The 576,716-nt window shown below is 43.7% G+C and overlaps 5 protein-coding genes across 16 annotated transcripts; 3 read left to right on the top strand and 2 right to left on the bottom strand.

Moving 5' to 3' along the window:
• The first annotated feature begins 23,893 nt into the window (after positions 1 to 23,893).
• On the top strand, positions 23,894 to 60,023 carry COL17A1 (collagen type XVII alpha 1 chain). Its single transcript, XM_062001534.1, has 56 exons — positions 23,894 to 23,948; positions 24,666 to 24,710; positions 25,472 to 25,570; positions 27,387 to 27,524; positions 27,878 to 27,925; positions 28,575 to 28,610; positions 30,194 to 30,241; positions 30,645 to 30,788; positions 31,762 to 31,905; positions 32,657 to 32,731; positions 33,776 to 33,847; positions 34,209 to 34,274; positions 35,487 to 35,651; positions 36,019 to 36,108; positions 36,248 to 36,292; positions 36,588 to 36,737; positions 37,181 to 37,381; positions 37,924 to 37,962; positions 39,021 to 39,047; positions 39,518 to 39,544; positions 40,038 to 40,100; positions 40,275 to 40,379; positions 40,868 to 40,930; positions 41,585 to 41,620; positions 41,757 to 41,810; positions 42,194 to 42,229; positions 42,429 to 42,464; positions 42,878 to 42,940; positions 43,287 to 43,322; positions 43,688 to 43,759; positions 44,127 to 44,153; positions 44,853 to 44,888; positions 45,428 to 45,463; positions 45,690 to 45,770; positions 46,737 to 46,772; positions 47,460 to 47,540; positions 48,759 to 48,812; positions 48,938 to 48,979; positions 50,518 to 50,574; positions 50,734 to 50,793; positions 51,304 to 51,330; positions 51,416 to 51,457; positions 51,615 to 51,671; positions 52,044 to 52,091; positions 53,027 to 53,140; positions 53,367 to 53,504; positions 54,067 to 54,150; positions 55,129 to 55,257; positions 56,395 to 56,484; positions 56,945 to 57,058; positions 57,313 to 57,465; positions 58,197 to 58,613; positions 58,794 to 58,934; positions 59,425 to 59,487; positions 59,715 to 59,786; positions 59,974 to 60,023. Exons 1-56 carry the CDS (start codon positions 23,894 to 23,896, stop codon positions 60,021 to 60,023), a joined length of 4,527 nt encoding a protein of 1,508 aa, XP_061857518.1.
• Positions 60,024 to 63,122: 3,099 nt separating this feature from the next.
• Positions 63,123 to 115,510, bottom strand: SLK (STE20 like kinase). Of its 2 annotated transcripts, none has more exons than XM_062001804.1 (18): positions 114,691 to 115,510; positions 93,065 to 93,229; positions 90,683 to 90,731; positions 89,784 to 89,933; positions 86,543 to 86,615; positions 86,136 to 86,330; positions 85,396 to 85,477; positions 84,294 to 84,422; positions 80,776 to 82,182; positions 79,398 to 79,528; positions 79,014 to 79,137; positions 78,595 to 78,774; positions 73,133 to 73,262; positions 72,758 to 72,882; positions 71,799 to 71,987; positions 70,578 to 70,703; positions 68,918 to 69,031; positions 63,123 to 68,329 (listed from the first exon to the last, which is right to left on the bottom strand). In XM_062001804.1, exons 1-18 carry the CDS (start codon positions 114,838 to 114,840, stop codon positions 68,183 to 68,185), a joined length of 3,666 nt encoding a protein of 1,221 aa, XP_061857788.1. In that variant the 5' UTR covers positions 114,841 to 115,510; the 3' UTR covers positions 63,123 to 68,182. The 2 variants fall into 2 exon arrangements, with proteins under 2 accessions (XP_061857788.1, XP_061857789.1); XM_062001805.1 differs by having other exon boundaries at positions 80,776 to 82,179.
• Positions 115,511 to 115,802: 292 nt separating this feature from the next.
• STN1 (STN1 subunit of CST complex) lies at positions 115,803 to 163,042 on the top strand. 4 transcript variants are annotated; one of them, XM_062001807.1, is made up of 11 exons: positions 115,839 to 115,903; positions 128,419 to 128,540; positions 132,798 to 132,937; positions 137,445 to 137,540; positions 142,110 to 142,181; positions 144,007 to 144,168; positions 145,364 to 145,475; positions 146,221 to 146,383; positions 153,088 to 153,210; positions 153,799 to 153,871; positions 158,794 to 163,042. In XM_062001807.1, exons 3-11 carry the CDS (start codon positions 132,805 to 132,807, stop codon positions 158,949 to 158,951), a joined length of 1,092 nt encoding a protein of 363 aa, XP_061857791.1. In that variant the 5' UTR covers positions 115,839 to 115,903; positions 128,419 to 128,540; positions 132,798 to 132,804; the 3' UTR covers positions 158,952 to 163,042. The 4 variants fall into 4 exon arrangements, with proteins under 4 accessions (XP_061857792.1, XP_061857791.1, XP_061857790.1 ...); XM_062001808.1 differs by lacking the exons at positions 115,839 to 115,903; positions 128,419 to 128,540 and adding an exon at positions 115,803 to 115,814; XM_062001806.1 differs by lacking the exons at positions 115,839 to 115,903; positions 128,419 to 128,540 and adding an exon at positions 117,258 to 117,353.
• Positions 163,043 to 172,380: 9,338 nt separating this feature from the next.
• SH3PXD2A (SH3 and PX domains 2A) lies at positions 172,381 to 437,318 on the top strand. 8 transcript variants are annotated; one of them, XM_062000854.1, is made up of 15 exons: positions 172,381 to 172,452; positions 218,137 to 218,217; positions 249,551 to 249,626; positions 281,265 to 281,341; positions 291,103 to 291,194; positions 341,465 to 341,493; positions 356,776 to 356,823; positions 365,981 to 366,112; positions 399,868 to 399,981; positions 404,441 to 404,524; positions 415,266 to 415,383; positions 420,474 to 420,808; positions 421,677 to 421,726; positions 423,802 to 423,921; positions 424,057 to 437,318. In XM_062000854.1, exons 1-15 carry the CDS (start codon positions 172,381 to 172,383, stop codon positions 425,950 to 425,952), a joined length of 3,324 nt encoding a protein of 1,107 aa, XP_061856838.1. In that variant the 3' UTR covers positions 425,953 to 437,318. The 8 variants fall into 8 exon arrangements, with proteins under 8 accessions (XP_061856838.1, XP_061856831.1, XP_061856839.1 ...); XM_062000847.1 differs by lacking the exon at positions 356,776 to 356,823; XM_062000855.1 differs by lacking the exon at positions 404,441 to 404,524.
• A 3,265-nt stretch (positions 437,319 to 440,583) lies between these two features.
• NEURL1 (neuralized E3 ubiquitin protein ligase 1) lies at positions 440,584 to 530,711 on the bottom strand. Its single transcript, XM_062001346.1, has 6 exons — positions 530,655 to 530,711; positions 506,764 to 507,005; positions 502,246 to 502,567; positions 459,870 to 460,550; positions 444,698 to 444,844; positions 440,584 to 443,419 (listed from the first exon to the last, which is right to left on the bottom strand). The coding sequence occupies exons 1-6, from the start codon at positions 530,686 to 530,688 to the stop codon at positions 443,178 to 443,180; spliced, it is 1,668 nt and encodes a 555-aa protein (XP_061857330.1). The 5' UTR covers positions 530,689 to 530,711; the 3' UTR covers positions 440,584 to 443,177.
• Between the last annotated feature and the right edge of the window lie 46,005 nt (positions 530,712 to 576,716).

Below are 576,716 nucleotides of genomic sequence, written 5' to 3'. Positions count from 1 at the left end.
TAACCACTCCACCGAGCACATCTTCTTCCCTGCAGCATCAGCAGGCGGGATTTAAATACACAGTTCCTCCCTGTTATTAAGAAACAAATTAGATCATTTACCTGAGGCTAGAGAAAGCCTATAAAGTAAAAATGTGATCTTTTCCTAAGGATGAAATGTGAATGTGCTGTTCCTGGGAGTTTACCATCTCTGGGTACTGATCAGATGACAATAAAGTCACATGTAGAGAGCTGAGGTTTCAACATGGAAATGTTCTCAGGCACTGACTATGTGTTGCAAACCAGGCTCAGAAGTTAATGCCATCATGTGAGACCTGGCTTAAAGCTCTCTCCTGTTTTACTGGTCATACAGTTGGTAACTTAATGTTTTAAGTGTGTATAATGTGATGTGGGAGATATATCTGTGTATTATTCATGCAAGGGAGATCACATGTCTAAGGGCAGCTGCCTCGGGGTTATGAGGCAGGCAGTTCACCAAGAATTCTGAATGGATAGGAAACTGTCACTTTTTAATGTGAAGGCTCAAGGAAATTCTTTAAAAGTCAAAAGACATAAGGTACTCGTGGGACAATGGGAACTCTAAATAACTACTTGCTCATCACTTCTCTCAAAATATTCAGCTACAGGGAAGGCAAGAAGAATGTTTTCTGTGCAGTTTCCTTTAGCAAGTGAAATGTGCAGTGAAACTTTTTGGCTTCTCATTTCTTGAGTGAACTATGCTCGTCATGTCAGTTATGGCTTATTTCAAAGTGAGTATTTCAGTGTTTGTCAGCTGCATTGTTTGTCTTCCAATTATTTCCAAAGAAAATCCGGTGCAAATTTTCTTTTCACATTCAGATGTGAAATAACTGTATTTTGAGGCCCTTTCTCTACATAGACATACAGACAACAAGTATGTAATATTTTCGTATCACCTCAATGAGCTGAAGTGATTATTCTTACATTATTTTACTGTTGCCTTACTGCAGAATGGCAGCTTAGGCCTTGTGATATTTGAAGTCATTGAGAAAGTTCCTGCTGAACTGAAGGGAAGAACTATGTTATCCTGATGGAAGTTAGTAAAAGTGTGGCATATGGAGTGAGCTAATGGTATGATTTCATGTGGTGCTGAGATACTGGGATTGCAGCTGACTGATTTAGAATAAGTGTTTCACACTGCGGTTAATGTGTGAGAAGGCAACCAGTCTCCTTCTCAACACATTAAGGAAGTTGTATTTTGGGTGAAGAACATTTGTCTTCAACGGAGTCCAGGAGTGCTGAACTGATGCTGAGTGATGAAAGAAAATTCTTTGATGAACCAGGTTAGCGAGTGCTACCCACTTTAACTGGGTCTATTTTCCTAGTAATCTTTGTAGCTTTGAGGTTGTGCCTGGCATCAGTGGCTTCCATCACACATAGCAACAGTCACCAAACAAGCTCTCTTCATTGTTAACCTCTTTGATGACTGCCAGGCCATACCATTTCAAGTAGTAGACCTGTAACTGGAGATCTCTCAGTACATTCACAGCTGAAAGTGTTACTCTGGTTTTGATCTTTAGTGCATTTTTTCTTTGAGTTAATTATAAGCATTTTATGGGTAACATAAGACAGAATAAGCTATTTCATCATTGTTAAATGGTGGTGGTAACTCAACACATGGGTATGCACTGACAAGTTTTCTCTTGAAAGTCTTCACAGGAGTTAGATCAGCAGATAGATCACCCTGGAATTTTAGCTAGCATATACCCAGGCTCTTCTTGAGTCTGTGAAACTGGGCATAACTAATCTTAAAACTGTCAACGCTGATGTCTGGATAGGAAGTCCCATGTGGGATTAGTTTTTCTAGGATCACCAGTGCATGTATAGGTGCATTCTACTCAATCATGTGTGATACATGGGCACAAAGAGTAATAAAGATTATAATCATTTACTCCATGCCGTTGATTTTGTTTGGTGCCGTCTGTCTTTTCCATTTTAGTGAGGAATTCGGAGTCGATTGTTTTTTACCTTGAAGCAACCTGAGTCCACCAAAGATACATTGCCACGAATATTGCCAAATTTCAGAAGCAGTCCAGAGTGGTGAAGTCATTCTGTGATGTACTCTTAAGACTTGAATGTGTCACCAGAAGCACAGGATCTATACTGTTGAGGAAGAACAAAACAGTCAGGTCGTAGCTCACGTGTGTATCTTAAACAGACATACCGACTTTTCCTTTTATAAGTAAACCAATATGCAAGAACAATCCTCACAGGTATGATGGAGAAGTTGCAATGACTTAGCATCCAAAATGTGGAGGATCAAACCCCACACCCTGCAGTCATGGTGATAAACTCTGTTGCTGCTATTAACTATTTTTGCATTTATTTTTGAAACACCAAAACCACGTGCCAATTTCAGCTTTAGCTGAGCTGATTTGATGAGAACTGATGATTGTACATGAATAACTAATTTCATTTCATTAGTTTGTAAGCATTTTTTTCATCTGCATAATTTGAGTAGAAGAAAGTTAAAAAAAAGTGGGATAAGACTAAATCCTTAGTGCTTTCTTTGTGGGAAGCAGCTAAATGAGATGCAGCCTTCTTCAGCGTTTTGGCCTATTAAAGTCATTACCACAATGAATGCAAATACAATCTAAGATTCCCTTTACATTTATTTATGTCCCACAGATGCAGATATGTTCAAACTGATACCTTAAGTGATTAAAGTGTGACTTAACATTCATCATCTCAGGTGGAAGAATCCCAAGAGGTGGACACTAAATCAGGAAGCTCTTTCATAAATAGAAGGGTATGTATTCAAATCAGAGTGTCTTTAGGACATATTGTATACATCAGTCTTGACTGTATTTCCCACTGATGTTTTAAAAATGCAGATCTTAGGTAAAATATAAAAAAAAAATGCATTGAAAGGTCACTCTTAGCATATTCTTTCTATTTTTTTAAATTACTGTTCCCAGTTGTCCCTGACAGTTCCTGAATACTTGACACAGAAGTATTCTGTGAATATTTCTCATGCACACCAGTCCATAGCAAACAATTCTCTTGTATTTGATCACATGTTTGTTTATTGCTAAGTTGTTTATATCTTGTGAGATGTGGATCCTATTGCTTCTAGGTGCTGGTCTTTTTTCACTAGTTGTTATTATTCAGTTGTGCAAACACTGTGCATTTGTTTTAGGAGAAGCTGACGAATTCCACTCACACTGCAAATAGCTACAGCAAACAGAAGAGGAGCATGTAATTCTAACGGCCCCTCTAATGTTAACCCAACCATAGTTCACTTCCCTGCCTCCTGTGAACTGATTGCTCTTGACTCTCACAATTACCTCATCTCTGTTTCCATTCTGTCTTCTTCCCCCATGGTCTCTATCTGCTATAGTTTTCATTATAATAATTTATGGGCATGTATTTGCTTGTTGATTTCTTTATGCTTGATTGCATATGCTTGGCATGCATTAGCTACCACAGATGCTCTCTTTCCACATTTTGTGTACTCAAAAGGAAGGGGATTTAACCTCTTTATTGATGTGAATGGGGACATATGCATGTATTGATGTCTAAGCATTAGGTATTGAACATGGCTGTTTATTGGCAGAAGAATTTGCTTCCACACATACTAAGAAGATCAATTTCCAGGACATGCTGTTGATGCCTGCACTGTTAAGGAAATACCTTATGAAACCGTAAGTTAAACTCTGCCTGCTGGTCAGGTAAAGGAGGTTCACAACAATTTGGCACTGTTGTCCTTCAATAGTAAAATATAGTAGCTTAAAGACACTTGCAAAACTGGCTGATTGTTGTTGTCCAAACAGTAACTAACTGAAGTATCGTGCAGTTAAACTGGATGAGCACATGATTGACAGCCTTGGGCAACACTAGGAACAAAGTCCCCAGGTCAGCACAGTACTTAAATATGCATGTGCCTTTAAGCATGTGGGCAGTCCCCGTGAAGACTAGCAGTAGTTCTCAGTGATCAGAGGTCTGGGACACTGGGTGTCTGAGAAAAGCTGCAGGAACAGGAAGAGCACAGTCTGCTGTTGAAAACCTTAATGGCATATATGGCAACAGCATTCATATCGAGGTGGTGGAAAGAAAAAAGTTACACTGAGAATGGGAGAGAGGAAGTGATCTTCAGCTGAAGCAGAAGATACCTGTTTTGGAACTTCCAAGACATTTTCTAACAGCAAGTGTGGTGAGATACAGGCAGATCACTCTGGCAGGCTCTGCAGCCTCATTTGAAGAAAAATCTATCAGTAGTTAAGGTGGAGCTGGGTCTTGGGACAGAGAGATGGACCAGATACCTTACTGAAGGCCCTTTCAGCCTTATTTTCTACAGCTGTATAATTTTATGTGCTCATTACCCATGTACATAAAAATAAATATATAAAGACTCTCAGAGCATTCTTCTTTATGGGCTTAGGCAAATATTACACTGTCAAAAGGGTGAGCAGTAGATCAGTGTTCTTATTGGGCTCCCTGTTGGTACCTCATCTTCCCAAAAACGTGGATTCAGTGAACTCAATATACCAAATTCCAGAAAATAGACAGACTTGCTCATGAGGGTTCTTCATTTTAGATCACAACCTATACAGTGTTTTATCCATCACTTTTATGTTGCCTTTGTACCTAACAGAACAATTTTCTTAGTACGGGTTTTTAATATTGGGGATGATGGTGTAAATATTTTGTTCTGAACTCTTTAATTTATGCTGGAAACTATAAACATCTTTAGATGCTGTGGTTACAAAGCCTTCAGCTGGCAACTTTAATCATGGATGTTATTAAAGTAGAATCCAAAGAGCAGTTCCTTTTCAGGGACTGAGTAAAGAAGGCAGCTACCATAACACGCATCTGGCAACCCTGTGATAATAATAAATATACTCAGAAAGATCCATGCCAGCAGGAAGATCTGAAATACGTAACATATGGAGTGAGTATGAACCCAGGGTGCCTTGATTTTAATAAGAGAAGGCTGTGTGTTATCACAGGTCTCACAAGTTGAACTTCTGATGGAAGCAAATTAATGAGAATCTGAATCGCTATGAAATGAAAAGTTTCACTAACAGCTAAGTTTCCAGCCAGTCATCTGGCTGAGAAGTGATACACAACAGACCTGGCATTTGAGAAAGGCAATACTTTTGTGCTTTGGATAAGAAACATGATTTTTCAAGCAGAGACATGAAAGTAGAGATGGGCACAGTCAGAACGTTCAGAGCCAAGTCAGATAAACTGCCAGAAACTGGAAGCAGAGGTGACTTAAATAGTCTGGATCCAAGTTTTGAGTGTTCTCTTGCAAATATCTTACTCAGAACTCTTTAAAAAATAATCTGCTCCCCTGAAGTCAGGGTTCAAGCAGTGATATAAGCAAGGCTCTGAAAATAAAAGCTTCCTTTTCCCCAAGGGTTCTGTCCTATCAGCTGAGCACCTGGAGTGCAGGGTACTTGCCATCATGCCACCATTTCTTCTTTTACTTTTGATTTTAAATACCTTCTTGGCACCAGAGAAAAGCTCGTTTGTAAAATGAGATCCTCTTGCAGGCAATGTTATGTGAAGGAGTGATAGAATCACTGATGGACATTACTGGGGAGAGCAAGGAGTGAAAGAGTAGCTCTGAGCCTAGGAGATGAATTATGTAGAGACTTTCCCAGTAAAGCCAACTACTGCTTGTTGTCTTTGAATATTCCTTGCTTATACCTTTGTTGTTGTATGTATTGCACCTGAAATTGTAATAAGAAACCCCATTGTGCAAGGCAATGTGACCCAGCTAGATTTAGGTCATCATTTCCCTGTAACCAGCAGGAGAAATGTGTTAAAGAAGTCAGTGGTTAAAACGAAGAAACATTCCTGACTAGCTCTGTAGAAACCTGAGTCCTGCTGAAAATAAATAGTTCCCAGTCTTCTCTGGCATATTGGAGAGCTGCCCCACAGTATTGTCATTTGGATTGTAACAATGAAGTACAGATCAACTAGATGGATTGTGATAGATACAGCAGCTTGGGACATCTGGGTTCTAACTGTGCCTGAACTAACTGTAAGACCATCATGCATGAGAGAGCTGCATGATTTCCATAGACATAGCAATAATTTATTATTATATTTTTACTACTATACCCATAAACATGGGTAGATATTCCACAGACTGCACTGTACCTCTATGCTCTTATGAAGCAGAAATAAATAATATCAAAGGGCCACAGACCCCCACTGATGTGGTCTCTTCTGGGTCACAAATCTTCTCTTTATCCTTCAACAATCAGTTTTTGGTTGGAATTAGCATATCACTTCTGGTTTTGTATGACTAAGGTGTGTCTGGCTAGAGATTTGCTGGTAGAAGCATAAACTCTAATGAGAAACTTGGAGAGGTGCGAGGGAATGGGAGCATGAAGAAAATAACCATGAGTGGTGCTGAGTACTGCTTTTAACTCACATAAGAAGAAAGCTGGAAACTGAAAGATGTTCTAGGTTAAAGAACACTGAGGGATCATAAAACAGATTGAAAAACACTTGTTAATGAGCTGCCAGCTATGACTTTGACTTGTATAATATTGCTTAAATATTTACTCTCATTCTAACTATTGATAAATGGTGTGTCTCTAACTACTCTGTAACTCCAGCCACGATTTCCAGCTTTTACCTCTGTCTATTCATAACTGTCTCAGAGTAAGGCAAAAAAAATGTGCATGGACTGGCTAATTTTAACCCTTGTAGCTGTATTTTCTGAATGATTCTGAAGAGAAGCGTTGAGTGTATGTTGTGACAGTTCTCCGTGGATCTGATCTGTTGTTCTGGCTCCGTGAGAATGTTTGTATGGTCAGGAAGTCTGTGCCAAGGTATCAAATGTAGATGTGAAACTTGATCAAGATTCCTGAACTGCCAGTGTATCAAAATAGAAGGAAATCCACAAATGCTGTAATTTATTTAACACAAGATACATATGAAAGGCACTGAACACAATTTGAGAAAGATAGACCTTGTACCTTTTGACCAAGATCTTTAAAAAAGAATCCCCACGTGGTACAACATTGGATCCCAATTTTGGTCTGTGCCAGCTGCCTCATAACACAGCAAAGATCTGTATTACCTCCAGGATAAGCACCACAAAGTGGGCAGCACACTGTAGAGACTTTACTCTCTCCAAACCTTTTCAATGACCAGGTTGAGCAGAGACCACTGTGCTTTCTACAAACCTGATGAAAAGGGGTCTTTTTGTCAACAACTAGTTCATCTTGAAAGTCGAGATAAAAGTATGTTCTAGACAAAGACACCTATAACTTTCCCACTGAAAGAGATCTTAGACTCTGACTCAGCTTTAGATCTGATGGATGGTATGACTCCTTTATTGCCTGGTTGTGACGTGCTGTTGTGGTGTCAAGGGTGGCTTATCATGCCCTGCTATGGCATTTGTAGCTCTTATTGCCCATGACAGAGATTTTGAAACTTATCGACTTTGGTTGTGCTATATACAGTGCATCTGTCATTATCTTTCTTGAAGGATTGAAAGTCTGACATGTAATCCATTCAGTCCATCCAGCTTATTCCATTTCCTAAGAATTTGACTGATGAATTCGAAGTAGCTTAAGATTTTTATCATATGGATTAAAGACACATAATTAAGTGGAGAAAGATAATTAGGAAGAGAAAGATGCTCTATTGGTGTGCAAGTGATTTAGAACCTGTGACCAGCTCCACCACAGCCTAATTTGATGTCTGTGAGCTTCTCATCTGTTTTGTTGAGGACAAAAGCATTTGCCTTGCTTTCAGATCTGTAGATCAAAGCTTCTGTGAATGTGGTATTGAAATTGGGATATGAGCTTCTGGGTTGTATCGCTTTAAAAAACTGGTTAGAGTTCTCTTTTTATTCAAGGTGCAATAAAATTAAGTCTTACTTACACTCTGTCCTGGTTTCATCTGGGATACAGTTACTTTTCTTCCTAGTAATTGGCACAGTGCTGTGGTTTGGATTTAGTGTGAGAATAATGTTGATAACACACTGGGGTTTTTTGGTTGCTGCTAATTAGTGCTTATCTTGAGTTAAGGATTTTTCAGTTTCCCAGACACTGCTGGTGAGGAAGTGCACAAGAAGCTGGGAGGGAGCATGGCCAGGACAGCTGGCCCAAACTAGCCCAAGGGCTATTCCATACCACAGAACCTCGGTATATAAACTGGGGAGGAGTTGGTGGGGAGGGGCAGATCACTGCTTAGGCACCAGTCAGTGGGTGGTGAGCAATTGCATTGTGCATCACTTGTCTTTTCTTGGGCTTTATTTATCTCTATATTATATTTCTTTTTATTACTGTTATGAGGAGTAGTATTAACAGTATTTATTAGTATTATTATTGTTATTATTATATTGTATAGAATCATAGAATGGTTTGGGATGGAAAGGACCTTAATGATCCTCTAGTTCCAGCACCATGCTACGGGAAGGGACACCTTCTACTATCCAGCTTACTTAAAGCTGCATCCAACCTGGCCTTGAACACTTCCAGGGATGAGCCATCCACAGCCTTTCTGAGCAACCCGTTCCAATGCCTCACCACCCTCACAGGGAAGAGCTTCTTCCTTACATCTAAGCTAAATCAGCCCTCTTTCAATTTAAAGTCATTATCATCTGTCCTGTCACTACATGGACCTGTAAAATGTGACTCTCCAGCTTTCTTGCAGGCGTTGTTTAGGCACTGGGAGACTGCTTTTATTTAAGTTATTGAACAGTTCTTATCTCAACCCATGAGTTTTACTTTTTTTGGTTTTTTCCCCTGATTCTCTTGGGAGAGGAGGAGTGAGCAGCTGTGTGGTGCTTAGTTGCTGGCTGGGGTTAACCTAGGACTCTCTCATATATTCTTCCTGCATCCTTACCATAGGCCCTGTGTGCAGTATAGAATTTGTAGTGCTTTATACTTTATAGCCTTTTTATTTACCCTAAATAACATTAAAAAATACTTTAGATCTGTTGTATCAGTCTTGTATTCCAGACTCAGCTTTGAATCGGTGCTATAAACTATATACTTCTTATTTGTAATACTGCAAATCAGTATTTATCAGTATTTACTAAGCTGAAAAGATTTTGAGGTGTGGGGGTGCAAGTTAGAACAGATGTCCAGAGTAGCCTACTCATATTTCAGTTGGTACTGTAACAGTGCAATAGCTGACGTTTCTGGATAAATGAATGTCGTTTCTAACATGAGTAAATGCTTATCAAAACAGGTGTTATGCACAACTTACCCCCTCAGTATAGATCTGATGGTGCATTAGCTTGCCTCAAGAGAGTGAATGTCCTTCCAGCAGAACTCAGTGAGAGTGGTGATTGGGGGGGGGGGGGGAAATAGGCAAGAAATCTACAAATCTTGACACTTGTAAATTAAAGCTTCAGATATTAATAAAGGAGTAGAAACAATGTAAACAAAGAGTAGCTCAAGACACAGTTGAAATGAATAGATTGAGGGTACTAAATTTGAAAAACGGCAGCTCACCCAACTCTGCTGCCAGTCACTTGAACTGAAATACCTTTGCTCCACAAAACTTAGGAATTAATAAAGTTCCATAGCTCCGTGTTAAAAACAGAAGATGAGGAAAATTTGTGAAAGGAGTAGAAAGAGGACAGTTAATGTCTTTATCTTGAAGAGGATACTTAGAAGATCCTGAAGAGGGGAAGAGAGAAAAAAATGATAGAGGCGTAATTTTGGTAGTGTGTTTCCAAAGAGACAGCTCTAAAGAAGGGTTAGTAGCTCTCAATGAGATTAACTTATTCTTCAGTAGTTTTAACAGTGTGAGAGAGAAAAGTCTCCAAGGCAGTCTCAAAGCTCAGTACCGAGAGCATGTACAAAGCTTCCAGCTGCCACGTGAGGTGTGTTCTGGAGAGAGATTTTACCAAGAGTCTCATGTCCCATCTTGTCCTTGCAGTCCTGTAGAAGATCAGCAGTCTTCTAGCCATGTATATTGGATAATAATATTTTATACCTCTGGAATGTATCCTCTAATAAGGGAGTGCCACTTAAATTGGGGCTTTGCAAGTCCACACATGGCAAGGGAGGCTGTGTGCCCCAGGAAAAGCAGGTGCAGCATGACAGCAGCCAGAGAGATGGATTCAAGCCTTTCTGAGGACCAGTTCAGCAAATAAATAGAAGTAGAAATAGGAATAAAACCAGTTCAATATATCTTCTTGCCACAAGCAGCCATAGCAAGTGGTATGATATTGCCTTCAGAACCAAAATAAGATCCAAATTGCTCCTTTATAGTGCATGGTGTTAGTCCAGATCTAAACAAATGCAACAGAAATGCTTTACACTAATAGAAACCACTCTCTTGATTCAGAACTCTTTTGCAATACTCAGATATGCACGTCTGGAAACTGATTTATGGTTGTGAAGCATGCAGAAAAACAAAAAGGTAACGTAAGCTGAAATACCTGATGCTGCTAATAACACCAATTTTACTGTGATAAATGCTAATCCAGGATAAATCTCTGATGATCAGAGGCAATAAACAAGGCTCACAACAGAATGTATTCCCATAGAGGGAACGCCTTAGTAGCCCAGCAGGGACTTTTCATTCTGTTGTTTACCTTGGCAATGAAAAGTGAACACCACCCTCAAATGCTTGAGAGTCTAATCACGGGAAATACCTTCCTAGCAAAGAAGAAGAAGGATCATGTTGACATGGACCATCTCTGAAGCAGAAATCTTGTAGAGCTCTGTAGCCTTCCCTTCAAAGTCTGACTCAGGAAACTTACTAAATGGCCCCAGCTTTCATCATGCATGGCCCAGGGAACAGTCAGAACTTCCCAGGGTATAACAGAGCACAGCTGTTCTAACATGTTTGTATACAACCATTTTTTTCCCCTCTCAGAAACATTGCCACCTAAGCTTGACAATTCCCCCCAAAATCTTGTTATTTTGAAAGAAACATTTTCTTAAACCTCTTCAGCCCAGACTGTCTGATCACAGGGAGAGAACCATGTGAAAATCACAAGTCTATATCACTATAAAGGTGTTTATATTCACCACTGGGCTGGTCTTCTGCTTCTCCACAAAAAAATCAGAATTCCTTGATTTCGGTTTGACATGGATTTCAAACTAAGGAGAGGCTCTTACCCCACTGGTATCGACATCGTGCCAGGTGCTATCTGCTACATCATTTGGTCTCAGGAGAGTTCAAATGAAGCTAGAGATTCAGAGAGACAAGTTACTGCTCTTGAATCTTGGCTATGTAAACCTGGCAGAACTGAGTGAAAAATCAAGCCTCGTAATTGTACTTGGAATGTATGTTCCAAAAATGGTTTTGTTTGCTTGTTAAAGGAATGGAAATAGGGTTTTGTGATTTCACACACACACAAACATGAACACACACACACTCACACTCACACACCCCCTTCCAATAAAGAATCACCCCAGAAAAAAATTATGTGGGAACAATGTCCAACTGTTGTTACTGTTCAGATCTGGAAAATCAACTGTCTTGTGGTTACCTTATAGTTTCCGGGTTTAGATTACACCAGCCACATTTAGTGACATTTTCTTCATGTTCTGCCTAGCAATGAGGGTTAACAAATGGGATCTATTTAAGCAAACATTTTTTGATACTTGGGGGGGATGTTTTCATTTTAAATTAGTAAAAAAGAATTGTTAAATAAATGTTCTAAAAAGCTTTTTTTTTTTTTTTTTTAAACAATATACTTTTGGGAAACCAAAACACTTTTCCCAATGATTCCTCTTAGTGCCCTGAAAGAAAAGAGGAAAGGAACAAAAACAAATTTTCCACTTTTTGTCATTTTCAAACTCTGTTGGAAATAAGAAAAATATTTTTTCTTGTAAACTTTCCTATAAAAGTGCTGTGAAGAACAAAATTGATGGTGAGTTTTCAGCCAGCTAATGATTATGTTCCATCATTTCTTTCCTGTATTGTAAACAATGGAGAGATTACCCTAGTTCTGGATCTGTCTTCTCCCCTTCAAAGTTCCATACGCTCTTGAGGAAAAACCCATCCCTGTGTAAGCCACAAAATGTCTGCAGTAGTGTTGCTGAAGCAGAAAACCAGGTTTGGCCCATTTTGTTCAGTGTTCTCTTGTTTTCTAATTGAAAATTACAACAAAGGCAAATACCTGTGTGCACAAATGTGCCAACAAACACACACATGCCATCCAGGGTCTGCTAAAAGCCTACTGTGTGCAAGCATTAAAACTGAAAAGAAGCTTGATTTGGCTAGTTTTTTAAGAAGTGCTTTTATGTTTCCTGAAGTGGCAGACTGGCCATATAGATGGGGCACAGTAAAGATCTTGGTTAATAAAACAGACTGAGTATGAATCATCGTTTACTTTCTACCCTGAATCCAAAATTGCTAGGTACTTTCATGTCCCTTCACTGTAGACTAAAATCATTGGGCAATATACTTCTTTTACTAACCACAGGTTCCTCAAAAAATCTGTGGTTGAAAATAGTGAGTGAAATGTACTTCACCTGCAATAGCCCACAAATTGTCAGGTAACAGAAGAGAAAAGTGAAGACTTTGAATGCACATTTAAAATCTCCTTATACTTCAATTCTTTTTTTCCCTGGGTGATCATTTGCTTCTATGCTAAATCAGCATCCCTGATAATCAAAGCACATTCCCTTACTGACCTGCAAAGCTATTTCATTGACAAATTTGTCAGAAGTTGTGTTTGCTTGTGGTGCTGGGATCCCCCACTCAGAAGCAGGAGCCCAGCTGTCTGAGAAGCTGCAAATGGTGTGAGTCTCTCAGGAACCTTCCTTTATCTCTTGCAGCTGGCAGTGCTATGGGGAGTCTACATACACTGCAAGCACCACCTCGAGAGTGAGTATAAACCTGCTAAATCCACTAAATTATTGACTTTCACTCCATGTACTTGGTTTTGTCATGGTCTAGGAAACCAGAAGTTTGAGTTTATTGATTATCAATACAGCATTTAGGATGAGCCAATTTCTGGAGAAGATACACTGAAAAATCCCTTGTGTATTGGTGAGGAAACCTTGTAGGGGTTGCTGCTGGGCCTTTTGGTGTATGTGAAAACCTGTGATACCTGCTTATATTTAACTATGCATGCTATATCAGTCTGGACTATATGAGCAAAGGAGTGTTGGCCAGTGCTTATGCTCTGGGAATGCTCCCAAGTTGCTCTGGAGCTCAGGCTAATGCTTTCTCTTAGCACAAGCTTGTGTGTAAACAATGTGGATAATGAGGAAATCTGTTATGAAAGTAAAACTAGATCTTGACAATATAGACATGGCTGGAGAGCTTGAGGTTGGGATGCTGAAGATGTACCACAAACACTGCAGACTCAATTGCAGTTCAGCTGTCTGTGCAGCAACAGTTCTGGTGCTTTCTTCACTTACTGGCCCTGAACCGATCCCCATTGCTTGGCCAGGTTCCTTGGACTGGGTATGAGTTATGGGCTTTGTGCACAATCCTGTATTTAATTTCATTCTCCTTGCCTAGGTACTTTCCAGGAGATGTTCTTATATCAGTGGCACTTCTGTTCCTAAGGTCTCCTGAAAATCCAGTCTGGGCTGTGAAATAATCCGTGATCCAAAAATGACCTCTTGAAATTTAGCAGGGAAAAGAACTTGCAGGACAGGAATGTATAGAGCTGGAGTAGGGACGTGCAAAAGAAAACTGCTCTTGGAGACCCTTCAGTCACTCTCCTTTGCATATCACATCCTGCTAATGAGAATCCCTCTCTCTGCACAAGATGTGAGCTGCTGCAAGCTGCAGCGGAGCCTGGCAAAGAGTTTCCATCAGGATTGTTTTGCCAATGTGTGTTTTGAATTTTCTGTCAAGATGGCAGAGAGAAATCAGGCTCATTTGCCAACCCTCATCATTTTATGAGGCAGATCTCCAAGGTAAATTTTGTCTCCAGCTTTTGTACTGTATGCACTGTTGCACTGCAGTTCTCCCTATGTTGCTTTTTGTAATGGTGCTTAAACTTGCAGGCTTTGAACTGGCAGCAGGTAGAACTGTTTGTTTGAAATACTAATTGCTTGGAATTTCAGCCATGGTTATGGCTGGTGAGCAATTCACAAATCAAGTCTTGTTTTCTTTGAGGCTGCCAGAAAGGTTTGTTGGTTGTTTTATTTTTTTACATGCTGACAGTTCTTGGTAAACAGTTTGCTTTGTCTTTTCTCTGGCAGCACCACAGCCAGGTCATCTGGCATTGGTTGTGTCCCTTGGCTGCCTGGCTGACTGAAACATTTGATGTGCAATATTAGCAAATAATACATTTTCTGGTGCATTTTTTTTTAATCTAAAAGACACTGGTGCTAAAACTGGTTTAAGAGTTCACAGATGGGCTTGAAACCAGTTACTACTTTTCTAAAAGCTAGGAGGTAGGAAAGTATTTGATCCTGTGACTCAAACTTTGCATTCTCCTAAATAGAATACTCAAGGACTGGTTTCCTTTTACCAAGCAGATTGCGCAGTAGAATGACTGTGAGTAATTAGCTGCATTAGTCCAGTTCATAGCTCTGCAGCTGTATGCACCATGTGTTGTAGGCAAGTCTTACCTAGAGTACAAAGTGAAAGGGATTTGCCATGATGCCAGCACTGGTAAGGAGAGTCCTATGGATGAAAGTTACTTCAAATTCCAGCGACACCCCTCAGAGCAGCAGTGATCAGGACCATCTGCTTCATAGCCATGTTCCTGGCAGATGCTATGGTGTGCTGGACAGCTGAGGTAGCTCCCTAATTACATGAGTGAGAGAGGAGGCAGGGAGAGACAGGGAGAGATGCAGATCACCTTTGCAAACAACTGTGTTAACATCCCAGCCTTAATGCCATTAGAGGTGAGTCTGACATGGGTGATAACCCTGGCTCTGCCAGCCAATTCCTGCTGTACAGCCTGACCTGTACCAAGACTTAAAATGTGCACATGCATCAACGTGCATAAAAAGCTGCCTAGAGGACAGAGGAACTGTGTGTTTTGTTTGAATGCCTTTGTCACCAAAGCTTATGTTATCAGGAGCAGTCCCACGGTGCACAAGACAGTGCTTATGTCTATCCACAGCCCTTAGACTGGGCTGCTTGCTAATAACTGTTAGGCAGCTGTATTACAGAACACCAAGACAGCATCAGGGCCCTAGTGTCTGTCCAGACTTGTCTCTGAGCAGAGGTAGACAGCTGTCTACAACTGCTGAAGAGTCCTACTCCTTCTGTCTACATGGTAATAGTAAAAGCAGCAAGTGTAAATCTTTAACCACCTCCTCCCAGTCTCTGTCTGCCACCAGAACAGCCCAGGCCATCCTCTCTGGAACAGTACAATTCACTTAGTCCTCCACCGTTAAGGATCAGTGTTTTACAATACTCCATATGCATATATAGCTTTATTATAATTATTGCTATTTATTATTTACACTGTGATAAACCTTAGAAGCTAAAGCAAGCTTCTAGTGTGGAATGCTATATATAGCCAGAAGGAGAGAGGAAAGGCAACCCTTTGCTGTACAACTTCTATATTAATGAGTACAAACAGCCAAGATATCTCTTGATCACTGAAGTCTCTTGGGGCCTGGGAGACTGAGTTAGCAATGTGTTTTTTTGCATCTTGACTTTACTCACATCTCAGCACCACAAAAGCAATGATCAGTTCCCCAAAAGGCTTTTATTCATGCCTAAGGTTACTCATGGTGAGTTTCTCAAGTGATGTTCAAACCCAGACTGTGGACTTGGGGCATTGAGTCAAGGGAGTGAGTCACGAGGCTCTGGCTGGCTCACTAGCTGTCCATCTCCACTGTGCAAAACCAAGGCACAGAGGGAACTGCTGTTGCTACCCAGAAATAGGTGTGGTTTCTTCTTCCCTGTGTGAGCCATCCTTGTGTGGGCCTGCACTATTCTAATCAGCTTTATGGCTGATTCACTAGCTGTGTAACTTATGTGCCAATCAAGACAGAATTATCAGACTGTGTTCCACAGCTCCCTTTGAAGCTGAAGATAAGTTATCAACACTTGGCTGTTTGTAAAGCATGAACACACCTGAAGCTTCTAGAGGATGGTCATGACAAAAGCAGCTGGTTCAGCTTTCAGACACTTTATCTTTGGGCTGCTCTTGCAGAGTGAAAAGTGATTCAGTGGTGCTGTAGCACAGCCCCCTTCCAGGTGCTGTGAATATGCAGTGTGGAGTTCTGCCTCATGATCTCAACTTTTTCAGTGCCAACTTTATCAGCTGCTGTAAACTTTTGGAGCATCTTTCACCAGAGAAAAATGGTGCTGTCTTCAACTATGATTTGATCCAATGATAGGACAAGGGGCAATGGGTACAAGCTGGAACACAAGAGGTTCCAAAGAAATACAAGGAAGAATTTATTCACTGTGAGGGAACACTGGAACAGGTTGCCCAGATGGGTTGTGGAGTCTGCTTCTCTGGAGACATTCAAAACCCACCTGGACAAGTTCATGTGTGACCTACTCTAGGTGGTCCTGCTCTGGCAGGGGGCTGGACTGGATGATCTCTCGAGGTCCCTTCCAACCCTTAAGATTCTGTGATCTCTACAGCAGACAAACTGAGGCATCAATTGAAAGCTCAAAGTCTGTGCAGCTTCTTGTGCAGGGAACTGGGACACTCGTAGAACACTCAGGTACACCTAAGTACACCCAGCAGCAGTGTGACTCTGTCTCTACAGACTTCACCTTCAAGCAAAATCAAGCAGGACAGATGGTAGAATGGGAAGATGGTGACTGTTACCTCCAAGAAGAGCTTAAGCTGCCTCCTCTGCTCTAACCACCGGTCCACACACCACTGCTGTTGCTGCAGAAGTGGCAGCTGGCCACCTGGTCTGCTCAGTTCATTGCAGTGTGCCAGCCAGACACTTGACTTTCACTGGCTCTGCATACCTGGGGCAATTGCTGACTTTAGCAAGAGGTGAAGCAGCTCAGGACCTTTCTAAGTTATATCCTTGATGTCAACACTTGCCCATTAGGAACCTGAAGGAATTAATCAGTATGTTTCATCAGGCAGCACCTTCAACTTCATCCTTTTAAATGCAGAGTTGGTGGTTCTCAAGATGCAATTAATTTTTGGTCTCTTTTTAAGGCACCTCCATGTCATATACCCCCTGCCCTTTTTCTTTCCAATAAGAAATTGGCAAAATTACTCATGAAGGGATACTCCCTGAACACTTTGTTCTCAAGAAACATTAAACCAATATCTTTGTCACTGGCAGCATTGCAGGGATTAAAATACTGTCATTTTCTTATTCTATCAAAATTGTAATGGCTACCTCTTGTTTATACATATGTAAAGAAAACTGGTATGCAAAGATAAAGGAGGGAGAAAATTCCTCCAGTCCTGAGGACATGGTATTAAAAAGTGAGGTCCCATCTCTTGCTCCAGTGAAATCTGTGTGCCATTCCAGTAGATCTCCCTTTTCTTGAATGCCTTCTGTCTGTAAGCAGCCAGGCTATGTCTGAAACGTACAGCTGTGAGTTGTGCTGGAAGTAGCTGTAAATAAAACGTCCAAAGTGCAGGTTTAAAGTGCAGCTGATAACAAGAGTGTGGAGTTCAAAACGTTAAAGTTACTTTTATCCTTTTGGTCAAAGCTTAAGCCAAGTGCAGTTTGGCGAGGTCCTAGGCTGATCTCCACACCTCTTAATGACTTAACTACCACATGCAGCTTGTTTTGACAACTAAACGTCCTTTGATTTTGTTTAGCCAGTCATGGATGCCTTCCTTATGCAAGGAGGAAATTATGCTTCATAAATACCTGACTAAAGATAAATACAAGTTCCAGGATTTAGGAGATGCATTGATGAATCCTGAAGAATTCATGATCTCCATCAAAAAGCAAGGGGTGTAGCCTGTGGAGTGGCAGTACCATGGTGTACAGCAACCACATCCCTACACACACCTTTGGAAATTTCCAGTATGGAACTTAAAAGTACAGAGTGCCATGTTGACAGTAGACAGCTACAGTCCCTGAAAAGATCTGTGCAAAACTACACATGAAGTGTCAAGTTCCTTCCCATTCAGTAGTATAAATCTGTCAAAATCTGTGTAGGGTGAGAGAAGCAAAGGGGAATTCTGATTCTTACAGAGAAGCACAGGGCACCAAATGATACTGTCATATTCAGTATGAGAAAAAAATCTTTACATGAAGTATAGTTAAGCTGTAAAAATCTTGGCTATAGGACACTGTGCATACTAAAATGTTACACAGATTCAAAACCAAATTGGACAGATTAATGGAAAATATCCATCAAGGAACAATTTCAAGGCTTCTGCTTTTGACTTAGGAAGCCCACTTAAATATAAGAATATAAATATATTTCCACTTAAATATAAGAAAAAACTCTTTCAGTGTTTCAGTGAGGGAGCCCTGGCACAGGCTGCCCAGAGGGCTTGTGGAGGCTCCTTCCTTGGAGGTCTTCAAGACCTGCCTGGACATGTTCCTATGCGACCTGATCTAGGTGAACCTGCTTCTGCAGGGGGGTTGGACTAGATGATCTCTAAAGGTCCCTTCCAGCCCCTACCATTCTATGATTCTGTGATTCTAAGTCTTGAGAGTACACCAGGAAAATATGTGCATAGGCTTGTCTTGGTCACACAGTCTTCCCAGGGCTGTTAAAATGGGCCATGGTGGAAGGCAAGGTCATGAGCTAGATGGGAGTTTTGCTTTGACCCACCACAGCTGCTCTTCTGTTCCAGTACCTCTCCAATGAGAAATTTATAGGTGATATACATGGAAGAAATGTTGTTCCTTACTCAGATTGGTGTACTTCTATTTATTAATAGTGCTGCCTTCTGAATAGTGCATAAATACCTGTGGGGTTAGCAAGGCAGCTCAGACCACTGAACTGAGCCAGTGGTCAGAGCCAGTTCAGTTTTCAGCCAGTTTGCACTAACTGGGAGTCTAGCTCCATGCACCGTAAGCAGCAAAATCTGCCTAGCTTGCAGCCAGCTCTGCAGAGATATCAGCAGGTGCTGGGTAACTTCCTGCATGAAAACGCCAAACCAGCTATCAGGTCATGTATCAGAAAGTACTGCCATAACTTCATTTTCCCTGTCATAAACCTTCACACCTTTGTCTGTCTGGGATCTAAACAGTTAATCTACCTGTGCAAATAAGTAGGAGCATTTTTTCTTTTAATAAAGTTTGACTCCTGGAGGCAGATCTTTTTTTCCAGTGAGTGTCAGATAATTGGAAGGGTAGGGTGAGGCAGGAAACCGCGACACACCTTTGTTGGGACTTGTTTAAGAGCACGGGAATGGAAGAGCAGAAGAAGGGCGAGAATACAACGGGTTAAATAAAGAAGAGCTGAACATTTTTGGATGATCACTCAGATTCCACACACCTTTGGAAGGACATGATATAAAGTGTAGCTGGCAAATTTTGGTTGAAAGGAAACGGTTGAGGAGAAAACCAGATTTTCAGTTGAGTAACCAAAACAATCCAGGTAAGTTACATTACTGAAAAAAAAAAAAGAGAAGAAAAAGTATCTTTTATTTTCTGTCTTCCAGATTCCTTAAAGAAAAAAAGGTATTCTCAGGCAAAACAGAGGAAGTGTTATATTTCTCTGTGGAGAATACAATGTAAAAATAAGATTATGTAAGAGCTGGGTCATTTTGCTTTTGTGTTTGTCAGTGAATACTGCTCTTTTAAAGTGAGTATCATGTGAAAGGCACCCAGAAATGTGAAACCAGGCTCTGGGTACTTTTTTTTATGCATTTTGTGAAAGTACTGTGCAAATAGATAAAGTTTTGTTGAATGTTGTTTGTTCTGTAAGGGTACCAGCATGGTAAAGTGCAGATCATCTGGTGCCTGTTTTTAAAACAGAGCAAATTTGAAATATGCTGTAGAAATAATGATTGTAAAAGTTTCAGATGGTAGGTGCAGGGTGTAATATTAAGGAGTTGATCTCTAGTCCTGAAAACACCTGGAACTACTTGTGAGGGAAAGTTTGTGTTGCCATGGGCAAGCTTTGCTTTATGTCAGGCAAGTGGATTTATCAGCAGTGACTCAGTGATTATGGACTTTGGGCCATGCTTTTGTCATAGAAGATTAGGAGGCACTGTAAGGTGTTTGTGAAGATTTGTCACAGTAAGTCATAAAAGTCTGGTTTGAGAATCAGTTTGAATCCCTTCTGCAGCAGGTCTAGAAATTTGAACATGGTGGCATTAGGTAAAAGACCTTAGGGTCTTAAGGTTTTCTTTTCCTCTCTTTGGACTGACTTGTAGAGTGACTTTAGGGAAATTACTTATCCTTTTGTGTCTAGTTTCTTCATCTGTGAAACAATGAGAGCAGCACTTTCCTGTTCTGCAGACTTTTTTTTTTGTATAAGGCCAGGTTGTTTGTCTCCCTTTTGGTGCCAGAGGTGAGAAGCCTGTGCAGGTCAGAATGGCCTTGCTTTGACCTGATTGCTTTGGGTAGTGCAATCAGTTGGGATGGTGAGGACACAGTTTGGAAAGGAAGGCACCTGGCAGTGCTGAGTGAAGTCTGGGCAGAGCTCCTGCTTGTGCTTTGGGAAAAGTGAACACACTGGTACCAAAGAAGCCAGAATGGGTTGTGGGCAGCCAGCACGTCCAAGCTTTGGTTGGACAGCTAACCCACTTCCCTGGCATTCACGTTGGTTCAGTGAGTCTACAAAATGAATGGATTTGGAAGCATGATTTGGATTATTAGATTCTGACTGCAATGGTTTTGATAGATAACTGGAAAGGAACAGCTTTTAAAGCAGAATAGGAAGGTCAGATTCCTAGACTGTGAGGTAAAAGAGAGATAAGGGGCCATTTTTTAACCAGTTCTATTAATTCCAGTTCAGTGGCACCTGAAAGGCTTGATTAAGAACAAGGGGCACCCTAAGAGACATTCAATATGATGGGAGACATGGCATTTGCTTTTAACATAGTCAGTGACATGATGCGAAGGCATCTGCTGAGGCTCAGACTATTCATGATCAAAGGATCCTATTGACATTAAATATTATTAACCTCAGCACCTGCTGGTGCTTCTTCTAATGGAGTGTCTCACAGCAGGAGCCTTATTAATGGAGGGAGGAGAGAGCTGAAAGGATGTGCTGTGAGAGTGTAACAGCATTCTGACATGAAAACTGGAAGGACATTGAAGAGGAATAAAAGAATGTGAAACGTGCCTACTTTCATTTTTCCATGAAAATAAGTTTTTGTGGCTGTTCCCCTCTCCTTTGAAAAAAAGATGTCTATAATAAACTTTATTACCATTGCACACAGTACCTAAATTCTAAAGTAATAAGGGGGGGCTGAATGTCCCATGTCAGACCGGGTTAGCATCCTCGCCAGCAAGACAAAGGGTGCAGGAGGCACCCTGCAGTGCCAGGCTCACATGGAAAGTACTGATCTAAGCATGCCTTGCAGAGCTGGGCTGCTGTCACTATCCTGCTTTCCAGTGCTGTACAGACAGAAAGCTGTGTGCACAAGTGTGGCAGTGCTAGACCTCTCCTGGCTCCCAGTGCCATTCAGGTCTGCAGGTTCCCCAGTTTTGTGGGTGCCACAAACACACAACAACTAATGAGCTGACATTAGAGCGGCCATGGGTTTCCAGCACTGCCTGCGCTGTTTGAGAGTCATCCCACTTCACAAGCTCCTGCTTGTTACTCAGAAATGATTGCAGATGGCTCCTCTGATTCAACAGCCTATTGCTTTGCCACAGACATCGCCCAAAGCTATGTCTTTGTAAATCCGGATAGGAGCTGGTGAAGTGAGTTGGTACTGACAGATAATGGCAGTCCAGCTCAGCTAGCCTGCTGGAGCCTGGATGGCTTTTGCATTCATGTGGCAAACACACGGGCAACAGAGATCAAAACGTGCCATGTGCTGGGGCTGGGCTGTGGCATGTGTGGCTTCAAAGATGTTTAACCTCTTGGGTTTTTTTTGGGTTGGTATTGGAGCAAGATATTCCCCTTTCTCAAGGGCAGGAAAAGATGAAGAAGATGCATTTACTCCATGGTGCTGCTGGCCTCTTTCAGCATCATAACCAGCACTGCTTCCCAAGAGCAGAAAGGAAGTGGAGATCTGGGGCTACAAGGCAGCAATAAAGCCGTTTCCAAACACAAAGCTATGTTCCCTGCCAAAACCACTGGCAAAACAAACAGTGCTGACACCTGGACAACAGCTTCCAGCATCTGTTTTTAGGGCAAGACCTTCCAAGATGCTTCCACTGTTGGTGCAATAAGGAAAAGTAGCAGAGATATTGTCTTTCTGTGGAGTTAAGAACCAGGGGACTGTGGAGTGAAGAACCAGTCCATCACAGGGGACTGTCATCCTGCGGGAGGAGGAACTCTCCTAACACACATAGCTCCAGTTTGGCATTTGTCTTGGAATCAGCGCCCTGGATAATCTCTTGGAAATCCCCATTGGTCACAAGTGCTGTGAGGGTTGAGTAGCATCCTGCTGCAGAGGTTGTGTAAGGACTTGGATGTGGCCGCAGGAGACCCACTTACAGGCTGTTTAACCAAGCTCAGGATCTGAGGTGCAGAAAGTGAGATTTTCTCTGAGGGTTTTCTCTGCAAAGTTCAGCTGAGTCTGTGGTAGGAGGCTAAAGTGGCTTGGCTAATAGTGTGCCTTCTACACTCAAATTGCTTCTGTCATGCTCTGGGAATAGCAGGAGCTGCTCAAAGACAGAACTGAACCTGAGCTTCAGATATTCCTGCAGATCCTCTGCTGCATCCTGCCTTGTGTCATTGTTTATGCACAGGCAGGACAAGTGTAACACCAAGAGGGCTACTTGGTAGACACATTACAGAAGTGGAATCATGAGGATCAAACTCAGATGGCAGCTGAATTGGAGGGCACAGTCTTGGGTTCTGCCTCAAGCTGGACTCTAAAATTAGAACTTGGAAAGATTTTTTTTCAAAAACCTTTTCTTTTTCAACCCAATGTGTAGTTTATGGTACAGCTGGGTCCTCAGTTTTAAAGAGGAGACTTCAGGGCTGTAGGGGAGAATTTTCGCCTGTTGTCATCTTGTATGTAAATTAAAATCTCTTCCTTCTGGTTTGCAGCTGCATAAGATGAAATGTTACCTGAGAGAGACTTGGAGAGAGCAGCTGTATATTTCCTTCTGACAGAAGTGTTTTCTCTTCTAGCTGATGTTTCTTTTGACAGTCACGTTTCTTTGTGGTATTTCTGCCTTGGCAAACAATCATGCCTCTGCAAGAGACTCTAATTTTGACTAGAGAAGGATCCAAGTCATGAAGACGAGTATGCACAGCGATGATTCCAATGCAGTGTAGGCTTACCTGAGCTGGCATTCTGCAGACAGAGCCTCCAAACTGACTCTGCTCTGCCTGTAAAGAAAGATAAAGCACTTCCTATCTGAGTGGTTTAAAGCTACCTCCAGTGTTTTTCTGTCTCACTAAGGCCAGTGCTGTGACTTTAGCATCGGTGTACCCTGAGAATGCACAGTATTGCTGTCAACAGCACAACAGTAGCTCAGCTTAGGTTTTCCTGGCAGTACTGGCATGGTGCAGGTAGCAACTGCCTGCATTTGTAAGTCTTTAGTGCTTTGTCCTGCCCAGAGCAAATGGGTGGGATTGGCATTTGGATCTTATGGTTTTGACCAAGCTTTTACAGGGGTACAACTGGAGACCCTAACGTAGTGCCACGAAATATGGATATAAAACCAGGTCTAAACTTCTCCAGCACTGAGTAGATTTGCTTCAGTTGCTTCTGTCTCATCTGTTTGCTTTACAACCATTCCTGCTGTTTCAGCTCTGCTGCATTGTGCAGCATCCAGTTTTGTAAGCAAGTGGTGCTGGTCTACTAGTAACACTGACATGGCTCTGGAAAGACACTGTAAACTCCCTGGCATAGATGGCTTCCAGGCAGTCTAGCCCACAGCCAAAGGGAGAAAAGTGATGGGACTAGTGGGGAGCTGTTGTCACCTCCTGCTATTCAGAGTTCTGAGTGCAGTCTCTCTGCTTTCCCTGCAGGTGGCAATGATATGGATCCTGTAACAAAGAAAACGAGGCAAGATGGATCAGAAGTTACTGAAAGACGTAAGGAGAACGTTTTTATTTTTATGTTACACACTAAAAATCCCAGAGTGGATGCCCAGTTTTGTAAGGGATTGAATCTTGACCAGAGGTCCAGAACTAAATTCTGCACCTCTCACTGTTTCCTCTGGTAAAGTCAGAAGGAATAGAATGGGCCAAGATCAGACATTTGGAGACATGTAGCATGACCTGATTGTTTAACAGCAGATGGTTGCCCTGTGGTAACATTTCTAGCCAGTAATGCAGACATTTGGATTTTCCTCCTACCTCTGATACCAATGCATTGTCTAGAGAATGTTCTTTATATATCTTTTTTTGGCCATGTGGAAAACAGAAGTTTCTTGCTGGCATTATGGGAATTAGATGGTGGAAGCTAGTAAGGGGTCTGACCATGAGCTTTCCTGTTATAGCAATGGCTGTGGTTGAAGAGTGCCTGGAAATATTAATACTTCCATGTTTTTCAGGGGTCTTGAAAAGAAAAGAAATCTTTCATGGCAGTGATCTTAGATACTGTAGAGTTAAAAAGGCCTGCAAACAAGCACACAACGCTGTGTGCTAACGAGGCTGCAAGCCCCAGACAGTGTGGTCTTAAGGGACTTTTCTTTAAATTAGTCTCTCTTTTTTGAATAGGTCACACTCTTCCATGGCTATTAAGAACATTATTGATCTTGTTTGGCTATATTAACATGCCATTACTTCTGCCTCCTTTTCTTTCCTCAGTTATTACAGAGACTGTAACCACCAGACTGACATCCTTACCACCCAGTAAGTAACTGCTGGTCATTACCTTACTTCTGCTCAGGTTCTGTGCCCTTCGTGCTGCGTGCAGCACATCCCAGTGCAGGAACACTTGCACCCAAAGACAAACTATTTTCAGCAATGCCTTTCCCAAAATACTTGTTAGTGGAGAGAAGGAGCAGTATGTGGGGAGCCGTCTGGATATTGTCAGAAACAAAACTGCACAGTTCTCTGAGGCAGGTAGACCAGACTCTCCCAGGGCTTAAGCTTAGATATAGAGTTTTCACTGGTGACTGTCTCTTGGGGTCAAGGATCAAAAGCGATGGGTCTGCAGCCTCCACTGCTGGAGCTGCAGTATATTCCCCTGTCATCTTACCCAGCTGACAACAGTAAGTGAATCTTTTTGAGTAATGTCAGATGTCATGGGTGATTTCTACCTCTATATGGAATTACAAGTACCAAGTAGGGAATAATCCTCTGCACTTTTTATACTACCACATTCTTGATGAGCTTGCTGCAGCTGGGTGGGACAGGAATTGCACTGTCTTCTCATTTACAATGAGGGTTGACACGAGTATCCTTCAGTCCATGTATGGAGCTAAATGAATGCAGCCCTGCTGGGTTTGCAGTGTGAATGCTTGTCTGCTCTGCCAAGACACTTCTCTGCAGTTCTGGTATTTCACCAGCCATGAAACTAACAACTGAGTGTGAGGTCAGACTTTCAGTGTCCTTGCTTTTCTCATCTTTTACCCTGAGAGAATGTCTCATTTTGTACTCCTCTTTTCCAGAAGGAGGGAGCAGCAGTGGGCTCAAAACATCATCATACGCTGGAGGGTCTGGAGTGGAAAAGAGGTCTTACACCCATGGCAGCAGCTATGTGACTTCAAGTAAGGAATGAAGACATTGCACAGTGAGGAAATACAGAGCATAACTGGTCTGAGGAGAGATTAGGGCAGAGAAGTAGAATGAGACAGAGGTAAGGAAAACAAGTTTATGAAAACAGAAGTGGGAAATACTCAAAGCAAAGATGTGTGAGGATGGGTAAGTAAATGGCAAAATTCCCATTTCTCACAGGGGAAACTTGATTTTGGGAGAACAACTACAAAAAATGCCATTCCCGGTGTTGATAAGAAGTCATTCAGAAGCAAAGTTTTCCTTCTTTCAGGAGTTCCAAATCAACACTTTTGTTGAAAGGACAGTTTTGCTGAGGACAGAATACTATTCAAGAATTTCCTATAAAACATTTTCTCATGTGTGTCCATATAGCAGTCTGACAGATTTTCTGGACATGCTAAATCAGTATGTGCTGTCTACTCCATAAAAACAGGCTTCTTCTCTAACTGCAATCTTTGCCCAGCTGTTAGATTGTCATAGAAATGGTTTCTGAAGAAAAAGCTTCCTAGCCTGGTTTCTGGTGTATACCTTTCTCTGTCCCCAGTGGGACAGACTGTCTAAGCATCCGTGTAGAAAACATTCTCCATGATCCAAAAGAGCTGACAAACCAAAGGGAGTGAAGTGCGGTTTGGAAGCTCAACAGGATAATTAGCCGTAGCCAATAGATCTGACAGACACCTCCGTACCAATTAAAGGCCAGAGTATGGAATCACTTTGCCTCAGGGCAGGTGCAGAGTAACCCCAGTGAAGATGTCAGTCTAATTGTCTGGACTGGCACCAGTCTGAGAACTGAACCCAGCCCTGCAAACTCAGATGACTGTCCAGGATTGACATCTTCCTTGTTATTTCTTTCCAGTGTGTGGAGGAAAAGAATTTCAACTTATTAATGAGTTTTTGAAGTTTCACAGAGCATTTTCTAACCTCTGCCTTCCCACTCTCCCTGCAGAAGGTTTCCAACAGGGGCCTAGTTATCACAGTAGTTCTTTCTGATGAATTAATTAGAAAAGTTACCAAACAAAACAGATCCTTGTAGGGGGAAAAGTCATCAAGAAAACACTGTTATGATCACAAGGACATGCTTTTTTAGCAATGATGGGTAAACAATATCTGGCGTGACTCTGCTGATCAGTGTGGATATGGTGCCCTTTATCACAGGGCTTCCTTTTACTGCACTCTGATCATATTCCAGCATTAGATTTCATACAAGAGTATGAATACATTAGTTATGGCTGCTCGGTTCTTTCTCCACAGCACTGATGTGAATTAGGAAGGGAAATTCTTTCCTCTGTCTAACAGCCACGAATAACCTCCAGGCTTGGGCCTGACGCACACCTCAATCGCTTCTCCAGAAAATGGACTACGGCATGATTAAATGAGAGTGTGCATAGCTGCTTTGGAAGGGAAGTAGACTCATCTCTCTTTCCCTTATCTCATTAACTGGTAGTTTGAGTTTAGCTTAACAGTCCCACAGTTTTGTGGCCTGTGTCATATAACACATGAGTTTACTGGCAGATCTGTATTCAAAGCAAAACCCATCACCATCCAGAGCCAGATTTATTCCTGCTCAGGGAAGATGGCTCATTCATCTCCCTAGGCCAAAACGTGCTGTCATATGTTATTGACAAAGTTTGGTTTGAAACCACAAAGATAACCAGAATTCCTCTCTGCACTAAATGCTGAGGGCAGTCAGACCCAAATGTGGTTCTTGCCTGTCTCCAGTTAGGAGATACCGATGCAAATTTGTCAAGCTCAGAAGACAGTAAGGTAAAGCACCTACAATCTGCTGAGCACCTTTTGTTTTACCTACAGGTGGAAGTGGTAGATTGAATTCAACTTCATCATCCTCTGGCTACAGACAAACCCAGTCTCCCAGCTCTACTCTTACCAAATCACCTGGTTCAACATTTGAAAGAAAAACCTATGTCAACCGTCATGCAACATATGAAGGTATCACAGAACATGCCATAGAAAGGAGGCAATGCATTGTGGACTCTGAAGTCACATTAATGTAGGGTTGTCCCAAATAGCATGAGAATCCCATTGTGATTTTGCAAGGAAATAAGCCATCAGGGACACATTTTAATTATTAAGTCCTATTTATAGTATTGCTCATTCCTTAAAGGAGTTGTGGCATGTTTTTGTTGAAAGACATTAGTTCTTTCATGTAATTCTGAATAGCTCTTTTTTTAAATGGAAATGTTTTTCACCCACTGGGATTAGACAGTTACCAGGAAGATATGTTTGAAAGCTTTTAATGATTTTGTGCAGAGTATTAATGAAAACCTTTCTCTTCTTTGTAGGGAGCTCCAGTGCCAACTCTTCTCCTGAGTTTCCCAGAAAAGAGTCTGGTATGTTGTTTTTAGAGCTGTTCTTCTAAACATTATGACAAGGTTGTGTGAGTTGGTGACTTCAGTGACTTTTTGCACATTGGTTTGTCTTTACCTATACTGCCTCTGTATTGGGCAGCCAGTGCAGCTCCATGCCTTTGGAGAAGTTATTTGGGATTTACATTAACAGCTGACAGCAGGGTCTCTAGATGATACATATTCAAACAGAGGGTGCATCCCTTACCTCTGCTACACTCGACTGCTTTTGTGATGCTCCCAAAATGGCATAGGACATGGACAGGAGAACATAGACATAGGATGCTTTGCAATGTTTCATTGCCCCCTGCCCCATAACTGGGAGAACAGCTCCAACCAAGAAAACCCAAACTCAGGATTTTAAGACATTTTCTCCATCTATGAACAACATTTATGTGTATAAAAAGAAACAGCAGATGGTCTAGAAATGCTAAAGGTGCTACTTATTCTTTAGATGGTCTTAAAGGTCTGAAGGGGCCCTGGTAAAAACTCCAAGGTTCAATTCTCCCAACTGTGCACCAAGTAAAGAAGGTTACTGTCTGGATCTGAGCACTCTGAGCAAGATCCATGTGTTCATTTTCAGAGATGTCACGGGCAGTAAAGCTTAATACCACTTTTCTCTCGTTGTTCACAGCATCTGCCTCCACGAGAGGGAGAAGTCAAAGTCGAGGTGAGTAGTACTGTTCACTTAGAAGTCTCCTTTGTTTTCTTCAGTATGATTCAGGATCTGTTAAATTCCTTAGCTGGAATCAACCAGTTGAAGTGTAGAGCAGTCAGATAACATATGTGAGTTTACATCACTGCAGGTGTGAACCGTTTATCTGTAAACAATTGCTTAAACAAGCTTGGTGTAAAAATTGACCCTAGTGAAGGTCATGGAGGTTTTGACTGTGTCAGAAAGGAGAATCTACTTGTGGACCTGGACATCTGAAGACATAGAACATAGTCTTCCATTTTGTCTGCTCACTATCTAAACTGAATCCATCCATGCTCTGTGACCCTCCTCTGACATATTACAGTAATTGTATTCATGTTCCTACTGCAATCTATCTTACAAACCATGAAGCCATATCCTGAAATAATCTCATGTTGGCAATAAGGAGGTGGTGAGGAAATTATGGACTTGCTGTAGTCTGTTTAGCCAGCTCACTGTAAAGCTCTGCATTGTTTAAATCATTCAGCTCTTCTAATAATTTATTAACAGTGTTGGGGAAAGAAGGATTATATTGCTCTGTAAGAGTGTAATATCTGTTCCCAGTTGCTTCAAGAGGGAACTATAATGTCACTTTATCCAAGTTAATTTTAGCAGTGGATGTAAATCAAAGTGTGCTCTTGCACGCTGCTCCTGGAGAGTGTCACAGTTACCAATTATTCTACCTTAGATCTTCACAGTCTCCTCTAGCATACTACATACCTGAGCTCCCAGCAGAACTAGGCCATACATAATGAAACAGACACCTCCAGCTTCTCATATTACTTCAGAAAAATCATTCCAATCCATCAGCTTCTCCACATGAATGCCAAAGCTAGTGTTTCTTTTATAGTGCATGCACTGTCAGATTTCATCTTGAGGTGCACATATCACATGTCCTAGCTGCTGAGTTTGCTTGTGGGCAGCAAGCTTAAAGGCTCGCCCCACCCAAATGACATCAGCTCTGTAGTGGCTTGTGCTGCACAGTACAAGTCAGTAATAACATTCAGTACCTGCTGAGAATGTGGCTTAAAACTGTCCTAGTTGCATTCAGTGAGACAAAAGAGAAGTCAGCAGGTTGTAAGAGACTAAATTGCACAAACTGTTGTAGAGATGGCTTTGAGTTTTACCCAAGAAGTGGTAGGGAATTTGTGTATTTAGTAAGCTGCTTTTGGCTCCCTAGGTTTTTGTGCAGAAGGACAGTAATAATAATAATAATAATAGTGATGAGTGGAAATATCAATGTGATTGAGGACTGCATAATTAGGCCTTCTGTGTGTCTGGCAATAACAAGGCTATTGACTTCAACAGAGGCTGTCAATGAGTGAAATGCAGCTGTCTGGAACTAAAAGTAGCAAAATGTGACCCAGAATGAAGAAGTCCTCCAAACCAATTTACAGCCAGTTCACACAAGCCATGAGTGTTGCTCAGATGAAGCAGCAAGACAGCCAGATGGAACATAGCAAGAAGGAAGCAATTCGCTTCAGCCTAAATATTCATTCCCAGAGCAGGGTATGAATGCATCTCCTTCCATATTCACGATCTGCTGTTTCTCTTCTCAGAGAGTGAAATACGAGTCCGGCTGCAGAGCGCATCTCCCTCTGGAAGATGTAAGTGCTTTGGCTTTTATTCCAGGGGAATCAGGTGTAAGAGGGAGGGTATTGCTGCTCTGGGTATGCCTGCAGTGTCTCTGGGACCCAATCTTCATGATGACAGAAAACAAGTCCTTCTTTTTTTCTTATTAAAAACGTGTATTTGTCTCCCCTTTCTGAACAAGGAAGCATGCTATGGGTTAGAGGGTGGTCTTGCAAGGATGTAGTTGTACTTAGTCCCAGAAATGAGGCCCTGAAACTTTCTTATATAGTAAGTGGCACCCTCAGAAGGCATCCTCAGAAAGCACAACTTCATGGACAGTCCCAGGTAAAATCCACTGAATAATTTAGCCAGGGCAAGATTACAGATCAATGAAACAATGGCTTTTGAGTGAGCCTGGACACTTGGTTTTCCTGCCAGGGACAGAGCTGGACGACGTGAAACGTTTGCTGAAGGGAAGTCGATCAGCCAGCTGCAGCCCTACTCGATCATCGTCAAGTACGCTCCCAATACCCAAGAAGGCTGTGGTGGAGACAAAGGTGGTTACTGAGAGTTCTCAGTCAGGTACGTGGCAGAGGACAGCTAGTAATGCTGGAGCCATTCCAAACATCATTTGCCAAGAAAATCACCAGTTGCTAAGAACATACAAGTAAGAATATACGGTGTCTGTCCCAGACAGTGGTGGCAATACAGAAAATGGATCAGAATGCTGAGGATCTGTCCAGATGTTGCCCTAACAAAAGCCATCTCTTGTATCTCTCTAGTGACTTGTGTAATTTCTCTAAACCAGTTTCTCCTGCCACCAGCTTTAATTCAGAGGTGCTTCTGGCAGAAACAAGAGCTGTAAGCAAACATATCTTAGAGCAATTTGATCTCTTATCTCCAAGCAAGATGGAGATAGCACTGAAGACACCATTTAGGTCACTGATTTATTGTCCACACCACGTGGTTCAGCAATCAATAAGATCTGATAATAATAAAGGTGGTACTTAAAATACTATGACCAGCTTCTATTATTCCTAAGCCTCACCACAGGGCTTGAAGCAGTGGTGTTAACATGCAGTCCACTGTACTCCACCAGTATCTAGGAACAAGCAATACTCTTTTTCTTACACTTGGCTTAAATTCTGTCTAAAAATAGCAGTTTTAGTCCTATACACCATTGAACCAATTAGAGCTACATTTAGGAAGCAAAAGTCATAAGGGCCAAAATGATTTATTAACAGAATAGGAGACCAAAGTGTTCTATTCTGGTGTCATGGCATCTACAAGCAATAACATCTCTTTGGGATGTTTTGTGGATGATTATTCTATCAGGTCAATCTTTATTCCACTGGTTAAAATTCAGGTGGGCTGTAATCAGTTGGCATTTGAGATCAGTTATGACCACATTAACCTGGAGTCCTTGCGATGACTCCACAAAGGTAACTGAAATTTAAGGCAGCTGAAGCTGTTTCCTATGTAAACGTGTAATGCATGCTAAGCCACAAGCCTGGTCTCACTGAAAACCACTTCTGGTTGTTTGGGTTTTTTACAGTGTCAGGAACATATGATACAACTGTAGTGAATACTGGCCTCCCATCATACATGTGGTCCTCCACTCTGCCCGCTGGCTCTTCCCTCGGTGGATACCATAACAGCTCTTCCTTGATCAACGCTATGTCTCACTCCACGGGATCAGGTATGTTCCCTGAACTGCCCAGGCATGAAGGGTGTAACTCCATACTGAAACTGCATCAACAGCTGCAGGTTTGGGGTTTATTTGCACAGTAAGAAGAACTAAAATGATGGAAGAAGTGAGATGGTAGGGGATATACTTGAATTTTCTGTTCTTCTGTAACTTGATGCTCTCTGCTTTTAGACTATGTTTTAAACCCCTCCTTTGTGAAAATCTATTGTCCTAACTGCCTGACCTGTTGCTGAACTTTATAGCTGTATCAATGAGGTCAGGCTCACATTCCCTATTAAAACTAGTTTTAGATTCTGGTTAACACTGAATTATCCTGGCCCATTGCAGGAATGACTGTGCCTAACCCTTCAGTCCTCACTCACTAAAGATGTCATCAATAAGTGTTGAGTGTGCTCATCCCATGTGAGGCCCGCTTCTAAATGCCAGGGATGCTGCATTTCCCAGCTGCACAGGAAACTTTATGACAGGACATTATTAAAAGCTTTGTTTTCTCACACTGTCTCTTGATCACCAGTTGTCTAATGTAGGATCTTCTCCCCTTTGTCAGTTCAGAAAAGTGCAGTTTGGTGTCACAATTGTCAAGATTTTTCCTCTGTGCAATTATTGTGTATTTTCACTAATTGCATTTCCAAGTGACTCTACCTCTTAATTTCCAGGACTGTGCCACTGACCTTTGGGTGCTGGATTTCTGATTCCAGAGAATTAATATCATTTCACTTCCTTTTTTTTTTTTTTATTGCAGTTTTTGGTGTTCCAAATAACCTGGCTGCCAGTAATCATCATACAATGAATGCAGGCCTGAGCACCTCCTCTACAGGTCAGATCTTTCTCTTCTTCCTCCCTTCACGCTTTCACAGTGCCACAGATATGTGCAATGAAATAATACCTGGTCTCTCTTCTGTTCCTCAGTGTCAGCAGCTTGTGTGCACACCCCAATATTTCTTTGGTTATGGTGGATTTGTTCTGAATCAGCCCTACATGGCTGATATTAGCTCCTGACTATTTTTGTCTGGGAGGCAGGAAATACTAGGAGTTTTCCTAGGCTAATAATTTGTCTGTTCAGTTACCTGTTAGGCCAGCCCGTTTCTTCCCTAGAACAACTCAGGATAATGCCTTAAAATAAACTCATGTATCCTAATCTATAAAGGCCCACTGCTCCTCTGTCGGTTTTCCCTTTGCTTCACCTGGCTCATGGCTCTCTTGACTGACTTCGGTGTCACTAAACCACTTCTCTTCCTTTCACAGTCACATGTGCTATCTCTGCACAGCACAGTGCCATCAGGCAGAATCTCTGGGCCTGCAAACAGAGCAGGGTAGATGAGAGCAATCTGTACACAGCACTAGTATTGCTACCCTGATTCTGGCACCAAAGGTGCCACCTTCCAAGCCATTTGCTTCTTTCTGGAGACAGTACCTTCACATATACTGAGTTCAGTTAATCTCATTAAGTTTCCCTTAGTCAGACCAAGCCATTTTTCTGAATTTAGCTGTTTGCCAGGTGCCTCACCTGCAGAAATGTCCATGTAGCCATGAGAGTGGCCTCACAATGTAATCTGATGTAATGTTCTAAATATTTGGACTAGATGATCTCTAGAAGTCCCTTCCAACTCAACCATTCTATGATTCTATCATCCTGGGTCAACATTAACACTAACAGGCACAGCAAAATGATCTAAGGGAAAAAACATTTTGTAAGGAAGGTCTTTGAGAAGAAATGCTTAGGCCTGGGCTGCCTCCAGCTAGCTGGTAACATTTCTTGGAGAGGTCACCATTATTATAATTGGTTTGGTTTGATTTTAGCCTGAATACCACTTGCACTGCAGGGCTCCTGTAACTTCTCTTGCTATGTTTTTGTTTGCAGTGTTTGGAGTTCAAAACAACCTGTCTCCGAGCTCTTCAAGCCTGACCCAGAATGCTACTGCAGCCTCCACAGGTCAGCAACAGTTTCACCTTAGGGAAAATATGAGAGGCACCAATGTGTGCTGCCTGCTCACACCTTCTCTGTAGTGACTAGGAAGTTCATATTGTCAGAGACTCCTTCATTGCTGTTGTCTTGTGTATAGCAGTGTGGTATGAGGGGATACTGAGAAACATTTCCTCTGCTTTGCATATGCAGTTACAGCTCCCAGTGCCTATGTAGGCACTAGAGATTTGCTTGCTGGGGAAGCCCTTGCGGGTTTGAGTAGGTACCCTGAAGGAGAAAAGGGTTTTGAAATGGTGTGCAGCCCAAGGTCAGTGTGTGTCCATACTTTGCTATCTTGCATCTCTTTCATTCTTCAATTTCTCCATTGTAGCGTACGGGATGAAGAACACTTCTCAGAGCAACACTGTGGCAAGTACTGGTGTGTCTGCCTCAGCAGGTATGTCATTTGCAGCTGTTCAGGCATGGCCTGGATAAAAATGAGTGAAGAGAGTCAGCCACTGTGTGACACTAACACCTGGCTCCTCAGGAGTGTGCCACCAGCCAAGGCTCCTGCCTTTCTGAAAAGAGAACAAATGAGCCAGAAGCTAAGAATGGGTAAATGAACTGGTCTGATTCAGATCTTTCCCACTCTGTGGTAACTTGGGTGATATAACTGCAGCTATTTCTGTTCAACAGGAGAGTAACTGGGTAGACAATCACGTGTGTGAAATTGGGCTCCATTTGAAGCCAAAATAATTTTGCTGTGGTGCCAGCCTCAACCACTCAAAAAAATCAAGGAATTGACTTATAGGTGATCTGAAGTCTTTCTACTGCCCTTTTGTCCCTGAATGGTTGGGATTCATCTTTTCCAGTTTTTTTCTGCAACTCTGAGAGCTATAAATGAGTCTTTTCTTTTTTGTGTAAGGGAAGTCAAGTTTCTTTTGGGATCCAAGGACTCCCCAATATGAGGCTTAAAAATAGATATAAAAATACCACATGATATGATAATATTTCTAATACAGATTTACTTCAGGCTTGCACTAAAGTAATGACATCATTCTGATTATCTTGATTTTCAATGTTGTGTCAATTTGTGTGCCAGTTCAGGTTTGTACACTATTCCAGGCACACTTGATACTCTGTAATGCAGAAGAGTGACCACAGCAAGTTTTTAAGCCTTGTTTGGCCAGTGCCTAACCTTAGTAAGCTACAGTTCAAAGCCCCATAACCAGGCCTGGCTGCCATGGATATAGAGTGCTTTGTGCTTGACAGAGTAGTTCTGCTAAGGGTGCTCCTCAGCTTGAGCTGTGCTGGCTCTGTTGATCTTTGAATGCCTCAAACTGTTTCTATGATTCTGTAGTGTGTTTGAGAAGTGAATAGGTCATTGAGCAAATCATTTCTACATGTGATTGAATTCCAGGTGCTCTCCATTTCGGGTAGCAGTTGCTCTCCTGCTGGTGAAACACACATCTCAAAAGAAATCTACTGACACATAAAGCTCTCCTCTCAGTTTCAGTGACCAGTGTGTCTCTTCCTAGGTGTTTGTAGTACTGGCAGCCCCAATCACAATGGGATTACCTGTTTTAATTAACAAAAGTCTTGAAGCTTGTAGTTATGATTCAGTGGCCCATACTCATCTCCTCTTTCCCGTCCTTTACCAATATTCCAGGGGGAACTGTTTTGAGCTCTCAAAGTGATGACATTCTTCACAAAGACTGCAAGTTCCTGCTGCTGGAGAAGGACAGTGCCCCAGCAAAGAAGGAGATGGAGCTCTTGATCATGACAAAGGACAGTGGCAAAGTCTTTAGTGCCTCTAATGCTGGGCTCAATGGAGGTAACTTCCTCAAAACATGTGGATATGCTGAGGGCAGAAAAATGGAGGCTGATTATAGGGGGATTTCAGAGTTCAGGGCACTATACCTGCCTCAAATCTCTTCAAGCCAAACAAGAAGCTCTGGCAGACAGTTAGCCTTCAACCATGCCAGCTGCTATCTAGGTCTAGCTTTTGCAGTTGAAGCTCCAGAGCATACCTTGAAATATTTTACAACTCTCAAGGGCTTTGAAAGCAAAAAAACTAGATCTGGCAGAGCTATTGTGTCTTCCCAGTTAAAAAAAAAGAGAAAGGGTTTTGTCAATGAAACAAGAGAAGCTTTGTTGAACTTCTGGTGCAGTGTTTTTAATTGTGTTTGGATCATGTTCAGGATCCTTTGTAGAAGACACCTTGAAGAAAGACAAGCAGGGATTTTCCTCCTCTTATGCTGCAGATACTGGCCTAAAATCAGATGCAAATGGTAAGAGTTTATCCCTGTGGAAATGCAGTACAACTTTCTCCTTCTGCCTCCATTACTCCCTTCCCCTTTCAAGCTCATGCTCTAAGTTAAATCATGCATAGAAAGACTGTTAAAACCTCTTTTACTGCTGTTAAAACAGGAGGGCTGAAGTCTGGGTCAGCAAGGGACAAAGCAGCTTACGCAGGTAAGTGATGCAGTTCAGACCTTCATTGAAAGAAGCACCAAAGCACAATACACAAAAAAGCTGTTGTTCTTGAGAGACGTGACTGATCTGTATGCAAAGGTATCAGAGGAACGTGTTTCCCAGCTTCCACATGGACTAGAATTACACCCACTGTGTGCAGGGCAGGGTATAAAGATTTTTCTCCATAGCCTTTTGTATAGTGGATCAGACCTTGGTGTCCTTATTGTAAGAGATTCTTGACTCTGAAGTCAAGGAAGTCCTCATTAACCAGGAGACTGCCCCTTCCCTCTTCCAGAAATACGAAATGGTGATGCTGGGGGTGCAATTGGATCAGCACCATCCTGGTGTCCCTGTGGCTCCTGCTGTACCTGGTGGAAATGGCTCCTGGGTTTGCTTCTGACCTGGTTGCTTCTCCTTGGATTGCTTTTTGGACTCATTGCTCTGGGTAAGAAATAACTGAGGAAGAAAATGTTGAATGGAATAGAAAGACAAACAGAAGGTGTAAGTTGGCAGAGAGGTGAAATACCAGAGATATCAAGCCAGGGAACTGAGGAGGAGCATGTTCATTGTGATGGCAACTGCCACTAAGATATTACAAGCAGATGGAAAGAATGGATAGGAATATAAACCACTGATGAGAGGTTATATAGTCTTGAGGTAAGTAGGACAGGAAAGCTCCTGAGGTCTGAAGATTTACTTCTCAGAGACTAATTGTCGTTTAAACTCCAGATATTCCTGCTAGACAAAAAGATACAAAGAACAATCCTGCAAAACTCAGCAGCCATAGCTGTCTAACAGAGTGTTGCCTTTTCCCTGCTGTTAGGAGTAGGTACTTCAGGCATGCACCTGTGGCAGTGTGCTCTCTAGCATTTTACTTTAACCTTGCAGCGGAAGAAGTGAGAAAACTGAAATCTCGTGTGGATAACCTGGAAAAAATCAACGGCGGCCTCCTGATAAAAAACCAAGGGAATTCAGACATAGAAAAGAGTTCAAGAGTAGACTATCTTCATTCCTCAACCTTCCCTTATGAAAATGAAGAGTCACTCTGGTTGATGGTGAAGACCAGACTGCACAAGGAAATGGAAAGAGGTGAGCAGAATCAATGGCTGTGATGCTCTATGAGCCTAGGTTATTAAAGTGGGAGGATTTGCTTGCCAAGGCCTAAAGACCAGGACTTTTGGAGTGCAATGAAATCTGTTAGAAATAGTTTCCTCACCTCTCCTCAGGTGATAGGCTGTGCTGGAGTTCAGAGTGCTGCCACTTAAACTGGTGGTGCATCCCTTAAAGCCAGAAGAAAAAGGAGAAGCAGCAGGTTGTGGGTGTGCCATCCTGTGCCAGGATGTATCAGGTTTTCCATTTTGGAAGAACTATGCTGGAAAATGAACCCACACCTTATTTTTCATGCTACTTTTGTTAACAAGGGAAAAATGATTTACTTCTGTTTAGCAGATGACAGAAATAGTTTAAGAACAGAGAAGCCCACATTCTCCCAGCTTCAGAAGTTTCATGGATTTGTGAAAGCAAATTTGCTGAGGAAATTCAAAATACAAATAGAAGGACTCTTATGTGTGAAGCAAGTAGCTATTCTGTTGTGTAATGCACTCTAACAGCACCTTCACTTCCTGTTACAGGCTACTTCCGAGGGGAGAGAGGAGAGCCTGGTGTGAAAGGTACAGCCATACAATCCCCCTGTCCCATTCCTTGACTCTGGCAGTGCACAATTTTGTGGTTGATGTTGCCATAAAAGGCAGTTGGCAGTAAGAAAGATTTAGCTGATTTATACTTGAACAAAAAGAATCATAGGATCATTAAGGTTGGAAAAGACCTTTAAGATCACTGAGTCCATCCATAAAGCTCACACTGCCAAGCCCATCACTAAACCGCGTCCCTCAGCGCCTCATCTACACAGCTTTTAAATACCTCCATGCGTGGGGATTCCTCCATCTCCCCAGGCAGCCTGTGCCAGTGTCTAACAACTCAGTGAAAAAGCTCTTCCTAATCTCCAGTCTAAACCTCCTCTGGCACAACTTAATTTCCTCTTGTGCTGTTGCTTGTTACTTGGGAGAAGAGACTGACTCCCACCTCACTATAACCTCATGTCAGGTAGTTGTAGGGGGCAGTTAAGGTCTTCCCTGGCCCTTCTGGTTTTTTTCTTGGATAAACAACCCCAGCTCCCTCAGCTGCTCCTCATAAGACTTCTTATGCTCTAGAACCTTCACCAGCTTCATTGCCATTCTTTGGGCCCACCCCAGCATCCCCAGTGTGTTTCATGTAGTGAGGGGCCCAAACTGAACACAGCATTCAAGGTGTGGCTTCACCAGTGCTGAGTACAATGCAAGACTAGGCTCCTGCATGAGTTCTGTGTGGGGTCAGGCCTTCTACAGTTACCATGGTAAACTAGCTTTACACTCCAGTAGGATCAGGACAGTCACTACTGAAGAGTAAAGCTAGTTTACCATGGCAACTGTAGAGGGCCTGACCCCACACAGAACTCATACAGGAGCCTAGTCTTGTATTGTGCCAAGGGTAAAGGCCAGGTCCTGTTTGCCACTACTGGGATGGGTCTGATCCTGCACTGTTCAATTGTGAAGTGTCCCTGTTCACCTAAAACTCCTTCATGTTTCACTGGAGGTGAGAAAGCAACCAGAAAAACAAAATGAATGAGTAATCATTGGAAATATCTCCAGAATCTCTCCTGATTTTATTTTCTTCCCACTCTTTTTCTCAGGTGACATGGGAATGCAAGGTCCTAGAGGTGAGTCTGGAGTTACTTGCTTTCTCAGATACAGTGTGCAGCCTGCCACAGGGCCTGGGTAGCAAATGGATTTTTGTTAATCTGGAAGTTAGAGAAGTTAGTGCATTCTGTAGTTCAGATATTGTGATGGTTGGGGTCTTTTGTTCTTCTTCCAGGCAGGACGATATTACAGTTGACAGTAGAAGAGATAAGAGATCCCACTTTGAATCTGGAAACTTCTTTTATCTGAATGAAAGTAATTCCTGAAGCCAAGCTCTACCTGGTTTAATCACAGAGTGCTTCAGGGGATTTTGCATGGTGTGAATGATTCAATCCATTGCATAAATGCAAGGGGGCCAGTTGCTGGAGGCAACAGAACTTGTAAACATGCTGGGAACGTAAACTGCTTTTTATGGGGAGTGAGGGTCTGCCAAAGTGACAAATAGGGAAAACCTGTTCCCCACTGACTGACTATTTCTTTCTCTCCACAGGAGAGCGAGGACTTCCTGGCGTCCCAGGTGGGCAGTAGTACAGTTCCCCTTCAAGGGAGGGCATTTAATTAACATTACTTTAGGCAAGAATGAATTTTGGGCTGCAAACCTTAGCTCAAGATGGTTCTCTAAAGAGTCAATATTAAGCATAGACTAAGTCATTTGATTAATACCTTGCTCCTGAGCTACAGAGTGAGCTCAGAGACTTGGTTACAAGCAAGTCCTCAAGCCTGACATATACTTAGTTGAGTATGCCTAATGTGGGGTTGGGAAGATGCCAGCCTACCTTTGGAGGAGCCCCACAGCTACATGAGTACTTGGGCTGTCTTCCTTGTGCTCTTATATGTATTGTGTTCTTCTAAAGGGATCCCTGTTCAAGTACCCACTTTCCAAGTAATTTATTCTTTACCCTAGCTGAAGAATCCCTCCGGCCTTCAGGTTCCCCCAGCTTGGATGTTATTTTTTCATGGTACACAGACAGACAAGGACACTGAACATTTGTTGTGTTTTATCTTTCCAGGTATTCCTGGACCAATTGGGCACCAAGGACCAGAAGGACCAAAAGGACAGAAAGGCAGCATGGGTAAGCATCTCTATCCATGTTGTTTGTCTCTCACAACTGATTGACACATGGCATGGCAATACAGACACCAGGCTGGTGTGATCTTTGCCTTCCCCCATGGAGATGGCCATGAGAATAAAGGCAAGATAAAGAGAATGAAGATACATTTTTTAACAAGGCATTTGTTTTCTGTAGGTGATGCTGGTGTGGAAGGTCCCATGGGCCAAAGAGGTCGAGATGGGCTACCAGGGCCTCGAGGGGAGCCTGGACCACCTGGATTTGGAGAAAAAGGAGACAGAGGTAGGAACTGGGTGTCCCATTCTTGGATAAAGCAGAGGTGGACAAAAGCTAGAGTTTGGTCCCCATTTATAAAACACCTCAGCGACAGAATTTGATGATTCAAATTCAGATTTCATTCCAGATATTTCCCAGCACCAACAAATATGGCTCAAGCAAATTTTTTTACCAAACTTCCAATGAGTAAATTAGGTTTATTTTGGTTTGCCAGGTTTCACAGTAAGGTTTGAGTTCAGTAGAACTGAAAACACTTTGTATCAAGGTCATCTGCTTCCCTGTTATCCGAGTCACCAAAGCTGGGGGATCTGTCTTGCCCATCCTGAAGCCCAGTGACATGAGATATTTTTTTTTGGACAATGCATTAGGGTGTTTTAAACTGACCAGCAGATTACTCATGACACTTGCCAGAGGAAGAATAACAAGAGATGGGATAATGGAAAAATGGCATCACATTGTGTTGTACAGTATCTATTCACACTTTTATTCTGCAGGTGCTATCGGTGAGCCAGGTCCTCCAGGGCCACCTGGTCCCCCAGGTTCTGCTGGCCTTAAAGGTAAATATGAAGATGGACAGAGTCCAACAAACTGATTACAAATAGATGGGCACTCCAGCCTTCCTGTGTCACTTGTGTTGCACTGCAGTAATCAGAAAAGTGAAGTAATGGTCTTAGTTTTAGATCAGATTTACTTTGGTGGGTACACATAACCTTCAGAAGAAATTCTTAGAGGTTTTTAGTGAGAATGGAGATTGGCAGGGAGGTTTTTAAAGCACTGGTGTTTAAGGTGTATGATATTTACAATTAGGGTTTTTTCTGCTTTCTGAAGTAATACAGTGAACTCTGCAATCCCTAACAGGCTTGTGGCAGAGTTACAGCTCTACAATCCATTCACTGCAATAAAAACTGCACTCTAAAAACATGGGTCTCACCTGAAGCACAGATCCCAGCATCTCAAGCAAAGTGGAAGGCTTGAGTCTCTTTACCTTACTTTAGAGAAAACAACTTGTTGTATGTTCCAAGAACTAAGTTGTGTAGATTTATTGTCTTGGTTTTGAGGATGCCAGTGATGCAAGTTGTTCTAGTGGCTGGGGGAATTCCAATCTACTAAACACCTGTGAGGTTGTAGATGCTGTTGTGCAAACCAAAAGAGATTTGTTCATTTTCTAATTGTGATATTACTGAAAGAAAATCCGTGTTCCTTCTTCACAGGTCCGATGGGTTCTCCAGGTCCACAAGGTCCTCCAGGTGAGTGCTGAATTCCTTTGCTATGGCATCTAGACACTAGAGAACACAAAACCAGTGTGACAGCTTTTTGCAGTTTTCCTTATTCAGTGATGCACAATGGTGAGTAAATTAAACCCCAACTTTCATTTTCCTGCAGGCCCTCCTGGCTTACAAGGATTTAGAGGAGAAGCAGGTCTCCCAGGTGCTAAAGGTAAGCTTCTTTTCCCCTCAGTAATTACAGCAGCACTAGCTGATGTGCTGTTCTAGCACTGCTCTGAGCAGCAGGCTTGGTCTGAGCGTGTGGCATTTTGATGCTGGGGCAAAGAAAAGCATAAGACTGAAAAAAGAGGAAAGGAACTAAACTTAGTGATGGTAAGCAGATATTGAGAAATAGAAGAGACACAGAAGAGATAGAGCAGTCTAGATGAGGAAATATGGTTGGATGGGGGGACTCTGTACTGAAGGAAAGGAATTTCCAGTTTGAGGCTGTCTGATATCAGAGTACCTGTATCCCTTGTGATTTTCTCGATGCACGAAATTCCTTTCTCTTCTGACTTGCTATTGCTGTTCCTCAGTCATCCATGTATCTTTCAGGTGAGAAAGGAGCCACTGGAGCCCCTGGACCCAAAGGTATGTTGGTCAATTAGATATCTTTTGTAGATATCTTCTTTCGATTCCTTTAGATATAGATACTGTCCACAGGTATTAACCCTGTCTTTTTTCAGCTTTTTCTTCTGTGCTCTTGTCAGAAAGCAGACTTTATGTTCTCTGATGGAAACATATTATGATGAAACACTCTCACAGCATCCTTCCTTTTTCTGTACAACAGGTGATCAGGGGGAGAAGGGTTCTCGTGGAATGACAGGTCAGTGGACTGTCGTCCCGGAGCAACAGCCTATCTAATATACACATGCATTGTTTGAGACTTCAAATAACAGTACAGCCCAGCCAATCCAGCTAGCTTACTGAAAAAGCATCATGATGTTATTGGTTATAGAAGTCTTATTTTTGCACCCAAGTTTTATCAAGCAGATCCTGTTCTTGATGCCAGTGATCTTGGCAGCAATCTTTATATTTAGCTTTAGGAAGATTGTCCCTCCCGTAGCTGTACTCATGTCTCTTGAGCTTTTCTAATGCCCAGAGACAGCCATGAGTCGTAAGGCCTCAATGTCCTGTCAATGCTGTTTTTCAATGGCAAAGCACCAAATACTGCTGACAGTCATAAATTGTATCTTCACCAACATTTGTTTGATTCATTTTCATCCATTTTCACTACAGGTGAACAAGGCTCAAGAGGAATGCCTGGTCCTCCAGGAGAGCCAGGGGCTAAAGGACCTGTAGGTGGGTAATAGAAAACAGATGTGGGTTTATGTGGGACAGTGCCATTTCCACCCACAGTGCTTCTGTGAGCACAGACAAGGAAACAACATGTGAATGGAATCATACTGGTTGGGACCCTAGGTCTTTAGAGAGCCAAGATTAGTCTGAAAATGTGAAGCTTCTAGTCCTACAGTTAAGTTTCAAGAGAATGTTTTCTGAATCTTCAGTTACTGCAGCCAAGGTTTCTTTGGATTCAATGGGATTAAAAGCCACTCACTCATGTATAGGGCTGTGCTCTGCTTGGTAGGAGGACAGGGCAATTGTGGTACTACTTCAGTGGTCCCTCACAATCTTTTTCTTTGGACAGGACAAGCTGGCCGAGATGGACAGCCAGGTGAAAGAGGTAAGGGATTCCTTTGAGGTACAAGATTTGGCAGGAGTTTGATTTGTAAAAAGGGTGGGAGAAGATGGCAGCAGCTTCATATTCTGGGATCTTGCAGTCTCAGAAGAACTGTGGGGTCAGGCATGTAAGCATGGAGCTGAGACAAACCGGGGAGCTGGCTGCAGACGTGTGACACAGTTGTTCTCACTACAGAACTCTTCTGTTATTGATGTTCAGCTCCTGGGCACTGATGCTGAAAATGGCCAGTTGGCTATTAGGAAACAATAGGTAGAAAATGCTGCAGGACAGCTGGTGGCCAAGCTTGAATGGATTGATAGATTGTCAGTCAGTGACTTCTGGCTTATTAATGGTGATTATATCCCTAGGTGAACCAGGTCTTATGGGAATGCCAGGACCCCGAGGCCCTCCAGGATCCTCTGGAGATGCAGGACAGCCAGGTAAAAGCATATAGAGAAGAAAAGTACTTTTTGTTCAGTCAGGAACACAGATGTCTTTGTCAACAATTGCCAATTTTAATTTGAAGTTAAGGCTGGCAGAGGATCTCTGCACTGTGAGATGCTGATGAAAGGAAGACACACAGGGAATCTAGATCCTTTGTGATCTCAGGATTGCACACACTGCAAACAAGAACAGCAGCTGCTGTGGGCCAACATACAGTTTACATACCAGATGCTAGGCCAATTTACACCATTTGCAGACTGTGTGCTCTAATTTCAAGTAAATGTAATCCTTTTTTTCTCCACCTGTCCTTTCCCCACCTGAAATTTGTATAGACATCTTAGAATTTTTGCCTTTTCCTGCCAGGTCTCACAGGACCCCAAGGACCACCAGGTAAGCTTTTCTACCCTGTTCCAATTTATCAATGAGACACTTTGAGATGGGCTCAAAACCCCTTTGTAATTCTCCCTCTGAGCAGCTTGGGGCTTCCAAAGTGATATCCCAAGGTTTCTGCATCTCCTTTGTGTTTTGAGACAGGCTTTGTGGTTGGTGTGCAATTTTTGAGCAATGCAGGGCCTCGGAGTGTTGAAAATTTGCCTCTCCCCAAAACATAGTTTGCAACAAATAACATGTTTCAGCTCAAAAAAGTCCTCCTAATCAGCAGCAGAAACAGAGAGGAGAGGATATAGCAATAGAGATGGAAACAGAGGAGGTGAAGTGTGCAAGTAGTGCAAGCAGAGGTGTTTTGGGAGGCAAGTCACCAGGGAGTTTATCCAGGAGCTTCAGGACAGGGAGCAGTAACTGTAAGAAGAAGCTACAGGTAAATCTAGGGAGCAGTGCCATGATCCAGGGAACAGTGTGAGAAGGGAAGCTCTCAACTATGCCCAGGGACACTCCCAGCTCAGTCAACAGTTGGCAGCCAATTCCTCCACTTTGTGCTGGGGGGATGCTTATAAATGCTGAAAGCCAGGGCCTTGAGTAGAGAGCTCCATCTGTAAACACACGAGGGAAATTCAACTGAGGAACTTGGAAAAAATAGAGTAAACAATATTTGCACTAACCATTTTAAATTGTCCATCTACCTCATATCAGGACTTCCAGGCAATCCAGGCCGACCAGGGGCTAAAGGTGAGTTTTGTTTCTATCTTAATACTCATTTTCTCTCTAAGCACTTCATTTTAGGGAGGATTAGCTGCTCTGCTGACCAGTCACTGAATCAACAGTGGCATCTAGTGGCTTTAGGAAGGGAAGGTCTGAGACACTCTAGCCAAGTCTCCTTGACCATATCCGAAAGGCAGGGCATCTGCTGAGGCACTCAGCATGGCAGTTCTCCACTGAGAAAGCCTTAGCAAAACTGTTTCTGCCCTGAGCATGTGTGATGTGTGGTGACTGCAATGGAAGCTGTGTGCCTGCCTTGGAGAAATGAAGGCCTATTGCCTATGCTGGCAGATGTAAGTGCTTGGAAAGCTGATCAGAGGATATCTCAGTATTAGCTGAGCTGTACTGTTTCCCCCATGACTTTCTAGTGCTATGACTTCTCAGACAAGAGTCCAAGGGCAACGAGAACAGAAATTACATGTTTAATAAGTCAGTGGCTTTGAGCTAGTGCAGATCTTCCTCAAAAAGAAAAACCAACAAGTTAATCTTTCTCCTTTTTGTTCTCTTAGGGGAACCTGGAGCTCCAGGGAAAGTCATAAGTGCTGGTATGTAGTACTGTGAGAGTCAAACACTGCTGCTCTTGGAGGATTTTCTCTTGTTTTTGTTACACCTCTTAAATTCATCTTGACTGTGTGTCAGACCTGTACTGGGGCTCCCTGTGCTGGGAGACTACATGTGCTGTACAAGTGTGGTTCCTTAAGGACAGATTTGCTACATGTTTGCTGGGTGTATATAGCTGCATGTTTTCAAGTGTTTGTGTTTGTGTTTCAGAGGGTTCATCAACTATTGCTCTGCCAGGCCCACCAGGTCCCCCAGGCCCACCTGGCCCCACGGGACCCCCAGGTGTTCCAGGTGAGGAAGCTGTTCTTCTGCTGTGGTTTTTGCAGACAGCTTACATTGCTGTCCATCCAGTTCTTAATGTAATGTGTGATGTTTATTGTGTCTGCCAGGCTGCCCTGTCTGGGAGGCAAGATAGCTCAGGCAGGACTCATGGTCCTCACCCTTCCCTGCAGAAAGACAGTGTTCTCAGGCTGAGTTAGGAAGGCAGCAGCCTCAAAGGAGAAATGGGATATGATCACAGAGGCAAAGGACAGAAGGGAGAGCTGAGAAGATGGAGACACTGAGAACACTGTTGTCCTTTGATCTGATGAGTACAAAGTAGTGACAGGTCAAATCCAGCAAGTAGAATGAAGCCCTTTTGCCTCTCAGGAAAGCAGAACTGTGTCTAATCCCCAGCACTGTTACTGGAATCAGGAAGTGTTGTTTTCCAGTCTTAGCTTTGAACTCAAGACAGTACAAATCCCCCATGAGCATCTGCAGATCTTTCACACAGGCTCTGGTTCTGCATGACCTTGATCCCCAGCCCCCTCCATCCCAGCTCAGACATCACCCTCCAGCACACTGGTGTCAGGCAGCAGTGTTCCTGAGCCTTGGTTCTCATGGCACTTCTGTGCCTCTCCCAGCTGTAGAGCTGGAGCCAGTCCTGGATCTGGTTTGGTAAAGCCAGCCTCAATTTGCAGCAGGGAATGCCAGGGGAGGGTTAGGCCTGTGGCATTTCCATTGTGGTCAGTGACATTCTGGTTATTTCCCCAGTCTAAGAGGCACCAAGCACTCAAGTTGCCACATGATGGAAAATAAGTCTCTTCTCCAGTAATACATGGGACATTGATAAGTCATACCCCATAGCAATTCCATTTACTTGCACAGACAAATACATAATTTGACAGTTCTTACAAAAGGCCTGTTGGTTCTTTCCTGCTACTGTAAAACACAGACAGGAAGATCTAATGCAGTCTGTCCTTTTTCTTCTGAAACCAGGTCCTGTTGGACCAGCTGGTCTCCCTGGACAGCAAGGTACCATTCTCCATCAGCTTTGATTCTGCTTCTTAAGAGAACTGCATTCATTAATTTCCCCTTGTTTCTAATTCTCTCAGCCCTTGGCACAGTCCCTCTCCCTCTTGTTTCTGGATTTCTTCCTTTCAGTTCATTTTGCTGCATTATTTGGCTTAATTAATCTTGTAAAGAATTCCTATTCTTTTTTTTTCCTTTCCCAGGGGAAGAAAGGGGGTGGTAAGAGCAAGTGTGATGGGGATGCTGCAAACCTCTGGGGTCTTTTTCCTTATGTTATTCTTTCTGGAGGCTGGTATTTATAAAGCACTTCTCAAGTGCATTTGCCTTTCAGTGGTAGGGGATGGAGCCCAGCTGGACACCTCCTGCCATTTTGAAAGGTGGGAGAACAAACTAGGGCCAAATTGGGAATAATGTCACTGTGAAGCCACTGCCAGCTGGACAGGTGTTGGTTTGGAAAGACCTGAACAGACGTGATCTTTCTTATCTGATGTTCTGTGATCCTGTTAGAGGAAACTGTGCAGTAATTTCCACAATTGAATACAGTGTCCCTCAGAGCCAGGGGCTGAGTTTATACTACCAGTTCACATGAGCAAAGTCTGAACCTGTTGTCAGGGGGGTGAGGAGTGGGTACAAAATGTCACCCTCTCTCAGTTACATAATCCACTGTGTTTGTTTTTTTTCCTGAACAAGGTCCACGGGGTGAGAAGGGATCCCAAGGGGAAGCTGTGGTAGAAACGATCAAATCAGAAGTCTCCTCATTAGCATCTCAAAGTAAGTGGGCCTTCCTTTCCATTCCTTTGCTTGGAGAGGTGCCAGCAGCCTCAAAGCCTGCTCACAACTGACAGGAGCTGCCTCCACCTCTTTTCCCTCAACATGACATAGGGCAAGTGTGTGTGTGTCTGTTTGGTGATGGGACAGCAATACCAGCTACCTGCTCTGCCCTCCTTCCCATCTGTGCATCCCAAAGGGCTTTCAAAAGGAGGCAGATGGCATCAGGCTCATGTCAAAGAGAGGAAAGCCAAGGAATGGTGACTTGTGAACAGTCCCTAAGAGCAGAGCTGGTCACAGAGCTGTGAGGTTTTGGCCTAGCCTTTCAGCCACTGTGTTTGCCCAGGGCAGTTCCCTATGGAATATGAACACAGAGCCATCCATAAGAGAGAACCGGTTTGAAAAGGCACATTCATCTGAGCAACAGAAATCAAAATCTCTCTGCAAATTAGAGGATGGATTCACAGGGGAGCAAATGCTATTTTCAGAAAATAAGTGGAGCAGAACAGAATGGTTTAGCAGCATCCCAAGAAAAGTGTCTGCTTGCTCTGTGCAGTACTAGATGTGTTGTGTACTTAGAGTCAGTATGCCTAGGGTCTGGGACCTCTGCAAGTGTGCAGGGGAGGAAAGGTAGAGGAGGGCATAAAATGCTAAATGGTCCTTGCCTGATCACCATCTCAATGGGGTCATGTTGATCCAGACCATGCTTCAGTACTGTCCCCTATTCAGGAGTCTTGGATCTCAGCATCCTTGAACTTTGAGTTTGTGCCTCAGCTTGGAGGTGAGGACACATCTCCAATCCAGATAACACACTGAAGCTACTTGTTAAATAATGGCTGTGTAATGTGCTCTTCCAGAACTTGCCCCTCTTTGAGAGAATCTTTCCTCTCCTTCAAAGTTCCTCCCCTCCTCATTCTAGCCTTTGAATCCTCTGCTCTTCCCCTCAGCAACCATTTCTCTCCAGAGAGATCTCCTCCCTGTTTCCAACATGCTGCCAGCCTCCTCAGTGCTGGATTTTGCTTTGTGTCCTACCCTGCATGCTGGCAACCAAACATATCCCTGCCCTCTCTGCCACAATTTGGACTTAGGTCACCCATGTCCTGCCTTAGTCCATCTTTGTTTGTAAGAGCTTCGAACAGCAGTGTAACCACAGTGTTTCCATGGCAGCAACAGTTCTATAGCAACAACTTTCCCTTTTTTGTGTGTGTTTCATTTGCACAGTGCTGGCAGATTTACAAGTGCGAGCAGGACCACCAGGTCCCCCTGGACCCCCAGGTAGGTAACATAGCAGAGCTCGGTCTGTAAGCAGGGGGATGCTAACACATGTGGCATGGTTCTGGGCTCTGCAGTTTACTGAGTAAATATGCTGACTAAATGTAATCCTGTCTCTTTTGTCTCAGGTGAATCTGTGCAGGGACCCCCTGGACCTCGTGGTCCCCCAGGTAGGAGCTCATTTCTCCAAAACAAACCTGAAAAGTAGGGAGGTTTTTCCAGTGCCTCAGCCCTGTGCCTTGTGGTATCTCAGATGCAGTCTTGGACCTGGCAGAAGTTAGTAGGACTGACTTTCCTGGTAGCAGAATTTCATGTAGTAGATTCCTACTAACATATTTTCATTGTAATACAGTTTCACAGTGGCAAGATGCTGCCCAAGAGAGGAAGTTTGCTTTAGCAGAGCTTTGCTAGCCAGAGTAGTAATTCATAAAAGCCAGACATTTTGGGAAGATACTCAACGTTCTCAAGCCCCCAAAGGAAGTAACTGCAAACAGTTCTAGCTTTATAGAATCATAGAATCATTTAGGTTGGAAAGGACCTTTAAAATCATCAAGTCCAACTGTTAACCCAGCACTGCCACAGCCACCACTAAACCATGTCCCTCAGCACCACAGCTACACGGCTTCTAAATACCTCCAGGGATAGTGACCCAATCTTGTCCAGTCAACTTCCATCTGGGGACAGGTGGAGCAGCTCTTATCATGAGGAACATATCCCCACTCCACTTCCTGTAGCACAGATTTAACACTCACAACCAGAAGAGGGGAGATGCAGGAGGACACGAGACAGGAGTATAACCCCATTCCTTGCTCTCTGCTCAGAAGCAAAGGGGGAGCAGGTGAAATGAATCTTCCTTTTCAATGTAGAGAAGGCCAGCAGGCATAAGCACTCTGTACCACAAAGAATGAAGTTTCTCTGTCTGCTGTGGTGGCAAATGATAATGAAAGACAACTAACAGGGTATCAGGGCTTAACCCCAGCCAGCAACTAAGCACCATGCCACTGCTTACTCACACATCTTCCTCCCTGTGGGGTGGGGAGGAGAACTGGAAGGAAATCTCATGGGTTGAGATAAGAAAGTTTCATTAGTAAAATGATATAAAATACATACATATCAATAGTAATAACAAAATTCATAATCATAGTTGTAATGAAAAGTAATACAGCAAGGAGAGAGAGAAACAAACCCCAAGGAAAGACAAGTGATGTCCAACGCATTGCTCAGCACCCACTGACCGATACACAAGCAGCACTCTGCCCCTCCCTACCAACTCCCCCCCCAGTATATACTGGGCATGACAGTTTATGGTATGGAATAGCCCTGTGGCTAGTTTGGATCAGCTGTCCTGGCCATGCTGCCTCCCCTCTTCTTGTGCACCTCCTTGCCAGCAGTCTGGGAAACTGGAAAAAACCTTAGGGTAAGAGCTACTTAGCAACAACTAAATATCAGTGTGTTATCAACATTTTTCTCACACTAAATCCAAACCACAGCACTCTACCAACCACTAGGAAGAAAATTAACTCTATCCCAGCTGAAACCAGGACAGAGGGATCGGGGTGTGTGGAGAAAGCAATGATACTAGCCTGTACTTGGAAATGTTTGAGCTGTGGCCGTGGCTGGAGATGTAGCAGCTCTGACATGCATTGACTTACATTACTGAAGACCATCGTTTCTGAAGCCTTTTTGTGTCCCTTTTGCCTAGGAGAAGGATTACCAGGACCTCCAGGCCCACCAGGGAGACCAGGATCTTCCATGTCCACCTCAGGTAGGTTCTTCCCACTCGTTACTCCCTCACCTGTGCCTTGGGAATGTCCTGACTTTTGGGGTTCCAGAAACCACATCCTTGGCTAGGACCAGGTGGTGGCAGAGGAAACTGTCATATTCTATTGGATCTCATGAAGAAACCATTTTCTTTTAATTACAGAAACATTCCTCACAGGCCCACCAGGTCCACCAGGCCCACCAGGCCCGAAGGGAGACCAAGGTGGGTATATCCTTCTGCCTCAACAAGATACTGGATGGATCTCAGTACTTTGGACTGAAAAGAAGGAAGGAAGGAAAGGCTTGGAAACAGAAAGTGTCCTGACTTTCTGTGGCTGTAAGAAGGCTAGCACAGTAGTCACTAAATAGGATCCCTGCCATAAAACAAAACAATCTTTGTTGGAGAAATATATCAGCCTCCAGTGCTGCTATCAAAGCAATTGCTGTATTCAGATCCCATTACATTCAGCCGCATTCAGAGCTTCAGATTTGCCTTTAAGACTAATCTTTTTCATCAAGATGCAGCATGGAGTTGGCTAAGTCAGTGCAAGGAGATGGCCCTGTGCAGTGCAGCTCATCTCTCAGCTGGCAGGAAAACAGGGAACCTACTCCCCTTTATCCATTTCTGCCCTGAAAACTGAAGGCCAGGATAATATTCTGCAATGTGGGCTGGGATGTTGCAGCTCAGAACAAACCAAATGCTCACACTGTTGCTCTGCTCCCCTGTTCACAGGTGAACGAGGCCCCCGAGGATTCACGGGTAAGGAGGCTTCCAGGAGCTGCCAGTGGGCTGCAGGGTGGCTCCCCTGGGTATGTGACTGCTCCTCTGTTTCTGTCCCATGCAGGAGAACCGGGTGAACCTGGCCTTTCAGCACTGTCCTCCTACGGTCAGTCTCTGCCCCCTTTCTCCTTTGAATTCATGTCCCTAGGCTGAAACCAGGGGACAAAATCCTGCTCTATTGACTCCAGCTTAGTTTCAGTGGAGCTGGGATTTTGGCCACACACTTTATTCCTATGACTCTCTGACTCTTCTGCAATTCCCAGGTGACAGAATCACCATGCAGGGACCTCCAGGCCCACCAGGCCCACCTGGACCCAAAGGTGAAGTTAAAAATCTTCTTTCTTTGGTAATGGCCTCACACAGCCAAGAGTGGTTGAGAGTAAAGAATAGAGCAACCTGGTCCTTTGGGAGCTACAGCTGTCCCCACCCCTGCCTTTTCAGGCAGAGCAGGAGCATGGCAATAGAACTGCTCTGAGCACAAGGCACCTGGGCAGGTCACAGAAAGCTCAGGAAAGCTCCTATGGTCTCTTCCTTCTGCTCTTCTCCAAAAAGCTGCTAATTCAAGATAGTCTTTACAAGGGCTGGGTAATTGCTTTTCTGACAACATGCAGCTCAGCTGTTTTACATGACTGAGCATGCAACACATAGTGACACCCATTACAAATGTCTGTCTCCCTCACTCTGGTTTCCAGGTGATGCAGGTGTCCCAGGAGCTCCTGGCATCCCAGGAGCATCTCGAGGTAAGAGACCAGATCATCACTGCTCTGATACTATCAAGAAAAGCTGACATTCTGCTGGACACTTGAAAAAAACCTCCTTGAGGTTTTACAAGTGTGGTTGCCAACTTAATGCCAATGTGTTTTGTATTAAAACCTTCTTTTTGCACAGCCTGCCTTAAATTAGTCACAAAGAATCAAAAGTTTTCTGTTTCCAGCTTGCTGGGAATCCTTGAAGCCAGAGTTTGTCCTCATGGGACATGAAAGAAAGGGATTCCAGGTTGCCTAACCACGTTCCACAGGGATTAGGGAAGCTGCATTCAACCCCCTAGTGGAAAAACTTCTGATCAGAAGTGCCCTTTCCTCAGTTATACTTACCTTCAGATGGACTTGTGTGAATTCAGCTGCTCTCATTCTGAGTAAGAACAACCCTGTATGCAGGATATTAATGCAGTTTTGCAAAAACTGCATATGGATTAAGTGTCCCTCCATGTGAAGGAGCCCTTTGCTTCTCCACATCATGTCCTAGGAATACCACCTCAGGGTTCTGGGCAGACAAACACCTTCTACAGCTTGTCACACCATGGTGACAGGAGTCACACGGGGCCCACCTGTATCTTGCAGTGGAGAGGAGTGAGAAGGTTGTTCAGCTGGTGCTGCCCAGGCTGGCTGGATTGGGAGCAGCAGGGCAGTAAGGTTGACCTGATGAGCCCAAGTGCTTTCTGGATCTCCATCTGTGTTTCTGCACAGCATTGCACTCTGGAGGTCCCCGTGGTCACTATGAAGCCAGGGAGGTCCTATGCTGAACATATAGAGATGGAAGGGGACCCCCTCCAGAGGCCATCCCCAAAGTTCTTTCCAGACCTGTGGCAAGGATTCAAAGCAAGCACATTTTAGCATCAGTTGGTCTAATGCAACCATGCCAAAAACACTCCTTCTCCTTACAATGCATTCTGTAGGTGGATCCAGACAAATTCAGGGACCCCCAGGACCTCCTGGGCCACCTGGTCCTCCTGGCCCAGGCGGAAGCTCGTCTCAAGAGATTCAGCAGTATATCACTGACTACCTGAAGAGTGAGTAGAACGAGATTTTGCCATGGCTCAGCAGATGCATGCCTATCTCTTTTTGTTCCCCAAGACCCTTGTCCCTTTCCCTTTAGAAGCAGCAGCCCTACTGCTCTGCAGGACTGTCCTTCTGTGAGCCTGCTTTTCGCCTGGGGAAGAGGGTCCAGTAATTGTGCATACAGCCATTGTCTTCCTTCTAGTACTAATGTGGGCATGTCTTGGGCTTCTTACCTAGGTGACAACATGAGGCATTATTTGGCTGGTGTCCAGGGCCCCCCAGGCCCCCCAGGCCCTCCTGGAGTCATCACCACTGCGGATGGGACGAGCCTGGATTACGCGGAGCTGGCGAGCCGTGTGCTGAGCTATATGACAAGTAAGCACCATGTTGGTAAGCTCTGTACTGAGTCACACTCCCAGCTGAGCTTCTGACAGCTAGGAGGGGAGAACCAGAGCAGAAACAACAGGCTTTAAACAGCAGCACCCCAACCCATTTATTTATCTTCTGCAGCCTTGATCCAGGACTCCACACAGCTGAGGTGGCCTCTGCTCCCTGTCCCATTTTAATGATTTTAAAAAGTCTCCTGTTAAACATTAGCTGTTAGACCCTGCAATGTCCCCATGACCTAAACAGAGGTGGCTCTGTTTGGTGTATATGGCCTTGAGTATTCTGAGGCTGTCTGGTATGCCTGGGGCCCTCCTCAAGTAGATGAAATTCCCAGAGCTTTTGGAAGTAGCTTGGAGTCTCAGAAGAGCACAGACCACACAGCTGTGGAGATGACCAGGATGTGTGAGACAGCAACTCATTCATGGCTGGGAGCATGGGAATCCTGTTCCACCAGTGAAACTGGATTAATTCAGCTTTTCTTTGTCCCTACCTGACCCCTCTTCACCTTCAGTCTCATCCTGCCTGATCCAAAACCTTTTCATTCCCACAGGCTCTTCAGATCGCTATCAGTCATTTGCCAGTTCTGTATCAACTACATCTGTTTTGTACCAAGAGCTTCTGGATATGCTGCAGAGTAAGTGACTCTGGAGGGGAACCTGGGAACTGGGGGTAAAGCACCCCAGCAGCCTGCAGATCTGCCCTTCCCTCCAGTCTCCCCAGCAGCTGCTTTGGAGGGCAAAGGGCTGCCATAGGTGCTGCTGCGTCACCTGTGAGCTCTCCTTGCAAGTCTTTTGGAAAGAGATTTATGTGTCTCATACTGGAGAGTTTGCTTTCTTTCCAGAACCTACACTTTCTTACCTGGTTGCTTTTCATACCCACCTATGTTGCAACTCTTCAGGTTCTCCCTTTCCCTCCTTGGCTCTCTGGGTGGCATCTGCCCATGTCTCTCCTTTTCAGGAAGTCCCCACAGTTTCCCTCAGTCTCCTCTGGGGACACTGTCTTTTGAGTTTCCAGCTCCACTGCTCTCTTAGGGTTCCTCCCATTCCTTCTTGCCCTCCCCAAAGCCTTGTCTTTGCTCTTAAGATGAGGAGGATACTCTGCTCCATATTCTTTTCTACACACACTGTTTGTGTCTGTGGGCTGAAGTCACCAGGATGTCCTTTTGCTGTGCCTGAAGGTATTGATGATGCTGGCCAACACTGTGCTGCTCCTGTGGGATCCAGGGGAGAGTCAATCAGATTCCAGGTTTCAAACAGCAAATGGATGCTGAAATGCCACAGAGCTCAGTGTGGTCTTTCCCAGCTGAGCCACTTTTTATTCCCTTTACTCAGGATGTTGTTGAGAGTGTCCTGAAGAAAAAGAGCATAAGGAGGTCTCTTTGGCAATCCAAATTCTCCTCCTCCTCAAAAGCTGGGTTGTAGGAGGTTCCCAGCCCTGTCACAAGTGTTTCTGACTCCTTACAAAGGGCAGTTTACAGAAAAGGAGGAAGTGAGGGGGAAGGTTTTGATGGCCTCTCTGATGGTCGGGGCTCAGCTCACAGGCTGGGAACTCCTCACAGCTGCTGTCTTTGCAGCCCCTACACAGCTTTAAAAGAAGCATTTTTCATTTCCAGGAGAAGAAATCCGTCAGTACCTCATTGGACCTCGGGGCCCCCCGGGACCTCCTGGGCCAGGGGCCGATGGCATGTCTCTGTCACTGGATTATGATGAGCTGACCAGGAGGTTTATCAGCTACTTGACAAGTAATGGTCTTTCATAGTGTGCACTTCCCTCTCTTCCTTTGGGAGCTGAGCAGAAAGCTCATGCTGTCAGGGAAGACTCTTCCAGTGTTGACTGTGTGAATCCCTAAACACAGAGACCTCCTCACAGGGACTGTGAGAGACCTGGGAGAGAACAAAGACACCCTGTCGCTAGGATCCTATTCACAGACTCCAGTAATGAGTTCTTGCTTTGCTAAAAACTGAGCTTAGGGACACAATCTCATTGTAGCCATTTTAGAAGGCCCATCAACACCTTTGAGTGCCTTCTTAACCCTTTCCTCACCGGCTCTGTGGCCAGGATATGTTTCTCCATGGAAGAGTTGATCTATGCCCACTTTGTGTCAAGAAAGCTCAGGAAACAAACTCCTAGAAACCTAAAGTTAGTTGAAACGAATTCCACCTCTCTGCTTCATTTTCCCATCTGTAAAGGGGTGATGTGGCATGTAAGAACTGTTGAACACAGGCCTCTGGAGCATTCCCAACAGCAATGCTGAGGTGCCTAATCCTGGTAGCTGCACCTATCTGCTTAAAAGCACAGCCTGGTCCCTGCTCAGTCTCTCTGAATAGCCCTTGGAGGCCAGATCTCACTAATGGGCTGCTCCAAAGGTGGTGGGAATTTTCTCTTTGCTTTGGGAAGTGGGAAACTGCTGTTTAACAGCAGCACCCCAACAGCTCAAGCAGGACAGCTGCATTTTATCAGCAAGGACGTTTCATTAAAGCAAATCCCAGCGGTGCAAGGCTTTGCCCCAGAGCTGCTTGCAGCCAGGCAGACATGGGGAGAGCAGCATGTGTATCAGCCACTGGGCCACAGCTGAGCTGCATGTCCCGAGGTTCCCCCTAGGTCAGAGCTTCACAAAGCGTGCAGAGCTTTTGCTGAGAGCAGAGGCCTGATGCCTGCCTGTCTGCAGGTGCCCTTGTGTCAGGATTAACAGGGCAAGCTCTAACTCCAGGCCCAGAACAGGGCTGAAGCCCTGGTTCCCAGCACAGTCTGCTGATGGGAATGCTGCCCTGGAGGAGCCCTTCCTGCACTGCCTGAGGCCAAACCACGCAGCCTGTCTGCTCACACTGTAACAGCCTCTTTTGATACTATCCTACTCTTGGATCTGTTTGATTTTGCAGATTCTGGGATGAGCATCGGGCTCCCAGGACCACCTGGGCCTCCAGGGACACCTGGTATATCCTACAGTGACCTGACAGCATACCTGCGAAGTAAGCCAGCTTCTTCACTCCCCTGCCATAGGGCCCTACACACCCCCAGCATCTTTTTTTACAGGAGAATTTCTCCTGTTGCCCATCACAACAGTGACTGCAGCACTGCCAGGACCTGCACAGACTGTGAGGGCTGCAGATGGATCACTGTCCTCCTGTCTCTAGGGGAGGAGGGTGGATGGAGGAGCCCTTTGTCTCCTCCAAACTCTGCAGCATAAAGGAATTTCTTGTGCCACTTTATTTTTTTAAGCATAGTTAAAAAACAGGCACTTCTACATTCTTTGGGATCTCCTGACTTCCCAGTGTGACATCTACTTGCAGGGAAGTGGGGTGCACCAGGAAGGCTGCACCAGAGGTGCCGGGGAGAACAGAGTGCCTTATAATTGCCTGTATTGCCAGGGAAGGTTCATTGGGCTGGCAGTGGTTTCAGGGACTCCTTTTCTTCCCTTGTGTCTTGCAGATTCTGAATTCAGTGGTATTGTCGGGCCCCCTGGTCCCGCTGGGCCCCAAGGACCTCCAGGGATCCCTGGATCACCAGGCACCTCTCTGGAGGACATCTCTGCTTACCTACAAAGTAAAGCACTTGTGTTCTCACAGCTGCAGGGAGGTTCTGTCTGTGGGTGCTGGGAGGCCCAAGGCTGAGATTTAGTTTACCAGGGGTGTGACTGCCCACGGGGGACAAGGTCACTTCAAACAGAAACATCTCATCCATGTCAGCTGGGACGGGATGAAAGTTGGGGATGGAGCCTTTAGACTTTCAAGATGCCCAGACTTGTTTGATTTCCTTGTCCTTTCACTGTTTGAAAATAACTCTTCATCTCTCTCAAGCTATGGGATACTCGTCCCTCTCCGGAGTCCAGGGCCCACCGGGCCCTCCTGGCCCCCCAGGCCCCCCGGGCTTCTCAGGAACCGGCCTCCTGTCCTATGCTGACATCACCCAAAGCGACGAGTTCCGCAGCGAGCTCATCCAGTACCTCAAGAGTAAGAGGACAGCATCCACCCTCCCTCCCTGCGCTGCCCGGGCCGGGCTCTGCCTGGTGTGCGCAATCCTGAGCCAGCGCGGAGCTCCTCCCCTCTGCAGCCGGGGCCGCGCAGGGCGGCTCCGCTCTCAGTCTGCCTGCAAACCAGTCCTTGTGAGCCGAAAGGGACAGGCACGGTCAGTGACAGCTGGTCTGTACTGAAAAGCAAGTCCCTAGTAGGTCACTTGCAGGGTTTTGCCACGGGAAAAGCATTTTCTGTGGCAAACACCTGGTGCCAGGGCGATGGGTGAGGCTGGAGGGCAGTGCTGAGGCAGTGTTGATCTGAGCTCTGACGCAGGCAAGTCATCCAGGGCAGCCTTTCAAACACATGGGGACACCCTCACTTTTGGGGGACTGGGCATTGAATGGCTGTTGTGGCAGAGGTGCTGAAATTGGCCTGAGAGGAATGCACCCTTCTGCAGAATTACTGAGCATGTTTCCAAGACTGCACACCCAAAACTGTGGGAGAGGTGGGAAGGACGAGGGTGTCAGCCACCTGTCAGGACCTTGTCAAGATCCTGACTGACACGCGTGCTGCGTGAGAAATGGCACTGGGGGAGGGTTACTGTGATGACTGGTGGGAGGGAATTTCAGCTCCAGCCTTCATTCAGGTAGCAGCACAGGGCCTCTGCCAAGCCGGAGGGGCTCCGGTACCTCAGTGTCCCTGACGTCCCCTCCTCGTTTACTTTGCAGGTGATGAAGTTCGAAGCTACATCTCGGGGCCACCTGGGCCCCCTGGGCCACGGGGACCCCCAGGACCCAAAGGAGACAGCGGCTTGGTGGCCGGGTCCCTGTCATCGTTGTACCACGGGTTACGGGCTTCTGAGAGCTCGCACGGAGGGTCGCTTGGTGCTGAGGGATCCCACGGGGGCTCTCTGGGCACAGGCAGCTCCTATGGCAGCTCCATGAGCAGCATGTCGTCCTACAGTGCCTCCGTGAGCAGCGATGGCGCTTACGAGGCCTCCCTGGGCAGCGAGGGCTCTCTGGCTGGGCTGCTGGCAGAGGATGGGTTGCTCAGGTCAGCGGCTTCCAGCAGATCCCACGGCAGCTCCGTCGCTGGCTCCCTGGACTACAACGAGCTGGCCCTGCGTGTGTCAGAGAGCCTACAGAGTGAGTGGGATGCCTGCCTGTGCCCCCCTCCCACCCACAGCTCCTACCCTGGTGCCTGCTGGCACCCTGGTCGCTCCCCTCACCCTTCCTGCTGCTCGCAGCTCCCGCATACCCTCCTGCCTCAGCATCCGGCCCCGGGGTTCCCAGAGCTGCTTTCAAACGACACCTTTGATTCCTCAGGCCAAGGTATTCTCCGGGACCTGATGTCTTACACTGCACAGGGACCCGCAGGTCCCCCAGGCCCTCCTGGTCCCCCTGGCATCAGCAGGGTCTTTGCAGCTTATGGCAATGTCACCCAGGACCTCATGGACTTCTTTAGAAGTAAGTGACATTGACTTGGTGTTTCTGGCTCACACATATGAGATCTCTCCACCCTCTTGTAGACTTAGTAATACTTTTATCTGTGTGTGCTGTAGAAATACTTCTAGGAAACTCATCCCAAACCCTGAAAGCCACTGTGCTTCCCCTGTGGCCCTTTTGAACATGGCTGAGCTGGCACACATAGAGCAACCTGAGACAGCTGCTCGACCTGTTCTCAAGTTGCCCTGCCTGAACCTGGGCCAGCACCAGCCCTGCTGGCAGCCAGATGCCCAGAGAGGGTGGCACAGCAGAGCTGTGGAAATGAGATCCCAGCCTGCCCCCAGCACTTTGTTCAAAACATCTTTGAAGAACTTGCTCTCAGTCTGTGTAATCCCATCTGACCTCGAGAAATGTCCTTCCAGTGGGACTCACAGCTTCTCTAACTGAGCACAGAGCTCTTTGCAGGTGCTTTGTCCCACTCATTCATCCCCTCCTTCATTTCCCTCTCCAGTGCATGGTACCATCCAGGGGCCTCCCGGTGCAAAGGGGGAGAGGGGTTATCCTGGACCCAAAGGTAAGGCTTGACATCCCATCCCCTGGAGCCCTTTAAGCCCCAGGAGGCAGTGCTGTGCCCACAGAGCTGGGCCAGGGCTGCTCAGGGGCTCAGCCTCCCCACAGCAGAGGTGGCACCTCAGGCATCTCAGCACAAAGATGGGCCTGATTTGCTCTTCCTCCCCCTGGCCCGTCCCTGTGCCTGGGCTGTCACACTCCAGGGCAAACTTGGTCTTGTCATTCCTTCAGGTGACCCTGGACCCATGGGCCCACCAGGCCGCCAAGGGCACAGAGGCCCGAAGGGAGAGAAGGGCGAGAAAGGTACAAACACACACAGTGCCTGGGCAGTGGGGCGGGCCCGTGGGGAGGGGGCAGGCAGTGGCCCATTGCTGGGCACTGCTGCAGAACCCACACCCACCCATGGCTTTTGCTTGTTTAGAGTCTTTTGTCCTTTTTTACCCCACGTGAACTTTTCCAATAACCTTCCTTTTGACCTTCCTGTCCCCAGGTGAACAAGTGTATGTTGGCAGAAGAAAAAGAAGAAGCGTTGGGGTTTAAGGAAAGAGGGAGCTCAGTTCTGCACTGGGCAGCATTCCCAGCAGCCTCTAGAGAATTAGCATGAATCTTCCTTGCCTTAACCCTAAAACATCCTTGCCCATCAGCTAACCACTTAGACTCGATAGTTCAGTGTTGCTGCTGAGATTTGAATGGCTCTTGTGGGTGCCCAGCATGGCCCTAGCGTGGGTATTTGCTCCCGTTGCTGATGTTTGGCTTTGTGCTGCTGACTTGCTCCCAGGCTTTGGGCTGACACAGGCCCCGTCTCAGCCAGTCCAGGCTGCTTCTGTTACTCCCAGCTATGTAAAAATGTAGGTTAACAACCAGCCAACTATCCACAAAAAGAAAAGACAAACCATGAAAACAAGACTTTCAGCAATCAAGTTTGGAACAAAAGAAACCCGTGCCTAAGCTTGCTCACTGCACTGGCCTTTGTGTCTGCATGCTCTGCTGTGCCAGCCCCAAGCAGGAGGAGCTGGTGGTGCTGGGGGTGTGCTGGGCTGTGCTCCAGGGGCCCTGGGAAGGACACACTGCACTGGGGGAGCAAGCTTTAGGCTCTGCCTCACCCCTGTGCTGTGTGCCTAACCTACCTGACAGCTCCCCACAGAGCTCTCAGAGCCCTGGGCTCAGCACCCACGCTCACCCCACCCTGTGCCATGCTTTGGGAATTGATGCCCTGCCAGCCCGATGCTTCCAGGATGCTCTGGCACTCCCCCTGCGCTGACCTCCCCACCCAGGGGGCTCAGGGCAGGGGGCACAGCACCAGCCCATGCTCTGCCCTGCCCCTTTATAGCAGCACAGCGAGACCCAGCGTGCAGAGGGGCTGAACTGAAGCACTTTGGAAAGTAACCTCTTGACCTTTGGAGACATATTTTTGTATTGTTTTCTGTTTTTTTAAACATTGGGGGGAATAATTTGTAATGTAAACAGCCCCATTAAAGTGTGTTTTTCACCCCGAGCTCATCAGCTGAGTGCTGCAGCCTCCCCTGGCCTCGGGCAGCTGCCCCATGGGGTGGGGGTGGCCGTGCTGGGTCCCAGCCCTGCTCTGGGACCTGAGCAGATGCTGAGCGGCAGCAGCTCGGGTGTCAGCAGTTTCCACTCACCAGCAGCAGGAGCCTCTGCACCTTGTCCCAGGGTGCTACAGCCGTCATGTTCCTCCTTGCAGTGCAGCAGGACTCACAGCTTCCGTGTTTCAGTGCTGAGGGGAGCCCTGAGCCAGCTCCTCGCACAGGCCCTGGTCATGGTCACTACCTGTATGACCACACACACCCCTACACCCCCCTGCTTTGGCCAGGTATTGGCCAAAGCAGGTCAGTGGCTCATTTTTATAGCAAAGAAACTTACTTGAAGAGTTTATTTTCGGTCCATGTCCAGTTTTGGTGGTGTTCCTGTATTCCTGCTTAGGAGAGTTTAGATGAAAGGCCTCTGAACCAGGTCAGCTTTGGGAGTTGTCGTGGTTTAGGCCCATCAGGGAACAAAGACCACGATTAGCCTCAAGTACCGAAGAGGCTGAGAATTGCTCAAGGGCAGGGAGGGCTTAATTGCCGCTTAAGGTTCAGGACAAAACGGACCAGACTACTCGGTTTGGGGAAGAAAAAAAAAAAAAGTAAATAATTTAATGCAACATCAACTAAAACATACCCACAAAAACCCAAAACATAACCAAAACGAAACAACACAGAGGAATACGTCAATGAAGAGTCCAACCAGCCTTTTTAAGAACACCTTCCCGCCACACCTCCCCTCTTCCCGGGCTCAGAGCCCTGATCCCGGGGTTTTTACCTTGCCCCTCCCTGAACGGTTCGGAGGGGCAGGCAGTGGGGGTCTCAGTCAGTCTGCTCCCAATAGCTTCTGCCGTTCGTCCCTCCTCAGGACGGGCCAACTCCACACCAGTCCTCCCTGCGAGTCCGTGGGGTAGCTCACACACATGGCAGCCCTGCACGGGCTGCTCCGACGTGCACCCATTCCAAAGGCTGCAGCTCCTCTCTGCCTCTCGTGTGGGGCTGCTCTGCGGCGTGCAGGCTCTCCAACACGGCCTGGGCCATGGCCGTCTCCCCACACAGTCCCCCGCCCGTCCGGGCTCACTCACATGGAGCTGCTGGTGGCTCTCAGTCCTGCCACGGATCTCCACAGGTTTCAGGGGCACAGCTTGCATTCTCGCCACGGCCTGCAGAAGGGTCTCCGGTCTACTGCTCCTCCTTCCTTCCTCCTCTGGCTGAAGGGTCCGCGTGGTCGCCTCCATCTTGTATCCCTCTTACACCTCCTGACTCGCATTTCAAATTCCCGTCCCCTAAATAGTGATCGCAGAGGCGCCAGATTGGCCCAGCCGGGCCGGAGGTGGGTCTGAACCCAGGAGCCGGGGGAGGGTCCGCAAACTCTTTACCGGGTCTTCACTGCAACCCGCTCCCCCTGTTACTAAGCCAAAAGCTGCTCCTTGCTAAACCAGAACAGGAGTGCAGCACCTGGCAGGGTTTGCCAATGAAGCCTGTGTCCTTCTGGGTGATTCGTACTCCACACCTGGCTCTGCTGAGATGAGACATTTCCTTTTAATTCTCTTAAAAACAACAACAAACTGCTTGTGTTGGCACATGTAAGGGCAGCAGTTGCATTTCCATGCCTGAAGCCATCCCTGAACTCCCTCAGGATCCCCATCCTGTGCATGCGGGTTGTGTCAGGAGCAGCGCTGGGCAGCTGAGAGCAGCCTGAGGCACTGCAGCCCTTCACCCTTTCCTTTGCTCCTCAACCCAGCACCCAGCCCACGGCCCTCAGCCCAGTGTCCTCCTGCCAAGCAGCGGCACCTCAGCCCTCTGCCTGCTCCTGAGGGGCAAGGGCAGCTCTCAGAGGGGAGACCTGGGAGCTGGGGGACAGAAACAGGAGCTGCTACAACCTCAAATTGAATTCCTCCTGACAGGGCAGAGCAGGCCTTGAAAACAGCATCCTTAACCCTGCCCTCCAGCCCCGGGCTGTTCCTGTCAGGCAGACACAGGTTGCACAACAAGTACTTCTTACATTCAGCTATGTAACAAATTCAAAGTTGTCCCATTCACTCAACCATCATTTGTATTTCATGCAAGTTTTCCACCAAGAAAACAAGAAGCCATCTCAGCAAACTGTGATTTTATTGTATTTACAGCAGAATTATTACAATATTCTACAGAAAGCCATGAAATCAAATTCCTTTTAAAAACAAGACAAACCCCCTGTGGTGTGGCTGCTACTGCAAGTTCATGTCCACAAGCTGTGCATACAGAGACCCGTAGCCAATCACTCATCCATCTTGTGATTTTTGGTTGCTTTCTGTAAGGCAAGGACAACTCAGGTTGCAGTTAACACAGACCATTCAATGGCCTGCTGGGAGGAGGCTGGAGATGCCTCAGATGTGTATGTTTCATCACAGAAGCCCACTGTGCCTGGCTTTCTAACAGAAAACAGGGTGTGACGGTCCAACGTGACACATTCACTGCGTGTTCCTTCTAGCTCCTGTTCTTCACACCAGTTTAGGATTGATACGCTAAGAGAGAGGCTTTACTACCCAGCTCAGTAAGTGTGGAAGAGATTTTGTAAAACTAGAGCATATTTGGGCTCAGCTTCTCCCTTCTGGTTTCAGTGCAGTGGAAGCACATGAGCATGAGCTGGTTTTGAGCGAGTTGTTATTAAGAGGTGGTGTCCTTTCTCTGGCACCAAATGCCCTAATGGCAGCAGCACAGAAGCAGCTACAGAAATGAAGTATGAGGACTGAGGTGAGACAAGGGGGATGGAGAAAAACTGAAAGCTCTGCAAGCACCACAGAGAAACACTGTACGGTTTCTTTTGTTCTCTCCATCCTTTCATCCATTCTCATCTTTTGTAAATCTGAGAGAGAACAGAGCATCCTGGCCTTGCCTGTGCCCAAGGAAGGTTGATTCTGTCTGACTTTGTTTTGTGTCTGCTGGGAAGCTGGCAGAAGCCTGGGAATGGGAGATGTGCATGGACACATCAATGGAAGGCAGTTTCTGAGATGCAGAAGCACAGATTTTGAGCTAAAATGGCCACATTGTAAATGCTAATACAAAAGCAAGTTATCTCCCTAGTGCCCATCCTAAACACTCCTCCTGCCCTTTCCTCCAAAGACTGTCCTCAAAATCTCACCCCACTTCCCCATGGCAGATTAACCAAAAAGCAGTTCAGTGGAAGCAACTAGCACTGAGCTTATTTGCCCATCAATCTGTGCCCTGGTTTTTCAGCAGCCCTAGGAGCTGCAGCACTGAAAATCAGGCTAACTAAAAGCAGACTGAAGTGCCTGAATTTAAAAATCCTTATTCAAACCTCTCCTGTACCAAAGCATCCTTGAAATGCTTGCAAGACAGGTACTGCTACAGGTGGAGAGTCAAACCTCCTTTGTGATACTGTGTCCATGAAAGACATTGTGGTGTGATGACAGTAATGACATCACTGCTTTGCTCTGTCACTGCTTGGCTCTGTCTTAGTTCAGGTGCCAAGTTTTCTATTTACTAAGAAAAAAAGATGAGTAGCATGGAGTTCTAATAAAGTCCTCTGGGACAGAATATTTGAAAGCCACGTGATTGATTAGACAGTGATTATCCATTAATGTAATTTTAAAAGGATATTGTCTGAAAAAAAGGAGTATCAGTATCTTAAAAGTGCCGTGAAAAGTCTCTGGAGTAAAGAGCACTGTCAGGAAGGTGCCACCAGCCCTGACTTGGGACTCAGGCATCAATGCCGTTAAAGGTTTTCCTTTAGAAGGTATTAATGAACCAGGATCTATCTAATTGCTCACAGGAATAACCACCTCAATATCGTACCTTTCCACGTCATACGTGGTTCCCACGGAGTCAGCAGAGCTTGGGAACAGAAACAAATCTGTTCTGTGGCACTGGGAGAGGGACAGATGCTGGAGTATTTCCCCTTCGCCAAAGTAAACAGCAAAGTTGTCCCAGGATGTCAGAAGGCTGAGGGCTGGGACAGGCCCCTCCCCAGGCAGCCCCGCTCAGCAACGTGCACAACTTATTCCAGGTGCAGAATCTTGTAAGGAGGAGGCAGCAAGACCCACTCCCCCCAGGTCTGGTTGGCTCAGGAACTGCCTCAGCTATCAGCAGTGGGGAGAGCAGAGGACTACACAAACCAGCTGAGCTCTGGTAACTGTTGGGATGAGTTGAGGCACTGGCTCCTGCAGACACCAGGCCTGATCCCAGGGAACCTGGCTTAGCAGGTACCAAAATCTGCTCTGAGAGCTCAAGGAGGAGTTGTGAGGTCTGAATCTGTTGGAAGCCTGTAGGCAGGGGTTTTGCAAGGATCAGCTGTAAACACAAGAGGATGAGACACACACTGCCCTGCAGCTCCTGCATTTTATCACCTTGGTTTGCTCTCCTGTGCACTCTGTGGAGTAAACCACAAAGGTGAGCAAATGCCAAGCTGTGGTCATCATCTGAAGGGCACAGGGGGAAATGAGATGTGCCAAGCAGTAAGAAAGTACATTGTTTTGGCCAAGAAAACCACAGCTACCGGCTCTGGAGAAGGAGCTTCTGACATTTACTAAAGGGAGGCGAGAGGTGACAGTGCAGAGGTTGGATTTGGTATCTCAGATCTCTTCCAGGCCTACGCGAGACTAAATTCATTTTAATCGAATTTTATGGCATTGATATAATATTTGACACCTCTTTCACGTTCTGCAGTACTTACAACCAATTTTATCAGCCTAAACGTGTAAGTATCCAAGCTAGTTCCTGTTATTCCCCAGAAATACACATCTTTTCAGGCTTGGTAACAACTCTGAGCACAGCTGAGGAGGCTGCAGCTGCTTCACAGTGCTCCACGGCCACAGGCCTGAGCCAGCACCCACTGAGGCTGTGGTTCCTGTGCTCCTTCCCTCCCTCCCTCCACCACACAACTCAAGTTACTTACTTGCACAATTCATAGTGAGATCAGATCCTAAGGGCTCACGTGAAAATGCTCTTCAAACAAAAGATTGGAAAGATTTGGCCAGAGGTAACCAGCGTGCCAATATAATCAGCAAGTTATCACTGAAACTGCTACAAAGGGACGGAGAAGTTCAATGTTCCCCTCTGAGGATTTAACGTGGATGAAGGTAGAGATGATCCAGGAGAAATCTGCCTTCCCTGATTGACTTAGCAGGTACCTGAGCAAAGCACGGAGCCTACAGCATACGGAACTGCAAACAAACCCTGCTCAATACAGACACGAAGATTATTGAATGCTATTTTAGTTAACAGCCAATTTAGGTTGGTGGAGCTTAGAAGGTAAAAAGGCTTCAGAGACATTTTTCACCCTACCAAATAAACCATTCAAAGAACTTTGCATTTAGCAACAGATCAGGAGCTAGGGATATGGTGTGTGAATTGACAACAGTACACAATACACACTGATATCATAAACCACCAGAAATTAAGGCTAGCTATTAAAGTAATTATGCTACCAAAAGTTACAAAACTTAAATTAAAACATGCATCTTTCAATTTATTTATTTCTTAAACTGTGCTGCTAATTAAGCATCTCCATCGAGAAGATATCAGCTCAATATCCAAGGATTTCAGCAGCCAAGACTTCAGCCACATCCGATTAAAGTCCCGTGTTAACCCATGAGCTCGTTCACGTGCATCAACACTGTTCCCATGAAACGAGCACCCCGTAACGGCCGTCAGCGGCACGTACGGTGCAAAGTGAGCGAAACAAAACGGTTGCAGCCGATACCCAAAGAGACTCGAAAAGTCAGGCCTCACAAACCAGAAAGCAAAGACTATTTTTACACTTGGAACTCCAGCATACCAAAGCACAGCTTGTAATACCGTCTTGATGTGACTCGCACTCTGACCACAAAAGGAGTGCGGTAAAAGTGACCTAACACCGTTGCATCGCTCTCTCAGCTCTATGAGAAGCAAATAACTTACAGCACACCTACCACCTGGAAAAATAAAACCTGCCTATGTTAGTCATGTGGCAACACAAAAGCAAAAACCCAGCTTCATGTAGTTTGTCTATATATTTAACTTAAATCTTTCTATAAAATAAAATGACTAAAAAAAGAACAAATCCAATCATCTGACACTTCTAATCACACCAGACTTTAGCCATGGATATTTATAAATATGACCACCCACCTCCACTTTCCTGACGGAGTTTAAACAAACAGGCTTTGGTAAGAACAGAAAAATGGCTCTACCCATGGCAGGTACAGTTAGAGAAACCACGTGCACTTTGCACACCGCTTCCTACTAAATACATTCTACAGTTCTTCACTTTGTAGAACTGGCCACCTGCACTAGGCTAAGGAAAAGAATAAACTGTGCATTTCAAAGTTAGCATTTCTTTCACCTTTACATATTTTAGTGCAAAATATTTCAGGGTGAGGATTTACAACAAAAATGGCAGTAGCAGCAAGAAATCTTCTGGTCTGTACAGTAACCACAACGCTAAGGAGTTTTGTTTGTTTTTTAAATGACAAAACACTATCCTGTTGCCAGGATCAGCATCTCCAAGTGTTTCAGGCACTGTGTTCATGAAACTAGCACCCCATTTCGTTATGGAACTGAGGGACAAAACGTGTCCTGGAGATCAGCTCAGCTTGATTTACGCCAGAGGTTTCTTTTAAAAGAAGTTGCAAAGGCTTTTGCTTTGCCCAATGGTGTTGAAACAAAAGAGTTTGTTTTTCTGACTGTTGGAGTGTTCTGAGTAATCAGTTTCAGTCTTTTGCCATGAAGACACCGCTCAACATTATAAAACGTTGAACCTCTCCCGGCAGTTGTGGGATTCTCTCATGGAGAAATCGGACCCTTAGAAACACAGTAGCAGAACCAATATTACACCGCTGCAATGTTCACATGAGAAACCAACTTTTTGTGATCAGAAAAGAGTAGAATTAATATTTTAGGCTTAAAGTCCAACCCACAGATAATACACTTTTGGAGACTGAGATAAAACCCCCACTTATGCTTGAAACATCTGAAGGACGTGACGTTACCGTTATACACCAACGCCTTTGTTCTTTGCTTCCATTCAGAGAAGTAAAGACATGGATCATGCCACTGATTGTCTCCACTGAGCACGAGAAGAGTGAGGTCCTCAGATGTGCGGCGCAGGTCAGGTCAGGTCAGACGATGAGGATGGAGAATTCCAAATATGGAAAAAGCCTGCAGCAGTTCCCAGAGTTATGAGCCAGTGGAGTGAAGGCTGGGGATTGGGTAGAACTTGGAAATCCGGCTTTGTGTGGAAGGGTTAAGGCATTCAGATTCTCCAGTCATTTTAAAGAAAACTTCCTGTTCCTGCAGTTTTCTGGCAAATTCTTCTTCCAGCGTCTAAAACCAAAATCCGATTGTCAGAGGATTACAAGCCAAAGAACAAGAAACCTCTTGTAGTGGTCAAGATTGTCTGATACAACATCACACCCCAAACAAACTATCCCCCCAAAATGATGAAATGGCAAGATAATCAAGCTGCAGCAAGCCAAGAACATCAACGTGCCTATAGGATGCTCTGAACTGTGCAAAGGTCTAGTGCTTTCCATCTCAAAGTAAAATATGACCCCCCCCCCCAACCACTCTCTATCTGTTACCTGAGCTCTTGATGTTGTAGTAACCCAGTGGCCTCTCAAATACATTCCTAAACCCAGAGTTGTCTCCAGCTGAGAAGTTTCTCATGCAAACACACACACGTGTGCTGCACGGGGGAGCACGGCAGGAGCCTGAGCAAGCACCAGCCTGGCTCGCTGGACATGCCCTGAGCTCAGCTCTGCACCTATTTTTTTCACCACCTTTTGTTTTCAGTGACCCACACCAGTTTTCTACAGGAGCTTGATTCTCCTCTCCATGACGCTCTTTGTGTTGTCAGTATTTGCTAGCTCCAGCTCTCGATTATATTCTGATTCACAAACTGCTTCAATTTACCTTTTTTCTTGGTCTCAATTTCTCTCTCCATTCCTTCAGCTCCTGGCTGTGCTCTTCATCCAGCTCCTTCAGTTTCTGAGTCTCATGCTCAACCAGGAGATGGCATTTTTCATTCTGGAAACAAGATAAAGATAAATCGCGTGTAAAACTTAATTCAGATTAGGCAACTCGACACTTGTACAGCGACATATGTTGTCCTAATTCTTTCTAATTAGCTTATTCTGTGTAAATAGTGACGTGAATAATGACAAGATAAAAGTATGTTACGAGGCTGCATTATCAAAAGCTGCTCTTGCCATCAGAGTCAATTGAGATAAGAAATACTTGTAAATCCAAACATGCTCTTGAGTATCGTTAAGGCAGCAGCTGCCAGTGTTACTGAAACCTGTGTTTCACTGCCTCATAATGCTTCTCAAGGTCATACAACACTTCTGCTTTCTAAAGGCAAAGCTTTGTGTAATTATTTAAGATCAATTACATTAAAAAGGAGGTTGTTTTTTGGAAAGATTTCAACTCTTGTTAGCCTCAGCTCCTTGGCACCAAATGGGGCTTAGAGAGAAACACACTTGCAGAAGCAGCCTATAAAGAGGAAAAGGATAATCAAAGCAGACACCAGCTTCACACTTCTCAGTACATAGCACCGCCTTAACTTTCAGAGGACTTTGGAAGCACAGCGGGGAAAAAAAAAACCCAAAGTATCTGGCAAAATCAGATCTTTGATTTTTAAGAGCAGTTGGCAATGGCAGTCTCTAAACTCTCTGCTCTTGTGTCCCAGTCCCAACCAGGCCTGATGCAGAAGACAGAACTGCAGGAACAAAAATGGCAAGCACTTGGCCAGGCCTGAGTGCAGCTTGGGGTCAGTTTTTTTGAGGTGGAGCTCAAGAGTAGCCCTAATCTGCTCAATTTTACTTGAGCTGAAACTCCCAGGCGACTCCCACGGTACTTGGGGATTTACTGGGGCATATTAGTGGCACAGGCAGGGATTGTTTGCACAGGACATTAGAAAGTGAGTAGAAGTAGCTCCATTGGTGGCTGGAAGATTTCTCTACACAGAGGTTATCAGCAGGTGATCAGCAGCTTTAAAACTGCCTGGTCCCTGAAACAGGGAGAAGCTGATTTAACAGAAAAGGAGACCTAGCCTGTGGTATACAGCAGCAACTTACACAAAATGCATGCCAAAAGAGACAAAATAGAGCTCCTTATCAGAGGAAGGGAATTCCTCTTAAGTACATTCCAGCAGTTGAGGTACAAATGGCAGCCTGCACTTGGTAAAAACCACCTTGTTCCATGTACTGCTATAAATGCCTTGTGGGGAATGCCTGGTGCTACTTGCCTTTGCTCTGATTAATGACATGGCAGCAAAATCGAGTTAAAAGGAAATGTTGTCTACAGAAAATAGCACTGGAAGCTTGGTAGATATTCTAGGAATGATCATCTGCTTCTGGTTCATGCTTGTCTTGCATTTAGAATGATCTCTCATTAACTGATGTGTAAGTACATCAGTTGGTTCAGCAGGACTCTGCTGGCCTTTGAACGCACAGTTGAAAAAACCCTCCATCGATGAGCAAACATGAAGGAAAAGGTGTTTCTGCTTTGCCTGCGTCTGGTATTAACCTCGGTCTTCCCACTGAATGTTCATTTCATATCATCTGTTTCTAACCTGTAACTGATGCAGCTCTCTGATGTTTGCTTCACACTGCAGCTGAAGGTCCCGCATCTGGTTCTCGTGTTTCTGATGCTGAGCCAGTCTCTCATTCTTCTGTCTCTTTTCTTCTTGAACAGCAAACTAAGATCAAAAATAAAGAGACAGTTTATATTGTGCCTCTAGGAACAACAGCTCATGAGTCAAAAATCTGTCTGTAACAGAACAAACACATCCAGCATAACTGAGGAGAATGGGTTTAACAGATTTCAACAGTAATTCTTACAAAGGGAATGCCCTCACAGTTCTGTCCATCCTTCTGTTTCCCTGCCTTAACATGTAGTTCATTTCACTTCCAGGCTCCTGCATATCTCTCCCTCTGAAGCTCAGTGACACCACAGTGTTGGTACAAGTGCTGGTTAAGGCTGGTGCCACACTGCTACGGGAGACTTTTACAGATCTTTCTTCCTTCCAGTGGGCACCAGATGAAACTGTGAGCTTTGGGACTTCTGTGCATCAGTAGAAAGCAAACCTCTAAACCTCTTCACAACATTCCCTTTTAAAGAATGGGTGAATGCCTATAGTTGTAGTTTACTCAAAAAAAATGAGTACTCTTAAAAATATTTCACAGACTCACAGAGCAGTTGGGGTTGGAAGGGACCTGCAAAGATTAATCCCCTGCTCAAAGCAAGGTCACCTAGAGCAGGTGGCACAGGACTGTGTCCAGTTGGATTCTGAGTATCTCCACAACCTCTCAGGGCAACCTGTTCCAGTGTCTGATCATCTTCACGCTGAAAAAGGGTGTTTTAACTTGGATTTTCTGTATTTGAACATGCCCATTGCTTCTCATCCTGTCACCAGGTACCATTGAGCAGAGTCTGGCTCCACCTGCTTCCTTCCCTCACATGTGTAAGACTCCTGAGCTCTATCTCCTCCAGGCTGAAGCATCCCAGCTATGAAGCATCTCCTCCTATGACAAGACCCACCAGTCCCTCGGTCATCTACCTTTGTGGGACTCGCTCCAGTAAATCCATGTTGTCTTGCACTGGGAAGCCCAGGACTGGACCCAGTGTTCCAGATGGGTCTCACCAGTGCAGAGGGGAAGGTCAGGACTTCTCTCCCAGCACATCAACCCAGTTTTGTACCATCTGTGAACTTGGTGAGAGTGTCCTCTCCTCCATCCTCACATCTACATCACATTAGGCATTTACACTATTCAGACTGGTTTGAATTAGTTACCTGCTTAATTTTTTCACGATCTTGGTCTGGAGAGGCTAATGAATTGATTCTTAAGCTCTTCTTAAACATAGCCATCCGAGTCTTTGCTTCGCTCCGCTGGATTTTAGGCAGCCTTGCTCTTTCCTGGGTTTGCTTGTTCTTTAACTCCTCGATAAGGCGCTGATTATATCTCTGCATTTGTTCTGTTTCCTGAAATGTTAACCACATGGAAACATTACAGAGTAACTGTTACATCAGAATATTTGCATCTCATTTCATCAGTAAGCATCACATTGGAGTCAGCTTCTTTCCACGGAAGCCAGTCCCAGTTGTGGAGGGTGAATCTGTTGCAAAAGTTGGTGAAAGCAACAGCTGTGATGGGGGTGAACCAAACCATTCAGAAACAGAAACAGGCCTTCAGTGGAGGCTGCTCATGCTCCAGTCACCAGGATCTTATAACATCTCTCTATTGAGTTTAGACCTTCAAAAATTGAACTATTCTGTTCAGCAGATTCTATGAAAAAACCCAAAATAATGCCTTGTGGAAGGTAAATGTTGTCTTCTGGGCTTTTACAGCATTTAGCTATGAAAAGACAGCTGTCAGCTACTTGCCCAAGAGCTAATCCAGTTCATTCTGCTCATTTGATTCCAGGATGATTTATTAATGAGCAGATTTATTTCAAGACAAGTGAAACTGGTTTCGGTGTACAAGCAGAATTTGGTATTTTTAACAGAAAAGGTTGATGTTGTGGTTGGGGCTTTTTAAAAAAAAGTATGAAAAATATGATCAGTTGAACATACCAAGTTACTGAAGTAAGATGATTAGGACTCTCTAATTTCAAGAGAACATATCCAGCTTCAAATTAGGTGTGTGGTCTTGCCTGTGCAGGCAAACAGCTACCAGCAGAGATCATAAAACTACTCGATAAAACCCCTAGGTATTATAATACACAAAAGAACGTGTCCAAGCCAACACTAACTTTTTCATGCCTCTTAAGCAGCTGGTGTCTCTGCATGAAGTACTGATCTTTGAGTTGCTGTTTGAGGAGCTGATGTTTCTCTTGTAGATGTCGTTCTTCCAGCTCCCAGATCGCAGCTTCCCGAGCTGGAAGAAAGAGGAAGGCTGGTTCAGGAAGTGCAACACAACAACGCTTTCTAGTCTACCTGCTAGAGTACGTTTACAAGTGACCTGACAAGTGCATTTTAAGAACAATGCTCTTCCACTGCAAGATGTTGTTATTACAGTTCTAGATTAGTCATGAAGTTCTTTGATTTCATAAATCTAAGACAGACTATGGGTTTATTAGAATACAACAGCAATGTTTGTTTAAAAGACAGACTCTAACGCTGGATACCTCTCATGAGCTGCTGTTTGTTGTTGAGGCAATCCCGTTCAATAGTGGCTAGTTCTGTCTTCTGCTGCTGAATTATTTTCTTCAGAGATGCATCCAGTTCTTGTTGCTGTTTCTGCACAAATTCCTGCTCCTGGTAAAAGCCAACAGAAGTAAATTAAACTGTGTTCCTCTAACCACATTCCATGTTGATGACACTCCTGGTTCTCTCAGCGTTAGCTATATATGAAAACAAAGCTGTCTGAAAAGCTGAGCTAACACACCCCAGATAAAAGATGTCTAATTTTCTGTGTTTTAATGTTTAAGTAATACCTTCAGAAATAAGACCAAAGGCAACAAACTAACCAGCAATCTGCAGTTCATTCCCTCACTTGCCTCTCCTCAAAACGGGGTGCAGGTTCAGAGCTAGCAGAGACAAGTGCTTAATGTAAAGCTGATCTCATCAAGGGTTAATTATTAACGGATGGAAGGCAATTAAAGTGTGTCTGCTTATTTTCCTTTGGATGTCTAGTTAAAGCCTATTTGTTTACACAGTTGGGTTTCAGATTTGTGTCTCAGGCTGGAGTGGTTTTAGCTTGTTATGAACACTCAGATACTGCAGTTGGGAGCTCTGCACGACTGCTGTCAAGACACCCAACAGTTTTTGCAGGAACTGCGTTCTGCAGGACTTGTTATTTGTCACACCAGAGCTGAGCCGGCTCCTTGCACACATTTGCCACCTGCCTGATGCAGCCTTCATGTCACCATTCCCCTGGGTGACTCACTCTGTTGCATCACATCATGAAAAGCAGGCAGTAGCAAGAACATCCCCCCTCACACCCCCCAAGACCACACTGTTGCTTTTCTTCTTTGCAACTACTCAAAAAAAAAACCCCAACCCCCCCAACCCAAACATCCAGCAACATGCAGGCATGCACACACACCCCCTTTAAGAATAAAAAAATTAAAGCAGATGCTTCTACCATGATATAAAGGTCAAAAGAAAGGATGATGGCAGTGCTCTGTCAGAGCCAAGGTGAGCAGCTGAGGCATTGCTGTTGTACACAATAAAGCAGTGTTAAAGATGGTCTGCTGGAAGGGAGGTGGGGTGAGGCAGGAAAAAACCCACCAGTACTGGGCTCCAGAGGATCAGCAGAAGGGTCTCCTGTGCTATGGGATTTTATTCTTTTACTGAGCTTATGCTACTTGCTAAGAGAGTTGTCAGTAACACACAGAATTAAATGTTCATGGAAAGTACTTTTATCGTGACCAGGATGATCCTGGTTTTCATCTTCACTCAAAGTTCTTAGTAGATGAGGCTTTTATCTCTCCCAGTGGACAGCAGACCTACACTAAGTAAGGTAAGAGAAAACCAGAGGTGGAGTAAGCTGAGTGTGACAGACCTGAGGGTATAAAAAGAACTGGAAGGCCAGCCAGAAATACCTATTCAAATATACAGACTGATGAAAAACACTGTTTGTTTCCCTTTCTAGACTAAAAGGACACGAAAACTGCAAGTTTGTTATTCTGAGGGTGCAGACACACGCAGTGTTTAATTTGCCAGGTCTTTTTTGATTTGGAGGGAGTCAGGGAAAAGCTATTCAACTGCAGTCATGGCCAAAAAGCAGTTATGCTTGAGCTTTTCTCAATTGTTTGAGTGTCATTGCTGCTTTCTCTACATGGTAGATCTTCAGAAGTTTTATAATTGTAAGCACTATGAGATAAACCAGGAAATCTCAGAAAACACTGTGACCTTTCCACTTCCCACATCTACTCAAGCATCAGACACAATAAAGGTCATGGACTTTTACTGAGGAGCGTGTTGGGTGGTTAAAAGGCAGACAGTGTGAGACAGTCCACCTTCTCAAAATCACCACATGGTTTTGCCCACTAAGTAACTTAAAATAAACTCAGGTGTCTTTAAAATACATGGTTTCACTGCACACACAGCACACAAGTCACACGTTGTTTCTCACATGTGCTGAACAAATAATAAACAGCAGGGCTCAGCATTACATTGCATTTGTGGGAAACTTCATCATCTTGCCCTGAGTTAACAACTACTGCAATCTGGATCTTTTTACTGCAAAGAGTTCAGAGTTACATAAATTTGTGCTAACTAGAGTTTGGAGACAGCAGTGACATTGATCAGCACGTATGAGGAGAAGGAGAAGAGAAAACACACATCTGGAAAATTAGGGAAATAAAACTCGTCGTTGTTTTGCATTTAAAGACTTACATCCTGCATTTGTGCGTTGAAAAGTGTACATGAAGACAACTGAAAAGACTGAATCATAACCTGAGCAACGCCCTGTGGGACACAATGTACTTTCTATGTCACAATACAGTAAAATATATTTCTGTTCTTAAAAGAAAAGAAGAAATGAGATCAGCTGTACGTTAGTAATAAGCATTTATACATCAAGTATAATCACACAACAGTAGTCACTGCCAGAAGTTCGAGATATTCTAAAACTAAAGATCTGCACCTTGCCTAGTGCTTCTCATTCCAAGTAAGGATCTCCCACCTTTAAAACTGTCTCTTTCACCTCTCCTCAACAAATTGAAACCAGCGAAGGAAACAAAGTCACTATGAACTCTATGAAAATTTAGGTTTTTAATTGTTTCCTTAAAAAGTTCAGAGACATGAGGCCTTGGGATGGGGAAGAGTGCTGCATCTCAACCCCACTCCAGCCTGGGAAACCCCCTCCTTCATTAAACACATAGTGGAACAAAGTTGCAGTTATTTTCTATCAGGTCACTCACATAAACATTTAGTCTTTACGTTACTCAATCCAAACCTGCGCTGTTGTGGTGCAAACTCCCTCCTTACAAGCAGTGGCTGTGCAAATTCACTCCTTACAAGCAGTGGCCATCACAAAGCTAATATTTTTCTACTAGCCTCCTTTCTAGCTGGGTCATATAAAAGCAGCAAATCTGAAGGTGTGAAATTACAGCTGATGTCTTGTCAAGTTTCCACACACCTACACTTTGACATTTAAATAACTTCATTTTACCTAATCTGTTCTGCTTCTATGAACGAGATGCCTCACACTTACATATTAGGTACATTTGCCTACCCTGCACTTACATTGCTCAAAACCCCCTTCCGACTGTTAACCTTTATAATTCGATGTATCTGTGGGGTACTTACCACTCATAAAAGCTGCGTGAATGAACTTGCCATGAGAAAAAAAGCTGGGATTTGGTACACCATTCAAAACATAAGGCTTAACAGCACAAACCTGGAGTCACTGCTCCTACGTTTCTACATCTATGGGATGTGATATGAGAGTACTCGAAGGAAGAGAGCAGTAAGCAGGGTGAGTGAGAGTTAAGTTCCATATTCACTCAAAAACAACAAGAAGTGAAATCATCAAGCTGTGTGAATAGTGCTGCCTTTTGTATTTTAGTAGCTTGAAGCTGCCGTTGTTACCTGAGCATGCTGGCTTTGTGCAAGCTCCTCTTTCTTGCGTTTCATGAGCTCTTTTCTCAGCTCTTTTGGTGCTTTCTCCACTTCACATACAACCTACAGTGTATATAAGCATGCAGAAGGTGGCGAAAAGAACACTTTTTCTCCACAGCAAGCATTACTGCGAACATAGGACATGCAGGTCAAGCACTAGAAGGACTGGGAAGCATGCACTAGTTCTGGGGCAGGGATGTTAGTTTAGTGAAAAGAGCTTAATGAAAAGAGAAGGAACAATACAAGCTGTATGTACAGCAGCACAGTGCAGACAGGAGGTAATGCCAGCCTCTTTTTGCATGCAAATACTGCCCCGTGCTCTCAGAAATGGCAGCCTCTCCCTTGCCTTTTCACGCAGCAGCCAGAACAGTCAACAGTTATCAAAACCACCACCGGCAAAAGTGGTATTTTCTTGAAGCATTGTCGCAAAAAGACTATGGAGTATGTTTACCTCATGGTAAAGCTGTGGAAAATGGTTGGAAGTGTGTGATAACTTCCACTGAACACCGGCTATTTCTGATGCTGTCTCAAACATGACTTTATAAGATGCCATTTTTGTGTCTCTAACCATAAATGACATCTTCATAGGTTAAGCTTTTAAAATAACCATACAAGCAAATAAAATATTAATTGATCATGTTTGGTTCTGAATAATTTAAAAGCAAAACCCACCAATAACTGAGTATGTTTTCAGGAGATTGTTCACGACACGTATGCTGGAATGGAACGTGTTTCAGTCCAAGGTGAATTAGACTAGATTAAAAGAAAGATTCTAAATATAACCTGGCTAATTCAACTGACTATTAATCTGGTAATTTGCTTATGTGTTTAAGAATTATAAAAATGTACCATTGCACACTCCAATATAGCAAGGGTAGTTTTAGAGCATCAGACGCGTCTTCCTTCAAGCTGTAAATCACTTCCTTAGGCTTTAAATACAAAACTATGTGCCCTGTTTGTTTAATAGTGGAAGCATCATCAGAAAACAGAGTCCAAATCACCACATGCTATTCCTGTTTCCACCAAAGAACTGCCTTTAGCTCAGAGAACACATAAAATTCTCCCCGCTTTCCCATGTAGGACCCAATCACCAGTGAACAGAGAGAGACTCAAATGCAAGAGGTACCGCAAAAGAAGAAAAAAGGTTATTTACACATGAGCATATGGTTCAAACCAAACACAACTTGGATTTTTTTTTTAATGCACTTTTATACTACAGGATCTTTCTATGCAAAAGCATGGACAGTTCAGATTTCTACGAAGTCCTCTGTGAGTCTAGCAGCTATCAGAGCAAACACTACAGTCGTTTCTATACAAACAAGCACTACACGGTTGATCTGAAAATGAAACAAAATGGCTTTGAAGATGCAAAATTCATATGGAAACACATCATCTCTTACTGCAATTGAAGCAAACTAACAGCATACAGTGTCAGTGTCAAATGATATTTACTCTGCATTAACTCTAAGACACGTATGAAATTAACTGTAAAAGATTTCAGTTTATCTGGACTTCTCACGGCTTTCCTTTGAGTTAAAAAACTAAATCCACATCACTGCTGCTACTTCATATAAAGAAATTCTAAACAACAACAGCACACATTCAATAAAAATGTATCAAATTCCTCTATGAAAAAACAGTCTGGAATTCAAGTAGTTCTCAATATTAATTAAGAACATCTTCTTTGATTCCAGACCCTAATTTGGTAAGTATTTCCTCAGTAGCTATTCCTGGATTTGTTCAAAGCAGAAATCTCAGGTATTTTCCACAACCTTTAAGAAAATACTTTAAAATTTGAGAGAAAACATTTCACTAAAGATCCTGTGAAAAATAAAGTCTTCTAACTGGGTGATGTTTTCTAGTTCAGGTAGCAAAATAGAAAGAAATCATACTGACTGCTAGTAGCCCTTCCACAAGGCAGTACAGCACATGGGGCTGGCAAGGCTTCTGGGAGATCTGATCTCAACTGTCTGCTGTGCCCGTATTCCTTTATTTCTGCATTATCATCATGGTGTCTTACCTCCTTTTTTTTGTTCTTCAGCATGCTCTGGAACTTGGACAGTTCCTTCTCCTGTTCAGCTTTGATGCGTTTTGCTTCGTCTCGTAAGCGGTTTGTGTGCTCCTGTTCCAAACGCTCGATTGTCTGTTTCTGCTGCTTCTCTAGATTTTCTATTTCTTGATCATACTGTCGTTTTTTACTCTGGAAAAATAAGTTGGCATTTTTTATTTAGAAGACTCAGTTCTGCTGGGTGAAGTGCTGTACTCTTCCAAGCAGGTCAGTTCTGGCATACAGGCTGAGCACCTCACAATGGAAAACATTGCCACTTATTAACAAAGGCTGTAAGCATCATAAAAGGAAACACCTCATTGCTGCTGGTAGCATTCTGCCTATGCCGTCAAGATGTCATATTTTAAGAGCACCAAAATCCAGAAACTCACTGTCATTTCCTGCTCAAAACGTCTGTACATCTGTTCTCGCTGTTGCAAAAGCTTATTACTGAGCTGCTGTTGGGCTCTCTGCTCCTCTTTCTGAAGAAGTCTCAGCTCCCTTAGCTCTTGACGCCTAACAATGAAAAAAGAGCATTTAATCTTGATGGGAAAATAAAAGAAGTGGAAAATTGCAAAAGATAAAACAAGCACCTACAACTAAGGTCCAGTAAAAACAGTTTTGAAATTATTGTCTTAAGAAACATTCCTTTCCATCAACAAAGGAAATGAATCCCCAAATACTGCAGAAATCAGCTATAAGTCCCCTTCTTTTATTCAAAGAGAAAAGAAATTCACTGCCAACCTCTTGCAAATTTTCCCTTTAAAAGCACTTACCGTAGAAATCGCATTTCTTCACTTTTTGAGTCATTTTCAGTAACTATTTTTGATGTGGTTACACTCACTTCTACTCCATCAACAACAAATTTCCGAGTTTTCTTTAAAGTTTTCTTCTGTCTTCTAGTTTCCTACATAAACCATTGATAGGTTATTAATTATTTATCTACATTACGTACTTTTCCCCTTTTTTATTGATATTCAATTACTTCAAATATTCCTGTGAAGACCTACCACACAGTAACCACGGAGTTCCTTTCCCTTACTAGATGCCTCACTAATGAAGTGAGAACTTGAAAAATTCTAACTTACTGAAACTTTCTTCAATCAGCAAAGCTAAAGTGTAATTACTGACCATCTAAATTGACAGGAAAAAAAAAACCTCTAGATAAACCCTGGAGAGAACTGATACAGTTTTGTTTCCAAGAGCTGAAGCCAGTGCCAATTACTGTTTACTTCTGAACCATTATTTTCACAGTCACCAAACAAGATATTTAATTCTGAAAAAGAATACTGAAACAGAATAGCAGTTTATTCACCTACATAATTCTGCTTTGGAAATAAATGAGTGAGTTTGGGGTTTTAATTCATGTATATTAGTAAGTATCACATGGTGATCTTGCTGACAGGGGTGGAGCAATCTCACTTCTCAGAGTTGCTGTTTCATTAGAAGAGAGACCCCAGGTGAAAGTGCATCTCCATTGGGTCAGGGATGCTGCAAACACCTTGAAGTCATGCTTAGTACAGAGATACCAAGTTATGATTTTTGATTTTCTGGTTTGTTTGGCTACATTAGTACAAACATACAACTGATGTTCATAACCTGGAACGTGCTTCCTCTGAATAAGCTCATTCATCCCAGCATAACTGCATCAATACAGCACAACCCCAGGAGAACAGTGCTCAGAACAAACCAGCCTGGGAGACTGCATGCCTTAAATCTTCTAGATCTAAACAGAGACAGGGATTCAGTGTAAGATCAGATATCAGATTTGTCCTGTTAAACAGGGATTCTGTGCAGAGTAAGGCATTGAACTAGTCTTCTTGAATATCAGCTTTGAACTACACCCAGTCACAAACCTTCACCTTTAACGCTGTTTGACTGTTATACGCCAGTCTACGTTGTCAAAATGCAATTATGCAATAAAATATTAAAATAATTAGCAGTTCTGTAGCTTCCAGCTTTGCTGCATAACTGCACAAAATCCAGATAGTGTTAGAGTGTGCAATGTAGAATACTTCAGTTCCTACAAAGCTCTATATTCCACACTCTCATACTAGCTTCTCATTCAGTATTTTTTCTTTGTCAGGAAGGTCAAACTTGGAGACAACTTTAGGGTAGGATTTTATATAAAGATATAAGACTGCTTATGCTTACCTGTAAAGATATTGATCCCGTCTCTTTGTTTTTACTAAGGAAACTAGAAATAGACAAGTTCAAATCGATGCTGCTGTTATCAGCTGCAGAACCAGTGCCTGAATCTGCATCATTTTCCTTCAAATTCTCCGATTCTAGCTGCTGTAAAGATTCAGTGTTGTCCAGGTTATCTGGTTTGACTTTCTCCTCATTGTCTTCGGCGCTAATACTAATGCTGGGGACTGGAGTGACTTCAGAGTCATTGGCTTGTTCATTGACGGTATCTTGAGGCTTATTCTTCATTATTTCATCAGCAGTAACTTCAGAATGTTCTTTGTCTACCTCAATATTGTTTTCCTGGATACTCTCAGGTCTGTGCTTTTCTGAATTTTGGTCCTGATCAGTCAGTTTATTATAATTATCCTCAGGCTTGCTCTGTGTTACCTTCTGGTCTACATAGTCTTTCCCAGAGCCTTCAATCTCTGTTTCCTCCACACTGCTTATATTATCAATCTCCTCATTTTCACTTTCTGCCAGTTTCTTGTCTACTTTGATCGCTTTATCTTGGCTTTCGGACAGAGTTTCTTCAGAGCTGATTATCTCATGGACCTGCTTAGCCTGACTTTCCACTGGCTTATCCTCTCTCTCAGGTATTTTATCCCCATCAAGGATCTGTGTTTCAGCAATACCACCGATCTCCTTAATGTTGTCAATTCCATGCTTTATTAGGTCCTTTTCCTCATCAGCCACTTTACCTGCAGCATTAGGTAGAGTTTCTGTAGCGGTGTCTATTATTGCCTCTTTCTGAGCTTCATCTTTATCTTCCTTTTGCTCTGTAGTATTTTCTTCAGAGACCTCTTCTTTCTGTCTTTCTGAGAGATCTGTTCTGTTCTCCTCTTCTTTTTCACCAGTTTCCTTAGAAATGGTTTCTTCATTTTCTGTGTTATTTTCTATTGCAGGTACTATTTTCAGTTTATCATCTTCTTTCTGTTCATTTTCCACGTCATTTTCTTTCTCTGTTTTTAGGCTGGGTTCATCCTCTGTTTCTGATTTTGCTACCATATCAAGTTCTTTCTCTGCATTCAGGGGTTCTGTATCTTCACATGGTTTTTCCAGGCTTTCTGCCTTGTTTTCAGCTGGCACCGTTTTGCCTTGCTCATCTTCACCAGTTGGCACAGAACCATTCTGCACTTTTGTATCACCAAGAGTAGCATCACATACATTATCAGCTGGTTTCCTAAATTTAATGTCCTCAGATTCAACAGTTGTTTTGCCATCAGGAAACGTGATGCTGGCTTTGTCCTCAATTGCATTACTTTCTGTTTTCTCAGACAGAGATTCCAGAACAGAGGCATTCTGCGAAAGTTTATCCTCTTCGGAGCTGGCGATGCTAAGGTCAGAGGACGCACGCTTCTCTGCAGGTAACTGCTAAAAAGAGAGAGGCAGAACAATGTTTAATCATTTTCTAACTTAATTAAAGCACAGTTCTATTGAAGAATCCCTGAATAGAGATGAGTGTTGTATTTACAGGCAGAGTTATATCAATTTGATGACCTCAGAGTACTTGGTGTTACCACGGAAGTAGCGCGTGAACCGCAGACAAGCTCCAAGCAGAGCAGCTGCACCAGAATCCTCTTTCATCTCTCATAATTTAATAAAATATACTGCAATTGAAGGGAAGGCATCATGGTCAGCCCTCTGCCTCATCCTTTTTCCAATCACATTGCTTTTTTCTCTTAGTTCAGTTCCCCAGTAGTCCCAGCTACAGCTGGATCTGAAAGCTACACGTCTTTGCGCCACCTTGGATAGGAAGCAGCTGCGTAGTTGATAAAATGCAACATTAAGATCTTCTGTTTCATCAAAAAGAATATCTTTCCCTATGTTTTTTGTTAAAAATGCCTGATAAATTTTCAGTGTGTTTTTTAGGCACTCTGTTAAAATGGTGAAAGGCTCCAACAGTTCTGGTTGAGTGGCAATACAGAACTAGAATAGAAACAGTTACATGACTGTAGAAATTGCTGCTGCCGGAAGATGCATTAATGTTATCAGATTTATGTGCAGACATACAAAAGAATATACTAAGAAAGTATCATTTTAACCATAATTACCCCTTTTGCCCTTCAAAGTGATTGTGATATCCTTCAGTCTACATTTACTGTCAGAACCCTGTAATTTGCAGATTAGGCTTCTGATTTGTCATTGGGAACATACCAGGTTAGCTACTGCAACAAGCATGGGTTTGATAGTGCATGTCCTTAGGTTTTCCTAAGCACGCAGAAAACAATTCCTTTTAAGTCAAAAGTGCATTTAAAAGATTTCTTCACACAATTGTTGCAGAAGGTTAGTGTCAATTTCAAAGCAGTTTTTAAAACTACAAGTCAGCAATGTAAATGCATCTACCTTGCAAGTGTCTTAAACTGCTGCTTGTGTTGAGATACTTGAGTCACAGGGTGGATTTCACTCCAGCCCTCCTGATAGCTTAGCAGCTAAGCAGGGGAGGGAGGTAGTGATGCCTTAGAAGACAGAGAATAAGTCCCAGAATGTACACTTTGATATCTGATGGGGTGGAAAGTGGTATGGAGGCTGCGGGACGTGACCAACGCAGTGAGGGGTGAGGAACGCGTGCCTCTTGTGCACATAGGTTTGGCTGCCTTACCATTGCTGGTAACGGTTGCTACTGGTGGTACTGCTCACTGCCCACATCTGTAGCACTTGAGCTAAGTCAGAACACACATTACCTGTATACCCTGCAATATACACACATAAGGTATAGTCTACCATAATCATTGAACTTCATGACTTTGCCCTTTAGGGAACTGAACTTGTGTTGTAAGGTCCTTAAGCATTTTTAGAAATACATTCAGAAATGTAATCCTGTCTTGGTAAACTACAGAGGCTTTTGTTTTTGTTCTTTTCTTTAACAGCCATGCTGTAAAATCATGAACTTAAGTTTATAGCACAACAGTCACACACCTTCCTTAAAGTTTTAAGCACCTTATGGAATACAAATATATATTTACTCATTCAGCTAGTAATTTTGATTTAAAATCATTTACGTAAAAATCCACATAGAATCACAGAATGGTAGGGGTTGGAAGGGATCTTTAGAGATCATCTAGTCCAATCCCCCTGCAGAAGCAGGTTCACCTAGACCAGGTGGCATAGGAACATGTCCAGGCGGGTCTTGAAGACCTCCAAGGAAGAAGACTTCACAACCCCTCTGGGCAGCCTGTGCCAGGGCTCCCTCAACCCACAGTAAAATACATCCAACTAAAAAAAATCTACACTACATATAGATGTAAAAATAAGTGAAGATAATATTCTCCATTAGTTAATATCCTTTATTAGTTAATATTCTTTATTATTATTTCCTAAAGAGTTTAAGAACACGCTAATTTTGAAAACCTTGACTGCTTATTCTGTAATAAGGTTAGAGTATGTTTTATCAAAAGTTGGGTAGTACATCAGAAACTGAGTTCTCACAGGAAACTGGTGATTGAAGTTAGTTGCATAGTTAAAAAGGCAAATTTTAAACTGACCAGAGAATTTTCTGTTTCTTCTTCTTCATCTTCATCTTTACCATCTTCAACCTCTTCTGTAACTTCAGCCTTAGCTTCTGCAATCAGTTCTCTTATTGGTTTATTGGATGTAACAGTAACAAATGGATGCTTGTGAAAACACAAAATAAGTGCAATATTAAGTGCTAACTTCATTGTACACAGCGGGAAAAATACACAACTTGAAAGAAATATAGCTTCAGAGAAACATTACCTTGGTTCTCTCAAACTTGAAGATTCATAGTTAACACTACTCATAACTATCTTAATGTATATTTTTTTCCCGCAGAAGCTTAAAAATCAAAACATTTGTATACAGATATACTGTGTAAGCAGTCTAATGAACCTGCTAAAATACAAATAATTCATTTATACTGACCTTTTTCACAATCCAAAGAATAGAAGTAGAAAGATTTTTGAAAAGGTTATTTTTCCTGGAAACGAGCTTCATTTCTTTCCAGTTCCACAGTTCAATTATTTCCTGATAAGCTTTAGCTAGAAATATTCTTTCTAGGAAAAACTCTGCTCTGACTTTGGTACAATTTTTTCCTAACAAGAACAAAGATTTCTACATTTTTCTTTAAGAAGAAACAACTACTTCTTCTTCTCCTACTGTCTGAATCCTCTCTCTCTGCTTAGCCCTGCTGCTTAAATCTATTCAACAGATGCCAGATGCATTCTGGATAAACTAAATGCGCGCTGACGTTAAACAGAATCAAATGTACCTGGTCACATCTACTCCTGTTTAGCTACTCTGCAGTGACAGCATTACAGAGGAAGGCTGAGCACTAAAGCTTTTAAAACATCTGTCAGCAATTGACTACTTACGTAAATATCTCCTTCATCCCATATAAGTATCACAGTATTTATGCAAAGTAATTTGTTATATTACATTAAAAGACGCAAACGAAGAATTTGAGCACCACTTTGTATCATTTAATCAAATTTTACCAAATAAGGATCAATGCAACAATATTAGAAACAGGACATTTATGAACACACTTTAACATTGCTCTGCTTTTTACAAATCAAATGTAATAATCATTTGCTTAAACAATCCTTCTGAACAATTAACTCATCTTACCTGTAGAAGCTGAGTTGCACTCCACCTTGCATCTACATTCTTTTCCAAACATTTCTTTAGAAAATCTTTAAAATCTGATGACCTACACAAAAAGCATACAAGGAGTGGTTCTTCTTTTGTCTTGACATCAGACTAGCACATAGCGAAAAACTCTTTTTACATTCACATGCATCTTACACTGCAACTCCAGGTTCTGCTATTGATTCAGGAAAATACAAAGGTAGTACAGGAACGCAAAGACCAATATGGCACAATCTTTAAGATGTTTGTCCATTAATAGAAAAGTTTACTTTTATAATACACCACATCTGCTGTATCACTAACTGAGTCACACAAAGATACCAAAATGCCCAAGTAGGTAACTGCTTTTAAAAATGTTCTCTTAGGATAAAAATACTGCAGTCTCCTTTCACCCAATACTCTTTTCTTTCCCAGATGGCCTTCAGATCTTTTACTGCATTTGGAAAAAGCTATTTTGCATACATTTTAACATAAAATCTGCAAAACATTTCAGTATTAAAGCTTTTATAAGGGACTAGAACAAAAAGATCATGGTCCCAATTGTATGAGAAGATCTATACATACATACACATGTACAAACAAACATATCTAGAACATGTACCTGACTAGTCCCATAAAGTTCAACAGGTTCAACATAACCTTAGTAAATATACGATTTTGCATGCCTCATACTCAAAATGCACAAATTGGGGTGGGGACGGTGTAAATAAAATACTAACCATTTTGAAGGCTGTGCTAATGTAGGTGGATCAGATTTTGCTATTTTCAGAAGCACTCGCATCGGATTTAATTCATGATGAGGTGGCTCTATTTGAGCCATTTCTATCAAAGTAATGCCAAGAGACCAAATATCAGCCTTGTAATCATAAGGCCTGTCTTTAGAGGTCTCGCACATTACTACTTCTGGAGCCATCCTGCAAAGAGAACAATGAAGTACCAGATTAGAAAATGCACACTTATCTCTTCTGCGAAAGGTTCTAATAGATAAATTCAATGAAGCATTTTAAGCAGCATATTCTAGTCTTCCTTAATATATTTACATGATATTGATCAAGCTTGTGATATTAACAAAGGTAGGATTGAGATATTAGTTCATCCTATAAAGTCAGCAAAACAGTGCACTTACCAATACGGTGTCCCAATGAAAGAATCTCTTCTTTGTATTGTCCTTGTGTTCTTAGCCGATACCCCAAAATCCGCTTAAAGCAAACAGTAAAATGCTGTTAACCGAGTGCTGGAAAAAATACTGTATGTATTTCTACATTTAATAACTTTTTAAAAATAAAGTTACATGTTCCAGAGCAAATATTCTGCAGATATTAAAATACTTGTGCTTTGATAACTGAGTGCCAAGGTTCTATAGCATTTCTATTAAAGGATATTGAATAAATGTTATTTTCCATTGCTAAAAAAAGAGTAATGCTGTTGTCGAGCTGTATGGGACAAGAGGGATACACACATTTACTGCAGGAATAAGTGGGTTAAATTATTTTAATTAGAAAATAATTTCCTTAGCCTAGGAAGGCTGTATTCCTAAGGCATGGCATTAGCATTCTCATTAATTCAACAACTCATTCAGTTTTTTTAGTTCGGGATTCAAATTCTCATAAAGCTACGTTTTCCTTTATCTTATGGGTTTCTCTCCATATGACTTTTCACTTCATTACAAATATCTAAGAGCTTGCATATGCACCTTTGACGTAACACCCAACCAAAAAATCAACTTGTATCTTTGCAATTAATATTACTTGTCTATAAAGCACTACATCTCTCAGGGAGGAAAAAAAAAGACATTTAAATAAGTATTATATGCTTATCATAGACATGATTTTCTTAAAAGAGATTTAGAGATTAAAGGGACACAATAGCCATATGTGGCTGTCTTTAATCTGTACAAAATTACTTGATGAGCTCAACATTTGAGAAGCCTAATTGTGTTCTGCGGGGAAAAAAAAGGACTAAGAGCTATTTGTTCAAGTGCAAAATCTGAAATCTCAAAGGACTGATAGATACTGAAATAAAAAGCCTCAAATCCTTACACAAATAAAATGCAGTGAAGGAAACTTAATTGTTGTTCACATATTGTGAAGCAAGGAATTACCCATTTCTGTGGGTATCAGAATCAACACACAAACAGTTCAAAATAAGTAAAATGCCATTTTAAGAGATTCTATACACTTTTTGAAACTAAAGATTTTTTTAGAAAGCTTTATTAGCAAAGCTGAGTAAATCCTGAACTGCATGGAATGAACCTTCCTGCGGTCTGAACTGTACGTAGTATCCTGACAGCCTGCAGTGCTGTGTATCAGCTCAGCTGCACAAAACCTCAACACAGTTCCTGTCTGTATGAGAAGCCAGGTCATGCGAGTCAAATAAAATGAACAGAAACACATGATTCTCTCTTTGACCATGAGACACCATCTGTGATATTTTTTTCACAGCAGTACTAAGAAACTAAGATGGTGGCTCTATTACATTCATAAATAAAGCCTATGAGACTGAGTCCATCATGACTAAATCTTCAAGCTTCCATGAAGAGCGAGTGAAGTTACCCACACTTTGCAGACGAAGAGAAAGACACATGCAAATGTTATACGTAAAAGCAATAACCTTGTGCAAGTGAATCCATGCAAAAAGCACAGATACATTTAACTGATCGATGTAGCCAAGCAGGTTCTTAAATATTCTAAACTGCAATCAGGACAGGTTAGGTAGTAGATATCTTTGTGAATTTGGACACATCTTGTTTACATTTAAAAGGATCATCTGTAGCAAGGCTGGGAATTTAGAGCCCCAGTTCACTGTGGGGATTTTCTGCTTCTCCTTACCTTTCCCCTCTGTGTAACTTGGATCCAGAGAAATACAGCTAATCACACATACGATGTACAGAAGTTTTGAAAACCTGAATGCAAACTGCTATGTCATGGAACTATGACATTAGTAGAACCACTGCAAAGGCTGACAGCTTATACACACTTGCCCCGGTGAAGCCCTGAACAAACTGCATCTAGACAATTCCTATATTTTCCTGTTTGAATGAAGGGATGCTATTCAGCACCAGTGGTCCTTTGTCAGCTCTTCACGGAGGGTTCCCTACCACATCAGAGAGACAATGTGAATGACTGCTTAAATTCAGATAAACAAAAATCCTAAGAGCAAGCTTGTATTCATTTTATTCCACATTGTTCTATCTTAATTCCAGAGTAATGAAAAATTAAAGAGAGCATGGAAAAACTAAGTTAAGTAATTAACACTGTTACTTGTCTCTCTCTCAAAAACACAAAAGTACTAAGTACTGGTTTCTGGTGACAGTGAAAGATGTTTTCTAAAATTAACAACTTCAAAGCAAAGCTCCAATGTTACCACAGTAAAGATAAGTATAATTTAGGTCATAATGTCGCAGACACACAATTATTTTAGTTAACAACTTATCATCACAATAAGTAGTCAAGCACTTGTTAATCACCTAGTTATAGTTCAATCAATTAGCTAAGCACTTGCAAATAACTCAAACACCTATTGATTAAGTAAGTATTCATTTGAATGGCATAAGGATCAAAGTGCAAGAGTTACATACCACACCTGCCAGGAACCTGTTACCTTAGCTAGGAGACCCTGGTGAATGTATTTGTTAGGTTACCTTAGCTGTTACCTTAGCCACGAGACCCTGGTAAATGTATTTGTTAGGTTACCTTAGCTGTTACCTTAACTACAAGACCCTGGTAAATGTATTCATTAGGTTATCTTGGCTGTTACCTTAGTTGTTACTAAAACAAAGGGACTGATATCTTTTTTTGACCAATCACTGTGATATTGAAAATTGTGTGTTTGTTGGGAACCAATCAAGGTGAAGGGCTAAGTTGATGGATGGATATTTTATGCATGCTTGTGTTGGCAAATGTGATTCTTTTGTTTGAGCTGTATAAAAACCCTGAAAATCGTAATTAACAACGAAGCACATATGGAGGAGCTATCCCCCGTGTTTTCCCAGCACTTCATAATAAAGAAGTGCCTGCTTATCTGCATTCCTGTGTAGATAAGTTTTTTCAATAATAGTATTTAGAAACAGCAAGACCTACATCTGACTTTAGGCCATTCAGTACAGATACTGATATGATTCCTACCCCTGCTTATTCTGAAGTCTGAAAGATGTGCCAAGTAGGGTTAGGACAGTTGAGTTTGGTTTTAGGGGTTTTTTTTCTTTCTTTCTTCATAGTAGCAAGACACTCGCATCTGAAAATCCTCTCACAGTTAGATGGATATTTAAACAGATAAATACTGAACTCTGGCAAACTACATCCTAAGGAAAACACAATGATAAGACGATGCAAACTTCTGGGAAAGACTTTTCTATGCAACATTCTTACCTAGTTTAATGTCACCATCTAATGTAAAGAGAATATTGCCAGCTTTTAGATCTCTGTGGATGATCTTATTTTCATGCAAGTAGTTCAATGCTTCTAGTGTTTGCCTGCACACCACTTTGATCTGGGGCTCTGTTAATGGCCTTTCAAGCTCTACAAGAGAAAGAGACAGAAATAAACACATTTTTGCATTTTTTTGTTATGTGTTCATCACTACTGAAGGATATGTGAAAATTAATTCATCTGACAGATTCTGAACATCACATCAAGGAAACTTCTATCTTAAAATGTTTGTTCCTTTCAGTAAAAATTTCATCCCTTGTACTCAAAACTCTCCTCATTATGAGCTATGTATACCTATATATTTGAACTGTGCAGAAGTTATATAGATTTATGGATTAGAGACAGGTTCTTTTGTATGGTACATAGAGACTTTGAAGACTAGATCCTGTACTTACTGGTATTAGCATTCATCTACTTTGAAGAATAAGCACCAAAAAATTAAGGTTTATACAATATAAAAAATTATCACAACATAATTTGAAAAATGGCAGGGGAAGGGGAACACTGAGATCCTGAAAAGGGCTCATATATACTACATTATAACAACAGAGAGCTCCATATGTGAACAACTCATCACACTCATTGAAAAGATCAAGACAAGAAGTGTTTTGAAAACAAACATTTTAAAAATGAGATAAAGTCATTCTAACTTAAGAAGTTATAATGTCCATAGATATAAGTGTAAATGCTAATTTAAAACCCTTGACATTCAACACATACAGCACACCAATCACATCAATATTTGCATTTCAAAATAGTACACATGTGAAACAAGACTTATGATATATATTATAGTTTTAATGTGTTAGTAAGTTTATTATTTGAAAGAACTTATTTACCCAACATTACTGCATCTACTGCTCCACCTGCACAAAATTCGATCAGGATCTGTACATAAACAAAAGAATAGACAAATTATAACTTAAATAGTTCCATTGAGCTGAACCATTGATTAAGGGAGCATTATTAGGAGACCAGAGTTTCAGGCTATTTGGTCTTGCCAAATAATCTCACCAAGTTCTGCAAAATATTGGTACTATTAGCCAGCTAAAGTAGGGCTGTATTGCTCAAGAAGATTATTTGAAAAATCCTTGGAGAAACTCAGACGAAAGGTTTAATCCAAATATCAAATTACTGAATAAAACTTAATAAAACCATAAAATTGAATCTGACGTCTTGGAATGTGATTTACATAATCCCTGCAAACTCATATCTCAATTTTTAAACTGTACTTTAAACTATAAACTCTTTGACTGAAAAGTCCAAGTATAAGAGATACATGATTTTCCAGCAGCAGATAGCTCATATTTTGTTCCACATGAGCCGAAAGTGTGGAAAAATACTCCTAAAAGTTACAGGAAATTACTCAGTTCAGATGTTTACATTAATTTTTCTCCACTTTCATTGATGCCTACAATAAAATACATCAAGGCTTTTACCCCATAATGTAATAATACTAGAACAATTCCATCTCCAGTTCTCAGATTCCACTTGAAACAAAAATAAACTGCAACTATTTCAGGACACAAACTATGCTGACATGTAGGACAGAAAGAACATACACAAGGATAAAGAGGGTAGACAAAGGGAAAGAAGAGAGCAAGAAAAAGGAAAGGTCACCCAAGACTGACAGCCCACCCTTTGTGTTTTATCATCTTTAATTTGAACTTCAAACATTAAATTATAATTTTCAGTCATAGCTAACAAGTATTTCTTGCCACAATTCTAGCAGACAGTATTCTGGGAAATAATATCTTCATTTTTGCCTTTAGAGTACATTTAAAATCAGAGTATAATTGCTCATAAAAAGAAGAAACCTCAAATTATACCTTAAATCATAAAACCTATACATGTACCACTTATATTACACATTACTTCAAATTACTATTATAATGAAGCCTCACAACAATGGTACTAACAAATGTATTATATAATGCAACTCTTTGTAAATCCTTTAAGCCATTATTCCATTTACATGCTTCTACATACTTACTGACAAGTAAGTTAAGTGTGGGAAATTTTAAATAAAGAATATATTTTGCTAAAATTTGATGTTTGATCTGACAAGTTGACCAAGGTCTTTTTGGTAGAGAAATTGTGTTTCTAAAACTAGAAAGCAAAAGCACGTGTTATGTCCAACTTTCATTCTTCTTTTTTTCCCTCCACTAAATTCTGGTTACTTCTCACATCATTACAGCCTTCCCATTGTCACCTTCATGCCTCTGCACTTCACTCTAACTATATATCTACAATTTTAGTATCAAAATATATATTCCTCATCTACCCTCATTCTGCCAGTGAAGTCTATCCACTGTTTCATCCTCTGCCTCTATGTATACTTGCTTTCATAATCACATTTATTCAAGGAAATACTTTCACCGTTCCACAGTTTTATACAGTATCATTTTAGTCTGCATTCAGCTTATCAAAATACATCTACAGTATTACACTTCCACTGTCTTCCTGCTTAAAAGAGGTATTTCTAAGACTCCTGGGAATGATTCTTTCCCTTGTTTTAGGTATCTTTTTTAACTATAAAGTCTGGGGGCTTTTTAATTAAAAAAAGGAAACGTAATCTTTGTGCAATTTCAAAAGCATTTAAAAATATTGGATTGAATCACCTAAAAGAAAAACCTGTATTTCCATAGCTAAAGCTATTCCATCCACAGAGTATAGCTAAAGAGTGACATACAGACATACGTATGTCCACTGTAATTCTACATAAAAATATCTAGGTTTTAAATAATTTATGTTCAAGTCCTGGTAAACTGTCCTTCCAAGAAGTACCAATGAATTCCCTTGTATCTAAATTATATACTTCACAGGCTGACCTTTTCACTGTATTATTAATTTTTCAGCTGCAGCTTCTGAATCTCACTCTAAATTGTGCTAATGTAATTAAAATCTGAGTCCTGCAGTTACAAATAAGCACTGACTAAGAACTCTTTCCATAACACTAAAATGAACTGCTAATTTCCAAGTTTTAGATTCCAACTCCTGACCAAATGACTCAGAGTAGCTCAGTTTTACAGTGACAATTTTCTAACAGTCATATTCTGAATTTATATACTAGTTTTGAAACTGAATAGTTATCCTACTAGTGACAACCCAGAAGAAATGTGATGGGCAAATTATCTTTTAATAAAGTCAAGGGAAAAAAAAGTAATTTCAATAATCTTCTGAAATAAGTAAAAGCATTTCAAGAAGAAAAAGATACCTACCCACAGATTGTTTTCATAGTAGAAAGCATCTAAGAGCTTAACAATATTGGGATGATCACAGGATGCCAAAATATCAATCTCGACCATATAATCTTCAAGTTCTTCTTCTGATTTAGTATCAATCACCTTTGCAGCTGCCAGTACTTTTGTTTCTTTGTTCTGAGCCTGTAAAAGTCACAGCAAACATATATATTTGAATTTCTCTAGACAACCAGTAAAAAGACAGCCAACCAATCAAATAACAAAAAGCCCTCCCTTGATGGTTCTGTACTATTTTCCTTCCTTTAGTTTGCTTCTCTACAGAAAGAGACTACCTGCATGTTAAAGAGCTGACAAAATCTAGCAGAAAAAAGGGTTTAATAACCTCTCTCACAGTGAAGGAACAGCGAAAGACAGGAACATAACAACACTTAACTCTCCTCATGTTCTTTAAACCATCATGCAGTCAATAGCCTAGGGTTGTTGCTATTTTGTAACTCCTAAAAAGAACTTTTGTGCTCCTCCTCAATAAACTATCTATTAATACTTGTCAAGGAGTACAAAGTAGCATCCATCCTCTCTTTTCCCACTGCACCTTCTTGTCCTTCTGACACTCCCCACATTGTGGCAGCACCGCCGTTCATAGAAAACCAGAGTCCCTACCAGTAATCAGTAACTTAAGGTCTTCACCCAGGGGCTGTATTCGAGCTCCCATGGTAACAACCTGTACACCATCGCTAATTTGTCTGAGTGTTCAACCATCTTTGCTTCAGAAGCCTCGGAGGAATTCCACAGCTGCTACTCACTGAAGTTGGCCATGCTAAAAATGCTGCTAACCTTTATGACTCCACACCTTAAGACTAGGGAGGTAAAACTACTGCAGTGATACTGAAGAACAAGTAAGACATTGAGTTGAAAAGCAAAAGGAAAACAAGACCTTGGGTACTCAAAGGAAAAAAAAAAAGCACATTTCTGCTTGTATTTGTATACTCTTAGGGGGTTTTAAAAACTATAATTAGGATGACTGTTATTTAAGGAGCAAAAAAAGTCAGAACCCAATTGGTGTAAATACTCATAGAATATTGCTGAGAAACAAAATCCAGTAAGATTATTTATCTTTTTTTTAATATATGGGATATAAAGTAAATATTAAACATATACGTGTGTGCACATATATACACATACAAAGTTATACACACTTTCTATCAATTCTCTTGCAAGTCACGTTTGAATCACAGAATCTTAAGGGTTGGAAGGGACCTTGAAAGATCATCTAGTACTGTAATTTGGAATTTGGCAAAATTTAAACAAGAAGGTGTATTTTCTCACACAATCATAAATAAAAACACTAGCTTGTCAAGGCATTTCCAGTTATTTTTCTTTTGCCTCCGAATAAATGAAGTAGGACTGAAGTCTACTTAACCAATTATATGTAAAGACCATGAAGAAAAGGCCTAGATTCACTCCATCTAGCTTTTGACATTGAAATGAAATTATTAAATGAGAAGTAGGGATATAGGCTCTTTGCAAAGCAGCAAAATACCTGCAGAGGCAATTCTGTGCCCAAACTGTAAACCTGCCTTTTCATATTCTGCTATAAATCTCCTCTTCCCCCACTGCAGGGGCGATTCAAACTCTTAATGTAAAGCATCACTAGCTGGCTCATTGCTGGTGGGACTGAAGCATGTGGCTTCTTGGCCCCAAAGGTAGTTGAGATGAACCCAGGACGGGACACAGCAAGAATCCCAAATCCTGACTTTCGTCACTTAATCTCATTATACTATTGTCAGACTAAAGCTGGTATCAGACAGCAAGAATTCCTAAGAATGATTTCCAAGGTCTAAATATTATTACTTACACAGAGATAAATAATTCTACCAATGTAGCAAAAGATAGTAAAATATTTAAAGGTAAATATTTATGATAATATTCAGTAAAACAGTGGTAACAGTAAAACACACTTATAAGCAGTCCTAGATTATTCATCTTGAGGGTAAAGGTTTTCTATAACATTTACTTTTATCTCAATATTCTTTCTGAAACAAAAAACAACCAGTCTTCCCAACCTCAATATTTGCCCTTCCATCTCTAACAACAAAGATAAGAATAAAGATAACAACAAAGTTATAACATTATTCAAAATCAAACTACTGAGTAGTTTTCCAACACACATTCTAATAATAAAAAGCTCTGCTTAATAACACACCCATCATTTGTTTTGGTTTCTTGCTTTATAGCAAGAATCAAAGACAAACCTGTCTATTCTAGAGCTGCACTGTAAATTAAACATGAAAGGCGAAACAGCTGCCTGACTACACAACAGAATTAGGATTGGTAGCTTTGTATGTGCAGAAAAATATTGTTAAAGCACCCTTCTGAATAATTCAAATATTAACTGTTGTATTATAATTTTTTTGTAACATGCACACCTACACACTCTCCACTGTACCTTACAAGTACTTAAAAAAACAAACTCTTGACCAAAACTCTGCAACTAATTTTTACACAAAATGTCCAAGTAAACTATATCATGGTAATAATATCTTGTTTAAGTAAAATTATTTTAAACTTCCACATCAGGTAACAACAACAGTTGTTACTGTTTCCAGATTCGGTTTCACCTTTGAGAGAGACACACTGGTAAATAAGTGTGCATGGTTACGTGCCAGGAAGTTTGCTGCAATTACATCATGTATTTACAGAATCACAGAATCTTAAGGGTTGGAAGGGACCTCGAAAGATCATCCAGTCTAACCCCTCTAGGACTACCTAGAGTAGGTCACACAGGAACTCATCCAGAGGGGATTTGAATGTCTCCAGAGAAGGAGACTCCACAATCCATCATATTGCATTTTTCAATTCAGAGAGTACTATGTATTTTGATTTTTTCCAGATCCTTTTCCTCAAAGTAACTAGAAATCTATTTTGAATAAGTTTCTTTTATTTCTTCTTTGTGGTAGCTCTATTGAAACACCTAATTTAAAACCAGAAGTGATTATAGAGACAGTATGATTATCTTTATGAGCATCTTAACAATTACAAACAACACAAATGCTTGCCTTTGTTCTGCCTTGAGATAGTAAAATTTTGTAAGTATAGATACAGGCTTTTGTCCAGTTCTTAAAACAGAAAAGCTTTATAATTAGCATATTTCCACCGGCTACTTTTGAGGACAGAAAAAACATTGTAAGTATATATTCAGTTACACCTTAAAACAAAATACAGAAATTTTTATGTATTTTAAACATCGTTTTAAAAGTTCTTTTTGAATAAGCTATTATTAATCTCTACCTCACCCTAAGGCCCTCTATAATAAATAAACATCTATGTCAATTGCTGTAAAAAGTACATAAGAAACATGCTCTTTTGAACCGTGTGGGAAAGGATTTTACAGTTCATGTATAAGATTTATGTAGCACTGTTCCGTATGAGAAGAAGCCCAAAACCCTCTGGATTAAAAGGAACAAAAGCATTTACAGCTTTGTAGGGCCACATTTGTTTTTTCTAGATTTTGGCTGAAGTCTTTCTTCTCACATATAACATTCTCCAAAGGACAGAGAAGGAGTAAAAGTTTGTGTACCCAGAACTTTGATTTGCATATACTCATTTTGCATTTGAGTACATGGGCGTTAAATGCCAAACAACCATTCATGTTGCTCAGAGGTTCTGCCCTTTCAAAATCTGTCCTGTTTCAGTAGTCCTGCAGTTTCTTCCTATATTTTAGTTCTAAATTAACAATTCAAGTTCTTTCAAATGCTCTGCTTAAATCCATTTGATTCTGCTTCCATGACAGGTGATGGAAGTTCTTCAGTTCTATGCTAAGAAATCCAAACTGACATTTTTAATGGTTATGGTTCAATTCTGTTTTATGTGGAGACAAGGAAGAAAAGGAAAGACTTTTCTTTCCTTGAATTAACAAAATCTGATCTTTCTGAAAGACTCATACACAGTGGTTGAAAATGGAATTGGAATAACCCATTCCCCCAAGATTTAACATGACATATATATTATTAACTATTATAAGCAACATTACATAAATATTGCAATTCTTCCACCCAAACTTTTATTTGGATTATATATCTAAGGTTATCACCACAAATATTACACAGATGGTATGCACAATGGAAAACTGTATGTTACAGCATGGTTCTTGCAATGGATGGCAGTAGCATGAGCAGAAAGCACAGAGAATTACTTGTAATCTCCTAATTCCAAGATACTTTTAGAAAGGTAGATTGCAGGTTTGTATAGAAAAAATATGATCCTGCAAATTAGCACTTGCAAATTACTTTCTCTCTGAACCTAAATTCCTCACACAAAAATGTTGCACAAAATTGAAAACAGATTAGTACAAGAAATAAGAATAACCATTCTACACAAAACTAAGCTTTGCATGTATGTGACATTAGTGACTCTTCTTCATCTATCCTGGAGTTTTATACAGTATCATATAACCAAACGCAAGTTCCAGAGGCAGAAGCTTTCTGAAGAAACTGATAGCAGAATATTAAAAGGCAGGTTTACTGTCTGGGCACTCAGCCAAGAAGATGTATGTTCTCAGCAACGGACAGCAGGAAGAGCAGAGCCCCTTTTCCAGGGTAATAGGATTACAGCTCAGAGATAACTCATAGTCTTTCATCTTTAGATGACCAATGTGAGTTCTTGGTTGTGAGAAGCCATTTCAGTTTCCTACCACCAGCAAATGTTTCCTTCCTAACTGTGCAGTTCCCCTCCTACTATGCAGCACGAAGACATTTAAAAAATTAAACACTAGTTGCAACTGAAAAAAGTTAAGTGCATCTTTCATCTATTGTTCAGCCAACCAGAAACAAAGCTGAGATAAGAGATAGAAAATTGCTCATCACCTTTCCTCCTGATGCCTGATCTCTTTTGAGATGTTATGTAACCACACTGCATGTTGTACAGACAGAAAAACAAATCAATTAGGAACTTTTTCCTTTCTGACTCATTCTTCTCAACAAAACTGCAGTCATAATCATAGATGATCAAGGTTGCCAACCACTGAAATATACGTGCATCATTATTCAGCAAAAGGTGGGTTTGCAGGCAAAAAGCTACTTTTGTGTAAACCTGGGATTGTTGAGTTCAGGTCCACACACGCTTTCTGATGACGTCTGAGTAATCAGCACCGAAAAATTGTGCCTGTACAACACTCTGTTTCTCAGAGCTATCAGAAAGTGATGGATCTCTGACTTTCTTTAAAAAATTGCTATAAATTTAGGTTTTAGCAGTCTGACCAAACAAATCTGTATTAAGTATTGTGGCCTTTTGGCTACACACTGGACTTTATTTTCTATGAATTTACTATACCACACTTAGCATTGTCCTGTGCATTTTCAAACTAAAAAACCCCACGATATCAAGTGTTCAAACTCCTTTCAAAACATGGAAAAGTGTTCTTCATTAGAGAATTTTAGGAAAAAAAAAATCTAATGAAATAAAAGGAAGCATTAATTCCAACATTAAGTGTTGAGAAATGTAATTAAAAATAACAGTTTGGATTCAAGAGCAAATAGCTACCTCTGCAATACTAAACCACAATTTTTGCAACAAATCACGAGTTAGGCCAATGAAAGAGATTGAAACCTCCAGAGATTCCTGGAAATTAGGATGAGCCAGTCATTTCAAAGCAGCTATGTTACTTTGCACCAGTCTTCATTGTACAACATAGATGTATGTTTAAATGTTTTTTTTGTTTCATTAAAGATAAAGTTGGTTCAAGGATTTTAAAAACAGCTAACTTCAGCTACACCTGCTAGAACTTGTTGAAATGACTGATACAAAAGAACTATCCAAAAGACAATGAAAGGATAGCATCTACCAAGAAATATGATACACACTCACACTACAGCCCATCAGTCAAAAATTTCCCCTGCCTGCACATTGTATCAGAACTACCTACTACTCTGTTTCTTCTGCTTCAGAAAATTATAATGCCAGGGGAAAATCCTGCAACAGAAGTGTACATAAAAGCACATCCATTTCCAATGAGCAAATACTCTTACTAACAAAGCAGAACTTAGGGTTCAATGCAGAGAGTACTGAAACTTGTCTTTAGAATATTGTGGTCTGGTGCTGGCTCTGCGGCTATAGTAGTTTTGGAGGAGTTTCCATGACAACTTCACTCTTTAAACATCATCCTTGTACTCCATCCTTATTGTGGTGGTTCTGTTTCCTCCACAGTTGGTTTCTGAGGATTCCATGAGTTATTTTTGGGGATGGTATGGAATATCATTTTCATGTTTAACCTCACAATTCCCTTTACGTATTTGCATTAGTTCTGTGGCATTTTGTACACTAGCTAAGCAGAGTTCCTATGTAGATCCATGCATTGTGGCTCTGACATCAGAAGGAATTTTCATGTGTATTTGAAGAGTACTAGGGCTCAACTGGCAAATATGTACAAAATAACTGACACAGTCCTTTAGAGGAAACTTAACAGAGGACATTGTATCAGATTTCTTATTGAAGCAAATCTGTTTAAAAAGCCCAGAATGTAATTAAGAGGGGGAAAAAAGTAAACATTGGCAAGAAAATCTCCAAAATATGACATGTTGTTTGATAATGACACATTCTTATTTTTCCCTTCTTTTATTCTATGATAACTCACATAAAAGCAACAGGGAAAAACAGTTGACAATATTGGGAAACCATTTGCAACCAAAGCATTTAAGTGGTGTCAGAGGTGTAAGTGCAATGAACTGGGGTTTTTTTTCCTAAATTCAGTTATAATAACTGTACATGGTACTCGCAAAAGTGGCATTAAAATACACAGTTCTGCGTTACAATCAACTGCTATGTTATTCTTGAGAAGGGGGAGGTGTGACGAATTAAGATTTATCCCTGCAGTGCTAAGCTGCTTTGCCAGTATCTTTCATCTGCAGAGGACACTAACAGTTGCTGGCAGAGGTTTTCTCCATTTTATCCAGCACAGGACAATGTCAGTCCACTTGCAACTTCCTAGGAAAGACAGTAGTCCAGTGTATGTTCATTTTAGAGTAGAGATAGCCTACAGTTATTTATTCAGTCTTGTGTCATTAGCAAAAAAAATCATAATGTTAATTGCTTATTAATTTACACGTTCATTTTAGTCACTACAGCTTAAAATTAAGGCTTTATTCCAGCAATAAACATACTTTTATTCTAGATGACAAATTAATAATGATCCCAAGAAACAATGACATGAAATAATTTTAAACCTAACACTAATTGCCAAGTCTAACTGTTCTCTAGAATTTCTTTTAAGACAACCACAAGCTACAGTTAAAGCTGCCTCCAGACTGCTTTTTCAGAAAATTATCATGATGCCAAGTTGAGAGTTAAGAATTTTATTATTTGCTCTTGATAATTTTATTATTTGAACATAGGACTTAAGAAACCTCAGATTCCTTTACCCGGGTGGATTCTATGTTATAATATTTTCTAGCCATTTAACATCTGCAACTATGCTTTCAGTCACTTGAGCTCAGTGAGCCAGTGTTACTCCTGCTGACACCTTTTCCCACAAGGACATTTGGAGTTGTAAAAGCTAATCCTGTAGCTTCCTGGAGATACACCACACATCATTCTGGCTCTATGTAGCACTAAGTCATTTTCTTTACTAGCATTGTACTGGTTACATAGTGTATGTTCACAGATGTATCCATATCAACCCAAAATACTCTTTTTTGTTTGTTTGTTTGTTTTAAAAATCAAACAAAGAATCAAGTAGCTAGGTCAACCCTCATTTCCTCCTTTCCCTGTTCCTTGGAGTCAGGTTACAGAACAAAATTGGGATTTCCACTGCCCAGAGCCTTTAGCCAGATGGCTACAGCTGACCCAGCACAGTTATTCATGTATAACAAAACAACAACAGCAAAAAGTGCATCTGATGAGCACAGAAAATTCTGTCTTTCCAAACTGGAAATGAACAAGTAAACAAAATAATAAAGAAAAATGACAATTTCTTTGGACTCTAAGAACCCTTCAACAAAGGCCTTCTGATGTTACTAGGGAAACTAGAGAGTCATAGAAATGAAATGTGGCACAGTCATTAAGTTAAAAAAACCTCACTGTCAAAAAAGTAAAGAATATTATTAAAAGCTCTACATTTCATACAGCAGAAGAAAGACATTCAAAGATCTGTACTAAGATAATTTATTTTATGTATTTATTGTAGAAGATGATTGGCTATAACTAACTAAACTGCCATTTAAAGTGTATACATCTCTACTAGCTCAAAAATACGAGCAATCTGAGAAAAGGTTCTGTATAATTTGATACTGCAATGTGAACCATATTCAAGACTTGCAATGAGCACAGCTAAATAGCCAGAGGGGAGAGATTAAATGAAACAAGATGAAGCATTACCACCCCATTTCATTCTTTGTCCTGCTAAAATGAACAATAAATAAAGTACATCACGTACTTTCAGGGAAACATATAAAATATATAGGTGGTTTAAGATTCAGTATTTTACAAGACAGTTGTAAGAGTCAGAAATGAAATGTAACTACATCAATATCACATTAAAACTGGGAATAGTTCTTACGAAACTATCAAAGCACATATTCTGTTGTTCCATGCATGCTCTAGTCTGTTAAGATGAAACTTCCCCTATTTCTAAAGTAAAAAAACAAGGAAGTAGAGTGGCTTTTGACAGCTTTCATAAATATCACCTCTGTTTTTTAAGTAAAATTGTTATAGAAACCAATTTATACTCTCTTTACGGCATTAATATATTTTTAAAAGAATGGGAAATTCAGAATTCAAGCAGGAAGTTGTTGCTTCCTGATGTACATATCTTTAAAACAATCTAACAGAAATCAACTGCAAAGACAGCAACAACAAAGTAAGAAATCAACACAGCTAAGTCAGTGTCTTTCAGCTCTACTTGATGTAAACAAATTATTTTCAAGTCAGTTCTACAATTAACTTCAGCAATTACAGAATCCACTAGCATGATGCATCCTATTTAACACTTGGTAAAGTCTGTGACCTGACAGTACTTTGCTTGCCAGTGTCAAGTAATGACCTTAAAGCTACATACCACCTCATGAAAACAAAGTGAAATCTTCTGACATGCAAGTTAGAAAGGCTGCTTGACACAAAGTTTGTAATGGTCTAGCTATCTTTGTGCTGCAAGTATGACATCTCAAGGGATTAAAAAAAAAAGAGCCATCTGAGCAAACATTTGGTATTCCTTGAAAATTGGCTATTGAAGTGCCACAAAAATAGCATCTTGTGTTCTGTAAGTAAACTTCATTCATATTCAGCACAGTAGTGGAACATGTTACTTTTAAGGTTGCTTTTCATATTAACTGCTTGGTTTGTTTGGGCTCTTTTTAATTGGCGAACAACTAAACAAATAAGAAAACTGACTACTCCGAGAGACTGTATGAATGGCCATCCTATTATTTATCAGTCAATTTGAAAAGAAATTTTAATTTAGAAGTTGTTGCTGATGATAATCTTTCTTCAAATTGTGATACATTTTTTGCATTCACTGTTTTCCATTTAACTGGTTAGAGTAATTCACACAGAATTTACCCAGTGTGCTACTGATAGATACAAATGGCCGTAGGAATACTTGCATTACTTGAAAAAGTTATTAAAACAAAGTCCAGATGAACAAATGAAGACAAAACACTTCAGTTTTCTTTCCATGGCTTGATGCACAAAATATTCAAAGTGAAAATACTTGCTTATTACATTATTTTTTATTAATTTATATAAATAATTTAGGAGTTTCTGTCAGTAAAAGATTTTCATACAATGCAGCACCAATGTTCCTTCTCCAACAGGCCTGCTGAGTATTGTGATAACAATACCAACAGTTAAACACACAAGATGTTCAAGAGGAAGTACTGTTCTCGTCTCTTAATACTGTGGCAACATTACTTTTAATGGAATGATGAAAGCTTTGTTTTGCCTGTGTCCCCAAGAAGCATCAGCAATGAGGACACACCAGTGTGGCTTTTAGAGATGAAGTAGTTTCCTCTTTGACAAGACTTCCTCCTTTCTCCCACTCCTTTTTTTCTCTGTGTTTATTTTTGTTTTAATTCTTTTATTAGGCTGAAGGCCCTCTGAAGCAGAGGGCTATCTTTTCTTGTGTATTTTTACAGTGACGGGGAATGCAAAACTCCATTCCTTTTGGAAAATTATCTAGGCAATTTGTTGCTTCACAACTTTCTGCACGCTCTGAAATTCACCCTTTGAAAAGGTAAATTGAGTTACAAATAAGAAGTCTTATAAAGTTTTAATTCTTTTCTAGCAGTTATGCAGTATACCTAGAGAAAAGAATCCCTATGCGAAACAAAACTGGGAACATAGGCTTTTAGTAAATTTCCAGTTAAATATATGACTACATAACAAAATTCTTCTAGCATAGATGTCAGGGATGTAAAAAGACAGAACTACTGGCTGATAATGAGACCAACAACAGCATGCAGCAAAACCACCTTTTTATCAGTACTGTTGCTAACAACAGATGAATGTCTCTTTTCTCATCTGTCCTGGCAAAAAGCATTCATCTGACATACCCTAACAACTTCACAATATCAACATGCCACTTTGATTCTTCCCTTCTATAGCTATTTAAGCCAATGCTGACACTGTCCTGTCATTTTTCCTTGACATCAGCAGCATCACTTGTCTGGCCCTCCCGTGAGCTGGTCTGGGGAGCCAAGAAGATTACATGTACAATCAGCTTTTAGGTGGCTAAGTTCCTTGAACCAGATCATCACGGAGTTGGCAAGCACCAGACCTGTCACAAGGAAGGAAGTGGGAATGGGAATACACCACTAGAACTCTGGCTGAATTGACTTGTTGGAAACTGCTGTGGAAGCAGTCATGGTAAACACTCAGCCACTCATCATTCAGAAGTCGAATTAATAAAGCTTCTGAAATGCAACACTGAGAGATGTGTGTATATTGACTTGGTATCATAGTTCCATACTATTGCAGTGTGTTTCCATACTACTGAAGTGCTTCTTCACATTGCAATAGCTCAAATGTGAGGTCCAATGCTGGCCCACTAAAGACTAATAAATTACAAGATTATCAACACTGAAATGGATATCACAAATAGAGTTAACAAGTGTGTACACTAACTAATTTTTATATTTCACCTTTAGAGGCTAGGGGAGGTGTGTAGCTTTTTGTTTGTTTTCATTAACTTGAATATGCTAAACAAAAAAACAACTTCTAGGGTTATCAAGCTGACAGAACATTTAAGTTTGCTACTAAGAGCCAGCTTAAAGTTCTTGCTAGAGTCAAAAGGAAAGGAGGTATTTTTAGGTACCCTAGCTATCCCTGTCATTCAATAGGAAAGGCTGGGCAGTATTCCACTCTATGTGGTGAGACGAAAAATAGCAGACAGTGCTTCTTTCTTTCAGGTTACTTATAAACTCAGTTAGTGCACCTTCATTGGTATTAAAAACTAGTTAGAAAAGATGAAAGAGGAAAAAAGTCTGTCTTAACTCTAAGAATACCCATTTCTCCATACTACTGGAATGACTGGAGTTCAATTTGGGGATAATTCCTATTCAAACTCTTCTGACAGTATTTCCCAGCAATGATCATAGTTCAGTTTTCATGGTGTAATGCAGTTGCACAGACCTATGGTTCTGACCTATGACTATACAGCGCTGGAAACCAAAAGAGTTTACCTGAATGATGAACCGAAAGATTTCTGTCATCTGCAGAAGTTGAACGAGTAAGAGAATGAGAGAAGGACAACTAAGACCTTTAAAGGGTCAAGCAGTTGTCTTATAAAAATCAGACTAAAAAGGTTGGGCCTCTTCAAACAGGAAAAGCTGAAGGTGGGGCAGGAACATGACCGAACTTTACAAAATAATAAAAAGGCAACATATGAACTGAGAAAAGCCTCTTTGAAACAAAAGCTGTGAAGGACTGAAGGGTTTGCTGCAACATGCTAACTCTTGTTGAATCCCTCCATTGATATTTCTCCATTACGGTTTTACTGCCTTCTGATTACAAAGTAATAGCTCTTTTCCTGGTATAGTACTGCTTAGAAACATAAGTGAAAAGTTGTCTTCTATAACGTGAAATCTAGACATGTGCTAGAGAAAAAACTTTAGTTTTATGGCATAAATCTGTCAGAATCATTACCTATAAAGAAAGAATAAATCCCAGTGCAAAAAGTCTTGCTGAAGTTATCACTGTATCATTAACAGCTACAATAATTTCTCTCAGAACATTGTTGTCTGAATCACACAACTGAACATTTTCTAGAGACAAATCTCAATTCCTTAAAGTCCTCCTTAAACAAGAAAGTCTCAGATGTAAAATGACATATAAAGAAAACAAAGGAATGGACTTCTCCAACTTGTTAGAAAGCTAGATGGATTTTAAACCAATTCTTAGCGTGGGGATTTGCCATAGCTTTCATACTAAGTAATTAAGACTGACACTTTAAGGTAACAGTCTCTCAGTCCTCTGTAGTAAGGAGAGATTTAGCAAATTTTAAAGGCTATGAATAAATTTGTTTGGCTACTGTAGTACAATCCTACTTTTTCACTTCTTCATATTGTTTTCCATAGGAAAATGAGTAAAAATTTAAAAATCACACCACAGAACAGCACTCTTCAGGTAATCAGAACCTTCAAAAGCCAGACTTTGGGTGGAATTTGATTCAAGCATTATTTTACACTTCAACAATTTCTTGCTCTAGGCTATAGGTAATTAACTAAAGGTTCAGTTTAAAAGGTTCAGGATGGATATTAGGAGGCATTTCTTTCCTCAAAAGATTATCAGGCATGGGAACCAGCTGCCCAGGGAGGTGATGGAGTCACTGCCCCTGGAGGTGTTTAAGAGATGGTTGGAGGTTGCATTTAGGGAAATGGTCTAGTGGTTGATAAGGCTGGGACAAAAGCTGAACTTGATGACCTTACAGGTCTCTTCCAGCTGAAACGATTCTATGATTCAATTCTATGTTTCAATAAAGGGGGAAAAGTTTGTATCCTTCTCTTAGCTTCCAAATCACCATTCATACTTAGCTGTTCTCATTAACCTCTCTCTATAAACACAGACAATCCCACAGAATACTGAAAACTACTCAATCAAGAGCAAAACCAAGAAAAATCTATGACTTTAATACTGTAACTTGCTTTTAGATACATTCAGAACTGCTTTAAGAAACAGTACGTCCTACTAAAACCAAATATGATAGTTTAAGTAGATGCATTAAGTATAAAAAGAATCTTCTATTACTACTTTATTGTGAATCTTCTGCTGCACGTAATGTAGTTGGTTTACATCGTGAAGGTTGAGCACATTCAACGGAAAATTTCAAATGCCGATGAAAAATTAACATTTACAGTAAAGCCTTGATTTTTTTAGTCTGAATATCATGGCAAAGTGGTTTGAGGTAGCCCACTAGATTTATTGAATATCACTTAACCACACTCCGAAAGTTTTAGGTCTTCCTGCTCTCTAAAAAGATTACTTCCTATTTCTGAGTGGAAAAAAAATGTGTTTCCACATGACATATTTGAGACATATTTGACAGTTAAAATTTCTTTCTAGCATTCCATACTGTAATCATGTTACACAGCCATTAAAAATAAATTAGAGGGAGTTACAACATGTATTTTACATGAGTTTAGAGAAAAATTATAGCACACCATTCATTTTTTGACTGTGCTATTAATTGTCTGCTTTATTTTCTGACTGCAACTTTCATGACTTTTCCATCACTATACATTGAAGTCTGGAACCCTACAAACATCACCAAATGAAAAAAATAGCACAAGCATTGTAGTTGAGTACTTTGGCAGCTATTGTAAAGAAAGATAATATGCAAGAGGTGAGACAATATGAATTAATCAATTGTGTGTATAATCTGAATATAATTAAAGGGTTATTGGGTGAGCACAAAGAAGTAAATATTAAAAAAGTATCCACAAAAGACACTTTAGGCACTAGGGTCTCAAAGAATGCATTTAAGATGTCAAACCAGAGTTTAATTATGTGCTCCGTCTTTTACACAACACACCTGTAATTGAAGGTAAATGATGTTTATAATCTTACGAGATTCCTAAAACATAGGTCATGGTGCAGGAAATAAGTAAGACCCATTCATAACTGCATTCAATTAAAGAAAAAAAGCCCAAACTAGAGATTGTGGCCTTTGCAACTACAAACCAATAAATTATTTCTTCAACATTGTTTATGGGCTGGTCAAAACTAGAATTTGAATCACCACTAGAAGAAACTTCTGAACTACTGTTGTGCAACAATAGCACATATTACTGCTTGGAGGATTGTATTGCTGGAGGACAATTTTCCTGTCAAAGATTAATCTCAAAGGGTTTAACCAACTTGACTACAAAACCTGGTAAAAAAAAAAAACCAAAAGAGTATCACTTTTTTTTAGCTCCTATACTAGAATTATTTTATTAAATATACTGCATCTTAGATATGAATAATTATTTCACAAAGTTAGAACTACTTAAAGAAGCTTCCTTCTGCAGTCTATTTTTCAATATTAGCAAGCTTGCTGATGACACCAAACTGGGAGGACTGGCCGATTCACCAGAGGCTGTGCTGCCATTCAGCGAATAAACTGAACATGAGCCAGCAATCTGCCCTCATGGCCAAGAAGGTCAATGGCATCCTGGGATGCATCAAGAAGAGTGTGGCCAGCAGGTCAAGGGAGGTTCTTCTCCCCCTCTACTCTGCCCTGGAGAGGCCTCGTCTGGAGTCCTGTGTCCAGTTCTGGGCTCCTCAGCTCAAGAGGGACAGGGAAGTGCTGGAGAGAGTCCAGCACAGGGCCACCAAGATGATCAGAGGACTGGAGCATCTTCCTTATGAGGAAAAGCTGTGGGAAATGGGGCTGTTTAGTCTGAAGAAGAGGAGACTGAGGAGGTATGTCATTAATATTTAGAAATATCTAAATGGTGGATGGCAGAAGGTTGGGGCATCCCTTTTTCCTGTTGTATTTAGTGACAGGACAAGGAATAATGGAAAGAAGCTGGAACACAAAAAGTTCCATTTAAACATAAGGAAAAACTATTTCACTGTTGAGGTGAGAGAGCCCTGGCACAGGCTGCCCAGGGAGGTTGGGGAGTCTCCTTCCTTGGAGGTCTTCAAAACCTGCCTGGACATGTTCCTGTGCGACCTAATCTAGGTGGACCTGCTTCAGTTGGTCTCTAAAAGTCCCTTCCAACCCCCACTATTCTATCATTCTATGACTACACAGTCACATTTAACTTATACCTGAAATCCAAAGTCTCACTCTCCAGACATGAAACAAACAGTCCAAGCACTCACACAAATAGTTAGCTAAGAAATGTGAAATATCAGATGACATGAAAAAAGGAGGAAATTTTATAAACACAGATAAATAAAAATCAAATACCGATTTCCTATTTACTTAGAGTTTTAAACAGTTTATGTAACTGTGCTCACACCTTGGAAAAGATGACTGCGTTACCAAGGAGTGATCATGAGCATTCTATATTTATCTTCCACAAACTTGTCTGCAGTTTTAACTCTGAATGCAACAGACAATACATTACTCATAAGTTAAGTATTCTGATGCTGATTTTAAGCCAAGCGACTTAGAGATATTCAAAGTGAGACACAAAACACGTGCTATGCTTCTTTTAGAATATTTCCTTGCTATAGACAAAATGGAAAGGAGATACTATTTTTTTGCAAATAGTCATTTGAAACAAGAAAATTCTCTCAGTTCACAGTCTACAGATGAGTTCTTGCACTACTCCTTTCCAGAGAAAACTAAGGCAGAGTGACAATAGGTGTAAAGAGCTCTGAAAGCTCTCCTCTTAACATATTTCCTAGGGTTTAGAACTGTTGATACTGCTTTTTCCTTATCTGGTATCTTCAACAGCAATAGTGTTAAAACAAAGATAACATTATAGAGCAACTCACCAAGCTGATCAGCAAGACTGAGATACTTTGACTTTTAGTATTTTTTTTCATCTAAACCATACACAGCAGTCCTAAAATACTCTTACGAAACTTACTGTTCTTAGCAAGCTTTAGGTAAAGTTTTAGTTCTATTTTACTTAGATTAAATATTTTAAATTGAACATCTTATACATTAGTCTCCTGAGAGTGCATCAACTCTCTTCTCCATCTACTAATGCCTCTACAGCTAAACAAAGCAATGTGCCATTTAAGTGAATATTATTAATTCATATCTCCTGAGGACAACTGCACTACTTTACTGTTCCAGTTTAATCAAAGGTCAACTTATATAGTCAATTATGAATGAAAACAGATTAGAACAAAATCTATTTAGTAAACAAAACAATTTTAATCAAAATGGCCAAAAGTTCTGCACTTATTCTTTCTTAGGTATTAAAATTTTATTTAGGATATTTTCACCTGCTTTTTCTTTCTAGGTCTAAGCTATGGCAGAGCTACACATGAAACTTCAGGTTTACCAAACACAGTATTTGACTAAAAATTCTCAAACATGACTTCATCTTCCAGTTAATACAAAACATAAAGGATTTCAGATGATCTCAAGCCATATCCTTCCACAGCGAATTTTATCTTCTATATAGGAATGTTTGCGAGTTTCAACAGCGCTAGCAAATTCATCTAAAGAATTAGTGGAGCTAAATATGCCAGGTAAGTTAAAAGATAGAGAGCAGACAAAAAACAGATGATCAGTTTAGCTATAAAGTGATCCAATTCTATTCCTATGAGTGTTACACATTACAGACGTAAAAGACATTCACTCTAGCAAGCAGCATGATACACTACCAAGATAACTTCAAGTTGCAATATGCAACCAGAGGAATTATTTATAACAATGTGCTGTAAGACCACAGAAACTAGGAAATATAAATTCTCCTTGCTCTGCCCTGATTTTGTTTCCAGGTCAGATTAATTAAAGCATTTTCTAGGATTAGAAAATAAGTTACAATATTAGTGGTACCTCAAAAGTACTTCTAAACAGACAATTGTCAGTTCATATTTCAGCATTAAAAGGAGTTAAAGCTGCACTATCATTATATGACATAATCTGTCCATTCTTATTAAATCCCTACTTAAAAATTCTGTTTGTTTCTACCTGATGTAGAGGCATTAACACAAAACCAAGCTCTCCTCTAAGTCATCTTAGTACATTACAGGTAACATTGTTTTAAATACAGAAACAAAAGCTTAACTTAAAGGAAAAATCATCATTGGTTTACTGCACTTGGAAGAAATACTATTACCATAATACCATTATGATTAGCCAGAGATGAGTTTGTATTGTCCCTGATTGCAAATACAAGTATCTGTGATTACTTAAGGCAATTGTAATTTTCAGAAGATAATGCATTGGGGTAATGCTGTTTACCGTGATTATGGCTATCAGCTTCCACAACATTTCTTCTCTGACTTTGAAAAGTAAGCAGAATAGGCTTTAAAACCAAGCATCAGTTAACTGCTGCGAGATGTAAAACTTGTCTTAGTAACTTTGAATGAAACACAAATATTTGATTATCCAAATTCCTACAAGAATCTTGTATACACAATGCTCCCAGCATCTTAGATTCAGTGTCATAAATAGGATACTATAAATGGGCAGAATATTCCAATTCAAACTAAGCACTATGACTCCAATTCTAAACCAGAGAAGTACAAAGGACTGTCCAGTAGTAGTTTGTCAATTTCTATTAAAACATATATACACTAAATATTCTCCTTACAAACACATACCATAGGTAGATACTCTATTTCTTATATAGTTTACTGCCACATGCATTCTACTGATACAGTATCTGTTCCCATAGAAGACTTTACGTTAGTCTATTTGTGGAGAAGATACCTGTAATTGTATTAATGATGGCCAAAAGACTGTGATTTTCTGGACGACTATCCTCTAGTGGGGGGCCCAAAGATAACACCAACTAAAAAAAAACCTATGAAAATGCCTTTCTGTAACTTGAGCATTCTCGTATTAGTGTACAATAGCCTTCCTATCAAAAAAAGGCTGAAAAAAAATCTTACTGAAACATAGCCCCAGCACTTTATTTCATTCAAAAGGTGAACCTAGTAACATATCTGCATTTTAATTCATTATATGCATCTGTATGATAAAGATTCTCAATCAGGAACTTTATCAATAGCAAGTCACAGAATGCATCAGGCATTTTAAAGGTCTATTTTCACATCATCTGAACGTTTACTTCTGGAAATTTAGAACATTGCTTAAAGCTGATGAGAGTCTTTGACACTTGCTTCTACTGTTTACCTTAAAGCAATATTTACTATGTGCACTGGACTGATATATGATACAACAGGACAATATTACACCCAATAAAGTAACATAATAGTGTAGGTAATTTCTAAAGCAAACTGATTACAATGAACTTCAACAGTAAAAGCCTCAGATTTTTTTCTTTTCCCCCGTTTTTTTCTTTAAAAAAAGAGTACTTTGTGATCTGACTGCTAAATTTCAAAGTTGAAAACAACCTCCAATGCTAATATTATGCTTCTTCAGTGCCTGTCAGAACCCTGGCAGTCCATTCAGTAATTCTAAATAATCCATGAAGGGCAACTAAAAGAGACTGGAAAAAAAAAAATCTATCATCAGCAACTTCAAAATTCTCTTTACAAGGTCCATCACCTGCTACTGAAGTGTTGCAAGGAGCTATAAATTGAAAAAAGGATGGAAAGCTACACCATTATTCATTAGCCAAGAGCAAAAAGAAAAGAAAACAGCCTAAAAGTGGCCTCTTTGAAGAGGCTGAAAAGGACTAGAATGAAAAGTCCTATGCAACCATAAACCTTCGCCGTCAGTAGCCTACATTTACATAGCTCCTCTGATCACAAGAGAGACTTGCAGCTGCAGTTGAAACACTTAGAGACAGAGTATTTCTAAACATTGCTTAGAAGTTAGAGAATACAAAAGTGAGAATTGTTAGAGCTAAGAAAGCTTTAGAAAACTAGAACAAACAGCTTCAAAGGAAATAAGCTCTTCTAGTAATTTGGCTAAGTTATTAAAAGAATAAGCAAGACCCTTGTACTTCATTGAGAAGAAGTGGAAACAATCACAAGTATGTCACAGCCTTAAGATTTCTGTATACTACTTATCACTTGGCATCGTATTTTTAATGTAAATAATGTAATCATCTAGGTTTCACTGTACTGTCAGAATCATTTATGAGCTGATTTGGGGATTTATTTAAATATTTGCTACTCTGTCCAGAAGGTGAGTTACACAACTAAACCAAATACTTCTCCACAGGAAATCGTAGCATGTTACAAATCTAACCTTTTTATTTTTTAACTACAAGTCCAAAGCACACACAGTCTTATTTATCTGGCAATTCTATTTTATCATATATCTGCCAAAACTCTGTCACACACTGACTCCCAGGATCTTAAACAAAAGCAAATGTAGTTTTGGCAAATGTAACTGACACTACAGTGTTGGGAGTTTTGGTTAAACAAAACCACAACAAAAGAAAAAAAAAAACATAAATGAAATTAAAACCCTCAATGCCCCTGCCCTTAATATTACTTCAAGACAAAGTCTTCAAAAGTTGACAGTTTTGTTCTAGTTTACAGTTTTTATTCTAAAATTTGAGAAGGTACTGAATGGCAAGTTTTGCCGTTTCTCATTTGAGGTGTATATCCAAGAAAGAACAACCTAACACACCCTTGCTTTTGAAACAGTTTCTTTCTTGCCAAGTATGCTCAGCTGCAGGAACACAAGTACAGTTAGTATCTGTGCATAATCCTCCTCCTCAAACTAGATGGAAACAAAATGAATGCTGCCAAATATATGCAGTAGGAGACTTTTTTTTTAATGGCATTTTTTTATTCCAGCAATACCTGTACCTGTTAATTTTCACATGTGCTGCATTCAACAAGTTTACCAGTGTGACTGCATGTGTAATTCTGACTACCACAATTTTTAAAATAGGTTTTAGTTTTGAAAAATTCATTTCAATAATTAACACACTGTCATTTCACATTCAGAAATACATTTCAAAGTGAAAAATCACATCCAACTAGGAAAAAAGCGCTCTCCTCTTGTACATGAAGGACACTGAAATGCAAAACTAACTAGTTGTCTTACTCTGACACCTTCCTCTACAGAATACTGCTAGAACAGATATGCCTACAGACAAACAAGAAGTGAGAAGAGGTTTGAGGATGGGAGGGGTTATGTATGTGAGAGAGGAGGAGAATACATTTAGTATTGTATCTTTGAGGCTTCCTCAGTCATCTCTATGGGATAGAGCATTACAGTAACAAAAAGGGAATCAAAACTCCACTATGAAGGTTATTTTTTTTTCATATGCTGCAAGTATCACTAGAGAATATATTGGTTTTGTAGTCACCAGCTTTATGATGTAGCAACTTCAGGCACACTTCCCAGTCATTTTAACACAAAAAGCCCTCTGATCTTCTACGTTGACATGAGAACCACCATCTAGGCTACATATTACACTGGTATGAAAATAAAGCAGATGCTCTTAAAATAGAACATTGACACAAATTCCTAGGACCAAAAAAAAAAACCCTAACATGTATCACTCTGAACTAACTCTGGCACTTCTGCTCACATTTAGGAAGAAGTAACATCACAGTACATAAAATCTAAAACAATTTCTACCAAAACCAGAACAAGTTTAATGAGTACCAAGATTTCACAAACTCAGATGCAGTACTCTAGATCTAAATGTTTCTTGACCAAATTAGCTTAGACACACTGCAAATGCTGATCTTTCTTATACTATTTTTTTTCAGTCTCAAGAATCTTCTCTAGAGTCTTAATTCATGTCAGTTCCTCAATTTCCTCATGCTTACTATCCTCCATGATGTTTTTTCCACACTGTCCCTAAACTAAAACTGGGAGCTTTCAGGCCTTTTTAGAAAGGGGAGTAAAGATTTGTTCAAAAGCTACAGTATTGCCTGTTATATCTGTGATAAATTCTGGATAAGCATCCTTAAAAACACTACTTATACCAGTCTACTTGAAGATTTAAAGATCGAACAACTGAGAGAAGTTAGAAGATCCAACACAGGAATTCTGCCATGCCAAGAAAGCCAAGATTACATAGTATTTAACTCAGCTCCACATGGAACAAGATACGAGAATGCCCATTAAAAGCAACACGAGCTTAGCCCTATAAACGACACACAAGGCACACAAGTTTACTGTTCACGGGCTTCCTTCCGTATAGTAACTTTAAAAAAAAGGAAAAAGTATGAACTTCACACCTAAGAAAATACACTTTTTGTTGAGGTTAGAAGCTATACTTTATGGGAGACCAGGAAAACAAAATACAGGAGAAGTGAGCGATTCAGCAAAGGGCAGGGTGGAGCAGAAGGCGGGACAATGACCTAATAGGTCTTTTCTATCTTTAGTTTCATGAGCCTCCGTGGACAAGAGCCGTCTGGATCATAGGCTCCGCTCTAGAGCCGACACGCGGCAGGAGCCCGGGACGCGTCCCTCTTGGCGGGGCGGCAGGTGGGCGCAGCGCGAACCTGCCCAACCCAGCGCTCCGGAAACTTGATGCTTACAACAGGTATCCCAAGGTGACAGAGCTTACAGACACACAAACTTTAGACGGCGCTGATCTGGGAAGAGATACTACGAGTAATTTTACGAACAAAACCAGTGATCCGAGTTGCCCGCTTGCCCTTACCTTGAACACTTTACCGAAAGCACCATCTCCCAGCTCTCCTATAATCTCCCAGAACTCCTCAGGGTTCAAATCCCTCTTGACGTGCTCGTATTGTTTCTTCTTCTTCTCACCACCCAGCTTGAAGATCTTACGAAAGTTGAAGAAGGACATCTTCCCTCCTGCCGAGGGCGGCCAGCCTCCGGGCGACCAGGTGGCGGGAGGCGTCTGGCGGTGCCCCCTCAGCCCGCCGTCACCATCCGGGGCGGGCGGTCTTGCCGGGCGCGATCCCCACGAGGGCCGAGGAAAGTCCTCACGCCTCCGGGGCAGCCGTCACCTCCGGGCGCTGAGAGGAAACACTCCGAGATCCCCCCGGAGGCCCCCAAAGGGGCCGGGCCCTGGACGCCGGCCGCACCGGTCCTCTCCCGCGACGGGTTCGGCGGTCCCTGCCTATTCGGCCGGGCCGGTGACCATCCCGTCAGCAACAAGTGTCGGGCTCTCTTCTCGGGACGGGCGGCTCGAGGGCGGGCGGGGCGGAGGATGGAGCCTGAGGAGAAGAGGGGCGGCGAAGGGATCACGACTCCAGCTGGAAGGGGGCAGCGGCTGCGCGCCGGGCGGGGAGGAGGGGGGGGGGGCGCGGTCACCCCGCTGCCCGCCGAGGGCGCTCCCGCCTCGGTAGATGGGGTGGACGTAGAAGAGAGAGAGGGCTGTCCTGCTCCTGACTCCCGGCCGGTGCCCTCACGGAGCGGAGTCCCGCGACGTCCCGGGGTGGCAGCTCGGAGAAAGAGGACGCTTCCCTGCCGCTCTCTGTCTCGCTCGCTCCCCCACCCTCTCACAGAGCGGGGCCCGGGCGGCACCGTTTCCTGCAAGGCGGGGCGGCAGCGGCCCCACCGGCACCTCCTCCTCCTTCTCCTCCTCCCGCCGCCAGCGCGTGCGCGCGCCCCGTGCCCCCACGCCTCTTCCCGCGCTCCCGGAACCGCCTCGCGCTCCGGCCGCCGCCGCCGCGCTGGCGCACGCGCGCCACAGCCTCCCCTCGGCCCGTGCGCATGCGCCGCACCAAAGGCGTCCCCGGCAAATGGGCGGGGCTTTTCCCTCCCCACGTGACGCGGCCGCGCGAGCCAATAGGGGCGCGCCGAGGCCTCGGGCGGGTAAGTTGGTGTCTGTGCCCAAGATGGAGGGGTGAGTCTCCTGCCCCCTCACCGCTGCTGGCCGCTGAGCTGCGAGGCGGCATTTTGGGGTGGGCGAGTTTTCGTTCCTTCCTCCTGTTTTTCCTGGGAGATAGGCTTCGTACTCGCAGTGTAAATGGAGAGGGATGTGGCTTCTTCCTTCTGTTCCGCTGTGAGGAAAAGAGACCTTTTACCCTCTGCTGTGTATCCTGAGGGAAGCTTTGCTCCTTTTTCTTCCCAACTGTCCCGTGTAGTGACAGCCTCTCAGCTATTTCCTGTAGCATACGATGATGTTTTGTAGACAGGGGACGGGTTCCTTTCAAGGCTGGCTGTGTATGTACCTCGAGTTCCTCGTTTCAGCACAGGCCGGACTGTGGTAGCTGAAGAAAGTATGAGGCTTTCTTTGTCTCCAGGAGGCATTGTGATGGCAGGTGGTGCCTCCTGCAGGGGTTAAGCTTGAAAGTGGCCCTTTGAGGATGGTGTCGGTAAGAAACGGAAATGTTGAAGGGCTTTCTTTTGTTTGTGGGCCAGTCCTCTTCCTAAACCTGTGACTTGTTTGTCACAGCATTCCGTCATAACAGGGTGTGATGTTGGTGTGCTGTACATGTTTGGTATCTTGTGAGATTTAGTCAGTGGGATAGATTTCAATTTCCTTATCTCACCACCTTCTTTTCCCACAAGTGATTATTTCATCAGCATGAAGTATGACATATATTTTAATAGCTTATTATTATTGATAGTTTATTAGCTACAAAATGTGTGGGGTTTTTTCAGATGAAAGCAAGAAGCTTTCCCGCTGTCTTGGCAAGGGGACAATTGTCAGACAGACCTCTCTGAGACAAAGGTTAGGCTGTGTGATGAGTCAGGAACTCCATCTTGCAGTTAAGTTACTGATGGGAGATGTGAGAGAGATCTGATGATAAGACAAACACCCAGTGAAAATCATGCAGTGCCCTATCCTCATATGAACCCGAGTGCCTGCAGTTATCATTCATTTAGGCTGCATTATAAGCTTCAGTTTTTTAGACATCATTCCTCAGACCATTTTATTAACGTGACAGTAGTTTGTTATCTAAGGAATGTAGTGAATGTGTAAACTCAGTAATAATAATGAGGCATTGAGATGCACTAGTTATGAGGATCACATGGCAACCTCTTCAGTCTCCCTGAAGGAGGCATGACTTCAGGGAATAGAAAGTGCTGAGTGAAGTCAGGAAAGGGATTTCAGCAAAGGAGTTGTCTAATAGTATAGATGTCAATGGTAATGAAGATTAGAAAGGAAATAAGGACGTAGAAATTGTCTGGAGTGGAACTTTGTGTCATATGTGAACGATGGTGTTCTTTAGCTGGAGCATGCTGGGGAAAAGCTGTTTAAGAAGATGTTGATGTTTTATGTTGAGTAATTGGGGGTGCTAATAGTATCTGTAATGCTATAGATACTATAGGATAGGACTGACTAGCACAATGTTGCCTCAGAACAAGGAGATGGCTGCTGCCTGCGTTTATGAATCAAACAAAAGGGTATGTCCTGAGTTAACTTCTTTAATCTGTTTAAAATAAGTTTCAAGGGTAATACTACTTTACAAACACAAATAGCCTTTCAAGTGCTCTTGCTAACCTGATAGCAGTCCCGATTTGTTGTAATAGTTGAGGTCTGTTATTCAAAAATTATCTTGGGCTTTGTGGTTCCTTTGTACCGGCAGCTTGGCCACAAAATGCAAAACTGCCAAGGAGGCTGTTAAAGCTGAGACTGTTTATGTGTTTAAGGGTAATACCAGGAAACAACTGCAATCCAAATGAGCTGTTTTCCTTTCTCCTCTATGATCTGGTTGGCTGCACCTATTAACTTAATTTGCAAGGTTCATGTGGATAATTTGGATTAAATAGAATAACAAAAGAAATTATTGATAAGATTTCTCCAGCAGCAATTTAGCTTCTGGATTTTTTTCTTTTCAATTCAATTTCTTTCTTTTCTCTATAATACTTTGAACATTTTTTGTGGTGCCCTTTCAGGTAGGGTGCTAGCTTTTGATTTAGATGTTAGAATAAAATATTGGCTTGAGTAATCATTTTATTTTTTAAATTGAATATTTTTATTTTAGCTTACTTTCTCTCTACTAAAAAAGCTTTGAGACAGATTTCTATCTGTTTATTTGAACTGACTAATGAATGGAAGATGGGGAAAATTAGGAATCCGAAGCCATAGTGTAAAATCCTTGTATCTAGGCAGGATTAGCTCTTCTTTAGTCTCAAAGTTAATATCATGGTAGGGAGATGTATGTGGATATGTCAGAGTTTGTAATAGTAGCTAGAAATAAATGCAAACTAAAAGAAAATTTCTTGAGCTATATGTGAGCAAATCTAGTTGTGTTTCCTGCTTTAGGGTTGTCAGTTATGGCACTGGGATACCAGGGCCTGGTTCTTTCTTAGCTCTATGAGCAAATGAACTTTTGATTGTAAGTAGTTCCTGTACAGCATCTATATAACATATCAGCTCATTTTGAACTTGAATGATAAAACAGGTTCACTCAGACCAGAACAGGGACAGTAATGTCATCCTACCAATGACTAGATGTTAGCATGTACTACAGATGTATTCCTTTAGACTTTTTTTTATAGTTAGTCTTCCTGTTCCCCAGAGTTTTTAATTCATATTATGTTGAAAGTAATGGCACAGGAAAGGAGGAATTCATCTAGTGAAAAAGTTTTACTTTAACTTTTTTTTTTTGGTTACTCTTTAACAGGTATTTCCAGATGAAAACATCAATTCTAAAAAGGAAAACAGTAGCTCAGTCTCTAATTTTTCCCTTATTCTTTCACTCTGGAGCTACAGCTTGCTGCTCAATCCTATAAATAAACTCACTAAGGTGAAGGTTAAGTGCCGGTAGTAAATCCCTCCCAATTTGCATTGACTTCCTGGCATGGAGGAGGCTATATGAAGCCTGTGCTTTTCTCTCTGTGTGTGTTTTCATTGGTTTTGTTTTTCCTGGTAGCAGGGGTTTGTAGCAACTGTAAACGTTTCCAGATGGTACAGACAAAAAGGTAAAAATGAGTTATAAGTATATTAAAGTTTTCCAGGAATGTAATGCAATGCAATTTGAAAATTCAAAGCTTCCTCAACGTGTCAGAGTAAAGATGTTCAAGAACTATCTTGGTTGTGCATCAAAAATACTGTCTTAAAAATAACTGTAACTCTTTATTGCAGTGTTTCTCTTCTCTTTGAGGTTTAGAAGGCTAAATACTTTCTGCTGCTCAATATCACCATCCTTTCTCATTGATTTCATTACTTACACTTAATGCTGTTCCAAACTCCCTCTGAGTTTTACTTCTGTTTGGTTTAAACTGCTCTGCTTCAGTTTATCTTCATTTGAGAATAAACACTTCAGGAATTTCATTTGAAATGTGTTCTTCACAGCATATATTGCCTTTTCACTGGAGTCCTACATCCTGTCTTCAGTTCTTTCAAAATATTTGATGGTATATTTTTATGTTGTCTTGACTTTCTGTCCACCCACGCTTCCACTGGGCTCCTCCAATCATCTTTCTGATGTCTGAGTTCATTGAACTGCTGTAAGGTCACAGGTGGCTTGCTCATGGTTAAATCTGAGGTGTAATTCACGTTTCATCTGCCTTAATCTCTCACCTTTAGCAGAAGGAACACTGTCCCTTCTGCTTCCTCTGCTTTATGTATGTGGTGTCTTCATTGATATTTTCTAATTATACAATGTTTTTTTCATAGGCTCATTTCTACTCTCTTCTGTTCCAGAGTGAATGTTTTCTGGTGTTTTGGACACCTTTTTGGTCTTAAGTGCCACTGTAACTGCTAGATCCTTCTAGTTAACCCACTGTAAGTGCTAGATCTTTTCAGTTAGCCTACTACCTTCCTTTTGAACGTCCTCTTTTTTACAGTCTTGGTTTTTGCCAAGGCCTCATATGTCCAGCCTTTGCATCTGAAGTTATTTCCAAAAGCTGCTTTGCTTCCTTCTGAATCCAACTCCTTTTTCCCAGAGTTCAGGATTTTTTTTTAATTAAGTTCTGGTACTTCACCTTGTACCACCATGCTTTTACTAACTTTCTTCAGTCCTTCAGGCTTTGAGAATTTTTTTGTGACTCCTGAACCTGTCCTTTTTCTCCCTTCTCTTGTAATCATCAGGAGATCATCATTTTTCCTTTCCCACTCTTCTGTGTTGTCCCATCATAGGAGCACCTCAGTTCAGTGGCTTTTAAATACTATGGTGTTTTCAGTTTCTTTCAATCTTGTATATTGACCTTAGAGATATTCCTTCTCTTCCCTCTCTGACATTTTAATCTTCTTTGTGTACGTGACCCCTCTACACTTGCTATGCTGTACCTGATTCCAGTGTCCTAATGCTCTCAATAACAGTGATAAGTACAGAGGAGCTGTTACTATTGGTACTTAATAATCTGTGTTTATGATAAGACGAAGAAGGAAATAAAAAAGAGGACTAAATGTTTTATGAAAATTATTTCTTTTATATCAGAGGATGGCCTAATCTACGTTTTCCTCCAAGAGCATCAAATCATGCTCTTATTTATTGGAAGCTGAAAGGGAGATACTGTGTTGTATATACATTCTTAAAGCCCTTCTATTAAGTGTTCAGTTGATGGGTCTGTAGCTTAGAGACTTTTGTTCTGCATTTGAAGTTTAAAGCTGCCTTCATAAGCAAAAAAGACACTCAATTTTGTACTCAGTATTTTACGAGCGTTTCTGATATAAGGCAAATACTTCAGTCATATATAATACAAAGAGGGAAAAAATATAATGCCAGAGGTTAGATGCTCAAGAGCTTGCCCATATCTCATTACCCAGAACCATTGCTAACGCTCCTATCAGTAACCTAAAAACTATACATTGCATGACTTTTTTTATGCATTACTGTAGGAACAGTTAGTCAAGAATTGCCATAGAAACGTGTGGCATTTGGAAACTTCAACATATAAGAGTATTATTTGATGTTTGCAGTTAAAAAAAAAAGTGTTAAAATGTTTAGGAGTAGGATTGATCTAATTTTGCCTTCAGAAAAATCTGTGTGTTTAAAATCATAGAATGGTAGGGGTTGGAAGGGATCTTTAGAGATCATCTAGTCCAACCCCCCTGCAGAAGCAGGTTCGCCTAGATCAAGTCGCATAGGAACATGTCCAGGCGGGTCTTGAAGACCTCCAAGTAAGGAGACCCCACAACCCCCCTGGCCAGCCTGTGCCAGGGCTTCCTCACCTCAACAGTGAAATAGTTTTCTCTTATATTTAAGTGGAACTTTTTGTGTTCCAGCTTCATCCCATTACCCCTTGTCCTGTTACTATCTACTATAGAAAAGAGGGATGTCCCAACCTCCTGACACCCACCCTTTAGATGTTTATAAATGTTAATAAGATCACTCCTCAATCTCCTCTTCTCCAGACTAAACAGCACACAGGTCTAGCTTTTTCAGTAGTCGGTGGGGAAATGTATCTTCAGAGGGCAATTCAACCTTTCAGACATTAGATCCGTATATTTGTAACATAGCATTTAATCATGTGAGGTGAGTTGTCCTGGAAATGTGTAGTGGAGGTGGTTCTTCGTACCTATGGAGCTGCCACTGCCAGCAGAACTCTTGGAGTGCGGTTCTCTTGATATCAGGCAACACCTCTGGGAGTGATGATGGTGCAACTACAAAAGTTGCCAATTACCTGAATATGTATGATGTTTTACGGAATAGGTTTTATCTGAAATCAAATGTCAGAAAGTGCAATCATATAAATCTAGAGATCTTGAGTGAAGTTCAGATATTTCAACAAATAGCACAAGAGTATTTCTTGGAAAAATGCCAGGTCAAAGGCCTTCAAGCTTTAATGTGTTCACCTCATCGAAGTTGTTAAAAACCCTGATGTTTTCCTTATTGCTTCTAGTTGACCTGCAGAATACCCCACCTTCAAGATTCGGAAACAGTTGTATGTAATTGGAGGGATAAGTGTTGCCTTTTTTGCTTATTTGATTGAGAAGATTTAATGGGAGGTGTCAACAACTTGAAACTTGAATAGCTGTTTATTGATTAACTGACTAATACAAATAAAAATTTCAGGTATTCTTTAATTATCTTTTTATTTTTTTAAGAAGACTGGACACATTTTGGTTTGTATTCAACTGAAAAACTCCTTTTATAGAACTTTCCAGGTAATATTAAAATACTGAGCTGCATTAGTGAATAGCTCCATTTTTTTTAAAGGCAGTAGTTGGTGTAATAAATTCTTTCCCTCCATGTCTGGATGGCTGTAGTAATCTTTCACAAGTCCACACATGTGGAAGTCTATCTAGAGTACTGAGTTCTTTTCAAATAATATATGGTGAAAATATTATTGCTCTTAGCTAAAAGACTGTGTTATTTTGAACCATTTAAATCATTTTGAGTTTATTTTTGATTTAAAGAAAAATCTGTTTAATGAAAACTGTACATGAACACAAGGCAAAGTATTTAAAACTTAGAGCTCCCTCCTTCTGATGGTTATTAGAAGCTTTAGCTAAGTCACATGAAAGCATGTATTACAAATGCTTCACCGTGTTTGTCTTTCCTCCAGATGGTAATTAGACCTTTTCCTCTTACACAGGAGTCACGAGCTGATTTGCTCTTTTTGTTCGTGGCTTTCAAATTTGCATTAGTTCACATAGCAGCTAGGATTAGAAATTTATTAAGGGATAAAGATAGCTTTGCATCTCAGTATTGCTTTCAGTCAATACTGGTACAAAAAATGTCTGAAAAAAAACCCCACACGTATTGCTGCTTTTCTTTCTGCAAATCCTGAGTTTCTTTCTGTTTCCCAGGAACCCTTTTTTTTCCCAGAATGGACATTGTGTTCTCTTGTGATCCTGATCAGCTCTGGAATCTTGGGACTGAATAACTTTCTCTGTAATATGAAAATGAGTTGTTTTAAAATCTGGGGTTTATTATGGCTGGCCAGACAGCCAGCAAAACCAATCCTGGTTATGTAGTAATCATAAGCAGGATGTTTATTATGCCTTTAAAAACTATTATGAAAAGTACATGATGTTGAAAAGCACACACACACACACACAAAAGTACAATCTGACAAAAAGATAGCGTAGAAAGCTAAAGATTCTTCAGTAATATCCTAAAGAGAGTCATTACAGTGGGACAATATTGGAGACATGTCTACTAGCAAAAAGAAGAAATAACATTTAGAATGTGAGATACCATTCATTAATGCAAAGCTAGACTTCAAAACCAGCGCAGTTTTTAGTTGAAAGTTATTTTTCTATTGCAACCATTGTTTAAAATGTATGTGTGAAGTCCTCTTTACCTAGGTTTTTATAAGCTCTTGTGTAACTCATTTTTGAGGCCAAAAAAAATAGTTTACTATGGATTGTAAAATAGAATTTGGTTTTATATGGGATCTCTTGTTACAGCAGCAACGTGTGGAGCTGTCATAATGTGTCAATTGTGAAGGCAAACAGCAACTATTGAGAGCTCAACAATAGTGTATGCAAACTTTGGGCACTAGGACCTGTTTATAACAAAACAGAGTATTGTGATGTGATGCACTTTGTCTTGAGTGCCCTGAAATCTCTCTTCTTTAGCTAGAAGGAACCTTTAATTCAATATCTAACCCACAAAATAATGTTTTATAGTACACTACATGATATTTATGGATTAAGCCAAAAAAGCCCATTACCTTAAGTGGACTGAATTTTCAGTAGTAGAAGACAATTACCTATAGGAAAAATACTCCTGTGGCTTCTGATTGAGGTGTAATACATTGTTCTGGATGCAGTATATAGGAGTGACTTACTTTCGAAAGCATGAGATAGGGAGTGGCATGTGTTCAAATGCAATTAAGGAGACAAATCTGTTTATAAAAGGCTGCTTGGTGTTTTTTACATACCAAGAAGTTGGAAATAGTAATGAATTTTATGATATTAGCTGTGACATGCAGGGAACGCAAGAAGTTACAGCCACAATTGTCTGTGAGGTATTTTCTTCAAAGAATCCTAATATTGTTATGTCCAGTTGATGCCTTCCTGTCGGGTCTGGGAAAAGGTTTTCAAAGGTGGGATAAAATCATCACCAGCAAATAACCTTAGTCCTCTTTGCTCCATAGAGAGGAAAGCTATTAAGAAAATACTCTTGTTGCCAAATGGGTATTCCTGATCAGTTTTGGTTTGTTCTGTATCAGTTCTATATCAGCTCTCAGTGATGAGATTTGAACAGACCTCAGAGGGAGCATCTGTAGGCTATTCTTCATTTCAGAGCATCCTCAGAAAATTACAAAAATTGCTAACCCAAAAGTCGACAGAGGATAAAGTCTCTGGTTTTGGCAGGTCCTAAAAGAGTTCAACAGCTGAAGATAAGGGATGATGAGCCAGTTTTCCACAGCTGAGAAGAAACTACTCTTCAGATCATGCAAAGTTCACAGAATGCAGTGTAAGAGATTGTGCAGAACAATTTGTTTTAAAGAGTCAAATATTTGCATACCCTTGGCATTTCTAAAATTCTCTGGTTTTGTAGGTCAGAGCAGCCTGGATGTGACTAAGAAATCCTGTGTTTTGTTTCAGGTTTCTAGTCCTCAGAAAGGAGGCACAGTTAGAAATTCAGAGAATAAAAGACGGGGAATGATATCATTCTTTTACTGTAAAACCCCAGTCTTGATACTTTTCCAAGATGTTGGCTGAGAGAACCTGTATGAGGAACATTAGAAAAGTATAACAAGAGCTTTGTTCTTAAGTGGGATGATAGTTCCCCAGTAAAAGTGAGAATACTTTAATTTTTTTTATTTATATATATATATATAGCTTCAATGCTTTTTCCTGATGCCTTTCATTTTGAACAGGTTTGTCTTTTGGAATGTCTAAACATTTTTCTACAAGAAGTGCCTTCACACAGGAAGCATTATGAGTCTTTATTTGGAAGAGATAAAGAATAATTTGTGGAATAGCATGAAAAAGCCACAACCAACCAAAGAATAAATGCAGCCAGTCTGTACAGAGATCAGTGTCAAACTAAGAATGTTAATCTTTCTAAGAAAAGTAATAGTTATATCTCAGTCTTCCAAAAGTAATCTCAATCTCTAGGTATGCTCACAAAAATATATCACGGTCCTAGTTGGATTGAAGACTTCAAAATTATTCTGGTTTGAATTATTTTGTGTATACCACCAACAGTACTATTTGGACACCATGTTTCAAGCACAACTTCATGGTGTTCTCATATAGTTGAAAGGTTCACTTGTGTAACAAAGAACTTAAATTGCTTTCGTAACATTAAGCTGATCTGTTACAAACTAATGCTTTGGTATGTCCTGAAATACTTCAAAAATTATCACAACTGAGCACCTAACCAAATGGTAAGTTAATTATTTTGAAGTCTCTGGTTGTTATGCAGTGTTCCATGCTGTCACTGTTCATATAAATTCTAATCTTATGCCAGAGGCTGTTTCAATTTACACTAGATGCATAAACTAATTTAAAGGAGGGGGAAATAGACAGGAAAGTTTGCCTCTAGAAGGTCAACTCTGTTGCCGAGTTCACAGAGGCAGTAACTTCAGAAAGCTGTTAACCAATGCCTGCCACTTCTACCCAAATTTTTGAAATATCAAAGTTCATTTAAGAAGTGGTACTAAATCTATTTTATGCTGCTGTACCAAAGTAGGAAAGCTAACTGTGTTGCCTTAAGCCAGGGATAAATTAGGTGTTATTTTCCTTGCTGTTTTAGTTACCTTTAAGTTAATATTCCTTCATATTAAATCACTAAAATACATGTGTCTGTCAAAACCAAAAGATTTCTTTTGCCAAAAGCCTGTTTGGAGTCTTCTTGCTATCAAACTTTCCGTACTGCTGTTTTTCCAAGAATTAAACTTCTTATTTATAAGTAATAATTTATTTTTAGCTTTGTTTGTTTCTATTTCACACTAATAACAGAGAACCTTCCCTCCCAGAGAAAGAATGTCTTTTCAGCAGCTCAGCTAATTTCACAGCACTGTGGGTGATTAACAGCTTTCAGAGAGAGTTAATCATCTTCATAGACCCTCCTGCCCTTGCTGGAGACAGGTTAGAGAATTAGTTGAAGAAGGTGCTTCAGCATGATTATCCAATAATTTAAAAATACAAATAGCAAATGAAGCTTTCTGACTATTGGTAGAGACTACTATGACTTTATTTGTGACGAGCTTACAGCTGTCCGTGACAAACATATAGAGCTAGTTTACTAGTCTGTTGAGTGGTTTGTTGATTTCTTGATATGTAGGAAAATATCTTGTGACTAATGCATGGACAAGGATCAGAAAGAGCTACTTGTACGGTTTCTTTTTTTTGCATATTTCCTTGTTAGTTTTTCAGAATCATACTTTTGAAAAATTTAGTGCCAAAACCTTGTTAAAAGGTTTAACTTGCATATAAAACAAGTTGCAATGCCAAAGGTGGCAATCTAGAACTGCAGGCTTTGTCCCCCTTCCTTCCAAAACTGTTGTTGTTGGAGAAGCCAGTCTGTCTGGTCTCCTGCAACCACATACCCTTGTCCAAAAGGATTTCTGGGCAGTGCTGTGGAAAGGAAAGAAACAGAGAAAAGGAAATACTTTACAGGTTATGACATAGAGACATTAACTCCACTGGAAGACTATTATACGGTAGTGGTGTCAGTTTGGTGATAAAACAAGGCCTTTTCTTGCTCCTGTCTATATCCTGATTATTATAAACCTTGTGGGTTTACAACCTTCTGTGTTGTTGATGGACTCCCTGCTGACCTGTGTGTGATGATGGGTCTTCTGTCTTGCACCATCTTCCCTTAACAGGGAAGTATGTTGTAATATAATGTAATGTAAGTAAAAGATATATAATGTTTGAGATGTCAGGAAATATCTTTAAAAAAAAATGTAATTATTTCTTTTTGGTAAATGTGTTATCTTCAGAGGTTAAACAGATGTTAATACTTTTACAAGTAACAATTTCAGGAACTACTAAACTTCTGGAGGTTCAGAGGAGTTCTGGTGCTCTTAATTGTATTTCAAAACCATTTTTTAAAAACTGGAATTGTATGTAATTATTGCCCACATGGGTTGTGGAATCTCCTTCTCTGGAGACATTCAGAACCCATCCGGGTGAGTTCCTGTGTAACCTATTTCAGGAGGTCCTGCTCTGGCAGGGGGTTTGGACTGGATGATCTTTTGAGGTCCCTTCCAACCCTTAAGATTCTGTGATTCTATGATAAGACCTACAGGATATGTCATGCCCTTACATTTTTTTGCATTGTGTAGCATCTAAACTTAGAGGACTTCACATGAGCAGCATCACAAGATAGTTTACTAGGAAAGACTGAAAGTGCCTACCTTGCTTGGATTTTAATAAAATCACCAGCTAAGAAGTGGATCTAAAAGGACTTTGTCTTACTCTTTGATAGGTTTCTGTCAACTATAAGACTGATACACACTTTTTCAGGAGACTTTTTAGTCTTTCAGTGATGTATTTGGATTTCTATGATGGTTTTTGTCTTGTTACTTGTGTTGAAAACGTAGTGTGTATTTTTAAGAAGTCTATGGGTAAGTTTCATTTTAGAAGCTTTACTCCATATTAGCTGTAACCAAAGGCCTTTACTTTCAAGCTCACTAAGATCTAGTTCTATAATAAGATATTAAATTGGTTTAGTTTTAATTTAAAATGTTGTATGTAGCCTTGGGTAATCAAAAACATTTATTGAAATCTGGTGATTTTTAAATGTATTGTGCTGGAGTTGCCTCTGCTGCTCATGAAAAACTGTGTAATAGTCATTTGTCACATAGGGTGTTGACACAAACACGGATGAATTCAATTCAGATGCTGAGGCTGTTGCAAAACCCAGCTGCTGACTCTACTCTCCTTTCCAGAAGTTCCCGTCTCTGTGGCAGGGATTGCTGACCCATGAAGCAATTCTTTAACAGCCACAGTTTGTAGCCTGATTTATTCAAGTAAACCAATGGTGAATTAAAGTTGTTTTAATGCATGGGGTTGGCAACTCTTAACAGCTTAGGAGCTGCTTCCTGAGTAAATCATCAGGGCTTAGTATAGTAGCAGCAGTCTTTGGAGAAGAGTATATGCCTGGTAAGATGTTTAAGCTGCCTATATTGATGGATAAATGTTCTCTGCTAATTCACAGATAATTTGAGAAAGAATCTTTGCAGGGGTCTGACAGCAGTTGGGAGGAGCTGCAGACAACTGATGGCAAGACAAATTTCCTATGGCTCCGAACTAAAGCAATTTTCTCCAAGAGCTTTGATGGTTAATTACATCTAGAGAAAAGACAACAAGAAACATTAGGACAGATGCTCTTCTTTGGGTTTTCCATTTCACTGATGGGAAGTAGACCAACTCTTAATCACCTTCTTTTTTTTAAGAAGGTACATGGGGAACACAGGAATAGGAGCCAAGAATTGTATTGACTGGGGATGATGCTGTTGAACAAATCACTTATGTTAATTGGGGAGCTATTCTAACAAGGCTACCAGGTAGGCTGCTTGTAGGGAAGAAAGAAAATGGTCTTGGTTTTGAGTGGTGGTGGTGTTTGGGAAGGCTACCAATTTTCTTGGGTTTCCCTTCCTTCCCTTTTAGGACAATGCCTTGCTGAACTCACAAGATAACTCTGAGGACTATGGACTTGGTTTATTTCTCACTTCAGTCGGGAAAGCTAACATTGATAGCAGTTGGTGAAAGAGGCAGCCTTATTTTCATAGGTTGGTATGTTGAATAATCTCAAATGGAGGCTTTTTGTTTATTTGTATTTAGATAACTACTGGGTAAACTTTAGATTTTAGCCTTTGAAACAGAATTGTTTTCCCAAGAAGTGGCCCAAATAGCAGAACTTAATCTGGTTTTGTTTTTGGCTATGCCTTTATAGCCTTTCTTTGGAGTCTAGACAGGTAAACATAAAATACAGCAATCTTGTTTCTAATAAACTTGTGAACCAGATGCTTCTCTCGCCTTTTTTCTTTTCTACCAGGATTGAATTCATTGCACTACAGCAACCATAAAGTCATTACATTGCATTTAAAAGAAAATGCAGAAAGGGATAACCTTTCCTACAACTCTGTACTGTTTGTATTTCTAAGTCTTATCACTATCTTTAGGCAAAAGCCTGTTTAATCCTTAAATGTTTGTACATATAGTATCTGTTCAGAATTGTCTATTGTTAGCTGTCAGTGTTTTCATTGATTTTGGTCCTGCTTCTCTCCACAATGCCTCCTATTTGCCCCTTGGATCTTCATTGTACAGGGTAGCTGTTATCTTCCCTGCTGATAGCATATCACCAATGGTACCAGTTAAGAACTGAAAACACTTCCAGCATAATGGAAAGTTCCACTTTCAACAGAATGACTCATTAATTGATTAACCCCTGGGATAGTCTGCCTATGATGGAAAGGCTTCCTGTGCCAACTTAAGAAAAAGTTGCAGGAAGATACTATTATATAGCAAAGGAAAAATTGCGAAGAACTTTATCTGCCTTATACAAATTATGTTTTCTAATAATATTCATCTGCCTGAAACAAGTGCTTGGAAACTAACTGAAAAGTAGATACTCTGGAAAGCATTGTTTCCTCTGATTTAACATTTTCTTTTACTATAGAAGCAAAAATACAGCTGCTGTTAAAAACATGAGTAGAGTGGATTTGTGATGGGAGTGTGCAGAGGCAAGTGGAACTGGATGCAGTAAAAATCTCTTCCTCACAAAAGGCCACAGGCTTTTGACCGTAAATAACATCAGTGCTCAAATGTAGCTACCAAGTGGCTACTTTGGAGGGAAGGAAGACAATGGGCTTCATTTTGGAAGATGGCAGCTGTTGGGAGTGCCGTTGAGACCATGAAGAAACAAGGATTGACTGTCATGCAGAGGATTCTTCATGTGCCTGCCAGGAATCACTAGAAGCAAGTAAGAGACTGGAGCATAGTTTCACAGTCAAAGCCTGACATGGATGGAGTGTCTAACTCATGGCTTCAGTGGACTTGTGCTGTGGACTGCAAGGAATCTTTTGATGCCTTCATAGTGCTAGGAGCATTATTTACTTTCAGGCAAGGAATCCTTGCCAGATCTGTAAAGGTTAGACTTGGTTTGTCTGTAGCAGACTTGAACCATGCAGAGTGGTTCTGTGTGTAAAGATCCATATGATGGGTGTAGATTTCTTCAGTGAAGATCTGTAAGAAGGCCTGGGAGCTAGAACAAAGCTCTAGAATTTTAGATTTAACTCCCAGTGGTCTGAGATGGAGAATAAGAGCTTTTGCTGCAAAATCCTTCTCACTCCAAGACCGAAGCAATACAAGATTTGGGAAGATACTTTATTTAAGCTACAAGTGTTGTTTGGACTTCTGGCTAGTGGTCTGTTACTGTTTTGACATTTCAGACTTGACAACTGTTTACTAAAATACCGAAATGAAGATATTTTTACTCTCTGTTGGTGCTGCTTCATTGATTTCCCCTCAAAGGTACATGTGTGTGGGTGTGACTTCTGCTTTTTACTCCAGTGAGTGGCTGTTCACGCGACATACGAAAAGTTAGATGCACTTGTTACCTGGGGAGAAAAAATGGGTACTGAGCTGTGACAAATGTTGTAACCATGAAGCTGGAGTGCATGGTGCAGGAAGGAATATTGCTTTGTATAATAGATGATCTTGGAGAAAAACACTGATTGCATCCATGTTTCTTGTCAGGAAAGAAGTGTCACTAAAAGTGAATAGCACCATTAAAGACAAAACGATCTCTTTGAAGTCCTTCATTGCAGATGGGAGGTGGGATGCCACTGACCAGTACTGCCTTGCTCTATTACAACTAATTATATGTTAACTTTGACTATAGTGTGTATTTTTATCAATTGATGTGTGAGCTCTCTTCATTTGCCATGACCTTTTATTGGGTTAAACTTATTTTTTTCCTTCTTTGTTATAGAAGCTAAAAGCACAGTAACATAGGGACAAAGCTGGCAGTTTTGTATTGCAGACTCCTAGCAAAAAAGCAAAAGAATGGGGAAAACTCATTTTGTTATGAAAGTGAACATGTTCAGTAAAATACAGGTTCAAACCATGTCTTTGCTTGGGAAAGTTTATGGTCTAAATTTGATACAGAATTACAGCAAGCAAGCAGGGAACTGCCATATGGAGGAACAGCAGCTTTGCATTATTAAGATCATGCAGTTAACAGCTTAGTTTATGAATTTCAACTGAGCAGTGTCTGCAATTCAGCAGCAGAAAATGTGCTTCATGGAGAAGCTTGAGTGAGATAAGGATGGGTTTGAGTAGACATTACATATGCAAGAGGGAAGGGTTAGGAAAAGCTGCCCATAGAAGGGGGTGAGACATAAATCCAGCTGTAAACAAAACTAGTTTGTTACCTGAACCTGAAGTGACTGGTGGAACTGACTAAATCAGATTCTTTAAACATCTCACAAAACGAATGACCAGCCTAAGGAAGATCAAAATAACAATAACTTTTTGTTGGTTTTTTGTTTATTGGTTGGTTTTTTTTTTTAAAGTTAGATATGACTTTAATTGTCATCCTCAGTTCTTTTCACGCTGTAGAGTAGATCTCGGCAATACTCTAGCATGTTGCTCTATGTTCTGGCTTTCTGCCCCAAATTAATAAGTGTGAAAACAGAAATCATGCTGAATCTAAACTATCATGATATTTGTGGTATGTTGCCTCTCTATCAGTAGCTAGTCTCCTGCAGATTACAGAGATCTCTGGCCACTCGTAGCAGGGGGCTGCACCTGCTTTGGAGACTGTAGCTGTCAAATCTCAACACTTTTACATGCAGTTCATAATCAGGCCATTACCACCTTTGCTCTACAGCTGTAAGTGGCTGACACCCATTCAAGGGTGACCTGGAAAGCTTTATGAGAACAATTTAATAATCCATACAGGAGAAGCTAATAACAAGTATACTCAGCTTACAAGTCACAGAATGATGGTTTATGTTGGAAAAGACCTTCAAGGTGGTCAAGTCCCATCACTAACCTCACAGGGCCCACCACTAAACTCTATCCTTCAGCACCTCATCTTACTTGACTTTTAAATATCTCCAGGAATATTAAATATCATCTTTTAAATATTTCCAGGGACATAAGCTGGAACACAAAAAACCTTCTTTACTATAAGGGTGAGGGAGCCCTGGCACAGGCTGCCCAGGGAGGGTGTGGAGTCTACTTCTCTGGAGGTTTTCCAGACCTGCCTGGACTCATGCCTGTGTGACCTGATCAAGGTGAAGTTGCTTTAGCCGGAGGTTGGACTGGATGATCTCTAGAGGTCCCTTCCTACCCCTACCTGTCTGTGATTCTATGATGTTGCTACAGAGATCCCTTCTTAATTGACTGCTGAGGTTTTTTTTATATCAACTCTGTGATAAGTAGAGATTTGGCTCTGGTAATGGTAGGAGATAGCAGGCAGTAAACAGGGAAATCTAAAGAATTAAAAAGGGAAAGGAAAAATTGCAAAGTTGTTGGAAACTAAATGTCCAAAATAAAGGACTGGCTGCTTTTGTTTTATATAAAATAACTCTTCCTCACTGCAATAAATCATAGGTTGAAAAATGAGAATATCGCGTGGAAGAGAAAGAGAATGATGGGGGATAAATAATCAAGTGTACAGAAAGTAACCAATTAGCATCACACAAACCTGCTCTTTTAAAAAAGTATTATATTTGGTTCTCTGTTTATGTGTCCATAGAGGAGAGATCCCTGAAATTCCATTTCATTTGAAGAACTCGGCTAAAATGCTGTTGCTCTTGAGTCTCAGTACTTCAAATGAATCATCAGTATTGATACTTTTAATATTTCATGGGGTGAAACAAAGATAACATTCTATTAGATAAGTTCCTATGTCTCTTCTTCAGCTCTGCTGTGATATTGTTTACAAAATCACAAGCTGTTTTTTCATTGATTTGGAACATTTGTGAATGGCTCTTTCTCTAAGTAGAAAACAATTACAGGTTCTTCTGGTTTCATAGGTTTTTAATGCAGTCTGAGTCAAAGAAGTATGAAGAGGAGACGCCTTCTCTGTACTGGGGGCTGGATCCTGTATTTTCTGCATTTGCAAGACTCTATATTAAAGATATAAAAGAAATGAGAGAATCTAAACAAGTGCCAGGTATGTGCTTATATGTGTTTATTATGGTGCTCACAGAATGATAATTGATTTATGTTGGGCTTTTTATTGAGGGATTGCAGAGACATAAACACCAGTAAAGCAATTTTCTGTGCAGCCCTAAGAACAGCAAGTAGTATGGGAAATATATGTGAAAAAAAAGAAGGGGTTGTTCTAATGGCTTTTCCTTTCATGTATAGATACAGCACCACCTTTACACTAAGGTAATGTGTTGTCTCAATGTCATTGTGCTTGTTAAATTCTGATAAAGTTAATTCAATAATTGCTGTTCCTTTCTGGCCACATGTTATATCTTTCCACTATTTTGGCAACATTTGAGAAGGATTTTATGCCTCCTCTCTTTCTTGCAGAGTTTCAACAACTGATGACATTGCTGGGTGTACATGTTTAGCTTTTTCCTCTGGATATTTTTTATAAAATAGATAAAGATTTTGAGATTGTTTTGTCTGCTTAATTTCTAGGTATGGTAGGTGTGACATTCTTCATACATTTGAACAACTTTGTTGTAAATTCTAGCATCTGTTGAATCTTATACTATGTCTTTTATTTTCTTACTGTGTACTGTGTGCTTTGCAGTCTGGTTTCTGCTGGTTTTCAGCCAGTATCACCCACGTGTATACATTGTCTAAGGGTCTGACCTTGAATATCTATTTTCACTGCCATGACTTTATTGTATAGATTCCAATAGATTTTCCATTGTGGAAGGGTTAATTACTCCAAACTGAAGCTTGACAAGGTGCAAGATTGTCAGGGAAGAACCCAAAGAACTTAGAATTAATGAGGAAAAGCAGTGAACTCTAGGCAGAATATGTGATTTTTATTTGGTTTTGATGTTTTGTTTGGGATTTTTGCTCTTTCTTTCTCTACATAGACAAGGTACATCTGTTTGGCCCTCTGGATGGGCCTTGCCTTGTAGGTTTTGGTATTCTTATTTGTTTTTCTTTATGAGCAATGATAACAGCCATACTATTCTTGCAGAAGTGAAAAACTGGCGTGGTTTGTTGGGGTTTTTTCTCACAACCATTTTTATGTGTGTAGGGACTTCATAGACTTCCCAGTCTTTGAGATGAGAGACTTTTGTCTTAAACCCATTGCAAGAATTAGTCTGTTGTTGATGTTTGTACTAGTGTGAGTAGTACTATGAGGCCTTTTTTAAGCTTGCAGTCTTATAGTAGTAGTGGTGTAGCAAGTGCACGTGGTAAAAACAGTTCTTACTTCAATTAGACATTTTAATTATCTTCAAGCAAAAGGCAGAACAATGCCAGCAGAACAGGATTGTAGTTTGGACTTGGGCATTAGTACATATAAGTGCAAAAATATATTAAGAAGAATTAAACATCAACAAATATCAACAAACATTTTGCAAGAGCAGAAACAGTCCTACAAGTACAGTCCTGTTGTCTCTTTTTTGTAATCTCTGAATTACCTGAATTTCCCTTCTCACTTCCTTTCCTGTTCTTTAACTTAAATTGCCTTCTTCAGGAGCTCTTTCACTTTTTGCTAAGATGATCCTAAGGAAGTGGTATCTGTCATGTCAAGATATCAGCCTTTAAAACTAGTGCATGTGAGCTTTCTCCACTTCCTTTGCACCTGGCATTTTGCACAATGAATCTTGCTTGCAATCCTGTATCATTTTCTTATGAACTTTAGAAAGAAAAAAAAAATCATTTTATTCTTTACAGTTAATTTTCATAGAAGAAATATCCTGAGTTTTGTTCTTTCTCCTGGTGTTGTGTATATACCAAACTAGACAACTTTCAGAATGTTTTATTAATTGGAAACGAATGGCAGCACAACAGAAACCCTAAAAAAAACCCATATTTGGGGGAAGGAAGAAGGTAGGTGTCTGTTGTCAACGTTTCCTGCTTTTAATGGGTTTAAAGACCAGCTGAAGCCAAGTGTATGATTGGCTGTAAATTAGTCATTAAGTAATGGCAATTAAGAATGAGTGAGTGCAAAACAAAGAGGTGTAACTAGGAGGAATGGAAATAAACACACACTGAATATCAGGAAAAACATCCTTAAAAATGGCATCTGATAAACCATGCAGCACCCTTCCCAGGAAAAAGGTGGGATGCCCTTCATTGGAATTGTTTGTGTTCTGACTGTACAAGTTGCCAGGAATTTACTGTACGGAACGGTCTTGCATTGGCCCTGAGGAAATGGACTGAATGACCTAATAAGTTTTTTTTTCTTTTGATTTTTAAGCATTAGGATTTGATGCCACAGTGACTAATCCCTTAAAATAGCACAGAGGAAAGCAGTAAACCTGGCCAATTACTCTCCTGTTATAAGTGGTGACAAGAAGGCTGGAAAACCTCCCAGATAAAAACAGCAATTGCGTTGTCTTAGAGGCCTTGAAATGAGAGTGGGTGTCAAACTCGGTTGTAACACATAATCACATCATGGAAATGAGCTTTTCTCAGAGTTAACATGCACCACTGCATCGTGACAGCTTATCAACAAGCCAGAGAAGCTACAAATAGCATAAAAGGAGGTAATAATTACAGTGGCAAACAGCTCAGAGTTCAGTGATGCTGGTAGAGACATGACCAGAACTTGCCCTTGAGAGCTCTGTATCTAAAGCCCCCTACACGGCTGCTGTGGCTTCCTGTTGTGGTAACGGCATATTAATGTGTGTGTTATTTACTGGGTTACTAGGAGTTTGTCTGATTGTGCTTGCACATAACTTCAGATGTTTAGTATATTTTTATTGCTACCAGTATGAACATAATCTGAACAAAGACACTGGCAGGAGAAACAATTTACATCTTGAAGTCATCAAGTTTAACACCTTTTAATAGTATAAATGTAATTTCATCTTCCAAATTAATTGAAGTAACTTCTCAGAGAGTAAGGGTGGAGTTCTTTGTGAGCTTGTAGGGATGGAGACAACCAGTTTCATCTGGTCTCTGTCATTTGTCAAAACTGAGCTTACTAACTGGGAAATGAACATAATAACATGTTACTTGTTTGCACATTCAAGAGCTTGGAGCTGTGCTCCACTTACCCTGAAACTGACCCAGATCTTCTTTCATAGCGATTTTGTAAGGTTTAGTGAATAATGACACACACTGGGAGCATCTCCATTGAGAGTTTCTATAGAGGCATTTATTGGTGTCCTGGTAAATGAGAGAAAAGTGGATAAACCCACTAACCATTCTCTACACCAGACCTGACCAGTGACAGCAGGATTAGTCAACTCCAACTTGACAGTGACAGATGCATCTTGAAAACACTGCAGTGGATTTTTTGTGAGCAAAACTGCCATTTATGAGCTGCTTGCCTGATCATCAGTGATTTCTCCTAAAACTTTGGGGTTGTTGTCTTTCTTACACGAAGATGGTTACTTCCAGCCTCATTTAAGGCTGCTAGCTATGTAGGACAAGTTATTTTGGGATTTTGGTTTTGAATTTTTTTATTATACATAACATTTTTCCGACTCCCTTGCTACAGTGCTTCTCTTTCTCTTTGTAAGAATATGACTTGCCACAGTGTATGGAGCCAAATGTTTCCTTCTGACTCTCTTGAGTTACCTACTTTTCAGAAGACAGTTATTGAACATCCCAGATGGCATATTTCAGTAAGGCAGGGGTATTTGAAAACTGAAGAAAATACACTGACTGAAAACTTAGCCAGCCCAGGATATATCTGGAACTTATTGCCCTATAATCCTCCTGCTAGTGAACTGCAAGGCTTCAGTATATGTTTACATCGCTGTCTGTTAACAACATTTGTCACTTTCTTGAAAGAGACTCCAGCATGTGGCAACCTCAGTGCTGTCAAAGTCCACCAGTATCCGATTCCTCACTGTTTTCTGGACATGATTTTACATGTTGTTCAAGTAATCTTTATAGATGCACAAAAATAGCGTTAAAGGGATGTTTTTAGAACGTGTTATTTCAGAAACTGAAGTTCAGGATGCTGTCCATGATGATTGCATAGCGTACTCTGCAATCTTAAGATGGCTGTTTCTCTCCCCCTGCCCCCCCATGGCTCCTGTTCTTTTAGAAATGAAAGACAGAATTATGTTAGTTTTCCTTTTGGAGGCTCTGCCTTAATCAGGAACAGCTGCGTTGTGAGAAACTCAAACTGCTTCCATTGTGTTCTATTATTTATTCTGAAGCCTGGTGATGAAAAAAACTCAAAAAAACCCAAAACAAACGAGAGACCAAACCAAAATGAAATGACAAAACAACTAAAAAGACTGTAATGCCTGCAGCAAACAAACCGTTTTTCAGATCTAAGTGTGCGAGAAAACAAGAGGTTAATAAAACAAGCTTTTGATACATAAGTAGAGCTGATACTTCTTCCTTCCAACCTTCACGGTCCTCACTGATCCAGGGGATTTTTTCACATGACTAGGCATTGTATAATTTAAGAGATATAAAATATGTAAGAAAGTACATTTTTTTCCTGACCAATGTGACTATGTAGGATGTTGAAAGAGCTAGTTATACTTATCAGGAATGTTCTGTTCTGTGTCTAGGTGTATTCTTTTATAACGGACATCCGGTGAGACAGGTGGATGTTGTCGGGGTGGTGGTTCAAATGACAGAGAGAGAGGCCTTTTATAATTATGGAGGTAAGAAAAGTTTCTCTCTTTTTTTTTTCCTTGCACTTATCAGTTTTCTGATCTCAGTTACCGTTAGAACTTAAAGATTGCCTTATTTGTTTGTCTGTTCCTGAAACAACTGTGCTTTTGTCCTAATATAATGTATATCTTCAGCTCAGATTACTAGGCAAACTTAGGGGATATGCTGTTTATCTCCATTTCAAAAGCAGAGAAATAGTTAAAGCAGAGTAACTGATTTGTTTGGGGTCATCTAGCAAATGTTAATATTGGTTATTGCCTTGCCCCTGGACTCCACCATCTTCCTCATATACATATATATGCGATTCCTTTGGTCAGATATAAACAACCTTAACAATGGTTGCAAAAGGGAAGTCACTTCTTCCTTTTTTGAACCTTAGAAATGCCTTCTGCCTTTTTGTATGTTTTGTCGTATCTTGGAGCCAGCTTTTAATAGCAGTCAGGAGCTTGTTTATATTTAGATGCCTAACAGTCTTAGCAAATCTAACCCTAGCATCATAGTACCAGTCCTTGCCAACACCAGCTGGGAGTTGTCTCCTCCCTACTGCTTTTCCCAACGTTCAGACTATTTTATTAACACGGCAACATCTGATTGTCATTTTGTTCAGCTGACTTTTCATCTGGAGAAAAAGCAGAGTGGAGTAGTGGTGATGTGGCAACTTTCAAAAGGCGTGGGGGAGGTCATCTCACAATAGGAAGGGGGAGCCAAATACATAGATCCTATCAATGCACTTGAAAGACTCCTGTCTGGTGTCTTCCTCTGCTATGGGTTTCCACCCAATGGAGGTAAGTCATGGAGCACCTCTTCTTACCCAATTCCCTCACTTATAAAATTGAGTCAGCAGCAATTCCCTGACTCAGAGGAGTATTGTGAAGATACAGTTGACAATTTAACCAGATACCAGCTTCCACAACACCTGCAGTTGCATCATACTGCTCCAGAGTAGCATTAACTGCTAGTGCATATAGCATACCCTGCACTGGGTGCAGCTGCTTAAATTTGACTCTGTGCTCCATAGAAATGTCCCTGTGAGTTTTTTAGAGTGGGTTTTTCTAGGTAATTTTTCTTTTAAGACTGATTTCTGAATGTTTGCTGTTATCCTGTCATTATGCTAAATAATTAGTTGACAGTAAATATTCTGAAGGGCAAGTTTCTCTGGCATTTGAAGTAGCACAGGCTAAACCAGCACCTAAGTTAAGAGGTGGAGATGGAATTGATGATGTTATGAAGTGTTGAAGTAGAAATTGAATGTCAGCTACTATTCTTTTATTGCACTAGTATGCAAATGCAGTTACTGCTTTATGACAACAGAGGAAGGCAGAACACAAATCACCAAGGTAAAACTGATGCTTTGGGCAAGAGTTTCCCATGATGCTTGTTGGAAATGTTTGCTTGGGGCAGGAAATGGAGGAACAGAAGTAAAATGAAACTGCATAGTGTTGGAATTAAGGCCTTAGCATTGGATCGGTTGACCTTTAAGTACAGCTCTCAGGGAGCCTGGCTTCCTGCTGTCCTTCCACTCCACTCCGTGTTCCAGCAGTTCCTGATTTGAGCTTTCAGGCTACCTGCCAGGGTGCCCCTCCCCAGCCTGCCCTCCACTTTAACGCTGGGTGACTCTGCCAGTGTGAAATTGTAACTTCTTAGACAGCTTCCTGCTTGTAACTTCTTGCCTCTCTCTGTTCAGCAGACTGTGGTTGGTGACTCACAGGGCAGGCGTTGCATCAGTTGGAGCACCGCATGCTGCTCAGTACTTGCTCACTTTCCATCTGCTTAAAAGTGACTTACAAAGCAATTCCTCTTTGTACTTCTCTGATAGTGAACTGAAATGTCTTTGTGTCACTGCTGCTGTCTCTTCACCCGTCTCCCTATTTCCTATCTATCTACCTCAGAATACACACTGCTCTTTTTTAAGAGAATCTTAGGTCCTCTGTGCTGAAAACCACACAGCTGGAACTGGTGACAAAAAATTGTAAAAGAGAGTGAATTGACTCTTTCCTGGATTAACAGAACCTAAGCCTCACAACAAAAAACATGCTGTGTAAAACCTGATTTTGACATTTTGATTGCTTATTGCTATTATTATGATCAATTAGGAGAATGATCTCTAATTCAAGTGTAACTTTGAACAAGCTTGTATTTTAGCTAATGCACCTTTTGGACCTCTTTATTTTCTTCTTTCCTTTTTAACAAACCCAAACACGACATGTGGTTTTTGTTATGCTCCAGAACTCTTTTGAAAGGTTGAAAGGCACTTGCCTTAAAAACAAATGAAAAAAATCTCATGGGGATCTCAGTAGGCTCTGTCAGGCCCTAGAAGAACCATACCTTTCTTGTTATAAAGAAATAAAAATTAACACAATTATCTCATTTGCCAGGTAGCTTTGAGTGCTACCCCTCCATGTAAGAGTCAAAAAAAACCCAAAACCCAAACAACATAACACAGAAAAAAATCCCAAAACCAAACCCACAAAAACACAAACAAACAAAAGTTTAAACCAAAGGAGATAAGGAAGGGCGGCACAGGGAGCACAGGAAGTTTGCAAAAGCTTGTAGACCCCTTGAGTGCATTTAAAATAGATTTAACATTCTCCTGTCTAATTTGAATACAATTGAAGAGTTCTCATTCATCTGTACTTAAGGAGGTTTTGTCTCTTTGCTCAAAGCTTTTATCTATGAGCTGGAAAAATTTTATTTCAGAGCCTTACTCTGCTACCGGATTCTCTGTGTGGTCAAGCACAGGTCAGTCTCCAGGACTCAGCTTCCAGCTGTGTTACATTGAAGAGGAGGAGTCTGGCCTCTTAATCTTTCAGTCTTGTTTTGTTTCTAAGCCCATCTTAGGAAGTGTGTGTGTCACAGATGTGCAACAGCGAGTCACAAGCTGGAACATCTAGAAGCTGCAGTAATGTAATAATGAAATGTGGTCTGCTCAGTTTCTTATTGCTGTTGCTGTCTTGCATGAATGGTTGGTATGGTATATGGGGGCTCTGACTCCCACTAAAATAGTTGGGGTTTTGCCTATACCATAGAGAAGATGCCTGCTAGATCCTTATCTATGCTCTGGTACAAAATTAAAGCTGCTGACATGTTTGCAGATATAGCAACTCAAAATGGGGACAGCAATGAGAAGAGCATACTTTTGTGATGGAATTTGGAATTTCCTGCATCTTAAAGATGCTGCATCTTTGATATTAGGAGTGTGCAGCTAAGCTACTGAAGAACAGGAAGGCAAGACAAGGATTTGAAATTGGACACCCCCAAATAGGGAGATTGATTCAAAACATGTGAGACAATGCAAAAGCATTTTGCTTTGATGCTATGGTTCCCAGAGGAAGTGACTGCAGGTACCAATCAGTACCTTCCTGGTAAACAGTGCTGTTACTTTTTTGTAGTCATGAATCTGGAACCTGCAGTTTTCTTCTCGTCCTTAAACCAATTAGTGAGGCGTGGAAGTTCACTCTTGGAGATGGCTACATTCAAGGAGCAAGGTGCTCAGAGTGTTACCTGGACGTGAAATAGGATCCTTGCTGTGATGTGACTTACTCTAGGTGGTCCTGCTCTGGCAGGGGAGTTTGGCCTAGATGATCTACTGAGGCCCCTTCCAGCTATTGAGATTCTGTGGTTCTGTTCCATTTAGTATCTTTTTCTTTAGAGTGTTTGTTGAATGTGCCATCTATACACAGTCTCTTGATCTGTAGAACAATTGATTCTTCTGATAGGGTTTTTTTGTTTGTTTGTTTTCTTTGGGGTTTGTTTTTCTGCTGTCTTTGACAATGCAGTGCCTGGGGCAAAAATCACAACATTTATTTTGCTTGGGTAGGAGCAAAACAGGAAAAGCAAGATGACTTCCATGCTCAGGAGGAAGGCTGTAAGGTTTTTCAGCCAAGGAAGTGGTTTGCGTGCCACCAGTATGTATACTTCAAACTGGGAATTCCTGGCCTAGAGCAGAATCACAAGCACGTGCTGTCCTCTCTCCTTCCTGGCTAGGGGAGCTGCCTTTCTGCTCTCTGGAACATCTTCTTGCACGGGAAAGGCTTGCAGGCTTTGTGGACAATATTAGAGCAGAAGGAAACCAACGCAGCTGGAGGTAGCAGTACTCCTTGTCTATTCACATGATTGTGCCCCCTCGATGTTTTTCTCACTGTTACAGTAATGCTGCTGTATTTTGTGCCTGTTTCCTGTTTAATTTGTCTGGCATTAGCTTTGAATACTGATACTTATTCTGACCTTGTCAAGGAGTTTAAAACCTTTTAGTGTCCAATACATGTACTGAAGCCTCATCATTTCAATTAGTGCTTGGTCTTCATTTGAGAATATACTTGTTACTTTGCTCATTATGCATGTAAGCATGATATCTTATGCTGAGCTACTTCCATGACAGAAACAACTGTGGAGATTGTATCATAGCTATAAGCAGGGGCTGAGCACCACTTTTCCCTTTCAGACTGGAATAAGATATCCTTGGCCGTCATCTCCCTACATATCTGTATATCTTCACTTCCTGGAACGTCACTACCTGCTTTCTTACTCTGTAATTCTTGCAATTTTTGTTTTTTTTACAGTGGATGATAGTACTGGAGTTATAAGTTGTGTCTGCTGGAAAAATCCTATGGTAGCAGAAACATCTTTATCAGGTAATTTATCAAATAAATAATTCCTCTTTTGACTGCACATTTTTACTCATGTCTGTCTTGGGTAATTTAGTAAATGATCAAACTTACAAAGATTTGAATTTGACTCTTCTTTAGTTTTAAACCATAACATACTACAGCCTGGGCCATTTAGGGAGTTTTAAATTACTTTTTGTATTGTGTCTAACTGATGCCAGTAATACCCTATGTTATGAGCTGTCATGCCTCTTCCTTATCTGAGTAATAGAGTATTTAAGTGACGTTGTTCAGAGGAACCTCCTCTTATGGGTTTTTTTGTGACTTCATCTAGTGAGGAACTAGATGGGAAATCTGTCCCATGCCACAACTTTTGTTTCCAAGGTGAATCCATTGACTAGCAACCTGGTATATCTTCCCTGTCTTTGTGATACACTGGTTTCAGGGCTCACCAACTCTGTTTTGTTTCCATTCATGTTCTCATCCCACTCAGGCATATGCTGACAGTGATGAGCTTGAAAGTAGCTTAAAACCCAGTTGAGGATGTCATCAGTCTTTACAATTTGTAGAAGTTCTGAATGCACAGGAATTATGCATTTGAAATTATTTTCTTTTTACACTTGTTGTAACAGAACAACTCACTAGTGTCTGGCTTTCTCTTTTTCTCCTACCATTTCACATAAATCAAAGTATTGAATACTTTCTACTTCAGATTTTCTTGAAAGCTCGTATAGTAGATTGACAACCCTGATAGGGAGCTGATCAAATCCTACTGAAATAAATGTTACTAATGTCATCTTGCCAGTGTTAGGATTACATAAGCATAGAATAGGGAAAAGAAAGCTTGATATCTAAGTTGAGAACTCTGTGGAACAAACCCATTTATACAGACAGATAATTCATATGTTCCTATGTGACCTGATCTAGGTTGACCTGCTATTGCAGGGGGATTGGACTATATGATCTCTAAAAGTCCCTTGCAATCCTATCATTCTATGATTTACTTATATCTAACAATGATATGACAAGTGATATAAGCAATCCCAACTGGAATCTGGAAGACAGCCCTCACTTCTGGAGAGGTGATGTTGTGGCACAGCTTTCCAAAAAAATAAGAAGGACCCACAATCAAATGAGTTTTTCATGAGGAAGTTAAATTCATTAAAAGCACTGCATGAAATACTGCTTGAAACAGAATGAGGCTCAAGAATGCTTGTTTCGGCCTTCTATTGTTATTTTACATGTACTTCAGAAGAACTTGAATGGATGCTATTAATGGAAATTAATTAATTTGTATCAGCTAAAGAAAGCAACTCCTTAGGGGCACAGAAAACTTTCTTCCAGACTTTTACAACTGAGATCAGGGATACTTGAATCATTAATCAGATTTTAAGTTATGTAGAATTTGTTCTTCTGCAGAGGTGTGTTACATAAATATTAAGTTCTGTCAAGTTGCATTCACCTCAGTGTAGACATCAAATTGCATCACATGAATATTTTGGCCCCACCTCAGATGCGTCATTCTTCTTTTATGTAAAAGGTTCCTCTGACCTTTGCTTTCTCCTCTCATCCGTCTTAGCATAACAAAACCCACTTCAAATTAGTATTTGGGTCTTGGAACCCATCCATGACATTTTCAGGGGTAAATCAGTATCTCCTCCCTGTTACACTTTCCTCAGGTGAAGTACTTAAATATAATACTATAACTTTGACACATATAATACATGGTACCTGACTTTATCTCTTTTTTTTTTTTTTTTTTTAGTGACATGACTCTTAGGTGTTTGGATGAATGCAAAAGGACAGTCCTCCTGGCCTTAATGCATCATCTCCTTTCCTTCACTTCTTACAGGTTGTCCAAGCACACCCATCAGTCTTACTGTGCTTGAACAGATGAAGAAACTCCGAGAAATGGTGAGCCAGAAAACCAAGCTAGAGATTGGGGATGTTGTCAGGATCAGAGGTCACATCCGAATCTACAGAGAACAGAGAGAAATTCAGGCTTCGTGTTTTTGTGAGTGTCATGGGTCTGTGATGTCTGTAACTTAGTTGTCTGAATTTGTGAGACCATCTAAGCTGTGTGTCTATTTAAGTTTTAACAGTGTAAGGTTAGAAACACTACTTCTCATGTGTGGCATTAGGCTGCCTGTCAATTGAGGCATTTTTGGAAAATCTGTGGAAGGTGACCAGCATGCATGCAAGAATACTATGCAGATACTGTGGTTGGCTATCTGGGAGAGTGACTTGCTCTCCAGTTTTCTTTGTGTTGAAGCAGGATGACCAAAGCCCATGGGAAGGGAGTTGATGACCTTTTATGTCATACTTTATCAAGAGTGTTGGCTGCTTTGGAGAAATGATTGTTGTTTGTCACAGCCTGTATCATCCGTTCTGTGGGCAGAGAGCCGTGTATGGGCATATTGCATAACTGAAGCCCAGCTTCTCCTAAACTCTCTGGCTCTGCAGAATGAGAAGTGTTTGTCATCTTCAGTCACTGAGGCACAGATCTGCATGCAGGTGCTTCCCCTGGATCTGACAGCTCGTTGTGCAGCAGGGTTGTGCGGTCTGCTGTCTACACCCTAGAAGCTTCCAGTTACATAACTTCTTTGTGTCTGTGTTATTGTGCAAGAGTTGATTTTCCCCAGTGTCTCTGAGACGATACTGAAATGATTACTTTAGTGAGGGAGAACTCACCTTCTTTAAAACTCTGTGTAGTTCAGATAAAAAGTCTAGACTTTCCATCTCTAGCTAAATCTGAGAGGGAATTCATTCCTCCTTTCCAGACAGAAGATTTATGACTATAAAACCCATTCAAGGGCTGCTAATAATACCATTGTTTCATTAAAGGAGAGCCATGCAATTCAAGTAGCCTCTAAATTGCTTTCACTTGGACCCAAGTAAAGTTCCTTACTATGTGTTAGCTTCATCTAAGAAATAAGGACCAATGAAGGGGAAGAGATCATAAATGCTGGTTAAATAAGTTGTCACACAAAAGCATAATCTGCAATGCACCACAACAGGTCATTTAGCTCCTTGTACACTATAAAAACAGGAGTGGCCTTTGTGGTTTTGTTTTTATAAAAACAGCTTTGAACAAAATCTGGCACTTTAATGCTGCCATGTGAAGCTCTCTTGTGCTGCCTCAGGTAGGCTTACTTAAAAGACTGGTGTGGCAGTCCTGGCCATGTGTGTTGTTCTTTTTACTGTCCCAGATAAAGTGGATGATCCTGTGTGTGATGTTCAGATTTCAAGAATGCTGGAGCTCCCCTGTCTCTATAGAGAAGTTTATGATAAACCTTTCCAAAGCCCTGACGAGAGACAGAGGTAAATGCAATATCCAGACTGGTCAAGTGTGGGATTTTATTGTTTGTTTGTTATTGTGACAGCTGTGGAGATAGAACATGGCCCAACTGTGATTTAGCCTCTGCACAAGTGTAAAGTAACAGCCTACTTTTCTCCCAAGTAGTTGATGGTCCATAGAGATGAGATACCTGTCCATAATCTGAGAAAAGAATTATAATGCTGAAGGTATTAGGAAGACAGTAAAATACTGTAGACAGACCTCCTGCATCTAGTGAAGAAAGCTGGGGTTTTGAGCAAGACTTGGGGGTGGGGTCAACAGATCAGAAGGAGTGTCCTTGCCCGATTTAGGTTTATGTGTAAGGATAAGGAGCTATTCCATCAAAATGCTCTCAACTTCCACTGCCCTTGTCATCGTCAAATCACAAATATGTGACCTCAGTAAACTGAGTCCAACACCCATTCCTTTATTCAGCTTGAGGGTAGCTGGATCCTTGTTGCTAGATCTGATACATGTAGTGTGGTTTCAGAGATGGTCAGATCTTAACATTTCAACACTGTTATGACAAATGATTGAAGAGGAACAGTTGGATGTTTATTGCATCTAAAAAGAGTCTGTTTTAATGAAGCATTTAAATTCAGCTTCTTTAAGGACAGTAAAATAATTTTTGACCTTTGAAGACCGGTGTAGTGGGCTAATTTGAGGTAATTGTTCTAAAAAACAGTAGTATGTTTCTTGCCTTCTGACATGTTCTATGTATCCTTGCAGTGGCCTGGAGGGTCAGAGTTTCTCAGTCGATACGCTACATGAGAAAGTGAAAGACTTTCTACTAGAAAACAAAATTCAGACTTTTTACCAACAGGAGCTGGAAGCAATTGATACTCTGGTGTCACTGGCTGGTGTGCATACGCCCAGTCCCAGCTGTCAGGAGGTGAGTGAATGTAACTGTTCCAAGTTTACAGTGGGGGCAAGTAATACTATATACTTGTTTTTAAGCCTAATCAACTAGATAAGAGACTGAGGCTTTTGGAGGCCTCAAAAACCACAAGTGCTTTAGCTTTATGCATTGGTTATTTACAGAGCTTGAGGAAACCTTGTCTCTTGAGGCATATAAAACTGGACTGAAGAAAGCCATGTGAGAAAATTCTGTTGCTATGGGTAATCTTGTATTGGGGCTAAGTAACCTTACAGTGTAACAGCCACTAACTCTTACTCTGTAAATACTGACAGTATCTGAAAAGGAAACTCCTTTAAGGTGCTTGAGCTGAGAAGACAGATGCTGGAGATCCTGAATTTGACCAGAAGGGAGCACAAAATCTTTGTATTGTTTCTCATTTGAAGCTCAATATATTAATAGAGATGTAACTTTCAAAAAGAGGTTGTAATGAAAGGATAACCAGTACTCCCTGCTACATGTTTCTCTTGTTTGAAATTTTTATTTGTGAAAGGCCATTATTGGAAGCATCAGAAGGTGGGATTTGATTGAAATCAGTTTACATGCAATTGTGTGTAACCAAAGTATTAAGAAACTTTCCAGTGAGATAGTATGCTTGTGATAACTGCAGAATGGGAAAAGAGAACAAAAATCATTTTGTAAAGTGGCTTAATATTGCTGTGTGTTATTTGGATAAATTACTAACAAGTTTCTCAAGTGGTGTGAAGTGCTAAACTTCTGCAAAAGTAAGAGTTATAGCTTTTACCATGTTACCAATGGCAACTGAAACTTCAACTGCAGTGTTGTGACTCACTTGTTTACTTTTGGTTTTCTGTAGAGAAATACATCCACGGCAATCATTTTCACTGCCTGGTTCTGATATGCATTGTCAAGTTAACTGCTATGTTATGTTTACATTTGGTTGTTTAACTCTTAAACCATAAAAAACAGACTCTTGTGGATGAGGTCAAACAATAATGAAAAGTAGCTCTATTCTTGTTGAACTATTTCTGATACCTGCTTCTTGATAGCTGTTTCTTTTCATTTTTTTCAAGGCATTTTTGTTGTTTGCTTTAAAGCAAGCATGGATGTAAACAATAACAGGAGCTACTCTCATCTTGGACAGAAAAGTTTGATACTAGAATATCTAACATGGGATGGGGTATTTCTTCTAAACTAGCTGGAGCAGTATTAAAAGTTCCCAAACACTTTTTACATTAAAGGAAATAGTGGTCATTGTGACTAATACTGGAAGCTTCCATCTTTGAAGTTTCAGTATCTATAGGAAGATTAATGACTTGCAAAGCCATTTAAAGTAGGAACTGGTACAGAACAAACATAGAAAGGCCCAAAAAACACCACCAAACCAACAAAAAAAGCCCCAAACCGACAAAACCGATGTAGCATCAGCATTGTTAGCAGTCATGAGGAGCTGTCGTGATGATTAATGGTTGCGCCTGACCCTAATGCAAGGGTGTGAGTATGTGTCCCAGGAATCTGGGCACACAGATGCTTATTTGGAAATTGCAGTTCTCCCTATTGCCCTTTGGTGTTAATTCCTTGCAAAGAGGCTTATATATCTTTGCATAAGAAAGAAAACACAGTTGTCAAGTGACCTGAATGCCTTAAGAGAAGTGCCTAGTAATGCTCTGGAAATGCATTTTGGTGTTCCTCTGCTCTGTCTCTTGAAAGTGTCACTTCTCATAATTGGCAAAGGGTCAAGTATCCAGTCTGATCTGCAAAAGTGAGTGTAACATCTGATTTCTGTCCCTCTTCCATTCTTTTTCTCCTCCATAGTATTCCATTTTATGTCACCTTCAAACCAAAAGGATAAATGATGCTGCTAATGTGGAATGATGTTCTTTCATATACTAGGGAGCATTTAATTTTATAGTCTACAGAGAATGAGTAAGAAAAAAAATAATTAAAACTTAACAAATCTGTTACAATTTTTAAAAGTAACTGGGCTTTTTCACATAACCAGTGCCAGCTCTATCCCTAAGCTGTAGACTTTCCTTTATCCCTTAAAACAAATGATTTTTGAGACTTAAGGGATGGGTACCACAAGGAAGACTACAAGCAAAAAGCGGGTAAGTAATCTTGTGTACAGAGAACCTAAAGAGTGTACTTGCTGGACTTAAGCAATTATGTTTGGCAAATGGACAAGCCTTTGGTTAACACTTTTAATGAAAACTACATGAGAACTTGATCCATGTAGTTTCTCAACTGTACTAAATACAACTTGCGACCAGCCAGTCTTTATTAACAGTTTTTATGCACTGCTTCCATGCATGAGCTATAGTATGTGTTGTCAGTATTATCATTCCAGTTTGAGTCTGTCACTAGCTTGGACACACAACTTGATTTGTGCTTTTCAGACTCTGCTGTTTGTACTTCTCTTGATTTGAATATTATCTCAAGGTCAGCAGTGATAAGTAGTTAAAGCAGAGAGTTTTACAGTGTTTTCATACTTACTGTATATATCCTGTTCAATGTACTGCAGATATAACATAATGCATGGTACATTCTTGATGCCGTGTACTTGTCTTCCTGCCTCTTAAGGAGGCTTCACTGCTACTTTAAATATATATATTGCAAAGCTTATTATAGGACTGCAGGACTGACATGTCCAGAATCACTATTACTAAAATTGTCACCTGTCTAAGCTAAGGATTAAACACTGCATGAGAAATTGCAAAGGTCAATTCCGTGAGTACAACCACATGTGTGGTTATACCAGGAAACTTTAACACCATCAGGGTGTGTTGTGATTCACAATGAGCCAAAGGTTACATACTTTCAGTGTTGTGAACAAACCGATTCCTGTACCACTTCATTCTTTGACCTATTATTGATTGTACAGAGAGTTTGTCCTGTTTTAAAGGTCTGAGAATAAGTGGTTGCACAGCTGTGTAAGACTTATCAGATGGAATATATTGATCAAAATACCAACTTAATTCTGGAGAGATGTATTCTTCTGTTGGTTTTGATACAGGATCCTTGACTGGTCTTGAGAGGGAGGGTAGTGATAGTAAAATGTGTTATTTAGTAGCTACTTCTCTCTCTGTGTGGGGCAAAACATGTTTTGCAGAAGTGGTGAATGATTTTTGGATGCTCCTGTGTTTGGATGTACAGCTTAATTTATTTGAAAAGAACTTTATCTGGGAGAAAGGGGAACCTCTGCTGTCAGCACTTCAGGAAACCTGAATTGTGCACCTCCAAACTAAAGTGTGCCAAAAAGGGACACTGGAAAACAAGATGTGACCATTGTCTGAGGTAAATTCAAAATCCAGATTAAAATCTTGCTGGTGCATTGGATTAGCAGTTAAACCACTTAATATCTGTGTTTCTTAGCTGAAAATCTTTGCAAAAGTACAGTGACTTTTAAATAACATGACTCAGAAGGAGGTGCATTACCAGCTACAATACATTGTTGTAACCACTGAAATGCAAGCACTTCTCAATCTTCTCCTGAAATAAAAGCAGCAATGTGGAATCATGTAGGATTTCATAGTCCCAGATTTCTTCTCTCTGTATGTTCAGTCTCCTGTAGGTTTCTGCTCAGCTCAGGTGTACATTGGCTTTGAGAGGATATACAAGTCCAAAAGAAAAGAGGGCCTGGTTTGACATAAAGTGATAAGATGTTGGGAAGAAGTACTGTTGACTTAGGAATTTGCAGGATGAGATTGTGGAGATATTTTGGGTGGACCAAAAGAACAGATACAGTAATTTTAGACTGTGCTCACAAAGAAACTCCTCAATTACTGCTTTACTTGGAGGGATGGAGATGAGGAAGCACATTCTAGAGCACACTAGGGAAAAAACAACAAACTTTTCCTCTCACTTCAAGATCCTATTAAGCCACTGAATAGGGCAGGAGCTCTCATTTATTCTTCACTAGCAGTCCTCCTGCCATGGAGCCCTTTCCCTTGGATCTGCAGCACATATTGAGAGGGTGCTGACATGTAGCAGCTGCTTACTTATTTTCTGTCTCCCAAGCCTGCCTCTCTGCCTTTGCTCTCTCAATGCCTTGACTTGCATTCTTAGTGATTCTGTTTCAGTATCCATCTAGGCTGAGCTGTGTGTCAGTTCACACAGAGTCTGTTTTAAATAATCTCACTTTTCTGAGGGGATCTTGGTGTTAAGTCAAACTGAATAATTATTGTGTTGCTTTGGAGATATTTTTATCTCTCTGTTTTTTCTCCCCAAATGTTTGCTTTCACATTAAAAATTGATCAGAGTCTTGAGGTAGTTGCTTTGCTAGCAGTTTCTTAGGTTCTTGATGATTTACTACAGCTGAGTGAGAGGCAGAATCTCTTCATTTTGCATATGGCTATGAGAATGTGCTTTTCCTTGAGAAAAATTCACTCTTCACTTAACCTTTCCTGCTATGTTTTATGTTTGTTTCTTCAGCTCATCAGAAGAGGCACTAAGAAGAGAGATATGACAACAGTAACAATGCTGTGACTGGAATGGTGTCCAGATGTATGGACAAGTTTGTAATTAGAAGCAGTGTCTGTTGTTATGTGAGTTGATATACCTGAGGTGGACAGGGGGACAGACAAACCTTTGGGCACTGAAGTCCTTCAGTCTGGAACAGGAGAAGGAAACTGAACTGAGAATAATAGCAATTCTTGTATGTGAATTATCTTTAACTGTTAGGCAATTTTTTTTTACTCTTGAGAGGAAAAGAGTTAGCTGTGGTGAGACAGAGAGAGGAAGAGATGTGTGTGATGGGAACATGACTTTTTGTTCACTAGAAACAGGAAAGAATATATTGTAAATAGTTAACCAAGGGCTAGCAACCTTGTGATAGTTTACGAAGTTGAGAAACCGCAAAAGATAAACATTACTGAACTAATCAACTACAAGTTGTTCCGAGTTTCAGACTTAAGCAAAGGACACCAAGGAAGACTACTGGGGCCTTCATCAACGATCAGCCGGAGGCAGAAAACGACCCCTAGCAACTGGGTGGACATGCGCGGAAGGACGCTAGAGGGGTGACGTGGAGGAGAGTATAAAAGGAGGAACAGAACGACTCTCGTTGCGCAGTTGGTGGAGCGGTGACTCCCCCTGTCGCCCAGCGCTGTGCTTTGCTTTTTCTTTTCTGTGTTAATAAATTGGTTTTAATTGGCTTAAATGGCCCATTGTGCTCATTTATAACAATGTGCTTATGACCTCTTGGACTATTGAGGGTTAGCTGGAGGAAGGGGACAGAGAAACATGTCATGCATTCTAACACTAATATCTGTATTGGATCTCTGAACTATTCCCAGTTAGGCACATCAGCTTCCAGGCTTAGAAACAGTTGGAGTTTCATTTGAGAGTTGCAAATAGATTAAATGGCTGTTTTGTGAAAAGATATTCTTCCATTGCTAATGTGGTGTCTGTTTCACATATTTGTGTGAATTCATTCTGGTGCATGGTGTTTTTACTCCCAAGGCTGCTGTGGGTGCCTCTGGTGAGTCAAGTAGGATATGTGAAGTCTGATACTTTTGTTCAGAACAGGGTAGGAGCATTTATGGTGATAGTTGAAGGAACAGCTTTGCAAGTCTTACTTTGGTTGCTCTGGTGTGGTTCTATATTATCATATGTTGGTTTGTGGGAAGCAGTTGAGCTCCGTTCTCAAGGAAAACCACAGGGAGAACAGTGTGCTCCCAACAGATGAGGAAACAATTGGGGAATTGAAGCAGTCTGTGTAGATAAATGGGAGGTTGAAGGACATAGTAGGACAGATAGAGATGGGAGAAAACTAAGTTGTGGTCTTTCTCTTATCTACTCATGCTTTCTCCTCTACACAGCTGATTCTTTATTTCCTTCTCCTTCTCTAGCTGTCACTCCACTGTCTTAGCTCTGCTCTACTTCCGAACAAACCCTTCTTGTCTCACATTGGTTATTTTTCCTCCTCTTCCTTCCTACTCTTAGATGTGTCCCAAACACAGAACCCTTTGTTCTAAATAACCTCCTCAGTTACTGACTTCTAGGCACATTGTTGTCCTTTCACAAGAGACTCATTTCCTACCTGCCCTCAAAACTGCATCCCTTGTTCCCTTACTTTTTATACCTGTCTTAATTTCTTGCATGCTCTTTATCCTTTCATTTCATTAAACTGTGGAGAAGCTCTTGAGATGATGACCAGAATGTGTGTAAAAGATCAGAAATGGAGGGAACAGGAAACAAATACTGTTCCTGCCAGTTTTCTCCTTTTCCTTGGACACTTCCTCAGTTTTAAATCAGGAGAGGGGAGTCCAATGCTCAATACTTGGATTCCTCCTGAATATCACTTTACAAAGCATTGATCTTCTTATTTTCCTACTCATTATCAGGAAAACTCTTAGCTAATCAAGCCTTGCTCATATTAAACAATCAAATGCTCTGCATGCATGACACACCTACTGAGAGTCCTCAGTACAGAATTAGATAGCTGCTAAATACCGAGAGGGCACTTAGGAGAGTGTGGTTCCCGAAGAACAGCACAACCATCTAGTGTGTGTTTGGTTGTGGGGTTTTTTTTTTGTTTTAAAGCTCAAGTATGTTGGTTAGATCATACATAGCAGATGTGATTTGTGAATTAATAAATAAAGTGTGTAGCAAAATCACCTGAAGTCCTCTTGCTCTTGAAAGGAACTGGTGCTTTTCCTGGTAACTTCAGTTGAGCAGAGATTTCTCACCATCTGCTTTGTTCCTTTCTTCCCATCCAGGTGAAGTCAAAGAGTGACTCTAGTTCCAAAAGGATTCACAGTGTTTTCAAGGAAGCAATAAGGATGCTGCAAGAAAAAGGAGTGGTTTTCCAGAAACCTGGTAGCTCCAAGGACTTATACTATGTAAGAAACAGCTGTGATTGCAGAGAGGTTCACATTTATAACTTTTCTTAGTCAGTAGACACAGTAGAAGTGTTTCTGAAGGAGAAGGTGGACATCTAGTGCTATCTGTTTACTCAAAAGTCTTATCTACAGCTTGCTTCACAGTTGCTTTTACCTCTGTATCACTCACTGAGTTGGATTTTTATTAAGTCAGCACCAGACTTCAGCACCACTGCTGTTCCAAGCACAACCTGTGTTCATGGGTTGCCAAACTGTGTGCTGGTGCAGCTGAGCATACTGAAGCCTAGAACCTGGGACAGTTCTCGTCATTAAAGTGGCTTGAAACTTTGGGTTCTTCTGGGTCGGTCACCCTCCTTTGGATTGATTTCTGGTATATCATGTTCTTCACCTAACTCATGGATGCTGCTAATGGTACTAAAAATAATAACTGAAGATCATGATTGGTCTTGGAGGCAATATATAATGCAGACTGTAGTTATGACAGTGTTCATTCAGAACGCATCATGACCTTGGATTGCTTTTAAACAGCCATGCCATCTATTGCAAAATAGACTGCTGTAAATTACCAGTTTCTTCTGTTTTCTCCAGGTGACTGACCATGAAAAGGAGCTGCTTAAAGTGACACTTGATGTGGTTAAAGAAGACTGTCGAAAACCCAGACGTAAGTAGCAGTGTGATCAGGGCTTCAATGAGCTGGTGCTGATAAATTGATGACTGTATCTCCTCCTGCTGCGAAATTAGATATGCTGCTTGTCCTTGCCTTTGAACTTAGAGCTAAGATGCTGGTGTAGCTAATCAGTGTAGCTAAAAGCAGGAGTGCAAGAGCAGCTTCCTGTGAACATGGAAAGAGCAGGTGTGCCCAGCAGGAAGCAAACCTCTCAGATCTGAAATAAGCAGCCCTTATCTTAGTTCTGTATCTTTGGAGAATACTTACATTTTGGGATGAACCAAATGTAATGAAGTTAGGTCAGCACCTAGCAGCTGTTGCTTTGCACTCTGGATAAGTAGCAAGTCTTGCTACTACAGGGGAGTAGATGCAAGTGAGGGTACAGGAAGGTGAAATTCCTGCCTCTCTGAAGTCAACAATAAAGTCTGCTGAGTCACTAGGGTAGTCTCTGTAGTTTTTAAGCTCAGGTAGTTGTTCTTTGTAGGTAGGGATTTCAACAAAATCCACTTCTTTTCAGATAATGTACCTTGTGTAACTTCTCATTTATCCCTGTCCCTCAAGCCTATTGTGTCTTATTGCCATAGTGATAGCTTCTGCTTGACTTGAATGTCAGCTAATTACACAGGTACATTGCTACAGAGTTTCTTTCAATTCATTGGGCAGCTGTGTCAGCAGGAAGCACACTTGTTGCTGAAGTGCAGCTCTTTGTGGGGTTAGAGTGCACTCTAGTAGAGAGTAAGTGATTGAATAGAACACAAGGCATATAATCTTAAATTGCTCATATCCTTATACTATCGTGACTGTAACAGGGTTTGTAGGACCTGATATATGATGGTTATCCTGAAGCAAAAAAAGGCTAAGTGAAGTAGTAGTATTTGAGTTTTAAACTGGCTATGTTAAGCAGTGGTGCAACTATAGGTGAGGTTGGTAGGTGGAGATAAAAGTTCTGTATCTTTGAGGGACTGAGGGAGCAGATGTTACTGGGCATGCGGGTGAAGGTGGGCTCATTTGCCTGAGGCTGTTTCAGTGCAACACATTACCATATCACATAGTTTTATTGTCATTCATTAATACAACTGGATACAGTTGACAGAGGGCACTGGGCAACTCCCTTCTTGTACATTATCACACTGGTAAAGGGCTCTCTGTATCCATGAGAGGTAGATTGGGAAGCTCTCCCAGTCAAGAGGAGTCAGCAGTAGAGAGGAACTTGTAGATCACCCACAGAAAAGACCTTGAAGAGTCCTGAGTCCTCAAATGTTTTCCATATTGAGCAGCTTAAAAAATAGCAACTACTTTACAGAGCCTCTTGTTCTTCTTGAAGCTTTCCATATATTTAGTTTCCTGTTGTGAAGAGGACAATTTCCAGGTCAATGTCTATTTGCTAGTTTTCAGAAAGACTGTTTCAGTGTCCTGGTCACTGTTAACAGAAGATTTTGTGGAAAAGACTCAAGAAGCTTCAATCAAAAACAACAGGATACTGCATCTATTTTATTGTCGCTGGGTGATGCAAGAGTGCAGAGCTCAACATAACCTTCGGCCCCCCTCTGCTGGTGGGACCTGCATGGCTTGGCTGGGGAGCAGACTCCTAAGGAGAAAACTAGAGCATGGCAATTCCTCAAGGCTTTTTTATTTGTTTGTTGCAAGAAATTCCTACTCAGTTTCCTTTAAGAATAATACTGAACTTCCATGACAGGAAGAGTGATTTATGGTAACCCAAACTATTCTCTCCAGTGCGTTATTTCTCTGCCATTTTTCAAGGCAATGCCTCACCCCATTGCCTTAGTTGTGACACATTCTCAGGCCCAACCCAGTTGCCTGGAACTGTTGTACAAAGAAAAAAATTCTCTGCGTGCCTAGTCACAGATCCACAAACCCTGATCTGTAACATGCCTCTGTGACAGTCTTAGTCCTTGGCTCCAGTTGAAATTCCAAAGAGCCTGATCTTAAATGCCCTCATGTGAGGCCACTGACTGTCTATCTAGAGGCTCAAGATAGCCATAAAAGGTTAACAGTACATTTTAACTCCAGGCTGAACTGCAAAATGGTAGGCTTAGTCCAGTCTTGTTTTATTTGGGGCTTGTTGGTAGGTGTTTTTTTGGGGGGTATGTTATTCAGTGTGGGGTTTTTGTTGTGTTTTTGTGGGGTTTTTTAATTTTGCTCTCATTTTAGGCTTAGATGAGGCTAATAGAGAGGAAAAAACTAGAGCCACTGAAAGTTAAATTTGATATGTCAGAATGGACCATGTGTGAAATGTCCCTCAGAGGGCAAATGGTAGTTGTTCTACAACTCTCTGATACTAGTAGTCAGGCAAGACAGTCAAATCAGGCAAGTCACAGCCTGGCTTACCTCAGCTGTTGGACAAAAGCTGGGTTCTAACCCAATTCTAACCCAGTATGTCAGCGGAAGAGGGACAACATCACATGCAAGGGGTGTATCCCCTCAAAGTTGAACAGTACACTAGGAGTGTTTCTGGGTTACTTAACAATTATACACACCTACAGATACTCCAAAATGCTATTTTCTACCAGCATTTAGGAGGAAAGTACATATTGTACTGTTGAGTAACACCTGAGTCGCTCATCTAATTCAGTGAGAATTAAGCTAAGTTACTGTAGATCAGGGATGGGCACTTTGACCTTGTTATGAGAAACTTATGACTAATGCTTCATGCAGCTACCCATTTTGTTTAAAACAACAGTCATTGTGACCAGGTAGAAGTATTGTTCTGTTCTCTGCAGTTACCCATCCTAGGGTGGTGGATGTGTTTTTGGCTACTAGCCACAAAGGTCTTTTATCATCCTGGATCACAGCCTTCTAAAGAAATACATTTCCCTGACTCACATTTGCCTGAAATACATTTGAACTGTTTATTTACCAATACTCAGCATTACCTTCTATATACCAATGACTTTTCTCAACAGCTTCTGAGGTGGTTCTAGAGCTCAGCTGATTCTAGAGTAGAGACAAAAACAAACACAAAGGCAGCAACAACAAAATAGAGACCTCCCTGGCCTGTGGCAATTTCTCAGTACCCTTACCAAACTTACCTTACATCATGTGCACTAAGGATTAGGAAAGCTGTTTGTGCTGATGTCTCATTTATGATGATTTTCCAGTGGTAGCCATGAGGATGAAGAAGTGTGTTGTGGAGTTTGGGACTTAGGGAGACTGGGAGCCCGCAGCACTGATGATTAGTAGGTTTACAGGGTGTCTGTGAAGAAATGGTGGGGACAGCAGAGCTTCAAATGGTGGCTCCACCGGGCAAACAGTAGCTGTCTGCAGTAGCTGTAGTCATTAAAGACCTTTGTTTCCATTCTCTTGTACGTTTTCAGGGTTCATTCCTCCTAAAAGGAGATAAAATGTGATAATGAAGTTTTGTGATATTCTACTGCAATTGTCTGAGAAGTCTGAAATACGGGGATGGGATTGCATTGGTAGCTAAATGAAAGTTGCAGTGTAGCGGTTTTTCCACAAGATGCCAGCATTGGGCAAGCTGTTACAGATCCTGTCCCCGGACCTTCCTTGTGTTCTAGATGCTTTTGAGGTTGGGTGTGAGAAAAAAGATTTTAATTTTTTTTCTACAGCTGCAGAAACTCAATGGTTTGTGTAGGTCAGCACTGAAGATACCCTTAAGTTATTAACCTCTTCATCAAGTACTGAATGAAGATGTTGAACAAGATCAGTTCTGGGGCCAGTCTTAACATCTTCATCAAGGACTTGGATGAGGGGACAGAGTGTACCCTCAGCAAGTTATCTGATGACACCAAACTGGGAGGACTGGCTGATTCCCCAGAGGCTGTGCTGCTATTCAGTGGGATCTCAACCGACTCAAGAGTTGGGCAGAGAGGAACCTCATGAGGTTCAACAGGGGCAAGTGCAGAGCCCTGCATCTGGGAAGGAACAACCCCATGCACCAGTACAGGCTGGGGGTCGAACTGCTGAAGAGCAACTCTGCAGAGAGAGACCTTGGAGTCCTGATTGATAATAAACATGAGCCAGCAATGTGCCCTCGTGGCCAAGAAGGCCAATGGCTTCCTGGGATGCATCAAGAAGAGTGTGGCCAACATGTTGAGGGAGGTTCTTCTCCCTCTCTACTCTGCCCTGGTGAGGCCTCATCTGGAGTCCTGTGTCCAGTTCTGGGCTCCCCAGATCAAGAGGGACAGCGAAGTGCTGGAGAGAGTCCAGTGCAGGGCCACCAAGATGATCAGAGGACTGGAGCATCTTCCTTATGAGGAAAAGCTGTGGGAAATGGGGCTATTTAGTCTGGAGGAGACTGAGGGAGAATCTCATTAATATTTACAAATATCTAAATGGTGGTTGTCAGGAGGCTGGAGCATCACTTTTTTCTATTGTATCTAGTGACAGGACAAGGGGTAATGGGATGAAGCTGGAACACAAAGAGTTCCTTTTAAACTTAAGGAAAAACAATTTCACTGTTGAGGTGAGGGAGCCCTAGCACAAGCTGCCCAGAGGGGTTGTGGAGTCTCCTCTGGAGGTCTTCAAAACCTGCCTGGATGTGTTCCTGTGTGACCTGATCTAGGTGGACCTGCTTTGGCAGGGGGTTGGACTGGATGAAGTCCCTTCCAACCCCTACCATTCTGTGGTTCTATGAATGAACCCTGTATATTAGAGTTTCCAAGACTGATTATCTGTCACCTTCATCACTAGTGTTACAGACTTGACACCAGAGAAGTCACTGGGAATAGTTGATAATTGGAGAAATGTAGGTACAGACTGATCTCTTCCCTCTGAATACACACATCTCTACTTCAGTGTCTAGGGCATTCTTCATCTGACAGCTATAGGCTTGAGGTGCTTTTTCATGACTAATCTAGATTATAATAGTTAAAAAGAGGCAGTTAGACCAAAGTCTTTCCTCCATGTCTGTCTGCATTTTCCTTTTTTTCCTGCAGATGCTGAAAAAGGCTGCCATTTCCTTCATATCCTGAATTGTGTTCGGCAGAGCTACAACCCCTCTCTGGCTGAAGTGGTGATGCACCGTGTCCTGGAACTGCTGGAGAGTAACAGTGATGTTGTCAGTACTATGGAAGGATATTATGTGGCATTTTAAAGAGACAAGATACAGTTTTTCTGGTCCATTCAGGATAAAGGAAGGAAGAAGAAGTTGAGTAGATGGGGACGAGGAGAACAAAAAGAAGAGTGTTCTTATTCTCCAAATGCTTTTTTGGTTTTTTTGTCCTGTTCCAGAGGAGTTGTCAAAATACTTGTTTTAATATTCTTGCTGACTTTCTCACTGTTCCTAGTGAAAGCTGTATTAAACTGATTATGGACATCCTAATACACAACAGGGGAGCTGGAAAAGAAGCTGGACGCTTTCCCTGCAGTAAGATGTGACAATGCCATCCTCACATTTACATCCAGTGAGCCCTAAAGAAAAGTTACTGCTAAAGAGTGCTATTTACGGCAGTGGTCACGCCAGGACTTGTTCCTCTGGCTTGAAGACTGATCTCATGATCTTTCCAAATAGTAATAGGTGTGGATCTTTCTTCCTATGTCTACTTTATAATAGCTAGAGAAAGGACATGGATTTGCCTGTGCTTCTTGGCAGTGTTAGTGTGCTCATGTCTATAAACATGCTTTCCCACTGCTACAGCAGTTCTCACCTTTCTCGCAAAGGTTATATTCAGGAATGGGGTTCTGCATCCCTTCTCTGTCCTGAGATCTTGCCCATTGCTTGTCAAGCGTGTCTGAATTCCCCTGGCTACCATGTGTGCTACTGATCCCTGTTGTTGTGGAGACTTTTCAGACCAGAACTCTCAAAATCTGTCTCTTTTTTGCTCTCTTTTTCTAAAAATTGCATCCTGTATTGCAAATGGTAAACCAGAAATCAGATGCTTTGGAAAAGAAAATACAAAAGCTAGCAAGACCCACTGTAATCTCCATGCTGCTTCTTGCCTTTTGTGTCTTCCTTTCCTTCTCACCTTTGGGGAAAAAAACACTATCCATATCTGTGCTTGCAGAAGAAAACAAGACACTGACAAAATGACGTTGGCCTAATGAAGGTTACAATGCAAGACCAGATCTGGAATAGTCACAAATCTTATGTGCCACAGCACAAAGCCCAGAGCTGTTCAGTATTTAGAGAGGGCTTGCTGCTGCAGGGGCTTGTCTGTTTAATTAATCTGTTTAATTAATGGTGTGGGGTGAGACTTTTAACTCGAAAAATGTAAAAAGTATTAAATGTATCCTTCCCCTTTCCTCTGCATCTTCCCTGTAGCAGTTGAAATAGCAGAGTCACAGGAGGCAGATGTAGTGGTGAAGCCCTATAAGGATTGACATAGCAGGGAAAAATAAACCATATGCATGAGGAAAGCCAGTGAGTAGCCCCATGTGTGCCAGATTTCTGGTCTGTTATATTATATGCCTCATTCCAAGCCCTGCCTGCAGTGAGATAGAGGCTAAGAGAAAGGCATGACAAAATGTTTGGCATCTGCATTCAGAGGCCTGTGGAAAACTCTGCTCTTAAAGAGATTCTGTGTTTGTCCATGGTGGACAACTATGTTCAAATCAGTATATTGCTGTAAATTCTCTCCTTGCTGTAGGACTCAGTAGTTGGTTTCCCTGCAGGCTGCCCTATTCCTAGCATTGCTGCTCTGCTTTGAGTTGGGTGCCTTCTAGTCAGATCTTAATACGGGCCTGGCCAGGTGCTGAAAGGATGTACTTGGGCAGAAGGAAACAGAAGAAGATGAAGGAGGAGTTGTAGAAGTCTTCCCCCATCCCCCTAATGAAGATCTCTGCAAATCAGGGGAAGAAGTTCATATTTTGCATGAGGTCAAACTGAGGGGAATTGTAACTGTAATTCATGTCTATGAAGAGATCTGGTTGATTCCAGGAGATATTCACTCTTCAGGTTCCTGCTTTGATTATTAATCAGTTTGGAGTCATGCTTAAAAATACAGGCTGTCTGTGGAAGAATTAGTTTGGAATATTGATTCCTAAACTCGAACTCGCTTCAGGAGTTAACCATATGTTACAGCTTGATTATGGACAACTTGTCTACTTGACATGGGTCTGAGGATATTTTAAAAGGAATGTATGTGGTGTCTTGGAGCACATGGAAGAGCGAAGTCATCTAATTTAAGAGACTGACTTGGGCATTATTTGAAAATATTCTGTATTAGCAGAAGCTGATTTTGCTGAGAAAGGGTTAAAAGAACACTGCTTAGCTCAGTGGGAAAGGCAATTTCTTAGGTTAGAAGACAGACAGACCCTGGTTCTCCTGAGGGTGTCAGCCAAGTGTGTGGGCTGAATGGGTTTTGGGAGGAGCTCCGCTCAGCTAAATATTGGAGGAAAAAATAGTCTGAAGATCATGTTGCTCTTTAGATTCTCTTTAAATTCATACCAAAATAGGATAGCATCTTTATCCTTTGCCACTTGTGTAGTCATACCTGCAGCTTCTAATGGGTTCTGTTGCCTGTAACTTTGATGCTGCTCTATGTTTTAGCTGTGTTTCCATATATAAAGTCTGTCTAAAACCCCTGGCCATCTATATTCTGTGCATTGGAGGTTGGTACAGACCTCTCTGCCCTCTCTGTCTTGCCCCAGTTGCACCTGTGAAGTGTGAAGCCTCAGAGATGAGGTGGGAGGAGCTTATCTTAGGAAAGACAAGTCACTCTGGAAAGAACCTGCCCTTGGAATTTTTGAAGTTGGTCCTTGCTTGCAGTGCTCAGCTTTTGTGAAGGAGAGTGCATTCTCTTGGAGATTTTCTCCCCAAGAGCAGGAAAAAGGGAGTTTTTCCCCTTGAGTTAACTCAGGGAAGCAATACAAATAAACACAAGGGAGCATACAGTTTTTACAAGGAAGGGTAAGGTAAAATTAATGGAGGAGCCTAGGCTGAAGTTGCACAGGTTCTGAGTAACTGTGCAGAATAGTTGTGCCTTAAGCTTGCAAGCTTTATTTTTTTCCACAGTAGCTACTCAATACAGACTAACACTTACTCTGGTTGAGTGCATTCCCTTTCCTATACCTACAGGGAATACACCATAGGCATATGCCTGCACAGAAGTACCTCAGCTAGCTGTGGGAGCACAGAGCTCGCTGTAGGTTGATTTACCCATTTACTCTGTATCTCTACAGTATGCTTCTGTGACAGCAGTCTAGACATACCCATATTGGTATAAGTCACCTTTATGTAAGTCTAACTACACACACTAGGGCTTTTACTGCTAATAAACTGTCTCTCTGTTTAAAGATCATATCCTTAACCAAGAAAGTTGTATCATGCACACTGTTAAAATTCTTAGACTTGAACCACACCTACAAAATATTGTGTGGAACATTCAGTGAAAGCATGCTTTCTTGTTTTGTGTCATTTGAAAACTCGTTAGGCAACACAATTATTAGAAGTTTATTAAAGGACTTTGAAGGTGGCCCTTTAATGTAAAACTGACAAGTGAGAATTCATGTTGTAGGACTGCTTCATGGCCGGTTCCAGTTTCCATAGAAACAGTTATGGCAGTAAAAGGCAGGTAAGTAAAATGGAGTTTTCAAAAGCAGTCAGCATTTTTTAGGTTTGCATGAAAAGGTGTGTTTCCATAGAAATGCAGTACCTGAGAACAGAAATTACCAAAGAATCTTAATAGTCTGTCCTAGCAAAACACAAGGTGATTCCTTTTCTGATGAGGAAATGAAGGAACAACTGTACCTTCAGTTAGGTAAGAGAAGAGATGAGGTTGCTTCGTGCCTCAGTTTCTCTCTTTTGTCACCTGGAGATTGTACAGCTCCCCATGTAGGGTATAAGACTGATTTTTTCTTAATATTAGTTATTAAAAGCTTTTGAGCTCTGTCAATGGGAGCTGTTAGGGAAGATCTCTGTAGCTGTGTGGTTGAGGGTGAAGGGATAGATGCTGGAGTGGGACTTAGTTCTGATTCAAGCCCCCCCTTTGCTAATAGCTTTGTCTTTCTCTGCCTCTTCTTGCATGCATGTTGTTTTGCCAATCTTGTCTTTTTGCTCTCCAGGTCCTATGAGGCAATGATGTTCTCTCTGGTTTTATTTGTATAAAATATTTCTTTTCTGCACCCTTGTGACTTCTTAAAAATAGAATCCAGGTAAATGTCTTCCCAGTGTTCTTGTCTTCAAATGTTTTCATTGGGAATTTGTACCCGTGAGGGTTTGTATTTTACACAAGCTACCTGGGAAATGAAGCTTTTCTTTCAAAGTCATAAATGAAAAAAATAAAGATTGGCATCACAACTGAAATCTGTTACTTTTGTGGATTTATTTGTACTTGTCTATTCCAGTGATGAACACCATAAATAGAAGGAGTCGCTCATTTGTTGTTCAGAATGTGAATTCATCAATGAGCAGCGAGTGAGGCACGGAGCCACATGGAGAATTGTGAGACGAAGTACTGAAAAACCTGCTTGTCAAAGAAATGCAGTTTGGTTTACTTTGTGAGTAAGCTGATCCTGCGAGGAAAAGATGTGCCTAGCAAAGATTTGTATCTTTATACTTAACTCTAAATGGGAAGGGAGCAAGTTCAGATCCCATGGGCAACCTGAAGTTTGAAACTTCCTGTCAGCGTGGCGCTGTGTTCTTTATTGCCGGCTTGGAGCGTAGCCTCTGGCCCTCCTGCCCCAGCCCTACAGGCTGGCAAACAAGCACAACTTCAGCTGCAAGGATAAAAGAATAGTTATAATTTGGTCACCATTTTCCAGGAGCCCCAGCATTACAGAAACTTTTTTGTGGATGTTTGTTCGGCAGCAGGGAAATGCTGAGCCAGGGATCTTGAGTTTCATTCCCAGCAATATGCCCTGTCAGGCACAGAGGTTTTCCTCCTATTTTTTTCATCTGTTTCTGCTCTCCACTCTCTAAATGTCATTTCTTAGGATGTTCATTTCATTCACAGTCTCATGGTTCATCTCGGCATCAGGAATCTGCTCAAACCTCCTTCCTCTCTGCTTTGTTCCCCTTTTCTCTCCTAATTCAAATATCCTTGTCAGCATCTGGCAATTGAAAGTTTCAGTATAATCCCCTTGCCTGGCTGACCTTGCACTGTTCACAGCCTCTTCCAGTTCCAGAAGAGGCAGATATCATCTACTTCACCCGTGAGCTTTTTCCTCCCCATTTAGTTTGCAGCAGGAAAGAGCTGCAATTTCAGGAAAACAACACTTTTCCCACCCCACTCTCCCAAAAACCCAGTAGCACCCTCTAAGATTCTGCTGGTGCTTTTCTTGCAGATATCCAAGTACAAAATCAATATAATTAAAAACTTAAGAATGCTTGTGTCTTGCCCCAACCTGAGCAAGCACAAGTCACACCCCTGACAGAAGCTATCTGCCTTTCCCTGATGCTTTCATGTCTTTGCAGACTTTGTTGCAGATACGATCGTAAAAGTTGATGTGGACTTTTGGTTTGTGTGCCTACCAGTTAGTGTGTCATCTTTAGCTGCTTTTTGTTGTTTCTGAGAAAGTGTGATTATACTCTGATGTGATTATACTGTGTGTCAACCTTTGTCCCCCACCCCAAGTCACTTTGTACCCTGTAGGCTATTAAGAGGGTGGAAGGACTCTGAGCTGTTATGGTCTTGCATGTTTTTAGCAAATGGATGCACTGATAGAAGAGGGAAGCCCAAATTAGTGCCTTCATTAAGAGGAAGAAAGAAAGTCATACAGCACTAGTGAAACCACACACAAGACAGTCCCAAGGAACCTGGTTTTGTAACTTCTGCTCCTACAAGAAGTACTTGTTTTGCAGTGCTCTTCTAAGAAATGACGGGACTGTTTTTGTCCTGAAGTTTGCTCATAGAGATTACCCCAAGGCAGAGGCATTTGTGAGGGGAAGCTGCAATCAAACCATGAAAATTTGGTAAAGTTACAGCATTTACATCAGGGTACAGTGTTGAGTAGACTGATGCAGTAGATTGGGAGTACGCTGGTGGCATTGTGAAGATGCCACCAGCCCACTCTCACTAATATCTTCTAAATGTGCAATGGAGGCTTTACTAATCCAGCCACAGTAATTTACAAGTTGCAACCAGCGCAGATTAACAAGAAAGATTACAAGAGCATAACATAACTAGGAATATGCTAGTGAAAGAAATAACCTAAAGGAAGGATTTTCAGCAAGTGTTGAACCGCTGAACAGCATGGTGCCAATTAACCTGGCACAACATGTCCTAAAGCTCTTGTTTTAGCTTGCTTGATTGGAAGAATGAACACGTTTCCTATCAACTAGAACTGGAGCTCTCTGCCACCTTAGCTTGCAATGAAGAAGCTGTGAATCTACAAGTATGTAAAAGCCAAAACATCTGCACACCTTGCTTGAAAAGTTGGAGGAGTGGCTGCAGGTAAGCCACTGATTCCATAGAAGATTTAGGCTGAGTATAATGTAAGATATATCACAAATATGTCACTGAACAACAGCCAAGGTGATTAAATGAAGCATGTGCCAAGTCTGTTATTGGCCTGCAATGATCATGGCTCCTCCCAAGAGTGGAGAATTTACCCAAATATTATGATGGTATTTGGAAATAGGGGGGAGGAATCAGTTCCCTCAAATGTTTTCCCCAACAAGAGTTGTGCAAGCCCTGCAGGCCTACCTGATTCTAACGCGTTTTCTTGGCCAGGTACAAAGATAGTAGGGAAATTAAAAAGGTGCTTGGAGTTGGATGTTTTTCCTATTGCAACAACTTAAGTCATTCCCATTGAGAGCATAGGAGTTGTCTTTGCTATAATGTCCAAGAAACACCCCTGAGCTGTAACAAGCCAGCTGGTGTTCTGAAATAACTGCCTACACTGCTGACTAATACTCTCTCATTGTTTTCTTCCTTCACCTTGGCTTTTTTTTTTCCCCAATAAAGTATCTTGAACTTAATTCCGGGTTCAAAGTAGTTATAGTCTCTCTTTTTGTCCTTCTGTGAGTACAGTGATCCAGGACAAACATCATAGGAGCAAACTGATGCAGAGAGGAGTTTGTCTTGGAACAATGAATGTAGGAAAGGATGAGAAATGCTCAGGAAGCTGAGGGAGGAGGGTTTAGCACAGAGATGTTTGAAATTAGGCCTACTGAAAAAGGCTAAAAAAGTAATTGCTTAATGATGCTTTAGACATCTGTTTCAGAACAGGCAGCAGGTGTTGCATGTAATTAAAGCAAGGACTTTATTTTCAAAGCAGGGGAGGAAAAAATGGAGTAAGAGAATATTTACCATGAACAGCTGGGCAAATTTATATAGAGCACATTAATATTTCTACCCTCTTCCTCTGCTTTCCTTATACTACCCTTTAGCAGTTCCTCCGTTCTGCAGAGTATTTTGTCCTTTCTAAAAGACCAGTCCCTTGGATGCTCAAAGTTAGATGCTAAAGTTAGAGCTGGCCACCACAGTGTTTCTGAGGATCCAAGTGTTCAGGACAGTGTAATTGCCACTTACCCAGATGCTGCTACTAATTGATGAAAATGGTTGCACTAGATGATCTATAATGTCCTTTCCAACTCCTACCATTTTATGATGCTACAGGAGAAGCTGCCCTTGTCTCATAGGAGGTCTCTGGGAGCCTCAGTCACTAGAGTTATGGCTGAGAGACTCCTGTCAATGAAAAGATCTTAGGGTTGCATCCTGGTTCTGCACAGCCATAGTTTAATGTATACCTATATACAAATAAAAGCCTGAATTATGTGGATGGTGTGTCCATTGCTCCAAACTGAAAAGCATACCTACAGTAGGCCCTACTAGAGAAACTATAGCTCCACTTTTCACGAGATATTTTCTGGTTTGGGATGATCTCATTCTGTTCTCCAAGCAACAAACACCCTATGGAGTTTTCCAAGCATCTCCACTACTGCCCTACAAAGTCTAACCTGGGAATGACTGTGGAGAAAATAAGGCTATTTGTGTCTACCCATGGGATGCTGCTACTGAGGAGGTCCAAAAGAGTGCTTCTCCTAAACAAATCTCTCTGCTGGGAAAACCACTTTGCTTTTGCATGAAGGTAACCTAAAAACCTTAAATAAGTAAATAAATCCATGTACTCTGAGTGGTAGAGGTTGCATGTTACAGATTTCTCCTTCCAGTGTCAAGCTTGTTCTTTTGTCATACGTGGACTAACTTTTTGGAAGGTTCTATTATCACATTTTTTAGAATTCACAGCACATCAGGCAAATGTTTTCTGGTTTGGATATTAGCAGATAAACTTCTACTTTCTCTAAGGCATGTGCCACCAACTGAAATTACTGTTTTGTTTAAGAAGGGGTTGAATGAGCAAAATTGGGGCACAAGGAATTTGAAGTTTTAAAAGGGCTTGGTAGAACTTTAAAGTTTAATACATACAGAGGACTTGGTGCCCATAGGTAACATGGGAAGAAAATGGAAAGAAAGACTGTTTCTTCCTAGACTGACTTTATTTGTAGCAAGCCCGTGTTTTCAATAATGGATTGGTAAGTTTTTTGCATAGGATGAGGCAGAAACAGGGCAACAAAGATGATGGAGTGGAGCATCTCCCTTATGATTAAGTGCTGAGGGAGCTAGGGCTCTTTAGCTTGGAAAAGAGGAGACTGAGGGGTGACCTCATTAATATTTACAAATATATAAAGGGTATGTGTCAGGAGAATGGAGCCAGGCTGTTCTCAGTGATGGCCAATGATAGGACAAGGGGCAATAGGTATAAGCTGGAACATAAGACTGGAACAGGCTGCCCAGATGGGTTTTGGAGTCTCCTGCTCTGGGAAAATTCAAGACCTGCCCAGATGAGTTCCTGTGTGACCTACTCTAGGTGGTCCTGCTCTGGCAGAAGGTTGAACTGGATGATCTTTTGAGGTCCCTTCCAACCCTTAAGATTCTGTGATTCTGTTACTGAAGACAGGGATAGCATGCAGAAGAAAACCTGAAGAATCCAAACCTGTGATCAGTTTGATAAACTTCAGCAGTTGCAAAGATAAACCTGATGTGTGTATAAATACACAAAAAAGAGTGTAGTTTGGGCTTGCTTTATTTTTTTTAACCATTTCAACAGATAGCTACAAAGCTTCTGTATCAATGGAAAAGTACAAGGTGCAATTTGCTGCTGCTGCTGCTACGCTGTACAGCACATGTAGTGCACTTACCACAGCTGAAAATCCTTCATCCACAACTGTTAAGAGAGGACTGCAAAACAAGGCTAGTCATGGAAGGGTTAAACTGTAATATAGCTGCTTCAAGAAAAGGATAATCTATAATTTAAGTCAAGAGAGTGAAGCAGCTCTTTCATAATGTAAGTAAAAGCTGTTATGCCATTGGGAAAGCATGTACACCGTTAGCAGGGGGGATGATTATTTTGGGTTTTCCCATTATCCGAGCTTGCACACAGGGGCTGATAAAGCAGCAGTCTGGGGAGGAGGCTGGGAGGGGAAGGGGCATGCTCCTGTGCTCTGGGAGCTGCTCTGCCAGGACTGCAGCTGGTTTCTTCAGCTCCCTTCTACCACATTAACTGGGTCTATTTATTTCCAGAATGAATTTCATTTGAAGAGCAGTAATCTCCCAAGAAAATGAAATGCATTTGGTTCATAAAAAATAGGAGGGAAAAAAAAGGTTGCATCGTGCTTTGTGTTTCAGAGTTTGAGATTTGAATGCCAGACAGGCTCTACTATTCTTGTTGCTCCTATCAAAAGACCTGTATGTTGAAACCCTGAAGTGGAAGAACTGCATGGAAAACAGCCCTTTTAAGAAGCTGAGGTTTTGTAAGTACAGAAGCTGAGATGGGAGTGTAACAAAGGCTCTGTGTTGTGCTATTGCACATCAGAGCCAAAAAAACCCTAAGGGGCACATCTCTAGTACCATGTCTCGCAGATTATGCATGCAACTCGAGTTGCCAGTAATGAGTTGTGTAGCTAATCTGTCATGCACGGCACTACAACGCTTCTCTTCCCCCTCCCCACTGCCGAGGGGCTGAGCTCACGGGCTCTCTGCTTCCCCCCAGGGTGCTGAGCACCGTTAAAGCCTCTTTTAGCTAGTGGGGTAGGAAAATACTCTGTTCGACTTGGCTGCCTGGCCCCAGCAAACAGAAAAGCAGAAACAAGAAAGAAAAGTCACCTTTTCACATACAGGATTAGTAGGCCATAGTACCGTTAATATTTGGGGGAGGGGATTACTTATCTACAGTGACATGCCATGGATTAATAAAAGGCATCAGAAACGTCCTAATGGAGCACAGAAAAGCCCGTCCCTTGTTTTATTTTCACACAGATTTCACGATCCAAATGTTTTCAATTTACAACCCAAACGCTTATTTACAAAGAAATTGCTTGCATGACAAAGTCCTCTTCAAATATGAAAACTCAAGTCGTGCTCTGAGACTGTCACACACACGGTCTCCGTTCTGTCACACAGCAGCTTTTGTTGTAATTGCAGCAGTGTCTGGGTTGCTGGGCTGCAGCTGTGTTAGATCTGTGAGGCCAGTGTGATTACCTGTTTGGTCAAAAAAATCCACAAATGCTTTGCTTAAATACCCACTTAGCTAATTGTCCTGGGTTTAGCTGGGCTAGGGGAGAAAAGAGCTTTTAAAAATAGCTGGTTTATCTCAGTCTTCAGAAGACTGAGTTTCCCAGAGTGTTCCTCAGCTATATGATATTGGAAGCATGAGTCCACAAGGGTGAGTTATTAAATCAGCTGTTAATAGTGGTATTATTATATGTATTAAAATTGTGAATAATAGTAGTGCTATTCCCATGTTAACAATAGGACTCCAATCACAAAGACTTTAAGAAAGCAATATCAATACAAGGAGCCTGAGGTTTAAAATCCCTAGAGATAGTTATTTTCCTATAAATTTGCAGTGTCTCAGCCTGTACGTTCCTGGTCCTGCTCAGCTACAGGCTCCTCTGCACATGGGGTCAGTCATCCAACACCTCCTCCATGCCCTCCACTGTGTGCTCAGCCTGCCTGTCCCTCAGTCCCAGCAGCCAGAGCCTGGCTCTCCAGCACCAGCCTGGGAAGCGCTGTCAGCTTCGTTTTCCCAGCTGCTGCCTAAGAGAGGAGCAGATTTTCCCAAGCCTGCAGCATAATTAGGGGGTTCAGTTATTTTTCTGCCAATCTTGCAACAGTCCAGGTTTGGACTCCCACAAGACTGGGTGTTGTACATATTTTAAAAGAACAATCTATGCCCCTGGCAACATACATTTTTTTTCCCTGTGTAGAGGGACAGATGCAGCAAACTAACAAGGAAAGCAGAAGGTGGTGAGCACAAAAACCTCAGAAGACAGAGGAGGAGGGGAGCTGTACTAGGGCTGGGCAGGCTTTGCAGCTGGAGAGGCTTGCCTAGAGTGGAGGAGAATTCAGTTGTCTTGAACAGAAGAAAGGTAAGCAGTGGGCCAGGTGCTTTGAAAGTACCAGATAGACACTAAGGGAGCACAAACCCCAAAGTGTCAGCCTGAATTTAGCAGCTCCTTCCTTAAAAGAGTAGTAAAAAGATACCCATTCAGAAGAATGTCAGAAAGGATGAGGCTGAGAGTTTAGAGAATGATGTATTTTGTCTCCCTCACAATTACATGCTTTGAAAGCCGATTTGAAACAAACCCCGTGTGTTTTCATAATGGAGGGAACCCTTTATTCTGTTTTGGATAGGGTGGTAGAAAAAGGGCATGGAATGTGTGATGATATATCGCTCTAGCAGCTCACAGGGATGAGGCATCCAAGACCCAGAAGACTGTCCACACTAGGCATATTTTTATCAATGGGTTATTTGAATATTTACATTTTCAAGGAAGAATCTTCTTCCTTTGCACACCAGTGACTTCTTGGCCAATCTAAACAGCGAAAGCTTCTAGTGTAAATAATTGCCCTTCTGCCTCGTGTCATGCATGAGCATTAGAGGTGGAAAGTCTCACAAAGAAGAGGAGGGAAGAAGGTGCTCTGAAAGGGAAAAGACAAGCCTGAAAAGTTACAACAGAAGTGAGCGTGTCGTGTCAGCTTTTCCCCTCTGTCCCCCTCAAAAGTCAGTTTGATGTATACCTGTACACATCCTAGGGTGGCACACCGGGATTTTAGCATTTTATATCAGTTCACTACTTCTGGAAAAGTGTATGTAGTAGCTGCAGAGGGAGGAGAAGGCTGGCTCAGAGCAGCTTTCCCCAGCGTTATGCATCAGGTACCTGGTTCCCACCTGGCAGCAGCTATGTGCTGTTGGTGCTCCTTCTGGTTTCTGTTCTCTTTTTGAAGCTGCTCATGGAAACCAGCTATGGTTTGAAACCAACCACTTTAAAATGTCAGCCTTCAGGCTCACTACATAAGGCTTTGTGACTCTGGTGTCTGGAGCAGTTCCTTGTTGCAGGGCAAATAACACTTGTAGAAGTTGTGATTCAGAAACTGTGCCCATAGCTCATGTAACAAAATCACACTGAGATTGACTGTTCTCACTGTAAATACGGGGCGCTTTTGCCACGGGCTGGGATCTTTCTGTGCTCCCAGGTCTGGAGCCATCAGCTGCAGGTCTGTGCTCCCAGGTCTGGAGCCATCAGAAGCCTGCTGGAAAATCTACATGGGCTGCTGTTGAAGAGGCTTCAGAGGAATGAGAGATCTTAGTGACTTCAGTTAGTTTGATGAATAGCTAACAAATGTCATGGAAAGAGCTGTGGGCTGGAAGATCACAGGTAAGTTGCCATTTCTCATGTAAATTTCAAACAACCCTATGCAAAGTAATGACGCATTACTGGAAAAAATATCTCCTGATGAAATTTCTAGGCCAAGCTCTTCAGAAGTGTGACTGGAGAAGATGCTGCTCACTTATCTTTATTTGTGTATCCAAAATACCAAGTGACTTCATCGCTCTGAAAGCCCCCGTGACGGAGTCTCTGCGACTTGCCTCCACCTCTGGTCCCTCTGCGGCCCCGCGGGCCAGGGCCGTGCGGAGCTTCCCCAAGCGCCGGGGGCCTTGAGCTCCCCGCTGGAGCCGGGTAGGCTGAGGGCTCAGTCCCGCTCGTTCGCGGGTTTCCGCCGTGACCCGGGCTGCAGTGATGAGGGGCCCTGGAGGCAGCCCGCCGTGCCCCTGCCCCGGGCGGCCCCTGCCCCCGAGTCTCCGTCAGGCCGCGCCCAGTGCCTCAGCAGCCCCGGGCCGAGGCGGAGAGCGGGGGCCCGGCGGGGTTGGGGCTGCCCCCGGCAGGGAGAGCTGCCCCGGCCCCCGGTCCGTGAGGGGCCGGCCGCCATCTCGGGGCAGGCCGCGCCCCCCGCCGCACGGGGGCGGTGGGTCCCACTCCCTTCCCGCCCGTGCCCCCCGGGGCCGCCCGGGGGCGGGGCCGGCGGCCAGGCGCGGGCCCTGCCCCTCCCGCCTCCGCCGCCGCCGCACTGGCCGCGCAGCCGGAGGCAGCGGGCAGGGCTGGGAGCCGGGCTGCCGCCGTCGTGAGGAGGGAGCCCCTGCCGCGGCACGGGGCGGGGCCGGCACCGGGGCGTCCTCCATCCTTCTCTCCCTCCCTCCCGCCCGGCGCGCCGGCCGGCATCGCCGCGGCGGGCAGCGCGGCGGAGGGTGCTGCCAGCGCCGGCAGGGAGCGGTGGAGCCGCGCCGCGGAGCGCGCGAAGATGCTGTCCTACGGCGTGTTGGACGCCAACGTGGTGGACGTGGAGAAGCGGAGGAACCCCTCGAAGCACTACGTGAGTGGCGGCGGAGCCCCGCCGAGCCCCCGGTCGCTGCCCGCGGGGCCGGTGCACGTGTGCGGGCCGGGCCGGGCGCGGTGCGGTGTCCGGAGCGCGGAGCGTGCCCAGCCGGGCGAGAGGCGCAGCCCGGAATAGCCGCTGCCCGCCCGCCGCCGGGCAGCCCCGGCTGCCGGCATGCCCGCGCTCCCCGTGTGCCCCTGCGGGGACGCAGGTGAGGCGCCCGCCGGGCTCCGGGGACCCGCACGGGAAGGTAGCTCTCTGTGGCACTGCAGCTCTTGTCGCTCCGGCTGGCTGCCGGTTTATTGTTTTCATGTTATCATTTTGAAGTTTTCTTTCCATCTGAAGCTGGATCTTCCGCTCTTGCTCAGCAGGATCCAGCATATGATAGAATAGGTCTCTCGGCTTCTCAGTTTGTCTCTATCCTGGCCACGGCATTACCGAGGGGCCGGTGGGGAGCAGAGCAAGCCCCTGCTGCTTATAGGGTCAATGAGACTGAGGTACTGAACGCATCTTCTCTCTTGTTCTTCCATGAGTTGCATTAGGACCTTAGTTTGAGGGAGGGAGACAGTTTGCATGGTTATCAAGGCAGCCTTGTCACTTGGAGTCTCTTTCATATCGCTTTTGCCTTCACCCCTTCACACCTTCCTGCTAATGATATAGTATCAGAGGAGGATTTTTAACAACCTTCTCAAACTGTGGGTGTCGTGTGGAAGTGACCTTGCCTGCAGGAGTTTGTAATATACAGTGCAGTAGCTTTTGCACATCCACATAAGTAGAGAAGGCATCTTTTCTTTCTTCTCTGTCTACTTCTGGGTTTTAGTTGCTCCAAATCCTTTGTTTCTACCAAATACAGCCTGTATTTTAATACAGATAAGGTTGGATTTTGTTTGTAGAGAAGTTCAATCATTCAGCTTTGGTAAGGAAAAGCCTGAGGGGGTGTTACCTTTGGTGTGAAATCCACTCAGTATACCGTGTTTCCTGGCATTGCATGGCTGCCAGATTTATTCAGAGCTGGCCAGTGTTTGAATGGGTTGCCTGAAAGATAAGGCTAAAGATTGAATATGAAGATTGTCATTAGTATTTCATATCTCTGAGCTTTTTCCTCTAAGGCTTTAACCATAACCCAGTTTAAGGCTAGAGGGCACTATATTGCTGAGAGATGCTGATTTCTAGATGTAAAGCTGCAGCTGTCATCTACAGTGGAATTAAGCATCTTGTGCCCAATTCATAGGACTTGTAAGTTTTAGGTCTCGTGTCCTCTCTGATTGCCAGCTGGACCAGTGTGTTCAGTTCATTGCTCATTCACCACTTTCGGGGCAGGAAGGGCTCCTTTAGCTTTTGCAGGCTGCTGCTGTGAATTGTGTCTGACACTGCTGCAGGCTGTTATCTCACCTGAAAGGTGGCAGCAATTCAGCAGCAAAGTACATCCACCAGACAAAGATATACAAAAGAGCTGGTAACAATACCTTCCTAATCACCAAGAGAAATTTGTCATTGATTTATTACTTATTGGAAAATAACCAGGAAATCTGGATTTAAGTTCTGTGTTTACAGTTTGGAAAGAAAATGTTCTCCATGGTTTTCTGTAGAAACGCATCTATATTTCCTTCCTAGTTGTTGTCACTGCATTTTAATAACAGAAACCTGAACTCTTACAAGACGCTCTCTTTAATACCGCTAGTGGCAAATCTATTTCTTCCCTTCACTGTTCTCTCTACACTGTTTCTAATACTGTCTTCTGCACAACACTTCCACATCCCTTGGTGTCCTGTTCATGGCGAAAAAATCACAAACTAAATGGTTTGTTGCATGAGGAGTGTTGTGTCTGCTCTTAGCTCACTCTCTGGCAGTGCAGTATTCAGCACAGTAGGGTCTTGGTTCACAAACAAGCATCAGAGCGATTAAATGAAAAGTAATAGATTTCTATGTCATTGTGGCTGTCCTTCTTTTAGATGAATGAATTAGTCCAAAGGTCCAAAAGTCTTTGACTCTTCTTAGTTTCCTAGATTGCAGTTTGCTGCAGATGTAGGTGCTGCAGCCTTTCGTCTGGTTCTGGCTGGAGTAACTTGGTCAGATTGAACCCACGCTGTCAATATAATTGCCTAGGTCTGACCCATTAACCACTGTTAGCTGGGTTCTGTGCTCTTCTTTAACATGAAACAACTGTTTTTCCTATGAAATGAATGTAAATGTGATTTGGGATTTAGTTCTTTCCATAGAATGAATAGTTTTGAGAGTGCAAAGCTTGACGCTCTCTGCATTATGTGGCTCTGTAACGTAGAATCATAGAATGGTAGGGGTTGGAAGGGACCTCTAGAGATCATCTAGTCCAATCCCTCTGCCAAAGGATGTCCACGTAGATAAGGTCACACAGGAATGCATTCAGGTGGGTTTTGAAGACCCCTAGAGAAGGAGACTCCACAACCCTTCTGGGCAGCCTGTGCCAGGGCTCCCTCACCTCAACAGTGAAATAGTTTTTCCTTATGTTTACATGGAACTGTTTGTGTTCCAACTTCATCCCATTACCCCTTGTCCTGTTGCTAGATACAGTAGAAAAAAGTGATACCCCAACCTCTTGACACCCACAATTTATATACTTGTAAATATTAATGAGATCCTCCCTCAATCTCCTCTAGACTAAATAGCACCAGTTCCCACAGCCTTTCCTCGTAAGGAAAATGTTCCAGTCTCAACATCAAAAGACTTTTCTACTTCCAACATCTGTGAACACCTTCATGACGTTGCCTTAGGACCATGTGACATGTACCTCAGCACTAGATTAATCATGTGTTTCTCCTGTGGATGGTGACATAGGTATTGCAGGCATTTTCACATGACTCCATTTCCTTTTAATTCTGATCTTTCAGGGCCATGGTGGAACCTGGAGAGATGAAGGCAAGTCCTAGCATTGTGAGCATGTAGAAAGTGCCAAACATGACCAGTACATAAGCCCCTGCACCACTTGTCCTAGATGTCAGGAATCATTCCCTGGGACAGATGTGTCTCATGATGCAAGCATAGCTTTTGTGGCTGTGACTCAGGAGAGTGAAAGAAAGAAGGTGTCTTTGCATATTTGCTGCTATGATTTGTCTGTGTGACACTTCTGAAGAGATTGATACCTCCCTGGAAGATCTATGGGGCTCTACACATAGGAAAGAGATAAAAATCTTGAACCCAGCCAGCTTTCTTCCCCTCTTGGAAATCACTAATGGGGAAGGAATCTGCAGTGCCTCCCTCAGCATCCCTGTCAGCAGCCAGGTAGCACAGCATGTGAAAGGATAAACAGAAGGCTAGATCAATAACCACAAGCTTTGTGTGCATGCTACTGCTGCTCATACAGCTTTTCACTTTCCAAATGGTTTTTTCCTATTATTTCTTCTTTCTCTGTGGTCTTTTAAAAATTGATTTGTGCTTGATAATAATAAATGTTACATCTCTTTGCTTTCCCTCTTCTCTTTTCTTTTACTAAGAACAATGTCAGGAAGGTCAAGTCTGGGTTTGTTACAAAGACCCTTGGTGCAACAGGGGTCATACATTGACTGAGCAATGCTGTGGTGAAGCTAGGTGGGTTAGGACCTTGCAGTTAATGGTTGAAGGTGTTGATCATTCTGAAGAGGAAAAGATGGTAAAATCCAGATCTGTTTCCTGACCCTTGGCAAGTTTTAAACAGTATGAAAGTCTCTTCTCTCAGGTGTTGAAGTTTGATCTGTTTATTGTGTGACTTCTCTGGCTTTTAATCTGAATCTGTGATTGTCTGAATTAAACATGAAATGATCCCAAACCAGAAATGCATTCTCTGTTCAAAAAGACTTACTATTGGTGTTCACTTGCTTTAGCAAGGAATTTAATCAGGACATGCTTCTTTTCCCTCTCTCTGTTTCCAGGTTATCTTTATACAGATTGCTTACCCTTTACCCACATGTCTTGACTCCTTTAGAAGCCCTGCAGGGAGCCTCTGCCTACCAGGTGTGCTTGATCCTGTTCTCACGGAGGTGAGAGGGGGTTAGCAGCTTCACTTGTTCACAGCTTCACAGAACCTGGGTGATGGCAAACATTCATTAGAAGGGAAGTGAATGGGATCCCCTCCCTCCCTCCCTCATCATTTGCTGTTCCACAGAGGACTGAGTAGTTACTGATGTGCACTAATGTCTAACTCACTAGACATATGCTGGAGGTAATTTCTGTGATCTGTAAGTGAGCCTGTGTTATTTCAAGGGCAGGGCTGGATACACCAGTACAGATTTCATCTTTTAGCACTTCTGTTGCAGTTGAGCTTTGTGTGTTTTCCAGCTTTGCACAGCATGCAGGGAAGGTAAAATGACCTTGCCTTACAAGTGGCTTCCCTGTCTCTTTCCATTTAGAGTGAGGTGCATTACTGATCTTAGTCATCTGAGACTCCTGCATAGTGCCCCAGTTCCTCCCCAGGGTAATTATTTCTTAATGTCATCTCTGAATGTCTCCAGATCACTCTTGTAGGAATGTCTCTGCTGCGTGGATATGGTTGCTAACCTCCTCGGGGCACTGGTCTGGTTGAATTGTAGGAGATTGAGCCCTTCTGTGTTAGGTTTCAGCACTGCTCCCAGGAGAATGTGAGTGTGCTTGTCCTAAGTGACTTGTTGTAAAACATCAGCATGTTTTGAAGAAAAAGCTTGTACTGTAGGAGTCAAGCTCTGTTCCCCATGTCTTAGCTGCTCCTGCTTATTACTTAGGCTCAAGAGTAACTCAAATGCAACCAGGCATCTTCATGACTTTGTTTCTCTTTGTTGCAAACTGCTGGTTACACAAAGGCCAGCACTGACAAGGAAGATCTGGACACATCATGGGGTTTGAGGCAAGAATCTTTGTTCCTGTATTGGCCCCTCATTGCTTCTATGGGAGAAGGAGCTGGATTCTTCCTATTTGGATCATTACATGAGTTCTCCAGTGTGGCCCTGCCTGCAGGTCTAAGTTGAGGAGCTCCATGTGCCATTTGTGCTAGGAATACCAGCAGCTCATGCGTAAGAAAGGCTCATCCTGGTATTTTTTTGACCCTTTTGATTAGCAGAGCTGAAGACTGTGGGCCAGATTTCTTCCAGAGTGAATAGGATGTGGCATACCTGGAGCTCACATGGCTGGTGGCCTGTGAGTAGAACACAGAGAGAGACCTGGTATGCATCAGAAGGTGATGTTGGATGAGCAGATGGAGTACATATTGAGGACTTATGATCCATTTTCTGCTCTCTCCTTCCCCCATCAAGACACCCTGTGTGGCTTTCCTTCCAGGGACCACGACCCAACTTAACTCACTGGTCTGAATTATTGTTGCTGTTATCTTTGCCTTGGGTGCTGAGAAAGAGCCAGAAAATTAGCACTCTGCTCTGTGATTTCATTGTTCCTTGGAACTGAACTTCCATGTGTTGGCAAGGGTTATGTCAAAAGTGGCTTTGATCTCCTGTGTGCAGAGAAAGGGAGAGCTCAGAAGAAAGCAGATTAGAATAAACGTTCCCTCTCCCTTGCAGTGGCTTTCTCTGTACATAGACCTGTGTCTGGGGTAGACCTATGTCTTTAAGGATAATTTCTACCACTCTGCATGTTTTGGATGCAATCATGATTTGCAGACTACAACATTTTCATTGGTTTTTTAATGTCTGATGAAACATGCCAGGAAGAAGTCAGTATTTCTGAAGTATCTGGAAGCTATGGATAGGCAGTTCTCTGCAGGTAGGCTCAACTCTTTGCCCCTGCTCCCAAATGGCCAGAAGAGAAGGGCTAGCAGGAAAGTGAGATCAAACCTTGCTGGTCCAAAGCTGCCTGTACCCACTAGTGCTCAGAGGTTTTATCTCTTTCTTATCACTGCAAACAGTTCTTGATAGAAGTATTTCTTGTTGAAGTGTAATTCTTCACTAACAGCAGAGGTTTTGGTTTCTGTGTTCTGTTGGCTTTTTACTCCTCTGATATCCTTGGTTTATGAGGCCAACAAAACATACAGGTTTCTCCTATTCACCGGAGAGATTCACTTGATTCCCATTGTTGGCATCTTCTTAGCCTTCCAGTGCCATACCTGCACATGATTCTTTCTCTTGGAGGTCTTTTCCATTTTACCTCATCTTAGGAAGTGCCCAGGAGAGGCACAGTCCTTTCAGCTTGACCTGGGCAGCTTTGCAAAGGTAATTTGCCTGTACTGGTTCTCCTCTGGTTGAGCCTGCAGCATGCTGGCTGGGCAGCCAAAAGAAAGCTCAGAGAAGAAGCTTTTAGCAAGCCCATGAGCTGGGGGCAACAGCTCCAAAGGCCTCCAAATTATATTTTACAAGTGTTGAAGATGCTACTATTGAGTTTCACTGTGACTTGTTTACCAGGGAGATGTTGACCTAAGAGATAGCACAAATGCTTTCAGCTGCTGCCAGCTGCAGGTGACCTCTGGCTTCATCAGAGCACTGAGTGGGTTCTGGAGCCAACTTAGGCAACACAACTTGATGAGTTGTAGTTGTCCTGGTTTAGGAACAAAGGACTATGATCAACCATAAGTACTGAGGGCCTTTGCAATGCCCCAAGGACAGGGAGAGCTCAATAGCCTCTTATGGTCTCAGGCAAAACAGACAAGAATACTCAACTTAGGGAGCAAAACAGATATTAATTTAATCCACCACCAACCAAAAACATAAAACCCAAAACCATAACAAACAGAAAACACCACAGACTGACGCAGTGATGAAGAGAATAACCAGCTCTTTAAGACCACCTTTCCCCTACCCTTCCATTCTTCCTGGGCTCAAGAGCCCTGATCCTGGTGTCTTTATCGCCTCCCCTCCTGAACGGCTCAGGGGGACAGGCAATGAGTGTTTCAGTAGGTCTGTGTCGATGGCTCCTGCCTTTTTTCTTGCCTCAAGACAGATGGGCTCCTCAGCTGTCCTCCCTGCTCCAGCTCTGGGTCCTTCACAGGCCCAGCAGCCCTGCTTGGGCTGCTCCAAGTCCATTCATCTTGAAGACTGCAGCTCCTCTCTGCCTCTCGTGTGGGGCTGCTCTGTGGCACTCAGGCTCTCGAGCATGGCCTGTGCCATGGCTGCCTCCTCACACAGTCTCTTGCCTATCTGGACACACTCACACGGAGCTGCTGATGACTCTCAGTCCTGCCATTGCCCTCCATGGCTTGCAGTGATACAGCCTGTATTCTCACTATGGGTTGCAGAAGGGTCTCTGGTCCGGCGGTCCCCTTTCCTTCCTCCTTCTCTGACTGCGGGGTCTGCCTGGTTACTTCCATCTTGTATCACTCTTACACCTCCTCTTCCAGCTCAGATTTTCCTTAAATAGTGATCACAGAGGCACCAGATTGGCCTGGCCGGGCTGGAGGTGGGTCCACCTCAGAGCCTGGAGATGTTTTGGGAACTGCTTAGTGGGACAGCACTGTAGCCCAAGCAAAAATGGGACTCCACACAAACCCCTGACAGCAGTCAAAATTATGCCAGAGTCACTGCTTCAAGCTAAAAGGGAGAGGAATGGAGAGACCAAATGATGCCCTTTTCCCAGAAGGGGTGACTGGAGAGGTAAATGAATAGTCATCCTAAGGAAGCAAGTGATGGGATAGGAAATGGAGCCCAGATTTCCTGCTTCCCAGAGCAGCCCATCTGATCATCCTACGCATGTTGTTGAGCCCTTGGAGAGGTGGGAAGCTCAAAGATATTGCCCTCCTGCCATCCCTACAAGGCCTGTCCTGTGCGGGTACCCTCACTGGGGAGATGAGACAAAGAGAGGTTAAGTGGTTGGCCTGAGGCCACCCGTGAAGTGTGACAGCATTTTGTATTCTTTCTTTGGCTTCCAAAGCAGTCTCACAATTTATCTGATAAAAGTACACAGCTTGAAAAAATACTGCTGTTGTATTCTGTCTTCCTCAAAACCCATTTCCCATTTTATATGGATTAAACAGGAAGAGGGATTCAATGCGACCCTACCTGAGGCAGGAGGTGACGTACAAGCTCTCTAATTTAGTCATTTGGGAGGAAACAGCTGGACTTTCTAATGTGAGCTGATTTTCTTTTTTTTTAATCTTCCTTTTTTTGTGCTATATCCTCTTAATCCATGTCTGCTCCACTGAGAAGAGCAGAGTCCTTAGAAGGTGCTGACAGCACCGTGCATTGTTTGATATTGTGGAGCTGAATGCTTTCTTGTAGCCAGAGCTGACACCTTCTTGCCTGGAGCGTGCTGACTAAATATTACATGAAGGAGTCAGAGAGCTGCACAGTAGCACACTGTTTCAAATTGATGGTGTCTGCTGCTTAATCAGGTAGTGTCAAAACCAAATACAGGCAAGTCAACTGGAAAAAAAAAGCTCCCAGTAACTTCCCTAGGCCTTGTCTCACACCTCTAGAGAGAGGCTTTATTGCCAGTTTTACTGAGTTTGCAATAACTATGTTGGGTTTTTTTTAATATAGAGCATCTCCCTTTGTTGTTCCTATAAAAGCAAAAATGTAGTCTCCAGGATTTCTTTGTTTTCCTCTTCTAGGTAGGGACATCGAGACATGGCGTGGGGTGGAAGGCCAAAAGAAACCAGATAGATTTCTTCACCTGAAAGGATTTTAAAGTGGAGCATCTTGTGACCTAGCTAGAACCTTCCCACTTTAGCTTGCTCATTTACTCTTTGCACCACCTTCAAGGTGAATATATAATAATAGTCTTTCAAACTCACATTCCCTGAATGTCTGTAATGTGGTATAATCACTGTGTGTATTTATAAATATGGGGTTTTTTGAGATATATGGGAGCCTTTATTACAAAGCAAGGATGTGTTTGCACTAAAACCTGTGCAGACAAACCTGAAAGATGGTCTCTGCGCTGACACACAGATACAGGCAGGTGGGGGCAGTGAGACAGTATCAACTGTCTGAGCAGGTAATCGTGTCAACAGAATGGTAACCCAAGCTACTGCCTGGTAGTCATTTGGGCACCACTGCAAAGAACGGGCATGAAGAAGAATAATGTAGCAACAATTTAAATTGCTCTGGGGTGAAGGTAGAGCAGAGAGAGATTCTATTTGCTGTAGTACCTGTAAGTGCTTGGATTGGTATTGTGGAGTTACTGGTGCTCTCATGCTCTTGTTGCTTTGTGGCAAGTGTAAAGATTCTTTTCATGATTTTATTGAGCTATTATTTTGGCAAAGCTACTCTTTATTCCAGCTTTTGGAAGAGGAGCTCAATGTGCAGGTAACTAACCAAGTCCTTAGACTAATGCCATTCTACTTCTGTGGGCAGAACACACATCCCCAAATCTGTGTCTTCTTTAGAGTTTCACATATTGCACTAGTATGCTGCAATATATTCTTAGTTGGTCTTTAATGATCACTGACTAGCACAGGATTGGATGTACCATGGCTTCGCAATCAGGCTGTAATGCTGTATAGTAACATTCATTAGTGTAATGAAATTTCTTTAGTTTGTGGTGATTGACTTGTTAGATGGAATTAAATATTCCTAATCTGTAAGTGTCCATAAATACACACGTACTGTGTTTGAAACCTAACTAGCAATCACTATATGTTGATATTTTACTGGCTCTGTTTCTCTATGTTTATTTTTATCCTATAAACTGCACCAGCAAAACACAGGGATGCACCAGGCTCCTGAGCTCTCAGCAGTCAGCATGCTTTTATATGCTTGATGCAACTTGTTTGCAAGGAAAACATCTCTGTCTCTGTTCATAGGGAGAAACGTGTCAGACCTCTACTAACAATAGCTGTGTTTAAACAGTAGCTCCACACTGCCATTCTGTCTTCTTTACAGAAGTCTTCCATAGCTGCCCCTGAAGTAGTGGGAGTGTGGTTCTCCACTGTCCATGACATACCTATAAATGTATACTTAAATGTATAAAGTTCATAAATCGATTTGGACTAATGTCTAGTGTGATAGACATAAGACATTGTGTAATGTGGTAGAAGAACTCATTCGTCCTCTTTACTAGTGTGTTGGCCTTGGAATGTTTGTTTAACCTCTCTGGGTCTCGGTGTGCTCTGCTGCAAAGCCAACACGATTTACTCACCTTTTATGAAGTGTAAGGATGTGTGTGTGTGTTACCAGCGGGCTGACAGCCAGCGTGAGCTTTGAAACCTCTGTGTTTGGGCCGTATTCCTCTATCAGCAGATGCACCCCTGGGAGCAGAGGTCACAGAATGGCAAGGTCAGGTTGTTATCCGGAAATGGGAGTCAGCCTGGTGCTTCCCTAATAGCATTCGGCAGGCACGGGAATGAGGGGGATGATAAAAAAGCTGAGTTTCCCTCTGAGGAAACGTACAGTTAGGATACTGGTTATACCTGCTGCCTGTGAGCATGTTCATCTAGGACATTCCTTCCCAGCTTGGAGTCCCAGGGTCTGTGGAGGTATTTGATGTGAAACACGGAGCACGTTTTTTTCTGGGAGCAAGGCCCTTGGCAGTAGGCTGCGAGTTGCTGCTGTCTGATCTCTCTCTGGTGTGTGTCTATTCCCTGTCAGGAAAGCTCCCTGGCAGAGGTGAGATCTCTTCCCAGGCGTTCTTGTACCCTCAGGGATTTGATGCAACAGAGTACATCTGATTGACTGTTTTCCTAGCCCTGTGAAGATGAGGTTTCTAATTGCTCCCTCAGCATGCCATGAGATTTCCCTACTTGTCTTGAACTGTATTACTATTTATAAACTAAGCCATGCATGTATTTTTTGCGGGTTGAAGGTTGTTCCAGGTTTCCCCCTCTCTAGCAGGTGCATGCACATAGTAGGCTCCTGTGACCCCAAGCAAAATATTCTGAAGATAAGTTTTAAATGATTTTTCATTCCACTGCCTTGTGAGCACTTTGCTGCACTGTCCAAGTTCTATATGTTTCCATTGCCTGACAATCTGGCACTCTGACACCTGCTTCATCTTGAGCAGCCTGAGCTGAGGGATGATTATGTGTGGGATAGATGCTGCAAGAGGCAGCTGAGTTCCTGGTGTTCAGCAGAAGTAGGGCAGCTGGTGTAGCCCTTGCTAGTGTGTAAGTGGGAGGCCTCCAGTTTCCCAGGGCTGTCACTCCAGCAACTTTCACCGGCATTAAAATCACTTAGAAGTTAAAAACAAACAAACAGGATATGTGAAGTATTTTCCTGGAAGAAAGCCATGGAGAACAGATTAAATGTGTCTCCCTCCTCCCATCTTCCAATCATGTCGCCAGAAGAAAACTGGAGTTCAGCATTTTCCTAAGTGAGATTAGAACAGTCTCTGGAACTGGAGTCTGGGATGGGGCAGAGGAAAGCCAGGGGTAGAAGGGAAGCTCTCTGTGTGTATGTCTTATAAATATACCTGTATCAGGTGAAACTGTCAGGATTCCTAAACCAGCATTGGTGGTAATACCTCAATTAAGAAAAGGGCTTATTATTTTCTGTTAATAAGAACAGATTAGAGCTGTTGGCTGATGGAGAGAGGAATAAAAGTGACTGACTCTAGAGGAACATCCATGCTGGTTTCCCATGTACCAAGGGGTACCAATTCTGTATCTTCTGTGTTTTACAAGCCCTGGACATTCTTAACAAGTTCTTTCTTTTCCCTGAATCCAGATGAGTTTTCCTCTTAATACTTAGGCAAAAGGTGTTTTCTAAAGACACGATAGGTTGTTTTACTTGAATAACCAGCCTCTGGAATATTTGAGGCATATGGAAGCGTCTTCTGGCTGTTGTTGCTCAAGAAGACATTTTCTGTTTAATCCTTTGCTGCTGCCTTTGTGATTGTAACAGTCTGTGTCAAAATTCTGGACTGTTTTGGTGGTGTAGTCATGCTCTGAGCTGGAGAGTCCATCAGTCTGTGTTTAAACCTCCCTCTAGCCACTTGGCATAAGGACCAGTAGCTTTTTGAATAGCAATTCGCTACTGGTATTGGCAAGTGACAGTCTGAGAGGCACTGTCATCTTGCAGGGATTCTCCTTGTGTGAAAGAGCCGAGGCTGTGGCCCAAGTGAGCAGGATCTGAGGATGTACAGCTTGCAAGTGGGAGCAAGGTGTTCCTGCTCAGACCCTTGGCCTCACTGCTGACAGAGTTGCTCAGATAACTTGGCTGTGGCAGTGTTGGGTTTTCTACAGGTCCTTTCATCTGTGAGTAACACTGTGTATCTGTGCACCCTGGTGTTGGCCAGCATGAATAATGGGATTACTCTTTTCCATCATTCTTCTTGTACTGGGAGAGTGCACAGGTGTTTGGTAGAAGATGAGTGTTTGATATGAGGCTTTGTGTGTGCATGCCTGTGTTTTGCTTCTGTTTTAAGTTCTGTATTGCTCTGCCTTTGAGCAAGAGGGCTTCATCAAAGAAATGGGCTGGAAAGCAGAGGTTTGCAAAAGATCTTCAGATCGCATTGGAGCTAATGCCACAGTCCCAGCTAGACCTTAAGAATACTTTTATTCATTCACTTTGTCATCTTCTGAGAAGCTCAGCACAGCATGAGATTACTTCCCACTGTCTTAATTCTAGAGTTCTAGGTAATCTTCCAAATGTAGTAGGGCTGGACTGGAAAGCATCTTGTGGACGATCGCCAGGGCCTTCTGCTGCGTTATGAGGGTCTGTAGAAAGACTAAGAGTATAGCACTGATACGGTTACTGCAGCCTTTGCACCTGAGGAGGGGCGACACAATGCTTTCCCTGTATGCTGAGGGCTTTATGGGACTTTGACCATCATGTTAGCTGTCAGGACTCTAGCTCCTCTGATAAGTCCAGTGAGACTGTTCTCTATCAGACACTGCCGTTTATGGGAGACCAGGTGTCCCTGTGTTGGCTTCTTGTTTGTCAGGAGCTGAAAGTTCTTGAACTTTTTTTCTGTAAGAGGGGTTGGCTGGGCTAGAAAGACTCAGACCAAGGTAAGGGTGGAACTGGCCACATGGATCACAGAGAACTTGAAAACGTCTTGATTTAGGTGAGGAAATGATACCCACTGTTTCTATCTGTAGAGGCTTCAGTTAGTACTAGCACAGGACTAACATTCCAAATGCGATTGAATATGTGTTTTATGTGCCAACACTCTGTCCTACCCTGTCTTTTATCAATCTTCTGCATCAAGTTAACATGAGCTGTAGCAGATCTGGGTCAAGTTCCTATCGCTGAAAGGCCAACATGTTGTCTTTACTGCATGTTTTGACAGAAGGGGTTAAGTAGAAGGCGATGGTGGATAATAGTTTGCTTTAGGCAGTAGCACAGCAGCAAATGTTGAGGTGGCTTGGGAACTCTCTTTAGCTGACGTCCTCGCGAGCCACTCGGTGACATCAAACTCCTGGACGTTTTCCAGCCAAGTTTGGACTTGCCCCAGTGACAATAGATGTTAATCTGTTGGCTTGTCAAAAAACTGTGTTAGTGGTTTTTTTACAGACCCGTTTCCAGCCCTCAGATTTCCCCACTAGTAAACACAGCATATGTCATTGTTTTGCCAGGAGCCAAGCACCAAAGCCAACTTTATAGCGCTGTCGTCAGCAAACGTCCATTCACTTTATCTGGGTTCCCAGGCTCTTTCTTCCCCTTGTTGCCTGTGTTCTGGTCTCTCTGTCCATCAAAAGCCTACAGATGCTTTATGGGAAAAATATGTAGGGTCCAGCAGTTGCAGCTAATGCTTTCCAACCTGTTTGTCTTAGATAGGCCTCCTATACCCATTTCGTAAAGATGCTTTTGGTTTGTAAAGCTTCAGCTTTTGATGTCTTTAGCTAAGACAAACTCCTGCCTTCATGAGTTCCTTCACACAAAATAAGTTGAAGAGACTTGCAACCCAGCCTGGCTCCTAACTGATGAAGTAATAGCCAAGTCATAGGCAGGGGCAATACCCCACTCATGCTAACTCTTGTTTATTTCAGAGCACAGCTGAGTTCCTATTAAAAAGACTGGTTGTCAAATTGCTAGCATTATGAACTTAACTTCCTTAGCTCTCTGAAACAACACTCACCATGGGTGAAATCAAGTAATTTATAACATTGTAGCTGTTGTTCCATGTTTTGCTTCTGGACTTATTTGCAGCTATCTCCCTGAAGGATATGAAACTTAAAATGTATCAAGTTACCTTGGTGGCTGGGAGCTAATCTACTTAAAACAAACAAGCCTCCCATCCCTAGGCTTAATCAGTCTTTCTAGGACTGGCAGCGGTCCAATCCTTCTCATAGTAAGACCTGTCTGAAATGATATCCCAAATCAGTTGAAGTAGACGATTGTTTGAATGCAGATCCTGAATTCTTCTGATGCAGGCATGGATGGATAATAGAGGGGAACAGGTTCAGCCTCCTGGCAATGGCACAAGAATTATGACATTTTTGTGTATGAGGTGGAATAAAACTAAATGGTTTTTTTTTACTCTATAATTAAGCTGGGCTTAATATCATGTCACCTTGTTCAAAGGTGATATGAAGTCAGAAAGTACAGATGGATCAAGGAAAGGATCAACAAATTCTGGAGTCAAGACTGACTGCTGTTAAACACAGCAGTCAAGATACACAGCTGGGTCAGAAAGTCTGTACTTGTTGATTGCTAAATACTAAGCACACTGTATTCTCTGTTGCTATTAAGCAGTTATCATCTAGCTTCATTAAAGACAGAGTGCTGAGCCCAGATATAACTTCATCTTGTCCCAGTCAGGGTCTTCTGATGCTTTCCTACATGCCCCTTAACTGTATGGCACCAGTTCAGGCTCCTGAGGCTTGCTGCACATGGCTAATATTAGCGAGAGCTGTTGAGTCTGGAGGAGATAAGTTAGGAAGCACAGTGCATGCCGTGAGGAAGTGAGCCTCCCATCATCACTTCCACCTCCCTCCTCTTCTCTAGACACTTTTTTTTTTGATCCCATCATGCATTTATGGGCCAGTGCCGCACTTCTGGGCCTTGGCAGATCGTTTTCTGCTTCCCATCCTTGGGTCAAGTGGCAATTTATTTTTGTAGAGATATCATGTCTGGTATTACTATTAATATACATTCAGGCTTTGTACTTATCTAATGCCTTTCATCCAAGAATTCCCCAACGCTCTGCATCAGCACCTCTTTGTCAGGTCAGCAGATCAGACAGATCACTGTGTTTGCAGCAGTAAATCTCCTGGCAGAAGTGCCCTCTCAGAGGCATCACAAGACTGATAGTCTAATAGACTAATTTAGCCTGATAGTAAAAAAAAAGTTTTCTTATATCACTGAAAGCACTGTGTGTGGGTCATGGGACTCTAGGACATATACTTGGGTCAGACCTAGGTCATTAATGGTGTGCAAGCATAAAACCATGAAATGGTTTGGGTTGGAAGGGACCTTAAAGATCATATAGTTCCAAACTCCTGCCAAGGGCAGGGACATTTTCCTCTAGATCAGGTTGCTCAAAGCCCCATCCACCCTGAGTTTGAACACTTCCAGGGATGGGGCATCCACAACCACTCTAGGCAACCTCTTCCAGTGCCTCACCACTCACACAGTGAAGAAATTCTTAGTTGCATTCTTATATAGGGAACCTTCAAGGTAGTTGTGTTGGCTTGATTTGTAGTTTCCAAGTTCTGATGGTTGATGACTGCCAGTGTAGACTTTTTATTCACAAGCATCATGTTTGTTCTCATCCCAATATTGTCCTATTGCTCAAATAGATCTCTTCACCCTCAGGTCTGAGCTCCTGTCCCACTTGTCCCTGTTATTCTGTGGAGAGTGATCATGTCCCTTCTCACTCTTCTACTGAGCTGCTGTAGCCTGCTCCTATAGAAAAGGTCACCCTCAAAGGTTCACAGCAAACTTCAGTCATTGCAGGCTGAATACAAGGGAGCTGTTTAGCCCAGGTACTGATAGCAATTCAGTCTGGGCAACTTCAAGCATGTAGTGGGCTACTTTGCACTGCTGGATACAGTCTTGTCTGTCTTGGCAGGGGCCAGATGCAGCTGCCTGGTGATAAGTTTAACCTCAATGGGATAATTTGCCTGATGTTGTTGTGTGTGATTTGGAGGAGATGGATGCCTGGGTCTGTCATGTCCCTGAGCTGTGTCAGCATGAAGGAGGGTGCTTGTGGAGTCACTTGTGGTTCTTTCACAGTTTAATTTTCTTCCCTTCAGGGAGTCTCAGAGTTTCTCCCAAAGCCTTGCAAGAAGCACTGATTTTTTTTTCCCATGTTAGCTTTTTAGGTAATTTTAAGCAGATGGTGTCTATTTAATCTTCTGAAAGCACAGGTAAACTAGTTTTCAGCAGGTCTCAGAAACAGAGTGGGAGAGATGAAGGGCATCATTTTAGCGAGCAGCAACTTACCTGATGGGATGCTTTCCTGGGTGGCTGGAGCACTTGGCTGAAGCTTTCTCATTTGGGCAATCTCTGTGGTTCCTGCTTGAGTGAGAGGAGAGGTGGTCTGTGGTTTCTGTCTGAGCTTCAACAACAGTAAATAATTCCAGATTGATGTTGTGGAAGCGTGCTGGTTTTGTGAAGGGAGGACAGGGGGAGAGCCAAACACAACAGAAGTTCTCAGTGCTTGGGGAAGGGAGCCAGCATTGAATTTGGAATTTGTGGTGTTGGCAGGCACAGAAATGACGTGCCACATCACACGTGTATCAGTGGAGATAACTGGGATGATTATCAGCAAGCTCCTTTGTAGGTTGATTTGCTATGCTGTGATCCAAAACTGATGCTGGGACATTTCTGACGAACACTCTCTTCAACTTCTATATCACAGAATCACAGAATATCTGCTCTTATTTAATGTTTTTGGCATTTGTCTTTGGGGTAAGGAAGAGGCCATAGCAACCCCAGGGATTTCAGTCCCCATGAGTCCAAGTTGTGAGGTTATAGATCTGCTGCCATTAAAATCAGTATCATATGACGTTGGCCCCTTTACAAAGCTGGATGCTGACTCTGCTCCAAAATACTGAATTCCCCATCCAGAGCTGTTCCTGACCCTTGACCCTGGCAGTTTGGCCTTCTGGCTGGTGTACCTCCATCTTCCTTTGCTGGGGAACATTCCCAGGACCTGACATGAAGATTTTTCAGTCTTCACTGGCACACTCAGTTTTTACCCATCTTGTAGCACTAATTTGTTATCAGTAAACTAAGAAGGCTTTGGGTTGGCTGCAGCTTAGTTCGTCAAAGCAGTCTGAGACTTCACATGTCCTTCAGATGTTTCACACGGGCTCAGAGGATGTTTTCTTTGGGAGACCCAAGGGAAGAAAGGGAACACAGTGCCTTGTTTTAAGGCAGTAGTTTTCACACTGAGACTTGTGGCCTGTTTCAGAAGCTCTGGTAAAAGTAACAACTGGCATTAGGTTTGCTTTTCTTAGGCTTAAGTTCACTATTCAGTGGGAGAAAAATATGCAGAGGCCACTTGTTAAAATTGTATTTGGTGTCTTTGCACTTCTCCACAAGTGTCAGTGAAACTATAGAAGCACCTTGGAGCATGTGCTTACAGTGAAAGCATCAGCAATAGGTAGCAGCTGGGGAAATCACAAGGAAAAACCTGTACAAGCCTTTAATATAATTTGCTAAGGGTAAGGCCAGACAGTTGCAAGCCATCTTCCTGGATGCAGTAAGATGTTTGTGCTGGCATAGTGATGGCTGTTCTGTGGCGGCCCCTTTGTAAAGCTTTTGTGTAGAGGGTTCATGTGCAGAGAGGCTAAAACAATGTGTGATGGGGAGGAAGCAGGGCTGCCTATGAGTGTGAGTGTAATGGTGCTTTGTGCTTCCAGCCGTGTCTGTGAGATGTGTGAAAATCTCATGCACAGCTGGTGAAACCTCTGTGCAGCCCAGCAAGGAAAATGGTGCAGATCTGCCTTAGAGGGCTTTTTAACACGACTTGCCTGTTGTTACTGAGCAGATCAGTGTTGAAATTAGGAAAGAGTGGTCCTGAGAGAGTGGATTTGGGATTTATCTGGGGTTTTGAGAGGCCTGTCTGAGACTGTTTTCTTAGAAGGTTGTGAATACTTGTGTGTTGGAAACTGGACTGTTCTTGGGAATATTTGAGCTGCCCACCACAACATCACTTCTTGGTCAGTATCAGATGTGACTCTGTTTTTCCACCCCTACTCTAACCAGATGAATATGTTCTGGGGTGAGGACAAGGATTATCCTCAGTATTCTCTTACGTTATTGCTGAATGTGTTGATGAATGCATGATTTTAGCTGCCACCCTGAGGGACTGGGATCAGTGCTCCCCCACTGGCCAGTCAGGAGGCAAGACATCTCCTGGGCAGCTGCATTGTTGGGACCTTTCTGTGTAAAATGAGCCACGTTGCAACAGATACTGTTACAAGCACCTGGGGCAAAGAGCAGGTGCTCAGCTGCCTCTCCAGCCACCCCAGAGACGTTGTGCCCATGAAGGCATGGAAACAAAGTGTGAAGATGTAAAGCAGGACAGCATTAATGATAACATACTGGAGATACTGCGACCATTTCCTGGAGCCATGTTACCTTGCAGGCAGATGAGGGTTAGCAGGAGTAGTGGGATTGGGGGGATTGCCAACAGCAGTCCGTTACTTTAGAAAAAGAGAGGCTAATATTCAGCAGCCCAACTCTGGCTGTAAAATACTTACTAGGCATCTTTGTTACTAATACTTAAAGATTGTACATAGGGGATAAAATTAACATTATTGCAAAAGTGTTCCCTCTGCAGTTTTTTCTCCCAGGTGATGTTTCAATAACTGGTTAGTTCTCTTGTGCCAGAGGTGTGCAGCTGAGCAGAAAACCTCCATTGAGTCTCACCAATTAACTGCTGCATCTTGATTCCTGCTTGTGTCCGTGGGGTTTTGCTGGGCAGAGGAATTGACGTTCCTCATGCTTGAGCAGTGAGCTGTAATAGTGATTTTTGACTCCACAGGTTCAACACTGATCTTGCAAAGAGATGCTGTTGCCAAAATTACAAGGATGGGATTTGGTCTCCCTTTGATCTCAGTTTAAATCGCATGGGCAATTTACTGCAGCTTAATAAGTAACAGCGTATGATTGGGGGGGGGCTCACTATGCCTGCAAACTCACTGTCTACTCAAATATATGATACAGCACAATTGCTTTCTTTGCAGCTAAACTGAGTCAGATTGTCTTGCAGTGCAGGCCAAGGTTTATGCAAAGCTGCCATTAATTAACTAATGCACATCATAAGGTAAATCGTAGCACTTTGGTAACATATCTGATCAATCTGTTGCACAATGTCAGCCATCTGACATGGCTCCAGGAACTGGGAGCTTTTGGTTGCATCTCTTCAACGTGGTTTGGTGTTTGTTCAACATGAAATGATTCATCTAGTAAATTGAGGGTGAATCAAAGGTCTCTTGCAATTCCCGCTGCTTCACTGGGTTTCCTTGAGAAGAACTTTTAATTTCTGCCCTGGTTTAACTGATCTTTGTAAAGAAACATGCTAATGATGATTCTGGCCATGGAGTGCTGTGGATTTGCCAGCAGAAGTCTGTTATCACAACTTGAGATGCTTCCCTCTCTCATTACGACTCCTAATTTGATTTATTTTGAGCATGTTTGTATTTCAACAGTCTGTGGTTTTATCATCCTGTGTTTATTGCTGTCCTTTTAGACTGTTAAGAGCTTTCCTTCATGCTGGAAGGCAGAGGAACAGGATATAAATACTATTACCATTACTGTTGCTGAAAATAGGCCAAATTTCCAGCACACCAAGTGTCTCTTTCAGTATTATTTAGAGGTACAGTAAAGTTTTAAAGGACTCCCTAAAACTCCTCTAGTGAAATATATTGCTAACTCTCTATAAATGTGATTTTCTAATAAACATCAGGTTTTAAATCAGAGTTCAGCTGCCTGCTCAGCACTCCCCAGGTAGCACAAACTGGTGCTGATAAAAATGATGTGGACTGGTTGGTGCTAGGGGAGAAATGTACATGAAAGGGGTGAGAAACTAAAGTCCCTGGAGCAACTGTTCCACAAATTTTTGCAGAACACCCTGGGCTTAGTTTCTCTGAGGTTCTCAGCTGGCCCTGCAGCTGTGATGGCTCCTTTGGCACATCCCAGCTCCTTGTCAGTTCAGCTGTCAGGGGACGGTACCGAGGCAGAGAAGAGCCCCATGCTGGCTCTATGAGTGTAGGGGGCCATCCCAGCAAAAAAATTCAGTCTGTTTTTATTTTTAGAGACTGACTGGATAGAGTTATGCTTCATGCAGTCCTAAACTAGAGGATGAAACTGTGGCCAAGGGGAGTGTGTGTCTCTTCTGCTCCTTGTGAGGAACACTGTGGAGGTTGATGGCCTTGCCTTGCCACCATTCCTTTATGGGCAGGATGAGTGTTGCTCACACACAAGTAGTACCTTCCCCTGCTTCCCACTGACTTGCTGGCCCCACCTTTCTGCACCCTTCGGAGCTCATTGGAGAAAGGATGAGCATGAGAGGCCAGTATCACCAGGACAGGAACCTGGGCTGGCATTTGGGCTGCCCTCAGTCTGGGTCTGTTTCTGCAGCATCCTTAAGTGGGACAGAAAGGGTTTTTTTGAAGATGAAAGCAGGGAAATTTTGGAAGCTGCTCTGCAGTGAGGCAAATACAAGGACACAGAAGGAGGTATCAAATGATTATGAGTAGAAATGGGTCAAAAATTCTTCTGAGGGGCCAGAGAAACTACTCTGTTGGCTGGTCATCTCTAGCATGTCCAAAGCTTGCTGGCTGCTGATAGAGATCAAGTGGGTTGGTGAAAAGTGCAGGAGAGAGGACCTTGGTGTACGTCACAAACCATGAGAGCTCTGTCCTTCTGTAGGACAGGAACAGCAAGGGCCCCTTGTATTGAGGCATCAAAGCAGTGACTGTGAAGGACCCTCTCTGCAGTTACATGGGCATTATAGGCCATTCCCTTTGTCCCACTCCTCCCTGACTTGTTTCAGCCATGTCTGTGACCTAAGAGGTGTGCTCCAAGGGTCCCAACTCTAGCCGTAGTGCTGCTTGTGCACTTTAACCCCTCCTTTTGTTGTTCTAGTTTAATCTCAATAATTATCTCAGGAACTCTGGTCCTCTTCCATGCACTCTTTTTGTCCTGGCACCTCTCTCAGATTGTGGTTAGCCAACTCAGGGAGCAAAAAAGTCCCAGCTTATTTCCTTTTTTGGAAGAGAAGCTTTTCTGTTGGTTGGTGCAAGCCTGGGGCTGTACTCAGAGATGCTATCCTGTGCTGTGGTAGTTTTGTCACTTCCAGCTCCTCCTGGCCAGAGGTCACATCCTCCCGCACACCCGATCCCTGGCACCGTCCCTTCTCCCACATCAGCAGGGGTTAACTAGAGCCTATTTCCTAGTAGGATTTTTTTTAAACTGGATTTGGAAGGGATGGCACACCTGGTCCTTCTGGCAGATGTGAGGTAGTGGTAACTGCTGGAGGGAAGTGCACTGGCAAGTGGTGGCCAGCTGCCTCCTCCATCTGCTCAGCTGCAGCTTGAGGCACTACTGACCTCAGCCGGGCAGCGGTTGTGTCTCCGACTCGCCAGTCTCCGTGACACACAAGATGTTCAAAGCGTCTTTGCATATAGGAAGTAGTTTAATCATGGGTTTTGTTCCCTATTTCAGCAAATCTGACCAGAGTCTGCATTGTTAAGTGTGTCACACACACAAATATAATAACATCTGGTTTAAAGTGAAAAGATGAGGAAATGGGTGTTATGGTTAAAATAAAGTCTGCATCCTGAAGTCACTCCTTCGCGTCTAGATTTTGTTTAGATAGATTGAATGTAACCTGCAATATCAAGACTCAGTTTGCACATAGAGAGCTAGAGCAAAGGCTGAGTGTTTGCCATAGCCCTGAACTTTCTGCCCAGGTCATAAAGGTTTTGGAGACATTTTTCCTATCTCCTCTTGGAAGCTCTCCTCCACAACTCACTACCCCGTGGTATGCAGTGTGTGCAGCCCAGTGGGGATATCCTCATTGACTTCAGATTATGATTTACACTGTTAGAATCAATTGAATTGCAGCCCATCTTGAATGAGGCCCCTGTATCCCAAGCTAACTGCAGGCAGCTGTAGAGAGCTGCCTCTCCAGGAATTTGGAGCTGTGTACGTGTAGCTGGGTCATCCTCCAGCTTTTCCTGGTAGTGTAGTGCAGTGCCAAGGAGCACATGAATATATTTTCTATAGATAGCTGCAACTTTCACAAAACCCCATCCCGTTATTGGCAGCTTTCAAAACTGTGTGCTTGCTCCAGATTTTTGGCAGTCTCTGGTGTCTGTGGGAAGTGAAAAGAGTTTTTGACCATGTGTGTTGTTCAACAGTCGATATGTTGTCACACTGTGCAAAGCTCTAACATCACTTTCATATAGCCTAGAAATGTTAACTTTTAAAGCTAAAATGGGAGACAAGTGAACTTTCTGTTTATGCCTTTAGGACAAGAAAGTTGTGTGCTTGTGTCTTTCTTATTAGAAACTGTTTGGTAACACTTTAAAGAATGCCAGACACGTACAGCAATTACATATTTATCATTCAGAAGTCTTGCACTACCCTGCAGGCTTCTTTTAAACTCAGTGTTAGCTTGAAAACACAATATATGAAGCCATATCAATGCAACCTATCAGGATAACTAAACATTATGCATAGAGCAAAATATTTCTCTTTCATTATGAAAATAAGTGTTCTCTGCAGTGTTACCCTTCAAGCGTGTTCAAAAGATGTGATCAAGACATCAAAGCGAGGAACGTTATTAAGATAGCAGTAACTGAACCAGCTGCCTTTCCTTTGGTAATTAAGAGCCAATCTCATGCGTGGCCCTGCTGAAATTGCAAACTTTCTTTTCTCCCTTGAGAGCTGTGTTCTGAAGTGGGAGTCATTTTATCACTTTTAAAATGAGGTATTTGGTTTTACAGCCAGGATAAGACTAAGCAGGCAACTTCATCACTGCGCTGTAACATGTCTTGTTAGTCCTCAGAACAATTTAAAGGATCAATGCTGTTTTCTCTTCTGTTTTGGGTGGGATGAATGTCCCTGGTCCATCTGACCTGACTGAGGAGTGCACACAGGTTTGTCCCAGTGGACTGTCTGAAGGAAGTGAGACCATGGACTCACTCTGTGTATTCAGTGTAGCCACAGTGCAAAGATGTCTGTTTGGGAGCCACTTCTTTAAAAATTGACATCTTCCAGGTTGTACCTGCTACATTCTCCGTAGTCATCATTCAAGAGGCACGGTAGAAAGTAAACGCAAGCCTTGTATGGGCAGTAATTCAGGGCATTGCTTAAATGTGAGAGTCCCTACCTTGGCATCCCTGGGGTGATGTGAAGCAGCTCTTTGAACTCTCATATATCTGACTTCATGAATGCTGAGCATTAAAAATAGTCATAGAAAAGATAAGACCCGTTGCTTCCATTTTTGTTCTTGGAAAAGAAAGTAGGCCTTGGCTGCAGCAGCACTTTGTGTAGGTGTATGTGAGCTGGATGGAGCCCTGGGTTTATGTAGCTGGGACAGTACAGAACTTAGTGTATTTACTTCATTTCTGACCTGGATGTTGGAGTTCACACTGCAGTATCTACCTGCCCCTTTGAGGCTGGCCTGGAGCTGTCTGTCCCCATGCCATTAAGGTGTTGTGGTCCTCCTGTCTCTGGGATTCACTGGTCCACAGAAGCAAACTCTTGTACTAAAAGCCTGCAGTTGGACAGGCAAGTCAAAATATGTTGGCTTTTCCCTTTCTGGAGTTTGGTCTACTATGAACATGCAAAACAGGCTCAAAACCAGTCTCATTGGTTTGTTAATGTCTCCCTTTAAGATAGAAACAGCAGCATCTTCTCCAGGCAGCAAGAGCAACCCACACATAAGTTTCTGTAGAAGGGCTCATCTCCTTTGAAATTTCAGCCCTTGAAGTGGGGGATATTTGAACGGCAGAAGCCGTGCCTCCTGACACTCGAGGCACCAGGAGCGACATTTCACCATCGCTTTTTCCCAGCCGTGCTGCAGCCTGCCGTGTGACTGTTGGCAAATCACTTGTGGTCTCAGATTTTTCTTGGTTTTCTTTTTTTTTTCCTTCTTTCTTTTAGAAATCAGTTGCAAAATGACTTTAATGAAGACCATGAGTAGCCACTGGTGGTTATTAACTTCACTCCAGCTACTGCCTTTTCCTTTTCCCTACTTCAATTTTGGGGTGTATGGTGATGATTTGCCATCTTTGTCAGACATTTTCTGCTTAGCAAATGGAAGATATCTTCGAGGATCATACAAGGTCTGTGTGCAGTTGTGAGAAGACAGTATTTTCAGGTTTAAATTTGATCCCTGTCCAGCTGTCTTTGGGGATGTAACTGCAGTGACACAGGGTTTCTGGAGCTACATTTAACAGTAGCCTAGGGATTTACTGGTTATAAAGTATGTTCTGGGGTAAGACTATGCCTGCTTTGTGTAGTGTGGTCAGACCTGTGCTCTTTCTGCTGATACCAGCTGAAGTTACAGATATGGGAAAACATCAAACCACCCTGTAGAAACTGCTTTCTTAAAGGGCTCCATCAGACAAGCTGTAGCTGGAAATAGAGAAATCATTGCATATGCTGTTTGTGTCAGGTTGTTAATTGATTCCTGGAAGAGTTCCTCTTTGCGTTTTCTTCCTCAAAATTGCTTTCCACTTTTGTGCAAAGGCATGATACAACCCTGTCATCTCTGAGACACATGCCATCAGAGGTGGCATAATGTTATATGATGTGCTTCAAGTCTAGTCCCATACAAACCTTGTGGGTCAGACGATGGCAGGAAGGAGAGGAGACAACACCATTAGCTGTTTAAAGATGTGATTAAGGGAGACAGATGGATCAAAAGAAAAATTTGAGAGGGAGCTGGGACTGACTTGGAGGAGCTTGAAATTTCACTTCTTTAATCAAAGTTACAGCTCATCTGTGGCAGAGTCTGGAAGTGCTGTTTGGTGGCATCTTGCTGTGTTTTTGATGCTGAACTGCAGCCCCAAATCCATCAAGCCTTGATGATGGAGAGAGGTGTGTAGGAGTAGAGTGTGTTCAGCACTTTGCAGGATGAGAGCTTTTTGGCAGCTTGTGTGAAACAAGGTCAGAGCTCAGGGACATGGTTGATGGGTAGTGGACAGCTCGAGCAGGGGGGAGCAGACTTTTTTGTATTCACAGTTATTCCCTCCCTCAGTGCTTTTTTGCCACTGTAATTTTGTCATTACATGCAAATTGGTCGCAGTGACATGTACTTATCAAAAACATCCATTGTGCATAACATAGTCCTCAAATTGTCCTTAATTCCTGTTTTGAGAGAGCTCCTGTCTGCAGTTACAAGTACTGTGGCTAAAAAATGTGCTTTTTTAACCTTTGTTTTAGTGAAATAACACTATCTGAAGAATTGTTATTGCAGTTCATGTTCAATCAACATTAATACCTTAAAAAAAAGAGATGTTTTTCCTGCTGAAAGACAGGTGGAAAAAGGCTTTTATTTGAATCTCCATCCTCTGGAACAGAACGCTGCAGGTTGTGCAGAAATTAAAGCCCTGTTGAAAAATACTGAATGCAACAAATAAGTCATTTTATTTAGTTTAAAAATATTTTGGAAGGAAATCACTCAGTTTTGATCATCCTTGCCGTAGAAAAGAAGAAATCATCTTTATGTGTAACATAAAAAGCAACTTAACCAACGGCCAAAATAACCAAGCCAAGGGAACATCCAGTGTTTAAAACAAACACCCGAGTTTCCAGCTTCTCTCTGATCTCTTCCATTAAAATTCATTCTTGAAGCCTATTTGATAGGGAAGCCTCCTGTCTCCATGGATAAAAGAGAAATTAGGGTCTTCATTGGAGCCTGGTTCTGGGACTGTGATGGATCCCTCTCCTAGTTCACGTGCTTGTCCTTGCTGCCTCCTTATCAGAATGGAGTGACAGAGGCAGAGAATTCTGATACCTGCGGGGTGAGAAGGTGTCTTTGATGACCCCTAATTCCAGGAGTTTGAGCTCAGAGCTACAGTAAACCCTTTGTGCTTTAGTCTGTAGCAGTGGCAGCAACAGTATCTCAGCTGTATAACCATCTTGTGCCCCTGTAGTGACCGTGCTGGCTTTTGGGAAAGCAGCTGTGGTCTGAGAGGGCTCCCAAGGGCATCGCTGCTGCTGCTGGTTACACAGGCAGTTCCCATGGGCGATGCTGGAGTTGGGATCTCCTGCTCTGTGATGGATGCCCTTTCTGAACAAACTCTGATGCAGCCTCTTCTGTCAAATCCCTCGGCACCAGCTGACTGATTCCTTATACTAAATAAATGAAAATAAATAAATATTTCTCTTTAGCCGTCTTGGCAAGAACCTAAAGTGTATCCAGAAGGGAACCTTTCTGTCTTCTCTCAGTGCTTGCAGGCTGTAACCTCTGAGCTTACCATACCCTGAGTAGTTCCTAACTCAGGGCTATTTGGAAATACTCTGCTGCAGTGGGGAACAGTCCTGGCAGGGGCAATGTCTGCAGTAGGGGAGCGAAGTAGCGATGAGGGAAGGACTTGGACAGTGTGCTCCTCTGGGCGATGTACGTGACTCAAGGCAGCTGCAAACTGTTGGTACTTGGTTGAGAAGATTTAGAGATTTTGCATGTAGCCCTCCCCACCTGAACAGGCTGAAGCAGGAATCTGGCCCAAGGGTTTCAGGCATGACTGCTCTGTGCATAAAAAACAAACGTGTGTTAAGTGCCCGTGATCAGAGGATCCTGCTCAGACCTAGTATCACGCTGTTCCCTCCAGCCTGGTTACTAATCCCGACACTGAGATTGACCCTTGAAGCTTTTTGGTTTTATCATGTGCTTTGATATGGTTGTAAAAATACTGACTGACTGGCAGAGCTCCAGGGCTTGGCTTTATATTCTAGTAACTGCAAAATGAATGTGCTTAAAGTGGTTTTGTGCTTCAGGATGTTGTCTTAATCATAAGATTATTTTGAAGCTCATGTTCCTGTTCTGGACACATCTCTGTTGACCTCTGAACATTAGGCAGAGCAGATTCATCCCAGGATTGCCTTTGCTCTGGGCCTCAAACCTGGGCATATGGAAACACAGGACTTTAGTGCCTTGGGTTCCATGGGAGGAGAGATGGACTAGGAGGTGAATTGGGACACAGGAGGCCCTCCTTCCCTCATGATGCTGGAGCCTGTGCTGCTCTCCCCATCATACATGACTAGTGTTTGAACTTTCTGAAGCATTTGATACTGGGATATCCCATCCCCTCTGGGCTGGGAGACTGTGTGTGTCTGTGTGTGCCTGCATATGAAAGGGGACAAGGAGTGTTTTAAGACAAAATCCCAGTGCATGACTGAGCTGCTCTCCTGCCATAACAGGCAAGTCAACAGGCTTTTTATATCCTGTAAAATCTGAGTGTGCCACAAGTTTATTCTGCAGCTTGGAGGGGGCAGCTTTGGTTGAATTGAGTACAGTCTGTGCTGCTGCTTTTGGGCAACATATCCTCTTAATATTGGTATTAGTTTTTCTTTAGTTTTATCTGAAAGGTTGTTAATTAAAGTATAAATATGCCCTTGATACTTGCTTCACAAAGCTCTTTGTCCTTCACTTATGTGAGTAACTGTCCTCCAACTCCTGAATTTTAATCTCTGCTCTAAGGCACCCCAAGAATGGATCTTAACTGGGTTTAATTGGACGTGCCTCGATGTTGCTGCTTTGTTGGACTGGAGAGCAGTTCAGTCTCCCAGATACTGCATCCACATTATGCCTCGAGTCACTGCTAGAGAAGTGTATTTTCTGTTTACTTTGTATATGGAAATTGCAGCTACTGCTCTGCCTCCTTCTTGCCAAAAGGCCTCTTCTTTGTTGCAGAGGAACATTGCACCCCATAAGAGTGCACTTGCCTTTATCAAAGGCACTTATTACTCCTGGAAGGCAAACACCCAAAAAGAGCATCGTTTCTAGGCCAAGGTAGGACACAGAAGTTGAGTCAGATGTTACTAACCTTGGGAAGACATCATGCCCTGCGGTAGGCAGCTCCCCAGTATGTTCCTGATAACCTTCTGCTTGTTGTGCTGCCCAACCTCAGCTTAAGGAACTGAGCTGTGGGACCTCAGTCCTGGTCTTGCACAGGGTGGTGTATGAACAACTGCTGGGCAGGGACTGAGACCTGTTGGATTCTGCCTGTGGAGTCTCATTTGTTCCAAGTGCTGATAATAATTAGGCAAATAAATTATTAGTTGGAAGAAGAATTCAGTTTCTTGGAAGCATGCTCTAGGAGGATTTTATAGCTCTAAAATATTATCTTGCCAATCAAAGAAGTATTGCAGAGTGAAGAGGAACACAGTAGCCAGCTTGGCAGTCGGTAGGAGAGCACGGCCTGCAGCCCAAGGCTCAAAATAAACTTGGTATTAAAATACACTATTTTATAGCTGTATTGCTCTTTTTTCCTGAAAGAAAAGCCTTGCCTCCAAAATGTTTTTTCTTTATCTTTTGTCTTGTGCCTGGTGCTATCAAGTTTACCCGTCCCAGCTGTGTGCACTGATGCTGGTGTTCCTGAGGGATGTTTGCTATGAATTCTCTCAGCATTTAGCTCCTCTATTTCATGGCTCTTGAAGACCTAAGAGCAAGCTTTTCCTAAAGTGTTTTTCTTCCCTTCTTGGAAAAACCTCTCTCACCTCCAGATGCTGTCTTCTTGGCTTTGAGCCAATGACATGGCTGTATTGGTTCTTGGAGTGGTGCTTCCAAACGTGACTATGTTTCAGTGGTGTAGCTTCAAATCAGCTTTTCTCTGGAAATGCTATGGTTCTTTTTAAGGCCACTTTCTCACATTTGGTGAAACAGCCATAATGTTTTAGAGTCATAGTTCAGATTGACTCTTTCATGGTCTCCATCCTCACGTCCATTCCACTGGCATCAATGGCCCTTGACCCTGTACTCATTTGAGAGTGGGAGTTAAAGTCTAGACGCTGTGTAGGTTGGTCTGAGCTCTACTTGGTTTTTGGTAATGGGTTTGGTGAGGTTGCTGAAGCTATGATAGATATCCAAGCCTATTTCCAAGGTTCCTTCTGGGGAAAAGAGAATTTCTTAGCAGCTGGAGAAATCACAAGAGCACAGAGTTGGAAGAGAATTTTAGCTCATGTCAACCTAAAAGCAGAGAAGAGCGCACAAATATTTTCTGTTGTTACCATGTTTGTTATGTGCTAGCGCACAGCAAAAACTGAGGAAATGAGAGCTGCATCTCTTCATATCATGCAACTGGAGTCAGTGTTTGCTTTACAAGAGCAATCTTGAAATTGCTTTTTTAAAGGGGCCACAAAAAAAATATGCGAGAGCATGGACATGGAGGAAGCTCTGCTTGAGTTAGGTTTAGGAACAGATAGACAGACTGTTTCTGTAGCTGGGTATGTCCAATCTGAGACACTGTTGCTGGAGAGTTCTTGTGCATAAGAGAAATGCTTTTACCTTGCCAAAGGAAGTTGGAGGTTCATTGCAGTCTGCCATTGTCAACTGCTGATTCTGGGGTGGCAGTAACAGGAATGGCATTTCCTTCCCCTCACCAGCTATAAGCTGATTGTAACAACTGTGGTTCTTCATGGGAGAAGGGAATGGGAATCCAGCTGGTTAGAAAATTAGGAGCTATGCCTAAGCTGACTGCATCCCTTCCACTCCCTGGTTAGGGAACAGAAACTTTTGGAAATTGTTGCTGCTGGTTTCTGTGGGATGAGGGAAAACCCAAGCCTAGCATGCCAGATCCCCTTTCCAGAGAAAAAAGAATAAAATGATATGGCTGGGATATTTTTTGGATTGGTTTTTTAATGTCACACCTCAATGGAGTCTGAGGTTATTAACTGGGGGATTGACTCTCAATATTGTGGCCAGATGCAACAGTTGGCTGAGCTCCCTTGCTTTGGAGCTCACTTTTAAGTCATGCTTCAATAATTTACCCAGCCAGAGAGATTTGCAGTTCAGTGATGTTTTGGAGTCTGTTTTTGAGCTCAGGATGGCTGCCATGTCAGCAAGAAGGCAGACGGGTCTCCAGTCAGCCTGGCAGGTGTTTCTAAGTGGGCTGGTGGACCTGTTGAGTGGCCAGGTCTGCAGATGGAATGTTTTTTCCCATAGATGGGATTTTCTGAACTCTAGAAAAACCCTTCAGCCTTTCTCTCGTCTCATTCCTTAAATCCATGGGATGGAAATGGGGCTATTCAGCTTGATATGTGATATTTGTCTGTTTTCTGTGCTTTTGCATGCATGATTTTTCACTGGGATAGTGAATTGCTGACTTGGAGAGTTGGTGCTCGCTGGCCGTGTGTCTTTGTGGTATCAGCATCTCCAAGGAGTCCTGGCTGCTGAGTGACTGCAATCATGACCTGGCTTTCTTGCCACTCTGGAGGGGCTGCTTCAGGGCCCTCCCTGGGCTGCACAACTGTCAATGTGGCATTCACAGGCAGGGCGGTTTAACAAGGGCTGGAAATGTGTGTGGGCTGCTGCAGCTGTGGCAAGAAGTGAGCCCATCTGGAGAGGATTCCGTCATCTCCAGCTTGAAGTTGGAGGATGTAACTGATGCATGAAATGATGGTATTTGAGCTGTGTATAAATGCTATGTGATGTGTGCTGGAGTTGGGGGGATGTCAGGCTGGAGAGTTTCTGCTCATCTGTGCAAGGCTGGAACAGCGTGGTCATACTTGGTCAGGGTTGTAAACCAACTGTATGGGCCTGGTTTTGGGAAAGCCCAAAATTATTATGGAAGAATGATAGTTACCGAGGGTTAGGATTTTCAACAGACTGCAAATCAACAGTTGTACAGGTCCAGGGGCTGTAATTTGTCACTTCTTTGCACAAATTGACAAAGAGGAACATCTTGACAGTCACAGGTTGCAAGTCAGCGACTAAGTTAAGCATAGGCTTAAATCCCATTTGAAATATCTGGAATTTAGGCCCTTTCTTGTAACATGTCCTTCAGTGCCTTGGCAGGCTGAGCCCTCACTGTTGTGATCTCTGCAGATCATTAAGTCTCTGCCCTGTGCTTCCAGGAAGATTTCCTCTCTTGAGGATATGACATTTATCCGTGGGACCGAAGCAAAACACTCGTCATCTTAATATTTAGGAAAGAGATGGTTGCTGGGGAGATCTTTTTTGTTACCATGAAGAACTGGAAACATCAGACCACCATTTCACCATTAGGTGAGACTTGCCGCTGTGTTTACAAGCCATGAGGAACTTTTCAGCTGTCTTTGTATTTGGAGAAGCCTTACAAGCAGCTCAGAGAAGCAGAAATCACCTTCTCTGGAGCACAGGCAACATGAGTCCCAGGCACGCAGGCCTGGGTTTTGCTCTTGCCTATCTTACAATCCTTGGCTTACTGAGATGCTCCTTAAAAATGCTGATGGGAGCAGTGGTTTTGCCCTGAGGTCAGCTACATCTTGGAACTGGTAGTTATCCTCCACTGAAACTACTGGTCAGTTCTCCAGCTGGCCTCCTTCGCTTATCCTCAAGAGTAATGTGGATGGTTAACAGAGAGGAGAGACTGTAGGAGCCTAATGATGTCTCTCTGGCATTCGAGCTCATGGCTTGCTTATCTGCAAGAGCTCCTGCTTTCATTTTGTCTGACTTTATCCCTTCCCTCAAATGAGAGCAGGAATGGTGGCTGTCAGACAGGGTTCGGTGTGTCTTGTGGGAGACTTCCTCTCTGTTTGCTGCTTCCAGGAGTTTAGCTGACATGGCAGCAGAACCCTGCCTCAGACTTCAGTGGGTTTTTTTTCACCTTGGAAGCTGTCTCACTGGCCTTCAGAGTGATGAATTACCCCATCACTGCACCCAGGGGATGTCTGTTCCTTCAAACCAGAGCAAATCCTGGAGCAGATATCCCAGTGTCATTGCCGAGGGCAGCCCCTCTGCATCTGCTGGTGTGAGAGCAAGGGTTTATTTCTACCCAAGGATCTCCCAGTGGAGAGCCAGCTCATGTCAGTGGGCTGCAACACAGTTGGACTCATGCAGATTGTGAGCCTATCTGCTACTGGGGCAGAGTAGTGCACAGAGGTGGGTGGAAACAGGGTGCTGTGGCTCTTACCAGAGCCGCTGATAGCACCCATTCATGAATCGGGTGATTTTGGATCTTTGTATTGTTCCAAGACAATGAGTGGTTTATATTTGAAGAGTATTAATTTAATGTTCTTGAAGCTTCAAGAACAGGCACAGTGGGACAAGCCTTGCTAGCTTTGCTCACGTTTCACAGGGCTGAAGAGGATGAGATTTGATCTTCTTTGGACCTATCTATACTCAAAGGGCAGTTGTGGGGGAGAGAAAAGAGGCAGGGGAATTACAACACTGAAAAAACATCCTAGCTTTGCCCTGAGCCATTCTGCAATAGGACACTTCAGGACATGAGTTATGATGCTGTAATTCACAGCTCATGCGTTTCGTGGCGTTCAGCTGGCTGCTTCATGCCCTGCACATGTGATGTGAATGATTGAGGCTTGGCTTCCTCCGGCCTGCTCAGCCCTCAAGTGGAGGTGGTGGCTGCCCTGGAGGTGGTGGCTGCCCTGGAGGTGGTGGCTGCCCTGGAGGTGGTGACTACCTGGCTTGGCTCTCCTTCCACTGCTTTTTATTTCATCTTTCCCTGTGTCAACCAAAGCTGTGGCTGTTCAGAGCAGGCCTTGCATCTCCCTCATCTAAGCTAGCTTTAGTGTATCCTTATCTGTAAGCAGATCCCTGGTCCTAGCAAAAAACCAAAGATATGTTAGTTACTCTAGAAGCTGCACGTTGCTGTGTTGTGTCTGCAGTGCTCCTGTTAACCTGCTGGAAACTTTTGGGGTGGTGGAGGTTGGTGCCTGGGAGCAGCAAGAAAGGTTTTAAGTCTGAAATGAGTCAAGAAGTTGTTGAGCAGATCTATCTTTATCTCAGTCTTCTGCTTCAAATGTACTCTGTAAGAGTGAGTGCATAGGGAAAGGATTTTCAAACCAGATTGTTATTAACAAAAGGCTCTGCAGGAGATGCATTTGTCCTGCAGCTCAGTTCAGAGATAGAGTAATCCATTTGCTGCCTTTGGGTGGGCCAAAAGCTGATGCTTGCATGTCTGTCTCTAGGACACCTGCAGAGAGGCAGAACATTTCTGTGCCCTTTGGCCAAACCGATTGTCCAACCCATCAGCCCCATCCTATGCCTGTGCCTGGGGGTGTGTTGACAGAGCAGCTGCATGTTGAGAGCAGTGCTCTGAAGCAGGCAGCGGAGCCAACTCAAAGAGGAAGCATCTCCTAAAGACGACTGTCCTCTCCCCAAATTGCCATGAGCACCAGTTACTGCCTGTCCAAGGGCACTAAATGCACGAGCTGATTTTGATCCATGCTGTGCCCGTGTGGGCTGTTGGTATGCTGGCAGTCAGGCCTGGCCTGTTGCCAGGGTGCTGTTTTGTGTTATTGTCTTTGCATATCTGCTTCATGGTAAATTACTGTGATGCCTTCAGCTTCTTCCTGTGTTAACACTTCATAAGTCAGAATGTAAAGTTGCTCTGGGGATCCAGGTTAAAAACTGAATCCTCTGAATGAAGATTGGAGTCAAATCCTCATTTTTTAGAAGGGTCTGGCACTTGGAAGTGCTACATTGCCAGCAGCTGGACCCAGTGGCCAAGACAGAGATGTGGTCTTCAGAAGTCTCACCAAGCAGAGCAGCTGCATCCAAGTGATGCCATGCCAGAGATAACATGCCATGAAGAGATGTGGGGCTCTTCAATGTGAGTGGGGCTGATCCAGCCAAGCTGCTTCGTGGACCATGGACTGATAGTGCTGCATCATGGAAGAGATGCACATCAGCATCAATTCAGGCCTCTCGGCACCATGTAGAGCTTTCCTTATTGTACTTTTACCTTAACTTTATCCTTGTAGACATGAGATGTCTGTTTAGCATAGGATCCTCCTGCAGGTAGAGGAAAAGGCACCTTCAGAGATGGATGTCTGCCTTAGATCTTTCTCTAGATACATGACTGAGATGAGTAGCTTTGACTCATTCGAGATCCTGACTTTGGGATGTGTAAAACAAGGGCTTTTTTTCCCCAAATCCTGCCTAGCAGGTTCCTGCTGTCTCCAGATGCTGGATGTGTTGAGTGCAGCTGTATTAGTTCTTGAAAGCTTGCTGTTAGTATTTTTTTCTGGGCTTTGGGTGGTCACTTAAACAGATTTAATACAGTTTCTCTCTGTGGAACATTAATAATTCCCTTTAAGTTGCTAAGAGTGAGAGAATATTCAGGCTTGGGGACCAAAAGGAAGAGATTTGTTTATTGTTCCAAGGCACTGTTAAACCCTGAATTTTACAGAAATGTAAATGCATCCAGTCATTTTGCTGATTCATATTTTATTACTGGTTTTGGTAGGACATATAATACAGACATGGCCCTAAAAGGCTTATTTCTAAGGTGACACATACTGAGTTGCAGCCACACACTCTCCTTCCATAAATGAGTAACTCCTGAAGTATGTGTGGCTTGTGACTGGGTTGTGATAGGTAAAGGAGAAGGAATTTGTGGTCACCATCACTGCCACCCCTGGCAGCTCTGACAGAAAGTGCATTACCAAACAGCAGCGTGTGTCTCTAGAGGAGATGTGGAGTTTGTTACAGGGGGAAACTGTGTGTGAGTAACAAAGCCCAGACCAGAATGATTGAAAATCACTTGGGAATGGTCTTGTCCCCTCCCCACAAAGGGTCCAGGCTTATGACAGGGAGCTAAGATGACGGCTTGTGCCAGTACATGAGCCAGGCGTGGGGGCTGATTTGATGATCATGTTCTTTGGCAGTATGCCCACAGCCGCTGCTGATAACCACATCCCCAAATTTTACATCCTTTTAGGGCCTGATCTCCTTTGTGCCCAGTATACAGTCTGGGGAGAAATGGGTTGGTTTGATGGGCAGCTGGGGGCTTTCACCTCCGACTGCAGTGCAGTACAGTCTGGAGACTCATCTCACAGCTCCTCAGTTGGGAACCAAATTAGCATGACTGTCCTGTCCAGCAGCTATTTCTGTGCCCAGCAGTTAAATATATTTTCCTATCACAGGATCCTTACATTTACAGGTTTTAAAGGGAGAGTGACATATTGAGCAGAAGTAGCTGGAACACAGTATTACTCCAGGCTGAAAAAGCATCTCTTCTGTATCCCTGTATCTCATCAGGGCAGAGTAATGCAGAAGCTGCAGCCTGACATGCCAAGTAAATGTGATCTGGAAACCAATGAGGACATCTGTGTGTATCTCTGCCTGTGTGTGGCCCAGGCTACAAATGGCAGAGTTGGAGAGGGATGGATTTACACCGTCTGTGACAGTCCTACATGTCTGGGACAGGAGAGAGTGTTCCTACAAGTGGGAAGGCAGGAAGCCAAGCGTGGGAAAAGGAGGGAAAAGGAGGATGGTTGTGAGAAGAGTGGGAGGGAAGGAAAGGGCAGAGACAATAGTTCAACTTAGCAAAGAGGGCAGTGATTGAGGGTGTGAGGATTTGGCAGTGTATTCCTGAAAACCATGAAGTTCCACAGGAAGAAGGTAATTTTGTATTTAATTCAGTGCAGTGCCCTGACGGGAGGGAATCTGTTCTGTGCAGGACTCTCACATCAGTTTTTCTGCCTTGGCCAGAAGCATTGAGGGGAATAAGGAGTGTGCTCTGTGTTTGCCTCCTCTGTGGCAGTTCACAGTGCAATTCAGGCATTCTTTGCAAGACTAGGGCACAAAATCATTTTCTTTTTTCACTTGTCTCTCCACAAGAAACGTGGATTCCTCTGAAGCCTGAAGTCAAAGGTCATTGCAGTGAAAGGTGTTTTCCCAGTGACTTCCAGTGATCATCACTGCATTTTTCTGGGGTTATGGAAATTTATTGCCTTCTTTCCAACAATTGGTTTCACATTGTCAGGATTGTCCTATAGAAGAGCACATTAAGTCTTATGTGTATGTGGTCATGCAGTATAGTCAAAGATCTACATGCATTGCATGTTTATTGACTGGTGTTTACATTTTGAGAATAGGTCAATTTTTCAGTCAGTCTTCTAGCATTTTGTAATTAAAATACAAATACTCATGTGTCAGTGCATTATTGCTGGCAGTTCTGTGATGCTTTACTGGTTGATCTAGTCGATTTCACCTTGACTTTTATCCTTCAGTCGTGCATGAAAAATGCAGTTGCACAAACTGTAGAAATCAGAAGAGTTTTTCAGAGCTGTTTTTCATCAAGGATTCTAGATCACAAAGTTCTGTACCCTTCAGGTCTGGCTTTGTGAAGCTGAGAGCCTCTTGGTTTACATGAACTTTTTTGTTTCCCTCTACTCAAAATGAGAAGAAAAAGGGGGAAAAAAAAATGATCCCACTATTCTATGGCAAAATCCCAGAAGAATTTCCATTATTTGGACTAAGAATGTCCCAGAGCTTTGTCATTGTTCTGGGAGGGCCTGGAGGAGTTTTGCTGCCTTTCCCAGGCCCTTGCTTTGCTTTTCCAGCACTGCATCTGGGGGTCATATGTAAGGTTACAAATCAAAGCCGGAAGATTTGCATGCAAATATAAACTACATGCAAGTGTTGGTGCAGAGCAGGGATCCCAAACACGAGAAGCTGAAAGGGAGGCTGGGTTTTAGCAGTGCCTCTTTGCTGCTGTAGAGCTGACTGTGCAGGGACCTTTTGTCATTTCTGTAAGTAAAGGCTACACACCTATAGTGTGTAAAAAATCTGCTCTGTGCCCATACATGAAACAGAGGCAGCGATATCATGGTGTGCTCTGTCTTTATGTGACCACAAGCTGTGTATGCTCTAGCACTGTATATGAGCTCCATAGGTGGGAAAACACATCATAGAATTATTTTGATTGGGAAAGACCTTACTTACCTCACACTGCCAAGACCATCACTAAACCATGTCCCTCAGCACCTCATCTACACTTCTTTTAAAAATCTCTAGGGCTGATGACTCCACCACCTCCCTGGGCAGCCTGTGCCAGTGTCAAACAACTCTCTCACTGAAAAAGTTCTTCCGAGTCTTCAATCTAAACCTCCTCTGGTGTGACTTAAGCCCATTTCCTCTTGTTCTGTCACTTATTACTTGAGAGAAGAGACCTGACTTCTCCACCTCACCACAATGTTCTTTCTGGTACTTTTAGAGAGCAAGATCTCCCCTCAGCCTCTTTTTCTCCAGGCTAAACACCTCCAGTCCCCTCAGCTGCTCCTCGTAAGACATGTTCTCGAGACCCTTCATCAGCTTTATTGACTGTCTCTGGATATGCTCCAGCACCTCAATGTCTTGCATTGGTACAACCCTGATGGTACAATGTAGAGAGACCCTTGCTCTCACAGCAGAAAGATCTCCCACAGGCATAAATAACTCCCACGTGAAGATGTGTGAGATTTAGTGTTAACTAGCAAATAGCAATTTCTGGATCATGCTCTCTCTGTGTTTTATCAGTCTTGATGCATTTAACACTGTAACAAGCAGGTTCTTGTTAGTGCTTATTTGCCTGAGCTACTTCTGAATCCTGGCCCCAGGGCAATCGATGACAAAAATTCTGTTGCCTCAAATGTGAGCAGAGCTCTCCTCATCCTATTTCGAATATCCTCCAGGTCTATTCCTTTTGTGCCAGAGTCAGCTCAGCAACTTCTCTTTTAAGTATCCCTGATTTGTCAGCATCCTTCTTATACTTTAGCAATCCCACTTTCATCTGAGTTTTGATCCACCATCATGAAGGTAGTGAAACTCCTCCCATAGCCTTCCATGACTTTGATGACTACATAGTGGTAGTCAAAAACGTGTGCAGTTGGCACCCATTTGGACTGGGGCTGGATCTCTTAGAAAGATGTGTTATAGACTAAGGAGAGATTTTGAAGGAACTCACAGCTGGCCTCAATACTTTCCTGTTAAGATTAATTTCAGTGGAAGCACGATGAAGCCAGTTTTGAGTCAATTTTTAAGAGTGGTTACCATGTAGAGAATAAAGGCAGGGGGATGAAATTATCTTCAGTTTTGAAAAGAATTGTTTAAAAGTGCTATTTTGCCTTTGTGTCTGTCCTTTACCCTGTGACCAACACGATGGCTGCAAGAGGTGTGAGAAATGACTGGCTAGAGGGATCTCCAGCTCACTTCCACATCCAGCCCTGGCACTGAGGACTTCTACATAGAGCCACGCTTTTCAGGAAGGATCTGTTTCTTTTCAAAACAACTTAAACTAAAATCAGTTTCTAAAACCAATTTAGTGAAATTGATGCAATTTTTGTATTCAAAATCTTTTGGTGAAACTTACTTGAAGGACTTGAAATTCAAGGGTCTATTTTTGTCAGTTGGTTGCTGCTTTTCCCAGTTCTTTCTTTTTTTGGATGGAGTTTCTCTTCTTCCACCAGGACATTTTATTTTGGAGTCTTCATGAAACATTAACCATCTGCTGGGAAGAAGGTCACAAGTACTGAGTTGAAGTTGTTTGTTTGCCACAGACAGTGTTTTTCAGACCCAGATAGGGTATTTGAGAATGGCATGAGGGATCCAGATTTCACAGAGAGTCTGTATGTTCTTGTTTTCATTTTACATTTGTCACTCTAGTAGTCTAATGCTCTCTATGCTTAGATGCTGTGTTTTCTAGTCATCTGTCAAGTCTCAAATGGCAGAAACTCAGTCCTGTGCTTATTTGGCTTCACAAATAGTTCTATCCCTCATGGAAAGTAAATGCAGGTGGGTAGAAACAGAGTGGAAACAGAAATAGGAGTCCATGTTGTAGTCTGAATGGATGCTCACCCTCCCTCTCTCCCTCATGTAAATCTCATGTGGCTGTTGTCCCCTTCCCTTGTCTGCTCTTTCCTTGCAGGGAAGCTGCTGTTCTGGGAGGTAGTAGGAGGGAAATGACTTCTTTACTAGGCCTGTTTCTTATTCTCTTTACATGAGCTCCAGTTATTGGGTATGTTGGAGATAAGATGGGAACCTTGACAGGTCTTTGATGTAGCCCAGGATATCAGTTAAAAAAAACCCCAAAGCCCTGCTAATGCAACACAGAGATTGCATGTCTGCAAGAGTTAGACACATCATATTCTGCTCACACACCCCTAACAATGAAGTTAAATGAAGTAATCAAACAAGCCTGGCAAGAGGCTTGGAGGTGGTTTGTAACTGAGCTGCAGGGCTCCCAGCCATTCCAGTTCTGCAGCTCTCTGGTCAAGTTATTGTTGCAAATAAAATAAGTGCAAATGCCACTTTTTACTTATTTAAGCCTCTCATGGCCATGTAAATGGACACAAAGAAATGCAACACAGATTTTTTTTTCCCCCCTTTTGGCTTATTGGTCTGATTGTGTGGAACTTCTTAGCAGGAAGATGCTGGGAAGTTAGTGCCAAGTTGGCAAATGCCAAAAAGCTGAGGGGTGAAGAGGAAACTAAATAGAAATTTGAACTGTGGGTTTTGAAACCTCATCAACATATGAGGAAAATATGGGAGGCTGAGTATTGTCTTACTCTGCCTGTGTAAACATGATGAGCTGGATTCATCATTCAGACACAACCCTGTTACTTGTCTGGTCCATACCCCTGAAGCTAGGAAACCAGCAAAAACATCTAGCCAGGTGCCTCCATACTCAAAAAATCCCCTTCCTGTGTTCCCAGGGACGTCTGCTGGCTGGCTTGAGGCAGTTGTTTGCTATTCTCATTTACGTTTAAATTCTAGGATTTGGCAAAGAGAAATGGATTGCATCCTGGTTAATTCAGGATGCAGTAGTAGTGGGGTTTTCTAAAGTAGAAAGGACCCAGCTTGAGTCTCAGAGTCTGGCTGGATTCGGAGCTAATTAGTTTATTTTTCTTTTACACAGAACAGATTTGATGTGATATGGCTGAAAAGAGAAGCAGCATTAATCCAGCACTAATCCTCTTGCTTTGCTGTTTGGAGCTGAAACAAGATCCACAAAAAGAAGTGGTGAAGGCAGGAAAACTTTCCTATCCTATCTTCCCCTCTCCCCCCTTTTGTATGTTTAATTAGGCTGGAAATTAACTTGTAGATTGTGATGCAAACTGGAATTGCAGTGTCCTGCTTCAATTGCCTGCTTGGTAGCTGCTCACAGATGAGAACTGGCCAACTCTGGGGCTGTCCAATTTCTTCCCTCCCTGCATACTGTAACTCTGCCTTGCTTCCCAGACTTCGGGACGTGCAACGTGTGTCTGTGAGACCCATGGGTCACTTTGGCTTTTTCTCAGTTACATTTCCCCCGTTGGTAATGGAAACACAAGCTGGGCAGAGGGATGTCCATGAAACCACATCTGCTTTATGAAAAAGCCAGACGCCCAGCACCTGTGTGCAGCCTGCGTCACCCCCACACTCAGGGCTGCTTTAAGGCACCCTGCCATGGCAGCAACCCTCCCTGTGAGAAGCTTTCCTGTTTGGGGCTGCTTGGGTTTCATGTTTCTTCCCAGCTTCATCTCTGTTTCTTAGCTCAGTCTTCGAATTCCTGGGGTGAGAACAGCTCTAGACTGGGGTTGAAAATAGCTCTTCCTTAGCCCTGCCCTGGCTGAGCTGTGGTCCCTCAGAGACTATCATGTTGAAAGGTGACATCATTGCGTGGCACTGGTGGTAGACTCACCGTGGGCTTATTGCTGAGGGTCTGACTTCATCTCTGTGGGAGTTTCCCAGATCTCACAGTGCTTTTCAGGGCCTTTTGAATGCTGGTGAGCTGGGCAAGAAGCCTACGCCATGTTCACTGGATCCAGCATCAGATGTGATCCAAGCCAAGTGAAGGCACAGGTGATGTGTGCAGGAGGACTTACATTCCCTGTGCTTATTCCAGAGGCATTTTATTTTCCCTGCCACCATGCTGGCTCTTGTAAAGGGCAGGAGTTGAGGACACTGGGGGCCCTCACCCTGGGGAAAACCCTTACTATTGCCAACAGTGTCTTGTGGGGTGAAGAAGGTACCTAAATTCAGCCTCTGGAAGATGAGCAGCTTTTCTGCTTTGGCCTTGTGGATACCAAAACTGTTCTCAGTAAGTTGTTATTACTCCAAATCTGCATCTGGGCCAACAGTTCTTTGTGCTCATCAGAACATCTTTGACATTAAAATGGGTATGCAAACAGCAAGTCGGGAGTGCCCGTACTCAGGTAATTTAGGGCACAGAGTTAAGCTGCCTTTGTGGAGGGCTGCTGCAATTTGAGCTGGTTTAATGTAAACTCCAGCAGCTAAATGGACCAGCTGAAGTTACTGGAAGCCTAAGAGGAGTTCAGCAGACATTGCATGGAAGCCGACCAGGGAACATTCACATGCTGAGCTGTGCTGGTGGAAAGCTTCCAGCTCACAGGCAGCGATAGCATCTGAATGCCAGGGAAGAGGAGTGTCTTTTCCAACTTGATCACGATTCACTGGAGGACAAACATCCAGCAGTTTAATATGAGACTTTGAAGAAGCTGACATTCTCCAGGATAAAAGGGACTATCTTGATGGTATTTGCATACAAATCACACCATAGTGGTTTTTTGAGTTAGTAAATACCAGCCATTAAGAACATTTTACAGTAATTACTTATTAAAGGTTAATAGCACCCTCCCTTGTGTGTGCAGGGATATTTCTGGTTGCTGCTCTTCAATCTTGTCTTTGCCCATAGCTTGAGTATTTGTGGATGTTCTTATCTTGGTATCATCAGACTGCTCATTTCAGACATTTATCTTCCACTCCAGCTCATCTGCATGCAGAAAACAAAACATTAGCCTTTAAAAATTCAAGTGAAAAAATGGGCACATGACAATAACCTGAATTCTTTACCTCTGGAGTTTGTGACATGTAACCAGACATTTTCCACTGAAAACAGGACATTCAATGATAGTCATGCCCAATGACATTTGAGTGAATCTTTTTTGTAGTAGGAAGTCATCTCACATCGTTGCTTGGTATAGGCACTAAAGGGAGAACAATAATTTCAGTGCCCAATAAATTTTCTGCCCCGTGGTGGGTAAAATGGAAGAGAATGAAACAATAATTAGCACCTGATGAAATCCCCCTGGACATCCTGCACCTTTTTTCATGCAGCATAAATATTAACAGCTGCTTATCAAGTTCAGTTCTTGATTAATATTCTCCAGTCTGTACAGGTACACTTCTTGTTTCTCTGAAGAGGGATCTATTTAAAAAATACATAGATTAAAAGAGATTGGATTTGTGAAATTAAAACTGGAACATTCTTAGTGTCTGGAGCATAGTGACTTGTTAGTAATTCGTACTTCAGCTATTGTTTATTGTTAAGGCTTCTTTTTTTGTTAAGGTGAAGCATTTGAATAGCAACTATTTTGACTCCTTTAAGGTCATAAACATGGCAGATATATAAAGCAGATCTTTTCACCTTAAGTAATTAATTATTGTAGTAATTTGTTGTTTGCAACCACAATTGAAGTTCAGCAGTGTGCATGTGTGAACTGTGGGAAAACACTGTACTTACCCAGAACAGCTTTCTCTGAGACATGTAAGATGCTTTTGAGTTTATCTTTTATCAAGAGGCAGCATGCTGAGGACCTGAGTCTCTGCTGTGGGCAGGACCAGCTCTGTGCTGGAGTGGTGGCTCGTGTGGCTCAGTTTTGGGGAGCTGATGGATGCCTCAGAAATCCTTCTCTGCTCCCTGGGCTCTGCAGGCAGCTCCCAAGAGTGATGGGGCCTGCCAGGCGTTCGCTGGAGCGTGGGATGACTCCTTCTATTTATCTGATATTTCCTGCTGCCTCCTTGTCCTGTTGTGTCTGCATGACCTCAGGCTCCCACAGGACTGCTTTTCTCACTCTCCCCTGGGATATTGTTGATTGCTTTCACAGCGACCCCTTTTAAGATCTGAGCAAAAAATGGCAAGGTAAGCTGATGTAATGTTTGCTGCTCATGAAAAGCTTATGGGTCTGACTAAGGCAGCAGAAGTGAATAATGACCAAACCCCAATCTCTGAGGGAGAGAAATGTGATACCTAAGGCTCTTGAAACCTCTAGACATTGCCTTGAAAATTTGGCATTTTACAGATCTGTTTAAAGCAAACAGTTATTCCCCTTTATTTTGAATGGTGGCTTTTGAGAAGCAATTTGATTTATGCAAACAAGCAAAGCAAATCAATAGCCATTCCAGGTTTTGCACCTGCGTCCCACCAAGCAAATTTTGAGCCCACTCATTTCTCGCTTCACAGAACTCTGGGTTATGATTAAAGGCTTTTCTTGCTCCTTCTCTAATCTTCCCATGAAATAGAAGTCAATATATCTGCATTCTTCCCAATTCAACACTTGCTGAGCTTGAAGAAACCTATGAAAAGATTTAATTGCTACTTCAAATGTCCAGCAAAATCCTGCGTTGACTGAAATCAGTGGCAGCTTCATTCTCACAGAGCCTGGATTTCAGAGCTGGGACTCTATCTGCACTGAGCAGTGGGGTTCTGCTCCTACACCTGCACTGAACACATCTGACCTCTTGCCCAGAATATCCCTTTGCACCCAGCTCTGCCCTCTCTCATGTGATGGGGATGTTGTGCCACTTACTGCACCACTCAGTAATGCACTCTTAAAGCAAGATTAAGTCCTGTGTGGACTAGAACTTGATCAAGCAGACTGTTAAAAATTTTAGGGACATAGTTTTTTAGAGGATTCTGAAGAGTAGCATGGGGAAGCCTGGGGTGCAATGAAATTCAAAGAGCCTGGGTGTCTTGTGACTTGTGTTTTCTTTCCATCTTCTGGGGAAAAGATGCACAATTAAAGAAAAATAATCTTTATTTGCATATACAGTATGCTTCTGCTGTCCCAGTCTTGTCCCTTTTGTGAGAACTTGGGGCCAGAATTACAGTATCTGAAGTTGTTTTTGGATCCCAGTCAACTCCCATCTGTCATGATCTGTTTTTAATCGAATGGGTTTTCCATCTGAAAGTAGCTGTTGGATAGAGAATGAGTAGAAATATTTGTGTTGTGAATTAGCTCAGAATGAAGCTACAAACTTTTTTTTTTCTTCTCTCTCACAACAAACACATGGAAAAATATTCTTCAGTGTAGTGTGGCCAGCCTGAAAATTGGCAACAGCAGCTTCCTTCCCAGGCTCTGACTTCCCTGTCTTGTGTGCACAGGCAAGATCTTTAAAGGGGACTTGAAATCTGTTTGTTACTTGACCTTATCTCTTCTCCATGAAGCAAGGCTGCACTGGTGTCACCCTGTGTATATGGGGAGATTGTGTGACTTGGTTTTCCAGGAGGAATACAAGGTGCAGTAGAGAAATTGCCTATGTGTGCTGAGAGTATCGCTCTTGCCCCTGGGCAGTCTTTCCTTTGCCAGTCTCCATGGTCTCTGCTCCGGTGGGAGCAGCTGGCAGGTTTGATACGATAACTGAGTCAAATTTAGGTTCTTAGTCTTTATCCTTGGTGGTCCATGAAGGGCCTCAGATCTCCTTAACAGCCTGTGCTTAGCATGTTCACTTCTCAAATACTATCAAACTAGGCTGCAGGAGAAGGAGAGCAAACTGTCTTGGAAACTGAACATTGTCATATCAAGCAGAGAAGTGAGGCTGAAGGGCCTCCACCATTTCCAAGACATCAGATGACACCTCTCTCCTACTAGCAAAGAAGACGGGGAAAATCCCTCAGTGGTCCTTGGAAAAGCCTTTTCAAGCCTGTTCTTCAACATCCCTCCAGGGGTTTTCATGCAATACCTTTTATAATTCAAAGCTCAGAAGCAATTACCCTGTATCAGCACTTTGCAAGATGGGCTAGTGTCCTGGGGGAGATGGAGAAGAGGGTGATGCTTATCCATACTCAATTGTTGGAGACAAAAAGCTTCTCCACTGTGTCTGTGGCCAAAGGGAGAGCTCCTGCTGCAGTGCTGAGGCTGAGGGAGGAGGGTTGCTTTCCTGTTTCCTCTGCCAGATCCTTATCTCACTCCATATGTGAAACATGGAAATTGCTTTAAAGACCCAGGAGCTGGCCTGTCTTTGATTTCCATTACATTGGTGTTGAGTGGTCACCCTTTGTTGTGTATCTGTCATCAAGACAGCAGGACCAGCCTTTGGCCTGAAGGCAAGCCTATGAGAGAGCAGAATCTGGCTCATTTTTTCCTTTTTAAAAACAAATATTTTGGAGGTACTAAGATAAAAAGGAAGTGTTTGTGTGATGTGAGATATATATAAATGTATGTATGTATGTATGTGCATGCACGTGCAAAGCAGTTTTTATCACAGCTTCCGGCAAAACAGTCTTTCTGTAAGATAATTGTTGTGAGGATGGACTAGGGCTGGACAAGGGAAATCCTGGGCTTGTTCTGGGCTTATGCTGCTGTTTCCACCAATATAAGAAAACAGTGTCACTCTTGCTGACCTTCTTTATGTCACCTTTCAATCAGTCTGATGAGTGCCAAGAGCGCCAAGTGGTGCAATGTGACTCAGCAAAGGCTGCGTGCTTTGGGGTTGAGCTGCTGCCACTGGTGTATGGGTGTGTGTAAGCAGCTGTGTTGCACAGCTGTAATCCCACAACCCCTCTGAGTTCCCCAGGAAGGGCAGTGGTCACATCTCCATATATAAAGAAAACCTGGAGAGTGAGGTTGGAGATAGCAGCCTATAGTGTGTTGTTACTTCAGGAGTGGAGTAGCATCCCTAGTCATGCCTGCAAGAAACCCTGGGACCATCCAAACAGGCAGGAGCAGAGGGCAGGGTGTGCTACCCAAGCACCAGAAAATGTGCCATCATTCAATTAAGCTTGAATGTCAGGGAGATAAAAATCAGTGGTAGCTGATGATGAGTAAGGTAGGAGAACCTGACCTGCTCTCCTGACAGCTCTGCTAGAGGCTGCAACAGGGCAATGGCTTTAATTTAAGCTAGTCTTGCACCCAAGGCTATATTCCTCATCGTGAGCAGGAGCAGCCAGTGAGGAGTGTAAGTAACTGATGCTGACTGCTTAGCCTTTATTTTTCCTGTACTTGATGGCCCACACTGACATGTGTTTTCCCTGAACAGGTCTATATCATCAACGTAACATGGTCTGACCTGACTTCCCAGATCATCTACCGGAGATACAGCAAGTTCTTTGACCTGCAGGTAAGTCTGTCTTGTCTGGCATAAAATACTATTTCTACTCAAGCTTCTGGTTGTGTTTCCCAATGTGTTAATAGTGTCTTTAAATAAGACTTTGTGATTGTTTGGTCTGTTACATGTCATGATCTTGCAACTTTTGAGACTCTGTCCTTGTAGGGTATAAGATAAGTGGGTGTGGTATGCTCACAGTGAGTAATTTGCATTGTGGAGATGTTTAAAGCTGACATTTTCATGAATGGTTCCTATTGAAGAGGGGATCTAATTTTAAATACTTCAGATGCACTTAGAACAGAAAAAGAGCTACATTTTGGGCCCCTAGAAACTGCTTACCCAAATTGCTGATGAAAACAACAGAGCTTTTGCACACTCCCACAGCAGTTCAGTAACGGAGATGGCAGTGGAAACCTTCCAGACTCTCCTTCCAACGATCTCCCCAGCCAGCTGCGTCCTGGCTCCTGCTGTTTTGTACAGTGTCTTTGCTGTATTCTGGGCCTGTATATTTAGATTTCATCGAAAGCTTTCTTGCTGGATAGCTGCTCACCAAACTCTGAAGCTAGGGAATGGGAAAAGTCTAAATCACAAAGTTTCACTGTGGGCATCAGCTACTTCGTTTCTGGTATGACTGCCAGACACCTGCTCCTGTAGGGAGAGCTTTCTGGCTGGTGTCTTATTTAGCAGCAATCCAGGTCCATTGATAACCTTTGTACCCTTGTACCTCCGTGAGCAGCAAAACTGTAATTGCCTGGGGTGAGAACAAAAGCTGTGGTTTGACAATCTCCTGAACTTAGGGGAAATGTTGATTTTTGGCTGGAGCTTGGGTTTGGAGATCAACTGTGGTTAAAATATCAAGTGAGTACAAGGCTTTGTCCTGGGAAATAACATGGATTCTTTTGGGCATGATAGATTAGGAAAAAAGGGCTTCCTTCCTTGGTAATCTGGTCTGTCTTCAAGAGTTCCAGTTTCATCATTACTCCTCTCTACGTGTTATTTCTGGTACTTGGACATCTGAAGTCTCACACTGTTTCGCAAGCCATGTAGATTATGGCCCCCTGGCTTTTCTGGTGGAAAACAGGACCATTTCTCTGCCCAGTCCTGATTTCTGTGCTTGCTCTGTGGCCAGAAGACAAAAGGATGCTCTTAAGCTGCTTCTTATGCCCCCTTCCATTTCTTACTTGACTGAAGTGCCAGACTGGCCAGTCCCACTGCTGTGAAGAGTATGTCGGTGGCTTCTCTGTGCCTGATGTACCTGCCAAAGATGCACAGCACTGTAATCACAAACATTTGTTGTCAACACGTGGATCTTGGCCAAAACTGTTTCTTTCTCTCTTCTTTTTCTTTTTGCCTCGGTTCTGTTTTCATGTGTATGTTCTTCAGGGTCTCCTGGCCTTTCCTGGTAGGTTTGAAAAGTTCCCATCAAGCATGGAGTTATCAATGGAGTTAGTGTGTGGGACGGGAAATGTCTCAATCAGGGAGTGAGTCCTGAAAGGTCCCATTGATAAGTGCAAGGGGGCCTAGCGCCAGTGGAAAACTCTCGCTTGCACAACGCGTCTCCCCCCACGAGAGAATACGACAAGAAAGTAACAAAATTCCCTTCCTTAACCCTTTTCCCTCCCAGGGATCTGTGTCAGGGCCACCACGGCGAGAGCAGTAACAGCCCTCTGCGGTAGCCTCTTTAGCTCTTGCAGCATGAGACACAGAGTTACCAAATATGAGGTCTTCACCTGGGGTTTCCACAGGCTTGTCGTGGCTCTGTAAGCACGTCACCATGGCAGTCTGTGCCTCGGTTTCTCAGCTGTAAGATGGGATCAAGGCCCCATGTGCTCAGGCTGCCTTAATGTGCTTTTAGACTCCCAGAGGTGTTAGGTGATTTTTTGTTTTTTCTTTCTATTTTTTTTTGAGGGAGTTGAGTTTGAAGCTGCTTGAACATCTCCTGTGTGAGGCAAGGGAGATGTGCTTTGAGTCTTGAGTTGCAACTTACATTTACAACTCTAATGAAGGGAGTTGGAAAAGCAAATGAAAAGTTAGGACACTTGAGGAAACTCTTGCATTTTGGGAGACCCATCTTAGTCAGTAGTTAATCTGCTCCAAGTAAGGAGATAACCTGTATTTTCCATATCTTTGGTGGAAGCTTGAACTTCTAACCTAGCACTAATTGGACCTGGGTTTTGTGACCTGATACTATGCACGGTAATGTGGCCTTACCATAATCATCTACTTGTATAATGTCCCTTGTTATCTCCATATGGCCCTTCCAGATGAAAATCAAGCAAACAGTGAGTAATGCCCGTCCATGGGCACCACTTGTGTCCAAACCAGCTGGAATCTGCAGGTCTCTGCCAGCTCCTCAGTCCCACATACACGACAGAGCTGCACTTCAGGCCTTCCTAAGCTTGCATGTGCCTTGTTTGCTTTTGACTGGTAGTGGAAGAACAAAGGCTGATTTGTAATGACTTAATCAGGGCTGCAATGCCTGATGTTGATAGTGACACTGGATAGGACCCATGGGGAAACCCAGGGGGCTGCCAGGGGCAAGGAGGGAGGAATACAGATAATGAATCTCACTACTGCAATTTTGTGTTTCTTTAAAAAGAGCTCACCCTTCTCTGAACCACTGTCTCTGTGGGAAGCAGCTCAGTGGTTTTGAGAGCCCTCACATTACTAGATAGCAGGGTTTTTGAAACACTTCCTAGCAAATCTTCTTAGGTACTGCAGGCAGTAAGAGGCTGCTCTGTCCCAAGGATCCAAATCTCAAAAGTGTTTGATTGTGGTATTTCAGCAGTGCATATGCTTGAATTGGGAGTCAGGTTGTTTTCAAGATGAGTACTAGGGCATTGAGACTGGGCATACTGTGGAATTTGGAACGTGAAGTTTGCCTCGTGGAGGTGTGAGAAGTACAGAAACAGACACCAACATAACAAGCCAAGTGCCAGCCCTGTGCTGCTTCAGTGAGGGCTAGAGAGCTATAAATATGGGCTTAAATTAAATCAGGGCATTGCTGCATCGTTCAGTTGTGCAACCAAGTCACATCTGCTGCTGAGTGTGGGTCAAATGATGGCAGCAGAATACACGTGGATGCCAGTGTTTCAGTAAATAGGTTTGAAAGGATTGAATGAACTCTGCCTAGATGAAAGCATTACGATAAATTGCTTGTCAAGTCCAATTATCTGTTGTCTTTCACTCTAGGGAGCTATTTGCACCTGAGCACCATGCAGGGTCAAAGCCACCTCCTAATGTAATAGTTTAAGTGCTGCTTTCTTGTGAGCTTGCCCACAGTGCAGAATGGGGGAGTGTGAGGTGCCCATCACTCTGAGAGTGATGTGAACAGCACCTCTAGGCAGTGCTGACCCTCAGGACAAGCTGGTAACTCACCAAGACACATTCCCTGGGTGCTGTTTGAGGTCTCCCATCACTGCAGATGGATTTGCTGGTGGCAGAATCTTGTCCTGAGCTCTGGTAGTTCAGTAATGCTGTTGTCCCCAAAGGAGCTGAAAAAGGACACTATTTTATTGGGATAGCAGGAATAACTCCTGGCATTTCTACTCTTCAGCAAGAGACATCTACAGATGTAAGGCCCACATCTTTCTTGTTGGAACATGCTTTTGGAGACCGGTAGTGGGATGGGGATTTGCAGATGACTCTGTGCATCAAAAATTACCCAAAGCATAAGGTGGAAAAGTGTGAGGGATGCAGCCAACTCACCCTTGTGGTGGCCATGCTAGACTGGAAAACAGCAAAGTTTGCAAGTCTGAAGGGTGACTCTTTCCTCACTCCCTGTATCACCTTTCCAGTTGCTCAGTACCACCTTGGACTTTCTATAGAAACTGTGATCCTGGTTGGGTGCTGCCCCTTGCTGCTGAGAAACTCTCTCACCAGCAAAGTGAGCAGGGAAAATATGACCAAGCATCACTGCTTAGTGTCAGCTTGAATCACTAGCAGATCATCCTCTGCATTTTATCCAGTGACTCCAAATGTTCTGGTCTGATTTCATGCCTGTGTTACTCTCAGTGCCTGGAGTCAGAGCGTGAACAGGACCAAAGCCTCAGCAGATGAAACAAACCTTATGTTCAGATACCAGCCTCTGTTGCTGCCACAAGGATGGCTGGGTCTCAGTACAGAAGATCCTCTCTCAGAATAGTGAGGTGCAGCTTTCTCTGAAGCAAAAACATAGCAGCTGACTTTAGCAGTGTGCCATAATCCCACGTTGTGCTTGTAGCCATGTGAGAGGCAAAGGACCTGATGGCGTCCCAGTGGAGCCACAGCAGGAATGTTAGGTAGGCAGATTGCCATCTCTCTGCACAGTGACCCACACAGACATTTTGGCTGCAAGGAGACATCTGAAATGTCACAATTTTGAAAAGGCAAATAAACAAGGCTCTGTTCAAGCATTTGTTTTGTGTGTCAGTTAGCAAAAAATTATCTGCCTGATGCGGTCTGCTGATCTAAGCAGGTTTTCTTCAAAGTGGTGCAGAAAGAGGAACTCACTAGCAGGCAATTAGAACATTTACAAAAATAAAGAATATCAAGGATTTTATTAGAGTGGAAAGAGATGTAAGTTGTTTCCCGGCTGATGATAAAACATCAAGAGCTTCATTTGTTATTGCCAGGGTTATCCTGATTGTTTATAGTGCTATAATGGAGTAACTGAGCATTGAAGAGGACATTAAACAAAAATGGTGCTACAAAACCCAACAATTACAGTCTGTAGCTCAGCTTTTCTTACCCAGACCAGAGTTCATCCAAATGCTGTTGCTATTGATTGTTCTTCTGTTACGTGCTCTTCTGTACAGATGTCCCTTTCTCCACTACCCCAAACTGTATCAAATAGTGTAATGTCCACTCTCTTTTCCAGTGAGGTGGTTTGTAACTATGCCACGTGCCTGAGCACCTTGTATGTCACTGGGTCACTATAATTTGAAGTAGGGCCTGGTGGCTTTGGAGTGCAGGCTTTTTGGGGCAGAGCAGAGAGGGAATCAGTGTGAGATGCCTACAGAATAGGTGTGTAACATGATTCTGGTGGAACCGTGTATATTCATTCAATTCATTTGGGTTAATTGCCCAAGTGGAGACCTACAGTCCTAAATCTGGTGGTCCAATGCAGTCTAACTCAGTAATGACTGTTTTTATAGGACCTATATTATTTCATGTTGCAACATTCATGCTTTTAGCTCTGCAGGAGCAGTGAATGAACAAGCTCAAGCATGTGCTGAATTTATCAGGGGTGAAGAGCACAGGTAAGATTGTAATGGGGCAAGTGTGTTCCTGTACTGGTACATGGGAACTCCCAACCTTCCAGCTGCCAGGCTGTTTTATCAGGATGAGTAGAGTCACTGCCAACGTCACCCTGCAGGGCGTGATGCTCTCTTCTATAGGTGCCACCCTGCATGCGGCTGCTGGCACTGTGGGAAGGGAAGGAGGGCTGTTGCTGTGGCTCCACACTTGATGCAGCTTGCCCCTCTCGCTGTGTGGGAGGCTTGTGTCAAAAAGATTCCCAACCTCTGACAAGCTGAAGGAGTGCTTCTGTGGGCCATGTGTGCATGTCTGAGAGTGCCTGTGGAAATGAGCATGAGAGCTGGAGGAGAAGGTTGTGTTGAATAGGGCAGGGGAGGAGGTGGGGAGGAACAGTATGACAAAGGGTTGCTGCATCAAGCTGTGGTGCCAGTGCACAGTGAAGCATAAGGCAAAGGGGAAGAGAAGGAAGATTTTACTTGCTGGCATTGCTCCCACTGGGCTGTGTTGACAGTAGGGTATCTGAGCTCTGCAGTTAAAGCATTTGCCTCCCTTTGCTGTGCTTGGCCAGGATGGTTTGGGTTGCAAGGATCAAGTTCCTCTTGCACCCATTCCTTTGGTGCAGCATGCTGGCCCTCAGCATCCTGGCTCTACTGAGAGCTCCTGTGAAATCCTTCTCCAGACCAGAGGCCTGTCTTCTTACCTGACCTGTGATGTTTAGACCCAGGACTTGTCTTCAGACCCATCCCTAATAGTCACAGGGCTGTGGGGGTGCAGTTATTCCAGAAGTTGGGATGAAGAGTTTGGTTTGAAAACAGCTTCCTTAAGAGCAGGACTGAAACTGAAACAAGCCTGGGAAAATTCAGAGGAAATCCAAACATGGCTCTGACAACATGTTTGTTCCCAAGGGTCAGTGCTGGCTTCTTGGGGAGAAATGGCTCATTCTTTCTTCTGAGTAAACATGGGCCAATTGTCTGCTGCTGCTATCCTGGGCAGTTTGCAGGTTTGTAGGTGATGCAGAAAACAAGATTTCCAGGAGGATCCCTGAGCCACCAGCTGTGAGGACTGGCTGTGCCACTCACAGTTTAGCAACTATGCTGGAGCTCCTCATGCAAACATGCTTGTAAGACTTGGCTCTTATTAGCAGAGACCCTCTGATGCCTGCCCTCAGAAAAATAGCCCAGTGGCAATCCTGGAAGTAACAGGGCTTGCTGGAGGAATTAAGATGCCTCTGGAAAAAAAAATGAATAGCTGATGAGGTTATTGAACTGGGAATGATCATCTCAGCTGATTTAACAGCTATTTAAATACCATTTTTCCTTCTAGCAGTCAGTCAGGGCCTTAGAATACCAGTTGGCTTGGGTCAGTATCTTTGTCTTTAATGAATAAATGAAATTGTTTATAAATCTTATTTCCATCATTATTTAAATGTTTGCTTGACAAAACAATCTGCTCTGCTTCCAGTATTTGTTTCTAAAGAGACTTTACACGTCAGACAAAGATGAGGGCCATGATGGGGAAATGGCACAATGCCTGCCAAGCTACAATAGAAGCTACATTCAATGAATGTGGCAAATAACCTGCAGTGGGGAAAGGGACCCAGCCTCTGGGACCTCTCCCCTTTGTGCTGCTGCACAAAGTGATGTTGAGACATGAAACTGACACTTGCATGTTGCCTGTGCACCACAGCATGGGAATCTTCTGCATAGTGAGCATGGGGCAATCTTTGCTGCTCAGCACCAATTTAATTTGCTCCCCAGCCTGCCCCTTGTGCAGGTCTGGCCAAAACATGGAGAGAGATTAGAAAGTGATGAGATGGCTCAGCCAGCTCCTCAGGGTGTGGCGGCAACAAGGCAGAGCAGAGGTGATTAATATCCATGTTACCCCATCTCGATGGTCTGAAGATTCAGTAGAGATGCCCCTCTGTAGGGACAGTGAACTGATTTTGCCACCAAAGGATTATGGGATTTATTTTCTCTTGGTGCTGCCATGGGTGAGAGGGAATTCTCCTGCTGATGCCCTGTAGTACCATCTTAATCTTTCACTATTGCAATATCAGGAATGCTCACAGCAGTCCTATACCTTCTGGACAAAGTGGCAGTGAGGTTTTGGGGATGTGATTGTGTAGTTGCCCTGACCTTACTGTGGGACAGGAATCTCTGGAAGCTTCATCTCTGAGACTTGTGCCCTTCTCCGTTCCCTTGCTGCATGAGGCCAGGGTAATGGATCCCACCATAGCATCAGTGACTGTGATGGATGCTATTGGGGGTCTTTGCACTAGGTTTGTGTTGTTCCATAGAATGCTGATACTCTCCTGGATGTTGATGAGTCCTTAATTTCCATGGTGTTCATGACTTGTGTGTGGAATCAGTAGTACTGAAACATTTTATCACACCTTCAAGAAGCTTTTGTGTTATCTGACCCAAATTAAATGCTAATTCCCTTGTAAGGTCTTGCAGGAGCATGACATAAAGTGTCAGGCTGCTCTGAAGATCCCCCTCCATCCCTTCATTCTCTTTATGTGCTGTGCTGCAACAATCTGAGCTGCTCCAGAGGGGCTGTGCAATTAGTGATCTACTCTGATTGCTGAAGGGAATTCACTCTTTCCACCAATTTCCTTCCTTTTGCAGCCTCTGAGCAGAAACTCAACACTGACAGATCTTTGTTAGTGTTCAATTTATAGCTCTTAGGTAGACTCCTGAGCCTAAAAGTAAAACAAAGCTTAATTAAGCTTCAAGCTCTATATGTAGTAAGATAAATGAGTAGAGGTTTGGGTTGTTTTTAGAAAGACTGGGAGGTCTGTTGACTTTGTTTTTCTGCATCCTTTTAACTATATATGGTGTCCTACTGCTAATCCTGTATCATCAGTGCAGGGACAATGTGTGTGTGGATGCACACAGATGTATCTCTGATCCCTGCAGGAGTAAATTGCTCAACTGTGTGCTTTTGGCCAGGGGATGCATTTTATTTGTCAAGAGAAGAGCTGGTACCCACATGGGTTTTTGATCTTGCTGCTTCCCCAAAGTGCTGTGCAGCTGCAGAGTGCAGCCACCTGGATGATGTGTGATCTGAGGTGGGCAGTGCTTTGGAAACTTCTGCCTCTGATGGTTCTAAGGTTTGGATTTTGCTTTGCATAGTCTGCCAAGTCCTGGGTCCCACACTGAGTGCCCTGTTAATCTCATCAGCCAGGAGAGCTTGTGAAGTCTGTCCCTGAGGTGTGTGACTGTGCTGGACTGGTGATGACTGCCAGCTCTACTTGGTGAAGGAAGGCCTTTGGGCATTCAAAGGGGAGTGTGGAGTTACAAAGTGGCTCCAATTTCAGGTGCAGAGTGAGAGCTCATAAAGCAGAGTTCCCCTGGGAGGCCTGATCTCCAAAATAGTGGCTATGGGAAGTGTGCTAGTCAGGAGTCCCCCGCAAGTGTTCTGAGCCTGGGCAGCCAGAGCAGAGTTTCCCCTGGGTGCAGAGTTACAGGCACAATCTGAGAAAGTAAATGAGTGGCAGAGCTCAGCAGTGATGAACTCTCACTGCTTATTAAAAGCCCAGTGGGGAGAGTTTTTGGAGGCTGTGTAGACTTTGAGAATGACAGAGAAGCCTGGACTGAAGACTTGTGACTTAGCTGTGTAAACTTTGGGAAAGTTCAGCTGTGATGCAAGTTCCTAGTTCAGCTTCTCTCTCCAGTTTGAATCTGATAGCTGTGAACTGATGCCACATCACCAGATGCTCTCATATTCATGGGATGGTATATTTTAGAAGGAGGTAAACACTGGAAAATTATCTGTGGACATTATTTGGAACCTACAGACATTGCTTTACCTGCTTTTTACATATATGCATTTTTTAATGAATTACTTAGAGTTTAACTCGAGCAGGTTTGTTCAACCCAAGAATCTCAAGTGAGTGCTGCAGAACTGTACTAGAGAGCAGATTTCCCACTGGATGAGTTCATGTTTTCTGGAGTGGGAACCTGACTTATAAAGGATTAAAGCCACTGAGCTGGAGAACAGGAAGGTTAGCTTATGTCCTACTGTCAGATATTCAGCATCTTCCATTTGAACTACAAAAGCTTGTAACCTGCAAAGATCCTTCAAGGAATACCTCAACAGTATCAAACTCCACTTATGGGCCTGTAGCAAGCACAGAAAGCAGTGGAATTAGTGAAAAGGTTATTTGATGGTAATTATTCCTTTGCTTTTTAGAGGTTTGGTTTGTGTAAGTTGTTCTTTTACCTGCACGCCACCCAGGGGCTGTGAGCATGGTGGGGACCCTGCAAGGTGAAAGGGCTCTCCCGGCTACAGCCACAGAGCGGAAAAGCAGCAAGTTCTCCCAAGTGACCTGGGCAGGCTTACATCAGCTGAGAAGGATTCAGACCCATTTCAGAGCTGTTGGTTGCTTGTCTGTTAAAAATCTAAACACACCAAGATGCATAAGTCCCTGCAAGGTTGTGGTGCTAATGGGAAGCACATGTTTAGAAAAGACATGCTTGAAATTGCCAAAAATTCTGAACTGTGATGGAAGATTTTGGTATTGGGCCCATGCCTCCTGGTTTTGTCCCTGAACAGCATGTTGTACGAGGGGTTATGCAGAACTGTGGTAAAATTGAGCTGAGCGTGTCAAGGCTCAGCATATACCTCCCATGTTATCCCATCTCCATCTCCATTATTGTGATGTTGGAAGGACTCCTCATAGCCCATTAAGTCTCCACAGCAGGATTTACAGCTCAGCCTTGGGAGGAGCCCACTTGTTTGTTAACCCTGTTCCAGGTTTTGTTTGCTGGAACAATAAAACACAGGAGAGCAGTTCAACTTTGGGACCAGACCCAGCAAAGCTATGGCTCTGGTGCAGCTCTCCCACAGGCAGTGAGTTCTCAAAGCGCCACTTCATTAGCATGTTGCTTCTTTTACTCCAGATCCAGATCAGCCTATTAATGTATATTTTTTTTTCTGGAATCTCTGTGTGAAAATGAAGTTCCATGGTGGGATTTTTCTGTGGCCTTTCTTCCCTGAAGCACTCGAGCCCAAAAAGTTCAGGCATGACAGTTCCACCCCCTTCACCGCTTTGCCCTGATCGTACTCAGCTTTCAGTTATTTATACTGCCGGAAAATCGCGTGGAGTTCACACCCCCAGCCTCAAACACAATTCTGCTTTTGTACAGGGAGCACAATCCTTCACTTTCATTAAGTGTGTGGAGACCAAGATGAGAAGTGCCTGTTGTGTTCGCATCCCTTGGCTCACGATGAGAGGAGCTGGTTGTTTTCACAAACGTCCTAAATAGCCCTGCAAGGGTTACGGGGAGTTTATTTACATTATTGCATTTAAGTGCAAATAGAAAATTGCCCAGCCATAGTGGAAAGGTTATGCAGGGCTCTGTCAGGGCTCTTTTCCCAGCCACCTCGCTCCTCCTGGCTTTCTGCTTCTACGGACTCAGATGTTGGAAGGCTGTGTCTGGAAGGGGCTGTAGCTTTTGGTCCTGTTACACGAGGGTTTGCTTACAGGACAAACAAAAGCATCAGCTGGCGTCTCTCTCTGTGGTCTGTGTGTAGTCCTGCCTACCATAGGAAAGGCTCCTGATCAGCCTCACCACTGTCTGATTGATGGGTGCTGGGTGCTGTTTGCATCTTCCCCACAGCACCTGAATGACTGACCTTTACAGCAGAACCAGTGTACGAATCATGAAGTTGGGAGATTGTTTTCTGCCTTATTCCCCTCCTGCTTGCCCAGAGTCACAGCACGCTTCTTCTTTCCCACAGCCAGAGTGGTTTCATGTCTCGTGCAAACACAGATATTCTGACTGCAGAATGTCTTTTGCAATTTCCCCTTTCCCTTCTTCAGGGGAAGCACCGGTGAGTCTCCAGTGGAGCAGTCAGGGTGACGAAACCCACAGAGAAGCCATTTTACTGAGCAGATCAGCGGTGAAGTCACACAGACAGCAAGAATACTGGTGCTCTGGGGGAAGGGACAGTCTTGTGCACACTCATTTCTGGGTGCCCTGTTTGAACACCACCTGGCCAGCCTGGGGGCTTTGCTCTTTGCCTTTTGCTTTTCATTTAAAGGAGAGATCTGGTCTATGGAATCCATGCAGGAAAGGGAGTACTCGAACTTTTACACCATATCAGATCCTTTGGCACAGCAGTGGTGGGTAACCCAGTGACTCTTCACCCTTCACTGAGCATTTACCTGTCCAAGCACCCATAACTGTAGTTTAACTGTAGTTAACCTCATTTAATGATTAGGTTAGCATTTGCTCTTCCATGCCCATGCACAGGAGAAGCATGGCAAGCCCTTGGTATGTGCATGAGACAAGGATGTCCTGGGAGCATGCCCCAGGTGTGTTTCTGACCCACAGCACTCCCAGGTCCAAACCCTGAGAGCTCATCTGGGTAGGTGCTGCAGTGTTCATCCTCCAGCTAACCTAATATGGTGCAAGTGAGTCCTTGGCCATGGGCTCTTCTAGTGCCCCTGAGGTCCGTGATGGTTCAAAGCCGGCAGAGCAGGGAGTTGCAGGTTCACACTTTGGAGCAGAGTGAGTTGCTGACAGATTCTTGATTGGCAGAAGCTGTGAACAAGCTGGCAAAGGACTAAGCAGAGGCTCGGAAAAGCATCTCCACGTGTTTGAGGTGATTTCTGTAAAGCTGCAGTGTGAGCAGAGCTCTCCATCAAAGCTGTTCATGAGACATCAGTGCTGAGGCTGACATGTGCAGCCAAGGACAGAGTCCCATCGATTCAGTGGCATTTGTGCAAACGGAATTCATATGGGAGCCATGTGCACTTGTTTTTTTTAGGGGTGTGTTAAGAAAAGCAGTGAGACTTGCTGAGCTGCTACCTTCAGCCCAGGTGTTTTGAGAGGTGAAGGACAAACCACAAAAACAGTGCATGAGGGAGGAAAATGCTGAATGGGAAGGAATTAGAAAACAAACCAGAAAAGGACAAAGTAAAATGATAACAGGGAAAAAATAATTTCAAAGGACTAAGGTGAGTTTAGTGATTGAAGTTTTGTCTTACAGGGAGTGTATCTTTTTCAACTTGGAACAAAAATTATTTAGCAGGCTTTTCTTTTTATCTGCCTGATCTCTGGCTCCTGACAGCCCAGTGAGCTGGGATGTTTCCACCTGCCTGTAGTCTGGGAAGCTTTGAAATCCAAGTCCAGGCTTGTTCTGGTCACTACAGTGATGTGTTGCTGCTGCTTGAGAAAAACTGGCATATGCATCTTTCTGGTGAAGAGAATATGTTGGGGATGGCAGATGGCAAACACCTGCATCCTTGTAACAGGTCCAGGTTGTCTTTAAGTCTTTGGTGCCTTGGTGGCTGTCAGTGTAGCTTTGCAAAAACCTCTGTAACCATCTGTGGTGCTTCTTGTGTTACTGTCCTGAGGGTTGGAGGGTGCGGGTCCCTGACAGATCTCACTCGCACTAAGGGTAGGATTTAGCACTTGATATTTTGGGAGGCAGCAGAGATTAATTTGCCACTGGCATCTGGGAAGAAGGCAGATGGAGCAGTAAAGAAAGCCCTGCAAAGTTTCAGGTTCATCCTGGGTGTGGGTTAGCCCTGGAGTCTACAGCTGAGCAGGGATAGGCTGTGGGCTGCAGGAGCACTAAGGCTATGGAGTCCTGCCTGTTGGCTCTAAAGAAACCCCATGTCGAATCCTGTTCCACTCTTAGGTCAAAATTCATTTCATTGCCTTAGTGTGGGGATGTTTTTTGTGTAATTAGGAGTTGGGAGTCTGTGGTGTTTTAACAAGGAGTGAGGAACTGCTGGTGTGGCAGAAAGGCTATCTGGAAATATCCACCCATAAATCAGGGGCTATAATCAGTCCTCCTGGGGTAGTTTTGTTCATTAATGTTTTTAAATGCTTTGAGATCTTCAGCTGGGATTCATTTTAACAGAGCCAAATTTTAGTTGTCGTACAGTAGCTAAGCCAGACCTTAATGACCACATTCACTCTCCTCCTCTGAGTCCCCAGCCGTTTCTGACAGGGTTTGGTGAAGAAGTGAAACATCAGCAAAGTGACCAAAGAGAAGTGAACTGCTCAGCAGAAATATAAATAGTACTTTTCTTTCTCAGGATTATGTCTTGGTTTCACGGACTCTTGCTTCCAGGAGTAGAGTTTGTGGGAAGGATGAGTTTATTTCCAGACTTATACCGTGTTATCAGAGTTGGTAACTGTTTTAGGCTCCCCTTGCCTTAGTTCTCACTGGTGCCCTTTGAGGGATTAAAGCCATCCCATGTGAAGGAAAGTCACCATGGTGGGACTGGCACGATGGTTTGGGATTTGCTCTGTTTCTGGTGTCAGGAGATGAGGCTCACTGGCGGTGTTGGTTGGCAGCAAGGGTCATTTTCTTTCATATGAAGGGAATGGTGCAGGTTCAATCCATGCTGCATCCCCAGAGTACCTGTGGATGAGATCCCAGTGTGGAGGCAAGCAGGTAAATGGATGTGTCAGGAGTCTTGGTGTGAGGACACATCCCAACACCCAAGCTGCTCTTACAAAACTGTTCTCCAAGCTTGTACCCATTTGTTCTGGATGGCAACTAGCAACAACTTATTAGCGTGGCCTGGCATGCCATGTGTCCAGACATGGCTGGTAACCTTCCTGGCCAGCTCTGACACCCCGTCTCGTTGTGCATCCGTTTCCTGGCCTCACCCAGGGTTAGGCTGGGACGGCTTCTGCCTCAGCAACTGCGTTGCTATTCATTGTCTAAAGATCTGAGTTGCCCACACTTGCCTTGTTGTGGGGGAGGCTGTTCTGTGTCAGAATGATGGATCTTGACTGGGTGAGAAAGGAGACTTCTCCAGCTCAGAGGCAGAGCACCCTATGTTGCATGCACCCCACAGCAAGGGTGCTGGGAAGGTGGCTTGGAAAAACAGAGAGGAGCCAGCCTCTTCCCTAGAAACCTCATGTTTCTAGTGACCCATCCTTCGAAAGCACTCTCTGATTGTGGAGCTTGCAGCCAAAGACTGACCCAGCCCTCACCTCTAATCTCATCATTCTGCTCCAAGTCTGGTCCCTGGAAAGATGCAGCTCTCCAAGAAGACATTCATTCCAGGGGAGTTTAATCACTGTGCTCTCTGCAGCCCTGCTATGTTTGTGGTCTGAGCACCTGCTGTTTCATTTAATTAGCAACAAATGGGAAGCCTGGGCTGGGAAGAGAGAGCGCAGCACCCTGGTGAAGTATTTGCTGCGATGTGATGTATTTTATTTCGGGTTTGGAACGGAGGCTATGAGGAACATTTTCCAGAGGGCTCCATAAACCACCTCTGTTCACAGGGTGATTATTTGAGGAGGGAGGGGGGTGTGGATTTAAATCGGTGCCGCTAATTTCTGCAAACAACCACATTATTTTTAATTCATACTCCAGACTCCCTCCACCCATGGCTTGATGTTAGGAGCTGTGAATTTTCCACATCATAACAAAATCCCTCTATAAAAGAGAGCCCTTTAAATATAGTTTTCAAAATTGATTTCAGATACGTCAGGCTCTCAAGTAAGTCAGTCTTCAGGTGGAAAACTAACTCTTTCCTTCCCTCGTGGTGACCTGTTAATTTATTTGTGTTTCAGTAGCACATACCAGCTCTGAGCAGAGGTGAGTCTCTCTGATGTTAGGGGCTGGAAAATGCATGAGAAGCTGCGAGCCTTGGTGAATATCAATCCAAAGAAATAACACCTTTGTTTGCTGTGAGTAGTTAAGCTTGGGAGCTCTCTGTTGAGATAAAAGCATTATATTGCTGTCAGTGTTTTACCGATGCAGGGAAGTGAGATAGGGACAACTGGGGTGAGACTTCAGGATCAAGCCACTCGTGCTGGATGCTGGCTGTGCCCCTGTCCTTGGGAGATCAGCAGCCAGAGCTTCATGCAGGGAAGGTTACAGTCACAGCTTCCATGTGCTCCGGCCCCCCAGCACTGGGGGCTGTTGTTCTCCATGGGGGTGTCAAGTTTAACAGCCATCTCTCATACTTATGCATTTGGTGCTGCCCTGGTTTAGGCCCATCAGGGAACAAAAGACCACGATTAGCCTCAAGTACAGAAGACCTGAGGATTGCCAAAGGACAGGGAGAGCTTCATTGCCACTTAAGGTTCAGGACAAAACAGAGCAGGCTACTGGGCTTGGGCAAGAAAACAGAAAATAATTTAATGCAACATCAACTAAAGCAGAACCATAAAACCCCAAAACATAACCAAAATAAACCAACACAGAGTGGTACAACAATGAAGAGTCCGACCAGCCCTTTAAGAACACCTCCCCACCCCTCCCCTCTTCCCGGGCTCAGAGCCCTGATCCTGGTGTTTTTACCTCCTCCCCCACTGAACGGCTCAGAGGGGCAGGGAGTGGGGGCTTCAGTCAATCTATTCCCCATAGCTTCTGCCATTTGTCCCTCCTCAGGACAGGTGGGCTCCACACCCATCCTCCCTGCACGTCCATGGGGTACCTCACACACACACAGCCCTGCACGGGCTGCTCCAATGTGCATTTATCCCAAAGGCTGCAACTCCTCTCTGCCTCTCTGTGGGGCTGCTCTGCGGCCCGCAGGCTCCAGCACGGCCTGGGCCATGGCCATCTCCCCACACAGTCCCTCGCCCGTCCGGGCTCACTCACATGGAGCTGCTGGTAACTCTCGGTCCTGCCATGGCCCTGCATGGGTTGCAGGGGTACAGCTTGTATTCTCGCCACAGCTTGCAGAGGGGTCTCTGGTCTATTGCTTCTCCTTCCTTCCTCCTTTTCTGACTGTAGGGTCCGTGTGATCACCTCCATCTTATATCAATCTTACACCTCCTGCCAGCACTTCAAATTCCCGTCCCTAAACAGTGATGGCAGAGGTGCCAGATTGGCCCAGCCGGGCTGGAGGTGGGTGTGAACCCAGGAGCCAGAGAAGAGTCCAAAAACTCTTTATGGGGTCTTCACTGCAACTCCCTCCCCCTGTTACCAAGCAGAAGCTGCTCCTTGCTAAACCATGACAGGTGCAAGCTGTAATTCATAGTCTAAAGACACACAAGGTGCATTGGCCTTCTGTCTTATTTTCTTAGGATGGTTAAAGCATCACAAGGAGTGCAAGGAGGAACACTTATTTTTTTTCTTTGCCCTGACTAAAGCAGAAAAGCTGCATTTTGGAGATTTGAACTTTGAATTCCATGTTCTGCAGGACCTTTCATCTCCCAATGACTTTGAGAGGATAAATTTGTTCATGGCCATCAGATGCCCTGATGCGGTGGTGACTGGGGTCACGATGAAAACTCAGGATTCATCATTTAGGGCTCATGTAGAGTTTTAAATTCAGCGGATGTTGGGTTGTGTCCAAGGACAGTAAAAGTTCACAGAAAATTTTTATCTTAAAAGATTGTCATAACATTGAACACCAGAAATATGGAAAATCTTGCTGGGTATCTATCCTATAGACTTTCAGTACTGGAACAGAATGGAGTATTTTAGTTGGAAAGGACCTTGATCCTTGATATGATGATCATCTAGTCCAACTGCCTGCTCAATTAATAGCAAGCTTCAACTTTTGGTCAGCTCTGAAGGACACTGCCCAAATGCCTCTTAAACACTGACAGGCTTGGGGCATCAACCATGTCTCTAGGAATCCTGTTCCAGTGTTTGACCATCCTCTCAGTAAAGAATGTAAGCTAGTTTGTAGTTATTCATTGCTGACACAATCCCTATGTGCTTGCTGCTATCAGTGACACAGTAATAGCTCCTGGAGCCATCCAAGTTGGGAAGGCAAATGTAAAAGAGCCTTCATTGGGAAGGGAATTTGTACCTGAAAATTCAATGACGTCATGGAAGAAGGAATTGCCTTTGCATGAAGTGCCAAAGTAGGGATAAGTGGCCCTTCTGCAAGCTAGAAGTCATTGATTTTGCAGAAATTGGCTCTTCCTCTTGCTTTTCCGAGTGGTTGTGTTGGGTTGTTGTATGCTTGGAGGCACATAGGGCACCTGCATATCTGCTGGACTTAGTGGGCTCCTGCAAGTCAGCATTGTGCTGAGAATCAGCCTCATAACCCCCTATTCATATCTGATGTTAGAAATAGATTCTTTCTCAGTGGAGGTTTTTTTCCACCTTTGACATTTGAGAGGTGCTTTTAAGTAGATGTGATACTGTTACAGTGTCAGCCCATCTGTCATTGGAAGCATAGATGTTTGAGTTGTATTCTTCTGCTCAGTTTTAACAGAAGGGCAAGTGAAGCTATCTGGTGGTTTGCCTTGGTGCCTGTGTCTCTATGGCTCAGAAGGGAAATCTGTTTTGTTTTCAAACCTCTGTTGTGTTTCGCTGTTTAATGCTGTTCAGTCCCACATCCAGGCGAGGTCTGCCCTGCCCAGGCTGTTCTCCCTGCCTGTAGTGGAGAACAATCCCTTCACCTGCTGGTGCTCGCTTTCGAAATATGAGCATCTTCCTCCAGCTTTAAATCCTTCTCCACAGTGATACTGATCTGCAAGGTTCAAAGCAGGGGTGAGGTTTCAAAGCCTCCTTTACCACATTAGATCTGCAGTGTGATGCTCAGGCTGTGCTGAAAGCCCATGTGTTAAAGCACATATAATCACATCTCTGCACCTGTTAGAGTGGGGAGAACTTCTTCTGAGTTTTGTTTCTGTTTTTCTTAAGTAGCTCTCAGGTTTTCCTTCCTTCCTGGCCAGCATGATGTTCTCCTGCATCTCACCTCATGGAGAGACAAACACCAGCCTCAGTTGAAGGGCTAGAAACAATTGTTTGCACCTGGCTGGGAAAAATAAGTTATTTGATTGTATACATGTGTCTGGTACTGAAATTTGTTTGTTCAGTTACTTGAGCCAAGGTTTCCCCCAATGGAAGCCCTAATTAAGGAGATAACGTGGCATCTGGGTTGCTGGCAAAGAGCAGCTCACTGTGCTTGTGTGTGTGCTGGCCATAGGTGTCTAGCTGCTGCCCTCCCGTGCCCTCCTCTGCCCCTGTTTGATAATGAAGGGAGGTTAGCAGTAGCTGTGCTTTGATGGGGCTAGTACCTTGCTTCCTGACGAAAAATGGGCCATTCTGTGCTCTGAAACAGTCTGTCTTACCCTCTGCAGGGTACATATGTGGAAGTTGCCTGTGTCTCATGGTAGAATGCCATTGATGTGTCGTTCCTTCTCCCACCTCCTCCCCGCTCCACTTCTTTTGTGGGATATTTGAAGCTTTAGGGCTAGGTTCTGCAGGTGGCTGAAATGGCAGTTCCCTAAAATAGTTGTGCCATGATCTTTTACAGCCATAATGCTGAGGTACTGAAGGCTAATCAAGTAAATAACCCTACAGAGCACACCAGAATCACATGGGCTCACAAAACCAGTAGCCAGGCCTACATACCACAGTGCCATCAGACAGCTTGGCTGCTGCTCATACGGGAATTACAGAGCCTGGATGTGGCCTGAATCTCTTTGATGCAAGTTACTATGTTCCTGGATGTGTTCTGTGACAAAGCATCATCAAGTTATTTTGGGGGCTGTGAAATGTTAATTCCCTGCCTGAGCCAAGGCCCAGGGAAGAAGAGAGCTGTGTGATACCTGCAGCTTGTTGATTGGATTTGGACTTTCCAACACATCTGCAAGGATGTTTCCAGAATCCAGGCATCCTTCTGATGTCTCTTTATTGTGGCTTTATGTGATGAGGAGGAGGACAGGATAGATGAGTGCAAACCCATAGGAAAGATGACAAATAGCCCTAAATACCTGCACAGTGCTGAGCAGGGTCAATTCAAGATGACCATTATGCTTGTTTGGCCTGTCTGTCTGTCCCATCTAGCTTCTAAAGCTAGCCACAAGACATGGAAAGGCATAGAAATCCTCATTCTCACTGGTCTTGTCCTGGATGGACACCAGCTTGGCCTTGAAAGCAGCTCATAGGTCACCTTCTTCCCCTCAGGAAGTTGCTCAGAAATGTTTGGGAAGGAGCTGCTGCATGGGAGGAGTTGTTGTGACTCTTCTCTGCAGGATCCCTTTCCTTGCATCACCCAAGCACACCTGCATCATATAATCAGTGTATGTCCTTCACCTGGCTGCAGTGGATTGCATGTGTGGCCAGACAGGCTGGAGAAAACTTGTGTTTCCATTTTATGACAGAGTGTGTGCCCAGTGATGTACAAACAGCCCCTGGTGATGTGCCTCTCCTCATATCACTGGAGGAGCACCTGCCAGAGGAGAGCAGGCATGGGTATTCACTGGCCAGGTGAACATGTAGCCAGCTGCCTATGAAGCAAGGGGTGCTGGTGTGCAGCCCACGTAGCTCTGTGACCACCCTTGGCTTAAAGCTCAGGAAGCTGATGCCCTGATGGGGATGGCAGAGGCATCTCCTGCATGGGCGCAGCAGCTCTGGCTTTCAAGGCAGTGCCAAGCTGCCTGTGGCAGGCAGCAGCCTAACAAGTGCCTCCTGCACCTTGTGCAACTGACAATGGTCCCACCTTCAGGTCTTCCAGATGCCAGCAGGCAGGGATACAGGCTGGAAAACTCCTGGTGGGATGGAGCTGGAAGGAGTCCCTCTCTTCCCAGATGCAGGCATCTGCCTCTGTGTGCTGCTTGTCTCTCACAACTCGTAGCAGTCTTATCTGCAAGTTTGGAAAAGTCACAGCCCTGACAGTATCTCCTGACAGTGTGCCTGCTCCACTTAAAAGCTACTGAGATTAAAAAAGACCAAAAAACAAACTCCCTACCACTGTCAAAGACCTCCATCAAGGCTTTTAATACCCTGCCAAATCTTGCATGTGATTAGCTGGTATAACACACAGAACACCATCTGGTCCAAGAGCAGCGTGTCCAGGACTGGATGGGGAGATAATGAAAATCCTGGCATGACACAAGAGCGTGTGGAGCATAATGTGGAGGCCTGTCCACACTCCCTGTGCCCACCCTGCTCCGAGCAGCACGCACCCAGCCGCCGTGGCCACCCTCCAAAGCTGTCTACTTTCCCAGAGTTTGCTTTTGCTCTCAATTAAATTAGCAAAGCTCCTCAGACTTATAAAGACAAGGTTTCAGTCTCAGACTCCCTTCTTAAGGGACTAGGTCAGGTTTGTCCTACTGGATGTGGGGTCCCTCCTTCCAGTGCAGTCTTGCATCATGGCCTGATCCATCTGCAATGTCCTTTAAGGTGGATGTGTGGGTCCCCTGGGATCCTTCTTCTGGGCATGGGCTTTAAGGATTCAGACGTTACCCAAATTCCCTCTTTTTACAGAGATAACAGGGTCCACACTGAATGCCAGGATAGTGGTTGGAAGCAGCTGGTGTGGATCTGAGTGTCCCACTAAGGTGCCTTTGTTGTGTGGTTGTGCTAGTAATGGGAGGTCTCCTCAAAACAGCTTTTTTCATACCCGTGGACTTTATCCCCTCTGCCTAGAAATAAATATGCAGAGAGAAACCAATCTGTGTGATGACATTGCAATGGGCACCCATAAGGACAGAGTGACACAACACAAGGTTTGTTCATATACCCTAGCATGTAAATCCTTCCCTCCCTCCATTGCAAGCCCAAGCAGGTAACAAGGCCATTCCTACACACCGAACACCTTTGCTGTCACAGTGTGCCAGATGAGCATCCTGGGGAGATGCTGTCACCCAGGCCAGGCAGTGCCTGAGCTGAAGGGCCCATGCTGGGGCTGGGAGCTGGAAATTGCCTGTCCTGTTGGCTGCTTCCTTACCTCTCTCAAGGCCCGGAGCAAGATATCTGTTACACGTGCAGCTCTGTCTGCCCGCTCAGGCAGTGGGATTTGTTGTCTGCACTCCTTTATAAATCCCCCCAAAGACAGGAGACACACGTGTTTGGAACCAGATATGCAGGCAAAACATGTTGGGGTTTGGAGGTAGGGAGAGAGGGAGAAAAGAAGACAAAAGAGTCTCCTCCCAGCGTGGAGTTAAAACCTGTGGTTATGTTGTGCTTGGCACAGTTTCTTCATTGTACTGGGCTGGGCGGTCGCCCTCCCCCATCTCCCCAGAGCTGTGAGCAGTGTCCTATGGAGATGAGTAGATACCATTTCAGTTGGAGTTTCTGAAGTAAAATGTGCCATTGTGTTTGGAGCTATTGTTTCTGCTTTCAATATTGAAGTTACTTGTGGTTTCCAGGGGACAATATATCAAGCAGAGCTAACAGGCTGTAGAGAAGATGTAGATTATTAAAACAGAGGAATTAAGTTTCATACACTTAGAGCTGAAGCCCCATCTCTCTCATAGTACTGTAAGCAGGGGAGTAGTCTTGCAGGCTCACAAGACTCTACCAATTTAGCTAAGAGTGTGTTTTTAAGTTGGTTTAGTTAAAACAATGGTCACCACTGTTAGTAGCAGAGAAGTCAGTCTAAGGATGTATTCTGCAGGTGCAAGGTCAATGACCATCCAACGTATAAAGTGGGTTTCAGAGCATTCCTGCATCAGGCTTTTCACTGAATCAAGCTAAATCAGTTTGTGAAGATGGAGTCTGTCTAGCTGGCCAGTCCTGGCCAAAAATCAGCATTTACATCTTTATGAGACAGAAGTGAGGAAGGGTAGAAGAGAGCATTGCACAACACAAGATTCTCCAGCCCATGACACCCCTGTTGCTTTGGGGGACCAGCAAGACCCACGAGGAGTCATGCTGGCACACAAGGAGACCCTTAAGTGAAGAACCAGTTCCCCCTGCAAGATGCCATCCTAAATCTGTGATGTTGTGGAGCAGCTTTGTTCACTGGATAATCTGAGAGCACTGGATGAAATAGACTGAGGGAAAACCAAACCAACCTGCAAGTCATGCTGACCTTAATATTTGGTGTGTGTTTTTGCTAACATCAGCTATGTAGTTAATATCAGCCTCTGCTAATGGCTCTGTGCTGCTTTTAGGATGCACCTTGCTTGCAGCTGAAATGCAGTGTTTGCCACTGCTGCCAAGGGTTTCCTAAGGACCAAAGGGTTGGAAGCCCTGCAGCCTCCTACCAACCAGTCCAGCTTTTGCACTGGACTGAGCTGTTCCTGCCTGCACAAACAGTCTCTCCTGGGCAGGATTAAGCACTTGCAGTTTTTGCATTGCGAGGTCTTTGGGGTGGCTCAGTAAGGTTAATGCATCAATAGACCCCAAAAGCTCAGTGGAGCTATGTTGTATTTCAGTTCTTGGCTTGAAAGGGTTGAAATTTAAAGAAGGATGGAAGGTAAATATGTTTTTTAATTCCCAGGTGATGAAGGAAGTGGTGATTAGTGGAAGGACTTTGGTGCTTTGCTGTCTTTCAGTGAAGCTCTCAGTGTTGCTATTGTATTTAAAAAGGGGACCTTTGCTCTGACAGTGCTGTCAGATGTAGTTCTGTTTGTTGCTCTCTGGAGGACAGTGTTACAGGAGACCTTGGTCCTGCTCCTTTTAACGTCCAGGAACAATTGTCGCTATTATCGCAGTGCCTGTCACTGAAGCATGTTTATGTCTTGCTGCTTATATGCAACCTGAAGGAACACTTTGAGGCCTGTGATTTTTGTAAGGATTAAGAGTTGTAGGAGGTAAGGAAAGATGCTCTTCTGTTGAGATCAGCATTTCTGCCTGGACAGGGTTTTTGCTATGTCCTGCAGCGAGCCTTTTAGGACATGCTCAGTTCAAGAAGTCTGAGCACCTGGGCTGGCTCTAGATGTGTCAACTCCAGAAAAAAGGCAAAATGCTTGCACCTCATCATGAAATTATGAGCCTTCTTCAGAAGCTAATTGACCTGATGGGGCATGGCATCAGAGTGGCTCTGACATCTCTGCATGACCCTGCTGTGCCACATAACCACAGAATTCATCTCTCTGTGCCTCTCTCAAATAGGCATTGTGCTATGGCCTTACTCCCTAGGGAAAATCCACTGTAGATACCAGAGTAACGAGGGATGTATAATCACCATGGATTGATGGAGAAGTATGAAGTAGCCTTTGTCCAAGCATCTTCCAGTGTGGTTAAGTCAGATGAGGTCAGTCTAATTTAGCACCGGGGAAAGAAAATGCTTCTGGCAGGAGACATCAATAGCTGCTCTGTGAAAGGACAGTGTGGGCTTTCTGAGGAGCTCTTCAGAGATGCACCAAGTGCTTCTGTCATCCCAAAGCAGCACCTCTGAATGTTTTGCTAGTGTGTGTTAGCCACAAATGCTGGGCTCGTTCTGCAGAGCCTTTAGAGAAGGCTGTGTTGCTGTATGAAAAATACCAAAGGGCTTGGCTGGGAAACAGTGTTCCCTAGTTTGATGGATTGTTTTGGGGAAAGACCCCCAGTCTCTGCTCCCCTCCTTCCCTTCCTCTGGCTGTTTTAGCTGGATACTGAGAAATTTGTAATATTTCCAAGATTTCTGGTGGGAATTTTCAGACCTGAGAAAGGCATTTTCCCTTTGGGGGTTACACTGTGCTGTAAATGCCTGTTCTCTTGATTCTATATGCATTTTCCTGCTTTTGTTTGACTTTCTCACAGGTTGCACTAGATTTAACTCAGAACATATCATATCATGCTGTAATTGTCAGCCATGTCAGACAGTTTTCTGGATGGATTTTGCTTTAATCCCCCCCCCCCCCCCCCCCCAATAAAAGGAAAGCCGGTTGCTGCTGCTTCTCAGGGATTGAATTAATGCGCTTCTCTTGCACGCTGTGGCATCATGTAACACCAGGAGAGAGCCAGTGCCTCTGGCTGCCTGATACAATTATTCCTGCTGCATTGTGGAACCGGTTACTGTTTCGGAAGAGATGGAGTTTCACCTCCTTCTGCTGTGTAAGATGTCAGTTACACGTGTGAACGGCTAACAGATGGGCTGTGCAGTGCTCAGTCTGTTTCATGCCCTCACTCAAAGATCTCCAAGCCCTTTTCAGTCTTTTGCTAATTGGTATTATGCTCAGAAACAGCTCTGTTCTGCCTAATTTTGAAGGAGTGGGAGTTAGACAGACCTCCTGCTGTCTTTGTGAGAGTGAACTGGTTTGTTGTTCCTATGAGAGGGTGAAGTAGAGGGAGTAGTAAGAGGCAGCTCAGTGTGACCCACACCTACAGACAGTTCTCCAGCAGCTGTGTCATGTGGCATGATGTGCCCCAAGGGCAACGTGTTTACTTCCCATCATGCATGTCCTTCTGTCATTAATCTCAGCAGGTATGGTCCTGGGCTGGTGTAAATCAGGTCCTACCACTTTGTCACGGACGCTCCACTGATTAACCTTAGCAGGAAACCTGTCCTGAAATCAAACCACTGAAGAAGTAATCCTCTCTAGATCACCATACAGAAGGTGAATCTGTGGCAGTGGGTCTCATGTTTTGCCCTGTCTTGCCTGTTTTCACTTGCTGACATTTAAATGCTGGTATGTTACCTAATAGCATGAAATCCATTTGCTGGAAATGGTGGCTAACCCTCTTCCTTAAGCGAAAGATCCCCTTGGGTGCTCTGGTTAATGAGGATTTGGAATGTGCTACAGAAAGACAAGCCCACAAATGGAAGGAAAAGCATATCTGAAAACCACCAATAATACTTTTTCCATTTGCTTCTGTCCAGCTGATTTTAGATGAGTACAGGCCCCCTGAATTCAGTTTCTGACTCCTGCTCTCCAGGGTAAGGCTCAGAGCTTTTGATGGCTCTTGATTAAATCTCATGCCACTTAATCAAACCTCTTGCCGTCTTCCTGAGATCTATCTCACATTTTGCAGCTGAAAAAGCAGAGACAGGACCAGAGAGATTTATCCATGGGAAAACTCCAGCAGATGACAGAATTGAACTTGATTCCAGCACTTCCCTTTCTTCCAGATCACACTGTTCATAAAACATAGCTGATGATCCTGTAACCATCAGGCATGTCAGGGAGCAGCACAGCTGGCTTTCAGCTTCCAAATTAAAGGAAATTGCTGCTGCTCCTCAGGGTTTTAATTAATAACCTTTTTCTATTCTGGTATCTTACCTCCCCTTCTCATCTAAGCTTTTGGTATCTAGTCAGAGACTTTCAACCTTTTCTGCTTTGCAGATGGCCTGAACCCCTCCTGCTGAGGGTGTGAACTCCATCATCACTAGTTTCAGACCCTTGTTGTTAGCACCTTTGCTTTTCTTCCAGTTTCTTTGGCAGCCCTCTCTTACAAGTGTGTATACAACCCTATACTGGTACAGATACCTCCTCTCCTCTGCCTCAGTTCTCAGTTGGCTGTAGCCTCTCTTTCCTCCTTCAGACTCTGAGCTCAGGTCAGGCTGCTGATAAGGAATCACTGAGAGCCAAGATCACTGTGTGCCTGATGTCCAGCTGTCCTCATGTACTTTACTTTTCAAATCTAGTAGTGGTTAAATTAGTTATTGTCAGCTTCCCTAATTTTTAATGAAAAATGGTATTTGTTAGGAGCATTTGGAAAAAGGAAGCTAATATGTCTCTTGACATTCAGTGTAGGAGGGCTTGTAGTCTTGGAACCAATTCAGTGACTGAGACTAAGGTGGCAAACTCACTGAGGTCTGTGGTAGCACCAAAAATCTACTGCTCTTGTTCATGGTTTGCTTCTTATCTGTTATTTGTCTGGGACAGAAGCAAATTATACACTGTGGAAAAGGAGTGAGGCCTCATCTCTCTCTGCAGAAGGTCAGAGTCCTGCATCCCCTTGCAGCAGTGGATGTTGTTTTGCTTGTTGAAGAGGTATGAATGAAAGTCACCCTCGGGGTCTTTGTGTGTTAAAATAAATCTCCAATGGTTGTAGTGCTGACCTCCTGCAGGGCTTTGATTTTGTCTATGTACACAGCAAAATTGCATCTTCTTGGAAAGTAATTAGCAAGCTATGCAGGCTGATAAGAGATTATGTGGATGTCCTAACTTGTTTAAAGAGGTGTGGAGAACTTCACTCTTCTGACTGGGGGAGAATGAAAACTGCTGCAGGAAAGGAAGGGGAGGAAGTAACAGCCCAACAGGAAGCTCCAGCTAGATAGAGTTTGTGGTGTAAGGCATAGGTGGAGGTCAGGTAACTCAGTGGATTCATTTCAGGGAATTAGGTTTGGTCTCACATTTCCAAAACCTTGACACCAAATGTCTGCTGTGTTGGTTGGCTTACAGCAGAGTAAAAGCCTCTGGCAACAGAGAAGACACTCCTTATTCTCAGATGCTATAAGTCATTATATCTAAAGCAGAAAGAAGTGTTGTGCTATGAAAATCTAACTAAGATAAATAAAATGTGCTAAGTAAATAATTATCAGGAGGCTGCTTGGCTTCTCATCATCAGAGATGCTACTTGTAGCATCTTAAGGGGTACTTATTTTAATTTGTTAACATTTTTAATTGTAGGTATCATCACAAGGCAGACAGGGGCTGAATCTTATTTTCATGGCAGAACTGATGTGAAGTCACTGCAGCTGGTGATTGCTGAGTGCAAATGGTCCTTGTGTGCAGGAGCATCTCTCTCTGTGGCATATATCTGTTCTTAGGCAAATGTGGTCTGAAGCAAAAGAAATGAGAAGGAAAATGCCCAGGGAAGTGGTTGACTCACCATCACAGAATTACAGAATTTTAAGGGTTGGAAGGGACCTTGAGAGATCATCCAGTCCAACCCCCTGCCAGAGCAGGACCACCTAGAGTAGGTCACACAGGAACTCATCCAGATGGGTTTTGAATGTCTCCAGAGAAGGAGATTCCACAACCCATCTGGGCAGCCTGTGCTAGTGCTCCCTCACTCTCACAGTGAGAAAGTTTTACCATCCCTATAGGTATTTAAAAGATGTGTAGATGTGGTGCTTAAGGACGGAGTTTTAGTGGTGAACTTGACAGCGATAGGTTGGATCTGAAAAATCCTTTCCAACCTAAATGATTCTATGAAGTAACAACTTTAAGTGAGGACACTGGCTACACCTCTTATTTCCCATTTACATGTGTGAGGCAGTTTCCAGAGCTCCTTACATTTATGTCAAATGCACGAACATTGTGTTATTTGCCTTTACAATTTCTGGACCTTGAAGGACGAATTTGTCATGTTACCAAATTCATACTTTGCACCATAATAGCTAGGGTAGTTTTTGTTTGATTGTTTTTTACAGGGAATGCCAATTGTCAAAGAATTGCTCACTTCTAGGAGGTGAGACGTCAACAAAAAGGGTGGTTATTATGAGAACTGGTGCCACTGAAATCTTCCTATTCCATTCTTGCAAGTCAAGTGATTTTTTGGTGATGTGCAAGCAGTAAGGACAGGAGCAGGCCAGTGCTCTGGGCCTGCTCTCATTTTAATGAGCAGCAACTCACACAAGTAATTCCATTGATTTTTTAATGGGGTTAATTGCAAGGTCATTTGCTGAGCACTGTAAGAAAGTCAGAATCTGGACCACAAGGTTTATAGCAGATCTGCTTAAATGAATTTAGCACAGAAGCGAGAAGGAAGCTGCTTGGAGCAGAAGGCAGGACTTGTGTAGGAAAACTGTTGGCAAACCCAGAGCTGTTTGGATGTACAAAGCTTGGGGAGGTGATTTTGGTGGTGAGTTATTTGTGGACGTGCATCTGTTGTGCCAGAAGTAGGAGTAGGATGTGTTTGTTCAGCCTGACTCCAGACATGCTGCCCAAATGGGTGGGAAGCTCACTCCCAGTTTCCACATGCCCTCCCTGTTTCCAAACGGATCCCCCACCCTGTGACACACTGACATGGTAATGGATTTCTTTCTGTTCATCATACCAATCATAAAACTGGAAGCTTCCCCATGGTGGAATTCACATCCTAAAGCTTGAGAGCAGATCAATTGAGTATGAGCTCCTTCAAGTTTGCCAACATGCATTGACCGCTTAAAGTTTTTTTGGCTATGTAAAGCCGTCTACAGCCCCAGCTCCATCCTTTGAGATTCTGTATCCGGACTTCCCTTCTTTCCCTTCATGCCTCATGGTTTTATTCTAGCTGATGGGATGACTTCCTCATTCAGCAACTCATGTCCCTAAGTTAGATGTCATATACCAAAGATGTGAGAAACAGCTTGTGGAGACTGCCCACTTCTGAGCAGAATAACCTGGGGTGTTAAGGGAAAGGTTCTTTTCATGAGTCACGACAATCAATAGCAAACCAAAATAGTGTCCATAATAACAATAATACTTTAATAGAAAAACAGAAATAGTCAAAGGCTAGAGTTTTTGACTTTTAGATACTCAGCAGATATCTAATTAAGTGAACTGAAAATCTCTGTATTGGTCTTTGGCTTTTTAATCATCCATATGGGGAAAGTGCTGTGACTACCAGAGGCATTTCTAAGTGGGTTTTATAGGTTTTCCCTGGCTGCTTCATTTATCTCTGTGGTTAGTGTCTCCCTCTGTCACAGCCAGGCTGAGTGGGGCTGTTAGGCATTGGCTCAAGGATACCCTACCACATCTGGGAGATTTGGGATGTTTCGTTTGGGCCCAGTGCTGTTTTATTTTCCCTTGCATCCATCTCTTCCTTGTATTCTGATTTGCATCCTTCTCAGTAGCTGGGAGGATATGGGATCCTGCTTTTCTAGGATTTTAGATCTAACTTGCAGTGTCTTTGAATGGCAGAACTGGATGCAGGGAAGTGCTGAGGAAGTGTCTGTGTTGTTGCTGCTCTTTGTTTGGCTTTAATATCCTGAAGAGTTTCCTGCACAGCAGAGCTGAAGGGCAGTCATTGCCTTCCAGTCTGTGATGGAGGTTCTGTGTGCCATTAGTAGTGATCCATACATACATGGTCATGCTGGGAGTGCACTCAACTCAAGTGTTCAAGCACTAATGAGAACAACTGGACATAGAGGCAGGGGCATAGTTGCCAGGCTACAGATATGTCCTTGCTCAGATCCTTTTAGGTCTATTGGGTTTCCCATTTCATGCCTGAGATTCAGCCAGTAATTTCCTCATGAACCTCCTGCACAGCTGCCCAACACCAGTCAGCTTTCTGGGGAAGCACAAATGCCAGACCCAACTTGTTGGTCCGGGGGCCCATCTGCAATCCAGCAGCAAATGTTATCTGGGTTCAGGGGCTTGGAGAGGGACTGTCACCTTTCTCTATGGATGCCCAGCTTTATGTGGCAGTGACTTCACTCTTTGTCTTCAGTTTTACACAAACATGTGCATGTTGCCTACTGGGATATTCTCTCATATATCAAAGAAGATAAGAAATCCTCACTGCTTCCTGGGACTCTGCACTGGCACAGGCAGTGTCCCCATGAATTGCATCAGAGGCCTCCCAAGTGCTTTTGCCTCTCTCCAGCTCCCTGCCATCCAGACCCTCCCAGCAGAGGCAAGAGCCCAGGCGGAAAGTATAGTCAAGGAAAGTTTAGCCAAACTCTTCCAGCTGCAGTTTATTGTATCTATTTTGCTGATATCCACCCTTAAGATAAATAGCACTGAGTTATACATGTTGTGACTCTCTTGATGTGGTTGAAAAGGCTTGTATTAGCCAAGCTAATCTGACTCCAAGAATAACTATGGAAATTTGACTGTATCAGTTCCAGCTTGAATCAGTCACCGTGTAGTAAAGTGAGAATTGCCTTCCTGGCTAAAAGTGTAGCAACAGTGAGACTTCAAGTCAGTCAGTGAGGATTCCCTCCCCCTCTTCTGTTTTTTTTTTCCCCTTTGAACAAAACTCTTGCCCATGCCTGACCTCAGGCACCCAGAGCTCTGAACATACAACTTCCCATTTTCAATAAAAAACGTGCCTCTCTAGGCAGAAAAGCGAGTTAGCAAACAATCCGCAAAGCTATGGTCTATTTATTTACCAGGCTGACTCCCTGATGGGGAAACATGTGGGATCTTTTAACTTTTTCTCCTGCACAGATGTTCCTTCTACTCCCGAGTTTCCTCTTGATCTTTGGTTTGCTGTACCATATGGTGAAAATGCTGGAGATGTTGTGTGTGGTGGAAGAGGAGAAGAATTCAGTGTGCTTACGACAAAAACAGTAAAAAAAACCCAAAATATCTGACTGATTTTTTTTTCCCCCTATGTTAGCAAAAAAATATTTTTAAGGGAAATCTGTTGAGCTGGCAAAAGCTCTATTAACTGCCACACCCTCACTGCTGGACATTGATGAGATTAAACACCGATTGATGAGCTCTCCTCCCCTCTGCACCTTCTGCTGCCACATTAGGTATTTGTATTGAGCTGTGGATCCAGTTCAGGTGAGGAGATAGGGGTCCTGCAAGGTCAAGTAACAGGACTGCTTGCTTTCCTTCCTTCCCTTCCTCAGAGGCCACAGGGCCTGCGGACTCTGGCTTGAAAGACGTCTCTCCTGATGTGTTGGAAACAAGTCACCGTGCTGGCAGGAGATTTGGTGTTCCCCCAGCCCAAGAGAGCTGGGGCTTCTGTGTAGGATCAGAGGGCACACAGAGCATTCCACAGTACCTCTGAAACGTGGGAAATAGAATATGAGGAATTGGTATTTATCTGGGTAGCACCATGGGCTGAATGACAACAAAAAGCTGCAGAGTGGGAATGGGAAAGGTGAGAGGCTCTGGCCTTAGAGATGTGTTAGAAACAGGTGGTTGCGGTGGGCAGGGTTTAGGAGTTGGTGAAGTAGGATCTTAGCAGCTGTGGGTAAAACTCTGTCTCAGGAGGTCCATAACCATGGTGCTTGTGGTGGGCTGAGAGCACACTCACCTTGAGCTGTACCTTCTGGCCATTCATGGTGTTGGTGTTCTCCGGGATGCTCTGCTCTCTGAGGCCTCCCTCCCTGCTGCCCTTTCTCTGTTACTGTCTTCTGTGTAAGGACTGCAGTGGAGGTTACTCCAAAGCCCCCATCTCTCTCTCCCTGGGAAAGCAGGACTGCTCTTACTGGACCAGAGCAGTGGGCAGTGCCTTGCCAGCAAGAAGGCAGAGTGGGTGTTTGATTAAATATGCATTAATCTGGTTTCTTGAACAGTGTCTTTAGCCAGGTGGGTGGTCCGTCATATGGACAGGTAGAAGCTGTATCTCCATGAAGGCAGGCAAGCTGTGGATTAGAGACAAGGTCTGTGTTTTGTAATGAAGCATGAGAGCCTAATTTTAGAACGACAGCAAGGCCAGGCTCAGATGTCTGCCTGGGCCTCTATGCTGCCAGAAACTTGCCCTCCCTTTCTTGGAGTGAACTGTATCGTACCTTTTTATGCACAGACTCCCCTTCAATGAGGCAGAATAATTCCTGCAGTTCCTTTGCTTTGCTAATCCTCTTTTAAACCACATGCAGACCAAGAGATCCCCTGGTCCCTATGCGGCTAGTCCATGTTTTCCCCCTAAGATGTTTCTTCTGTTTCCTTTGCAGATGCAACTTCTGGACAAGTTCCCTATTGAAGGAGGCCAGAAAGACCCCAAGCAAAGAATTATCCCTTTTCTACCAGGTAATACTGTGGGGAAAGCCCTAAATAAGATGGGCGAGAGGAGATGAGGGCTGCAGTTCCTTAGCTACTGTCTCTAGTGTATGACCACTCTTAAAAATGCCTTTTCCCTGGGAGCTCATACATGCAGCCTTGTGATACCAGACCTCCACCTCCTACTAAAATAACTGGCATGGTGTTTAGGACTCCCAGGGGATCTTGCATCAACTATTCAGGTTCAGATTGGCTCATGCCCTGACACATGAAGAGACTGGATGGTTTCTGGGAGGCTGTGCCTCTGGGGTGCAATCAGACAGCCTGAGCTTGGGCCACCAGTTGGGAGGCCACAGGAGACCTGAGGCACTGTCATCTTTGTTTCTGGATTCTGTGGCTCTGCAGATGCTGTTACTGTACAATAAGGAATGAATAATTAAGCGTTGCTGCTGTGACATAAAGGAAATTCAGAGAAGGTTAAGTGCAAACAGGGATTTCTGCAGTGCTGGCCAAAAAGATAAGTAAGTATCTCTTTGGCTTGGGGCTCTGTCTCTCTGACAGCTTTCAGAGAGAGCCTGGACATGATGGATGTCCTCAGGGTAACGGCACACGCTTCCACACAGCTTCTTCCAGCAACGACTGCAGGGATGGCATGGGGAACATGAGCCAGACCACAGCGTGCTCTTGGAAATGCACGTTCAGGCCAGCTCTCTATTGTCTGACTGCACGATTCTGGCTGGTGGTTTAAAGTTTGGCTCACTGCACTGCCTGCCAGAATAAATAGAGTTTTTCCAGTGTGTTAAAAGGTCCATTCTGTCTTCAACTATAAAACAGAGATCCCAGCTCTTTCCCAAAGGTCTGTCAAGAGAAGCTGGGATGGGAGGGCTGAGTCCTCTCCAGGAGCGTGCTGCAGTCACCAGTGCTGTTTGCAGACAGAGCAGCTGCTCCAGATGTGTGGTGAGCACAGCTTCAGGGCTAGCAGGGAAGCAGGCACTTGGAAACCAGCAGCGCGCATACGTGACGCAAGCATTGGAGCCGCAGTCAGGCGGCCTGGCAGCCTCCCTGGATCTTCTGGAAGGCAGCCCCAGGATCAGGGTTTGCTCTCTGCAATGCTCTGTGCTGCATCCAAACCCTCTGCAGCCAGGGGCAGATGGTGTTGCCCTCAATTTCCAACCTGAGATGAAGAGTCCAAGCATGGGCTCTCTTTCTAGCTGTGCTGCCTACAATCATAGAGAAATCACTTGGTGAAACCTCTGTGGGATGAGGATGGATACTGCTGGCCTGTTTCTCTTGCTGGAAATGTTTTGAGATCCTTGAAAAGCACTGTACAGGACTGCAGATGGCTTTAGGTGAGGTGCTGTAGGAAAACCTTTGTCTGCAGGTAACAGTTGTTCCACCTGTATTGACTGTCAGAGGCACATTTCCTTTACTTGTCCTAGGAAAATGTTAGCTGAGTGCAGGTGACTGATCTCAGCCTGTGAGCAGTTCCTATGGATGGATGTGCTGATGTATGAGTGGGTGATATTTGCTGAGGGTGAGGTACATCCCATATGCCCATTACAACACTTCTGACCCTTCCCATCCTTCAAGAAGATGAGGGAGATGGTGCTGCCACGTGTCCTTGAGGGGGGAAGAGTTTTATCTGGATCACATTTGGGTTGATATAGTGTCTCAAAGGGAGAAGCTGCCAGAGTAGAATAGACCTCAGCTGTATTTAATTTTAAATTTCTGTGATATATGTTCTACTTTTGATATTGAATCTCTGCCTCTTTCTTGTTGAACTGCTGAAAAGCCCTTGTTGCTTTACCCAGGAACAAGGTGACTCAGCTAAATGTCAAACAATGTCAAACTCTGTTAAATAAACTGGCTGCCATAATTAGAATACACATGGCATTTCTGCAGCCGGAGCTGTGGATTACTGAAACAAATACCTAGCTAAAAACTGTCTTAATTAAAAAACAGCAGGGCAGATGTTTGTACTTAAATCCTACTTTTATGAAGATGTTAGAATCTTACTTATTATGGGCCTGATTCAGCCAAGCTGGAGTGACTCCCTGTGCTAGGTTCTGAGTGCCCAGGTTTGCTCATGCCACTTGCAGGCCTGAGTGACTTCCCCTCATCAGATGTGGTGTAGGAAGTCAATGTGTGCCATCAGCCCATGGCTCCTGCTTCTCAGCAGTGCTTTGGTGCTCTCCTGAAACAAAGGCATGGACTGAGCCTTCGGAGCTGCCTTTGCAGGTCCCTTTGCCATGGCAGAGCTTGTGTGTGGGACTGGCTGGTAGGTCAGCATAGTGTGTTGGCTGCAGCTCCATAGGCAGAACTGGATGGTGATGGTACCCAAATCCCTTGCTGCAGCAAAGGGCTGGAAAGGAAGAACTAAGAGATAGCTGCAGCATGTCAGGCCAAAGAGTCATCTAGCCTGGTGGTGGCCTGCTAGGGGTCCTGAAGGAGGAGTGCTGTCAGGGTTTGGGGGATCCAGGACATTGGGTCTGTTGCTGGCATCAGGAAGGAGATGACATCTAAACAAAGAGATGAATGCCCTTTGGGACATCCTTCTAAATTATGATCATCTGGATGGCAGACAGGACATGCAGAAGGTCTCATTGGGTGAAAGCAAGCTCCCTCATCTCCTTCCCACATGGAGAGAGCTAGCTTGTGCTCAGCTGTCACCCCGATAGCATCAGGAGTGCTGGTTGACTATGCACCTAGAGCAAGAGAGTGGACAGCCTGGGTTCTGTTGCTGGGGAAGAGTCATGCTGTCTCAGCTTACCCCACACAAAACAGGGGTGGTGGTACAACTTACAAGGAAAGCAAAAGGTCCCACTGCCCTGGGTAGCTCCCAGCTGCCCCTCACATCTCTGTCTCCCACCATCTGCACAGACTGCAAATTCTCTGGGTACTAGAACATATTTCGCTGCAGATTTGATCCCCACGGGGTGCAGATAGCTACTGCTCTGCTGACCAGTTAGATCTTGGCTGGGAGTTTTGCTTTATGCACAGCTGATGCCCCTCTCTTTGCACTCAGCTTTGCTAGTTTGGGGTTGTTACATGGTTGCAAATTACTGATTAAGCAGAAATAAGAGATTATGGATTTGAACTTCCTGTTTCAGGGATCTTGAGGTAATTAACGAAGGAACATCAACTGGAAGGAGAAGACTGCTCTGCTGAGCTCCTGGAAAACATGGTGACAAATACAAATGGCAGAGACAGGGTGATGTAACTCTGGGATTAACAGTTTTGCAGTGGTTGACCCCAAGACTCCAGGGCTTGCATTGTTTTTCATTTCTCTTGGCACTAAGTAGAAGAGCCATCTGGAGACAAGGCTGAGTTGGAGGGATGTGAGCTCTTCTTGTTCCACCAAGTCTTTCAAAGCATAGCTTTGGGGAAAACTCACTGCACAGCATGAAGTCATCCCATCACGATGGCTACTGGGCTGCAGATCCCTGCCGTGGAGAGAAGCTTGGGCTTTCCATGGCACAGAGGGCCAGGCATCGATGATGGCAGCCTCTTGTACTTCCTACCCAGATTACAGTTTGGTCGCTGTCTGGACTTCAACCCACTTTTGAGCCTCACTGAAAAAAACCCAGATTTTTGCATAGGTTGTGCTGGAAGGGGAAAATCTTCATGGGGTGTCTGCTCTGCAGCTTCCCTGCTGCCTGGAGAGGGAGACATCTCACTCCAGGAGGCTGCTTTGTTTGCCTGCTTTTCCTTACCCTTGGAAAGCTGAGTCTTGTCTCAGGGGACCAGGGTGGTCAGTGCAGGCTGCCCTAATAGCTTGGTCAGGCAACTAGAGAAGCAACACCTTGGCCTGGCTCCGGCCCCTGCCTCGAGTGCTTGGGAGCATCTGCCAGAGGCACCTGCTCTTCTTTTCTTTCCCACCTGTATTTTCTTCCTCCCTTGATTCAGGTGAGGAAAGAGGAAACCATTCTTCTTGAGATGGGTGCTGCCAGCAGAGCTTGGTGGCTGTGTCCTGGAGTACCAGGAGGGATGCCAGTGTGGCAGATGAGATGTCACCAGCCATTGTCTGGCCCCCTGTGCTCCAGTGACCTGCTTTCTCCCTGAGAAACTCCCCAGCACCATCTCAGAGGAGTCTCTGAAGCTTTCTCCTTCCTCAGCCCCAAGGCAGCAGGAACATGTGGTGTGCCTGCTGAGGCGTTTTAGGGACAGGCAGCAAATACAGGGCAGAACAAGATCCCTGCAGGTAGTGCAGGTCTGGCTCTGTTTTGTGCTCCCAGGCTGTGGCGTGTGCCACCGGCGGCGGGTGGGGAGTGGGGTGAGCAGCTCCTTGCCAAGAGGACTTTGTCTGGCTGCTTAATCTCTGGGCAAGGCTCCTGCTTCCCCAGAGATGCCCCAGCCTCTCCTCCTCCCCTGGCCCAGGGTTTGCTGGGGGCTGTTCCCCCAGCAGAGCGGGAGGCTGCGTAAGCCCTGTCCCGTGTGTGAGTCAGGAGGGCTGTGTGCAGGGAGAGGTGCGGCGCAGGAGGCCATCCCAGCACCGCCCAGATACCTGGGGCTGGTGAGGGGTGCGGGCAGGCGGGAGCGCTGCAGGAGGAGGGAGTGCTGCTGGGAGCCTCCCTGTTTTGCACAATGCAGGAGGACGGAGAGTAACCTCTCACTGACGCTGGCCGGGACCTTTCTTACCTCCGTTTCTGCCACTCGTGGCCTGCAGTGGGAAAGGAGATCTCCTGCTGATGAACTGCATCCCAGGTGGATATGTCTGCTTTTTGGTTTTGGTTCGGTGTGTTGGGATTTGCTTTTCCCCTCCCCTTTGCAATGCTGTCTTTGGGGAAGAGGAAGCTGAGGAGAAGGGCTTGAGCAGGTTTGTGACAGTAGGATTTTGTCCAAGGAGATGAGAACAGCTGTTTTTCCTCTTGGTTTTATAAATTCCAGTTTTGCTCCTTTTGCTTCTCTCTGGGCTGGAAGAGAAACAGCATTGTGTTCAGAGATCTTGGGTGGTTATTCTTGCACTGAAGCAGAGACAAGGGGCTCATCCTAACAACCAGCACCATGGTGACCCTCGCATCCACCAGTTCCTGTTCCACCTGTTTAAATCAAGACCAGGATCAGCAAAATTAGGACACAGCCATGAGTAATTTTGTCAAAGGTGCTGCATTTCAGCAGTGGTCAGTGCATGTGAGCCATTTTCAGTGTTCATTCTGCCCAGGAGTCAGAGAGCTTGGTGACTATGAGGACCACACTGGCCAAGGAAGACCCTTAGGAATCTCAGAGATTTTCTTATTGTAGGCTGTTTGGAGAGGTGGTTGCTAGCTGGACATTTGAAAGAAAATGCATTCTCTGTCCTAATTCTTAACTGGATTTTATGTATAAAAATATGTTCCATTTCAGATTTGCTTTCTATTTTTGATTATCTTCTTCTGCAGCCTACTGAGCTAGGGCAACAAGGGGTTAGTAAATAATTATAGCTTTTCTCTGGAGTCATTTTGAATTCCTGACCTGTGTGGATATGAACAGTGTTGCAGTAGTTCAAAGACAGTAAAAAAGTAGCTTAAATTTTAACATACACACAAAAAAAGACCCCAGATAAAATTCTCTTTATCTTAGACTCAGTCATATTTTACTTTTTAAAGTATGAGTTGCCTTAAATGGCAAACCTTTAATATGCAAGAGTAGTCTTGCAGGCATGATGGACACACACAGAGGAGAGTCTTGGGTGTCTGGTTTGATGAGCTTTACCCAAGTAACACAAATAATCTAGATATTCTGCTGCACTTTCCTGAATATGAGGCAGCAAACTTTCTCAGATGGAGAAAGAGGGACTGTGCCTCCCATCCCCTTCCACCCACCCGCAGTAAATCAGTGTCACAGTGCCCTGTTCCCACCTCAAAGGGTGGGGAGGTGACCCGCAGCACTCCAGCACAGGGGCCCGAGCAGCTATGGGGAGCTTTTTGGGGAGCACTTCCTAACACAATATAGTTGCCTTTTAGTAGACATATTTTCAGTTTTCCTGCCTGTTCTCTGCAAGTGGAGAGTGCCTCCAGGTTTGAAATGAACTTCTCTTTGAGCAAGGGTAGTGTGTCGGCAACGGGGCTAACAGGTCCTTGGCTTGTTTCCACTCCAGCTTATTTAAGACTTGGGTGATGCCAAGCTTCTGGTGAGCTGCTCTTCAGCAGCTCCCATTGTTTGAAAAGGCAATTTCTATTGTTTCTTTCTATTTTCTGCCTTGCTAGGAGAGCTATTGCGGAAAATCCATCTCCTGTCTCTCACAGGAGGAGAATGGATTTCCTGTCGGCTCCGCGCTTGAAGGGAAAGCGGGGCCTGCCGGGAGGAAGCGGCTGTTCCTCGGCCAGGCGGCCGGAGGATTGATGGTTTTCAGGGGGGCAGGCAGCCGGATTATTTTCTTCGGGCTTCGTGGAGGTATTTTTAGGCTTTAAGTGTTTTCTGGTTGAAAGACAAAGTCGTGAAGTGTGAGGTCATAGGATGCCTTGAGGCTGCTTCCTATTGAAGGAGCTGGGGAAAAGGCGGCCTGCTGGCTCCCAGGCCTGTGTGCCGGGGAAGGGGCTGTAATGAGTCCCACAACATGGAGTCCTGAGGGGCTTTTGGCTTTGTGTGCTGAGCCTGTTTCACAGGCAGCGTCAGGCCTTCTGGAGGTCTTCAGGCATTAATAGGGCGTGAGCCAAAGGCCCTATTTCCTTACAAAAGGAAGAAGAGGGAAAAAACCCTTGATGCTGGTATCTGCCTGAGTAGCTGGTTCTCTTCCCTCTCTTTCAGTCTCTTCTGGGTGCTTTCTCAGAAGATCTACAGATCCAAACCCCACAGCCAGCAGCTCAAACCAGAGGCTGGAATAGGAAAAACCTACAGAATATTTTTCTGAGGCTTATACCTGCTCCTCTCACCCAGGTCAAGACCTGGTATTTTACTCAACCAGAAACCACCTCTAGGCAGAAATCAGCATATGTAGAACGTGATGTGCCTCTCCTTAGACTGTTTGACTCTCCTAATGAGAGTTTTGTAATGATCAAGCCACAGCTTCAAGGGAAAGCAGCGAATGAAAGGCATTTTGGTTCCTGTTTGCTTGAAGCTGGAGCTAATGGGGATTAATACTTTTTTCCAGTGCTGGATGTTAGACCAAAAAGACCAGGGCAGTTTTCAGTGCAGTATAACTGCTTGGACTCCTTGGGGAAATAGATAGACTTTTTACTCAGAAATTAGTTGGATTTTGATTCTTGTTTTTAAAAGCAATAAATAAACATGATTTACAGACTTGAAAAGCAGTTTGAGCTGCATTGGTCTCGTCGTTTCCTTGGGCAGCCATTCCAGATCAGTGTGCTCTCTACTACTATAATTACTTTTTAAAAATAACTTTGCAAGTCTGTAATCTAAAGTGGGTGGTATGTAGAAAGTCTGAGAGCATTCTGCATTCAACCCACAGACTGGGGAGAAGGTGGCTTTATATAAAGGTTTGCTTGTCTTCATCTCTGGGTTGAAATCTGACTTTTTCCCACAATCCATCAACAAATAGCCCATATAATGAACATGCTTTTTAACATAGGAGTCAAGCTTGCCAGAGACTTGGATGTCTTTGCAGCCCCACAGGCTCTAGATATTCCCTCTTGATATTACTTCTCTGCCTGATCTTGTCTCTATTGTATTCATGTTTAAGCTGCCTGGGCAGCAGAGCCCAGCTGAGATTCACAGCTAAGAAATAGTCTAGACCTGTATTTGAATCTGTTTTCAGCCCACTTTGCCTTTTGGCTGTGCTTGCTGGTTTATTTATATACTCACATGCTTAAAATAGGTTGTGATTTCTTTTTTTCCTGTGGACTGGAAACAATGAACCTGAGAATTTGCTGTTTGATCACAAGCAATTTCTCCTAATTTATTTTATCTACCTATTAAGCTTTTTGGGTGCTGTTGTTCTTAAGTGTGGTATGTTTGCAGAACTCCCTGCTCCACAATACAGCTATTTTCAGGCTCACATGAACACATTTGTCCTTACTTATAAGGGGATCTTTATACTCAGGAGCAGAGTGAGGTGATACTGTGGGCAGAGATTTGCCAAACTGAATCCATTTCCACTGCAATGAAATAACAAATGGCAGTGGCTGCCCCTCTGTGATTTTTTTATTTAGAGCTCTAGTCCTGTTTAATGGAAAAGCTGAGGTAGAGAGAGAGAAATAATGTGGGAATTAGAAAGAGGAAGCCAAGGGTAGGTGGATGAGGGAACGAAAGTAAGTCATAGAAGTGTGAAATTCAATCCTCTTGAGCTTCTCCCATTCAGAGAGGTGCTAATACGGGCCCCAGGCTTGTACTCAAAATGGAGGTAATTAATGTTTGCACTCAAGTTTCCTTGGGTCTGAAGTTAAGCACTTCCACCATGTAATTTTCTATCAGGGTTTTGCCACCTCTAAATAAAGAGCAGAAAATGACATTCCTTCTGCTTTTACATCCTAAGCATTGGCAAGTTTAGACTTGCAGTTTCCTTCTCACATTCAGGGCTTTGGACAGCACTGGACTGACCCAGAATAAGAAAAACATTTGCAGTCTGGTTTGGCCCTTGACGGGGTTTTATTGGAGGTGTTTGGGCTGGTGGACGCATTTTACCTTTTCACTGAGTGCACCGTCAGGTGTGATTCCCAGCAAATTCATTCAACTCTTCTTCCAGCTCTTCTCACCAAACACAGGATAGCTTGGTACCCCTTCAGGCAAGCAGTAAAACCATCAGAGTACAGAGTTAAAGGCATTTGTGACTATTCCCACTGGACAGTGTCATCACCGTCGCTCTATTTAAATCATCAGATGCAGAGAGCAGAAGGGAAAATACTTCTGTCTTAATCCTGGCTCCCACAAAACAGGGTGCAGGCAGTGGTGTATGTATAGCAGGTTTCCTCTTGGGGAGAGAAGTCTCCTTCAGATAATAATCCTTTAAGCAACATCTCCAGTGAAGGAGGCTTTGTCCAAAGAACAAAGAGAAAGTTGCAAGGTTGAAATCTGCCTGAGCTTCCTGAGTGTGCTCGATGCTGCGTGCAGGCAGGAAGCTGCCTTAGTCTCGTTTGGATGTTTGCTCTGAAGTGGCATAAACACAGTGTCGGCTCTCCTGGGATCCTGACCTGACCCATGGACCAGGGGATAGGGATTCCTCTAAGCAGCAGCTTTGAGAAAGGCAACTATAACCCTGCAGCTCTGTGTCCATGTCCCTGACTGTCCCATCTCCCCTCTGGCCAAACGCATCCTCTGACGGTCTCGGGTGGGTGCAGGGACTGGCAGCAGAGAGGAGCAGTGGCAGCCACAGCAGACCCAGCACAGGCGGGTGTTAAGCTGCCAGCCAGCAGGGAGCTCATTTCCTGCACAATTGTGAAAACAACTGATCTGTGACATTTTAGGAAGGGGGAGAAAATACAGGGCAGGAGAAGGAAGGCCCCAACTACACAAATATTTACTTTTGCACAATGTCCCAGCTACCCCCTTCTGCCAGGGGCTGGGAGAAGAAGGGGTTGCTTGCTTGCTGCTGGCTGGTGATGAGATGGGAGAGCCAAAAGTGAGCTGACTGCATCTGGAAGGAGCACACTCCCCACCATACAAAAGCTGCTCTGCTGAGTGTGGTACTGCCCTGCTTGACCCTCCTGCTCCTTTTGCATCCCCCAGCCAGTGATGAACTGTTGGACTGCCAAGAGCTCACTTGAACCACCTACCATGGCCTCTCGTCCTGCTCCTTGATCTTGGTCTGACAAAGCCAAGCTAGTGAGGTTCCTGTTGCTCCTTCCTAGAGAGCAAGCTTGGGAAGAGGATTCAGAAAATGAAGGCACAAAGAGGAAATGGGCTCAAGTTGTGCCACGGGAGGTTTAGATTGGACATTAGTAAGAACTTTTTCACTGGGAGGGTTGTTAGACACTGGCACAGGCTGCCCAGGGAGGTGGTGGAGTCACCATCCCTGGAGATATTTGAAAGACACACAGCTGAGGTGCTGAGGGCCATGATGGGCTTGGCAGTGTCAGGTGAGTGGCTGGACTCGATCTTAAAAGATCTTTTCCAACCAGAGCGGTTCTATGATTCTAAGCTTTCAGGGTAGTGCTGAGACAAGCAGATGAGATTTCCAGGATCTGGGACTCCAACATCTCGTGTGATGCTACCACCACATCACATGCCCACTGCTAGCCAGGTCTGGAGCAGATGTGAGCCATGTTGTATGCAGAGGAAGCACTTGCCTAGACCTGATTGAAAACAGACCCTCAGAGATGGGGAAAAAGGTTTTATTTTGATCATGGCGTTGTTCAACCTGAACCAAATTTTCAATTTCTTTCACTCACCCTAGACAAAAATGTTATATTTTCCAGACCTGTCAAAGAGAGGGTGAATTGATTCTCTGTGGTCTGAAAGTGCCGCTCAGCTGCCCTTTCATTAGCCCTCCTCAGCCAGGGTGGCTGGTGTGAGGCCATGCAGATGCTGTGTATGTTTGACACAGTGCCTGACTTCTGGGGCAGCTCCAAAGTCCCTCCTCTGTGTACTCGGTGGGTGGAGGGAAGGCTGCCATATGCTTTTCCTGAGGTGCAATTAGTCTGTGTTTGCAGCCAGGATTGCTGTGTCTAAGCCATGTTTCTGCAGTACAGCAGTCTGTAGCGGCTGTGTCAGCACGAGGTGACCCCTGTGAAAGGACATTCCCTGAGTCCCAGTAACAGTGACACCAATCCACCGGTGGGTCTTGATGTATTCTACTCTCACAGTGTCTGTGAAACCAGAAGAGTTGGAGTAGTTGGGATTCAGAGATTTGTTTCATGCAAGTGGTTGATGTGGTAACAGAGGTACCTCCAGCCTGTTCCAATCCACACCTTTCAACAAGGAAATATTGGCTAAGCTCACTCCCCAGGACATGCACCATCACTCAGTGAATAAACACAAGGGATTTGTGTTGTGGGTTAATTCTGCTGTTGGAAATCAAACCCCATCTGTGGTCAGATGGCATCTTTTTTCTTGGAAAGGGACCAAGGTTAAGAAGACAAGGAAGGCAGGTTAGTTAAAATATGTCAAAGTCTCTTGGGTGTAAGTAAAGACTACAAATAAAAGCCTTTTAACTTGGAAAAGAACTTTAGAGTGATATGGTCAGGTTCAATTTAGTCCAAATATTGCTTTACGCCATTAAGCTGTTATCAAGTTTTGGTTCAATTGCAATATTTTTATGGCTTTGGTGCAGTGGGAACAGTTGCAGCCTTTATACAAGTAGAGCATTTCCCCTGTAACGTTTGCAGCAAAGACTGCTGTATTGTGCAGAGACCTGGGAGTGAAACTGCCTGGAGACGAACAGCCAGGGAGGTGACCTTCTCCAGCTCTTTTCATTCTCCATTCCAGAGTAACTACACAATCTAAGGATTTATATTGTGAACAATGGGGGGATTGGAATGAGGTTTGGTTTTACATTCTTGTTAACGAATCCTCAAACTGAGTAATAAAAGGTGAACATTTTTACTTATTTCCTCTTAAGCTGCGTGTCTGATTCAGCAGCATCTTGAGGTGATTTGTCAGGATGAGAAAATAAGTCACATCCCTCTTCCTCTTGGCATTAATAGGAAACTACAATAATCCTGTACCCATAATATTATTTCAGTTGGGTTTGCATAATAGCCTGGAAATGGTTATACTTGATGCAGTGCTGTGTGATGATGATGTTTCATCCTTTGAAGTCATGTTCATTCATGGCACAGTCTCCAATCTGCACAAACAATAAAACACTTCCCCTCACTCTCCAGTTTTTCTTAACTAGCCCTCACTTTCTGATCCAAGTTTTGCTATGGTCAGTTAGCAGTGAGAGGATTCTAATGCTGTTTGTACAGATACCCAGCACCAGCACAGCCAGAAAAGTCCTGTCTCAGGTTTGGAGTGTTTACATGTCGGTGTGGCTGTTGGTTTAGGAAGATCTTGGTGTTTCTAAGGAGTCTTGCTCCGTGCTCGGAAGCTCTGCAGAGCATGAGTAATTCCACCAAAATCACTGTAGATGACCCTCTCTGTGAGCCAAGGTTTCCCACACACATCTGGACCCTTATTCCTGGCTTACATTAGAGAAAGTGAGAGAAATCAGGCCCCTATAATTACTTACAAGCTGCAATCCAGACATATACATAAATGTTTTCAGGGTCACAACTTAGCTCTCTATTTTTAATATACTTTGTTATTAGTAATCATCTTTTAAGAGATTGAAAATCCCACCCATAAGTTTCTGTAATGTCAAGCCTACTCAGCCTGACCTCTGTTCCCACTGGTATCATTGGATTTGCAGTGGAGCAGTCACAGCAAGTCTGAGCACTTTTGAAAACCCTTTCCCTCTGTTCTTCTGTATAAAGCCCATCACTGTAGCTGCCAGATTATATGACACTAGGGTTTAAAATGACTGAAGAATGAAGTCAAACTGATAAGGAGGCAAAGATGTAATAAAGCTAAGTAAATTTGCTTTCTTTCTAAGACAAAGCGACTTTCACAAGGTTTTAATTTGCTCTGCCCAAGAGGGAAAACAGTCAAATGTGGTTCATTCTGCACATGCATGTGAGCATGTGTCCATGCTGCTCCTGTGCAGCCCTGGGGAGGATGTCCTGCACCCACTGCCCCATGTGTGGGCTCCCCATGGGCAGGTGGGAACAGAGGGGAGCTGGTGTGAGGCTGAAGCCCACTTAGGGGACTCAGTTTCATCTTCTGCCTGTCCACGACCCCAACCACAGGGTGTGATCTTGGGAATCATCAGTTAAGCCCATCTTTAGTCATTAATCCTGCCCAAGACTCATCCCTAGTTTTCCCCACTGCCAGAAGTGCTTTACAAATAGGAAACAGAAGATCTAGGGAATTGCTGTATCTCCCCATGGTGTTAAAAGAATAAATCCATAAAACACTGTGTAGCATTCAAATACTGCAGCACTAAAGTCCTTCTGTAATTACCTATGCCTGACTGGTGCCTTGATTGCTGTGCTTAGAGCCTCCACACTCACATCTGTTTGCAGATGTCCTCTGGAGCAGGGTGGTCTCTTGCTGCAGCAGTGATGATAAATACTTCGCTCTTATGGATTAGATTATTCCTCACCGAGTTGTTCTCTGTTTCACTGGGGGTCAGCTCTACTCATCATCTGTTAGGATTTTCTCCCCTGGGCCTCCTTTTTTTCTTTTTTCAATTAAACTAGATCCTTTGTTCTGTGGTGGCAGCACACAGGAGCATTCCTCCAGGCAGCCGTGAAGACAAACATGTGCAGGCAAGGATGATGCCTCTCTCTCTGCTCCTCCCATGGCCAGCTCCCCATGCACCGTGCTCACAGCCACAGGTAGTTGTGTCCTCCCCATACCGTCCATTCCCCAGTTCACCTCCCCATGCAAGGAGAGTCCAGGTGTTACAGTCCTCTGGTAAGCCTTGAAATGGGCAGGTTTTCTGTGTTTCCCTCCTTCTGTTGTATTTTCATAAGCCTATACATTGGCTTTATTTCTCTTAAAGGTTTCTGGTCTGGGAGGCTGCTATTCATCTGCTTTTAATTAAAGCAACATAGGGAATTAGGTCTTTCACAGGGGTGGTTCAGGGGATGGCTATGAATGTTTTGGTTAGTTTTCCTGTGTTCTGAGCAAATGTTTGGAAGTGTGAGTTGGAGCGTAAGCTTTTTAATTACCAGAGAGTAAAATTACTGTATTACAGTGAAGTGATTTCTTTGCAAAGGAAAAACTGTTTCTTGGCAGCTGCTGTGAGCAATAGCATAACTAAGAGAGGACGGTTCACTGCTGCATCCTCAGAGGATGGGAGGCTGGCGGGTGCAAGGAGGGAATATGAGTTTAGGTATTAAAGGACTGAGGCAGTTGATGGAATGGTGCAAGGTGATGTGTGGCTTTTCATAGCATCACAGAATAGTAAGGCTGGAAGGGACCTTTAGAGATCATCTAGTCCAACCCCCCTGCAGAAGCAGGTTCACCTAGAGCAGGTCACATAGGAACATGTCCAGGCGGGTCTTGAAGACCTCCAGGAAGGAGCCTCCACACCCTCCCTGGGCAGCCTGTGCCAAGGCTCCCTCACTGAAACAGTGAAATAGTTTTTTCTTATGTTTAAATTGAACCTTTTGCAGTACATCATAAAGGAGGAGAGGTGATGGGAGCCCAACCCTTCTTCCTGGCAGTGTCTGGCAGTGTCCCACAAGAGTCTGGTTTAGATTAGTCTGCCAAAGGCACGATTTCTCTTGCTGTTGGTACCACACTAAAAAAGCATGGGTGTAGGGTTGAGAGTGTCAGGGAGAGCAAGGTACTGCTCTTCCCAGGCAATTTACAGTCTCTAGCTCCCATTTTGTCCTCCTTCAAAGCAATGCTCTTGGGCTTATAAAACACAGCCTCATGCAAACAGGCTGGTGCAGTCAGGATGTAGGAACCTCCCATTGGCATAAGGGGATCACAAACTGGGCCTTTTGTGGATTTGGGGAAGGCAGCAGGAGCCTACTTTCAAGTACATGACCATTTTGGGTGAGCGAGTGAAGGATCTCAAGACTAGGTCTCAGGCTGTCCTAGGGAAGCATCTGGCTTTTCCTCCTGGAGTATTCAGATTATTTCAGGATAGTTTTACAGCATGAAAAGCTCCAGCAGGAAATTTTCTGAAGAGCCTAAGTGTCATCTGACCCCAGCTCCTGTTTTCTGAAGTGTCAGTGTGTTCCTGGTGTGCGTGCGTTTGCGTGTGTGTGTAAATTCGACTTGTGTTTCAAATTGCTTAGCTATTTTAATACAATGGAAGGAAAGCTATTACCCTGAGTGTCAAGAGCATCAGTATGCTTGCAGGAAAACCTGTATTTACCCATGGGTCCCTGGGGAGAGAGGATAATCCTCTTCAATCTCATTAACTGCCTTCTCTTGCTTCTGTCCGTCTTGCATGTTGCTTGTTTCCAGCATAAGGACACAGCATCTCTGGGCTTCCTCAGCCCCATAAACCACACAGGTCCTTGTAGGGCTACAAAGAAGCCAGCATGGGTGTTTGTATCTCTTTCTGAAGTCCTTTGGGTCCATCTCTATGCAAACATGTGATGAAGGGACTCACCTCCCCTCCCCCTCCAATACTACTCTCTTTTCTTGTCTCATCTATACCCTGAAATGATTTGCTGTCTCTCAGATGTTCACAGGTGCTGCAAATGTTTCTAATCTCCTGTCGTGGCCAGACTGGGTTCTCACTTGCAGCAATGAGACATTGGCTCCGATGACACTCAGTTTGGTTCTACTAGTCCCAGGGCCAGACTCTGCTCTCATTAATAGCTCTTCCATTCAGAAATGCAGCAGTTCCCTATTGCAATGCCTCGAAAAGGCCAAGAAAGACTTTTTCTTTTCACTATTTGCCATGCTTGGGGTTCGTCAGAGGCTCCAGGTTTATTCTCAGCTTTTTTAGTAATGTAGGTTTCCTGGGGGTTATGAGATGATCTAAAGCATTCTGATTTGCTGAGCTGACTCAGAAGTGAACCTCCTGAATCATTCCCAGGCAGATGAGCTGTCTGAAGAATTGTCTGCAGAGGTTTGTTCTGCTTGTCATTAAAAGCAAAATGTTCTGTATGCCTTCAAAAATATCAGAAATAAGTTAGATTCTTTGCTTTGTGACTATTTTTATAAAGGTAATTTTAGTGCCCTCATTTTCACATAATAGTTATTTAATTAAACTCCAATGCAATATCTGAAATGCACCTGTCTTGTCCTCCTGGCACATGAACAACAATTAATAAAATGTGAATTCAAATAAACTGTATGAGAAGCAGTGTCATCCAAAGAAAAAAAAGTTGAAAAACATCTGCTGAACTACAAAAGAAACACCTGTGAAAAAGACTCATCTGGTACCTCTTCTGGGTAAACAACATGAAAAAGAAGGTACTTGAAACAAGGTTTGTGTATTGACTCAGAGTGATTGAATGGATCTGCTTGGGATTCAGATGGCTCTCCTTTCAGAGAAAGGAAAATAAGAAGACTGGAAAGTGCATACTTATGAAATGCTCAAGATGTGTGTGTAAGCTGAGGCTTGACACAGCATCAGCAAGTGAATGAAAAGAGACCTTTTAATTCCCCTGCACTCTGGATAAGGTCTTTAGCAAGCATTCATTGTGCCTATTTCTTTGCTCTCCTCACTGGGTCCCTTCCTCATCATCTCAGCCAAGTCATTACTATAGTGTGTGCTAAGGAAGATTTACTGAAACCATGGGCTTAGGCCAGGTGAAAGAGGGAAACACAGTGGTAAATCAGACCTAAACTTTTCTTGGTGTCCTGGGTATACTGAATGTGCATCCTCCTTACTAATAGTACATTGGAGAGATGATTTTGGATTTGGACTTCCTGAGGAGGTGAAGAGTCCCCATCTTTGGAGGTCTGTAACTAGAGGTTATACAGACTTCTTCAGTAGGGCCACAGGTAAAGCTGACTGTGCTATAATTCAGGGTAATAGATTTGCTGATCTCTTGAGCTGCCTTTCAGTGCTGTATTTCTGTGATTTGGTTATTTGGAGCTATACTGTGAAAAAGATTGTGATGAACATGAATTCAGAGTGTGTAGCGACTGGACATGAAAAGTCAGTGGTTTGTGGTTGTAAGATCTGGCCCTCTAAAAGAAGAATTTCAGTCTACCCAGTAGTAGAAATTTCTCAAGATGTGATGTTTTCCTAAACTACTCCAGATTTTTAATCCAAACCCCATGATTTTTGGACAACAACCTTCTGATTTGTTAGTGACACCAGTATAATTCTTGTCACCACAACACCAGTCCCTCAGTTGAATATGTGCTCTTTGAAGTGTACATGTATGAATATTGCATTCAGAAGGTGTTATGTCACAGAGCAATCATTGTAGCAGTTGCAAGAAATACTTTTTATTTCCTCCTTCTTCTCTTCTCTGTCAATAAGGAAAAAGCCCAGTCTTTCAAACCCATAGTTTTATGTAACACAGCAGCTAATATTCTCTTGTGTGTTTTGTAGAGGAGTGTAATGGAAGGCTCTGTTGCATGGTGTGGGCCATTGGGGTCCCTGAGGAATTTCTCTGCTTCCCTTCTGTCCCCATCTCCATCCCTTCATACACAAGACCTTACCAGTGGTTGCAGCATCACCAAGCTGCTGAACAAACAGCTTTTGATGCTGATTATTTCTTGCAGTTGGGTAGTTTTGAGACATGACCTGTATTTTGCTTTGCCCAGCTACCCAGTGGCAGCTTGGCACCTCTGCTATATATTTGCTTGTCTAAAAGGCACAGTGGAACTGAGCATTTTGATTTTGAACAAATTGATCTCAGGGACTGTCTTGTGTTTGCACACTGTCTGGGACACTGTTTTTCTGCATTGGGAATAAATATTTTGGAAAACATCTTCATGTTCCTTGCAGAAGGACTGCTCCTCTCCAGCCACCTTCCCCTGCCCTCACACTTAGGGTTGGGAAGTGAGTGACCTTTCCACCATGCTGCTCCCAAAAAGAGACCCACTCTTACCCTGCTCAGGGAAAAAGTAAGAGCTCGTTCTGCTGAAATCAGCATGGAAAAATATAACGCAGGGTGAGGCTGAATTCCATCCAAACATAAATAGAGTAGCATGCCCCAGAATATCTTTTCAGTCTAAATCTTGTTCGGCAGTCGAAAGTCCCAAGTACCAATAAAGTCACTGACTAATGAACATTACTCAGTTCCTTTGGGTGCCTGGCTAGGGGCACTCATAGTTTCCAGTCATACGATTACTCCTTTTTACTTTAAGCCATCCTGTTTTCCTTTAGTCTTTCAGCCTTAAAGAAACATTGAGTAACTTTGTGTTCTGCTTCTTAATGGCAAGGTCAAGGGATCCCAGAGATGCAGATTGTTTCTGCTTCCTTTCCTGGTACCTGCAAACACCTTCTTTATCTGTGGCGCCAGCTAAAGTCTTAGTTTTATAGTTTATTTTTCTTCACCCTTTCTGAGTCTCTCTTTCTTGCTTCTTTTCCACTGGAACTAAAAACAAAACTGTGATTTTCCAAGCAGAAGGGCATCTCTGAGATACGCAGAGAAGATGTATCAGCACCAGGACATTCACTCTGCACACTGAGTATTGGATGAGGAGAGAGGAAAGGATTAAAATTTGAACCCAAACTGAAATTTGGCAAATTATCTCAGTAAAAACCTTAGAGAAGGCCAGCTGAAATTTCTGGACAATTCATTCTTAAGTGCCTGTGGAGATATAAAGAAAAGCTACCCTCCAGATGAGTCATTAGCATGGCACTCAGAGAACCTTCAGTCCTAGAATGGTGGGGGTTGGAAGGGACCTTTAGAGATCACCTAGTCCAACGCCCTGCTAAAGCAGGTCCACCAAGATCAGGTCACACAGGAACATGTCCAGACAGGTTTTGAAAACCTCCAGAGAAGGAGACTCCACACTCTCAATGGGCAGCCTGTGCCAGGGCTCCCTCACCTGCACAGTAAAACAGTTTTTCCTGTTCCAGCTTGTACCCATTACCCCTTGTCCTTTTGCTAGATACCATTGAAAAAAGGGATGCCCCAACCTCCTGACATCCACCATTTATATACTTACAAATATTGAGATCCCCCCTCAGTCTTCTCTTTCCTAGACTAAACAGCCCCAGTTCCTGCAGCCTTTCCTCATAAGGAAGATGCTTCAGTCCCCTGATCGTCTTGGTGGCCCAGAACTGGACACAGGACTCCAGATGAGGCCTCACTGGGACAGAGTGTAAGGGGAGAAGAACCTCCCTCGACCTGCTGGCCACATTCTTCTTGATGCATCCCAGGATGCCTTTGGCCTTCTTGGCCACGAGGGCGCATTGCTGGCTCTTGTTCAATTTCTTATCAAACAGGACTCTCAGGTCTCTCTCTGCAGAGCTGCTCTTCAGCAGTTCTACCCCCAGCCTGTACTGGTGTATGGGGTTGTTCCTCCCCAGGTGCAGGGCTCTGCACTTGTCCTTGTTGAACCTCATGAGGTTCCTCTCTGTCCAACTCTCAAGCCAGTCGAGATATCAGCAAGTCCTCCCAGGTTGGTGTCATCAGATAACTTGCTGAGGGTACACTCTGTTCCCTCATCCAGGTGTTTGATGAAGATGTTGAACAAGACTGGCTCCAGAACTGACCCCTGTGGTACTCCACTGGCCACAGGCCTCCAACTCGATTCCATGCCATAACATGCAGGGATAAAGATCTGTGTTGTACATCTAAATGAGATCTGTGAGTCCTTGAGCTATTGTTGATACCTTGTCTTGAGCCATTTGGAAGTGCAGCATGGCCTCAGTGTTTAGTGGCCTTCAGAATCCAGTCATGTATCCAAGGCCTTCATGCCTAGTGGTGTGTCTTGATACGGGCAATAGCTCTGCTGAGAGATCATGTACTCCTGTACCAAGTGGAGCTGCTGGTGTTGTAATTTCAAGTACTGAACCCATTGCCTTTGCTAAATTTATTGCCACTGAGATACAGGTACAAATCAGAGGCACGACCATGAAGGTTTTAGGTAGTTGTGCAGCCCAGGAAGTTGGTTTAGACCTTCAGAACGTGGGTCCGTGAAATGTTGCCTTTGCTGTCCTGAGCAAAGCCAGATTAGATGTTTCATCCTGGCCTAGCTCCCAGTGATCTGTGTGGGTCGGTGGGGAGAGATGTGTTGCCTGCTTCCTAAGTCTGGCCTGAGAATTTCTTTCTCACAGCAGTAACACCAAAGCACACTTAGACTATACAAAAGCTGCAGTTGAAATTTGCTGGTAGTTTCTGACATGTGCCACAATCCATTTTTTTGGCTGTGGCATGCTGGTATATTTGACTTATTTTGTTGTGGGCATTGCATGAAAGTGTCACCCATCAGTGAAACATCTCCACCTTTGGAGTCTAACACAGTGAATTTTGGACAGCAACGCTATACCTCAGATTATGAGTGAGGATAAAGAAGAATCCCATGTCCAATTGACCATGGCAAATCCAATTCAAACTGCAAAGGGGTATTTTTCCTCCCATTAGGCAGAATGTGATTAATTTCCCATGTGGAAAATTGTTCAAGACAGACATGCTCGTAAATTACGGCATAAGAGATCTCGTTACCACAAGTCCCATCCAAACCTACTGTGCCTCTCAAAATAGCAATAAGAAGATAATGATATTAACAGCCTTTCTTGTTATTTGATGTATGACTGACATAGGGTGTAAGCTTATTTTCTGCCAGATTGGAGCTTTCATTTAAGGATGGATGCTTTGGCATTTGTGAACATTGATAAAAATCCTTGGTTTTCTGTTTTTACCAGAAAGGTGGTTTTACCAGCAAGGATTCTTTAAGGATCTGTTCCAGAATCTGTGCTATTCAAATCAGGATCTGAAAAAGAGGGTGTTAGTGATACACCAACTTATCTGACCATGAAATTTATTTAGAATACTCAAATTTAGAGCTGATTGCAAAAAGTTGGAGGGGGATCTTGTGATATTGATGGTAAAAAGGCAGTTTGATGCTGAAAAGCAGTGCTGGGGGTGGGGGAGCAGGGAGGACCCTTGCACTCTAGGAAGGAGATTTCAGTAGTTCTGGGGATATTTCCATAAAGTCTGCAGTTCAACAGTCAGCATCAGTCAGAAAGCCAAAGGGAGTGTTAGAAAGCATTAGGCAAAGGATGGGGAAGAAAACCCAGAGCTTTAGTTGTGGAAATCCACCATTTCCCCACATCATGAATGCCGTGTGCAGGTCTGGTTGTTACCTCTCAGAATGGGTACATAATGAAGTAAGGTGCTGAGAAGAGTGACAGAGGTGCTTACAGAGGTGAATTGATTTCTGTATGAGGTTAAAAGTCTTTAGTCTGGAACCAAGGTGATGCCTGGGATAGAGCAGAAGTTTGTGAAATCATGAAGCTTTTGTGAGAGTGAGAACGTGATTATTTTTGTTTCTCAGAATGCAAAAGCCACTTGCAGCCTGTGAAATTTGGAAAGCAAGATTAAAGTGAACAAAAGGGCGTATATATTCACATGCCGTGTGACTAAATGATAGTATGCTCTTCCAGAGAATCCCTGTAGGGACCACAATATCTGTGGGTTCAAAAATATACTAGAACAATTTTTGTAGGATATAGAGCCAACACTAGTTGTTAGAAATTATTTTCTAATTCAGGAAAAAATCTAACCATTTGTGTGCAGGAATGGGGAGTGTCCATCAGGAGAAGGATCCCATTACACGTGCCACGTTCTTTTAATTTCTTCCCTTTCTTTTACTTGTCACTCTTGTAGACAGAGTGCTGAGCTACAGAGATCTTTAACCCAACAGGGTGCAGCACTCTTATATTACTGCAACAAAGTAGACTACATTTTCTGTCCATTTTCAGTGTAACTACTGGTGAAGCTGCTTTCTGGTATTGCATCAGCTAAACAGATAGTGATTCTCCAAGTAGAAATGGAGGAGATGGCATCTGTCCATTCTCGACCTTCTACTGGGAGACCACAAGTCTGCAGGCTGGACCACCTCAGAGGAGTTATCTGAGGTACCCAATAGTGGGACTTTGTACCTCTGGCCAGCCCCACGTAGCACTGCACACCAGGACACAAAGGCAAACAGCATTTGGGGAGCTGCCATTCCTGTGTGGTGGCACAGGGAGAGAAAGACCAGTTTGTTTGGTGGTATGGATTTTGTTAGCAGTCAGGTCCGTTTGGCTGCTCAGTGTCTCCGTGGCTTCAAATGCAATTAATCAGGGCCCAGAAGGGTAATTATCAGCTCACATTCCTAATTCAGATTTCTGTGCCTATTCATGTTACTGTTTTTTCTTTAATTTAGCAATAAAGTTGGGGTTATTTTCATGTTTTTATGCTGCTGGCCTAGTGATCCTTATTAAAAATAAAAATAACAAAACATTAGTTTCCAGCCCACCTTTTTTTCTTCTCCCTGGGAGATGAAAAGGCCACATTAACTGTGAAGGGGAAACAAAAGTGTGCATAGTCCTAGGGTCCCGCTGTCATCTTGGCTGAAGGCACTTTTCCTTTCATGAGACGAGTAATTGCTTAGAGCATTAATCCCTGAAAGAAGCTTTTTATTCTGCAGTGGGCAAAGCTGATGCCATCTGACAGTGCTGTTTCCCACTTTGATTGGATGTAGGCACCTTGCTGAACCCAGGGGAAGGTGGCCCTGGAGAGCTAGGGATGCTCAGCACCCCTCACAGCAGCTCTGTCCTTTGAGGTGCTCCCGCACCCTTAATGCTGCATTTACTCACAAGTGGAGGATATGAAAGGAATGTTTCAGGGAGGTTGTCCTCAGCTGTCTTCTGGCATCACCAGGCACTGCTGGTGCCAAATCACACAGGAGTATAGTTTGGATTAAGTGGCCTGAGCTGGAAATGGCTGGAGTACTCACACATGGAGGAGCTGGGTGTGAAGGAGGCTGGTTATCTGATAAGTGATTATAAAGTCATTTCCCTGTTCCTGTGCATTGGCTGGGCCATGCTAACTGCTGGTGTGAGTGCTCCTAGTCATGCAGCCAAAGTGGAGCAACTGGAGTGAGCTTTGCTGTCCCCGGGAGGCTGACTGGACCTTGGCTTATGTTGGTCCAGGCCACATGAGTCACTATGTCCACTGCCTACCAAAGGAGTGAGTTAGCCACCTATCCATCAGCTGGGATGGAGCAATAGAGGTGGCTTCATGATCAGGAGTTAACGAGGAGGTGCTGCTGGATGGCCTGGTCACAGACCTGACCCAAAGGCTGTTTCGTCAGGTGATGTGGCCAGATCACACACCCCAGATGAGTTGTTGCACGGAAAGCTCAGAGGAGGCAGGGGAAGAAGTGCAGGGCCAGCTTCAGAGTCAATGCAGGGAAGTGCAAACACGACTGCACTGGTCAGACCCCCAACGTGCTGGAAATAAAAGTGCTCATCTCTCTTCTGTAACACACACAAATCAGCCATCTCTACCGTAAAACCCATGCTCATGAGGGTTTGAAATAAACAGTATCTTTATCAGGAAATCTATACCAGAGATTGTCTTACTGATATGAACAGGTAAGATGCACTGAAAAGATGTATCTGGAATCAGAAAATGACGTTTGTGGTTTGAGATGGTGTCTCAGTCTGTGAGTGAGTGTCCTGACTCAGAGGCCATCCAGCTTTGGTGTGGTTGTTGATCAATGTCTCTCTTCTGTGCCTGTCGCCGTCTACTGAAAATTCAGATTAAAACTAGGCAGAGGTTTGCCTTGGAGGGCTCCAGGAGAGCACTTCCACTTGGAAAAATTGAACAGTACTCTGTTTAGCAAGGCACAGGAGACTTTGTTTCTGAATACTGCTCTCTGAAACCTTAGCTGGTGAGTTCCAGCCTCTGACAAGCACAAACACCTAGTCATGTTTGCCTACATGTTGTTTGTTTGTTTAATTTCTGTGTTAATTGGTGCCTTCCAAGTAACTAAAACTGCTGTGAGGAGCACTGTCCCTGACAATCTAACTGCTGAATTTCACCTTCTCTAATGTGGGACGTGTACCTGGCAGCTGACTTAATCAGAGTCTTCCACAGGAGAGCATCTTGCCTCATTTGTGGGAGTTGTCAAGGATTTGGTTTTGATTAGAATAAACATTTGAACAGAAAGATTTTCTTGCCCCATATGCCAAACTAGATGTATTTTCATTCTGCATGCAATCAGCAGAGGGATCTAGGGACAGGCTTTATTGCTTTCATTAGTCCATGCTCATTGTGTGACCTTTGCATCCCTACCCCTCAATTTCTGCCTGTAGTGTTCCTGTAGGAATGTGTGTCGTAGCACCACGTTATTGCATGACCTACCTCCTGGTAATAATCACTTTCATCTACCTGGTGTGAGTGCAAATATTATTTTATTCACAGCTACAGTTCTCAACCAGTGTAGGGGTGGAGTCTCCCAAGCAGTGTTATTGCCAGTCATGCCAAAGGATGTGGCTAGGACCTTACTGTGCTTTTCCAGTGTAATTTGGTAAGGGAGTGGTACAAATCCATCTCCCCCCAGTGACATTGCTGCAAGGTTTTCAGCCCCAGTGGTGTAGCTCAAAGGCTCCCTGTTGACAAGGCTGGTATGGCCCAGTGTCTGTGAGGCTGTGGCTTGGGCTTAGTGTCATACCAGTGCCAGCATTAATGACAAGTCTCATAAGAGCTTATAAGATGGGGCAAATGTTTTAATAGGCTCAATTCATTAAGACTGTAAAAGATTGAGGTGGGACCATATGGTCTTTCCCTGAGAGTCCATAGTACACAGTGTCAGTAGAGAGACTCCTATTGACTTGAGCAGACTGCAGTGAACAATGTGGTACCTGGTGTGTTTTTGGAAAAAGCAGAGGAAGAGTTTAGTTACTGTATCTACAGGGGCATAGTATTACCCTTCAGGAAGAGCATTTTTCATGGTTAAGGTGGCACAAAGGCATTTGAGACACTCTTGCCTTTTCCCACACTGGGGTCAGGAGCTGGAGTAGCTTGGATGATACAAACATATTCATCAGCAGATACATAATACAAACAGGGGCTGCTGGTTCCCAAACTCATTGGACCAACGTAGAGTGATCCACATCATCCCCACACTGGCCAGGGAGTGAAAGTTACTGTTGAACATAGCTCTGCAGACTGTTTGTGGACCATTAGTAATGTGGAGATCACAGGTTAGGAGCCACTAACTACCTAGATGAAAGCAGGACACTGGTGTCAGCAGGAGGAAAACCAAGTGTTTCAGCAATGAGACATAGTGCTTGACGTTTCTCTTGCTCAGTTTGGTATAGGCTCTGGCTAGTTTGATCATTATTTAAGCCCTGATTCTGCATGCCAGATGATTGGGTCTTGGAAATTTGGAAATAGATTTTTTTAGAGGATGTTTAAGGAAATAAAGTTATGTAGTGGATGTGGAAGCATGCAGATTCTTAGGAGAGAAGTATGCATATGCAAGGGTGATGCTCTGGATCTGCATAGGCTTTTCTATTCTGTACCTTTTGCTCCCAGCATAGCAAAGACTGTATGCAAGGAGGGGGACACTCCTGCATGCTTTGAGTGAGGAAGCTGTGCTGTTTCCTCAGGCAGCATTTCTCAGATGGTTTGAAAACGTGACCCAATTTTTGGCTACTGGTCTCTCTGAGACGTAGAATTATCCTCAGGTCTGTTGCTCCTGGTGAGGGTGTGTCAGTTGCTGGCTGCAGGTGTAAGTACCATTCTCCCCTCCCCTCGGACAAGCTGACTGCTTTCCTCGATTAAAAGCAGTTGGCTGTTGCAGGATAATGTAGCACTTGCAACCAGTAATTACAGATGAGTTCACTTTCCACCTTGAGGAAGCTAAGCTCTGTAGTTCGAGGAGGCACCAATTTCACTGCAGAAATTGAAGACTTTACTCACTACATCAACACTCCCAATGTTGTTTTCCAACCACTCACAGAGTGGGATGTTCAGTTTTAAGGGATCTGGGGACTTGTGCTCACACTGAGATCCTCCTGTGTGGGGTAGATGCTTAGCTTTGCTGTACTCTGGTGGTAAAGTTGGCTTAAGCAAGGTGATGGATCTCTTTGAGTGCCCACGTTCCAGTGCACAGAGAGCTGCCTCAGTAAGAAAATTGAAAGGATAATTTTGTAGCACTTTTGCCTGCCCTTTCCAGATGCCTGCACAATGATTCCTGCCTTGCTTTGGAGAGGTGGGAAATTTGCAGCTGGGGCAGCTGAAGAGCAGATTACAGTACCAATGGGTTGTTTGGGTGATAGCAGCAGGACATAGAGCAACATGAAGTAGTTCTTGGCTTATGCAAAACACTGTGTAAACAGTAACAGAGCTGTTAGCTTGAGATTTGCACTCCTGGCCCCTATCTGTCACTCCTGAATTTCAGCATCAGTGCTCATGGTGTTTCTCCTTCCAGCTGTGCCTGATGCTTGAATTCCCAAAGTCTGTGCAAGCAAAACTGTTCTAGAGCTGATGCTGTTGTCCCTGGCGGATAGCAACTACCCCTACAGAAAGTGGAAAGCAACCAGCTTCAGAGGCAGGAGCTCTTTGCTGGTGGGAAATCCAGCCTTGCTTCTTGCCTGTGTTTGGTTTCCCCTTGTAATTATTCACACAAGGGCATATTCTGAATATCAGTTCTAATGGGAGAAGATTTCCTGGTGATACTCCTTTATACAAGCCATGTTATTTCCCACAGTTTATTGCTTCTTGGTGGTTTAATTTAACATTTAAGCTTATGCACATTAAAAGCAGGATCCAAGTAGAGAAGGACACTCCTCCTACCATCTCCTATATCTCAGGGCAATATTGTTCTTGCTTGTGTTGACTTTCCTGACTGCCCCATCTGTCTTCATCACATCTTGTCACCTTTCATACTAATTCCTACTGATTAGCAAAGGCCTTTATCAACTGAGGTCCTTTGGAAGACAAGTTCAGCCAACAATTCTGACTCTGTCATGAGTTTCTACTTATTAAAAAGCCCTTCCCCCTCCCGCCAGTGGAAATGCTGTGAATCATTTCCCTCCTCTTTCTTTGTCAGGAGTAAATGCCATCAGTGTTAGAACCTTGGCACTGGCTTTCTGACTCCAGGAAATCATGGATGAAACAATCCATGGAAACTGGGATCCTCATGTAAAAAGTAAGATATGATTTTGGAAGGAAAACACCTCTTTTTAGGCCACTGTCAAATTGCCATCTGGTTGGCAGTCATACATACTTCCATGAGATATATCAAATCCATCCCACAGTGCTATGCCATTGAATGACCTATTTTACATTGCAAGGTGTCAGTATGTATTTAAATGCTCAGTTTGGGAGTCACATGGTGTGACAGGTGCCTGAGAGTTTCAGGTGGGAACCTGAGGTGAATGTCACATCTTAAATGAGTTGAGGAGAATTTGTGATCTGATTGCAAATTTGTGCTTCTTCAGTGTATAAAAATAATTATAACAGTGTTGTGTAAGGAGTAGAAGCCTTCATAAAAATACTTGAGCAGTGAAATGGTTTCAGTTACACTGGAGGAAGCTGCTTAGCCCAAAAGGAGAACCTGTAACTGCATGAGGACTAAAGTATTTTCTTTACTGATGCAGCCCCAGTGTAACTGCAAATAGAGTCTGACCTCATAGGTAGACTCTGTCTCTGACAAGTTGGTTGTAGGTTGAACACATTGCTTGAAAGGTATTTACAGACCCAGTACCACCCAGATTCTCAGGGAGAACCAACAGCACCATAACAAGAACAACATGAAGAGGAAAAACAGGAGCTCTTCCCTGCTCTTAGGAGACAGCTGACCGACTGAGCCTCCACAGCTGGAACTTCTGGACTCGGAGGCAGCACATGTCTCTTTTAAACATAAATCAGATGAGACATTGTATTTTTAGTGCATCTATTAGTCTTCTGGCTGTCCTCTGTTAGATATTTATGGTATGGCTCGCTTCACCTACTGCCCTGCAAAGTGTGGTGATAGTGCTTGAAGTAGATTAAATGTGAACATACATTTGTCAGTCATCCCTTTGACAGTGAGTTTGGGCTCTCCTCACCTCTGACTGATGCTCTTTGCATGAAGCAACTGAGACTCACACTTAGCAATCAGAGAGTAAGAGTTACAAGTGGTTCTGTTCTCTGATAGATTTGGAAAGGAGCTAAACAGCAATTTCCCTGCCTCGCTGTTGCTCTTGCTGTAGCTCCTACTCAGTGCCTAGCTCCAAAAAACAGCAAAGCTGGCAGCTCTGGGCTGAGCCACTGGTACAGCTGTGGGAAGATTATGAAAACATCTCTAGAAAGTCTCAGTGTATTCAGCACAGACCTGAAGGCTAATGGGAGGACCAGAGCATTGAGATGCTTTTAGGTTTGTTTATTCTTGGGGTCCATGGCACTTGTTAAAATCTGTGCTAGTCTAAGTATTAGGTTATGTAGGAATAAAGTAATATTCTGAGAATACTTTTAAGCTTGCAGAATCAGCAGCTGCCAGATAGACAGTCTCCTACATAGATTTATTTTTCCCACTTTGCACACCCACTGTGTATACAGGAGGAAACTGAGGTCTTGTGGGAGAAGAGGTGTGTGGTCGTGGAATTAAAGACTATATCTATATATATACAGATGAAGGGATGACTTAAGATGTCCCCTACAATGCTAAACCTGATACTTTGTTTCTTATCCACATTAATTTCCTAGGAATAATATTTTCTTTTAAAGAAAAAAAAAGATAAAAATAAATATTGTTATCCTGCATTAGCAGCAGGGCTGGAGCCTGTGTCTTGCCCACGCCTCTCTTTCCCAGTGCTGTAGTCCTCAGAGTCCTTCCTAATTGTGCCAGACCACCCTTGTCCCAGTCTAAGCCTGGCACATCAGTGAATGAAATATTTGCACAAGGCAGCACCGTTCTGTGTAGCCTATGGCTTCCCATCAGAGCCTGACACAGACTGCCTGGTCACTTTCTAGCTGGGCTGCAGCATGGTGTAAAAGGCTTGCATCCTTCTGGAAAAGGGGATGTAGTGCCTGAGGAGGCTTAAAAGAGCTGCAGTAAAATTCAGGAGAGAGGAAGCAGCACTGTTGTATGTACTCACGTAGAAGTAGATCCCTTCCTTAGAGATGTGGAAACTACCCAGAGGAAAAGCCAAGAGGCACGTAAACCACTACTCCACCCTCATGAGGAAATTGCCTGGGCTGGTCTGCATTTACTGGCCACCCTGGGACTCCCCTACTTCGTTAGTGCTGCCTGAAATGCTCTTTTCCACTGCCATCCTGAGGGCTCCTTGATGGCTCTTCCGTGCCCCTGCTGCTCAGCTGTCTGCCTGCTCTCTATTTCTGTATGGTGACCCTAAGTACCTCGTTAGGCAAAGCTTTCCATTAATGAGGTCAGTGCGCGCACATGGAGGGCGTAAGGGAGGAGTGTACAGCGTGGATCTCCTGTGTTACCTTCCTTTTCCAGTCCCATGGGACCTCCTGTGCTTTTGGAGGGAGACTAGTAGCACTGAAGAAAGCAGTAGTAACTTGTACTGGTTCCTGCTGGTTGGTTGTGGTGGCTTTGGCTGAGCTTCTGTCAGCACAATCTGTCTTCCCAGAAAAGGGGAGAAGGTGGACATTTGTGAATCCCTTCTGAAGAGGTGCTTCAGTACCGCTGGCAGTGAGGCTTCTCTGCCTGAGGACTTTCAGGATTTGGGGAGGGGGGGTCCTTGCTTGCTGCCCATCAGAACTGTATGTGCTTGTGGAGTGTCCTTGCTTTTCTTGCTTTTTTCTTTGTTGACTGCTACTCTGTGTTGCTCTTTAACTACTCAGCCTCCTCCAAGTCTCAATTTTGAATGCCATGCTGGACTGAGCAGCCACAGATCTTCCCCACAATCCAGGTAGAGCCTTTTCCAGCTTGCAGTAGCAGAAGGAAAACCTTCCTTTTTCTGAAGGGATAAAAATGGAAGCACCTTCTGGGTTTTGCTTCATCCTAACACCACAGTCATCGTGATATTTTCCATCTCCATTTAAGGACTGAATTAAGACTCATCATATCCTGGGGTCTTTTTTGTACTCTGTGTTTAATATAACGTTCTTTATTATATTTATCTTGTTTCTTATGTTTGAGTCTTTCATTTATTATGTTACTTTGAAGACTGGGCCTCCCTGTAAACTGTCTTTTTAGGAAAGCTGAATTGCATTTACAGGAGGTCTTTAATGTGTTTAAGTCTTTGGTTCCTTTATGTTTTTATATGGTCACCAGCCCGACTTTCAACTTGTGGCTTGAACTGAAAACAGGAAAGCCAGAAAGTGAGAATGGGTCCAAAATCTTGTTTTCTCTTTGCAGTATATTTATAAAAGTTGCAAAGAAATACCAAGATCTCCCACACCAGCATTTCTGGAGCAGTGGGAAAGGAACTACTCTTTTCTCTACAGCTACCCCCACACCCTTTACCTCCCAAAAAGTGGCTTATTACAGTTATGCAGTACAAGTGTATTGTGAGCCTGGAGACTATCAGAAATAATAAGCAATGTTTTGGAAATGCAAGTAGTTCTCTCCATTCGCCAGAGAGAACTGAAGGAAAGCAGTAAGATTTTGGTGAGCCCAAAGTCAGTCGGTGCAGGGAGATGGAAATGCCACCTTTCTTCTCCAGCAGCCTTTGGCTAAATCACTCAAGCTCAGACAAACATCTCAGACACCTATTGAAGATTTCCCCTGTGCTTTGTGACCACATGGCATCACATCCTACAGGAATGGCTCAGCATCAGCTTTGTAATGAGATAACCACAGGGAGCCCAGAGAGAGAGATTTATGGCGCTAGGAAATGGCTTTACTTCACAGGACAAACTCTTTTGCTGCCAGAATTGGGGATGGAGATAAACCACTTTCTCCTGTCTGAAACAAAGAGCTTTAACACCTTCCAGATTAGCAGCCTTGGAGGAAAAGGCAGCCAAAAGGGACAGAGTCCGGGAGGGTTTAGAGCCTCTGCTACTGCACTGTTAAAGGCTGCCATTTCATTAACCTCTCAGCTGGTGCAATTATGACCAAATCAAAGCCACATATTCAGATTTAGGATCTGATTTCATTTCCTAGTGCATTTTCTTATCTTATGATCTATGGATGAGTATCCTATTTGCCTATTGGCAGAAGGAAGTTTGGAGCAGGGGGTGGTATATATATATGTCAGTGGTTTTTTATGTAGACGTCTCATAGACTAAATAACGTTGGCAGATACTGTTTTCTTCCACCGCAAGGAGAACATATAATTTATTCTTGTCTCATTATATTAAAAGAAATACAGAACAAAAGAAAAAAGGGAAGAAAACCACCAAAAAAGGATATGAAGACATAATCCCTTCTAGCCAAAAAAATACCAACTCTATGACATCCTTGTGTGTGGGGAAACTCAGCTCCTAGATTATTTTGATAAACTCCATTACAATCAGTTTCACACAAAACGCAGCTGTTTATTTAATCTTAACTGCTTGCAGAAATGGCATCTAGTAAGGACACTGGGGTTATGATTTTTTTTTAACTTTCAAAAAAGAGAGTTTGTTTATTTTTCTTCTATTATTTAGTTTCCCTCTGTAGATTTATAAGGGCTCTGTCACCAACAGCCTTATATTTGCTTATGAGCTGGCTGTGTGGTTTGTCTGCCGGCAACGGCAGGAGCATCTTAGTGGGCTGGCATGGGACATAGATGGAACCCGCTTCCCACCCCAGTGATTCACCCTGCACTGCCAGCACAGACAGCAGCCCTAAAGTAAAAGGAAGTCAAAACATCATGTAGTTCCATCCCTGGGTAAGGCCATTGCTAAAAGGGAACCAAAACCTTTTTGGGTTATCTACAAGATGAAATCAGAAAAACTCCCTCTGCCCCATGAGTCGCTGTGCTCCCCTTTTGTCAGCTCACACAAGCAGGACTAGGGTGGCAGTCACTGAGGTTTCACAGAGGTGCTGTGCTTGTGGTAGTTGTTGGCCATGTGCTGCATCTCCTGTGCAAACCTATGACCAGCACCATCCAGCTGCAGGAGGTGCCGTGCACACTCCTGTCATAGCTCTTGCCCTGCGTCTCTCTGCTGCCTCCTCGCAGCCTCATTCTGTGCAGGTTGGTTTGAGGGCAGGAGTAGATCTGCTGCTCACACCCCCTCAGATGGTGCCATCCTGCCCGTGTTGTAGTGATGGGAGGCTGAAGTGACACAAAGTTGCTGCTGTGTGATCCTCTCCAGTGCTGAGTCTCCTCTATTGGGGCATAACGGGGTTGCAGAGCTCAGCCCCCAGCACTGGTGACAGCCATGGTTGGAGCCAGGGATGAAACCTGGTCTGCTGACCTTTTCACCTGGTTCTATTGCTCTATCCTGCATGGCAGGCAATGCCCTAACTCTCTCCTTTCATCTGTTCCCTTCTCAGGCAAGATCCTGTTCCGAAGGAGCCATGTCCGAGACGTAGCTGTGAAGAGGCTGAAGCCCATCGATGAGTACTGCAGGGTAAGGGCTTTGGGGGAGGGTCTGGCACTCGTGCTGTGTGGGGTCTCACAGCTGCCACCAGTGCTGGGCTTTCTGAGGTGAATACTACTAAAAGCTTCATTTGTGTTGAGTCCATCAAAAGGAAGGCTGCTTCTTCCCAAACACCACTAGGACTAACAGGACAGGTGGAAAAAGGCTACTGTTTGCTTCCAGGGTCCTTGCAGCATTTTTCCCTGCAAGCTTTATGCACTGGATTGGTACCTCATTTTACTCTGCCCAAAAGGTGAAATTCATTTCTACTTCAGCCTTAATGAATGCAGGAGCTGAGCAGGCAGAGAGGCAAAACTAAGATGGCATTTTATTTTGTTCTCTGCCCTTCTGTCCCCCAGTGCTGCACTCAGGACAGTGCTGGCTGGTGCTGCTCTTGAGGGGAACTGATGACTTCTAGAACTGCTTCTCCTGATGAGTGAAAGCCTGGAAATTTATGGCATGGCAGAAAAGGAGCAGCGTTGGGAAGAAGTTTAAGTCACTTAATCTTTCTCTTCTAGGTTAGAGTTTATGATTTGATGGTAACTAATCCTCTGACAGTAGATTAAAAGTAATTTTTAAGCAACATGGATACCCAGTTTTTGTAGAGGTATCAAGCACGTCAGTCAGTGTGTAATTTAAACCCCAGACTTCCTCTCTTATTTCCCATGGGGCTTTTTTTCCATTTTTAGAAAGCCAGAGAAGCAGGTGGAGAGGAAAAAATACATTCCCAAGAACTTCTCTAGTCAGACATTTGCTCATCCAAAATTGGGAGCAGATCGCCCAAGTGCCTGAGGCGTGCTGAGGGGATGGTGGGGCTGTGTGAAACCCATGCCATCTGCACCCTCCCGGCAAGGAAGCTGATTAAAGTCTTATCTCATGAGATCAGTCTTTCTTGTCTGACAATTAACATACTGTCTTCCTGCTGGAGGCCCAACGGTTCTTTTTAAATGTGTAGGGTCTCACTGCGTCCCCAGACACCCTCCTTCAGACAGGAACTGCCTGTGACGCGAGCCGTGAGGCTGATGTCAGGGTTCACTCAGCAGATGCACAGTGGAGAAGGCAGTGACTTATGCTGAGGGGGCAGCTGCTTCTCTGGGACTCCATTGTCTGCGCCCCAGACAGACCCGACCTGACCCGGCTGGGCCTGCTGGCGCCCCACCGGGCACGGCCGAGAGATGTGTTGTGGCCTCAGCCACTGGCACCTTCACTGACAGCTCTGTGACTGCCACCCTCTTGCTCGCTTCCTTTTTTGTTTCCTGGAGAAGTCTGGCTCAATTCACTCCGGTTCGGATGACACTGGGCAGATCTGTTGCTTCTGACTAACTCGGAGACATGGCTAGATGCTTCCCCAAAGCCAAGCTGTTTACTTAACCTATTTATTAATAGGCACTGCTTTTATGAGCACAGACCCAGCTGTGTTGGGTTACCCTAGTTTCCCTCAGCCCTGTGTTTCCTGTCTCCAGCAGCAGCCAAAGTGATACCCAGCAATGAGTATCACAAACACAGTGACTTCTCCAGAATATTATCCCAGTTTCCACTGATCTCTGGCTCTTAAGTCCCTTGTGCCTGATGTACCGTCTGTTTATTTCATTTGCACTTTACTGTAATTTGTACTAATTTGCCTCTGTGCTTCACAGTAGAAAATGTGTAAATCTGAATGACATTGGAGAACGAGGCTCATAGTCACTGAAAAGCTTGAGCAAATGTTCCATCTCATGTCTGTGTGAGTGTTTCAAGAGGGCTACATCCTTCACAGTGTATGAGATAACAGATCTTTACAGAAAGAAGGCCCTGGCTATCTCATCCATCCCCCTGGGATGTATTTGGAGCAGGTATGGACCACGATTGTGCCTGAACACTCTGGGCTGCAGATAAGTGAGTGCTTCAGCCAGTGCTGGGAAGTAATTGCATTTATTCAAAGACTGATTGTCCTATGTTATTGCTGTTCCAAACCTAGCCCGGGATATGGAAGTCCACGAGATTGAAAGTAGTGATGAAAATCAGGTACTGAACTTCAAAGGTACTAAGAATTTAGGGAATCAGCTTGTATAAGGAGAGGTTCTCCTTCTAGTAGTGAAGTCAGTGGTAGCTCTGTCACTCACCTTCAGCAGATAGGATTTCATCTCTGGCACTTAGCAGAAGCTTCAAGTTCAGAAATGCTTTCTTATGCCTTCACTGAAAGTCACCATTTACAAAGTTACTAGGAACATGACCTCTGCAACCTTACTGTAATCTTTCCATCTCCATGTGGAGTTAACCAGGTATGACAGAAAGCTGTGACCTGGCAACAGAAAGTAAGGTGTTGAGTAAACCAGAGTGGCCTCACTTCACCAGCCTAAACCAGATAATGAGTGTCTCTTCATTCAGCTGTTTACTGTTTACACAGTAAACCCGAGCGACTCGCTTAGCTCCAATGCCGACTTCCAGAAAGCTGAAGTTAATGCAATGGATCCTCTCCTGGTGTAAGAAGGGGCTTTTTTTTCCCCTAATAAAATAACATTACTCACTTCTGTTTCTACTGGTGCAAGTGTGTCACCTGAGAGTGGGATGATGCCGACTTCTTTGGAAGTGTTAGCTGTTTTCTGCATTTCTTTCACTGTCCATTGGATGTTCTGACTCTAAAGAGAAATGTACACAGCTGTAGAGCAGGAGTGTGATTTTGACAAGTTCAGTCTTGCTTCTATAAAAGAGAGCAAAGCTTATGTCTCACGCTGCTCCTAAAATGGGCAGGCAGACAAGATGCTTAATTTTGAAGAATGTAGAGAATGATGCTGGAATGATGTGGGTGAAGTTGATGGAGAAAATCTGACATGGGCTAATAAAATGAATAAAGGAGACAATGGACCTTTGTCCACTGGAATCTGTGAGGAAACAGAGGAGGGAGGCAGGCTCAGATGCAAAGATTGTGGTAATTTTTTGCCAGATGAGGGTTCTCCATCCATTTAACATGCCCTGGAAAGATAAAGCACAAATGGGCCCCGGCAAATGAGTGCTGCAAATGTTCAACCATTTGTTGTTTTGTTTTTGCAGAGTGTCTTTTGACAGAGCATGGCCATTTGCATGGCTGAGAAGCAGGTCTAACTTCTGCTGTTTGAATGTGTTGTGGTTCCTGCTCCAAGCACAGGAGCAGTGACAGGCAGAGGCTGTCTGAGAATTTGTGGGGGTAGTTGTCAGTAAAAGCTGCTCTGCAGAATGTTCTGTATCAGGGGCATGAGCCCTCTGAACCCTACAGCATGGGTCTCCCAACCCCTCACACCTGGATGATTCTTCATTGTATTGTACCAGCTTAGAGAAATGCCATCATGGAGGTGATTGGGCCAGTGTTTTTGCTAAGGCTGCAAGAAACTTTGAAGTTGCAATGAAAAACAGAGGGTTGGGACACACAGGGGAAGATTTCCAGGAATTTTCTCATCTGTAAACATGAAAGTGCAGAGTCTAGATGTCCTTGCTGGTAACCTGAGTGAGTTACCAAACAAACTGTGGTTCGCCAGTAAATGTATGCTGCCCACTGGAATTGGTATCTCTGGATGATTTCCCTCTTAACTGTAGGCTTGGAATTAGTTTAGTGTGATTTAGGGTTTTCTGGGCTCATTGGGCCCTACTTTCTTAATTTGTTTAGGAGTTTTTGCCAATGCAAAAGAAAGAGCAACTTCATAGCCTTCCCTGGCCAGGAGCATTTTATTTATTAAGCTTTTGATCTCCCAAACACACCTCTGGTGTGTGCTTGTCCAGCATGTACCATCCAGTGTTTAAGAAAGACCTCTCAGGTCGGCAGTTCACAATACCGCCACTCTCTCCTTCCACAGCCCTCTGGGAAGACTCGGGCCAGCATTTGCAGACTTGCATCTTTGTGTGCGTTGATCCTAATTGAGGGAAGCATCTTTGTGCAGGGAAACTCTGAAGATGTGAAGTCCCATTGTCATAAACACTTACCTGGATTTGTCACATGCCTTCATGCTGTCCTGACTGGAGGTGGCTTTAAGTAGAAGCTTATGGGCTTTTCTGTTGTGAGGCTTGAGTACCCAAATACACGGCACCTAAAGAAAAACTAAACGAGCAAGTCACGTAATTGGCAGTCCCATCATTCTTTTATTTATGTTCACAATTTGAGAGACCATACTTGAAAAACATAATTACTTCCCTTTTGGTCTCTCAAGGCTTGCCTTTCCTTCAAGGTTTAATCCTTGAACCTGTCAAGACAGAAACACAGATGTTTTCTCTATCCATTTTACAGCTGAGCTAGTGTTGATTGAAGATGGAGTAATAGTCCTGGTTAAGAATGAAAGAGTTTAAACAAAAACCTTCAAACTTTTTTGTAATTTTTAATCTAGATCTCAGAATCCTCATGCATTTAGTCCTGCTGCAGTAATGAGGGTTAATTATTTGCAATGCACTTGGAATAGAGCCTTGCTTTCCATTGCCTTGTGATCCTTCCATGCCAGAGGCTTTCCATGTCCCAGTTACTTCCAAAACTCTGCATCCTCTTTCCTTTTCCCCTCAGTTCTTGGTTCCTACATCTCCCCACTTCTTCTCCAGTCTGAGTCTCCACCATGCACTCTTCATCCACCTCTCTGACTGTCAGTGCTTGCCATCCAGCCTCCACACTTCAATGCTCTGAGTTCAAGCTTGGAGTTACTTCAGCCTCTCAACAAAACAGAAATGGAGTGTTTTCATGTAGGTGAAAAAAATTATTTCTCTATTATGAGAAATGAACTGTTTGAATTGCCCCTTCTGCTTTGCTGGACTCTTTGCCATACCCAAATGTCTGTTGCTGATAACTAAAGTTAATCAAAACGTTAAATTATTTGAGAACTGGATATTTAATATTAAAAGTCAGGGAGTCATAACCATGTGATAGTCAGCTGTCTCTGTGTGTTTGTGTGCAGAGCTGGGATTAACTCCACTGAACATTAGAGATCCAAGAGTGATGTATCTGAACTCCCTGAAGCTCTTCTGCTAGCAATGATACAAGTTGATAGACAAGTGTGACTGGTCTCCCATTTTAGACATATAAAGTTCAGTGGGGTGAATTAGCATTCTGTGCCTATGTACACACACGCCTACACACCACTGTGTAGCTCTGCTACACTGACATGTCTATACATCTGAGTTTTATAAATATGTCTGCATAAATGCAACACACAGCACTCAGTGCATCCTAACAACTACCTGCATGGTTTTCTACCTATGTGCCTGTATTTTGAGAAGACTTTGAGCTGTAAAGTAGTCCCATGGAGCTGTCTGCAGTTGACGTAACCTTAAGCAATGAACCCCTGTGTCCTGGTTTCGGCTGGGATAGAGCTAGTTTTCCTCCTAGTAGCTGCTACAGGGCTATATTTGGGGTTTCTGAAGAAAATATAGATAACACAGGGATGTTTTGGGTCTTGCTGAGGAGTGTTTGCACAGCATCAAGGCCATTTCTGCTTCTCACCCTGCCCTGCCAGTGAGTGGACTGGGATTTGGGTGGGGGGAGACTGGTGTGTGTGCAAAAAGCTGGGAGGGAGCATGACTAGGACAGCTGACTTGAACTAGCCAAAAGGCTGTTCTATACCATAGGACATCCTTACCAGTGTATAAACTATGGAGGTGGCAGGGAGAAGCAGATCACTGCTCAGGCATCGCTCAGTGGCCAGTGAGCAACTGCATTGTGCATCACTTGTCTTTTTCTTGGGTTTTGATCCTCTTAATTACTGTTATTATACTTTATTTCTTCTTACTGTTATTATATTTTGGTTTAGTTTAGTTAACACACTTGTTCTTATCTCAACCCATGTGTTTTGGTTTTCGGATTCCCCTCCCCATCCTACAGCAGTTGCGGGGAAGGACAGTGAGTGAGTGGCTGTGTGAGGCTCTGCTGCCAGCTGGGCTGCAACCATGACAGCCTGCCTGTGCCTGGTGTGGGGTTTGCTGCCACTGGGGTGCTGGGCATGAGTGCAGCAGTCTGCCTGCAGATCAGCTGTTGCTGTGTGAATACCAGGCCATCCTCAGTGTCGAGGGCTGTTTGCTCACGCACTGCCTTGATGTTACATCTTTTTTAACAGCCTTTCAAATGCTCCGCTCTGCAAGACTGTCTGAAACCTGTAATACAGAGATACAGACAGGCTGAAATAACACATAAAAGCATATCTCCTAAGGAGCATGTGAGATTTGAGCAGTGCACATCCGCCTTTGCGTGCCCATCAAGGAAACATGCTATTACTGATAATACTCAGTGCTTGTGCAAGGCTGAATTCTGCTCACTGGCACTTTTTATCTCACACCTTTCCTGTGCAAATTCCTTGCTGTTTCTGGATGCTTGCTGTTTGTAGCTGTGTGCATTCACCTCTGGTTTCCACATCCCAGGAAGAATGTCACTTCCCTGTCCTTCCCATCCTTTCACCATCTGTTTTCCTCTTTTTTTTTACCCTTCTTTCCTTGACCTTTCCTGCAATCTTTTCTTCAGGCTGTTGCAGTTCTGCCCTGGAACCATCTTGCTGGGAATGCCAGAAACTTGCATTTTCCCCTTGCAGAGTGACAGTACTGTCCCTCATCTCCTCAATGCACTTTTTGTTTGGTCACTGGAATAGTGTTGGACTTGGCTTACTCCTGGATGGATGTTGGGTGTTTGCTGAACAGATGTTTGATTCTCAAAAAAGCATTGCTGCTCCCTGCCACTGTCCAAAACCAATAGACCAATTCTACCTTATTTGACACCTTTGTTTGCACTTAAGAATGCTTTCTCAGCATTTCTTACTTCTTCTTAATGTTTTGTTCCCTAGCAAAAACAACTTAAAGTTGACTGACTGCAGGCTAACACCTGAGCTCCCTGAAAAACATGCAATGGCAAGTTACTACCGGGTGGATTTCATTTTGCTGGACTGAAAATTGCAGCACTCTGGGAGGTGATTCAGAAGCAGAAGAGCCTGCCCTTCCCCAGGGCTGCCGTGTCTGTAGGGTGGGAAGGTAGATGGTTGGGCATGGAAATGACTTTGGCTGATTTTTATCCACTGCCTGCAAAAGTCTTGAGTCATGTAGCTGCTTTTCAGTTCCTCAGCTTCTGGCTGGCAGGACCACAGTGCTCCTGGAGATTTCCAGTCAGGGAACCACTGATTCAGAGGAGTTAGGTTTCCTAAAACTTCTAAAGATTTAGAAACATAAATCTCCATGGCATCTTGGTAGGATTTGTGCTTCTCTGTCACTGAAAACTCACCCTGCTCCAGCTCAGTATTGACACCTATAGCCTGTTTTTTGGGAAGGATGAACACTTGTGAATTGTAGGGAAGTTTTGACTCTTTGAGAAGGATGATGTCCAGGACCCCCTGCAACAGGTATTTGTGCTTCAATACCTGCTTCACAACACAAATAACTTGCTTATTTTTGTTTTTCTAGTAATTATACATATGATTTGCAATGCTTGCTCTTGCCCCATTGACTGCACAAGATCAAGCCCTTTTGAGATTTCAAACCACACTGTAGATATGAAATATCTGTGCCTCATAACCTTCCTGTGGATTAGGGAAGCATTATTGCTCAGCATTGTAAATGGGTAGCTGAAGATATATCCCTGCTGAATTTAATCGAATAAGGTTAAGTAACCTGCCCAAACTGAGGAGGGTGTTAGCAATAGACCCATCACTAAATCTCAGCCCCATCCACTGTTGCTTAGACAGCATTGCTTCTCTGTATAGGTCTATCTCCTGCTTGAGATGCAGATGAATAAAACATGCTTTAGTGTTATGTCCTTGTTCTCCTGTGCTAGCAAGGCATTTCTTTTTCAGCATGCTGTGATTGTCCCTATTCCCAGGCAGTTCCTGACTTCCCAGTGTTAGTCCTGATTTGCCAGCTGGATGTATGTGTGTGCATGCTAGGAATAAGGGTAGAGAGTTCACACCTTTATTATGCTTTTAGACAAGATTGAATGGATGGCAGTGGGGACCAGAGCATCCTTCCTTCAAAGCTGTGGAGCTGTGGCACTGAGGGACATGGTTTAGTGGTGGCCGTGGCAGTGCTGGGTTAACAGTTCAACTTGATGATCTTAAAGGTCTTTTCCAACCTTAATGATTCTGTGATTTATATGATTCTAGATTAAAGTACTTGAGTTTTCCACCTGTCATGTTTCAGCCCATGTTAGTGCAGCAACCAATAGTGCTCTGTACATATGCCCCAGCCCTTGGACCTGCCGGGCGGTTGCCCATCTTTTGCTTCTGATACTGCTTCCGTATTGTGGTATATCTGTTTCTGCCCTATGGTGCAGTTGCACATGACCAGAGGCTAAAGCTTCATTCTTCACAAACCTGCTTATATCAAATGGATTTTCCTTGTGTTTTTAGAACCTTCCTTCACTGGGGAAAGGAGAGATGAAGGTATGGAAGTATTGGCTTTGAATTTCAGGCCACCTCAAAACAACACCACATCATCTAATACTGAAGACTTGCAGTTTTGGAGCAGGATTTTTTCATTTTTCATCTATTTTCCTTCACATCCCCAAGCAGGAGTGCTCTTAGAAACAAATTTGTCCACTTCTGAAGCCCTTTTAAAAACAGCCATGAGGGTAACCAACCACCTTGTCCTGCCTTCATGCTTTGGCTGGGCCTTCCAGGGTGTCTGACCAAGATCACTCAGGTGTCTCAGGGGTTAGTATAACCAGTTTGCCCTAATGCACCTTCATTTAGCTCTGATGCAGTTTTTCATCTGTCTTTCAAGATTGTTTGTCCTACTTTCAACTAGCAGAAGAGCCAGACAATCTCATTTTGTCAAACAGGTTTACAGCACCACTAAGAAGCTTGGTCTATATTTAACCTGTGGCCTGTTTTCAGCATAACTTAGCACAGGAGGAGGTAAACTGCAGCCTCTTTTCCTTTCCTGCTGGTCATTTCTGGAGGCAATCTGAGAGTCATGTCGCTTACAGCTGTTGTCCCATCTCTGTGAGCTGGCGACAGCTCTTTGGCCTCTTTTGGAACCATCAAGCTCTAGAGTTCTGCACAGCAAATTCATCGCACATTTCTGCCCTACACGCTCATCTCACTGGTTTGAAGTCTTTCCAGTATACCTCAACATAATGTGTCTGCTTCCCAAATTGTATTTAATTACTGCTGAATGTGACAAGCACTGCCTACCTGAGCCTTGCAGAAGGCATGGGCATTGTTAGCCAAGATGTCCTGCAAAGTCTTCTTGCAGAACTAACCTCCCTGCCTTGTTTTTTTCCAGACAAACTTCCTTTCCTGTTAATCGAGGAGCAAATTGTTGTTTGGCTTGGGATTGGTTACTTTAGCAAACTCTGGTTTTTCTGTTGACTGTACTTAATGGAAAGCTTTATGGAGCACATTAATCTGTTGTAATAGTGAGTGTTGAGTCTATAGATTTTCACTGCTTGAATTTGTGTGCATTGACGAAAAGCCTGTATGCCCTAACCTCATTGTTTGAGGTGCTGTGGAAACGCGTGCCACAGAGACTGTCCCAGCCACGGAGCACTTATCTACTCAGTGTCATGGTTTTGCACATGGACCAAATTCTGCTCTTGTACACATGGCAAAAAAAATCTACATTGGCTGACTGTAAGAACCGTGCTTGTCTCAGGTCATGGCATCCCACTTGGCATTTGCAGTCAAGACATGCTATTTACTTTCTTATCAGGTAAGTAGCTAGATGTGATGCTTTCCTTACGCGTTTCCTTCCCTCTGCCAGGACTGTTTTGCTTGGTAGTTTAGATGCTTGAGGCCTTGTTTTAAACTTGATTTTTCTAAGTGCTTCTCCCCCCCTGTCTTGTTTTACAGGCGCTGGTTCGGCTTCCTCCTCACATTTCACAGTGCGATGAAGTCTTCAGGTTCTTCGAGGCTCGCCCAGAAGACCTTAACCCTCCAAAAGAGTAAGTGCTGTGATACATTTCCAGTGCTGCTCAGCTCATTTTGATTACTTGGAAGGAGAAGGTCATTTGGTTTTATTACTGCTGTAGGTGTGGGAACAGATTTCAAGCACTACCTAAAATTGCCCAGCAATCAGATGTGTGAAGGACAGGGGAGTCAAGCAACCCTCAGAGACAATTTTCAGCCATCCTCCGCCCACCTTTGCATTGTTTCTTGCTGGTGGCTCTAATGAGGGAACCTCCCCTGGCTTGTGGGTTTTACCTGATAATTATCACCAAAGAGTAATTTAGGTCCCAAAAGCATTGGCTCAGCAGCAGGGGGAAATCCTGCCAGTAAGCACTTGGCTCATAATTACCAGCTGCTTCTTTAAATGTACTTCTGCCCACAGATACTTAGTTATCTGAAGGGAGTAAGATTGTGGTCCGGATCCAAAATTGTCTCTGGAGAGTCTATTCTTTCTAAGCAGGAAGCCAAGAAAAAGCTGGGAAAAGAGTTCCCATTGAACACAAAACAGAATCGTAGCCTTTACCTTGAGGCAGACCGGCTGATTCATGCTGCTGCAGTCAGAGTTCAGAGGACTAATTTATCCAGGGAAAGCATTGGCAGGAGGGTATTTGCAGGCAACTGTTCTGCCTCACCTCATATTTCCTTTTCTCCTCCATACCCAACAGGATATATTTTATTGTTCTCTGCAATAAGATTTTGACTTGATCCCATTGTGTTTTGTGCTGCTTTGTTGCACAATTTGAAACTTGATTGCAGGCTGTGTTACCATAATTTGCCTTCTCTGATGTTTGCACAACCAGTTGGGTAAGGGGAAATGGATATCAAGCTGTTGATTTTGGGGCACTTCAGCACATGCAAACCTGTAGTTAGCAGAGAGATTTGTACTGGCTTCAGCTACCTGTCCCCATGCTGGTAGGAGAGAAGACCTTTGCAGCTTGATTTCCCAAACTTTGTCTCTTGCATATCTGTGGTTTTGTACAAGGGATGTATAAGCATTTAGACTAAGAAAACACTGCTAGCATAGCTGAGAGTGGGTCTCTTTTGGGTTTTGAATGAGAAAAATGCTAGGTTTTAAATCAAAAGTCTGGAAAAGGAGCTCCTTTCTGGGTTTTTTTTGCTAGCTGGCTTTGTTTTAGAAAAATGTCTGGGGCGAATAAATACAGTTACAGCTTCATTGTTAAACACGTATTACAAACTTAGAAACCACGGCAGCAGGATAGGCTTGCACTCTGAGACCTGCTAACCATCAGAGTTTCCATCTAGGGTCTGTAAGAAGGTTCACAAAGGTTGCTTGGTCCCACCACACTCCTCTGATGCAAGGAGACATCCCCACATGCCAGGCACAAACAGATGCCCTGAAGAGGAGTGAGATCCCCAGGGTTATGGGAGAGTTCACTTGGAGGATCTCAAACGGACCTGAGAGTCTGCTTTAAATGCTGATTAACACTCCTCTCTGCTTTCTATACCGATATGGACCCTATAGCATTAGGCCTGGGTAAAACAGACTCAGGATTATAGCTCTGCAAGGCAGGGATAGAGACCAAGCCCCATGCCTGGGCTGGCACTAGCCATTATGGTTTGCTTTCTCACTTCCCTCCTACAAGTTGTTGAGGTCCTTTTGCCGAGCTGCCTGTTCAAGAGCATTGCAGCACGTTTTAAGTTATCTGTTCACTCTCTCCCAGAAAAACAAAAATGACTAAATGTTCTCAGCCAAAGCCTTGCATCTTATTCCAACCTAGTAATAAGTGTGATTTATTTCCCTGGAAAATGTAGAGCAATAACCTGATTAAATCTCACTTCACTAATGTCTGCAAGACATTAATCTAGCTGGGTTTAAACAAATCCTACCTCGTCTTCTGTAAGCAAACAGATCTTAGGGAAGGTGTCTAAGGTTTCTGCTGGGAGTGCTTCACAAAAGATGTATTGTTGAAACTGAAGATTAGTCTCTACAAAAAGATGATGTAAAAGCCAACAGAAACATCTTAGTGTTTTTCTTCTGTGAACTGAGGGGGGAGGGAAGAGCTCTGGGGCTCACTGGGCCACTGTGTAGGGTCCAGGGGAAGGACACCTCCAGGGCAATTCTCAGCCTCGGCAGTCACTGCAGGAAGGAGCACGATCAGCCAGAAAAATCCCTTATTTATTCTCACATTTTGCTACTCTGCCAAGCCCCTCCAGAAACAGTGAGCCACTAGCGCCCAAGTCCTATGCGTTCAGTCTTCCCCAGACCTCATGGTCCATCATTCATCTCTCTGCGGGTTGCAGAGGTGTAGCCTGAGGACAGCATCAAGACTACCCAGGTTAGTCAGCTTCTTTTAGTTCTCAGTGCAGAAGTGGTTCATATATTGATATGGCAGCACACAGGTGGCATTCAAGAGACTGGGTTAAAGGAAAACAAATACTGCCAAGTGAGGGACTGAGCCACCAAGGAATGACAGAACAAAGTTGCTTGTGCCAATTCCATGTCTTCTCACTGTGCACAATGAGATGGTCTTTAGTTTCATGGTCACCCACTCTGTTTTTCTGCAGCAGCTCAGCTTCTTAAGACAAAGCCTGACCAAGAGTTTATTTAACTAATTTTTAGGAGTGTAGCCTTAATCCCACAGGCATTTGGGTTGTTGAGCCCAAGGAGTCCATTGAGTTACTGCACGTCTGCAAAGCAGTGACTGAGCACATGCTCCCAGACAGAAAAACATGCAAGCTTAAACTTTAAGGGACTAGGCACAAAAAAGTCTTGGTTCCTGTGCAGCTGGGATGTGCAGAGAGGTATCTGTGCCCTTAGTTGCTGAGCCATGACTCACCATGATGCACGTGCAGTAATTTATGTATTACTACAGTAACTCAGCTGTGAAGCTGTGCCCTTCACTTCTGTTCCTGTTGTCCTAAGAGAAACCGACATTTCCCTGTAGTCTCTTAGGCAATTTTACAAATGTTTTCCCGGCTTCTTCCTTGTAACTCTTCATCTGCCTTACCCTTGCATGCTCCCTGCTTCTGTGTGTGGGTTATGCTGTGGTTAGTGTGCAGGCTGCTCCCTTTCACATGCTCTGATTGCCCACCACACTGAGCAACATGTGATCCAGCTATAAGCAAAGCTGGGCTTCCCCAACAGTCTTAGGATCCAGCTAATTTGGGTAGTTGGATTTGCAGCTTAGGTTTTCTGTTTCCTCTTTTGGTGATGGTCCAGACTTTTGAGTCCTGTGACAATAGGCAGAGCTTGATCCTTTCAGCCCTATTAAACCTCTTCCAGATACGGCAGCTTACAGGCAGATAACTGGGGAGATGTCTCAAGAAATCACAATGTTTGAACCAGCTGACAGTCTCCTCTGAGCCTGCCCCTGCCAGATAGCCCCCAACAGCAGATTTCCTTCTTGCTGAATGGGAGAGACCACAGGAGGACATTGATTTCCTCTGTGGGATAGTCTAGGAGATCTCACAAACCCTTTCCCATGGAAAGCTTCAAGCCATCATCTCTGGTAAAAGAGAAGTTTTCAGCTGCTTGTGTTTGTAATATATAGAATTATAGTATTTGAGCAAATTCATATGTATATAGGCAAATGTTTGGGCTTGTGTCATTTACCATGCCCATGGAAGGACCAGGTCCTTCATTGCCATAGGAAAAGATACTGTAAGGTAACAAGGAAGTGTATTTTTTATTTATCCATTATTCTAAGTTAAAACACCATATCACTGAAAGCCATTCATTTACTGGATACTTCTGTTAATAATTATAATTACTGACAACTACGCCAGAGGTGGATTAATTTCAGACTTCTATTGGGGATTTAAATTCAAGGCTGAGGTCAGGCCAGAGCTCACAGTCAACAAACAAAATCTCAGAAACCATTTTTTTTATTGATTCTTTTTTTACTAGAAATAACAGAAATGCCCAAAGAGTAGGATTAGTCAATTAGACATTACACACGGTCCACTGCTTTTGAGGGGTTTTTGCAGTTAGATTGAGCCAGACCACTCATGTGAGAGCTCACTTTTTCTTTCTGGGTCTGAATCATGTCTAAAAAGCAGATGAAGAGCCAAGGGTTCAGTTCTGCAGTACTGCTGCAGAAATGTGTGCAAGCTCAAATGAGATTTGTGTTTAAACCACCACCAATGTTATTAACAACTGAATTTAAAGCAGCGTTTGGTATCTGAGAACATTTTTCCTGTAGGTGATTTTCAAAAGATATGTGAATGCAGGAAAACTAGGGAACTCATTAGGTGTACAGCATTATATTTTGAGGGCTGATGCTGAAAATGGACTTCGTGCTGGACATGCCTTTGCAGAAGAACAGAAGTGCTTTCTTGTGACCTGTAGCCGTGAGCTTTACTGCTTTGTGTCTCCATCACATAAACACTGGTGTGATGCTAATGCCAGGCAGCCACTATAAAACGGAAGCTGCATTCTCCCTTTATTCTTCATGTATTACAAATTTTTGATAAGAAAAAAGGAAAGAAGTTGCCAGGGTGATGCAGTGACAGAGATAGGGAAGCATGCTTTAGTTTATGAGTCTAGCAGTGCTAAAGCACCATTCTCTAATACGTTTTTTGCTATCCCTAAGCATGAATGTGTTTACATATGACTGTTTCTGTTTCCCAAATATACTCTGATCTGCCCTGTAATAGCAATTCAGTTACCTTTTGGTAGAGGAGGACACTTTTTAATCTGTAAAATATCTATATTTATTCTGATTCGTTTGATATTATGCAAATACTTTCTCCTTTATATTTCTTCCCTTATATTTCTCTTACATATCATCCCTTCAGAACTGTTTTTCCCAGTATATTTGATAGCTGTGTCTCTGAGCAGATGTGCTATGAGGAAAGCTGCCATTCTGTTTTTGTAGTTGCTCTTCTTACAGGACATACAGTACAGATAACTTTCATATTGTTTAGGAATGTGGTCAGCACCATTTCATGACAACTGGCGTTCCTGTCTGTGCTTGGCAGTGCTATTGTGACTGCTGCGTGCATGCTTTTTTTTTAGGGAAATTCATTCCACCTGATGGATGCAGAATGGAAATTCATTTCCCTAAGAAATGCAAAATCAGAAAAAGATGCAAGTTTTATTTTTATGTCACTTATCAGCTGAGAGGTAAATGGTAAAACAGAGCAGTAAAAGCTCTGAATAAAGGTGGTGGCAGGATAGGGCTTGTAAGTCCCACTGTTCTGAAGGGAAGAGAAAGGTACTATTTTCACTTAATCACCTTCACTGAGATTTAGATAGCTGAGGATGCAGTAACCCACTGGGACTGAGTTTGTCAAGAGCCTTGCTTGACTACTCCTAACTAGTCATCTAGCTCTCTCACTGATTTCAGTTGGAATTAGATACCACAGCTCTTTGGTCATCTGGGTGTAGTAGAGCACATGTATTTAGTTCTTCAAATGTGCCTGATTTAGGGCTGTAGTTACTCACAATATTTGGCCTCAGCATATAGATTTGTCATAAAAATGGCTTCTTGGCTTCTAAGTTACAGGAGTGCTTTACAGTACCCTACTTATAGTGTGAGACTGTCATAAAGCTGTGGCTGAGAGGTCAGGCAGCCTTGTGCCCTAGAAATAAAGAAATGAAGTGTGTCTGATTCCAGTTGTGACCTCTCTGACCTGGAGAGCAGGAGCTCAGTCTCTGGGACCCAGTCATTGTTAGATGGGGCTCTAGATACCCCGACAGTGTAGGCTGCCTTTCATCAGTGCCTATTACCATGATCTTTGGGAAGGTTGAAGATTGTTATCTTAAATAAACTAAGCCAATGCAGGGATGGAGGAGTCTCTAGGAATGGAGAAAAATGAAATAACAGATATATTACTTGTCCTCTTCTTTCATTCCATATGGGACCTTCCCTTTTTGCAACATAGGAACAATTTGGGCTGGAATATCAAATGCAGGATAGTGAAATTTGCTACTGGCTGCAGGATTGGTGATACAAGCAAATAACTCAGCCTCCCTGAGAGAAGATTTGAATCTTTTTGCTACTCATCCAGAAAATGAAAAAAGAAGTTGTATGTAGATAAATATTAATCAGTTAACCTGGGGGATAAACAGAAAGCACGTTAAATGAAATTGGTTCAGCACAAAAAAAAGTAAGAAGAGTGGCAGGTGGAACAGCATATGTTAGTGCTCTTACAGTACAATGAGAGCTTTTATTCCTTGCCTTGAATATCACATTTGGGTTTACTCATGCTTTGTAGGTCAAATTGTGAAAGGACACAGGGCTGAGAGGAGCAAAGATAGTTTAATGTACTGACATTTGGCACTGGTGGCCAAGTGTACAGAAATAGCTTTTGCCTGGATTGGTTATGAGCATGCTGCAAGGTTTAAAAGTGGCATGCTGTCAGGGGCAAAGGATGGATTAAGAATAACCAGACTTACCAGAAATTCATCACAATGTGACCAAGATCAGAGGCTTGGTGACACACTGCTGTTTCGGCAGTGGCACCAGACCCTGTCTTGTTGGAGCAAAACACAATGCTAGTGTCAGTGTTAGCAAAAGTTTGTTGTTTATGAGCACAAACTCAAGATTTTTTTTTTCCTTTAGAAGAGTTGGGACTAGAGAGGTGTTATGAAATGCAGAGATGTTACCTTTAGAAAAACTAAATGCCAGGCCTGTTGGCTCAAGAGCCTGTTTCCTGTCCAGTAATTTTTTTGTCACATCCTAAAGGAACAATCACTGCTGATAATTTGCCAATGCCTAATTTGTAGATTAGAAAGTAACAGTCTGCTTCATGTTTAACTTAACCCTTCCTTCATTCTGGAGAGGATAAGTTTAGTGGTGTTTGTAAGGGATCAGGAAATGTGCTCCTTACTGTCTCATTGGTTTATTTTGCCATGTTGGAAGGGCCTCTCACATTGCCAGGCTGTATCACCAGTATAATTGTAGACATAAGGTTTTAGAGATTCACTAAGACAACTTAATTCTGGTAGAGAAACACCATTTTTTCTGTAATACTATTCTAAAAATGACCAGTTAGAAAAATTCTTTGTTTTTAAAATCATCAATGAATGTTGGAAGAAACATTACTTCCAAAATCTGTCAGGAAAGCCTGTTCTGCTGGTGCTTCTATATTCAAAACCAGTTAGGGAGCCAAAAGAACAAATTTATTCATGTGGCAGTGGAGGAAACCTGGGCTAATGAGGCAGGATTGGAACAGAACCAAAATAACTGGATTGATTCAGAGGTTATCAAAATTGTTGTGAAGGATTTGAGGTACCCTTTATCCTTGAGCCCAACTTCTAGGAATGTTTGTCTCAGTGCCACAGGATGTTCTGGAAGTCTCTATTGATTGCTGATGCCCCAGAATAGGAGCAGCCCATAGGTTTAAATCACCCATGCTGATAAACACGAAAGAGAGCTTTAGGTCTGAGCAGAAGTGTCTGGTCCTGTTGTGCTTTGTGGATAAGCCTGGAACTGAGGAAAGGAAGAGGGATGGGGACTTCCTCCTCTTATCTGGATTTCTTGCCCTGGTGAGCTCCTGCTAGCAGGTTAATTGCATGCACTGAGGTATCTGTCACCATTGTCTTCTGACCTTCCAGGCAGGAGGAAATGGGGTGGAGTTTTCACTAACATGACAGAATCAAATACAGCCTGTCTTGTCCTCTGTGTGTCACGTCTCTGAGAAACAAGAATAGGCAGCTTATGTTACAAGTATATAATTATATCACAGAGAAGAATCCAGCTTGTCATTGCTATGTCTATATTTAATATGGTTGCACTATTGTTCAATGAAGATCTTTTTCCAGTCTGAAGAGAAAGGCAGTAGGGCCAGACGTGCTCAGTGGGGTGTTTGCTGCCAGGATGATAAATTTTCCCCCAGTTCCCTGGGGTCAGATGGGACTTGTCAGTGCTCTGTGCTTCCTATTGTTGATCACTGTGTAATTTTGACATTGCCTATCTGGAGAGTCCCTTCGTTTTTAATGCTGTTGAGATTCAGTAGCCTTGCTGGTTATAAAAAGAGGAGGTTTTTTTCCTCATGTACACATGTCTAGTGCAATTCTCTATGCAATTCTGAACTGGTTGGAGGCAAGTAAGACGTCCCATTACCTTTGGTAGGGTTTTGCCAGGCTGCACTTTGTGACAAGGGAAGTCTTTACTTAAAATATGTTTTAACGCTGTTGACCACAGGCCAGGTGGAACTGACATCTCACGTTTATTTAAGGTGGAGCATTTCTGTCTAAACACTGGGAAGGAGAAGTGATATTCCACAGTAAAGAGGACTTTGAACTCATAGAGTCTCTGGTACTGCCCCTAGCATTCAGCAGTTTCCACCAAACAGGGAGAAGGAAGCGTTAGCAATCACAGTGCTGAACAACAGGGAGAGCGAGTCAGGTCTCTCTGGAGAGCCACCGCCTCCAGATTTGAGTTAATAGAGCTGGGCTTCTTTTCTGGCTTGGCTGTATCATAACAGCATGCTAGACAATTACTGTTTGCTGCACCTGGCTCCACCTACTCACTCCTTGCCACCAAAGGATTTGCACTGGAAAACCGTTTTGTTACATACACAGGGCCTGGTGTTCCAAAGTCAACAGAGTTTTACCTTCAGCTCCCAGTGCTGTTGCTGTTTAAGGTCTTGCTTGTATGAAGCCTGGAAAGAGAAAACATTTGTGGCAGTAGGGAATTGTCCCCTGGAGTGCTGCACGTGTCTGAGATTATCTGTTTTGCTCTGTCCCCCTGTCTCTTGAGGAATGGGGTGCCTTCTTTAGGACAAGCATGTATAAAAACACCAGACTTCAAGTGGCTCTGGCTGTAGGAGACACAGTGATCTATTGGTAGATTCATTTCTACCTTTTCGATCTTCTTGACTGGTCTGCAGCTGACTGTCTTTCATGCATGCTGTTCCCAGAAACACAAGCAGGGGATCAAATAACAATATGTTTTGTCTCCAAACTCTGGAGTGACTTATCATGCTATCAAAGCTTTTGATTTAATTGAAATTTCACAGATAACCCTAGACCTGCTTTTAAGTGCAGACTCAAGTGCCAGTGGGAATTCAATTAAAACCCTCCTCCGCCCTTTTAATGCTTGCATTTTGTTTGGAAGGTTTATGGAAGGGATTTGCTACTGCTTATCTCTAGCTAGAGCTGTGTGTCTGAGTTCAGAGATACCCTTTGTCTTTTTTTGTCTTTAGGCCACTTTCTTTTTTCCAGTTATGGCAGAGTTTGATGGGAATGGTGCTGCTGACAGTAATGGCCTATTTGAGATCTACGCTGATGTAAGGATTGCAGAATTTGTTGTGTTAAAAGTAGAATCCTGTCCTTGTTTCCATTCACATCTCTTAAAACAATCGGCCTAAGCTCAGGAAAGATGTTCATTTAAACAGACCTCAGATACATTCTGAACAGAGGGTTGACTGTGGCTTTGAGATACTTTAGTCTAATCTAATAAATGCTGCTTATTTGCTGGATTCTTGCAAGCTGTATTTGCTTCCCAGCTCCAAGGAGTTTTAATAGCCACTTCAGTAATGCTGACTACAGTGCACTGTGGTGAACCTCAGAACATTGTATATGTCTGATTACATTTGCTTTCAATTACAGTCTTGTGGGTTTGAAAAATCAGAGCAGTTCAGGCTCATTTGGGAGCCACCGCAAAAAATCGTCAGTAACCTGAGATAGCTGGTGCTTGGAAATATAAAAGGAGAAGAAAATTCTGAATGTTAGGGGCCAGAAAATGTCTATTTTGCTTTATGAGAAGAGACTCACTGCAACAACTGTGGGGCTAGGATGGCAGGGGCACCCTATCTAACAGATAAGCCTTTTCCTTTCCCATCCAAGTGTGCTGGGAATGAAGTGTGAATGACTCACACCAGAGACAGGACTCATCAGAGATGTGAAGCTCTCTTGCTTCCACTAGTGAATTAGCAATGTTGCTGTCTTTGCTGCTCCCTGTTAGAGAGGTTGCTGGTCTCAGGCCTTTTTCTGATAATTAGAACCTCAACAACATTGTCCTCTCTTGCTAGTGGAGTTGCACAGTTCTTGAGGATGTTACAGTTAAATTCACCTTCCTATTGCCATCAAAATGCAGTGTTTTGTGCAGATGTTGTCATCTAAATCTGGCTCTGGATGCTGGGTGATTGGGACTGGATGTGCTGTTTGTGGTGCTGCAGTGTGTCTGGTCCTGCCTGCTTGGTGCCTCACTATTCTATGGGCAGCTTTGGGAAAGCGTCTGCCACAGGACTGATCCCTTTCTCCCCTTGCTCTGGCAATCAAAGAAAGGGCTCATGAACACATTAAAGAGCAAGCCCTGGTGCAACACTTGTTCAGGGTGTTATGAATATTTGCTAAATAAAAGAGGAGCAGGGGAGGTTTCGCTGTGGAAAAGCCTATTCACAGCACTGGGACACCAGCAATGGCCCGGTGATTTGTCACCCCAGGTGAGGAGAATGAGGTCAGCTACTCTGAACCTGGGAACAGAGGTGGGGTGTAGGGCTGTCATCTACCCCCTGAACATACGGACAAATGCAAACAAGGAATGCAGACTGAGAACTAGGGTAGCCCTCTGTAGTATGGTCCAGTACATGTTGCCAACATTCTGCATTTCTTCCTACAGGATGGAACATTTTAGCAATACAGCTCTCAAATTTGGGGAAGCATGTGGGTAGCAAAACTAAGCGCTTTCCTTTCTGTGGTCCCAAAAATGAGATTCTTCAGCTTGCACATAACCTCTGCAGTTCCTGTAGTCTGTAACTTTGGTGCTGAGGCATCTTGCTGAATCTGGATTAGTTCCTTCACCTCCATACGTATCTTTATAGTGGAACTAAGGGGCAGGGATGACTAGAGAAAGCTGCAAGAGTCGTTCTTATCCCTGCAAACAGCTTTAAACTCTTCCAGCTAGAGGTCAGTGGAAAAATATCTTATTGTTTGCCGGGTTGTCTCAATGCACAAAGCAGGGCTCTGTTGGACATGCACTAACAATGTTATTAATGTTCATGATGCATCAGTGTCATCCCCTGGGGGGAGGAGGAACCCCCGGCGGCTGCCTGCACAGGCCATACCAACTAATGAGATGCTCTTCTTGCCAGGCCTGACAAATAAGCTTCTGTTAATCTTCATTGTTATTGTTTTCATGCTCATCTGTACGTTCGGGAGGGGGTTGTTTTATAGATGCTTGGCTGAGGTTTGGCAGGCTGACCTGTGCTAGCTAGGGAGTGGGCTCTGAAGGTGAGCTGGGACTATAAGAAGAGGCAGAAGTTCAGCAAATGAGGAGAAAGCCTTGAATCCCTTCAATAAAGCAGTATGTTGGAGTGTGTAGTTGCAAGAAGCAGGAATTCTGCAGAGTACGGAGATAAAAGGAGGCTTTCAGGCAGGAGAGAGGATTCCTGCCTTTTCCAGATGTAGCATTAGCATTTGGAGAAGGAGAACTGCCAAGAGGCCAGACTGATGAAGGATGCTTTGTGGTGCTTCCAGCCTATGAAAAAACCACAGTACTTTGAAAGTTAGGTGCTTTTGGATTATTTAGCTATTTTTTTGATTATTATTAGTTTATGTGCTTTGGGATGCAATAGGCATCGTAAGAGGAGTCCCTTTCCTCCTTATGGAAGACCAGTCTCCAGTGCATCATATAATAGATACCTTTTTTTTCTTCCTATTTTATCTGCATTCCCTTAAGGCTCTTTTTAAAATACACTCTTGCCTCAATCATTCAGCATCCTCATAAATCAGAGCATTTTGTCCATGCAGATTTGTGACAAGTGTTTTATATTTAATTTTTTGTTGACAGGCATATAAACTACTGAGCCCTGGTTTACTGCCCAGTTAAGTCCTGATCCCTGGCAGGATAAATAAAGTTTGTGAGAGAAGATTGATTTGGTATTATCAAAGAGAGAATTTTTAGCTTGTAACAAACAAATGTTGCTTGCTGCCACAATTTTTGCTGGCCCAAAATGTGCTCAGTCTCACCTCTATTTCAGATATGTTCAGCCCAGATATACTAACATGCCAGGGTGCTGTATGAGTAGATGTGACTCAGTTTAAGAGAGCACTCACCCAAAATCACAGAATCATAGAATGGTGAGGGTTGGAAGGGACCTTTAGAGATCATCCAGTCCAATCCCCTTCAGAAGCAGGTTCACCTAGATCAGGTCACACAGGAACATGTCCGGATGGGTCTTGAAGACCTCCAAGGAAGGAGACTCCACAACCCCACTGGGCAGCCTGTGCCAGGGCTCCCTCACCTCAACAGTGAAATAGTTTTTTCGTATGTTTAAGTGGAACTTTTTGTGTTCCAGCTTCATCCCATTACCCCTTGTCCTGTTACTATCTACTATAGAAAAAAGGGATGCCCCAATCTCCTGATACCCACCCTTTAGATATTTATAAATGTTAATAAGATCACCCCTCAGTCTCCTCTTCTCCAGACTAAACAGCCCCAGTTCCCGCAGCCTTTCCCCTTATGAAAGTTGCTCCATTCCCCTGATCATTTTGGTGGCTCTGTGCTGGACTCTCTCCAGCACTTCCCTGTCCCTCTGGAGCTGAGGAGCCCAGAACTGGACACAGGACTCCAGATGAGGCCTCACCAGGGCAGAGTAGAGAGGAAGAAGAACCATTTAACATGGAACTCTAGTGATCCTTTGCACTTTTGCTGAAGAGGTTTTGCTTGTCATGTCTGCTTCTTCTTTAAGGCTTTATTTTCAAAACATCAAAGCAAATTCCTGATTTTGAATGATTAGGACACAGCCCTGCAGACACGTGTCAAAAACCATTTCACCTCCAGAGTAATGCAGCTAGATAACATTAAACTTTCTGTCAGCCTCATCCTGAGAGTGGCCCTCCTCTTCCAAACATTTATGCACCTTGTTTTCTACAGAGTGAATAACTGTATTGAATTCAACGGGAGCACACGTGCACCCACAATTATTTGTGTGTGTATTCATGTGTATGTTTGTTTGATGGGAGTGAAAACTTCTGGAGAGAGCTGAGATATAAAGGAGGTTCATTCATCAGCAACCTCCTCTGCAAATCATGTTAACTCTCCTGTCTTGCCTGGAGATGGACACGTCTGGGGTACATGCACATAGATTTTGGGGCCAACACAACAAATATAACTTGAATTAAGTCACCAGCTTTCAAGGGATAAGAGTAGGTAACATTTCATCTCAGAGACTCCTGAACACAGACGTCACACAGCAAAACCAGCAGAGAGGCTCAGCTGTCTGGAACATTTAGAGGTTTTATATAGCAGATGATTTCTGTGTGCCCTGAAGGCTCTTTTTATGCATTTATTTTTACTAATATTTCATAAAGGAAACCAAAACCAGCTTGAAAGCAATTAGGTATATATCTTCATCTGTATCTTCAAGGGAAGCTTTTATTGTGTAGCTGTGAAATCGATGAAGCAACAGTATAGTCTCCATAAAGAAATGCAGCTGCTCTGAGACAAAGCACAAAGCTATGCAGAATACCTGCATTTGCTGTAAAATCTTGTCAGATGCCATTTTCAATGTGGTTTGTTTTTTTCAGCTAGTGCTTGCTCCAGGATCAGATGGAATTCAGCCGTCAAACAGGGTTTGGCAGGTCTTACTACAGTATAAAGGACTAGGTCTTTCTAAGTTGTCTTCTAGTGTGTGTTGTAGGCAATTGACTTACTGTCTCCTGTGTTATTTACATATGTAAATCTTTTACTGGACATTTTAAAATTAAGCTTTGTTCTTATCTTTTGCTTTCCTTTTGCTTTCTTACCATCCCTGACTGCATCAACTTCTCTGCCTCATATTGACAAATCTTCTTTTGTGGCATTTTTAACTGTCTCTGGGTTTTCATCATTATCCTTACATCCTTTGGGTATTGGTTTCTTCCTTCTCAATATTCCCTGTCCTGCATCCCCCAGCATTTCTATACTCATTTCTATTTGTCCCACAGGTATTCTCTAAGTTGGGTTTGTTTTGCTCTCTGATGTATTTCTTCAATCACTTTCACTCTGTCTCATATATTTCATCCCCAATCCCACATAAGAGATAAGAGAGATGATAGGAGTGTCATCCATACAGAGACAGGGAGATTCTGAGGCTGAGGATAAGAGTGCCTTTGCTGCCTTGCAGACTGGATTTGCAGCTAGCGTAGGCCACAGCCAGGACAAGCCAGTCTGGGGCCATAACAAAAACTGGGAGTAAAGAACCCTGTGCCACACGTGCACCATGCTTGGGGCAAGGGTCTGCCTTCAGCTGTGTCGGTGGCCTTGATAACTACCCCTCAGCAATATGAGGAAACCTGCTCTTTTGCCCCACTAAAGGCAACTTCTTTCAGGAGAAGTGACGGAAACCTAATTTGGCAGAAATAAAATCATCGAGGTCTTGTGCTGGTTTGTAACCTGTAATTTTTTGTCAAGAGTTGTCTCTGTGGTCTGCCAAACAGAAATTCGTCATCTCTGGCCTGAAGTTACTGGGTAATTAATCTTCCATGGTGGATAAGGCAGGCTGGATTTTCAGTCAAGGAGAGCTCTGAGCTAACCCACAGCACCGCTGAACCTTTTCTCTCTCCCCTCCTTCTTCATTTTCCCATGACCTTAGGAAAAAAAAAAACCCAAATCCACACTTCATAGGTCTTTTTTTCTTCTTCTTCTTCTTTTTTTTTTCCCCCTAACTCACACTTTCTGGAACACAGTTTTAATACTGTACGGTGCGTGTTTAATGATGTCCATATGGGTTTGTGGGTACAGGAATTAAATACATAACGGTTCACGATGACATAACACGGAAATGCAACTCCCGCAGTGCTGGTGTGTAGGCTGTAAAGGGTTATTAATAAAAATGAAGGTTTTAAATAGAAAACAAGCTTAGCAGCACCGTTTTGGCCTCAGGCCCATCTCTGAGTGATGGAAAAAAAAAAAAAGAGAGAGGCTGGAATATATGGTCTTTCCTCAATGCATGAAAAGAAATACGTTTTACCACCATCCCCTGCTAAATGTTTCAGAGAGAGAGCTGCAGGCCTGGTGCGTGGCATCTCTCTTCAGTCAGAGCCTGAGCTCAGGGAGGTCTGGAGGGGATATTTCAGCAGGGTGCAGAACACATCAAACAAATACTAAGGGGGGAGATTGATGCCTTAGGTTATTAAAATGGGGTAAGGCCACAATGTTTTCGTTGGCAAAAACCTTTCAACAGTCGGACATGAGTGTTTCAGAAGAGCAAACCGCTCTGTTTGTGGGTGAGCCAGGAAAATAACAACTCACACAGTTTTGGGGGAATGACCTCAAGGAAATCCCATCCCATCTTGTAACCAGAGTTGCTGCATCAGTAAGCCAAGGAAATTATATAATGTGCCTATTAATACTGGAGACAAACAAAAGCAAGTTTACTCTTCTGTGTTCAGCCTTGTCCATCTACAGCCGCCCCAAACCTTTTAAGTCTTCACAATAAATGAGACAGTAGTGAATGATGTGCTGAGCATCTCCTTCTGAAGACACTGTTTCTGAGACATCTCCCACTGATTTCTCACTGGCTGTTAGTGCCAATGACTGTATGGGCAGCACCAGCACAAATTGAATGTAGTCCTGCTCTTGGCTGGTCCTTTACTTAGCATTTTTACTGGAATTTGAGATGGTCCCTGAGCAAAACACGTAGATCTAAACACACCCAAACTAAATCTGTGGCTTAAGTTGTGGACATGCCTAAATTACCTCCAGGTTGCAGTCCAGGGCTAGGTTAATGCTTCACAGCAGTTGCAAGAGGGCCAGAACCAAAAGTGATCATGCCCTGGTTTCTGTGTTGTAAATTTCCAGTACTCCCAGCTGCATCCCTTCCCTCTGCTCCTCCTTCAGTCCCTGCTCTGTCTGCTCACATCTTGCAGCTCCAGTATGCACCTAAGGCCATCCTCTCACATCTGGATCCTGGCAGATGATTTTCTGCAGCAGATAGACATGGAGGATGCAGTCAGGATGCAGGAGGAATAAGACTTTCTTACTCTATCTGAATTGCCACCATCTGCTAATCCCTTGGTGCCTCCAACTTTTGTTCGTTGCGAGACACAGATGTTGTCAGGCTCAGTAACTTCTGTCCAGCTACCAGGAACTTCAGCAGAGGAGAACTCAGCCCATTGTATGGAATTGCAATTCATGCTGAATACATGACATTGTAGTTTTTGCCACCTGACTGTAGCTGGGACAGTGAACAGAAATGTGAGAACATGAGACAAAATACTCTTGCTGTATGCCCAGTGCTACCATGTTCACCCTTCAACCTCCTGGCTTGAAATCAAGATCCTCCTCTAAAAATTGGTTAGCGAAACTACTCAGTGCTCATTTTCTGACAGAGAGGTGGCTGGGCTCTGCCTCACAGGACATACTTCCAGCCCCTGCTCCTGTACCCTGGGTCATCTCAGGCACAGCTAAAGCTTTTGGAAAATTATATTATGTCTATTTTTCCAAATTTCTTCGTGCTGACAGATGTCAGTTGTCTTCTGAAACTGGCCTTTTCAAGAATAGGTACTCTGTCCCTTTAAATAGCACAAACCACATGGGAATGGGATTATTTTTGTCCCTAGATGCCTATAATCTATCTTCTTTCTTTTTTTAGTGAAACAAAAAATCTTCCCATGGATTGATTCTAAGAATAATACCAAAAACAAAGCATCATGTGAATCATGCAGTAGTAGTAACAGCAACAGTACTACATTGCCCTTCTGTAGAGCTACCTCACCCTAGGCCTTGAGGGGTGAAATGGCCCAAATATGAACCAGCTTTCCCAGCTTGACTGTCAAATACACGTTTTATTTTAGAACTAGGGAACAAAAAGTATGAAAGTGGTTTAGAAAGGTCACCAAGGCTGGAACAGGAGCCAGAAGGTCTCAATTTTAGCTTCATGTTGTGACTTTCAGCATGCTTTCTGTTATTTGCCTCCGTGAACGCCACAACAACAGTTTGGTTTGCTGAAACACAGCTCCCCAGGTCTACAGGAGTGGGTCAACTTCCATACCAAATTTTAGAAAATGTTATATTGGAGGAAAATGTGGCAAAGAAACATGGAACTAGTTTGTCCTAGGTTACCCAGTCCCTAGTGGAACTAGGATACTGGATGCCCTTAAATTCTCTGCTTCAGCCACTGCCTTCCCCCAGTTGTACAAACAAACACTCATCCCTTGCTTGTAAGCATGTGAAGGGGAATCTTTAGCTCAAGATTGACCTCACCCTGTTGTCTTCCTACCCCAAACTGTGGTGAATTACCTCATCTAAAGTCACTGTTCTGAGATGAACAGCAGATACCTGTGCAGAAGAGACACAATGACTAGACCACGCTTCTTCATATGCTGGGAGAGCATGGTGGGCTCTAGCTGTGATGTGGATGATGCAGTCACTTTCATGCACAGACTCTGCCCTGTGACAGTTCTGAAAAGGATCAGTGGAAGTGTGGAGGAAGAGAGGAGAGCTGATGGTTTCCTGGATCTCCTTCTTTTTCCTCAACCAAGTCTCTGTAGGTACTGGAAGCTCTGTCTGCTGTAGATGAATCAATTACTCAAAAACCTGCACTTTGTTTCTCCTCTCAGCACATCAGTCCATTTGGGGCTACAAGCTTAGTTCCCTCTGACACTTGGCCAGATTACTCCATCTGCAAGTCCTTGTCCAGAGTCAGCCCTGGGTGCTCCCTTGATGTGCTCTGCTTCGGCTGTCTCCTCCACCACTTGTGTCCCTTACTGCGGCTTTTGCTAATGGCCGCTTGTGTTGGAGATGCCCCCAGCCCTGGGGGCTCTTTGTGTAGTGAGGTTTGGCTGGGCCCATTTGAGCAGTCAGGAAGCTTTGTAGTTTGGAACTTGAGCAGAGCTTTCCTGGTCTGATTTACCTTCCCAAGCAGGTGGAATAGCGATATGTCTGAAGCGCACTGCCCTTCCCACTGGCTTTATTCTCTCCCTGCCTGTTCCATCCTGTGTTCCCCATCCCTAGCTCTGATGACTCTTGACTTGTGAGCTAACACAAGCACATCTGCACTGGATAGACTTTTAACTGCCTGACCTCCCGCTCAGGAGCTACTAAGACTTTCCATTGGTGTGTGCTTTGTTACCCACGCTATCCTGGCCCTTGCTTCAACACATCTTTTCCTCCCACAGGACCCTTAACTATTTCATGCCTCCTCACTAGATTTTGCAGTCACCAAATGTGTGGTCTTTCCAGCAATTCATCCTATGCAGCAGTCTGACCCTTGCTCCGTCCTCCTCTGTGGCCACTGGTGCTGCAGACAGACCTTGTCCTACGCAAAGCCATCCCTGAGCATGCCCGTGACAGTGGGTGAGAGAATGCGCCCTTGCATGTAGCTTTTGTTCTCAGTGCACAACCCACCTCCCAGAGCAGCAGATAAACACAAACAGCCTTTTTCTGGGGTTTAACAAGCAAAGCAGAGCAGTGCTTCTGAGCTGTTTTTTTAACAGCAAGGACATCTCCACGTCCTGAGCCTCATGTAAGTAAATCTGTAGTCACACTGTAGTCTTTTTTCAGTTCTTTTAGTATATAACTGTATGTAGCAGCTTGTCTTAAACTTGTACAAACATTTTCTGGGAAATGGTGCGTGGGAGGTGGGCAACTCCTTCCATGTAATGCCAGCTAATCCTTAATACTCTTCTTTATCATAACAAATGAGGCAGGTTTCTCAAAAGCAGTATTTCGTGCTGTTCTTTTTATCTCTTTTCTTTTGCTTTAAGTCTGGAGATGGGGTTCTGCCCTGGATGCGTTTTTGAGCACAAAACGCAGAGCAGGATTCCTGGCTTCTGTCTTGAGCACTGGATGCTCAGGGCTGTAGTAAATCCTGCTTGTGCAGTACCTTTATGGACTGGAAGGAGCTATAGATATGCAAAATACTGTGTTTAGCCATAAATGTTCTAAGTGTAGAAGAGGGGAAAAAATTGTGTCCCAAAATGCCCAAGAAACAAGGAAACTGAAACTCTTTCAAGTGTTCTTCACCTTAAGAAACAGAACTTTTATATCCCACCAGTACCTGGCTATTCCACTTTCCCAAAGTGCTTTGTACAAATGAAAACTCAAGGTTTTTGCAGACTCTTGAGACACGATGCTTTGTACCTCCTTGGGATCCATCATCATTGCACGCTTCTCTTTAGCCACAGCCTAGTAGGTGGCACAGGAGATACCACATCATACCTGTGGAGGACAATTAGCACAAAGGTATCCTGGAATTTGGCAAAGCACAGCTCTCTTTCTGCAGCAGAGCTCATCCCCCTCTTTAATAGAAATTAAGTGTCTAAATCTTTTCAGCTTTCCCTCTTTCTCAGTTTTACTGTGTGCTCTGGGGTGAGGTTTCGTCATGCTACATCTAATTCCCCTTGCCAAAACCTTCTTTATGGCCTTGATTTAAACTAAGTCAGTCAGAGCCAGTGTAAGGCCGTCATACTCTGGTGCTGGGGATGGGCTTTAGGGGCTGATAGTCTTTTTTTTCCAAGGATAACAGCACATTTGTGTTTGTGTTGTGTGTATGTCTTGGGCTTACAGAAAAACTTAAGGATTTGATTCTGGTGGGTCATGCTGGCAGCTATCCAGACCTCATAAATCTGGTCACTGTGCGTTTCCAAATGTTTATTGTGCTGTTTAAGCTTTTATGGGCTCTTGTGCGTACTACATATGGTCTGAATAAATGTAATGCAGTATTACCGTGCTTAGCTGAGGTGCAGAAGAGCCTCCAAGGGGATCATTAGAGTTGGGGCAGCCGTTGCCTGCATTTGGAGATGAGCTTCTTGGTTGAGCTTTGCAGATTTGATGTCTTCAGCCTGATTCTATTGGTTTTTCAACACTTGATCTGAGGTCGCAGGAGTGGAAATAAGAAGTGAAGAGCTGCAATTTCTTGGGTTCAGTCCAAGACTCTTGCAGCAAATCTCTCCTTTCTGAAACTCTTAGTAAAAAAGACTGTACTTTACATGTATTTGCTGTATTTCCTGTATGCTGCTGCTGTTGCAAGGTCTTCTCTGATGCCAGTGGGGCTCAGGAGAAGCTTTTAAGGAATCACTGGATGCATAGCATGGCAGAAGTCACCCACATCACTGTAAATGAGGAAACACCTACAGACTCTAAGAGCCAAGGCTGCATTGCTCCCCCAGACAGATGACAAAGAGGATATTCCCTGCCCCTCTGAGCTTACAGCTCCTCTTTGATCCTAGAGATCAAACATGAGCCAGACAGCCAGAGACAGCCAGACTCTCACTGGTGGGAGCAGAGGCAGAAACATGCACATACAGGACTTGTGTTGAAGCAGTGTGAAAGTGGTACTCAGCCCAGGCCACCTCTCCTTCTCAAGTTGCAGCCCCAGCAGCAGCATGCAATAGTGTACATGCTGCTGGGAGAGTGCCATGGTCCTGCTGCTTTGCATCCTTCTCTCTTCTCTCCCAACTGGATTAAGGAAGGAAACTGTAGAGAGAAACCAGCCAGGCTCTAGCCAGCCCTAGCAGCTGTAAAAGCAGCCAAGCCAAGACCTTAGGACCTTCAGAAAACATCCTGCAGTTCAGCTCTGGGCTTTCCTTCACTTGACCAGTTGGCCTTCTGCTCCAGGCTCTCCTAAAGGGACCAACTAGCACACTGGCCCCAGAAAAATATGGGCTCACAGTTGTGCTTGCTGCCAACGCTGCTTTTCTTCAGTTTGGACATTCTGCTCCCTTGACCCTATCTTGTCTGGCTATTCAGATTGAAAGTTTGGGGACAGAAGCTGTTTCTGCAGCAGACTTACAGGCCCCTGTTTGTTTTGGCCTTTAGGGTTGATGTAACATACACCATCAATGATTGCTGTCTGCTAGGCAAACACTGAGGGAGTAGAGACTTCACAGAGGCACAGGAGAGGAATGGAGGAGGTAGAAGGAGATGGGACTGGGAGGAATGAGGGGAAGGCCAGACAAATGATGATGGATGCCACGTGCAGAGAAGGAGAGACAGCACATACTGCAGCCCATTCATATGAGGAACTGTTAGTGTTTTAGATCCTGATCCTCAGGAGCATGGGGACACTGAACTATATTGCAGTACTTTAACACCTGAAAGCAGCATTTCTTGGGCTTGAGAGAATGTTTTGAACTGTTTTTCTCTGGATAAGAGTTTTCCTATGACCTCTAAAACATGAATACATTTGTTGCAAGGTCATTTATGGAAGAAATCTCTCTGCCACACTCTTCTCTCTTCAGTCTTGAGGCCAATAACATCTCTTGGGTCAAGCAGAGATGCGGGAAGGATAAATGTAAACAACAGGTAGCATTGACACCATGGTGATGGGTTGCAGCTTGCATGTTACCAACAGCTCCACCCTGGCTATTGGAATTGGGAAAATAATAATAGGAAAAGGGAAAATAATAATTGTGGCATGCAAATGGCCTGCTAAACCCAGTGTGGACTTGAAATTCTCCCTGTGCCACGCTGAGAGGGTTTTCCTTGAGCTGCAGTGAGTGAGAAGCTGTGAACCACCTCTCCAGCTAAGAGGGCACCAGCTAAGTTCAGCACTTGGTGAATATCCTGCAACAAACTCCTGGTTCTTGCTGCAAGGGTGGTCTCGTTGCCCAGCAAGCAGCAGCTTTACAGGGCAGACACCATGTGCAGTAATGCCATCAATGTCAGTGAGTTACCCTGGGGATATGTCCTTAGGTTTTTTGGAAGGATGAAATGAGGCAGTTCATTTGTCAGCTTTGCACCACGCTGTGACGTGCATCCTGCTTTCCGCTGCTGCTCTTCTGTTGGTGGTGGTACTTTGACCTGCAGGAAGGGTTTGAATCTGCCTGTGCAGAGCTCACACAAATGAAGGTGTTGCAAAGTGCTGACTCGGCAGCTCAGAAAGCTTCTCCTTCCCTTTGCTCAGCCCAGTGACTCCTCCTTGGCAGGCTGGTCCCATGAAAAACTACAATGCCACTGCCATCCCCATGTGCAGCTGCTCCTCAAAATCTATGGATGACTCTGCTTTCCTAGGAGGGAAAAAATAATGATTGCTCTGACCAGAGAGACTGAGGTTGTAGAATCATAGAATCATAGAATGATAGGGGTTGGAAGGGACCTTTAGAGATCATCTAGTCCAACACCCCTGCAGAATCATTTTGGTTGGAAAAGGTTTTTAAGATCATCAAGTCCAACCACTAACCTTACACTGCCAAGCCCACCACTAACCCATGTCCCTCAGCACCTCAGCAACACAGCTTTTAAATACCTTCAGGGATGAGGGCTCCATCACCTCCCTGGAGAGGAAGTGGCAGTATCTGTATCTGAAGTGAGCTCAGAACACCGAGTCACAGCAGCAGATTTTGCCACCAGAGCTGATACTTGAAAACAAGTTTTAAAGAGACATACTTGTTGGATTGATTGTTCCCAGGTTTGGAAAGTCAGTAGTTTTGAAAATGGAGAGCAAATCTCAGAGTCCTGGAGTGTTGCAGGCACTTCATCAACTACTGTGTGAAGGCATTTAAAAGTGTGTTGCTAATGGGAAATGCTAGCCAGGGTTTCTTCACTTGAGGATGTAAGGCCTGAGTAGAGCCCAGGCTGTGTGACAGCATGCAGAGCTGGGGCACACCTTGAGCAAATTCAGTGTGTTAAATATCTGGGACTTGCCTGTCTGCAAAATTATGAGAATAAGCTAAATTCATTTGGCTTGCCTGAAAATAATGGGCTTTACTGGAAGCTCACCTGGCTATTTGGCTTTTGCAGGACTTGGAGATTCTGGCAGAGGAACTGTGGAATGTATGGAAAGTGCCATTACTGTCACACAGTTTGTGGGCAGCTTCCTGTCACCTGCAGTATCTGCCCACGCCATCACCAGCACTGAGCAGTAGGCACTGTACTTCAGTCTCGAGTGTGTCTGAGAGCAGAGGAGTAGGTGGAGAAATGGCACAGAGAAGGTTTTTTGCTAGAATAACCCAATGCCTTCCCTTTCCCTGTCCCTCTGTCAAACAGCTTGAGTATGGGTTGCTGAAGCCTGAAGCAGGGAGGAACACGCTGCTGTTTCAGCTACTCGGGTTCCCATCAGCCAGGGAAGGCAGGAGTGAGGGCAGAGGGTCTGAATGCATGTATGTGGTCTGTTCCCTTAAGCCTTTTCCAGTTGCTGTGGGGCTTCTCAATGCCAGGTGTTCTTTTACTATCATTTGAAGAGTTTCACCCCCAGCCACTCATTTTTGTCCGCTTCGGGGGTTTCTCCCCCAGCTGCCCACATTAAAAGGGGTGGAAATGTTCATTTGCTGCTCTGCAACATGGAAAGGACAGGAGAGAGCACCAGGGGATGCAGAGGATCCACTTTGTGGGGAGATGTGCTTTGACAGGAGCTCTCAAGGTGAAGAGGCTGATTTTGCTGGGAGTCTTTCTGTATCAAGCACAGGTGGCTCCTGAGCTACCACCTCTTCCTCTCTCATGCTGGATGTGGAATCAGCTGTTTGTGCAGCTCCATGGAGCACAGGGGACAAACCTCCTGGCAGAAAGGTGGGGAAAGGGAGCAAATAATGGATTTGTACAGGGAATGGTGTGTTTGTTGCAAACTGCCTGCTGCAGGCTTGTGCTCTCAAGGGAAACCAAACCACTGGAGCTGCTCTTTGGCTTTCCTCCCTTTAAGTGGTTTGCTGGCAGGTCCTGTGCAGGCATCAGGGGCTGGCTGGGAAGAGGTGGCAGGGGCAGCCTGCTCCTGCATGCCTGCTCCTGCCTGCCTCCTTCCTCTGCACGTCCGAGGGCTGCGACCTCCCCAACTTGCAGGCAGAGGCGGAGGAGGTGGGAAATGGGGTGACAAGAACAAACTTCCTGCAGCAGAGCTGAGCTTGAGGGCTGGTTGTTATCACAAGGGAACAGCCCTGATAGAGGCAGCCACAGAGGAGCCCGTCCTGCTTTCCTGAGCCTCCAGCACAGGAGCCTCACTGACTGACTCCAGCACATGGCCCTGCCAGCTTGGCCTGCAGGTGCCCATGCATCCCAGAAAGACATGGGCTCATTGCTTGGCAGCACTGAGAGAAATGCCATCCAAGCCACATGAGAAGCAAATTAGTACCAGGCTGGCTGGCAGCTGCCTATGGAGTGGCTCCCACTGCTGCAGGTATTGTGTTGGAAAAGCTGAGCCATGCCCACTGGGAAGTTTATTGGGCTGTGTGCTGTGGCAAGCAGCTTCACCTCCCGCCTGGGCTCTGTCCACCACACACCGGCCAGGTTTCAGCTCATGGCAGCTTCTTAGGCAGGACCCTGCTCTCCTCCCAAAACCAGAGGCTGACACGCAAGGCTGACCCTACCTAAATTTTGTGTCAGCACACTTCAGTCCTCATTCCTATCTCCAGTGTGAGGTGGAAGGAAATGGGAGAATAAGCACGTGTCCCTTTGTCTCTCCTGCCTGAGCAGCAGGTTGCACAGGGGCTGGGAAGCAAAATAGGCTGGACTGGAAGCTCCCTCTGAAGGCAGAGCAGTCCCTGTGTTGTATAGTCCTGTGTTGGAAGTCTTGGGGTGGACCTCGAGAAAGCCTTAGCTCTAAAGGAGAGCATGGAGCCACAGGTGGAGTAGCAACCTCAGTGTGAGAGTGGCAGTGCCTGGGACACCTGGGCAAGGTGCTGGTGACACTGCCTGCACATCACTGCACCCAAAGCCTGAGGAGCAGTGGATTGTTCACAGGTCCTCTCCTCTGAACCTTGCTGGCTCAAGATGGCTCTTGAATCTAGGGTCTGTAACACTTACTGAACTAATACCACATGAAGGCAAATTCTATGATGTTTAATGTTACTCAGCTGCTGCTATTGGGTTCTTCCTTGATTCTCTTCCATTGCCTTTATTGCCCCCTCACTCCAACAGTTATTCTTGTCAGTGGTAGCACAACTCATTTGGTCTCCCAGCAGATCCAGTGTTAGGTGGGCTGAGGTGTCCTCCAGGACCAGTGTCAGAAGAAGGTTGTTCTTGTGAGTGTTGTTGCACAGAGAACTCCTCAGGAGAGCATTATGAAGAAAAAGGCTGTGCTCTCAGAGACCAGGGACCAGGGAGTGAATTAGACTCTTTATGCTGGCAGGAGGACTCACCAGTAGGGAGGGAACAGCTTTCCTTTACCAGCCTTACACAACCTCTTTCAGTGTGTCCTGTCCTTCATTCTTGCAGGTCACATTGAGACCGTGGTGAAACTGAGTTGGTGTCCAGTGTCTCCCTTCCATTGCTGTCATCTGTTTTACAAAGAGCTTCCCCTGGGAGAGGCCACTTCACTCAGACAACCCGTTCCTCACTAGCAATGGCTGGCACAGCACACTGAGCTCACAGTGAGGCAGTCAGGGCCTCTCCTGCCCAGTGTCCTTCCTTTCTCAGAAAGCCAGGAGAGGGACTTCTCAGCACATTTCATCAGCTGGAGGGCAGCCAGTTATGTTAACAGGCACATCTACCCCCATCCACAAAATGCTCTGTGTTCAACATAGCCCCAGAGGGCAGAGTTTTCTGTCTGGTTTTCACACAAAACCTACACCAAAGTCCATTACATGTCAAAAGCTACTTGACACAAGGAATAACATTTTGTTCTGGTGTGTGTGTATATGTGTAGATATATACAGTCCTTCCACCACAGCTGTAGCTCACCATCCCTACATCTGACTTTCTGTTTAAAAATGAATAGCAATGCTCGTGCTTCACAGGCAAGCTGCAGATCAGCCTGCCCAAACAAGACGTGCAAACTTAACATCCTTAAGGTTAGCACTTGGTGTTTTGTGCAGAGCTCTCCTACCCTCTTGCCCAGCTGTATTTGTTGCTCAGCTTGTCACAGCTTGTATAAATAGCTCTGCTGGATGCCGAGAGGTCAGGCATGGAAAGGCTCTGTGTTATGGGCTCTGCAGGCAGCTACTGCCACGGCGTGGGCAGATGATGCTTTACATGCATCTGTTGTACAGCAAAAGGCTCCAGCTGAGCCGTAAAAAAATGCCTTTGGTTTGTGTGGATGTTGGATATAGTGGTGTGTGCATTCTGCTCTCTCTGGAGATGTGTCCTGCCTCAACCCCTTGCCCCACTCGTCTGGTGAATCTGACTTTCTCTTGGCTCTCGTGTCTCAGAGAGCAGGAATTCCTCTAGACACAGTGGGAAAGCTGTGAGTTACTGATATGACATAGCTTTTCCACCTGGCATCTTATTTGGTGTTACAGCCCCATCTTCTTCTGTCAGTCTTACGATAGTCTCTTTGTTTTTGTATATAATAGTGTTGCATCTAAGAGCTGACAAGGGAATGGGAAAGAAGCAGTCTTGGACTCCAGAACCACACCTGGACCAGACATTTTAAGCGTAGGGAAGAGGCTGAATATCTAATTGTCTCTTTAATACGTGGTACTGGACTGAATCATCTCCCCAGGCCTGGGAAGCTGTACTGGTCACCAGGCTCTCCTTGCTCCTGCTCCACTAAGCTTAGAGAGCCAACTTGGACAGGGAAAACTTTCTCATCCCCAGCTTTGGCTGCGGTGGGGCACTCGGCAGGGTTTCAGGGTGGAAGGTGTCATTGGCTTGCTCACATTTTTGGCTGTGGAAGTCAGAGTGACAGCTCTTCTTACAGCCAGATTTCGTGCGTGATCCTGTTAAGGGAGTTGTCAGCACCTAATCTGGGTGTTTGCTATCGTCCAAATAGTATTGCCAGTGCATTGCATGTTCCGCCTGACACACTCTATGCTAATCCAGGCTTTGGCTTGCCTGACCTAGGAAAGATTAAACCCCACCCCACATCTGCTGAGGCTTCCTTGGGCTGCTGCTTAATCACAGGGATGCTCCTTAGCAAAGCTCAGAGAAGGTCTTTTCCTCCACAGCATTTCCCTAAGTGGCAAGGACTGCTTGTCCTATATGCATCCCATATGTCCATCCATCCATCCACCCATCCATCCCAGCACAGTGGTATCTGCAGACTACATACAGTCCTTATGGGAATCTGGCAGCCAGCTGCTGATCACCACTTAGCCAGGCTGAGTTATTCCCTGCCAGGCTCTGCTGCTGCCTTGCAGTAAGATGAACAGCTGTCCTTGTTACTCCTTTTAACCCAGAGTAAAGAGCAGGTTGGAACCACAAAGCCTTTCAAAAATGATGGAACAAGGACAAATTTCCAATCAAAGCCCTCCAAGTGCTGCTCTGAAGGAAAATTGCTGTTCATTTGCCAGTGAAATGGAAGACTCAGTGCAAGGACAGCAGTGGTGCAGAATAAAGATTTAAGTAATCAAGTAAAGGAAAGAATGACTGCTCTGAGGGGAAGGGGAGAGAGGCTTGAGACCTCTTTAACCTGATTTTAATCAAGTGACTTCTGAAGTTTTACAATTGCAAGCAACCATCTGTCCCAGAGCTGGGTAATTTGCAAACCACAGAGTTATTAACTATTGGTAAAATGGTCTTAAGAGGAAAACACATTTGCAATTATGAACTGAAAAACCTGAGCAACAGATCTTGAGATTTTAGAGTCATGACCAGCTGCTGTTGGGAGACTTGATGTCTCTGCCTTTTCTTACAGCCTCCCACAGTTCCCAGATGAACCCCTTGGCCACAGGATACTTCCCTGCAGCAGAGAACCTGGGGCTGCATGTCCTGGGCAAGGTGCATCCTTACCCCATGCAGGTGGGTCAGTGACCTAGGAAGGAAGGAGAAGGTCTTGACAGCCCTCAGTGACAGGAATGCTGACCCAACCTGCAGTGCTATGGACAGACGAGTCTCTGATTTAGCTTGCCTGGTCCCCCAAGCCTCAGAAGAGAAGTTTCCTCAAAGCTGAGAAAAAGGGACCAGTCTCAGTCCAGCATTCCTGGCTGTGACAAGGGCTCCTTGTGCTGCAGTGCCGTGGGATGTGCCTGGCCTGATTCAAATGGGATGTGCCTTGGCTAGTTGATTCTGGATTTGGCCAAGTGGTATTTTCTGGGAAGCTGGATGTTTCTGTGCCCATGGTATTTGCAGAGTGCTGACAAAACCCCCTTCCTTTGCAATACTGCCTGCCTGCTGAAGGTGCTGTTCCCTGGAGATGTGCTTTTTCCCTTTCAAGGTTTTTGATGTATTTTCCCCTGTTAGAAAATTTTTAAAGGGGGCATGTGAAGCTGGCTGGGGCCAGTGAGTGTTGCTGGAGGCATCAGCTTTGATCCTCAGTGGGAGTTTTGTGATAGATTTGATCGTGTCTTTTTCATCATTGCCTCTGTGTATGCGTGAGGGGGTGGTTGTGTGTGTGTTAGGGGGGGTTGTGTGTGTGCTTTGCAGGGGAAGCAGTCATGAATCCTGAAGCTGCTCTCAGCACAGGGATAAAACCCACTCACAGTTCATTGCTGATCCATATCCTTCACATCTCTAGGGTAACTTGGCCTCAAGTTAATCCTTCACATCTCTAGGGTAACTTGGCCTCAAGTTACCCTACATGAAATTTGACTCTGTCATCTAATAGCTCAGGAGCTACTCCTGTCTTTAATCTCTCTGACAGTGCCTAGTCAGGGCTTTTTGAAGAGTTTTGCTGGTCTTTTCTTCCATATAAGCATTAGTTTTCTTTATCTGGAGTTTTGTACAATCTGACCCGTTTACTTGGAAGCCTACAAGGAGGGCTTGACTTAGAAGAGAACTATGTTTGTGATCCAAGTATGAGTCTTTCACTGTTAATTGTATTAGCATTCATAATTGTATGCACATTTCTAAACTGTCATGATTGCCACATCCTTTTAAAGCATAGAGCAGGACATCAAAAGGATTATGTCTGCTCAGAGATCTGCAGAGAAGCAAGAAATTAAATTGCCTGATACTTTAAAAAATATGATGTGAGCTGGTTTGCCCCCATTATATCAAAGTGACATAGGAAAAATAAGTCTGGAATTAAGGCCTTTAAAGCTCATTAGCCTTCAAGATGTAATTAGCAGGAAGCAGACTGTTTGATGGAGGTTTGAGGTGCCCTGTGCCTGCCATCGCTGTTGGGTGGACCAGGGGCTCTGTGTAGCCAGGGTGCTGGGAGCCTCATCCCACGGGGCTGCAGCAGTTCAAGTTCTCTCTCTGCTGCAGATCTGCTTTACAGGAGCTGCTTTTTCTCCTCCCTGTGCATGGCTTAGTCTGTGTTTTAGCTCTCAGGCCAGCTCCCAGTAGAGGGTACCTGTGGCTAATGGGTAGCGCAGTGATTTCGTGCTCTCTGATTCAGACTTTCCAAAGTTCTGCTGGTGACTGTTTAATGTCATCAAGCCTGTGCTTTGGAAATGTACTGTTAACAAACATGAAGTACTTGGACTTAACCTGTATGCACCATCCCTAGTCCTGACAGCTGCATGTGTCTATATACATTTGTATTTTCAGGTGTTGCCAGTTTTGCCATGACATGATCAAGCATATTGAGCCAATCACATTTCACTAACAGACCTTTTGGAAGGCAGATATTTTTTTACAGTTACAGAGCCCTGCTTGTCCAGGGATATAGGCAACAGAGATTGTCAGGGCAAGGGAAGTGAAAGTGGTGCCTGTAACAAGTTACAGACCTTTGGGTTCACAGAGTGCTTCCCATCCACTGAACCCAACGTGCCTCATGCATGTGTTGTGCACAGAGATGGATCCTGTCTCACAGAGGTGACAGCAGGGACTTCTCTGTCCCAGCTGGGAGGTGTTTCTTCACAGCCCTGTGCCAGCCACAGCCCAGCATCTTTCACATAGGTGCTGTTGCTTTTATTCTTTATCTGTGTAAATCCCGGCAGAGCGGCTCTCACTTCACAGACGGTGCCTGCACAGATGTTGCCACAGGGCAAGTAGCAATTAATCGTGTCTGTCCTTCAGAGCGAGAAGCATGGCACCGAGAGCGCTTGCAGGCTGCTGAGCAGCGCGGGTGCTGCCGGCAGAGGGAGTGAGGACCATTGTGCACTCTGCCTGTCTGTTCAGTGCAGCGCCCTGCAAGCGGGCCTCCTTCTCCCCTTCTCTCGGCAGACTGCTAAGTGGGAACAGAGCAACGCGATAACGGATTGTTTATTATGGAAACACGCCACTTTTGGTAGATTTACAAGCCGCTTTGTGGAGCTCCTGATCGCTCTGTATTTTTGGTTTTAGTCCGTTACTCATCTTGATACATCATTGGTACACGTCTAACCACGGCTGTAACGGACGCGAGCGGGGACGTGATGGGGCCAAAGCATGGCAGACAGAAAGCAGCTGTCAGACAGCATTTCTTCCAGGGCTTTGAGGAGTACCAGCAGGCTGTGTCAGCCCAGCACCAACTGTTTCTCAGTGACTGACTTGACAGTCCGACTGTTTTGCAGTTCCTTCAAGGCCCTGTGGTTTAGCAGCTGCACAGATCTTGCATTGCGTCTAGAGCAAAGCGAAATAACACTAGTTCTTCCCATCCTCTGCTGCCTCACTCTGAGAAATTAGCAGCCTCTTTTGGGAGCTGCTAGTCAAAATCCCAGATCTGAACACCTCCGGACTTTCAGCAAAGTTTGAAACCAGTTCAGGAGCTGAATTTCAAGTCTACTTTTCCTGTGCCAAAACCCCCAGAGCTGAATACCTGGGAACTATGGAGGTGGGTTAACTCATGGAGCAAATACACTCTGAGCTTTACACTGTCTACCTCTAATGCATTAGCTCTCCCAAAATAATATGTCTAGCATAGTTCATACCACAATTGCTGCTGTAACCACCACTGAACCCTGGATCGGTTAGAAATCCATATGTTGATCAGCGTCTGGGTGAATTTGGCAGACAAACTGCAGTTCCCAAAAAGCAATTTCTTTCTATCAAATCACCTGCCAATTTTAACAGTTTTGATTTATGGTTTTTATGGTTACTGAGCTCTTTGCTGAAAGAGTTGAAGGCCATCTCCACTGGCCCTACTATTGAATGAGCCACCTCAGGAGCAGGACTGGCTTCCAGATCAGAGTACTTGGTGTCTTTTTACATGTCTGTCTGCCTCATTGGTCTCCTGTATTTCCTCAACTCAAAAAGCTTCCAATTGCAGAAAATTATATGTGATACATATCAGTCACAGTCAGTTTTTGTGCATGGTAGTTTTATGGGGGAAGTGAAGTGCTTGTACCTGCTCTTTTACCTGCTGCTGCAGCCTAGAGTAGAGAAGAAACATGCCATGTTGGTACGTAACCATCCTGGTTTCCTTAATGAACCTTTGCTTTTGAGGTTTTGTTTCTTCCTTTTTTTTTTATTTGCCCCTGAAAGAGGAAATTAATTAGGCCAGTTGGAAAAATCCAAGGACTGTTTTGCCTGGGGAAAAGCAGAGCAGGTGAGCAGTTCTTGGAATTGCTTGGACAGTAGATGAGAGCATGGAGTAAGTGACCAACAAGAGGGTAATTAGTTTACTTAGAAAGACTGGCTGAGCCTAGCAGTCTGGAAAGTAGATCATCTTTCTGAAAGGCACAAAGAAGAAAAATAATGGCTTCAGATTTATCCCTTGTGTAATTCTTTTGAAGTTGGTGACTTACACTAAGATGATTTAACCCCATTAATTTAAATGGGTCACTGCAGTGTCCCAGGAGTCGCTTTTTGCTGTACTCCATTCTGAGGCAGAGATAAAGCAGAGCCTCGGTGTCTGGGCTTGAACTCAAGCTTGATGTCCCCACAGGGCTGGCTTGGGCCCATCCACACTGTGGTTGACTCCAGTTGGAGTGGGAAAAGGATGCAAGAGACGATGATGTGTCTGAGCCCATGTCCCGTGACAGCTGGGTGCTGCCAGGACATTGTCATGACCCATAATCTGCCTCAAAAGCCATGTCTGCTCTGAAAACCAAGGATAGGCAGGCTAAGAGCTCACCCAACTGCCAGTCTATTGATCCAAAGTGCTTAGTACACAGAGAGACAAGTAAGTGTGGAGCAGTGTGTAAAAGAAAGGGGCCTGAAATGGAGAAGAAACTGGCACCAGATGAGCTCTGGTGAGACTCAGTGGGCAGAGAGTGAAAGTCAATGCCCTCGACACACAACAGGGACACACAACAGGGACGCACAACAGGGACACACAACAGGACACATACAACAGGACACAACACGGACTTTGGCCGTGGATGGGGGATAATGAGCATTTACCACCTATTGATCAAAGCAGGCCCCTCATAGCAGGAGTCAGGCACACTTAGTTAAACAGCCGGTGTATCACAGCAGGGAAAGTTTAATCAACTGCCAAAATGGGGGATGTGTATTTGTCACCAGTTGTCAAGCAGCTGAAAATGTGGTGGCAGACACAGCTGTAGCACTCCCAGGAATAGCAGCCGCGCCTCGGCCTTGTCAGGCAAGAGCATGCCACAGGCTGGGCTCAGTGCTCAGAGCCCTGATCCTAGAGACCCCAGCGCCTGCCTCACACCCCAGCTCTCCTTTTTCTGCCTTGCTCCAAGAAGCATTTGTATGAAAATAGGACTACTATCCTATTTTGAGAGTTGCATGGCTTTCACCTGACTCCCTGTCCTTTGTTTTGCAATCATTTGCAAGTCTGCTGAAGTATTGACCAGACAGCAGGAGATGAGCCAAGAGGAGCAGATGGACCATAATGAAACTGAGTGCTAAATCTTCATGCAAATGTTCTTAGTAATACAGAGCAGGAGGGAGAAGCCCCGTTTGGTGAAGGTTGGGTGTAAAGTCAACCCTCAGCAGCCTGCTTTTGTCAAGACATCAGCTGGTCTTTAGCATCTTGCAGAAGGAAGGGAAGATAAGCATGGCTGTGGTCTCTGGGTGTTTATCTCTTGACAGACTTGACATGACTGTGCATTGGGTCCAGGGAGAAGGTGCAGACTTGGATCCCAGAGAGAAAGACGTACCATGTGTTGCAATAAAAGTTGCTCAGTAAACTCAGTGGCTTAACTTCTGATACCTCCATTTAATCTGATCGGTCTATAGTCTTCTCCCAGTCACATATTCTAAGGCAAACTCTGTTAAATCACTTCATAGCTAAAGCAGATCAGAAAATCCATCTGGATTGTCAAATTGATGCTTTATAAGCAAAGATGCATCTGGCCTTGAATCGTATCTTCTGAAAAAGCAGAAGAGAAGGGAGCTCAGCTCTGGCCCTTCCCTTGGGTCAGAACAACTCTGTGTAATACAACAGGCTTGGGGACAAGAGGAACCAGCCTCAATTTGTGCCAGAGGAGATTTACTTCAGATATTAGGAAAAAATTTCTTCACTGAAAGGGTTGTTAAGCATTGCAACAGGCTGCCCAGGGAAGTGGTGGAGTCACTACGCCTGGAAGTACTTAAAATACACGTAGATGAGGTGCCAAGCAACACGGTTTGCTGGTGGATTTAGCAGTGTTGTGTAGAGTTGTTGATTTTAAAGGTCCTTTCCAATTTTAATGATTCCATGATTCTATGAATATTGCAAGTTGTTTTTGCAAGCATGTGGGCCTGGGGAAGACTATGTGTGCTGGTATCCATCATATCACAGTGTAATATTTACATGGGAATGTGCCCTGTACATGTGTCTCTCTCTTTTGGAGGGAGAGGAGTCAAATCTAAAGGGTGAAACTGATTTTTCCTAAGCCAAAGACATGGTTGCAATTCACCCCAAAGACTTGAAGGAGTGCTGCTGCCAATCTGCAGCACCCAAGCAGGAATTTCAACCATGCTCATGCAAAGACAGGTAGAGGACTCCCAGCAAAACCTCATATCTCTGTCAGTTTAAGTAACCACAGCAATTCACATCACAGGGCTTCCTGAATGGTCCTTGTTCAGTCTTTTCAAGGGTAACATGGTATGGCAGTATGAGGAAGTCTGAGTGATGCAGGATTGTCTGGGAAATTACGCCTTTTCCATAGCAAATGAAGTGATTGGAAAGTGCAGGTGCTACTGAAATCCTGCGTTTATGTCACAATCCATGAGCAACAGCATCAGCCCAAGTCTGCACTGCAGTATGCTAGTACAGTTTGCTACCATATCTCTGAACTCCCCTGACTGCATTCTTAGGGCATCCTACCTGTGGACAATCTGGTGGTTTTTCCCCAGATTGTGTAGCTAATAATTTTAAGTAACGGGGAACTCTGAAAAAAATTGCCAACTCTGTTGAACAAAGGACACACTAAATATGCTGAGAAAAGTATTTGTTGCTGCTCACAGGCTCTGCTCAATGTGAACAGACTGCAGCAGGTGTGAAGGGATGAGATACAGGCTTGGAAACCCTGGAGCAAGCCAAGAGAAGGCCTGTGAGAAGAAGGGGAAAATGCAACATGATGATGAAACACAAATATTTCTATAACTGTGTTTAAGTGCAAGATCAGGGGCCATGCAGCTGTCCATTGGCCTCTTTCAGCCAAAAGACAACAGAAGGCAATGGATGATCTCACCCTGCTCCTCTTAAATCGACATATCTCCCACACAGTTGCTTAAATATCAGTTTTTCTAAGGTTATTCTTCACCAGCTGTTTGGCAAAGCTTGATGTGGGCTGAACATTTTCTTCTCTCGCCGCTTCCTCGTAAGGCAGGAAACAGCTCGGGTGGTTCAGATGGCTGCAGATGGGAGGTAGCACAGCCCGGATGTATTTCAGAGGTTTGAAAGCGTGTCAGCAGAAAAACCCTTAGTGTGAGGCCAGCTTTTGGGAGGATAGTGCTGACGTATGGCTTGTGGGGATCAAAGCCCAGGAGAAGCTCAGACAGAGCTGTCTTTGAAATGCTGAATCCTGCAGGTATAACGTGGTGGTTTTATCTGACCTGTGAACATCTCTGACAAGGCATCAGATCATTAGTCTTGTGCTTGTTATTGTAACATTTGCTGGAATGAACCATTGGCGTTTTTAAAGCACAGCTATCAAAGCATATCATAAATTGTAAGCAGTTTCTTTTCATTTGTTTGAGTATATCCCTGTGCCAAATCATTCTGTGCTCGTATCTTCTAAATTGGGCGTGACATTACCAGTGAAAAGCTGTGACTGAACATCAAATCATAATTAAAAAAGTAAAAACCCAAACTGCAAAAATAGTATATTTCCTTAAAAAATAATAGAAAGTGACCCTTACCTCTTAAAACAGCTCTGCTTCCAGCCTCTGATAATAACTGTGTGTTTGGCTCCTGAAGGGCTGAAAAGTCTGCTTTTCCTAAAGTGGAATTTGAAAGACTGTTGCTCAAAGACACACACACACATATATATACACACATATATATATACTGTGCAGTTACTGCCACCCACAACCTAATTTTCTTGCTTCTAAGAGCTGTGACACATTTTTAAGAAGAGCTGTGTATTTTTAAACTTGCACTGCAGCATGAAATGAAGGTCAGCCCAATTGAGTTTGAGTCTTTAAGGGAGCAAGAAATTAACCCTCAGCCTCCACTCTTCCTTTGGGCCAAATGCTCTTTGCTCAGCTTTCTTCTTGGGAAATGCTGTGACATTTTATCCCTTCTTCTGAGGAGAGAGAACCACCCAAGTTTCTGGGTGCTCAGCTGTGAAGATAACATGGCCATGGTTGCATTAGCAACTGTATGCTCTGAGGGCTTCTAGTAGAGTCTGTTGCCAGCCTGAATGGCAGTTTTCCTCCTGCGAGATGTTCCAGACTTTAAGCAAGGAGCAAAACTGCACCTGGAGACACATTTGCAGCTCTCTTGCCATTGTTGCTGTCATTTTCACAAGTCCTCTTCCAGAGACAGACTTTCTTTGGAGGTAGCAGTAAGCCATGGCCCTGGGGTGTGTGCATGGTGTGGCCCATCTTTGTGCATATCCTCCTGCCCTGTGCTGCAGGAGGTCATCTTCTTTCACTGCTTCCTCACCTGCCCTTTGAAGACCCTCAAGGCAAGTGAAGGAGAGATCAGGGACAAGGTATAATGTTTGCATTTTAGACCCTTTCTCCATTGGCTAGAGCAGTTTTGAGAACTGTGGGGCATGAGGTGGCCTGCAGACTCTGGGGCAGTAGGGGCAGAGAGGTGGCCAAAAACCTCTGACTTTCCTTCTCATCACCATCCCAGGTGTTTTTTGGTACACATAAGGCTCTAAAATTTTCACAACACTGTTTAAAAAATGTTTCTTCTTGGGTAAAATTAGAGCACTTTTCCCTTTTCTGTATCTTTGCTGAGAAAAGAGTCTTGGTATTGTTATCATGGTAAATAAATGAAGCAACTTAATCATGGTAAATAAATGAAGCAACTTATTGCCTGCTACAAAACTTTGCATTCTTCAGCATCAAACAAAGACACATAAATAACCAGCATAGGGGATGTGTCTGGCCTCTAATGTGCATGGAGTTCACTCTTCCAGACCCTTGGTTTCTTCTGGACAGTGATTTAAGAGGAAAAGCTTTTATGTAATCATGAGATAGGTCTCTGCACAGCTCCCAGGGCACCACTAATGGATGGGAGGCACAGCAGAGCTTGTAGGGTTTTTATTCTAGCTGGATAAGACAGCTGAGTTTCTGATGTTGCACATACTATTGCTAAGTAGGTCAGAGTTGGGTTTTATGCAGTGCCCAGGTTGGTTTTGTAGTGATGGGAGCAATTTTGCATTATGATGAGGTGTGTGTTATAAGGAGGAGACGGAGACAATCATCTGCAGAGGGGGTGACAGATCAAGGCCAGAAGCAGGGAGACAGGGATGAGTGGTTAGATAGTGCCAGAGATCTAACGGAGGCAAAGCAAAATGTTCCAGGAATTATCTTCAGTCCCAGAGGATGACTGGAGAAGAAATCATTAACAAGTAGGTTATTGGCACTTTGTTTCATACACTGATTCATAATCCCTACTGCTGCATCTTTTGGCTGGTGTGCCCAGATCCCAGTTTTGAATCTTGCAGTGTTTTACAGTGGTGAGAGATTGTTCAAAATAGCACTGATTCAGACTCAGTACTGGGAGATAAGAGTCTGTAAATTTCACATTTACAGTTGGTCTTATGCAGCACGATTGTGGTATAGTATGACATCCAGTGTATCTGCTTGGCTGGACACTAGTGTGGACTTTGGGATACAGAAACCTCCCCAGGACCTCAGGGATGCTCTTGTCATCCCATGGTAGGTGCAGCTCCATCGGACGGAGCTCATTGCCAGGCACAGCATGGCATATATACCCCTGGCCTTATCAGCCAGCTTCTGACATTTCAGGTAACAAAGAGAGAAAATAATGCACAAAAGCTGATTGCAGGGCGTGACATTTGCAGAACCTCATTGATAATCTGAGCTTTTGAATTACTGCACAAGTGAGATCAACAGCCTAAATCAAGGGAATGTAATTCCTGACAATCAATGACGTTTTCCCTTCGCCCACATGTGATATCTATATATCAGATAACATCAACAATTACAGCAGTAAGAAGCTGCCAATGGCCATTTAGCTTTGGAAACACAGAGATCCTTCCTGTTGCAGGCCAGAAATACCACTCCCCCCTCGAATCAGTGTTCATTTTGAAGGAATGTGTAATTTCTCTTTTAGCTGAATTAAAAGGTCTTCTATAACCAGCTGAATGGATGGAAATAATTAAACTCATTCATTATGCCTCTTCACTTTGAAGAACGTAGAACACAGAAAAAAGATACTGGTAATACCACACACCCCTCCTCTTTGGAGATGTATGAGGTGAACTAAAAGTTAATGTCTGAACGGAGAATTGGACAGGAGTTTCATTAGAGAAACAAGGAGAAATTTAGTGTTTTTTGCATGAGGAAGTCTGAAAACTATCCAATTTTGTATCTGAACTGAAAAATTTCGTGTCTATTCAGACATCGCACTGTTTCATTGTGTGATGGTACTTCTGTGCCTTGATGCCTACAATCTGAATGTGTTTTAAATGCATACAAAAATATGGAATCTTATATTTTCCAGAGTTATTTAATGCTGATCACCTTAGAAAGCCAGTTGATATGATTAGAGGTGTTTTGGGGCAAGTATGTAGACACGTATTTGAGGTTAACATTATTTTGTTTTATTTACCCTTTTAGTTGAATAATTCAAAAGGAAGTAGTAATATGGATCTGTATGTGTAATAGCAAAACCATCTCCTGCCTCTCCAGAGTTTTAAATTCAGTGTTATAATCTAAAAGTGGGTGATCAAATTCCATCCAAGCAAAGCTTACTGTAAGTGTGGATAATTTTGATTATGAGTCTATAAAACTTAGAGTATATCTGTCTATCTCTGATCTCAGGAATCTTATACTGGTCCAGGCTGAAAGAGCTGTGCTATTTTCTTTGTTTCCTTCCCAAAAGAACTGAGTGTTGAGAACGAAAAGATCTCTTACAGTATAGGGCTTTTAAAAATTTATTACTGTTTTATACCCACAGTGCAAAAAATAGCACCATCCTTCACTGATGGGGTTCTCAATAAATCCGTATTCAGCAGGTGTGATACTTCCAAGGCTGGAGTCCTCAGGAAACTTTGTGATGCTTCTTGGTAAATGCCATGTAACTTAGCTCTTTAACCTTTTGGAGAGCAGAAAAGAGTGGGACATGTTACCAGAGTTGGGTGTTTAAAAGGAGTTATGGCCATTGCCTTGAAAAGTAACCCTAGTGTTTGAAAAGGTTTCTCTTTGGGAAGTTGTCTGTATTTTTCTGGCTTAATTGGTGCCTGACAATGAAGATTTGAAATCATTTAATGAATCGCAACAGTTATAGTGGACAATACAAGTTCAAGGCTTTCTTCTTCTTTTATGTTTTAATGTTAGAATCACAGAGGATGTTTTAAGACTGCCTGATGCTGGTAGGTAATCTGGGAAGACAAGTCTGCTTTTAGTAGTTGCCAGTCCAGCAAAATTTAGTAGATGCATTTCCTAGATATGTTTTGGAGTTTTACGGTTGCTGAAAGAGCTCAGTTCAAAGGAAAGTGAGTAGAAAAATTTCCTAGAGTTCATGAACTCGCAGTAGATCTTACATGCCATGATTTATGTCTCTGACTAGTAAATTAAAGAACCCAATGACTTGAAAGTTCTTTCCGTGTGCCCCTTTGTAGTGACCAGCAGAAAACAATTCCAAGGTATATAAAATCGGTGTCTTATAGGGAACGACTCTACTTTGTAGTATGCTGGAAAGACATTTGATGTTGCAAGACCGTTAACTGAGGACACGCTGCTGAGGCAGATTTGGGAAGCGACTGTGCTTTAATCTCACAGTTCTAAACTGAAGGAAATGTAATGAGGAAAGGAAAGACTACAGTCACCAGATGAAGAAGTTGGACTTCATGCTGTGGGCTTGATCTTGTCTTCCCATATGCATCGTAAGTTTTTGCCTCTCCTGGAAAGAACATTTACCATTCTTAGGGCCATATGTACGACAGATGATTTTTAAAAGTCAGGAGAGATATCTGCCACTAAAAGGGGATGTAAAACTAGCTAGGGCAATGGGGTATTTAGCAGTGCAAAGTAAGTACAGATGCAATAGCCATCTGCTGTCTGTGCATACTGCCGTCTTAATCTTTCAGGTCCTACTGCCCTTGGACACATAGCAGGAGCAGCAAGACAGAGAGGTCCAAGCAGCATGGTGCTAAAAAGCCTGATGAGTATGGCAAAATGCTAGACACCATAAGAGTAGAACTAGACTGGAGTGTAAAATTGTATAATACCAAGCATCTGGTACCCCCTCCCTTACACTGGGAGCTCAGAGGGTCTGGGCCTGTAACTCATTTCTTACTTTGCTAACTTAGAGCTTTTAAAATGTCAAAAATGCCAGTGGCAGCCTGGGAATTCCCTGTGCAAGCCTTGGCGTGTGGGCTGGTGCCAGTGCTTGCACTGCACTCCGGGACCGGCTGCAGGGAATCCCGGGCAGCGATACTGAAACCTGGCACCCACTGTGGGGTGGGTCTGAGGCTGGTTCAGGGCAAAAGAGAGCACTCAGCAGAGGCTGTGAGTGGTTATCTTCACAGCAGCCAAAAGAAGGGCAGACGGGATGCTCTTCTGCTTTGCCTTCCCTGTGGGTTCTCGCCAGGGTCCTGTTCCTGTGGGGCTTCCCAGGACTCAGTGTCACCAGCCCCTGCAGATTGATCATGGAGAACCATGCTCAGAGGTGGGACGTGGCCGATGAGGGCATGTGGGTTGAGTGGGATTCCTCATGCAATCCTGCAACCAGGAGGGGAGATTATAGGAGGAAGCAGCCCAAAATAATGTCTTTGGGGTCATTGCTCCTTTCTCAGTTCCCTCTACCCCAAGATGAGGAGCAAGAAGAAATGGGAGAAAAAATAGTTGGATATTTTTGTAGTGTTTCTGTTACTTGTTTGGCAAAGGGAGGTAAAGGCATGGTCTGATAGCAGCCTACAGCTTCTTGAAGGCAAGTTACAAGGATGCTGGAATCAAACTCCTGCTGGTAGTGTCAAACAATACAAACAGGAATAATGGGAGATTCAAACTGGACAATAGAAGAAACTACTAAGAAAATAGTTCCTTAGTTCCCTAGTAGTTACTTTCGTTATTCTCTCTGGCATATGGAAACCTGGAAGAAGAGTCGATGTGTTGTTTGAGATTCTTTACCTGAGGGATTCATCAATTTTGGGATGTTTGTTTGCTCAGCACCACCACAAGCAAAGCAACAGCAGTGGCTGTAGCACATAACGCCACTAGCAATGCACCTCTTGGCCAAATATGCTTGGCAATTGTTACCATCTTCACACTGGCATCTGTCCCCTGATGTGACAAGACCTGCTCACACCTATGCCTGGGGCTCGTTGGATGCCGCTGGCAGGTTAAGACAGGCCATTAAAACTTTTGGGTTGCTGTTGCACCCCTGGCTTACTGCATGAGCTTTCTTAGTCACCATTGCTACATCCCTCATCTCTAAACTTGTGATGAGATGACTCACTCCTATTGAATGCATGCTCAATTTTATTAGATAGTCATCAACACGGTTCATATGCTCTCTATTAAAGAATTGCACGTTTCTTTCTTTGAATATCTTCTGGAAACAGCTTAGAGAGGGGAAGCTCAGTACCTTTCACCAAAAAAAACCACTATAGATTGTCTCTTGTCAAGTACTGGATGCAATGCCGGGGAGAATTGGGAATGATGAAGTATTTACTCAAATTGCTAGTTTCCGCTGCATTGAAGGCACTGCAGCATTCATAACTGATTTCCTGAACTGTGTAGCAAATTGAGATGAGAAACCTTTTCTTGTAACTCACATGTGCAATAGAAATCACTTAGCTAACATAAATCAGAGCTAAATTGCTTTTAAAGGCTCACAAAGCATTTCTGAAAGAGACAGGATGAGGAAACCATTTTGCCACAGCAGAGTATGTCCCCATCATGAGTCCTACTAAAGGCTGATCAAAGAGTCTTATTGGCTTTTCATTAGAGCCTGGTTATGCATAGTTGAGATTCAGCAGCAGCTTTAACAGAATAGACACAGATATATGCACAGGAGGTAAAATTAAACAGGAATCTGGACCATCAAAGTATGTGATTAAGGACAATTTAATGTGCTGAGTAATGCAGCGTGATTTGGATGTAATTTATCCTAATCCAGTCTGATCTTTTACAGGAGAATATATTATAAGGCCACAATTAGATGAGACCAGGGCCCCATCTGGCCTCCTGTCTCCAGCAGTGGCTTACAGCCAGTGGAAGAAACAAAGCAAATACAGAGTGAGCTTCCCTTGTGTATCCTCTCTGCTTCTGGCATTCAGCAGTTATGGGACTTTTGGGTCGAAGCATACAGAGGATGAAGTACAATAGCCACCATTTATCCTTGCTTCATGAATTTATCTTGTTGCTTTTTGAACCCATGCCTAGTTTTGGTGATTACACCATCTAACACCAGTGAGTACCATGATTCAACTGCGTTGCATGCAGAAGCTCTTCTCTTAGTTTAACTTAAACTGTTGTGCTCCGACTATTCCTGGTGCAATAATTAAGTGGAAAAAGCCTTTTTCGACAAGCTATGCCTGAACCTTGGGTTGAAGCTTGGAAATCTGTAACTTGCCCTTTTCCAAGGACTCTGTGGGCTGAGGGTTTTGGGGGTGACAGTGTTGGTCTCCATGCTCTAGCAGAGGTGCCACCTCCCGTGAGCAGAAACAAGGTGGTGGGCAGTGAGTGATGCCTCCTTTCAGAGAGGTTGCACATAGTGGGTTAGTGCCACCATGGGATTGTGGAGGCAATGGCCATGGACCATAGATGTAGCTCTGGGCACAGGTAGTCTGAAACAGCAGAAGGGAGGTGTCTTTGGAGAGAAACAGCAAGGGGGCTCTGCTTTTTCTTATAATCATTTGTGCTACAATTTAGAATCCAGGATGGACCATGTGGTTGCAAATCAGATGCTGGACCCAAATCTCCTATGGAAACTAGAATTCAATACCTTCAAATCAGAAAGGGCTCAAAAGAACTGAAGTAAAGATTCAAAGCCTGTGCTGCCTTCTTAAGTTGTTAATCAGATTCATATGATATATATGCAGCTCATTAGCCCAACTAGTTTATAAGGTACGTTTGAATTTAGGGTTCTGATATTAATTTGTAACTATGATTAGATGCGTCTTTTAAACATATATTGTGTCTCTGTGTAGATGTAATAAATCCCAAAGTGAAGAGCACAGCTGGAAAAGCTGCACATGAGAATGATTAATTTTTATTACCTTGTTTTTATCACTCAGCATTTATGCTGTAAAGGCTACAATAGTGACACATGCTGGGTCATTGTAAGACAGAGATAAATTTGGCCTCTCCATGAGTTACAAGCAAAGTCAGTTTAGAGGAGGTGAAGAGCACCTCCACCCAGAGTTCTTGCTAAGGTAAATACATTTTTCTGTCCTGTGGAGAAATTTGCTATCTGATGGAATAAACAGGGTAAACCAGAAACAGATGAAGATGTGACTCTTAGGCAAGATCTTGTTTTTATACTTCTTTCCAGGAAAAAGCTTGCTATAAACAGTTGTGTTGTCTTTTTCAAGGCTGCTGAAGCCTTGCAGGAGAGGATCACATGGAGTTAGCTCATTGCCCCAGTGTCCTGCAGCTTCCTCCAGGTTGTGCCGAGCCATTGCTCCCTGGTGCCAGAGAGGTTGAGTTTTCCAGTCAGATCGCCCTGCCCTGCATCTCACAGCCTGGTGAAATGCTGAATGTGCAACTCCAAAGCTCTATCTTCCTCCAGGAGGATAATTTCATTGTAAAAAAGGAGAAAAATAATAATTTTGAAGAACTCAAGAGGCCAATTCTGCATTTCTTCATCCTGAGCCAAATACTGAAGTTGCACTCTGGAGCCAAGTGATCAACTTCATTGCTGAGGAATCTTGGGACAGAAATCTGTGTCATTCCCCAATCATTTAGGGAAGGGGTGGGATGTCTTGGATCCAATCTCTCATCCTTCTACACCCTTTCTATGCAAACAAAGAAATGGTGACAGTTGGTCTGCATCAGGCTGGGATGGGGATGTCATTTTTCTTGGAGCTATCTGCATCCTCCGCACCTTGGACTTTGTGGCAAAGTTCAAGTTGTGCTGTGCAAGGCTAACGTCTAAGGAGCACAGAGGACACTAGTTTTCCTTGGCCTGCACCTCCCTCTCACAATACAAATCCATGGCTTCAGGTGCAGGGAACATTGCTAGAGGGGAGGCAGAGTTGACCTCCCTCCAACCTTGGCTTTTCTGTGCAAGGTTGCTGGGATAGGGAAAATCTCTTCTGCAGATGGTTTTCCAGTGTTGTGCTTCTAGTTTTCCAGGGAGGACTTGAGTTGACTTTTGCTTTACTTGGGTTCAAGGAAGCTGTCAGAAGTCAAGACCTCCAGCTGGGTCCTGGTAAGCAAAACCGATCACTGTTGGTATATAATGCAGAGAAAATCGCTGCAGGCTAAGCAAAAGTTTATAGTATGTAAAGCTGTGCTGTTAGCTCTGTGCCAGCATTACAGATACACTGTGAAGACAACAGAAAGGTGGCAAGAAGGCAAAATTCTCTCTTTTGTGCCTGTTCTCTTAAGGAGCTGTTTGAACAACAGTGGCTGAGCAACAGTGGCTTACCCTTCTTAGCAGCAAGCAGAGTCCACTTCCATCCAGCAAGAAATGCCTGGGTTTGAAGTCAGGTCACCAGATTTTCTTCTTGCCCCTCAAGTCTCTTTTGCTCACGGCAAGGAATTCTGGAGGCTCGGGCCTGCCACAATGGGGCCCTTTCTGACAGGGCTGGAAAGCTTGACCTCTGCTCAGAAAGGACAGATTCATGTTCAAGAGGGTTCCACAATGCAACGATTTATGTCAGGAAATGAGCAGAATATTTTCAAAAAAAAGGAAAAAAGGAGAGAAATAAGCCTTCATCTGTTTATTTGGCTCAGGGAAGAGATCAGCTGTGCCTTTATGATTTCAGACGATGGAGTGCTGAAGGGGAAAATGTATAGCTGTGTGCATCCATGTGCTCGAGTTTGTGCTCCTGATGCATAATGTATGGAGTTGATTTTGCTTAATTATGTGTCATATGGGTCTCAGAGCTAGGTGGGAAGGGAGATACCTTCATACACGTGGTTAAACTTTTACACTCTTGAGGATCTTGAATGCAAATTTTAACCCTGGGCTCTCCATATAACTCCTCTGGGTTTATATAAAGCTGTTGAGGTCCTCCTCCAGCTGTGGGCCTTGGTGACAGGCAGGCAGCTAGTGACAGTTCTTGATCACACTTGATTTTGTGGCTTGTTTCAAACAGAAAATGTTATAGTCTGTCTGTTGAGGAAAATCAACAGTTAGGAGAGTTTCAAGATGCAAATATATTCTCAAGGCTCAGGTTTCTGTATGTGTAAAGAGTAGTAGCAAAGTGGTTTTGTATTGGTTTACTTTAAATACACTGTCACAGAATCTGATACCACTGCTAAGAAAAATAGTTTGTGAGAAAGTGGTCTTCATTGCTAACTGCAAACCGTGTGAGGCTTGGGAAGGAGAGAGCGGACTTTCTTGTTAAAACATTTTCTGTGCTTTTAATCTGCCTGGCAAATCATTGGCGATTAAATGATAATCCGAGCTGTTTGTTTGAAATGTCATACATCTCCACCACAGCCTGCCCACACCACTAGAGACTTTTAGGAATTAAGGAGCATGGGAACATAAACGCCTACAATGTACTTAAACATGAATTAGCAAAAGCCAACAAATACAGACCAATTTTAATGTATGTATTAAAATACTCTGGAGGATACAGATTAACCTCCATTACTCAGGGTTTGTCACTGTTTCATCTCCTTTGGACAGCAAACATTGAGAAACAGACAGAAAGATGATTTACTCTCCCTTTAGCTTCTGTCTCGTCTGATGAAATGTCTGCTGTGCGGCTCCCCCAGCCGTGCTCCTCCGTGAGCCTGACAGCTCCTCACGCTTTGCAGGCACTGTTTTCTCTCACGGTTGTCTGAAATCTTTGCTAAATGAGTTGAAGCCGAGCCTTGCTTTACTGACAGGCAAAGGCCCCAGGCTAAAAGGTGACGTATCTGAGAAAGGAGGAATCCCACAGAGTGAGCTGGCTGGGTCTGCTGTCCAGTGGCAAAGGACGGAAGCTTTTAAAAGAGCGTTTGCGCTGTGGGTACCACAGGGATGAGTTCCCCTGACTGAATCCACCACCTCCAAGGGGGAGCTGTGCAGGAGCCAAGTTGCAGCCTTGCAGCCCCTCAATCAGTGCAGTGCTGCTCTGAAAACTCTCCTGGTTCCTAGCAGAGGCATCTGTTGACTTGCTGGATCTCTGTGGAAGACACAGGAGAAACCCTCTGGGACAGATGCAAATCAAACTGAATTAAAAGTATGGCTGGAGAGCTAGACACAGTCCATCACAAACGCATCTGGTCACTTCCAGTCTTCCTCTCCTCTTGGAACAGTTCTTAAGCTGTATTGAACAAATGTCAGGATAGTCCTCATTTATTAAACAACTTCCCAATCGTGCCAGTGCTTGCTTGTGTGTATCTGTATGTATGTAGTTTGTCTATGTACGTATGTTTGTGTGTATGTATGTACAAGTGAAAACATGCACGCACACATCAATGTTTAATCCCACTGAACACAGCAGCAAAGTCAATCCCTAAAGAAAGGACGTGCAATAAAACTTTTCCATAACATTGTTAATATAACCTTCATAATCAAACCAGATTGTGACATATAAATCCAATGACATTAAATACTTCTGTCTTTCACAAATTTCCTTACTGATGATGATAGTGTAATGTGATAACAAGGCAATCAGCTTCACAGCAATGCTCATGGTCTTCCTTTCTATCCTTGTATACTGCTGATGAGAAGGAGATCCAGCCTCCCTCTCCTTTGTCATTAAAGAAGAGAGTGTCCAGCTTGTGTGACATTCTTGGCATCAGCCATAGTTTAGTGTTGTTAGCAGCAGGAAATGCTTTTCTTGACAGTAATGAGGTTCAGTGTCAACTAAAGGTTGTTCCCCACAGGAAGACTCGGCACAAAATTGCTATATTCTAATATGAAAAAGGCTAGAAAAAGGTTATTTTGAGGAAAGGTGTTTGTTCAGCATGTAGTGATCCTGGCTAATGAGGAAGGGCCATGCCAGAACTATTTTTAGTTCCACGCACTGATTTCACAGCTATTCTTGCAGCTGTGGCTGGAAGGGAAATTAGGATCGTAGTGTCTGTTCTCATACAAAAATGAAAGAAGAATAGAAATGTGTGTGTGTGTATAAACATAAAAAGGTTAAAAGTGCAAGAGCTGAAGAGAAAGTGAGCTAGCTTTCCTGTGTAGCCGCAGATGTGACATTCATTGTACCTTTCCTTGGATGGGATTTTGTTCTGCAAGGCCAGGTTTCTTGTCTGATTTAAGGGCTAGCAGTGTGCCAGGTGCATTCTCTGTTGCAGGAGAAGATCAGAGCTTCTTCTTGGAAGTTGTTACAGGGAAGCCATTAAATAATTTCCTTTATTGTTTTGGAGACACAATCCAATACTTCAGTCTCACACTAATGCTCCTCTGAAAATAGTGAGGCTGAGAGGTATTCACCTTATAGATCGTCTCTCGGGAGAGGGGAAATACATCAATGAATCACATGCAGAAAAATAGGACATGAAAAATAAACATGGAGCCAGGGCAGGGCTCCTTGCTGCTGCTATTTCGAAGCAGCTTTTCTTCATTAGCAGGAAAAGGGAGAGGAGTATGTTTACAAAGAGCACTTTACATGGCCAGAGAGCTTATTTATTATACCTTTTTTGCTTTATATTTCAGCAGTGATTTTTTTTTTCCTGTTCTCACTAGGGAACAAGTTTTGGCTTTAGGGAGGTGAGGATTTTATTTCAAACTGCATTTTATTTGACATTGCTTTGTCCTGATTTTATGAGCGAAATGGGAGTGTACCAAAAAAGTGATAAGTCAGGGAGATGTGACCTATGTGAACTTCAGGAACTCCAAAATCAGAACCCAATGAAACTTGATTTTAAAACTTACCAAAAGGATAAATGAAAAGCTGAAAACTTGCCCAATAGGTTGATTGTTGGGATTTTTTTCTTTAGAGCAAGCCTCCTGAGTTGTGGTGTGGTCGTGATTCAATTAAGTATTTTGGAATGATCATTTATCTGTAAGGATCATCTTGTCCATAAGAGTAGAAACTAAGATTAGTTTCAAGATTAGCACAACTAAGAAGTTGTAGGTTCAATTGCTTTCAAGAGTCTAAATGCAATCTGGATCCTCTGATAATGCTAGTTACCCTCCTGGTCTCAAAGGGGCATCACTGAGAGCTACTTGCTGCTTCATCCTCCTGTAGCTGACTCTATATTGCTCAGCTGTGCAGTTTGCAGTGATAGTAAGAGGCTTTCTCTCTCTTCAAACCAACCTAAAGTTCTGTTTTCACCATGCACAAGCTGTGAGAGAAGCATTGATGGGCTTTCTGGACCAGAGGTCCTGGCCCACATGAACAGTTACTGCCTCTGTTGGCACCATGTTTGTCGCTGACCAGACATGTGGCTTGCCACAGCATATTGGGGACAGTGCTCCGTGCTTGCATTAGTGGTGTGATGTGGAACATGCCTGCCCACTGCACGGCCTGTGTGAGGAAGTTTATGGGCAAGTACACTCCCATAAATGATGTGCTTTTGCTATGGAAGAAATACCAGCCAGCTAAGGAACTGAACAGAGAGGTAAAAAAAGAGTATGGAGTAATATCTCTTGTCATCCCATGAACTGTGTGTAGAAAGAAAAAACTGTTTCAAAATGTTGCTTTTAATAAAAAAATCTCTGCCTTCTTTAAATTACATGGACGAGTCATGCTTTAGAATTGAAAGAACAGCCTCGTTTAAAACCTTACTGCAGTCACACAAGCCCTAAAACCACCTAGAGATTAGGCTGAAAGATGTGGGACAGCATCCAGAATGGAGGTTTGAATTCTGAGCCTTTTGTGGTGTTTGCCACTGTTGCACAGCAAGATCACAGGCAAATCATCATCCACCATATTTTCCAAACTTGAGTACCAACTTTGGCCAGATCTGGTGTGCAAAGACATTCGTCAGCATCTTTATCCATTTTTGGTTGCTTATTAACCGTATCAACACCTCAGTACCCATTCCTAATCATGTCAATCGTATATTGAGTTGGGTTTTTTTAAGTGGCAAAAGAGAGTCGGGTTTTCTTTGTGACTTCAATCAGGCTGAAGGCTCATTCTCTGCTGTCTAATGATGCTTGCCTTTACCATTTTGTGTGTGCTCTGTTCACCTACAACCTCTCTTAAGATGCTTGTGAGGTGCCCTCAGCATGAGTGGCTGGCAGGAGATTGCCCTGGAAATGTGTACTGAGGGCTTTCTGGAAAAGACTGGAAGGATGGTGAGATGTGTGTCTTCTAGGGATTGTGCATAGCTACACTGTCCTCTCAGGGTCCTTTATGGGTGCTAAGATTTTCACACAGAAGGAGGTGAGGATGCAACATGCTTCGGTGGGAACTCTCAGCTGAGCCCAGCTCCAAGCTGTAGTTCTGAGAAGGTCCAAGGATTTTGTTGCAGAAAGCTGGGACGGGTGGAAGGGACTGAAGTGATTCATCAAGCATGTGCATAATGGAGATATTAGATTAAAGCAAATTACACATGTGGATCTCAGCAGGGTTTCACCTTCTTGCCATTTAGCACTGCCAGAAGAGAGGCAGCTCAGGGAAGGACCAAACATAGACTTTCACATGCCAAGAGAGCTGCTCTGACAGCAATCACAAAGCTCCAGGCTGGCGTGGGAGAGGAGCTGGGGCAGAGGACTGCATTTTGGTGACCCTGCCTTCCCTGGCTTGTTCTGAGGGATCTCTTTTTCGGGCACCATATAGCAGGCATTTTATTTGCATATGATATCACTTCTGTAGAAGAAGCAGCCTATTCATGAGGAACAGCATCCTCATATAAAATACAACTGCAGACATGTCTGAGAAAACAACCATTTAATTGAAGGAGAAATGACACCAGAAAATCCAAAGAGGGTGCAAAAAACTCCCAAGTAGTTATTACTCACTGGAAGCAAATCTTAGATGTGTAAGGCATGGGATGCATGCAATGTACTGGGAGAAACAGAATTCATGGGGTAGACATACCTCTGCTATCAAGACATGTCATTTCTCCAGAGGGTCTCCCATTAATTCAATAAACAGTTTGAGATAGTCCTCCTGATTCCTTTAGAGTACACAGCATGCTGCAAGAGACAAAATCACACTCCTGAGAGCCTGGCCCCCCCCAAATTTAGATGCTGCTGCCTGCCCCTCCGGTGGGATTCCTGCAAACACAGCTTGTCTCTACAGTGGACTCATCCAGGGATTTCCCCAGCAGTAATGCCTGCGGGTGCAGCGTGTGGCTGTGCTGCAGGCACTGTGCCTGCACTACCACACTGTCTCTGCCCATCTTCACTCAGGCTCCAGTCTGTGCCCACCATCCCACAGCTGGGGCTGAGAGGCTCTGGGTAGTGTCCGGAGAAAGCAAAGCCACAGAGAAGTATTTCTGTCCTCCGTTCTGCTTACCCTGAATCGGTTCTCACAGCTCCCTCCTGCAATTTCATCCCGCTTCTGTAGCAGCTGTTTGAGCTTTCAGTTGTTCTGCCTCAGCAAATGTGCCAGCAGCACCCTTTAAATCACTACAGAAAGGTAAGGGTGCATTCCCCATCCTGGAATAAAGAAGAATGGACAGTTAGGGGTTTAGGTTGTTTTCTTTTTCCTTGCCAAAGACAAGTGCTTGTCAGAGATAACTGGGAGAGGTCTGGAGGTTATTCACAAATTAATTAGCCTCTGAAAGGAGGGGTCTGCAAGCCGAGCCAGATAAACCTACAGCAGCCTCTCCCTGCAGCAAACGGTTAACGTTCCCTTTCCTCTCCAGGGAGACGTCAAGGGTTAATTCAGTAGCTGTGCGCTTAATAGCTCAATTTAAAGGGGAAAAAATGACACCCTTCTCCCCTGCCTTGCTGGTTGTGGATGGTTTGCTCTGCTTCGGTGATCACATGCTCCCCCAGCCCTGGTGCCGCAGAAGCCCCAGCTGCTGCTGCTCAGGATCCCTCCCTGCCCCTCCATGCCTTCCAGTCCCGACCTGCTCTTTAAAGGAGGGAGCTGGCAGCATGAGCCCTTGAGCCTATGGGTGGAAATTTGGGAGGCACCTCTTCTCTCACCACCGGTGCCAGCTCTAACCATGTCTATTTGTTGTTGTCTCTTTTTCAGGGACTATGGCTCTTCAAAGAGAAAATCAGGTAAGATACCAGGCTTTCTATGTACTGCATGATTACAGAGAGGACTCTCCCTCCCCCTTTTGAAGCCTTCCCTTTATCTTGTGTTGCATGAAATTCTGTAGCAGTTTTTAACTTTTTATTGCTGCTGATGCCTGCTGGAGACAGGCATCAGTTCCTTTCCTCTGCGCTGGAGAGGAGGAGCTGACAGTATACAGTGTTGCAGTTAAAATGACTGCTCTCCTCTAACTGTATTTCTACAGCTCCTTCTCCAGTCTGAGGGGATAATTGTATTTTATTTCTCCCTTGTTCTTTTCTTAAATCAATCTTTACCTCAGCAAACAGGCAAAATACAGCCTGAGAGTTGGGCTCTTTTCTGGATGACCCAGGAATGCTTTTCTGTTCTGATCTGAATCTTGTCATTTTTTGCCTTTCCAAAAAGTCTCTGGTGAGACATACAAAATGTCTCAGTGTCTGAGTTTGGGCTGCTTTAAAGGCTGTAGCTCAGGGGTTTGGTTTTTAAGATCCTATATCTCATATAAAACCCTGATTTGAAACTCTATAACTCCAATTTTTCCACTCCCTTTGTAGCTCTTAGTGACTTTTACAGATGTGTTTTCAATAGGGACGTGTAATTATGGGCCTCTGGGTTTGGCTGCTCAGAGCTGGATGTGTCAGGACTTTCTCTTTTTTTTCCTTTTCCCCTGAGCAGCATTGAGCACCTGCAACTCTCGTTGACTTTGTTTGGAATCTTAGGTGCTCCAGATTGCATTCAGGGCCTTTCAAACCAATAGCAACTCCTGGAAAACTCTGGCCTGTGTGCAGGGGAGGAATCTTTCTTTTTGCTTTTTAAGATAATAAAGAAACACTGCAATGGCTTCCTCTCTGCAGAGGAAATGAAGATGATTGTAACATACTGGACTCCAATGAATGTCACTGGCTAGATTGATTTGTTGGTTAATTATCTGAGCTATTAAGCTGCAGGTCTGTAATAAGCTAAGTGATGCACTAAAGCGAAGCTGTTGCTTGACCTGATATCCTGTGCATCAAATGGCTGTTGCCTTGCAGGCCAGTACTCTTAGTACCCCTTCCCTGAATCTCCCTGAGCTGAATCATGGTAATGAAAAGGTAAACATGGTACAAGGTGCTGGTCTGACATGACAAACTAGGGCATGCTTCATCTTCCTAATCTCCTACAAACTTCTGCCTAGGTTGCACTTCTAGGATCTCCTAAATGTATTTTTACAAGTGTTTGTTCACAATGGCCCATGAATTAAATGTGCACCAGCACTTTCTTTAGAGGGGGTGACCATAAAGGTCCAAGTGACTCAGTAGAAGGCAGAGCTGAGTGTGGGAGCTCCTGGCTCAGTGCCACATCCTGAGCACTGAGGGCTTTCATGCCATGTACAGACCTTTGAAAAATGCTGCTGAAGGCTTTGGGGAGGCCCAATTTAGCACTGACCTAGAACAGCATTAGGAAACCAGGAGAGCTTTGGGCTCATTGCACCAATTGACATGCACAGGACTTGCAGCACCCTTGCAAGAGATATGAGGAATGGCTTTGGGGCCGTGAGGAAACTGTTGCTCTTCCATTCCTGTGCTTCTGCTGAAAAAGTTTTAGCTGATTTGCCATGACACTGAGGGGAGTGGGCTTGGGTCAAGGCAATGGAACTGAGATGCTATTTGCAGATGCTGCCCTACTGGGCTCTTTGGTCTCCTGTCCTAAGCATCTCTGGGAGGGTCTGGTTCTCTCCTTTGTCTGTCCCACCACCATGTGCTGCTGGGTCTCTTTTTGGGGACTGTTCCCTCTTCTCTGCTGCTTGGTGCTTGGCTGCACGTACAGTTAGGGCTTGGAAACAGTGGGGTTTAGGGACGCTGTTTCACCACTTGCCCTATACAAAGAGGAATGTGGAGCAGCTTTCTGACCAAAGAGAGCTGCATAAAGGGATTGTGTTCTCGACCATCTTCCTGCCTGATTTTAGAGTAGCAGAGTGCTTCTTTCTGTTCAGAGCTCAATAGTGTGGGAGCGCACGCACACCCAGCCAGGAAGCATGCAGGGAAATTGGTAGTTACAGCATGTAACAAAGACTAGCTTTATGACATTTGAATAAGTGATGGGGTAAATAAGCTCAAATTTCTGGGATGTGCTGTGAAAGCCTTTTAAGATAACATAGCTTTGAAAGGTAGTTTCCTCCATAGGTGCAAACACTCCTGTCTTTAAACAAGAGACAAATGGGCACTTTTTAAATGCAAGCACCTCCTAACAAATCAAACCTGTGAATGCATCTTCTGTCTTCACAAAAGATGTGCTGGGAGGAGGCTTTTGGGTGTGAGCACACTGTGCCACATTGTCCAGCAGCAATCCCACAGTTGCTGTGTCTCAGGCATGTGCAGGTGCAACATGAGCATGGCTGATTGCAGAAACATTTGAGGAATGCCTCTGACAGCCAACGTCACCTCTAACCTGACCTCTGCCTTGCCAAAGCGTGCATCTAGCTAGTCCTGTGCTCACCCCTTAGAGCAGAGAGAAATTGGATAAGTGCAGAGTTTAATAGGAGTTATGGAAACATTTATTGTGGCAGCTGATACTGTTGTAAACATTTGAGACCTTTTGAACCAAATGCAATAGCATGGCACATCCTTAGCTAAACAGAAGGGAGGCTTGCACTCGTTTGGGCTATCTCTTCATGCCAGCCAAGCAGGGCTTCCTCTTGTGCAAAGTGCTATATAAACATGCAGCCCTTTACTTGGGTATGATCTAATTGTAAATGCCCTGCAGTCAGCTCAGAGACCCGGAGGTTCACTGAAGCAGCTGAGGCTCTGCATAGGCATGGCCATTTGTTGTGGCTTTAACTGTCACATGCGCTGTTACCTTGGATTTGTGTGGTTTTTATGTGACATGCTGCAAGGCTGCTTCAGAAAGCTGCCTTCATATTTCCAGGCAATTGAATTGTTGCTCTATAACCATCTGTCAGTGCTGAAGACACCTCAGTACAACTGTTAGGAGTGTGGCTACCGTGGAGAATATTCTATACACTGGCAACAAATGGTCTCATCTAGGTCTCCAAAGACCCTCTGTAGCAAAAAAGGAAGGAATTACTTTTCAGACTTCAATTTGTCAATCACATTAACCAAGTGAACAGCAACTCATTTGTCACTCAGAATAAGCATTACTTCTATGCAAGCATCCATTGTGTGGTTTTCTCTCCTCAAATCAAAATAAGAGCAGAATTGCTACAAGTCTAGTAATGGATATTTGCATGGTACATTACAAACCACAAATTAGGTTAATCCACTCTGCAAACCCTACCAGCTGCCATCTGTGCATGGTGAACTAATTAACCCTTGAGACATCTGCTAATCCCAATGTGGCTTGTAAAACCAGTTGGAGTGTTTATCACCAAAGATGCCACCCCTCACCCTTGCTGGCTTGAGCCAAGTTTCAGACCCCTGGAGTAAGACAATCTTGCTCTCTTCCCTTGCTGAGAATTTTCTTTGCTGGCTTCATGCCAAAGTTGTTGTCAGATCCCTAGTAATGAAGCAGAAGCAAGCATCTGGGACCTGGTGTTGGGTGGCAGCAGGGAGTTGATGTGGGCTCCACAGCTTTTCTACACTGAGTCAGTGTTCCTCCGTTCCTGAGAGGGTTCTCCTTGCTAACCGTGGAGTCAGGCCTGGCAGAAGAGATACAGCTTCACCTTTGCTTTCAAAACAGAGGCATGGATCTCTGCCACCCACCTTGTAGGCAGCCAAACCCTTGTGCTTTCAGTGTGCACTAGCAGGAGCACTGCTGGCCCTTCTGAAATGGTAACAAAAACCCCAGTGCTTTCCGACTGCCCTGTGTGCTGCTGAGGGCACAGCTGGCTTCAGTCTGCTGCTCAGTGGCTTTCTCTGGCACCTTGTCACTATGCAGTAGGATTCTCCTCCAAGGGAGGAGGAATAAACTTAAAAAAAAAAAAAAGGTTTATGGCTCCATTGCTACTGCAGTGTCTCCTTTTTCTAGTTGATCAGATCCTTCCTGCATCAAGCGTGCTGTACTTTGGCTGAGTCTGCCAGCTGAAGTGTATTTAAATAGCCCCTGTAACTGAGCACTTAGAATATTAGCTTAACAGTTTGGTCCAAGCCAGTGTTGCCTCAGTGAGGATGCTGATGAGGCTTGGCTTCCTCAGCAGAGAGAACCATACTTCAACTTCATTCCCATATCCAATTTTTGGTCTAATAGAGTATGGCAGCACCCAGGCGACACTCTCTGCTTCCTTTCCCTCCTGTAATCTAAAACTAGAAGGGATGTATCTGCTGGCAAGTAAATAGAAACTTCAAAGTCCATAGGAAGCTACTTCTCAGATGTTTTATAGAAACATCTGTAATGCTTATTTTCCCCATGGAGGGAAAAGAAAGCAGAGCTGAGAGAGTTTCAACACTGACAGCAGCAGGGAGAGAGAAGGAAGCAGATAGTTGTAACAGCACTGAGGGCCCTCGTGGCTGATCACTTTGTGGGATTACTGCCTTGGGCTTACGGATGGAGCTGATGGCAAGTGTTGTTTCTTTAGCCTAACTCTTCATTGCCAGGGAAACCCTCTTCCTTTCTCTCACATGCTGAGGGTTTGTGTTCTATCAGCTTTGGTAGATGCCTTGCTTGCTGTTTCTTTGAGTTGTTAGGCATAGGTTTTGGGATTTTTTTTCTCCTTGCTTTGTAATGACTAAAGGAAATGGCTTGACTTCTGCCTTTTTCTGTCTTTGCAGCTGAGCTATGCTTGGCACTTCAGAGCTTAACCTTTCTGGTACTGTCACACTGAGCATATCTAGCCTGCACTTACAGCTCCATGGCTTGCCTCACTGAGACTGTCTTTATAAATGAGCTTTATTTTGTTATCTTCAGCTTGAACTGTCTCCTTTCAGGCCATACACACAAAATGAATGGTGTGTGCTATCCTTCCTGTGCTTCATCATTCAGTGGGGTCACAAATGTGTGAGCCATTCCCAGCCAGCCTGTGGGCCTGGAGCTGTCTCTACCTGTTGCGGAGCTGAGGTGGTGACCACAGGGACAAAACTTTGTTGGTGCAATTAATTGTGGAGCTCTCTGCCAGCTTTATGGCTCTGCAGCAGGCATTTAGCTACATGTGGATACAGGGTGAGAAGAGAACATGCAGCCTCCAGGCTGGGCAGGTATCTTACGTTTGTGAGAGATGGCTGCAGTGGAGGGAGAAGCAAGGACCTCTCTGAGAGACACAGTGCTGTCTTTCCTTTGCCTTAAGGTTGATGCAGTATTGATGGGATGTCATCTGGAGTGGTGGATGCCCTTTTAACATTAGAAGGGCTGTGAATGCAACTGCAAGCATGCTGTGGGTATGCCTTAACTTAGTTCAACTGTTAAATCTGCCTCAGTTTTTCCCTCTCAGCCAGAGGAAGCCCAAATCTTTTAAGTGGGTTCTCAAAGGGGCCAAAGCTAAGAGTCTGTTAATAAAGATATTGAAAAATCCAATTAACTAACATGGTGAATCCCAGCATGAGGCAATGCATCATCTGTCCAGGTGGTGACAGCAGCAGGTGTCTTGGAGCTACCTACAGTGAATGTGAGAGTAATGAAGCAGGCAGTTGGTTATTGTTTAATGACTCTGAGCCCAGGTGAGAGCAAAAAAGCTAGAATGTGGTTTTTTTAACTGAAATGTTTGAGTCATTCTCCTCTGGTGATGTTTGTCTCTGAAGTCTGTCTCCCTATACTCTGTCTGTAAGGAAAGCTTCAGCCTGGAAGTTCTAAGGTTTTTTTTTAAGGTGGTGAATGGGGATTTAAGTTTGTCCAAGCCCATGGCAAGGTCCCAGGAACATCTTAAACCACGTAAGAGATCTGTGGTAGGACATGATCCCCACAGACTGAGGCATACGCTCTGGTTTGTGTCCTGATGAATCACACGTGTGTGCTGTGTTCCTTGCATTGTTTTCTACAGTTAGCACAGAAATTGGCTCCTTGGTGCCATTGGACCTGTTGAGGAGGATGGCTGGATGAAGTAGTTTGCCAACTGCTATTTTGTAACTTCACAGGCACGTACTGACAGGATTCCTCTTGATCAGAAACTGGGATCTGTTCCTCCATCATACAATTAACCTTCTTGGCTGTATGTACTAATTACTGCATGGAATTTAAAACCAGCAGATTCTGGCAGAACATTTTGATTCTCACATAGCACTTTTTTCCCCCGTTTTTAACAGGAGGATAAAGGATTTAGTAATAACAGAAGGACAGAGTAGGCAGAAGCGCATAGCAACTGAAGACCAAACAAACCTTAGCATATAATTACTGGGGATGTACATCTTGGGTCTGGTTCTGGAAGGAGTTAGTAGTTAATGATCTCAATGTGCATCCTCAGTCCAGTCCTTGATGATAGTGCTTTCTCATCTTTGTGATGAAGAATTATTCTTCCTGAATTTGCTAAACTCTAACTTCAGTTTATTGGCTTTTGCCTGATACAGTAATGCCCAAAACAGCTTTTTTAGTTCTTTGTTTTTTTAAACAAACCTGTAAGTATCTTTTTTTTAAAAAACAAACAACCAAAACCAACCACAACACAATTTCTTCATATAATTAAAGGAACATCCACTCCACCTTTTCTTCCAAAGCTCAGGTGTGCTGGCACAGAGCAAAATTTGAGGAAGAGCTTCAGCTAATTCGGGCAGACCTGCAGCATCTGTGAGTGCATGATGCAATTCTGCATCTTCAGTCAAGATGTGTCCACTCCAGCCTGGGATGTTCTTGCAGAAGAAAACTGATCTCACAGCTCTCCTTGTACACCATATTTTTAAAGTCACTGTTTAAATGTAAACGCTTTGGACTTCTGCCTGAGGCTACTGAAGAGAAGGGCAGATTAGGAGACTTTATCCTACACTGCTTCAGTTTTCTGCTGACATGTGGCCTGTTAGATGTATAGGATCGCTGTCATCTTCTGGGTGGCCCATATGCTGGGGTGGGAAGGAGACGGGATAAGAGAGGAAGAGTTGTGTGTGTGATGTGTGGGCTTTTTGTTTTGCTCCTTGGCTTTTAAGCTGAAGTGTGGGGACAGGGTACAGGACTGAGGAAAGGAATATGATTGTGCTCTTGGCTGTTCCCTGTTGAGCATGATGCTGTGCAGAGCCCTGTGTTGGGGAGAGCGAGAGAGAGCAGGGAGTGACTGCAAGTATGAGGTGTGGCTCAAGCACAGCCATGGCAGAACAGTGTGCACCCTTGTGAATGCCTTGGAGAGCATTCAGCTGAGTGCTACGAAAGCACTTGGTACCTTGGGGGATGTAATGACATTTCTTATGGTTTCAGGAGTTCTCTCTTCTCCATCTGCTCCTGTTCTGCCTCCCTCCTGTGTCTGTCAGTGGCAGATGGTATCAACACTGCCTGCGTGGGTTTTTCCTCTCTTGCATGGAGGGAATGGTGTGGTATTGGATTTTGATTTTGGCATGTTAGATAAGGCAGGTTAGACATGCACTTGGCAGATGAAGTGGAGGGTTGTGATCCTCAGCCGTTGCAGGAATCCGTGTGTGGCACAGACTGGTCTCTGACTGAGAGGAACAGACCTCTTACCTGAGTGTTTTAGATAACTTAGTCTGAGGCTGGTGGGCACTTGAAACTGGAATCGCCCTTGTGAGAAGGAAACCTGGATGGCAGAGTATGTGTCCTTAAGCTATTGAGAACACTCACTTCTAAAATAGCACTCCTTAAGTGCCTTTAGCTTTGTGTATGGTTTTATACCTGTCACATTCTGACTGGTCTGTGCCTGAGCTGGGTGACAGGCAAAGCCTTCACCTGTCTGCTCTGGATGGAGTGGCTTATTTAACTAGAGGTGGCTGGAAGCATTACTTACAAATATGTTGTAACCCCTGCTGAACACCTGTATCAATTGACCAGCTCAGTCTGCTGCCAGTTAAAACAGGCCACCTGGACATTCCAGTGCTGTGGTACACTTCCAGTGCTTGGCAGTGTGACTTCTTCACAGTTGGGACTGGACTCTTGCTCTCTTCTTAAATTTTTTTTCTCTCTTTTGAGCCATGCATGAATCCTAATGTGCCTCTGACTTTCCAAGTGCAATGGCTAGGGCTTCTCTGCCCTCCTTTCAGCAATGTTGGAAGCTGTTCTTTTTTCCTGGGAGAGATGATGCTCTCAGTTTGTACAGCTGTAGATGTGGATTAGTGTTCAGATATTCTAGGCACTTCTCAGCAAAGCTGGGAACTGCTACAAAACTCCATGTGCAGGGGGTGTACCACAGCGATCATGTGGGAAGCAGTCCATGCTTGCCATGTGGAAAGAGTTAATATGAGCTATGACTGCCAGAACAAAAACTAAAAGATCTTGGATACTTCTAGATCTGTAAATGAGATTAGGATGGGCTTTTGCAGAAGTAAACAGAGTAGAAAATTGAGATTAAGTTTTCTTTACCTCTGTACTTGTAGAAAGGATGAAGCACTGTATGAGGCTGTGGAAACGCAGCTGGTGAGTGTGTCACTGTGTAGTTTGTTGAGCACACAGTCCTCTCGCCCCACTGCTCCATTCCAACTCGGGAAAGGGCTCTCTGGTTGTGGATGTCTCCCCTGCAGGAGTGAGTTATCCAGATGATGAATTTCTGAGGCATGCTCGAGTCACGTGAAAGCCAGATGTGAACATTTTCCAAGCAGCGTGTGTGGGTCTCCCGTACGCCAGGCAGCTCTGCTTACGTGGCAAGTGGAAGTGGTCTGAGATTGGTCTGCAGCATGGTGCTGGGGGGATGAGGAGCCCTGTCAGCTTCCAAAGAGGCTGCTTCTGCCAGAGAGTGGAAGGTGCTCTCTGGGCTAGTCACTGTGACTCAACTTATCTGCCCCTACACCTTGTAGAAACGCAGTGCCTTCCCCTGAGTACATCCCTGCAGACACAGTTCATGGTGGGGCTGAACTCAGTGAATAAGACTAAATTTTAAGGCCTTATTTAATGCCTGCTGCCAATCCTCTTACTTCTGCACTTTAGCTGGATTTGTATATTTGATAATCTGCTAGTAAAATGTTTTTTCACGATATAGTCCTTTACGGTACTGCATCTTGAGCAGATGGCATGGGGAACAGAGAGGATGTTCTGCTTCAGGTCTGTACACATGATATCTCTGCAGTAATGAGAGCTTTAAAACACAGCACCATGCCCCCCCCCCCAACTGAGGTAGAGGGGAAATATATTCCTTGAAGGCTGTTATGGTGTAAGGATGACCCAGAGGTGTGTCTGACTTAGAGCTGGGGCAAGTTTTGAGCAACTTCTTTCAGGAGCTACCATAACAACCCCTTCCCCATTGCAAGAAACGGCTCCACACAAACCCATGACAAAGGTCTGTCTTAAAACACTTGCTTTGAACATGATGCATCAGTGTCCCACAGACATGAGAGCAAGGAAAACTTATTTAAGTTGCTCTGGCAAGGGACAGGGGTGGCTGCTCCTTGCTCAGCAATTCCAGCAGCAAATAAATCTGTCATTGTGGTACCTAGGAAATGTAATGACTGACCAGGCACACCCTGGGTCAGGCACTGGGCATAAATGTTGGTTTTGTTTAGATCCCTCTGGAGCCTGGAGGGAGAAACATCAATGGTGCAGTTCAACAGGGTGCCTTGAGTGGCAGTGCTGGAAACAGACCAAAACACTGGCAACCTTTCTGTGCCATCCTCTCATTTCTTTGGCTGGCTGTTGTCCTCTGCCTAATTGAATGAGGTAATTGTGTGATCCAGGAATGTGTGGAAAAAGTTGCCAATTCAGGCTAAGGGCTCATCTGTGTTTTTTCCCCTTTCCAAGCTGTTTTACAGTCATATTGTAGAGCCACGTGGAGACTGTATCAGAGCAATTCTCTGATAAAAGTCCTTCTGTTCTTTTGGGAGGTCAGCAACACCAGGTATTTCTCTCCCTCCACTAGTCTAGTAGTATTGTGTCATATTGCCTTCCCATTTAAAGTGTCAAGCCCAGCTGAAGGGGAAGGAGCTAAAGGAGAGAAACCTGGAGACAGACACACAAAGAGTGGTCAATGAGTCTGAAGCATTAGAGGGTTTGGAGATGGCTCACAAGGGTAGGAGGGAACACTGAGCATGGTGCTCTTTCTGCACATGGGAACAGAATAAGCCCCACAATTTTGGGATTCCTCATGGAGCTTCCTGCTCTTGCTCGTGTGGATGGCCAGTCTCACCTTGTCAGCAGGAGGTTGCTCCTTAGCTTGTGTGCAGATGGTGGAAAGGAAGTGATAAGGGGAGAAGAGGAGGTGAAATCCCAGCAAGAAGCTCTGGAGGAAGCAGAGAAGGGATTGAGTAGACCGAGCCTGGCTTCCTGTGGTTCCTTACCTGCTCTGGGCAGTAAGGTGTTGAGAGGGCCCTGGTCAACAACCTGGCCCTTCGTTTATACCAACTCTTTGGCAGGCTTGACCTCCAAAATCTAAATTTAAATAAAGGCTTAATTTCTTGTTTATGTTCAGCCATATGTGATGAGCATTACTGTAAACAAGGCTGTAGGCTGCTAAGGAACACACTTCTAAGGAACAGCCTGGCTAGCCCACTTCTTGCTGACTTATCAAATACCACTGTTGGGATGAGAACTTCTCTTAATGATTTTATTGAAACAGTGCTGAGTAGAAGTGTTTACTTCCCCCAGCTCCAATCTGAGGAATTGTTGCCAGTTACTGGACCACCAGTGAAGTTCTCTGAAGTGGAGCACTGGCTGTTGACTTCCCAGAAAGCCAGTGTAGTTTCAGTTTACTCTAAGATTGCACTGCTTAGTCTCTTTTCACCCTTCCAATGACGACAGGAAGGGTGTATGTCTGGAAAATGAATCTGCAAAGTGCTCAGCTGTGCTCACCACTGTGGTCCTTGAATAACTGAGCCAGTAGTAGCTCCTCTTGGAGGGAACTAATGACCTGTGGAATGGATCACTTCTGGAAAGGGGTGAGTTCTCTCAGATGTCAGCATCTCTTCAACATGGCCACTTGTTCTTAGAATCCTTTTCTTGGTATTTTAAGATGCACCATAGCAGCTGCAGGGAGATTTGATTATTCCTGGGTGATGTTTCAGGCAAGGCTTCTTGAAAACAAAAGAGTTTTTACTAATTGAATGGATCTAGGGCTGTTTTCTCCTATGGAAGGCAACTTCCATAGAACAGGTCATGCCCTGTGTAGTTAACTCTCTTTACCCTCCAAAGCAAGGTACCTACATCCAGATCACTTGTTGAGGCTTGTCTTTGGTCCCTGCTAGCAGCTCAGCTATGTGTAGAAATCATTTGGTGCAAGGGCTTTGTGACCAGAACCACAACCATACTAACTCATGACCAGTAAGATCCAGTTCCCCAGATTTATGGCAGGAATATTGTTGAGAAATATGTAGCTTTACCAGGTTAGACTAAAAAATTGGTTGTAAAGGTACCTGATAGCCCCAGCAATATGCAACCTGTGATTCTTGAGGAGGCTGTTCCTTCTGGCATTCACAGCAGTACTGAATAACAGCTGCTGGACTCGGCATTGAACACAGCATTTTAAACAGTGTTACTGATAAAAACGAACCTGCATTGGTAGTTACTGCTAACATACCTGGACAGGAGTTCCTCAGCACCTGCTGGACCAGGACCCACCCAACTGGATGTGCAGTACTGATGTCAACCAGGAATGTGGCATCTCTTGGATTTTAGTAGCATTGGGCATGTGCATTTGACTCCAGACTGACACTAGCTTTAGTAGGCTTTTCTTGAAGCTAGCTCTGCTCTAACTGCATACAAGGCAAATGGTCTGCTGCTAGAAGGAGATGAGTGGGGCTGTATCACAAGTGCAGAGCATTGGTCCCCAGGAGTCTGGTGCCTGCTCTCTTGCTGGTGGTGGGAGGAGCAGCGAAACCAATCTCACTGGCAGCAGAAAAGCTTCTGGTGAAATCTAAAACCATTGGGTTTGTGTGTTTTGTTCACCATAGCAACCAGTTTATTTGTGTCTTAAAAGCCTTTGCCCCCTCACCCTTTCCTTCCCCACCTGAGCAGCCCAGCTGACACAACCAGGGGTTGCCCACCTCCATGGTGGCAGCTCGGATGGGATGGGGTCCAGCAGCATGGCATGCCTGCCCCGCTGTGATTTCTGTGCCCTGTAGCTCCAATGAGCAGCCTCCTCTGCACTTTTCACAACCACCTCAGCCCTGTGGCTTCACTGGAATTTATGGACCTGTGTTTCTTTTGAGCTTTTAAAAATAATTCCTATGGGAGAAGTTTGTTCTGGCTGCAGCTGAAGCCGGCAGTGAGGGCTGTGGGGGTTGGTGTTGGTAGCAGTCAAGATGCCGTTGCCTCTAGGAGTGACTTGCTTTGGGCAAGCAACTTTTAATTTCACTTCCAAATACTGAGATTTCCACCCCCAGCCCCACACACACACCTCCAAGCCATCTGAGACCAGCTGGCTCTCGGCTGTGCGGCGACAGGGGAGAGGAGAGGCAGGAAGTGAGGGTTTGTTCGTTTACCATTACCAATCCCATTGGAAATCGGCTCCAAGCCCCATGCAGAATTCCAGTAAAACCCTGTCCTAAAGGGGAAATCCAGAGTTGTTCAAAGCCTGCATTTTGTTGGCTCGGGCACAGTGTGCTTCTGGGGCCTTTGACCTCTTCCCTGTACCCTGGCTCCCTCTGTGGCTCATCGTTTGAGCTCTCTGTGAAGTGGAATCCATCACTAATGTCTGATATTTTTATTATTTGTAGGGGGAACTCTTAGAAGCTGGTAGCAATTAGAGCTTAAATGTCTTGGAATAAAAAAAAATATCCCCAAGAAGGAAGCTTAATGCTAAGCAGATGTGCAGGAGCAGCAGAAATATGCTCGCTGTCTTCTGCTTCAGAAGCAACCTCATCCACATCTAGCTGCTGTCAGGCTGGGGCAGCTGAGGAGTGCTGCTGCTGCTTTATGCTGCTGCTCGGGCTAGAGAGCCCACATGGAGGACCTGTGGGGTTTTTACCAGCTAATACCAGCTAAAGGGTGGGTATCAGGAGGTTGGGAGATCCCTCTTTTCTATAGTAGATAGTAACAGAACAAGGGGTAATGGGATGAAGCTGGAACACAAAAAGTTCCACTTAAACATAAGAAAAAACTATTTCACTGTAAGAGTGATGGAGCAGTGACACAGGCTGCCCAGGGGAATTGTGGAGTCTCCTTCCTTGGAGGTCTTCAAGACCTGCCTGGACATGTTCCTATTCAACCTGATCTAGGTGAACCTGCTTCTGCAGGGGGGTCGGACTAGATGATCTCTAAAGGTCCCTTCCAACCCCTACCATTCTATGATTCTAATACTTAGATTGCCCTTTTATTCTGGCTTAGACCAATGGTTTTGACAAGGAGGGAAAATACTTTGTTTAGAAAGTTTAAAAGTGCATTTTTATGATGCACTTGATTCCTTGAGATCTCACATGTAGATATGGCTGTGGCAGATCTAGGTTTAGACTCCCCCTTGTCTTGAGCAGGGTGTCCCTAAGATGGTGTTAAGTGTGGTTTATTCCCTCTGTCTTTTAGTTGTTGACTATTTCAGACTTTTGCTGCCAGTTTGGATTGGGGCAAACAGTTTGAAATCTTCCTAGTTGCTCTCGTTAATACATCATCTGCTTTATTTATTGCTGCCATATTCAGGTTCTTCTGCCTGGAAAAAGATCTGACAGCTGACTGAAGTTCATAATCCTATTCCTGAAGGCAGTGGAAGTCTATTCAAAAGCTAATAGACAAGTTGTTGACAACAACTCCTTCACACTCTTTCCCGTGCGTGCCCTGAGTCTGTAATAGAAACATGCTGTATATTCCCTCCGTAAGCTAGAGCACAAGTTACTCTGCCAGATGATTTCCTGTTGTACTCTACCAATGCAGAGTCTTTTTCTCTTTTGCTTAAATGATAATCCAAAGTAAATCATTGTAAGTTACCATGATGTAATTTGTACTGTATTGTGACTGTGCAGTGCATGGGTTTGGGAGTTAGATGGTTGGAAGACTTCAGGGCTTTCTCCAAACTGCCACTATTGAGAACTTACTGAAAAGTAAGCAAAACCCTGAATCCATCTGAATTCTAGTTTTGCTCTAACACAATGAAAATTCTATGCCTGATCTAAACAAAGGATTTCAAAACCTCACCATTTCCTTAGCGCTGAGGAAACGCAGCAATGTGTTTCTTGGACCTCTCATTTCCAGTGGGAAGGTTTGAAAGCTGATTCTTAGCTTTCTATCGTGCTAGCAATTTGTCAGTTACATACGTATTAGGAATCTATTACTGATTTTTGGCTTTCTTGATGGTGTTCTGCAGGTCAAAAGACAATAACAAGGCAAAGAGGTGAGGCCACCACTATAGGTTGCCCCGCCAAATGATTGAAGGGTGCATCTTCTCTGTTAAACTGATGTGTCCAGAAGTAGCTTCCACATTGCAAATCAGTCTTTAAAATTGTATTTTCTAATTGTTTGTCAGATTTTAGGAAATTCTTAGCTACTGAGAGCTGAGGAGAGGTGTTTATATGATAGCCAACTGCTGCCCTTCTGCTCCTTCATCGCATAGAAGGGGAGTGTTTGCTGGTTCTTATTTTGAAATGGGAGCAAACCTGCTAACTTTTAAAACAGGCTCCCAGTGTATCCAAACAAAAAGTAACAAAAAAGTAACATTTAAGGATTGAAGATTATTCCCAGAATCCCAAGCCAAGTGTTTGCACCTCATTTCATGGAGGAGGAGGGAAATCTTTTGACCTTGTTGGTGGCAACTCTATTAGCTTTCTTAACCAGGTTTCTGCCTCAGATTCATTGTCTAAAAAATGGTATTTCTGGTTATCCTTTGAATGTACCTTTATTGAAGCTTTGTACCCTTTTTCCATGGAGCATTGTCTATTGATATTCTCCTTAATGCTATTCTAGGGTAGCAAAGTGCCTGTAGCAATTTGAATGCATTTGCTAAGCTCTATCTCTGCAAGTTGGCTGTTGGTCTTTTGGGGATCATTAACAGCTGTAAAGCTAAATACTTTTGCAGGTCTGCGGCTTAATGAGTCAATCTGTCTCTTGGTGTGCATTCCGTGTCCTACTGGGAATAAGCTCAGAGCATATCTTATTCCAAGATCTGAAAATTGGATCACTACAGATCAGTTTCATAAGTTCTGTAAGTCTCCTAAAACACAAAAATTATCTGGATAGTTCTTGTGACTTGAGCTTTGAGTCCCCATCATGCCAACACCACTCTTAAGGAAAACTGAACATTTCTTTCAAAGCTGTCTAAACTAACTTTCAGACTTTCTGGTTTGACTGTTTTCTTATTTTTCTAATTACTTTCTCCTTTCATGGCTGTCCTCTTCTTGGATTTCAAGTTTGGATGTCCACTTTGTCTGAGACTCCAAAAAAGAGTGTCACTCCAGGTAAATTCATGTGTCTTGGTGTTCTGCATGCTACTTAAGAGACAAGTCTGTAGTTCCAACTGTGTGTGGCTTTGGAGTTGTCTTGAATGTGAGTCTTTTGACAGTGGATATCCAGGATCTATTGTCTACTTCTGTTTTGTTTTTTTTCATGATGCATGATTTCTGGTTAGGAAGAGCTTTGCTTTTCTGACTGCTGTCTCACCTTAATGTTGTTGCCAGCAATGGATAGTAGTTCGCTGTGTTGTACCTTCCTTGCCCAACCAAAAGCCATAACCCAAAGCAGCTTCCCTTCTTGACCCTGGCCACACCTAAGTACCTGCACAGCTGCTTTCCCTCTATCCCAAGTGGGATGGAGGAGAGAAGGAGCAAAAGTGAGAAATCTTGTGGGTTGAGACAAAGGAGAACATGACTATGTACTCATTGTCCTTCTGAAATGCTCTGTTGCTTTTCCACAGTAAGTAGAAAAGTTTATTTATGGAAAACATGGGGACTTCAAGGAAGATGTAAAATTTTTGTGGGAGCATCCCACTCCTTGTCACAGGGAGTTGGGAAGGAAGAGGGAGAAAGGAAACAACTTTGAGGTGAGATGTCAGTGTCTGGGAAGAAGCAGTCTAATAGAAGGCAAAAACTAAGCTTTATAGTATAAGGAATCAAAACTTCTGAGTAACCAGTGGATTTCTTCTGCAAACATTTGTCACCTGACATGGAATATCAGAGAAGAGGTCTTTTCTTCCTTCAGACTTAGGAAAAATGATCACAAGCCGTAGACCTTGTGTCTGTATAGGATGCTGGTCTGGTCATCCAGGTAGTTAAGGCCACACAGGTCTCAAGGCAAGGAAAGATGGAAATATCCCTGCTGCTTTCCACACCTGATTTGATAAATAGTCAAGTTCATGCCCTGTTCAAAGCATGTGAACAAAATCCCAGCATCCTCAATGGATGAGTGCTTGCTTGTCTGAGGTTTTTAGTGAGCAAGACTGCTACGATTTCAGAAATGCTGTCCTTGAATATATCCCTGGGGGAATCAGCCTAATCTTATCAGAGTAGGTCTAATTTCATGGTGGTAGTTGGGTATAAAAACACAGAAATATCTGAAGTATTCAGTCATAGGAGCCTGGTGGTGGATAGGTCACCAGGGAGTTCAGACAGAGAAATGGGGTGAGATTGAGTAGGGGGGGATATGTGTTGAGGAGAAGACAGAAGAGGCGGTGTTGCTTGGGAATGATGACAAGAAGCACTCAGATTACCTGTCTGGGGGTGAGGTTGGGTTCTCTACATCTGTTGGCATTGTTTCTTGTTGCTACGTGTAAAATGACGAATTGAATGACAAAGCTTTCATCCTTCTTGAAGGGCAAGGACGTGAGATCTTTAATAGATACAAATTCCTTCCCTTCTGTTGACTGCTCTCAGCTAAACGCATGTTATTAGTTTGGCTTCAAAAATCTGTGCACGATGACAGGGCAGACATAAGTGATTAATTCCATTGCATGGTGCTCAAGAAGGTGAATGTTGATACACAATCTTGGTCAGAAGGCTTCTGGTACATCTGGCAGGTTCTTAGCTCCCCATGCTGTTCCAGTTCATGTGGCCCTTCAGTCTTACATCTCATCCAAATGAAGTTTCCAGCACAGCTAGTCTTTGTTCCAGACCTGCCATGGACTGCATCATAATGTAGCAGAGCAGACTGGAGTTTGAATGTTGTCTTTACTCACAGAGTACATAGTTCTGTCCTGGGCTGGGGACGGGAGATCAGAACATGAGCCACTTCAGTGCTGCCCAAACTTCAGCTGAGGGCATGAATCTGTTCCACAAAGTAGAGACTAACCAAGCATTACAAGTGACTTAATTCCCTACACTGGAAAAAGATGGGTGCCATTCAGCCAGATCCTGAGGGGTGCTGTGGTGTTTGGCACTAGTGTTTAGGTGCCATTAAATTCCTTGTCTAGTCTATTCCAAGCCATGTGCAGCAATGTGAATGCGTTGTACTGCCAAGCAAGACTAGGGCAAACGCCAGAGTATATAGGTGACTTCAGCCTGGTAGAAGACCTTGTCTAGCAGCTGTGTGAAAATCTCCAAGCAGTTTAACAGATTTGTGAGCAAGATGCTTAGGTTTTCTTAACTGTTGCTACCTGTAACCTAGTTGGTTGGAATCACTGTTCAGACAGCCAACTTTCCGAGAAGAAGTGGAAAGAGGACTCGACTTTCTTTTTTTCCTTTCACCCTCCTGCCTGTAATTTTTCTTGGCTCTGTCTTAAAACCTAGCAGATCAAAAATAAAAACTAAAAATCCCGAGCCTAACAAGCTCCACTTGGCAAAGGTCAGCACTCAATTTCTCCTTTTGCCGGGATTTTGTTGGAAATGCAGTTGAGGACTATAAAGAAGGAAGAAACTGAACTGGAGCACTTGCTTGAGAGAGAGCCTGCCATTTGCCATGGGCCAAGCTCGTTCCTGACATGCATCTCATGAGGGCTGTGTTCAGCTGCTGGTTTTAGCTCTGTCGGACACGTGCTCCAGTGCTGGAAGCCACAGACTACCTTACAGCTGCCACTTGTCTCAAATGCTTGAAGGCTTATCCAGATCTTGGTTCTTAGAAGCACTAGAAAATATTATGCATGCCTAAAGCTGGGGAATGAATCCAGGCATCAGGTTTACTTTCTGCTGCTATTATTGCTGGTCATATTCCCTTCTTGGTAGCAATGCATGCTATTGGCTTGGACTCACTGCAGCCGTTTCTAGCAGCAACCCCGGGGGCAGGAGGGAGTTAATGCATCTCATGGAATTACCATGTATAAGAGATTTCTGCATGCATTAACTAGAAAGATAACAAGGACTAAAGTTTTTAGCTCCTCTACAAGGAAGCTGTTGCCTCATACATGGTTTGCAGAGTATGTGAGTGCTGTGGAATTGAGGAGGCGTCTGGATTGATGCTTATTTATGGGGAAATTTCTTGTGCGTCAATCACAGCTGCTAACCTGGGATGAGAGGGTGTGCGTGCTGAGCTGGCCATCACTGGGAGGATGAAGCTCAACTTTATTCTCAGATGTTCTTTGGGATTTGGACAAGGGTTTAGGCCAAATCTCTCTGGCTTTGTGTCTTGTAAATTGCTTAAACAGTCAGATCCAAACTCTTCCTGTTCTGCTTTAAATCTTATCTCTGACGACTAAGAGCAGGATGGGATGTCACCTGCTTCTGAAACTGTCTTCTGAAAAAGCAACAGAATTTCTTTGCTCTTTATAAAAGAACTACTTGGCTGAATTCAGGAAAGAACTACAGAAGTGATAGTGTAGTAATTACCCATTTGATATAGTTGTCCAAGTATTTAGCCTATAATGAGGCAAAGGTATTTTTGCCAGTACTATTTCTTGCTGAGCCATGGAGATAGCACTGGACTCGTACTGAATTTCTTTCATAACTATGGGTGGTGTTGAACTTTTGTTTCTGTCTCTAAAGCTTTGTGGCTCAGGACTGCTGCGCCAAGAGCTTTTGATCTCTGATTGCTAGGACTGAGGGGATTCCTGTCTATCAGAAGGTACAGAGATGAATCCCCTTTCCTATTGCCACAAGTATTGAGTGGCCTTTTACCTTCAACAATAATTGATATGCAAGTAGAGCCTGAATTTTGGTAAGTGGGAAGGGGGATGGAGAGTGAGAAGCTGGAGTGCAAGAGTGTCCAGGAGATGAGTCAAAGGCCTGATTGTTTGTTTGGAGCACATTAAGAACAAAAAACAACCCCCAAAAGAACAAACAAAAATCCCAAACAAACAAACAAAACACCACTGAATAGAAGAGAGATCCTAGGTTTAGAAACATTGTTTTGATCTGAATCCAAATTGTCCCCAAGGACATTTTTAGGAGGCTTCATCAGTCTCATCCCACTGCTTACTCTAGGAACTGGTTATTTTAGGAACTGCTTTGCTGACACCCCTGTGAGATCTCATGTGCTTTACATGGTAAAGCCTGTTTTTTATCATGTATGCAATAGACAACCCATTTTTTAGGCAGATCTAAGCTAAGCTCTCTGTCTTAAAATACTTGGGGATAGGTCACTGGTGGCAGGCTCAAGGACACCATGCAGTTTTAACGTGTTTGTTTATGATAGTGATATATTCCTGCTAATAAGAAAGGAGAGGTAAAGTTTTTAGGGGAAGAAAATCACTGTTTAGAGTTGAGCATATGATAGCTGTGGGAAGGATTTGAAGATTTCAAGTAGGCTTGCTGCTATTCTGGGTATTCTTTTCTTTCTTTTTTTTTCCTTTCCCCAAAAGGAGTTTTCCAGAGGTACGTAGAGGCTTACCCATGAAGAATTGACCTTAAGAAGAAACCACAGCTCTAGGTCCAAGCTACCACAGTTACTCCTCCCTATGTGCAGAAGAGTGCAAAGCTCTGACTTTATCATATGGAAGGCTATGAGCCTCAGGGGTGCCTTCTGCCAGACCCCACTGTGTGCAGACCCTGCACATGTCCTCAGCAGTTGTGCCCAGGTCAGAGAGCTGAACTACCTGCCAGTTGGTGGTTCAGCTGTGAGTCATCCTTACGGCATTCACTGGCCGTTTCTGTGGTTTTGGCTTCTGCAAAACTTCCACTGACCAGCCCAGTACTAATTCATTTAGTCTGAATCTGTAAACATTTGATTGGTAATCATAAAAGGGCAATATAAAAGCCTGTGTGCTGTATGGATTAAAAGAGCAGACATGTTTATAGCCTGATAACAATGGAGTACTCTGGCAAAGATTAGAAGTCTCAGATTTCTATATCCAGATGATTTTATTTTTGGAGTCCATTTGGTGGTTTTAATTTTTTTTGGCTATTGCAAAACCATCATAGGTCTTAGCTGTTGCAAAACAGGAGGAGGAGGAGGAAGACGTTGCTTGGAACGGGTGCTCTGCGCTTGTATTTAGGCGGCGTTCACAGGCGTTGCTGGTCTCTGAGTACAGTGAGGGGAATGATGCTCCCTCCTCGCTGCCTGGCAAGGGGGATGGGCTGCTACTGTGTCACTTAATAGTGCCAGCTGTGAGGGGCATGGACAAGCTCCGATGACATTTCTGCCCAGCCCCAGGAAGGGAATCGCTGAGGTGAGGAGCGGGAGGATTGTAAAGTGGAGCCCTATGGAGAGGAGGAGGGGTATCTTCAACACTTTAACCAGGAAACGGACTCGAGGCAAAAAGAAACGGAGAGGCAAGCAAACTCTTATTTCAGCCAGCAATCTATTGTGTGCTCTGCTCTGGGGAGGGCTTGCAAGTTGGAGCTAAACCAAAACACTGATTCTGCTTTTTAGGGGGAGAGGTGGGGGGGACTTTACCTGGCACATCACCCTTATTCTATCTGCTGCTTCTCCATTTCTCCTGCCTGGACTGAAGATGCTTTTTTTTAAAAAGGGAGGCCAGAAAGTCAGGGGAGCATTGTGGTGTGCACATGAGCTTGCTGGGGAACTCATGCAACTCTGCATCACACTGAGCAGACTGTTAATCTTCAGTGCAGTGCTGTGTCCTTTGTTACAAATTAGACCTGAACTAACTGTCAGGTATGTGGAAGCACCCACAGCAATGAATGTAGTTGATGCTGTGCTCTCTGTGGTGTTGTCTGTCTTGGTCTTTTGAATCTCCTTTTAGGGGGGAAACCTGAAGTCTGACATAATATACCAGCAACATTGTGGGCATCCTGAGTGTAGTTCAGGGGTAATTCACCTGAAGATGCTTATGGGGGATGGAAAGCTGAGGGGGGTTAAAGTTTGGGGTATTTTTTACCCTCCTGACTGTGCCTGAAGGGAATATAGTAGCAACCAGACTACCCAGAACCCTTTTAAGGCTTTTGATTAGTGGGAGCTGTTTCCTCTGTCTTTTTTCCTCCTTGCCTTCCTTCTTTCTTCCCTCCTTCACTGTTACTGAAAACTTTCCTTCTGTGCAGTGCCTAATCCTGGGTGAGCATCACTGTGGGAGCCATGGCGACTCCACCCCTCCATCCAAAAGGGGATATCCCCCGGGCTTGATCTGCTCTAGCTGTAAAAGAACACGTTTGTTTGACCTTGGTTACTTCCTAGACCAAGGAATTTATCACCCTTTTTTTTTTTTTTTTGGTCTTAATAGGAACTCTGTAACCCTTAAACAAGCTTCTGTTAAAACAGTCTCTTAATTGTATATGTTGCACCAGCCACTGTAGTGACAAAGAAATCCTCCTGCAGGGAGTACCTTATCTGAAGCAGGACATTGTAAATGGCATCCTGAAGTCCTGCTGGGGCTTGGTTATGGGAGGACAAATACAACAGTCCAGCAAGATAGGTTATAAACCCACTTTTTTTGGAGCCAAAGTTGTGGAGGTGGAATTGAAGTGCTGCTTCTCTAGGTTTCATGGCAAGGGCACTCCCTGGAACATGGTCTCTGGCTCAGGCTGGGTGGCTTACAGTAGGGTGGTTGCCAGCCTGTGCTCCAGCCTGGCCCTCTCCTTGTTCCCAGCAGGGACGTGTGCATTACAGGAGCACCACCCCGTCACCAAGCCAGCATTGGATTTTGTGGGATTTTGTCTTTCCTCCCATGTAAAGTGTCTAGGAGATTGGAGAACAGAAGACATTTGACACATCTATTGAGCAAGTAACTTCCTTCATGTCCCCTGCTCCTTTTGCCACTGTTTGGTCCATCCTTTTACCTTCTTTCCAACACACTGAATGCTCTGCTGATGCACATGAGGCCATGACAGCTTCTGTTTCTGCTTAGAAAACTGGTATTTATATTAAGACTGAAACTCAGTAGGGGTTGTAGGTGTTACTTGCTTAAATAGATTGAAGGAAAGTGATCCTGCTGCCCCATTCTGGAACAGAGAAGGGACTATGGGAAGCAGAGTGAAACCCAGGAAAGCATCCCATTGCGCTCTATGTAACGCAATTAGCAGTGGTTTAAACCAGAACACACAAGTCAACTGAATACGATGCTGATTTGGAACGAGCAGCTATGGTGAAAATTTTTATTACAAATTTCCATTTTGTCAGTTCTTGGTCTTCTCCCCCTGCTCCTGGCCCTGGTTCAACTATCTATGGAAAAGCTAAATCTCTTTAACACGGACTTCTAGAGGAGATGACTCCTCTCTAAAGAAAATTAACCTATGTAACCTGAGGAGAGTTAGAGGCACACTCAGGGAGCATGGAAGTCTTCTAATTTTCTAGATTTCTTAAATCTGGTCCAAAGGGAGGCACTGAGATAGCGTTTCCTTTCAGGAAATGGTTGAATTAATTGCTTTTTGTTCTAGGACTTTCATTTCACAGGATGCTGTTTTAATGGCTGATACATTCTTTACCTCTCTTGGCAGGGATGCTAATTATTTGTCTGTAAAATCACTTTGCATCTTCATCCCCAACGCATAAGAACGTGCTGCATTTGGAAATACAGCGCTGAGTTGTCAGTCCCTTGACTTGTCTGGTGGGCAATTTCAGACCATGCTGCTTCCTTCCCATTTCTTCCCGCCAATTTGTCATCAGAGATTCAGGAGACCTGGAATCTGCTCCTGGCTCTGCCCCCGTCATGTGAAATGGGACTTTCAGCACATCATACATCTGCTCCTGTCTCCCCTTTCCATCTCTGTCTTAATTTAGGGAGACAGGAACTGCCTCTTGATATATAAAATGTGTAATAATGCTGCTGGCCCGAGCTGCTCTGCCCTAATACACGTTGCTGTAATTCAGGAAACCTGTAAAATAATTTTGCATTGAGGTATGTTGGCTCTTAGACAGAAGGTTGGAGGTGCATTTCACTGCGGCCTGACACTCTGAGGACTCTGTAAATGCAGGCAAGTTAAGAAATCTTGATGTCTTCAAGGTTTTGCATGACTTTGGAAAGCAGTTTCCAGGCAGAGCACGGCCAGTGTGTGGCTGGGCTCGGGAGCACAGAGGCCCCATCTGCACTGTTTACGTTGCACTGGGGAGCCAGGATGCGTCTCGTAGGGCGAGCGCGGTGCGAGGAGCTCTCCCTCCACGTCTGGCACGGCGGGCAGTGTGCCTGCCTCAGCTCCACCCCGAAACACACCATTCCGCTTTGGGGTGGAAAAGTCAGAAATCAAAGAAAAAAAACCCACCCCAAGACGAAACTGCGGGAGTGTGAGGGAAGGGAGGAGAACGGTTATTTGCAGCTCCTTTTGCTCTTATTTTTGCTCTCATTAATAAACGTCCCTGCCAGCCAAAAGCCCTTGGTAAGAAGAGAAACCAAACCACCGGAGAGGTTGGGTCCGAGGGCTGCAGGGAGGCGCGGCAGGGCGCTGGGGAGGGGGCGGCTGGAGCGCTCCGTCCCGTCCCGTCCCGTCCCGTCCCGTCCCGTCCCGTCCCGTCCCGTCCCGTCCCGTCCCGTCCCGTCCCGTCCCGTCCCGTCCCGTCCCGTCCCGTCCCGTCCCGTCCCGTCCCGTCCCGTCCCGTCCCGTCCCGTCCCGTCCCGTCCCGTCCCGTCCCGTCCCGTCCCGCGTGGAGCGGCCGTGCCGGGGGAATGCGGAACTGCGGCGCGGGCGGGAGGGAAAGCGGCCGTGTTCGAGCGAGGAGCTGGCGCTCGGGCTTTCTTCTTCTTCTGTTTCAAGTAAACACACTTCCCCGCCCTCCCCTCTCTCCCTCCACCCCACCTCCCTCTCTTTCAGTCCCGCTCATGTGTTTCTATTTAAGGGCTGCAGTGCAGACGAATATGATTGGCATCTACAGCCCCCTCTTGACTTTCAGCTCAAGCCTTTAGAGTGGAGAAGGAGCTGAGCCGCCAAGGGGAGAGCTGGGTTTTTTTTCCCTTTGGGTTTACTGGGGGGATGGCTCAGCTGTGGATTTATTCTGCTTCTGCCCAGGATTTTTCTCTTTGAATGGGAGCAAGGATTGTGGAAACCATGTTGGGAAGAGGTTTATTTTCCAAATCCATCATGAGACTTTGCATCTAATTCACTGTTTTCGGCTCCTTTTCATAGTTTTTTTTTCCTCCCCTTTTTTCTTTTTCTTCTCTCCAATGTCCCTCTGTGCTGCTGGGTTGTGGGCCAGAGGAGGCTGTTTCTATATGGCCAGCCATTTGGGGATATGCTGCGAGCCAAGGTTGTTTGCTGATTCGCTTGGCTCTGACAAGTCGGCCTGTCGTGAATCGGATGGACGGAGGTCGCTCTCAAGGAGCCATGGCTGGAAGCTGGCTTACAGCTTGCTTTTTCCCTTCCCCAGGTGCTGATGCTAGCTCTGAACCCATGATCCTGGAGCAATATGTGGTGGTGTCCAACTATGAGAAGCAAGAGAACTCTGAGATCAGCCTCCAGGCTGGAGAGGTCGTGGATGTCATAGAGAAAAACGAAAGTGGTAAGAATACGTTTGCTGCTTTTCCTTCTTCCAGTGGATGAGTTTTTTGTACGTGTTCCTCTTCTTTCAGTGTCCTCATCACTACTTGTAGCTCTAAGTTAGCTCCATCTGCTACAGTTACTGTGTCTGGCTGAGGATGTTGAAGTTTCTGAATGTTGTTTTGGGCTGGGGGCCAAATGTTGCCTTCTGCTGTAAGAATGTTTCATAGGTTGTGTGTGTTAATTAGCCAAAGTATGCTAATGGAAAATGAAGGTGAAAGAGAGAAGGATCTGCAGCTAATGAAGCTGATGTATAGTAGACTGATACCGTTGTCCTGCTGTCTCTTCAAGTATCTGTCAGCATTTCCATTACTAACTCCCTCTTTGGAGGATTTATGAGATGCGTGTTTAAAAATTGCTGGGGATGAAACTTGGCTTGACAGCTTAGCCCATGGCCCAGAGCTCGGTAAGGAGGGGAGAGAATATGTGTAGATAAATGTATGGCCATGCACCGTTTCAAAACTTCTTGTAGAAGTGTTAATTGGGGAATTTTGAGTCAAAGAGGCAGAAGGTGTCATGTAAAAGCAAGATAAAGTCCCTTCTACCATCCGTGGAACAAGCAGCTTCCACTTGGAAAATGAGATTTTTGGCAAGTGTTTGTATAGATGTGTTTTGTGTACTTTAACTCTTGACTGCCTGGCAGCCTTGACTCAGGCTGCACAAATGCAGGAGACTGTGCACATATGAGTGGCTGGAGCGGGTTAGCAGCTGGTTTGAATAACTGCCTGTCTTCGGCAGCTCCCCCTCCTCCCCTCCAGCGCTCCTTGTGTATTAATCCAGAGCTGGTGTCCAGGACTGGTTTCCAGCCCACTCGTGACTTTTATGTGTCTTCATCCAGAGGATCTGCTGGCATTTGGAGCCATTCAAGCAAAGGCTTGTATCGTGGTAGCTCCACATGCAGGAGTCTGACTGACTGGCTCTGGAGTGTGCTGGACATGCCAGAGCTCACAGGAACCAGGACGCCCTGATCTGGGACCCAATCCATGTTGCTGAGCTCTGAGTCAGGTTATCCCCAGTGATGACCATTCATTGTGTTTTGTTAGGAGTTGTTTTTTTTCTTTTAATGGAGTGGTCATTTTTCTGCTGTATGAAAGCCTAATCCTTGTTTTGCTCAAACTGATGCAGTTATTTGCTGGCCAGTGATTTAGTGTGGCATCCAAAAGGACGGTGTGTGGAAATGCACTGGCTAGTGTGAACAGAAATGCTTGTCTCCTGGGCACTGCCAGTATCACTTGCAAAACTAGTAGAATGCAAAATGCTCATCTGTTCCACTTCAAAGCAATCATTATGACTGAAGGGGGAAAAACATCTCAATGACTTCAACTGTGTCTGGACTAGTGGACAAGCATCCTTCCTTCCAAGCCTAGGGGCTTCTCATTGTCAATAGTGAGTGTTCCTGCTGTCAGAACAAGCCTGGTTGTTGTGGCGACTTACATTAATATCCATTATATCCCTGCCTTGGATAATGACTTATGGAGCCAAGGGAGTTGGGCTGTTAAATAATGCAAGAAGTATCTGGATTCCAAATTACAGTTCCTTTGTGCTTTCTTTTAATGTGATCTCTCTGTCTTGTACAGTTCACATCATATTGTGTTGAACTGCATGGTATGTGGGCATATAAGTGGAGAGCGTCAGGGCTGGGATTTAACTAGTGGGTCCAGAAATGTGGCTTTTCCAGGGAAACGTCCTTGAGCTTGAGTTACAGTTCTTAAGACCATATTCTGATGCTTAATAGTCAAATTTCTTAATGTCCATGTAAATAGGGAAGGAAATCTGAATCCCTGAACTCCATGCTATGATCTAGCCCTTTGTGTGTGTATATATATATATATATATATATATATGTATAAAATCAAGGTATGGATATATATTAAAAAGAAAAAACAACTGAAATGCTAAGTCACCCATTGGTGATGGAATGCATCGTTTGCTTTGGATTCTTGTCTTAAACTGTTCTGGCAAAGAAATTATGTGCTAGTTATTCCAAGAACAGGACTCCAAACATGTACTCTCACCGTCTCCTAGGTTAAGGATACCACAGGAATTACTTTAATACTATGACTTTTTGTCTCTTCAGCTACATCTGAACCTATGAATGGCATGGAATGAAGCTAGCAAAAGTTTCTCAAGTGTCAGCTTTTGACACTTATATGTTGTTTGAATTAGGGTATCTCAAGCCTAGAAGATGTGGTTATGACTTCTAAGAACATGGGGATATACTTTCCAAGAAAATAAAATCATTGGACTATGTACATGTGTAGTAATTCATCTGACTTTATGGCTGTGTTGGCTTGGTAAGTGCTGTGAAACTATAGCTATGATAAATGAAACTTGTTGTCCTGATTCAGACAAACCAAAGTGTTATGGATGTGACCTGCATGTGTTCAATGAAAGGAAGGAATCATGACTAGACAACTTGTTAACTGTGTGGCTGAGAAGCCCCATCAGACTGGACAGTGTGCATTGGACCTGCTGCTGGGCCAATCTCTCAAACTTCTTTGTGTGTGTATGTGCCTATAATGCATATGTCTGGTTTGGGGTTTTTTAACTCTACATTGGAGAAGGTAGATATGAACAGGCACAGATGACTGCTTGATTTTAAAACCTTGCCTGAATAGGATTGCCTGCTAATGCCTAGGGACACTTAAATGCTGCTTTTGTTTCCTGGAGTGGGAAAAACCTTAACTTGGCTCTGTTGCATGGCTTTGTAGGGAAGAAACACCTTCTCTTTACTGGTCACATAGCCCATGACATTTTACACAAGGAAGCTCAAAACTCATTTTCAAACAACGGTGCCTGTTTTGTGTCCCGCTGGATATTTTCTTCTGGACACTTCTAAGCCCTAAGCTAGAGTTAACATCTCCAATGTTTGCTTCCAAATCATGTATCCCCCTGATCAGGAAGGAAGTTCTGTTTTCAAAGGCCAATGTAAAGAGGTAAAAGGGGAAAAAATTGGTATTTGAGTTATTGAAGTATTATCTGGTTATCATCAAGCTATGTTAACTTCCTCTTAAGTGCATTGCATTTACTATATAGTGTTATTCAGTGTTACTTTTCCCATATAAGAGATGGTATTTAAGGCATCTGGCAGGCAGATACGTGCAAGCCCATTTGGTAGGGCCTTGTCTCATACTTAGGTTTTTTTCTTTCACTAAAGGAGTTGGATAAAGTTGTCTTCATTATTGTGCCAATGAAAGTTATGACTTTGGACATCATTTTAAGTTGAAACTTCTGTTCAGTATTATGACTTAAAAGCAAGGTCAGTGTAGCATATGTGGTGAAGAATTTCTGAAACCCTTCATCTCTGTTATGAAGCTCATGGGTCACTGTAACCTGACTGTTGCTGCAATTGCCACAGAAGCAAACCTTGCTAGACTGAAAGCATGTAGGTTTTCTATACTTTAGAACAAATTACTTACTAATGTGCCAACTCTCAGACTTCATCACTTGTTTTGCAGCAATACCTATCTTGGCTCAACAAAAATTGTCCTTCAGGCCTTAATTCTGGTTCTATGAGCAAAAGTCCCACAGTGTGCGTGATACATCCAATGGATATCTGTCTCTTTCTTTTTCCTCAGCTGAGGAGGAAAATCTACATGTAGCAACAGACACATATCAGAAGAAAAATGGAGGTTTACAGTCTCTACAGATGGTGTCTGGCAACAGACTGCAGTTACAGGACTTGTGTTCCTTGCTGGAAGTGACTGTGATTTGTTTAAAGGCACTGTGTAACCAACCTGCACTGTCCAACACTATGTAAACATTTCTGAGGTGTTTCAGAATAACAATATGAATAATTGACTGGAGTCTTGTCTGTCCAGTACATAGGCTTCTTTTTAAACTTTCACTGAAAAAAATTGTGTGGAACAACTTAAAAATCTCTTTCTGCTGCAGAAAAAGAAATGTTGTGACTTTAAAGCAGGAATTCAACACAGATTTCCTTAAGGTAGAAAAGGGGAGGCACTGGGCCAGGGCAACTCACTCCCTGCCAAGTTTTGCGTGGATGTGGCTTGGAAAGATCAAGCTACAAACGGTGTGGGCAGGGTTTGTGATGGAAGAGCTGCCAGAGGGTGAGGTGTCCAGGCGCTGCAGGCACCTCTGCCTCCGCTGCTGCTCCAGGCGCTTCTCCCTCACAGCCCCTGGGAGCTGTGTCTGCGCTGGAGGAGGCATCGTGGGATGGTGTTTTCAGCTGGGCTGAGCAAGACTGTAGCCATTTCCTTTGCAATTACATAACTGCATACCAATTCCCAGTATTATGTTACATGCAATACGTAAAACAAAGCTATTACAGCTAAGTGTAACTTTATCAGGACCCAAAGGGATCTGAGGGAAGGGAAGCTGCTCCACTCGCCTTAGCCAAGATGTGGGACATGGCACTAAAGCATCACCATAAGGAGAGTCTCTGTTCATCTGTGTGCTCTGGGTTAGGGTGCTTGAAGCTTACTGGTTGTCTACACAGTGCCAGGAGGCTGGTGTGTGCCTGGCAATGTGTACTGCAACACTATTTGGTTTCACTTGTGCTGCTCACTGGCTGCAGTCATGATCTAGGAGAGGGTCAGAGAAGGCCCAGCTCTCTTGAGTGTCTGACTCCTGGGAGTGCACTGGCTTCTGTATTGCAAACTCCTCTTTAGATTGAGGGCTCTTTGAATTAGTCTTCTGCCTCTTCATGGGAAACACAGCATCCTTTATTTAAAGGTGTCACTTTCCAGAGTGAAGTGGTTTTATTTGATACCAAACTGGAACAAGTCTACCTTTATGGTTAACTACTGCATCTTGGCTAAAGAAACAGAGGAATGTGGTTTTTGCAGCTTGTGGATCAGTCTTTCATCCCTCTATCCCCTCTGCCATACCTGTTTTTGCAAGAACCGTTGATTTGGTTTTTTGGCTGGCCAAAACCGAGTACACTTGTGTTAGAATAAACAGATAAGTGACATGCTAGCAGATTCCTAAGCTTCAGTTGTAGATGTAGCTCTACACCAAATGGCAAGTGCAGTTGCCTTGTTTGTTTATGAGTTGTCCTTAGTTTTGCATCCACTCCTTGGATGTGTTGCCAGACACAGTATGCCAAATTGCCAACATCATGCTTTATTTCAGGTGCTGGTATTCCCTGGAAAGCTCGTTCTTTCCTTTCAAAAGGTTTCAAGAGAAGGCAGTCCATCAGATGCACTGCAGGACTTGGTTTTTGTTTTTACATTCAGCCCTGCCCTGCTGTTTGCTTTGAGAAAACTACTTCAGTTCTCTGCATTTCCATTTCTACCTAGCATGGCTGTGTATTTGAGTTTTAAACCTTGTAAGAGGCTGTGATCATGATATAAAAAGTAAATACTCCCTCATATAACAGCCCTTTCTCTTCATCAGTCCTTGAGCTGTGCCCGGAATTTGAGGAGGAGAAGCAAACACTTGTGTAGGTTGAACACCTTTCCTCTAGCCCCAGTGGCTTTATCCCAGAGGATGGGTTTAGGTGAGCAGCTACCACGAAATACCTGGAATAACTTGTGTTAACTACTCCTCTATGCACCAGTGTTTGTAACTTTCAGCAAGCAGAACTGAGTTCAAGGAAAAACCACCTCGAACTCCTTCATCAAAAACAAAGGTTTGTAGGCTCCAGTACCCTACTCTGAAGGCAGCGCTGTCTTGCTGTGCATCCTGCCTTTCTGGGACTGTCACCAGCCCTGCAGCAAAGGATACTTGATCCACTTATGAATCAGTTCCTGTCTTGCAGCAGTTTTCTGCCCAGTTTGTGTATGAAGGCAGACAAACATAGCCATCTGAGGAGGCAGGGTGGGTAATTAGGAATTTTTGGCTAGGAACGTTGTTTAATGTCCTAAAAAACAGTGTTTGTAGAAGATTCCATCCAAACAGGGACAATGCTGGCAAAGCAGAGGTACTTTTCTCTTCCAAATGTTTGCAGCTCAGGGGCTGGAGAAGGGTTTCTCTGTGTGGGCAGTATCAGACATCTATGGTGAGGGTAAAGATGTTCAATGACACTTGTTTGTTTCACTGCAACAGTGTCTTCGGCTTCAGGATTTTTGGAGGTGGTGATAAAGGTTTGTTGTCTTCTTGCTTTGTTTTGCAAAAGTATAAGCAAAGGATCCTCTTGGTGTGCCTGGTTGTAAAGGATAGGCTTTATTTTCAACTTTAGCTGTCTGGAAGCTGGTGTCAATGGAGGAAACCTGAATGCCTTGTTTTAAAGTAGTCAATTGAAATGGGGGCAAGGGAGTATTGATAGGCTGGACAGGAACACTTAGACTAATCCAGTCTCTGTGCTGGCTCCAGGGGAAGCCTGAGATAAGTTTAGAGCTGAGAGAGGTAAAACTGGATCAGATGACTTGCTCTAGCCAAGTTCTCACTGGAGATCAGCTCCTTTCTGAGAACACAATGCCTGACCAACCCTGCAAATAGGCACTCCCTCTTCCAGTGGCCTGTTTGCAAAACGTTGAATGGATGGAGAGAATTGATACTCGCACCACAAACAGCCGGGTCAGCAGGAGATGAGGAGGAGCCCTCCTTCCTCATGTCTGGCCCCTGGGAGCCCAAGGGTGGGGTGACACTAATGACTTTAGCAGCTGTACTAAGCTGGAAGCAGCCCTTGACAGCCTACTCTGACCTCTCTGGTGATTCTGTTTTGTAAACTATTTGCTGACCCCTTTTTTTTCTAATCTGATTAGATTTTTTAAAAGGTGCTTCTGCAAGGGTAAGGAGGTGGTGGCTGCTTTCTTTTTCTGACTGTTCAACTTTCAGCAGGCAAAGGATGTTGATATGACTGAAGCCTTTATTTGAATTTTGATAATTGGACTTAGATTTAATGTGCCCATAAAGGAAGCACACCACAAGATTCCTGGAGGGGTTACCCCTGAGTTGCAATTCAAGGCTGCCCTGTACATGAACAAAAAGCTGGGACTTTAGTTTCTAGGCTTGCCTATTGTGTGAGCATCACCACACCAGCATCTCAGCTGGTTTTGGGAGGCTGCTGCATAAAATGAAATGCTTGAATTATGAATGTATTGTGGTATCTTGTGATCTGCTATCTTGTGATGTATAAATGCTTTTCCCCTACCCTGCTTAGTATCTTACATGGCAAGTGACATTTGTTTCTGTGTTTAAGAGCTTGGAAGGTAATTCTCTATGCTGTAACCAAAGCAGGGTTGTTAATACTCTGATGTTTGTAGTTTCCCTCTGTCACAGAGGAAAGTTAGGTTGTTCTATGTTGCCAACTCTGAAATACCTGTGGTGTTGTGACCGTGCAAAGTGATTGAAGTGGGCTCCTGTTTTTCTGGTGGGAACACTTGTTCCAGCCCTGTGAAAAGGAGAGAGTGTGTCCATTTAATTGTTCTGTGACACTTCCATTTCTTCTGGGAAGTCCTTCTGCATTTCATAGACATCCTTGCTTGATTTTCCTTTGCCCAGCTTTGAGTTACAGTGCATGCTTTCTCCGACTTCTTGGTGACAAGCTCGTTATGAACACTTGAAATAATGGCTGTCTGGTAACTGTGCCCTTTGCAATGTTTAATTCTGCTGAAGCTTTCCTGGGACACCTCCAGCCTGCTCTGGAGCTCTGCTGGTAGGGATATTTTGCTGTCGAAATGGAGGAGTTGATTGGTGGCTTGTATTATCTGGGTCCCACTTGAGTTAGGAGCAGCTGAATGTCATATTAAAGTGACCTTCAGTGCATTCATAGAGCCTTGCTAAAGTTTACTGGTAGTGTTCTCCCTCAGATTCATCATGGAAATTTTCAGTGTAGTAAGAAATTAATTACTATTTTCCAAACAATGCTGCCTCATTTAATTCTCCTAAAGAGAGAAAAGAATTATTAACAAGTAATAGGGACACGAGATGCCATGGGGTCATAGTCCCCTAAAGCATTCTTGTCTATAATAATACCTATAAGATTCCCTCTATGTAGTGCTTACTTTTAAATTGTTTCAAAGGAACATTTCTACATATAGAGACAAAATAAAACTGAGTTTTCAGTTTGAAATCATCCCTCTGGAGCATATTTTTTCAAATGTTTTGGGCTATAGTTTGTGATTTATGTTAGTTTTTCAGTCTCATTCCCATTGGGGAACTGGTATTCTGACAGGGCTAGTTCAGCTCTGTGGGTCTTTTTCCTTTTTATGGAGACATTTGAAGTCCAACCACTTTGACTTTTGCATTCATTTGTCTTTAGCTGATGTTATATCTCTGTGGGACAGCTCTCCCCCACCTCTACATTTCCCTAAACTAAGGGGAAGAGCTTTTGCTCTAAATAGAAAGTCACCAGCTATATTAAATATGCATCTCCAAGGCTTGGTTTTTTCCCATCTGTTGTCTTTTAAGCATCCCACTGAAGTAAAAACAAGTTCAGTTTTAAACTTCCTTTCACCTGGCTTGATGTGGAACAAGATGCTACCCATTTAGTTCTACAGTTCTCTCTATTCTCTTAAGAAATGGGAATGGGAGCCAGGAGAGAAGAATTCCCCTGCCCTGCAAGACCTGGTGGAACACCACTTGCAGGGACAAAACCTTCACACAGGCAGGATTGAAAGAGGTCCCACAGGGTTGCCAGGTCAGTATGCATGGAGACTTTTCTTGTCTCCAGACAACAAGAAGTGCCATTCAAAGTGGGGAAAAGTCAAAGTCAGCTCTTGCAAAGATCACTTCTTATCTGCAACTGTATTGACTTCCCCATATCTGAGGATCTGAGACTCTTAAGACCCTCTCCAGGAGTATGAGAGGGAACAAATCTGTCTGAGTGAACTTCATGGTTGCTAGCTGGGGGCGTGAAATCTCTTCCAGGACTTGAGACAACCCTGTTTGACTGCTGGGGAGATAGTGAGATGTGACCACTGAAACAACAGACTTGAAGACTTAGTTGTGTGTGAAGGCAGTTGAGCCTTGAAGGAATGGGGCACATCAGTAAACATGATGAAACCAAGACAGCCAGCAATACTACCTTCAAGTTTGCTGTACAACACAACCAGGTACTCCTAAATAGTTGACTCTTCACCAGGCCTCTGAAATCTTGGATTCTAAAATTTCCAGCTGCCTGGAAGCACCTTCCTCTTTCCCTTCTCATTTAATCCTGCTGCACTGAGACTTCATACTCAGGCAGATAGTTAAATTCTCTGTGTTTCCACTCCATACCCTGTTTGGAGCACAGGATGGATGGCTGAAAAGGGAAAAAAAAGATCGTACAGCATCCCTTGTTGGAGCCTTTACTCATTACCTCCTCTGTTTATGCAGTCACTGCCAGTTTCAGGACCCTAAAATTTGCCCCAAGAAAGTGTTTCCAAGGAAAATCTACTTTTTGTATTAGGATACATAAACTTGATGATGATTGGGTTTCCTATATCAGCCAAACAGATCACCAGCTCAGCACTAACTACTACAGTAAACTACCTGAGGCCAAGAAGCTACAAGGATATTACTGAGACCTTCCAATAAGTCCTGTAGGTGCTTTCTGGGCTACTTTCCTTGGCTTGTGACTACCTATTTTAAAAAAAAAGCATTTTTTAAATAGGTTTTTGTTATACCAATGTTCCTGTTAAGAAAGCAAGTCAGTGAAATGGCTTTAAATAAGCCCTAAAAATACTAAAGCTGATACACAGTGAGTGATGTCTTCTGCTCTTTGTTCCAGTTAATCAAGAAGGCAATTATACACAAAGACTCTGGCTCTTGTGGTGGCTTTCAGGCCCATTTTTCAAAGTTAGCAAATAACTGATGGTGCTTTTTTGTTGTGTCAGATGAGGACAAGATTAATAAAGGATGGAAGAGATATTATTTTTTCCCCAAGCCTCACAGCAAATAAGCACTTCTAATAATACTTTGGCAGTAAAGTGGAAGCTGTAATCATTAGCAGACACATTTCAGCAACATAACTCCTTACTTTTGGTTTTCATGTTAAAAAGAGTTCCATTTCCCCCACAAACCAATTTCTTGTCCATCTTCAGATGAAGCAAAGCCTACAGAAGCAATTGTCTTGCTTAGGGGGTTTCATAATATGACCAGATTTAGGGGGTAACTTGACAGAGGGGTGTATGTTGGCTCTTCCCATCCTCCCCTCGGACTGGGACATCAGACTTTCCAGCATTCTTGATGGAGACTTCAATTATTTTTGTGGTAGAAAGACGTTGGCTCATAGCTGGATTAACTGGAGCAGTTCTGGAAGACACTGGGGATGAGATGAGCTCTCTTGGATCTCTATTGTGCTGGCTGGCTTCTCATTACTGTTTTTATTGGCCAGTGTGGGGTTTTGAATCTTGATACTGTGTGACTTCATCTGAATATTTCACATGCAGTGGGATATCTCTTTATTTCAAATGAAGCTGGACTGCAGTTATATTGGCAATGTAGTCAAGCTTCAGCTTGGTGATAATGTCAAGTATTTCCCAGACCTTGCTTGAGTGCATGTCTCTGTCTCCACACGATGCAAGCGTGTGCTGGAAAGCCCTAGCCTGTTGCTTTGAAAAGTTGTTCTAATTCTGTTAGCAGAACTGTCTCCTGCTGATCTTTTCCATTCTCCTGTCCGTGCACACACCCTTTCTGGTAAGTGTGCTGATGGGCTTTAGTGCAAGCATCTCAGTGATTGGAGGGTGAGGGCAGTGCTGAGTGAACTCATACTGCAGACCTAGCTTCACTTTGCTCCTCTAATAATACAGCTGCCATATGTTTGCCTAGAAATCCCAGACTGGTTTGATATTTGGATAAAAGAGAAAACAAGTTGTTGCTTTTTCATGATTAGCAGCAGCTTGACTAGCTAGACTAACACTGGCAGGCACATGTCTGCACTGTCTGACAAGTGTAAGATAACACCTTGATGATTTGATGGCCAGGTCTTGAGGCACTATGCTGACTTGAAAATGTTGACCATATGTGCAGGTGAAATGTATCCTTCCTGAAAGACAATAGCTCTTAGGGAGTCTTAAGTGGCAACATACAAAACCTGGCAATTGGAGTTAACAAATTTCAGTGTTCTGAAATTATTGCAGTAAAATAATGGAAGACCTGAATGCAGTCCCTACTCAAACATGATGGGGGGGTGCAGGGTAAATCTCCACACAGTGGTGACCTCAGGATTGGAAGAACACCTGAATCATTGGCTTGAACATTGGTAAATTAATTAACAGCACTTTAATCTCCTGTGTGGCGTTTTATTGCATTTGGATGTTACTTGAGGTCTCATTGCATAAGGAAAACCTGAGCTGCTTGGAGAGACTTGACCCATTTGTCTGAGCTGAGTATAGCTGGAGATTCAGGATGGGTAATGTGAACCTGGGAAGATCCATCACTGACCATCTGAAACCCTAGGATTAAGGCAAATTTATTCAGTGCTCTGGAAACCACTTTGAAGAATCTACATTTCCTGGTGTGAGCAGGGGAAAGACTGTGCACACTCTCTCATAAGAGACAGGGTGAAGCTTGCTTGGTTTAGCCTAAAGATGAGATCAGGAATGTGAGAGTTTCTTTGAGGTTTTGTTCTTAATCCTGACTAAAATTCCTTACTTACCCAGAAGGGAGCTCTCTGCAGACTATGAAGAACCAAAATTATGGATGGCTGTGGGCTCGGGGCAAGCATGCAAATTATTCCCTTGCTTCAAGTAGACCTTCTGTGACCAAAATGCCCTTGAATAAAAGTAGAATGACCAGAAATGGGATGCTATTTCCATTGCCAGGCAAATGAGATAACTGAGCCCTTCAGAAAATGCCTTCTTTGCCTCCTGAGCACAGCCAACAGAACTGGCTCTTATACCAGCTACAAGTTAAATTACACACTTGGTCATTCCAGACGTCTTTGGTGTATTTTTGGAGGTGACTATACACTTCCTGGGCTGTTAGCCTGTTCGGCTGTTGGTTTTAAAATAAGAAATGAGCCTCTGAGGCTTGGCCTGTGAACCCTTTCATTCAACTGAGAACCATGAAGTGGAGTATCTCTCTTACAGAGTACTCAGGTTGAGAGCCAGCCACGTGAAAGGGTCTTGCTTTCCCTGTGCCACCCCAGAGTCCACCTTGCAAACAACCCTAAACAGAATCCAACATCCCCCAGTGATGATGCTGTCTGCAGAATGCACAGTAGGAACTGAGGGACTGAATGGTTCTGGGGATGACTTGCGAGATGCCTGCTGACTGTGGTTTAAAATTGGCTCAGACCACCTGGGATTGTTGTGTAGTGGCATTTGTGGGAAAATTCTGGTGGTTTCAGGGAAACTTCCATTACAGAGAAGATGTAGCCACCCTTTGCAATGCTATGACAGACGCCAACGTTGAGGTCTCCTTCTATGGTGTGCTTCAGTTGCACAAGGGCCTTTTTTCCACTGATTATGTGCAGACATGGGAGAGGCTGAGTGTCTGTGTGTGTCCTTGCTCTTGGCAAGTATGACTTGGGGGCAATATGGTAACAGGGATAAAAACAGTGACTGAACTAAACTGTACCTTAGCAATGACTGCAGGCTACCATGTGAGTTACTGTGGCTTCTGTAAAATGACAATGCCGTGTCCTTGGTATATCAGGAAAACCATCTGCTTCAGCTGAAGCTTGCCTAAACTAGTAACTCTCCTGTATATCCCAAAATCACATAAACCTTCCTTTATTTCTTCTTTGTCTCTTGTTCAAGCAGACTCCTAAGTGGACCATCAGACACACCCCAGGTAAATTTGGTAGAAACTTAACTGCACACAGGAGAGGAGTTCTGAAATGAGGATAACTGAGTGCAGGTGGAGATTAGCAACTTCCTTCCTGGGTATCATTTATTCTGCCACGTTTCTCTTTCCACTGATCTCCTATACCTTCTGTGGAGAATCCCATGTGATTAATGCCTTTTGATCTTTTGTGATAGCTAAATCCTCTGCTAATTTCACCTGTCAGGAGCATATTCTGATCTAAGAAAAGGTAATAAAGCATGTTCCTCAGTTTAAGGAAACAGCAATCCCGTGGTTCCATGGGATTGAAGTTTTGCCTTAACATCAACAGTGTGATGCTGAGGCATTTTTCTGTAGCCGTCTGAACCGTGTCTTCATCAGGTCTTGGTGGATGGACTAGAATTGCACTTATAAGGTAGAACTCTGGAGTCAGACTATCCATTGGTACACAGTGTTTGTCTTTCAAGTGAGTTGGCAGGAAAGTACCTCAATTGCTGTAGTTGAGCCTGACCTAGATTAGTAAAAGCAGCCACAATTTAAAGCGAATTTCACAACTATAGTCACCTCTGTTGAACTGGACCCATGACAGAGGTTGGAGCTGCTTGTCGTTGCTGAAGCTGAACAGTAACTCTTTCTGGGAGAAAGTGGAGTTGTAAAGGTCAGTTCCTGGAGATGGTAAAGTCTCACTGAATGCTTACCTATGGGCATCTTGCACTTTGGACAAACCACTTCCATCAGTGATACAACAAATTAGCATAGAAAGAATAGCAGAACACAGTATAACTAGTGATGTGAAGTTAACTCCTGTGCTTTTATTTTGGTGTTACAATCTCCTCTGGAATGTATCTGTAGCCTCAGCAATATCCAATTTGTAACAAGCCCTTTGCATGTTTCTGGAGAGTAAGGAGACAGAATCTGTTATGAGCAAGTCACTGTTTTCTTCCTTCTTAGATTTTAATGTGGGATAAAAAAAGAAAGATATAGGAGTGATTCATCCTAGAGGCTGTACTGTTAATCCCCTGAAGTTTATGTGAGCAGTATGTGGCCAGCATCCTTGAAAACACTCCACGTGCATTAGTTACAGGAGATGCCTTGTGGCCAGAAAGGCAGAGGAATGCTGAAGTGGCTTCTTTCTTGACATCTGCTGCTCCAGTGTATCCCTCTGTCATGCACCCCTTTATTACTTAACTTTTGCCTCCAGTGCTCACTTCTGGTATGGAGGAGGAAAATGAGTCGCCTAACTGGTCCATCTTTCTCTGCTCTTTTGCCACTTTACATTTAGGAATGCCAACACAGAGGCAGTGGTTGACTGGACTTACACAGTTTTGCCAGTGAATGGGTGTGAATAACAGCTTTACTCAAGTCAGCAGTAGTTCTTCATTTTAATTCTTATAACTGGGTGCCCAACTAGGCTTGATATTTATGTGCACCTTTCCTTCTTTCGATATGGGCCATATCAGGTTTCTGTTTTGCTGGGCAAGCACAGCTTCGTAAACTTCCCTGAAATGGCAGAGCCATACCTACTGTCACATGCTCATAATGGGATATTGCATGGGCATGGCATGTGGTACCCCAAGCCATGCAGTTGAAAACCAGTGGGCCCACAGTTGGACCTAGCTCCATTTGACAGCTCATGAAATTCGTAGCACAGCAGTAGCCAGGAAACTCCTCAGTGTGTAGGAGGCTGACTGCTGTTACGCAGCTATCCTGTTTTTGTTTCTCAGCTATCCAGGGCTGGAGAACTTGGAAGTAAATGCTGGCAGCAGCAAACCTTCTCACAAGACTCTTACTCGGTGCTTGGAGAACTGAAGTCACGTTATGAAGCCTAAATCCATAGTGGAATTTGATGACGTTGATTTAAGGGGTCCAAGAACATGGTAGAAGTACGCTTTAGATATAAAAATGTAAGATGTTCCCTAGTCAAGAACTGGGGACTCACTAGGCGAGTCTCTTGAGCAAGTGCTTTCAATTTGTATTTGGATGTTTGTCTGTTGTCTTGTGTTCCAAAGTTAGTAGTATCTTGTGGAATTTTTCCCAAAAGTGTTCCGAAATTACCATTTGAAGGCTGGTAGAACAGAACTGAGAGGTGGAGGACTTCTTGGTGTGACTGAGTAGGAGCTGAGGAGCTGGCAGCAGGGCAGACTTGCCATTTCTGCTCCAGACTGGTTTCTGAATAAGTGGCAGAGGCTCTGGAAAATCTAAGTGCAGTTCCTCATGGAAATGAGGAGCAGGCTTGGAGTGAAGTGGGAGCAGAGTATGCGATCTCCCTTCATAAAACTGGAGTTCTCAAGCTCTCAATTTGTCATTAATTGCCTTTTCCGTGCAACAGAAGGTCCTTGGTGGGAAGCAGTGGTATGAATACAATGAGTGTTTGCTGCAGTCGATTTTTATGCTGCATTCTGTGGTACATTTTGCTAATTATTGTCTCTTTTATTAGTTTTCTATAGCATTCACGGGAATAAGCTGTAAATGTCATATGGCTCCTGAACTACACTTAAACAGCTACACATGGGTTCAAGATGAGAAATTAGGTTTCCAATCCAGGCTTTCCCAAAAATAGGAGGAATGTGGGTTGTGTTCTGCCTAGTACTTTTTGTTTTGGATAGGAGGCTTTTGGTTATTGTCAGTTTTGGAAGGGAGGAAAGCTGTCAGATGCCACAGGATCTCAAATGCTCTTTGCACGGTGGCTACAGTCAGACACTGAAGTGTCAGGTTTGTGCTGAATTAGTGAGCGACTTCTTAATCATGTGACAGCAGCATCAGGGTTTCCTGGCAAAAAAAATAGAGAGTAAGCAAAAACAAGTGTATCCTAATAGAAATGCAAACAAATAACGTTTCCTGAGGTACAGTGCAGATAGCAAAAAGTTAACTTGTGGCCATCTTTCAGCTTCCAGCCTCCAAATCCCTACTGAAAACCTGACTTTTCCTTACAGTTTTAGGGATACAACTGTCCTCTTTCCCATCTACACCTTCTACCTTCTGCTTTTTAGAGGCTTTCTACTACTTTAGTGGACTACTTTTATAGTAGTCCACCTTGAACATCATGGATTTGATGCCTTTCAGTGGAATATGATGACAGACTTGCTTGTGTCCTTGATGCCCCACACTGGCTGAACAGCCTGTTGACTGAACAGAAGGAGTTCACATACAGGTCAAGGCTCCCTGTAGCAAAGGGAGGTGGTAGCCCTTTCTCCCCGAGGCTGAGTGATCTGAAGTGTGTGTCCTTAAGGGATGGGAGCTTACTATGGAGTGGCTTCTTTTCTTGTGGCATGTATCACAAGTCATGGTGGAAAATCTGGACGTTTACACTGATGGCTTTGGCATGCCAAAAGTGAGATTCCTGGAGCTCAGGATCTTCCTCTTCCTCTCTCTCCTCTTCAAAGCCTGAAAAACTAACAAAACCCCAACAACTGAACTGTGAGTGGGATAGGCATTGTTCCTGGCTTCTTTCCTGTAACTAGGTTATACATTTTTCTGAAAACAAAATAGAGCCATTCCTCCCATCCATCCCATATGACACCTCTCTCTACCCCTCAAAAACCTGAATGTTTGTCACAATGACTTCTGGACAAAGTTTGCCTTGTTGGACAAGCTGAGCTCAAGTTATTGTTGTACTGTGCCCTTTTCAAATCTCCCCAGAAAAAGGTGAGTAGCTGTGTGCTGCTTGTAGCAGCAGCTCTGAACCTGAGGAGTGAATGAGCAGAACCTCAGCTGGATGGATGGTCTGCTTGCAGCAAGTATTGCTTGAGCAGTAAGCTCCCATCTCCAGCCTTGCAGAGGCCACAGTTATGCTGTTGGACTACGCAGCCAGCAAAAAAAAATCAAGGTCCTAATGGAAAACTACTTGGAAGACTGAAACTACTCCTGCACATCTGTCCTCCTTTGGAAAAGGTATTACGTGCTGAAGTTATGAAATATTGTCGGAGGGGAAAGTGCTTTCTGCTTTCCAAAGATCCAAGAGCATCTAAGTGAACGTACAGGGGTCAGCATCGCATCGCAGAGTTTGAAGAGCCAAATACCATATTCTCCAACTGTGCAGAGAACATGAGCATGACTTTGCCAAAGACAGTAAGCTGATACCTACTGGCCAGGAGTTGATATCATTGCCCAGCCTCATCTAATTTTGTATTAATGTGAAAACCAAAGATATGCTCCGAATCCATGTGACTGGCCGCACAGAATGGAGCAGCACACGAAGATGTTTTAATACAGTTTACATCTGTCTATAGGTTTCTGTGCATTCCAATTAATTAATTATTGTGGATGTTATGTACCCATTTGGAATCCCACTCTGTTCATACTTAAAATTTAATTGTGTTGTGAAAGCACTGAGAATGTCAGGGGTTTTGGGGGGAGGGTTTTTGTACTGACTAGCCTAGCTTTGATGTACTTGCCAAACATCTGTGTGCTTTCTATATATTTTCCCCTTGCCTTCAGAAAAAGGATGGTTGCATTTATTTGTGGATAAAATACTGTGCTAGGAAGGACTGTAAATCTGAAGAGCTGAAAATTGTCAAGGGAATTTGTAGACAATAGTAACAGAGAATCAGGAATTACAACTGGTATGCAGTCTGGAAAAATTAATGTTCTTCAGAATCTTTTTTTTTTTACTGGCATGGAGACGTCTAGAAATTGGAAATCCAGCAAGGATGCTGATTTGGAAACTTGAAACCACTGCAAAGTGTGAATGTTGTGGTGAGAGTAGCACCAGGAGGACTGGAAGGTGCTGGAGTTCCTGGTCCAGGCTGTGCTAGATGGGCAAGAGCAGGTTCTTCTCCTCCTCTCCACTCTGCCCTGGTGAGGCCTCATCTGGAGTCCTGTGTCCAGTTCTGGGCTTCCCAGCTCCAGAGGGACAAGGAACTACTTGGAGAGAGTCCAGTGCAGGGCTACCAAGATGATCAGGGGACTGGAGCATCTTCCTTATGAGGAAAGACTGGGGGAACTGGGGCTGTTTAGTCTAGAAAAGAGAAGACTGAAGGGAGATCTTATTAATATTTACAAATATCTAAATGGTGAGTTTCAGGAGGTTGGGACATCCCTTTTTTTCTGTTGTATCTAGCAAAGGGACAAGGGAAAGAAGCTGAAACACAAAAAATTCCATTTAAATATAAGAAAAAACTATTTCACTGTTTCAGTGAGGGAGCCCTGGCACAGGCTGCCCAGAGGGGGTGTGGAGGCTCCTTCCTTGGAGGTCTTCAAGACCCACCTGGACATGTTCCTATGTGACCTGATCTAGGTGACCCTGCTTCTGCAGAGGGATTGGACTAGATGATCTCTAAAGGTCCCTTCCAACCCCTACTATTCTATGATTCTAGGAAAAGAACTCACTGCTAGTAGAGATGTCTCTTCTCTTCCTAAATCTTCTAGTGCCCTATTTAATAACCTCTGATTTATGTAAGCAGTGATCTTACTAATCCGTACTAATGTTAAACTGGACATTCTGCTAAATCTATGGAAAAAGCCATAGAAAAAGAAAGAGCCTGGTACACTTGGTTTGGTTTTGCCCCCTAAACTCTGATTTTATTCAAGTTTTCATACTTTCTTGCATGGGCCACATACAAAGTGACTGAAAGTGTGATGACATTTAATGAAATGGGTATTAAAGGAAGTCTATATTCTGTTTTCTCATTAGATCACACTATTGCTGTAATGTAAAAATATTAGAAACAAAGAAGTAAAACCACTAAAAACCCCCCAAACTTGAGAAATTGGGCTATTTGCAGCCCTGTGCCTCTGGAGGATATGCACTTGCTAGAGAGTTACTGTGTCCAGAGTGGCAACAGCTCGATTCCGGGTGCAGAGCATGATTGAAGTGTTGGGTTTTGAGGTAGGAGCTCAACTTGGACATGCAGTTGTATCTGTAGATCTGAGTAGCCTCTTCAAGATGCTTGTGGCACTGATGACAAAGGGCTGCCTTTGCTTGCAGCTGGCTTTGTGTAAGTCCAGCCTCTTATTGAGCATTTTGTTGTGAGTCAAAGTGAGGATGCTTTTGGCTTGTTTTCTACTTTGGGATTTAGACAATCTGAGTGAGAATATCAACCCTTTATGGGTATTTCACAAGTCTCATTTGCAGGGATCTCCCTCTGCCACCTCAGGAAATTGCTGAAAGTGCTGTACCAGGGCTCCAGAGATGAACGTCGCTGGCGCCTTTGCAGCAGTGCTCAAGAAGCACCCACTCAGCCAAGGAACGTGCCCTTAATATAGCCGGGGTGCCCCAGCTGTATTTCACATATCGGTACAGGGAGGAGCTGTCTGATCTGCCGTGAGGCTCTCCAGCCACGCATGTGTTTGGCTTGGATGCCGTCATCCCCGCTCTCGGAGCCCAAGTGTGTGTTGGCAGCAGGGAATCCTTGTCGTAGAGTAATTCCGAGCACAGAGGAGTCAAACCAAAGTTCATTTTGTTCTTTTTCTTCAAACTTACAGCTCGCTGGAGCGGGCAGGGGGTGCGGCAGCCACTTTTCTTTTTGGTGTGGGTTTGTTTTGCTTTTTTTTAATCAATACCTCATTTCTGTTGTAAGAAGTCCTTTGCTCTATGGGAATGAAATGACATGCTTCTGAGACTCCTGGCTCTGGTTAAGAACAGGCATCTTGTTTGCAAAGTAGGGCTTTCTATTGATCTTGTTTTAAGTGGTGTAGCTGCAAGCACAGACAGTGATCTGGGGTCACACTTTGCTCACTCTTCTGCATATTTATCTGTTTTTAAAAGAGAAATGAAAATCACTGAAGTAGTCAGCCCTGGTGATGCTAGTCAGAAGCTAAAGACAATACATAAGGCTTAGGCCAGCACTTCACCATGCAGCTACAATACATACACCCTAAGGTATGCTCACAATGATTAAAGGCAGGGCTGTTGGTAACCTTTATTCTTGACTTCCATTCCTGTTTGTTAACTTTGCAAGTGGGTAGGATTACCATCATCAAAGGAACGGTGGCTTTAAGCAGCAGATGAGAAATGCCCTGAAATCCAATCTGAAACCGGTCCCAGACAGTAGCAAAATGTTTAGGGTAGGTAGGTGAGCAAGCTATATTTTAAATTCCTTTATATATTTAGACTGGAAGTGAGTTTTTGCAGCTTCTTCCCCAGACACAAAGGCTTCATCTCACTTTTTTTCTTTCTTACTTTCTGTGCAATACCTGTGCCCCTTGCAGACCCTCATTTAGTTTGGAGATGGGAGCAAATGCAGTGTTCTTACTTCTCTGTATTGAAATGGTTGTAGCTAATTTCTAGGACCTCATGTGGAAAAGTCTCTCTGCTTTACTGGCTCTGGCTCAGTTTGAAAACTGAGCTGTGAATAAATAAGCCTGAGATGGAGTTGGAAGGGAAAAGCAAATGAGGTGGAAGTGACAGTGCAAAGCTGTGATGAGTTAAAGGCCTAATGACACTGCAGTACACACATGGCCCTTGGTGAAGGAACAAGTGGCTCTTCAGAGATTAGGTTTTTGTTAAAGATGTTCCTTGCTTCTTGCCTCTGCTCCTCAGCTAAGCAAAATGCTTAAGGCTAATCTTGACTAGTGCTGACAAGCACCTGAGATACCTCTGGACAGAAAACTGTCCAGAAAAGAAGAAACAACCTCTGTTTGTTTCCTCTGACTCTTACATTTTAGGAGGCTGCTCTGCTGATAGAGAGGCAAAAGTGATAAGAAGGCAAATTCAACTGACTTTGCTCATCCTATATTCTATGGGAAAGAAATACTAGGAAGAAAAGGGCTGTGGGTGTGAGGTTTCTGCTTCTGGAGGAAGGAGCAGGAAGAGAGAGCTCCTTGGAGGTAAGTTATAGGTATTCTGATGTCTGTAAGTCACATCAACAAACATGTCAATGTCATACTAAGCTCTAAGGTTACTGTAATGAGTGTTCTCCTCCTTGGAGATCAGGACTTAAATGTCAGCAAAATTGAGTAATTGCTTCTTGCAGTGGGAAGATGCTCTTGAGATAGTTTCCCTCTCACACCTAATTTGTTGCACCTATGCAGATGCAGATCACATCCTCTCATAGGGTTAGAGAGTCTCAGATCTTAGGAGAATGTGAAAATACAGATTTGTATTTTGCTCAAACTAGAAAGCAGGTCATGAAGTGAAATCATGCTCTGAAATTCAGTATTTGTGATGTTCAAGACTTTGGCTTGTTCATTCAGACCTCCCTTTCTGATGTGATAGGCTGCCAAATATCTTAGATTTTGTCTAGATCATGCTTGGATCATGCTAGGACTCCTGGAAAGTGTTGCCAAGGTAACTGCATAAGCTGAAGTGGCAGGGAAAAGTTGGAAAAACTAAATTGAAGTAGACTACACAAATATTTCAAGGTTGAATCTTTCCACCTTTGTCACCTAAATCTTCAACAAATATCTTGGGAAACTGGTTAGATGTCTGTATAATTCCTCAGTGCTTGTGTTTCTGGAACAGCCTCCATACTGTAACTGTATCTTATCATGGGATTGAGGAACCTTGGGAGGCAGTCTTGAACCTTCAGGAGGTTGTTGGTTACTAACCAGAAGATTGACCAAGAGATTCATCAAGGGACTGGTGTGTGGAGGTGACTTCTTTCCCACGTGGTCTTGACGGTCTCTGCATAAGTTAGAAGGGGATTTGGAAGTGGTGTTTGTCCTTCTCAGGAATGTATGGCCTTGGTTGGCTTCTGCAGGCTGCATTGCATGATGTTTTGCTGAGCTGGAGTCTGCAAATTTGCTGTGTGTGTGTGTTGAAGAGCCAATGCAAACAATGGAGAAGGGGGATAGATCTCTCTGAAATGCAATGGGAAATCCCTTTCACTAGTGTGGATTGAACAGCTACGTTGTACTTTTCTTTCTGGTCAGGTTGGATTCTTTCCAGCCCATAATCCTTGTCTGCATCCCTTGGGAGGGAAGCATGCTGAGGAAACTTCAGTTCATTAGTCCTCCTAAAATGTGCTAGTAGTCCAGTAGGTCTTGCTGGAGGTGCACTGTTGCATGTATTTCAATTAGGATTGCAGTGAACTCCAACTTATCCTTCCAAATGTGCACTCATAGTCACTAAATGGGGTGTTTTGGAATACATTTTCAGGCCACATAAGCTTTTGTTAAACCATAGTTCCAACGTAGTAATAAGGATGTCGGCTACCAGGCCTATCCAAAGACTTATTTACTATCCAGGCTGTTTTACATTGCAAGAGCCATGCTTCTGTATTCTTTGTTTGTTTTTTATGGCAGTGCCTAAGGCTCAGCTGAGATCAGGGTCCTGTTGTGCTAGACATTTAGGCCTTGTCTCCAGAGAATGGAAGTCTACATAAGGGACAGACAAAGGAAACACTGTTCAAATTGGAGTGATGGGGGAGGGGAAGGGAAGTAGCTAAGACTTGGAAATTGGAAGGGGAAAAACTCCTCCCATTAAAATAATTGGTCTTGTTCTCAGCTCTTTTCCAGAGAACTGGCCAAATCTAGGCCAGCTCCCCAGCAGCAGGACCATCCTCTTTCTCAATTTGAACATGCAGACTCTGTGCTTAATCCCTGACTTCCCAAAATAAGGGGAAATCAATGCATTATGAGGGGAAGAGAAAACAAAAGGGGGGGGGAGTGGAGAAAAACACCATCAGTCTTCCAAGAGTGAGATCCTAAAAAGTACAAGGTTGCAAAATGCCTAAACTAGGGGTTTTCTACATTAGCATCAGAGTGGCTGGGGAACAGCAGTTGCCTGTGCAAAGAAAGGAGGAGATATATGGAAAGTGTAGCACTTGCAGCAGAGTCTGGCCAGGGGTAGCCACAGGCAGTCCAGCAGGTCCTTTTCTGGTAGCCTTATACTGGGGAGAGGGAAGGATTTAGCCTTGCATGCACTCGTAGGGTAAGCTTAAGTGACTCCCTGTTGAAAAGGGAAATGTTATGCCTCTAAATCATCTAACAGGTTTAGGTAATTCCTCACTGTGCTGCTTATTTCTTTTAAATGATGCTGTATTGTGTAATGCATGTGTGTTTAATGGAGGGTCTGCAAATCTCAGCCTTTTGCCCAAGGACAACATTACTCATGCCCTTGTTTCATGCTTGATTTATTCCTAATGGAAAGGAATAAGCCTCACAATTATACATTTATCTTGTTTCTGCTCTGTGAAATGCATGGAGATTGGCAGCTCTTCTGTATCTCACATCATTAATGTGACTTACTAACCTTTATTTAGCATCAGAAGATCTGCCTCACGGATTATTGCCAGCAAATATGTGCTTAGTACCTGCTCTGCCTTTGATTTAGTTTGAAGAGACAGAAAGGAGAGTCAGCAAATTAAAACATTTAAATGTTGGGTCTTGGACATATTGCACCCTGAATAGTGCCTTCCTGGAGGCAGATCAGCAGCTGTGGCCAACAGCATCCCAGCCTTTCTCAGTGAAGAAGGTAGGAACATCAACAGGAACATTCCCATTACCGTACTGCAAGACTAACTCAATGAGATGTTTCTAGTCTCTTGAGGCAGAGCAATTCCAGTCTGTAAGGAGCACCAAAGGCTAAATATGAGCCTTTACAGTCAGTGTCCTGGGTGAGACAACCAAGCAAGCTGCAGGGAAATTGCATGCTTACTACCATATAGGAAAGACCCTACAAAGATACTCGAGCAGAGTGTGTAGCCTTCTTATCCAGAGGCTAAACCAGAATGAGTAGAAACAAGTGCTTTGTTGGGTGGCTGTATGTGGAGTATTTTCTGCAATGTAAAAGGAGTGCTTTTTTGCTGGGGGAAAGTAGGCATTTCACCAGAGGTTTTTGCCTCAGTAACTTTATTCACCTTCTCTTCTTATGCTGCTAATGCACCTTTTAAAGCTGATGCAACCAGATACCTCAGTAAGTCCTCTTTGCTTTTTTTGAAATCTATGTGGATGAGCTCAGAATTCCCCTTTCCTAAAGGTGACCATCTCCTTCTGTTTCCACATGCACAAGTTGTTCTTACTGTCTGGGTCTTCATAATGGATAAAGGTAAAAGGCAATTCTTTTCCCTCATTTTTCCTTTCAGTTTTCCATTATCTGCTCAAAATGAGGCCAGTTCAGCTTCCTGCTGAACAGAATACAGTAACAAGTCTAAGCTTCTAGATGTTAGAGAAGCCTGGAAAAACTCTTCAGAATATACTGAATTACATTTGTAATCTCTTCTGGGGAGTGTCAGTGATACTGCTTGCCCATGTATGTTCTTGTTCAATACGATGTAGTTCATTAATTGGCTAACTCACCGGCTGCTCTTGTGGCCTGTTATTCATCACTCTGGTACTCATTTCCGAAGCTGTCATTTCCTGCAGCCTTGTGCAGGCAGCTCTTTGAGGCTCAGCTCCCCGGGTCACTGCAGAAACACGACTTGAATGGAGCTCAGGAGAAAAGCAATGAAGCAGTGCTGGAGGGAGAGCAGAGTATTCAGTTTGGCTTACATCAGTGTTTGTGATAACGTACCATCTGGGCTCCAATCCTGCCAGATCTAGCTAATAAATAGAGCTGGACAGGAGTTGTATTTGGATGGCAGAGCTTCAAGGAACAGCCAGGATATGGAAATGGCGATTTGTGGAATGGTTATCTGAGAGGTACTGTGCTCCATACTGTGCTAGGCACTGGCAAACTGAGGTGTCTCTATTCCTTTAGCAGTATTGTTGTTCAGAAGGACCCATGAAAGCTCTTTGTAAAAGACAACATTTTTGATCCAGGGACTCAGCTGTGCTTCAGACGGTTGCTTTATCCTCTGACTTCTGCTGGATATACTACTGCCTTTGTTCCTTGCTTCAAGCTCTTGTCTAGTGTTGCCCTGTTCTGTCCTAAGATAACTGTAGCTCTGCCTCAGAGGTGGCAGGTGAATTTTGACTAAAATATGGAATTCCTGTATGATTTTTACTCTAGCACCTGGAGTGCTGTTTGGTACTCTGCTAGGATTATTCCTGGTCTACAGAGTCCTTCCTGATTCTGTGTGGTTTTGAGGATTTCCCAGTAAGCAACTAACACCACGTTCCCTACAGACTTCAGAATAAGAAATTAAAACAAAAGCTACTTTTGACAATCTGTGCAGGAAGTAAATATTGGATATTCTCTGCTGCCTGTGAAGGCCGTTTCCTATCAGCTGGGACTGGGGGTCTGTAACTTTTTTAAACCACTAGGAAGTAATTTGTAATCTTTGGACAAGATTACTGTAAGGCCCATTTGAAAGCTTATTCATGTTTTCCTAAAGGAAGCTTGGACACAAAATGTGTTTGCTTTAAGATTAAGTTCTGTAAATGTAAAGGAAATTACTTGTGAGCTTGACTGTTGCACCCTGTTGGCTGACCACAGAAAACCCAACCCCACAACTGGTAATGACTAATAGAGAGTCTCCGTTGGCTCCTGGGGCTGAACTCCCCATGCCCTGTGGGGCAGAAAGACATCTGTTTGCATGCCTTTACTGTAATCAGTTGTTCCTGGCTCTGGAAAATCTGCTGCAGGAGCTGGCTGTGCTGGCATGGCCTTTCTGGAGGCAGCGAGTAACTCGGCTGCTGCCACAGTCAGGGTTTGCTCACCTGATTTCTGTATAGTCTGCCCTGTGTGCTGGAGTCCTCCTCAGTCCATGCTTCAGCCAAGCCCACTTGTGGTTGGGAGCTCTTGTAAATTATTGATTTATTTAAATGTAGTGCATACAATATCAGTTTTGGAGGTTCATTAAAACCTATAGATTTCAACCTTTAAATGATGATCTGCTGGAGGGGGAGTGAGGGGACAGGCTTTAAGAAAGATGGGAGGTGGATTTATTGCTTAACTTTCCTGTTTGAGCTACATCTTCCTAACAGCAGAAACACTAAAGGAGATATAGGACAGAAGTCGGTTTGGAAGTAGAAGATAAAAGACTTTGAGCTATAATGAACATGGAAGAAGGATCAGAGAAGCTGTACTGAAGGACATTAGCAGCAGTCAGTATCCTCACTGGTCAACTTCTGTGGACTACTGAAGTACAGAATATTTCAGAGGAAGGGAAATTAAGAAGGAAGATATTGTCCACTACTAGTTGTCACCCAATGCAACTAAACACACAATTTTGTATACTGGCTGTTAAATCTGTGTGCCCTCTCTTGCTTGCAGTTGCTAAAATCACGAAGACTTCATCTTTCAAGGATGCATGTAAATCTGTTGCTTTCCAAGAGAAAAAGAGACAAAGTGAGAAGTGACGTGTAGTGTGACCATAACTTGAGGTTAGGCAGGAAATTCTGTTTGTAAGTGAGTCAGGTGGAAAAAAGCAAAATCTGTGATCGGTAAGCAGGTACTTTCTTTAATGTTGGTGAGTTGGTACCGTGGGTTGGATGGCAGGACCATGCTGGCCAGTTATACCAGTGTCAGTCAGTAGCCTCCTGAAAGCACATGGGCTATGGGTGGACTTTGTTTCACTCCAGTTAACATGGAATACTCACCATTCACAGGCTAGCAGCTGCAGCCAGGCTGCTTGCACAATATTGTGTGCCCGTCTGGAGACAGCTTTGTTCCTTGTCTTAAGTTGATGAGATGCTTCCTCTGAGTAAGTGAAGTGCCCCCTCTCTTAGGTTCTTGTCTTCCTATACTGAAGAAAGGCTGTGAGCTGCAAACAGCGTGGAACTCAGCTAACATCACACAGTTTCACTGTTGGTGTTCTTGAAGTCAAGTAAAGCAGGAAGGAAAAGATTATTTGAAACTTCTTTTTGGGAAGCATTAGGATATTTGAGCCTTGGCAAACCTTTTTTTTCTGCAACTTCCTGGGTGCTGAGTGGCCTGTGGAACTGGCAGACTCATTGCTTTGTGGACCCCCTAATTTCAGAGGTCTCGAGATGATGGCTAACACCTTGGGCATGGTTTCTGTGTGTGTTTTGGTGTTGACCATGGGCAGGCTTAGCAAGTAGTAGTTCTTTTCCTCTACTTCTGTCATGGGGAGCCCAGGGCACTCGATAGTTTAGGGGAAGCAGGTGACCTAGAGTGTGATGGGATTTGGTCTGGGATTTACAAGCAATGTCCAAGACACTTACTCCCTAGTGTTAAGGACACAACTTGTGTAATTTGTAGTGGATTATATGATGGCTTTGTGGATACGTGTGCCAATTCTTGAGAACGTGTTTGGCTGATTCCTTCATTCCAGCTGTGTCAATACACAAATCCGAGGTCCTTTTTTAAGCAGGGAGGGGAAGCCCCTGGGTAACAATTGGGCCATAGCAAATAGCTGCAGATACAGCACTTGGAGTTTATAACTATTGGTTTGTATATCAGAATCCAGAAATAAACTGTGTGCTTTGCTTACTCTTACACATATACACACACACATACACAAGAAGTCACATCTGTAATGAGACAAACATATAAGTATTTTGCTAAGTTAAGCACCTCTGGAAGGCCTGTCACCTACTAGCTTATGAGATTGGAACAAGTACACTAGTGTGCTGTTTCCTAGTTGTCTAATACTTTGAATATCCATCGTCTCTACTAGTGATGTAACCCATAAAGTATTAGAGCTGAGCTGTATATTATCCAGTTTTCTCTTTTCCCATGAACTTTTCCCATGTTCTGAACACTTCTTTTTTTTTCCACAAGTGTGAGGAAGCATGGTTCCAATCTCAGTGGAAGGCTAGGATAATAAGTGTTTGAATGCAGAGGTCAGAGTGTGAATTTCCACTTACATACGTGTGTGTTTATGCATATAATGTGATATGTAACTAATCCAAGCAAACTAGATGTTTAAGCCAGAATCTGAGATGCACTTTGGGACTCCGTATCGAGCACTTATGTACACACCTACTCAGCTGCTCCTGGTTCAGGAAAAACCTAGATGGCAGCAATAATTAGGATATTTATTCACATGTAGTGGGCCCTCTGTGCCAGCCAGCTGTGCAACCATAGGAAGTGGAATGCACTAGCAAAGGGATATGCTAACAGCACAGCTGAGAAATCTCCATCTACCCGTGCCCTAAGATTAGTACTGGAAGTGGAGGAAGTGGACAGACTTGAAAGGGTTAGGATAGCAAATCCATGGCCATATAAGCTTGAAACAACTAGTTACCATAATACCCAGTCATTGTGGGAAAGAACTCTAATCTCTCCCTCATTTTACAGCACCCAAACTCTGGGATTCACTTCTGTTTTCCCTAAACTCAGTAGGACCTAAAGCAGTGCAATGAATGCAATTCCTTCTACTGCTAAGTCCTCAGCTTTTTCAGTTACTGTAAGATGCTGATGGAGAACAGCAGACTATGGTCTCAGCTCTTGGCCTTTTGTTCCAATATTTTGTTCCATAAGGCAAAGTGGTGTTCTGTTAACAGCCAAGATATTATATCAATAGAGTCCAGCCTTCCAGAAGTCCCTTCCTCCTGCTCCCCATCACCTCCCTTAACTCAGGAGCCTTGTTCTCAAGCATTGTTTCTATCACCCAATTAAGCAAAATTTGCTGCAGCGTATACTCTGAGGAGAACACAATTCAGTTTTCAGACCCTCTCTAAAGAGGGAAAGAAAAGTGTTTCCAGGGGTACTCCATGTATGCTTTGGGTTGTCAGAGTTCCTAAATTATGTTCTTAATGTCAAGTGGTTCTTAGAGTTTTGTAGGGACTCCTGTAAATTTTAGGTTAATGCTGGAGCAAGGCACAGGAGTGTGTAGCCTCTTTTCCTTCATTCTTTGATGTGCTCCCTCTTTGCTAAATAATAAAACTACTTTATAATCTGGTTTAAATTTAGAGTGCAGTTTGTTGGGCAGAATGTAGCCTGTGGCTGTGTGACTGCTGTTGAACAGCAGTCAGGTGAGTGGTTTCTAATGTATGTTGTGGCATGCTCGGTACTATGAGCAAAATGTTTGCCATAAGCACATCTTTTTTCCATGAGCATGTCTTTGAGCTCCACTTCCATCTTTAAAACAAGACAAACATTGCTTCATGGTTGAGTGCTGGCAGCAGTGAGGTCTGCAGCATGCACAGGCTGGTAAACATTACGTGTTTAAAGATGAAAGCTGCCTTTAATATTTCACCAACTTTAATAATTCATCCAGAGAGCACAGCCCGAGTCTGCTGTACAGTGACTCATGCACAGACTTCTGAACCCCAAACTGCAGTTAGCTTCATGCTAGGGAGACATCTTGCAGATATCTCCATATGGAAAATAGCGATGCCTCTTCTGTGGAGTGCAAGGACAAAAATGCTCAAAAATCAGACACTGGCCTTCATACAAATTCTGTGCTTTCAGCCCAACTCCTTTGCCAAGTGTGTGGGACTGAGGGAGCCTTTTACAGAGAGCAAAGCCAGCATATACATATAGTGTCTGACAAAGTATAGATACTGTAGTGAATTTGTAGGAAGTGGGTGTGAGAATATGCTTGCTGCAGAAAATCCCTCTTGCAAAATGTGGCTTCTGGTGCCTTTGTGTTTCTGCTTCTGTATATTCTTTGGAGGTCTGTCTAAGGCAATTACCACTGACATGTATCAAATATACGTGTACTGTGGAGGAAGAGTTCTGGAGAGGTGGAAAAAGCAAGCACCTTCATATGCAGAGCAGTATTCTTACCTTGGAGGTTTTTAATGAAGCTGATAACATCTATGAAGGAAAATAATCACCTCTTGGCATGAAAATGTCTGTGCGCAAGGTCTGGATGTGACCTGATTGCATCTAGTACTGCTTCGTAGGACAAGTTTTTGGATCAAAAAAGCCTCAAAGAGATAGTTCCAAGGCAGAAGGACTTAAAAAGGAGCAGTTCTCTGAAGCCCAAAGAGCACGTTAAATGTACCCAACTGCTGCTTAAGTGGGATTTTTCCAAGGCTCTTGAGAGGTGGAGTGTTATTTAAGTATTTGTTTAGAAGAATGTGTAGTCCACTCATGCAGGAGAGATTTCCATTCCCTTTTACAGTGCTGCTATCCATCTGTTTACTTTAGTTAGGCTCATAAATTCACAATCAAAGTCTACAGAGAAATTAATGGCTGAGGGGAAAACTGGAAATCAGTGTTCAGTGTAATCCTGCAGTTACTGTTTTTTAAGTTATTTCTAGGATTTTAGGCAGACTTCAACAGGGATAGCTAATCTCTCTGTTGGTGTGGAGAATGGGACAATATTTAAGCATGGAGAGATGAGGATGCATGTACACATAAGCAAAACTTGCATAAAAGGTAGTCCTTTATGTTCTGGTAATTTCTCATGGTGTGGGTTGTAGATAACATTTGCCTAATTCCTGCCTTTTTAAAAGCCTTTTGCAGAGAAGACTGGGAAAGCAATTAAAAACAAGAATATCATCTTTAGAATCAAAGTATTTCTGTCATTTATTCATTTTCCAGCGTGACCAATCTACTTTGCAATCTTGCTGTGTGTATGTATGTATAGCAAGTGGACGGAACCTTTTGTCCCTTGGTAACTGTTGTACCTCCATGCTGGAAATGCCTGAGAGTTATCAGGGCCTATATGGACTCTGTGAGTGTCGAGACATCTTTGCCATTGCTGACAGATGCCAACTAAAGGGCAAACATATGTGAGGAGAGAATTGCACTCCCACCTTAAAAATTTAGACTATTGGATTACAATTAAGGTGGGATTTGACGTAATGCAGCAAAGCTTGAGCTCTGCCCAGCTTGGTCTGCGCACAGTGGCTAAAACACCCTTTGTGCCCTCTGTGAAGCTCAAATTCCTTTTCAGAGATGAGGACTGATGAGTCTCAGTCTAGACACCCATGCCACATCAGTTTTAGAGTTGTTTTGATGTCTGAGAGACAGGGACATCTGTAAGGGTTAACTCAAGCTGTAAAGCACTGTCTAATTTTTACAGATGGTGTGGCTGCTAGAGTGAACCTCTGACTGGCTTGGCAGTGCACAGAGATAACTTTACATAATTCCCTGCAGATGTTGCTGCAGAATGGTTTTAATAATAAATTGTGAAGTCAAGCTCAGCTCCAGCATAGAGGGAGAACTCAAAATAAATGCAATATTTTGTTCTGTGTTTCAAAAGCAAGGTTTCTAACAAAGTTTCTGTGATGCCCTGGGATAGGAAAGATGGCAAGGGAGGGGATGAGATAGTCTGCACTATTATAGCACTGACTTTCTGCACACAAAGGCCAGTGTGGCTGATTATCTGTAGCTATGAACCCCTATTAATCTGAGGGTGGGCAGGAAAGGATGGTGAAACCAAATGGCAGCTACCCTGATGCTTCTAATGCAAGGATGGTGAAGAGCAAGTACTTGATCAGATGGGCAGAGTTCTGCAGTTCACAGCTGTCATGTACAAATTGTATTGTGGAACTTGCTTTCACTTCAGCCATTTTCTCCTAGGAATCTGTCCATTCTTGCACCATGCTGTAATTTCCTTTCTTTCAGGTTATAGTTTAGGTGTGCCATCATAATTCACTTTTTTGCTTCGTAAGGAGGGGACTGCCCTCTGCAATATCTACTTGGCCACTCTAAGGCCTTGCACACCTTGCTTGTGAGCATCCATTTTTGACTTCTCTGCTGCTGGGTGGTGCTGCTGGAAGTTTGTCAGACTTTTCAGTTGTTCAGAATGTTTAACTAAAACATACGTTCTGTGGACATGCTATTCCAGTGAGCTGTATTAAAGCCTTTCTTTTGTCCTTCCGAGAAGCGAGTTTGAAATGGGGGAGGAGAATTTCAGAACCCAGAGTGGGTTTTTTTGCTGAACCTGGATAGATGCTGCTGATTTCACAGTAGTTGCAGTGGTTTCTTGTTTATACTTTACCCTTGCACAGTTTATAAAGAAAACCTTTAGAAAGAAATTATGACTTTCAAGAGCTCTGTGGCAATTAAGAGCTTTAATCTTAGTGATCGCTTGAAGAATCAAAGTAGCTTAAAATCTCACTGTAACATGCTGTTTGTAAGATCACTGGAGCTGTGAGTTTTCCCTGCCAAGGCCTTTCAGGAGCTGGGAGTAGCAGTAGGGAGGTGCAGTGTATGCATGGGGGAGACATATGTATGCATGCTTAGGTGTGAAGGTGAGGAGTTGCCTTTAAGCAGGGAACCCTGTTTAGGTGGATGAAGGCTCAGCTATGCTACAGCACCAAACACAAGACCTTAAATTGAGTTCTGGGACCACGATGCAGCTCCATGAGCCAAACCAGAGGAGCTATATTGTGAAATGGACTAGCACTGGGTTGGCGTCAAGGCTGTGCAATCCAGCTCTCCAAAGATGGTTTTACCATGGTTTGAATTTGGCCCAAGCACACGTTTTTGAGTGTAGGCAAGTCCTTTTTGTGCAATTGTGTTTAATTTCTTTCTGAGGAAGAGTTTATATAAACTATTCTAGTCTAATTGATATCAGCTGAAAGACAGCTTCTGACATTTTGTGCCTAATTGTAAGTGTATGTTAAACTGTGTTTGCTACCCATGTCGATACGTTACGAGTAAAATAAGGAACAACCATGAAGATGTGTTTCTGAAAGAGTCTGGCAGATCCTGTGTGTTCGCTGCTGTGGGCTTCGTGGCAGGAGAATCCACCTCCTGCTGAGGGGGAATAACTAAATTTAAACTTTCCAACCATGAGCCTTGTGAAGCAAAGTTTCCAAACCTCTGCTGGGCCAGAAAATGGAAAGCCATGTCTGAGTTTTGAGAGTAAATAAATAGAGCTACCTAGCAGCTGTGCAGCGGCAAGTGAGGGGTTCATTGCTTGGGCCACATTGTCTCGCAGCCACAGCCCCCAGGGAGGAAAACGAGGGTTTGTAACTACTGTCCTCTGGTTAAATCTTCCATGACAGGGTTTGGAATGAACTTGAGTGACTTTAGCATGAACACTTGAGCATTGTTTCAGCTGTTTGGGGTTGGTTATTTATTTATTTCTTTCTTTAGAGAATGCTGCATGGTGGCAGAGCCTGGCAAAGGCTGCCTTCCTCTTGCCAGGCCCAGGGCTGCAGCCTCCTGGCTGTGGGAGGGCTGTGCAGCCCTCTCAAAACTCAGGGCTTTGCCTCACCATCAGTTGAAGAAGTTTTGTGCCCTGTCTATTTACAGTCCAAACTGGCTCATCCCTGTCTTTACTCATTACAGGCAGACTTGGGAGTCTCCTGTGAAATTGTTTGGTTTTATGACAGGCATTAAAGTCTGGAAACTGTTTTGGGGTGCATGTACAGAAATAGCCTTTGGGGAGGCTGAGAGACTGGTGTTGAACAATAGCTTGCATTGTCCTGACAAAGTAACTTGCATTCTTGCTTGACTTTTTATTGTCCTGTGTGCTTAACCCTGACCTTACCTGAATGGAGCAGAATCTAATTGTGCTCATATCTGAGAGCAGTAAGCTCTTGGATGAGTGAGTCTACATCAAAACCAGTGGAGGATTCAATAAATCAATGTATCCAAGCAAGAAAACCATAGAACTGTTTGGTTGGAAAGGATCTTTAAGAAAAAAGGCAAGAAGGATAGTTGTGGTTGGGATGCAGGGATGCATTTAACTTAAGCATAGCTCATCTGTAATTTTCTTCATCCATCCATAGATGTCACCTAAACTTTATACCTGTGAATACTTAACATTTCTGCAGATAGTGCTGGAAAATCGGATGTTCAGGTGGGAAGACAAATAACCAATGCTTATGGCCTGATGTCACATGTCAAGTAGCTTTTATTTCTGTTCTGTGTAGTTCTTTCCAGCTTCCCAGGACATTGAATTCTGGTTGTGTTTGTTAAACACTGACTGGGGGGATGTTTTAGAAGCAGTTATTCTTTTGTATTTTGTTCTGGAATCTGTACCTTTCTTCTAAAATCTTTCTTCTTTCCATGGTTTGATCTCTGTGATACCTCATACTAGGATGTGGATGACATTTGTGCTGTTTCCCATACTTTAACATACAGACACATGTACACATACAAAGTGTTTTGATATTGTGTACAATACACGTTGTATTGATACACATTGCAAGACTTGCTTGGAGAAACTGGATTGTAGAACTCAAATCAGAGTTGTCATGGATAAACTTCAGGTTTCTTAAAATAAGCTGTTGTTGCTCCATCACAACCTTTTTTCATGTGGCCTGCCTGCACACTCATTTGCCACTGAGAGTATTTGATAGAAATAGTGTAATAGGACTGAACCTCCTCTCCTCCTAGAGGGCTGCAGATTAACTCCAAATCTACAACAAAGCTACTGGTTCTGTGCCACATTCACAGTAGCATCTTGCTATTTTTGTTCCTCTTAATACTGACAGAGCAATTTCTTTTCCTTCTTTTTGTAGGTTGGTGGTTTGTGAGCACAGCAGAGGAGCAGGGCTGGGTCCCTGCTACATACCTGGAATCCCAAAATGGAACCAGAGATGACTCTGACATCAACACATCCAAACTTGGGGAAGGTATGAAAACTAGTATTCACTTGCTTTATGCTTCTCTCCCAATAGAAAAGCTTTGAAAGCTTCTGCTGCCTCCTGTGGCTGTTAATCTGGTGTAGTAATCTTTTCTCCCATTTTGTATCAGTAAATAAATTGTGCAGAAGAAATTGAAGTGCTATGCCTGTAATCCCTTTGTGACCATCTTGGGCTGTCAGCATGGCAAAAGGTTTAAAGGCTGAAATGATGTTCTCTTTAATACCTTTAAAAAGCATACAAACAACTTGTGTGCAAGTCCAAGCAGCGTGTTCCGATAGAGGTCATGGACACTAATGTCGATGGAAGGCTTGTTTGCAGAAATTATACAAGCTAGGGCTTTTAATTGGAAGAAGATGCTTATTAGAGCCACAGACCATTAAAAGGAGTGAGATTTAACTGTCATGGTTGCCTCTCATTACAACTTGCTTTTCGTTACATTTTTTTAATTAATCCTTGAAACTAGTTTCACTGCTGTTTGCTGTGGAAAGGTAATTTTATTTGGTGTGGTGTCATTTTATTGAAACTGAGATACCATTTGTCATATATATGTATTTAGCTGTGTTGTTTTTTGGCTAAAGATGCTTAATTCAGATTCCAGAAATGGAATAGTACAACCTCACATGTTCCTCTGTTCCGTTATGAAAGCTTAACCACATCTTAATGGACTTCTCATGTAGCAACTGTGTACAAAGGACACTTTTATTATTATTTGCTCCATTCTAATGAGTCTCTTGCTAAATTTCTAGGTGCTCTTGGCGTGACACTCATGTAAAATGTGTATGGAAACTCAGCTGACCTTTTCTTAGCACAGGCAGGAGGCTTAAAGATATGTTGGGGTGACCATGTGCCCATTAAGATAGCACACAGGCAAAACATAACTTTGTACTGGGCCCCAAGGGTGACATCTGTGGCTTATTGAAATCTTTGGCTCTGTAACTCATTTTTCCCAGCTCAAAGCTACGCATATCCTGGGTCACTTAGGGTTTAGAGACAGACTGGCTGTAGACTAGTAGGCCAGGAACCAGGCTGGTATGATGCAACACCGTAGCGGATGCAAAAGCAGTTAGTAAAGTTTCCCTGTTAGTAAAGAACAAAAACTTACTGCTTTTTTCTGAAGGAGTGGAAGAATGCCTTGTCTGTTGGTCTTTAGCTTCCTCCCTTTTCCTGGCTCTTAAATATGATGCATGCTTGATGGCCTTGTTGCTTAAACTGCTTTCATTTCAAGCTCTCCTCTGCCTTTCATGTTGCTCTCTGGAGTGTACTCTGCACGGGGCTGTTGCCACACAGCAGTCTTTCCTGGGTAATGGAAAATCCATCAAATGTTCCTTATCTTTTTGCTCTTGGTCCCTCATAATCTGTTGCACTGCTCTCCCCAGCTATGGTCAGCAGTCATGCCCCTTGCCTTACTCCAAATCCAGATATGCTGAAACCTGAGACTGTTCTTCCCTTTCTGTTCAGTTCCATCTCAATGACAAATCTAATTGCATTACCTCCACAGTTGCTTTGATGTGCCTCAGCTTTCACTTGCTGTTCAGTAACTTTGTTGTATGTTATTAACCACGGAAGCTGAGACTTCTTTTGTTCTTTGTTTTTCCCTCTGCTAGTTCTTCTTTACTTCAGCTATTCTTCTTGTAGTAGTTATTCCATGAGAGAGGAAAGAACAATTCGGGTTTATTCTCTTAAAGAAAAATCTATAGAAGTGAATCGGTGCAGAAAACTTGCCAACTCTTTCTCAGTAGGCAGGAGAAAGAAGCTTCAATATAACTGAGAAGGAAGGCACTTTAAGTGGATTAAGTGCCCTAGCCCTTGGATTTTGAGTTCATACAAGTTTCACGGTGACTCCTGGAGATGCTGACTTCTTGCAACTGCAATCTGTGCTATGCCTGTTTTGAAAGGATACAAACAGTAATGTAGGCAGCTCTCTATATCTGCTTCTTGGCCCTCTCCATTTGCAGTGGAGCTGGAACAAGTCCACAAGTCAGGCAGACCCAGAGGTCTGCACTACTGTGGCAGGCCCTTGTAAAGATAAGGAGGTGCTGAATACAACTTACTAAGAACTCTGCCTCCACATAGCAGTAATGTTTCCACGTATCTGTGTTTAAACAGTCTGCTCCTCGAGAAAGGCAAAAGCGTTTCCTCCCTCCATCTGAGCCTGCACAACATCTTTTGTCAGGATGAGTGTAGACAGTCAGCTACTACCTAGGCCTGTGTTTAGACGAACACCATCTTGCAAGGCTTGGAAAACATTCAGAAAGCAATATAAAGAAACATTCTCAGCCACGGGATCTGTTAAGGTAAACATCTTAAAACAGTCTCTGGAAAGGTTTAGACATTTGTTTATAAGTAACCTTTCTGGTGACTAATTGTGGCATTACCAAATTCAAGTTTGGGAAAAAATGGCAAAATTCAATACTGTTGAGAGGCAAAAAACTCGACTCATCCAAAAGCATCGCTGTGATACATAAGGGCTGTCACTAGAGAGAGTCATACATTGTGAGGAGGATGTGGGGTGGTGGAGCTGTGACCTGTTGCGTTCACGTGGGTGCTCCCTGGATGGCTGAATCCTCCAAACTCTGGGTGTGAGGAAGCAGCTGTGGCTGACTGCACTGTGCTGCTACCTGTAGCAGACTTCTACCCCTTCCACATCCCTCCTTCCTGCAACATCTTTCATTTCCTCTCTTCTCATTCAGAAACCTCCTAATGCAGACAGCCTTACTGTGAATTTAGCTTCTTTCTCTGCTATAATCTCTGTCTAGTGAAATGTTGTGTGTTTCCTTTTGAGTAGCATGTGTGTAACTGACAGTGTAATGTCCTGTTCATTTGGAGAAAGCCACCCGGTTAAAATAATTGGTAAGAAAAACACTACCAGAACAGAGTGAAGACAGCTTATGTTCTGTGCCACCCTGGGCTTTCAGAAGGATCACTGATTTCCCTTGGCCAAAAACACAATGGTCTGTGAACTTGAAATACAACTCTTCAGAAAATTTGTGATTGTTCTTTGACCCACATGGGATCAAAGGGAAAGTACAGACCACCATGAACTAGACATTGTGTCTGTTCAACACCACTCACTGCACCTCCACCTAGGGTGACTAGGGAAGGTTAGGGCCTTACAAGAGGAGGAATAGAGGAGAGTGAGCTTGGTAGAGAAGTCTAGTTTAAGCCCCTGACAGATATAAAGGGCAAAAAAGGCAAAAGCTACTTTTGGGGGAAGTTATTAATTTTTTTGAAGTGTTCAGCTAATCATTCCCCAATCAAGTAATTTTGCTGTGCCCGACTGTCTGCAGGACATCGTTGTCTCTGGTGGGCAATGGTATCTGTTCTCTTGAGTATAAGGGTATATTCCCCAGTTGAGTGCACATAAGCAGGTTAAGTGATTATTAACGATGTGATATCAGAGGTTATGAACAGCCTCCATCACCATTAGTAAAATGGTTGTGTTTGCACCCTAGCAATAGCTGAAGTACAACATTTTGCATTGCTTTGTGGGAGCACCTTTGCAGTAGTTGCCAAACTAGCATGGAAGCCTGGTGGAAAGAAAAAAGGGAAGTGTTTGTATTTCTGTGCCAGTCCAATGGTTCCTGTGTTATTCCCACTTTCACAAGCAGAAAGAACTGAGTACGTTTCTATGTATGCTATCCAGAAAATAAGTGGTGTCCTCTGTGCACAGCTGCTCTCACAGTGCCATTTCCATAGGTGTCTTGTCTTTGTTTATACTTTAGGCATAAATTATTGTTTCAGTGTGTAACTAATTCTCTGTTCTGGCTTGTTAGCTTCTTGAGCCTGCTCAGTAAATGCAAGGTTACTTTTTTCCTTGTGTTTCTAATCAGTATATTAGAGGTTTGGATCATGAGAATTAGCAGTGGCGGTGATTGTGGGTCACTTCATATTTGGGTTGTGTTCCTGAGAGCTGCTGTTACAGGTGAACTCACATAAGAGAAGCTATCTTTTTCTCTTTTTTTTTTTTTTACCTGGATTTGGTTTGTACTGTGATAATTTGCTTTGAGAGGGTGATTTAGAGCACTGTTGGATTTGATGTCACATGCAATAGACTGAAGTCTCCAAAGATCATGCAGCCTAACTAGGAGATGCAACAGCAATGATGTTGATCTGTCCTGCCACTGCAGCCTCCATGGACAAGTTGTCTTCAGTTGTGCAGCTCGTTTTGGGGTGTGTGTATGTTTTTGTTTTGTTTTTAAGAAAAGCTAATATCAAGGGTAGCAATTTGTGACAGTTCTAGGTGGTTCATGTTGCCCGGGCTCAAGAACCTAACTTGTTCCACTGTACTATATAAACTAAACCACAATGTTTGCATCTCACCTAACCCATTCCTACTAACAAGACCAGTGCTTGTAAATGCCATGTTTTATTTGTATTCCTCACCCTCCCATCATTTTTTTTCTTTTTCTTTTGTTTTTGTTTTGTTTCCATCCATGTTCCAAACTAGTTTCTAAGCGGCGCAAGGCTCACCTGAGACGCCTGGACCGGCGATGGACGCTAGGCGGGATAGTCAACAGGCAGCAGAGTCGAGGTGAATTGATAGCTTCCTATGGCACCAGCCCCTAAGGGTGCACCAAAAGTCATGCTGCTGCTTCAGCTGTTGTGTGCTAGGGGCTGTATCTTCACCACTCTGGTAAAGAGAGGCCAAAGCTCCAGAGTTAAGATGTGGATCTCATACGTTACAGCTTGAGGGTATCTTGGAGACAGTTAGGCACCCCAAGAGCTGGAGGCTAATAGCCAAAAGTAACTGATAACCAATAGTAACTGCAGTCTGCCTCTTTGTGCTGTTTGGAGAAGCTCACATCTGTTGTGTTTTAACTTTGAGCGTATTCATACTTAGTCTTTCCTACCTCAATAAGAACAAGTGATACTTTCAGGGCTATTGAAATGAGAAGAATGCCAAAAAGACACGATCAGAGATGTGCACACTGGAAAAGTGCTTGGTGTGGAAAGATGAGAATCATTCCAGTTTCATTTCCCCCTCTTCCTTTGCAAGCAGCACTTGGTATGAAAGACAGACTTGAGAATTTTGGGAGCTTTTAGTGTCAGTCCTAGGTGTTTAAAATATTCCCAGTAGCAGCATTGTTGGTTAATTTATTTTTTTTCAGCTTTGCTGATCTAACAGGGAGCATGGCAGGGCTGGGGGAACACTTGGTGCTCTAAAGCTGTGTTTGGGTAAAGTCTGAGGATTCTTCCAAGCACTGTGTGGGAATCACCTTTCCCAGAGTCAAGGTATCCCTTTCTATTCCCTTCTGCCCTTCTTGCAAGATTATCCACGTCATATTCATTGCAATTTAAAGAGGAAGGTGGTGTAGGGGAAATGCTATTTGCACCTCTATGTAACTTTCAGGTAGCCTTTCTGAGGAGACAGAACGAAATGTAAGCACCAAGAGAAGCTTCTCTAAAGGTCCCTTCCAACCCCTACCATTCTATTATTCTGTGATTCCCACTTGAGATAAAGGTGTCTTTTCCTTTTAAGGAAGGGAACACATTTTTCAGGTAGCAAATTTGTCTGGTGGATTTGGTGCCAGTCCTTTGTGCAAGCTTGTGTGTTAAGCACATAGACGTTTTCAGCAATCTTTCATTTTTGCCTCAGTGTATTCCTGAAGACACCAAAATAACAAGAGGAGTGTTCTTCCTACTGTAGCTTGACCCTGCAACGACTGGAACTACCCTTAGAAGACAAGATTTTGCTTCTCAACTACCAAATACACCCTGAAGGCACCAAAGAACTTCCCCCAAAAGTGCACATGCTGGCATGTGAAAAAGAACTTGTGCTTGTTTCTGTATCCCAAGAGTCTAAGAACTACTTATTTTGCTCTGCCAGATACTTCCAGGCAATTTAACTGGGAGAATTTCTGGGAATTGTTTTCCTAAACAATTTTACTAGTTTAAACAAACATATCCTTTCCTATTCATACAATATTGCAAACTAAAGCTCCATAAAATACTAAGACTGCTGATCAGTGTGTTAGCATAGTAAACTGGTAAGACTCAAGGACCTAAGTTGCATTCCCGGTACACTCCCATGCCCGCCGTCTCTGTGCATCATCTCTAGAGCTGCCCTCTGACCAGTGGCAGTGTTTTCCCAACCACAGGTTCTCCTAGTCTGTTCCACTCCTGCATTTTTCTTGCTCCATAAAGGTTTCTTCCCTATTAGGCCCAAGCAATGCTGAGTGTGTTGGAGATGATGTGATTTATCTCGAGTCAAATCTCGGTATTTGAACTTGTCACAGACTGCAACATCTCAACATTTGGTTCACTCTCTGTGGCTGAGCTGCTTTTATGAGCTCTTTTCAATGCATTTCAGCCACAGTTAGCCAAAATTGTTTAATATCATCTGAAATAGTAGGTTAGGGAGTTCTTACAAGAGCAGTCTCACTGGAAGTAAGAAAGTGATTTGAGTACTTGGGGGGATAGATTGGAGACAGTGGTTTCATCATCTGGCATCGCTGTAGCTTGTACAGACATCTATGCCTTCCAAACAGCAGTTGTTGAAAGCATGAATCTCTCTGGGTGTCCAGCTTGCTGTTCTCTAACATATCACAGTTTATGTAAGGTCAGGAGAGATTCTTTCTCTCTTCTTTCCCTCCCATTCCACCCCAAAAGCCTTCTAACAAGGCCAAATTTGGGTGGGTTTGCACTGAAATGACAGACTGCATGAAGTGTATGCATGCACCCCCTTGCCAACCTTCAAGTTCCTGCTCCAAAGCACAGAAGAACTAGAGCTGCTCAAACAGGAGGTTGCCAGAATTGTTCTACACAGGCAAAACATCTTCCCCTCCCCCACTTGGCCTCTTTCTTGGAAATAAATTCAATTAAACATTTTGGCTAAAGTTCTTCCCACCCAGTGATATTCTGCTTGAGATAGTCCCTGCTGTTGGAAGCATTAGCTCCAAGAGTTCACTGGAGTTCAAAGGCAAGCTCTAAAGGATGCTTCCCTTTATATTTATGATTGGATACCACTAATAAGCATTTTTACTGACTAGGTCTATCATAAAATCATTTAAAGGCCAGATCTGAAGGAATTAAGCATTGTTTCTTAAGGCTAAGGTTTTCTAAGTGACTTGGATATTGAAAACACTCAGAAAGCCTGAGTGGGAAGGGTGTTTGCTTCCTTGTAAGAGACTGCCTAGGGGGTAGAATTATCAGAGGTAATGTATGGCTTATTTACTTCTACCCTTTTCAAAGCCATTTGAAGAAGCTAAGCATTCCTCAACCTGAGATATTTGGAAGCAATGTTACTGGGTCTGTGAATAAGAAAGGTGAAAGACAAATTATTGAATATCATGGTAGTGCTTCTCATTTGAAGCTGAAAAAAAATCGATGAAGGGAACAGCTGTAGTCTGTTTTTACAAAGAGAAACAGATGACATTTGTTGCTGAAGTTTTCTCTTTAAAATGGCTGGTGGTGTGCCCAGATCTAAGACATTACATTTGTTTGTTTCATGTGCAGTGGCAGAGCTTAGGGTTTTTTTTTTTAATGTTAAATGTTTTTGTGTGGTACATTTGATAAACATTTTTGTGTATCCATCACAAAACTCCAGTAATACCAATATGAATTATGAGGAGAAGCCTGAACATTAGCAATTTTCCTCAGTCCTGACACTTGTTAGACCTGCAGGCTGCAGAGTTCATCTTCTCTTGTACTGGGCAAAATACTAATTGTATGTACTCATGTATTTGGAACTTCATTTGTACTATTACAATTTGATAGGTAAAAAGGGAGTTTATGTGTCTGCTTTTATGTGCCAGAGATCTGACATGTTGCTGCATTGGTTTTGTGCCCAACACTTTCAACTGTAACTGCTACGGTGCAGGAGAGTACTTCAAAGTTATTCGTATCAACAATATAGTGACACATGGTCTGAATTTCTGCCAAATGAGCCTAATATTTAAGAGTAGTTGCTAGCAGAAGTAGTATGCTATCTAATGAAAGAGTTAAAGTTAGACCTTGGAAACTGTAGCTTCTCCTGCTGTTTGCCTAACTATGGAGAGAGGGAGCTTGATAGGGAGAGACTGATGGGGCATAGAGGGAAGGCACTTGTGTGACCCAGTGGTCTTGATATTGGACCTCATCTTGAGTTGGTTTTGATACTTGAATCCCATTTCCTAGCCCAGGCAGGTCATTCTGCAGCCAGTTTTCTAGATGTTTATAGAGCCCTTAATCAGTACTGGTAATCTAGCCTGGCCAGTGAGGTGATGGGGCACTGGAACAGGCTGCCCAGATGGGTTGTGGAGTCTCCTTCTCTGGGGACATTCAAAACCCACCTGGACAAGTTCCTGTGTGACCTGCTCTAGGTGGTCCTGCTCTGGCAGGGGGTTGGACTTGATGGTCTCTCGAGATCCCTTCCAACCCTTAAGATTCTGTGGTGTGTTCCTGCACTCTTACCTTTTCCTGCATCCCACCAGAGCTGTTCTGCCGATTTTTGGCAGCCTCCTCATTACCCACAGGACTTCTCCCTTTGTTTTTCCTCTTTTTTTTACTGCTTGTCCTCGATGATGGTGAAATATTTGTCACTCACAGTACAAGGCTGCTTTGCCGTGTTAAATCAAACCAGCACAGAGCAGCTTCAGACTTTGTTTGTTTTGGTTTTTTTCTTCCTCTGTGCTTGAAGGAAAGTAGTAAATGTTTATTGCCCCTTGCTGGTTGAAGAAAGAGCATGTGCAATACAGAACTGTTTAGAAGAAGTGTCATTATTGTTCTTTTCTGTCTTTTGGTATGAGGTTTTCTGTTGTTTTTAAAAAAGAAAGGAGGTGGCCAGGAACAAAGGTTGAAGAGCTCCTGTCTGCAGATGAACACATTTGATAACTGTGGACAGTTATTTTCTCTGCTGAATATTTAGACAAGTAAAACAAAGTCCATGTTGAATTAATGCTTCACTTTCTGGAACAGTGAGACTTTTTCCAGAAGCAGGTCTGACAAAGAGGGGGTGGATTGGAGGAGTGGGGGAGGGCAAGCACAGACTGCTGACTGAGGGGAAAGTATCTTGAAAGAAAAATCTTCTGTGGTTTGGAAGATGTAGGTTTGGGGCTGTTGCATTTTGCTGAGAAATCATTAATTGGCTAATTTCTAGCCCAGTTCCCCCTTATCCCCACCCCTACCGGCATATCATACAAGGATGGGGTCACAGAAAGTTGGGGGCGTGTACAAACACCAGCTGAGCAAAGGAAATTACCCTCTTAACTTGGTTGGCTCCAGAAGTGCTGCAGATAGCTTCCACACTTATTTATAGAGGCAGAAAAGAGCAAACTACTGAAATATAGGTGAAGGAGAGGTATGTGAAATGGGGCGCTCACAACTTGGAAACAGAAACTTATGAGCACTGGCCGTTTGCCTGGGAGAGATGAGACTGATTATGCAGGGATGGAAACAGGCATGGTATTTTAGCTGCTTGAAGGCAAGGTTCCTGTCCCAAGTAGCTTACAGCCTAAACAAAGAGGAGGAGATCTGTGCATCAAAGGAGCTTGGGCAAGTGGCAATTTGGCATGCATCTTATTACGACCAAAGGATTTTTCACAGTGGAAAGCGATATTTATTTGGTATTTTTAAAAGCTTTAAGAGAAGGACTGAAGCTAAGCTTGTTTGGCAAGGCATGCAGTCAGGGCAGGTAAGGCTTATTTTAGGAAGGATTTGAGAGTTTCAGGTTATTTGATACTATGGAGGAGGGAGCCTGCTCAGGTTGATGAGGCACCGTAAGAAAGGCATGAGGCTGAGTGGGAAAAGATGAAAGGATTTGGTGGAGTGGGAAATCCAAAGGGAGCAGAACACATAAGAATGTGTAGTAGGGTGTAGTAGAATATTAAAGCAAGGCACAGCACACAGGCTGGAAAGTTGAAAATGAGATGACTGAACTGAGTGTACAATTGGCAAGACTCTGGCTGAAGTACCAGAGTGCTAGTATGCCAAGAGCAGCATGCTGAAAAGCTGGGAAGGGAACAAAGGAGGCAGGGGGTGGCTGGAGTGGCTGTGCAAAAGAGGTTGAAGGGCCAGATTGGTGTTCTAGCAGTGAGGAGTAGCAGTGATAGAGGGTTTTGAAGATGTTGGGGAAAGGAACCGCTACCTTGGTGATAGACTAGAAGGAATCTGAAATAATCAGTGCCAAGGGAATTGGGAAGATTGAATAAGGAAGATTTGGAAAGTGCTACTGACGCTCTATGTTACAACTCGAGCAGTAAAACTGTAGGTCTGCTTTCCTTGACCTGACAGTAAGTATAAATCCAGACAGCCAGAGGAGAGACCAAGTTGCCTTCTCAAGACACCTCATAACTTTAATATGTAGTATGTGTGTGCACGAGTGCACGTGTAAAAGCTGAAATCCGGGTTTAAGAGATGGGATTGGAGGAGCCTCACAGGCTGTCAAGTTCAGTGTCTTGCTCTGTCAGACAATTAGGTATAGTTTCTTCAGGAATAGTTAGAGCTTCATCTTATCTGCCCTGAGGTTTTTCCGGTAGGAGAAGTGTCCTAACAGGTCACTTGATATGGAAAATGCCATGCCCAATGTCTAAAAATTCTTTGAGACACTTCTTACAGGTAGTAAACAAAATACAGCAGGTGAAACAAAACCTATCTGGGCATATGCTGTATAAAGCGAGTGTGATGGAATGGACACATCTGCTGACTCTTTAATGAGAAGCTGCAGTCCTGCACAAGGAAAAGACACAAAGCACTGTTGTCGTGTTCTGCCATGAGTGTCTGGGAGGGCTGGGCAGAGCACAGCGTCTAGTGGGTGGTATGAGTTGAGTAGTCCAAACAGTGTAGAAATTCTTGTTGTCTATGTTTTAAATAGTGTCTGTGTCTGGGGAGGAGGGAGAATGACACAATACTAATCCTTTCCTTCCAAGCAAAGTGCATTGCAGTTGGATCACGCATGATGTAACAGATTTGTATCATTACTCTTTACCAAACAGGCTTTGCTTCTTGATGTGTGCCTTGTTCAGATTTACTAGTGCAGCTGAATTACCAATTTCCCCTACTTTAGTTCAGCTGGGGAAGGTATCTTTGACCTGCAAATTAGAGGTAAAGGAATACAAGGGAAGTTGGTTAATTGAACTGTTAACTGATCTCGGGGCGTCACAGCTAAGAACAGAGGTGCCTTTATGCCCTGTTCATCTTGAAGGGGAGTAGGACTGTCATCCAATTATTTCCAAAGTGCAGTCTTTTAGCTGAGGTATGTGCTTTATAGCATTTAGTAAAGTTTATTCTGCCCACTTGACCTCATTGGTGAAGCTGATGTAATGGAAGCTGCAGCTGGGGAATACAAATTATGGTTTTGTTTGCATTTTTTTGGCTGGTAATTGTTAAGCCAAAACTTAATTAATCAAAATTAAACACTTCTGTATTCTCTGTAGATCTGGGCTACTTTAGTATGTCTGGGATGGTTCACTGATGTTGTCTGTCACAGGATTTGAATGAAACTTGTATGATATTTCATATTTGTTTAGTGCAACCTGTAGCAGTGTCTTTCTACTGACTATTGCTCTGATGATGCTTTCATGAAACCATTTAACTGTTAAGTCTTTCCAGTATCTTTATGTATCAGTCACAAAGTGTCAAAATATCTTCTCCTAAAGACTTTTGAATAGTAATCTGATATACTGAAGTGACATCAATCTTCTTAAGTGATGCATCCACTGAAAACTCCACTGCAGATCCTAGTTTTCACAAAATATCCACTGCCTAGAGTCTTTGAGAAACAAAGAACATTTGGGTTGCAAGCATATCTCCAGAATACTGTTTAAGTTACAAACCTCATGTATGTTTATGGTATCCCCTAAGAAAGAAGCCAAAGGTGTGTAATCCTGGAAGTGATTGTAACTTTTGTTTCTGTGAAAGCACTTTGCAAAGGCAAGCTGTAATAGTGGCTTCCTGGTTTTAATCTTTAGACTTAAAAATAGAACCTGTAAACAGAAGCATTTTAGGACCATCTTTTCTAAGTGGATTTTTAACACTTTTGCTTGTCTTGCTTTGTGAGAGAACATTTTGTCTCTCTTCCCTTCTTCGCTTCCATGCAGTCTCTTTTTTTCCCCTTCTTCTATATAGGGAGGAGTTACCTGATGGGCTTTTCTCTTAAGTAGTCTTGAGTTGAAAGCACAGGGCTGAAGATGTAAGCAGTGAAGGTGCCCAGGGACAGAAGAAGTCAGTCGCAGTTCAGAAAAGCCTTTCCCATGCGTCCCAGCATCACGGTACTTGGATGAGCCCCTCTTTAGCAACACAATGCTTCAGTTTTTAGAGTGGGCCAGTGTCTCTAGTCATTCAGAGCCACTAATGGGCATTATGGAGTGTGGCAAGTCCAAGGCAGCAAGGTGAGTGCAGAGACAATCAGAACAGAAATCTCAGTACTGGAGGTTGAGTGCTGCTCCAGAGCAGAGTCTCTCCCAGGAAAACCAAAGCAATGGTGGAAAGCTCAGGAAAGAAGCAATAGCTCTCCCAGCCTGGGGATTTGACTTCCCTGTGCAGCTGGCAACCACTTTTTCAATGTGCTGTCTCAATGGCATGGGCACTCCTTCCTGGACAGTTTCATCCAGAATGAGGGGCATTGGAGGATATCTCTGCTCTTCTGCCTTACCTTGAATCTGAGTGGAAGGGAAGTCCAGGAACCAGTAGCTGGGAGAACAGTGGGCAGTAATCAACAGGTAGAGCAGTGATGTGTGCCCACATGCTTAGCTACAGGCCCAGAATTAGTGTTGGCAGATGTTGCTGACTACTGTAGTAGCTTGCATGAATCTGTTGTCCTTTTCCCTGGCAAAGCACTTATCTGTATTTGGAAAGGATTGAGATGGGATGTGGAGGGAGGAAGGGATCTAATGTTTGCAAGGTGATTGCATCCCAGTTTGCAAAGGACCCTCACACCAAACTTTGGGAGTTTTTTTTCCCTTGAATGATGAGACTCAAATTCGGTTGGGGTTGATGAGCGACAGCTGTCTCTGCACCTTACACAGGAGAAATCCTGCTGGAGCAGGAGGTTGGAAAGCTCTGTTGAAATCTAGGAGTGAGCACCTTATTCATAGCCTCCTACCCTGTCCTCAGCAGAAAGGAGGTCGTGAAGAGTGAGATCAGTCTGCCCAGCTGAAGGAGCTAAAGAGCTGGCTTTAGTTGCAGCATGACTGATGTTTATGTGGAGAAAAAATAAGATAAACAGAGTAACTTCTGTTGTAGCTGTAGTGGCAAGGGTGAACTCTGATATCCCAAGTTATAAAGTCTTTGGTATGAGGGAGGGACAAAGCAGGGCTTTCTTCTAATGCCCAGCAAACATGTGGCTTAACTCTGTCTACTGTCTAGAAAACATCCCTGGAAGTGTCTGAAGGAATGTGTATCTGGACAGTGCAACTCTGTGCACCTGAACTTTCCCTTAGCCTTCTCAGGCCCAAGATTTAGCTGTGTGGGGTCTCTGCAGTTCAGTTTGGTGCTTGCATGTGATGACTGCTTCAGCAGCAGTCAATTGAGAGAGAAGAAAAATGAGTCTAACTTTACCATGCTGGACAGAAACCCAGCTAGGAAAGCTGTCCTGTGACTTTGAAGATGAGTTTAATCTGTCAGGTTTCATTCATCAGCCCCCATCTTATTGTACTGTATTTCCATGGGGAAGGTGTCATATGTTGATGGTGCTAATTACAAACTAGCTGGAATTCCTTACCAGTAATAAAACAGTTAAAGCAACTGTCCTAGGGGAACACAGTGTGTTTTCTTCTTGGAGGTAAAGATTTTGACAGGTTTTACCCCATCAGAATTAGAACGATTCCAATATGCCCCATCAAGGGAAGCTGATTTCAGAGATGTAGCTTCACTGAATTTTCTGCCATCAGATTCTCTGGCAACATTTTTTTTCCCCTTTCCGAGGTATGAATTTCCTACTTTGTCTCAAGAAGGTTGTTTTTTTTCTTTAAAGTTTCCATGCTTCACCCAGCAACAAAGTGCAGTTGAACCACAAAACCAAACCGATGGCTGGATCTGCTTCACTTTCTCCAAAGGAGTATTTGCCTCAAGCTGCTGCAACCTTTTTGTAGCTCCTTTGCTCTGCAGTGATCAGGAGCTTTGGAGTCACTTCATTTCCTGCCTGTTCCTGTGCACTCTATGTGTTCCTGGCCATGCCTTGTTGCAACTGCCAGTAGAAAGTGCTAGGGAGGCCAGTTGGGATGTGCTTTATTGCTCACCTTCCCTGCCTTTGATCTAGCTACAGAAACTCACGCTGTTGCATGCACTGTAGCTTGGGTTCAGGAGAGGGGTATGGTTACAGTTCACGTCTGCCACTGTAGAGCAAGGCTAGTAGTTACATAGTCAATGCCAGTTGTCATTTTTTTAAGCTAAGGGGAGAAAAGGTTGACCTTGAATGTGGTGGAAATGCTGCACTAACTGACTCCTGATGGGTGCAGGAAGATGCTGAGAAAGTGTCTGTTCTGTTGTGCTCATTGGCTTGCTCTCAGCAAGGCTGCTTACCTCTGCCCAGCTGGGGAGAGGATGGATGCTGGAGATGAGCAGGGATGCTAAGTTTTTGGCTCAAACACCATGCTTGAAATCTAGCCTGTGCTTTTGAAGTATGTGCCTTAGTTCTGGCCCTCCTTTTACCAATGCCACATGCCTCACTCTGGAGTGAGGTCTAGCAAAATTATGTTTGCAAAACACTTCCCAACCCACAAATGCAAATGCTCTATGGTCTCCTGACAAATGCAAACCCCTTTTATTCCTTTAGTGCTCTTTAAATGCTGTTTCAAGCTCATTGCTGTAGACCTGCACTGTCAGGGAGGCGGGAGGAGAGCAGCGCGATGGGCCGGCCCCTCTGAGCTGGGGAGGATCGGTCCCTCTCGGGATGCAGCTCTCGGGTTTCAGTAACACAATGCTTCGTGCAGCCATGTGCGTGTTCCAAGAGCCAACTGGCTGGAGCTCCCGTGGTGACGCTTGGCTGATTTGGCAGCAGGGTTGATTCTGTCAAGTTACAGTATGGGAGTTAAGTCCAGCTTCAAATCCTCTCCCTTACCCACTCGAGGAACTTGGGGGGGGGGGGGGGGGGGGGGGAAGAAAGGGGGGAAGCTCTCTGGGGACTTTGTGTCATTATTGGCATGGAAACACTTTGTGATTATCAGCAGCGGGGTAGTGGCAAGGGGCTGATTATCTGTCATGTCGTCAGCATAAATAATCAGTGGGCCCCTGAGCAGGGCTCCGCCTTTTGTAATGGCTCCACGTAATCGCTGCTAACAGTTTAAAAGCAAGCAGAACAGAAAAACAGCTGGGCTAATTCTGACCCTAACTGATGTTGCCTTTTCTCCCCTCAATAGAAGAGAAATATGTCACTATCCAGCCGTACGCCAGCCAGGGGAAGGATGAGATTGGGTTCGAAAAAGGGGTCACCGTGGAGGTCATCCAAAAGAACCTGGAAGGATGGTGGTACATCAGGTAAAGAAGCCTTGCAGCCAGCTTGCTGCAGAACCTGTGACAATGAGCTTTTCTGTTCATTCACTTAATGCGGGCGTTTAAATAACTCTGTAGTTGGGCAAGGAAGCCCAAATTGTTCATAATGCCTCCAGAAGAAATGTAAAGAAAAGGCTAAGGTGATACAGTGGTGATTGAAGTAACACTAGGGTGCCTGCAAAAGCTCTGGACCATTCCAGTGGGGAAATTCCTGAACTTGTAAGAGGATTTTTTTTAACTTACTTCAAGTTAAAAGCCCATATTTGAGTTCAGATCAGTGAGACCTAACAAGGCTTTCTGTTGTGTGTAATTTTAATGTATTTCCAGAATAAGAGTTACTCTGCGACATGTTTAAAACTATTTATAGGAGTGTTGAAAGGCTGATTGTGATCTCTCGGGCTGTTTGGGGCAGGTAGTGCTATTTTCAGGGACTTCAGAGACAGTTTGCTGGGTGTAGCCTTTTTCCAAACTTACTGATAGTTTCAACTAGTTTTCCTGGTTTCTGGCTGTCTGCATTAGATATTCCTAATGAAGAGGGAAGGTGAAGTTATCGTTGTGTACATATACATAACTCTTATGTATTTGTAAATTTATGTATGTGTAAAGTACATAAACTTTTATGTATTTGAAACAGCAGTCACAGAGGAGACTTGTGACTTTAGAGCCCCCTTTTTGAAAGCTTATGGGGAGAATGGTGAGATATGTCTCAGTGATCTAAGATAGTGATGTAAAGTGTCAGGATGAGTACTTAATGAGAACTTCCTCTGAAGCACTGAAGTTTTAGTTCTGTTTAATGATTCTGCCTCTTGTTTTCTCTCTATCTGTAAATCTGGCAGTGCTGGTGACATTCTGTTTCTCTTTAAACAAGATGTGACACAACAGGTAGCCTGCAAGCAGGCGTTTATCTCTCAGGCAGTGCAAAATGTCTCATCTAGTCATCTTTTTCCATTCAGCCTGTGATTATACTGATTAGTTTTTCCCCTTTCCTTCCCCAAGCCATAACTTGCATTTGTTTCAATTCTGCTTGATTTATCAGCTACGAATGCGAGTTATGAAAATGCTGACTGAAGCAATGTTGTTGTTTCTCTTAATGTCCCTTACTTAGAAAACTGTTGGTTTTTTTTTCTTCTAATTCTCCCATAGAGAGTGTAAGCTAATAAAGATAGCAGTGGAGCCAGGAAGGTACTCTAGATAGGAGGAACTAAAAAATGCCTGGGTTTGGTCAGGTCACATTTTTTTCTCCTTTAATCATTCACAGAAGTTGAATCCAAGGTTGCAGATGGAGGAATCAAGAGCACATAGGTTTTCTGAGGGAAGAAACACTGCAAGACATGTTTAGTTGATTTTGTTATCCTCCTTCTGAAATGCAGCCTTATTACTACTGTAGGTTCCCCTTGGCCATATTAATGGGTCTACAATAAGCAGGGTTTCTTTTTTTTTTCCACTCTTTTCCCTCACACACTAGTTTGGGCCAACCCAAACCACACATCTTCCTTTATAGTTGAAGTGCATTCTGGTGACCAATGACACCTGCTGCAGTGGCTTAAGTGGCTCCTTCATGGTGATCTGCTGGAAGGATGATCTTTTGAGGTCCCTTCCAGCACTTGAGATTCTGTGACACCTCAGCCACCCCATGGTGGCTGGAGAATGCAGCATGCTTCACAAATAAAGCCAAGGGCATTTGAAGTTGAGCAAGCAGCCCCTCTTCTCATTGACAGGCGAGTTAGGTGCTCCCCATATGTGTGTGGTAAGTGTGCCGGGTGCCAGCCATCATCTACATTGCTGTTCTGGAGCACTGTGCTGTAGTCTTGCTGGAGGATTAAACTGCTCTTAATGTTGGGGTTTTTTTTACCCTCCATGATCAATACTTTTGGGAATGCTGATATGGTGATGTGTCCATGCAAGCTGGTCCTTTGCAGCCTGGGTAACTGATCTCCAGCTTCTTGTGCTGTTTATTAAACGGTTCTGAATACTGTTAGGTACCAGTCAGGGTTCCTTTTCCATAGAAATCTGCTTTTCCTGAGTATTGAGTGCCTTAAAAAGAGCATCTCCTTTTGCAGTTAGTGTGAAAGGAGAAGAGAGCAGGAAGAGATCACAGTTGAATCCTGCTGCCTTGCTGTCTGCCAGGCTGGGTAACAGAGACTGAACACAGACATGAATGTGTAGAAACAAAAACAAAACCAGTGGCTTGCAAATGGAATCCACCTTAAAGACATTAGCTTGTTCCACCTTAAATATGTAATTTCCCCAAATTCCTGGCCATGTGCTGATCCTCATTTCCTGTCCTTCTTTTTCTTTTCTTTTTTTTTCTTTTTTCTTTTTTTTCCCCTTAGTTTGCTTCCCTCTGGAGTAATTCCAGTGCTCTGGAGCTGGAAAGCAGATGTGACTCTCAGACTCACAGAGGCACTTCTGACTTTTTTTTAACATTCCTATGGTTTGAATCCATTTTTTCCTTCATGTAATATAAACAGGGAGGGTTTTGGAATTGCTGAAGAGCCAAAGCACTGCACCTAATTCTGCAGCCCCTCCAACTCAATGCTATAGAAGCTAGAGGCAATATTGGTGTCTCCCTTAATTTTGCCTTGTGTGCATTATGACTTCTTGAAAAAATCATTGAGACTCTGGAGAAGGCTCTGACCTGGGATGTTCAGTGGATCTGTGTGCTATTTGGTATGATCACAGCTGGCATTAGCATCCATTAGTTAGATCTTACTCTGTATCAGTTACTATCACCTGGAGATAATCTCGTGGTGCCCAAATGGGTTGCAGGCCAAGGAGGTAGCAGTGTGCTAAGTAAAGCTTTTGTTATTTGTCTGCATCTTCGTCTTGGGGCCCATTCTCAGCCTCAGCCCAGAAGGAAGTGCAGCTGGGAGGTGTTAGTGGCACTGAAATGAGGAGGAACCTAGGGTAGTGTCTGAAATGTCTCCAGTGGGTTGTGAGTATAAATGAAGGAAGGATAGCTGTGATTCCACTCAGACATCAAGTGAAGATAGTTACTGGTTCAGGACATCTCTGAAGCTGGTTAGCAGTCGTCTTAGTTTTTCACCTATAAAATGGGGAGATCAAATAGCCTTCTAAGGTGATGTTTGCAAAGGGCTTGGAGATTACCAAACTCAAGGATTATGGTGAAGATTGTAAGCCCATTTGATTTACATAAGTAGCTTTCATTTGTAATGTTGCACAAATAAACTGGATTTGTGTTTCTGGCAACTGCTGCTCAGCATTAACTTCAGGTTGAATTTACTAACTCACGGGAAGAAATAACCAGCAGCAGCCTCTCCACTGAGAGTATGTTGCCCAGAGTGATTAACTGTCTAGCTATTGCTGCTACTATTCATTGGGAGAAACGATGTGAGATCAGAGGTGTCTGAAGCAGCAGGGTTATATGGGCTGATGCAAATATGTACAGTTGGCAGGAGAACTAACGAGCCAGTACAGAACCTGCCTGTGGCTGCCTTTCTGATCTTAAACCTGTTAAGTCTTCCACAAAGTAAGATGGATGTAAACTGGGTTTTTTTTCTTGCTGATTTTGCACAATCAAGCTCTGTTGAAGGTAACCTTTGGAACTGGAGTTCTCAGTGGCCACTATGGCTTTCTCACAGAAGAAAACCTTTACATGTCCAGATCATGTCAAGTTATAAATGTCTTTTAGAAAAACTCCCCTGATGCACAGGCAGTAGAAAGCACTAGACAGTAGCTCTGCAAAAGCGGATGAAGCCTTCAGTTCTGGAAGATGGCACCGACAGATGCCTTGTCATAATAGGGAATGTGGCATGTATTGAAGCCTCCTTTTCTTTTTTTGACTTGGTTTGAGGCCTATCAGAAAAGCCTCAAAGGGAACAGGACTAAATCTTTTTGCTTTTGTATACCAGAATGCAAGTATTTAGAGAGAGCAGCATCTCCAGTGTCCTGGCTGATCTAGATGGGAGGGAAGGAAAACACAAGGCTTTGGACAGAAAGGTTCTTGTGGTCATTTTAGAAGTACAACTTCTAGTATTTGCTTCTGTACAGGCAGAGCAATGAAGAAGTCTAGGGAAGCAAACCTACACCTTTTTCTGTTCTCCCCATAAACTCCCAGTGCATTTGCATTACAGAGCCTTGGAGCCCTACTGTTTTGACCTTTGTATTTCTTGCAGGTTTCCTGAGCATCAGGGTTTTAATGGTGCCTGATTTCCCACTTACCCAAAGCAGGTGCTTGAACTGTATCTTGAGAGATAAAAGAGAGAAGGGTTTCAGGGACTCACTCTGTAGCAAGTTAGGGTTTCATTAGGGAAAGCAGAGTTCATCCACGTGGTCCTCCCTGGAGTCTGATTGTAATCTGAAATCCCTGCTGAGGTGTTAGGAATGGCAAGAGTTAGAAAAAACATCTTCCCAAAAGCTCAGTTGTGGAAGAATGACTTCAGTTTGAAGTGTAGCATGAGCAGCTCAGGCTGGTGCTCTGGGAGCATGTATTGGATTCAGGTGTCTGTTCAGATTTCCTAGTTTATTTCTTCAAATAGCCCCTAGCTTGTTAATGAAAATGAGTCTTCATCAGAGATGGTTTTCCTTAGTCCAATTGTTTCTCAGCATTGCAGTGCTAGAGGAAGCTGCAGTAGTTTGAATCCCATATTCTCCATAAGAGAAGAGGTTTATGCTAAGGCCTTAAACTGCAAACTTAGGAACTCTCTACACCCTTATTATAGCACTTTTCCATTTCGAGTTGCCTCTAGGAGGCATTAAAACTAGTAGAATATTTTACTCCCTAGTTTGGGGAAAATTACTGAGTTTGCCTGGTACTGTCTGAGCATGGCATAAAACAAACTGTTGAAGCCCTTTGCCGTGTTAGTAACTGTATTGTCCAGGGAGACTCCTTCCTTAGGATGATAGTGGCTTTTAAGAGCAGTCTACTGTTCACTGCTAGCTCAGCTGACTTTATTGCCTATTGATTAGGCATCTCAGAGGAATAGAGACCATAAAAGCCTATCTGAGAACTGTAAATTTTGCTTTATGTCATTGTCCATCACTTTTGCCTTAGCTGTTACACCTGAAATGTGTGAGAAGGCTGTGCTTGATGTGGTTTCTTTTTGCATCTGCAGGTATCTAGGCAAAGAGGGCTGGGCCCCAGCTTCATATCTGAAGAAGGCTAAAGATGATCTTCCATCTAGGAAAAAGAACTTAACTGGGCCAGTGGAAATCATAGGAAACATTATGGAGATCAGTAACCTGCTGAACAAGAAATCATCCACTGACAAGGAAACTCAAGCAGAAAATGAGACTGCAGAAACTCACATCACCAAGAAGGAAATCAGTTTGCCCATCCTGTGCAATGACTCTAATGGCAATGCTATGATGACTCCAGACAAGCAAGCTTCCAAACTGGCCCAGGGGTCCCCAGCCATAGCAAGGATAGCACCCCAAAGAGCTCAAATAAGTAAGGCAATAAAGCACTCTGGGTTTCCACTGGCTTGCAATGAATCTTTGTTTCCTACCTTTCAGAGCTGGCATTGCCTGTCAGCAAAGTTCCCATGTGTCCTGGTCTGATAGCTGAGTCCACACGAGCAGATCTTTGCGTTGTCTGTAGGTCTGCAGGGACTCCAGGACATGGTCCTTCATTAGTAGTAATAAAATCCAACTTTGCTTTATCCAAGGACTGGCTGGTGGTTCTTTACCCTAGCCACTATGTGCTTACTCTTTTTTCCTCAGAGATTTCTTTTTCTTTCCTTTTGAACCCTCTTACACATGGCCTCCACTCCCGGTAATTCAGATGATGGGATGGTGTGTTAAAGGCAGAGAGACCACCTATATCTTCTCATGCATTTGTTCTGCTGTTTTCCTGAGGGCAAGTTGTATAGTGTTTGTACTACTTCATCTGGAAAATGCAGATGCTAACCCTAGTCTGTGCAAGGAATGGCAAGATACTATGGTAGAGGACAGTGTGAGTGTTATTAATTTAGTGAATTATTTTTACTGCTGGGGGGAAAACTAGGTATTAGGCCAATTCTTTGCTGGCCAGTCTCCAATGGAGCTGGTCAGTTCCAGCAGAAAGTACAATCCACTACTTTCTGGCAGTGATTTCCTCTTAAATTTGCTGGCTTAGCTGAGACGAATAGCTAAGCTACCTTGGTATTTCTAATATACCCTCATAGTTTCCTATCTTGTTTCATAGAGATGCCTTAAATATTGCAAATAGTGACTTCTAATATTCTTAAGCAGTGGGACAGTAGAGAGCTGCTGAAAAAATGTCTTTAGCAGTACTTAACAAAGTTAAATAAACTCTCCCTTTTCATTTTCCTGCTCAGGTTCTCCAAATCTAAGAACAAGGCCACCCCCACGAAGAGAATCCAGTCTGGTTTGTATTGGTTTATGGTGTATGTGGGCAGTGGGGTAGATGTGTGGGTGCTTTGAGACTTGCTACAGCTGTATAAGGTGTGGGGGGGTATCTGAGAGAACCTTTATTTGCATACCCGTTCCTTTTAGTGTTCAAGTATTGAGCAGACCTCTGGATATCCTAATGTTAATTGAGGATTTCTCTGTTTCAAAATGTTGTCCCAATTAAGCAGGTATTGAACTGAAGAAAGGAGATCTTAGAGCTACTGTGTTCTGTGCATAAACATTAGAGCCCATTTGGCTGACTCAGAAGGTTTAAAGCTCCTCTGGGTATCTTTAGAGAGTGGGAATTTCTCCCCTGCTTCCATTGTTACCATCCTTGAGGTTGCTAAGCTCCACTCTCGTGTATGTTTAAAGCGACTAGGAATTCATGGAAGGATGTGTGCTGCAGGAATGAGACTTCCTGTGATTGTTTATCCTCAAAGGTGGAATTCTGGAAGCTTGGGACAATTTGAAATTGGGAAGGTCATCTTCAGATAGGAACTACTTGGTAGTCTGTGTTCCCAAAAGGCATGCTAATAACTTGTTTATAACGAGGCAATACATAGTGTTTAATCTTTACTGTACAGTTTATGAGCAGTATGTGACTTGTAATTGCTCTGTGTCATCTGAGATGCCTCTTTAACAAACTAGATGAAGAGCATATTTGCATTTTCTTCCTAATTCTCTTTGCATTATTTTCAATTAGACTTTGTTTTGGCAAGACTACTACACTCAATCCCATGCTAAAAATAACAATGATAATATATGTGAAACCCTGAACATGTCTGCTGTTTCCAATTATCTTTATTTAATCCAAACCATCCTTATTATCTGAAGGCATTTTATTATGCTGCGCTTCTGCTGTATTTCAACATTTATAGTGCAGAAACATCCAATTATAACATTGTTAGACACGGTTCCTAAGGTGCAGTGATGCATTCTCTGTGAAATGCCACACGCTGTGCTTGATGAAACGTGGATCATTGGTTACAACGATCATCCCTTAGAAATGGAAGAGCCTGTGAAGAAAGCACAGTGTACCATTTCTTTTTCTCCCATTAACAGCTTAGGATCTTTTTGTGTCTTTGGCTGGCTGTCTGCCTGTGGCATGTCTGACCTGTTTTCAAGAGGTCCTGACATACTACAGCTCTTGTGTTAGAACCATAAGCAGTGAAGTTTCACCATCATCCACTTGTTCTGTAGATGAAAACTGTGCTAATCTGGAAAGCTTTTGCTATTGAAATTCTTCAAAGGATTATTATCCATTTTATCACCTTAAAGACAATTGTAACAAATCTCTACAGTGTGACATCTTCTAGAGGAGACTGGTATGCTGCCAGAATGGCTGTAAATAGCAGTATCTTGCTTCTCATAGAGCCTCGGTGTGATTTAAATGCAGGTTTTGTTGGGACTGAGTGTCTGTTACAGGGAGAAACTGGACTCTTGATCTTAAAGTCCTTCCTATCACTTTAGCCAAGCAAAGCCCTTCACAGGGGTGTATGATATTATCCTTGTTTCCTGCTATGACAGATGGCCATTAGCTTATAGCACTGACTATTTCAGATTGTTTAAAAATCCAGCAGCAGACAGAGAGCAATAATTTATCAGGATTGTATTTGAAGGTAGCATATTTGATGACAGACAGAATCTATTACAGGGCACGTTGCAATGCAGTTTTCTGCTGTTGTGGCAAGCCACCCAGAACCGAGTCTTTCTGGACAAAAATCCCAGAGTAAATGGGCTGTTGTTACTGTGACTGGAATGGCAGCTCACACTTTATGGCCCATCAGTAAAATGTTTTACTGTTCAGGTAAAGATTATCACAGTTTTAATAGCTGGTGAAGGCAGCATGAACAGGCTGTATTTTGAAAGGCTTCTCTCTTGTGGCCCATCTCAATACAGCAGCTCCCGCTCTGGAGAACTGGGAAGTTGTCATTAGGAAGTAGCACAGGAAGATGGAAGAGTTTTAGTGAATGAAGGCAAATATTTTTTCATACTGCTGTTGAGCCCACTGTTTCTTTGGTTTAATTGAACAACACTTCCTATTTGCTGTAGGGTTTTCAGTTGCCCAAACCACCAGAGCCACCCTCTGTGGAAGTGGAATACTACACCATTGCAGAGTTCCAGTCGTGTATCTCTGATGGTATAAGCTTTCGTGGAGGACAAAAAGCAGAGGTGAGCCTCTACAGTGCAGCTGGAAAAAATGCAATTTTGGGCTATTGCAGGGGACTGGATCGAAAGGGGAGGAATGGAAGGCAATTGGTTGAGATTTTTTTAGTCTTGAGTAACATATTCCTTGTAATCTCTTAGGTTATAGAGAAGAATTCTGGTGGCTGGTGGTACGTGCAGATTGGAGAGAAGGAAGGGTGGGCTCCAGCATCTTACATTGACAAGAGGAAGAAGCCAAATTTAAACAGAAGAACCAGTACTTTAACCCGCCCAAAAGTTCCTCCCCCAGCACCTCCCAGTAAACCAAAAGACCCTGAAGAAGGAACAACTCCTGGAACAGTTCCTTTGGGAGATACCCAGGACTCTCCCCACAAGCTGAAATACGAAGAACCCGAGTACGATGTGCCTGCCTTTGGCTTCGACTCGGAGTGTGAAGTGAGTGAAAGTCATCGTGAAGAGGGCACTCCTGAAAAAAGACTCTTTCAGCCCCTCAAGCCCTCTCCCGTGTCATCGCTTCAGAAAGCAAAGTTCAAGGCAGGAGAGTCTTCAGATGATGTTGCTCACGAAGAAGAGACCATCTATGAGAACGAGGGCTTCAGGCGTTACGCAGAAGATGGTTTGTCCAATAAAGAATCTAGTGGAGACTCTGATTCTCAGAAAAGCTCCTCTCTCTCCTTGATCCGAAGGAATTCTCCGTCTTCCAGCTCTCCTAAATCATCACTTGTGAAGCTTAAGACAGACAAAAATATCCAGCCTGATCTTGGAAAATGTCATTATTCCAGGAGCGAGGAGACAAAGCCGAGGTCAGCTTCAGACGTCGGCTTACGTAGCGTGCCGCGAGCAGGCATGAAGAAAGAGCCCGTGCAGAGTCCTTCCATCAGAGCGAAGCCAATCGTTAGGCCCAAACCCTTCCTGAGCAAGGCAGACTCTCAGAGCCAAGAAAAGATGGATATCAGCACTTTAAGGCGTCAGCTGAGGCCAACTGGACAACTCAGAGGGGGACTTAAAGGTTCAAGAAGTGAAGAGTCTGAGAGCCCCCCACACACAGCTTCTGAGAACCAAGACGATCCCGTTAGGAGGAGCTCAGCTGATCTCATTACAGCTCCTTCCCGGGGCATCTTCTGCTCCAGCCATCCAGCCAAAACTGAGCAAGAAAATGACTCCAGATGTTTCTATGTGACCACTGACTCATACCAAAAGGTACAGGATTCAGAAATTTGCTTCCCAGCAGGAGTGGAAGTGGAAGTGCTGGAAAAGCAAGCGAGCGGATGGTGGTATCTGAAATACGGAGACACGGAAGGCTGGGCTCCTTCCCATTATTTGGCTCTCCCTGATAACCAGCGAGAAACCACAGCAGCAGAGACTGATGCCTCGTTTGCCAGGAACAGGAAAAACGAAAACAAGTCAAACAGTTTAGAGAAGATAGAGAAGAGGGTTCAGGCTTTGAACACCATCAACCAGAGCAAGCGCGCAACGCCGCCCATCCCAAGCAAACCCCCCGGGGGGTTTTCTAAACCATCAGGGCCAGTCAAAATGAGGAATGGTGTGAGGCAGATTGCCGTCCGGCCCCAGTCAGTCTTTGTGTCTCCACCACCCAAGGAAAACAACCTGTCGTGCTCCTTGCGCAGAAATGAGTCTTTAACAGCTACGGATCATCTGAGGAACGTCCGCCGGAATTCCTCCTTCAGCAACGCGTGGGCGCAGCCTGGTGACGCGAAGGGAAAGCAGCCTGAGAAGTCGGGCACTGAGGGCTCGGAGACCACCTCCAACCTCCCCACCCAGAGAAACGGGATTCCTGTGTCCACAGTCAGGCCAAAGCCCATCGAGAAATCCCAGTTCATCCACAACAATCTCAAGGACATCTACGTTTCCATTGCAGACTATGAAGGGGATGAAGAGACTGCAGGGTTTCAGGAAGGTGTCTGCATGGAGGTCCTCGAAAGGAACCCAAATGGCTGGTGGTACTGCCAGATCATGAATGGTGTGAAGCCATTCAAAGGCTGGGTGCCCTCAAATTACTTGGAGAAAAAGAACTAATATTGCAATATCCTTTAACCTCTCTAATTTATACTGTTCCTGCTGTGTACATGTGGAAAAAAACCCCCTAATTGCTACACAAAAAGACGTTTCCCTGTGCTCCAGTCTGTACAAAGGGACAAAGGAGTCTATGCTGAGGACAAATCTGCCATGTTCTGGAGAGGTTTGTGGGGTTAACGTGTCGTGAGGAAGGTGCAGCATAGTCAAATGCCTTTTTGTGAAGTTGTTAATAATCTTGTCTGTGTAACAGGGTATAACATCCCATCTTTCCCATTATTGATAAGAAACCAAACGTGTGCCTTTCGTGAGAGAGAAATACACATGCATCTACTTGGGGAGTTTGTGCCAAACTGTTTTACAATCTTGGCTCCCTTTCTCCTCATTTTTGTCCATACGTGGAATACCCAAAAGTTTTGGATGCGTTTCCACAACTTACAGTGCGAAGTGAATGGAAGTTTCTGAAACACAGAGGGACTCTAAGCCTTTGGAGATGCTCACTTTTTTTGTTGTTTTCAACAGTTGGTTGGTCCAGAGTTGGAGCCTTTTCGTCGCAGAGAGATTTGGTCTCTGACTTCAGAGCTGTGTTTTGTTGTTACTGCCAACTCACCGGAAAAGGCAATCTGGTGGGGTTGGGTGGGGGCTTTTTGTTTCTTTTCCTTCTGTCTTGTTCTTTGAGTTGGGATTTCAGGTGTTGTAGGGCAGCAATGCCTACTGGTGCTTGTAAACACAAACCTACAAACCCCACGCTTAAGCACGTCGGTTACTTCGTAGGCTCCATATTTAGTTCGGTGTCTGACTCCTGCCAGGTGATCTGGTTGATTCTCTTCCCAGAGCTGGGTTTCTCAAAACTCATCATAATATCAAAATGTACAAAAGGTCCTTTAACACACTAAAGACAAAGCTGTCAAATGTGTTCTGCCTTTGTGATCCTGGTCCAAATCCAAGCGTGCTGACTGCTGGCAGGGCCCACCGAGGTATTAGTTAGAAATAGCTGTAACCTTCTGCAACATCAGTGTTTACAATGGGGGGGAGGGGGGAGAAAGCCATCAAATTCAGTCTGCACATTCTTAATTTGTATATTTTTGGGGAATTGTTCTTCTGTGTTTTGGTTTTGTCTTCTCTGTGCATTCTGGATTTACTTTATTTTTGTCTTGTTTTACTAGAAGAGACTTAAAACTGAAGCAGGAGCCAAATATGTGTTTCTGTTCCCACTTGAATCCAAAAGAAAGTACATTGTACTGGAAAGTGTACTCGGGCTTCTTGGGCTCAGAGGTTTAATATCAAAACAATTAGGTCTAGAATGCATCTAACCAGGAAGCTGCCTCTTCTAGTTCCATTTCTGTTAACCTTTCTTAACTCATGCTTTGAAACGTGGCACACGGTGGGGATGGTGTGGTGGGATATGGAAGAGGTATCCATTGGAAAAGGCTAGGAAAATGGAGTTACTGGTGAGGTAGCCAACTTTTTGTACTGTAAACGCCATGGGCTAAATCCCTGCTGTACTTGAGGAAGTCGTGCTTTTTCTGTTTTTTAATGGCCTTGTTAATCACTCAAGATCAATATCTAGTTCCTTTAAATAATAGGCAGCATTGTAAATGTGTTTTAAGGGAGAGGAGGCAGACCAATTTCACTACTGGTTTACACAAAATGATACGTGCCCCTCTTTTTCTTTTTTCCACCAGAGTTTCATACCAGTTTGGCTTGGAAAGGTGAAGGTTATAAAGACTTTAAAATAGCTGGGATCAAGGAGCTGAGTAAAATAGCACCACGGTATCGTGTGTTACTGGGGATGTTTCTCTGCCAAAAAAAAATTACACCATTTACACGTTGTTCTTGTCTTTATTATCTTTTGTGTGTGGTTTGGGGTTTTTTGCTAATGTCCATGGTAACATTGAGAGAGTTGCCTCCAGCTAACCTGACTGATGTCCTTTTGGTAGCTGAAAAAAACACCATCCAAGCGCCACAACTGGCTATGAACAGTGCTGTGGTTCGAGCAGCTCTCTGCATCCAGGTGGGGAGGGAGGCTCTTAGGTTGGGATTCCTTTGAATTGTGGTGGCAGGAGAAGGAGGTGTATCTGCACAACAGCTCCTATCACAGTGTGCAGGGTCCTCTTTGTACCTTAACGTCTTACCGTGTAATATATAGGTATATATCCAGTTAGCTACATCTTCCTGGGTGTGTATCTGAGGCATTGTGGCCCCGTCTCTCATACTTCTCCCCAGTTGTAGTTGTACTAATATGGTAGCAGCCATTAAAGACTGCTGGAGCTGTTGTGAGATTATAATAGAAGTATTATATTCTTCTGCTGGACAGTATTAAATAGAGCAATACATAGAGTTATCTGCTAGATTGCAGTACTAATAGTAGTGACTTAGTGACTCGTATTAATGTTGTTATGATTTATTTTAACAATAATGATGCGGAAGTGGTTCATTATTTTGAATTAATGCACTTTAACAATAAAAGAAACCAAAATGGAAGCCAATGCAGAGAACTAAGTGCATTATTTAAAGGTGCAGTATATAATTATCATTTTCTTGAAGCACATATTTATTAAGAATTAACTTATTTAAAATATTCTAAAGTTTTGTTTAAAGACATTCCCACCAGGTCATCTCTTTGGGGGGATGTAAAAGCACAGCTCCCAGATCTTCTGCATTGAGCCACTGAATTCTCTGAGTGTGGTGTGGCATGACGAGAGCCCCTACCCAGGGAGAGGAGAGCAGCACGCAGAGGACAGAGCCCAGCCTACTATCAGGCGTTGCGTTTGCACCCAGCAAAGCCGAGCCTGGAGCGCCTCTGAACTGCAGAGTCCTTGCAGGACTTGGAGTGACAGCGCTGGTTTTGGCAGAGGGTTGTGGTGCCTGGCTGCCCTGTGCCTCACATGAGGTTGGTCCCCAGTGGATGCAGGTTAGTGTGAGGGCTTCAGGATCTGCCAGTGAAACACGGGCCAGGTCTGTAGCAGACGTAAGTCTGGCCCCCAATTCCCTTTGCACCTTGCTGGATCGCTTGTGCAGCTCTGGCTTTTGCAGGGAGGTGGTTTGCTGAGCTCCAGGCAGCACAGGGGATGAGGCAGTGAGGGGCCTGCAGTACTGCCAGGGTTTTCTCAAGCTGCAGGCCAGTGTCCTGCGGCTCAATTGCTCCTTTAGCCCATCTCAAAAGCTTCATGGACTGCAAAACCATGCTCCTGACCTCCCTCCTCCCTCTGCCCCCACTTGCACCAGCCGAAAGGATGGGATGCAAATGACCTACTTGATGCTAGAAATGAATGTGGGCCACTGCCTGGCACGCCAGGCTTCCCACCTGGTGGGAAAGCTCTGGTTTGGGCTTCCCTTTATTTGGTGGCTGTTTTGATCACTTGTGTTTGACAGGGCACTTTTAAAGCAAATACCTCCAGTGCAGTTTCCCCGGTTCCTACCTTACCATTGTCACAGCATCTCTCACTGATCTCTTTTGTTTGGTTGGTTTTGATTCTTTCCACTGAGAGATATCAGGAAAAGGATTGTCCACCAGTGAGCAGCCAGCTTTGGTTGGCTCCACTGAGACCTGAAATGGCAAATCTTTTCCACTGTTACCTGTGAAACAGAGGGAAAGGCCTTAAGCTAAATCAGAAAAGCTGACTGCAGGGCAGGAAAACCTGGCAGGGTGCCTCAGAGGACAGCATAGTGCTTAGAAGTGTTTTAGCTCTTTTCTAAAATGTTGATGTCGCCTTAAGCTTTATTTACTAAATTTGTCAGAACTGACACTGGATCAAGAGCAATATTTAAACGTAACGTACACCTCAGTGAACACTCAATGCAGAAATCAATAGTACTGTTTGAAATTTCTCTCTGTCTGGTTTACTTGGTGAACCAGACGAAGAGGAAGAGCTCTGCAGGGCTTGGGCAAAGCCGTTTGCAGCTGAAGGGGGCCCTCCTCCGGGGCGAGAGGCGGCTGCTGCCACCGCCTCGCTCTCGCCCGCTGTCCGTGCTTTCCAAAACAAAGTCTTGAATTTGGACCAGCAGAAAACTCCCAACGCCAGAGAATCGAAATTTTAAGAATGTGAAAATTGTGTCTTGCTGTATACTGCAACTTTAATAATAATGAGCACTTCTGAGTTCGTTATTGAGGTTTATATAATGCCTGACATGTTTAATTGCCGGTTTCCCTCGTCTCCCCTTCCCAAAGGCTTTCTCCTAACAGCAAGAGTATGTTTTTGTTAGCAGCCCTTCCCAGTGGGAGGCAATTCCTGTCAATTGTTTCAGCTCTAGTGCCAGTCCTTTTGCAAGCCAGAAAGTCAAGATAAAAGATCCACCAGGCGCGTGCCGACAGGAAGCGTTAGAAATGCACGTGTCCGATAATAGCAAAGACACAACAGCGCAATTGGCTCACGGTCCGACTCTTCAGAAAGTGCCATTTCAGGCCTACACGGGTAGAGCAACAAAAAATGGATCTGGCCCTTGTGGATCAGCACCCCAAAGCCTCCTTCCATTGTGATGAGTTTGACGAAGGCATTATATAATTGTTTTCATCACTTTTTCAGATCTTAATGAGTCGTATTTTATTGTAATATATATTCATTGCTTTCCTCAGTTAAAAAGAAAGTTACTGCTTTTATCTTATACGAAAAACAAGGGAATTTGATAAGGCATTCATTATTTTCATAATACTAGTATTAACAGAATAGAACTAGTACTATTTAATTTTAGATCTTCATAGCTAGCTTGTTAATAACTCATATTTCCCTATGTTGTATCCTACTATTTTTTTTCCTATTTTTCCCAAATACTCTGCATTCTTGAGGAAAAAAAAAACAAATCCAATGAGTGGATAAGTGCAATATTCATAGAATAAACAGGCCCCTCATCCAGGACTTGGAGTGGAACGTGCAGTGTGAAATGTTAGCAATTCTCTATTCATGCACTCTTAGGGGAAGGAGAAGTGCAGGGAGAGGGGTGGCTGGATGAAAACAGGACCCTTGGGTAGGTAGGGACCGATAGCTGGGGTGGTTTGAGGTGGGAATTGATGCTTTTCAGTAAAAAAAGCATCACCTGTTATTGAAAGAATAAGGATTATGCAGCATGTTGCTCGGATTACGTATAGAACGGGCATTGACGTCCTCACCAGTACAAGACTTCTGAGCTATGCTTGAAACACTCTGTATGTCACCCATGCATGATACTGTCCTCTGGCATGTCTCTGCTGGTTGCATCCTCTGTCATGCTTCAGAATCGATGACAACTTCAGAAAGGAAAATGATTCTGCTGGTGCAGTCCCAAGTTCTGATACTCTATTGTTACTTGTATTTACTGCGAGAGCAATGGAAATATTTGTACAGGTCCTTATTCTTTTTCTTTCCTCATTGTTAACCTAAGGAAAAAAAAAGTCCCTGTTTTATCTGGGTTAGTTCTCACCTGCAGAATTTCAAAGCTGATTTGGGTGTTGATTTCATATTTCTTGGCTTGCAAAGGCTGATCTCTCAGGTCCAAAATAAAGTTGGGCAGAAAGTTTGCTCTTCAAAAGAGGTTTTGTCTTAAATTCTATTTGAATGGAAGGAGAACTTCCATCTGTCCAAAATAATGTGATTGTCCAGGTGGCAGCAAAATCTACTACCTTTGAAAAACTGGACGGTTTTCATTACATGCAAGGGAAATGTGAAAGCCAGAGCATTTGATTCTCTGAGCTCTGGGAAGTACATCTCCTGTGGCTCTAGTTTGTGTCCCTGGAGAGGGGATGTACCTCAGCTTTCTGCTTAGTTTTTGTCCTGCTGTTCTTAAGTTTGTCAAAAAAAGCCTTAATACTACCAGAGGCCTTTGCATTCAAACAGGAAAACCTGAGTTCTGCAGCTGTGCTGAAAGAGTATCAATTACAAGAGTTTGGAAGACTTCTAATGGCTTACAAGTGAATCTGGTTTTGAGGAGCCAGCTTAATTCTTTCCCGTGCTCTTGTCTAAACTGGCCAGAAGTCCATGAGCATCAGTAGAATTACACTGACAGAAGACCTGCAGTGGAGTGAAGCGTCTTGCGGGCGCTCAGCACAGACAGTCCTCAGTGAAAGGAAGCACCGTGCACTCGGTTCCTGTACCTCCAAGGTGCACGAGGCTGTTGAGTCTGGGTGCTCAAGTGCTATGATCCACTTCCCTGCAGGTCTTGCAGCTTTTTAAAACCAACTGGAGCTTTGCTGCTATTTGCTGGTGGCTTCCCATCACTGGCAGCTCCTTCTCTGGCAACTTCAGATGCTATTTAGCCGTGTAGCAAAGTGCTGTGTATACGTGCAGCAATTGATAGCTGCCAACAGTACCAACATAAAGGTCTGAGAGCAAAAGTTTGTCTAAGTTATTTTGTTTTCATTTGCTTGTAGTTGCTTGGTAGAAGCAGGGCTCACCAACGTGGCGATGCATAGGCAATGTGTCTGCACACTTGAACTGTTTGATGGTCTCTGCTAGCTTTGCCCAGTGTTTGTGTTTCTCTTTCTCTCTCTCTGTGCTGCTCAGTGGTCACGTCTGTTGTGTGTGGCTCTGATATTCAAATAAAGTACTGTACATAGGGCTGGATCCAGAAGCCCCCACAGTCAGTTGGCTTTGGGTTGCCATGTAGGTTGCCGTTGCTGCTTTTCCTCCTCCATCTTTGACCCAACTTGAAGCAAAGCACAGACGTCTGTAGGAAATCACCCATAACTCTACTTCAGGGTGTCAGTTTTGTGGTGTGTGCATGTATTGCCAAGGGTGGAACGAGGGGATCTTTTTTTCTTGGGTGCCCTCACACAAGGACTTGGGGCTTCTGGAGTGAGAGCTGAACTGCACGTGCATAGGCAGAACGAGTTAGTTTCTCCCATTTTATTATGTCAGGGCTGGGCTGGTCCCATCAACAATGTTCTACATTTGTTCTTGCATCAAGGTAGCATTGATTCTAGTTGAAGAGTGCAATTTTTTTTTTGGTTTGTGTTTTTTTTTAAGTAAATAAATTTGGTGTAAAGCTTCACACTGGCGTTTTACAGACCTGTTCTTGTCGGCATAAGCCACTACTGTCCTGAGTTGAGACTCCTGTTTGTTGCTGAATCAGAATAATGGGAATTATGATGCTAATTGGGAAAGAAATGAGAGGTAACTATATTGGCAAGGGAGAGAGAAATAAAATACAAGGGAAAAGATGTTTCTAATAAGGCCGTAAATTAGTGGGCCCGACACTGCAGGTGCTTTCTCTGTGTAGGTGGTTTTAATATGTCACTGCTCTGTGTTGGGGTTTTCATTATTGAGAAAAGTTGAGTTTTTTTCACTCTGTGGTATGCTATGACAATCTGTATCCTGAAGCCAATGATCCACCATGAGAAGACAAACATGTCTGTTGTAGCTGAGGCAGTCTGTATGTTCTGAGAGTTTGCGTGCACCAAGGTTCAGCTAATGGAGCAGGCAAAAGTGGCTGCTCCAGGTCTGCCCACATTGGCGCTCTGTGAAACAACCCTGCACTAGTGGCACTTGTGGGAGAAATGGTTTGGTGATCTTTTCCCTGATGCTCAGGGTTATTTGGTTACAATGGTACCCGTCTGTCTTGGTCCCTGCTTGGTTGAGGAGAACAACAGAGGGGAGGGAGAATCACTTGGCACTGCAGGAGAATTTTTTAAGTACAACCTTTTAATATTAAATATTTCAGACTGCTCCAGATATTCCCCTTCAAAGCTGTGTTAGTGGCTTTGTATTTGATGTCTGAAATGTGGCAGCTTTCTCTGTGCAAACAGTTCTTTTGTGGCTTAAGAACTTGAACTGCTTTTGGGTCACCAGGGAAGTAGTAATAAAGAAACAAAATCCCGTAACTGGAGTTTAGACCAGGGGAGCATCAAATTCTGTTCTGCCTCTGGGGGTCCCTCTGAGCACCAAGATTCGGTTTGTTTCCATCCTTAGAATCAGGACAGAAGAGAACAGTGCAGTCACTGGAACTTAGCCTGCAGCAATTAGAGAAGTGAAACAAATGAAACAGGAATTAAAAATAAACCTTTTTTGAAAAATGAAATAGTTCAGTGAATAGCTGACTTAACTGTTTCCTGTCTTGGATTTTCAGGGGGCAGGGAGGGGGGGAAGTTATAATTATTTCCAGTCTCTAGGAGGAATTTTTCTGCAGCATGCTGAGTAGGCTTGCTGAAAAGACTTGCTCATTACTTGTGATGAGTTCAAACCTGGAGTATTGCAAAAGCAAAGCGTGTGTAGCATTACAATGACTCTTTTGTACTGAGGGTCCAAACTGAGTATTGTGGGGTCAATAAGCATACAGAGACAGTGCATTTCTGCTGGCTGGCAAACTCCAAATCAGTGCCCTTCTTTTATTATGGATTTCATTGCAGACAGCAGTGCTTCCTACTCTGCTTGCAACGTTTGGTGACAAGCAGATGACCCTCCTCAGTTAAGACTCTGTATCAAATTTCATGTCAGGAGAAGTCTTCCCAGCACTTTGATGGCTGCTTGGGCTGAAGTTTAGATGCAGGTAACTCGAGGTGGCTGTTGAAAGCAGCTCAGTTGGGTGTGTACATCTGTAGCTGTTAATTAGCCCAAATTATCTCTAGAAATGGTGGGCAATCAGTTATTGGGAGCCTAAAACTGTTGCTGAATAAAGGCTGAAATGTGAGCAGTTGTGCTCCCCTCTTAGCAGAGCAATTGCACGTGTCTGACCTGGAAACCCTGATGGGTTTTGCTGGCCCAAATTTGTATCTGGAAAAAAACCAATATCCATCTAGGCCTGATCTAAGTGAGGTTTTGTAGTGAGTTTCCTGAATGGTTGATGTTCTTAATTTGACCTTGAGTATTAGATCCTGTTGTAATTTCTGTGTTGGTGTAGCACTCCATTTTCTAGTGGTTAGGTGGTGGGAATGTACCTGGTAGGAGCTTGGGGGAGAGTATGTCGGTGACCAGAGATAGAGAAATGTGTGGCTGGTCTTAGTGTGTGTGGTCAAGTTGGTGATGCTTTTTTTTTGGTCTTTTGTTTGTTTGTTTACTTTTTAACATGGGAACCATTCTGTCTGTTCTGCTTGGGAAAAGGTCTAGAGCTTGGTGTGGTTTCTGTTGCAGTGTATATGAGAAGGAATAACTGAGAGCTTTTTTTTTCTTTTAAGAAAGCTTATGGGCAGGAGTCTAGTTTGGTTTGGGTTGCAAGTTAAGCCAAGAGAGGAAGAAAATGAGTCTGGGGAAACTCCTTTTTTTGTGGTAAAAGCTTTGGATCATATTTTCTTATGGCCTTGAACGCAGCCTCACTGCAGGTAGTGGAGTCGATATTGTTCATCGTACAGCTGTTAGAGCTTTTGGCTGAGTATTAATTCTTTCAGAGCTGACAGGTATTTTGACATTCGTGGCATTGCTCCTTAATGTACCTATAGAAAGTGTGAGCTAGAGACAGAAATAGTAACTGCAGGCTCACGTGTTGTCCAATTTGTGTAATGATGGTGACCAGTTGGATAAAACTGTTTGTACAGGGAACAGCTCCTGCAAGGGTCCAGATTTGCTTGAGTCTCTTCAAGATGCTTTCCTAGAAAAAGAAATCACGTGCATGACAGAAAAATTTGCCTTTCTCAGTCATCCCAGTAAAACTGAAACACAGACAAATGACATCTTTTGCCCTTAACAGTACCTTTGGCCATTGATGGCAAGTTACTGTTAATGAGAGGTCAGACACCTCAGTCTGTCTGAACTGCCACAGTACACGAGGCCTTTTTGTAACCAGTCCCAGAGTCTGCATGTAAACATGGTAAATCTAAACAGATTAGAGTACTAGTTAATGAAGATAAGCAACTCCTCTATGGGCCAAGACAAAAGATGCATTACCAGTGGGATGACATAGGTCTCCTTTTTGCCAAGTGATCCTGCAGAAGTGTCTCTCAGACTTTAGCACAGACCAGCTGGGGGCCTGAGGTGCTTTGAGGACACATACGGTATGGTAGGCCTGGTTCTGTCATTGGGACAACAGAAGTGCATCTCTGTCCTAGTGAGAATTAAGGAAGTTATCCCAGCACAATGTTTTTCATTTGGATGTGACAGTGGCGAGGGGAAACAGCTGCACAAAGTGTGATCTTCCCCCTAATCCAGACCCTATGTGACATTAGTGCACAGTCCAGAACTGGCTTCAGAGCTGTCCTCAATGGTTATGTCATAGGTCAAGTGCAGTAAGTGGGCGGGTAAACATCACCAGGTCAGCCTGTGTCAGCTCATGTCACAGGTGTGACTGTGTCAGGGTTTTTCTGCCCTCTGCAGGACAGGGGCTGCACTTGGGACTGCCCTTTTCTCCATGACTACCAAATGACTACCTGCGTGCTCAGAGTTAAGATTTGGAGTTTTCCCCTTAGAGCAACAGGTTCTGAAGCAGTGAAGTAACAAGAAATGTTTGTTTAGGAGATTTTAACCATGTCTGTACCTGTAAAGGTGAAAACTCTGCATGGGTCTCTCAACAGGGAATGAGAAACACAAATTGTCTTGGGCAATTGTGCATGTGAAGATGCAGAGCAAAAAGTTCAGACTGTTGTGCCTAAAAGTAGATCTTGGCGTTTCTTTTCAGGCATTTATTAGAACTGGTCTTATCTTAGAGTTGAACAACGTTTAATAATGGTTAACTAAGATTGCTTAAAACCTCCTGGAGGAAAAGGCAAATTGAGTTCTGGATACTTTTAGAGGTGGAAGTTGCAATAAATGTAAAATATTGCCAGGTGCTGCATGAACTTCTTTTTTTTCCCCAAAGATTGTCACAACCCTTGTGACTGTATATCCTGGCCCACACTAGTGCTGCGGCACAGCAGCTGGGTAGTGACACCTCTGCAAAAAGCCATAGCCATGTGGTGGGCATGAGCATATTGGAAAAGACAAGCCTGAGAAGGGCCTGGAGTAAACTATATGCTTGATAAAAGAGCTCCTGATTTGGGCAGGCCCTGGGGAGGGTGTGGAGGACTGCCAGGGGTTCGAGGGCCGTCTTCTCAGAGTTACCACAAGTTCTTGCGATGTGACCCTCTAACGCTTTCGGAGACTCAGGCAGAAAGGACTCGCTAAACAGACTGTACCTGTCATCTCCCAGTTCATTGATTGCTTGGACCAAAGGTGGTGCTAAATCTGATCTTTATCTGTAATATTTATATTTTGTTGGACTCTTTTTTTGTAGTGTTTGATAAAACAGATGCAGTGTCCTTCTTACATGAGAAACTTAGTCCCGACTTGGGACACGGCAAAGCTCACAGGGCCTTCAGGGCCCAGAGTTGTTGCTTGTTAACATTTGAACAGGCTTGCAGTGTTCTGGGGGGAGGTGGGAAAAGGGTACTCTATCTTCAAATGCTTGCAGACTGTAAGAATTGACTTGTGATTTTTGTCTGTTTGTTTGTTGGTATTTTGTTTACATTGCCTCTTATGCCCTAAGGAAAAATAAATTTTTGACCTTTTTAATTGTGATCCAGATGGTTCATTTGGCTGGTTTTTTCTCTTCTTTTTTTCCTGTACTGTTTTAATTCCAATTGTGTTTGTCAAACCACTGAATTTAGCTTTCACAGAGTAACTGGCAACTGACATGTACCTGCAATTGCAAGTTTCAGCTCAGGCTTAAATGGGTTAAGGAACTTCTCTTGTGCCCTGGCCCCGAGTTGTTACTGTATGCAGTATTTTTGTCTCCTTTCTAATCCACAGTTTTATGGACTGCTCACCTCTGCCTTCAAACATGATGGCCTTTTGTGTGTTGTGAACAAGGTCTTAAGGTTTAAAATGCTCTATCATGATGTGTTTTGGAGAGGGATGTGGTGTTAGATCCAAACTAAGAAGAAAATGAGTTGCCCTTTGATTCTGTGATCAAAAGGTTGCTCTGTATATTGGGATGAGCTCTTAACACCCCTGTGTGCAGCTGCAGAGCAGGTGGTGCTTGAACATGAGGTGTTATGGTCTGATCCTTCAAAACTGCTGGGTCCTACTGGACTCCTCTTATGTGGCTTTGAAGGTTGGAGGCCCCAAACAGCTGAACAAGTAGAAATTCTCTGCTGTGTGAAGCAGCAGACAGGTAAAACTGAAGAGTTTCTCCTAATGGATTCCTCCTGCTTATGTGGGACATCCCTCTAGAATGAAAGCAGCAATGGAGTGGGGGATATCAGGAAGGAGCGGGTTTTAATAGGGATGTAAGAGAAGAAAGGAAATGAGGTTTTCTAGCACTTCCATTTCCAACCCAGCTATAGGAGCCTTCTATGAAGTGTTGTCCACTTTATTCTTGTTTGTTAGCAGACCTGTGGGTGCCTAGTAAATGGTAGTGTAAATGCCTAGTGCCTGGCTGCCACCTTGGAAAGCAGGACTGTGGGGTGGGCCCTCTGCAATGTGTTCCATCAGCAGGGAAGGATTTGGCATGAATGCATCCCTCACTTTAGCGTGGGGCTATGCCTTCACCATGTGCTGTAGCACTTCACAAACATCCTGTGGAGAAAGGAGCCTTGCCCAGGCCCTGAGATGAGCCAGCTCTCACAGGAGGCACAGCACTTGCTAGCAGAGCTCATGGGACCTTCCTCCATGCTGGTGTCTGGGTGGATGGGGTGTGAAGAGCCCTGTCGGGGCACCCCAGCTCTCTGAAGGATACCAGCATGGTCCTGGGCATTTTAAGACACAAACTTAGTGACAAGTGTGCCTGGGGGCTGTGCCCTCTTCCTGTGTGTAGAATGAACCATCCAGCTTAGGGCTGAAAGGGATCTTCTGGGCTGATGCAGCCACTATATGCTAAATGTGTCACCTTATATATTTTGTCTGAGAGCCACTACCAGAGTAAAATCAACCTCAGTGAGAAGTAGAGGGGAAGATGCTGCGAGTCGTGCCGGGGAGAGAGCAGCAGGTGGCGATGCTGGACCAGCTCTGCAGCTCCCAGACCACTCTCAGAGCATCCTCCCTCCTGCCTTCATCTTCCTCCTGTGCCTGCCAGCTCCGTGCGGCCCGTGGGTCTCCGGGGGTGGCCCAGCCTGAAGCAGAGCAGGGCTGCGGTGCGGGGATGCCTCGTCGCTGCAGATGCTTCACCAGGGCTGGTCTTGGTGGAGAACAGCTTGGGAGCGATGGTGAAATTGCAGATCTGGTGTGGATTTGGTGAGCTGATGGCGATGGCCTGGGGAAGGAGGGAGGGAGGGAGGGAGGGGGACACCAGTGATGCTCAGCAGCTGAGGATGCAAAGCTTGCTAGCTACTGCACATGGCAGCTGCAGGAGGGAATGAACAGACTGGAGGTGTCAAAGAGGGGAAACACAGGGAGGGGTACCTGACCTGGTCCTTCTTGCTGATGCCAGGGAGTTCAGCTCAGTGTTAGCACTTTGTTTATCCTAACACACGGCAGTGCTTGGGCTCAGTACATCTGGAAGGGGCTGTCACAGGTCAGCATCCCCAGTTTCTAGAGCAGTCTGTGCTGAGTAGCTCTATCCCTTGGTCCTGAGGGGATGAGGAGGCTTTCCATGGCTGGGCTTTCCAGAGGGCTTTCCAAACCTACTAGAGATCTTCCTGTCCTTCAGAAAGCAAGAGCTGGGCACAGCTCATGGAGTACAGCACAGGTGTGTGCAGGCTTGCCTTGTCCCAACAGCTAAAAGCTCCTGAGGATGCTGTTGGAGAAAATTGGGTTGTAGAAGTGGATTTGCTTTACCCAGCCTGAAAAGTTTTAGGCCACTGAGAAGCTGTTGAGTGAAACAGTTTCATCTGGAGAGGCTGAGAACACCTCTTCTGGGATGTCCTTTGGCTGATGGAGCACCCACACTGAGGGAAAAGATGCCAACTCAAATATGTCCTATGACAAGAGAGAGTGATCCAGCCAGTCTCTCATCTGCTCAATAATTAAGCAAAAGGGTTAGGAGGAAATCTCACACAGTTGTGTGGCAGGTGTGCTTCTGAGCAGATCCCTGCAGCAGAGGAGCTTTAGGTTTTGGGGGAACTGCCATTACTCTGGAGAATCCAAATCCCCTTTGTGTCCCTTGCTACATGCTGAGGAAGCATCTGCACCTTGCCTTAGCATCTCCCTTGACCAGACCATGGCTTGTCAGTGGGCCTTCTCAACATGTTGCTCAGTTCAGAGCTGGGATCCTCCTGTTAGGTGTGTGACCGTCACATCTCTGGACAGCTGGTTTGGGGACACTAGGCTATTTTGCTCCTGCTCTGCCTCACCTTCAGCCACCTTACCCAGCCCCTTCCAGGCCAAGCAGCATGGGTCCTGGGTTTCCTCACAGCATGCTTCCTCCTTCTTGTGCTGGTGAAGAGCTGCTTTTGTGGTTAGAGGCACTTAGGAGATACTGTGCAGACAAGGCAATGAGAGTAAAGAAGTTGTCACTGCCCTCTGGGGAAGATGTGAAGAGGCTCAGGAGTGCTGGGCTTAAGCTTGCAGGCAGAGGTTAGCCCTCTGTTATTTTTGTGGCTTCCTTTCTTCTTTACATGTGTATGGGGTCCATCAGGGGGCTATTTACTCTCCAGTTCTTAACACCCCCTCATCCTCAAGCACTGAAGGAAAGCCTGAGCTCTCTCCACCCAGCTGCCCCCCAGGGAAGAGGCTCTCATGCCACCACTGCTCTTACCTCAGCTTCTTGCCACTGTACTGCCCATTGTGTTTTGCCATGCTCGTGGAAGTGGTAAATACCAGTTGCCCATGCTGCTGCAGGATACCTAAATCAACTTTATTCACAATCACAGTTATCCAATTTTCCACAATGAGTTATTCTTCTCTTTAAACAGAACACAAAACATCTTAAAGTAAAGCAATGAAATGCAAAGGACACAAGAACACGGAGGTACGTGGGAACCTACACCAGTCAAACAAAACAAAAGGTTAGGATTGTTGTTACTGCTTTTGCTCTTTATTGTTGTTTTTTTTCTCCCTGGAGAGAGCCTTGCTCTTCTCCTCCCTCCTCACAACTGGAGGTCAGCTGATGCTGGGAGCAGGGTTTCAACCCCAATGTTTGAGCTCGGATGCTTGGGGGAGCTTTCAGCTTCTGCTAACTCCTAGAGTTTGGTCCACAGGAAAGCAAACACCGTTATATATTAAAACACTCTGAATTCAAAAGGTGAAAAGGGAGTTCACACCACTGCACTGGTAACCATGGATGGAGTTTCTTGAAAAATAAAAGGTACCCACTGGCTTGCCCTGGGCGGAGGGGAACTGGTCCCACTGGTGTGGTGAAGGCTCGGGAGGCTGCTTATTGCACGTTTCCCCACATCCACTGTTTCATCAACACCTTCCTTACCTCTTGGGTTCTTCCTCTCCAAAGTCTTTGCAATGGAGATTGTGTAACTACTGCAACAGGCTCCCTGTGTCTGATGGTCATGGCTGTGTCCTGGGGCCCGCTGGAGGCTGGCTGCATGCCTGTGGCCTGGCTCTGCTCCAGCCATGGCTGCTCTTACTTACCCCAGACTCATGCCAAACTTGCCTCTTCCCACCCCTCAGTGAGGGCATCTGGGCACAGGAGCCATGATGCTCTGGGGCTTTTGAGAGCTGGTCTGGAGCTCAGGGCAGGGCTGGGTCAGGGGTGTATGTGAGAGGTATGCAAAGAAACAACATAAATCCCTGTAACCAGAATATCAGAGTTCAAGTTAGCACTGCCCGCTGGGGCAGGCTGGGGGTAGCTGCACACCCCCTGCTAGGCTGCAGTGATGGTGGTGCCTTTGGAGAAAGGCTCTACCATGTGCTCTCCAGCCAGTAGCCTCGTTTTTCAGTTCCTTGAGAGAACAGGCTGAGGACATGCTTTCCAGGTGCTCTTGGGAGCAGCTTCTGCAAGTGCTCCTTCACCACCCACTGTCTGGGGGGCACGATGCCCACTGCAGCGAGTGCCTGTGGATATTAAATGCTTTTATCCCTCTGCCACGCTGCCCTGGCAGCGGCCACATGCTGAGGTGCAGGGAAAGGCTTGGCAGGAGGAGTGCAACTCCATGGCTTTCCTAAGCCTGGCCTGGTGGGCAATGTAGCAGGGCACTGCTGCTGTGCCCTGGCCTGCATCACCTCTCACGGCCCACACACAGTCTCTACCCTCTGTGCCTCCCTAGAAGGCGGCAGGATGAGGCTGGAGGGTGCTGCTGCCAGCAGCCCTGGCGCAGCAGCGTTTGTCAGGGCGAGCCGGGGCCACCATTACGGGTGCCAGCCATGAGGCCAGGAGGGAAGGGGATTGATCTACACAAACCAAAGCAAACCACACCCTGCAAGCTGGCTGGGTTTTTTTTTCCTTTTTTCCTAACACATGAGGCTGGCTGTGAAGGGCTGACTACCACCTGGCTGGTTTTGTTGTAAAGCACAGTGATAAAGTTACCAGTAAATGAAACCCATAGACATGTGGGTTTATACATTCTTCCCCAGTGGGCTTGGAGCTTTTTTTGTTTGGTTCTTTTTGTTTTCTCCCTTACATGTGCTGTCTGGAGAGCAGGGGGAGGAAAGCTGAGGGAGATATATCTTCCTCTCCTGCAGGCCCACGGAGGCAGAGATGCTGCTGAATCCCTTGTGCTGCGTGGAGACCTCATGCAAACCGGCGATGGTGGGGTGTGAGAGATGCTCCTCACACAACAGGATGGCGACAGGAGGTGGCTGGATGCTGCTGGGAGAGAGAGCAAGGCCAGGGCTGGTGTTGGCTGCCACATGTGCCACAAATGCCTCTGCCAAGAAACAGTGAGGGAGGAGCCAGCGACAGCCCTTAAGGCCCTGACACATGGCTGCTCTTCTGCCTGCAGACATGGGCTGGCTTTTGCTTCACAAATCCCAGGTCCTCTTCTGCAGTGGCCTCAGCCTTTCTGCTGGCAATGTGCTCACTGCATGTCCCTCCCTCGGTCAAATTTTGCCTCACACTGTCCTTTCTAAGGGGTTTCCTCTGGTCAGGTTGGTTGTATGCAGAAACATGTTACCTCTTTCTCTTCTGCTAAGCTCTTCTCTGCATGGGGGTTGTCTCTGGAAGGAGATGTGTAGCACTCAACTTTTTACTGCTTCCTGTCTCTGCTGAACACTGGAGACTCCTCCTGCTGGGCACGCTGTAGAAAAGGGATGATTGCACCAGCTGGGTTGGGTTTCTTAGAGATAAAATCCACAAGGGAGAGCAGTCCATCCCAACTTCCCTGACACACTGGAGTTCAGCCCCAGGGCTTGTTTGAAGGGTAGAAGAGCAGCATCTAAGCTTGTCTCATCTGTTCTTCATGGAAGAGGGGATCAGGATGATGGCGGATGATGGTTTTTTAATCTCTTGGGATGATTAATAGAGACCAAGACCTGTGTTGTTTCCTCCCCACCTGCCCAGTCCCCACCACAGCGTCTGCTGCTGCTCTAGGTGCTGCGATATGTTTTGATGATATCTTTGATGGCCCGTCTGCAAATGGGGCAGCAAGCGTTGGCCATCTTCTTGAGCTTCAGCCCACAGGAATAGCAGAGACACATGTGTCCACAGGAGTAAATGACTGTGTCTACCATGTTCTCATAGCAGATGGTGCATTCATCTCCCCAGGGCCCTGCGACGGAGGGGGAGATGGGGGACTCAGGCAAGCTGATCGGAGAGTTGGGAGCTGTGCCTGAAACACAAAGAACAGGGTCACTCATGCTGCTTAAAAGGCTTCCTGCCATCCCAGGGTAATTCCTCTACAGAGGGAGAAACCATGCCCTAGCAGAAATGGATGCTCCAGGATGAGGGGGTCCTTCCTGTGACTTGCTGAGTCCTGGTTCACATGCCAAGGCTCAGGGCAGCAGAGGAGCAGCTGGGATCTGCTGCCCACATAGAGCAACCCAAGAGACAGCTGTTCCCAGGCAGCAGGGACAAAGGACAGCTTCATGTTTTCAAACCACTGCCTAAGCATTAACAAAGGAGGAAAAATCAGGAGAGTCAAACTAAACCATTTGCTTTGAAAAGAGAGAGGCCAGGTGGCACTTGGTGGCAGCAGATCCCAAGACAAGCAGTGCTTCATCTGTAGGCACAATCCAGGAACTGGGAACACAATGCCTGGCTACACATCACCCATGAGGACTCCACAGGACACGGGTGGGGTGGTACCCACGTGGACAGCACCTAGCTCACAGCAGGCCATTGCTCCAAGATCTATGAGGGGCCAAAGGAATCATGCTCATGGCATGTAACGAGGCCTCACCAGTGAAGCCAGATGAGGTAGCAAGGTAATGAGAACACACTTTTCCCCCCCAAACCCATTAAAAGCTCTGAATGTTTGCTGTCACCAGTTATTGGACTTCAGACAGGTAGGTACCTGCAGTGAAAAGCACTCCTGGTTTGGACAACATGGACAAGGATTTGGTAAGTTCTATGTCCCACCATTGATGCCTTGGGATTGTGCAGGTGCCTGGGCTTTAAAAAACACTGCAGAACAGCCTGTCACTTTCTACTGCATGTACATTTATCCACATCTCAGTGGAATTCCTTGGCATATCAGAAATATCAATGATGCCTTTTTCTGAAGAGGGTAGTTAAGGTGTGTGGAGAGAGCAAAGGGGGAGCTGTAGCCGAACCCGTGGCTCCAGTGTAAGCTGGCACGCAACATGTCACTGCCACACGGCTCTCCAGAAGGAACTGTGCGTCACAGGGCCACGCACGGAACAGCAACGCTGCCGCCTCCCTTGGGACCTTTCATGATGAAAAGAGCTGGAGAAATACTGCTGTCTAGGCATCTGAGCAGCTTCTATGTAAAACAGGCTGAAAATAGCCTTTGCAGAGGCTCTCCCTTCCTCCCCCAGGGAACTGACGGGAGACTCTGTTGATCACTGTGGGTTTTAAAGTCCTGCTGGGAGATAAGTGTGAGGCAGTGGAGGGGGAGGCAGAGGAAAAGGGATCCCAGCACACTCACCACTGATAGAGCTGCAGAGGGGGCCGGAGCCACATGTAGACAGTATGGGGTCAGAGACGCCGCTGCAGAGGACGGTGGGGGAATTGGGGCTGGATGTGGGAGAGCTCGGTGTGGACAGGCCCAGCCGCTCGGCTAAGGTGGTAGAACCTGCAACCATGAGAAAAGAAAGCTACAGTTACTTCTAAAAGAGCAGAGCTGCTGAGGCACTGGGGATATGTGGCTGGGGGTGCAGCTCTCAGTGCTTGTCGAGATTTGTGTCTCATCGGCATGAAATCTAGGGAACAGCTAAAGGAAAAACATTCATATGCCTTTTTAAATGCTAGCAGCTGGCCCTGAAGAGACATCGAGCTCTCAGAAGCCCTGAAATTTGCTAGAGCTCCTTTAGCCATCATAACCCTTTGTTTCTGCCCTTAAACGTGTCTCAGGTCATTAGGTACAGTTACTTTCCTTATGATTTCACACTCATATGCACCCTCAGCACTACACCCAGTGACGGACTTGGAGCCTGCAGGAGGGTGGACTGGACAAATAGCACAAAAAGACACCACCTTGTCAAAGCACTCTTTGCTAAGCCAGTGCAAAACTGCATCATTCAGACTCTGACAAATTCATGCAAAGTCACTTCAAGGACTTGCCAGAGACAAACTCCAAGGTTTGGCAATAAGGAAAACAGCTCTGCACACTGTTCTGCCTTTTTTGTAAGGTAGCTTCTGCCAGAGGTAGGGATAAGTCATAAAGGAGATCTCTCCATCTGTTCAGGACTGTTTCCTCCACTCATTGCATATCTGGATGTGATGGCTCAAAGGATGCAGAACTCCTTCAAGTCCCTTCTAGGTGTCCCCAGCTCCACTGCCTCCTACTCTCACTGCCCACCACCACCTCTGTGTTAGCGTGCTGTCTGCCAGAAAAGCCAGCTCTGTCCCACAGCCTGCTTGGCACCCTCCCTCCATCTCAGTCTCTTTCTACTGCTGTTGCAACAACAAACACCTTAAAACCCTTTCCAGAAGGAAGGAAAGAAAAGGGAAATGCTTGAAAGTCTAGCTGCTGCAAAGGTTTTGTGGGGGAATCTCGTTGTTACCGATGGTCTGCGGTAAGACAGTGGCGAGACACAGCACACGTGCATGAAAGGACAAATGGGTTCCTGCTGGGAAGGACTAGTTTGCCTTTGGTTTTAAAGTTTCTAGTTCCCCAGCTGAGAAGACAACCAGGGTAACTCCAAATCAGAACTAACACGCTAAGACTTCTTCATGTTACCATATAAGGAGCCAAGAGACACAGAGGGCTTGGATCCGCAGTGTCCTCGATGAGTCGGAGGCTGCTCTCCAGAGAAAAAGCAGCAGGAGGAGGCCGGGAAAAGCCTGTCCTTCTGTTCCTATCTGCAGGGAGGCCACTGAGCCAAGGAGGACCAAACCTGGGACACAGGGACTCCAAATGCCAACTGTGGATCATGCAAACCAAGCAGCAGCACGGCAGCTGCTGATGCCAGCTTCTCCTGCCCTGTTTAGCAGAACAAGGATGAGCAGTATAGCACAGGGACTGAGGGGGAGGTCAGGTTTGGGTCAAAATCTGCTCCAAGGACTGCATACAGGAGAAAAAGCAATTAGCTTCAGCCTTCAGTCCTTCAAGTTTACGCCTCTTCAACCGAGGAGCACTTTGCTCCCAGGCACAATGTGAAGTTGGTAAGGCTTTGGGGGCTCTCACACTTGAGATACTGCAGAGAGGCACCTCCTTTATCGCACAGATGGGAGCTGAGGCTGGAGTTTAGCTCAGTAAATACACTGAGAGCATGATGCAGTCCCTAATGACAGCCACTGGCAACGGCCCTTCCTCTCCAATCTGACAGATGACCGTAGCAGAAACCTTGCCCTGTGGGTACCACACGCTGTAAACAGGCCCAGAGGGGGCACAGATTTCAGCTCGTTCACTGCACACAGAACAAATATGAACACTGAGCAGCTGAACAAGTTTTTCAAGCCTTCCCTCTTGTCCCTGCAGCCCGGAGACACGTTTTCCATTCGGCTGACACACAGCACATTGCATTTCTAACACCGACCCAGCCATTTCATTAAATGCAAAATAAAGACTATTAGGAGCATTTTTCTTCCTGAACTGATAGAAGAATTTGGAGGTACCCCAAGTGTCACAGAGTATGAGCTGATGAAGCACACTGGCCTTTCCACGGTGCAAGGAGAGCTTGTCAGTGCAGGAACTGCAGTCGTCTCTGGTTTTAGCTGCTCCAAGTCCCAAAACAGCCTTACTCAAGACTCAAGGGCCTGCTCACACCTTCCCAGCTCTTCCTCCTAACACAAGGCACAAGCTCTTGACTTTTCTCCAGCATTTAGAGCTTTGTTTAAAACAATCCAAGTTCCTTACCAGACAAGACACACTTCTCCCTTGGTGACAGCATAATCAACATAAGACACGTTACTCACACTGTTAATATATTGCTGGATGGTGTGCAGATACCATGACAAGGAGTACGGAATGAGATCATGTGCAGGGTGGAATGAGTGTGGCCAGCATGGCTTAACTAAAACCAGACACGTGTGCTCAAGGCCAAGCATGCTCACTGTGTGCACAGAGTTCCCACCAAGAGCTAGCTTTCAAAGCAGGACTTTAAAAAATTCATCCACTCTAAAGAAATCCATTTAAACAACGTTCTTCTGCTCTCTAGAGCCTCCAGATAAATTGTCTCTGCTGCTAACCGGTCTCGTGCTTGATCTCAGACATGCTGAACACACTGGAACCACCTTTAAATGGATTGTGATCAAGTCTATTTGCTGTTTTGTCTCTGCAAATTCCAATTTTTAGCAAACTCCAATGCAGAATGACTCTTTCTCTGCCCCTCTGTCATCACTCTGGGAGAGATGCAAATAAATGAACCTATATGTCCACCCACAGATGGAAAAAGAGTATTATATCTTCAGTAGAAGAGAGCATTACCATGGAATGTACAGACAACACTATGCCAGGAAAGGATGCTAGTATGCTAAAGGCTTGCAAGTCAAAATGGTCTTGCCAAGCTGGAAACAGGCTCAGAAATGGGAAACAGGATGGTATTCAATGGAAATAGGGTGGTATTCAATGGAAACAGGATGGTACTCAATGGAAATAGGATGGTATTCAATGGAAATAGGGTGGTATTCAATGGAAACAGGATGGTACTCAATGGAAACAGGATGGTATTCAATGGGAATCGGGTCGTATTCACTGTGGTCAAATGCAAAATGCAGCACTTGAGCAGAGATAATCAGCTACCCAAATACAGGACAGGGAAGTAGCCCATTCAATTAGAAATACAGCTGTCCTACACAAAAAGGCTTGGACATTGCTGGAGGGAAATAGATGATTGTAAATCAACAATGCCATCCTCATATGAAAAGGCTACACCAATCCAGGGTCATAGGAGGCTGGTTAAGGACTGGAACAAGAGCCTGGATGCACTGTGGTAACTCTGTCCCTGGAAATACTCAAAACTTGAGCAGGGTCTTGGGCTAGATTGGAAGTCAGCCCTGCTTTCAGCAGGAGGTTGGGTTAGATAATTCCCAGGAGTCTCTTTTGACCTGAAATATTGTATTATTCTATGATTGTTAGATGGCAACATCTTTCACAGGCTGCTAAGAGGAGAGGAGAAACAATCTGTTCTTTGTGAAAGTCCTGGATCAGACAAGAAAACAAGGGTTGAGACTCCTAAGGTATGATAGACATACATAATGTCTGGATAGTAAAGCATTGCAAAGCAATCAGGCTTCTCAGAGAGACTATGGCATCTCCATCATTAGAGCTGTTGAAGAACAGGAAGGTGAAGTAGGCAGTCTCTTGGGATCCCATCCAGCATTTATGATTTTTATGAGTAGTTATCTGTGTCCATAATTGCCCTTTTATAGAGCATCCTAACTGTGACCAAAATACAGCAGCTGTGGCTGTCAGAAATGCTTTTGGCTCTCTGTGTTTATTGCGGTGAACGGGGTGGTTTCCCAGAACATTTCAATGCACTCTCAGGGGATATTTCCTGAGGTTGTCCCAACTTTTAAGCATCTCTGTTAACTGCAGCTGTCAGGGGAGAGCTGAAGGATTTACACTGGTAAGAAGACCAGATACAAAGTCAATACTCCCTAAAAACACTGAAAAATTTCAATTAACTCTCCCCCTTAATGAATTTATTAAAAAAATACTATTTCTACATTTCTCATAACAAAGTGATTATGCTGACCTGCTTATTCCTGCACAGACCTCAGAGAGAGAAATGGAAAACAACCACAACAACAAAACCAGGTGGGAAGAGCAACGTGCTGTCTGCATTATCCTTCTGAATATGCTTAGAGACATTTCCTATGATGCAAGTAAATCCCCAGGGCATCTCTGGGGCCTACAGCTGGGAGGAGGTGCCACAAATCTATTCTGCAGTTATCCCAACCCATTGCTAGCAAGCAGTGTATTAATACTCCTGGAGTCAAACTGCACCTGAGACAGAGAGAAAAGTAGAATAATGCCAAAGAGCACGTTGCTTCCTCATTACTGTTGACTTTGGATCACTGAATGCTGGGAAACTGCCAGTTTAAGGTATTTGTAACACATTTATTAATCTGGTTTCTGTTCCTAAGAGAGGTGATAGAGGGACAGGGCCATTCCAGGGACTCAAGTAATAGTAACAGGCTGAATTCCATCAGATTATGAAAAACATCCATCAGCAAGTGAAAGGTACCCAGTAAGCCCTTGGGATCTGACCAGGTCATTCCTCATATTGTCCCAGTCTGGGGAGCAGTATTCATGTTCATAAGGAAGCTAAAGCAAGACTCAACCCATTTTACTAAATCTGTCTCCCTCTCTTATCCCTTTGCCCCTCATAATTAAATTCAACATTATATAGTGCCATTACACAATCCTAACCCAAAAGGCCTGCAAGCACAATGTTTCTGTCAGGGCACTGGGACCCTGCTTGTGCAAGTCTTGCAGAAGGCAGGGTCCCCAGGCTGAGAATGTCTGCTGCTTTGAAGTGGAAACACAGTGTCACGTAGTCTGAAGACTTTGAAGGTAGAACAGAAACAAATGAGTAGTACCCATGTTTGCTGGCTGCAAACAGGAATGAATATAATTATTTCTCCCTCCTAGAATGCTTTCTAGCAATGCCAACCACCATCTCAGATGTTTCACTCACCTTCTGCAACTTGCATCACCTGTCTAAGTTCTTAATGGCTATTTTATAAGCACTATAAAACTGATGCATAACGACTGGGTCTGCTCTGGGTTTTTTTCCCCTTTGAACCCAACCAACTTTGTCTTTATAGGCTTACAGGTTGCTGTCAGGAAATGGCCACCACTGTCTGACTCACAGCTCACAGTCAAGAGTATCATCTCCTTTTCAATGGGCTTTCTTTACCCATACCTATCTTAAGGACTATGCTAGGACCTTAACTAAACATTGGACCCAAAAGACTAAATAGGAGAGCCTCCTGCCATAGTTTCTAAGGAAGACTAAGTCTTATGCAACATACTGACTTGCCTATATGCCATCACATGGAACATATTGACAGCCCCTTCTCTAACATATTTGCTGCTTAAGTAGGGCAGCTAATAAAGATCAGGTAATTACCAACAGTAATCACATATTTTCAATGTTCCCTCAACACCCAGGCCCCAGAGCTTCCAGCACACTGTAGAAAAGATAAGAACAGCTGTTGAATCTGGCTGCAGCCTTCAACTGGCATATTTAAGGATGCTCAAGAGAGCTGTGCACTTCTCATACATTTTAGTCCAGTGAGAGCACTGGGCACCTGACAGTCATACTCATTTTGCTGCCTTTCAAAACTCCCTATTTGATTTCCCTTTGTTAGGAGCCAGATTTTTAAGCCTGTCAACTACCAAATTCCCCCATCTCAAAAGCTGCTCAATATCCATGCTCATATTTAACATTCATGATGTATCGGGGCCATCGATTTTGTTACCTAAATAGGATCAAGATTCTTGCCAAAATCTGGCATCATTGTATATGCAGACCTAAGGAAGTCTGTCCCAGGACAGGGGAGCTCCTGCAGTGTGAGTGCACCATGGTGTTACTTAGCCTGAATACTAGAGCAACTTAACCCTCTAAGAGTCACTTCTTTGTTTAACCTACTCTGCTACAGGTCTTTGGCTTTTTAGTGATCACTAGTATGTGAACACCCTTGATAAATAACCAGGTGCAAGACTGGTAGGACTGGGACCTCAGTTCTGGTTCTTAGTAAGTTTTTACTGAAAAATCTTCTACCTAAATCTTTTTTCTTTATTTTTTCCCCCGCTGATTGATGGAGCTTGTGTAGAACTTTGAATTTTTTCCTCTATTCATCCACCTGCTTCAGAAAAAGCTAGAGACATACTTTTAACTATTAGCGAATACAGACAGGTGGAATTACACAGCTCTTTCACATATAGCACAAGCACAAGCCCAAATTGAAGATGCAGTGGGGAACATGGAACAATACACTAAATGCATATTCTCTTGACCTTGCAATCCAGTGGCAAGTGAACTGAGATCTCCTGGGTTCCTTTCTCTGTCTTCTCCCAGAAAGACAAGGTTTCTGGTTTTGGATGTTCCCCAGGCAGATGTCAGACTACCCCTTCTCCCTTGACACTGACACCAGAAAGGCTGGTATTCCATCAGTGGCACATCCCCTAAAAGGTGGGTCTTACCAAGACAAGCTTTGTGAGAGCTAAATCCTTCCACATTTTAATTCAGTAACTGGTTTTCACTAATGCAAACGTTCCACCAGAGGCAGAGAGAGCTACAAACACCAAACACAGTTGCAGCAAGACAGCCTCAATGCTAAATGACAGCCCTCCTCCCAGCATGGTCTCTACTCCAAAGAGCAGCCATATACCTTTCTGCACATTACCACATTTCCTTGACTTCAGCCAAGGCTGCAGGAGAGCTGTTCTGTTCCCCAGGGCCAGCTCTTGCCCAACAGAGACTTTGGAATCCATCATGCTAAAACAAAGGAACAAAGCACCTGTTGCTGCCTGGGCACATGGTAGTTAAAGGTCAACAATAATGGTAGGGAAGGATGTAAGCTCATCCATCACTGCTGAATGCTGTAAAATACATGTATTTACACAGCCACTTATTATGTTCCCACGGTGATGGGAACAATACTGCATTGACCAGAAACCAGAGCTTCCTTCCCCTTGGGCTCAATGTTTTTTGGCCAACCATGGTCTCAGAGCCCAGCCTCTGTGCTGCAGCTCATCTCTGCCTCTCAGGTGACTGACATCAGTTGATGATCCATGGGGTTTTTTTTTGCATTCAAGTATTTCCTACAGGATTTAAAAACTGTTCTGAATAGAACAATATTACATTTTGTTCTTTGCAAGCCCATGAAACCATAAGGGATTTTGCATTATGTTACAGAAATGTCCAGAAATAGGTTAAAAAGCAGCCTGGCAGATTTTGCATGTAAACCCATAAGGCTTACATTTGCAGATGGGTGTCACTCTTCAGGGAAGTAAAAGTTAGACCCAAATTACATGGAGAACCAGTTCAGACTTTCACATGGATCAGAAAAGTTATGTACTTTGTGGCTTCCCTGGCACATTGCTGTCTGCTGTGTCCTGAAGGGCAGGAGGGCACCAGCATATCTGTTACTCTCCTGCAGTTGTATGCACACTCCAGCTAAGCAGGAGAAACACGAAGGCTCCAGGCACCATGGAAGTTTTTGATTCAGCAACTTCTAGAGCCCGAGCCCAATGTGCTGTCTGAATACTGAGAGCACACAGCAAACTCACAGGGTCTATTTTCTGACCTGAGCTCTTAGCACTTCATCTTGCAAAATCCTGAGGGCACAAACACCATGGAATGTACATCTAGCTGAACAGAAGTGAAAGAGCCTCTAATGGGCCTCCATCTCTCAACCTGAGAAATGCTAGACCCACAAAGCACCAAGACAGACGCTTAGATCACGAAGAGGTAAAAAAGAAGCTGATTAAGTAGCTGAACCACATGAAAAAGGAGTTGGAGCTTGCATCCTGTTCAAGAAAAACAACACAAAGCCCTCTAAAAGGTCACAGGTATTAATTACTCTGACTAAAACTGTTTCTGTTCATAAACAGCACCTTTTCCAGATTTCGAAAAAGCTGTTTGGCTCAGAGTATTTGGGAGACCACAGCAAAAGCAGTTCTGTGAGCAAAAGGAAAATCACTGCCTAACCCAGCACCTCCAAGCCTTGTGCTTCTCCAGGAGGCATCTGTATAAATAGGGTGGTGGATGCATACAGGGAACAAATACTCTCACTTTCCCTGGTCAGCACTGCTCTGTATTTCTGCTGGAGGAAAAGACACCTGACTAAGAAAGAAAATAAAGAGTTTAGTCTGCAACGCCACTCTCACAGTAGCCAGAAGATCTGCCACTAACTGACATGAGTTAGTGTTAATTCAAAGAACTGGCAGATCTTATCTGTCCTGACAGAGATGTTGCCTTTCAAAGAGGCTGGTGTCTGACCCCACACTCCATGCCTTCACTGTAGGCAGGCACAGGCATTATGAGATAAGGGAGATCTATACATCACTTCCTATGAACATCTCACTGCAGGCACGGACAGTTTATTATCCTAGTGATGATAATCATTGCTGTTCTTGTGGAGGAGAGCGTGAAGAGAACAAGACATTTGCAAGTCCCGTGGCTGTTGCTTAGAGAAGGTCTGAGCTTGCTTTACCCAGCCATCACCCAGATGCTGTGATACCTCAGTACACAGGCTAACACTCACAGAGTCACCCCTGGCAAGAGTCAGATGTGAGGAGATCTATAGTGGGATGGTACAAAGGTGCCACGAGCAGGTATTAACCCTGACATTGCTGACGCTGACCACAAGAGACAAGCATTTGGCTGCATCCAACTCTCCATGACCATGAAGTTTTCCAAGGCATAAGTTTTAAAGCAACTCGTTCTCTCTAACACAACAGCTTCTCTTTGTGCTAATTCTCCTTTAGAATAATGACTGTAAACCAGGATGTAAATGAAGAGCCTTGTGCAGTGCTAGAATCAGGCCCAGAAGTTACAGATACTGTCATGCTCTTGTGCAGCTCTTCAACAGCAATGCATACTTCACTTTCAATGAAAGATATAACCATAGTAGGGTTTATGAAGAGGCATCAATTAATACAAGTGGATTTTTTTCCAAGAGGCACTGAATATTAACTCTCTTCCTTCCCACCTCATCTCTAACACCATAAAACACATATAGCCTGCAGTGCACAGGAACTCCAGGCAGTTAAGTGCCACACACAGTACAGGTCTGTAAGATCCCAGTCAGCTCAATGAGGACACAACTGCACAAAATTTTAAAAACACAACATGGATGATAACTGGGGCACCTCTACTTGAGTGTGTGTTAGAGATGCATTACATGCATTTCCATGCAACAATGCTATGTATTTATCAGGCTTCTCCTGTGCTGTGTTTAACTCATCAGTTCCCACATGGCTGGAATGAACCAAGGTGAAGAAGGATCAGGTTCCCAAATGGGTAATGTACTGGCCACCTCTGAGATCAGAAATGAGAGTGTGTGATTTGCTGCTGCAAAGAACTATCTTCTGTCAAACGGGAGAAGCTTCTAAGTTCAGAGCTGGAGAACCAAGATCTCAGATTCTTCTCACCCATGTGAGATACTGTTCTAGAAGCTGTACCTACTGCCTGTGATATGGACAATGTGTGCAACAACTGTATACACCAACTATCACTTAAATATTTTGTACGCCTCCTGCAGTAATTGCATGTGCAAAGTATATAACTGCACTCCGAGTGGAGGAGTTTTTTGGAAGGGACAGACACTCAGCAGTGGGATGCTGGAGTCCTGGGACAGTCAAGGAATGAGCAGAGGCGAAGAAAATTGTTTACAAAGAAATGGACAAAAGCCTGGGAAGACAGTGGATGAGATGGGAATCGGCTCCCAAAAAGCCCTACAGATTCTTAGGAGGATCAGGCCAGACAAGTGCTGCAGCAGAAATCAGAGGAAAGAGGAGAAAGTCTCCCTCAGAGTTAATCTAGAGACAGTAGTTGCAGGAAATATATCAGCAAGATAAGCGAAGAATCCTGGGATACTGAGCAATAATCCTGGCTAGAAAGGAGAGGACAATCTTCAAGGCTCAGATATAGCCTGGGAATCACCAGTGGTCCATGGACAGCTGGTCACTCAACTGGGATGGAGCAAAAGTCCAAGCAAAATGGTAAACTTTGGGCAAATGTCTCCGAAGGAGGCAAAGTAACTTCCCTTGGTAAACTATTGCTCTGTGTCACTTAAGCAAGACACTACTCTGTTCACCCATGAAACTGTAGCTCTTTCCAGTTGGTTGTTGGTTCCTCAGGACAAGGTTTCTATTGTAACATGGACAACACTACCCAGTCTGCCAAGTCTGACCACCACTAAGATGGACACAGCTTTGAGTGGGTCTGCCTGTAATGGGATTGCTTGCAGTTTGCCTCTACACACTGGCACTGAGGCCACTCCAAATCACTTCAAGATCTTAAAGATCTTCAGTGTTGACCTAAAGAGTGCTTTGCCAGCGCCTTTTGTCCCACAGTACTCTGCTGAACTAGCTGCTGATTTGGTCCTTTGCTGATTGCTGTTGTCATAGATCCCAAGGAACCAAGGATTAATAGTTCTGTCTGCAAGGTCAGCTCACTCTTCCTCATGTCCCCCTAGTTTTGAGCCCATTGTCCAATTTCAAGAAAGTCTGAAAGAAAGATGGAAACCTCAGCAACAACTGATTTCTAAATATTTTGCAATGGGCAATTAAGTAGGAGTCCCAACTCATATGCCCCTGGTAAAGGAGGGCCCACACACTCTGCATCTACCCAGCATGGATATGAATGCTGACTTACCCACACCAAATGCTCGCTCCTGGGTTGTTTTTTTCAGGTGTACTGCTGGCTCTTGGCCACTGTTAGGAGACATCCAGAGAGCTGCATTATTGTGCAGCTGTTCTGGCAGGGATGGAGTTACTGAAGTGCATGGATCAAAAGGATAGAGATAACTTGGCAACTTGGCTTCATTAGTATGACTGTTGATGGAACACATTATTTTACTGCTCAAAAGAATTACTGGAAAGGATGAAATTCACAAGAAAAACCACACACATTAAAAAAACCCCACATAAACAAAAAACAAAATAAAGGAGATGAAGGAAGATATTTTACATGCTGGTGATTCACTCTTGAGACAAAAGAAAATGGAAGAATATCTCCAACCATATGGATCCCCAAACACTAAATATATAAACTCATTGCTGTGATAGCTCCTCCAGACATGAGTCATACATTTTAGAACCTTATGGGGTCATTCAATTCAGCTTCATAAATGAATTACACCACCAAAACCAGACCAACGTACCCAGACTGGCTCATTTCAACCTTTCAGAGCTGTCGATAAAACTGTGTGTGAGAAAAAGCTGAAAGCAGTAAATCAAATTTAATATGCTGGTTTTGTTGACTGTACAGGAATGGTGCCTGAAAAAATCTACCCCACGCCTGAACTAATGGAATTCCTAAAGGCTATGCAAAGACTGTTTCATTTCTACATGCCTAATGATCTGAGCTTCTGTTTCATTGTCTTTTTGTGCCTAACTCAGAGAATTTCTGAATTAAGACCAGTACTTTACACATAAAATATTTAGAAGGGCTTCTAATCCTGACAAAAAGATCTATTGCCTCCCTCAGTAGCTGGTTTCTGTAGCTAATTACCTTCACTTCTGTTTAATTTAAATTTGTGCCCCTTCACTTTCCAGCAGCTTGATATTTTTCATGCTATTATCTGCTACATTAAAGTGCCCTCCTCTTTTATTTATCTTCCCTCCATGCCGTCAAGTTGCCTTTTAACCTTTTATGTGCAACAAAATGACATCCTTCCACCTCCCACTACAGATGACTATAGCCTCTCACTGTGCTATGGTGGTGCTTGGGTTGTTTCTCCCTTTGCTGAGGTGACAGAAAGAAAAATAATGTTTCCAACCTCATCTTTATTTTCTGCTTTTCATTTCCCCTACAGCAAATATATTACCAGTATATGGTGCCAAATGGATAAGATGGAAACAGAAGTCAGAATTCTTTACTGTATCAAACCAACCCCACACTGCCCTCCTCTCTTGGAGCGTTCTTGTAAGACCAATCGCTTGAGTGGAGATGGTTGCCCCTGATATTTAGATTCATAAAGAAATGTCGTGTCCCCAACACTGTAGAACAACTGGAGTCAGCAACTACCAGCTTCTGTGGTAAAGCCACAAGCCAGGAGAGACCTGAGCTTGGTCCTGCTCTGGATCAAGACCGAATAACCCACCTCAGGCATGAAATGCAGTCTCCAGTGATCAATACACTGAGCTATGTTGTTCTTTAAGTCAAAAATCAACCTTTTCTAGATGCAAGAGTGGCATTGCTGCTCTCCACCTTCTCCATCCTCCAAACAAAACAGAAAAGCTTGAGTAATGTTCCATTAATACTGCGTAACATTGCTTTGATTAATCTAGTAATGGTGCGCCCCCAGAAACAGAACGACATCTTCTATTTAACACAGGTTTGGTACAATTATGCCTCTTGCAGTATTTGTGTCTCCTCTCTTTCAAGGATATAGAACTTCACTTTTTCTATCAAAACTAGAAAAAGATTACTATAAACATGTCTCCTCCTGTGATATAAAGCTCAAACTACAAAAGCCAGATCATACAAAATTACTTCTGTTTGCACTCTGAAGATGGAGCTTGTCATTAGAAAGATGAACACTTTATAATATTATAATGACAGATATTATGGCAAGCACCATAATCTGTTCCACTGCAGTGCAAACAGTGCACATCACCTCCCTAATAACGTTGCAGAAGATAGAGATGGGAGTTCATTCTTTTGTGTGCCTTCTGTTGGGATATCGCTGATCCATATAATTACTGCAGCTGCAGAGATGTGTAGTGGTGGGAGAGTGTCAGTACTCTTCTCTGGGCAGTGGCACTGCATTGATATTGTACTGATACTGCTCCCAGATTTGTTATACTGGAAACACAAGTCTGAAATGCTCTTTTTGTATTTACTACCTATTAAAGATTATAGGCAAGTTCCAATTTCATTGCTTTTAGCCAGGAGACCTCAGCTTGCTGCTCAAGCTGATGTGGATAAAGCTGTACATTCAGTAGGGTCCTGCCCTTTCCTTGAGAGAGGCAAGGTCAGCAAAGTCGAGTTCTTTTCACCTACATCTCACTGAAGAACAATACCCCATTTTCAGCTTCTCTTCAGTGACCAATTCTGTTACATGGTCACAAATCACAGATGGTTGGGGTTGGAAGAGACCTCTAGAGACCACCTAGTCTAACCCCCCTCTAAAGCAGGTTCACCTTGATCAGGGTACACACAGAATGACAGAATGACAGGGTAGTGAGGAGTTTTCCAGCTCAGCAGATTTCATTTCATGGATGCAAACAGAGATTTATGTAAAACATGCCCTAGAAGTGTACTGGATTGGGCTGAGCTTGTGAGCAGGTAGGGAGGAGACACACAGGGTATGTGCAGCAAGAGGTTTTCCCAGGATGCAGGAGGCTTGTGTTCAAGTCCATGTTCTGTTGGATTCTGTCTGAGGATGTGATTCTGTCCCTCTGGTGTGATACAACCTCACTCCCTATTTCAGGACCCATTGCAAGCAGGCTGCTCTCTCTGTGTAAAACTCCCAGAATTAGTGATTTCATGTGAAAGGAAGCACTGGTTCATGACTTGGTTTTACCTGAGGATGACCTGAGGATGTTTTCCTTCTAACGTATACAGGAGCATTTAATCTCCTGCTTTACTGAGATCTGTTTCACTTCACCTACCATTATCACAATGACATGTTGGTGGAGAGCAGAGCTAGCCATGGATTATGTACAGTACCCACAACAAATGTAATCAGTCTGAATTATCAAGGATTGAGTCTCAGGCTCCTGGAAATAAATTAAAGCATTATATTTGTCATCTGTGAGCCTTTAACAAGCACAAAACACTCACAGCATAGGCCCATGGTCAGCTTTAAGCAAATTATATAGGGCATTTCAAATTGTGATTACAGTGAACTGGACCCTGCAGACAGATGTGTGTGTTCACCACAATTTATCTTCAAAGACCATCTGTAAGTCCTAAAAAAGGAGGTGTTAGCTGGCTTTTGGGTTTGTTGTTTGGGGTTTTTTTGCCCTGCTGGATAAAAGGGGCATTTTAGTAGTGAGGATTTTAAGCAAAAAGGAACATAAACAAAAAAGGAGAAACTTTAAATCATCACCAGTTAGAGACTTACTAAGACTACTTAGTTAGAAGACTAAGGCTTACATCGAGTCCTCAGAATCTATCATTTACTTTCTGACACTGACACCAGTAGGACCATGACATGGTCCAAATTCATGGCCGAAACCATCCTACACTTGTGACCAACATACACACAAATGCACACAAAGAGACAAAATTTGATCTGGAGCAAATGCTACTTCAAGACTTTTCCCTCCACACATTCAAAACATGACTTGCAGCATTTAAATTAAGTACTTCAGTTAACAGAGCTTAAAACCAGCAAAAAAACCAAGAAGACAGTTCTTAAGAGATCCATCAGCCTGTACCAGCTACACTCCCTTAAACAGAGCTGAAGGACAAGAATACCCCTCTCCTGGTGAGTTGGTCAGTGCCACACTCTGCACACTGCAGGGATCATGAAGGCACGGGGCTTCCTCTCTGCTTGCTAGCCAGCCTCTCACATACAAGCTTGGGGAAAGCAAGGGGAGCATTCTTTTTGGGAGCTACTCATGACAGATAGCTAACACACAGAAAATGGCATCAGATTTCATTTTCCTGCTGCTCATTCCCGCCATTACTTCAACCTACAGCACCTCTCCCCCTTCCTTGTTTCTCCTAGGTCAGTGGCAACTCATCTGCACTTTAATGGAGGTCTCTTAATTCATTATCTGGAGAGAGCTTTGAGACCAAGTGAAGGATGCTAGAAAAGCACAAAGAGGCAAGATTTGTAACTCATATCCATGTGCTATGCATGTATCTTTGCTTGGTTCTATTTTCCTTTTATAAACACAAAATTTGTACCCCAACCTTAGAGCAGAGAGGCAGCTCTTCTCTGCTCTCTACCCTTCCCCTCATGATGTATCCCCTCCCCTTGCTTTCTTGGGCATAGGTTTGGAAAAAGGGAGTCCAACTTACCCAACAATCGGATTTGCATGACTGCGCCGTGTAAAACGAAGAACATCCAGAGGGGCTGGGAACAGTCCACGCAGACCTGCATGCCAGTGCCAGCACCGTTGTGACTCAGGTGCAGCTCACCATCTGAATTCACCATAAATCCCAGGATGTCTCCGCTCTGCAGGGGCACCAAGACTCGGCAGATGGCCCAGAACTCCTTCCTGTCCACCAAGGACTCGGGGTTGTAGGGGAGGTCGCTGGGGCGCAAAGTGCCGGGGTCGCAGGACGTCACCCCGTAGGACAACGTCCCCGTGCGCACCGCGTTGGACTTGTTGATTTTGACAAAAATGGTTTCGTTGATCCGAAGGGGTCTGCTGGTGAAAACCAAAGTCCTCTCCTCCCGGGCGTGCTCCAGACGGGCCACGGTTTGGTCGTCGAGGATTTTGACGTGGGGTCCCCGGAGGTGGTGGAAGCGGAGGTCGCTCTCCAGCTGGGACGGAAGGAGGTGGGAGTGCTGGGAGTTGAGGGAGTTCTGTGGGATGGGACAGGTGGTGGCTGTCACGTGGAAGGTCTCTTCCTGCAGGTTGAGGTCGCAGAGGCTGACCGAGAGGCGCGTGTCCTCCGTCTCCCGCCGCAGCGAGGGCCGGCGGATGGCGGTGAAGGAGCGGGGCCGCAGGCAGTCGGGAGGAATGATCTCGCTGTCTGTAGGGAGAAAGAAAACAAAGAAAAGGGGTCTCTTCAGAGAAAACCAAACTGTTCAGGAGTCTGCAAATCCCTGTCACTTTGATTGATATGTTTAAAGGGGAAAATCGGAGATCTTCTGCCATGAATAAACTTTCCCCTTTCAAAGACGGGAGTGGAGTATCGTAAAATGCATTTGCAATCGATTGCTGTTCCTGTACTTTCCCCACCAGCATCAACATTTTCTGCTTCTGAGCAGGCAGACTCAAAATCAATGGAAAGAATTGACCGGGGGAGGATCTCCTTGGAGAGGGGAAGCAGAGGGTAAATATCTGAAATATACCCTGAACATACCAATCAATATCCCTACAAGATCCAAACTTTAGGGCTCTCTTTATTGCCTACAGGCATTCTCATATATCTAGGAAACAAATGTCTAACTACCCTCTTTAAAACAAAATAAAAGCTATATTTAGTTTTAATTTATTTGTCACCATATGAAATGTAATTAATATTCCTGTATATAACCAACCATCAGTGTTCTGGTGCTTACTGCAAACCAGTACAGACATGGATTTTAGAGTGTAGAACTTGGAAAAATGCAGTTTTCTATAAATACCACAAAATCATTCATTATCTTCAAGCCAAATAATTAAAAATCAAATCCACTGATACAAAACAAAGAAAGAGGATGCTTACACGTTCAAATCCACCAGTGGAAACTGAGTTGCACCTCATCCTCTTTGTTAGTCTCACCTGCTGTTTCAAGGGCTAATCATCAACTTATTTGATTCTTTTTCGAAGGAACGTAATCACCTGCTTTTAATGCCCAAATTACTTTTATTTAACACATCCTTAGCTATGCTGTTGCCATAGAAACTTTAAAGAGCAATGTACTTAGGAAAAAGACCACATTATTTAAACAGATTACGAAAGTAAACTGAGATAATGCCAAGATTTATACTTATGCATGCCTTTCTGAACTCTAAGAAGTCCAAAGCATCAAGAGACAACTCACGGTGAGAAAATTCAGCATGTAGGTAATTCTCTGCAAATGTTGCAATAAGCAATGACCCACAGTGATTGTTCCTCTGTGGGATCTATATCTGATGACTGTTGTGGCTTTAAGCCTGGGTCCAGCTGCTATGACCACCCCATATGCAACATAATCCTCCCAGTTAGCACAAAGCAATGCCACCAGATCCCAGCCTAGGGCCTGCTCCACTAACACAGCACAAGGTGAAACAAGAAGAGGTAGAGGAGCAGAGACACATTCCCAACTGCCAGGCCCTTGCAGTGGGCATCTCTTCCAGTCACATATCCTTAGGATTTACAATGAAAGAAGAGCAGAACCTGAGGTTATCTGAGGATTTTCCCAATGGGATACAACCTCTCTCAGTATACCACAGTAGTAGTGGCTCTGTACCGGTATGCCAAGGAAAAACGCCAGCTACTGCATAACCAACATCTCCTGCAATATCTGAAGTCTGACTAACAGCTTTTCCTGCCCTCCTCTTCTGGGAGCCCTGACAAAAGCACACCCACACAGAGTTTGGCTTCAGTAGAGCTCTCTGCTTTGCTTAAACTGGATTATTCCAGACTCCTCTTTAAATAAACTGCTAGTACAAGGGAAGGACAGTCTCAAAATAAAAATGAGCTTTGTTTCTCCTATTTTATTTTCCCCATACTGATATTTCAGCTTCTCTTCCCAGAAGTTAATTTAGGGAAACGACGAATAGATGAAATCAGAAATTACCCCAAGTAATCTTGAAGCAGGTTGCATTAATGCTTTGCAATATATGGGTTAGCATTTGCATTGCAAGTGCTCCTCTTGGATAGAATTAGTTATTTTACCCTCCTTTGGCTGGAAATCTACACAGGAGAACAAATTAATACTGGCAGCTGATGACAATCCTTTGGTGTAGGTGAATGGGTAGAGACCTTTCTGAACAGGAACAGAAGGTCCTCTCTATTTTATTCCCTGCAACTATGCATGTGCAGCCGGGCTGACAACTGTGATGTGTGGGTAGCTTGCAGCCAGAGTTTTGAAACAGCTTGTTTTCCACCAGGATGCTTGCATTTCCCCTTGGCTGCTGGACAAAATACCATTTTCCATCTGAAAAGAGGTTAAGAGAGATGGGGTTCTTCTGCAGACAAGACACATGGCAGTGACAGCAAATCAGGGCTACATATATCCAACTGTTTTCCTTAAATCCATCGGTTGCTCAGATGCTTAGCCACTTATGGGATAAGGTGTCTCAAGCATATGGGATTGACTTGGTTTGTTAATGTCTGCAAATACTCATGGAAGAAAAAATTGCAGTTGACTGGTATAGGAAGTGGGTTTATGAAAATTTAATGAGATGAATCTCTAAGAGATGCTGGCCTGCTCCAGGGCTCTCTGTGGATGAGGGAAATGCTGTGGATGCAGTCTGCCTGGACTTTAGTGAAGCCTTTGACACCATCACCCACAGCATCCTCCTGGAGAAACTGTCTGTTCATGACTTGGATGGACATACTCTTCATTGGGTGGAAAACTGTCTGGATGGCCAAGCCCAGAGAGTGGTGGTGAATGGAGTTAAATCCAGTTGTTGGTCAGTCACCAGTGCTGTTCCCTAAGGCTCAGGGGCCAGTTCTGTTTAATATCTTTATCAATGGTCTGGATGAGGGGATAGAATGCACCCTCAGTAAGTTTGCAGATGACTCCAAATTGGGTGGGTGTGTAGATCTGCTTGAGGCCAGGCTTCAGAAGGACCTGGACAGGCTGAAGGGATGGGCTGAGGCAAATTGTATGAGGCTCAAAAAGGCCAAGTGCTGAGTGCTGCACATGAGCCACAACAACCCCATGCAACGATACAGGCTTGGGGCAGAGTGGCTGGAAAGCTGCCCTGAAGAAAAAAAACGGGGAGTGCTGGTCAACAGCCAGCTGAACATGAGCCAGCAGTGTGTCCAGGTGGCCAAGAAGGCCAACAGTATCCTGACATGTGTCAGAAATAGTTTGGCCAGCAGTGCCAGAGAACTGATTGTCCCCTGTACTTGGTGCTGGTGAGGTCACACCTTGAATACTGTGCTCAGTTTGGGCCCTTCACTACAAGAAGGACATTGAGGTGCTGGAGCGTGCCCAGAGACAGACAACAGAGCTGGAGAAGGGTCTAGAAAACAAGTCCTATGAGAAGTGGCTGAGGGGAGACATGATCGCTCTCTACAACCACTTGAAAGGAGGTTGAATCAAGGTGGGGGTCAGTTTCCCAAGTAATGAGTGACAGAACATGAGTAAATGGCCTCAAGTTGCACTAGGGGACATTTAGATTAGACATTAGGAAGAACTTTTTCACCGAGAGGGTTGTCTGACACTGGCACAGGCTGCCCAGGGAGGTGATGGAGTCACCATCCCTGGAGATAATTAAAAGCTGTGTAGATGAGGTGCTGAGGGACATGGTTTAGTGACAGGCTTGGCAGTGTGAGGGCAACAGTTGGACTTGATGATCTTAAAGGTCTTTTCCAACTAAAATTATTCTATGATTCTATGTTTTTATAAACCACAAAATACTCAGACAAAGAAGAAGAAGAAAAAAATCACATTGAATATAAAGTAAAACAAAAGTGGGACTCATCTTTTGAGGTTATACGTAAGTTGGAAGAGATGAGGAATGCCAACTGGTAATGGCCAAAGGCTATGAAAGAACAACTCTGGTGAAATATGAAAAAAAAGATAATGAGGTGCCTTTGAGCAGTTTCTTTCCCCAGAAGATGCTCAGAAACAAGTTGGTTTTTAACATTAGAGCTTAAGTTGTCAGTTTTTAAACACAGATCAAGCTGTTCATGCTGAACATGGGCCAAGCTGTTCATTCTGAAATGTCCTGTAACACAGAACTTACTCCTGCAGAACATTTACAACCAAGCTCTAATGCCTACAAGGAGGGACTCCATCAGTAGAAGTGTTCAGGCACATTTATATTTGCAGAGACAAACTTGGAGCACACATCAAAAAGACAGAATGACTTTATGTGAAGAGACTGTAAAATACAAACTGGGCCCAACCACTCATTACCAAGGAGCTCCCCCAGCTTCAGCCTCAAGAACTTAATTACAAATTTAGTAAGAATTTAATTCTTATTAAATTTTCAAGGTTATAAAACTGCTTGTATAAGGCAGTTGGCAATGTTTCTTTGCAAAAAGTCAATGGGTGGAAGACCTCCTTTGGTGAGAAGAGATGGACTTGTGGGCGAAGACCACAGCTCTCGTTGAGTCACCACAGCAAGCCTTAACCCAGCTGGCTGGAGGACCACCAGTGTGCTGGCTGTGCAGCTGATACAGGCTGGCTGCCCAAGTAGCTTTCCAGAAAGGTTTTGCTGAGCTTTGCACCAGTGCAGTTATGATGTAAATGCTGGATTGAGAGACTTAAACTTTCTGGTAGCAATATAGACATAGCCAAAGCAGAAAGGATCTCTACTAAATACACCTTTTCTGCTCCTCAGTTGGAGAACTTGAGACACTGAATTTTTATAAAGGATGCCTAATTTCACAAATCCCTTTGTATCTTTTTATGACTCTTTAAGAGAAAAGGTAAGCAGAAGTAATTCATTTAGCAAAGCAGAAATAAAAGGCACTTGAGCAATTCAGACATCTGTAGTCTCCTCCTCTTTAGTGGGATTTATCTGTGAAATTTAGTTTCTCAGCAGTTGATTCCTTACACAGAAAATTAATTTGAAGTATCTTCCTCAGGCCAGAAGCTTCAAAGACCTCCGTTTTCCTGCTCAGAGGGCACGGAAGAGCCTCCCACTTCATGCCAGCTCAACGTGACTGCAGTAATGCTTTAAAACAGCACTGTTAAGGAGCTGGTGAGCAGCCAGACACAGCTGTATCCAGATCAGAGGGATTTCACAACCACCTTTCTTTTGAATGACTGCCAAATGTTGTCTTCTTAAAATCATCTCTTTCCTTCAACATGTACAATGTGTGTAATATGTTTACTATAGATATTGCACACAGGTACATTTAATACAGTTACATGCACATCCAAACACCAGTGCATTTTTAACCACCAGCATGCACAGATCCTCTCAGCCTCACACAAACCCGAAGGGGACATGTTGCTGTCAGACTGTCAAATCATTCCTTCCTTCCTCTTTTTCAGTACTGTTACTGCCTGAAGGCTTGACTTTCCAAGGTCATGAGCAGCCAGTATTCACACACCTGTAAAGGACCTGAGAAAGCAGATTAAACCTAGCACACATGCACACACATGCTGGAAACTTGCAGAGTTCAGTATTTAAGTGCAAGCTCTAGGGACTCAGATCTCTTGAGTTTTCTGAGATTGGTGCAATCCTATGGCCTCATGGGAATTGTATGTCACGGTATGAAGGCTGCAACCACTCTCTAGAACGAGCTATGGAAGACCTTAGTATAACTAAATGAATCTTAAGACTTAGTACTACAAAAAAATAACTTAAAACTTGGGAAATCAGATTGATAACTTAAGAATCTATCACATTTCTAATGGTGTTCCCTCCCAGGAGAGCGAAATGCTGGGAAGTCAAGGAACAATCAAGTGATTCCCTACACCTGGAGAACATTTCTGTCCTCAGCTACTGAGCAAAGAGTAAAAAATCAGTAAGGTCAGGATTTCGATGGTGTGTTCCCTCTCTTCTTGTGCAAAGTCTCGTGGTTTTTATTCCTTCTGTTCTTTGCTTTACTTATTCACAAGTGCAGTTTTCTTCTCTGACTTCACTGAGGAACAGTATTTTTAGCAGGTACTGGTGCTCATTGTATAATTTCCATGATCAAGGAACCTCAGAGCTACTCATATTGAAGTCAGTTGTCCCTACAAGACTGCTCTATGTAAAGATCTGACTGCCACAGGATGCACGGTGTATGATTCCCACCTCACTGGAGGGGCTCCATTCCTACTCAGGAATGCAGATGGATCCTTTTTCCACCATCAGCACTATCTGTCACAAGGGGTTATACAGGGAGGATAGCTGTCCTTCCAAAACCTGAAATCTTGCACTATCTCCTTCATGGTCTACAGCAGACTTATGCAGCTAAGAGGCCATTTGGCACAACTTTGATGCTCACTGAGACGTATTTGAAACACAAGGCAGATGTGCCACACCATAAAATAACATTGCACTCAAAGGCTATTGGGAAAAGCAACCAGTCCAAAGACAAGAAACAAACCTGTGCTTCTGGGAAACTTCTGTCACTCATAGCCTTGTACTCCCCACTGAGGGAGGGCAGGTATTAATCCCAGCTCAGCTGCACACCTTGCCCGTTACATGCTGTGGCAATCTTTGCTCCCTTGCTGACTCAGTCAGAGCTGCTGGCTGGAGAACTGGTGGAGGAATGGTCTCTAATACAGGAGGAGACAGAACCATTTTGAGCTGTTGTTTACAGCTCTATTTGTTGTGTACTTTAGAGTGACTGAGGACTGAAAATTCTCATTTATCCCTTCAAAAATAAGGATGAAGATCACTGTGACTGGGGGCAAGGAGCAACACCAGTTCCCAAACCGCTTTGGTTACCAGCTTTGCCTGACATGTGTATGGCACCCAGTCTACAGCATCATCTCCACTAGAAAGAAGAGCAGCGATGACTGGGCCTGGGAAGAAGAGGACTGCTGTGTGGCCCTGGGTTCAAAATCCATCCAAATTAAAGGGCAACTGGAAGCAGATTTTCATGCAGCTTGCTGTAGTCATGGTGTTAAAGATGTCCTCACCACTGTGGGATGCTCTCGGCCTCCGTCAAGTGTTTCTTGAACTGCTTTACTGTACCAGGAGAAGCTAAGCACACAGGAGAGTGAAAATTGCCCTTAAAATAAACACAAGAGAAAAACTGAGAAGTGAAGAAAGCCGAGGCCACGCTCACAGCCATTAAGAGGCAAAGCTCCACTCATAGAGCATGTCCAATGTGCTCTTGCCTGCTGGCAATGTGTCTGAGCAGACACTCGTAAAACTAGTTGTTTTTCTGTGAACTTGTGTTCTGCATGGGAGGTCTGGAGAGAAGGCTGAGCTCTGCCGTGCTCAGCGTACACTGCAGAGGCCAATGCTCCTGGGTGAGTGCTTCTGCTCCCATGTTGCACACAGGTTTCCCCCTCCCCTCCCGACTTGTTACCGTTAAATCTCGGATTTATATGATTTGAGACCACTCTGTTGTGTTTATTTCTTGTAAACCGTCAGGCGCCTGAATGCAGCTTCTCAGATCATCCAACGAAGCCACTTTCTGAGCATTATTGTAGCATGTGGGAGGCAAATGTTTAAAATCCCTCAAAGGAATGATTCAGACTAAAAACCTCCTTTGCCATATACTGAGGAATTCACTTCTACAAAGTACATTTCCCTTTACGAACAGCAGAGAAATCAAACTGCCTGAGTTATTGCATCAGATCAACTATTCCTTCGCCTTCAAAACACCCACGTTAATCAAGGACATCAGTTAAGTAAATACCTACTTCTACAATACCTGCATATGTGCATGTCTCTGTTTCATTGACAGTATAAATACCCAATTTCAAATAAGGCTGCTTCCTTCTGCTCTTGCTGCTCTGGCTCCTCTCTTTCTGCATACTCTCACAGGAATACATGCAAAATTACAGCCAAAAGACAATGTCACTTTTACCAGCCATATAAGATGCCCAGCCTGCTCTTCAAGAGAAAATAAAATCTGCACTGGGCCAAACAGCATCTGAGATCATGACCTGTCTGCTGGGCTCTGCAGCAGAAGACACTCCTCACCACACAAACAGAAAGGATATATAAAGGTGAGTGGGAGGCAGGAAGAACTAATGTTCTTATTTTATAGACTGGAAATCGTGGGATGGAGCAAGGAAGCTGTCTAAGGGGAAAGATGACTCCTCTGGCAGAGCTCTTAGGTGAAGCTTTTTGGAGTTTGGCCCAGTGCTTAACAAAACCACCTCATTTCCATGGTGCACTCTCTCATTTCCCAACTCTCCGTTCAATGTCTTATTCTCTACCTGCTGCTCCTCTGCTTCCATGGGCAGATTCCTCTCTCCACCTCAAAACTCAACCTACTTGGGACCCCTCATCCTAATGGTCAGTACAAAAACCACTGTTTGAGAATTCCTCCTTCACCAACACACCAGCCTGGTACCACCACACAGTCCATGGAGGGCAAACATACATTTTGTGTGCATTCACATGCTTAAAGCATTGGTTAATGGCTACATGCAAATGTTGCCTTCCTGCTTACTGCAGCCTGGGAAGGTAAGCTAACTGATATTTCCTGACAGCCATTCCCATTGCAGGAATGGCAGATATTTAAATCAACTGAGGGCATTTGTTTGCCTGTGACCAACACAGTCCAAATGAGCTTGCTGACGAGATGCTCAGGTGTTTTTCCAATATTGCTGAAAGAATTTGTGAGAACTGTGAGCTAGAATCTAGGGACAGGAGTCAAAGTTGAAGCCAAGGCTTACAAATAGCCCAATGCTGGAGTTGGTCTGTGGAAGAAATCCTCCATGTTTACACTAAAAATTGCCACCAGATTTCAAAGCTGGGTTACAAAAGGCAGCAGATCATTGACTTTTTGGAACCAATTGCAAGGCTATGAACACCTGCCTCTTTAATAGAGATGAGTGGAAATCAGCAGTGCTTAAGGAACATCTCACTGGTCTCTGATTTCTGTTTGCATTTGCTCAGATAAAAGTCAGAATTTCTTTCCAGGTATTTGGGGAGAAATTGAGGACTAAAGCTATTTGGTTTCCATGATTCAGCGTGAGATAGATGGTAAGAAATGGGATAGAAAAGAATAAACGTAACCTTTTAGTTGTTACCAACTGCTAGGTGTTTGATAAATTCCTTATGAAAATCTGGTGCCTTCCTGTGGCCATTTAGCACCAAATTCTGCTTTGAGGGAATGGTGCCTCTCAATCATTAGGTACAGAGCAGCTGGTGTCCTGCCAGGTGACTCTCAGCAAACCTTGGCATCTGTGAGGATGTCAATATCTTCCCTTGTCTTACTGGGATTATCACAAATTTCTTGTCATGGATTGTCGATGCTGTACCCATAGCACCAGATAAAATATCCCAGTAAAACAAACCAGAAACAAACCAACAAGCAAACAAACAAACAAAATATCCAGATTCTAAAAACAAATGTGAGCTCATGTACTGCCAGCCTCCAAGCTGAAATATTCAGCAAGAAAAAAACACAAACCCCTGAGCTTTAGGGAACTGCAGCTGTTTTTAAGGCAGAGTGAACATTTGTGGTTTCCAGGCCAGCTTAGTAACTTAATTGGTCATCTGCATATGCTTCAATAAAATCTAGGGAATGAAAGCATACGGCCTCATACACAAGTGCTCATATACAAGACTCATATACAAGACCACAGTTGAAGGTACAAGAGTTGACTATTGACTGATAAATTGTAGTCTTGGGTCATGTGCTATCTAATAAAGTGCTCTGAACCAGTCTGGTTCACAACAAACGTTCATCCAATTCTACCTAACATCTGTAAGCATGTCAAATTGATTTGCACATATGAAACAGCACAAAGAGGATAACTATCCTTATAAAACTGAAATCAATTACTGTTTTGCTTAACAAATACAAATGTTCTGAAAGAGCCTGACAGTAGGTTATGAAGAACAAATGTCCATATGCGTGTTACAGTTGTGGATTTGTTTTCTCTTCCACAAAAGCTGATGCACAGAGAGAGTCTGCAGGGTGCTGGCAACGTCTGTGTTACAAACAACACATTTTGGGTTTCGTTAAGGAAGGCTTCTCATTCAGGGTAAACTCATCCTCCCCAGCCAGTGGGAAAGACAAATATCATTCAGGTGGAAGATGTGCTTAACCCCTGCCACAGTCACTCCTGCGTGTCAAGACCTCTTTGTCTGATTCCCTCTATTGTGTTCACAGGTTCTCCATTTTATGTTTAACTCCCCATGACGTCAGAGAAATATTGTTTGAGTAGAAATCATGTGTTTTGGGTTTTGTGGAGACCACCTAATCCTAGTTACTCACTCAGTCTCTCTCCCAGTCGTGCACATGAAGTCTGAACTTTGCTCTCATCCTGATGCCGTAATTTCCATCTCCATTGTCCCAGGCCTCCTAGATTCCACGATCAGCTCTTACTATCCCTCTTGAAAATCACAGCAAAACAATCATCACTTTTAGGACCATACCAACATTATTTTAATCTCAGTCCTGCCTCTTTGTAGAGTGCTGCAGCTTTTCTTTCCATTTGCTCTTCATCTTTCTACAGCTGGCAAGTCTTTTATTACTTGTTTTAATTCCCTGTGCAAGACCTAATGCTCCCTGGAGACCATCAGTTGTCACTTTATCTGATGGTTCCTCATCTTTTACGATGGAAACCTCTCCATAGAAAAGTCAGGATTTTTATTTTTCTTCAAGGAAAATTAAGGTGATAATTGCAATTCCTGAATGTCTAATAAGTTTACAGAGCCCTCTTCTCATATATAGTGACTCCACTGCTTACTCCTGGCACTATCATCCTTTCTACACTTCTTTCCTCCTAGAAATTTTGACTCTCTTGTCTCACCTATTCAGGTAAGAGAGCAGCTCACCATTGCAGACAGTGCTAACCCCACAACTTCATCTTCACGTACTATGCTGCAAATTGTTATGGGCCCGCCAACAACTCTAGTTCCATTTCTCCTTACGTTACTGTGCAAATGTTTCCATAGCATCTCTTCTCACAGGCAATTCCCAAGATACATCAGGCACATCACTTCATTCTCTGAATCATCTAACAGCAATTTTCTTCAAAACAAGTACTTTCTTCCTCCTTCCTATCCATCATCCTCCCTCCCATGGTATTTATGTATCCTGAATTTATCCTTTTCACTTGCTTTCATTTACCCCATGTCTTCATGCAGGCATGGAGATGATGACTCCTTCTCCAACTTCTCCCCACACTTCCCAGTGAAAGGCTCCTGGCAGTTTTACAGACAGCTACTCAGGCAGAACTCAACCCACCAACCACCACCTCATCCCCACCAGGTCTCCACAAAGTCCAGCGTCTTACCCAGTCCATTGCTTATTGAACTGAATTAACACCACGAGTCTTTTCCTTTTTCCTTGGGAAACCCAGAAACTGCTGAATACCACTGTCCTGGGCTCACTGCACTCCTGTTTGGTTTGGCACAACTGCCCAAAGGCGCTGCTAAATGACAAATTGCCTGGATATCACAAGGATTTTGTTGCCTCAGAGGCACCTCGCTAACCAGAGCTAAGAGCACAACATTTTCTACTGAAGACACAACCTGTGAAGGGCAGTGATAATTTTTCAGTCAACTGCCTAAAGAAAAGAATTAAAATAATTGGAAAGACAAAGTATTTCAGGCTCACTTGAAACAAAGTACTCAGTTCATCTTGCTTCCTTTTATAAAAGCAAATGAATACTGGATGGAGAGCTTCTCCAGTTCATTTCTAGGGCTTGTTTGGAAATCATTGTTGCCATTTTCAAGATTAAAATGGATTTCAAGACTGAAAATGTAAATATATCATTTTGAAAACGGAGGAAGAAAACAGCTAGAGTTTGCCAAAAGCATTTCATTTTTTTCAGCTATGACTAATTGAGTTTACAGACTCTCTCTTCTTCTCCCTAAAGATAAAACAACTATATTTCTGAAAGAATGCACATAACTGTATTTGTCTAGAATATTTTCTTTGTTTAAATTCTTTTTAATGTCTATTTCTTGGAGACTTTCCACCCCAGAATCCAGCATGAAGAAGCTCTCAAAATATTTCTGACTTATTTACTACATGCACAAAATGACAGCACAGCCCTCACACACCATCCACCCCACTCCTACTCCAGAGCTGGTGTGGTCTGCAGAATGTGCTCTCCCCAGTTATGCAAAACTAAGCTTTGTTTAATGAGTTTCTTTTAGAATAGCACAATTATTGCAATCTGCACCAATTCAGAAAGGTTCAGCATGTGTTTAGGTCTGTTCTGTTTCATGACAGCACTTAAACATCCACTTCACCTAAACAAGAAGTTATATTCTCCTGAAGGCAACACATGTGCATATCAGTAATCCCAAGTCAGGGGCACAGGGTAAGGTTTGAAACTACATTCCACATTAAAAAAAAACATATAATGGTAAACTTTACTTTCCATCACTGTCCCATTGCATCATGCCAGTGCAGTGAATGGCAAGGAAGATATCTTGAAACAGTAACCCTAAACCAGTCATTAGTTGTCATGACTGGACAAAATTACAGGGGAATCTAAGAGCCAATGCCCATTTCTGCCCCTGTAAAGTTTATCTCTTCAATAAATTCTTCATATATTCTGTCACAGCAAATGCCTGTTAAGCTTCTGATTTCTTTATGAATTATTTTGATAATTCAGCTGAATTTTGTTACCAGAACTTCAGCTAACACTTGAACAAGCAAAAAGACAAATTCTGCTCTTGCTTATCCCAAGGGAAAGCTTGAACACCTTAGCTATCAGTAAAGCTAATTTAAACACATAGATCATAGTACGTGGCCTCAAACGGTTCAGATAGAAAGACAGGAGGCTCTTTTGAAGCTGCAAATTGAAAGTAGAAACAAGAATCATCCAGAGGGCCACAGTTTGTCTGCCTGTCAGGGCAGTGTAACCTTGCTGAAGTCACAGGACTCACGTGGAGAGTAAGGACCAGCACACGCTGCTGCATGCTAAATGCAGCTGCAGCCTCAGTAGTCAAACCTTCCTCAGCCCCTCAAGGCAGAGGATTCACAGCTTTGGTTCTCACATGTTCCTGCTCTCCTAACATCCCATCTTCCCACAGGACTGCTTTTCTTCCCCATCCTACTCTTCTCTCTTCCACTCTCACCTGACGCTCTAAGCACAAACAACCTTGGTCCTGCGAGGATCCTGGAAAAAAGATGAAGGATGGTCTTTTAGAGAAACCAGATCCTAAAACTGGGACACAGCTTCTCTGATGGACAAAGCTCTACTGTCTGATGCAAGCCAGGCACTGACCATCTCACAGTTTCCCCAGCAAAAACACTGCACCAGTGAAGTGCCAGCTGTAAGTACAGCACCAGAGAGATGCCTGACTTCACACCTGCTATTACTGGTCCCTGAGACCTATCAAGGAGTGTCTGAGAGGTGGGTAAGACACAGGCACCTAAAAATGCAGTGAGTTGTCTGGTTTGCTTCACTTTACGCAGGGTGTTCTTCTTTGACTTCTCATTAAACTCCCATGACAGCTGTCTGACATTTCTCAGCAGCTCCTTTTGCAATGTCATGCCCTGGTCTACTGCCAATGCATTTTCACTAGGATTTAACATTTCAGCTTATGCCAAAGGTCACTCTCTGACTGACATATGCTCTAAACCTCTCCTTACCTGCTGGTAACGTCTTGGGTTTGCACCAGTTTGGCTGGGAATGGGGAGCCGTGTTTATTCATCCACTTGTCCAGTTTCCATCTGTTAAACTCCCATGCTGTTATTTTTACCCTCCATCTCCCTGAGCAATGCAATCCTTCTCTGGTTTGGGAAACAGCTAACAGACCCTCTACTCTTTGACAGCTCATAAAAGGTAACATTTAGCTCCAGAACATTGTGAACAAGATTAGGTGTGGAGATCAGACTGAACTGGGTATAACCAGCAACAAGAAGTGCCAACACAGCAATGTTATAGGCAAGAACCTTGCCAAGATCTATATGGGCTAGAAAGATGGTAACCAATATATGGGTGACTCTCCCAAACTCAAGCATTTCTCATCCCTTTAACAGACTCGTTTCTCTTCAGATTCTGCCTCCTTCAGCACCAAAAGTTTAAAGCTGTATTTGGTGAGAATGCTATTGTGAATCTTTCTGCACATACTCTGAACTGCTGTAGGGAATTATCAGACCCTTGCTACATCACAATAAAATTGCTGGGTTTACAGCAACTGAAATGTCATCACCAGCACCAGTGATGTCTTGCTCAGTCTAAGGAATCTGGGACTGATCCCAGATTATCAGGAAAAGTGGTCCCACTCCACTGTGTTCAGCATAGTCCTTCTGTTCTTGGTACTGTAACAGCTTTGACTTTAAAAATGTATGCTTTTTCATTTACAACTGGGAAAATAGTCTTCATTTCCAAGTATAGATGTAGTACAGACATCAGAGCAAAAGCCTGGGTAATTCACATTAGTATTCATTCTTGCCTGCCACAGGACGGTACTGGGAAGGTGTATATCTAAAAAACCACGTATTGCTGAAAGCTATAGAAGAAGAAAAAGCAGATAATGTGGTCAAATTAGCCTTATATTTAAAACAAAGAAGAAAGGGTTATTACTGGCTGTATTTCTGTTTCTATCATTCTTTTTCATATCAAAGGAAGTGAGGGCAAAAAAAGAACAAATTCCACAAGGAACGTGGATGACATGCTCAGGAGGAAGCCAGTGGATACGTGCAGAAGAGCCCCACAAAGCTGTACATGCTCTGCTCCAAGCCAGGCTGAGCCCTGTTACCAGCCTCTTTCTCTCTGTGTCCATAGGAGACACAAAGCACTCAGACAGCTGTTGCCATAGCCACCCCTTTATGTCCCAGGGTCAAGCTTCCCTTTGCAAAGAAACATTATTTACAAGGTGGCTTAGGTGTGCCTTGCTCCTGGCAGTTAAAAATGGCAAATCCCATCCCAGGGGAGCTTACAGTCCAAATTAGACATAACACAGAGTGAGGGTACAATAAACACAGGGAAGAGAGGATCAGGGTGAGATGCTCCATATACACCCTGTCAGCTCTTTTTTTTCTTCCCATTAAACACTGGAAGGGCTCTGCACCCCTGTGCATTAGTGCAAGCATCCTGCTGGCTTCTGACAGCAGCTTAGCATTGACGTGGCCTCAGCTGGGATGGGCTTCAAGGCCTCTCCAGGCAAAGCTGAACTGAACCCTCAACACTCTGGGGCGGAACAGCCCTTCTGAGGAGCTGCCAAGCCTGTGAAGCCCACCCAGGCAAGCACCGTTCCTCCATGAGGTTGCAGCAGTGCACAGGCACCATCCTACACGCCCTGGTTCAACTACAGGCATGGAAAATGGGCTACTGGCAGCAGACAGACCATTGCCAACAGGGCCTGGCATCTAGGAGGAAATGGGGACAGCATTCAGTCCTTGAATCGGCATGGAGAAATCATGGGGCTCATAAGAACGGCTAGAGTATGCATGAAGTTGTCCTGAGAGTAACAGGACTTAAGAGCAAAGAGAAACCTGAACAACACAGATTCCAAGTTACTCCAGCCTTCTCCCTACACCCAAAGCATCACATAAGGTTTCCTAGCAGGAGGGGGGCCAGACTGACACTGAGAACAGAAACTGTTTCTGTGTGCTGGCACATCCCGAGGCCCTGCATCCTGCTGGGAGAGAAGTTCTCCCAGTCCATGCTGCCGCCCCTGCCACGTCTGCTCCCTCTTAGCTGCCAGAGCTGCCCACAGCAGAAAAACTGCCCTGTCTGCAGAGAAATGAACTGAGATTGCCACCGTAGCAGGAATCTGCAGAAATGGTGATAAATGACAACTCTGCTATTCACTGCACTTCCTTGCCTTGTCCTGCCAGAAGCATTTTGCTCAGGTCTGTTAAAGCTGCTGCAGTCATCCCATGCTCTTTTGGGCTCAGGTGATGCAAATTCCTTCCCAAGTGAAGTTTGTAGCACTTTGAAAATATATATTTACTGGCAACGTGAAGCAAAAAGAATTTAATAAGGAAATAAATAACAGGATGGGTGCTGGGTTTGCTTTTACACCCACTCCCATCGAAACATCAATGGGGTTAGCAGGCCTTTTAACTGTAGGTGAAGCTGCTGCAGAGCTGAAGGTGCCAGCTCATTGCTACACATTGCCTTTGTCTGGGGCCCAGATGGCTGCAGCACCTTTGAGTGCAAATCAAAAGGGACAACATGATTCATGTGCCCACTTTGTGCTGTCCATCACTACATTAACCCCGCAAGTAGTCCCCAAGGCTGTTGATTAGAGGGCATCATCCTCCATCTCTGTCCCCAGGAGCATACAGTTACCTCTACACATGTCCTACTGGCAACTGCCACCTACGACCTAATGCCTAGTTTTGGGAGATGAGTCTATTTAGGGTGACCCTTCCCAGAGGCATTAGTGCTACAACAGGGTTTGTGGTCCATTTGAAATTAGTCATTCCAAGTAACCTCCAGAGTCTACTCTCTCCACCTCTCAGCCCTCTGGGGAATCCTCTTCTCCCCAGAAATCTGACATTTCTTAATCTTGGCTTGTTTTCTAGGTCAGCAGCCTTGTTCCCCAAGCACTCCCAGTCATTCTGGTCAGACTGCCACTGTCTCTGTGCCTTTGCCATCCTGCCAAGTGTGCCTGCTCTGCTGGCAGCTGGAGGCAGAGCAGCGGGAGCTGCCTCCTTCCACAGCAGCAACACACTCGCTTGGAGGATGCTCTGATGCTGTGGTACCTGCCAAACCACCTCAAAACCATTACCAGTACACATATCACCAGTCCCAGAAACTGGCAGGAGGGTAGTGATTCAAGAGACAGACACAAGCAAGCCAGCCACGGCCAGGATTAGCCTCTGAGCCCTGCAGGGTCCTTCCTTTTACCTCCCTGGCCATCTCAATCACTGAATCAAAGAATCACAGAATGGTCAGAGTTGGAAGGGACCTCTAGAGATCATCCAGCCCAACCCTCTGCTAAAGGAAGTTCACCTTGATCAGGTCACTCAGGAACGTGTCCAGGCAGGTTTGGAAACCTCCAGAGTAGGAGACTTCACACTCTACCTGGGCAGCCTGTGCCAGGGCTCCCTCACCCACATGGAGAGGTTTCTCCTCATGTTCCAGAAGTTTCTCCTCATGTTCGTCATCTTGGTGCCATGCCCACAGCATTGCCTGTCTGTGCTGCACAGCTGCCTCTGCTTCCCTGGAGCTTGCAGCCCTTGCATCTAAATTCAAGGCTGGGCAACCTACCAGCATCAAGGACAAGGATTGGATGGTGCAGACAACACTCACCGCAAAAAATGACACTGCTGCAATTGGAGTACTCAAATGTCAGCCTGCCAGATCTGAGGGAGGGTTACACTGGGATTTACTGCTATCTCACAACTGAAAAAAACTAATTGTAGTTAGCACTGGCACCATTAGCCTGGGCAAACCTTGTTGTGCCAAGCCATCTAACTCTGGCCTAAAACAAGGTGCTTCTTGGTGGATTTCTTGAGTAACAAAAAAAAGGGTCACTTTTTCCCCAAAAAAGAAGAAGTCACCTGTGAGTGCATGCATCTAAGCACCTCTCATCACCAAACTCCATTTCAGCTCCAGACAGAGAGCTCAGCTCAGGCTGCAGTTCACAGCAAGGACAATTTCTGCCTTGCAGCAGCCCAGCATCATCACCAGTTTCCCCCCGTGCAGATGGGAGCATAAACGCTCATAACTATTCAGCTGGTTCTGTGGTTTTACATTGAAAACACGTTGCTATGGAGAGCGCAGCACGGGAACGTGCAGCCACCACACCGCACCCCGCCACAAGCAGCCCGCAGCTTCTGCTGATATTTGCAGGCCCTCCACTGCCATCCACACAGAGTCTGAAAATAGACCTAAAGCTCAAACGAAGCATCTGTAATACTTCATTTCTGCCCTTCCCTCCCCAAGGCATGGAGACTTTTCACAAAAACCATGCCAAGCATCCCACATAGGTTCTGACGTCACCTCATCGATTTCTAACTCCTCACTGCACACACGCCTCAAAAAGGAAATTCCTTACAGCCACATTTTCATTCTGTGTCCTATTTTTGTCTGAGAAGCAGGTTTCCCTCCAGAGCCACCCTTCTGCCGGTCCCTTCAGGTCCTGATCAGTCCTTGCTGCCCCTCAGCCACCACATAAAGCAAATCATTGTGCTGCTGCACCTTGCTGCCCTTCTGACTGTGAAGGATCTGACTTCTGTCATTTAAAGCTGACCTTGGCAAAGGTCATTCAGCAGCAATAAAATGATCCGCAAACACATTCAGTGCAGAGGAAACCTGTCTGTACCATTAAAGCCCCAGTCTTTGCAGTCTCCAAAACACGTGGGCTGCATCCTGAAGGATGCTGAGCATTTACTGAGCTCACTGACTCGATGAGGCTTGGGAGAGCTCAGCCAAAGCAACGCAGATTTGAGCCCACAGCACCGTGAATGAATAACACCTTTGGGCTTTTTCTTTCCTATGAATTTTTTAAATATCTGAAATACAGTCTATTTTCCTTTTCATATTATGGTGAAATTGATAAATACCCAACTGCACCATAAACATGCAGCCCTTCATTTCTAAAAATGTACTTGCACTAAGCTATGAAATTATTTACAGTGTCCATAAACATCCTCCCAGCGGCTGGCAGCTGCAAGAGGGCCTTGGAAGCCACTAATTTACTTACATCCTAAACCACTTTCTAATAAATAAATAAATAAGCTCTTAATATCTCACCCACAAAAAGAGGCACGTTGTGTACAACACTATATTTAGAGGTCCTTTGGAGGTCAAGGACTCAGCAGCTGAATTTCTGTGAGGTTCTTTCTTTGGTGAGTGTATGTTTATGCCCAAATGAATTGTCAGCTGAACGTCTTTATTTTGAAGTGGGTTAAAGAATTCTCTCATTGCTTTGAATTCTGGAGAAACGACTGCTTGTTTCTTGTTTTGCCTGAACTAGGGTCAAATTCTGATCTAAGGGCAAGAAAGGGGAACTGGAAAAGCCAAGCTTACTGATCCTTCTGCAGTGACCTTCCTAGGAGAGACTGCTGAGCACTGGGGCTGGCTCAAGGGTGGGGTTGCTCTCCAGGCCCAGAGGATGCCCAGTGCCAGAGCTCATGAACAGAGAAGGTCATGCAGTGTTGCAAAGAGGTGCAAAACGCTGTGCTGTGCTAGCACTGCCTTCAGGTTTTACTGCAGAGAGGCAGTCAGGACATCCTCCGTCCTGGCTCAGCATCCACAGTCACTGCCTGTCAGGTGACACAGAGCAGGGAGAAGGAAAACAAGTATTCCATGCATCCTGTTGGCTGCTCCACAAGAGATGACCCATGTTAGGGCCTCAATGGATGCTGAGAGTATTTAAACCAATGGAAACGTGATTTTCAAGTTGGTTAAATCCACCATGGTGTCCTTAAGGACAAAAGAGGATGAGTGGCTGGTCCAAACCAATCCCGGATTGAAAACGATGGTGTTAGATCAAATTTAGTCCAAAAGTTATGTTTTGCAAAAAACATAAACCTAAGGTAAATAAAGACTGTTTTCACATACTCTTTCACTTACATAAGACTAAAAAGAAAACTCTCTCCTAATTTCAGCCAGTGCTGAAATGAAAAACTTAACTAGGAAACAGGAGGAAAAAAGTTTCACTCGCTCTCCCTGCCCCAGACACAGAACAATTACTCAGTTATTAGAATCAAAATTATCTTCATCATATGAGGTTATACTCACAGATAGTTGCAGATCTGAATGAAGAATTTTAAAACAGGAACCCCAACATAACCAGGCCCTACCGTATCATCAGCACTCTATGTGTATGAGAGGGTCTGGTTACGCCATTTATCTACAATTGCAAGTACCTTCAGGGATCTCTGACTAACTGTAGCACAAAAAAACCCTCCCTCTCCTCTTCCCTGTATCCCCCATTCGCACCACTGGGAAGAAAGATGAAGCCAGCACCAAGATGAAGTTGGACCATGCAAAGTCCCCCACCATGTACAGCATGGGTGCCTGGCACCCTTCCTTTTTGGTGGCACAGTCCCTGCGTGCCCTGAAGAAGCTGTTTCCTTTAGCACAGCTGTGATGGTCTCTGTTGTCTTCCCAGGCATCCAGGAGAGAAGGCATCAGGTCACTAGGATACTGGTAAACCCCAGCTGGCCATAAAACCATAGCCAAAAAGCAAAACAGGTTCTTCAGATGCCCCCTGGGCTCCTGGCTCCCTGGCTTGTCCCTCTAGTCGTTCCCTGCAGAAGCTCTGCACAAACCTCTCTCAAACAGAGTGAGCTACATCTTGCTACCTATTCTTTTTTTTTGGTATAGCTAGTAATTTCCAACCAGAAAGAGACTGTTCCAGTAAAACTAGGCAGAATCTCCTGTTTTCTTAAGAAAGATAAACAAAAGGCAAATGCAATAAGATCACTGCTGACCTTCAACAAACTCATGTGATCTTGTATATCATTATTGCAATAGTTGAAGCAGCACAGACTGCTTGCTGTTGATCTGACAGATCTGCGGGGGGAGGCTGAATGAAAGAGCTGCTCTGTGCCTTCAGGAGCAATGGTCTAAGTTCAGCCCTGCTGTAACACTACTCCACTCAGCCCAAACTGGAACTGAGCCCTACAGTTTTGAAACTATGCATGGCCATCATGAATAAATCTCATGACCGAGGGTTTCCCGCCATTGCTGTTGAATATCCAGTCCTATTAGTCAATGTCAGGCCCTGGGCAACGCGAAAAATTGCAGAAATCCATCCTGGCTGTCACTGGAAATCAAAGGTCAATCTCAAAAAATGAGACACTCCTTCCAGCCTTGGAAGGCATTCACATTTCAAGATTACCAAGTGCAATTGTCAAAGCTCTGCGTGTTCATGTGAAACAGGAAGGAACAATAAGACCCCGGACAATGGGACCCTGGGGGAGTGGCGGGGGAATCGGGCTTTTCCCGGGAAGCCTCTTGCCAAAATGTTAAAATAGACTCTATTTACACAATAGATTGGAAAATCTTAACAGCCAGAAATGTGTTAGACAACAGGATTTCAAGTCAGAAACCCTGGGTGGGTTGTCCCATGAATGCACTCTGAAATAACTTATGGATTCCCCAAACTGAGCAAAATGAGTGGTTTCTGTAATCACCCTTTTGGTGGGGTTCCTGCCTTTGCTCTCACCATTACGGTTCTCTCCTTTCTATACCCACAACCATCTGCCTCAGTCTCATCCTATTGTCCTGTCTCTCATTCCTCCTAATCCCACTCCTGCCCAAAGCTTCCCTCTTACTGTTCACCCACCACATCAGAGAATCACAGAATGGCAGGGGTTGGAAGAGACCTCTAAAGATCCAGCCCAATCCCCTGCTAAAGCAGGTTCACCTCAATCAGGTTGCACAGGAATAAAACCAAGTGGGTTTGGAAACCTCCAGAGAAGGAGCCTCCACACCCTCCCTGGGCAGCCTGTGCCCGGGCTCCCTCACCTCAACAGCAAAGAAGTTTTCCCTTAAGTGGAACTTTTTGTGTTCCAGCTTTTGTCCATTACCCCTAGTCCTATCACAGAACACTAAAGAAAAAAGTGCCACCCATCCCCTTGACATACACCGTTTAAATACTTGTAAGTAGTAATGAGGTCCCCCCTCAGTCTCCTCCAGGCTGACTCCCAACTGTAGTCACCAACTGCACCCTGCTTGCACTTGTGTATGAGGCAAAAAGTCAGGCACCCTGGTTTCTGTTCCTGTCCTTTGTCCTCCCCACAGAGCCTTTAGGAGGTCACATCATCTCTGTGATCTGTGGCCTGAGTCCTCCTACTGCATGTAGCTCACAATGCTACATGCTCACAATGTAGCATGTAGCTCAGCAGCCTTCTTGTGGCTGAGCTCAACGTACCTGTGAGACTTCCCAGGGCTGCAGAAGACTCTTACTCTCTACTTTTGGAGGGAATCTTGGTGTCAAGCCTCCTTCCCCAACCAGCTCTTTGCTTGGAAGTTTCCACAAAAGTCAAATTTGTCATCACCATTCACTAAGTCAAATCATCAGAGACTTCATGTCTGATAACTCAAACGCTCGGAGCTGAGCCTCTGCTTTTAGCAGGTACACACAGAGGTATCTCCTGGCTCCCCACAGAGAAACACAAACCAGTGGCTTAAGCATATTGCTGCTCAGTTGACACTGCAATGCTGAAAATGTGATTCCCAGTGTGAGGGTCTGCCCTGGTCATGCTCTCCTGGTACATCACTTTGCAATAGGCAACGGTGCCATTAGGCAGAGCGATGGTGCAGAACCTTCTGCCCACATTGAGAACAAAGACAGTAGCTATGTCCTACGGAACTCTAGGATGTCTAAAATTCAAACATATCAAGTCCTGCTCTAATCTTTACTCCCTGCATTGCATGTGTTCAACGGTAAAGGTTTCATCCCATACCCGAAGGTGAGCAGGGTGAAGAGAGGACATGGTCTGTAAGAAGATGTTTATCTTCACACTTGCTCCTGCTCTATGACCACCCAGGTGAGAGAGTCTGAACACTTCTATGTGATTCCAGCTCTGCCCACGCTCACCTGGCAATGCTGGGTGGCTTCTGCCTGGAGAGGCAGAAGTATGGAAAGAATGCCAAAGGGAGGAATCAAGAGGTATTTAAGTATTCATGGGGAATCATCACACCTCTTCCTACACTGAAGTTGCATCCTGCACTGGTTGTGCAACCCAGGGAAGCACAGGGCCAGGGGAAAAGCCCCGTGGTAACAGAAGCAATAAAAAAATCACTCTTCTCCTTTTTTCAGCTCCTTAAAGTATTGTGAATATGTAACCTGTAAGAGCTAAACTCCTTTGTTTGCAGTTTCACTTTACTTTCAACATGGGTAATTCACTGCTTTTCAGAGAAGCAAAGACAGAGCCCATTCTCCTGCATAATCTCTATTTTCTGGATGTGCTGAAGGGCCTGGCTGAACTTCTCCCTCCCACGGACACAGTGCCAAGGATGGCACCAAGTGCTGGGGACAGCTGACAGCCTCTTTCAGCTGCAGCACTCTTCCAAGACATAATACCCAGGTGACAGCAGACAGCTTGCTCTCGCCCTGCTATGAAGCTTTTCTTGTTGCCCGCATGGGATCCACAGACCTAAGTGAATTCCCTTTTCAGCTAGACACACTGTGTTATTTTAGTATAGCACTGTCTAGACAAGTGAAAAAAGTGTGAACAGTTTAATATATTACTTTCGCCTTGCTTTCATGAAAATGATGAAAGTCTGGAAGATTTCTGGTCTTTGTGCAGTGTTTGTTTGGTTTTTTTCCCGTTTGTTTTTATACACACTTACCTATACAGGCATAGAGCTACAAATACTTATACAGAGAGCTTGAAGAACCCATTATTATTTTCACCTAGTGAGAGGGCTTTACTATCAAGATTTCTACAAGATTCAGTAATTTAGCTTTACTCTGTGACTAAAATCATCGCTCTCCTACCAGACAGCAGATACTATCCTCTCTCCCTTTGTCAAGCAACTCACGTGCCTCAGAAACAAGCAGCAGTAGTTACTAAGTGCAAAAGAACCATTCCTTTCATCCCACTGAACTAAATCCAGTCTCAACATTGCCTAAAACTGAAAAAAAAAGATGACATTGCAAAATGCCTTACATAAATTTTGCTGTCCCAGGAGCCTCCACAGGCAATCCAAAGGGTCAAAGTACTTAAAGAAACCATATTCTTATGGGATTTCCAGCTCTACACTTCCAGATCTCAGTGATTACACAGAAGGCAGCCAGCATCACCCTTGACAGGTCTCACCACTGCAGCAATTAAACCTCCAACCTGTTTGGGTGCCTAAGCCTCTCACAGGAGACCTCCAACATTTTCCAGTTAAGTCTGGGTAGAGAAAAGCCAGTCAGTATCAAGGGCATGAAAATGACTATAATCTATTCAACTTCTAGTAATTCCTTCATTTGTTTGTTTTTAAAGAACATTTTCTAGCATTTTCCCCACTGGAGATAAACAAACACAACTTCTTGCTCTCTGCGTGAAGATACATGGACAAGAGAGGAAATCCATGTGCATTCCCAAGCTTTGAAGCCACCAGCAAACCACCAGCAAGCCAACGTGGAACCTGGCTCAGTGCTGGCTGGCCAGGGACACGCCAGTTCAGCACATGCCACTCCAAGAAACATATAAGGTGGAACAAGGAATTTTTCCATCAACTCTTGGCAGAGCACTATCTAGAGTGAAGACAATAAATACAGAACAAATGAAGTTCTCCCTCTCCACTGGAATGACAGAGGTGTTGTGGGAAGCTGCTGTGCCTCACGCTGTGATGTGGGGGCTCCCGGGGATGCACACAGAGAGCAACGGGCAGAGGTGCTGCTGCCATGGGGGATGCTTTTCTCCTCTGCATCCACGTCAACTCAGGGACATGGGCAGCTCCAAAAGTACATGCTTCATGCTGATATTTCTGCTTCTCCCTGTTTCTGTCAGGGCCAAGAATAACAGGAGAGCAGACTCTCTACCAGCCCCTCCTCTCTTGGTACTGGACATGCCAAGCGGCACAAAGAGCGGGGGCTGAGGAATGCACTTGAGTTACTGAAGCCCTGATGTTTTCTGATGCCCTGGATGTTCTACGTTAAGCTCAGACCACACTTGCACTTAGCTTGCATGTTACCCAAACTAGGCCAGCAGAGCCTAATCCTGATGAATCGCTGGGTAGCTATTAAAATTGTTTTCCTTGAACAGCTAAATGGAAATGTGAGGGCTTGACACTTGAGCTAGCATTTAAAATAGGCTTCAGGTAATCAAAACATCACATCAGAGAGCACTGAGGGATTTGGAGGATTCCATTCAGCTTTGAACCTTTAGTTCAGGATAGCAAACAATTCCCAGCCCCAACAAATGAAACTAGCCCTGGCTCCTTATGGAGACTAGCTGGATCTGATTGCATAGCTTCACACTAGCTGTTTACACCTTTCTGGCCAGCAATGCATCTTGTGCAAGCTAATGCCATCTGTCCGTCATTCTGTCACGTCACCTCGGGATGCCGCTTGGGATGAAACACGTCAGTGGTCATCTCTGACTGCACATATCTGAAATGCCAGCATCCAGGATCACTCCCCAGCTGGCCAGTAAACACCAATTTAGAGCAACAAAGAGCACAAAGGCAACTCCAGTACCTGTAAAATATTTTCCTACCTACATGGCCCGGCTGCAAGGCATTATCTGAGAATGTCTGGTCAATGTGGTATTTTGTGTAACTGATACAGGGTACCTGTTAACTGTCATGCACAAGCAGCACAGACACATAGCAGAGCAAGGGATAAATAGGTAAATGCATGACATTTTTTCTGCTGTGCAGATATTATTCAGCATGCAGAAGGAGCCAGCTTGAGGATGGAGAGCCCACAGGTCGTGCTCTTGTTCCCAACCACTCTGATACTGGCATATGTGAAGACAAAGCCCACAAAGATGGAGCCCCGGACCATAAGGAGTGGGAGGATAAACGGAGGGAAGGGGGCCTCAGAGAAGCTGGTTTCCTGAGCATGGCAGAACTGTGTTGCTCCCCAGGCAGAGCTTCTGCCCAAGCTGCACTCAGCTCCAGTAAGCTGAGAGGTCACCAGAGCCATGTGCCTCTGCATGCTTCTGCCCAGAAACACCACCAGCAGAAAAACCTGGCTTACTATATCCAAGTAGATGAATATTTCATAAAGAATAGAAACACCATCTGGGCATTTCAAGTTAGTAAACTGGACTGTATATTCATGTGCACAGAGGCAGATGTGCTGCAAGAAGAAAGCCATCAGATGAGTTGGACTGATCTGGTTTTCTGTGCAGGCTTAAAGCAAGCTTATAAAGGATTCTCCTTCCAAGTGTACGTTAAAAACAGAAAAAGGAAGAAGAAAGCGTATTCTGAGCTCAGCCAATGATGTGCACACTTCACTAATTGCAGCTATTCTGAAAAAACACTATGGTGGGCTCAACTTGGCAGCAGAGATCAGCAGATTAGCAGTGCTCCTTTGTGGCAGCCCTGCGTGGCTGCGGAGAGGACACACCTGTCAATCACTCACCAAACTGGACAAGGGGGAAGGCTTGCTTCCATAACCATAGCCATGTAAAACAATTTGGTACAAAGTCTGGTCCCTGCTAACAGTCTAACATTCATGGTTTCTACAAAAACTAATAACACCAATTCTCAGTGCCCAGAACATGGATATTTCAGACAATCTGCTGTTGTGTAATATGAGGAAAGCAGCAGCACTGCAGGGGCTGGACAACAGGTAATCCAGGAGCTGAGAGCAAAGGGATAAGAGCTCCAGGAAGAATGTCAATACCAAATGAGAGCTGTGAGTCACACTTCACTTAGAGACCAAATATAATGCAAAGATGTATTAAAGGTTTCTCATTTCTCCTAATTTAACCTTCATTGTCTGCACCAGGACAATTTGTGCCAGCTAAGGGTGTTCTGTATACCCAGAAGAAGCAAGGTCCCAGCACTGCCCAATTCTGAGGCTACACAACATATCCCATTAATTTACAAAGCATTGTGCAGAGGCCTTTGGTATCCAATGCCAGCCATGGGGATGGAGCTCCTGTCTTTCCAGCAGTGAGCGGTATGAGACATCCCATGCCCAAAAGTCACAGCAGCTCCCCCATGATAAGTCACAGGTTAGCCATAGCAAGGGAAGGAGGGTTTTTTCAGCTCTCCCTTCTCTGATTACTCATGGGTGCTACCACAGCCCTTTGAGGGACATTCTGAGTGCCCATATCCAGCATGGCAGCTCCCCAGGTGGCAGCAGAGCCATCAGCCATGCAGCCCAAGGCTTCTGCTTTGTGGCTGGGAGGAGAGCACAGAGCAAGCCAAGCACGGGGCCTGATGTTCAATGTGACTTGACAGGTCCCACTGAGGTCTGCACGCAGAGGAAAAGCCTGGGGCCTCCAAGGCTCGGCTCTGCCCAGCCCCAGCACACCCGGGGCATGTGGGATTCAGCATTTGGATCATCTCACAGCAGGCTGGCAGGGCCCCAACAGCGCGCGCATCAGCACATCTATGAGAGCGCGGGGCTGGCTCGCAATGCACTTTTACCCTTGGCGTGGGGGTGGCGGGGGGATGTACACACAGGGACATTCTTCACTTGTCACTCATGGGCTTAGGCTGTTTCTTTCTTTGCAATCACCTAAAGGTGAGGAGGAGTTGAAAAACATTACACTGACAGCACTGTCAGAGCTGCGGATATAGAGCCTTCCGCTCCACGCCAAGCAAAGCCTCTGGAATGGTTTGGACACAATAGGTAAACAGTGTCGGGCTTGCTCAGCAGGGAGACATTTGTATTTAGATGTTATAGATAAGTGGTGCATATTTGAGACATCTGAAAGTTATTATTCCAGGCAGTTTCTAAACAGAGAATCACAGTTGCATAGCCCCTTAACTCCGAGCTGACAAGAGGGATAATGATTTAAATTATTGTTAAACATAGGCTCTGTTTTAAGTGGATGGAATTCAACATCATGGTAGGTTTGGGGGAAAGGGGGTGTATTGCAAAACACAACATTTCCAATTGCTGGAGCTCTGATCCATGGGAGCTTCTCTGCCAACACCAAGCGTCACTATTCACGCTATGAAAATGGCAGCTGCAGAGATCCTCAAAAGGCAACATCACTCAGCTATCTCCTGCATCATTACCTCTCCTTCTAATTGCAACGATTTTGATTAAGAGAAATGCCTTTTTGAAAGGAAAGCATAAAAAGTTTTCACAGACTGTAAACCAGAGTTCAGCAGTGAATCATCATTATTTTTCATAATGCTTTTGAATTATAAGTGATTTATGCTTCCTTGAGTTCAATAAGGTTATGTTTATTATGCTATCAGTCTGTTTTTAACAAAGAGTATACTGATTTGTTCTTCATTACAAGTCATTTGAAGCACAACTATTAGCTTGTACTAAATCAGAGTGAGGAGTTTGTTTTCCCAAGTTTTAACATTTGGCTGGTACCCCTGTGCTCAGCTCCCCCGAGGCACACCCAGCAGACACCGCTGTCAAAGAAGGGGGTTTGCCCCCACCATCAGCTGCTTTCTGACATGCCAAAGGTTAAGTGTGACAACACACACTGGGCTCCATACTGCAGCCTTTATGCAGGCAAAGCCCCAACGAAAACAAACCCGTCTCTTTTGTGGGAAAGATAAAAGGAAGGAAGAATTAATTTCTTGCTTATTCAGCATCTGATTGTCTCTCTGTGTCATGAGTGAGCTCCCAGGCGATATCTCCAGCCTACAGCATCCTCATTTCCCAAATGGGTAATTCGCAGTAATGGAGGTGAGAGGGTCTCATCTCTGCTTTCAGCATGAAGATGCAATTAGGCTTAAAAAACAGGCAATCGCACCTTGTCACTTGAGGGAAATTACATGGCTGATTAATAATGGATTAGCCTTGCAAAGGCCACCCATTCTGCTCAGTAAACCAGCATCCTGTCCTAATTATCCTCACCAATAATACCTACAATTGTTTGGAAATTTTAGGGGAAATTGAGTTCACTCACCTAATAACTGTTGTGTCTAGCAGGGTAGGAGCATCACAGTGCAGCCTTTGGTGTGTGCAACACAATGTAAAATGAAATCATGACACAGTAACTCTGCCAGAAACACGCTCGCAAGGCTCTGCTGTTGGATCAACAGCTTGGCTTGCCCACGTTAGCACGAGTCCAATAACTCAGAGTTGAAACCCACAGTCCCTGTCAGGAAGAAAATCAGTATCTCCATCCTGCACAAAGCAGGCACTTGTGTGATTTGTCTAAAGAAGTGGAGAAACCTGAGCCTGAATTGGGAGCTGGGAGTTGAATCCTTTACCACTAAAATTAAGGATGGCTTTCTGTCCCTTCCTGTTAGCCATTAGTTATTGACCTGATGTATTCACACCAGTGCATAAAGGCTTTTCCCTGCAGGCAGTACTTGGTTGCTTTTCCTGCACAATTAAACCCCAATAAATATTCTTCCCTCATAAAAATAACAGACCAACCTCTGTCTGGGCATTTTTTTCTCTTCTCATGGAAAAAAAGAACCCTAACAAAACAAACAAACAAAAATAAACCCCAAACTCCTAAGGCTTGGTAGGAAACAAGCAAGCAAGCAAAATGCCCAGGTGGGTATTAAAGCTACTACTGCCCTATTTGAAGAACCCAAGAGAATCACAAAAGGAAACTGCAGCAGTCAACACAAAATACAGAAGCAGTTCTTTAGTCCTCAAGCTGGACACTGAATTTGTGCAGTGTCAACCCTCCCGGGGCAGGCTCAGGGATTCTGTTCGCCTCTTGTGACCTGCAAGAAGCAATACCTGCTCCTTCCTGCAGCCCTCGGCTGCTGCTCAGCCAACAGCAAGGCCTCTGGAATAAAGAGGGGCAATGGTAAGGGGAAGCAGGGTTTCCTCCTGTGTTTGATTCCAGAGCCAGAGGCTCTGTACAAGGAAAAGAAAGCCTTCTTGTGCCTCCAAACCCCTCCCAGCCACAGCACAGCCCAACACACAAGAACAGACTGATGGAACTCCACTCCTTCAATGGGAAGCCAACATAGTCCTGGCCTCTAGACATAAAATTTGAGAGACAAACATGTATTGGAGAGAATAAATGAGTAAGAGCCTCAGAGAGAGTATTTCCTACTCATTTTTCATTCTGGTGTGCTTTTAGCAACTCCAGATAAGCTACTCATTTAACCAGCTGAACTCAAAAGGATTCAAAGCCTATCTGAAATCTTTCAAGACATTTCATTTGGCAGAAGATCTCAGCACAATATAGCCAGTTTGAAAACCCATTGTTACTATATTCTCATGTCCTGACACAAGCTGATGTGTTCCCTCCCCACAGCTGATGTGTTCAAGCCACTGTGTTCCCTCCCCACCTGTGACTCAAGATTTCTTAATATTTAGAGAAACAAATCCTGCTCATTTCTGTAGTCATCTTCATGCTGTAAACCCAATGTGGATTCAACTACCTGATGATGGGAAACTGCAACACCAAAACTGGTCTGGGCTATTCTTTGGTGTCACCTTTTCAACCTGTGGCATCAAATGTCAGAATAACAGACAGGTCTCCAAACAAAATCACTGCAGCCTTGACTGCTCAGCTCCACTGCAGTCAGAAAAAGGATATTAAATAAAGAGACAGGGTTGCAATCAGCCTTTCTGAGGAAATAATAACCTGGGAAATTCTGACTCATGCTGATTTGTGATCAAGGACTGTGACTGAGATACCAAAAAAAGGAATTGAATCAGATTTTCATGGCTGTGTCAGAATGAATTAATTCTCATCATATAACTGGAAAAGATATAACATCATAGAAGCATTTTTAGAATGACAGCAGGATATGGAGGCTGTGGTAAAGAAGAAAACATGATTATCAGACTGAAGAAACTGACAGTGAGGAAAAATAAAAAGGAACAAATATACCATAAAATAATATAGCTTGGTCACATAGATGCCAACAGGAGCATTCTGGGGAGGGGACAGCAGCTGTAAGCATCTGGGACAGCTGACTGAGAATATGGCCTCTACAATGCTTATGCCAGAATAACCAACAGTGACACAACTCCAGGAGTCGTGGCAAAGTTATCTGTAGGTCTACTCAGAACAGACTGAGAAGCTCCTGTAATTCACTGTTGTTTTTTACCCTTCTACTGAAGCCAGGAAGAGATGGTTGCCCAGCCTTCTCTAGTGGCTGCCATTTACCCCCGTGAGGGTCTCAGAAAGAGGCTAAGATTTCTTTCTTTTTTTCCCCTCACTTTTGTGGTTGCCAGTAAAACTCAAAGTAAATCCAGTGTCAGCTGAGCTCATTCCAAACCTAGCTAAACCAAAGTCAGGCTCTTCCAATTCTAAATGCTTACTCACAGAAATTATTCAGATTAGCATAACTAGTCCTTTTCAAAGCCATGTTTTCAATTAATTTGAATTAATTTTCTAGGTTCTCCATTGTAACCAAACCCTCTGCAGGAAAATACTGCACTCAGTACATAGCTCAAAGAGGGTTGGTTTGTTTGTTTGTTTTTTCCTCAGACAAGCAAGGTAGAGATACTATAAGTGGAAGATTAGACTCTAAAGTGCAACTCAATAGTCAGTAGCTTATCTGGTAGCAAATTCCACACCCAGACTGAGAAGCATGACATTCCCACTGCAAAGCACTGACCAACAGAAGAGTGTCTCCTCTCTCCTCACACAGCCTGCTCACCTTCACCTAAAACACTCCTGTGATGTTTGTTATCTGCAGGAGACATATAATAAATTAACTATATGATGAAAAGAGTCATTGCAAAAAGAGCAATGAGTGTTATCAAGAGCAGAACAAAAAGCTACCAATCTAACTCGGGATGTAAGAAACACATCTGACTCAAGTATTTCCCCATGTGTCATTTTTCTCCTTTGTCTTCATGATCCTTTTGCTAGACAGAGTATCAGTAGTATGTAGTTGACCTGATAAAAGAGCTCACTTATTTTCAAAGAACATGAGAGGCATCCACAGTGACCCATGCAAAACAGTTCAAACACACCTAACGCCCTGGACTGTCCAGGTAAAGGAGGAAAAAAAACCAAACCAAAACGGAAACCAAAGCCTTTGAATTATGAATTAACAACACAAAGTCAAACTGAGCTGTGTAGATTAAACCTTGTGTGAGTGAAGAAACCAGGGAAGAAAGGGATGGTAACATGGTCACTGTGTCGTTTTTGCCCGCCCCATCAATACAACTTGATCTCTTTGCCAAATGTGTCCTCCTTCCATTATGTCCAGAAAACAGGTCAACTTATTTACATGCTTTCATTTTCCTGCTGCTCTCATGCTTCTGGACCCCTTCTTAAACCCTCCTGCAGATAAACTAGTCATGTTTTCCAAGACAAGCAAGCACTGCTGGGAGGCAATCTCTTTACCTCACCTCCAAATTCATCAGCGTGTTCCAGCCTCCCCTGCTCATGCTCATCTCTCTCCTTCCTCATCTCTTCCTAAAGAGTCTTCGCTTCTCAGAAAAACCATTAAGCACAGAGCCTAATCCCTGTATAACCATTGATTACTGATTAACCAGAGACCACTCTTTTTGACCTAGCAAGCCCTGCACAGAACCCAGTAACAAGCAGATGGCAAAGAAAAAGATCCAGCAAAGCACTTAAGCACATGGCTATCTTTAGGAATGTGAATTAACATACTTACTCAAGCATATACCTGATTTCTGGCATACCAAACACAACTACATGTGCATAAGAGATGGGTAACTAGTTAACTATCCTGTTGAATTCAGGTCCTGCAGCCTACCTAGTCGTCTTTTCTGAGCAACTAAGAATGGGTGATCTGTCCATCTGGAAAACAGACACCTTTTAAAAATACCATTTTACTTTGCACTTGAACTTCACCTCTGTCAGCTTTCATCCCTTAGACTGCCAACACAGAGCACCCTCTGCCTCACCATTAGATTGTTACTTTGACTCTTTGGAACTTATCTGGTTTCTATGGAGCATTGGTCTTTTAGGTCTTGCATCCAGAACTGAAGCACTAGAAATTATCATAGAAATAGTCATAACAGCGATTATGGCCTAAGACCAAATTACTTATGTATTTCTCTTGAGTGAGTCAATTAGACTGAGGTGAAATTTCCATTCCCTGCAGGTCCACAGAAAAATTATCCATCAGTTCCTTTTTTTTCCAACTGTTTCTAGCACTGACCTTCAGCATGAGTCCAATTTCCTTCCACCTGGCTAAGCAGCATTACAGTCAAGAGCTGCAGACTCTATGGTGTTAGGAATGAAGCAATAAAAGTGTCTTCTGACAGATGCAGGCAACCTCAAGGCTCACCTCAGACAGAGACGTCCTCCAGTGTCTGGAGTCATTGAATTAGACCCAGATAGAACCAATCAGGCCTAGAAACAAGAGCAGACTAGTGTTTTTGTTAAAAAGATGCTATCACACAAGCCGTGCTGGGGTAACAGAGCAGTGTGCTGATGCCTGGTGATGCTCAACAGAGCGATGGCTGCTGCCTACAGACACCAAAGAGGGCAAAGAAAACCATCCAGGGCAACAGCACTGCAGAATGTGGAAGAAATGCAAATGTCTACAGAAACACACTGAACAAGTTGTCACCAGTCTCCCAGCCACTTACATAATAGCTCTGAGGTGCTGAGGTTCTCTAGACTCAGGTGTGAAGAGAAAGAGGGAACATTCTGCATTAAAGATTGTGGAGGCTTCAGATCCTTCCATGCAAGTGGTGCAGTATTTATTGGCATAGTGCCAGTATGGGAATAGGATTATTGGATTCCAAAGGCTTTTTCCCTGGAGTGGTCTTTATCCTCTTAAAAGAAGATAGAGCAATTAAACTTTTTTCCCCCTCTGCTGAAGAGAATTAATTGTCTGTGAAGGGTCACACTGGTGGCCAGATCCATCACAAGAGATTTTCATCTTCTTAATCACATCAGTCATAGCCAGTGGCACAAAATTTGATTCAGTGGCCAGTAATCTGATTTATCAATCTTTTAGCTACAGACTAAAAATTTGCCAATCCCAAATAAGTTTAATTTTGAAACCTAGTAAGAGCAGATGGAAGGGAAAATTCTTTAAAAATATTTCTGTAAAGGGCTTTAACATCAAAATGATGCTAATGCATGAGAACCAAAACTTGTTAAGTGATTGGACATACTGTTTTAGCCTATACACATGGAAGTGGTTTGCAAAGTTCTGCCAACAGTACCCTGCTACAATTCCCATGACAGTAGAAAGCAGCACTTGCCTGCCACAAGTCAGTACAAGGGATGATATTTTCACCAAATTCCACAACATAGTGAAAAACATGTAACACTGTCAGAAGAACATACTATGAAAATGGTATTAAGAGAGTAGGATAGAAGGCAAAGGTTCAGACTCTCTTAAATGTCTGAGCAGGAGAGAGGAGTCCAGTATCTCACTGAGCACAGCATCTTGCAGGATCAGCTGCAACAGAAGCAGAGTCTGCACCAAAATTGAGAGTTGATTCAAGACAGGTAGTTTATCTTCAAGAACAGAACAGAAGTAGTAGCTCTGCATGACTAAAGATGACAGGCAGGAGAAAATAACACCTGCACTTGCAGAATTTTTTCCAAGGAGGACCTAGAGATGCTGATCGGACACTTCAGTGATGCAGTGTGCATGTCCTGAGCTAAGGCTAGGACTAGGAACAAGACTGCAGCAAGCTGAGGGCAGAAGAGTGGTGCAACACAAAGGGCCTGCTGGGCCTCAGCCTCTAGCATGGGGTGAAGCAGATTTGCAGGGAAGAACACACACACATACACTGGGCAGCACAGAGATTCCTGCTCCATGCATATTCCCATTCTCCGCTACCTTCAAGCACCTTCTGTCTGCCCTGGAAGCACCACTGAAAATTTTACTTTCAAGAAATTCTTTCACTGGACTCAATAGAGGCTCATCCACTGTCTAGACAGCCCCAAAGTTGCACTGTATTGTTTGTACAGACACACAGTCATATGAATTCCATTTCATACACATCAGAAGAGAGTCATATACAGCTGATGAAGAGAGAGGCTCTTTCTGTCTGTGAAATCCCAACTAATTGAAATCATTGACATAAACAAAAAGCAGGTCATTCCAGCCCCTGTATTAGCATCATGATCTAGTGTGAGGTCTAAGGCCAGTTACTGGCAGCAGGTTATCAGGCTCAGTCCTACACATCACAGAGGGATAGTAACTTCTTAATGCAAGAATGCACCACGATTTAGCAGCACTTATATGGATAGCAGGGTTTAGTGAGGGTTTAAAACTGTGGCAGGCAGCACTGCATACCTGGCTGAGCATTGCTGCACTCGTCCATCAGTGCTGGCAGAGCAGCTTCCAGTGGGTGCAGATCTGAGTCACCAAACAAAAGATCTTCTGAGTGTGCATAAGCAGATGATACCACCTCTATTTTTGCCATCTTTCAGACACATGTGAACAGTTACAGCTACACAAATTCCAAGAGGTTCATTTCTGGCCGTGGGTATATGGAAGGAGAGGTCCTGGCTTGAATCAGCACAAGTTCCATAAATCAAAATGCTTTATTTTCATTGGGACAAGCCAGGCAAGGTCTCGAGGAGCTTCTGCTGCTCAGTGTTTGGCCAAAGAGAAGTGATGAATGAAAAAAAACCCTGGAGCTAGATTCTACTCACGGTGTAACACCAGAGCAACTCCATACGTGTCTGCAAGTTTAGGCTGGTAAAACTGAGAGTAGAGTTGGGCTATAGGTAAAGATTTAGGTAAAGATTTCCAGACTGATACCAATAACATCTGAGGGGAAAAACACAACAAAAAGGGAAAAAAAGGGAGACTTTGGAGTCCAAAGCAATCTCATTTTTACCTCTGTGCTGATATGGATGGAAAAGTCAATTTAATTTTATTAAAGGTGTCAAACTTCTTTAATAACCCAGACACCTACAGGGATAACAAAGTCATATCCTCTGTATGCTAAATTGCATATTCAGCAGCTGTGATGCCAATTAGATGCTGAAATGACAAAGTGCTATCTCACGCCAGCAGAGACATATTGTATGGAGCCAGTGTTTAGTTTTAGCATATAAGCAATGTTTAGCTGTCATCTGTCATATGGGCTTAGGGGAAAGGATCTCCACAGCTGTAACAGCTGGAATCGTAAGATTAGCACACTAAATTGTTATACTTTTACCTATCATCTACTTAAGTCACATGCAGAACTTACCTCCAGCTCCAATTGTCTTTTAACACCAGAGTAAATGCACTCTTTTTGTCAAGCTATAGCCTTATAAATGAAGAGGAATTAGCTTTCAGCATTACAGCTCAAGGTTTGTAGAGTTTAGACCATTTTGCAAAAAGGTATTAAGAAAGATTAATTCCCTGTACCAATATATTCTCTCTACCTCTCTTTTTTAAAGACATTTAACAGAATTACAATAGGAACCACATCAGACAAACCAAGGAAAATACAATTACATACGGCACTAAGCATCAGTTAAGAGAATGCATTGGTTTAGACCACAGTGTTGATATCTTATCCTAATGGTTTAAACCAAAATGCCGACATCTTTGCTAATATAAGGAACTCTGAAATGTTTCTCAAAACAAAACACTGCTCCACTGTATGTTATTACTCTCTAAGGCCCCATCTATACTAGAAGCTTCTGTTAACTAACTATAGTTGTGTAATAAATTCAGTATATGTTCAATTATTCCAGTAGATTATAACTCTAGTTAAGGAAGGTCAAAGCCCTTTTAATTGGAACCAGGGTTTCCATACTACAGGTTCTACACTTCTGCTAAAAAATAACAACACTTTGTAAAGACAAGATAAACTTCTTAGTGTAAACCAGCAATATTTGCCTCCTTAAAGCAACTGCCAAATCAATCATCACAACAGGTATTCACATAAAGACAAGGGCCTCTCTTTGCAACGTCACTATCTGAACTACAGTGGACACACATCAGAATTTCATTATTTCCCTGGTCTTCTATGAGTAACATGGAAAATAATATTATTTAGTCCTTCATGACTGTGTTAGGAACACTATTTCAGCTTACCTGAACTAAAGAAACTTTATCAAGCACAGAACTTTTTACACTCGTCATTTTGTTATATTTGAGTCTTTATTTTTCTCAATCTGGGCAATAATAGTTAGACTAATACTTTTTAAATTTATCCCTGCCCAGGCTCACTTGCAGGCTCTCCTGATGCCTGTGTGGATATTTTGTGGATATGATGTGCCCAAATAGCACGTTATGTGCCATATCTGTCCTTTCTGGCAATGTCTTAGCTCCACAAGCACTGCTGCTAAGGCACACGTGGTTCAGGTGAAAGCAACAGGTACATTGACAAGCAATGCTGATAAACTAAATGTAATGCACACAGCCCCCTGGAATTTCGTAATTCAGCATCTCTATTGAGACCTGGCAGAGCCTGAAATGCTGATCCCTCAGAGACCTTATTTTACCTGGTATCTGGCTGTCCTGATTAACTTGGTATCTGCCCTTCAGCTGCACAGCCTGAGCCCTCCAGCGCTGCCAGGGCAGGCAGTGGGAGGGCAGGGACGGAGAGATGCTGCCTTGCCCTGCTCAGGCTCATGGGTACAAATTCTCCACTGCTTACAACCAAATGCAAATAAAAGTTTAAAAAAAAAAAAAGGCAGTGTTCTGGCTTATTTGCTTGAAAGTTCTGCATCCAGCAGCCTTACAGACACACAGACCTTCAAGCACAAGGAGCTGCCTGTGGGCTACTTCTCAGGTACCTACAGCATCTGGAAAAATACATCCTTCCAGAGATTAATTAAAATGGGGAGAGATAGGTCATTTCTTAAACTGTTTTCACATTTTTAGCAGTGTTAGAGAGCTTCCTGCAGCTGCCATAGAGACAACAGCTACAGACAATAAAACTTTATGAGCGATTTAAATTCTCTCTCTCCTTAGGAGATGAGGAAGAACAATGACAACTGACTGTTTGCAGGTCACGTATATCTTGCCTTCATTAAGTAGGACTCTATTTAAACACTTATTATTCTTTTCCATCAGATAGCCACAGACTTCCACAGAGAGGGTAAACAGTTTACAGCTTCCACTTTCAACAATACACTATAAAAATACACTGTAGTCATATTTGATTATCCAGCCTTGCTTAGTGCAAAGCACTCTCAGCAGATCAGTCTTCTTATTTGCTTGTGTCAGAACAGCAACAGAAAGGGATTCCTGTGGGCAGCGGAAAACAAGTTTTGCACTTGGAAAATAGAATAGTAATAATCACATGCTGAAACTGCAGATGCATGCAATAAATTAGATTTATCATAGGTCTTATACCATTCACATCTTAAATTTGCCCATAAATCCACCTCATTTGAGGTTTATTTAATGTTTCTTCTAAAGGTGCCCTGGAGCTAGAGATTCAATTTACCGAAGAACTGACAGGAGTGAAGAAAGAAAAATATGTTTCCTTCTTTCCAGACAAAATGTGCAACTTCCTTGTCAAAGACAGACCAGCTAGATTCCCAAGATGGGCACATTTCTGTACATGATCAGTTCACATTTTGACTTTTGATACTTTGCAAACATGAAGCAACAATAAGCCAGGAAGGGAATCTGGAAAAAGATTTCCCATAATACAAAATACAGCACTGCCAGTTAATTCTACAATGTATTTACGACCAAAGTGTATTTTTATGCTGGTTTTAATTTGGGTAAATCTTATACATATTTAACACATATGTAGTTTAAGTGTTCCCAGTTTGCAAGGTCTTACTAGCTTTTCACGTTTTATATTTACAAGTGGTGGTGAAGCTTTACTTTGAACAGGTTCTTCTCAGTGTGCCAATCAAACCATCCTTGATTTTCCAAGTCCCTCTCGGTAAAAGACAAAAACTACTGCATGAATTAAAATAGAGATGGAGAGGAGCATGAACAGAGTAACAAACAGCAAAGGGGTTTGACCATATTAGTAACAAATGGGACTAAGGAAGATGAACTGACTGTTCCTCTCATTACCCCACTGGAAATACAGGGTGAGTAGATGGGTATGTTGGAATCACAATTGCTTTGCAGTACCATTTTTCCATATTTTTAGAGCAGGCGTGTTGTGCTTTGAAAGAAAAGACACTAGAGGTAGGACTAGGTGACCTTCATAGGGCCTTTCCAATCTTAACCAGTCTGCAAAGCTATGCTACAATGTCACTGCCCACCATACAACAGGTAAAGCTGGAATGCCCCCTCACCCCAAAGGTACAGGAAAATGCTGAAAACACACGTTACCCTTTAATGTCCACAGCACTGAGCAAAGGTGTCACCTTTGGTGTCCCTGCAGTGACTCAGCAAGAAGTGTACGTGAACATTTCTTTAGTTTATGCCAGGCTCACAAGCCAAGTGCTTAGAAAGAAGCAGGCTAATGTGAGCCAACACCATTTGGTTCCCATGAGCTGCCATCTTTCCTCCAGGGCTATAAAGACCCCAGGATTTAAACAGCTTGTCCTTTCCTTTCCCTGTTTTTGATGCTTTATCATAGCAGTGAGGCAGCAGATTGCTTATATTCCTTCTTTCTCGGACTCTTTTTTAAGTGTGAATGAGCATGTGTGTATGTTGAAGTGATAACATAAGGCTAAGCCACATTTCTAGTAAATATTACTTTAAATTATCCTGGAATGGAAAAGTGCACTTGTGCAAAACTAGCTGCCCAAAAAGGGAAGCTGAGCTGTAAACCATCTTGCCTGCAAGATGAGCATGTTGGCAGGAGAGTCACTGTATAAGGGCATGTTTACAGGTCACGTAAGCCTGCATCTACACTGAAAGTCATGCCCTAAAACACCCAAGATGCATGCACTTGATTGCAACAACCTCCCCTGTGTGAGTCTTTACATTGTGGCAGGAAACCAGTTGAGACCTTGTGGTCAGAGAAGACCAGATTCCTGGGTGAATTTAAGCCTTTTCATCTCTGTTGTAAGTGGCGAGGAGAGCCTGAGCTAGGCAACAAGGCTGAGGGCATCCCTGAATCACAGGGACACTGCTGTATAACCTCTGGCAAATCATTTCACTCTCCCAGGCTTTGAGCCTCCTTTTCTTTAAGTGTCTCTTTATCAAAACTGTAAGATAGGAAGAGTGCCACTCAACTCGGCCACTGCCCTGCTTTACTAGGTCCCTTATTTTGGCTGGAACTGCTACTGTAATACAGGTAAGTGAAATAAAAATTGGAAGCTTTGGAAGTTGTGACAGATGCACACTGTGCGTTCTTGCAGGGCCAGGATCTTGCAGTGACATAGGTCTGATGCTGCTACACATCTTTCCTTCGGGCAAGTCTGATTTTGGAAGTGAAGTTACATTGCTGGGAGTGGAGAGGGGACAATTCTGCCACTAGAAATTGTGTAATTGGTCAGATTCTTGGGTGAAATACTCATAAAAGCAAATGGAGGCAGTGCAGAGGTGCAGTTATGACCCTGCACCTCTACTGTCACGGGGAAAACGTGAGGCTGAAGAACAAAGAACATGTTTGGGATTGGGGAGCAGGTGGGAACAGATCCCTGAACTGGAATCTGAAATACCAGGCTCTTCTGTTCAACATACCACTCCAGCATCCTCAGCCTCCATCGGATGCCCTGCATGCCATACCAGGCTGAATTCAACCATATGTTTGTAGCTAAGCTATGAAATCCATTTGTCAAGTCCCGGGAGTTTTTGGCAAGTTGTCCTGTACTATATGTGTGGTCTGCTACGCTCAAACAGGCACGCAGAGCATTGCACTGGGTAAGTCTATAGGATCCAGAGGCAACACGGCCAACAATTTTCCTGCCCTGACTTTTAGTGCTGTGTAATAATGAATGGAGATAGAGAGGACTCAAGTCAAAGAGGTTTCGGCACAGTTGCTAGGCTTAAAGCCTGTTGAAGGCTGCTGGAACGAGCTACAAATACGTATCTGAGCTCCACGCCAACTGTGTAAACTCAGAAGCTGTCTGCTTCATTCAGGGACTTCATACCCACCAGAGAGTCTGGAGCCTGTTAGATTAGAGGCAAGTCAGTGGCTGGCAAGAGTCACATTTTCCTTGTGAAAGGAGATGTGGAAGATGCTGGGACAACGCAGGGGTGGATGACAGATAGGAAATGATTTCTTAGGTGTTTTGAAAGGAAACACATAATCCAGAGTTACGGGCCCTCATTAATCGCACAGAGGAGCCCCAGGTGCCAAAGCTCGCAAGAACTGACAGAGGACTTGGAGTCATTTGTAAGTTCTTCCTAACTGAACCCTTAGAGTGACATTTGCCCAACTCCTAGATCCCAATTCAAATATCCCCATGTTGGCCTACAAACAGTTGCCTAATGGCTCTGATTCAAGTTGATTCACAACAAATGATAAATCTTTCTGCTCCTAAAAGAAAGCAAAAAGCTGCTGAGAAACTCTCTAATTCCTCTGCCTTGTGCAATCTTGGGCTGGTAGTTTTTGCAGAAAGAAGAGGTCAGTCTCATTTTTTTTGTCTCCTGAACATACATCCCTCTTCCCTACTGTGTAGGTTGCTACAGGCAATTCTGCCACCATACTTCTGAGTACAGCAAGCAGTGCAGAAAGGAGGCAGAACTGTCAGAAAGAGGCTTCCTTTAAAGTTTCAAATGTGTAGCATGAGGATGTCATTTTAATAGAGATTATCAGGCTGCATGACAGGACACAAACAGAATCTCTCAGTCTAGCAGGAGTATCTCACCTGTAGAAGGAACTTCAGCTCTTGAAGGTTAGCAAGTACCATCTAACCTTTTCCACGGTGAAAACAAGACACACAAAACTATTGTTCTATGGAGAGGTGCTGTGATTTGTCCCCCAGTGACAATGCAAAGCCAATTCCAAGGCTGCAAGCAGTCACCTCTGGTCTCCCAGCAACCCAGATGCCCCTTAGGTTGAGTCGTAGAATCACAGAATCATTTTGGTTGGAAAAGACCTTTAAAGACCATCGAGTCCAACCTCTGACCTCACACTGCCAAGCCCATCACTAACCCATGTCCCTCAGCACCTCAGATACACAGTTTTTAAATACCTCCAGGGGTGGGGACTCCACCACCTCCCTGGGCAGCCCGTGCCAGTGCTTAACAGCCCTCTCAGTGAAAAAGTTCTTACTAATCTCCAATCTAAACCTCCCCTGGTGCAACTTGAGGCCATTTCCTCTTGTCCTGTCATTCATTACTGGGGAGAAGAGCTCAACCCCCCACCTCACTACAACTTTCTGTCAGGTAATTTTGAGAGGGATCATGTCTCAGGCTCCTCTTCTCCAAGCTAAACATCCCAGTTCCCTCAGTGCTCCTCATACGACTTGTTCTCCAGATCTTTCACCAGCTTTGTGTGGTATATGCCACACTCCAGACTGTGTTCTGGATAGAGCAACACCTCCAAGCAGAAATCCACTTATGTACAGATGGCTTCCAGTGCTGTACAGTAGCAGTTGTTTCCCACCTCCCACTCATGTTACATTTATGTGCAATGTTTCAAACACCCGCTGATCCAGGCCGAGGCCATAAGATGCTCTGAGGAGGAACAGTGGCTCTTCCCCAGCATCTGTCTCAGTGTGAAGAGCAGGACAGACAGCCTCAGGCTGGCCTTTCCCCAGGTACAGCTCAGCATCCCCCCACGTGTGTTTAGGTACTCACCTAAGAGCTGCACTCCGCGGGTGAGTCCGTAGACATCAATTAAAGCCCAGAGGGGCTCTGCTGTCCTCACCCCGCTGAAGAAGAGCATCGCACCAGAGTCGTTCACCCGATAGAAAACCCGTCCCTTCTTGTCCACCCAGAAGGCTATGATGTTTCCCTCGTTGGCAAACTCTTCTGGCAGAGCCTTGGCCCAAAAACCGCTTTGTGAAACCAAGTCAGGGCACGCGTACTTGGGCAGAGTGTCAGGGTTAATCCTCGATGGGTCCTTGGAAGTAAACCCAAGTCGAAGAGCCCCACTCCAGCAACACTGCTTTTTAGTGATCTGCAAAAATAACAGCAACAGTTAAGCTTGGCTCTTGAACATTTATTTACACGCTACAGGCTCTATGCCATCGAGCACTGATGGCCACCACACAGATAAGCTCACTAGACTGAGCAGACATTTTACCCACCAAACACTGCTGTAGCTTTTTCAGCTGCAAGTAGCACTGTTGTACACTTAGGATACAATGCACTTATTAAAAAAAAATCTAATTAAGTCTATGCAGAGAGGTGAAATATAATTACAGCTGCTTGATGACTCACTTCTATTTCTAGGGTAATTCCTTCTGGCCTAAGAATCATCCTCTCACAAAATGTGCCAAATATGGCCATAGGAGATTTTATCTCAGCACCTGCAGCAGTAGAGCTCCTCCCCTGTGGTGCTCAGACAATGGGGTCTCTTGTGACCTGAGGGAAAAGCACTGGCTCCAGAATCACAGCCATCACCATAGGGTTTTCTGGGTTTCCCAGCCAAGTAAAAGACAGTCTTATCCCTGTTTAGCTTGTCAGATTGGATGAAATCACAGAGTTGCAGCACAGAACTTATGCATGGGAAAGCACAAGTTATTTAACTATATTAAATAAACAATTAGGAGGCAACAATAGATGTTGTCTTACGATTGGGGAAAACATATATTTCTGCTGTGAGTGGTGTTTTTCAAGATACGATGTGCACATCTACACATCACTTGTCAGTATGTGGTTACTCAGTATGTCTGGGGTCAGAAGCATCTGCTATAGTCTTGGGGATGGTGTGCATGTCATATCCACCCTTCTGCACATGAAAGACAGTAGGACAAAGGATCACAGATGCCTCGAGTGTGTTATTCTCACAAGAACTGAGCCCTGGACTGAAGGGGACCTGAAGGAGAGCAGGTAGTAGGTCCTAAAATCAAGCAGCACATGCAAAATGTCACTCAGTTACAAGATCTCTTTCTTCCCATGGCAGCAGAGAGTCTTCCAGGCTTAGCGTGGTCCCCAGATGGAGGTGATGCCCTTGGGAGAATTTTTTCTCTCATTTCATTGTTTGAACATGAACCTGTTGGGAATTCTTCCTCTCAAAGGGATTCAGTCTGTCAGCATCCAAACTATGAAAGACCTAAAGATGCTGGATTCAATCCTGACATGCAGTCAGTACAGTTCTTGAATGCCAGCTGATGCAGAATTGGTGTTTCTGTTCATGCACTGAACGCGCAGCAGATAGGAGAACACTTGAGATAGTCCTCTTCTGTCAAAGCCTTGGCAGTCTCAAGCAATTTCATTCTTGGCTGCACAATAGGAGCAGAAACACAGACAGGTACCACCTACCAGATGCCACACAAGAATTGATACCTTACTGCTAATTTCTTGCTCGGTGCTAACAGTTTGGATGAGTGGCAATGCCAGAAGTCTCAACTGTCCACGACATGAGGGACTTTGCCCTCAAAAGCCTGGCAGCAATCCCTCAAGTCCCAGTTCATGGGATGGACACTGGGGTGGCACCAAAAATGACTAAAGCAGATTTGATACTTGATATGCCTGGGGAAGGTGGGATGGGATCATGCATGTCCCCAGCAGAAGCGGGGTGTGTGGGGCATGCACGTGACAAAATGGGGAATAGATGCACACTCCAGAAGTAGCCTGGATTATTCATTGCAGCAAATTTACTGCGAGTCCTAAAAGCTTTTGGGTCTGAGATAAATATGGCCTCAGTGTTATTTGTACAATTTACTCTTTCACAGTCTCTTGACAATACTTCACAGCAATCACAGGCCGCATGAAGTAAATATTCATATGGTAATCGAGGCTGCACATGTTCCACGTATTAATCAGCACCTATAAACAGTTCTCAATAGTCTGACCACAGGCACACTAATATCCAAATTAAAATCTAGTATAAAGCCTGCCAAGAATTAGACACAGCTGGACAGAGGCTACACAGTTTTGCTAAAAAAGGCAATGGTTAATGATGGACCAAATTCTCTCTTCAAAAGCCACTGCTAGAAGAAAAGCTTGGGAGGTCTGTCAAGTATCAGAAGGGAAAGAAAAGATATAATCTACATGCAAACTGTTAAGCCATGGCTGCTTCCACAGGTTCCTGCTCTTTACTTCCTTGTCCCTTCTATCACCTTTGCCAACCTCACTCCACCTCCTAGCAGTGCCCTGCTAGGAAACCATAGGGATATATATCTTGAGGCAAAGAAAGAAGAAATTTTGTCTGTTTGATGGCATTCCAAAGCTGCAAAGAAATCTCACAATAAAATTTGAGATATGATGCCTAATAAACAGAATGAAATTTCCTGACTCTTCCTCTAGTTTTGCAAAAGGAGTTAAGACTTTATAGAACCCGAATAACTGGGTTCATGGTTAGTCTTTAGCTGGTTAGAAGGTTTAAGATGCCATTTTCCACAGGTACACACAAGGCAATTGCAAAATGGACTTAATCAGGAAAGTAAAGACGTTTTCACATTTCCATCCATCCCTAGAGTATAAGTTCTGCTGAAGTCTGTTGATTATTCCCATGAGACCTTCCCATTGGACTCAGCAAAAGCTCTACTCAAATCCCTTGTGTAGATTTCCATGTGTATTCTTCACATACACAAGCTAAAACCCTAAAATATACAGTGATAAACAAGTATGAATTTCCAGAGATGGCTACATTGTTTCAGAATGAGGAATAATTAACCCAGAACCTTTGCCTAAACCTCTCAAATCTTAGATGGTGTTTTCAAGACAAAATGCTGCTTTCATCTCCTCCCAATTGATTTTTCACAGTTGTTTGTCCAAACTTCTGGCCAACATGGATAAAAATCTCATTAGGCAATATGAGTGAGTCCAACTGGGTTTCCAGCCTGAATGGAAACAGTAAGAGCTCCATGGGAACCATAACAAGCCTGTAGGAGGGGTTTTCTACCTATCAGCCTGAGTCTGAAATGACTGAAGTCTCTCTTAACTTTTCAAAAGGAGGCATCTTCCTCATTTCTTGCTACTTTGCTGGCTGTAAAGGAAGAGGCAGGGAAGGCTGATATGCTGCTGTAGGTCCCAGCACTCTGGGACCTCTAGCAAGAGGCAACAGCAGCTCTATGCAGTAGCTATATGCAGATAAACCTCCTGCAAAACTTCTTGTGCGTAAATGAACTAAAGTTGCCAAAGAAGATGACCTACTTTGTGCCAATGAAAGGCATGAAATCAGATAAGAATGGAAAAATGCAGTCCCACAAACTAGAGGATTGGAAAATATCTATGGATGAAATTGAAAGAGCTCCAAGCTCCTTTTCAAGGTGCTGAAAGCCTAAAATGTGCTTCAGTTCCTAAGGGGACTGATGAATTTGTCCATTGGGAAGCAGCTCCCAGTGCACATTGAGGCCTGTTGTCTTAGAGGAGCTGAAATTCCCAAACCAGCTGCAGCACAAGGGGTACCAACTCCAGCCTCTTGGCTCCCACAAACACAAAAGAAGTGAAATCAGCCTCTGTCAGAGAGAAAAATGTGGTGCTTGCAATGTTCTCTCCTTTGACCTTAACGATCTCAGGTGACTTACTCAGCAAAGCAGTCAGCAGACCACTAGACAGATTCTTTTCTTAGATGGCAACCATGATTGCACTAGCTGCTGCTTTCATTCAAACCCTTTTACCTTCCCTGCCAAGCACACCAGCAAGAACCTTCTTCCAGGTCTTTTTCACTACTTATCTGTTGGCTATGGAGAGGCTGACTCTCATCTCCATGAGACCAGCCTCATTGCTGCCTTGTCTACTAGGAAGAAAAGTGCTCAGTGTGGAACTAAACACATTAACTCCTCACCCTCCCTCAGCCTGGCCAGCAAAACTCCTTTGCAGGATGCCTGCAAAGCCTAGAGGACATGTTGTCTAGAGAGACACTGAGGTTGCTGCCTTTTGGACTGACCAGTACAGCTGTTTTTTCTTGCTATTTTCCAAGCAATATCAGCTTAATCTGTTGTTTCTTGTCTAACATAAAGACATGCTCTTTTGAAGCACGGATTCCCCTTTTGTTCCCAGTTTCTGCAGCAGCCTGTACCAATGGCTCCAAGAACTACAGTGTCAAAAGCAGAAGTACCAACAAAGATCCCAGACCTTTAAGGCCCAAGATCTGTGCTTTTCAAGGAAGGGATAAAGATCTGGTGCAAGCATCAAAGCCTGGTACACCCCAACATTCATTCACAGCAGCTCCCATGGTAAAAAGGGAGGGTATAACCTACTCACCTTAAGCCTGACTTGTTCATAGATAACAATGGGCCTGTTGCTGAAGGTAATGGCATTGCAGAAGCTAGCCTGGCGCTTCACTGCCTTCTGAGTTGTGTCCATGATGATCTGAGATCCCTTCGTGTGCGGATGGAAAAGCAGGGGGCTGATGGCTAGAGCTCCACACTGTGGGATGGGAATACAGTGCTTCTGCTTGTGGTGGCATCGGTGCGAAGAAGCTGAAAACGACCCACCTATGGAATCTGAAAGCAGAAGAGGAACAAAGGGTTTCAGATCTCCTGTGGGTAATAAGTAAAAAACTTCCAATGCAAACAAAAAAAAGCAGGGGTGCTTCAGAGGGGAACTATAGAACAAAATAAAAGTAAGTCAAAACCTTGCTCTAAATTACTATGAGCTTCTAGAGCACTTTGAACAATAAAAGGCTACAGGGATACTGAACACTCCTGTCTTGTCAGTCTAATTCTACAGAGCACAACATGGAGACCACAGCTCAGCACTGAAGTCACAGGCCATCTTGAGGCCATACATCAGAAAAGAAGGCAAGAATTGGTTCCAAAACTGGAGCAAACCATGTGAAGTTGCTGTATCAAAGCTGCCACACTTATGGAAAAATGTTCCACTTCCAGAGGACTCCCATGCAACCTGACTGCTTCTCTCACTCTTCCTTTGCAACAGCAACTCCATTGATCTTTGCCTCACTGTGTCTTTGAATGCTGTCCTATCCACTCATTCTAAATGCCAGCTCAGACACATATATTGTTAATTTATATTCAGGCACCGCTTAGCAAAAACCCACATGGATCCCTCCACTAACCACCACCCATTCTCCACTCCACTGACAGGAACCTCTGCTGAGATCCCACTCGTCACAAAGACATTGATCAGCACACCACGATTAGGGTGAGGAAATGAAGAGGGAGAAGGGCTGTGAAGCAGGGAGGTTATATTTTTCTCTAACCAAGGCCCAACACAAAGAGTTAATGCATGATGAAGCAGTCACGACAGCAGCTTTGTCTGTGAACAAAGGGATGCATGAGTTTCTTTTCAACAGGGAGCCTGCAGCAGTTCAAGCCCCCATACAATCATTATAATGAAAACAAGTCATCTGCTTCCTTTTCCTTGCATGCATATACATCCTACACTATGCACATATGTTTGTGAGGAGATGCTCATAGATTTGAAGACAGAGTATCAACAGAATACAGGAGAATTCCATGATAAGACTCAGGGATGCAACAAAAGCAAATATGACCTTAACAATGTGCCAGTTTGTGCTGTAAAGATGCATGACTAAACAGTATGGTTAGAAACTATTCCTCAAACATGTAAACTATCAAAGCTAATTATAGACTTTTTCAAGCAGATTAATTGCTGACAGTTATGTCTTTATATAGCTACTATAAAATAATGGTTACATCTCTAATGAAACGCTGGGCTTTGTAATAAAAAGTCTAGACCCTATTCCTCCCAGGCTTTGGGGTCGTTTTAGCTTGTAGCTACATGAAGTTGTACTGGCACATCATTAGGGCAAGCCTGTGTAACTATTAACAGAACTTAAAAGCCTGGTTTCTGACAAGAACATTTTAATTCAGCTTCAGTATCAGTCACTCCAGTCTTCTCCTCTCTTTTGCTTGCTGGTTTTTCCTCCCATTTTCAGTGATATTGCTGTCCCTTCAGAACAGAGCAGGGAGGCCAGAGAACAGGGCTGTCACCTTTAACCATTTTCATTAATGCTTTGAGAGAGATATGAACCAACTGGGAGTTATTTGATGCTAAAAATTATGTGGAATATAAGTCATCTTCCTTCTCCCGTTCCTCACACATAGAGGAGGAGAAATAAGGTGCAGAATACCAAGAAGTAAAAGTCCACCTGAGCAGGCAGGGAGGAAATCTCCAGAAGGAATAGACTGCATAGAAGGGGGAGCTTGACACAGAGAAAATCAGGATACAGTGGCTCACATAAGCCTGACCTTCTCCCTTTGGGCACGCTATTGGCTCAGGGCAGTGCACCCTGCTTCTCCCCACAGCCCAGATGTGATGGTCAGAATATAACACAAGCTGCAGCAGTCATACAGAGAACCTTCTGAGGTTACCTCCTAGGACCTGTTTAATTACAGGCTGTCATGCCCTAAAGAAGAGAAGACTGGATTCCCTCCAGTATCATTAGTTTTTTTCCAAACTAGATATATTGTCTACTACCACCCTTCTGGAACCTTTTTAAGCCCTAAGCTTTAGTGATACCTTGCTAATGAGTTCCTCAGGTTTTATAGTATTTTGCAAGAAAGTTATTTCCTTTATCACTGCAAACATGGTGCTGTTCACCATCAAAAATGGTTATGAGCCAGAGTGAGCAAAGTGGCTGACATAACCTTGCTCTACTCCACCTCCCCAGGTGGGTCATGCTGGTCTGCAGGGACAGGACTGTTGACAGATGGTCAGAGAAACCATTCCAGCTTCTCTTTTGGCAGAAATTTTTCAGGCTGCTGGATCTCCTCATTGCTCATCTCTTAGGTGCCCCTCTGTTTCTGCTGTATCTCTTTTTTTATAGGTAGACTAAGTAAAAATAAACAACTAGTGTAAAAACTTCCATTCCTAATTTTTTCAGCTTCTCTAAAACATGTATGAAACCACAGTCATTTCTGAAACAAGACACATGTTGAGGGATATAATCAATTTTTCTAGCAGTCACTCACCAAAACAAACTCGTGCAGCACAAAGGCACACACATTTTAACCTGTCTGCCTATCTCAGTGTGCTCATTTTACTGGATAGTCTGGCTGTGATAATAGGTGCCACATCTCTCCATGGGACACGGTGCCCTTTTAAAATACAGTCATGGAGTTGCCAAAACTGTCCACAGCTTTCAAAACAGGCTCTGACAACAACACCACTTATGTCCAGAGCAACTGCTGGAGCAGCATTACAGAGCTGTAGGGTCCTGTCTGACCCCATGGGAATGTTAGAGGAATGCTTATTTGCTGTGACAGTCCAGCACTGCTACGTGAGAATGGGTAAATCCAGCCCAGGCCAACACCTGCAAGACAAGTATCTCCCTGACAGATAGGTAAAATGCAGGGCAACCGTGTTGTGGAAGGAACCACCCCAGGACCAGCTTCCAAAGGCAGATAATGCAAAAGGGGAGGAGACCTCCTGTCTCCCATATGCCCTTACCCAGCAATGACTCCTGCATGATGAACATGCTCAGGCAAGGACCAGAAAACGGTGATAGGTTTTAAAAAGTGCCACTTAACAATGTGGTTTTGCACTTTATAAATACTTGGAGAAGTTACAAAGCAATGGGTCAAAGGCCTTGGCTCAACTTCTTCAAGGCAGCATGAGCATGTCCACTCCAAAAGCAGGAAACACCATGCAACTTCAGCTGGCAACACTAAGTCCAAGACTGGACTTAAACAAGGAAAGGGACACTTCACCAACACAAGCTGGTGAGATACATTGCTGCCCTTGCTCGGGGACTAAAAAGAAAATAAATTATCTGCTTAAAGTTTTTGTCTGACTGGGCTGGACCCAGAGTCCAGCCTTCCCCTATTCTCTTGTTTAAACTACTACAGGTTTTGACATCCTCAGCCTCTGCTGCCTGCAAGAGTGGTACAATAAGCTGGGGCTCTTACAGTAGGTTTGTTATTTTTTCCTTTACATACAAGAATTGAGTGAAATTCACAAATACAGAGTTCCAGATGGCAAGATAGGCAAATGTCCTCCTGATTTCACAGCAATCATGCAAAACTCCATTAACTCAGAGACTGTCCCAGACTCTGCCACAATCTGACTTCTTAGTCACCTGACAAAGGCAAAGTGAAGTAATTGCTTGAAATAAAAACTGCAAACAAATAAGTATTTAAAATCAGGTTGAAATACAAGAGCATGCTGAAGGGCACTGAAGTTTCCCATTCCACAACACAACTTCCCCATGACAAGCAAGTGTTGTAACAACACACGAGGAGTACACAAACTGGTATCTTGTGACAAAAGTCACAGGAGCAAAAAAATCATGCCAGTCTGACAACAGCCCCTATGGTCAAAGGGCTATGCACTATGGACCCACGCACAGCTTTCCAGGTTTCACACTGGGGGTCACAAAGAACAGCATCTGCTTGCTCTTATGGTTTTAAATATTAGACACACGTCAGTTTTCAATTCATGCCCAATAACAAATGCTGTTTGAACCATTTCATTCAGTACTGGGTTTGAACCCTGAATGCAACCTGCCTCTAATACCATGAGCAGCAACAGTAGCAATGTACCACTTGCTCCTCTGAGCCACAAGCATGTGGGCTGGATCTTCCAAAACCTTTAGCAAGCCAAGGTGAAGGAGACAATAACACAAACAGCGATGTGAAGCAGTCTGAACCACTCTGCTTTCAGTGTCCCACTCCTAAGCACTTCTTCTTTGGAGCCCTGTTTAAGAAAGCAGAGTATTGCTCCAAAGATGGCACACTTCTTCTTCCACTTGTATTATATGTCCCTGGACTCCTGGATCTCAAAGCCTCAGCAATATCCACAAGCTACGTAAAAGGCAGCACTGGATGTTCTCAGCTTAGCAAAATGCATCTCAAAGCCTGTTAGAGGTTTTCACCAGAAGCATTCATGCTTTGCAAACATTAGGCATAATCTTAAAGGCTTGGGATTTCTTAAATGCTGCAAGAAATGACTGGCTTTTTTTTTAAAAAAGACATTTTTTCCAGTTGAAAAAATCTCAGTAGGCACCTATCAGAAGACTGTCAAAACTCATTTCAGGCTGAAAACTAACTGCAAGGTATTTAAGCTTCTCAGAGCATGTGAAATAAGTGGCACTCAACTGAAAGAAACTGAAAACAAGACTTAAAAACAGAACCCAGGGACTGACAGGCAGTAGCAAGAGGGAACTACAAATCCCCCTCCACCTGGGGAGCAGGAGACCAGAGATCTGGGGGTGGCAACAGAGGTACTTGTCCTGCAAGCTAGTGACAGTGAAAACAGTGCACACGGCAAAACACACTGTGACAAGAGAAAAGGCTTTCAAATTTGTTCCATTACCAGAAGAGGCTGACAGACAGTGCTTTATCTGTCGGGTGGTCTTCCTTTATAAGCATTTAAAAGGAAGGATTTTGAAAAGGAAGAAAAGGAAACCGTGTGGGGGGGGAACACATGGGATGAAGCCAAGGATGAGCCCCAAGGATGAAGCAGGAAAGCCCTAGCCCTGAAAGAGTACCTGCACAACCCTTCCAAAACTGGATGGTTACTAGTAGCACAGGGAGAAAAAATCAACTATAAAATGAATGCTTACAAGCATTACCACTTTCTGAGGTGGTCCCATACTTTTGAGAATTGCCAGTGAAATAAAGTGTAACTAGTTACACTGGTCCTTTACATTTGTTACTAGAGTTCAAAAGGAGAAAACCATAATTAATTCATTGTGCTGGGCTTCACAAATGGATTCTTAAAGGCACGTTTTGAGATACAGTTTACTAAAAATAAATATTAGCTTAACACCAGTCAAACTGAAAAGGGGTTGCAAACCTTGTTTTCTCACATGCAGTCTGACCCAGGGCATGTGCACAGAAGAAAGTGAACCATAAATTAACGCAAACTAAAACCAAGGATTTCCTCACTGCCTTGGAAAACCTATTTGCTGGTCTTGAAAGAATAATAATGTATCACGTATCTCCAGTCTATACCTAACTCTCTTTGCCTGTTATGATGATAATAACCCTATCAGATTGCTGTCACCATAGTCTGCTACTCATCTGGCATTACAAGATGCTCAGGAGGCAAAAGCGAAGCTTTGCTCTTCCACAAAGACAGACAGTAGCTTAGTTGGTGTTGGGGTGTTCAAGGGTAGAAATGCAAAGGGTTAATTCTGGAGCATTAAATCCTGAAACTATGGAGCATCTTGGGTTAAACTTCAGTGAATTAAGGACATATCTACACGGTGGATCTCAGCCAGCAGGTCAGATCTAGTGCTCCTATCCAAGACTCATCAAAGCCAAAATGGAACTTATTTTCATCTGCACTATTTTAGCGGTGACGAGATGTATCAAGAGAGTTGGTTCACACATAGAGTAAGATTTTCCATTTAAATTGCAAACTAGGAGACAAGAGGCAGGTGCAGACAGATCACATGCACATGAAAGGAGATAATACCAGTCAGGGTGGGGCTTGGACTGGTGCTGCCTATGTTTTTTTTTTCCAGACCAAAAAGCAAAACCCTGTTTAAAGTAACAGATCTGAAAAACAGCAAGGGTAGTTTAAAAGGCATCTATGAAAAGCCACACCCCTCCAGCATAAAGAAGTGAGCATCAGAAGTTGGAGTCGATTGCAGGAGGATCCACAATGCCCCTGGCGACAAGTCACACATGAGGCTTTACAAAGGCTTGCTTCAAGATGATGCTGAGGCTATGAGTATTAGTAGGAGTCAGGAGGGTGGCAATTTTTATCAGGCTTTAAAAAGAAGGTAAAAGAGCTAAGGAGTGATAGCAGAATAAGAAACCTTCTTGTATTAAATTATATTAAGCCTGAGCTGTCTGTAATTTTAAAAAGCAGAGCAAAAATTTAGATTGGTCAAAGGTGATTTAACTACTACAGAGGAGAGGGGAATCTTGTTAATTAGGGAGGATGTGGCTGAGGTAATTAATGTTTGTGATTGAAATTACCCAGAAAAAGAGGAGAAGATGTTCCTGGGCAGAGCCTAGAAGAGACCCTGCCAGATGTGGGAAGAAAGGTAAGGACAACCCTCAAAATGCAAGAGAGGCAGGAGGAGAGGACAGCAGGGCAGGACTGGGCTGGGGAGACAAACCTTCATACACATGATCTTCCTGTAGGAACAACCCAGCTAACAGCACTGAAAGCACGTAAAATATCAAGCACCATGAAGGTGGCTGATCATGCCCTTTTTTCTGAGAAGAAAAGATTATTTCAGAAGAGAGGTGTGTGAATATACAAGTATTTCTACATGACACAAAGCTGTCGAGAAGGAGAACTCCTTCCCCTTATAAATAAATTCTTCAGTTTCATATCTTCAGCAATGATTCCGTGTAATCCATCTCCTGGTCCCTAATTAGGCACTGTTTGCTCATCATCTCTCGCAGTCACTGACGTGGCAGGTCACAGAGGATGGCCACAAGAACTCTGTCTCTGCTCCACTCCCCAGGGGTGCAGCCCAGCCTTCGCAGGCTCCCTCCTCACCCTCTCCTTGTGCAAATCCCCCCCAGTCCCTGCAGACCGTAAGTCCACTAAGTACATAAGAACAGCAAGAACATAAGTAAGCAGCCATATGCTCCTGTCTGCTGGGTAAGGAGAGAGGGGGTGAGCAGCACCCAAGAAAGATGCTGGGCAGCAGCAGATGAATTGCCTTGGGAGCTGTGTCCCTTGGGGTCCCGTCAGGTTGATAGAGAGTGAGATTCCTCCAGCAGCCACAGCTGCCTCTCCCCACATCTTTCAGCAGCAGCAACTTGTATGTGCCATATAATTATTTCTGAGAGCAGCAAAGCACTTCTGACCTTATTCTCTTTGCATTGGGTGATTTTGCATCTTTATTATTTTTACTAAAGCATCATAAGTTAGATGTGGTGAGTAGGAATTAGAAGATCAAAGTAAAAAAAATGGTGCTCTGGAAGCATCCAAGATCTCTTCATTGATTTAGGGTGTTCTCGCTCTGCTGTGATCAGGTTGGGTCTGTCAGCAGTCCCTGTCAGCCGAGAAATGTAAAATCATATTTATGCCTTCTAATAAAAGAAAGCAAGATTAAGTCCAGCTCAGTTTAAGATTTAGGGATGTTTTAAAAACTCTGTTTATCCTTCTCCTGCAAATGTGCAGTTTGGGAATTTTCTCCTTTGCTCATGTCTGATGCTCAGGAGGAAGAGGAGGAACAGCTTGCCCAGGGTGATGGCTGATCTGTCCGTGCTGCAGATGGTGAGACAAAAGGAAGAAAAAAGAAATCCAGAACTTTCCATGATACCCCTCCTCTTGATAAACCTCATCTTCTCAAAGATAAGCAGACACACTGTTGGTCATAAGATTATGCACACTTTATACTTACGTTTGCTTCTGTGCTGCACTGCCTTAATGAACCAGCTCCCTGTTGTAGCTCCTTTTCCAGAATCTCTACACTTGGGACAAGCCAATGAACTCTCTCACCTAATGTAATCCCAGTTACTAGTTTTCTTAGTGTAGATCAGAACTATGCACAGAACATTTGACACAAGTCCTTCCTAATTTATAATCACATAAACTGAGCCTAAATAGTTATTGTAGACATGTAACTAAGAGCAGTGCTGCTGAGATAGGGCCAACAGCACTCCTGTCCCTTTCTCTAACCTCACACCAGCACATGGAGAGGGCAAGTTCATTGTCTGCTCTCACCTACGTCCTCCTGTGGGTCTGCCAGGATGCCAAACAGTGTCTCCTCATGTGCCTTCCCCAAATAGCACATCCCAAACAGCCCTTGACAGAGGCAGGCACCTAGGCCAGACAGGTCCTGGGGCACACTATAAACACAAACCCTGCATCACATTGGAACCAAAGCCTCATCCTCACAAGTCCCATGTTTCCACTGTAGTGTTAACTGCATGTTGCTTCTTCCCTTCCCCTCCTGCAATGCTGGGCACAACTGTGATGAGCAGCTAAACTGCTGCCCCAGAGATAGTCGTGTTTCACTGCACAGCCCACAGTCAGCAGAGCAGCCACTTGCACAGGGTTCATGACAGTTCACACTGCAAAGAAAAAAAAAACAGAGTAGCTACATAAAAGCAGAGCCTGACTGCAAATATTTTATGGCCACGTAGTATTTCCATGCACTACAAATCAACGTAAAAGATGTTTTCTTCAAGGGGCCTCATATAGGCTGTGTTTTTAAAATGCATTCCCTCTGCTAAATATAAATCAGTAAGAGTTTTTGTTCTTCCAAAAGATTAACTAGCCTCAGTATTTTGGGATCTAATTCTGGAATACTTGTAGAAGTGCCAGCATTCTCTTCCAATTTAAATACAGTTTAATGGAAAGTCTATCCTGGGCACATTTTCCATGTACAGTGTAATAGCTTGGAAGTCTGAGTATTGAGAGTTCACCACAAACAGAAGTAACCTGACAAGGTTAAACTTTAGATATTTGTCAGGACAAGAAGGAAGGTGGGAGCAATGGAGAGCAGGAAAAAAAGCAAGTATAAGACTGGCAGAGACAAGCAAATGCACCTATAGAACCAAAATCCAAGAGATGGGAGAACATGGTGTAGCCTACTGACAAAGCCATGCAAAGAAAATGCCAGTTAGAGAAACTGTGATTCTGAACTCAGGCTCCTGAATTAGCTTTGAGTTATACCTATGTAAAATCAAAGATGTGTCTCTAGACTCGAGACGTTGAATTGGGCCCAGAGCAGGCTACTCACACTCCATCTTTACAATATAATGGGCTAAATTAGGATGCTGTTCTTTATACTTCCTCTATGACCAGAGGATAGTAATAGAGTCTTAACAGGGCAATGAAGAGCATCTCAATTATGCTTCTCATTGGGATCATTAACCAGAGGATGCTCTCCCACTGCTCTACTGTTCATCCCAGGACTATACCTACTATGCTCAGGACTATACCTTCAGGATGTAGAACACAGTGGTCAAAAATCTCCTGTGTTTCTAACCTCACATATCCTAAGCATCTCCCAAATCAGAGACCACCTCTTATCAAGAAATACAAACGTCTCAGGCTGGAAACATCATCCTACCTTGCTGTCTCTAAAAATTTTGTCTCTGCCAAGTGCCCCTGGAATAAGGCAAGTGAACAGTTAAGACCTTGGAGTACAGCTCAGGCTCCCTAACATAGAACAGAGAGCAGGAACATCTCTGTGGGGACAGCATTTGCAAGGTGGTATGGATACTACCTTGCTCATTGCAAACTGCTGCAGGGATGCCTCTAGAAAGAGACTGGAAAACACTCCAAGACAAGGACAGTACCATTCATCTAACAGCAAACTAACAGAAATATCCATGAGATTACAGCAATTTAAACTTCAAATACCATCAGCTCCTCAAAGCCACAAAAGGTTTAGAGATCAACATGTTAGGTGATCTTAGATCACGGTGAATAACAAAGAGCTCCTTCCTCAAGAGTTCATCAGCTCACCTGCACCAGGGATTCAGCATCCACACATGCTTTGTGACTTCCCAATTACCTACCTCTGTGCACAGCACAAGTATGCCCAGCACAGGCCTGATGTGCTGCTGCTTTACAGCAGAGTATGTTAGTGAGGCATAATACTCCTTTCAGTTCAGAAAGGTTGTTGACAGCTATGTACTGCAGCTGTGGAAACTCCAGTGGCTTCATTGCCTCTTCTGCATTTTGCTGTTTGAATTTATTGTGAATGTCACATGTGGATGCCCCCACTTAAGTTTAGCATGTGGATGGGTCAGGATGTATATCCCAGAGCCTGCTTTTCTACTTTTCCTCTTACTCAGCAGAACAGTGTAGATTATGTTTATCATTCAATCCCACATACCGGGAAGTTTTATGCCATCAAGCCATTTCTGAAGAATCTCAGGAAGCAGTTTATCTGTGATCATACATGACATTTACATTTGGAATGTGCCTTGTTCCTGATACAAACCATCAATTTAGAGTCACTTTTAAGTACTGCAAAGTTGGGGCATTTTGTGTGTAGTCTTGTTTAAAAACACAGTGCTCAAGTCCACACTCTTCCTCCTGAAGTCCCCTGCTATTCTTTCTTGCAGGGTCTGTTGAGAGCATGCCTGCCAGAAGTGGCTCTTACCCTATCTGTATTTAAAACCTAACAAGCACTTCTGAGATGTACCAGTTATATTTCTGGAGACCAAGTGTTGCTTTACCCAAAGGCTCCCCACCTTCCAGAGGTTTAAGTGGCCTTCCCCTGCTGATGTCTGCCTGGAAGCACACATGAAACAGCTTGCATCCAAAGCCAAGAGCCAGTGCTCCCCTTCCCACAGAGCAAGCAGGGGACACTCCAGCTGACAGCACAGCCAAAGGACAATGTCTACCTACAACGCTGCTTAGCTGTGTGAGGGTCTCCTGGTTGTGGGATTTAAGCCATTGTGCCTTTGGTCACAAAGGAAAAATGCACCTGAAGTTCTCGTCTTGCTACACACTGACTAGTCCCAAAAGATTTTTATTCCAGTGGCTTTTTTTCCTGACTGTCTGGTAGCAAATAAATCCTTAAGGTATTGGGTATTACAGCTAGCAACTTGTCAGGCAGGTGAAAAAATACTATTGCCTTTACTATTTTGCCATGTTTAATATCCTCTTAAATGTTTTGGGATGATAGGAGCCCCGTACTTTCTTGAATTTCTCCTCCATTTCTGTACTCAAATCTACCTCTCCTCTCTCTTATCTCTCCCTCTGCCCATTTACCCTTAAGGAAAGCTCCCAGAACACATGAACTTCCTCTCTCCTTGCTTTTCCATCCCTTCCTCTCCAAAACATCTTTCTCCTCCTCCATCTCCCTTCTCAGAAGTATAAAAGTTTCTCAACCACTTCCCTCTTTCAAATCATCCACTTCCTTTACTGGTCTCATCTTATGCAGCACATTTTTCTCTCACTTAGGTTTACTCCATTGTTCTTTCAATCTCTTGCATTCTCCTGGTTTGTTCTCCTCAAGACAGCCATGCTTTGTATCTTTTCATTTAAAAAAAAATCAAAACCACCATCACTCTTGCCACAGGTCCTAGAGACTGAGGCTCCTCAATCTCACAAAGTCATAATTGGATGGATTTATTTTGGTAGCACCCAAAGTAAATAGCACTCTGTTAATCTGAAAAGTAACTTGTACTGGGTACTGAGGTTACAGAGTTTCTAATAAAAGGATTCAGGTGCGTTGCTGGGATTAAAGCATGGGAGCTCCATTCCTGACTCCCACCATGGAGCTGTTAAACCACCAAGCTATCTGGCAGAGCTGGCGTGAGCGCACAGAAGTGAAGCTGCCAACCCAGCACAGGATACCAGCCCTGCTCTCCAGCAACCTCTCCTTGCACAAATAGAAACTGTAACAAAGAACTTTTGCCCACACCAGAGAAGTGTCCAGTAGCACCAAAAGTGTTAATCCCTACATGATGAAAATATTACTTTTTTTCCTGGCAAATAATTTAAGTACCACTGAGGCAAAACCAGGAGAAAGGGCAGCATTTCTCCCTTTACACAAGAATTTGGCCATCCACAAGAGCATTCCTTCATTAATCTTCAGTTCTGTACCCCAGTCAGCATGGAATCTAAATTACTGACTTTCCTGCACTCCTCTGGCTCTGCAGCACATTGCTTGCACCAGTTTAAACACTCTCTACCAATAGTTAACCCCGTTTCTTTAGCAAACCAGCATCTGAACTTGGACTATTGAATTAAAACATGAAACTTCAACAGCCAGTCAGGGCATAAAGTTACAGTTTATTTTAACAAAGATAAACAGCATCCCTGGCGCTTATTCTAAAGAAAAAGCATGAATACTACTCCATCATGCTTCCTAGAAATTCCTATGCCAGACCCATGAAGTTATTACTTAAAGTCTTGCTATAAACAGCTGCTGGAGTAGTCCATACAGGAACTTGGTTTCCTTAGCATCTGATGCAACAGGTCAGCCAGTGAAAGACCAAGGGTGTTGCATCCTTGTTGCCTGAGTTGATTTGAATTAATCTGTCAGGACATGTTCAGTTCAATGCCCAGAGGACAGCAGGAGGTGACTCCACATCTCTTCTGTCACCATAACAGCACACAAAAGAGCTCCAGTCCTCTCTGATTTGCATAGGCAAAAACACACTTCAAAACTAGAAGTTCAAAGCCCTTTTATTATAAGCCCTCATATAAACTTTCATCGTTATTTTCTTATGACCTGTGTAACAGAGTCAATCCTTCAAGTAATTTTGCAGAGGCTGCCCCAGTAATTCTGTGAGAGGGTGCCAAGAAAACTTTGCCACCCCTACCTTAGAAACTATGTTAGCATCAACGTGTGCAAGCTATATAGTTTAGTTTAGTGATAGGCTTTGCACTGTTAGGTTAGTGGTTGGACTTGATGACCTTAAAGGTCTTTTCCAATCATAATGATTCTATGCAGAAGAAAATTTCCCAATGATTCAGTCTTCAGCAATGTTGTACTGCTGCAGACTTACTCACATGACCTTTCCTGACTTAGATGATCAGTTACCATTTATTGAAGTTGGGTAATGCCTATCAGGTGACTCAGGAGGAACATCATGAAGACAAAAAAGATAATTGCATTTCTAAATAGCTGAAGGAAGAGAGATGAGCTAGGAAAGCAAGCCAGCTTGGAATAGGAACAACATGCTGTTTTAAAATTCATGCAAAAGGCCATTTTTTGCATATTGGCATATTGATAAGAGTGGAATGAGGAAGAAATTTGATGTCTCACAATTCAGACCATTGTTCCTGCTGTAGCTACATTCATGACATGACTGCCTTGAAGGTTGTGCGAAGAGGAAACAAACCTAAAGGGCTCAGGGGGTTTTATTCTCTTGATGGAAAGACATCTATAATATTTCAGAAGAGCAAGGAGAAATTAAGTGTGGAGACCAATTCATTCATCCATTTCCCTTGCTCTTTGTAGCTTGAAAAATCATGGAACATCTTGTAGTCTCTATCCAGCTAAAAGGCATTTCTTCTGACAACAAAGACCACTGGATTTTAAATTTTTTTAGTATCTAATCACACTTGTTTCTCTAAGCTGCAGCTCTAAATTATAATTGAATAAAGACCACACTGCATCATTGACAGATGCTCCTTCCTGCCAGCACAGAGAGATGCAGCTGTTGAACTGGAGTCTGCAAATCCAGACCTCTGGGCCACGAAGCATTTCCCTGATTAGTTTTCTGCACCCAAAAGCAGATCTCCGTGCATAATCTAAACATACTGCTGTAAATACTGTACATAGAGGAAAAGCACAAAATATCTGTTGTCAAATTGAAATTGCACAAATTCCAACTGCTATCGGTCCTGATTTTTTCCCAGAGGGTGTACTGCAAAACTATTTCTCTGAGTACTAAAGTTATTTAAGGTAACTTGTCCATATTTACACTTTATTACAGTTGCCCACACAATACTACACACCTCCTCCTATATCAACTGAGCCAGCAGTACCAGGCACGTATATGTCATAAAACTATTGCTTCTGCCACATGCTAAAGACATGATCTTTAAGCTCAGATTTACCGAAGTACAGGATTAAGAGAAGGTGGAAAGTGTGTCTTGTGATATATATAGAGTCACTGAATCTCAAAAGGTTCTAGTTCTCTCATGCTAAAGACCTTCTTGATCTCCTTCATACATTGCCTGTGCACTCGTCAGTCTGAAGCTGTGATCAGTTTGAGATGAGGCATGACCTGCAGTCCCTTAGTGAACCAGCTATGTGGGTTCAGAGCAGAAAGGTCTCTGTGGGACAACTCACAAGTGGGTAAAGAGAACTCACTTTACTGATAATGGGATAGGAACATCTTCTAGCAAAATGGCTGAGGTTACTGCATCTCTGGTGGAAAGCTCTTTAGGAACTGTACTCATCTCTTGCAAACATGTTGAATGACTTTAGTACTCTACTTATCTATTTGTATAACATTTAAAGGATATCACTCTGCATTTTATACTTTCTACCACGGGAACAGATAGCCTGAATGTTTTGTCCTTTGTATGATAAATGCCATTACACATCTGCCTAGGAAGGACACAGGAAGCTGTAATCACTGCATCTCCATTTCAGGAATTAATTTGTAATGTGATTCAAAATCTTCTGCTGCTTTCCAAAGACAGCCTTGACTACTTTCCCACCTCAACCTTACTGCTAGAAGCCACGCACAGAATAACATAAGCCAAGGAGAGTAAAATCATTTCACAGTCAGTAATGTGTAGACAAAGTATCTATATACTGCATCATCCACCCTTGCTCAAGCCATGGAGCCTTGGGCTGGCCAAAAAAGACACAGGTTGTCCAGGAACTTTGTCACAGCCCTGTTGCTTGACCGAGGTCTCTTCAGCAAATTTTGCAAAGCCACTGATGGGCAGAGGGATTAAGAGTAGAAGGACGGCAGCTCCTACCATGTTAACAGCTGTAAGTTCCATGTGAGATGGACAAGCACCTATCAAGATTCCCATGTGTACATTCCTTCTAAATAGAATAGAACAGAACAGAATAGAATATACCAAAACAGAACAGATATATAGCTTCACTCACAATCAGAAGGCAAGAAGGCAGCACAAGTGATGGTCTCTTTCCCTTTGGAGATTAAAAATCAGAGGGTGGCATTGAACTAGTTTAGGATAACCAGAAAATAAATTGAGCAATTTTCCTTTTCCAATTTGTATGAAATTCAGAGTAGCAATAATGGTTTTGTAAAAGGAATTAGATTCTTAAGGCTCTGTTTTATATTTGATAATCTGATTCTATTTGTGTGCAAAATTTTCATCTGGGATGCTTCAGCACATTATAGGCACCCATATATTCCAATCTTCCCCAGAGACTTTTTCATTTTTTTTATCTCAGTCTCTTTGTAAGTTGATATTTTTTAACCTTTGAAAAATACTAATTCTTAACAATCCTTATGTCTCCAGTTAATATCCCAACAGCCCTAGAAAAAGTAAGGTTTTATCTAAAGTACATGTAGTCGAGTCAGTGAATATTAGAGATGGGTATACGAGAGATGAAGTTGTAGCTTCCAAAACTTTCTCCCTGAAAGCCCCTTCCCTTCTCTCTCCTCCTTCCAAAGCTAAAGCCAATGAAACATTTTTGCCTCTCTCCTGAGCAAAAGTCTGATTTGTGCAAAACCATATTCCCAACGTCTTTGACACCAAGTTGCCATTTGTCCAGTTTTCTAACATTTACAAAAAACGTTAGAAGCAAGAAAAAGGAAAACCATGGAGATACTTTCCTCAAGCAAATGATGTTTACTGGAAATCTTCTTTACTTTAAAGCTGCAATGAACTCACAGCGCGTATCACATTCACGCCAGAGCTGTGACGAATGACTGTTGAGCTGCAGCACTTAAACCACTTGCATTTTAAACAGCACTATATCAAGTGATGTTAATTATTTGGGAGGTCTCGACTCCTTGAAACATAAACATTTCTTTTTATACTGATCACATTTTCTTTTCCATGTGGTGCTTCCAGTAGAGACTGAAATTAAAATGGCTTCTTTGTGTGCCACTGCGGTTTACGGCCCAGTTCCCCCTCTATGCCTGCAAGCAGTTGGGTAGCATCATACAGGGCTCTCCACAGCACCTTCCTCATCCTTGCTTTGCAGGTGGAAACCTACCCTCCACAGCTCTTCCAGGCTCAAACCCATCCACCCTCCTTAAGGCTACACAGCTTCCCTCTGGCTGATACCACAGACCTGGGACTTGCAGTAGCTCAAGGATTACTTGAACAAGGCAGCAAAGGGCTTGGGCACTGCAGAGAACAGAGGAATAGTCAAAAGAAAAACCCACCCAACCTCCAGATCTGGCAAGGTGCAACTCAAACACAGGCACATGCTTCCTTCACACTCCCAGTTCAAAGGCACTGATTTTGAGGTTGCAGCCTCGATGCCTGAGCTCTGCTTAAGCCAGGCCACAAGCGTAACAATTCCTTGGAAAACTCATTATCAGTCCTGCCCTGGTATCTCAGAGCAGGTCCTGCTTTCACTGACAAGTCTATAGGCCAAAAGCTTCCAATGTTGTATCCACTGGTGCCATGTGGCTGCATAGCAAGGTCTATCAGAGGCAATACGGCAGTGTCAGACAGAGTAAGTTCCATGAAATCGCAGCAAGCAACTCTTTGCAACTTGCTTTGCAATGAGACTCAAGTAGTGTTTCCAGAGCCACACCAGAGCATCTGCAAGTCAGATGTGGGCACTTTCTCACTATGGCACTTTCTCTGTGTGCTTCACTCCATCTCTCCAAAGCTGGTCAAAGAGAGAAACAGGCTCTGCTCTCCAGGCAAGTTTCACAGAGAGGCCACTGAACATCCATCCTGCTTGGGACAAGTGTTGCGTCCTTCTCTGTTCTCCAGACTCCATCGACAGTGCCTGCTGTGAGCAATTTCTTGAGGCCTGGAGAGCTAAACCAGCATGTCTGTGTAGATCACATTACACAGACCACCCTTACAAAGCCCCTGTGTAGAATTACGTACAATGTGACAGCAAATTCAGACCACGGGTACTCAGTGTTACTTGACCTCCCATTCTTCCCCTGTCTATTTGGACTTATTTACTAGTGCAAGCAGAAAAGGATGTAAATCAAAGCACAAAAAGAAGCTGATTTTCATAGCAAGGGGTCTTGGTTTATCACAAAGACTTCTCATAAAAAAGTAATTTTAACTTGATGGAGAATTCTGCTGACTGTGGCAGCTGGCAGGGAAGCAACCAGGAACACACTGTTTATATTCCTCACCACGTTCATTAATGTATATGGCTTTTTTATATATCTCTTTTTAACAATTTTCCCTTTTTCTCACAAGCAAATGTTATATCAATAATTCTAACAGGAAAAATACGTTCAATGCATCCAATCAATTACCGCTGCTCTCTCTCAGCCCACCCCCTTTGCTGTGCTGTCAGTCCCATGGTAAATCTCAGACAAACCAACGGACTCCTCCCCCCAGCCCATCAACTGCAGTCATCCTGAATGCTATTTTTAATGCAAACAAATTACAGTGTCCCTTCAAAAGACAATGAAGGACAGAATCAAGAAACAGAAATACTGGTGAGACCAACTTGACAAGAGCTACAGAGAAAGAGTCTCTCATTTTGGACCACCTTCACTCAGTTTTCAAAGCAAAATTGTGATTGAGAGAGGGAGAAAAATGAGCAGGCAACAACACTAATAGGGATCAACCCTTGAGCACAGCACAGGGCTGCAGCATGTGTTCTGAGGGTGGGCATTCATATTGCACAGCTTGCAGCTGGCAGCCACACTCTTATTTAAGTCTCTGAGAGACAAGATCTCTCCTCCCTCCAGCTCAGTACCTTGCTGTGCCGCCAGTAATCCCTGCTGATTCCCGAGGGCAATCGATTGGGATCAATTCTTTGCTTTGCTTTCACCTTCCAGGAAATTCCTTTTGCTTTAGGATGAATCCTTTTTTTTTTTAAGAGCTCCTCTGCACGTATGGATACCATTAACATAAAATTCTTTATTAAAAAGAAAGTAGCCCTACCGATTTGGAGATTATATATCTAGAGACCATCTCTTCTTAATTCCTGCTAGACATCAGCACTGATAATTGTATTTGGTTAGCAAATGCATTTTATACTATTAACAGTATGAATCTTCTGGCTGCAGAACTACTTGTTTTGATTAAGCACGTAAATGATTCCCCAGGACATGTGAGGGGATCCTGTAAACCTTCTTGAAGAGACATCTGCTACCTCTAAATGAATTGAATGATACCTAAATGTATCACCCACAATTCTTAAGGAAACAGGAGTTAAGTAAGGGTGAAGAAGGGTCAAAGGTAAGAATGCTTCCACATAAAGAGGGGAGAGGAAGAGAGTCAAGGAAGAGAGACAACAGAGTTTGACAACATTCAATCTGCAGGTCCCACCAGAACAGAGTATCAACTTGACACAGAAAAGTTAACAGGAATATGCCATGAAAGCAAAGAACAAAACAAGAACGATGATTGACTTTGCTCCCAGCACTGGCAGCAAGACCCTTACGTACAAATACTACCACAACTAATGACAAACTCATTTGCCTTTCACAACAAACAGGACAATTTTCACCTATAAATCTGGTTACCCATAAAATCTCTATAGACAGAGTTACCACACACTAGATTTTTCAGAACTATTGTCAGCAGTCCATATGCTTTACTATCAGCCACCTCCAGATATTGGCAGGTGACCCACAGGTCAGATGCATGAACTGAAATAATCTCTGGGAGCCCCACTTTTAGCAAATGCCAACACTGCTTTGGCACTCTGCCCAGGGTCTTCTGCACCAGTTAATCCAACTCTGAGCAGGATTAATTTCTCTCACACACACACACATTTGCTTTCTAGGCTATATACCAATCATGCTGAAAGTAAAGTGAGTTTTGAAAGAGTCTTTTCTCCCAAGTCATGTATTAGTTCTCAATAAGCAACTGTATGCAGAATATGGCCAATCTTAACCCCCTAGTGAGGTTGATCCCATCACCAGTCACTCCATCAAATGAGACAGTTACCCCAAAATCTAGGCAATAACTTAGAGATAAGAGTACAAAGTACTACTAATCTGCACAGAAATCTCTCCAATGATTGGTGTTGCCAGTTCATTTTTTCCCTATTGTTTTCTTTTTCTTCTGGGATACTTACAGTTTGAATTAGGTATAAGAAGATGGCAATTATTAAATTTGAAGGTGCATGCAGTAGCATGCACTGGAGCACAATGCTGTTCAATGACATTAATTGAGAGTGAAATGTGATACTTGGAACAGTTATGGTAGTATAGGCAATGAATACACAGAGTGAGAAACAAAGCATGGGGCTGATTTCAGCACTTGTGGGGAGATACACCATTCACTGCCCTACATGAATCAAGAGAAAAGTTAAAAATAGAGCTCTATTGTGAAAAGTCAGATTAAATGAAGTTGCATACAGTAGCTATTTTACACTAGGGAAATGGTCTCCACCCTCCACTGTTCCCCAAAGCCCAACAGCAGCAGCTGAACAGCGCTTGTGGAAGCTGAAGGCTTCCACACAGCACCCAAATATCCCTTACTTCCCACCAACACATGTGAGCAAGACCCAGGAATTATTCTCCAGGAGAACAAAATGCAGAGGAAGGTCAATGCCAGTGCTTCCACAGCTCTTGAATTCTTGCACATGAATAAATGACTGGCCAGGTGCAGGAAAGTCTGTGGAGATTAAAATCCTGATGAAATGGGAAATAAATCCACCAAGCCACCCAAAAGCATATTCCCATGCAGCATGGATATAGAGTCTTGCTATATCACAACTCCTTCTTCCTTTTCACAGCACAACCACACAACTGTGGCTGCACTGCTCACCAGGCCATGCATCATACTTTCATAGGCCTCTATATACAACACACAAAGGCATATGAGCCATTATTTATACTGTATCCATAACTTACAGAATATCCTCTCCAGGCAGCTAAAAACTCAGCTGTTTGAACTGAAAGTCACATCTGCCAATCAGTACCTCTTCCCAAGCTAAAAAGCCAAAGTGCTTTCGCTACAGACTTCTTAGCAATTACATAGATGCCATATGATTACACTTTGGAAAATGTGGCACAAATTACCTTTTCCCCTGCTCCTTGTAAAAGTTATTCCACTGCAAAACACTGACAAATGCCTGTGACACATAAGTAATTAAAGAAAATATCAAATCTTATTAGTAATTATGAATTATGACTTATTAGTATTTATGAGCTGTAGGAGGGAAGCTTATTGAGCAAATGTGCAGGCATGCAGAGTCTCACACATCCCCTGCACACAGATTGATCCACTGAGTACACTCCAGCTAGCCAAAAGCCCTCTAAAGAGATGTGTACATGTTAATCACTAACCTCTGCACGTCTACACACACTGAATCCCCCTCTCAGTGCAGCACAGTGCAGCAGCTTCCTTGGCTAAACCATCACTTTCTGTTAGTTTGGCTCCAAGTGAAAGAGAAATCAAAAATACTCGGGTAGAGGGGTTTTTTTTCCAATCCCCTCAGACAGAAACTCCTCAATTTGGCCCCTTCTGCAAACAGCACCTCACTTGTTGCCCTAAGGGGCAATTAAGAACTACTGCAGCAGGTGGCAGCTGAATCAAACACATAACAAGAACATGCTTATTGTGACATATGCACCTAGTAGAGATGTATTTCAAGTCTGATCAGCTAGCAAGTAATGTAAATATTTAGGAATCTCTGCCTATGTTACAGGAATACCATACAGACATTCTTGAAGAAATCAGCCTCAGATGAACTACAAGCCACCATATTAACATTTCCTGTTTAAAATATTAAGTAAACATCATATGTATAGATAGTACTTTTTAAATAGCAAGTAAACATCCTGATCATTCACCTCCTATTTCAACTTCTCTTCTCTTTGCATAGAGAGCTCTGGAAAGCACCCCAAGGACTTCTGTGGATGGCAGTGGGAAAGGGAGAGGGATTTGGGGAAAAGAAGCAGCAACCATCACGGTGCCAAGCAGAGGGACGTAGATGGGGACTGCATGAGTGCACTCCAGCACTGTGTACCACTTCACAGAGAAGAAGACTGGCCAGCTCCCACCTTCCAACATGTCAAGCCATCACATGTCTCCTTTCATGGTACAAGCCTGTTGGGGTTGCTCGCTAGTGAGGAATAAGTCCGAGGTGAAGCTCTTCTTGCAAAGCTCAGGCAACTGATGCTTCAGTGACTCTCTTTCAAAGCTTATTTTTCCTCTCAGTCCCATCAGGTGGGAAACTTTCCTTCAGGTGACTCAGGACCCATTCAGCACCCACCAAATCCATTATTGGAACAGACTAGGGTGACAGTGCTGGAGAGCAACACATTTGTGCATATCTCACCATATGGCCCAAACAGGATCAGTACAGCAGTGGCTCACAGGGCTTCACACTATAGACTCAAGCAGGCTCAGGGACATCCAGTGGCACCACCACCAACCACGCATCCTCAAGCATGACACACCACCCACCCACAGTTTTCCTCATGCCAAAGGATACTCTGAATACTCTGCTCATGAAACTCAAGGTTTTACTCTGCTTCTTGAAAGCAGATTTGTGGGTGAAAGAGAGTAAAATGATGCCAGGTGTTCCTCATTGTGACAGTCTGTGTATGGCTGTGCTTGACTACTATAAACCCGTCTTTATGTCAGGGAACACACAGCCTTTAAAAATCACCACTCGGATTTTATCCTGTTTTGAAAGCGTGTCTCCCCTGTGATCCACTTGAGAAGCTTTGATACCAATTTACTTTTCTGACCTCACCAAGATCAGGGTGAGCCCCAGAGGAGACACACAGCTCTGGGCACACATCTTGAGGAAACAGGCTGTGTCTCCAGGACTGGCTCAGCAGAGCTGCAAGCAGCCAGCCCGTGCAGTATCTCCCCATCTGAGCTAATTTTCAGTGAGATTGAATTACTTAGGTGCTTGTGAAAATCCCAGCTCATCCTTGCTACACAGAGGGGTCACCAGAAATGTCTGGGGGATGTGAATTTATGCTTTACCTGTGCTTTCTAAAAACAGAGGATGTCAGCCTCTAGGGCTGTCAATACAACTCCTCTCAGTGTCGTTACATACATTTTCAATTACCCTTCAGAGAAATGGATAAGGTTTCAGTTCTCTTTCCACAGCTATTTTGAGACGTATGTGAAACAGAAGCATTCAACACAACGATGGAACCAGAGGAACGGTAGTCACAGACAAACCACAAGAGCAGATAAAGTCTGTTTTTCTTAAATGTGCTTTGTTGTATGACTTTTTATTGTTATTTTTTTAGGTACAATGCAATACCTTTTTTCTTCAAAGCCAAACACAGCACTGCATCCCCTCTGAATATAATAATGCAGCCTGTAGCCCCTCTGTACGAAGAGAGAAATTTGAGTTAATTACCCACATCTCCTCATTAGACTCCCTCTCATAACAAAATAAAAATGAGAGAGAGGCACGCTGGAGTAGAATGGCTGAAAGGCAGAAGTTGCAGGGTTACGAAGCAGCGCGCTGCCGGCTGCAGGCAGCAGAAAGCCCCAGCAGGAATGCCAAGTCCCTGGCACACACAGGAAACCTATATAGCTATTATTCTTTCCCAGACAGCTTGTGTTCTGTTGGGTTGGGTTTTTTTTTTTCAAATTCATTCAAACAATGCTTCAAAGGGGAAAAGGCACTTAACAATCACAAGACAACAGCCAGAACTCTTCCATTTATTTTAATACTGACCCACCAGTGCTATTATTCTGCATATTGCATGGGTATCATGAGATTAGAGAAGAAATAAGGTCAGGCCATGGAAACTTCAGAACATAAATGATGAGCAAGTTAAAATCTCTAGAGAGATGTTTGCTAAATATCTTTAGGAAGAAAGTCATCTACTTCCTATGTCCATTTGTTCCTTAAACCATACAGCTGGAAAATATGAGAAGAATCAGGACTCTAACGTGAATATTCACAGCCTAAGAGTACATACCTCATGCACCTCTAGTCAAAGAAAGGATATGAGATACTCCATGCCTACGTGATGCTGTACCTGTGTCATTCATACCCATATTTACTATTGTAACAAGGAAGTATCTCTGAAAATACATTCATACCACACTGAGCATTTACTACATCCGAAGTTAAACAGAAGGTTTCGGAGTAATAGGTAAGTTTAATATTAAAGGAAGGCAATATTCTCACAGAAGCGTTTATGACAGTCAGAATCACATGTATCACATGTCACCTATAGATCAAATCCTGGTTTAACGTTGGCCTGTGCAGGATGTTCCAGTCCCTTTCCAGTCGTGTTCCCTCCCTCCACATCACCCAGAAAACGCAGGCAGCAGCCTGCACATCACAGCTTTAGCTTCGCCTAAAACCAGCCACTTCAAACTCACGTTCGTTTCGAATCAGATCAATCTAAACCGAGAATTTACGTTACGAAGAAACCGCTGGTCAAATGGAAAAATAAGGTGTCTGTTCTGAGAGCCCTCACAGCCGCCTTGCAGCCACCTTTGCCATCACTGAGGTGATTTTTCCGCGGCGGGAGCTGTCACACCGCACACACGCAAGCAGTTACTTTCTCTTCGCCCCTGAAGCCTCTCAGCATGCCCGCCAGGATATGCTGTTCCTCCCACCGCCCCGGCAATGCGGCCGGCCGAGCGCGCCGCGGGCCCGGGGGCAGCGGGATGCCGGGGAGGACGAGCCCCGCATCCCCGCGCCGCACCGCTCCGCCCGCAGCCGCCTCCCGCTCCCGCGGGCGGCCGGTCCTTACCGTACAGCAGGCTCCTGGTCACCTGCGCCCCCATGGCCGCGCCGGGCGGCGGGGGGTCGGCCGGGCCCCGCTGCGCGCCCGCAGCCCCCGGGCCAGGCGGGAGCCGGTGCCCCTCGCCCGCAGCCTCCACCCACTCCCGCGCCTCCCGCCGCGGCACCGGCGCTGCGAGCTGTCATGTTTATTTACATAAGAAGGAGGAGACTTCGCGGCTTCCTGAAATAGCTGCCGGCGGTTCATCGATGCAGCGTGCGTGTGTGGGTGTCGTGTGTGTGTCCCGCGTGCCCCCCGCCGCCCCACGCACACAATACCCCGGTGCGGAACGCAGCGGGCAAACGCACCCACGCGCGATGCTGCCGGCGCAGCTGGGGGGGCTGCCCGAAGCACGGCGGTACCCGGCTCCCCGGCAACGCTCGGGACAAAGCAAAGGAGGCACTGCCAACTCCAGGGCACGAATTTAAAAACTCATTTATAAAAATCCAACGACTTTGGCCATTGGAAACTTTCGCTACTTTAAGGTTTGGTACCCTAGCACCAAGCCCTGGAATAAATTAGAATGGAGGGGGGAGAGAAATAGTTTAAAAAAAAATATTACCAGACATCACCGCACCAGAGTCTTCAAATGGCCTCTGCTGGTTAATTATTAATTACTTAATAGCAAAGAAGTGCTTGAAATGCAGAACGGTTCGCCACAGACTGTAATAACAAAAACATTACCCCCCTGTAAACTCTTTTTGTGCGAGGCTTGCATGCTCAGCCCAGCTACAATGCTTCCTGCTCTCCAGCTCATTACCTCTGCTGATGGATAATGGCCAGCGTTATTAAAAGCAAGGGGGTGCAGGGGGGTGCCCAGGGTACCGCAGCCAGTTTCGGTCCCTCGGTTGCTCTCTGTACCCTGCGGTTTGTGCAGGACCTTGCATGTTCCCTCCTCTCCACCTCCAGCACAGCACACACATCTCCCTGCATCTCTCCTGTTCTAAGGGAAATTAAGACAGCAGGCACCGAGTTGCCACAGTCAACCATGGTATATCCCAGTTGGCTCATTTAAAAGTAGCTCATGCATCTTTATGCTACACTGCAGTCACTTTTCACTCTGCAAAGGAGCAGGAGTCAAACAACGCGGCCGCGAGTGCAGCTCTGCCTCCCACCTCTTACCATGGTGCTGGGCAAATCCTGCCATCCCACTGCCTCGGCTGCCACCAAGAAAATGGGAAATAAGATTTTGTCCTGCCTGTGTGGTAAGGATTATTGCTTAGGATGGCTGGGTGCTGAGGTCTCAGCACTTCTGGAAGCAAGAAAAAAGCAGCAGCACAAAGCAAGCCAAAAAGCACAGTCAGGGGGTGTGTGCCAACGCAGCGTGCGTGAGGAAAGCTGTACCCAGTATTTCCAACCTGTGAGAGGAGCCTCTCCCCAGCCCCCCAGCAGCAGCCAGGCACCACTGCCGGCTCACCCACTGGCTCCTTCCTGCGCGGCCCAGGAGACTCGCACCCGCACCCCTGAGCCAAGCAGCAGCTCTCCCTTCGCCGAGCAGCGCGCAGGCAGTGCTCTGCTCCTCCCTGCCCAAAGTCACACTCTGCAGAGCTTACGGCAGTTTCTTGGCAGAAGACTATTCCTTTTTTTTTTTGCCCACCCCTTCTATTTCTTTCTTTCCCTTCTCCTCACAGACAATGCTGCATTTACAGCAGCAGCGGTGCAGGGTGAGGACATGTCCTCAAGAGCATCACAGCATGGCACTCCAACTGACACAGGACATCTCTTGGGTCACATCAACCCATCAGGGCAGCCTGCTCTGCTCTCACACCACTGGGACCCAGAGATGCTATGAGGACATTGCCAGTCTTGTCTCCTGGCAGGTAGTCCACGCTCCCGGGCTGATTTCAAAGGGTCTGGGCACTTACAACCATCAACTACCACATTTCACTCAGAGGAATGAAGATTGGCTTGGACATTCAACCCCAAATTTTCTCCCTCAGTTTCTCATTTCAGCTCTGCTTTCCATCCTTACCTTAATCTTGCTACAGCTCTGTGAATAACCAACTTCTTGGTTCACTGCCCCAACCAAGAGATTGCTAGACAAAAAAATATCATTTCATGTTGGCCCAAAAGCGAATGCTTTGTGTGTCTCGCTGAACAGAATGTTTCTTAAACTCAAAATGAAGCATTTCATTTTCAGAGTTATTTTTACCTCATTTTTTCAAGTTATGGTCATTGAATCCAGCTCTGAAATGATGTCTCAAAAAATCATTAAGCCCTTTTGTTTTGAATATACCAAAAGGAAAATTTTGAATTGTTATCTTTTCAGAGTATTTTCTCTTTTTTTCTGCAACTTATTGGCTTTGTTTGTTTGTCTGAGGGGGAGGGTGGAAAGGGCAGACTGCCAGAATGAATCATCCCATTTGGCAGAAAATTATAAACAATTTCCATTGATTTTAAAATTGCTTTTTTTTTTCATGAAAAAAAATTCATCATCCTCCCTCCTGAATTTCCTCTGCTGCTGTGGAGCAGCTCCTGGGTGACACAGTCCCACAGAGCCATCCATGGTGGTGAAACAGCCTGTCCAACCTGTTCCGTGATAATTCCTTCAGGATTATTTGCCATATGGCAAATCTTTCCTTCGCAGCCAAGTCACGCTGGAACTTACTCTCAATTTGTTCTTATCACCTCCAAGTCCATTTCAGACCTTGGCCTTTGCCAAATTCCACTTCAGTCTCTCACGTTTCTGATTTTTCTCTAGACACAGATGAAACTTCTCTAGAACCCTGTTCCTATTTTACAGTTCTCTGCCAACACCCTCTGGGCACCCTTGGGCTACTCCTTTGTCCTTGCCAATACAGGCAAGGCCTCTCTTTTTGGCATCCAGTATAAAAATCAATATCATCACCATTTGTGCTCTCTTCTAAATCACTGACAAAGGTATTAGGGCTGAACTCAACAGAAACGTTGCCTCTAAATCCATTCTCATTTGTGAACAGCATCCAGCAAACTCTAGCCAAGCAGCAGCACTGCTGTCCAAGCTGGGAGGAATCTGCTACAGGGGTGTTTTGTGGCAGTGTCTGATTGTACTAAATATACTTATTAACTGCAAGGGTAGGATGCTGAGGCTGCAGAAGACTTCTGTGGATAGATTCCTACCCATCAGGCTGTGTATTAGACAAAAAGCTTGGATCTTTCCAAGCAGCCTTGGGCAAACAACAAGAGTACCTCTCCCACTCCTCCTGGGATAAAGCCCCCGGTCCTGGGCATTGGGTAGTAGGTTTGGGTATGAAGTCAAGGGGTCACAAGCATATGTATTGCTTTCCTGGTGTCCTAGTCAGGAGGCTAGTGGTCAGCAAAGAGGATGCCAGAGCCTCACCATGGTCTGGGAAAAGACATCTCAACATGAACAAACAGCCCATTCCACCCTAACTGATGGAAAGCAGGGAACCACGGTGGGGAAAGCCAGCTCTGCAGAGACATGCCTTGCACAGGAGGAGACACAGGAAAAGGTACAAAGAGGCGGGGAAGGAGAGGATGACAAATCTATCTCATGGAGATTGAGGATAAGATTATACATATGCACAAGCCAGGACAGGAGGATGAAATTCCAGTTCATGTCTCATGCAGCTAAAACTCTTATGGGACTGGATTTGGCTGTGTGGAGAACTGCAGTTTACCTTTCACAAGCAAGACAAAACAAGCAATAAAACCTCTCTTGATGGGGGTTTCATCCCTTTTAGCAGTGCTGCAGGTGGAGACATCCCCAGCAAGAAACAGTCCAAAAAGTTTTCTTTAGTCACCATCAGTATAGGGGAAAGGAGGGAACTGTGGAAATCAATCTGATATTTGCCAGGGACAGGGAATCTTCTCTGAATTGTTTTTATGTTTAAAAAGGTGTCATCAATTTCTCTATTACCACTTGCACTTTATGGTAACAGACAGATTGAGTAGAAGTTGTCCTTTTTCACTCAATACAGTAGCTCTCAGCAAAGAGCTGGATATCATCTAGGATGATGGGAGAATTTAGGGGAACACATTCTTGGGTCTTTTCAGCATGAGTCTCTGACTGCTATTAGGGGGGAAACTTCACCTGTACAGAAAACAGATTTCCTCCAGGAACTTCTGCCACTAACTCCAGAGGAAAAAAATGATGTTCTCAACAGGAAAGCATCCAAGAGAAAACTTCTTGTGCTAGCACACAAGAAACAGGGACCAGCACTAGGAAATCTTGCATTCTATGCATCCTTTTTACATTAATTTATTGCCATAAATGGAGAGGCCTTAGAAAAAAGAAGTGTCTCTGCTTTCAGTTCTTTAACGAAAAGATACAGACACTGTCCTACCAAAAGTTATGCTGATTAGTTAACGTTTATGCAGCCATTTGAGGATATAATGAGTTATGTCATTATTAAGCATTGTAATAAAAGTTGCAGCTCTGGAAGAAAGCCAAATCTCGATCCATAAAATCAAAGCAAACACAAAATTCTGGCTGACAGTCTTAAAATCAAAATCACCACTCATGCCTACAAACTACGGCACCACATCCACCAAGCCAGGCGCTCAATTAACCTGGTACAATTCTCTGCAGGCACAGCTGGAAGGGTAATTTAAGGACAGGGAAATTCTTTAGGCTGAGCATCCAGCTCAGATTTGCAGTCAGCGTAAATGAGACATCGGTTGCGTTTGCTCTGGTGACAGGAGCCGCAGCGGCGCAGTGGTAAAGGCTGCCTCTCAGTAGCGAGAATGAAGACATCAGCAAGGTGTGGGAGTGGATGTCCAGGATGCAAATTGATTCCATGAAGGAGACACAGCAGCAATAGGAGAGCCTGAGGTCTCACATACACAGTTTGGGGGCATCGACCTCTGTTCATGCAAAGCTTGAAGCTGCCACTGACAATCCAGGCTTAACTCTGACCCTGCCCAGCACTTGGCATTTTGTCATAACCTCCCTGCGCAGCCTACTGCAGGAGTGGAAAAGGGGAACAGCAGCACTGCAGAAGGGCAAGAGGCTGAGCAAAGAGAAAGATTTCCAAGCCAAGGAACTGAACTGACAAAGATGTTTTCCCATCAGCATGCAAATGCTTTCAAGCCTGCACTGGATGCTGAGTTTATCTTCAAAGACAGTGACTCAGCACGTGGAGGTGTCAGAAAAGAAGTTAACGTCCCTGAAGCAAAGAGTGCCCCCTCCTCCTTGAATACTTTTGGGATAATACATTGATAAAATCCTGTGGGACAGCACAAGGCAGCAGACTGGAAACAACAGATTTCAACATAAGATGTGCCTTCCATTGGACTGGCTAACCACTGATTCCAAAAAGCAGCTTTTAGATGATACAGAAAACGGCAGTTGCCTGCTTTGGGGCAATATCCCCTGGAATCTGTCAGAAGTCCATTCCAGAGGGAAAGTATCATGTTGTGCTTGACACTGACTATGCCTTTGAACGCCTCAGGTCCTAACCTTCATTTACATGCTAAATTAACATTAATAGCTTACCCTCTCGCTACCATTTCAGACTAATTCTTCAAGCACAAGAGTCTTTTGAGTCTTAGGCCTATCCAAATGTAATGGCAAATGAAGGTAAAACCATCTCAGTAGAAGAAACATTGTCATTTTAAAAAAAACAAAGAAATACTCATTTATTACACTCACCTACAGAAGGTGATCTTTAGTTTCAGAACAAGCATAAGAATGAGAAAGAAAACTAAGGCTTCCATCTTTAAGTAAAGATTTTCTTTAGCCTCATGTGACTATTTTCACTGTGACTGGAGGCACAGCACAACAACAGCACAGCAAGACTGAGAAATCTTATTTCATAGAGTCATGGAAAGGTTTCAGTTAGAAGGAACCTTAAAGATAGTGTAGTTCCAGCCCCATTGCCATGGGCATTTCAAGCACACTTCTGTGGTTATTAAATATTTGGAAACTTTGAAAGGTATCTCATATGATGGTGCACTACGACAGCCTTTAGCAACAAAAGCTAAATTGCATTTTCCACATAAAGCCTCTGGTAAAAAAAAGTATACTTTTTATAGCACGTAAGTAGCTCATTTCACACTATTTCATAGGCCACATTCAAACTCTGTACTGAAAAATGAAACTTCCATCTAGAACCGTCACCGTTTTTATGGCATTTTCCCCTGTAACGTGACTGTTGAGCAAACACTGTGTTTGTTTTCACAATATTCCTGTAGAAAGAGGTGATGCCTCTCTGCCTGAGCTAGAGAAGCATATGTTGAGTTTTTGCAACAAGTTAAATGAGGACCTTGCAAGCCACACGTTAATTCACTCTAACAGTCTTCCTTCAGTGCCCTCTGGAAAGAGCACAGGCAGGAGCTCTGTGAAACCAAAAAGGTAAATAAGGTAATCAGAGAGCACCGGCACCAAGGTACAAATGAAGGTTAGATAGACAACTGCCACTCCTGCATGTAAAAGCTTTTGAGAGCTTGACTTGTAATCTTAGTAACGTTCCTTCAGCACAGAGGTGTAATTTCTAAAGGTTTTTCTGATACAAATACACTGTCAAATACACTGACAGGGGAGAATAACCTCTGTGTTTCTTGTCCCACCCTTTCCGAAAAAAGCCTCTCACTTACACACACTGATGTTTGTAACCAAACAAAGGCACCATATGTTTGTGGTGTAAATATTAGTCCAGCAGAGAAACACCTTTATATTATATTTACCCTGTTGAAAGTCCTTCAGAGAGGGCAGCAAAGGGCGGTGGGGTCCAAAAGAAACCTCCTGGGCTGGCAAGATGGACAGGCAGGACCATGCCACACATCCATGAGACAGCATCCCTCACCGTGTGTGCCCACACAAAGTTTCATCCTGAGCTTGGAAAGGAGCCACAGAGGACAGTCCCATATCGTCTCCCAGGACTGGTTCCCCATACACCCCTTGTCACCCCAAAATGTCCCTGCCTTCTGCTACAGGGTGATGCTATAGGAAATGGGATTTATTTATAAAATTTGCCCTTGCAGGGCTGCTTTTACAAGATCTTTTACATTAGACTTCCAGGAAACAGAGAAGCTGGAGGTCAAATAATCCAAGGGCAAAACACACAGCAAGGGTGAATTTTCTAGTCCAGGCGAGATGAATCTTGTGGGTGTAAATAGGAAACAAATCATGTAATGCCTGTTTAACTTTGATTGCCGCTTCCCACTCCCTCTGTTCATCTGTTGCTCACTCTTCTCTGTCTCTTGCTCTCCCCTCACCAGATATTGCTGTCTCGTTCCTCCCCATCCTGTGGCTTTTCAAGTTTTACCTGAAATTTACCCTTCCTCCCTTGTTGTATCTTTTAACTCCTTGCCTCTGTTACTCAAATGAAAAGCCATTTTGCTTGTAACTCAGCCTCACAAAAGTATCATGAAGTACAAAAGATATAACAGACTAGGAGCAGTTATTACTGGAATGAGAAATGAGCTTTGGTTCTCCAGTTCAGGAAAACAGGATTTAACCAGTACAAAAATCAGAGCTTTTCCTTCCCAAAATGCCACTTGTTTTGGCCTTACTTTATAAAGCACAAAGCAGAGGGACATAAAATGGAAATACTCTCCTCAGTAGAGCAATGGTCATGTTCCACTCCAGCCACCCCTCCATCCCACTTCCTCATTTCCAAGAAGAGGAGAGAGATCAGTGGGACGTGAGCTTCATAAAATTACCAACAGCAGAAAAATGTCTGTGTGCCTAGGATCTAAACCATGTTAATATATTCATTGCTACAGCATCTAGACTGAGTGTCTCTGACCTACCACAGTTTCTTCTGATCTCCTGCAAACTTTTGCAAACCAAAACAACGCTGCCTCTGCCATTGCGTTCTCTTCCTCCCATATACCATGCCTCCAATCCAAAGGTCTTTTTCACTTCTCTTTCCTCCCTCCCCCATTCTTTGTCTCAGCATCCTCTTCTGTGCCGCCCACACACTTGGAGAGCAGATCAATCTGGCAGGCTCAAATAACAACAACAAAAAAAAGAGGAAAGAAAAAGAAATGAAAAAGTTGCTTTCTGGCCTAGAAGACTCCTCTGAATTTTCATCTGGAGGGAGCAATCAAATCTTCTTTCTTTTCACCAGGAACCAAAGAGGATGGGTCCCACGGTCTCATGTTCTCACAAGTCAGCCCGGATAAAACTGAGGGGGAAGGGCTGGCATTGGCATTTCTTCCCAACGCACAGGCATCATGGAACGGGAACGTTAAGCTTATTTTTGACTTGCTTTCTTCCAGCACCAAGCACCAGTTAAAAATATCCATTTTTACAAGGTGGGGTTTGATTAACCAGTTTTCTTGTTTGCTTTTCTTAAACATGGCTGAGAACAAACTGTGCTGCCCGGAGGGCGGTTAACCAGCCAGGCGGTTATCGACACTTCAGGGGCTGCTGGGCTGGCTGGGCATGTGCCCACACATGCAGCACAAGATGGGGGTTTGGAAGGGTGCAGACCTCCATGTGCAGCACCCATCCCCACAGTGCCAAGATAGCACTGGCAGTAGTTACCCATCAAGGTCCCACTCCTGCAACCTCATCAGCATATGCAAAAAATCCACTCTGGCATAAAGCATCAAATGACATTAATGGCACACAGCACAGCAATACAGTCCAGGCATGTGGAAATAATCACAGGCCCAGAACCCAGGATGACTGCTTTTTTTCCCATTCAACATATGTTTTACTTAGATGTTTGCTTCTTCCCACCCTTCTTTCCCTCAGTCTCCCAAGCTATTATTTGGTTTTCGTGGAACACAGGAAAACGTCTTTAATACAGTAACATTATAGGTTAAATCACACCTATATGAGAAATAAAAATGAGTTAACCTGGATATAAACAAGAGATTTTATCCTAAAAGTAGGCAGACTCTGACCCCAGCAAAACTGGTCACCAAGCAGAAAAAAATACATCTGAAGTCTGTTGAGCGTGAGGGTCTAAAAATAATGTTTGTGATTCCTGCACAGAATTAGAACCAAAGAAGCTAACTTTCAGTGAGGTATAAACATTGTTTATGAGGATCAAAGTGTATGTTCCACAGGATGACTCAAAAACTCTAAGCTGTTCTGTGCAGCTATTTGCTTTCTTAAGGTGACCTGTGAGCCATACCCCAGGCTGGTAAAAAAATCAGTAATGACATCAGCGTCTCTCCCTCCCTATCAGGTCATCTTAACTCAGCTGTTCTTATGTCCTGGAGATGTTTTATCTGCACAGAAGCATTTTTACCTGTGTAGCTACAATGGCTTTTGTCACTTTAGCTTTTTGTAGCCACACAGACAAAATGCCTGTCTTCAACAGCTTTACCAACACAGCTGTAGCAACAGTGACTTCATAATGCACATATTCTTTAATCAGGCTTACACCAAGTATCCATCTAGACTGCTCTGTTGAAAGCTAATTTTCACTTGTCTCTCTGGAAGTGGATCAACATTTCTGTCCTGCCAGAGCAGAACTGAACATTTTCACACATCTCCTCCTGCCTTGTATCTCCAGGAGCCAATACCAAAGCTTTGGTGGCAGCAGAGTATCCTTGCCCATAAGAGACTGTTGCCCTTCCCAGGGCAATTCCCACTTGACTCTCAACCAGCCTTCACCTTCAAGGAGAAAACACAAACAGTTAATTCTCAGGGCTCCCGAACTTCAAGTAGGCATTTGTCAAATTGTACTGTGACTTCCTTCTAATTCACATACAGTGCACTCAGTCCGCTGGCATTTCTAAGACCTCATTCAAGGTCTGACCCTGATCTCACTCCCATTTCAGAGACTATTTCCCCTGCAGCTACAGAGCATGTTTGGAGGACAGGAGAGGAGAATGTTTTTCATTAATACAGAGTGGCTTAGAAGTATAAATCTTTTATTCCATCTGTCTAGATTAAGATAGGAACGTTAGACATGGCCACGAAAAGGTTAATATCTCTGCATGTTCAGTGTTAGTAGGGCAGGTCTACGTTACATGGATGTGGTATTATTTCAGATGATGGTGCTTTTAACAGTTAGAAGTCTATTCAGGATCCCATGTCTTAAGAGTTTGTGATCTTCCTAGACATAAGGTTTTGCTTCAAGACAAACCCCAGCACCACCTGTCAAGACAGAGGTTTATTTAAGAGAATATCTATGAGATGTAGGCAACCCATACCACAGAGACCCTAGTAATTCCCCTATGAATCAGCTGCTCTTGTTGAGGAGGGCAGGGAAATGTCTGTCCCTGGATGCTCAGAGGCCAGACTTTCCTTGCTGTTTACTCCTTCTGGATATTGTTCAGGCAAACCTAAAGTAGCTCGTACTTCTTTTCCCACAACCTACTGTATATTGCTCATATCATTTAGATGTCTGCAACTTTCCAAGTCTGTGAAAAACCTAAAAGTCTGACCTCACAACTCAGGCAACAGAGAAAAACATCACCCTCTAGCAAACAGAAGCAGTGCCTCTATCACACAGCTGGGACAGACACTTAATGAGACCACAGTCTGAGAAAACACTTGTTGGGATTTAGACAAGTTGAGGAACATCTTCAACTTGGAAGACGTTGACATTTAAGGGAGGTGGTTGTTTGAAGACATGCAGAAATTTAAAAGAGCTGGGCACAACAAAGAGGAAACACATTTTTGCTGGCTCACGAAAATTAAACATATGTAAGGCTTAATCTGCCACCACTGAAATCAATAAGAATTCTGCCAACAAAGCAAAACAAAAGCAGAAATGGAAACAACATCTGACATTTGCTATGTTAGACACATACAAATTGCTGTAGTTAATAGCCTGTCACATGGCTAAGTAATATACCATAGGCAGTGGATGTTTTTAAACTTCCATTTTCACAGTAAAAGGGTGTCAAGGCCTGAAAAGTTTTGAAGCTTGTAAAAGCTCCTTATGACAATTTATATCTAGAAAGAGATTTTCCATTTGGATAGTTATGTTAAATCTATAAAGACACGAAACAAAAGAACATGTGAGAGGAAAGAAGATAAACATACAGCACAGAGATTAAGATGCATGCTCGAGAATAGAAAAGGGTTTGTTGTAAACAATTTATTGTTGAAGTAGCCCTCCTAAACTGAAGTTCTTGGAATATAAAAGGTAATTTTTTTCCCCATTATTAATGTTTGGAAACTGATGATATAAGCTTCAGAAGCCAACTCCTTATGCAGTATAAATGAAAGCATGTGGCCTTGTATCTTTAAGATCATAATGAGATGGCCACTGAGCCATCACTATGGAAAGCACAGTACCCAGAAATTATCTCTCTCTGAGCAGAGAACATATAATGAAGATAAGGCAGAACAGAGAAACAGGACTTTGACTATCATATCAAAACGCAGGGATACTCAGCAGATTAGTCATGCAGGCAGCAGACCTGTGCTGGGAGACAGCAGAAGAATGACACGAGGAGCTGCAGAGCAACCTACACAGCAGCCCAAAACCAAGAGGAGCAAGAAGTAAAAGAAGAAATAAAAGGAGTGGGAGGAATGACATGTTTCAGAAAGCTCTCAGCTCCTATCAATCTGGCAAACAAGGAGGTCATATTTTATATAGACCTCAGCAAGAGGAGCACCAATCTTTTTTCCAGCCAGACTTGCAAATATCAAACCCTTGAGAGCAAGGCAGATACTTGGAAATTTGGCCTTTCCTATCCCACTCCCAACACTTTAAAAAGTGAAGATTTTGCTCCATGTATTTTAAGAACATAGATTCCTACTGAGCAAAGCTTTTGTGCCTTTTTATTTTAGAACACCTTGACTGTGAGTTAGTCTGTACCTCATGTGAGTTTTCACATCTCATGGTTGGCAGCAATGGTAGTCTGCCTGGCACATGGCACAGCTCCAGGACACAAAGTGTCAGATTACTCCAAGGGCTGCATTACACCTATTGACTACAGAAGGAAAGCACCTTGAGAGATCCTCATCTTTAACACAATCAGGTATTTTAGCAGCCTCCACAGAGCCAAGAAGATACTCTGCAGCTGGCTAGTCATTAAACATACCTATTTTTCTAGTATTCATAATTTGATTTAGAAGCATTTCAAAACTGAGAACTGCGAAGTTGTACATTGGTTAACATCTTTAAAAATCACCTGGTGTACCTTTGCTGATAATTCACTTAACAGGGGGTTTACTTGAAGCTAAAGACCAGAACACTTGCACTTAGCTTGGAGGCCTACCCAAACATAGCCAATGTCATGGAAACATAGAAATGTTTGGTTGGAAAAGACCTTTAAGATCATTGAGTCCAAACACCTCACACTGCCAAGCCCACCACTAAACCATGTCCCTCAGTACCTCATCTACACAGCTTTTAAACACCAGGCTGTACTGCTGAGATGCAAAGAAATCAACCTGCATCCATAACAAACTCACCATATCATCATCAGTGATGAATGTTGGTAAATGAAGCTCCAGCCTCAGCCAGGAGCACCGGGTTTGCCCTGCAGCTCCTCTCCTGGGCATCTGCAGGAGAGAGGCAGCTGCTAACTGGTCTCTGCTAATAGCAGGGACAACGGATCCCCCAGCCAGGAGGAGGAAGACAAGCTTCAAAACAAAGAAAATAGATTCCCATTGTAAAGGCAAACACTGACAGATGAGAATCATTTCCCCCAAAAGTTACATCTTCAGATGCTGCCAGGGAAATGCCACCAGAAGGCCTTTAGCCACATGGCAGTTACACCATCACAGCAGAGTCCCCACAGAGTCATCAAGACTGAATGGACCACGAAAACCTAATTATGTAATTACACTGCTAATTTGTCCATAACTGAACAATCACAATTCCTGTTTGACAGACCCATACTGCTACTCACACACTGTCCTTGCAGGTGCCCCTAACATATAGATTGGCTACAGTCTTCAAGGCTGCAGATTCTTCAGCCAGTTCATCTCCCACTAACCCCAAACAATTAGCTTTTGGGTAAGTAGCAGAGCATTATCAAGCCACAACAACTAGATCCAGGTCTAGCATCTCAAGGCAGTAAAATTTGGGGTTAGGTCCCATTAAAGGAACTGTGTGTGTTAGAGATGTTTACAGCCCTCAGAATACAACAGGCTCTGATATTGTCATCTTCTAAATACCGTTTGCATAGCAGATGCTTTGTGTGCACGCACTCACCTTCAATCCTCTGCCATCTGCTTTTTACCTAACAAGCCAGGTATTCATGTTTCTTAGTCAAAAGAATAAAATGTGGAGGTTTCATCTTCAAAAGAGGAAAATGGGGAGGGGGCTCTTCAGTTATTCCCTACACTCTTGCAAAACCTTGTTAGAAATTTCTGAAGAAAAAGTTTGGAGCAGTAAGTAGAATGATTTCTCTACAGTCACATATGAATTACAGAGCAGGGCTGTGAGAGGGTGAATTGGCAGAATGCACAATAGAGCCTGACACCACCTGGCTTTCTTCCCCCTTTTTAAATAAACAAAGAGTAATATGAAGAGGCACCATGGAGACGGAGAGCTCTGCCACTATAGTGTGGAGGGAAGAGCAATGCTGGATGAATGCTGACATCTAAACGTGGCCAGCAAGAGCCAGGACTTTCACAGATGGGTCAGATCTCAAGTCCTTTGAAGACCTTAGATTGCTGTCCCTGACCAGCAGTCAGACCTTAGATGAGATGGAAGAGGCAACCAGCAGCAAATACTCAGAACCAGGCACACAGTGCTTGAGAGCTGCCTGTTCCTCTGCCCTTCTTCTCACAAGGAATACGAGCCAAGCAGCAAACAACATTTTAATGGACTGTCACTGGTGATGGACCAGCTGGGACATCACCAAGTTCCTCATTACCAGCCCAAGAGAAATGGTAATCTTCTCATGTGGTTTAAGTTCAGCATCTTTCCTGATTACCATTTGTACACAGAAAGCTTCCCTGCTGGAGCAGGTTCTTTTGCTGTTTCTTCATCTTCAAATAGTAATTACAGCATTAAAATTAGGGGGAAAAAAAAGTTTTAAACCTACTTAAAAGTTAGAATGAATGAATTCACCAGCATGAATGCCCCTCCTCATGGCCCAAGCCTTGGACATGATAACACAGCTCTCCCTCAACCAGACCTCAGACATTTGCAATGCTCTGAAACACTGATGGCAAATACAAACACACTATATGTGGAAGTAAGTTTTATTCACCATTGATAAATATGCAGACAAGCAAAACTGTGCTAATGGGAATGCTTGGAGAAAGTGTATTTCCCATCCCAAGCCAGACAACTACAATCACCCAACCAGTAAGTAGAGGCGCTATCATGAAGAGATCTGTCCTGTGCCAGGGAGGTGAGCAGTGAATGAAAACTCATTATCAACAAGTCAGAAGTAATTAATTGTTCAACTAGGAGCAGACAAATTTTAGATAACACACACATATAAATATCCCAGATTTACCAAAGGCAAATAAGGAAAAGGGAATGGGACAACTCAAACTGCTCACTGCACACAGGGACCCTCCTTGCAGTTCCCAGGCCTCTTCCTATGGGTAGCCTCCCAGGCAGCCAATCCCACCCTGGGTTTCTTTGCTCATGCTCTCAGCAAAGTGGCAATTTCAAGGGTGATTTTTCTCGCCTGTGATGTGAAAATGGAAGTGGATCAAAATTAAAACTTCTTATCCCAGAGGTCACTCATGCAGCACATGCTATCTTCAGCACATCCTATCTTCAGTATCCAGAGGGACTCCAAAGCATGGCTGGCTGTTGACAGCAATGAAATCTTGAAAAAGAACACAGTTATAGCCCTTGGTAAGAGTTACAGAGTTTGCTCCACTCCCAGTCCACAGAGGAGATAACATGCCCACAGCACCCTCTTAAACTGCAGCTCACTCATTTCACTGTGTTTACATCAGCTGTTGGCAAAACATGACTAATGCATTTTCCTGCTTTGAGTTTTAAGAACAAGATGGCTCTTACAGGACAGACCCTGCTACGAAGGTGGCCAGAGTCAGTCCAAGGCTGTGGATGGAGATGGGGATTTCACCAGTCTTTCCTTACTCTAAGTGAAGCAGAGTCCCCTCACATACCCACCTTCCTTCTGTTCTCAAACCAGCCTTTGCTCACTGCTCTATAGCTCCAAGGATAGGATGGTGATGCACAAGGTCACCCCTACCACTGCTCTACACAAATGGGAGCCAAGGAAAAGCCACAGAGAGAAGGGTTTTCTCCTCCAAACATGAGGATGGGTGCCTGTGAGGCAGCAGCTGCTGCCACCACACTTGCTGCTCCTTACACGTTCCCTTTTCTCTGAATCAAACACCTTTTCCCGTTTATGGAGCAGTGCACTGTTTGCTAATTCATATTAAAAAAAGGAGACAAAGAAACTGAACACACCTCTAAATTGTATAATCCAGGGTGGGTGTGAGTAGCATTGCTCAATGCCACAGTCCACTCTGTGCTCACAGGTAGCACAGCTATTTATCACAGCTCGATAAATAAGTCACGGGAAAACAGCTCCCTCAATTCAGCTGCCCATCAATAGAGGAAGATTGCTGTAAAGTACACCGGAGCATCTCCCAAAGGCTCATGCCTAGCAGAGATGCTTGGAAGGAGAACACATAAGTTTTCCTGGCTCAAAATGGTGAGAAGAGCGAGTTACTCAGCTCAGATCACAAGCAATCATTTTGCCATCTCTGAGCACAGCAACTTTGCATGACCCTACTGGCAGGAAGCTGTTAACTGGCAGGATGGGGAGGGGGACAGAGATCATTGGGGAAACGAAAACAGAAGAAAAGAGGCAACATATATCTGTTTACATCCCACTTGCAGAGGCTACAGCTGCTGCTTCTGTAGTTTCACGCAGATGAAATGAACAGGTAGTGGTGGCTGACAACTTTCATCTCGCTCCTGTACCCCATTGCTAGAAAGCTTATAGGAAAAACACAAGTTTCATGGCTCCTCCCACAGAGAGGAAAGGGACCACGCAAACCATTGACTGGTGAGAAATGGCACATGGGCTACACAGTGTTCTGACCAAGAAGAGGAAGGGAAATGTTGTTCTGAAGTCCCCGTAATCCTTGTGTTAAATCAGGGATGCAGGGAGCTTCCCAAACACGAGATAAAAGGGTGGGCTCTTTCTTAGAAGAATATAGAGGCATAAATAACTGCTGTATATGCAATGTATTTGGTCTACAGAAGCAAAATGTGCAGCTCTGGTATATAAACATAAGGACAGAGTAGTTATGAGGATGATTATCACCTTTCCTTTCACCCTTAGCGTTGCTGCAATCTGACACCTCAGAGGACTGGAAGGAGCCTGGGAGACAGCAAGCTTTCTCCACGCAGCCTGCCAAGCACCAGGGAGCATTTGCAAGCTGAGACCACAGGAAATATCCAGTTGCCTAAGCAGAGGATTCAAGAAGCACAGTGATGTCTCCTATCCTCAGCACTGCCCAGCCCAGTGATACTCTATCTAGCTTGGACATGGTGTAGTTCAGGTTTCCTAAATATACACTAGGATAGAATTGTATGGGTAGTTCTTGTTTCGAACAGCACTTGGATGACACTAAGGCAGCAACACACCACACTGAGCCAGCTTCCAGAGCACAGCCTGGGCTTAGGTCCTTTCTGCCTGTAAACAGAGTGGAGAGTTTACTGATGTTATGAATAAACTGAGGTGTTTTCTGCCCAGAGGTGATGAAAACACATAAGCTAGGGACAGCCTTTCCTTCCTTCCATTACTTGTAAGAGATGGGTGTGCTGCCAGCAGTAGTTATATGGGGGAAAGTAACTACAGAACTAACACAGGAAGATTTGGGGTTGAAGGAAGGCTGTAGAGTGATTCCCTGGCGTATCCAGGAGACAAGCCTCTCCTTGTGCATCAAATACTGTGACTGCCAAATCCTACCAAGCACTGTGTTTAGATGAGACAAAAAACCTCATTGCAGGGAGAAAACAAAAAACCTCACCACATTACCACAAAAAGCATTTTTTACTTTTAAGGTGACTTTAATGGCTGATGTCAAGGACGTTAGTCCCTGTGTCTCTGCATTTGGTACCTGCATCACAGATAGCCTGAGAGCCTCTAGTTCAGGAGCTTTATTTAGGAAATGAGTAGTGAGATGTTAGAGGGGGAGAAGAGAGAGATACAGCACCAATGGAAAACACCTGTCCTATTTTTAGAGTAGACCTAGGTCACCCTCTGAACCATGAGCTATTTCTCACACTTTCATACAACTGAGAAGAACATGTACCAGAGAGAAAAATAGCCACGTGTTTTGTTAAATCTCACAGGTGCTAAATGTTTTACAGCTGAAGAGACCAAGGCACTCAGTACCTTACAAATGTATACATGCTTCCCCAGTTGAAAGTAATCAATACAAAAAATCTAGTTATAGCACCAAACATACAGCTTTGGTTTAGTTTCTTGCTAAATTTTTTCACTATTGCTTACAGCATTTACCTTGAGACAAGCAGGGCTGCAGAAGAAAAACTATATATAAATATACAAGAGACTGATCCAGCCCAAGCAGAATATGATTTTTCCTATGTTATCAGTCCTTCAAAGCCTTCAAGATATCTGTGTCTCTGTTAGGTGAGCTGAGACCCTGAGCAGGATACAAACAATAAATTTCTTTGATGAGCTTCTACTGCTAAGTTTGAAATCACTTACAAAAGGTGGGACCATGAACAGCATTAGTTCTTGATCATCCTAAAGGCTTTCAGCACTCTGGATGATACAGAATGGCTTGCTTGGGTTTCCAGCTTGGCTTTGAGCTTTAAAATAAGAGTACGAAATCTGGGCATTGCTGCTTGTGCTGCTGGGATGATCCAGACAATAAACCATGCCTGTTCATAATAAGGATAATCAAAGGGAATTCAACAAGTGTTTAACCTCTAGATCAGGAATCTAAACCACCCATTGGCTTTTGGACTTCAGTGTCAAAGGATTCTACTTAAAAATTCTTTATGCAATCAGAGGGTCGAGATTTCATTTTTTACTGTGTCCTGTATCAATACCTTTCCTGAACAGGCAAAACTGAAAGAAAAAGGTGGTAGGAAAACAGAAGCTGAAAGAAAGACTTTTAGGTAGTATGCCATAAAACTGAAAAGATAACACAATAGGATGGCCAGCCCTTCCACAAGCTATCTTCAACAGAATAAATCTGCTGGGACAACTTGCAGCAAAGCACAGGAGACACCTTCACTTTGTTTTAGACTAACAGACCTTTCCGGAATTTTTATCACCTCATTTCAGCAGCAGATTGCACAAATGGTCTTCAACATTCAGTTAGTTCCCATTTGAGAATTAGAAAAATCTATTCCCAGCACTGTCACAGAGAAAAAGCAAGAAGTAGTCTCTTTCTCCCATCCACTCTTAGAGTGGCTGGATGCACCAGTCCCCCGATGTATCTTCAAGCCAAGGATTTTTAAGGTTGCCTAATGTGTCAGTGTGACACAGAAGCATTTTTTTGTATTATTCCATGAAAACAAACCCCACCATCTCCAATCAGATCAATGCACTCTCCCTTTCAGAGATGACTTGCCCATTTTGACAATGCGATCCCATTAAGTTGCTGTCCTCGAGCTCAACAGACTATACACTGGGGTGAATGTGGAGGGGGAGGCAGTGAACACTACTTCTTTGTGCCAGTATACAAATGTCTGGTAATAACAATGGCTAAAAAGGATGAGAATTTAAATTACTTAGCATCTAAGTGAATTCACTGGAAGTACTTTCAATCTTTTTTCCTAGTCGATAGCCTGAAGATATGCAGAGACTGGAAAGTGCATTCAAATTGCTGAATCTGATGTTGCTGTCTATTTACATCAGTACAATTTCCAAATCAAAATACTGAAGCAAATGGTCTTCCCCAGGGAGCAGATGTTTGAACGCAGTGATGGGGACCAATTTAAGAACATAGATACAACTGAAATGTTTTCGTTATGTCATGGCTCCAGTCACCTCTAGCAGAGATGAGTTGTGATTGAATGAAAGGAGATGACTCCAGCAGAGATGAGGATGAAGAATTAAGTCCCTTTTCTCCAGTAGTGGACTGGTGGAATTTAGGAGAGTGTCTTTCCCAGAGAGATGCTGCCTTGCACAGCAAGCCAGCATCTGGTATTTTTTAAAGCATCAGTAATGTTCTCCAAGCCAGTTGCATACAGAAGACAAAGTCTCTGCAGCTCTTCTGCACAAAGAACTGCTTTTCTCTTGTACTTGGTTCCAAATTAGGCTTGCAAGTGCTTCCCTGCTTCCTCACAGTGAGTGAAAAGAGTATGTGTGAAGCTAGAAAATATAGCAGGTTCACTGGAAGCTGCAAAATGCGACGATTTTTCCACTTGCTTCTTGCAAGTCTACTGCCTTTGCATCTAAAAATATATTATTATTATACTATTTACATTTCAGAAACATTTTGGATCGAAGCAGGATGAAGGCATCATTTTGCCAGGCTCTGTACATAGTTACGGGTACACAATCCCCATTCCTTTGGATGCAGCTCTATAGCTGAAGCTGGATCACAGGACAACGCTGGCTCACACAACCCAGTCCTTCCCAGAGCGTGCATGGATACTCCTAAGCTCTGCAATGGTTTACTGCCTCTGCATTGTCAAGCAATGGTTTGGGTTATCCTGTGCAAACAGCTTTACATTGTTATCTTGCACGGTTAAATAAGAGACCATGGCAGCAGCAGCCTAGCAACTTAACTGCAACACAGGACAGATTCAGAAGTAAATTAGTGACTGTGGTTTTAAGAACCATTTTCCTCTCCCCAACTGCAATCTAGATTTTAGCAAGATGAGAAACCAATACCCAGAAGATCTGGGTGATGTTTCCAGTGCTGGCAATGGTTTTTTGCCCTTGAGTATCTGTCTGTTTCTAGTTTCTAAATTTACAAAATAGAGATGATAAATTTCCTCCACTTTGGACACATTTGGAGATCTTCAAATGACAGGTGCTATATAAAATACTAAGTTTCTGCCAGCGTGCTACTTAATAGATGGCCTCTTAGACAGGAAAGCAGCAGGCAGAGTAAGCAATGCCTAAGCAAGTCATATGACCTCTTCAGCTGAGAGAAAAAGAAAACTTCTCTTTAAGATAAAGTCAAAGAGCCCTGGGCAAAAGGAAAAGGGCTTTATCTAGTCCAATCTTTTTTCCCCTGAAGTTTTGACAAGTGGAGATCCACCAGTAAATATTTTGTTAGGAGGTATTGATTGCCACTGTGTTGTCTCTGATGCTGTGCTTCAGCACAGCCCTCGTATTTTCCTCACTGTCATTCTGAAACTGACAGCTCCCAGTTTGTCAGTACGTTGTCTCCGCAACCAAGTCTCCACCGCTTTTCAGCAACACTGACTTAACCGCTCTGTCTATGGCAGAACAAAGTCTGTGCTTGTGTCATAGATGAAAGGTGGCTGTAAACTGAAACTGGACACAAGGCTTTAAATTACATGTAAATTCTCACCAAGGTTATAAAAGGGCCACATGAATATGAAACAGAGATAGTGAACAAATCCAGGAATAAGCTTTTAAAGAGAGAGGAACCTGGGCCAAATGGAAAACACGCTAAGTATAATTTATAATGAGCAATGTGTAAAAGCCATCCAAATCATGGAGCTCAAAATGAGAATAAACAGTCATCTTCCAATAGGAACAAGTACAGATAAGCTAAGTATCTGCTAAAAGGCTGAACTCTGAGTAACCCTTGTTGAATCAGATGGTAACACCCAAAGTCATCACTATGCTTCACTAATGGCCAAAAAGGACTGTAGCAAAAATAGTGCAGGCTTCAATCAGGCTAACCTGGAATTTGGTACCTGTCATCATATATAACAGAAAACAATTGTTGCTGTGCAATAATTTATGTAAAAAAGCCAGATGCACAACCCATTTCTGCCTGCCATGAGCACAGCTGATCCTGCAAGATAACTCATTTGCCCAAGAAGATGGAATGATGCCCACAGCCACTGAACTATTCCAATAAAGAGCAAATAAATGAGCAAAAAAAGCTAAGCCTGATGTGTGCAAGCACAGGTGTTCATCCCCATCTTGATCTGCACAAGCAGCAGAGGAGAACAAGCACGATCACTTTGAAATACGAAATGCACTTGGTGTAAATACCTGGAAGAGTGCTGCCCAGAACAAAAAAAACAATAGGATGCCTCTTTAAAGTACATTTATACAATTACAAGTGTTTTTACAGTTGTGAAGGGGTTTTGACAGACTATTTCACTACGAACTAGTAGAAATAAAAACTATGTGTAAAGTGACACTATTCAGGTATGATAAGGAAGAGTGGAAGGAAGCTCTCAGAGCACTGTTGAGACAGCTGGAGAAGGCAGCCTGGGTGGCTGGAGAATTGTAGTCCCAAGGTGGAGTTGGAAGCCCCCAGGTGGGAGCTAAATTGTTTGATCATCATGTTTATTTTCAGAGTGCCGAATGCCTTTCAGTAGCTTTTTGGTTTCAGAGAACACAGGTCCTGTGTCCTTTAGTCTAGGACAGGTTTACTTCTAAACTAGGTAGACCCTTAAAATAGTCATAAAGTGATAACCTAGCCTCGGTCTTTTCCAGATCCCTGGGAACAGGAACCATCATCCAGCACTTTATACCTTTTCTGAGGCAAGTCAAATATTCCTTGAGTGTTGGTGACAACATCTGATGAGCAGGCTGTCATTATCCCCACCACAGCAATGAGGAAATATGCAAACACACTAGAAATATGACCATGTGTCATGCTGGCATCAATCACCTCTCACCAAAGAGAGCAGCCAACACTGCAGAGAATGCACCACTCAGGGCAACAGGGCTCTTGCTGTGGTCTGTAACATCACGTTGATTTCCTTCCCAAGCCTTCTAGTAAAAAACAAAAGGTGAAGCCTAGACAGTAAAAGACACATGAGGTCACACAACTGCCCATTGCAATCACTAAGCATAGCAGCAGAACTCAGCCAGCTCAACAAGTATCTCGACTGTCTCTTGCCAGGTACTTGAGTTTCCAGCAGAGATGCTGCAGTTTCTTCCAAAAATGCTGCCTTCTTAAACAAACTGGACAGATTGTTGTGGAGATGCTAAGAGAACATCAATCTGCTAAATGTCAGAAAGATTTTGACTAAACTAGGAAGAGAAATGGGCAGGAATTCCGGCTACATAATTAGTAACAAATATTTAGTTCTACATATTTGAATAGCAAGGCTGATTTAGAATCAATTGCTGAAGTGGAGCAGCCAAGAGGACAGATTCAGTTCTTCTTTACATCAGTGGAAACGTAGAGTAGCTCCACTGAAGCCAAAGCAGTAAGTAATGCTGCAATAGTCCCATGCCTTACAGCTTGTTAAAAGCCAATCTGCTGCAAACACTGCCTTGATTTTTTTTTTAAATCATCATCTTTTTACCTATGAATGAAAAGCAGCCAAGCCCAAGAAGACTGAAGCTCCTTGAAAGAGAGGGCTGAGCCAGGAACAGGGCCTGAGTTGACCAGACTTCAACTCAACTGCTCAGACTCCAGACTCTTTTCCTTTATGTAGTCTCTTTTCATAAACTGCAGTATCACTGAGGAAAGGTACTGAACAGAGAGGAATAACTTCAGAGGGCAGTTTGTTCCTTCTCAAATGATTAAACCATGGAGCTTGACTTCCAGGGCAGACACTGGACTTCCAGCAGCCTGTTATGACACAGTTAAGAAGGAAGCACTTTTGAAATGCATCAGTTTCTTCAAACTCACAAAAAAACCCCAAGCAAATCACAATCTGTATCTGAAAGTTGTTTTGTGAACTGACACATCTTACATTTTACACATTATTCATATATAATCTGTAGAAGAGTTGGTCATACCAAGTTGTTGAATATCTTCCAGCCTAGAAATGCTTCCAGTGTCCCAGATGCTTTGTCAATCGAAACTTGAATGACAAGGACTAAGTCAGGGTGGTGTATGTCACCATTGTGTTAAATTGAACTAAAATGTTATCTTCTCTCCCTTGAAGCTGTGACTATCAGCAACTCTAGTCCCTGCCATCACCATCTCTTACAAAGGCCAGGAACTTCTGCTTCCTTTCTCACGTCAGGAAGGGTCATTTTACAACAGATCAGCAAGAGTGGTGAAGGAACTAAAAATAAACCAGAAAACAAGGAATAAAACTAACACCAGTCATTTTGGACACAAAAAAATGTATTACAGAAACATACCACATACAGTCTCAGACCTTTCATAATCTCCTCTTGATGACTTTAATGTGGTAGTCTTGGATGAGTTAGCAGGAGATTTGCCCAAGTAAAAACCTCAGGACTGCACCCTCCAAAACTATCTTCACCAAAATCCAGAGAACAGCCTTGATGTGCTCCCACAGTGCATTTTGTGTCATTCCAAAGATTAATTTTGGCTTACCAAAATTCTTTGGCTAGTTAAAGCAGAAACAAAAATAGTGGTGTCTACCAAACTGAAAGGAAAACACTCAAAGGCATTTGTCTTCACAGTAATGTTGGTGTTATGCTACAAATATGAAGGTGGCATATGGCATTTATACAGGGTGTTCATCACTCCTTGTAGCACTGAATAGGAGGGAAGAATGTTCAAGATGCAGGTTTTGGTGCTTGAGTATGGTGCAAGTAAATGGGTAGGGAAGAGGGCACTGAAGGGCACTGAAGAAGAAAAGCAATGTGATAGTGTTTGGGTCTTGGCTTCTGATGAAGGTATGTTTTATTAAACATGAAATAATGGACAGTGACACTTTCTAAAGGGTCACTACTGGCTTCTACAAGAAACATCAACAAAGGTGAGAGAAATGTCCCAATTTGCAAGTCTTTGTTCCAGAGTGTTTGCAGAGTTGGGGTCCCTTACACGTTCCAGGACAAAATATTTTGTCCAAGGTCACATAGAAAGTCTAGGATGTAGAAGGGAAATGATGTCAGGTGTCAGACCACCATCCCCCCTCCTGACCACTGTCCTTCACCATGCTATTCACAATCCAAGTACATCAACAAACCTTCCTCTGCAACTGCACAGATCAGACACACCAGTGTACAGAGGAGCTTTCCCTGGACAAAGGCAGAGAGCCGCGAGATAGACCTTGTGCCAGCTCAGCTCACATCACTATGCTTATTCCATACTGTCTCATTCATCCCTCACCTCACACTGCCATCTCTCTTTATTTTTGCCCAATATTTTACTACTGTCTTACATGTATAACTGCTAGGAAGGGCACTCAGCATTTCTGTAACAGCCACAGACTACATAGAACTAAAACCACAGAGGACCACTTAGCTGTACTCAGCAAAAGGTCTTGATGTACCACAGTTACTCAGGGCCTTCCTGCACACCTGGCAGCTCAGCTGCTTTTAACAGTGGCTTTTCAGCAGCAGCACAGGGAGTTTCCTCAAGGCAAAGCAGCTCCTGAAGCCTATGACAGAAGCTGAGGCCACCTGGCCCAAAGCTACTCCTGATGTCACAAAGGGGATTTTACCCAGGCTGTCCTTAAGAGGATTAGGGAATCATCTACTTGCAGAAAACAACAGTTGCATCTGCTGCTCCAGCGCAAGTCCCTCTTAGCTGCTCTCACAAAGCTTATTTCTGCTTGGATTTCTCATATTACAGCATCCTGCCACATAACACAGATGCTTGCAAAGAACAGGAGGTTGGGTACAGGTGGAGGGTGAGCACCAGATCAGGTGTGTTCAGAGTGCTTGGTAATTAGCTTCACCCATCACACAATTCTTCAAGCAGCACTATTCAGAGCAAATAAACAAAGAGGCCTGATTTTCAGAGGCTAGATATTCACAGCAGGCTGGATATCACTGAGCAGTCAAACTCCTGAGGCTATATATATGTAATTTCACCAATTATTGAACAGTTTAAATGAATTAAACCTTAAAGCTCAGCTCTCTGGTGATATTCCCAATATACTTCCTATACCAGAGACAGAAACATCTTCATTGTGTCAGATACATGTAGGTATAAACTGCACACGTCAAAGGAAGAGGAAAGCAAATGCACTAAGGCAAGAGCTAAAACCTGCCTGCTTTTTGTAGCTTCTTAAACACCAAGATACATGCAGACCATTCACCTTAATTGTCCCTCCTTTCCACTGGCAAGAGACGAGATCAGCAAGGTATCTATTAACTGCTTTTATGGATTTTACAAATAGGGGCTTTTTCATTTTTTAGATTTTTTTTTAACGAGTTGTAATTTAGATTTCAGCTATGGCTTCATAAAAGAAATTCAGGATTGTCCATTTCACCTCTAAGCAAATCAATTCTAATCCCATAATATAATACTGTTCCACAGGATTGAGTGCCCTTTCACCCCAGAGGCGGTCCCACCAGGTCAGGTCTCAACCACCATACTCTTGCTTGTCCCACCGGTGCCACTGCAGTATACCTGATGTATGGATTACCAATGGACTTTCTCTGCCAGGACACAGCCTGTGACCATCAGTGGGACTGCTCTGGATGTACAGTGTATGCAGGGATGGAAGTGAGCACGTGGAGACAGAGCAAGCTGCAGCACATGTAGGGCACAAGGCATGGTGAGGAGCTGAACCTGGTGGATGTGGTCTGACTTGTTAGTAAAGCCTCCCATGAAACAAGTCTCTCCTGCAGTAACCACTCCTAGTGGTTATCTACCTTGACCTCTAGAAGGTTTTTTGCCAAATATTTGATTAAAATGTCCCACCAGATTTGGCTGCCTCTTCCCTGCTGCTGAAGGACAGGGGATTGCGCTTTCTCTTAGCTTTCTCCAAGGAAGACTTCACCCCCTCAAAAGAAATTAATCCACTTGTTTCTAGTTTTCTCAGTGGAAACAGCTCCCTCTGCCTCATTTTTCATGTTTGTTTCCTCTGGGCTCCATTAAGTGTTTCCATATCTGAAAGAATTTTCCTCCATTGCACTAATGTTTATGTCCACCTACAAATTCTTCTAGCACTGTGCTATTGTCTCTATTGAGTTGCATCTGCCAATTTCAAATTACCTCTCAGACTTTATCCTCAAGATAGTTTTGAGTTTCTAATGAGTTAAGCACTTGCAGGTCTGTTCCACTGGTATAACAGATATCCCGCTTACCTTGCTGCAGATATCACTCCCTTTAAACAACTGTACTAACTTAAACCTGCCTCAGATATTAAACCACCAAAGTAAACCCACACAGGCAAGCATTTTTTTCAGATATCTTCTTTCCATATATAGCCAATGATATAGTTAATTGTTGCTTTTTAAGGTCACTCTAAAAAAATCACCTCATTGAAATCTCCAGCAGTCACACCTCATGTCTTTGTTTCAGAGCTGAGCTGTTCAGGGTGAGATCAATATCACAGGCAGAGGCTCCCTGCAGGCATCTGATCAATTGAGAGATTTTTCTCAGGCCAATTCATTGCTTTTAAATGGATTTATTTCACTTCAATTCAGAACAAATATTCTTTTAACATTGCTCTTGACACCTCTTCTAAAGGCTGCTCTGAGCTGCTTCCCTAGATCACCACTAATGAAAAAGCAACAGCCTCTTGGACTGGAGGGAGTCCAGGATCTCAACAAAGTTTCATAAAGGAATTAGGAATTGCTGTGCTAGGTTAAGTACTTGATCCAGTTAAACGATTGAAGACATAGGCACATCACTAGTTACTTAACTAATTAGCCCCCAGCTAGTGAGCCACATGAACTGGGCAAGTGCTATAGCTTCCCTCATCACAATGGTGAATCTGTTCTTGAGGGAAGGTTCGTCAGCAATATGCATTTCAGAAGCATCACTGCATCAAGAGCCTGCCCTAAGTGGCATCTTAATTATCACACAAAGGATAATCAATACAGAGACATCGTGACAAGTGGGCTACTTCCCCAAATAATACTAATGTTTTAAGGCTCTCCAGGAGAAGAGACAAAACATAAAGGAGCTTACAGGTTATTTCTCACCAGTTATTTCAGAGCTATCCTTATGCTGTCAGATGCAGCACTGTGTTTGCATGAGCTGAGTGCATGGCTCCTCAAATCTACGGTGAGGATCTCAGATGCTGTCAGCTTGGGAAGTCATTTGAGGAGAAGACAGAGCAAATCCCTTTGGAGGAGAGGTTCCAGTAAGGACACCAGGGAGGGTCCCACTGGGGATGGGTGCCTGGCTGGCAGCTGCTGTGGGAACACACAGCCCTAGCAGCGAGGGCCTGACCCAGCAATGCCATCAGCAATGAGCTCCCATCCACATCTCAGACACAAGTGTTTAATTGAAGCTAAGCTGTAATTTGAACGTTCACCTTCTGAGATCTCCAGTAAGGGGAGAAACGCCACATCAGATCTCATCTTCACACAGAAAGAGTAGTTAAAGCACAAAAATAGTAGCAGCCAGGTGCTCCAGTTCCTCAACTTGATTGCACTTGGCATGTGAAATACAGTAAGTTCAAAACAGTAATTACAGAATAATGCATATGATAAAAAGACCCAACTCACAGAAATGAAAGCAATTACAAGCAAAATTAGCTGGGAAAGAGAATTAATGAAAAATATTACTGATGATGGAGATATTTTACCAGATGTCAGCAAAGTGACAATTAGAGGAAAAAAAAAAGAGTCTGCTCAGAAAAAAAGATACTTGTTTCATAAAATAAATGAAATCAGCCAAAATCCAAAACTATATGAAAGAGTGAAAGGGATTTGATAGAATTATTAAATAATTTCATAGACAGGAACTGCTTTTAAAGCTGAATAGTGCCCATTCCATCAGTCAAGTTCATTAATAGCTGTAAGTAGCTGAGCTGGCAGAAAGAAACCAGCAACCATGAGGATATTTTCCCAAGGTTCTCCAGTAATCACAGTCGTTAGAAGAGATGCCTTTGTGTCTGGGAGGAAGTTAGGTGAGGTACCATAAGATCACTTGTTGCACAGATGGGCACCTGAAGAGTGTCACATCACTCAAAGAGGGTCACAGCACATTGAGTGAAATGAGAGAACACACTAATTGGGAAATGTAAGCACTAGGAAGAATTAATAAATAAGCAAGAGGCCCTGGGAAGGCTGGCAGAAGACAGCAGAGGCAGAGCAGACTCTAAGGATACAAAGGTGGTACCTCCTGAAAAAAAATATCCCTAATAGATGAATTCCATGGGGACAAGAAACTTGCCCATTTGAAGAATATTAAACAAGCAAATTTGATACAGGTGTGAAAGAGGCCAGCATGAATATACTGAGTCATTGCAGAGGACTGGGATGATTATATGATGACTTGGATGATTTTGCTCTCTACGCTCATGTATGATACAAGATGATCACACCTGTAATATTATGTGCTCAATACAGCAACTTCCAGTCCAGTCCATTCCTCTGAGTGGAAGATTCCTATGACTATTTAATAACTAGAATTATTTCTGTAGTCAACTGAGGCAGGCTAACTTTCTGTCATCCAGTTAACCCCTCATCCAAGATAAAGTCCTGTTGGGTCACATGTCACATTTCAGAATGCACAGTCCTAGTATTAAAGACAGCTATTTTCCAACATGGTGACTATTTTCGCTTTTCACTGGCCTTTGCTCTTGAAAATTACAGAAACACTGTTTAGAAAAAAAAGATTGCTACAAATTGAATTCACAAGCCATTAAGCTGAAGCACCATTCTCTGGCTGCACTCTAATTGCCACGTAGAAAACATTTTAGGGTTCAGATTTAAATATTAACAGCCTCTTAAACTGTATTCAAACAATAAAATATTTACAAGCAGACAACGATTTTCAAGTGCATTACACAACATTAAAAGACAAAATCCACAGCCCTGCTGCAGAGAGGTGCCTGTCACTGGGGGAAACCCAGCTTTGCTAGCAAGCAATAACTTTGCTTTGTCTCCTCTTTAAGGTTTAATGTAATGAACACAGTGCCAACCAAACATGCTGTGTTAACTGAGCATCACCTACCATCCACAGATCTACTGAAAACACTTTTATCTTGATTGCAGATCAGCTGAAATATCCCAAAGAAGCTCTTCTCCACAATACCTATACAAACTTCCCACTATTATTCTGCCCTGGGTGACCCAGCCTTAATTGAAAGAGAAGAGGTCTGGGATGAAATGCAACAGATCACTTCTCTGTCTTTCAGGTGAATGCCTGCTCTCCTGAACCTACAGCACAACCTGAGATCAGCTGGGTAAACTCCAGAGACACATCCACTAGGAAGCTGTTGGTAAGACAGACTCCTTTCACAGTTTCCACTTGGTCATGGTGGAGTTCAGCATTGAGCACTGACTGAGTGTCAGCATCTGCCATTATTCTGAAGAATAGGCAGCAAATGAGAACAAGTGACAATGGCCACTTGTATGCTTAATTTTCAGCAAAAAGGACAGCAATTGCTGTGTGATAGCTTAAAAGGATAAAAATACACATGAGAAAGCAACTGCAGATAGTCAGACCACAGCCTGCTGCAGCCGTCAGATAATCACAGAAGTAAGAAACAAGAAAGGAAAAAATGCTTATAGCAAAGCCATACAAGTCACTGAAGAGACAAATGTAATGCAAAATGTCTGTGTTAGACAAGAATCAACAGATGTATTTCCTGTATCAGAAAGGCATTTCATTTCTGTAGGGAAGCAAACACACTGGGCTTCAAGTAGCAATATGAGAAATACAGTAGGATGCTTTGTCCCCACTAATTTTTACTTGGGAAAAACATCCAGTGGAGTTTATGGCCCGGATGCCAAATAATTAAGCAGCCAAAAAACAAAGTCAGACAGGACACACCTACATTACCTAAAAGTACCTGGACTCAATTAGCACAGCACTCCTTTATGTTTAGTGGAATATAGAAATGAAACATTTTTATCAGATTACAAAAATTAGTGATGTCTACCCAGCAAATCTCTTTTTCTCTACAAAGAAGGAACTTTGCAGCTGAGCTTTGTCCTGGTTGAATTCAGTGACAAGATTTCCACTAATCTGGATGAGATCAGGAATGGATCTTCCCCCATTGTGGGTCTGGAGCAGAGGAGCCCAACCAGAGCATGGGCTGCATTTTCAGCATAGCATGAGCAACACAACTTTAGCAAAAGCTCCCCAGTATATCCACAGCATTGGCATGAACTATGTTTCTAGAAGGACCTTGGAGTTTTGGATCTCTCAAGCAATGCAATAGCTGTTAGATTTGGCACTGCTGTTGTACTATTACATCGCAGCAGTGCTGTTTGCTGAACTTGGGTCACAAGAGCTTGCACAAGTTAGGAACAGAGAGAAACCTGCAACTGTGTCAGCAAGGACCATGGAAGGAGAACATTGTACAAGAACAGGGATGATGGGTGGGTTATAAGGATGCAGCAGCCAGCAAGAATAGGGGATGGCCAACAGCCAGCATCCAGCCATCTTTCCCTGCAGTACTTCACGTTTATTTTCTTTAAAGAATCCCCACACAGCTTTTGAGGGTTTTAAGGCTCTTTAGCCTATCCAGAACTGACACCAACTTTTCTGGGCTTTCTGCAAACATGTTGCAGCTGGTCAGGAGTCTGAGATAACTCCTGCACCAAGACTGCCTGTGGATGCATCACAGACATAGAGAAATGAGAGTACCTCTGCACTTGCAATTCACACTTAAACACTGGACGTCCTGTACTCACAGCTCAATGCCTTCTGCACATCAGTGTCCAAACCAAATGGCCAACCAGATGTCCAAAACCAAAAAATGATGTTCTGTCATATTTTACCTTCTGTCTTTTCCTTCCCTTGCCTTCAGCCTGGTTGTCTCACGGTTAAACATGGGCAGTGAAGAATACCTTAACCACCACACAACTGTGTATCAGCAGCATCATGGAGCACACAGTCCTTCCTGCATCTCACTGGACTCCTTTCCTGCCACTCAGTGAGCTCATTAGGTAAATGTAAAACAGGAGTACACATTTTTTTCCATCTGCTTTATGAACTCCAATCAGTTTAAACACAATTGCAGTGGCTCAGATTATTCTTCTGTTTATACTGGTATGGCCTTTCCCAGCATAGAAATTTAACAATTAATGATAAATCAAGCCATTCCTGGATAGGGAATAAACACCTTCTGAGTTCTCATCAAAACTGCTGTATTTATGCACTTAAAACAATGTCCCTGACTGTTAAATATGCTGTGATTGTATGGCTCCCAATCCCTTTCAGCTGAGGACGAAGAGCTCAGAGGCCCTGACAGATCTTCAGTCACTCTCCTGGCTGTTCAACTTAAGATTTCTAAGTCCAACAATCAATGTCCAATGTTTAAGATTTCCAGAGAGTGAATTATGTATTTCACTTGGAATCTCAAAATCTGTGTGCTATGACCCAATTTCAATCTTTTTTTCATGGAAAACCAAAACCTCAGCAGTCAATGGCATTTTAGGCAGGCATCAGAGTCAGGCACCCACTGAGCAAGGAGGTTTCAAGAAATGGAGACAGCCCAGGAGGATGTCACCACCCTGCTGCTCGGTTTAGACAGCAAGTGATGCTCCAGATCACAGCAAGAGAGGAAAAGCTGGCAGCATGAAGGGCCACATGCAAGCAAGGTGCAGAGCAGGTCCCAAGTGATACCTATTTCAGTGAGCAGCAGCAGCAAGAAACATCACTCCCTCACGGTGGGCAGCACTGAAATGGGCTGATGCCAGATGCTGCGGGGCCAATCTGCTCCAGCTCTGTTCTGACCCCCACAACCTCCTCATCAGCCCCCTCTACTCCAATGAGTTGAAAAGATCCCTTACAGTAGCATAGCACAAAACTCATTACCACCAAGCCCTCATCTGTTGAAATTTGCATAAAGAAAACAGTGGAATGCCCAGCTCTGCCCTAGAGATGGGATTTGTATATCTATGAGGATCTCACCAATAGATAGTGATATATCCAAGTACAGTTTTGTGGAGATGTACCAGGCATTTTTACAACTGAGGAAGCACTTGAGAGGAAAAGCAGTGGTGCACACAAACATCCCTTTTGTGAATGCAAATACCTCTATTTTTTTTATGTCTGTTCAATTTGCTTTCCTGTATGTACTAATGGAAAGAACAAGGATGGAGAGCATAGCAGGCATGAGGATGCCTGGTATCCTACCATGTGGGCAGCACCAAATATTTTGGAGGATACCTTCTGGACTGAGAGGCAAGAAGTCTGCCTGCAACCTCGACCTGCATGAGATGCCAATATATGGATTGTGTCTTCTAATAAACACCAGGAAGCCAGGTACACAGGTATCTGCAGGATGGTCAAAGTCCTTACAGTACACTACAAGCTTTATATATAATACTGAAAAGCCTTTGCTGAAGGTGGGAAGGAAGTGGTTCTTTTTGGGAGGTTTCAGCAGTCTCATGATAGCGTCACAGTATTCCCAAAAAAATCTTCTTTCTTTTGGCAGAAGCAATACAAACTCAAAGATGAGTGAGTGGGACAGGACCTTCAGCTTTCCTGGAGGAGAAATGGTGACAGCCCAGGAGCCTGCCCAGCCTGACTCTGTCTGTGCTCTGTTCATCTGGGGGATGCTGCATACCCCTACCCACAGTGATGCTGCTGTACACCACTTCAAAAATGGTGCTATGCTTGAGAGGAACACAAATTCAATATTTTTGCAAATCTACCAAGGTTTCTAATGCAGGAAGATTTGGAAATCTGTTAAATATTGATTAAAATGATTAAATGGTTCATAACACTTTAGTATCACCTGCAAAAAAATTACAAAAGGCTTGCTATTCTACAGAGAGAAAAAAGCTTGTATATTGGTTGTATTAGCACCCCAATAGGCAGGGTTACAGATAACACCACAGCACTCAAGATTAAGACACACAATTGCAGGCTTTACACTGAAAACATGCCCCTAAGGATAACAGCAATTGCTCATGCTAGAATCATAAAATCTGTCAGCTAAAGCCATCATATGATCAACTAGAAACAAAAGCATTACTCAGGCAAAGCTGTTTATGCAATATAGTATAATATGCATTTACTGTTTATGCAATATAGCTTCCCATTTGCACTGGGCTATACTTTAAAAGGGGCTCTCCAACCACAGCTCCACAGTTCACATGACAGCTGCACCCATTCCTTCCCATTCACTTAGGGCTGCACTGCAAAACCTTCGATCATGATGTTTACATGACTCGGCCCGTTAACGTGATGGGGGCAACTTGCTGCACAGTTACATAATGCACCATCTAATGAGCTGTACACAATCCAGTCCTCATGGTTATACGCTCAGTTCTTGACAATAACATAGCTCCCCAAATACTCTGGAAAGCAACACTGCAATGCATCCTTCCCCTGTAGTGTCTTGGAGGACCAGGAGTCTTGAAAGGACTCTGATGGAAGAAGGCTGGAAATTACATTAAAAGCATTTAACCCTTCCCACCACATACTGAAGACCCATCTCACAGAAACTGTTCTCTGTCTAGGGAACGCTTTTGCTCTTCACAACCCAGCAATGCCATTTTTAGTAGATCAAATATCCTCAGAAGGTGTTTATTGTCTTTCCAGTCACTAACCACACTGCTTCTTCTTAAGGAGCACAAAAGATCACAGCCAGAAATACATTTTGCTCTCCTGAATCTGAATAAGGCACTTGCTCCTGGGTACCTGGACCCAGCAAAGCAGGGAACACACGACACAGCTCTATCAAACATGAGACCAGCCTTTTGCAACTGCAATCGTGCACACCAACCAAGAGGAGGGGAGGTTTCAGACAGTAACGTGCAAAACTGCATCCTAACCCAAGCAGCTGCAAAACACAATCTGATTCAGTTTAGCTTCACCTCCTGAAGGCCCCAGGGCTTCTACGAGATAACAAGTCTCACAAGAAGGTAAGGCTAGAGCACTCAGGTCTGCACGTCAGTGCACTGCTAACTCCCTGAGCACTGTATGTATGGTAGATATCACGCTCAATATCATGCTCCAGGAATGTATCCTCACTGCAGCGCTGGCTGTTTTCTAGTCAGAGTTGCTTTTCTGAAGTCTCTTTTACATACCAAAAACATTTTTTTGTGTATGATTCAGAAACACACTATAGTAATAGAGGGGAGACAGGGTGTCTGCCCAGCTTCGTTCAGTTTTATCTCTACCAGCTGCTGTACAAGCACAAGCAATTCAGGAATCATGGCAAAAACATTTCTAAACGGTCCTACGGTCTATTGAGAGGGACGGAAGTTTATTACCATCCATCCATGACTCACTCCGTGCTGAAGGTTTTTCCTGGCCGAACTGCATTCTGCACTATTATGTTCCAGTAACAATAAATTAATAATAGGCGAGGGAATTCAGAGTTTGCTTCACAAAAACGTAACCAAAGCGAGGAAAATATGGAATATGCTATAGAGATTAAGTGAAATATTTCATTCCTCCCCCTCCAATGGGTAAGAATTATAGCCCTTCATAAGGAACTTCAGCCTTTGTCACAAGGCATGCATGACACAAAGTTGTGAAAAGGAATCATGTGTACTAACTGTAACTTTAAAAAACCCCTTTTTTTCCCCCCCCTCTGTTTATTTCTGTAGTAAGTGCAGAAAATTTGCTTCCCCCAACAAAACTGAAGAGATCTCTAGGATACCTGGATCAATTCCCAACCCTACTAACTTTCCTCTATGATCCCTGACAGATCATTTCACCTCCCTCTGTCTCTTCCCCAATCTCTAAGTTAGAAACAATAGTTTCACCTCATCAGAAAGCTGTGAGTATAGCCTCTGTTTATAATTTCTAGGGCCACTTTTAGCCATAAGAAGACAGGAAACACCATCTTAAATCCAGTAGCACCAATTAGCCACGTTGCTACGTGGACTAAGAAGTTGACTTCACCTCTGCCTTAAAACACAGGTTCATTCTCCTGGCTCCTGTGCCATTGTCTGTCTTTTAATTTCATGTTATAGAATTGCCGCACCATCACATGAGAAGATGTTGGGTTTTTTCAGTGATACCACTGTGCAGTGAACTCTGCAGAGTTATCTCCTGATTTGTAAAAATAAAACCTACTTTAACACCTGGCTCATACTGGAAACTATGGAGTTTCATACTATACTAGCAAGGGTATTCTGTTCAAGAAAGGAAAGAAGGAAGGAAAAGCTTTAAATCTCAAAGAGATACTTTGAGCTTCATGCCCATCCACATCTGAGTCTATCTAAACAAGGCTTCCTGCAAAACTGACACAGTCCTAAACTCTAGCAGTATCTTGTCTCTTTCATCAAAATTCTTTATCCATTTTATAATCCTTTCCTATCAGCATCCTAACACCAATGTACATGAGCCCACCCACTCTGGTGCAAAGAGTCCTCATTTCACAGGTCAGCCCTGGGGGCATCAGTCTTTCAGCCCCTGACTACCATAAGGTTGCCTGGAAGAGTATCTCCCATTAATTCTGTGCAGGGAGAGATTATCTGTTTGCTGCCATTGAGGTATGACACACATGCTGCATATTTACAGGAACAATCAAGATTCAATAAAGTAATTTCAAAATCTGCCAGATGTCAGGCTCTGTGTTTACAGAGAGACCAAAGCAATCTGAAAGCATCTGTAATTCTTGCTTGCTCTGGAAGTGGGAGCTTTATAGGGAAAGGTAAGTGGAAAAGGGGAATAAACTCTCATGGTTCTGACTGTCAATTAAGAGCAAGTGTTAGTAATGGAAAGATTAAAAAAGGAGCAAGTTTACAAAAGCTCATCCCACCCATGTGAGTAAGCAGACAAGAGTAAAGGGCTTGGCTGCTACAAAGTGGTGTGGGACTGTGCAGTCTGAACAGGACTGGGGAGCTCCTTAGAAACACTCCACTGCCCCCATCCTCAGAGCCAGGATAGCTCCCACATTGCTGCATCTTCCCAGCACAGAACATGAGCTAATTGCAGCAATCCTGACAAAGCTCACTGATTTAGCAAGTGTCTCAGTGTTTCAGACAGAGCGTCTCAGATGAGCTCTGGCTATCCCCATCCCATCTTAATTCATTCCAGAAGAAATCTTGGAGTGGCAATGTGGCTGAAAACCATGGACAGGCATCTGCAGCACTCACAGTAAATCCTTGGGATCCCTTATTTAGTTCAAGGGCCAGGGAGTAGGTTCTTCTGGGTCTTCTCTTGTTCCTGACATGTGAACTTGGACTTCTCCTCTTGTTGTAGCTATAATTCAAATATACACTTAAATGCTTTGTTAAATAGGAACGGATTGCTGAACCAGATTCAGAATTTTTAAACACCTTGAGCATGAATACAAATTACAGTGACTCAAAAAAAAATGCTGTGTGAAAAGGAAACATTTATTCACAGCAATGCAGATTTCCATTGTTTTAGAATCATCATTAGGACATGAAAATGGTCTGTGAAACATTTGAGATGGCATGGAAATAATTTAGACAGTGCTTAAAACTCCATTTATGGAAATTTGGTTAGAAGGCTATGAAATGATAAATACCTACCTATAGCAGCAAGTTTACCTTCCAAATTTATGAGCAAATTTAATAGGCAGCTGCATAAATCCCATGTTTATTGATACTGCAAAAACTCTTGGGAGGACACAGAATTTGTCTGGGGTCTGGACTTGTCACTAGTGCTTTACTGAACAACAAAAAAAATGTTCTTGCAGCAGTGAATGCATATCCAAGTATCATCGTATCCTAAGCGTGCTTAGCATCTGCCACACAGCATTAGCATGCAATGCAGTCCCAACAAAGAGAACAAATAAAGGTATTAAACAGTGGAAGACACAGAAGAGAGAAAGAGCCCTCTCACCAGCAGCAGCTGAGCTAAAGAAGCCTCTTAGATCAGTGAAGAGAGAAAAACAACATTATAGGTGAGTCCAAATAAATAGTTCAACATGAGGGACAATAATTTAACTTAAAAGCCATATATAGAAATAAAATGCACATTTTAATTTTTAATAGAGAATATGGCACAGTTTGAGTGGAGCCCAGCTCACCAAACCCTAATTCCCTGCACACTTTCAGTAGGAGCTCAAAGAACTCATTACCCCTTTTGCCAAGGATGAAGGGACATTAGTTTAGACCACAGCAAGCTGAAAATCTGAAAGTTATGGAAAATCCGATGCTTATAGAGAAAAAGAGAGCACACTGAGAACAATATAATATGCAAAAGGGCCATTCTGTGCTCCCTTCTGCAGGATCACAGATCACCACGAGCAGTGGGGTGAGGACAGCTATCAAGAGGAGGAAGGAGGGCAGCAATATGGAGGTGCTGGGTACATCCACAGTCTTCCAGCCTCTGCACCAGCCTGTTCATGGCCATGACAAGGATCCTGTAAAGGTGGCACCTGCTCACAAGAATCTGGCTGGCAAGGGACAGCAGCAATTTGTGGGAGAGCTTGTAGGAAGGTGTTATGCTCTACAGAAGGAATGCAGAAAATCACAGCCACGGAAGTAACATGAAAAAGTTCGGCTCTATAGAAATTTTACTTTCTTTTTGCATTTCACCTTTTCAGACCCTATTCACGTCACAACCTGCTCCTACAAATTGGGTGCAACCAACAGGCAGAGCATAGGACAGAATCCATCCTGTTACGCTTCCTCCAGCATATCCATCACCAACACAGCCCTATAATGCAATGCAAGACCAGCCCGACCTCCAAGCCCCTCCGGGGTGGGAGAGTCCCACGGCTGCCACATCACAACAGTGACTGTTATTCCAAATAAGGGAACTTATTGCAAACTCCCCTCAAGCTGCCTTGTTCTGGCTGGTTTATGTTAGGAAGACAAGACTAAACAGACCTTCATATTTTCAGAATTAACCACTAAAAATGAAAAATTGGTTGTTTGTTTCCAGAGTGCAGATGAAGGAGAGTCCTGCAGCCAGCGGCCTCTTTTGGAAACCCTGCCACAGTGAACCCAGCGCTGGGTTATCTCCTTTTTATTAAGAGTGTTTGAGTCAGATTCAGTGAGGAGCAAACAAGTGTGAGCCCCAAATCACACTTTGGTGCACTCACACAATCTTCTTCCAGTTTCTCCCAGTGTGGACCAGGTTTAACATGTAGCCCCAAAACAGTTTTTCTGTTGTATTTCCCCATTATTTTTGCCAGTGTGGAAGGCTTTTCTTTAAAATTTGTTTTAAAGCTTATCTATTAAATGTCAGATCAGGGACATTTTCACTGCTTTGTAGTAAACTTACACCACATAGCCTCTACCACTTCATTTTCTTCATTATTTAAACTGTTTCAGTTGTCTTTCTATCTATCAGGACTGCTATTTAGTGCAGCAAGGTTAGAATTAGGTATTTCAAAGCTGCACTCCTTGAATAGATGCAACCCTGCTCTATCTGTCCCCTAAGCCACGTGGAAGCTGTATGACAGCTTTGTGCAGTGCTACATTCAACCTGATATTACAGCCTCTCAGCAGAGCTTATTTACTCATGTTCAGCCTAGGCAAACTGAATATGCCCCTGCCTGACACATGACATATGCTCACATCCCATATGGCATATCTGGGTATCGCTCAGTTAACCCTTCCTTTGCTCCTTCCTGTCTCTGCACAGCCACAGGCTGTTTACTCAAACCTGATAAACAAGATAAGCCTCAACATGGCAAAGAAATATGGAAAACAAAGACAAATACTGCCTGGGATGTGACATTCATTCGGCAACAGAATTTCAATATAGTGCTTGTGGTTAAACAAAGAGGGAGAGAGACAGAAGAGAAACAAGGGAAGGTCCTATGAGTCAACAAGGGCACAAACTCACCATTCACCAACACTTAGTGGAAACCCATCCCCAGCTCCTCTTGCTTAAATCAAGATTGAATCCCCTCAATCCCATTAATATGTAATTGCCCTATAATTAAGCTACAAATAAACCCTGTTCTTCCCAACATCTAGTGGACTGCCAGTTCCCCACTCCAAAAGGGAAACCTTGGGGCTGCAGCAGGCAGAGGGCTGTAGTAGCCAGACAAGCAAGGAGGCATCCTAGCTGAGGACTGACTCCACTGTTACTGCTGTGTACCTGTGTTACTGCTGGCTCCTTGGGGATGCAGACAGAAGTCATCACATCAGCAGAACACTATTAAAAATAGTCCAGAGGAGCACTGAGCAGCAGCACCCAGGCAGTACTGGCAGCAAGAGAGCTTGGAAAGGACCAAACTTCTTATCAGCCTCCTTCCACATCCCCAGGTCCAGTGATGTTCTCAAACTACACACCAGGATGCCTCAGTTCTATGTGTTTATTTCAACTACACATGTAAACACCTCATTAGAGAAACAAATGGCCTTTTTGATCAGAATCTCTTCTGCATTCCCAAGCTTGTGGTATAGACACGGTGATATGAACAGCACAGGAACGGCTGCAAGCACAGGTACTCACCTGGCTGCCAACTAGGCCTCTGCATTGGCAAATGAAAAGCAGACATGCAGATGGGAAAGATGCCTTCCACCCTAGTCACACAGGCACCTCGCACAGAAGGGATCTGACTGATGTGGTAGCGTGGATGCACAAGAAGAAATTCATTTCAAACTCAACCGAGCTCTTCCCAGGAGACTCCCCCACAGCTCTGGCAGTGCACAGCCACATGTTCCCACAAATCCTTCCCCTTGGTTGGCAGCACTTCTAATCCAGTCACAAATTGAGAAAACTATTGAAAAACATCAATTTGCTGTTCTTAATGTTTAGTTTCAAGAGAGAAAACAAGAAACACAGGTTTGAAAGGAGACAACGGCAAGCGCGTGGACACAAGGCAGGGATTATCCGTCTCTGACAGGAGCTCACTTTCTCCTCTGAATTATGTTTGTATGAGGTAGAATCTAATCTGAATGGAGATATTTGTGTAGATTGGTGCTTGCTTTTACCAGAATTAAATTTTAAAGGTCACATGTTGCTCTTAGCTGCAAGTCTTGAGCAGCACTGCTGAGAAATAGCTTGACTTCCAGTTTACATCTATATCCCTCACTGCAGAATCCAATTCAGTATCATAACATCCAATCCAGACTAAGGTTACATGTAGAACATGGTGCAGTGAGGGTTTTTACTGCCACATAACTATTGATGTACTTTGTGGAGATTAATTCAAGCAACACTATACTGCCTCAGTCCTCTCAAGTAGGAAGTTCTGAGACATCTCAACTCAAGCAAAACTTCATTACAATATAGGTATATGGTCTCTCAAACAAACCACAGGGTGAATGTCAGGCTAATTTCAGACAACTCTTAAGTTGATGAGTACCAATCAAGTTTTGTGCCTCTCGGCTCACAAGGTACAATACCTTGAAGAGATGCCAGCTGCTTCTACAAGTCATTTAGAGCTGCCCTCAGCACGCACATGCAGCAACGCCTCCACCTCTGAGCTGTTTCCCACTGGGGATGCCAAACCATCTCCTTCAGTTCATAAGCACAAGCGGTTTTCATGAACTAACCCAGGTAGATTCACACAGAATGCAAGGTGGGAGAAGGTGAGTGCCTATGCACAGAGATAGGTAAGTGGCTATCCATGTGTGTGTATGCACACTGCCAAAGCTCCTGCTGTGATCACTACTCCTGATTTACTCTTATGTTTTTCCCTTCAGTTTTACAAACTGTTGCTTAATTGAAGCAGCAGTTAAAGGGAGTTTTAGTTCTGAAAAAAACCCTATAATCTCTCTGAAAGTTACACCAAAAAGCAGAGAAACATATATGCATTAATGTTAGAGCTCTTACAGAGCCTTTTACTAGGCGAGAAAGTTGCAGCTTCAGCAACAGGTAGCTGAGATGAGTCTAAATGCTCTCACACAGCGGATGAACCAAAAATCCTGTGTCTTCTGGGGTGACAAACATCACTTTACGCATTTCGAGGTGTCCGTGCTGGGTCTAGCCTGGATAGAGGCTGTGCACGCTGAAGGGCTCGGCTATACATCCCGGCCAGACAAAATGCCCCCGGTGTGCGCAGCAACAGTGACCACTGGCGGACACGGGGGGAAGGCCCCACTCATCATCCTCATCCTCCTCCGCTTCGTTTGCGGCTGGGGAGCTACAGAACATACACTGCGCGCACGGGGTCCTGCGCCCTTTGCTCTGCGACAGCCCAGGACTGGCTCCTCTCCCCCTGGGCTGTACATCCTCCCTCCCGTGAGATTTTGGGTGGTTACATTCTCATGCAGCACCATCCAGGCATTTGAAAGACTTACTAGCAGAGCCAGAGCATGATCTATGGCCACACAGTTCACTTGCCACCCCGTCCCTTTGCCTGCAGCACTTGCCTGTATTTACACATCTTCTTTCTGTGGGGAAGAAAATGGGCTACTGGAGGCACAGAGTCTGGTTCTTCATACATTTTAAGTTACTGTTAATGGCCTCATAATATAGAGGAGAAAGTGTGTGGCAAGTGGAGCCAGAAACATGCCCAAGGTCACACCAAGAAAGCCACCAGAAGCCCTGAGGTTTGGGAAAACACACAAGGCAATGAGCATCTTTGAGTGCAGTCAGCCCGGGGACCAGGAGGGGTGGCAGCCATTCACCATGAGATGCTGATGAGTTTATAACCTGATTCTTCCTCATCTTCTGGGGAGAAAATAGCTTTTTGAAATTGTCCATTATTTTCTCTCTCACACCAAGCAGGGAACAGACTGTACCTTTTGCTTCTGATTCACAAATATTAAATCCCCTCTTCCCAGTATTGCTGACTCACAAAAGTGACTCATCCACCTCCAGATAGTTTTATTTTCCTTACAGTTTAAATATTTATTTTTTTTAAATCCCCCACAGTGGCCTCTTTGATTTTTATTTTTTAAATTAGCCTTTTCCTCTACTCACCAACCTTTGCTTCCAACATGGAATAAAAGAGAGTTCACCTCAGACTCCAGACACTTAACTTACTCCTCTGGTTGTTCTACGAATTCAGCAGTAGTTATAGTACAAGAGGAATCCTGCCCTGGCTTTAACCATATTACTCTCCCCACTAGAGGCCGCTGAAGATAAAGCAAGAGGACAGCTCTGCTCCGTGCAGGGTGGCCCTGGGCTCGCCAACCCACCTGCAAGCAAAGCCAGAGCCCTCGAAAGAAAGTTTAGAAACATGGTGGAAAGGAAAGATTATTTTCAGGCTTGTTTAGGGTTTTGTTTTAAATTATGAGAAGCTCTGAGGTAAGCCACAAATTTACAAGGGCTGTAGCCCAACCAGGCAGTGGGGTGATGGAGAGTGAGAAAACAGGGCATTAAGACCCTTGTATACATACAGCTGTGTGATAGGAGAGGGGGAAAAAGATGACAGTGTCATCCCTCAGGAGGTTAGAATGTTTTCTACTGCACAAAGCACTTTAATTGGTCCATTGACACAAAGGCAGATAAAGGGGTTCCAGTTGAAAGCACTGAAAACAATACAAGATGGCTGGGCAAGAGCCCAAGGGAAAGGAGAACAACATTAAACTCTGGTGAAGATCCCAAAAAGACCAACATCTGAAGACCTGGTCTTTCCAGCTGTCTATCTACTGATGCTGGCAATGCACAAGAGCACGAGAGGAGCTGCCACACCACCTTCCACACCGACAACAGCCAAGAAAGCTGTTTGTACTGAGTAACAGCGCACATGCTAAAGGTAGAACAGCACACATCAACCTCCTTGGCTAATTATATAGTGCTTTTCTGCCACAGACCTCAGAGCTTTTTACCCCATCACACTGGAAAACCCAGCTCCTTACAAGGCTAGTATTGGTCCCCTGGCTGCACACCATCACTGAGCACTCAGGGTATGGAAGACTTGCAGCAGGGACCACATCAACATCTGATCAGGATCAGAATAATTCCTACAGGACCAAGTCTATTAATTTTTTCTACTAGACAAGGATTGTTCCTAGACTGAATTTATTACCCAAGAGCTGAATCAGTAAGACTGACATTACAAGGCCTGTGGCTGCTATGGCACAGTGGTGTCTCAAAGTTTACCTGCTTATCATGTCAACTTTGCCCCTCTCATTTCATCCTTGCTGTATCCAGTGAGCACTTCAAATGAGTCTTCCTCATGTTTGTACTTAAGTACAGTAAACATATCTATGTATTTAGTCTTAATTTGTTAAAGCTACTCATATTCTACTCTTTTACTTTGCCCTTAATATCAATCTTTTCAATCCAGTTGATAACCATATACTTTTTCCCTAAATTCCCTGTTAGCCTCTGCAGTAACCACATGCCCAGAATTGATGCAAGAGAATAAATGCAGTTAATTACAAAAGAGCATCAAATCATTGTGCTAGAAATAAAGGATGCCCTGGGGACCCAAGCCATGTGCCAGAGAGCTGTTACAGTTGTGGAACAGTGAACATGAAAAAGGTGCATGTCACTAAAGCACTGCATGCACAACCTTGTCGAGCCAGCCTTTGTGCCTTCAACTTCCTCTTCAGTCACACATCCAGCTCTCCTTAACATAAGCCATTTGTGCAAAGGGAGAAAAGGTTCTGTTCTTTTGAGGTACAGCATGCCTTCAAGAGATGCTTCTGCTGAACATTTATCATTGATAGTTAAGATAACAGTGTTAAATGATAAATCACCTTGCCTGCAGCTGACAGATAAAGAAAATTATTCTTACACTTTGGGGAATTACAGAGCTACTTGATAGCCAAAGTTCTTGGTAGCTACTTGGTTGTAAAATTGCCACCTCTTAGTGTCCTTAGCAAAGCAACTCTTCAGGTCACATCTCACACTGAAGACAAGAGAAGCCACAACCCCAGACACAAAGCTCCAGCACAATTCTACAGTTCTCATTCACTGCAATGTGAAAAATCCAACACCTTCAGGGCCAAACTCAGCCACAGTTATTTCCCAAGCATTGGTTACACTTCCAACCCACTTTTAAGTTGTGTATCTTCCTCCCAGCCAAGCATCAGAATGCCAGATATTAAGAAGCTTATGTTTACTCATACTCTTGCACTGTCCTAACTGTTGACTAGGTAAGTCTTTATGCAATAAAGGAAAGAGACCTACAAAAAATATAAAGATTGTTTCCAGCAACACACATCCCTGATTAGCAATAATTAAGGGGGTAAATCTATTTCCCCACTGAATAACAGCTACCACCTTCTTTGGTATCTCAGATTTAGCAACTGATCTTTATCACTCCAGCCAGTGTGGTTTATTAGTAGAACTGGTACCCAACGCTTGGCCAGTTGGCACTCCAGAAAAAAAATCAAGACCCAGGTCCAAATTCAGAGGCTGAGTCTCATCTCTGCTTACAAACTTGGATCAAGTCCCAGCTGAAGAGGCAATATAGCAGCAGGCAGCTGCAGAGAACCGCCAAGCAAACTTACACACAGGAACTGGCCATCAGAGAGACTTTGGGAGGTTCATCCTGCAGTATCATCTGAAAGCATGAACCTCAACACTGAGTTTGGGGAAAGAGGAAGACTATAATGCTGAAATGTCCATTAAAATTGTGACCAGCTGCTTTCCTCTCCATGAGTTTGAGTAGTAAGTCTGAGATCTTAATGATTGCTGATTTAATGAAGATATAGTAAATCAGTGATACAGAGTTGGTTACTACCTTTTAGCAGGCTCCAAAAGAGCTGCCAGAGAGCATTATTTTTAATGTACTCTCACACAGGGATAGAGTTTCCAAGGAAGCTGCCAAATCTACCAAAGGTTTGTACTTCCCAACACTTTCTTGGAAAGCTGGAAATAACGTCATCTTACCTAAGTGGCCATTTTAATTCATTTACTTCTGCTTTTAAAAATGAAAAAACAAAGAGAAAGTTGAATGAGGCTGAACTTCGGGGCACTTAAAGCTGTTTCTTTTGACACAGAGCTAACTAGAGCTTGACAGACATGTCACACAAATCTACACAAGAACACTGTAAGAAGGGTACACATTCTCTGAGGCAGATACTGTGTATTTCTTACTGCACCAGAGCACATGGACCATAATCCTAGACTGGGGTTCTGGCTTGCCATAAAATAAACTCCAACAACACTGGTTATTACCACTTTGAAAGCCAGAGCCTGTTCCCATCCAAGTAAGTCATAGCAGGGCTAGCCTCTATATTCTAGCCTTTGTCCTGAGAAGCATTATTTAAATGAAAATACTGCTGATTGGGCTACAGATTAGGAACTACATAGTTGCAGTTAAAAGTAGAGCTCCCCACATCTCCTTGTTGCTTAAAGCAGACCTCTCCTCAGCCAGTCACACAGGAACATTAGTATCTGCCTAGGGGGAGTGGGGAAAGATGTAGGATACCTTGGCTGCAACCAGGAGAGGCAAATGCAAAACAGACATGTTGGTGGAAGGCAGCATTTCCCAGCAGTTACCTCAAAGCTGAGCAGAGCCAGGTCTCAGAACTTCAACATCCATCTCTGCTAACCAGATACTGCCAGGCAGCCTTCTCAATTCTGCTTTCAGACTGAATGGAAATGGAAATGTGTGAGGTGGCATTAAAATGCAGGTCAGAGGAGATGACCCAGCAGCCCATTCCATTTAATTCCAATTAACTCCACCCAAAGTGAAACAATTCCAAGCTTTTAATGTAACAAGGTATGCCTGGGGAAGTGTGGAAGGCACAGCACCGAACCTGACACTTCCCACCTGGTCACATGCAAGCCCTTTCATTCAGCACTTGATGTTTAGCCAAGTTTATCACCTATCTCTGTCTCCTCTTGGTCATTAAATACTGAAAACACACAACCTATACTGCTCTCTAGGGCTGCAGAGGTCCCTTAATGCTAGCAAATGCTATTAATGTAGTCAAGGAGAAACAGATTGCCTGGGTTGCTGACTCATTCTTTCCTGCCTGTTAGAGAGAAGCAATCCCCCCATTAAATGTGGGAAGGAGGATGCTGTTTTCCATACAATGGATGAAATGCATCAACAAGCAGAAAGGTTCAGAACATAGAAACAGAGTATTTTAAGAAGGCTTGAAGCGGACCCAATGGGGGGGGTGTGATGGTCCTTTGCACAGGCCTGAATGTCCCTCGATGACATCCACCTACCTGATAAATGGCAGAAGGAAACTTTCTGTGTTACTGCATTTTTCCCTTCAAGACAGGTACTATGACAATGTTAGTCAAGCTAGAGCTGAACTGTCACAGCTTTTTTATTATTATTTACCCAAAAAGGTTATCAGACAGATTTGAACTATTACATTCCTGTATCGTAGCACTAGTCTAATACCCAGGACATGTAGTCTTAGGGAAATGCTGTCATTCCTTGGCTTGCTTTTGCTTATCTCTTTCACAAGGCTCTTTCTGTGCTGGCTGAGTTGCGGGAGACTGTAGAAGTCTGGGGGTCTCATCCTCCACACGTGGGAGCTGCTGATTCTCACAGCAACTGCGCTCCTGAGCCAGTCCCCATCCTTTTAAATGGACTTGTTTTTAAACCTAAATCATTCAATGCAGAATATAAGTATAAAAAA

The sequence above is a fragment of the Colius striatus genome, chromosome 8, assembly GCF_028858725.1.
Source record: "Colius striatus isolate bColStr4 chromosome 8, bColStr4.1.hap1, whole genome shotgun sequence".
Lineage (NCBI taxonomy): Eukaryota > Metazoa > Chordata > Aves > Coliiformes > Coliidae > Colius > Colius striatus.
This window is presented reverse-complemented; position numbering and strand designations above follow the sequence as displayed.

Bases quoted from the DNA above. Each gene is read 5' to 3' on its own strand.
- SH3PXD2A (XM_062000854.1), top strand. From the start codon at position 172,381: ATGCTGTCCTACGGCGTGTTGGACGCCAACGTGGTGGACGTGGAGAAG. The intron at 172,453-218,136 runs GTGAGTGGCGGC...TTCCCTGAACAG, and splicing joins GGAACCCCTCGAAGCACTAC to GTCTATATCATCAACGTAAC. The intron at 218,218-249,550 runs GTAAGTCTGTCT...TTTCCTTTGCAG, and splicing joins GCAAGTTCTTTGACCTGCAG to ATGCAACTTCTGGACAAGTT.
- STN1 (XM_062001806.1), top strand. The intron at 132,938-137,444 runs GTATGTGCTTAT...TTCTGTGTCTAG, and splicing joins AGAATCTAAACAAGTGCCAG to GTGTATTCTTTTATAACGGA. The intron at 146,384-153,087 runs GTGAGTGAATGT...CTTCCCATCCAG, and splicing joins CCAGTCCCAGCTGTCAGGAG to GTGAAGTCAAAGAGTGACTC.
- COL17A1 (XM_062001534.1), top strand. From the start codon at position 23,894: ATGGATCCTGTAACAAAGAAAACGAGGCAAGATGGATCAGAAGTTACT. The intron at 57,466-58,196 runs GTAAGAGGACAG...TTTACTTTGCAG, and splicing joins GCTCATCCAGTACCTCAAGA to GTGATGAAGTTCGAAGCTAC. The intron at 59,787-59,973 runs GTACAAACACAC...TCCTGTCCCCAG, and splicing joins GGGAGAGAAGGGCGAGAAAG to GTGAACAAGTGTATGTTGGC.
- SLK (XM_062001804.1), bottom strand. From the start codon at position 114,840: ATGTCCTTCTTCAACTTTCGTAAGATCTTCAAGCTGGGTGGTGAGAAG. The intron at 93,230-114,690 runs GTAAGGGCAAGC...TGACTTTTACAG, and splicing joins CTTTCGGTAAAGTGTTCAAG to GCTCAGAACAAAGAAACAAA. The intron at 86,331-86,542 runs GTAAGTGCACTG...TTCTCTTTGCAG, and splicing joins TTCATTGGGACACCGTATTG to GATGGCTCCAGAAGTAGTAA.
- NEURL1 (XM_062001346.1), bottom strand. From the start codon at position 530,688: ATGGGGGCGCAGGTGACCAGGAGCCTGCTGTACG. The intron at 502,568-506,763 runs GTGAGTAGGTTA...TTATTTTTGCAG, and splicing joins ATGAACAAGTCAGGCTTAAG to ATCACTAAAAAGCAGTGTTG. The intron at 460,551-502,245 runs GTGAGTACCTAA...TTCTCCCTACAG, and splicing joins CCGCGGAGTGCAGCTCTTAG to ACAGCGAGATCATTCCTCCC.